General features: G+C 37.5%; 4 protein-coding genes and 1 pseudogene across 9 annotated transcripts; 2 read left to right on the forward strand and 3 right to left on the reverse strand.

Moving 5' to 3' along the window:
• Positions 1 to 54,755: 54,755 nt before the first annotated feature.
• On the reverse strand, positions 54,756 to 150,857 carry LRRIQ3 (leucine rich repeats and IQ motif containing 3). 3 transcript variants are annotated; one of them, XM_024565585.3, is made up of 8 exons: positions 150,723 to 150,857; positions 135,480 to 135,728; positions 133,038 to 133,361; positions 124,283 to 124,416; positions 104,779 to 104,935; positions 82,957 to 83,077; positions 63,425 to 64,151; positions 54,756 to 55,637 (listed from the first exon to the last, which is right to left on the reverse strand). In XM_024565585.3, exons 2-8 carry the CDS (start codon positions 135,726 to 135,728, stop codon positions 55,481 to 55,483), a joined length of 1,869 nt encoding a protein of 622 aa, XP_024421353.2. In that variant the 5' UTR covers positions 150,723 to 150,857; the 3' UTR covers positions 54,756 to 55,480. The 3 variants fall into 3 exon arrangements, with proteins under 3 accessions (XP_024421353.2, XP_045055569.2, XP_071077042.1); XM_045199634.2 differs by having other exon boundaries at positions 150,521 to 150,848; XM_071220941.1 differs by lacking the exons at positions 104,779 to 104,935; positions 124,283 to 124,416.
• A 118-nt stretch (positions 150,858 to 150,975) lies between these two features.
• Positions 150,976 to 158,885, forward strand: FPGT (fucose-1-phosphate guanylyltransferase). 3 transcript variants are annotated; one of them, XM_024565475.3, is made up of 4 exons: positions 150,976 to 151,121; positions 152,768 to 152,935; positions 154,075 to 154,167; positions 155,937 to 158,885. In XM_024565475.3, the coding sequence occupies exons 1-4, from the start codon at positions 151,040 to 151,042 to the stop codon at positions 157,391 to 157,393; spliced, it is 1,800 nt and encodes a 599-aa protein (XP_024421243.2). In that variant the 5' UTR covers positions 150,976 to 151,039; the 3' UTR covers positions 157,394 to 158,885. The 3 variants fall into 3 exon arrangements, with proteins under 3 accessions (XP_024421243.2, XP_045055406.2, XP_053776385.1); XM_045199471.3 differs by having other exon boundaries at positions 156,754 to 157,052; XM_053920410.1 differs by lacking the exons at positions 150,976 to 151,121; positions 152,768 to 152,935 and adding an exon at positions 152,942 to 153,289.
• A 19,113-nt stretch (positions 158,886 to 177,998) lies between these two features.
• TNNI3K (TNNI3 interacting kinase) lies at positions 177,999 to 444,117 on the forward strand. Of its 2 annotated transcripts, XM_024565474.4 has the most exons (25): positions 178,000 to 178,123; positions 178,712 to 178,820; positions 189,728 to 189,813; positions 191,067 to 191,164; positions 200,123 to 200,233; positions 247,321 to 247,419; positions 251,088 to 251,226; positions 256,961 to 257,105; positions 257,187 to 257,291; positions 264,936 to 265,030; positions 265,644 to 265,793; positions 280,156 to 280,242; positions 280,821 to 280,877; positions 281,624 to 281,716; positions 281,798 to 281,855; positions 281,983 to 282,177; positions 282,920 to 283,024; positions 349,681 to 349,733; positions 350,057 to 350,109; positions 354,052 to 354,184; positions 369,087 to 369,196; positions 393,928 to 393,987; positions 397,190 to 397,359; positions 440,353 to 440,432; positions 443,595 to 444,117. In XM_024565474.4, the coding sequence occupies exons 1-25, from the start codon at positions 178,084 to 178,086 to the stop codon at positions 443,669 to 443,671; spliced, it is 2,508 nt and encodes an 835-aa protein (XP_024421242.1). In that variant the 5' UTR covers positions 178,000 to 178,083; the 3' UTR covers positions 443,672 to 444,117. The 2 variants fall into 2 exon arrangements, with proteins under 2 accessions (XP_045055404.1, XP_024421242.1); XM_045199469.2 differs by lacking the exon at positions 257,187 to 257,291 and having other exon boundaries at positions 177,999 to 178,123; positions 443,595 to 444,077.
• On the reverse strand, positions 271,213 to 273,725 carry LOC112309067 (large ribosomal subunit protein eL8-like; annotated as a pseudogene).
• On the reverse strand, positions 373,657 to 388,132 carry LRRC53 (leucine rich repeat containing 53). The gene is made up of 4 exons (XM_045199468.3): positions 388,032 to 388,132; positions 384,863 to 385,678; positions 379,381 to 379,896; positions 373,657 to 376,748 (listed from the first exon to the last, which is right to left on the reverse strand). The coding sequence occupies exons 1-4, from the start codon at positions 388,081 to 388,083 to the stop codon at positions 374,563 to 374,565; spliced, it is 3,570 nt and encodes a 1,189-aa protein (XP_045055403.3). The 5' UTR covers positions 388,084 to 388,132; the 3' UTR covers positions 373,657 to 374,562.
• Positions 444,118 to 460,060: the final 15,943 nt, after the last annotated feature.

Raw genomic sequence — 460,060 nt, forward strand, 5'->3', positions numbered from 1 at the left:
ACAAATGGAGTATCAAACAGCAAAACAGCGATGGAGTCAAATAGAGTCTCTAGTTTATTTTGTGGACTCCGAGGTGTGATGGAAATGTTTTATATCTTTAGGGGTGTGGTAGTTTTACAAGTGTGTAGATCTGTCAAAACTCATCAAATTGATCACTCTATATAGATGCCCTCTACTGAACATAAATTATATTATAATAAATTTTATTTTCAAACACAGATCCATGTTTTTTTAACCTTAGTCTGAAGCTGTTTGTATTAAAAATCTATTCCATTTGGGGTTTTACCAAAAATTAAACAAACACTTTCAAAGCTATGTATTTTCTACAGCATTAAATTTGAACTTAAATGTTTCTTACATCCAGTTCCATATTAATTTTTCAGTCTAACTTTCCAACCATCTCTGCTCCTTATTTCTACTCTCATTACTCTCTTACACAAAGTTTCTCCTATAGCCAACTATTCCATTAGTTGTTCTCTGAATTAGTAGGAGGTCCCTGTGCATTGGTGAAATGGCTGAGTCTGCTTGGAGGAACCACCTTCCCTCCTCTTCATATACACTCAGATTGTTTATGTGCTGCTTTCTCATTCCTCTAGTTCAAGATTTTTCTGCTAGTCTTGCCTTAGTGATTATTCTTAGTGGTTATCATATTCATCGCCTTTTGTTAATTGGGACTTAGCTCTTTCATTCAGTCGCACATTCACTGAGTGTCTCCTGTGTGTCAAGGGTATTGTAAACATATGCCTGTGCTCCTCTTTCTCCCAGCAACCTAATTAAATTACAAATTACTTTATATTACAAAATTATATACACAATGATTTTTCTTGGGGTCCCCAGTACACATGAAATAATGGATGTACACGTAAGGGAGTATAATATGGTGCAAAAAGCCTTGGACAGGAAACCGTAAAACCTATATTCTGGGCTCAGATTCACTAGACATATGAATTATTAGTCAACTTTAAAAACTTGAATTTCCACACTTGTAAATGGGAAAACTATATTAATTATGCTATTCAGTTCCAAGAATCTAATGAAGCAAGGTATGTCTAAAGGCATTATAAATCACTGTGGACTTTACAAATTAATGATATTTTCAAACAATTCTTGGACATACTGTTGATGCTTTCTTTTTAGATAGTGAATAGTTTATTCCCCATCTGGCTGTGTGTTCATTTCTGCAGTTCATGGTGCAATCTTGTGTCAACACTTTCCTGAACTTTTACTGCTTCTTTAGATGTTTGACAGATTAATCATATGTTGAAGAGTATCCACACATAAATGCACTGATTCATACATAATTTACCCCACACCAAAACTGATATCCTCTCATGCACAATAAAATAATTTATACAATAAATAGATTACTCTCCTTATCCCACACAATCACACAGACTAATTGGTAGGAATGACCTGCCTAAAAAATATTCCAAAGGCTAGAACAAAATTCAAATAATTGAGCACTTCTGTTTTACAGCAGCAAAACTGAAATGTTCACTAAAGAAATTAGAAGTTATCCTGGACTAGCTAGTGCTGATTAAGATTCAGCAATACCATTATAAATATGTAATTAATGAAAATACTGACAGAGTGAATGGAATCCTCTTATGGGTCTTTCTAATTTGTATTTGTTTAAAGTATATAACTGTTCAGTTAGCTATGCAGTTTCTTCACCAAATTATTCATTCATTTGGGCCAGTTGACTCAGTCAAACAACTTAACTTTTATGAAAAGTTTCAAGTGACTGAGATAAAATGAAGTTAATTTCACTCTGAGATATTGGTCAAGTTTAACCATTTACCTGGTATCCCTGTACATTGGCATACAAAACCAAGTAATACGCCCATACTTTTTAAAAGAAATATGCTCCCCAAGCAGAAGAAGTCAGAAGAACTTCCCTCTGAAGCCATTGATCAGAAATAAGACAATTCACTGTGCACAGTAAATCTAAGTGGGCCAGAGCAGCCCTTCCTAGACTGGGAATGTGCTGGAGCTGCAAGGAATTCTGGTAGAGGAGCGAATGTGCTAAAGAAAAGAGTAAAATGACAGTGCCCCACCAGTCACATCTGGACCAGAATTTGAGTCCTGATGTGGCTGTTGACCAGTGTGAGAACATGAACAAGCCATTTTTCCTCAGTTTTCTCATCATCTCATACCTAAGAGTAAAAATACTTGCTCTTCTCATTTCCAGAATGTCTCTGAGCCTCAGAAGCAATTATATACATGACAGCAGGTTGAAAAGTGTGAAAGACTATATAGATATAAAAACATTATTTCCTGTTTCTATCCCCTCCATGAACTAGTGAATAACATTGCAAACAGAAAATGTGCAAGAATAGCTAGGTATTTTGTTCTTTAGATAAAAGATTTTATGACCTGGTTGGTGTGGCTCAGTTGGTTGGGTGTCATCCCACAAACTGAAAAGTCACCAGTTCGATTCCCGGTTTGGTCAACATTTCCCTCTCTCATTGATGTTCCCCTCCCTCTCTTTCTTCCTCTCTTCTCCTTTCTGTAAAAACAAATACAATATTTTTAAAAGGTTTTTTGAAGAGATTTAAAATTTTAATGACTATTTAAATGCAATAAACATTTATTGAGCATCTATATCTATATATAGAATACTTTGATGGCTCTTATAAGCAACAGAGAATACAAAGGTGATTAGATGACACTCCTATGTTCAAGGAAGCTTAAAAACTAAATGAAAGAAACATCGTGGAACTGGAAAGTTGCAAGTAAATTCTCTGAGACATTAGCACAAGCATGGAGGAGGAAAAATTTTTAACAGAATTTGAAGGATGAATAAAGTTTGATAAATGGAGAAAGATCAGAGGAAATAATTATATTGGGTATAATAGCAGCATAAGCACAAGGAAAGAAATGTGAGTTATAATGTACTGGAAAAATGAACAGAAGAAACTCTGAGACCCTGGATGCAGTGGGGGGAATGCAGTGAAAAATTCAGTACACCAGAGTGACATTAGAGGCTCCCAAGTACTTTGTTGTGTGCACTTGCTACCTGCCCACCAAAATACCAGTATTTTGGTCCAGGTAGTCAAATTCTAAGGTCCTGTCTTTCCACATTACATCCTGTTGATCCAACTTTACAGCTGAGCACTGTTGGAAATGCCTGGCCCCTATCTAGTTCCTAGAAAGTGTTCAGAGACAGTGCATCCAAATTAGATACTGCTTTGAACAAATTGCCATTGATAACATGTCATTTACCATATGAACTAATATTTACAATTTTGGGACATGTTCTTAAGTGTAGTCATTTGTGTACAAGAATTATATTTATTAAAACTACCTAGAAAGAAAATGATACTTCTGAATAAAATCCTTTGAAATGTCTTCAAAGCTTCAAAGCCAGTAATCTAGCCACTATTAATCTCCGTTCTAGGTGGCAGAATCATTGTCCACATGATAAGTCTCCAAATGCCAGGATTTCTAAAAATGCTAAGTATATAATCTACAACTTGAATTTGCTTCATACACTTGGACAATTAAGATATTTAGTATAGGTTAAAATATTACCAGACCAAAAGGAGCATAGTTATAGAATAGAAAGGAATAGAAGAACAATGGTAAAAACAGAATTTTCATAGTGGCAAGCTGAGTTGGGGTCAACTAGGGTATGCTTGATAAGTCATAAAAGGTAAATTTAATCTTAAAATAAATTCCTGGCTGGACTTCCCAAACCCTCAAAAATATATATATTTTTAAATTTATTAAGTGCCTTCTTTTGTATTAGACCTTCCAGATACTGAAAAACATCAGAGATGGCTACTGCTTCAAGAACTATATCCCCTGAAGTGGGATGACTAGCAGACATGGTAATAAACATGTCCAGAGATCATCAGAGGGGATGAAGTGGAAGAATGCCCCCAGCTTCAGGGGAGCAGAGTCAGAGTGGTCATGGGAAGGAAAACAAAGACACTCTTAAAAGATGAATAGGTGTTCATACTTTGAAAACTCTAGCGAAGATAGGATTAACTACTATTCTTCTTGGTATAAAAGTTAATTGTGTACATTTGGCTTGTATAATTAAAATAAAATTTAATAAATGTCTCTGTCCTTGGATATTTCACCATCCCACCTTTCAAGTTCATTTATTTTGGTGTGTTAAAAAATATACAGATAAATTTGAATATACTAATTTATCATTTAAATTGCCTTGAGTATATAAGAAGAAATCAAACTACAAATTATAATATTTAGTGACTGACCCTTCATTCATAACTGGAATATTCCTCTAGACCCTACCTGTGCAGAACCAGGATGAGTCCATTCATTGCACTGGCCAAGCAGACCAAAGGTGGAGTTTAGCTCCCAAATGTATTAGATCCTGAATGTAGTAATTGATCGTAAAAGAGATGGCCAAATGGGAGGAGTCATAGTAGGGAGTCTGAAATAAAGTGCACACAAAGCATGAAGGCCAAGCCATAAAACCAGGGTCAGTCAACAAACCCAAAGTACAGGCTCAGGTCAAAAACAATACTAAGACAAAAAGTTGCCAGTTTGAATGAAAAAGAGGAGAGGCTAGAAGGAAGATAGGGTTTATTCTTGACTATCTTGAGTGAAATTGAAGTATCATCAACATTATGCTTATTGTTAGCATGTATTAAATTGGTTTAGAGTTAAAAAATTTGATTGAACAACTTTCTGTAACAATTATTGAGCTAGTAAGAAGTCTTGTTTCAAGAAGAAACAATATCTCTGGTACACAAAGAAAACAAAGATAGAATTTATTAAAAGAATATTAAAGTAGTTAATATTAATAATATAATGTATTAGTATTATAATCAGAGAAATAGTTGAATAGCTAAGATTAAGTATAAAGAAGCAACAGCTTGGTCCAAACACCATAAAAGCAAGGATTCATGAACCCTTATTATGGAGTCCAGAGCACTACCATTACCTTGACAAAGCTCCACGGGTCAAGTGTCTTCTCCTGGGTCAATCAACTATGGCCAGTAGGTCAGAGTCATGTAATACAGAAGGAGAATCGGTGTGGGCTAAATCATCCCACAAGGCAACTCCTATATTTTTACATAGTCAGTGATTAAATACATATGTAAAAGTAATACTTTGTTGAAGAAAGAAGCCATATCCAAGTTCCAAACCAAGCAAACTGAGTAACTGTTATGTAGCACAAGACCTTTCAGATGACTGAAGCAAAACCAGTAGATTTCCCATATGCCTCTGCATTTTTAGGTCAGTGCTTGCTTTAAAAACTCTGTAAATAAAGCCAGTTTATGGTATAACTTTAAGCTATTTGTGCAGTAGCATTATGAAATCAGAAAATGGCATTGAGAGAAAATGGCTTTATGAGATTCCAAGTACCTACAACAGTGCCTACATATAGAGAGACACAATATTGGTTGGATAACTTTTTTAAAAATGAAGAAATGCTTTCTCTGGTAACTTAAAACTTTGATTTCTAGAATACAGCAGCCTTTTGACTGGACAATCTAGGCAGTGAATACAACTGTCTCAAGAAAACCTTACAAGGGCTTGTCCAAAATCAAATAAAGCTCACTATTATCTACAGGATCCTAAGTGCTCCTAGATGAGAAAGAATATCAACTTAGAGGAAGTCCAGGTATCTTCCTCGATCCAATGGAACCCCTGAGTCACAGGCTATGATATTGCTCTGTAGAGCAAGCAATCATAGTAAAATCAATTGTATGATGGTTTTATCCCTTATTATTACATTTCCCATTGCCTAGGGCTTTATTCTAGAAGCATTCTTTTGAAAATTTAATAAAATTATTAGTTCTATCCACTTCCTCTACATGGCTGCAGTACATATTTGACTTTGTTCCTACACTTTCTCTGCAGCTGGCCCTCAGGCACAAGACATTTCCTAGCATAACACAAGAAATAGTGACCAGACTAAGCCAGGACTTTTAGGGTACAACCAGTACAAACTTAATAAATTGAATTTTGCTTCTGGACAATCTTTTTCAATGCCACAGTTTAACTCTCAACATAGCATAAGAAAAGAACAATTCTCACTGTCTTCACAGTAAATTTATTAGAGATACAGAGAGGCTAAGAAATTAAACCTTTTCCCTACTATAAGAGAATCATAGCACCCAAATCAAGGGGGACCATTGTTAGAGCTCAAAGCTTGGGCAATTACAAACTGTCCATAAACCTTGTTTTCATTTTTCTTTCCATCTCTAGAAGCCCTTCTTGTTAAACAACTTTCAAAAATTGACTAAAGTAAAATAACGTACCTCTAGGGAGAGACTCTTTTATTTTAAACTCCTGGTACCTACCCACAGGGTAGATAGTAATCAATCGGCTAAGTTGCTTCTATTGTCCTCCCACTGCTCTTTCGAATGCCGTCAAAGTTAGCTCTCCCAGAAGGCATAGGTGATTCAATAATTGCAGAGCAGCAGGGTATAGAACCCTTTCCTCATGAGACATTTCATAAAGGGCCTTTACAGTCAACTTCCTTATAACCTGGCGGTTCTAAAAACTTAGAAATTAAATAAGTGCTTTAGCTATTAAAATTTTTGATAATTCATACACTAAAGCAATTCATTTAACCCAGAATTTTCCAAGGCATTGACCATGAAATTGTTTCTTTTGGAACACACCCAGAGGAGCATGTTACATGTTTGGGAAAATGCCATCAAGGAGGATTGCGATTGCCTAATGAAGAGCAGGCAGTTGGTGATCTCTCTGGAAGACACTGAGTGTCTGGTATCAGCGAGTTACCTTTTAGAGCTAATGTCTTGAATGTGACTCCCCCTGCCTCCACCTCACCAGGCCTGCTAGCCCATCATGACTCAGAGACCAGCAAAATCTCAGTTGACCAGGTGCGGTTATAAGTGAAGCTAAACAGTTTTACCAGCATGTCCCAGAACCTGTAGAATGTACATGGATTCCCGCTACCCCATTTGAGAACAGCAATGTATGATTTGTTCCTTGGGGAAGTAGAGGAGACCATCAAGATATGTGATCAATCTATGTATGTACCCCAGGAGCATATTGGAGGAGAGTATACTTTAGGAAGATAAGAAAGGAGGAGGGGGGGATAAGAAGGGGAATAAGGAGGAGATTAAAAAAAAAATGAGTTGAGAAGGAAAGAAAAAGACCATTCAAAAGAAGCCCACTGAGAAGCTTTTATCAACTTAACTTAGAAGGACAGATGTTTGGGCAGTTTGGATGTGTGTGGGGGGGGATTGCCCATAATTGAGAGAGTTCTGATCCTTTCATTCTGGGAGAACTGAATCCTGAATTTCATTAACCCTAATGAAGCTTTTGAAACACTATTGAGGCTGAAGAAAGCATTTCCTCTCTGTACTGATAATGTAGATAATAGAGTAAATCCACTGAGGAGGTTAATTTACAGGAGAAATAAGACCAATAACTATACCTTGAAGAAGGCTTTTAGTCAGAGTCACGCATTTCCGTACAAGCTCAATACAGAGTTTTGTGTTCCACTGTATGGAGTTACATGCCTCGTATACAACTAAGACCAAACATTATGTAACTATGCAAAATTGTTTAGCACAAATAGGATCCTGCCTATTCCCCTAGCTCATGTTTCCTGAAGTAATCAGAAAAAAATATTTTTGGAGCAAAAAACCAGAAAAATCACTTAAGTTGTGACTTGCATTGTGTTCCTCTCATTTAGGGCCCTGGACCTTCAGTTTCAGCACTTTGGGCTGATTCCAAGGGAGCTCCCCAGACACAGGGCCAGTAGGAGTTAGAGTCCTGAATTCTCACTCTGACAGCACCTACAAAAATGTCTTTTTTATAACCATGCCCTTTATTATACCCATAATTTCCCTCAATTTCTGACCCAATACATCAGCAATTTCTATTAGCTTTATCTTTAAACTATATTGTGCAGCCAACTGCCTCCTACCATCTCCATTGCTATAACTCTAGTCCAAGTCACTATCATCTGTCTTCTAGACATCTGCAATAACTTCCAATGATTTTTCTCATTCCCTGTTTTCTCACCACTCTTATCCCCACAGTACATTTGTTGGTTCACAAAGTGGCTCCCAGATACAGGATGTAAGAAGATAGTGATGAAAAAGGCAGATCACTCCAGATGGGTAGCTGGAAGGCTTAATAAACAAAGGAACTTATTTACAAAGCTTGTCCGGGGCAGCCAAAGACCAGTAAATCTCCACATCCACTCATCAAAACCTTTAAGGCTATGTAGAGGTTTTAACTGCGTTCAGTAACATATACCATCCAGATGGTCTCAACAAGTCGTTGTTCTCTCAAGGCTGCATCCTTGACCATGGCTCTGGCTGTGGAAGCAGTAGACAGAGTGTACATCCAAGGGCTGGGAAGTAGGTAAGGAGCCTCTGATTGCCTGGATCCTGCTCTCTGGTCAACTGGCAGTCACATTGTCTTGATAACCTCCTCTAACACTGCTCACCACAAAACAAAAATAGAGTTTTTATACCAAGTTTTATCTCTTCACTTTCTTTCAATGACTTTCAATTGCAATTAAACAAAACTCATTTTCATAGCCTATAATATCCTAGCTCCTGTATATTCCTTTGCATTATGCTCCTACACTGTCCCCTCTTTTACTATACTCTAATCACACTGGTCTTCACTTTGCTCCAGAGTGCACCATGTGACCAAGCTGATTCCCCTCCAAGGCATGAATTAGCCCTTGTTGATCTCTCCTCCTGGACAGCTTTGGTGTACCAGTCTCCTATCTGTCTTTTTCTCACCTTTCAGCTTCAAGTTCAAAACTCATTTCCTCAGACAGGCCTTCTCTGATCATCACCACACCTATCCTACCCATCACTCTTATTTATCTTATTTACATGTTTCTTGTCAGACTATTCATTGGAATGTAAGCTCTGTAAGTGCAGAAACCTTGTCAGCTTCTTCACTGATGTATTTTCAGTGTCTACAACAGTAACTGACACAAAATAGGTGCTTAAAATGTTTCCTATGGTGATGAATAAATTTTTAAAGTGTCACTCGGACTCAAACTCACCTTGGTCAAATATTACAACTACAGGAGTCCTAAACTAGCCATGACCTTTTAATAGAACTGTTGCTTTAGGCTTTCTCTTTATCCCCACCTTGAACATGACCGACAGAAGGCTCATTAATATTGAAGACTCCATGGAAGCTTGTATACCAAAAATGTGGTCTTGGGAATCAAGGTGATGAGGTTGTTTCTGGGAACAAAGGAGTTGCTCCTGAAGGCAGTCACAGAAGGGCTCCCAAGGATACTTTAAGTTATGTACAGACGTATAGTCTCTATCATACCTACTCTAGCGTGCTGGACTCAATCCCATCCTCTCCTCTGCAGGTAGCATAATTTATGACCAGCCCCCAACCAATCCTGTCTCCCTGTGTGTTTGCATGCATTGCACTACATCTATGGTTGTTATTTGTTGAGTAATATATTGTGTGCTGGCTTTTGTGCCAGGGGCATCATGTACAAGTTTTATTTAATACTCACAACCCCTTAAGACAAATACTATTGTTGTCCATATTTTACAGATGAGGAAACCGGAACTCTGAGACATAAGTAACCTGTCTGAAGCCATGTAATGTAGGACTCAAATCCAGGTCTTCTTGACTCTCAAATCTGAGCTCTTAATTGTTACACTCATGCCGCTTACAACAATAAATATAAGAACTTGATGCAACAAATAAAAAACAAGGTTTTATTTAGTTGAGTTCCTTCTTTATGTCCACCAGCGAACTACATGGCGGAGATAAAAAACTGAATTGTCATGGTTCTTGCCTCAAGTTACTCACGCTCTAAATAAAGAACCTGAGCCATACACGAACTCATTTTACAGTGAGGCTCATGTCATGGTGGTGCTGAGTTGTCTGCAACCTCAACTGCAGTAATCTCGATTTAAAAAATGTTTTTAGCATAAAGAATGCCTGTGCAAAGTTTTCAAAGTGAACCTATATTAAAGCTTGAACCAGTTTCATAGTGGTCAAGAACCAAGCCACAGCAAATAAGATCTCTGTTATTCCAAACGCAAGACATTTAACATCTAATGACAAATTTCTCAGACCCCCATAGCACATCTTGTGGAAGATCTCATGGTCTTCAAAATATTTTTTCAACTTCAGGGAACCTTACATGGTTAACTTTCAGCTTAGGATTCCTGCTGCCCTTAACTTTCTGTCTTCTTTCCTGAGTCTATTCCCTCATAGTAGCTCTGATCCCTGCCAAAACTCAGGGCTCTGCTGGTCCTCACCCTCCTGTTCCATCCAATAGTGCAAAGTTAACCACAGATATGGATCTGCAGAATGTTTGCTGAAATTTTGGGAATCATGGAAGACAGGTTATACCATCACATTAAGAGCAAACAAACTTTAATTATACACAATTGGTTCTCATTATTTGCAGTAGTTATTAAAAATTAAACACTGAACTACCAAGTATTAAATCATTGCTACTAGGAGAGAACAGGGTTAGGGTCCTGTGAGTCTGTGCTTACAAGATTTTTATCAGTCATTTAACACTAACCTTTGTTTTATGCGTATTTCTGTTTAAAGGTACTTTATTTAATATATATTAATTCATTAATATTGAATCCAATGGCAGCCAATGGCACTATCATTCCTGTGTAAATGAAGATTACCTAGCACAGCACATATTTTTCTCGGTGATGCATATCACAGCCTATTTGTACTTACAAACACAAGACAGCACTTAGCACTATGCATTGGGTCCATTTCAAACAGCAGCTATATTACCAACAAAAATGCAAAGAATGTGGCACTACATGTACTGTAAAAAAACCCCACACATTTGGTCACAGTATGAGAGCTGAAACAAAGTGGTATTGTTCATTACCTCAGCTGGGAAGAAGCTTGTCCAATGATTTTCTTTTTTTTTTTTGCTGTTCTGGCATGTCTGGGAATGACCACAAAATTGCTGGGAGTATGAATTTGGGGATTACAAGTACATTTTAGCAAGTAGGCAAACTCACAAATACAGAATCTACAGATAATAAATACCAATTGTATTAAACCCTCCCTTACTAAAAGCTCCATTAGCACTCTCTTGCTGGCTCTCTCCCCACCCCTTGTCTTTAACTGCCTCAGTCTCTTACTATGATCATCTTGCTTGTTTATTTCACTCCCTTAAATTTCCCATTTATTTTCTCATCCAATTCCCCAAGATTTCTACTCCTGATCTAAATTACTGTCATTCTGCTATGAGAAGTAGCATGTCCAAAGTCATCCTTCAAGATACACATCTAACAAATGATTACACAGAACCAGCAATGACTCTGAGATTATAGTCTTTCCTATAATATATTGTATTAGTTTCCTAGGGTTGCCGTAACAAAGTACCACATACGGGGTGGCTTAGAACAACATAAATTTATTGTCTGACAGGTCTGGATGCTAGAAATCCACAATCAAGGTGTTGGCAAGACTGAGTTCCCCCCAAACTTGTAGGGGACAGCCAACCATTCCTTGCATCTTTCTAGTTTCTGGTGGTTTGACAGCAATCCTTGTTCCTTCGTTTGCAGCTTTAGCATGTCAGTTTCCGTCTCCATCATCAAGTGGGCATTCTCCTGAATGTGTCTGTATCTCCGCACTCCTGATCACTTATCTACCGAGTAGTTTTCTCCTGAGTAAAGAGGGGCTGGTGAGACTGGTAGATTTCACCAGCTGGGGAATATTCTATCAACTTGCTGAGCTTCTTGTGTGCAGACAGCCAGGAGGCATTATACATTAACCATGCACAAGTATTATGCATTCAGGAATACTTTACAGTAACTACTAACTTCATGTTCCATTGTTCTACTTGAGAATTGTTTCCCTACTTGATGGTGCCCTCATCTAACGTTGGTAGGAGTGTGTTTCTTCAAGTGTCTCTTGAACACATGACCTCCCTCCTTCATTAAGAACTCTGCTTCTCTCCAAAGGGACAAGCCTCGACAGCCAAACCTGACATTCCCTGACCTTATGTGATTGGAGAAGTTGTGCACTAAGCTAAACAATTAACAACATCTCTCCTAGAAGTTTGTTTTCTTTATACGAGATAGATGCTAGTTATGCTGGTTAGTTGAATTACAAACAGCTAAATTTAGCAGCTGTAAGGAAATGACCTTCCAGTATATGCGCAGAGAAACAGAAAGAGAAAAAATCAAACAGAGCTGAAAAGAGAAGCCAAAATGAGAGACCAAGAATTCCAGAGAGAATGAGAGAGAGAGAGAGAGAGAGAGAGATCAGGGCATTGGCAGCCCCGGAGCCTGCTGATTCTCGTGTTCCATCCTGCTGAAGCCCCAAGTGCCCTTTCTGTAATTGCCTTCCACGGGGCAAGCCTGTGTCCAGACGGCATGCATTGAGTCCCTCTTTTTTACACTAATTTGATTTATTTCTGCTCTGGCAAATAAGTAGGCTTCATTAAAATGAAACCCAGACCTTTCCAGCATTTGTTAGTTTCCTGCACAAGCAAGTTGAGCTGCTAACATGAGTCTGGCAGGATTTCCTTTAACCTCTTATAAAAGTTATCTGACCAGTGATTATGACACATAAATGACTGAACGGCAATATCTTAATCATATAAAAAATGAGATATTTCTGACTGTGAATGATCAGACTAGTATAGGTACTCCATCTCCTATCCATTTTAATGAAATACACATTAATAAATTTGGGATAAACACTTCGTTTTAGTACATTGCCAGTAAAAGCGATTCCTATGTGCCTGCTGCTATGTTCTTTCCTATGGTCTGCCAAATTCTTTCTACCTCCTGCCAGAGGAGACAATACCTTAAAAATCTTAACGAAGAACTGGTTTGCATCCCAACTTCTGTCATTTCGCTCTGCAATTGAACTTACTGAGTTTCAGCTGTCATCATGTTGTTAAAAACAAACCTTATGTTCTAAGTATCATTGCTTTTTAATGACATTTTTAAGGTTTCCTAAAACTTTGTGTCATATATGACGTACTTGTCCTGCAGCATTTCTATCTGTACAGCTCTCAGGCTCCACAACAGAGAAACTCATTCATTCATTTATACTCCGATTGTTGTGGAATGTCCTCCAAAGGCAATGTCTTTGTGAGGCACCGGTGCTGCTTTCAAGAGTCTTACAACTTAGCAGGGAAGTTAAGTCATATACGTACATGAGCCTATTTAAGCTGGAAAACATAAGTAGTTTAAGAGAGAGTGTTCAGAGACCAAGTCAGTATTCCTCCTGGGTAAGCAGATTAGAACATATTGTGTAAAAGAATAAAATAGGAAATATGAGAAGTGTAAAAAGATAAAACTAGAAACAAGAAAAACAAAAACTGAATGATGGTATATAGAATATTTTCTTGCCATTTAAAAAGTGAAAATAAATATTTTCTTTTAAATCCAACTAAAATAGACATCTCTTTTGTTTTCACCGATTGATTCAGTGTTTAGTAACCGTATGTTTATCAGCAAATCCCGTGTTATTTTCCCCTTTGCTCAGAGCCTTTCCTAATGTAATCAAAAGTCTTCCCATAGCCATAAGGCCAGGAAGCCTCTTCAGAGTCAACATACACCTCGTCCCTTTACCGGGGTTTGCAGAACCTGTTGCTAAGCCTTCCAGTTCCTTGAAAATTTTGCAGAGCAAACCACTGCCTGGTAATGAACAAAACCCCAGCAAATATAACCCCATTGTGAATCAAAGTGTGTTCAACAAAAGAAGGACTTGAGGTAGAAAGGTATGAATTGCATTGAAGATATTTGTGTATACACAAAATACTGGGGGAAAAATCTTTTAAGTTCAACTAAGAATTCAGCTAACCTGTCATTGTCTATGTATGTTATTTCAAAGTGGTAAAAAAAATCCCACTTATTATTTTGTAAGTCTGAACTGAATATATCAACAGGAAACCCAAGAAAAAGGATGGCTGAATCCTCACCTTTAAGTTTTGTAAAAATAAAACATCCTTTGCCTCACAAAATTTGCAACATTTGAGGGGCAAAACAAGCAAAGTCTGCCTTGGTTTACAAGTAAACTCATGCAAAAGACAGTCTAGAGTTAAGCTATTCAATTCTATATCCAAATAAGATAAGTATGGGGAACTGATATTTAGTCCATATTTCCTTTTTCTTCTGTCATCCTTTTTGAAGGGGAAACATCATGCATTATGGATGTACTTTTTTGTTAGCTGAGAGTCTTCCCTTACCAACACTCAGTCCGCATCTTTTCTACCCCAGACAGAAATATAAAAGAACTTCCCTCACCAATGTGAACTTCCAGTGAGTACACTGGTAGAAACACAGAAACTAGCTGTGCAGATATGAAAAGGGAAGAATATATTTGATCCCCTAAAAGGAGCAAGGATTTCTCTTTCTGGAACTAGGAGAGGCCAGATCACCCTGACCTTGGCAGATCAGTTCACAAATCTTGAGAGGCCTTGAACACATGAACAACTTTATTTTAGCAAGACTGGGGTTGTGATCCAGAGCTACAATATAGGATTTTGCCATTGTTAACAACACAAAGGCATCTAGCTGAGAGGACAAGAAGGGACTGACATTCAGCCCAGAGGCCAGGTGCCATGACATATTGCTGGGATAAGGAGGATGTTTTTCTAATTCACACAAAAGCCATGTGCCTGAAGGACTTTGCTCTGATGGAGTGATTTTCCCAATTCCCACGGGGTCATGGTATAGGCTTGTATTGGCCTAGAACTGAATGCCAAAGAAAGCTATTTAATTTCTCCTATTAAGGAACAAATGATAATTAATATGAAAGGGAAATATAATAATATTTTAAACATTTACTATGCTGCTGGCACTCTGTTAGTTGTTTTCATGCAATCTAATTAAACTCCTTCCTAATCTTTATAAGGTAGATGCTATTGCAAAGAACCCTGTAAACATCTTTCACTTAAAGGGCTCCCTAAATCAATCAACATCCTCCTTTCTTTCGATAAAACATAGTAAGTCTCATCCTGCATTGGACACTTGTAGCCACTAGGCTACTCCATAATACTAAAGAGTACTGACATGTATTTATTTTTCCACACACCATTTGAGTTTTATGCTCCCAAGAATCAATTGATTTGGATCCTGAGCCTTTTGTCAGTTGTCATTGTTTTAAAATTACATTATTTAAATAACTTATAAGCCAAAAAGATAGAAGTTCCTAAAAATATAAAGTTGTTTTCTATAAACATTAAGTAGAACATTTTGGGAGCCAAATAAAGATGAGTCAATAAAAAGAATAGCTATTGGATTGCATGTTTGTGCAACCACTGTAAAGTGCTGGGAACAATAGAAATGGACAAAGATCGCACAGATTGCTTCCCACGTGTCTAGGTTCTCACTCATTTTAAAGAAACTAAGACTGAAAATCATAGAAAATATACAATGGGTGCAGTTAATACAGGAACGCGTGGAAGTACAATTGGTAGACCTATACTAAAAGAATTTGTTTTTTTACTTTTCTTCAATCTATTGGTAAGTGGGTATGTATTTGTTATAATCAAATGCTTAAGGTTGGATGCATCACTGTTTTTTTTGATTTACCACTAACTTTATTTTTAAGATTGTATTTATTTATTTTTAGAGAGAGGGGAAGGGAGTGAGAAAGAGAGGGAGAGAAACATCGACTCGAGAGGGAAACATCAATTGATTAGCTCTTGTACATGCCCCGCCCAGGAACTGCACCTGCAACCCAGGCTTGTGCCCTAACCAAGGTTCAAAACCAGTGACCTTTAGCTTTGTCAGATGACACTGAACTGAGCCACACCAATCAGGGCTATCACTACTTTTTAAGAAAGCTTCTACTTTCCCCAAAGGGTCATCAAGGAACATTTATAAAGGACCCATGGAGAAAGCCAAAGGTGGGTAGGATTGAGGGTGGGAGGTAAGGATGTGGGGAGGAAAAGGGAAGTGGAGACACCTGTGCCTAAACAACAATAAAAAATTAAAAAAGAAAGATTCTACTGTATTATTAACATTACAGAGATGATAAAATTGAGTCTGCTTGCTATGTAAGTTGCAAAAAAAAAAAATCACGGCAAGGAGACACAGAGCCAGGACTGGAATCTTCGTCCCCAATTTTACGCAGTCGACATACACCCCCAACATACACATTAAGGTCTTGATGATTTGACCTCTGCTCAGATCTGCAGACGCATCTATTGCCAGTGCCCCTCTCATATTCTGAACTGCAGCCCTGATTATATCTCTACGTTCTATCAATCTAACTTCTAAGCCTTTGAACTTGAACCTTCTGTCAAAAATATTATTTCCTTTTTATATTACCTCGCAAACATTTACTCAACATCCTGGAAGTCTCAAAACTGGTGTCACTTCTCCTGGGATGATGTCTCTAACTTCCTCCCTTTTTAGGATTAGAAACCCTTTTGATATAGCTCCTTTATTTAAGTCTTTTACACTTTTATCACACTAGTTATTTCCTGTTACTTATCCACCTGTCCTAATTAGAGCACATGCTGTTTTAGCTTAGGGATTCTGTACAGCTCATCAGTGAATATAGAGTACCAAACCTAGTGCCTCAACATAATTGGTGATGGATACATACTTGTGGAAGGAAATGACTCTGAGAGGATTTTAATAAATTCTTTTCAGAAGATCAGAAAATAATAGTGCCACCAATAGATTATAAGCTATAAGAGTGCAAAGCTGGTAGCAAAACAGTGCTACATATCCATGACCCCACCTTGAAGACTTGACGTCTTTCAAAAATCAGTTGATATGCACCTTGTACAAGTAATTTTTACTATTCCACGATTGACAAATTTAAAATTTTAAAAGAAACATGCTGAGAAAAGAGGTATGATACTCAGAAAACAGCTTTTATATACTAAGTACTTTTAAAATTTCCATATTGCTACGTGAATTGCATTATTTTCAGACTCTACTAATTAAAAATGTATAATTATTCAGTTATAGACTAGGGTGAAATTCAAGGATAAAAAATAAAATTTTTAAAGCCAAAGAAAAGTGAAAGAAATGAATTCAGGACAAATATTTATCTGATTTAAAAGAATTACTCAAGCTCATTAGAAGCCTTTATCTGCATAAAAGTAATCAATAGTATAATTGCAAATCATTGTCTTCAATTCTTTAAAGCAAGTTCCTTAGCAGGATTTCTATGCAGTCCTTTTGTTTTAACCTACATTAGGTTAACCAAAAATAATTAAGTTAATTTTAAAGAGTATGATTTTTATCTCTTGTAAATTGAAACTACCCTTCTATCTATTTCAAGCTACTTTCAACCTTTTTTTCTACAGTACACGTAAAGGAAAATCGCATATCTAGTCATTCACTTATTCATCCTTCCAAGTCATTTTATAAGCACTGACAACTAACAAAGGACAAACATATATGATCCGTCTTTTCATGGAGCTATATTCCTCTGGAAACACGGGATTTATACAGGGCAAGATGAAGAGTGGCAAGTGTTCTATGGTGAAAATAAAAGGGTGTACTCTGACATGGAGTTACTTCAAGTTGAATACTCAGAAAATATTTTTCTGAGCAGATATTTAAACCAAGGCTGAGCAGTAAGGAGGAGCCAGCCATTTAAAATTCTAGGAAAACCATTCCAAGATGAAATAAACAGCTAGACCAAGGTCCTGGTAGCATAGGAGGAAGGCACAGAATGAAATAAAATCAGTGAGATTAGCGAGGATTGGATCATGTAGAATTTTGTAATCTAATAATATGAATTTTATTTTAAGGGTAAATGTGTGTCATTAGAGATTTTTTTAGGATATGAGAGATAGCATATGATTCCAAGTTCCTAACATATCATATAGAGACTGGTTTAGTAGACACAATTGGGAGTAGGGGAACATAATGAAAATTAGTTACAAGCCACTTCAATTATCAACATTAGATTTACTGGTAGCTTTGGAGATAAAAAAGAGTGGGCAATTTTAGGATATTCTGAAGGAGGAATTTATAAAATGCAGAGATGTTCACCAGAGGTGAGAGAAAGAAAGGAATAAAAATTGAGTTCTATGTTTTGGGTTGAACCATTAAATGGTATTGACATTCACTCATATGGGAAAGACTGGGGAACTAATAATTGGGATTGAATCCTCTGTTCTGAACACTTAATAACTGAGATACTTATTGAGAATCCAAATGGAGAAGTCACAGAGAGTTAGCCCATGACACTGGGGTTCAGAGAAAAGAGATTGACGTGGAAACAATAGACTTAGGATTCACCAGCGAAGAGATTAAATCGAAAGTTGTAAAACTAGGTAAAATTACCTAACAAAAGAGTAGAGACTTAAAAAAAAGGAAAGAGAGAGAGAGGTTCCCAGAAATCAGGTGTATACAGCACACTGATTTTTTTAAAGGTCGGGCAAAGGTACTCAAAACTGCACAAGAGAAGCAGAAGTGATCCATTAGGAAAAAGTGAAAGCCAAGATATTCAGCACCATAGAAGCCAGAAAAAGAAAATGTTCCAAGAAGGAAGGAGTCATATACTCTGTCAAATATTGTTTAAATCTAGTGAAATGAAGACAGAAACATGGACTACTTTTGGCAAAATGTTGGTTATTAGAGACAATGCGATGAATAGTCTTAGCCAGGTGGTAGACATGGCAGTCTGATTTACATGAGTTTAGGGAAGAATGAAAGTAGAGAAATTTCACAGCAAATGAATGGTAACTTCAGAAACAACAATTTTGCTGTAAAAATGAACCACAAAAATGAAGATACAAATGAAGTGGGACATGACTTCCATGGAGGGTTGTTTAAGATTGATGATATTTAGGCATGTTTGAACTCCAATAGTAATGCTCCGGTTAAACACAGTGTGTTGACAAAGGAGAAAGGGATTAAAGACTGGAATTCTTGAAAAGGTGAGAGCCATATAGAGCACATGTGGAAGGGACAGCTGTGACTGTAACAGGGACATCTCATCCATTGTAACAGGAGGGAAGAAGAGTATGAAGCAGACAGATAAGTTGGTGAGATTGGTACTGAGAATAACAGTTACCTCCTGATTGCTTCTACCGTTTTATCATGACTGGGAGTGGAGGAAGAGTATGGGATATTTGAGGAAAGAGCTGAAAGGAGGAAAGAGGTGAAAATGGTCACCTGGATAGATGAAAAAGGAATGAATTGGGGTTGCCAAGCAATATTGGTAGCCTATTTGATTTTTGTAAATGTGAATTTAAAGTGAAATGCTTACAACCAATGCCACAGAAATTAGAAAAAAAAGATCATAAGGGATTACTATGAACAATTATATTCCAGCAAATCAGAAAACCTAGAAGAAATCAATAAATTCCTAGAAACTACGACCTACCAAGACTGTATCATGAACAAATGGAAAGCCTGAACAGACTAATATCAAGGAGTTGAGTAGGTAGTCATGCCTCCCCTCCCAAAAAAGCAGGATCACTTGACATCACAGGTGAATTCTACCAAACACTTATATTTTAAAAGATTTTATTAATGTATTTATGTATTTATATATGTGTATATTTATTTAGAGAAGGAGAGGGAAAGGAGAAGCGAGGAGGAGAAACATCAATATGTGAGAGAACGATCAGGCAGTTGCCTCTCACACACCCCCAACCACAGACCTGGCTTACAACCCAGACATGTGCAGTGACTGGGAATCAAACCAGTGACCTTTCTGTTGGCAGGCTGGTGCTTAATCCACCGAGCCACAACAGCCAGGATAATGACAAAACTCTACTAAACATTTAAAGAAGAGTTTCAATCCTTCTCAAACTTGTCAAGAAAATAGAAAAGGGAACACTTCCAAACTCAGTTTATAAGGCCAGAATTACTCTGATATGAAAGCTAAAGACACCACATAAAAAGAAAGCTACAGTCCAATAATCCTGATTAGCATAGATGCAAAAATTAACAAACACTAGCAAACCAACTTCAATAGCACATTAAAAGGATCACAAGTCATGACCAAACAGATTTATTGTGTGAGGCAAGGAAGGTTCAAGGTAACATAGATCAATCAATGTGCCCAACCATATGAACACAATGAAGGACAAAAATTACACCATGATTGCAATAGATGCAGAAGTAGCACTTGAAAGAATTAAATACTCTTTCATGATGAGCATTCTTAGCAAATTAGGTATAGAAAGTTCTTACTTCAATATAATATGGTCACATATGAAAAGCTAATGGCTAAGATTACACTCAGTGGTGAAAAACTAAAAGTATTTCCTTTAAGATCTGGAACCAGACAAAGATGCCCATTCTTCCCATTTATATTTAGCATAATACTTGAGGCCCTACTCAGAACAATTAGTCAAGAAAATAGAAGAAAACAAAACAAAATAAAACAAAAGCATTCAAGTTAAGAAAGAAGTTAAACTATCTCTGAAGATGATCATTTTAAGTTGAAAATCCTAGACTTCACCAAAACTGTTAGAACTAAAAAATTCAGCAAAATTACATTGATTTCTTTCATACAACACTAAAAGCACATGGAATAATGGCAAAAATAAACAACTGGGGTTATGTCAAACTAAAACATTCCAAAAGGTATAAGGAACACCTACAACATAATAGCAAAAAAGACCCAAATAACTCAATTAAAAAATGAGCAAAAGAACTGAATAGACAATTCTCCAAAGAAGAGATAGAAATAGTCAACAGATATATAAAAAGATGCTCAACCTCACTAATCATCAGCAAAATGCAAATCAAAACCACAATGACATATCACCTCACTCACGTCATGATTGCTTTTATCAAAAAAAAAGATAAATGTTGACAAGGATGTAGAGAAAGGTAACCCTTGAATGCTACCAGTGGGACAGTAAATTGGTAAAGCCATTATGGAAAATAGTATGTAGGTCCCTCAAAAAAATTAAAATAGACTTACTATATGATCCAGCAATGTCACATCTGGGTATATTCCCAAAGGAATTGAAATCAGTATCTCCAAGAGATACCATATTTTTCCGTGTATAATGTGCACCAGTGTTTTTGTGTGCATTATACATGGGACTATCATACCCATGGCATGTAATCATTATACCCATGTATAATGTGCACCCTTATTTTTCCTTCAAAAATTTGAGCAAAAAAGTGCACATTATACACAGCAAAACAGTATCTGCACAGCGATATCCCCTGCAACACTATTCACAATAGCCAAGTCATAAAAGCAAACTAAATGTCCATCTATAGATGAAGTAACAAAGAAAGTGTGATAAAATATAATTTCTAATATAATATATATAATTAATATAATATAATATTCAGCCATAGGTAAAAAGGAAATCCTGCCATTTATGCCATCGTGGTTGAACCTGGGGGCATTATGCTAAGTGAAATGAGCCAGAACAGCAGGGCAAATACTACATGGTACCACTTAGATGATTAATCTGGAAGAGCCACACTCACAGAAGCAGAGAATGGAGTGATGGCTGTATGGCAGCAGTGGGAAGGAGGGAACAGGAGGGTATTACTCAAGACGTGCAAAGTTTGAGCTATGCGAGGTAAGTCGTAGAGACCTCCTGCACAGCATAGTGCCTATAGTTAACAATGCAGTATTTCATACTTTAAAATATGCTAAGAGGGCATAACTAATGTCAAGTGTTCTTATCACAAAATCCTCACAATTATCATCAACATCATCATTATCATACTCATAAGCAAAAGGGTGACGGTAAATTTTTGGAGATGATGGATCGGTTTATGGCATAGATTGTAGTGATGGTTTTTACAGGTGTATACTTATCTCCAAACATTATGTACACATTACGTACAAATTTTTGTATCAAAAATTAATTTAAAAATGAAGAAAAAAATAATTAAAAAGATGAAGTGAAGTACTTGTCATTTTTTTTCCTAGCAAAGTTCAGTTCTTCTGGAGTAGGCACCAAGCAGACAGATGATTTTATCAGCACTGGATTTTAGCTGGCCAAGGAAGATCATTAAAGATGTGTGTGAGTGTCATTTTTGAAGGGTCAATAAAATATATAAAGAATTTCCAGTAACAAGGGAGGATATACAGTTTTAAATTCCAGGTATTTGGATTTTACAAACCACTTTTTAAAAAATGCCCTGGCTGGTGTAGCTCAGTGGATTGAGTGTTGGCCTGTGAACCATAGCATCACCAGTACCATTCCCAGTCAGGGTGCATACCTGGTTGTGGGCCAGGTCCCCAGCAGGGGGCACTCAAGAAGCAACCACATGCTGATGTTTCTCTCCCATTCCTTCTCCCTCCCTTCCCTTCTCTCTAAAAATAAATAAATAAATAAAATCTTTACAAAAAGTAATAGAGACTTAGGCAAGGGTCTGTCTTTACTCTTTCCAAGTAAGGACACTTAAACAAAAAGCTCTATTTATTATCATCATCATTTCATACTCCAAAATAAAGGTGAAAGTGTAGGAAAGATATAATTTTGAATAAAGGATAGCCTTACAAAATAAATTAAATTAAATTAGTTTTCTGGAAAACTCACAATATTGTTCTTATTTTCTTGTTTTATTATTGATACGTGAAAATTTATTCAGGGACCAGCACCGTGCAACTGGCCTGAATCTGGCACTCACCGGTGCAGAGCACGAGCGCAGAGTGAAAGACACCCAGTCCTGCGCGCCAGTCCTGATTAGGGCTCTCCATGTGATCTGGGTTCATAGTTTTTATGGAGATCTGCAAAATAAGAGATCTCATCTGTACACAGCAGTGATAGCTCTACCTCACAGAGTTTCTCTGAATATCAAATCGGATCACATGTGTGAAGTGCCCAGAATACCTGGGTTGTATTAAGCACTATTTTATGGTAAGTGTTATTAATATTTTCCTCTTTCCCTTCTGTGAAAATGCTATTAAAAATTATTTTCTTCCCAGTCTTACAAGGTAACAGGTTAAACATTCCATTAAGGGATTTGTCAATTTTCTGGTGAATCAGAGCAGTTTTCTTATTAATAAAATACTAAAGTAACAGAATGAGTCTATTTTATATTTGCGTCTAAAATGATAAGAACTCGATTTAATATTCAGAATTACTATATAATCCTAAATTTTGATTATATCTCTACCTCACCAGTATATTTTATTTTTAGAATTATTTTTAAAACAAAAGCATGCCCATTGTCTTTTATTCTGAGGTAATTATTATTTTTGTTCAGTTCTAAGAAATCCAAAGATGATAATTAGAGAATCGAAGAGCTGGTCTTTCATATATCAATCAGAATCTAGTTAGTCCTACAATGTCTTTTGTCATTTTCTTAAGTAAAAGTCTTTCTCAAAGTCCTCACAAAGTCTAATTCATCCAAATATATATTTACATAGTAATTTGTTCATTTCAGGATGGATATGCATATTGGGACTTTTTACTGTGAAAATGCAGCTAAAACCTCAAAACTCATTCAAAACTCAGCAGTAACATGTCCCAAGAATGCAATTGGAAGAGGGTGCCTTCACAGGCCACTGAGATGATGCTCTAGGAGAAGCCACTCACAGAACCTGAGGTTGTCTGCACATGTGCCTTTCCCAGCACCAAGCAGTTACCTGCTTCTCCAACACCAACCCTTCAGTTCAACCCTTGTTCGACCATTCAGTTCAGTTCTGACGCCGACTACCAAGTGTTAGCACAGACCTTACGGGTTAAGATCAGGTTATCTTATTAAATGAGTCCCTTTAACATTTTATGTAATAAATCTACTTCTGGCATGCCTCTGATTCGAATGTTGGTACGTTTGGAGATGTCCCAGAGGCTCTTTATACTATCTGTATTTTTTTAAATTCTTTTTTCTTCTTGCTATTCTGGTTGAATGCTTATTTCTTCCTTATGTTCCAAATTGTTGATTTGAATTTTGGCTTCCTCCTCTTCACTGTTGGTTCCTGGTACATTTTTCTTTGTTTCACTTAGTGTAACCTTCATTTCTTCCTTTATTTGCTGCCGTACGCAATGAGTTCTTTCAGCATCCTGATCACCAGTGTTGTGAACTCTGCATCTGATAGGTTGGCTGTCTCCATTTCATTTAGTTTTTTTCTGGGGTTTTGTTCTCTTCTTTCATTAGGGCCATATTTCTTTGTCTCCTCAATTTTGCAGACCCCCTGTTTTTGTTTCTGTGTATTACGTAGAGCTGCGTGGCCTATTGTAGAAAAGGCACCTGTAAGTTGTGTGGGGCAGAGCCTTAGCTAATCACCAGGGCAGGGCAACCCACTTCACAGCTTTGTGGCTCTGTGTTGGGGGAAGGTTCAGAAAGGGGACAATGCTGCTGCCTGGCTTCTGGAGTTTTGCCCAGCACTCGCCCTCTTTCTAGTCACTTCACTTACTCTGCATATGTGATTGGTGCCCTTCCAGCTTGTCCTGATGCATTCCAGAGAGGCTAGGTCTGAGTATGTTTTAAGTCCATGCAGGTTCTTTATGCAGAGTATCCTGAAAATTTGGCAGTTTCTTTCATCACCCTAACCCCCACTAGTTTTAGTCAGAAATTATAGGGATTTATCTTCCTGGCCCTGGAAGCCTGGGCTGTGCAGTCTGGCCTGGGGCTGAGATCACTTCCTCCCAAGGTATCCCTCCCAACTTTTATCCACCACACATGAATGTGGGACTCCCCCATTCCATCCCTGCTGCCTCTCCACACAACATTGCCTCTCCCCACCACACTGAGGCTGCATGCCTCTCTGCCCCTCCTATCCTTCTGGGTGAATGTGGCTTCTTTAATACCTTGGTTGTCAGAGTTCTATACAGCTCCATCTTCTGACAGTTCTGGGTATTATTTGTTTTGAGATCTAGTTGCAATTCTTTTGTGCGAGGAAGCGAAGAGTGTCTACCCATGCCTCTATCTTGACTGGAAGTCCCTCCTTGTGTCTTTACATCATCTTTCCTGTATGTGGCTCTGTTCCAGGTCCAAATTTTCCCTTTTTATAAGAACACAATCATATTGGATAGGGCCCACCTTAAGCCTCATATTAACTTTATCATCTGCAAAGACTGTATTTCTCAATGAGGTTCATATTCAACAACTTTTGGGGGCACACCATTCAACCCACAGCAGGGCTCCTCAGTGTTGTTAACACAGATAGATATGCCACCCCAACTCTAAGAAAAATATGGAAAGTGATTTTCTTAAAAATCTTTTCTAAGCTCTACTACCTTGTAACTAAGTCCCACGAGATTATTATTTTTTTTTGTTAAAAACAACAAAAACTTAAACTTTTGTAAGCCTGAGACTCCACAGTTCTTAAATGATGAGCTTGAAACAACCAAGGGCCATGTTTTGTAAACATATTTCTTACTCATCAAATGCTTGGTGATAAAAGTCAAACAAACAAACAAACTAAACTCCAAACCTCTCTACCAAGAAATTTGAAATTTTTAAAAAACCCTAATATTACTTTATTGAATTACTTGAAATTTAGTTAGCATTTCAGAGGGAAAGCAGACCTGAATGTTTATGAGTCCTTTCAGAGTTTAGTGAGTTTTATTTCTTAAGTAAACTTTTATTGGAGGAAATTAAGTTCTTACCAGAAAGAAAAACTAAATTGAAAGCTAGTGGTGTAGAAGGTTGTAACCTTAGACACAATTGCTTAATCTTTTTTTTGCCCTGTAATGGAAATCCATTACACTTTGTCTTGGAAGCTTTTGAGAGCAGACTCACCTGAGTCTGAAAATAAGCAATGGCTTGCATGCCTTGGAGTCAAATACTGATCTGGATCAGATCTAATGAGAAATGTACTACACTCCGCCACTCAGTTTAGTCTGTGTGTGCATGTGTGTGTCTTTCATAGTGACACACATAATAGTCTAGGCTTGAGGGAAAGAATGGAAACAAGAAAGAAGATCAATTGAAATTCTGTTTTTCCTCTTGGTAATTGGAATTCTACTCTTCCGTATGTATGCAAAACATTCTTGCTATTCCCTTCTATTTGTGGAAGAACAACTGGCTGAAAGCCTAAAACAGCTTCTCCTCTCCTGCTTCCCCCTCTGGCTTTGCCTCCCTCTTCCAGTGATGTATCTAGTGACGTGGCCACAGAAGCTAAATATCATCAGTGAAGGCTATGTTTATTGGAATCATCTCCATGTTTAAAATGTCAATCTGAATTCTACCTTCATCTTTGGAAATGGAGCACCCTTAAGTCCATAAAAATTATGCTAACACACTCAATTCAAGAAAGGTGTCCTATTGTTTTAATTATTAATGATTGATGTTAATGTTGTTATTTTATCTATTTTTTTTCCTTTTCACCTAGATTTGTAGAGCGTTGAAGCAAAGAGGGGAGGAGAATCAAGCTGGCTGGAGTAGGCAGGCTTCTTGATGTCAAACAAACAGAAGGTGAGAGGACTTTTCAGATAATCTATGCAGGATAATCTGCCTAGAAACATAGATCTCACTATATCCTTAGTGCAGCCATGTTGTAGCACAGCCAAGGAGCCATAGAGTCCTCTGGTTCGGTCCAACTTCCACAGATGAGTAATCTGAGGCCAGATTTTTGCAAGTAGTTGCTCTTGTAGAGTTCACTGATTACCCTCAACACACATTCCTCCTTCCTTATAGTAGTGAAGAATTTGGTTTCAAAACTAAAGACTATGTTTCACAACTCCCTGGATTATTTTTCCACTCCTGTCATAATGAATTATCAAAATTTTATCAGCTTAAAAGTAACACTCATTTATTATCTCACAGTTCCATAGACAAGAAACTCAGGTGGAAGCAGCTGAATTATGAACTGAGGGCACATGAAGCCCAAATGAAAATGGGGGCTGGGCTTGGTTTCTGCCTGGAGACTCTCCGGAAGAATCTGTTTCTAACCTCAGTTGCATTGTTGGCACAATTCAGTTCCTTGCCATTTTTAAAATTGAGGACTCTGTTTCTTTAATACATCACCCCTCTTCAAGTCAACAGTGGCATGTTGAATTTTTCTCCAGGCTTTGAACCTCTGACTTCACCACTGCAAAGAAAGATCTGTGTTTATAGGGCTCCTGGACTTATATGAGGCCCAAATAGATAATCTAGGATCATATACATATTTTAAAGTCAGATAATTAATAACCATAACTGCATCCCTTTGGGCATTTTATGAAACATTTTATTGAAATATTTTATTGAAATATTTTATTCATTGGAGTAACACTGAGGGCAAAGATCATAGATTCCAAATTCTACCTATTACATGCGTCTTGCAGTAGAAGCTGCCTGCCAGGGCTGCCACTTCCAGTAGGCATCACACACACCAAACACAATGCAAATGATGCCCCTTGGAGGTGTACAACATGGGAGACGTATACTATGTAACTAGTTTTTAGCCAATGAAACTTTTAAATTCAACAATGAAATTTTCAATCAATGAAAATTTTTAAATTCAACAATTAAAAACAAACAAATAAAATCAGGCACGTCCATTTTACATACAACATCAACATGAAGAGTAACTAATTTATTTTTTAAAAAAGTTCGTATCTAAAAGTATGCACTCATAAAATTAGAAGTTATCGACAATGCCTGATCTAAAAACAGCATTTGTCTATACCTGATGACTATATTTTTCTCCATATTATTCACTGAACAGCACTCAAAGTCTTTGTCGTGTTCCAGATTTAGCAAATTCATTAATCTGGCAGCAGCGTGGGTACCGTTCTGATGAGGCCCTCTCTGCAGAGAGAAGGCAGCCAATGTCTGTGATCTCTCAGCCCTTGGCATTCCAGCTGGGGACTTTTGTCTTGACTCCAATTGCTTTTACAGCTCTGAGCCTCCCTGAAATGTTACTCATGGTTTTTAGTCATTATTTATATAAAAATTAATCCTCAGAAAACATGTAAGTGCACGGGGTGCAATCTAAGGAAAATTGAAGCGTATAATGCCCTAAGTTAACAGGGAATGCAGATGATGGCTGGGAAACTGCCGTGTATAGTGCTGAACAGTTGCATATTAGGTTTCACCTTGACACTTGGAAGCACTTTTAAACCAATTAACAGTATGACTAACACTATAATCCTCACCGCACAAAAAATTTCTCTCAGGTATTACACTGTGTAACTATACAATTTATTTCTGTATTAGATGCTGCACTATAGCAGTAATGTAGATCTATGTGGCTGTGTCCTCATTTGTTTATATGTCCTTATTGACGGGCACTTAGGTATTTATTAGTTTTTACCCTTCCATATAGTGCTACAGTTGGCAATTGGAAACTCTTTGAGTACACATGCAAACATTTACCTATATAAATTAAAAGCCATCTTCAACTTCTTTTCTGAAAAACTCGTAACAAGATTTTATTGGAATTACATTGCATATGTTTATTATTTGGGAATAATTGAATCTTACTACCACTTATGAATATCTTTTATTTAGGTCTTCTTTTGTGTCCTTGTAGAGAGTTTAAAGATCTCTCCCAAACTGATTAGATTTCTTCTTAGGTTCTTTAGAATTGTGGTTGCCTATTTAAAATAGAATCTTACACTCCATTGGTTTTTCTAGTTGTTTCTAGCTCGATAGAGGAAAGTTTACTTCTATATGTTAATCTTATATCCATCATCTTGGAGGAATATTTTTTTAGTTCTAGTAGTTTGTTGAATTTTATGGCTTTCTATGCAAAGTATTATACTGTGTGAAAACACTGACTGACTAAGCTCTGCCTTCCGTAGCAGGCGCATATGGTACGTGCGCCCCCTTACTGCAAGTGACTCACAGGGGCCGTCTCCTTCAGAGGATGCCTCTGCAGTGCCAAGCTGCCTCACCAGGAGGTGCCTGGGAATTACAACCCTTCCCTCAAAGGGCAACACATACCCAAAGACTGATGATATGTGGTTCCCCCGCCTTAAATCAGAATGAACTTTGGTGCAATTTAAACTTCAAACCTCTTCCCAGGATCGGTTTAAAAGTAAACTTCATTAAAGGAGCTTGCCAGTCTTTCCCCATCCCCCGTTATTGGTCCCTAAAGAGACTGTATAGATAATTTTACTCCTAATCAACTCCCATGAAGTTTTGACACCACCGATAGGTCACCTCCCACCTATCTGTTTCTGGACGGGGGCCTTTGTACTATCTTTCGACTACTCCCCAACAGCCAGCTTTTACTCCCTTCAAGGTGATATTGTCCCACTGAAAATACAAAACGTAAACTATATTCTTGCTTAATTTATTTCCTTTCCCTATCTTTCATCCCTCCGGCTTGAACCTGGCAGGTTTCACCTGAGAGCGTTCCCCTCTATAAAGTACTTGTACATGAACACACATCCCGGGCTCTTCCTCCAGAGATCCCAGACTAAGACACCTTACATGTTTGTTCAGTTACACACAATTTACTCTTGGGATATAAGTTCCAGTTTTTCTTCTGTCTTGCTTATTTCTGAGCATTTGTTCTGAAAGAATTTTTAAATAATTTGTCAAGGTAAAAAATTTCTAATTAGAGGTTGATTTTTATTATATTAAACCTACAATACAACTTCAGACAAACTGATATTTTAATAACATTCAGACTTAGCATACAGAAATGTGGTATATTGCCTCATTTACTAAAGCATTTTTTCTCGCCTTTCAGTAAAAATATCACATGCATTTCTTTTTAAAGTTATTCCTACACGTTTTACATTGGCTCCTACTGCAAATGAAAGTGCATTATTATTTTTTTTATTTTTCTGACTGTCCATTGTTACTGAAGAGGTGACTGAGCATTTGTCTTTATGAATGACTTCAAGGATATGTTTAGGGATAATGCCACTGCGGTTTCAGTGGTGCTCAGCCTAGTAGATTGCTGAAATCTTAGGAACAGGTAAAGAATTCAAAGTTAACGCAAAGTAGATGGGAAAGAAAATCAGGATCATAAATGTGTGCACGTAATTATTTTTTTAAGGAAAGTATGAGGAGACAGCATGAGGTAAACAAAAGAAGACAAACGGACTGAGGTCACACTGGTTCATAAGTGGAGCAGAAATATAAAGGGTCTCGTGCTCTGTGAAACAAGCAACGGACAAGACGCTAGACTGTGTGTTAAAAAAGAAAAGGTCAAGCAAAGGCCTCAAATAATCATCTTTCTTTATTTAGCACGAACTGGGCCTTTGTTATCACACTGCATTTTTAGAAACCAACATTTCTACCAACAATATCTTCTTTCATAGCAGTTTCTTTTACTGAATGTGTTAGGATTATCAAATTATAAACCTTCGAGAAACTTGACAGTTTAAAGACTACCTGCTTATCTTCCTTATGAAAAATACAAATTTAAAAATGAGGAAGTTAAGCTCTGATTAGGTAAAATTTTATTTTCCCTCTGATTTCCCTTTTACAGTTAAAGGCTTCAGAGCTCATCCAAGCCAGAAGTCTGGGTAATCCGCACTTACCTCTCCTATAGCTCTTAACACATTTATATATTTATTTACATCTGTTTGTCCCATACAGCCTGTGAGCTTCTGTGAGGACAAGAACTATGTTTTAGTCATCTTTGTCTTCTAGTACTTAGTCACAGTAGGTGCTTAAAAAATGTTGAGTGAATAAGTGAAAAAAGAAATACATTCCCAAAGTTTTACAAATTAATGACAGAGTAGGTAGCAAAACTCAGACTTTCTGATTCCTAATCTAGTATTTTCCACAATCATTATTTAATTTAGTCTCCAAGTAACAGTTAATTTCCAAATCATAGGCCTGAAATCTAAAAGATTTAATGAATTTTTCGGGGTCACACTGGTAATATCGTAAGTGCCATTTTTTTAGTCATGACAGGCTGGTTTATCCTGCAGCAATGACCTCAAAAATTCCAAAGGCCTAAATCAACAAAGGCTTATTTGTTGCTCCTACTGTGGGTTCACCACAGGTGGGGAAGGAATTGACACCTCCATTCAAAGACAAAGGCTGACAGAACAGCCACAGTCTTAAATGTTGCTTATCTTGGTGCCAAAGGAAGAATGTTCTGGAACAATAATAGCTATGACCTAGAAGTAACTTTCCACTCACAACTGACTGAATAAAACTAGTCACATTGTCTCCACTCACCAATAAAGAGAACCAGAAGTGCAATCTCCCATGTTCCTCGCAGGGGGAGAAGTGGAGAGACTTGGGTAGCAATCATTTTCCATAAAAATGCAAGCTGGCTAGAATGATTATAGGGACTTACATGTAATAAGTATACTACAGATGTTTAAATTAAGTATGATTTTGATATCCAGCCTAATATTCTTTCTACCGAGCAGTACCGGGGTCTCCTCATCATAGAGAAGATATAATGGATGTGGGATATATTTTAAGATGATTCATTCAGATAAAATAAATGTGAAATTTTTCATGGAATTATACATCTTGGCTTAAAACCAAGATATCTGGATGAAAAATAGCTGTTTCCAACCACAGAGAAAGTAATTGATTATAGGAAAATCCAAACAACTTGTTCTCAGATTACTTATTATAAATAGGCTTAACGTCCATTTAAAATGTTTAGTTGGGTGATTTTCACAAGTGGTAAAAAAAGAAGTCATGATATTAAAAAAAAAAAAAAAAAAAAAAAGGACAGCCCTGGCTGGTGTGGCTCAGTGGATGGAATGCTGGCCTGTGAACCAAAGGGTCTCTGGTTCGATTCCCAGTCAGGGCACATGCCTGGGTTGTGGGCCAGGTCCCCAGTAGGTTGCATGGAAGGGGCAACCAAACAGTAATGTTTCTCTCCCTCTCTTAGTCCTTCTATTCCCCTCTGTCTAAAAATAAATAAACAAAAGATCTTAAAAAAAAAAAAAAAGGACATTATTGAGGTAGGAAAGCCCAAGATTCTAATTAGCTAATTGTTCCTGGGTCTTCTGTAGGCATATACCTTGCTATAAAAACTGAAAAATGAAAAAGATGTACAAAGTACCTGGCAATTTCAAGTTATTTGACCCATGTAAGTAAACTTGTCACAACTTGGGAGTAACTACTACAGTGATTAAGATAATAGTAACTGGTATAGCAACTACTCCCCAGAACTTCAATGACTTCAAATAAGATAAATTTATTTTTAGCTGCATACAAATATTCTAATCTAATAGGTATCTTTTTTCCACATTGTGACTGAGGGACCCAGGTTCCATCCATCTAATGAATGCATCATCCACTGGGGCCCCAAAGTTCTCGGCTACTAGTCAGAGAAAGCAGGACTGAGAGTAGAGAATGCACATCTGGAAGTGGTACCATCTCTTCTGCTCACCTGCTGGTGGGGAGAGTTCTCACTGGTGGGAACACACGGCTTATCTGGATGCCAGGGAGACTGGAGGATGCAGTCCCTAGCTGCACACTCCCCTCCCAGCACCAACTTCAGACCGTGGCAGCAGGGGTTTTCATTTTTAGAGAACATCAATCCATCTCTGCCACACGGTCTTTCTTGGCAGCCAGCTCCCTCCTTTGAAGAATTAATCACTCTTCTCTGTTGTTCCTCCTGTACACAGACAATGCTGTCCTGACCTTCATATCACATGGTTCCTTTAGGTGGTAAATAGGCAAGGGCAGGGGCCACATTTAGCCTTGTGCTTCCCAGTACATGGCCCTATTCCTGGAACAAAGCAATTATTCCACAAAAAATTTTGACTAAATAAATCTACTCCAAACCCTCTCTGCCTTCTTTGTGTTTCCACAGTTATGTGACCTTGAGCATCTTAAATCAGTAAGAATTTTATTATAAAATTACCAGAACTCAGTGATCCTGAAAAGTCATTGAGGGTATTGCATGGGAGAAAATATGCATTGCGTGTCTAGAGGTAAATGATGGTTCTCAGACCTGTCTCCCCTGGAAACCACTGCCCCTACAAAGTAGAGGGAAAGGAAGGTTCCTTTTATATTCCGATCTTAGGGTCAAGGCTTGAAATACTTCTCCATCCTTTCAGTTTATGTCCATAAACCCTGGGCTTTTAAGAGAAAAGAGTGTAAGTCATCACGGTTCCCCTAGGAAGAGAATAATTAGACTGTGCCCACTTACACCGTTTAGACTTTATAGTAAACACATGAGAATCATCCATAAGCAACAATGAAACATTTTGGGAAAATTCATTCTTAGGTAAAGTCTCACCTAGTCCAGACCAAACATGTAAAATGTGTAATGATATGTTTAATGCAGAATCCATGCCTTTATCCAACAAATGCTTATTAAGCACCTACTTTCACTTATTAGCCTAGATAATGTAAGAAAAAAATCAAACCATTTATTTTTCAAACTACATGGATAATTATAGAATGCCCAGCACTGGATATGCAGCAAGATCCTGGGGAGCATTTTTAATTATAACGTGTGGCTCTGTAAGTACAAAGCCCACGTTGTTTGAATTCCCAGTCAATACCTGTAGAATAAATTACTACCATAATAAACCCTCTTTTTGTTTTTCTTCGATCCCTCATCAGGAATTAATTTTTACTTATGGCCATGTTGCACTTGACCAGAATCCAGTGATTCTGGAAAACAGCATTGTTTAGAAATGAACACATCTTTTTGTGTTCCAGGCAGTGGCTTACTCCAAACAGTCTTCCCCCTGTGAGTGAAGTAAGGCTCCCCTTGTTTATCTATGGAAAGGCCAGGCAAAATCCCTCCAAATTCCCACTGTGTCTTATTAATGATTAGCTGAACTGCTTGTCCCCACTCATCAATTAGAACACACCGCTTACTAATCAAAGTTTAGGTAAGCCTCTCCCCTTCCACAGGCCCTTGAACTTTGACTCATCCTTACCCTGAGGCAGCATAAAACTCCTGCTTAACATTAGTCCTGCCTGAGAAAAGGCAGCCGCAAGTTAGCACTCATCTTCTCTCCAAGCCCACCTTTCAGCCACTTCCCCACTGTCTGTCCTTTTTAGCCTTGTTTACTTCTTCCTATAAATGGATACCCCTTTGTGTCTAACCTTTGAGTACTTTAGATCCCATGGTTCATTGCAATAGTTCCCCTCTTCTTCAATAATAAACCCCTTTCCCCCTTGCAATAATCCTTTACAAAAATGTCTCTTCCTACCAACTTCCAGATTTGTTTTTCATTTTATACCTACTTTAAAAAAGAAATACTCTCCCCCCTATACACCTAAATTAGTACACAAATGTGAACTAAATCTCTATTTACCAGACTCCTATCTTCACAGGGTGTGGTTTTCTGATTCCGACATGAAAATATTTACTATCATTCAAGTTGAATAAAAGCAAATATTTTGAACTAATATCAAATAAAGATAATTTTTCAAATAAGAGTTCTGGATTTTGTCCTGGGGTTTGGGGAGGACTTGTAGGAAGACGACCTGAATGTTACTGGCTACTCTGTTTTTGTAACAAACTCTTTCAATAAGATTGAATATGTACTGCCATCTACTGGTAAGTAGGGCAAAATCAAGTTAAAACAAACAGCACTGCTTTTCTCTACACAAATGCGTGAGCGTATTGGTGGAAAAGATAGACTTCCTAAATACGTAACACATGGAGGGTTATCAGCGGGGAGGTGGAGAGGGGAGGATGGTCCAGGGAAAAGGTACGGGGGGAGACGGTATAGGGAAAAAGAAGCACAAATGGTAGGTACGAAATAGAAATGGGGAGGTTAAGAATAGTATGGGAAATGGAGAAGCCAAGGAACTTATATGTACGACCCATGGACATTAACTGGGGGAGGGGAAGGGGTGGGAATGAGAGGGGGAGGGAGGTACAGGGCAGAGAGGAAAAATTGGACAACTGTAATACCATAATCAATAAAATATATTTAAAAACATAAAAAAGAAAAAATATGTTCTACATGCATTATTTATTGACCCACCATGTTTGAATCTTCTTTTGTCTAAAATTTTCTCAAAAATATTTTTTAGTTGCTAAAACATTTTTAAATATTCAGGGTTAAATAGGAACAAGTCTGATGGTTCACAAGTAGAAAAGGGTAGCACAGTTCGGTATAATACAGAGCTCTGATACAAAAGTGTGGTGTGGGCAGCAATAGTACCTGTACCATCTGGGAACCTGTTAGAAATGCAGAATCTGAGCATTCCCCCAGCCTTTTAAACAGAATCTGCATTTTAACAAAATCATTAGGTGGTATGCATGCACACTGAAGTTTGAGAAGCACCGGTACAAAGCATTGTATAGCACTGTGTGGGTTTAAAAAAAAAAACAAAACATTAGTCAGAAGGATTTTTTTTTTTTAAAGGGAGGCTCTCAAGATTTTAGTCATGGCCCCAGAATCATTTTTCATTTTTCAATCTTCAAATGGATTTCATCTTGCAATTAAACATTTTTGAATCACTGTAAGATCAATTGAAGCAGTCTTGAAACAAATTTTACCTCTGTTAAAGAAAGACAATTAAAGAACAATACCCTCGAGCTATATGTTAATATTATACATCTGAGCACATTGAGATTCATTATTCTGTTCAGCATCACTGAGGAGACTTTCCATAAGATTAATTACTGAGACAGTTACGCCAGCAGCCTCCCAAGAAGATCAAGGGACTGACAGTCAAGGGAGAGGCACAAACAAACGAAGGAGTTGAAGTGGAGAGAAAGGTCAATTCACATAGCAAATCACACGCACTTGCACACACACCCCCACTGACCACGGATCTCCAATGTCACGTTGACGGGCCATGGGAGTCACACTGTAATAGCTCCCTAGCTTTCCACAGATCCTGTAATTACATGTATTAAAAAGGGGTGTCGTTGCCTCAAGCATTTTCATTCAGTGTACCAGATGCCTCTTCCTTGAAAAATGAACACAGAAAAAAGTGAACATTCTACAGAATAAAAGGCACACATAGCCTCGGTTTTCCTTAAGTTAAGTAGAATACCAATTTCTTTGAAATTCATTGAGAATTTCTTCATAATTTAGCACATGGTCAAATTTTTAATGTTTCATGCATGCTTGAAAATGTGCATTTTCTAGTTATTTGGTGCTAAATAGATCAATCAAAATCATTAACTATGTTGTCCATATTTTCTATATCACTACTACCTTCTTCTTCTGCCTGACCCATCAATTAATATGAGTACATTAATATGTGCAACTATGACAATTAATTTAAAATTTATTTTGTTCTAGCAGTTTTTGCCTCTTATATTTTAAAGCTCTTTTACTAGACTATATTTTCTTCATAAATATGTTATTTAAAAGTAATATTGTGAACCACTACATTCTTAATAATGCTTTACATATTAAATTCTGTATGATTTAATACTACCCAAAGTAAGCCAAACTTCACAGGGTAAGGGTTGAGCCTTTCACAAAACTTCTCTTTAGCCCTGGCTGGTGAGTCTCAGTGATTGAGTGCCTGCCTGCGAACCAAAGGGTCACCAGTTCGATTCCCAGTCAAGGTACATGCCTGGGTTGTGGGCTGGGTCCCCAGTAGGGGGTGTACAAAAGTCAACCACACATTGATGTTTCTCTCCCTCTCTTTCTCCTTCCCTTCCCCTCTCTTAGAAAGAAAAAAAAAAAAAAACTTCACTTCAGACACCAGCCACAAATCCTGGGGTCCTGAGGGCCACCCTCACTTCTACCGGCTGGCTATGGAGAAGAGTTCTTGCATACCGCCCTCAGGTGGCATAATGTGATGGACTTGCTGGACACATTGCAAGTGCTGTACTTACAGTTGCAGCTTTATTATGGCAACAGGATGTAAAGTAGGGGAAATCCAGGAGGGTTCCAAACTCAGGCTTCTGTCACCCTCTCAGCATGAAAGTGTGGCGGTACTCAGAGTCCCGTCATTCGGGGAAGCTCACTGACCTTCAGTGTTCGGAATTTTTATCGGTGTTTAAACCTGTATGTAGGCAAGTCATTGCCCACATGACTCAACCTCCAGGCTCCTCTCCTTTCCTTCCTGACTGATATCTTGTAGTTCAAAGTCTCAATCTGTTAGTCATGTGATTGGCCTTCCCAGCTCATCAAAGACACTGCCATTACTTGGGAAATTCCAAGGGCTTTTGGAGCCAGGACAAAAGCCAGACTTCTCTTGGGTAATCAACTCCTCTTCAGTACACAAATAATAATATCGCTATCCTAACTTTCTTTAGGCTATAATTTGGCCACAGAACTCTCTTGCATTGCTGGTGGAGATATAAACTGGGTCAATTACTCTAGGAAAATGCCAGGCAATGTAAAAACATTTTGCTTCTGGGTGCATATTCAACGGAATTGTTTAACAAAAGACATGCACAAGAATGTTCACAGAAGCTTTCCTGGTGATAGCAAGAAAATGGAAATGACCCAGTGTCCATAGGGACAAAGTGGGTATTTCACAGCAATAAGAAAGAACAAGTTAATAATACAATGATAAAGTGGATAAATCGTATAAAATAATTTGGAAGGAATGAAGTCAGATGCAAAGGAGTAGGACTTGTATAATTCCGACTGACAGAATGTCCAGTTACCGGGAAATAGCTGCCCGTGGAAGACTGGCGCTGCCTCCTCTCCTGAACTGCTTCAACATCTACTGAATTCCCTTGTGTCTAGTCGGAGTCTTCCCTTTTTCTGGTTATATTAGTTGTGTATATACAGGATACTAAAACAAGGTATCATAAATAAGGTGACTTAAATTAAAAGAGTCTCACAATTATGGAGGCCAGAAATCCGAAATTAAGGTGTCACCAGGGCCGTGCTCCTTCTAAGGTTACTAGGGAATGAACTGCCCCAGGTCTTTCTCCTAGTTTCCGGTAGTTCCTTGTCCTGTGGCAGAATAACTTTGATATTCGCATGGTATTCCCTATCTGCATTGTCTCCTTTTCCCTTCTTACAAGACTACAGCTGTTAATGGAGAAATGGTACCAGATGTTAGACCTCGGTCCCTGAGTTCTGGCTAAAAAAGAATTCAGAGCCATGACTCAAATAAAGTAGAAGTTTATTTAAGTCACAGAGGTAGAAAGGAGCCTGCTGGGCTGCATGGAGTCGGGAAAGTTAGAGGCCAAAGAACGGGGCCTTGGAGCTTAGGAGAAAGAGAGGCAAAGAGAACACACCTGGGGGTGTGGTTGGGGGAAAGGTGTGGGCCATGCTCCAGAGACAGCCTGATGGGAAAAGTAGGGGTTGGAAAAGGTGCAGGTGTGCAAGTGAGCATTGGGTCCTTTATCTTTAGGGGTTTTATCTGTTTTCCAAAAGTGGGGACCCTAGGAGAGATCCCAGAATAGGATCTCAAGAGAATATTCATCAGCTTTCCAGGTGGGGCCTGTCAGTGTTGTGGTCTCTACTGAGCAGTGGACACTAAGACAAGGGGGTTCATTATCAGTGCTGCTGGTCCTGATGTCGGCCATGGCGCTGCTCTGTCTGATCTTGCTGCTTCGCTGGGCCGGGGGCTGAAACACAACTGGGGCCCAGGTGGTATCCCTAGTTTGACCTAAACTATCTCAGTGGTTAACAGTCATGAGGCCTTGTTCCTAAGATTATTTGATGTGGGTCGGAAACTCATTGTCTTGAGGGCCCAATGCTGTGTGGGAGTCGTATGAGGCTTCTTCCTGCCCCCCTTGCTCCTCCTCTAAGGGGGTCTACCTCATGACTAGTGACATGCCAGGGTAGGAAGGTCAGGGGAGGGTCTAAACTACATGACCAAAAATATGCTAGGGGAGGAACGAACACCCAGGGGGTGAGGTCCCAGCCAAGTGTTGTCCATTGCTAGGCACCTAGAGCTTTGTGCCCCAGTGACCTGTGTACCTGGCTTATCATTGCAGCTCTGCTCATGCCTGTCTGACCACCGACTGTATCACAGCCACAGCGGGTTAGGCCTTACCCCGAGGACGCCACCTTAACTTGATCATCTACTCTCATTCATTTGGACTGGAAGTTAGGACTCTGAAATCTTTCATTTTTTTTGGAGAGGCACAAAATTCAACCTATAACTTTAGCCTCCAATGTTCTTCGTGTTAATTCTAATACTACAATGTTCTTCAACTTTTATATTTTTATTGGGATGTAATTGACATACAACATTGTACTAGTTTTAGGCACAACATAAAGATTTGATATTTGTATATATTGAGAAATGATCATCACAATAAGTGCAGTTAACATCCACCACCACACAGCTATAATTTTCTTCTTGTAATGAGAACTTTTAAGACCTACTCTCTTATCAACTTTCAAATATGCAATATGGTATTATTAACTATAGTCACCATGCTGTACACTACATCCTCGTAACTTCTTTTTTCCTAGCTGGAAGTTTGTATCTTTTGCTACCCTTAGCAAACTTTGCCCCACCCCCTGCCTTCACCTCTGGCAACCACCGATCTGTTCTCTGTATCTATAAGCTCATTTATTTATTTATTTATTTTAGATTTTACATATAAGTGAGATCTTACAGTAATTTTCTTTCTTGTTCTGATTTATTTCACTTAGCATAATGCCCTTAAGATTCATCTGTGATGTCACAAGTGGCAATATTTCCTGCTGAAAAGTATTCCATTGTGTATGCATGTATGGTGTGTGCAATATACGTAATATATTATATGTATATATGTGTGGATACATAATATATGTGCTATATTATATGTCTGTATAACTTCTTTATATCATATCTTCTTTATCTATTCACCCATCAATGGCTACTTAAGTTGCTTTCATATCTTGGCTATTATAAACAGTGTTGCAATGAATATGAGGGTACAGTCATCTTTTCAAGTTAGTATTTTCATTTGATTTGGATAAATTCCCAGAAGTAAAATTGCTGGATCTTATGGTAGTTCTGCTTTTAATTTTTTGAAGAACCCCTATGCTGTTTTATTTTTATTATGCATTTATTTATTTTTATTTAGAGAGAGGGGAAGGGAGGGAGAAAGAAAGAGAGAGAAACATTGATGGATTGCCTTTGGTACTTGCCCTGATCAGGGACTGAACCAACAGCTCCGGCATCTGCCCTGACCAGGAATCAAACTGCAACCTTCTGGTTTGAGGGACAACGCCCGACCCAGGGCCCCTGTACTGCTTCAAATAATGGCTGCCCCAGTGTATATTCCTACCAGCAGTGCACAAGGGTTCCCTTTTCTCCACATGCCTCCCCACACTTGTTATTTTTGTCTTTTTGATGACAGCCATTCTACCAGGTGTCAGGTGATACCTCGATGTGTCTTTGATTTGCGTTTCTCTGATGATTATTGATGTTGAGCACCTTATCATGTACCTGTTGGCCGTCTAAGCCTCCTTTGGAGAAATGTCTGTTTGTATTCTCTGCCCTTTTTTAAAATCAGATTATTTGTTCTGTGTGCTATCGAGTTGTTTGATTTCTTTATATATTTTGGATATGAATTCATTATCAGATATATGATTTTCAAGTATTTTCTCCCATTTGGCAGGTTTTCTTTCATTTTGCTAATGATTCCCTTTGCTGTGCAGAAGCATTTTAGTTTGAGTTAGTCCCACTTGCTTATTTTTGCTTGTGTTACCTTTGTTTTGGTGTCAGTTGAACCTTTATGTTAACTGTTAAATACTGAGTCCTCCTGCCTAGGATTTCCTGTGTGGCTCCTTTCCTGGCAGGACTGAGATGACACCCTTCGTGTCCACACATAATCTCCAACCCATTCGCATTCAGTAGTTGTTCCAGCAATTCCTCACAAAGCATCACTTTCCAACACCAAGGATTCTAAAGCATCCAGAAGTCTAGAGATCCTGCCACAGTACAGATACAGGCAAAACCGCTAGTTAATCCCCAGTCCAAAGGAAGGTAGAGAGAGAGACATTGAAATGGTAATGTCTCCTCAACTATCCATTTCCTTCATCCCCATTCCATTACCTAAATTCAAGTCTCAAATTCTCCTGCCTGGATTTTTTTTTTTTAACAACCAGTTAATGGGTTTCCTGCCTCCAGCACTATTTCCATCAAACCCATTCTTCACCTAGGCTCAGAATGATCTTTCTAAATCACCCATTTAATCATGTCTTTCTCCTCAAAACCCTATGTTAGTTAACAGATGCTCTTAGTATAAGGCCCATTGTTGTAATAATACTTATCAGGCCCTTAACTGAATGAATTTCAGTTGTTTGAATTCACTCTGGTCCTTGTGTCCTGTAGGTCATTGCTTTTCCTTCTGTTTCTGCCTGGAATACACTTTTCACATCATCCCTTACATCTTGTGGCTAACTCAGCTGAGCCCTAAGTCCTTGCATCAGACTTTTCTGTATTTCCGAGGGCTAGACTAGGCAGTGCCCTCCACTGTCATCAAGTACTGCCATGGTATTACAGCAGGCATTTACTTAGTTATTAAATGTTATAGTAGGTAGTTACTCAGTTATTAAAGGGAGGGAGCAATGCTAATGGAATCAGACATTAAGCCTGATTAAGTTGGAAATGGCCGCTTTGGGGGTAGGTGGGGGTTCCTTTGCTGAGATACCCACAGCAGGAGCAGAACTGGCAACCATAAAGGGGACGTGGCAAAACTGGTAAAGGCTGGGGAAAAGATCAGATAGCGGCACGGAACCCCAGAAGATTGATGAAAGAGACTGGATAGTTTGAAAGAAAGCTTACCCCTTCCCAAACCCAAGGAAAGAGAGGGAAACCTCACAAAGACCCCAGTCCCGGCAGCAGCACAGTTGCGGGCGGAGTGGGAGCAGACACTGTGGTGGACAACCGGAGCCTTGGGTGCCTGGGTAATGGCACTGCAGCTCTGGGCCCTGGCCCTCCAGGTCCTGGTGGGCACTGGTGCAGGCCTGCAGCTCTGGCGGTCAAACTTCCTGCACAGTGAGACAAGGCTGGGCCACCTGGTTGTGGGTGAGGCACTCAACAGCCTCCTCAGAGGCCTCTGTGCTCTGCGCACCCTCCTTGGACCACCGCTTCCTTTTGGGGGGCCATTCTTTGCTTTCTTTTCTCCAAAGCTCTAAGGGTCCCCACAAGACTTTAAAGACTCTCCTTGGCCTCTGTAACTTTCCTTCCTGAGTCTAGGTAGCCAGTCTAGGCTTTCTCCCATCACTACGAATTGCCTCTTCTATGGGAAGACTATCCTTTGCTTCACTATACCTAGCTATAATACATATACTATAAATCTTGTCGCTTTTGCTTAAATTCCTCCTCTGCAACTGTCCCTGAAATTCCTTTCTTGCGACATGACAAGAACCTGTTTCCAGACCATGCCAGGGAAGACCCGCCTTGGTCCTAGTCTTTCTCTGGTGACAAAAGCCCTCGGTACTTAGCTCTTGTTAGGACAGCTATTATTCCACTATAATTACCTGTGAGCCCTTCTTTCCCAGCTACTCTCTGAATTCCTTCAGGGCCAGCATCGTATCTTGCATCGCTCACTTTTCTATTCAGCAATCGCCGCTTCACAAATTCACTCAAGTTTTTCTAAGTGGGTAAATGAGAAGAACAACCTAATTATTCAGAAAAAGATATTTGGTTGTTACTAATAGATTTCTGTGAATAGAACTTTCCCCCATACTCTTTTTTAGAGAATAAGTTCGCTCATCTTAATACACTGGAATATTGCTCTAAAGCTATCAGATACAAAGAAGTAATATTTTACATAAGATAAACTCGCACTGGACTTCATCCAGATAGAGTTAATTGCTGATGTCCCCAAAGCACTTCATTATAAGGTGACCAGACTTGAAAGGCTTGAAAGCCAAAAACGTCTACCTAAAACAGATGTCTCTCTCAGAGGGCAGGCCTTCCCAGCGTCAGAAATGCTTCTGCGCTTCGCTTCAGAGCGTGGAAGTGCTCGACACACAGGAAGCATGCGAAGGACAACAGGTATTTCTCAGATATTAAAAAAAAAGTATAGAAGTGAAGTTTTTGTCCATACTATAGAGCTCTGTTATTTTGCAAAACCAGTTTAATTCCCGTATACACAAATGGCCTCCAGGCACTGGAAAGAAAGTGTGAAAAAATTTTAAAGAGGAGAGAAAAATGTTGTACTCTTTCTCCCCTACCTTGCCAAACTGGAATCTGGAAACTGCTTAGCTCTCCAGAAGAGCTTATCACCTTGCAAGAGTGAAAACAAAACAAAAACCTAACATAATTTTGGTAAATAAAGAAGTATAAATATACTAATTTGGTGTATTATTGCAACTTAAGTATGCATTTTGAACGCTTCAAGAAATACAACATTGTTACAAGCTAAGAAGTTTTTCATTGTACCTACACATCAGGACACCCATCAAACACATGTCCAGTCAAGGAGTTGACATAATTTCAAAGCAAGGCCATTAATCTGGTGACAGTGCTCCATTAAACTAACTCAGATCATCATTTTTATAGAGGAGTGACATACTGGAGAACGAGTGGGAGCCCCGTTTACTGTCATCATTGACTAATTACAGCGTGATTGCTTAGCGATGGAGCCAATTTTTCGCATCATGTAGGAAGACAACAAAGATAAAGAAACTCCCACATGAGGTGACTCAGTGTTTAAGGGGATACAATTCTTCTTCTGACACTCCCCAGTAAATAGAGAGAAAGAGACTCTGTTCTAGTTTAGGTGAGATGGAAGGGAGCAGATTTCATTCAATGTTACATAATTATTATAACACATTTTATGCTATAAATAAACTATAAGAAAAATTCAATAGAATTCTGCGTAACTTATATCTCCACTTTATACACTAATAGCATTAAATATTTATCCCTCAAAAAATAAAATTTCTTAGTTTTGGTTTCCAGTTTAGAGAGGTGACAGTAACAGCCAGAAAATAGTGATGTATCTAAATGAATCCCATGTTTTTATGGTTTGTATTTACCAGCTTTTTAATTTAATCTGATCTTGTCATGAGGAAAACTCATGCGATGCATTTGGGATCATCCTCCCAGAGGTATACTCAATTTCTGATTATCTAGGATAGCAGACTAAAGGAAGTAGCAAAGATAACTAAATCTACGAATCACTCCCTTGCCTAAGCCTCTACTTCCAAATTTCACAAAGCAACTTCACTTCCAGCTGAAGTATTAATGATCAGGAAAATGACTACAAGGTGAACCGTGAATAAAAAGAAACACAAACAGAGACTCTGAAAAATATATTAACTGCATGATTAACTCTCAAAATACTCCCTTATGAGTCAGGCAGGGGGAGAAAAAAAAAGGCTTATTTCGTTGAAAAAAATGCAGGCCAAGTCATCTAGCATATAAACAGAGAATAGATGAATTGGATTTACGGGGTAGTGGAATAAAATGTCAGTTTCCGTAACCAGGAAAGGGGGCAGTAATTGGATAAGCATTTTTCACACAATTATAAAATATCCACTGAGGGCCTACAGGTGCTATGCTTGCTATGGGAACAGTGGTCAGCAAGGCGAACACGGTAACTGTCTTCATGAATCTGTTAGGACATCGGATGTTATAAAAGTGACTGCAATTAATTCATTAGTAAAAAGTTTACGAGGAGATAAAGGGTGTTAGGAAAATACAAAAGGAGGATCTGACTGAGTGTGAGAGGAAAGCATCTTCCGAAGAAGTAAAATGTAAGGGTCACGAAGGGGCAATGCAACTTAACGACCCTTTATGGAGCTGGGTGTAAGGTGCCACACTGTTCGTGCACTTCCGTGTGCGCGCAGTCCAACCCTCTGAGAATAAAATGTCATAAAATGAAGGAACGTCATGAGTCACAAATAACTACAATAGCAAATAGAATATATTTCCATCTAAAAGAGGTATTGATAAATTTTTAAAATATCAGAGAAATTGCTTTCTTTTCTTGATTAAAGAAAATTGAAGACATATTGCAATTAGATTACCTGAGTGATGTTCACCCTTTTTCATTTCATGGCATGCATATAATAATTACTAAAATTCTGTAGCACACCAAAAAAATATACTTTTTGCTGATCTGACAAAAAATAGGTATAATTTTGATTCGTTCACGCCGGATGCCTATTGTTGTATCAACTGTTGTCACTTTTTTTATTTGACAAGAGAAAAAAGGTCAGTGTCCCTTACTAAATAGTCGGGCATTGCACGCTTTAGAAATGCTTCCAGCACACTAGTGTGCCCACAGCTTGACAGTGGTTGGGTTATTTGAATAACAGTGATAAAAGACATACTTCTAAATGGCTTTGCAGCACCAGGAAAGGACAGCAGAGGCTGAATAAAGAGCTTGCCTGGAGAGAAGCCTCTCAACACTTCTTCCAAGAGCAGGCCTTATGACATGAAAACAATGGTCCCAAGGAGCCTCTAAAGCTGGGCTTCCTAGGGGAACAAAGGGCTGTAATTTGGGGACACGAAGCTCAAATTCTACTGGTTTCAAAAGCTTCCATTTTATGTCTTCTTATTCAATATCAATATTGAATCGATATTCAGCATCCGTATTCTAAGGATTGATATCACCCTTAGAATATGGGCTTATATTTAGGAAGAATGCTGGAAACCATTCAGGCTTTCTATTAGGCTGTATCAGTAGAAATCCTGAGCCCCACAAATCCAACGATGTTGCCTGTTTGGCTGGTACTTCAGCGCATGGGCCGGCTGGTGAGGAGTGGCTATGCAGAGCAGTGTCGGCAATCGGCAATGAACAGTACTGTTCGCTCCTTTCTTTGAGGAAGAAATCTCAGTGCCCGCCTAGGCAGATGATGGTGACCACCACCCCATCACAGCCACCCCTGTTTATTAAGTGCTTTCTATGTGGCAGATCCCGAATAAAGAATTCAACATGCACGGCCTCACTTCCATCTCCGGGAAAGAGTCTGCTGCTGCTCCTCACATCACAGCCCTTACAGCTGCAGAGGAGAGGGCTCCTGCCGCACTGGGCCTCTGCCACCTGCAGTGCGGAGAAGATCCCAGAAAAGCTATGCGCTGCTTTACTTTAATTTAAAAAGGACTTTTAAAGTGGTTAAGTACTAAAAGTCAGATCAAGAAGTTTATTTTCTATTCATCTGATTCAATGGTTATTTATTGCTATTCTCACGTTGTATCTCTTCTTTGCTGCTTTCCTAGAAAGTAGTTCTATTCCTTCTTTATTTTCTTGCCTCCAATATAAATGGTCCTATCATCACAATAGGTAAATTAAATCAGTAAGAGTTACTACTGTACGGATTCAATGATGACGTGCCAGGGTTAAAGCAAGCTGATTGCAACTCAAGCTACCAGAAATGAACAAAGCAGAATTGTTGCCATATGTCCATATTTACTCACTCAAGGAAGGAAAAGACATGTGGATGATGTGGTAGATTGTAGTGCTGACTTTTTCTGAGTTTTAGTTGCTCTCACATTGATAGCTCCAGAGTCCCATCTCTTCCTTTCTCTATTTTTGCACAATGTTCAAACAAATCAGTTCCTTATTCCTTTTTTTCCATTAAAATGAGAAAACATTTAAACCTATATATCACTGTGTTCTTGGTTTCCATTTTAAATACACCTACACATTTTCATTTGGAAATCTCATGGAATTCTGGGCTGAAGCCTCTGCGGATATTTGGCCAATTAAGCCAAAAGCTCAAGACAAATGAGTCCCCTCAGAAAGATCTAGTTTTGCACACAATGGAGAGAAAACAATTGATCAGAAAATAGATCATTATCCAAGTCTTGCAGATTTACTTTTAACAATAACATTGTTGATTTTTTTAACCGTATGAAAAATGTTCTACTATGACCTTCTGAAAATGAATATTTCTATATATACATGTATAATTTCAAGTAGGACAAGGTCATTGAAAAATGCTCTTGTGGTAATTTCTATCCTAGCCATTTAGCTAAGGTTAAAAGTAAACAATACAAGTAATTTTTATGTCTATTCAAGTGCTTGCTGCCTTTTTGCCATTAAATTTTATACAATCTACTTTATATTGTTTACCTGTTTTAGTTATTCAATTCATTTCAAATCCAGATATGCTTTCTCCCCACCCCTCCTTCTCTTTGCTCATTTCCAGTTTTGGGTAAACTCACAGGTATTTGGGGACAGAAATTGATACATTTGCTGCTGTTAACAACACGTGTCACTTTTCAACCGTGTGCAGTGTCAGGTTGCAGTAGGTTCTGTGGAAAGTTAAAAGGAGATGGATACTTTGCTTCTGTTCTCAGTGAAGTCGTAATTGAATGAAATTCATATAACATACTTTTGGAAACATAAGATACACTAGAAAATACATTACAAATATTTATTGTTCATTGGGATTTCATTGCTAGCAGTAGTAAGAACAATAGGTATCAAAAGGGCCAGCAAAGACCTAAGCATCTGTAATGACACGGTAATTACATTTTATAGAAGGCCAAGAAGTGACAAGCCCTGTAGCTTTACACACATTGTTTCATTTAATCCTCACAAGAACTCTGTTTACAGTGTTTATCTGCATTTTACACATGATATAACTGAGGCTTAGAGAAATTAAGTATTTAATCAAGACATATAGCTAATGATGGCAGAGCTGGGATTGAAAAAAAAAAAATTACTCTAACTTCAAAGCCCAAACTTTTCCCATTTCCCCACCCAGCTTCTCAAGCTTTTTCACCTAACCAATCTAATTTTCGGAACTACTTCTCCATGCTATATTGCCTATAGCTAGTCTCTGACCTCAGGTGGTTATGATCATCCCCCACCCCTTTCCTTTGCACCTTTCTCCCTGCACTGAACTGTGTGCTAGCAGCTAAAGGGACGCCACCACCACTGCCACCAGTCTCGGCTTCCTGAATTTCTGCACTGGCGCCAGCCTCGCAGCCTGTGCTTCTGGCGGCAGCAGTCAGCGAGAGCTGGCTGCCGGATGCTCCAGCTGTTCCTTGCACGCTTTCCCTTCTTCAACTCCTTACACATTCTTTAAACCCTAAACTCCCTTTACTCCCAAAATATATTTTGAATCTGAGACTGATATACTCCCTAATTTGTGAAGCTCCTATTTCTCATCTTCATTTACCTAATTGCAATCCATTTTTAAGAGACAATTCAAGGGAAAGGAAACTAGCATTAACTGAGCAGCTTGTGCACCTGACAATTTCTGCTGGGCCTTTTGCATCTTATCTGGTTTTACTGCCAGAGGTCTTTATACCTAAAGTAATTGCTCACTCTGCTGAGCATCTATGGTGTTTATGGACTGAATTTAACAAACCTTTACCAAGTGCTCATTATTTATCAGACATTGTCTGGGATACTGATAAGAAAATGATGAGAGGACAAGTCTCTAACCTCAAGAACTTAACAGCTAATGAGAAGAAAGTCAGTGTGCAAATATATCACTATGTGAAAAGAAAATAATGACAGCTAAGTAATGGGCCATATGCACACCCAGAAAGAATGCCATTCTCAGAATGGGAGTAGGAAGGGTGGAATGAGAAAGAAAATTTTCCTAGAAAGGTATATGTCTCCAATTATGAAAAGCCTCCAATTATGAATACGGGTAAGCCAAAACAAGTCGATGGCAGGGATGAACACGCCAGGCACAAGCGGCATCATCTTCAGAGTGGCTCTGTGTGTCCGGGACACAGTGTAGTAAAGGTCAGGTGGACACGAGGCTGGATGCAGGAGGAACTACATCTTAAAAGGCTTTCTGTGACTTACTAAATTGTCTAGATTTTAATCTGAATGCGATGGGAGGAATCCAGGGTTTATTTATTTATTTATTTTTATAAGAGGGTCTAGGTTTCTTTTTTTTAATTTTTAGAAAGATCATGTATCTGAGGTGTTCAGACAGGAAATCTAGGGGGTGGCGGGGGGATAGTTGAGCATTGCACTATATCCAGGTGAAAATGACCAGGCAATAAACTAGTGATGGCCAAAAGTACTTTGGTTTGAGAAATAAATTTTAAAGATTTTAAATGGAAAGGTCCTAGAGGGTTTTAGATGAAGGAAAGAGGGGAACAGTGAAACAGTGGTATCAGGTTGATGCTTTGGTGTCTGCCTTGGCCACGGGGACCCCCGGGGAAGAGCAGCGTTGGCGGGATGCAGGAGCAGATGAGGGTGCGTTTGATTTCATGCACCCGGACCTTTCAAATGGGTGTGCCCCGCTCAGATTTCTGCACGAACAGATTGGGACGTGTCCCTTGTTTTCCTTTATTGTCATTTCACCTCTTTGTGCGCATTCTTAATCTGACAAAGCATTTTTTTTAATTCTTTGAGCAAAGAAGGGGCATTGCCTTATAATTCTTTGCTTTCACCATGATCACAATGTATTACATACGGTAGGGGCCTGGTACAGATTTGTCTGATAAACAAATTGACTGATACATTGTTATGGGTTTATTGTAATACATACTGAGTAAAGTTTATTAAAGTTGCCTGCGAAGCCTTCATAAAGGTTGTAAGTATGAAGGTTAGAGGATAAGCATCATAGTATATTGATAAAAACCTTCTACCCTAAGTATTTTATGCACTTCCTAAGTACCCAGTACCCTAGAATATATATAATATACCTAGTATATAATATATATAACATACCTGGTGTATAATATACATAACAGAGTTATATATAAATATATTTGAGAACAATAGCCTTATTTGGTACTCATTTTATTCACAGCTAATTGCATGGCACATAACAGATATTAAACAAGCATTTTTAAAATAAATTTATGAACCACAATCACTAAGTCATAGTTTATGTACCAAGTTATGCTGCAACCACCAGGTCACAGTTTATATAAACAGTTATGTGTACCATTTATTTATATATCACCATTATGAAATGTGAAAGCCCAAATTTAATAACAGTTACATTAAATAATAGGAGGCGTTTATGTAACATTTTCTGTCCAGAAATCACATAGTATCTTTGGTTTCTATCTCTGTGATATATTTGTATTTGAAGTCTGTTCCTTTATATCTGAGCAATTCTGCCTCCATCTGCTAGTGTTGCCAGGTGGAGGAGAGGCAGGGAGACCAAGAGATTAATGAAGCAACTCATCAAGTTGTTCAAAAGGCAAAAATACATAAGAAAATAAAATCTGTTGAAATGCCCTTTCTGAAGAGTGATGATTGCAAATTGTATAAGTTTAAAGTTTCTGAGAGGAAAAACAAAAAAAAGAAAAAAAACTAAGGGAAAACTTTTGGAGATAAAACTGTTAGTGATTTGTAAATATGTCCATTTTGGAAAAACACATAGTAGTATCCCCTTCTCCCCAGTGTCTGTGTTCCACCCTAGTAGCAGAGGACATTAACTCTTTCCGACCACAAGGGTGAAATTAACTACACTGGGGAGAGCAGAGTCCATTAGTGGAAATGGTTCCCCTAGGCTCTTCATTGGTGATGGACTCAGACACCATGAAATAAGGGTTCAAGTTAGTCTTTTCAAAGAAAAGTCAGTACTTCAGACCAGGAATATTGCCAGTCATTAACAGGAGGAAGGGAAAGGCAAAATAAGGAGAACTCTGCTGGATCTTGCAATTCTTTAATAGGCAGTGGAAAACTGGAGGAGTAAAGGACTGTTCCACGCAAAATTGTAGGACAATTACCAGACCTTGGCCCAGTGGGAGGTAAAATAAAATGTCCTTCAAACAGTACTGTGATGCAATAAGCTATACTATACAACTCACCATATAAAATATATTCTGGTAGAAATAAATTAATTTTAAATGGTGGTAACATAAAATTGCATGACAAAAAATTGATACTGGTAATGTTACCAATGAAAAAAATATAGAATGAAAAAATATGTTTAAATAACAATCATAAGTACATAAATCTATACATCACCCAAAACAAATATCATTAATAAATTATGGAAACTTATTCATTAGAATTAGATAGATAATTCCCTCACTAAATAAAACTTCTATTTGCTCATCATTCCTTACCAGCTGCTTCTCAGGCAAGTGCCATGTCGATCTGTAGTTGGCAGTCAAATTCTCCCTGGGCATAACTTTACTTTCCTCTACATGTAACTTCTAAAGGTAAGCTTTTTGTGTGTTAAAGCATATCAATCCTAGTGAAAATTCTGTGTTCGGTTTGTTTGTTTTTTGCTAAGCTTGGCACACCTGACAAAAATAGAAGATTTTTGAAATGCAAATATTTTTACTAGTAAAAGTATCAATCAGGACAGATCTGATAGAAGATACAGAATTAAAACAACAGAGATAAGATATAGTATTAGGGATTTCTTGCAGGATAATGTAGCTTGCTGTTTTTTCCTTCTTACAGGAATTAGAGTCGATGTGAATCATTGATATTTGTCATTATTCCTTCATCCACTCGCTTATTCAACAAACATTTTTAAGGTCTCATTATACCAATCACTACACTAGCCTAATTATTAAACATACGTAGCATAGATCTTGAGTTTCCATTGTATGTATAAAGATTAGAAATGAAGTGTCCTTGTGACGACCGGTTCAAGAGAATGCTCAAATATTCTCCCTACGGTGAGTGAGTATGACTCTGTGTGTATGGAAAAAACATTTTATCTGTTCTTCTGCATTTCCTAAAGCCCTGTGTTAGGCAAGTCCACCTGAAATGTTCTGGACAAAAGGCTGTAAGCACATGTGATGTATATCATTTTAGAGAAAAGGCATTTAAGGTTCTGTTGGGACTACCTTCCTCCCGCCATGCTCTCTTACCTTGCCACAGCAGCCTTGGAGGTCATGTGTGACAGATGCTTATGCTTCGCGATGGTGGCACCTCTGTCAGTCCCATTGGATATGTACTTTCAGAAGAGATGAGCTAGTTAGGCTAAGCCACTGACATTTGAGAGTCTGTTACCTTAGCCTAATTATTTGGGGCTGCTAAGCATGAAGAGGTTTATTTTGAAATGATAAAGTGATGATATGAAATATAGGTGACTATAATATACCAATTCAAATATTTCTTAAATTCTAGAAATCACGCATATCAATTCAGAACAATTCTATGTCATATAAAAGTAACATTCAGTTCTTTCCTGGTTGTTGACCACCCCTCTATTCATAAAAGAAGTTTCTGCAGTCACATTTTCTCACGAGATTGCCAGGTTTTCCGGCTGTAGAGGAAGATTGACAATGAAAATAATGATGCTGAAGTTTCAGTTCCCCTTGTTTGATAGTCCCTCCCCAAAGTCTTCCGCCAAACTTCATATTTGTAATTTCATATATTTTTTTTCTAAAAGAGGACCCACCCAAGTTGAATAAGCTTCAGGTCTCACAAAAACCCTAGGCCCAGCCCTGCCTGGTCTTTTGTATTACTACCTATTATCTGCCACTCAGCGTTATCTTTCTGTTGTCTTTCTTTTTATTTATCTCACTCTCTAACAGTAAACTAGATAAAAAGATCTTCTCTCCTTCTGGTCTGGGAAATCATCCTGTATATTTCCCCACTTAGGCGATTAAACCCAAGAGATGCTTCCCTTGGCTGAATGTTTTGAGCCACTGCTTTCCCTAGCTTCACTGATTTTCAGTAGCTCTCATTTGCACATACGGATTGGCATCTGTGTATTCACATACACATGGAAACACATTCATAGCCCCACGACTTACGGACACACACAGTAAGTATATTTCATGATGTGTTGCTGTTTCGCCATGTATCAAGATGACTGTGTTTGACACCTTCGCCGCATGTCAAAATAAGTTGTGCAAGGTTGGTGTCTACAGATTCCTGAAACACAGAGCAGCTGCTTTTGACGAAGTCCAGCTCATCTCAAAGGCCAAGTGTTGCACTCTGAGGCAAATTAGCTGAACAATTAAAAACCCACACTGATGGTTATTTTGCAGTTAGCATTCCTTGACCTTTTATGTAGAAGAAAACCAAAGTCTGTAGGATAACCAGGTGGCTTTCCTCTTTTCCAAAGTACTTTACTTTGTGCATCATAAAGGTTGTGGCAGGCTGGTGGCTGGCCCTTTTATAGGGAGCCTGACACGATCTGTATTCTGGCAGCAGAATGGCCGCGGGAGGGGAGAGCGGATGCCAGGAACAGTGTAGTTGACAATTATGCACGCAGGTAGTGTTAGGAACTCTTTCCAAAGCTATGATAAAGTGCTTCGTTCTTTATTTAAATTCTCATAATCACTCTTGTTCTTTATCTGAAAAGCCACATTTTTAGAAGAAGCAAAATTCTAAAAAATGTCAGTGTTCAAGTTTGTTTTTTCTCCCTTTAAATGTGGGGAAGAAGGGAGAACAGGGGGGGTTTGAAATTACTATAAATGGGACTTTGAACCTAAAAGTTGGTTTCTAAGCAGAACAGTTGAGATAGTTAATTCAAACAGTAAGGCAGAAGAAAGGTTTCTTCTTGGTATTTCATTGCCAGGTGAGCCAACCGCACATATGTTAGGGATTTTGTGATGGCAGCCCCCTTAGTTGTGGTACAAAGTTTCCTATTGATTAAATCATGATTAGCTGCTGGCATAGGGTAATTAATGGGGCTACAAAGCCTTCACTATAATTGCATTTGCTTTTGGATTAAGTAAGAAACAAAAGAGATGTGCTTGATCACACTGCATTCAGTGGCTTAGGAGCGTATCTTTAACGTGTGGTTTTCAAGGTGGCCACAACACACGAAAGGTCATGGGGGTAGTTCATGGTACATACTGGAAGGCGTACCGATCTCTTGTACCCGGATTCCATGGGTCAGAATTCAGTTCTGGGACTCCATGAACTGTGCAAGGTGGGCTGGAAAATATAGACTGTGTCCTGGAGAAATAGAAAATAGGTCTGATGAAAGCCGGCCAGTCATGGGGACCTCGTGCAGGTAACATTGATAGGTCTTCATATTTGTAAGATGTGGTGAGATAAAAGAGGGAAGGACATCTTTTAAACTTTTAATATGGGAAACAATTTAGCTGGTTACAAATCTATGGGAGTTTGGGAATATTAGAGGAGAAGCAAGATTAGAGATTAGGGAATTATTTTTAAAATAATGATTTCCATAGTAACGTATGATTTTTTAAACATTTAAGGCCTTCAAACTAGAGATGTCGAGCATACATTTGGAAATGTAGGAAACTTATTAAAACTAAAGATGTAACCTAGAGATACAGACTTTTGATTCTTCAAAATATACACAGTAAGAGGCAGTAAAGGTCATGAGACTGACCTGTAACACCACAAAAATAGGGAAACAGAGCTATAAATGTAAAGGTACTAAGTGTAATATAATATCTGCCTCAGTACAAAGTAATAGAAACAGAGAGATGAGTAAAATGATCTTTGCCTTTAGGAAGCTCACAGTTGAGTGGAAATAATCAAGGAAATTATTGACAATCTGCTGTGCAAAAAGTTATAAAAGGCCCAAATGGAATGAGAGCATAGATTCAGGATGACAAACAAGCATTCGGTACAGGTACTGACTGAATGAATGAATTGCATGTTCAACTATATCACACACAGAATCCTGCTACTTCTTGATGGTTTCCCTGAAGTCTTACATGGAGAGCTGACGAACCCTCTGAGAGCTACTCAGAGAAAACACCCACCTCCACTGCTCACACTTCCCTCTGTTAAGTGCTTATTTTGTGGAAGGCACTGTGTCGCTTTATGTGTTTTTCTCATTTTAGTCTCATAACAATACTACATGACATGGATTATTATTTTCATTAAATTCCAAAAAATGTATGTATTCTTTCCAAATACAAAACAAAAAACTGGGGTAACAAAGATTATCTAGCTTGTTATGGGAACCTACACCTGTCACACTTTTTACCACCTCACCGTATCTCCCTTTGTTTTTTTTTTGAAGAATCATCAGAAATACTAAGATGACTAAATTATTAGCTATCTTCAGATTAACAGGAAAGTGGAAGCTGGCACCACGGACTTAAATAGATGGCTGTTGTTCTACAAAAAACTTAGAACATTGCTACCAGAATTTTTAGCGGTCAAGCATAAAACCACAACTGATTAACTGTTGTTACAAAACACTTTGTTTTGGGAAATTTACCATAGACTAATAAAATTAGAGAATTTAAAAAACTTCCTTTATAGTTGATGAGTATTAAAGAGAAATTTTGAATGGCATTAGATTTTATTAAGTGAGCAATGTCATAATAATAGTGACACATTTATTTACTAAATAAATGAAAACACTATTAAAAAGTGACTAAAAATTTACAAAATATTTTACATCTTTTTAATAATGTTCTTTATTTTTCCAATTTGATACCATGACAAAGTATTCGATAGACTTAAAATTAGTATGTGCCATTTCTGTATACTTCACGATCACAATTAGATAATTATATGTCTTCTCCCTCTTTTTGCTCCATATATGCAAAGGCAAACATATCAAAAATAAATATAGAAGGTCTTACAATAACTAAGAAAGTTAACCGGAATGTTTAACTTCTCTTTCATATTTTAAATTTTCTGAATGTAAGAGCATGAATGACTGCTGTAGATGTGAAAACTTTATTTTGAAAAACAATTCAGATATTGTTTTAACAAAATAAACAGAAAATATAATTAAATATATGCAAGCAGGTAATGAAACTAATGTACACAGTGTCTTAATAAAACTCAGCAGTTGGGACAGAAACAACTATGGTGACATTGCCAGGAAAACTGAAAACAGCTTACGAATTGCTCCACTCTGGATATGAAACAATGCAGGCAACGTGTTTTACAATAGTTCCTGCAATAAAGGAGATCAGTTTAATTGCTCCTCGGGCATGTGGATATACAAGGAACCTTTGGGGGGTGACAAGTCAACTTGATTCAACTTAAATTATGAACAGTAAGAGAAACATTTTCATTACTTTTTATATTTTAGAAATATTTATATACAAATCCATCTTGTGACACAGAGTATTTCTTCTTTCATCATATTATTTCAAAGTCTTTTAACCAAAAAATAATGGCCCTAATTCAAAATGACCCTGGGGTGTGAACTGGCATTGGTTCATTCTGTCATTCCACTGGGAACTTTTAGGAGTAAATTTGCTTTCACAACGGCTACTCTTGCTTTAGCATCTTGTAATCTTTCAGAAGCTTTTTGGAAGCCAAGCATATCTAAAACAAATTTTTCTTCACAGTGTCTTTTATATGCTTCTTGAGCCCTAAGAGGAAAAAGAAAGGTAATAGAATAAGACACTTTAAATTACTAAAACCACAACATTCAAATTGTTAATAATAATTCAATGTAGTCAAAATATACATATGCAAACAGGAAATAAGATAAAACTTCACTTATTTTTTTTAGTTTGCTGAAAGATTTAAAATAAATTTTTAAATATATAATATTTATTATATTTTTAGAACATTTATTACATACAATTTTGTTATAACATTCACTAATATCCGTGTTAGGTTAATATTTCTTTTTTTAACATTTTATTTATTTATTTTTAGACAGAGGGGAAGGGACAGAGAAAGAGAGGGAGAGAAATACCAATGTGTGGCTGCCTCTTGCACACCCCCTACTGGGGACCTGGCCTGCCACGCAGGCATGTGTCCTGACTGGGAATTGAACCAGTGACGCTTTGGTTTGCTGGCGGGTGCTCAATCCACTGAGCTACACCAGCCAGGGCATATTATTAAGTCAATATTTCTAAGATCTCTACTGGCTGTAATAGAATCTATACAAACTATGGCTTACATTCCCAAAAAGGCATCTAAACCAGACTATGCTGTGGTTTGCAGGACTTTTACTTAAGACTCACTAAATCCAAGCTTCTTCTAGGTCTCTGTTATTGACTGAACTGTGTTCCCTCCAAATTTACGTGTCAAAGTCCTAAATCCTAGTCCCTTAGAATGCGACTGTATTTGGAGAATAGGTCCTTTAAGAGGTAATTAAATTGAAATGGGAACATATGGGTGAGCCCTAGTCTAATATGAGAAGAGGAAGAGACACCAAGGATGTACACACGCAGGACAAAGGCCGTGTGAGGACACAGTAAAAAGCAGCCACACGCAGGCCCAAGAGAGAGGCCTGAGGAGCAACTGGACCTGTCAACATCGTTATCTTGGACTTCTAGCCTCTAAAACTGTGAGAAAATATTTTGCTGGACAATCCACCCAGTCTGTAGTATTTTGTTATGGCAGCCCTAGGAAACTAACACACACTCTAAGTTACAGAAAGATGAGCCAGGTCACACTGTCAAACCTGGAAATGTCAAGGGACTTAGAAGAATTTATTCATTCATTCTCATTCATTCAACAGCTGTGTATTATAATGTTTGGCATACTCCCTAGATGCTAGAAACATGAAGATTAAGTATATGACATGATACATGAAAAGCTTATAGAAAGAGAAGTGAAAGTATGTAAATACAAATAAAACGCTATAATACCATAACAAAAGCACTACCTAACAGGACAGAGTGAAACCTGAAGACATTAGAAAACATAGTCCGGAGGAGAGGCAAATGGAAGAGGAGGAGGCTCCAGGGTCCAATCAAAGCAGCGAGGGCATGCAGGGCGCCAGGCTCCCAGAAGTGCCAGCGCTCTACTGGCCTGGGCAATACAGTTCTGGTAAGAACAGTAGAGCAGATGAGCCCAGAAAAACAGAGTTTGACTAGATCACGGTGTTCTTTATCCATACTTAGGGGAACTCGGAATCTGGATTTGGGAAGTGAAAATGGGGCCGAAGTCTAGAAAGTTTAAAAATTATTCACTATGTGATTTTGGAGAAGTTATTTTCATTCTCTCTGCCCATTTTCTTCATCTTGGAAAGGGGGATAATCCCCCTCATAGGATTTAGTAAAGGACCAAATGAATTAACATATTTAAAATCCTTAGAGGAATGACTGACATTTTATAATTCCTTTTACTAGGCAAATAATAGTGGCATTCATCAGGACAGAAAACGTAGGAAGAACAACTAGATGGGGGAAGAGATGGGAGTTCTGTTTTTGTAAAGTGGAATGTTAGAAGCTCAGCTACCCCTGGGGTGACCCTAAGGGAGTAGAATATAGAGAAGCAAGGGCTTGTGTTGAAGAGAACAGGGAGTGAAGCCATTCTGCTTGGGTTTGAAACCCAGTTCTGCAATTTATTGATTCTGTGATTTTTGAAAAGTTATTTTAAGCTATGTCTGTATCATTTTCTTCATCTTTTAGATGGGAGAGTTCAATTCACAGGGTTTAGTAAGAAATAAATAACCTAGTACATTTAAAAACTTTAGAGAAATGCCTAGAATGTAACAATCACTCAATGAAAATTAGCTACAACTATTGGGTCTGGAGCTCTGGAAGATAATCTTGTCTGGACATGTAGCAAAGTAAGTCACCTCAAAAGGGACTTTACAAATGTAATTAAGGGTACTGATTAAGTCTAAAAAGGTATTGAAATAGCCCTCCCACAGATAACAATTATAAACTGTGGACAAAATGTAAAAAAAAAAACTATTTAAAAGAATTGAAGAGAAACAATAATTTATTGTAATTATATAGTGTATCAGGATCAAACAATTGGAAAATAAAATTATGAAATAAATTCCATTTATAATACCATCAAAAAATCCTATAAAATACTTTGACACAAGCTAAACAAAAATACACAAGGCCTATCTTTGAAGAATACATGTTGTAAAAGTAAAAGAAGAATTAAAAATGATAAAAGAATTTAGCCATAAGGAAGTATATAAGAGTTTCAAACTAAAGAGGTAAGGCAGTTCCAAGTGATGATGGTTGTTTTATATATTGATGGAAATTACTTTAAAGGTTGCTGGGATCCAAATGTGTTTAGGTTAGGCAATCGAGAGGGCTGTTCTCATGAATTTAGGAGTTAACCATGATTAAAGTAGAAGTTGGGGGAGAAAATCTTTATAAATCAAGATATAAAGACCACGGTGAATGAAGAAGGTAGTCTAGGAGGTCAACTGATGACCAAAATACAAACAAGCAGATGATGTAATTGGGTAACTGCCTCCTGTGCCGTTATCTTCACACTAACTGATGCTTGACTTCAAAACGGACAGCCTGTTGCTCTGCCCTGAACAGTACCATCCGTTTTTCAGAATATGGGAAACAATATTGTGGAAAACTTATGACCAGCTTAGCTGGTGCATAAGTTCTTTCAATTCAAAGTCTCATTTTAAGTCATCCTTAAATGCCCCTGTGGGTATTTTATCAATTTCCTAAACTAGAGATTTATAGTTCCCCTTTCTTCTTCCATTCCTGCTCACTCAATAGCAGCCACGGGGAGCCACTCTCTCAGTAGTGACTTTACTGGTTATTGACATTCATTAGAATGCTTTTAGGTAAAGTATTTGAACCAGAAAAAATTTTTTAAAAATCTAAAGTCTCTAGGCAGACTCTACTTTTTTTTATTGTTTGAGTCATAGCTCTTTTCTGTTTGCTGATATTCTAGCTTTATTTGAAAATATAATAAAACTTAATAATGCCTTTTAGGACAACACCATGTAACCTTATTCCTGTGTGCTTTCAAAGATAGTATCTTTGCAGCAGTTTACAAGGGAAGATAATTCAGTTAAGATACATTAGGAAGCTCACTTGACTCTGTATCTTCTGCAAATTAATGATGGCCAGACATTCAATTTGCTGTGATAAAACTAAGCTGATTAAATTTCCCTAACACTGACTTGTACTATATTTGTGTTTTAATATAAAAGTCTAGCTTTCATTCTCTTTTCCAAAATATTTTTATTAAGTTATAGGAAAATTATTTCCAAAAATCTTTCACACACAGAGTATACATTAATAAAAATTGTTTATAAAGTATGGCAGAGAAAAACATAAAACATTTTATGCTTAAAAAGGTATTATATAAAGTACCTTAGTAAATAGTTTAAAAATTGCTAGTTATAAACAGGAAAGGCAAATGTTTTCTTCTTGATGCCCCTTTCTAGTACAAACTATTTTTTTTGTAAATGATGGCATTTATAAATATAAATGAAATAGGCAGCTATAATGTTCTCAAGTATTTCTAGATAAGCTTGAAATATATGTACGTATTTACATAGTTTGACCACTTAAAATATAACCAGGATAAAACAGTTGGCTGTTGAGCTTAAATCTAATAGCAGGAAAACAATTGTGTGAGAAACTTTGAAAGAGTTAAAAAAAATACTGGGTGCACCGTCTAGTGTACCCTTCAGAGTTATCTGTGTATTTCAATCTCTTTGTGCTATTTTACAGCTCTGTAAATTGAGAAAAGCTACATGTAATGCAAATAATCCATGTCTATAGAAATGTAAAGGAGTTTTGTCCAGTTCAGTTACAATCAGTTATTGCCAGAGGATAATGACTAAGTTCATTTTTGATGTTTCTGACTGCCTGTTTATATGCCTGCTCTTAGAATTCTCACTTGAATTGGTTGTAATGTCTTACTAGTTTCTTCATTAATTAATGAGTTAAATAAAACTTTGCATGTTCATTTTATATTTATATGAGTCATGGTTTTATATTCTTAAAATATCCTTTGTAAAGAAAATGTGATGAGTTCATATGAATATCATCAGCCGTAAGAAAGAAGAAAACACTGCTATTTGCAATAACATGGTGGAAGTCGACAGCATTATGCTAAGTGAATCAAGTCAGACAGAGAAAGACAGATACCATCTGATGTCAGCTACATGCAGAATCTAAAACAAACAAACAAATAGATACAGAGAATAAATTGGTGGTTCCAGAGGTGGGAGGGTAAAATGGGTGAAGGGGGTTAAAAGATACAAACTTACGGTTATAAAATAAACAAGTCATGGGGATGTAATGTACAGCATGTGACTATAGTTAATAATACTGTATTGAATATTTGAAAGTTGCTGATAGAATAGCTCTGAAAAATTCTCATAAATAACACTCTATGGCATATTTAAAAGTGTTGAGAGAATAAATTTTAATAGTTCTCATCACAAGAAAAAATTTAATTATATATGGTTTCAGAAGTTTGCTAGACTTAATACGGTGATCATTATATAAAAATAACAAAGCAGTAAAGGACACATGGACAGAACCAAGGGGGAGGGTGGAAGCAGGGGAGGGAGGTGGGTTTGGCTGGGGTGGGGTACAGGGGTGGGGAGAAAATGCATACAACTGTAATTGAACAACAATAAAATAATTGAAAACTGAAAAAAAACAAAGCAGGATGCTATACATCTGAAACTAATATATTCTATGCCAACAACACCTCAGTAGAAATCTTTCACAACAAATAAAATTTAAAGTTACTACATGTAGGTTAAAGTATTTTGAATCAGTACAAAATTTTATAATCTCCTCATTTAGGTTTAGTCTAAAATTAAAAAATCTTCATAATGGAACAATTAAATATTTTTGCATTTGAGACATGTTTGTCCCAAGTGTGTTCTGAGGATTAGTGTTCTCAGATATTTCCTAAAAAGAAGGTTCTGTGGTAAAATGCATATTTAAAATGCAATGATTGTTTTTTCTGGTAGGGTTCTAATGGCCTTTACCATAAGACTGCCCAGTGGGATTTCGAGGTCCTAGACAATCCAATCTAATGTTTCTTAAGCACTCACACCTCAACTGCTCCACTCCATAAACCTTCTGCTGGGTAAATATAGGTAAAGCCATGTTTACTAGCTCATTCCTTTCCCTGTCACCTATTCTGAACTTTCCGATTTTGCTCATCCTCTCTGCAGATAAGGTTTTCCCCTCATATCTCTACTTTTCCAAATTCTAATCAACAATTGTAATTTTCCTTCTCTGCAATAATTCAAATGTATGCTTAAATTTGCCACTGGGCTGTGAGTTCTTAGAGGATCAAGAATATCTTCATAATTTTTGTATGGGGGGAGAGAACTAAAATGAATTGATAAGTTCATATTAAGCTTTCTCTTTGAAGGTTCCTTCCATTGCTCTCACCTATTTATTTAAATTTTAAATCTGTACCTTGATAGTTTTTATACTATTATGGCCTGTGTTATTATTTCACTCAGGAAGTCTTATTGCCTGGTGACCTAGATTTTCTGTTTCCTGTGGTCCAACGTTATGTCCCTACATCACCTGGCATGCTCAACAGCTGGGAGTGAATTACTATTTGAATGATTTGAAATGTAGGTAAGTAAGTACTCCTTTGTAGGAATGCCAGTGATTACAAAGGGTCAGAAAATGAAAGGCAGGACAAATTTACTGTAATAAAATTAAGTACTTGTTCTAAGATAGATACCTATTCTAATGACTAGTGAAGCTATTTATAGGTTGGTTAATTATATTTTAGTATATATTTAATAATTTTGATTATATATCTTCAGTTTACAAACATTTAGAAGAAATGCACACCATGGCTGGTGTGGCTCAGTGGACTGAGTGCCAGCCTGCGAACCAAAGGGGCACCAGTTTGATTCCCAGTCAGGGCACATGCCTGGGTTGTGTGGCCAGGTCCCCAGTAGGTGGCACTTGAGAGGCAAGTACACATGGATGTTTCTCTCCCCCTTTTTCTCCCTCCTTTCCCCTCTCTAAAAATAAATAAACAAAATTTTTAAAAAATGTATTGCTTCTCATTCCAATGGCTAAAGTATTGAGTGCAAAGATATAAAAAACATTTGTCCATACCAGAGGCTATTATATGGCCCAAATGGACTTATTGACACATACAACCATTAATTTAAAAACTGTGATTTTTATCTATTTTCTTCAATAAATAATTATTGAATAGACTTTTGGAAACTATTGTACCAAGCACTGAACTGGAACAATGGGCCAAATTATAAAGGTCTCCATAAGCTAACTTGATATAAGCCCTCGTACAACTACTTACAATTGAGATTTTTAAAAACTGCATGGGAGCAACACCAAATGCAAAGGGCTAACAGACTAGAAAAGCAGTTGGGGAGAGAGTGATAGTGAATGTACCATTTCAGCTGGTTAGATAATAAAAGGATAAATTTTGTCAGTGGTTGTCCAGCTCATGCCCTGCGTCACGGGGCAAAAAGGGGAACACAGTCACACTCAGCTGAGCATCAGCTACTACTGCTGTGCTTCCCCCTCACCTGTGGGCACTACCCCTTCACCAATCCCAACACTTCAAAATAACATTCGCTCAACAACACAGAGTCTCCGTTGCATAATATGTAGGCAACAGAGATATTATGGGCCTGTAGTGCTATTCAAGAGTAAATATTCTGAGGAAAAACGGGGATAGAATCAGTAAGACTTTCGGGAGAAGAAAGGACCGAGTTGAGTAGGGAGTGGTGAATGATGGGGTCTGTCTGCAGCAAAGAGTGAGGCTCGGGGAAGAGCAAGGAGGTCATAGCATACGATTTAGTGAGATGGGTCTCGGCAGACTGGAAGAGAGCACGGTGTCTGTCCTCTGAGTGGAAATGCCGCTCAGAGGAGATTAGATTTTGTGGACAATTGCAAGGTATCAACATATTTAAGAAGTAAATGACATGATAAGAACTTAATGTAAAAGATAGTTTAAGTTTGTAGGCTGGAGAACAGATATGGTTGAAGAACAGTTGGAGAATGGAGATAGGGGTCTCAACTGAAAGGATAATGTGAATTCTTAGAGGAACCATGAGAGCATGAATTAGTTTAAGAGAAGTGGGATTGAAAAAGAAGGATCCGCTTGATATTCCTTTTAGAAGTAAAATGAATAGGGAAACGTATTAGATGTTGGCAAAAAGGGAAACTGAGTTGCAAAAGACTGAGTTTCTGGCACTGGTCAGGAGGCTAGTGATCATGCTCTTTACAGTTAGAAGAAACGTTAATTAAGAAGATTTTGTTGGATAAGGGTGGGGATGGGGAAATATCATTGAGTTGTATCATCTTTGGCAATATATGAAGACATATTTGTCCATTTCTGTTTTCCAGAGTAAGGTATACCATGTTATAAAGTACAGTTTATTAGATCTCAACATTTAGTATGCAATATTCACATGAAATTGACTTAAACATTTCTATTATATCAAAATTGTACTTACCTAAATTCCTTCTTGTATTTAAGTAAATTCCTTTGATATTTTTCTGCTTCTACTTTTTTCTTAACAATCAGACGTTTCTCTTTTAAGAGAACTTCATTTTTCTTCAATCTGTCAATTTTAGTTATTCCTTTGGTCAAAACAGTGCGCTCATTATTTAATTGTAGAATTAGTAAACGTTCTTTAGCTTTTTGCTCTTTTTCTTCTAAAAACAAAGCTCTCCTTTCTCTAACTTTCTCAAGGTAGTTGACTCTGTCCTGCCAAAGTCGGTATAAACCAGCCTGAATTGCCCTCTCATCTTCTGCCCTTTGTTTCCTTGCAGCACACTTTTTCTTATACAAAGTCTCCTGAACGGTTAGGCTGGCTTTTTCTTCCGCAGCCTGAGCCTTCGTCACAGCTGTTACTTTTTCCTTATGGCTATCCTGCTTCTTTTGCTCTAAGTCGTATTTATCAATATCACAAAGTGTTTTGAGTTTTATGCTAGCTCTGTGTGCCGTAAGAAACTCTCTTCTTGCATTCTTCTCCAACGGCATGTGTGTTTTTTTAATTACTGGTTTTTGATCAGTGGTAGGAAATAGCTGGGCATATGTAGGAAAAGAATCTTGTTTTTTCTCTTTCAATACTGTAGCATATTTCAATGAACCTGAAGAGTGTATGGGTGGTTTCAACACTGATACCCTGAAACTGGCATGCAATCCTTCGTCCTCGGTTTCAGGTTCAGGCTCCTCACCTGCATCACGTAGCAGACAAATGCGGTACATTACACAAGGGTTAAGCACAGTTTAATTTCTGTCTCAACTGTTTTGAAAAATACATTAATAAAATCCACAAAAACATGCTATTTATTTGTATTAAATAAAGAAGCATTTATTTATATTAAAAAAGAAGCATTTTTCCCAACTGAAGTTCCTCTTCGATTTGTGATTTAATAGTGATTTTGGAAAGAAAAAATCCACTGAAACATTTTAACACAGAAATGCACTGATTCTTATGTTTCCTGCATTACCTTGTCTTTTTAAATTATTTAACTTGCACTGACTCAAAAGCAGTATCTTATACTTAAACATTCATATTATTTTTCCATATGGCTATTATCTCATAATTGCAGAGAACTCACAATCTGTTTTACCTTGTTTTTCTCAACTCTGGTGGAAACTAATAGCTGCCAACAACATTGTTTTTCCCTTCATTGGACACACAAAGGAACCAAATCTCTCAGCCTTCTTTGCTATCCTCGTGGCCACCAGACAAAGTCCTCTCCAACAGAACGTGGGCAGGAGAGGTATCTGTCATTTCCAGTCCATATCTATTAAGAAACAAATGTGCCTCCTCCTTCTTTCTTCTTTTGATGCACAGAGATAAGGATAGGGCCCTAGTAGATGGCAGATACACAAGTGGGGAGGATCTTGGTTCACTGAATCCCTGCTTGAAAAACTACTGACTGATAAGGATTACCTAACTTGGAGTCTAAGGAAGCCAGAAATAAAATCAAGAGAGAAGTGAAACTGTCCCTATTTGCAGAAGACATAATCTTATATCTAGAAAACTCTTAAGACAAAACGTACTTAGAACTAGTAAATTGAGTAAAGTTGCAGAATACAAAATCAACGTACAGAAATCGGTTCCATTTCTATACACTAACAAAAAACCATCTGAAAAAGATATCCCAGTATGATCGCATCAAAATAATGAAATTCTTACATATAAATATTACCAAGCAGGTGAGAGATCTTCACACTGAAAACATGAAGAGATTGATGAAAGAAAATGAAGAAGACATAAATAAATAGATATCTTGTGTTCATGGATTAAAAGAATCAATGTCGTTAAAAAGTCTACACGACCCAAAGCAATCTAAAAATTCAATGCAATCTCTATCAAAATTTCAGAGGCATTTTTTACAAAAATAGAAAAAAAAAACAATTCTATAATTCATATGAAACCACAAAAAACAACTAATAGATTAATCAGTCTTGAGAAAAAACTAAGAGCATAATACTCCTTGTTCTCAAAATATATTATGAAACTACAGTAATCAAAACACAGTAGTAAGGTATTGGCATGAAGACAGACATACAGGCTAATGGAAAGAATAGAGAACTCAGAAATGAATTCACACATAAGCAATAAACTGACGTCCGACAAGGGTACCAAGCATACACAATAGAGAAAGAATAGTCTCTTCAACAAATAGTGATGCGAAAAGTGGAATTCCACATGCACAAGAATGAAATTGGAAACTTATGCTGTACACAAAAAAATCACTCAAAATTGATTAAAGACTTAAATATAAGACCTGAAATTATAAAACTCCTAGAAAAAATATAGAGGGGGAGCACTATGACTTTAGTATTGACAATAATTTCATGACTGTGACACCAAAAACAGGCAATAAAAACAAAAATAGACAAGTGGGATTACATTATATTAAAAAGCTACTACATAGCACAGCAATCAACAGTGTGAAAAGGTAACTCACAAAATGGGAGAAAATGTTTTTAATATATATATTTATATTTTGTATATTATATATATTTTAAATATACATTTAACTGATTATATAAAAATATATATAATATATTACACATATATTTTTATATATTATGTGTATCATATATTTATATTATATTATATAAAATATATTTTTATATACAAATATATATATTTATATATATAAAATAAGGAGCTAATCTCCAACATATAAGGAACTCCTATAACTCAATGGTAAAAAAACTTAATATTCCATTTTTTAGTGGACTGAAGACTTGATTAAACATTTCTCCAAAGACACACAAATGACTATCAAATATGTGAAAAACAATGCTCATTGTCACTAATCATCAGGGAAGTAAAAGTCAAAACCACAATGAGGTATCCGCTCACACCTGTCACAATGGGTATTATTATAAAGACAGATACCACATGTGTTTCTGAGGATGTGGAAACACTGGAACCTTTGCACACTGTTGGTGGCAATGAAAAGTGATACAGCCGCTATGGAAAACGGTATGGAGGTTCCTCAAAAAATGAAAAATAGCACTACTATGTGATCCAGAAACCCCGCTTCTTAAATTTATAAAAAAAATTAAATCAGGATGTCAAAGAGATATTAACACTTTATGTTGACTGCAGCACTATTCACAATAGCCAAAGTGTGGAAACAACCTAAGTTTCCATTAACAGACGAATGACTAAAGAAAATATGGCATTAACATACTCCGGAATATGTCCAGTCTTTTAAAAGAAGGAAATTCTGCAATACATGACAAATTAAATGGGCTTTCAAGACACTATGCTAAGTGAAATAAGTCAGTCACAGAAGGACAAACGCAGCATGATTCCATTTATACGAGGTATCTAAAGTAGACATTTAGGGGTTTTAATTGCTATGTGTGGTCATATTAGAGTTTTCTATTTTTCTCTTTTCCTAAATTATTAATTTCTAATTTGTTTCAATTGTGATTCATCCTGATATGTTACTGATTCTTTTATTTTAATTTATTTTTGGATAACATATCTAGTATGTCTAAGACCCTGTGAACATTTATCCAATCTCAGATCTCAAGTTTCAATTTCAGTGTTTTACTAATGTAATAGAGACTGATTTCCCCTTATGGCAGATACTTAAAATTATATATGGTCTCAATGAAGAACTTTATAGCTCCCAGTTTCCTAGAGTTGTTTTGATTTATCCATCTATTAATTCATCTATCTCTCCATTTTTCCATATATGCATTTATATTTTAGTAGCTTGAAAATTCAATCAAAATTCAGTAATCACAACTATAAAATTTCTTTTTCAAACTCCCTCAATTTCTAATATTTTCCCTCTAAATTTTACTTTCCTTTTTAATTCTTCGAGAATTACTTGGTTTCTATCAATATTAACCATCTTTCTTTAATAGAAACATATTTCCTTTGCCAAACACAGGAGTCAGATAGCCAATATAATGCATGTGAAAATGTATACATATAACACTGAACGCTTGCTGTGTATAAGGTACATGTGTAAATGTGGGAGATGAGGCCCTATGACAGGCATGACCCCAGGTCTCAAAAGGATGACGATGCCATTTGTTGAGACAAGAAATACTGTGGAGAAATTAGATTTAGAGAACTAGGTTAAATAAATAGTCTACATATTACTATTTCTGAAGTTTACAGCTTTCATGTCCAAACAGAAGCTAACATTTTACTAATGTCATATTTAAATTCTTTAATAAAAAATTTACTTTTTAAATATAATGTCATTTTAAAATATGTAATTCTATAAATAAGAAAATCATTTTAAAGTAATACTATTTTCCATTTACAAGATTACCAATAATAATCAGGTAAAAGCTGAGAAAAAACACCTTTCTACAGTTTTTATTAATTATACCAGATGATTTTTGAGGTATAGCCATTATTTCCACAAACTGCATTCTTCAATACAGGGTATTTTTCAAATACAATTTACCTTATGAAAATAAATGTTTGCTGGAAAGTTATCCTTATATTTATACAACATATGAAGTTCTCTATTTAAGAGTGAAACAACTGGGCCACATTGTAATTAATTTATTCTCAACTGCCTGAACAGGTAATTTTAAAATAATTTTATTTATTTTTAGAGAGGGGGAAGGGAGAGAGGGAGAGAAACATCTATTGGTTGCTTCTCCTACAAGCCCCAACTGGGGACTGACTCCATAACCCAGGCATGTGCCCTCACTGGGAATCAAAATGGCAACCTTTCGCTTTGTGGGATGATGCCCAACCAACTGAGCCACACTGGCCAGGGTCAGCAGATAGTTTTAACTGTCACATAAAACTTTTAGAACTCACAGAAATACAGAAGCCAGTACCACTTGTGGTCAACAGAGCTTGTTTGGTTCTTGTCAATGTATCACAGATTTGTGAGCCATCTGTGAAGAAACAAATGGTCTAAGACTATTGAAAGTCAGTGCAAGCATGGTCTGAATGTGCACAATGGGTCTGAAGGAGTTGCTCTCTTGAGCAAAACTGCCTGACATCTTAACACAAGCAGATGGCCTTGTGTGGTAAGCTTTGGGGCAGTTTTGAGTTCAGGTGAAAAGAAGAATAGGAGGGAAAGGAAAAAAAGTAAATATAAACAAAAACAAGTTGAGTGACATCAACTTCTGTCATGCACTGAGTTTTCCTTGACTTGTTAAGAACCTAAATGTCATTGAAATTATGGTGACACAATGGCTATTTCCTCCATTTGAGATTTCCTTGCTAACGACACAGGAGCATCCGCGGTCCTGCCCCGCCCCAGCCATTACACATACGCACACGATGTGATATACATGGCCTAGGATATGATGCAAGGTCGTCACAAAACACAAATAAACTTCACGGGAAACTGGGGGCTGACTTACAGGATAGAAAGCTGCAGAGATATAAAGAAATTTTCTCCCCACGTAATACCATTAATGCAGTTCTGACAATTAGACGTATTGTGTGGAAATGCTAGCCAGGAGCCTATTTTTCTATGTTCTGCATGGGAAAAAGTGTAATGCAGGCCTTGCTAACCACAAAATCTTATAATTTCCAAAAATTGAAAAAAACACGGCAAACATGAAAGCAACAAAAATATTTATAAGTTTTGCACTAACATGTAAGATACTTAAAACATTGTTGCTTGAATATCAACTAAAGAAGTTTCTTCGAAATAACTGGGCGATTGCAATGACATGGTGGTGGTTGTGCCAGCAGCATCTCCGACAGCCATCCTCACCGTCAACAGCTAGCATGATGTAAAAAGGTCTATGTGTGATTTTTCTCAAGATCTTTATTGAGATATATTTAACTACTATAAAAATTCAACATTAAAGCATTAAACTGTACAACACAATGGTTCTAACACATTAAGTGCTGTGAAACTATCACCACCACATAACAGACATTTAAAACACATTCTCATGCCCAGAAGAAATGCAGTAACTGTTAGAGCCCCGCTCCACCCTCTTCCTGTCTACCACCACCCCTACCGAGGCAACTGCTAATCCGCCTCGCATCTCTCTAGATTCATGTATTCTGGACATGTAATACAAAATAAATAAATAATACAAGAGGTTTTAAAGATAGATATGTTCTTCTTGAGATTAGAATCGGGAATGATTCCAAATGGTTTCAATGATATATTTTAAAATAGAGTTACTCATCTCATGAGAATAAATTTGCTGTTTGCCCTGTAGAAATAGCTCCTATAAGAGAGATTTTAAAACATTAAAACTAAACATTTTAAAGAAATATTTATTTATTAATGCATAATACAATAAAGTCATTATGTTTTAAAATTAGTCATGGCATTATGACATATCGTGTACCTTAAGAAAAACTTCACTTTATATACATGAGAGAATGAGTGCATAAAGGATAAATGTCTTACTATTATGTTAAAAATAATTTGAACCGTGAAAACCTCCTGAAAGAACTGATGACCTATAGTGTCTAAATAACAGTGGCGACCTGAAGATAATGCATCTACAGTCAAGGAGTCGCAGACCATTACAAGATAGTCGGCACTACAGAGGACTTTCAGTACAACGCACCAATTAATTTTATTGTTTTTTTATATAATAATCTCAGTAAATGCTTCTGTTTGTATACAGTCGGTAAAAGATGTCACTAATTCTTGAAGTAGCTCATTTTAATTTTGAGTTTCTATAATTTTAAGAAAGTTTTTAGATTAAGAAATAGTCTCTCCTCCTTATTAATTACAACTCCCTATAATTATTCTTCCCTAAATGAGCTTCAGTTTGCTATGATGCTGTTAAAGAATAAATCATAATCTGAATACCAAGTACTAAGAGGCCTGCCATTAGAGTAAAATAAGAGGCTTTTATTTCATTCCAGATGCCATAATTCATAAGACCAAAGATACACCAGCTATTGAACAGTATGAAAATACACAGTTCATTCATAATAAGCTTCAGGTCAACAGAATGTCTAAGCTTATTTCACATGAATATTCTTTAAGTCATGTGTCCTTTAGTATTCCTTAAAATAGTTTTCTTTACATGACAGACTTATGCTTATTCTTATAAAATGTTATCTTTCTAGATTAAGCTTAGTCTCAATATTTATGATACTATTCTTCCATTGAATATGAGCTAACTCCCCAGCCTCATAAAATACATAATCATGCCTCCTGTACTTTATTCTAGGTCTCCTAAAAATATTGAAATAAAGAAGGTGATGCCAAGATGTTACATTAAAAACCTAATTCCAGGTTAACACTGATTCATTCATAATTGTTGTTGCATTAGAAAAAACTACCCATGTCTAAATATTTTCCATTTTATCCCAAAAGTTATTACTATCTCTTAAAGCTATTTTTGAAATCAAGATAGACTCTATAGACATTATCTAAATTACTGTTATTTTAACACTGCAACTGATAATAAAAATTAGACTTGTTTGATATAATCTGTATTTAGTAATCCACTATGGGATTCTATTGCTTACCACTTCTCTTTGAGAATTCTCAAAAACTATCATGCAATAGATAAATTTCTCAGTAAAACCACCAAGTAAATTTTTACAGACAAATGTCAAGCCTATGGGTACATGAAGTTTAAAAACAACAAAAACAGTAACAGCAGGTAGCATTTATGAACACTAGGTACTAGACATTTTACTATATGACTGAGTGTATGACATGTGCTAAGTCTTATGCTAAGTGTTACATAGGTATTGTCTCGTTTAATTTTTCCAGCACACTTGTAGGATACCTATTTAGTATACCCTTTTGACTAAAAAAAATGCAATCCTCAAGGTTAGTATAATTAGCACTATCTGTCACAACAGAAAAAAACTAAAAATCATAAGTTAACATAACAAAGGTTGATTTCTTGTTTATGTAAATCTAAGTATGTTGGGAACTGCCCTGCCTGGTTTCAGAGGCTGTAACCCCCCATGGTTAAGGCTGAGTCAGAGTTGGGACCATAAGCCACTAAGGAGACAAAGCTTATCTCCCTGGCAGGTGTACCACCTCTGCCCACTTCACACTTCTTGGCCCTGAGCTTGGCCAGTTAGCCAATGACGGGTAAGAATCATCAAGGGAGGATCAACCTAAAACAGGCTCTGGTCACCAGGGATAAGCTCACAGGGAAGGACTCGGGGGGCTGTGGCAAAAGGGGGTTATGGACCCTCGGCCCTCAGCTTTGAAATAGCCTGAGTCCTCATTCTGTCTGCAAAAAGTCTCCTAATCTCTTGGCTGCTTTACTTCCCTTGCCTGACTTAAGCCTGAAGCAATAACAGAGGGTGGTGCAGTCCTGTGCTGGGAGAGGCGGATTCCCTGGGGAATCAGGCCTAAGAAAAATATGTACATTCCTGTGAAACCTACTTAATCTGTACCCTCAGTTTAAAAGATAAGGGTCCAGACCTGAGAGGAGTCTGGCGCCTAAAGTTTTATGGCCCTCTAACTAATTGGCTGTAACTCAGAATAAGCCCTCAAGGTTCTCTGTAAATCCTGTATTGTTTAACCCTTACTGGCTGACAATGATTGATGAGCTTTATCTGCATTCCTATGCGAATGAACCTAATAAAAGCCCCTGGAGAGAAAGGCTCTGGGCCCTTCTCCTTTGAGAGATCAGCCACCTCTCTTCCCCAAGCAGATCATGTCTTGGTAGGTAGACTTATCCTTCATCTGTAGCGGACGGGGTGGGGGGGGGGTGCGCTGTGTTAAAGCACCCCCGACATAAGTACACAGAGCATGCCTCCTCCATAATGTAGCTAGAGCATCTGAAATGTGAGATCCCCAAGGACTCTGAAGCAAAACAGTGACAGAGTGGTGAGCTTAAGTGCCTCAGCCCAGAAGCGACACACTGACTTCAAGTCACAGTCCACAGACCAGAATTAAAGTGTGGGGTCCCGACCAGACTTCGAGGGAAGCTGGGAAATGTAGAGAAACAAGTGGAATATTTTGTAGGCACAAAAAAATCATTGCCACAAGTTACCAAATATCATTTGCTCCCTTTTTTCTAAACACAGAGCACACTCTTGAAGGGCGATAACTGAAGGTTCCATCAAGTCAAGAAGTTCAAGATGTGTGCAATACTCTCTTAATCAGGCTGGGTACGGTTTTCATCTAAAGACTAATGAACTTTAAAAAAAACAAGCCAACTGCATCCTGTGTCACCCTTCCATACACATATTGAATATACAAAGATTGAACAGGGAAAGACTAACTACAAATGGGAAGAACAAGAGGCACATATGAGTCACTGGTTTACCCTGTGACATTATCTTCAAGATATGGATGGATCCTGGATGAGTCCTTGATTTTGCTTTCTTTCTTTTTTTTGAGACATTCTTATGTTTTCTGGAGGTCCATCCTCTCTCATTATCCTCCTTGGCCATATCTCAGGCGGAGGAATTGCCTACCTTGGAGGCTACAAAAGCTTTCCCAGTGCACTTCCTGCTTGCTGAAGATTGCAGACCCAAATGTATCTTTAAGTCTTTAATAGCCAAAGGTATTTCAGACTATGATTCTTTAGTAATACCTTTCCATTAAAATTTCAGATGTTTATCTATTTTCTTCTGTCAGTTCAATGTGTCAGTAATTGCATTCAAAATTCTTTTGAAATTGAAGACAACTCAAGGAATTGGAAACATAGTCCATTCACATAGACTGGAAAAATGAACACTGTTATACTATCCATATAAACTAAAGACACAAATAGATTCAATGCAATCCCTATCAAAATCCCAGCAGTGTTTTTCACAGAAATAGAACAAGTAGTACTAAAGTTTGTATGTAACTGCAAAAGACCCTAAAAAGCCAAAGCAATTGTGAGAAAAATGAACAAAGCCAGAAGTATCTTATTCCCTGATTTCAAACTACGCAATAAAGCTATAGTAACGAAAACAGTAAGGTACAGGCAGGAAAACAGACATATGGATCAGAATTGAAAGCCTAGAAATAAAACCACACGTATACGTAAAGATACTTTACTACGAGGGAGCCAAGAACAAACAATGGAGAAAGGAAAATCCCTTCACGAAATGGTACTAGGAAAACTGAACAGACACATGCAAAAAAATAAAACTAGACCACTGTCTTACATCATACACAACATTAACTCCAAATGGATTAAAGACTTAAGTGTAAGATTTGAACGTATAAAACACATAGAAGAAAACATAGATGGTAAGCTCCTTGACATTGGTCTTAAAAATATATTGGTGGATCTAACTCCAATGGCAAGAAAAACAAAAGCAAATTAAACCAATGGGGCTACATCAAACTAAAAAGCTTGTGCACAGCAAAGGAAGCCATTAACAAATTGAAAAGGCAAACTACAGAATGGGAGAGGACATTTGCAAATCATACATCCGACAAGGGCTTAATATACAAAATATATAAAGAGCTCAGATACCTCAACAACCGAAAACCAAATAACCTGATTTTAAAAATGGGCAGAGGATCTGAATAGATAGCCCTCCGATTATGACATACAGGTGGCTGACATGGAACGATGTTCGGCATCACTCATTATTGGGGCAATGTAAATCAACACCACAATGAGACGTCACTCACATCTGTTGGAATGGCTATCGAAAGAAAGAAAGAAAAACAAGAAACAACAAGTGTTAGGAAGGATGCACAGAAAAGGGAACCCTCACATTGCTGGTGGGAATGTAAATTAGTACAGCCACTAAAAAAAAACAAAACAAAAACAGAAATCCCTCAAAAACTATGAATAGAATTACCACATAATCTAGCCATTCTACTTCTGAGTATCCAAAGAAAACAAAAAAAACACTAATTCAAAAATATATATGCACACCTATATTCATTTCAGCACTATTCACAACAGCCAAAATATGGAAACAACCTAAGCATCCACAGACAAGTGAATAGATAAAGAACGTGTGAAATACACACACTTACACACACAGAGGAAATCTATTCAGCCATAAAAAAGGTTAAATCTTGCCATTTGTGACAATTTGAAAGGATCTCAAAGGCATTGTGGTAGATGAAATAGTCATATGGAAAAAGACAAATACCATATGATCTCATTAACATGTGAAAAATAAAACAAGAACAAAATGAACAAAACCAAAACCAAATTCATGGAGGTAGACAACAGGTTGGTAGTTACCAGAAGGAAAGGGGAGTAGGGGGAGGACTAAATGAATAAAGGACTAGACGAATAATTGACCAATTATATGGTGACAGATGGAAACTAAACTTTTGGTGGTGAGCACAATGTGGTGTATACAGATATCAGATTATAATGTTGCACACCTGAAACATAAAAGGTTACAGACCAATCTTAATTCAATTATAAAATAAATTATTTTGAGTTATATGCAGTACCTAGGGCTGCTTTATTTTTTATTTTTTCTAATCTCTCTCACTCTAGAAATTTATGAAGTTACTATAAATCAACAGAAGAAAAAAGCAAACAAAATATAACCAGAGACATTGAAGTTAAGAACAATCTAACAATAGCCGGGGGGGGGGAATGGGGAGGGGACAGTGAGGAGAGGGGATTACAGGAACTACTATAAAGGACACATGGACAAAATCAAGGGGGAGGGTGGAGGTGGGGGAGGAAAGGGGGTTCAGCTGGGGTGAGGTAGAGGGATGGGGAGAAAAGGCATACAACTGTAATTTAATAACAATAAATTTTTTTTTAAAAAAAGCTATCTGGAACAATAGGTAGGAATCTCACATACATAATCCAATCTCTGCCCCAAGTTATCATTTTCTCTTTCTCATTTTTTATTTATTAATCATTAGATAGATATACAGAGAGAAATATCAATTTGTTGTTCCACTTATTTATGAATTCACTGGTTGATTCTTCTATGTGCCCTGACCACGGAACGAACCTGCCCCCTTGGTGTATCCGGATGATGCTCTAACCAACTGACCTACCTGGCCAGGATCTGAGTTATCACTTTCAACTAAGAGGTTTGGATCTTTGTCTCAACATGTTATTAAATTTGTATTATATTTATGACTATATTAAACATGATTTACTATTTGAAACTATAGAAGCAGACAACTTTCCACAGACGCAACACCACATATTTCTGAACTCTCCATTCTCTCTCATTTTGCCTTGAAAAGCAGCTGCTTTGCGGAACTCTTTTTTCTATTGGGTTACTTGACAAACACAGTCCTAGTACAATCAACACCCTCTTTTTCAACTGGCTACAACAAAACTTGGATGGCCATTGTTCCAGTCTCTGACATCACTTTTCTCACGTGATCACTAAGATGATACCATAGTTAAGGTTTTGGCTGTGGTAGCAATTTCTGTATCAGGAACACAATTAATTCTAATTTCTATCTCAAATAAATCCTTAAATTTCAGTAGCTTAGCACAATAAGGATTCACCTCTTTCTCATCTAAGAACCAGTGTGTGTCAGTGGGACCTCGCAGATATGCTAATGGATCACATGGCTTCCAAGATCCACATAGCAGGGACAGAAGGATGATCTTAATTGTTTCCACACAGAAGTGATATTTCACTTTTGCTCACAGTCAAGTGGACATAAATAATCACATAATTCCTACATAACTTCATGGGAAGCTGAGCAATACAATATATGACATTGTTGATTAGAATCCAAAAATAAATGCAAATGTATCTGACTCAGAAGTCTACTTTTTTCCATCATCTTATACTTACTTTATTGTCATATAATCTTCTGCCTCTTTTTATTCTTGGTAGTAAAAATATTAAAAAATATTTTAAACTAATTAGAGCAATTATATTGACATAAAAATATTTTTTGTTTGCTTTTAATTTTAAATCCAGCAACAACGATTTCTAGTTTTATATGCATGAATATGCTCTAATTGCTCATCTGAAGTAATTTAGTTTATATTATTTTATATTCGGGACTCAAATTCAGTCATTCTAGCAAACAGTTTAAGAGAAAAAAAAGCCACTGTTAAAATTGCCTAAAGCACAAGTGAAGTAAAAATCAGCAAGATATGATAAATTAGACGAATTTGAAAGAAAAATGTTGGAGGCAGAAAATATAATGTGTTTCAATGGAAACCATAAAATATCCTTTAGAGTCTTCATTTCAGACTCATGTGGCTTTAGAGCAAGACAAAGTATGTAATGAAAGCAAAATAGAAGATTGTATAAATCTGATCCTAGGCACTTTGATATAATGACCCTCAAATAACAAACCCTTTGACCTTACATTCTGAATAGGAAATGGCAGTTTTGTTCTCAGAAATGTGTTTTATGTAACAGTTGGCACTTTTTGTAAAGGATTTGTTTTTACTTCTTCATAACTATGTCTGAAATATAAATGTTGTTCTGCTATAGCTGCAGAGGATTGGCCCTTCTTTCACCTATACTTACTGTAAAGGGTTAAAAAACCTTAACATACATGCACTTTGAGGGTTATAACGTCTGCCTGGTATGATAATGTCATTTCAGTGTGAATCAAGGTAACTTATATGTTTAATATCTAACACTGAAAAAAAATCTCTTAAAGTATAAGATAAAATAGGCATTTGTGAAGCATCATGTATCTTTAAAACATCTCACCTGCAGTGACACATCATTTTCAGAAAGAAACAAATTAGAAGATTTGATTAGGCAATTTAAACTAAAAACTAGAAGGGGTAATAGCTCTAACTTAAGTTAAAGAAGGTAAGTGCATTTATTTGTTACAAGCTAATAATCAGTAAAACAGGTATTTTGGATAATATTTATAACAAAAGCAATCAACCGTACACAAAGTTAAAGAAGGTAAGTGCATTTATTTGTTACAAGCTAATAATCAGTAAAACAGGTATTTTGGATAATATTTATAACAAAAGCAATCAACTGTTAAGCTGTCAGGTATAATTTGATAACATAAATGAGACAATATAATACCTATCCTCATTCACAAGTTACAGGCAGGCTTTTTAACTTCATCTTACAGAAGTTCCACTGAAATATATCATATAATCGTACCACTCATATCCTCGCTCCACGAGGGAAGGGTTTTTATGTGCCTTATTTACTGTTAAACTTGAATGTCTAGAGCCGATAAAAATATATATGTAGTCATAACCTAAAATGTAGTAAAAAAAAAACAACTCAGTATACTAAAATTATCTCTAAATTTCAAAACCTCCTGGAGGGTTGGGAGGAAGGAGTTAAATTACCTGAACAATGATCCATTTCGTGCTGTTTATAAGGTGGATGCTCACGGGAAAAGGGACAAGGCAGGTACTCTAATCTAATCCCATGTCAACTGGAACTCCCAAAAGGTAGACAAATGATAGTTTCTAGGAGAAAGAGACCTTATCTTCTGAATGCCTTTAGCAGACTGGTGCGTGGCTAAAGGATTGTTTATATTAAATAAACACTCTGGAAAATATCCTATAAATTATATAACTCTCTAAAATATTAAACAGAAATGTTTCATAATGTAAATCTGTCTCTGTGTGAGGTAAACCCCTAAACCTCATTAGAGATTTCATTTATTTTGCTAGGCCGTAGACGCATGTTCTTCAAGGGAAGAAATAACCTGGAGAACCCATCTTAATGTCCTAGATCCCTCCCTATTTCATCTGAGCCTCTTTGATTATTTGTATCTTTTAAATTATTAGCACAGTTTGATACCAGGATAAGAGCTCAGATTTATGTAAATCTAGTTTGACAATCCATTCCTATTAAATTGGCTGACAGATGACAGAAATTAATGATGGTACATAATGTGTAATTATACATCATTCAAATTGGGACACATTCAAGACTGTTCAAGCTCTGTTTTTAATAATGACACCTGGACAACAGGCATTAATTGAGACTTTCCAGGGCAAAACTGAGGCATATAGTCATGGTAGAAATAGTGAAGGGTCCTTCATCCACTAGTGTATTTATTTATTTGATAAATATTTTTAAAGTTTTGCCAACTTGAATTGTCCTTGTGAGAAAGTGAATGGGGGAAATATGGCCGCATGTGGGGGTTGAAATATTCACCAACATACAAATTATAAATTATCTTGTCTGATACTGTAGTAGCAATATAAGAATCAGAAAAACATATCTGGCATAAGTAAATATTATTTCTAATTACACATTAGAAAATCACACATTACTGTTGTAGATAGTTTTCTTATTCACATTATATTTATCTGCATAAATATTAGTCTTTAAGACAGATCTTAAACTTGGAATTACGATAACAGATGATAACAATAGCACTTAGACTAATTTATGTTGTTTCAGAATCACTGAACACTTCATGGGCCTCAAGGGAATCTTATACAACTCCCAATGCTTAAGGGGTTGCTTAAAGTATGAAGATATAAAAACACACAAAATGAGTAACAGATGCTACCAGAACTATTACCTACTGGAGTAGACTTTTTCTGGAGATTTTAGAGCCAGCATAAAAACTACTAGTAAGCTAAATGATAAGATTCCTGTTTTTATCAACTAACTTAAGGAAGAAGAAAAGGGCTTCAAGTGGACCCATGAATCCCTTGAAATTATAAATAAAATGAATGTATATTCATATGTGCATCTTTGAGAACAAAGAGAAGTTAATTTTTTTATTATATGCTTAAATTTCATTATATTTGTACACTATTCTGGTTGTTTGCTTAGTTTGTTTGGGTTTTTTTTTTAAGTTCAGTTGTTGATAGTTGTGAGTTTGTCATTTTAATGTTCATAGTTTTATATCTTTTTCTTAAATAAGTCCCTTTAACTTTTCATGTAAAAATGGCTTGGTGATGGTGAACTCCTTTGGCTTTACCTTGTCTGGAAAGCACTTTATCTTCCCTCCAATTCTAAATGATAATTTTGCTGGATATTGTAACTTAGGTTGTAGGTCCTTGCTTTTCATCATTTTCAATACTTCTTGCCAGTCTCTTCTTACCTGAAAAGTTTCTGTTGAGAAATCAGCTGATAATCTTATGGGAATTCCTTTGTAGGTAGCAATGTTTTTCTCTTTCTGCTTTTAGGATTCTCTATCTTTAACCTCTGGCATTTTAATTATGATGTGTCTTGGTGTGGTCCTCTTTGGGTCCAACTTGTTTGGGACTCTCAGTGCTTCCTGGACTTGCATATCTATTTCATTCACCAAATTAGGGAAGTTCCTTTCATTATTTTTTTCAAAAAAGTTTTCAATTTATTATTCTCCCCCTCTCCTCCAGCATCCCTGTGATTCAGATTTGGCACTGTTGGAGATGTCCAAAACTCTGATACTTTCCTCATTTTTATGAATTCTTGTTTCTTCTTTTTGTTCTGGATAACTGTTTAGTCCTTCCTTCTGTTCCAAATGGTTGATTTGAATCCCAGCTTCCTTCCCTTCACATTTGGCTGCCCGTGAATTTTTCTTTATTTTACCTAGTATAACCTTCATGTCTTCCTTTATGTTGTTGCTGTACTCAAGGAGTTCTTTGAGCATCCTGATCACCAGTGTTCTTAACTCTGCATCTGACAGGTTGGTTATCTCCGTTTCATTTAGTTCTTTTTCTGGGGTTTTGTTCTGTCCTTTCATTTGGGCCATATTTCTTTGTCTCCTCAATTTGGTAGCCTCCCTGTGTTTGTTTCTGTGTATTAGGTAGAGCTGCTTTGCCTGTCTTAGAGCACCTGTTAAGTTGAATGGAGAGGAGCCTAAGGTACTAGCCAGGGTGGGGCAACCCACTTCACTGCTTTGTGGCTCTATGTGGGAGGAGTGCTCAGAGAGGGGAAAAAGATGCTGCCTGGCTTCCAGAGGCTTGTCTGGCACTTGCCCTGTTTCTAGACACTTCACCTCCTTCCCATGTGCCACTGGCACCCTTCTAGTTGTTGCCCTGGTGGTAACAACTAGAAGGGTGCCTGGGAACCTGGTGATTCCCCGAGTGGGTGGGTGTGTATTTTCTAAGTCCATGTGGGCCCTTTAAACTGACTCTCCTGAGGCACTGGCAGTTTCTTCTGCTGCCCCAACCCCAACTGATTTTTATAGTCAGAAGTTATGAGGCTTTATCTTCCTGGTGCTGGAACCTTGGGCTATGTAGTCTGACCTGGGACTGGGATCGCTCACTCCCACAGTATCCCTCCTGATTTTTATCCACCACATGTGAATGTGGGACTGCCCGATCTGCCACCACCTCTCCATATCACACTGTATCCTCAACTCCCCAATTCCATGACTCTGCCCCTCCTAACTGTCTGGATGAATATGGCTTCTTTAAATCGGTGGCTGTCGGACTTCCATACAGTTCAATTTCTGGCAGTTCTGGGTGTTTTTTTGTTTTGAGCTTAGCTGTAATTCTTGTGGTCGTGCAATGAGGTGAAGTGTGTCAACCTATGCCTGCATCTTGACTGGAGGACCCAAAGAGAAGCTTGAAAGCCATAAGAGAAAAGTGACTTATCATATACAAGTGATTTTCAAAATGACAATCAGGAGATATATTGGTAGAAACTTTGCAGGCTGAAAGGCAGTGGGATGATGGATTTATAGTGCTGCTATTTAAAAAAGAAACTGTCAACTGAGAATTATATATTGGGTAAAACTATGACAGTTAATTTTGTGTGGTACTTTGGTTAGGCCATGATACACTACTCTATAGATGTTTCTGTGAAGATATATTTTAAATGAGAATAACACTTAAACCAGTAAACCTTGAATAAGAAAGGCAAATAAGAACATTAAATGATATAATGGTCAATTCACCAAGAAAATATAATAATTATAAATACACATGCACCAAACCTCAAAGGTACAAAACATATGGTGTGAACCTTTACAGAATGAAGGCAGAAACAAAACATCTCTACAATAATAGTGGGAGATGTCAGTGCCTCACTTTTAATATAGGTTAAAACAACCAGAAAGAAGATCTGTAAATAAACATAGACTTGAACAGCACTATAGGGCAATTGGACCAAACAAGCATACATAAAACAGGAAGATGTTCATTTTTCTCGCATGCACATGCAACATTATCCAGGACATGCAGTATGTTATAAAACAAATCTGAATATATTTAAAAATACTGATATCATACCAAGTATATTTACCCATCACAAAGGAATGAATAAGGAAAACTGGAAAATTTACAAATATGTGGGTATTAAATGGCACATTCTTAAACAACCAATGAGTCAAATAAGAGGTCACAATGAAAATTATAAAATATCTGAGAAAAATAAAAATTAAAATACAATATCCTAATACTATGAGATATAGGAAAATCATGGCTATAAATGATTACATTATAAAAGAAATAAGATCTCTAACTACCTAACTTTATACCATATGGAACTAGAGGAAAATAAAACCCAACTCAAAGCTAGCAGAAGAAAGGAAAAATGATTATTAGAGGAGAGATCAACAAGATAGAGTTATAAAAACAACAAAGAAAACCAATGAAAACAAGATTTAGTTCTTCAAAAAAAAAAAATAAGATCAACACACTTACCTACAAAGACCCACCAGGAAAAAGAAAAGAGAGATGGTTATGCAACAATGTGAATGTACTTAACGTTAAAATGAAAAACTGTTAAAATGCTAAATTTTGTGTTATATAATATTTTACCTTAGAAATAATACAAGATAAATACCTAGAACCAAGGAATATTTTTAGATTGAATAGTCCCAATAAATTAGATGGAAAGAAAATTCACCTTAAGTAACACCCAGGCATCTATGAGACAAATCACCATGAATTTGCAGCACAGCTGTTATAAAGAGAAAATGCTAAAAGTTTCCAGGCAGAAGAGAAAAACTACAAACAGATGTTTACATACAACAAACTAAGAATTAAATAGCAATATACATCTCAGAGGTAACACTGGAAGCGAGGAGACAACAAAGCAATTAAAAATTTTTCTGAAAGAACTTCTACACAGTCAAATCATCAACCAAATATAAGTGTAGCATAAAGACCTGTTTAGGCTTTCAAGGTCTTAAAAAATTTACCTCCCATGTATAATCTCAATAAACTAATCAGCAAGACAATGCATTAAAATAATAAAATAAAACAAGAAAGAACAAGATACAGCATCCTGGAAACAAGGGTCCCCAACAAAGCATAGAGGCAAATTCCTGAGACCCCACTGAAGAAACAGTAGCTAGGTTTAGATAGTAAGCAGTCCTGAAGGAGTCAGCAAGACGAAAGTCTCAAGTAAAAGCAGCTTGAAAACAAAATATATATAATGCACTTGGGAGACTAGTGGTCGAACACTATGAGATTTTCATGCAAGTTTTTCAAAAAAAGTAGTATAAGGAAGCAAATATATTCTGTGGTGCAGGTATAAATAGTGTTTATATAGTCATAAATATTAAATCATTAAATATTAGTTAGTCCCCAAATAGTGATAATTCTATTGGGATAATAGAGGAGGAAGCATGTAAGCATGTGTATTAGGATGATTTATAACTTTCTGTATCTGTATATTTATAAAATGTTACATGAGGTATGGATATTTTATCTGGAGTGATCAACACATACTTCATGGAGTCTCATATTTATAGTTCAAAATTAACATGCTCAATTTCTAAAGAATTTAATCTTCATCAAATTCTGTTCAAATATAATTTAAAAATTCATATAACAAACCTTTTTGAATGAGATGCCTCAGTTTTTTGCCAATATCTTTTGGTTTTAATTCATATAAAGGAGAGGAAACCTGTTTTTTCCGTTTACTAGAATATTCTAAAGCAGCAGGGAAAGGTATATTCTGTGGAAACAAAAGCAATGACACCAATGATAATCCCATATATATAAAAATATATATATATTTCAGAGTTCTCAAAGGATTCTCACATGTATAATACATCACCACTGATTTTAATTTTAAAACAACCAAAACCTGTGAGACAGGCCACAGTTAGGAAAATAAAAAGAACTCCATTGTGTGTGATTTTGATAAATTGCTTTTCCTGTTGAGGAATATTTTCCTGAGTTGAGGATATACTTTGGATGATGCAAAAAGGGGGCCTTTCCGAAAGATGCCATGACTAAAGGAGTAAGTGGAGGAGAGGAACAAGGTATAAACAGAGAAGTCTTAATGTTTAGTGTTGCCCAGAAAGCCTAAAGGAAGATTCAGAGTAAGAAAGGAGAGGCAAAATTATGGCACAGAACACTAAAAGGTAGAAACATATGAAAAAAGAGAAATTGGACTAGAATAATCACAAGTGTTAAAAGTACAACTGGATTAGATATGTGTGCAAGGAATAACAAATGCGATATTGAAAGGAGCTTTGCAAAGAATGGGGCCACCGTCAGATGTAAACTGGACAATGTCTGTAATGTGGCTGGAAATGTTTTAATGATGCTGAGTTACCCTTTTTCTCTTCACAGTTCATCCAGGAGTGATTCAGAAGATCCACCAGGCCATCAGGACCCAGGTTCTTTCAAAATTTATCATCTCTATCTTACTGCGTCTACATGACTGCTGTACTTAATGTTGACTCTGAGTCAAGATAGCTGCTAGAGCTCCAAACACAATGTGAGCATATCAGTCAGCAATATGGGGGGAAGGGTAAATGATAAAAGGCAGGCCACGTGTTCTTAACAAACTTTCCCAGAGGTCCTTCCAAACAACTTTGGTTTATAGAAAGGAAAGGATAAGAAATATGACCTTTTTTCTAGGTACTTTGCTCTCTGGAGTAAAATTGGGGATCTCTTCCCCCAAAAGAAGAAAAAGACAAATATTGGTAGGCAAGCAAATACAGTCTGCCACAGAAAAAATATGGGAATCTTTTGTGAAGATATACATTTGTATTCTGAAAAACTTTCCCAAAACATCATGCTTTCCTTGACAGGAACCACTGGTCTTAATTCTGAAGACTCAAAATGTGTTGTCTTCAGATAGATCTCCTTTCTGAAATGTTTGTTTTTGTATATTTGTTTCCAGAAAACATGTAAAGTACTTATCATTTGCCATTGTGTTAAAGCTCTGTACAGACACTCCCTTATGTAATATCATAACAACCGTGAGCTATGTTCGTTCCCCTGGAAAATGTCACAGACATCGTATACTCAAGACAATTCCTTTCCTTCCAACCGATTACTACTTAGTGCTACTTTTTGTGACCAGCACACTTTCATCCATTGAGAGGAAGGGAAGTTCACCTCAACTCTTGAATATGTGATAGCTGATGGAATTTTGAAATAGGGAACTCATTGTCACATTTCCCCTACCTTGACCTGTCCTCTTACATGAACATCCTTTACTCTGTAATTTAGCAGAGACACTTGGATGTGTGTCTTGGCCCCTGTATTTAAAATCTTCTACCCAAATCCCTATACCATATAATAGATATATATTTAATTAAATATCCTTAGGTTTCATTTTATCTTTTAAATTTTATATGTAATGTCTCTAATTTATTTATTGAAAATGATTTGTCTCTACACAGAGTTTTTGAATGCTCATGACAGGTACTAACTAGTCTTGGAGTAAATGTCAGTTTTTGTTCTTCACTAAAAAATTCTTTACTGATCTTATACAACACAATTTCTTGGGATGATATTTTTTCAGTATTTACATGAAAAAAATATACATTTTTAAGAAAAACAAATAGGTATTTTTGAGCTCAGATATTCTTCTTAAAGTTAGAAATTTTTCTTATGGTTGCCAAGAATAATTTTAATATGAGACAGTATCAACACTATTCAAATATGACTAAACAATGTTACTTCTATTTTAATGTGGGTTTAATTCTTTAATAGAAATTAAACAAAATATGGTTAAAATGTAGACAATTGCTTTGCAACCAAATCTGTAACAATCAATTTCAAATGCTTTTTCAACCTCAAATTTGACCATCAACCCTCTCCAAATTATATCGCCTTAACTTTTTATGCCATTATCTTGTATCCTCTTACTTCTAGAATTTTTCTGTATTTTAGTAATCTTTTTGTCTCTCCCTCCGAACAATGTAATTTATCATATATTAAAAATCACCTCAAATTCTATTTCAACCATAGAAATGGTTCTTCTAGATCTCAGACTTATACCCGACCCATGAGGAAATAATAAAAGTGGAATATAAGGGTATGTTCAACAGTTCCATTTCTACTAGTACTTATTCCTTTACCTTCCCTTAATAGAATAAAAAAAAATTAAAAGTTAAAAGTATACATCTGTCTGTCAAATCTGAGTATCCACTCCCTATCATAAATATTGTTAGTTATTTACAGAATCCTAAGATTTAAAAGTCCCCTAGTTAAACAAATAATTACTCTCAGCAAAAGATTTTTTTTAGCTTCCCCACTTATCCTTCCTCATATATCCATATAGCATCCTTTGTCATCGCTTGAAGTCATTTTCCCTTCCTTGGCTTTATAAAATAAGAAATCATAACAAAGGTGAATGTGTGACAGCGAAACAAATTTAGAGGGAGAGTCTAAAGCCCTGGATGAACGCAGGCTTACACAGGTTGCCAAGGTAGAGAAAATGTGCTTTTCTTCCCTATGTACTGCAAGAGGAAGAAGGAAGGCCGTGCCCACTCACTGACTGAACTTTGAAGTGACAGAGAAAAAAAGTTACCAGAAGCCTTGGAATAATCAAATAAATATCTTGTTTTCAATAACAGAAAGTATATTCTATTCACTAAATTACCTTAAAACAAACACCAGTATTCAATGATTTAAGAAAATATTTTATGGATGTTTTGTAGCACTAAGAAAAGGGATAATTAGCAAGGACCAGTATAAATTGACGACAAATAAATGATTTCTATTTTAACAGAGTCAAAGTTAATTCTGGTACAAATCTCCTTGATGTGAGAAACCTGCATGCCAGCAGCATTTAATAAGTGGTTTCACTACTTATAAAAAGGCAGTCTGACCAGGTGGAGTTCAGAGATGAGGAGTTATCACATGGGAAAGAGTAAAGGTTCCTCAAATGATGCCAAACTGGGGGGAGGTCTCTGATGCCATGGTATCTATTCTTACCAATGTTTATGTGAATGATTTGAATAAAAATATAAAGGAAATGCTTATTAAATTTTTATATGAGGTAGTAAAAGAACAAAATCAGTTAACACACCACACAGAAATTTAAAGTATTATCAACAGACTGCAGCAATGGGTCAAATTCAACAGATGAACTTCCATAGGAATACATATTGCAGTTGAATGAAATTAATTTTATATCATTTAATTAAAAAACCTGAGTAATAAGAGATTGAAATATTTTAGTTAAGAGTAAGTTAATTAGCAGTTCATTGTGTGATGACCTTATACTATGTGCTGTACTAAGCATTTCATCTAGGATACGGGAAACTGTAGTCTTACCGTATTCAGAACTATAGCTGAAGCACTATGTCAAGGCAAGACACTTTCGGAAGATTATGGATAACCTGGAACATGAAAAGAAAGCAGACTACCTGCTGAATTATTTTTAACGTGAGCCCTATCTGATTAAATCCAGAATATAAAAGAGGTAGCAAAGAGAGATTCAGGCTCCTCACCTTCAACTTTCATCTTCCTCATCTTCTAAAAGGATACCACAACATTTATGCAATTTCATTTGTTTGCTTGTTTGTATTACAACTTGTTTTTTTTGTATTTTTTTATTATTGTTCTATTACAGTTGTTCCATTTGTCCCTTGTCCCCCCGCCCTGCTGCACCCGAACCCACTCCCACAGTCATGATTTTTATCATGGTGATTTTAAGACATAGTCCACAAGGGCAAGGACTTTGCTTGTCTTGATTATGCAATGCTAAGAATGACCCTTGGCACTGAGCAGTTACTCAACAATTACTGTTAAATGTTGGACGAATAGTACCAAACAGAAGTATTAGGAGGAATATGTGGAAGTTTAGGAACTTTGCTTCAATATAATATAAAGTGAAACTCCATTTTTTGGAGAAAGTCCAACAACCAGACAGAATTTTATCAGAAATTCCTAGCTTATAATTTTAGAAGACTATTCCTGGTCTTCTAAATGTTGAAGAGATGGTCTTCAACACCTCAACCTTCCCTTCTTTTATTTTGAAATGTTACATCCACTGGAGTTACTCCAAAGTTTTTCACTCAGCAGTTCTTTACAGCCCTCATCCCCTTCTTCTAAGCTCTTCATCATGTATGTCAATGTAGACCTCATATTTTTAGTCTCATCTACTTTACCGTTCCTCAACATCCCCACCCCTGCACAAAAAACATAAATATAACCATCCTGTAGCAATAACGTCTTTACTCATGCACATCCCTTTATCTACCTATTCTGTTGATATTATATTACAATAAGCCAGAAAATGAAAATGGTAAGAAAAGAGCTCTCCACTGATGGTATTGAGTGAAGAAGTTAAAATATAAAACTCATTTATAATAGGTATGGAAGTGAGGAGAGACATCTGTATATTAATAATCGCATCCAATAATAATAGGAAAATCTGGTGTGTGGAGGTCATGCCATTTTTGGTCAAAAATTGCTGAACACTCGGGAGAGTGTGGGCAGGTGTGCTCATAAATCACCCATTGTGAAATGGACAAATGCGTTGAGTCTTTAAAAAATATTCACTGAAGTTGAACAAAGCTTCTCACGACAACGCCAGCTGGCACACTGATACAGATGGGTTCCTAGAACACTCACCTAGTGGGGGAAGCCTGTACTATAAGGAGCCAGCCATCCAGAAGATAATTCCAATTTTGGGGGGCCCCTCATAATAGATGAATGATATAACATGTATACCTATATACATGTAGATACAGTACATATACACATACTCAGGTGATATATATTTACACAGGCCTAGGAAAGTGCGATCACTGACCCTGGTAGCCAGCCTACAAGTTCTTCAGCCTCAGGACCAATCTAATCTACGTGCCCTCACAGTGTATTCCTCACAGCTCCCTTAACAACCTCAGCCCTACTGCTCTTATTGGAAATATTTCATCCATGGTCCAAATGCTTGTTATTTACATGAAGTCCAATATTCGTGTAGTTGGACAAAATGACTCAAAATGGCAGTTACTAAGAGCTCCCAAGGTACAAACAGCCTTATGTTAGGCTCTTAAACTATTAAAGGAGGGATTGTCTGAATCCTTGTATTTTATTAAACAAAGATTTAAATATAAAGAAATGTCTGCAATCTATTATGAGTCTCTCTGGGCTTCCTAGGTGAACACTGTGAGCAAAAATCCATTCTTAGATGGAATATGTCTAAACTAACTTAAACAGAGACCAGCAGTATAATTTAATAGTTAATATTTTCCAGGATACGGTACCTAAATTTGTTTTGCGAAAATTCAGTCCTATCAATTTCTGGATGAGTCATAAAACACAAATCTTTGTCACTCAAGATTTAGACCAATATTGAAATACATTAAAATTTCCACTCTCTCTTACCTTGAACAAACAAAAAATTCATTCTAAGTGGTAAAGAATGGTCATTTTATTGATTGTGTTATCTTTCTTAGAAAAAGACAGATAGCTTAAAAGGTTTTGCATTAGCAGTGTTTGAAAAGCAAATTTTAGATGGTATGTTTCACTGGATGTAAAAATGATAGAATTAGCTTTCTTATATGAAGAAGTAAATAATTTCACTGAACATTTTTATACAAGTTTCAAATTGTTAAAATATTTGGCATGGATGCACTGCTAAGTGTATTTCTCTTTTCAACTTTACACTTATCTTGTGTGTGCAGCTGATATCCCTAGTGTCCAATCAGAGACAGGTTTCATCCTGTGGTCCAGGGAATGATGTGCACAATTCCTTTGACACTGGTGAGAGGTGAAAACACACATCCAGCCCACTTACTTCAGTGAAAATGGACCCATATTTTTTTTTTACCCTGAAGAAAAATACAGTAATAAAGTTTAAAGATGGAAAAAATACAGTTAAATTCTTGAGGTGTACCATTAGTTAATGATAGTCAGCAAACATCACATTTTGCCTTGAGGACACTGAGTTCCAGATTTTCATTTAGGTGCTCATGAATTCTAATAATCATGGCTCTCTACATGATAGCAAGAAATCTAAAAAATACGAATGATAGGTTTTTCACATTTCAGTGAACTCAAAAGTTAAAACTAAAAAGGAAAGGTATGCTTTTTATATATTTTCTTCTACCTCTATTTTTCACTAAGATCTTTCTTTTGAAATAAGTATATGGATTTCCTATAAATATTTAGAAATTGAGAATATACACTATTTCACGGTAAAGACTTTGCACCTATTTTAAAAAGTGTGGATCTTGTACAAAACTCTAATGCTGCCTCTGAAATAGTGTTTCCAAGATTACATTAGCATTTCTAAGACTTGGGGGGGATGACTTGGCATCGTGTATCAGTACAATTGCCCCCAAACAACTATCCTAACTCTCTAATGGTAGCAAAAATAAACATGAAATGAAAAGTTAAGGCTATCCAGCAAAACATTTTTTATTTTCTTAATAACCCAGTAAGTATCTATGACTCATTAATTGACCTATGCCACTTATTTATATATCATCAGACTATGGCATTTCTGGAGTAATGAATTTTATTATAAAAACCACAGTATGTAGTAACCCCTTTACCTCCTCTATTTTTTGTGTCCTAAGTTCTATTGTAACAGTTCTGGCAAGAAAATCATTATATTCCATAGTTCATAACTCTGTAAGATCCTTTTGCACTCTATATTTTATTTTTGATTTGTATCTTATTTTTAATCCGTGTTCTTTCTATGAATATCCTAGTTCCTCTCACCTCACATATGAAAATATCAACAATTAGCAGGATTCTGTTAGCTACTCTTTTCATAGTATTGCAGGTTAAGATTTTCAGAAAATAAATCCATGAGTTATAAATTATGATGCAAAACAATCTAAGTGGAATACTTATTTTATAATCAATAAATAATATTTTATGTCAATAAATATTTGTTGAGTGCCTTCTATGTGCATTTTCACTGTGCTAGGTAAAGGGTACCAGAACAAATAAAATGCAGCCTGCCAGAAAGTGGCCTGTATTCCTACAGTCAAAAACATTCACAGAGAACAGCCACCTTCAAAGGAAGCAGGGCATAAATAAATGGTAATAAAAACAGATACCACAAAACAGTTAGTAGTAATATTCCAATTAATTGGATAAATTACATCCCCTAATATTAAAAAAAGAACAATTGTCTGTTCTTAGTTTCATCATGGATTTTATGCTTTTATTTCATGCTGCAAATTGAAGCGAAGAGGCAAACAGATAATGAGGTATAATTCTGGAAATAATCTCATTCATAAACAAAAGAACACAAAAGATCAGATTCTAAAAAGGTGGTTTTGGCCTTGGCATCCAAAACTTAATTTGAGATGAATGAAAAAAGGCATTTCAGTGCCTAATATGAGATGGAGATTGTTTGATGTCATAATTGTAGGAAAAAAAGGCAACATGCTGGGATGGAGATAAATTGGAGGGAGGACACTTAGTAGTACCTTTGTACTATATTAGCCCTCTCTGTGGAAAGGTAGATATGATGCTCTCAAATAATAGGCCCACTGGTTCATAGCAGCCAAGATCAAATATAGTTATTTTTACTGGGCTTAATTCTTTTTTTTGATATATTTACTGATTCTGCTATTACAAAATTGAAAACTTATTTGAACAAATAATGAAGGAGAACTTCCCCAGTTTGGCAAAGGAAATAGACTTCCAGGAAGTCCAGGAAGCTCAGAGAGTCCCAAAGAAGCTGGACCCAAGGAGGAACACACCAAGGCACATCATAATTACATTACCCAAGATTAAACAGAAGGAGAGAATCTTAGAAGCAGCAAGAGAACAAGACACAGTTACCTACAAAGGGGTTCCCATAAGACTGTCAGCTGATTTCTCAAAAGAGACCTTACAGGCAAGAAGGGACTGGCAAGAAGTATTCCAAGTCATGAAAGGCAAGGGCCTACATCCAAGATTACTATATCCAGTAAAGCTATTATTTAGAACGAAAGGGCAGATAAACTGAGCTTAATTCTAATACTGGAATCTCTCACAACATGCAGCAATGTTTTTCATCTGCAGGAAAAGCTGTAAGATATAATGCTCTATTCCTGTAATCATCTTTTCCTTCCTCTGAAGCTACTAAATATCCAACATACAAACTTTATTCTCCTTCCCATTCTAGGACCTAAAGCAGGAGATAATAAGCCTCTCCAGATCAATACTTAGAATTCCCTATTAATTTACCTTTGCTCATAGCCTACCACATAATCTTGGTAATTAAGTTTTTATCTCATTCTTCACTCTCCATCATTCTGTTATGCTTTTGCAATGTTTCCAGTTCTAACTTAACATCTTCCTTGGGTTACTTCCCAAGCCTCCATCCTAGCAACCCAGCCTTTAGCATCAGTTTTGTTCTTAAAATAATCCTTCAGCATAGCTCCTAGGCTTTGGCACCTGATGGCAGACAACATTAACGCCAACTTTCTATCTCAGCCTGGCCCAGTTTCAATGATGATGAACTTTCCATACCCTCCACCCATGTGTACAAATGATCACACAAATTGTACACATGGTCAGTTAGTGCTGGGCACATGGACAGAGCTTATACTACTTCTTGAATATGAAGCCACGTACCAGACTGACCACCCTTTGCTAGTTCCTATAACTATAACCTTTTACCTCCTGTAATGCTCCAATCCAAATTATCTCTTACCCTAATACATCTTGCTTCAATTAATATACCATTGCCTATAAATTATAAGATTAAAATTATGTTAAATTTATGATATTTTAAAAACTATTAAGTGTTATCAGAAGGTTGAATGCAACTAGGAACATGAATTAGACAGATGTAAAAAGATATTACAAGGGGGGACCCAAAAAAAACCCCATAGCGCATGCCTCCCCTGCTAGGTGAGTGTTCTAGGAACCCATCTGTATCAGTGTACCCGCTGGTGGTGTTGTGAGAGGCTGTATTTGGCTTCAGTGAATTTTCTTCTTGAAGATTCTTTCAATGTGTTTGCCCATTTCATGATGGGTGATTTACGAGCACATCTGCCCACACTGCACTGAGTGTTCAGCAATTTTTGACCAAAAATAGCATGACCCCTATGCCCCACCCTCCCTATTCATTAGATCTTGCTCTAGCAACTCTTTTTTGTTTCCCTATGTGGAAGAGGTAAAACAAAAAAACGGCAGAGGCACTAAAAGGCATCAAAATCAATGGGTTCAAATACTGTTTTGAACAGTGGAAATAATGTCTTGATAGGTGTCTTGCATAAAATGGAGAATACTTTGAAGGTGACTGAAGTTTCACATGTAAGAATTAATATGTTTTTTTATAAATAAATTCTGTGTTTTGGGGATATGTCCCCTTGTACTTTATTTACATAAGGAAAACAAAAGGGAAGCAGGTAAGAATGAACAAGGAGATGAAAACAGTGAAGATGCTAAACTGGCTGAGGTGTACTCTTTATAATAGACCATGAGAAAAGACACTGAAAGGTGAACTGAAACAAAATTTGAAGAGGCCCATAAATTACTGAAATCTACAGCCTCTATTATGCTTTTTCATCCGGACTCTGGAAACCTTCTTACATCCTCTGGTTATTTGTCCATAATATTTCACTATCCAGAAAACTTCAGGCTACTGGCTCTAAGATTTCACTCTTTACTCTACTTTATATTATAAATAAAACAAATAATCAACATTTGGTTGTTCACTATTGTATATAAAAGTTTGAATAACAAGCATAACTTATTAATTCTAAGTAACTTGATATGCATAGTTGCACTTTATTAAAATGTATAGATGTTTTCTTACCAAATAATCATTTTAATCCCCCAAGTGAAAATTAATATGTCTATTAACAGCACTATCCAACTTCAGTTTCCACAGTTCCTCTAGCAAATATCTCGGTATAGTGAGGATAATTTGCTTTCCATTCACACGTGTGCCAAGCTAATTCTCACCTCCACAACATTGGTTGAGCAGTTTTTATAAATTCTACCCTTAATCTTTTCTTTTCTGACAGTCACTTTCTTGCATGTTACACCACATGCATATGCTTAATTATATAGGCATATTGGCCATTATTCTAATGCTGCATCTCAACAAGAAATTCCTACAGAACAAAAGATTTTCTCTTCTTGATTTTCCCATAGTATCCTGAAGTAAAATATTAAAAAGCACTGAAGTTAAGAGCATTGAACTTGCAATTTAAAACAAAGTTTCAACACTCATAAAAATATCTATACTGACACCTACTTATATGTATAAACATATGTGAGTATATATCTACTGCCTTAAAGTATACAGGTAAAGCTGATGTGGTGATAAAGGCCATGAAATTTTGCACTATAACATGTGGTCTATATCATTGTTTCATGGATAGAAAAATCAACAAGTGTCTCTAAGGGTTTGAAAATTCTCTCCATTTGTCAATGCTCAGAAACTTTCACTCTACACCAGAAATTTACTACCCTATCATCAACCTTAAAATTACAAAATTCAAAACCTGGAGATAAATAATATATTTTTGCACATGTGGGAGGAGTTTGCGCATTGATTTTTTAAATTTGAATATAATTACATAAAATACAAATACAGGATAATACATTTAAATCTTAAGCATAACACAATAATCAAGTTATACTATGAAGATTTAAGATACTGCATTTTTTTCTTCAGTGCTATGTTGTGTAACAGAAAATGTGCAATGCCAAAATGATTGTGAGGGTAGACATATAGAACAATGGAAAAGAATTTAGAACCCTTAATAAACTCTTAGAGGTGAGAAAGTGAATTCTGATAAAGGCACTAAGATAATTAAATGAAAGTTTGTTTTTTATAATGGTGCTGAGCAGCTGGTTACACAAATATAAAAGAATTATGTTTAACCCCTATCTCCAACTATATAAAAATTAGCTCCAAATAAATAATAGCCCTAATTTTAAGAGCTAAAATGATAAAACTCTTAGGAAAAAAACCTTTGAGACCTCGTCTTATACAATAATTACTTAGTTGTAACATGAAAAGTATGTGACAAAAAAAGATTAATTGGTTTTCATCAAAACTTTAAAATTTCATGCTTTGAGAATACCATTAAGAAAGGAACAAAAGTAAAATAAAATAAAAGAAATTAAAAGAACAATCTGCATAATGGGAAAATATATTGAAATTATAAATGTGATAAGAGTTTTGTATCAAAAATATATAAGGGATTCTTACAACTCATCAATAAGAAAGACAACCTATTATAAAATAATCAAAAGGATTTGAATAGACATTTCTCCAAAGAAGATATCCAAATGCCAATGAATACATGAAAAGATTCTCGGCACCATGAGTCACTATGGAAATGCAAATCAATACTACAATGAAGTACTACTTCAAATCCACTAGGATGGCTATAATTAAAAACAAGCAACAACAAGTGTTGGTGAGCATTTAAAGAAAGTGGAACTTTCATACATTGATGATACAAATGCAAAATGGTGCAACTTCTGTGGCAGTTTGGCAGTTCCTCAAAAACATAAACATAGAATTACTATGTCATCAAGTAATTCTATTAGTAGGTATACACCCTGTAAAAACTGAAAAAATATGTCCACACAAATATTTGTACATGAATGTTCATAGCTTAATTACTAATAGCCATAAATTGGAAGCAATTCAACTAATGAATGGATTTTAAAATGTGATATACATATATAATATACATAATAAAATGAAATGTTATTCAGCCATAGAAATTAAGTACTGATACATGTTACAGCATGGATGAATCTTGAAAACATTATGCTCCCCCTGGCTGGTGTGGCTCAGTGGATGGAGTGCTGGCCTGCAAACCAAAGGGTCACCGATTTTTTTCCCAGTCAGGGCCCATGCCTGGGTCGCAGGCCAGGTCCCCAGTAGGGGGCATGCAAGAGGGAACCACACATTGATGTTTCTCTCCCTCTCTCCCTCCCTTCCCCTCTGTCTAAAAATAAATAAATAAAATCTTAAAAAAAAAACATTATGTTAAGTGAAAGAAGCATACTCATCTTCATCACTCCCTTTTTCCAAATGGGAAGTTTTTATTATGCTTATTCTACTTCCATGACATGTTATATATGGTGTATGTAGAGAACATGTTTTATCTTTTAACTTACAGTTTGCTGGACCATTAATTATTACATCTTGTTCAAGTGACCGGATACACACTAGTATCCCAACTAGAATTAAATTTGGCTGAGTAGTGACATATTCAATTTCATTGATTTCTGATCTGATTTTTACTATTACTTTCCTTTTGCTTTGGATTTAGTTTGTCCTCTTCTAGTTTTCTAAAGTGGAGACTTAGATGATTACTTTTAGATCTTTATTCTTATCTAACATACGCATTCAGTGCTGTACAGGTCCCTCCAAGCACTGTTTTCACTGTGCCTCACAAACTTTGTTAAGTTGTATTTTCATTTTCAATTAGAGTGGACCCTTGAACTATACAAGGGTCAGGGATCCTACCATCTCTCCCAACCCCCCACCCCTGCACATTTGAAAACCCATGTATAACTACTCATGAGCCCCCTGCATACATGGATTCCCAATTACTGATCAAAAATATTCTGAAAAAAATGTTATGTTTTTGCTGATGTGTACTATGTAATTAGGCCTATAATGGTTAGGTCTATATTTAACACATACACAGTTTTTATTGTCATTATTACATAAACAAAGCAGTGTAACAACTATTAATATAGTATCCACATTGTATTAAGTATTATAAGTAATCTCGAGATGATTTAAAATATACAGGAGCATATATATATGTATATGTGTGTGTGTGTATATATATATGTATATATATATATATACATATATATATATAGGTTATATAACAATATGTAAGCCATTTTATAAAAGGCATTGCACGTTCTTGGATTTTGGTCTACTTGGAAGGCCTGAAAACCAATCTCCCATGGATACTGAGAATGACTCTGCTATGTTTTTTTCCTATACATGCATGTCTGTGATAAAGTTTAATTTATAAATTAGGCACAGGAAGAGGTTAACAATAACAAAAATAATAGAGAAGAATTATAACAACATACTATAGTAGAAGTTATGCGAACATGGTCTCTCTCTGACAGTGGACCTGATAACTGAGATGGCTCCTGAATGACTAATGGGTAGGTAGCTTATACAGTGTGGATATGCTGGATGAGTGAATGATTCACATCCATGTCTCAGTTTAACTTGCTTATTTTCCTTCATTCACCTCAATGACCAAAGTATTTGTTATTAATATAAACACTTTATAGTTCCTATCCCTTTACCTTTTCCAGATATTATGCTATTATTTAAATCCTCTGCTCAGTTTTCTCCTTTTCTGGTGATCTCTCAGTTGACCTTGGCAACCCCTACAGTTTTATATCTCAGACTATGTATTAAATTAGTATTCACCTGCTGCTTTTCAAAACTAATTCTGCAATTGCTTGGCTTCAGATCTGGCCTATTCACGTCTATGGACCTAAGCATAATAAATAGTGTCACGGGCTGGATTTTCCAGAACAGAAATACCAAGACAAAGGTAAGTGCACAAAAGGTTTATTGGGGGGTAACACCCATTAAAGGAAAATGAAAGAAGAAGAATAAGCAGGGAGAGCCAAAGTTTCTCACAACTAACCAGGAGCTCTGGAGCAAAGTCTATCTACCTGAAAATCCCACACTGAGCAGAAATGGCCAGGTCCTTGTAACACTGCCTTACTCAGTGTTTGCCTGGAGGGTGCCTAGAGAATAGTGTGACCTAAACTTGAAAGTAGAGGTAAACACGACTCCACTCCAGGAAGACAAACAACCCAATTACAAAATGGGCAAAAGACTTGAACAGACAATTTTCCAAGGAGGACATACAGAGGGCCCAGAGACATATGAAAAGATGCCCAGCATCACTAGCTATCAGAGAGATGCAAATTAAAACCACAATGAAATACCACTTCACACCAATGAGAATGGCCATCATAAACAAATCAACAAATAAGTGTTGGAGAGGATGCGGAGAAAAGGGAACCCTAGTGCACTGTTGGTGGAAATGCAGGCTCATGCAGTCACTATGGAAAACAGTATGGAACTTCCTCAGAAAACTAAAAATGGAACTGCCTTCTGACCCAGCAATTCTACTGCTGGGATTATATCCTAAGAATCCTGAAACACCAATCTAAAAGAACCTATGCACCCCAATGTTCATAGCAGCGCGATTTATAATAGTCAACTGGAAGCAACCTAAGTGCCCATCAGTAAATGAATGGATCAAAAAACTATGTTACATTAACAGAATGGAATACTATGCAGCAGAGAGAAAGAAGGAGCTCCTACCATTTGCAACAGCATGGATGGAACTGAAACTGTAGGGCCTTATGCTAAGTGAAATAAGCCAGGTGGTGAGGGACAAATACCATATGATCTTACCTTTAACAGGAAGCTAGTCAACAAAAGAAAAAAAGCAAGCAAAATATAACCAGAGACATTGAAATTAAGAAGAAACTGACAGTAACCAGAGGAGAGGTGGGAGGGAATAATGGAGGAAGGGGGGAAGGGTTTTCAGGAACATCTATAAAGGACACATGGACAAAACCAAGGGGTGGGGTGGAAGCAAGGGAGGGAGGTGGGGTGGGGGGTAGTGGTGGGGGGTTAATGCAGATAACTGTAATTGAACAACAATAAAATAATTTTAAAAAAAACGTAACAGTTGGAGGTGTTGGCTAACTATATTCCTTGAGTCTGAGCAGCTTCAAATGGTATCTAGTGTTATCCTTGTATGCATCTGTTCTGGGCTTATTCATCTACCTCCAAGTCTTCTCCATTTAGTCTCAGTAAAATCTTTGATTAAAGGGAACAGAATTTATTTTATTTTTACTGCCAGTGAGGAGCAGATGGCCTGAAACTTAGAAAGCACATAATAAATACTGGAAAAACTTTATTAAATGGTTAAGTTTAGCCCTTTATGTGTTGCTGAGGTCATTAAGCAACAGCTTCAGTTCTAAGCCACCGTTGTTGCTTCTTTGGACCCCCCAAAAGGCTGAATTAAACATAAATTAAATTATTCTTAGCCTTTGATAGCCCCAGTATCTGCTCTCAGAATTCTTCTGATAAATAACCCATCTGTCTGTCTACCTGACACTAAGTGCTACTAATTCCCACTGGTGTTAAAATTTAGAAAAACTCCAATTTCTTTCATCAGCCCCATTAGATGTAGAAAATTGACTAGTCAGAATTTAAGTTTGTATACTCTTCGGAATTCCACACTTTCTATAATCAGCCCCTACTCAGTGAGCTTTACCTACTTCTTTCCCTCCACCTACAAGTTTCAGAATAAAATCTGCTTGGTTTCCATTTTTAAGGCCTTAGAGTTGATTACAGTGCTAAAGACATTCTAAGAATTCAAAAAATACCCATTTGAAGTGAACTGTATTGTCGATGAGGACCCAAAATGACTGATAGACCACAAAGGGCAATTTTTAGAAAAGATATAAACATGTCATTACAAAGCTACTTTCATGGAATTATGTAACCTAAAACACGACCTCAGAAGCTCTTTGATAATAAAGGTCAGTTTCTATATAAGGAAGCACTCTCACCTCACAAAAAAATAAAATTAAAAACATTAAAATACCTATCCATAAGTTTCTTTTTAACACCTCACATATTAAATTGAGGTGACTCATTCCACATCTTAATCTCATATAAGATCAACCTTCTCAATATTTCCTTAATATCACTTACTGTTAAACTAGATATATAAGAAGGCAAAAGTAGATTCAATATTTTGTGGCTTGCAATACTATAAAGCTGATTATTCTTTCCCTCTCCTCCATATTTACCTGAATTTAAAGCAAGTGCAAAAACCCCCCCTCAAATATGATTAGTTACTCGGATTAGAAAATTAGGACAACCTCGCCTTGCCATGAAGGCTTTGCTCTGCACGACTCTGGGGAATGTCTCCCACATAGACGGTGACATAAAAGGACTCATGCACTGTGCGATGCTGTGGCCCCAATTAGGTGACTCTTTCTCTTTCCTCTCCTACTCACAAAGACCATGTAATAAATCATCTCGTTTTTCTAATCATAAAAAACTAAATCTCATCAAAGAAGATAAATGTGTGAAAAGATGTTCAACATCATATGTCATTAGAAAATTGCAAATTAAAACATTAATGACATCCTATTACACACATATTAGAATGGCCGAAATCCAGGGCACTGACAACACCACATGCCAGTGAGGATGTGGAGCAACAGGAACTGTCATTCACTGCTGGTAGGAATGCAAAATGGTGCAGCAAATTTAAAAGACAATCAGGCAATTTTTTTTTACAAAGCTACACATGCTCTTACCATATGATCCAGCATGCATGTTCCCTTATATTTAACCCCCTAAAATTAAAATCTATGTCTACACAAAAACTTTCACATGAATATGTATACCAACTTTGTTCATAATGGCCAAAACTTGGAAGTAACCAAGATGTCCTACAATAGATGGATGAATAAATAAACTGCAGTACATCCAGACAATGAAATATAGTTCAGTGCTAAGAAAATGAGCTATTGAGCCATAAAAGGGCAAGGAGGAAACTTAAACACATATTACTAAGTGAAAGAGGTCAATCTGACCAGGCTACATACTATACAAGTCCAACAGTATGACATTCTGAAAAAGAGAAAAATGTGGAGACAGTGAAAAGATTATCGGTAGCCAAGGGCTGGGGAGGAAGCGATGTATATGCAGAGCACAGAGGATTTTTAGGGCACTAAAAGTATTCTGTATGACACGCTCTAACGGTGGATGCACATCATTCTATATTTGTCAGAACCCACAGAATGTACAACACCAAGAGTAAACCCTAATTTAAACTATGGACTTTGGGGGACAATGATGTGTTGATTTAGGTTCATAAATTACCACAAATGTACCACTGCAGGACAGGTTGTACTTGTGTGGCAGCAGGGAGTGTATGGAAACTCTGTACTTTCCATTAATTTTGCTGTGAACTTGAAAGTGGTCTAAGAAAATAATGCTTATGAACTGTAAAAGAGAATTGATTTCGTGGAATATGACACAAAACAGAGGTTGCTGAAGGCACTCTTTCTATATTGATATTATAAATAATGGAGGTATAATCATTTTATCCACAATGAAGAATCTTTTTTGTTTTACCATGTAAATAAAACATGATTTCTGATTAGAAATAAAAAGTAGAAGAATAATTACTTAATATTCTGACACCCACATAGCCACTATTAATATCTGCTTTCATATATTTCCATGCATATGTAGTATAATTAAAAAGTTAGATTATATTTTTGAAACCTTATTAAAATTATAATATATTAAAAAATAACAGTTCATCAGGTTTAAAAAGTAAATCTATAAATCTTCAGGAAAATGTATTTAATAATAATTAATGGAAAGAGTTCACAGGAGGATTGTGAGACATTTTTGTTCTATTCTGTTTTACAAAAAATGCCATGTTTTTAGTAATGAGAAAAATGAATCTTTGGAAAGAAAAAATGAATAAAATGCTCTAGAATTTAACCAAATCAGCAGTTCTAAAGCAACTCTTACTTCAGTAGGGATGACTGCCATAGCAGGGCTACGTGGTGTTCCCAGGAACTGTGCAATGCCATAAAGGAGTACAGGATGTACATATTCACTGCGCTACAAGTGGCGCCAAGTAAGAGGCCCCTTCCACAGAAATGGATCGGATTGCTCTACTGACCCCTTTCCTCATTTTGCTGATAACGAGGACGAACGCTGGCACCCTCTCCAGAAATGTCCACACAAAGCATGTAATGGCTCCAGACCATCACTCTTTCTTACCTCTTTCTCTCCTTCCTAACAAAAGATGACTAAACCACCTTAAGAAAGCATCAGATATGAGTGTGTGGGGCAGGAGGAAAGGGAACAATTAAGCTGCCCCTGAGATAAATACATGGCAAATTGATTTCCCTCTCTGAATCTCTTTCCTTTGGGCTCCAATGGGTGTGACATTCTCTCATACTACATACCTACTAAAATTCATGTTTGCAATAGAACAAGTAAGTAAAAGAGATGACTGAAGCCAACAAACGTTAGATAACAAAGAATACATCATCATCTAGCCCAGATTACTAAAATTGTGCAATGGAAATTTAGGCCGAACTGCCAGTTAGTAACTTCTTTGTTATCACTCCTTGTACATATTTTCCTTGTTACCCTTTGAGGAAAAGGGTTGACTATGCCAAAGAATATTTTAAATATTATTGGGAGTTCCCACAAAATCAATAATAATAATAATATAGATTTAGTCTCTAGATTTCCCTAAAACTCATTATAATAATATATGTTTCCCTAAAACTTGACCTGGTTACCACCATAATTCTCTGTTTTTGTTGGCCTTCTCTGCACAAACAGGCGTTCTCTGACCAGTAACTATGAACCATGCATATGCAGTGTTCCAAGCAACTGTTTCAGACCCTTAATTTCTTCTATTCTGACTGAGTTTTTAACAGGTTCCTTCTTCTTGGCTCCTGACTTTTGGTTCTGTATCTCACTTAGAGCTTATTCTTGAACCATAAACTCTGGGCTTTCCAGCACATTTCCTGACTGAATGTAACTTGAACTCACTCCTCAGGATCCTTCCAGGAATATGGAAAGTTTTAAGCCCTTTGGACAAAATATATTTCATCCAAAACAGAAGCGGATTCAGCAATTGATTAATTTTACTAAATACTGAAATTTGAATTCCATTCTTGACTAACCCTTTTCATTACTTTGCTGGGGGAATCTTTAAAAAAAATAAACTCTAATATTAAATGCCACTATTTTCTCACTCCCTCCCTTTTACCTAACCCTTAACTCTTCCAATGTTTCTTGGATGCTAGGTTCTCTTAAGCACTCTAGGGCATCAATTGTCTCACTGTAGTTTTTAATAAATCAAACTCCAAGTAACAAAGACCAGATATATGAGTGGTAAACATAGTAAAAAAAATTAAATAGTAGTGAAAATAGTAAAAAAATCAATTAAGTGAGCTGAAGAGAAGAAGACAAATAAAGCCAACAGAAGACGGAGCAACAATTTCCATCAAAGTGAGTGTTCAGAGATGAAACTTCAAATTAAAATTCATTTCAATTACTTTAAGAAGTTGAGTTGAAGGTAATTTCTGTAAAATTCTATCAATCAGATTTATAAACAATGAAAAATTATAGGACAATTGTACATATTTACATAATATGTATAAACAGTTCTTGATAAAAATGACATGAATAATGCTGTACTTAGCAGAATTATCAATAACATCAAAGACCTTTAGAAAACTTGTAATGGATATATTTTACCAAAAGATTCATAATACCCAAAATATATCTAAACCCCAATATACAAGGTCTGTCCTTAAAAAGTCCAGCCGTCATTAATATAACAAGAATGGTTTGTGAGACATTGATGTAACCTGGCAGCCAAGGAGAGTGGACTGAAATGCACATGCATGAACAATGACGACTTCACTGTGCTAGTCAGTTGGGGTGGTAGACACTATTGAGTGAGCATGTGTACTGTGTGGCTGTTACACTCAAAATGACTGAACAGGTAAAGCAACGAATATGCATCCAATTTTGCATTAAGCTTGAACATTCCTCCATGGAAACTATTCGACAACTTAGATGATTCAGATGGCTGCAGCTATGGGCAACTGGTGATTGGCAGCTTCATCACAACAACACACCTGTTCATGCATCATGTCTTGTGCAGAGTTTTTTGGCGAAACAGGAAATCACCCAGATGGCTCAGCCCCGCTACAGCCCAGATTTGATGTCCTGTGATTTCTGGCTTTTCCGCAAACTAAAATCACCTTTGAAAGGGAAGATTTCAGACCATCAGTGAGATTCGGGAAAATATGACGAGGCAGCTGATGGTGATTGGGAGAACTGTGTGAGGTCCCAAGGTGCCTAGTTTGAAGAGGACTAAGACATCATTGTCCTATGTACAATGTTTCTTGTATCTTGTATCTTCTTCAGTAAATGTCTCTATTTTTCATAGTATATGGCTGAATTCTTTCTGGACAGACCTCATACAATGATATATTCTATGTAACTGCATAGATATCAAATGAAATAACCTTTGTAATATGAGCATTTTACTCCTATTGCTGCACATAATAGTCACTTGCCATAATATAACTTCTATCCACATATAGTGATATACGAATATACAGATATGTGCACATGTATATATACACACATATCTGCATGAGTATTTCTAAATGTATTTCTAAATTCTGCATGAGTATTAGAAATGAGTATCTAAATGTACATACACGCAGACACACACACACACATATCTCCAAATCAGTTACTAGCATATTCAAATTGGTTAACAGTAAACAACATTCAGTGAAAGTTTTCTCTGTATAAAGCACATAGAAACAAGTGACATATGTAAAATCAGTGAGTTTGTATTCTACATAGAGGGCCAAAAGCCACCTCACACGAACTTTTTCATTTAATAAAGCATACTGTCATCTGGTGCAAAATAATACAGTGGCACTGAGTGCTCACGTGGGAAAACTTCTGAGCAGGCTGCCTTTGCCTTTTAACCCTATGCTGTTACCCAGTGGATAATATGACACTTAAGGACTTGAGGACATTTCTGTGCCGTATTTAGAATACATGCCCTCAATTACATTGAAAGGGACTAGTGACTGTCTGCACCTTTTTGTAAACCCTTCTAATCATGTTAATATAACAGAAATATTTGTAGCTCAGGCTACTCAGGAAGAGTTCTGCATATGACAGAGTTTATTTATCACAAAGAGTGCTTTACAAAGTATAAAAAGTTCAGTCTTGTTAATTATAGTACTGCATGTCTTCTTTCTACCATTCCTTAATGTCCAAATCCAAACAAAAAGCACACTCGCTTGCGTCAGAAGACCTGAAGACAAGTCCCAGCAATGTTACTTAACTATGCGGCTTTGGTGAGATAACTAGCTCCTCTGAGCCTTAGTTTCCCTATTTATAAAAACACCTATCTTACAGTGTTGTGAAAAATAAGTTACCTATTACATTCAAAATACCTAGCTCAGTGCCTAGTACACAGTAGGCACTCAATAAATATGCTGCTTTACTTCCAGTGTGTCCCCAAAGCGGTACATAGTTTAGCATCAAACAATGAATGAATATCATACTATATGAAGAATCATCAGCCTTTAATAAACTAAATATTTCCTTGTTTTCAACTACCAAGAAGTAATTTTATATTGCTATTAATGTCTACTTCCAATAATTAATAAGAGAAATATATATATGAAGCATGAATTATAATATTTGTGATGAGAGTAATTAATCAACCACAAAAATTATATTTGTATATTATGTCTTTTCTCACATCAAGAAAATCACAAGCAGAATATTAACAATGAAAGATGTTTTTAAAAGATTGAAGAAATACCTAACAATGTTACATAAATTATAATTATAGTATCTTAAATTATACTTACATGTTCCCATCGTGCAAGCTTTCCTATTATATTTGTTCCAGGCTTAAATATGAGATCCTTAAAAACCTTATCTTCACATCTTCTGTGTGCGCAAATCAATTTTGTTTCATGTTTCCTAATAAATTTTCCTTGATGTTTTTTATACAGAAACAAGGAGCTGAATAAAGGGGGGAAGTAGCCATTTATTATTTTGACAAACAAAGGAGAAAGAAAACATGGTGATAAATTTAATGTAATATTTGTTGTCATATTAATGCTATACAAAATTATTTAGGCACGAAGATTTGTTCATCAACATTCATCAGAGATAAATGAGTGCTGAGAAATCTGTAGTGATATAAATCCAGAAACATTTCCATATTTATATCTGACTCTGCATTTTATAATATAATGTCAGAAAGAACGTGATTAAGTTATCTAGAAAACTATAAGGTGACGTATCTTTATTTTTCCCATCCAGTGAGGAAGTAATTTTTGTATTCATCCAGGAAAACTGCTGTAGAGCAGCAGTGTTCAACAGAATATAATGTAAACAACAAAATAATTTTAAACTTTCTATTAGCTCCACTAAATGAAAAGGTTAAAAGAAAGGAGACAAACTTTAAATTTGTTTATTTAACCTAATATAGCCAAAAATTATGCTAAATGGAATAAGCAAACTAATGTCATATTTAATAATGAACGTTATAAAACTTTTGGCCCTTCACAAAAGTTTTTTCTGACCCTGGAAGGGGTCTTCTTAGCTGCCTTTTTTCCTAGTTTTCTTTGTTAAAGTTCAAGATTTGAAGATGGTGCGGGGGTGACCAACCTATGGCCCATGGGCCGCATGCAGCCCAGGATGGCTACGAATGTGGTCCAACACAAAATTGTGAGTTTACTTTAAACATTATGAGTATTTTTGTGATTATGTGTCACAATATATTTAATGCGTGGCCCAAGACAAGTATTTCTCTTCCAGTGTGGCCCAGAGAAACCAAAGGTTGGACACCCCTGGTACAATTTTGCTCTCTGCTCTCACTGTGCTACCACCTTCTCTTAGTTATGCATCACTTGCTGAGGGCAGGGGTCATCGGGCTGCGACTGTGCGGCTGTGCTAGAGCTTCTGCCCCACAAGTGAGGGCTGAGAAGAGGAAGAGACCCTAAGACCTCTTATCTTCTCTACCTGGAATAGATTCTCTAAAATATTTTTAAATTTCTTTTTAAAATGGATAAGAGCATGGAAAAATTTATTTCTCAATACATTATTGAAAACAATAGAGTATTCAGCTGGCAGTTAGTGGAGGCTAATCCTAGTTGTGACATCAAAGGAGTTTAAACAGCTTACCAGAGAACTCAGGAATGTGAGACGAACAAAGAGAACCCTGCTACAATCACTGTCGTCCCAAAGGTGGCTGAACCTGGCCAACAGTGTGCTCTCAAAGGAGCAGTATCAGAGGCTTCCCAAAGCAGAAGAAAGATTTCCCTAAAACAGCCCCGCCTAGACATTAAATAAATTAACAAGCAAAAAACAAGTCCTGGGGAAGTAATCAGTATCCAGATTTATTACAATGCATTATTTAAAATGTCCAGTTTTCAACAACAACAACAAAAAAACCCTATGAGACAGGCAAAAAAAAAGACAAAAGTGTAACCTATAGAGATAAAAAGAGCTGGCCTTTGAAACTGCTTTTGAAAGGGCATAGGTGACAGACATAACAGATAAAGACTTGAAAGCAGCTATTGTAAATATGTTTAAAGGAAATAAAACTCAAATAAGTAAAGAGAGGTATAATGACAATGTCCTTTCAAATAGAGATTATCAATAAAGACACAGAAATTATAAAAATAAAAGAACTAAATGAAAATTCTGCAGTTAAAAGTATAATTGAAATTAAATTTTGCTATAATAGTTCAATAACAGATTTTAATTGGTAGAAAAAAAGAATTAGGAATCTTGAAAAGATTGACAAAGATTATGCTGACAGAGAAAAAAAATACTGAGGACAAGTGACTAGACCCACAAGGAAATGTGGCGTATTATTAAGTCTACCAACTTGTGAATACTGAGAGTAACTTGTGAATAAATGGAGATCACATGGATGGGTTATCAGTGGGGAGGTGGACAGTGGAGAATGGGGGAAAAGAAGTATAATTGGTAGGCACAAAATAGATGGGGAGGTTAAGAACAGGGTGGGAAATGGCAAAGTCAAAGAACTTATGTGTACAAACCATGAACACGAACTAAGAGGGATGGGAAACGCTGGTGGGAGGGGGCTGCAGGCTGGAGGGAGGAGAAGGGGAAAAATGGGACAACTATAATAGCATAATCAATAAAATATAATTTTCAAAAAAGATATGCAAAGGATCACAAGAGAGTACTATGAACAACTATATGCAAACAAAATGGACAAACAAAAAGAAATGGAAAAATTATTAAAAACTTAAAAACTACCAAGACTAAATTAAGAAATATAAAGTCTAAAACCATAAAATTCCTAGAAGTAAACATAGAATAGAACTCCTTGGCATGGTTTTTGTCAATGATCTTTTGGGTATGACACCTAAAGTACAAGAAATAAAATAAAAATCAACAAGTGGGATTATATCAAACTGAAAAGTTTCAGTACAACCAAAACAATGATCAACAAAATGTCAAGATAACCTACAGAATGGAAACAAGTATTTGCAAACCATATATATTACAAGGGATTAATATCCAATATATATATATAAAGAACTTATAAAACTCTAACAAAAATTAAATAAAAAGTGGACAAAAGACCTGATTAGGCATTTTTCCAAAAAGGATACATCAGTAGCCAAAAGTGACTCAAAAGATGTGCAACATCACTAGTCATTAGGAAGGGCAATCAAAACAATGGGATATCACCTCACCCCCGACAGGATGGCCATCACATACAGATACGAGACAAATGCTGGCTACGATGTACAGAGCATTCTTTTCACTGCTGGTGGGACTGTAAACTGATACAGCCACTATGGAAAGATGTATGTAGGATCCTCACAAAATTAAAAATAGAACTACCATAAGATCCATCAGTGTCACTCTGGGAATATATTCAATGGAAAAAAACACAAACTAGAAAAAATATCTCTACCCCATGCTCACAGCAGCATCATTTATAATGGGCGAAGCATGGAAATAACGTGTCCACTGATGCGTGAATGAGTAAGTAAGTTGTGGTATATATTCACAATTAAAAGCCATTAAAAACAAACAAGGAAATCTTGCCATGTGCAACAACACGGATGAACCTGAGGACATTACATTCAGTAAAATCAGTCAGACAGAGAAAGACGATACTGTATGATCTCCCTTATATGTGGGAAAAAACACCAAACTCATAGAAAATAAAGTCAGATGTGTGGTTACTAGAGGAAGGTGTGAGGGGAGGGAGAACTGAAGGAATGTGGTAAAAGATACAAACTTCTGCTCTAAGATAAATCGGCATTAGGGATATAATGTACAACATGATGACTTTAGTTAATTTAACAGTGCTGTATGATACATATGAAAGTCATTAGAACAAATCCTAAGAGTTCTCATCACAAGGAAAAAAGATTGTTTTTCTTTTTTTGTATCTATATGAGATGACAGATGCTAACTATACTTATTGTGGGAATCATTTCCCAATATATGTAAGTGAAACACTTATGCACCTTAAACTTATACAATGGTATATGTCAATTTTATCTCAACAAAACTGAAGGTGAAATTTAAAGATTCCCAAATAAAACTGAGATAATCCATTGCTACCATATATGCCTTATAAGAAATAAAAGGAAGTTCTTCATGTTGAAGGCAAGTGACCTCAAATTCTAATTCCATCCAAAGAAAAAACAAATTGTGCTAGGAAGGGAAATTATGTAATTATAAACAATGTAAATTTATATTTCTACTCCTTTGTGCTCTTTACTAATTGAGAAAGCAACTGTATAATGCAGTATATACAAAATCATATTGTTCGGTCTAAAACAGGTAGGAGCAATGGTGTTTTGGAGTAATGAAATGATACCATACGGTAACTGGAATCTATAAAAAAAATAAAGAAAACTAGCAATGTGATAAATTGGATTGTTATCATAATAAATTCAGTGAATATATACTTGCTCTTTTTCTCTTAGATCCTTTAAAGGATGTTACAGTTTATAAAGTGATAATTATAATAATGTATTGGTGGGGTATAAATATAGTTGTCATATGTATAACATTAACAGCATAAAAAGGAGAGAGAGGAAATAAACATATATAAATGTTACATTTTTATATCTCATTAGGTATAAGTTATAAATCTGAAATAACTAAAATATATATTCTAAGTCCTACAAAAAATACTGAAAATAATTAAAATGTACAATTAAAACATCATTAAAGGTATGTAAGTGGTATACTATAAAATATTCACGTAATGCAAAAATAGTTGTAAAGAAGAAAAAGATAAACAGAAAGATACGAGACATTATCTGTGAATAATGTTAACATTTAGGTTATTTTAAATCAGTATATGTTCTTAATATTTTAGATTATTAAATTTAAATGCTCCTATTTTAAATATAATTTTGATTTTTAGTAAGTTTTCTTATTAAAATAAATTATCTTACTTAATGATAATTTTATAATTGCTCATGACAGGTAAATCCATAGAGTGAGAGGAAGGTATAAATTATTTCTACAATCTATTGACATTAAAACTTAATTTCCTTCTCATAGGAGTTATTTATTTATTTATTTATTTATCTTTTATTGTTGTTCAATTACAGTTGTCTTCATTTTCTCCCCACCCCAGCCAAAGAGTTATTTATTCATTTATTCTTTCATTTATTGCTCAAGCATCCATTTAGTCAAAATGCATTGTCTTAGGTCCTGGGGCTATATTGTAAAAATCCAAAATTCATGACTTTACAGGCTGACGTTGGAGAAATTTCATGGTGGGAGATTCATTTTCTCTCATTAATATACATTTTAAGAAAAATACTCAGCCCTGGCTGGTGTGGCTCAGTGGATTGAGTGCTGGTCTATGAACCTAAGGGTCCCCGGTTTGATTCCCAGTCAGGGCACATGCCCAGGTTGCAGGCCAGGTCCCCAGTTGGGGGCATGCGAAAGGCAACCACACAATAATGTTTCTCTCTCTCTCTTTCTCTATCCCTTTCTCTAAAAATTAATAAATAAATTAAATATTCTTTAAAAAAGAATACTAAAAAATTATCACTTTTTAAAGATATCACTTATTTCACATCAAAAATATTTGCTTAATATTTCCTTCCCATCTCATTTTTACTTGAGGATTCCTAAGTAATATTTTTAATAGTAATTGACTTATCAAACTACTGGCCAGAGAACCTGAATTATCAGGTTCCATTAAAAATTAATATTCTCATTAGAAAATAGTAAATAACTCATGAGCTTAAAAAATGAGGTGATTATAAAAATTAGGTTTGCCTCTAACAAATGGATGTAGTAATCTGTTAAGATCCCTTTTTGGACAGTTAAAACAGTCTAATGTCTACAAGTCAAGGGAACTCACATGGTGGGGAGGGTTGAAATTTCCATAGAAGTATTTACATTGACCCTAATTTTCCAAGAATAAAGACTATAACATGGAAATAAAAAAGTCATGGCATACAGCAGCATTTAACTTAGGGGTCATGAACCCTGTGAATTATAAGTAAACTTTATTTGAATATGCATATATACATTACGCTAATTATAATGCCTATCAATTTCATCAGCTTCTCTAAAAAATCTGTGACCCTTCACAAACTAAACACTGGAACAGACATTAAAATAAACAAAAGTGTTCTAAAAGAGTAGTTATAACAAAATAAATAACAAGAAAAAATACAAGAAAATAGGCAACAGTCTTGAACATTTAAATTGCATAATGAATCAGCAAGATGGCAGAGGAAGCAATCCCCCTTCCCCCGGCACCCAAATACACCAATTCAGAAAAAAACTCACAAATTGCTACTGTGAGAAATCCACAAACTAATGGAAAGCATATTGCATCCTGGGTAAACATAAAACTAGACTCACCAAAGCTATTAGGAAGATCCAGAACATCCTCTCTCTAGAATCCCTACCCCTGACACAGCACAATGTGATCAGGAAGAGAACTCCTAGCTCCTAGATTCTCCCAAGGGAGGAAAAAAGCTGACTCATATGTCCAATGTCCCTAAGTATTCTGAGCAGACTCCTGAGAGGACAGGCTTCTGTCCTGCCAGTGCTGGAGCTCTGGTAGATCTGATACAACCAAGCTACCTGAAGAAGAATGCAGACAGCAGCTTGGGCTGATAGGTGCTGTAACTCCTTGCCCTGGCTCAGCCCAGAGTAAGCAGCCAGAGTTACCTGCACCACCACAACTTTTCTTGAGGCTTCCCAAAGTCCTGGCTTCTGACTTGCCCATGTCAGAGTGCTGACAAGACCTAGCATAACTTAGCTAACTTAAAATTAGTGAGAACAGAGACAAAAATTGGGGCTGGCAGTTCTAATCTTGGTTCAACACAAAGCAAGTAGGCAAAATCCCTAGCTCTTAGCTTCTCTCCAGAGAGGGAAAGAGTTGAACATCCAATGACCCAATTTTTTTTGGAGTCATTAAGGAACTGGATTCAGTTATACTTGTCCAGGTGCTAATGGAATCTGGCATACCCTAAACACCTGGGGGGAAACAAAGAATAGAGAAAAAGAACAGGTTGGGTTAACATGAAGTATTCAGGCCCCAAAAATTACTGCCAGGCTAATTGGTGGAGGTTTTCTTCTATATAAGTCCAGTCCATGAAGACAGGAAGACCTTGGCCACTTTGTCAAATGCGAAGACAGCAACACAGAGAGTCAGGGAAAATGAAGAATCAGGCAAAGATGTTTAAAACAAAGGAACAAAATAAATCCCCAGACACTGATTCTAATGAAGAGTTATGAGTTACCTGATAAAGAATTCAAAATAAATGTCATAAAGATAATCACTGAGGCCAAAAATAATGCATGAACAAAGTGAGAATTTAAACAAAAAAGCTAGAAAATCTTAAAAAGCACCAAATAAAAATCATGAAGCTAAAAAACAGAAACATTGAACTGAAAAAAAAAAAATTCACCAGTGTGGTTCAGTATCAGAAATGATCAAGCAGAAGAAAGTATCAGCAAGCACAAACACTAGTCATTGGAAATAAATCAGTAAGAAAAACAAAAAATTAAAGAATGAAAAGTAGCTCTAACTGGTGTGGCTCAGTTGGGTGGGCATTGTCCTGCAAAGCAAAAGGTCACCGGTTTGATTCCCGGTCAGGACTCAAGCTTCGGTTGCAGGTTTGGTCCCTGGCCAGGGAGCATTCAGAAGACAGCTAATCTATGTTTCTCTCTCACATCAATGTTCCTCTTCCTCTCTTTCTCCTTCCCCTTCCCTTCTCTAAAAATAAAAAAAGTAAAATAAAATCTTTAAAAAAAAGAATGAAAGGGTGTAAAGAAAGCTTAAGGGACTTAGAGGATCTAACAAATGGACCAACATATGCACTATATTCTTTTTTATTTTTATTTTTGAATCTCAAGAACTCTGTTGTTTTTAAAGATTTTATTTATTTATTTTTAGAGTGGGGGAAGGGAGGGAGAAAAAGAGGGAGAGAAACATCAATGTGTGGTGGCCACTCATGTGCCCCCTACACTGGCAACCCAGGCATGTTGCCTGACTGGAAATTGAATTGGTGACCTTTTGGTTCACATGCTGGCCCTCAGTCCACTGAACCACACCAGACAGGGCCACACTACATACTTTATATGCAATATAAAGGTACTGGAAAAAGGGGGAAAGACAAAGGACCGGAAAGCATATTTGAAGCTATAATGGTTGAAAGCTTTCTAAATCTGGGGAAGATAATGAGTATCCAGATCCAAAAAGCCTAATTGGTATGAAATAAGTAAAATTGTTCCTTTTTGCAGATGATGTCCCCTTATATATAAAAAATCCTAAAGACTCCATTAAAAAATTTGTTAGAACTAATAAACAAATTCAGTAAACTCACAGGGTAGAAAATCAACATACAAAAATCTATGGTGTTTCTATATACTAATGACAAAGTATCTAAAAATTAGGAATATAATCCCATTTCCAACAAGCCAAAAATTTTAAGAAATCATAGTAAATTTAACTAAGGAGCTAAAAGACTTGTATACTGAAAACTACAATTAAAATGTATTATACTAAGTCAAATAAGTCAGGCAGGGAAAGACAAACACTTACATGTAGAATCTAAAAATAAACAAATAAACAAACAAAACCAGACTCATAGAAACAGAGACAGAAAGGATGGTTACCAGAGGGAGAACATGGCAAGGATGGATAAAAAGAAGGAGAATATAGTCAGTGATATTGTGATAAGTTTACAACACTGTGACAGATGATTACTAGAGTTAGAGGAGTGATCGACTTTTAAAGTATGAAAATGTCACATCACTGTATTGTACCTGAAACTAATATAATCAATGTAAACCTGTGAACCAGCTTTAATTAAATTTAAAAACTTAAAAAAACCTGGTTAATGGAATTGAAGAATATACAAATACAAACGCATCTGTTTTATGGATCAGAAGAAATAACATTGTTAAGATGTGCAAAGTGATCTGCAGATTCATGACAATTCTTAGAAATGCCGACTGATTTAAAAAAATAGAAAAAATCTAATCACATGGAACCATAAAAGACCTTGAATAACCACATCAATCTTGAGAAAGAACAACAAAGTCAGAGGCATCACACTTCCTGATTTCAAAATATATTAAAAAGCTACAACAATCAAAGCAGTATGGTACTGGCATACAACAGATAAGACAAAGCAACAAAAACATAATGAAACAGAATAGAGAGCACACAGACTAGAAAGCCTAATGACATATACAGTCAATTGATCTTTGACAAAAATGTCAAGAATACACAATGAGGAAAAGACAGTCTCTTTTACAAACAGTGCTAGAAAAACTGTATATCCACATGTAAATGAAAAAAATTGGATTCTAATCTCACACTATACACAAACAATGAATTTAAAATGTTTTAAAGACTTCAATGTAAGACCTGATTCTGTAAAATTCTTAGAAGACAATATAGGAAAAAAAGTTATGACATTGGTCTTGGCAATGATTTTATGAATATGAGACCAATAGCAGTGGCTACAAAAGCAAAAACAGACAAGAGGGACTACAGTCACACTTTGTGTAACAGCAGGATTCATTCTGAGAAGTGCCACATTAGGCAAAATCATTACTATGAGAACGTCACAGCATGCACTTACCCAGTCTCACCAATAAAACCTACTATACACCAAGGCTATACAATATATAACGTAACTTATTTGTCCTAGACTGCAAACTTGTACAGCACATTACTGTACTAAATCCTGTGGGCAATTGTAACACAATGGTAAGTATTTGTGTATCTAAACACATCCAAACACATAAAAGGTACAATGAAAATATTGTACAAATGATAAATAGAGAAATACATGTATAGCATTGACCATGCACGGAGCTTGCAGGACCGGAAGTGGCACTGGTGAGGCAGTGGGTGAGTGGGGAGCGAGTGTGAAGGCCTAGGACATCACTGTGCCCTACTGCAGACTTTGCAAACACTGTCCCGCAAGTCCTCTCCCTGCTTCCTTCCAACAGGGTGAGAAATAGAACATCGAAGCTGTCGGCACCGCTCCATGAGAAGGGATGTTGGCTGATTGGTTGGAAATACAGAGGAAACACTAGATTCTGCTGTTCTTGCATGAAGTAGTCTAAACATGTCTATTACATACAGTTGACTGATGGTGTTGTTGAGTTTAATTATGTCCTTACCGATTTTCGGCCTGCTGCATCTGTCCATTTTCTGATTGACAGGTGTTGATGTCTCCAACTATAATACTGAGTTAATCTATTTCTCCTTGCAGGTTTATCAGTTTTCCATATGTATTATGATACTGTGTTGTTAGATGCACACATGTTAAAAATTGCTTTGTCTTCTTGGAGCATTGACTTTTTTATTGTTACATAATACCCCTCTTTAACCTTCATAACTTTATTTACTCTGAAGTTTTGTCAAAAATGAATATAGCTACTCCAGCTCTCTTTAGTGTGAGCCTGATATATTTTTCTCCATCCTTTTACTATTAATCTATATGTACCTTTATATTTGTAGTGGGTTTTTGTAGAAAACATATAGTTGGGTCCTGCTTATTGATCCAGTCTGAAAAAAGCCTGTCTTTGGTACAGTTAGTACATTTGGTACATTTGGTACAATTGGTACATTTAGACCACTGGCAATCAAAGTTACTAAAATTTGGATTACCATATTTATCATATTTCTTACTTTATTCTATTTGTTGCCCTTACTCTTATTCTAATTTTTCTCTTCCACACTTTTTCTTCCATCTTTGGTTCTAATTGAGCATTCATATGACCCCATTTCCTCTTCTTTCTTAGCAAGTTGGTATTTTTTTTATAAACTTTGATTTAGTAACTGCCCTAAAGTTTGCAATATACAGGGTCTGGCACAAGTAAGGCCTGCTTGACTGGTTGGTAGGGTAATAACATCGGTGTAATAATTTATAGTTTTAATTTGAACATTTCACCTAAAATGTCATATGGTGTGCTGGAGTATGATATTGTTATGTTACATAATTACATGTTTATGATTTTGTAATAAAAGATTTTGTCATAAAAAGGGCATTATTTGTACCAGACCCTGTATATTTATAATTAATCTAATTTCAAATAATGCTTTACAGGTAGTGTTAGTACCTTATAATAAAAAATGCAATGCTAATTCCTCCCTTCTGTACCTTGTGTTATTGCTGTCATTTATTTGACTTATACGTAAGTGTATGTGTATACATACACAGAATATATTGTTGATATTCTTCTTTTGAATAAACTATTATCTGTTAGATCAAAAATAAGAAAAGTAAGTATTTTACCTTTAATTATTTCTTCTCCGATGTTCTTCCTTTCTTTATTGTATATATGTTTCTGCTCTTTATCATTCTCCTTCTTGTTAAAAAATATTTTGAGACTAGTCTTGCAGGTCAGATCTACCCACAACAAATTCCCTCCGTTTCTATTTGTCTGAGAAAGTAGTTCCCTTCACTTTGTAAGGACAGTTTTGTAGTGTACAGATTTCTGAGTTGGTGGCTTTTTCTCTTTTGAATATTTCACTCCACTCTCTAATTGCTTGTACGTATTTTCAGGAAAAGTCAGATGTAATTCTTATCTTTGCTCCTCTACAGTAAGGTGTTTTCACCTCTGGCTTCTTTATGGATTTTTTTAAATTTTTCTGTACTTTGAATATGATAAGCCAATGTGTAAGTTTTCAGTATTTATCCTGCTTGGTTCTCTGATCTTCCAGGATCTGTGGTTCAGTGTCAGACATTAATTGGGGAAATTCTTCATTATTTTTGTTTTAAATACTTCTTTTGTCCCTTTCTTTCCCTCTTTTCCTTCTATGTGTTATATCCTCTGTAGTTCTCCCACAGATTTTGTACATTCTCTTGCAGTTTTTTTCAGTCTTATTTGCTTTTTATTTGAGAGGTTTCCATTGACATATCCATAAACTCAGAGATTCTTTCCTCAGCCATGTCTTGTCTCAAATAATACTAAGTTATATTTGGCAAAATGTTGGGTATATTTTCTTGCTTTCTGGAAAATGTGCCTCGTCTAATATTGTTTTTCACTATTGAAGATAAGCAGCATATAAATTGAATAGTAGCTTTATAATTTAATCCTGGAGACAGTGAACTGAGAATTATTACACTTTCCTCTAAAGAATTATCATTCTATTTTTATCATACTAAAAATACTGCTTCTCAAGTTCTTAGTTATCCTATTAAATGAGATAATCAGATCCAATTATTAACGCTTCAGTTCAGGCCTGATCTCCTCCTAAATGGATTCTCCTACTTTCACAAGCAAAGTTAATTATTGTACCTACTCTAAGAAAATGCTTCATTGTAATGAGACTATTTGACTTTGTTTAATAGACTGTCCTCTGAGTAAGTAATCAAAATCCATAGGTCACAGATACTCTAAAAGTTTGCTTTTAGAGTAGGTTAAATTTAAGCACCAAGTGAGCGTGCTATTTGTTATGAATTACATATTTTTAAAGGAGACTTGTTTCTGAAATGACAACAAATGCCCGAGTCAAAACTGTCTTCATCTGAATCCATAAGAACAGGCAGATAAAAGTGATCCTGCTACGATAGCTTGAAACATCAAGGTGTGGAAGCCAGGCAACGAAACTATTATTGTATCTCCTGAATTCTGCTGATGGTTGCGCTGTTCCCGTCCAAGTGCCAGAAGACCCACACAACGTTCGAAGGAGTCTAGTGAACTCTGTATTGAAGTCTGCTAAGGAGTCCAGTGAGGGGAAGAAGATGGTAACAAAGCTTGCTTGTTTGTCTATGCAGAAGCATATTTGTTTTGAAAGAAAGAAAACATAAAAAATATTCTATTTTTCACACCACTTGTAAAAAGGAAAACTAGTTTCTAAAAGCACTAATATATCTCTACTTTTTTTAATAGGAGTTTCAAAAATTCAAAACATTCTGTAAAGTCTTGGCAAAATTAAAATTATTCTGTGTAAACTTAAAAATAAATAAATCTGTCTAATTCTGACAACTTAATTAGAGGTATTATTAAACTCCTTCGGATGAATATAAGACCAGACACAGTTTATTTTATTTATTTTAAATTATTAAAATTGTTTATTCAATCATAAAATGTTTTCAATCTTTAGTAATATTTTAAAAAGATGATTTTTTGATTAGCAAATAATAGAAGAAAGCACATCTATGTTCTAAGATAGTATTAAACTAAGTAAATTTTAAAGCTACAAATTTCAGATAACATGGCTTGAATCTGTATGGTGTCTTTACAGATTATGACTAATAACCCAAACTATATGCAAAGATAAATTTTATTTTCAATCATTTATATCTGGCAAATTCACCTGACTAAAATTTTTTCATATGAGAGTTGACCTAAATTTATCTTTTAAGATAGGATTTACTTTGAAAACTACTATGCTACTTCTATCTTTAATATACTTAGTTTATAAGGTAAGAATTCACTTCATCTTCATTATCTATAAATAATGCAGTCATGTTTAACAAAATCAGCATTCAAAATTGAATAGTTCAGCATAACAAAATAACAAACTATTATATTTATATCGCATGATTCCGAAATGAGGAGTCCGAATGTATTCTGCAAGTAATATTCAATTACCACCCAAATAATAGACGTATTACCTAAAAGTTGCCTATAATGCTTTTATATAATGAAAGCATGCTAAGTATATTATACATTATATTTATTCATTTAAGCTTCATTTTATTGTATTTTCCCATTACCATTTAGTCCTCTTATTCCTTATATTTAAAATAAATTTGTTTATGATGGCCATTCTCACTGGTGTGAGGTGGTATCTCATTGTGGTTTTAATTTGCATCTCTCTGATGGTTAGCGATGATGAGCATCTTTTCCTATGTCTCTTGACCCTCTGTATGTCCTCCTTGGAGAAGTGTCTGTTCAAGTCCTTTGCCAACAAGTGTTGGAGAAGATGTGGAGAAAAGGGAACCCTAGTGCACTGTTGGGGGAATGCAGACTGGTAAGGCCACTGTGGAAAACAATATGGAATTTTCTCAGAAAACTAAAAATGGAACTGCCTTTGACCCAGCAATTTCAGTGTTAGGATTATATCATAAGAATCCTGAAACACCAATCCAAAAGAACCTATGCACCCCAATGTTCACAGCAGCACAATTTACGATAGCCAAGTACTGGAAGCAACCTAAGTGCCCATCAGTAAATGAGTGGATCAAAAAACTATGGTACATTTACACAATGGAATACTACTCAGCAGAAAGAAAGAAGGAGCTCCTACCCTTTGCAACAGCATGGATGGAACTGGAGAGCCTTATGCTAAGTGAAATAAGCCAGGTGGTGAGGGACAAATACCATATGATCTCACCTTTAACAGGAACCTAATCAACAAAAGAAACAAGCAAGCAAAATATAACTGGAGACATTGAAATTAAGAACAATCTGACAGTAACCAGAGGGGAAGTAGGAGGGGATAATGGGGGAATAGGGTGACAGGTTTTCAGAAGCAACTATAAAGGACACATGGACAAAACCAAGGCCAGATGGAATCAGGGCAGGGAGGTGGGGATGGCTGGGGTTGGGGAGAGGGGTGGGGGGAAAAGGCAGAAAACTGTACTTGAACAACAATACAACTTTAAAAAATGGAAAAAAATGAAATAATCTAAAGGCCAAAAAAATACAATAAAATAAATTTGTATATGAATAATTGGAAAAGAAGTTAATAATTTTCTGATTCATATACATCATTGTATTATAATGCTATGTTGAATATTATTTGATAATCCATACCTCTTTAAAAACTAGTGAAAGATTAGTATTGTATACAAAAAGGAATGCATTAACAGATGCTAATGTTCAAAGATTTTGGCTTAGAATCAACTATGACCTATTTATTCTTTACCTACCATGTTTGGGGGCCTTCAAGTTAGTAAATGTTGTTTGTTTTCTTTTCTCTGTAATAACGTGCTCTTAAGTTTGATGAACCAATTGGCCACTCAGTTGTAACCTACAGTCTAATCCCCTAGATTATAACCAGCATCTCTTTCTTTCACATGGAGCCTTATTTGCAAACATTTGGCATGATTCCAGGATACCCATATATCAAATAACTACCAAAAACGAACAGTATAGATGTCAAAGTTGGTTATCAGATCAGAATCTACCTATAACAAATTTCTTTAGTCTTGTGTAATATAAAGCAATCTTATACTTCATATACATTTTACAGCTCAGGAAAATTATATTGGCATTTTTCTACCAACCTAAAAATTGGGGAAAAATTTTTTTTTCACTTTCTTGAACACAGCTCCAAGCAAACGTTAAATTCAACTCAAAGACCAGTAACATACATAACAAAAAACAGCAACAAAATTATCTACACCATAAATTGAGTTAAAATAAAAATTTCCTCTGTGTCTTGAGCATAGCTTTCTATACCAGGGTTCAAAAAAACTTTATCCATAAAAAGCCCGAGAGTAAATATTTTAGGTTTTGCATACAAATTTGGTTGGTTGCATATTCTTTAATTTTTTTACAACTCTTTAAAAATTTAAAAACCATTCTTCTTGTGTAACAAGTCACATTGGATTGTGCCCACAAGCTGTATTTTGCCAAGCCCTGATCTATACCATATTCCAAAATGTGCATATACGTATATACACACGTGCAAACATTTTTCTCCCGTTCTGCCTTTCAGACATTTGGAGAATAGAGAAGTACATATCTACATACTTGTGTGTGCGTATGTATAAACTTAATTGTGAATTAAATCTAAAATAAGAAAAAGTTTAACATAAAAATATTCTAGAGATCCTAGAAAACATATCAGTCTTGTCTATTATGATAATATGACTATGTAAATAAAAATGAATTTAATGGACATTTAGTAAAGCTGCACAGCACCTGAAGACCCTCCATCCCGGCTGCCTCCAATGTGTGGATGCCTTAAGGGAACACACACTCCCTCTTTCATTCTCCTAAGAGCTAAGGCATTGTCACATAACTTAGCTTCAGCTAATTTAATACTTTCTCCCTGAATTTTTACGTTTTAAGGAATGATCCAAAAGCACAGGACAATGGAGAGTTGACGGCACCGCAGCAGAATGACGGGATGATGTGTAGCTAGTAATAACAGACAAATGGAGGCGCCCTGAGCAAACTGTTCCTCAGGTGGAGTCTTGGCTCTGCGCTGCCTCTCATTACTACTCATTTCTCCAGCCAGTTACTGCAGCTTCCTGATATTCTGTGAGCTTCACAGATAAACCTCCAACAAATTCTATCATCAACTAAGTCACTTACAGTTAGCTTCTGTTGTTTGCAGGTAACAACTCTACATGAAAAATAATCTATAATTTTCCAAATTTTATGCTTTAATTATTTTATGAAAGAAGTTATAATTAATGAGCTACTCATCAACACACAACTGGAAAACTACCACAAGTATATTATAATCCCCCTATCTGAGGCTGATGCTACCTATTAGGCCTACTATATAAATTTAAAGAGTTTTGAGAGATATTCTACTACTAAATTATGATGTATTACTTAGTTTTATTCTTATTATATTTGTATTAAACATCTAAATATAGTGCTCCCTCTTCTTTTTATCTACCTTTTCCTTGTACTAATCCTCAATTTGTCTCTATTACGGTATCTATGAAGTAATTATATTTACCTCTTATAACTGCTATGAGGATTAAATGACTATATTTAAAACAGATTTAAAACTTTAAATATGAAAAAAGCACATTTCAGTAAAAATAATGTAGTAACAATAAAGTCATTATGTTATTTTTATAGAGTAATAACTATATATAAATTTACTGTACTAGTATATACAAAAACACATTCTATTGAATACTATTGTATATGTGAAAATAAGAATTCCATTAGAATGTAATAAGGCAGTGACTTTGAATACTTTGGTCACTTTGTAGCTTCAGGATCTAGAGAGTACCTAATCCAGAGTAGGCACTCAATAATTTTTTATTATTTTATTCTACTTTACTAATTCATTTCATCTCATTTTGTTTTATTTTAGTTCATTTTTTAAAAATCCTCACCTGAGGATATGTTCATTGACTTGAGAGGAAGTAGAAGGGAGAGAAAGAGAAACACAGATGCGAGACTGAAACATCGACCAGTCGCCTCCCGTTATGTGCCTCCAATGGAGACGGAACCCATTACCTAGGCATGTGCCCTGACCAGGGATGGAACCCACAACCATCTGGGCAACCGGACAATGCTCCAACCAACTGAGCAGCCCAGCCAGAACTAATATTTTTTAAATGAACTACTTATAAAAACTAATACTTGTATATCCCACCTTATAACATGCATATGAGACAGGTAAGGTACATTTCTATAATTTTATAATTTGTACATGAAATTTTCTTAAAGGAATATTATTTCCCTTGGAGCATAGCAAATGTTAGCAGAACAATAAAAATATTTTATTTATCTCTGGCAGGTAAGATATAGACTTGAGTTCTGTATCTATAATTTAATATTGTTATAGCCCTAGGCAAGTTATTTATAGAATTGTTTACATGATTAGCAATCACATAAATGGGAGAAATTTGTCAGGGTTAGAAATAGACATGAGAGGACTAGTCACTTGGACCTTTAGGTTGTGGGAGTCCATAAGCACTCCTCAGCACAGCTTTGTATGTTTCTCAGTTCTTTCTGTTTGCTTTCCCATAGATGAATCCAGAAATACTTTGCTGATTCTAGCTTCTACAATCCCTCCATTTATTCATGTACTTATCTCTTAAGCAAATAGAGATACAGAGTGTGCAGTTCATCTGGAGATACAATTACACAGAAAACTCAACTGCAATGCAGTATAGTAAGTGCTTGTGACGGTAAAGTATGTGACGCATGTCAAAGGGCCGTATATCTGTCATTTGCCCTTAGCAAACTGGGAGCAATTGGGGGATTTTAAGTTGCTGACTACAATTAGATTTATATTTTGAAAGGATTACTCTGTGGGTACCATGGTAAATGTAATTGCAAGGGAGCAAGAAATCCAGGGAAAATGTTTCCCATGGAGTCGAATAATGCAGAAAGCACAAGACATAACAACCACCACCAAGGTGATACTAAAAAATAGCTCATAAGAACGGAGCATGCATATCTGCCAGGTGTTGTGCGCTCTATAGTCATGATCTCAGTCCCTGCACAGAAACAGTGAGGTGAGCACTGCTATTGCTCCTGCCCTCTACCATCTAACATGTAAAGAAACTCAGGCTCAGAGTAGTTAATGCCTAATGGAACAGCATTTTAGAGAGAAGTAATTCAAATGTGTCCGTCTGAACTTCTCTGATATATTTTTATTACTGACATCTCTGCCCACAAATCTCATTCGAATTCTGTTCATGCATGCTGAATTTTCAGATATCATTCCCATGCTCAAGGTTTTTACATCATGTCACATGCGTATCACAGAAAATCTTGACTCTAAGAGTGAAAAACTCAATCCTAGGAGCAGAAACTGAAGACAAGTCCCTTTAATTAGATGTTTATTTCATACAAAATTCACTCTGAATTCAAAAAACATAAGAGACAGAAATAATATTTTAAATAAATACACACCTATGAGCAACTGCCTGAACCTCTTCCACATCTTTTTTTTTTTTTTACGATTTTATTTATTTAGTTTTTAGAGAGGGGAAGGGAGGGAGAAAGAGAGGGAGAGAAACATTGCTGTGTGGTTGCCTCTCACACATCCCATACTGGGGGACCTGGCCCACAACCCAGGCATGTACCCTAGACTGGGAATCGAACCAGCAACCCTTTGGTTCACAGGCCAGCAGTCAATCCACTGAGCCACACCAGCCAGAGCCCACATATTTTATTCCTAATAATTTTGTCTGTCCCCACTTGTCAGCCCACTTTCTCTCACACTTCGACCTTGGTTTGAAAAGTATGTATGGAACCTCCTCTTCAGAAGTCGCAGGCACTGTATTATGGTCAGTCTGTCTCCTTGGCCCTCACACCCATTTCCCTTTATCAGGGCTACTGCCATCTGTGATTTAGCCACACAGGCTAATTCATGAGAACATCTTCTCTACCTCCCACGGAATGCTGAATATCATTTCGGTTAAACCTCCTAGTCTGCCTTTCTCGGAGAATGCCCATTGCCCGGCTCTAGATCTATTTTAATCCTAACTATATTTCAGGGCCAAATTTCATTTCTATTTTCTGAGCTCTATCATTTAGCATCTGAAAATAAGCTATATAAAAATGTTAATTTACTTTTTCACATATTTGATGTTTGGCATGACTAATATACGTAAATTGATGACAGAGTATCCTATCTTGTCTCACCAAGTTCAGTGTTCAGAGATTCTGCCAAGAAAAGTGATTCTCTATTTGCAAATATCAACTACTGGAAAGAAATGCAAGGAATGAAGAGAGAGAAAAAGACATTTAACCAAAAACTAATGTACATTGATATGGTAGTAGCTGTTTCACAAAAATTATCTTTATATCCAAACAAAATATGAAATCCTTATACTTCTTTCATGGCTTATATTTCTTTATCATCTCAGTACATGAAAGAAATTTGATATATGTTTCTGACTGGTGTTTATAAATTTAATAGAAAAACTATCATAATTACTCAAACGGTGATTAACAAAAACTTTATTAGTTACATATAATCAATTTAAAAGAAAAATAAAAGTGATAAGTTTTTATTACACCAACTATTATAAGATATTACTGCAGAGTCTGTGGTGTTTTCCTTAGAACTAGTTCAAGTCATCTATAATACAGATTTTGAAAGGGAATGCAAAAATGCATACTATTGGAAAAATGCTTATCACTCATTTTCCTATCACCTTATTTTAATATTCAAATAGTAAAGAAAATGAAACATACCTGAAATATTTTCTAACTAGGAAACCACGTATCCATCTTTGAATAATCAAAACTGGTGAATTATGAGCCATAATTTCATTAATTTTTGAAATGATATATTTGATATTATTAATTTCATCCTTATAGGTTGATCCCTGTATATAGAAAATGTGTGATATTTATATTTCATGAAAGTATTTCTAAATAAATTTTAAATTTGGAAGTCTAATGGTAAAACATTCACAGGTGCCATAAAGGCAGAGCAGTTAAATAATATACATTTTCATATATATTTGATTAGAACAGAAAATCAAGAATTAGCAGCACCAAATAATTTCAATTTTCTCATAAAATGCAAGATCCATGATGACAACTTCTTCCATTCCAGAGTCTTCCCCAAATTTGGTATGATAGACATAAATTTTAACCATGGTCATGATAATCTCTGAAAAGTAGTGACATGAATAGGTATCCAAAGAAACTAAAAGTACTCTGTAGATCCCCATCAAGGAAACTGTTATGTTGTATTCATAAAATAAAGTAGTTCAAAATTTTGTTGCATCTTAACTACAACGTTGGACACTTACTGGAACACAGCACATCCCCTGGGAAAAGATATTCTCTATTGCCTTTAAACAAATTATCTCTAAGATCTCTGTTCCTGAAAATGTTTAGATTTGGAAACATAGACTCCCTACATCCTACTGTTCATTTGACAGGACAGTAAAAAAGCCACTTTAGTTATGTTTTGAATGTAAGTAGTATACCTTAAAAACCTAAAATCTGCCTTGTTTAAAGCACAGATGGCAAACACAAGGCCCGGGACGAATCCCGCCGTCCACCTAGTTTTACCCAGCCGGCTATCTTGTTTCTACTTGGTGGCAGCACTGAGCTCCTTGTCCCTAGTTAAGGAGTAGTTACATTTATACAGCCCTAAAATTACATTCGGCCCTTTGAAGGCAACCAGGAGGCTGATGTGGTGAAAATGAGTTTGACACCCCTGGTAAAGGCATCTACCCTGAAAATTACCAAACCATCATGTTAAAAAACACTCCCCTTTTCTGCCCATACCTTCAATCAACTATGTACTGCTAGGAAAAAAAAAATCACAACATCTTGCAGATTAGTGCTACTTCATACCACCCCGAAACATAATTGTAGGAGTTCAAGAAATGCCACCCCAAAATATGCTGCTTTGGTATTTTAATTATTTTGAGTGGTAGACACTTGGAAAACAGGAAAGCAGGGATGGGATTTCTCTGAACTTCCCTTATCTGCCTCAAGACAGATCTTCCAAAAGGTATTCAAAATAAATGAAAACCAGGGAAGATGGTTCTTATTAAAGAAGAATAAATGAGAAGATTAGGAGAAGAGTTTAGCAGAGACCACCACACCCAGGTAAATTCTGTCACTAACTCCCGTCTCTTCTTCTAAGGGACAATAATTCATCTTTCCTAAAAATCATTTACTCTCCTAAGAAGCCTACATACCCCATTCCCTTTCTTTGAATTCAAAGCTACTTCAGGAGTTATTCATTTTTCCCTGGGTATCTCCTATGTACACATGAGGTAGAAATTGATACATTTGTTTTTCTCTTGTTCATGTCTTTTATCACGGGAATCTCAGTCAATAATTCAGAAGGGTTGAGAGAAAATTGTTTCTCCTCCCCTATAGCAGCTTGGAAGCAGGGAGCTGAGTGCACAGGGAGGAACACGGCAGGGAGCTTAGATGACTGGGCAGAAGGGCGCTGGTCAAGAGCTGCCGCTCTCACCGGCAGAGAACCGTACGTGCACACTGCAGTAAAGCACAGAGTCTGCTTCCCCCCGCAGCATGAGTCATTCCTTTTCTTTAAAAAGATAAACAAAATAATCACCTGTTGGCAGGGTTGGTGTCCCTGCCAGAGTACAAGTAACCTCTAGCTACACCCCAGCTTTCTGATGCCCTAACACAATTATTTTGTGAAATGCCAATAAAACTATTATGATAAATTTGAACAAATGCCATGATCTATTTGAAATTTGAAGACAAATAGAAATTTCCTCTTTCTAAAGGGCAAATAATGCATTTCCTTCACTAGAAAATGATGGCCTGGACTTAAATCCCAGTTCTACTACTTGCTAGCGATGTGATCTAGGGTAAGCAACCTATCTGTCCCCAGTTCTCCACCTGTAAAATAGAGATAACAATAGCATAGCTTCACTGGGTTGTTGTGAAAGAATATTAATAAAGAACTTGTTAAGTGGCTAAAACATTTCAAGCCTCCAAACAAAGTTATCCACAGTAGTTTCATAGTAACACTTAAAATAATATACAGTTTTAGAGTCTACAAAGAACCTGTATACCTTACCACATTTGATACTCAAAAAGTAATCTAGAGCAATTTACTAAATAATGTATCCAAACTTACATAATGTAAAATTATGAAATAACTATAACAGGCAATTAGTACTAATATTTTCAATCTAATACAAAGAATTAAACATTATTGTAAAATTCTGACAGGGAACAACATAAGCGTGGGCAAAAAAAACCTATCAACAATAAACAAAATAGATGGTAGAATAATAAAACATCTATAGCCTACCATTTGCTATTGTAATCCTGGAATGAAAATGGGGCTATTGCTAATCCTAGCATAAAACATGATGAAGCATTTCAAGAGAATATTAGAAACATTTGTAAATATGACTCATATGGAAGAAGCACTTTGGGGTCTAACAGGAAGAGTAGTTGAAAAACAAATTGCAAAACTATATTCTATTCATACTGTATATAATTATGCACATTTCCAATCAATTTGATATTTTAAATATATTTGCACTAATTTAATTTTTTCTTTCTTTCCTTCATCCATGCTTTAATTTCTTTTTTATGTATTTGATCCCTAAATTCTATCCTTTCGTATTCCATTTGTAAGTGGACATTATCTGCAAACCTGATGACTGGTTCTACAGAATCACTTTTCTACCTGAGCAAACGGTGCTCTCTGTGACTGGTTCCAGGGTGGGGGCAAAAAGGAAACCCTGAGGAGGTCCCATGAATTCAAGTAACACTGACAGCATATCTGGCTGCAGGGACAGCACTGGGACTTCACAGATTTGGAACCCCACTGCCCACCTTACTTCCCTTGGGCCCCTGGGACTGGGACGGCCAGATGACAGGGGAGGCACCCACCTACCAGGGAACACCACCTTGTGGAGAACTGAAAAGCCAGATAAAAGCGAGAGAGCTAAAAAAACCTTGTGATTTAGCACCACGTACTGGAAACTAATAAAACAGACATCTTTGTATTTATTTGCTAGAGAAGGGCCGCTCAGACACAGACACACAGACAGAGAAGAAATCCACCAAATACCATGAATAATCAAGGTAGCAAGGCAGCTCGGAAAAAAATTAAAGATTTCCATAAAATAAAGACATGGAAATATGTCATGTAAATGACAGAGAATTCAAGATTGAGTTCTCAAAAAGCTCTGCAAGAAAATACAGTCAGACAGTTTAGTGAACTTAAAAAACAAGTCAATGAACAAAACGAGTACTTTACCAACGAGACTGAAACTTCAAAAAAGAATCAAACAGAAATTCTGGAGATGAAGAACTCAGTAAAAGAGATTAAAAACAAACTAGCAAGCACAGAAGTATATTTATATTTATATATAATATATAAATAATATATATTAATTATTTATATATAAATTATATATAAAATATATATTTATATATTTATATTTGCTATAAACTAAATCTTTCAATTTTTAAAGGAAAACCTTATAAACAGAATATTGCTTATAAGCAGAAATAACAAATAGGGAGAGGTTAAGAATAGTATGGGAAATGGTGAAGCCAAAGAACTTATATGTACAACCCAGGGACATGAACTAAAGGGGGGAATGCGGGTGGGAGGGGGTGTGCAAGGCAGAGGGGAATAAAGGTGGGAAAATGAGACAATTGTAACAACATAATCAATAAAATATATTTTTTAAAAAAAGAAATGCAAAGGTAAAGTGAAAACCGTTATTCAAATATATTTACCTCTCCACAACTCAGGAAAACATTCTGCCAGAATTTGGCATACCTATATTGCTTTAAGATTTAGTCCATTTTTTTTACTTTCATTCATAATTTGCACACAATTTTTACTCAGTCATTGTCTTTATATTTGATCATCTTTTTTAAAATTGAAAGTTATATCCCTGTTTAAAAATATGTAGCAGTTATTACATCTCACATAAAAAGATCTATTAATCCAATTTCCTACAGCTGCCATTATCTTTTCTTTGTCCAAAATTCTCTCAGAAAAAGTTCTATACTTGACATTATAATTTCATATTTGTCCCTGCAAGTTACTGAAACTCCAAAGACTCAGTAACTTCAACACCATCAAAAAGGCTTTCAAACTAGTTTTGTATCACTGCTAATTTTCCTTGACCATTTAAAGCATTCTTCATTTTTAAATCAGTCTTTTCCCTTAACCTAAGTGACAATAAAGCATAAAGCATGCCTCTGATTTTTCTCCTACTTCCCGTGATCAGTACTCTCTTCTTCTCACCGTTTCCACTGCTTCCCACCCACAAAATGAGACTGTGACTGAAGGCTGTGTCCTTAGCCTTCAGCCTTTACTGTTCCTTACCTTTTCCTGTGACAGCTTAGTTTCCAGGATAACCACAAGCAAATACCCAATAGATTTACATCTTAGCCCCAGAACACTGTTTCTGAAATTAGTCCTTCATTTCCAAAGCCCGGTTGATAGCTCTACATCAATATGCTGCCTCAAATAAACCTGTCCAAACTTTCTACCAAAACTGTTCAAATGCCACCGTTTCTGTTAACTCGTTTATTTTTTGTCCCGGTTACTCAAGCTCAAAATACTAGAGGACTATTTCCTTAGTTATCCTCCCACTTTCAATCAGTTTTAAAAAATCATGTGAAATCTTTGCATTCTCTATCCCTTGTGATGTAACGGAGATCATAGCACTGTAAAACCAAGACAGACTTGAAATCCCAGCTTCATGACTGACTGGATCTGATATTGGATAGGTTTCTGAAACTCACTATACTTCATTTTCCTCTTGAAATAAGAGTAATACCTTCCCAAGTCAAAGAATATAATAATGAATAAATAAGGTACTTTTCAGAAAGTCCGCCTCATCCACCCTAGGTTCACCTTTATTCCTGTTATCGCTTTCTTTATTTTCTTTAGAAATTAATACCATCTGGCCTTCTATGGTTGATTTTGGGGGGAGGGGGAGGGAGGTGGCTTACACATTTATTTCCTGTGCCTTACCACTAAACTTAATGCAAGTAGGACCTTTGTCAGGATTATTTACTATTTAGTCCACAATAATCCCTCTCACCTATTGGGTGCTCAGTATATATTTGGTGAAGGAATGAGTAAATAAAATACATAAAGTGCTTACCACAATGGCATTTACTGCGTGTGTGTCCTCTACATTGTCTTCTTTCTTCTTTGCCACTGGCTGTCTACCTATATCAACCCTAATAACATCATTTCTGGCCTACGGTAATTGATCTCTCTGCCCTCATCTGCCCCTTGACCCCTATTAATCAGCTAGCATAATACTGGATTATCTTTCAAAAAAAAACTTTGTCAATACCATTTATTCATAGAGCACCAACTAGGACAGAATCAATCAAACCTCCCTGCTCAAATACCTTCAATAGATCTTCACTGCATTCATTAAGAAGTGTAAACTCCTTAGTATGTCATTCAAAGTTGATTTCACTACTGTCCACCTGAGTTCCCATTGATTCCTCAAATGAACTTCAGACATGATTGTCTTTAAAAGGGCTATGTATGTTCCTAAATTTGACTATACCATACCACACAACTAGAACACTTAAATTCTTCTTTTAGGCCCAGGTTAAATCACTCAGACATACATACTGTTTTATTTTTTATTTCCCTAATTTTTGAAACTGTTATTATAAAATAATTAACATACTTAAATATTTTAAATATCAAGAATCATGTGCAATTATAAAAGTCTTTCAACTTCCTAATCTCCATAACCAGTGTTCACTGTTTATTCACCCTTTTAGAAGTGATCACCACTTCTCAAATGATTTTCTATTTTTCATCAATTGTTAATGTATTTATTTGCAGATTTATATATACCTAGAAAATATTATAAACACTCTTCTGCAAAATACTTTACTTCCTACACTTTGTACCTGGTTTGTCTAACACTTGAAGATTTAACACTCTTTTGAACTATTACATAATGTATTTGTTCCAATATTATATGTCACGAAGCATTTTTTCTTATATTTTTATCTATCCATCTAAGGATTTTGTGACCTCTAATTAGATAAAGTTTCCCAATAATTTATTTCAACATTTGAAAAATCAATAGTGTGGTGACTGGGGGGGTTAGGGAGGGTGGAGGTGGAAGAGGGTATAGGGTGATGGAAAAAATTAAAATGAAATAAAGCTTTTGGGATGTGGGAAAAAATCAATATAAAATGTTATGAACATGTCTATGTCATCAAATTAATATTTTAAGAACCAAATATTTTTATACTCTTCATTAATAATCTAAATTGTCTTTTAAAGCACTGAAAAATAAACTATTTCCTAATGTATTCATTCAAATATGAAAACTTAAAAAAATCCACTTTCAATTAAAGACAAATATTTAGAATCAACAAAAAACTTCCAGAACTAATAAATGAGAATAGGAAGTTAGCAGGATATAAGATAAAATAAAAACATCAAGTGTAGTATATATATATATGTTTACTAGCAACAAAAATCCAAATATGAAATTAAGTAAATGATTCTATTTGTAGTATCAAATAAAATATCTAAAAAAATTAACAAAATAAATGCAAGACTTGTACAATGAAAACTACGAAGCATTTCTCAGAAAATTAAAGAACACCTAAATAAACTGAGGGACAATCCACATTTAAGAATGAGAATACTCATTATTGTAAAGATGGCGATTCTCCACAAATTGATCCATAAAATTCAATGGAATATTTATCACTATTGCAGCAGTAATCATTGTCAACATTGATAAGTTGATCCTAAAATTCATTTGTAAATGCCAGGGGCCCTGACTAGCTAGTGCAAGATTTGAAAAAAAGGGCAAAGTTGGAGGACTCAGACTCCCTATTTCAAAACTTAACTGTAAATCTACAGTAAGAAGATTGTAGTTGTGTGGTAATATCATAAGAATAGATATATACACCACTGGAAAAAATTGAGAGTCTAGAAATCAACCCTTATATTTGTGACCAATTTATTTTTGACAAATACCAAGACAATTCACTGGGGAAAAATATTCTTTCAACAAGTGGGGTTAGTGTAATTGAATATCAATAAGCAAAAATAAACTTAGACCCTTACTTCAGACTGTGCATAAAAATTCATTCAATGTAAAACACATAGATCTAAATTTCATAACTAAAATCATTAAATTTCTAGAAGAAAGATAGAAGAAAAATCTGTGACCTGGATTTAGGTAGAGTTCTTAAAATACACCACCAAAAGCATGATACATTAAAAAATTTATAAAATTGAAGCTCATAAAACTCCAAACTTTTCGGCTTCAGCAGAGACCAGTAAGAAAATGAAAAGCCAAGCTACAGAATGGGAGAAAATGTTCGTGATCCATATATCTGATAAAGGACTTACCCAGATGTTTACTCTTACAACTCAGTAAGACAAACAACCCACTTTAAATGGGCAGAAAAATCTCTATAGCACTTTACCCAAGAAGATAGATGACTAGTTCATAAACAGATGAAAAGATGCCTATCATTATTTATTAGGGAAATAAAAATTAAATCCACAAATAAAATACCACGTCACACCCACTAAAATGTCTATAGTGCAAAAGACAGAAAATACTAAGAGTTTCCAAAGACATAAAGAAACTAGAACTGGACTGGACCAGTGGTTTCCACTTTTTAGAAGGCAATTCAGTTTCTTAACAAGTTAAACATAAAATTATCATGCACCCCAGCAACTGCACTCTTGAGAATCTACCCAAGAAAAGCAAAAACATATGTCTGATACATGTTCGGAGGTGTTAATTCATAAGAGCAAAAATTGGAAACAATCCACTGTCCATCAATTGGTGAAAAGACAAAGAAAATATAGTATATTTGTATAATACAATGTTATTTAGCAATCAAAAGGAACAAACTACTAATTCGTGTTACAACAGGAATGAGCCTCAAACACATCACACAAACTGAAAGAAGGCAGATGCAAAAGACTACATGTTGTATGACTCCTTTATATTAAATGGTTAGAAAAGCAAATTTATGGAGACAGAAAACAGATCATTGTTACTTAGGATTGGGGGGGAGTGGGGATCAACTGCCAATGGGAATGAAGGAAACTGGGAGTGGTGACAATTTCTAACATTGGATTTTGGAGGTGGTTATATAGCACACTTAATTTATTAAAATAATTAAATCATATATGTAAAATGGGGGAATTTTATAATATATAAGCTACCTATCCTTACAACTATTAAAACATTTTATACACATACATATATATGTATGCATTTATTTCTCTATAATTTAGTACTTTTCTGCTCAATAATTATTTTATAGTAAATGTACAAACTTTTAAATAAATTTTAGATAGAACACATCATTAATATATTTACTAGTATAAAATATCTTATATAAGTGATGCAAATATTAGTTTTATATAATTTAGGTATGGATGGACCTTAGAAGCTAAAATTTCATTTCTGTAAATTTACTTAAAACAAACTCTAATAAAACCATTTACCTTTTTCAAAGCAGGGCAGAAATTAAAGAAAAGCCGGTGGCTATATGTTTTGAATCTTTCGGGAAGATGCCAGTTCTGAATGATTTCTTCATCAGAAATCACATGTTGATCCAATGCTTTGAGACTGCAGATACTGTTGACAAGAGTATGTCTATATCCTTTTTTAAGGCTTACTGGGCAATCGAACATAGTGAGGGCAACGAGGCTCGGACAGGCTGATAACACGCAGACATTCTTCAGCTTTGCAAACCCATTGTTATGGAGATAGAGAAGTTTTAGGTTCTTTAATCTACTCCAAAATTTGGTATCTGGTAGAGTCTGTACCTAAAATATTAATAATAGTATATTAAATATAAATATAAAATTTCTATCAATTGCATGGAAAATAAAATATATTAAACATCTTCTAAGATTTAGTATTTTCCCAAATGAAAATTTTCTCATTAGTAAAAACAAACATAATTTCTAGTTACCAAAATGATAACTAGTGTAAAAAACCTAATAATACCTGACATCTAAAATAAGCTACCATTATTAGAGTAATCAAATGAATAAGCACATATACTTCATTCAGTAAAAATTCCTTAGGAATAGGCTGACTCTTTAAACTTCTCTAAAATACTTTCTTTATATACATAATTAAAAGTCAAATCAAACAATGGGGTAACACCATACTGATTAAATAAAAGATAAAAATCATACAATCCTCTCAACAGAGGCAGAAAAAGCATGACAAATTCTATACCCAATTATGATAAAAACTAAAAAGTGGATATAGAAGAAAATACCTCAACATAATAAAGGCCAAATATGATATAAGGCCATAGTTAACATCATACTCAATGGTGAAAATTTGAAAATTTCCCTAAGATCAGGAGCAAGAGAGGAAGCCCACTCCAGCCTCTTTATTATTATTGGAATCAACATATTACTGGAAGTCCTAGCCAAGAAATTAAGGAAGAAAAAGAAATAAAAGGCATCCAAATTGGAAAGGAAGAAGTAAAGCTGTAACCATATACAGGTGACACCAAATATTATACAGAAGAAAAACAGAAAGTCTCCACCAAAATATTATTAAAACTAATAAATGAATTGAATAAAATTGCAGAATACAGAACCAGTATGTAAAAATTTGTTGTTTTCCATACACTGATAACAAACTATCATAATAAAAATTTTAAAAAATCCTATTTATGGATTTTTGCACCAAAAAAATGCCTAGGAATATTTTTAACCAAGAAAGTGAAGTATCTTTATAATGAAAACTATAAGACATTCTAAAAGAATTAAAGAAGATACAAATGAATGAAAATATATTCCATATCCAAGGACTGAGAGAATATTATTCAAAATATCCATACTAGACAAAGCATTCTGTAGAATCCATGCAATCCCTATCAAAAATTCCAATGGCATTTTCACAGAAATAAAACAATCCTAAAATTTGAAAGAAACCTAAATAGCCAAAGAAATTTAGAGAGAACAAAGCTTGAGGCAACATGTTCCCTCATTTCAAACTATATTTGAAAGCTATGGTAATCATTCAGTACGGTTTTGGCATTAAACCAGACACATAGTTCAATGGAACAGAATACAGAGCTCAGAAATAAGTGCACAAAAAAAAAAGAAAGAAATGCACATATATATGGTCATTTGATTTGCAACAAAGGAGCCAAGAATATACAACAGGGAAAGGACAGTCTCATCAATAAATGATATTGGGAAAACTGGAAAGACACATGCCAAAGAATAAAACTTGGAACAATATCATATATTACCTACAAAAATGGATTAAAGCCTTGAATGTAAGAACTGGAACCATAAAAATTCTAGCAGAAAAGATGGGCAGAGAGCTCCTTCAAATAGTTCTTAGTGATGTTAGCAATATATATTTTTAATACAAAACCAAGAAAAAAAGGCAACAGAAGCAAAAAATAAACAAGTGGAACTACATAAAAATTAAAAGCTCTGCATAGCAAAGGAAACCTTCACTGAAATGCAATGGCAACTGACCAAATGGAAGAAAATATTTGAAAATTGTATGTCTGCTGTGTAACAATGTGGTAATAAACGTGAAGTGGAACATTGTGGTGCACATTTCACAATATGGACAAATGTTGCATCACTGTGTTGTACACATGAAACTAAGATGATGTTATACATCAGTTATATGTTACCTAAAACAATAATTGAGAAGAAGTATTCTTAATCCAGACTATGGGTTTAAGAAATAAAACAAATCACAGAGTTTATTCATATGTGTTTCATTTAAAATGTTTGCTTATATTTGAACTTTGGTTTCTACATTTTGCATTTTATTTATTTAAAGTTTTTTGTTTATATTGTATATGAAAGCCTATCTGTGAGATATACTGTGAGTAGACAGTGCTTATTCAACATAATCTACTTTATATGAAAATATCTGGAATGGCTACTGCTTACCTGATTTCCATGGAGATCAAGTTTGACTAATTTTATACAACTCTGAAGCGCGCTGATATCTGTAATAAAGTTGTTTGAGAAGATGCATACTCTAAGAGAGACACAAGATTGTAAGTTTTCCATAGATTTTAAATGAAGACCATTGAACTTCACGAAAACAAAATCTTTCTGATCTTCTATTATGTTTTGATTATAGTGACTCCATTCTTCATGACTGATTAGCTCTTCTGTGATAGTTCCATGAAACATCTAGAAAAAATAATAAATTTCTTTCAAAAGGTTTTTCAACTTCCAAAAATAACTTTATATGAAAACAAGACATTTGCAAATAGATAGTGAGAGTAAAAATGGGTAGAAACTAAGTTAAAATTTTTTTTAAAATCTAATTCCCATAAAATCTATCTGAAGGCATCTTAAATGTCTAACATTTATGTAACAACTCAAAAATGTATTGTTGCCCTCCCCAATAAACTAACCAGTAAGAGGAAGAAATACTTCCTTTTTCCCAAAATACTTAGAGAAAATGGAATTCATTGAAATAGTTGATACAAAAACATCACATGTTAGCAAGACAACTAAAACCAACAAACAAGGAAAAGCATACATTAGCATATCTTGTATAATAATTTTTGTTAAAAGACATTTTAAATAAAGAAATGCTTTGAATTATTAATGCCTAAGTCAGGAAAGTGGTACTTTTTGCTGGAGGGGCTAAAAAAATGCAGCTAAATAAAATTAAGGTGCAATGCAGGGTTTCAACTGTAACAAATATTTATTTCCTCAAGAAATAATTAGCAATCTCATTATACATGGTAAGACAAAAGTAGGTTTACAGTTATTCATTTGGAAAATAATACAATAATAAATAAATAATGATAACAGAATAAGCTCTGTGTTTCACTTTCTCAAAACTATAAACCTACTTTGTCCCATGCTGTATTTGTTTGATTCTATTAAACAATTAAAACCTGGAATTCTAATAGTTTCAGATTTGACTAAGTTTATCTAAAACTTCTGGCTCAGTGCTTTTTGTTGTACTTTTATATATTATTTCTTATATATATGAAATTTCCCTTACTGTGGGTAATTTCAGCTTTCATAAAAGGCAGTCACCCAGTGATAGTTTGGAAGAGAATACATGGGCTCAAGTGACCAATCTGAGTGTTTGGTTAAGATTAACCACTTCCCCCCTGGAAAAATCTATTTCTACCATCTGGAGGTAAACTGGGTCAGCATAATCCAAATGAGAATATATGTGAAAATCCAGATAAAGCCTGGCACTCTATAAAAGGCTGGCTACTTTTCACATACTCGCCAAGGGCTAGAACTATAACTCTCAAACTCTAATCAATCACTTAAAAAATTAGTAGAAGCAGATTTCCTGGCTCTTAAATCACATCTACTTTATCAGAGTCTTTGGACTGTGGACCCAGGAATTTATACTCCCGCATACTCCACCCTCAACACACAATTTTCCTGTTAACACATTGCATTAGCGTGGTAGAAGTGTTACAAGACATCCAATCTTATAAAAAAAAAAGTAAATCATGGGAGGTAATGTACAGCTTGGTGCTGTAGTTAACAATACTGTACTGAATATTTGAATGTTTTTAACAGAGTAAATCTTAAAAATTCTCATGGCAACAAAAAATAATTTTGTAACTATATATGGTGACAGATGTGAACTAGGCTTTTTGTAGTGATACACAAATATTAATCATTTTGTTGTACACCTGAAATTAATAAAATGTTATGTCAATTATAATAAAATGTATAATAAATAACAATGGATATGAAAAAGATGACACTATGCAGGAATTCAATAAATATGGTATATAATAGCAAAAACATGATATGCCCTAAATGTCTTAAAAGGTGGTATTAACTAAATGAAATACTGTAATATAGTCAATGGGAGCATTTCACACTATGAAAGCATTAAACTGACCATGTAGAATACAGCAACATGAAGAGGTCTTGACAGACAACCAAGTTATTGTTTTTGTTTTAAAATATTTTTTCACTGAATTTACACTTTAAAAAGGTGACTTTTATGGTATGTGAAGTAAGCTTCAATTAAAATATTTATTCTTCAGTGGGACACATTTAAAAAAATAAGTAAACAAAAAAGTAAAGTGATGTAAAAAGACATACCGTGCCAGCACTAATCTAAAAAAAGCTGCTGAAGCTATAATGTTTCAAACAGAGCAGACTTCAGAGCAAGGAAAACCATCAGGGATGACGAGGGGCATTACAAAATGATAACAAGGGACAATTTTACAAGAGGCTTAACAATCCTCAATCTGCATGTGCCTGAACACAGCATCAAAGTACCTGACACAAAATAGAAAATTAGAAAGAACAAGATGAGTCCACTATTATAGTTGGAGACTTCCACATCCCGCTATCAGAAATAGATGGGTCCAGCAGGCAGGCAATCAGTACATAGTGGATGTCCACAGCACCGTTCACCACATGGATAACTGATATCTATCTATTACTCCATCCAACATCAGTAGGTTACACATTCTTCTCAAGCTCTCGTGGAATATTCACCAAGATAGACCACACTCAGGGCCATAAAATGTATCTTAAAAAATTTGTAAGAAGAGATACCATATAGTGTCTCTTTCATACCACAGTGGAATTAGAGTAGATAGGAATAATAGAAATGAAGCTGGAAAATCCTAAAATACAGTAAGATTAAAGCACACACTTCTAAATAACATGTGGGTCAAGGAAGAAATTACAAGAGAAATTTTAAAATATTTTGAACTAAATGAAAATTCACCTTTTCAAAATGTGTACCATGCAGTGAAAGTAGTACCTAAGGGGCAATTTATAGCATTGAATTCATATATTAGAAAAGATCTAAAGTCAGTAATCTAAGTTTGTGCCTTAGGAAACTGGACAAAGTGCAAATTAAATCCAAAGGAAGCAGAAGAAAAAATAAACGAACACATTTTCAATAAATATACTGGCAAAAATTATAACCCTGAATTATATTATCACATATTTGGGATGGGGACATATTTTGTCATTATTTCATTCCAGAAGTCTCTATAAATATCTGATTCTATGAAAATTAATATAACCAGATCATATGAAGGACATTTATGATAACAGCAACAAACTCTTCACTTGTCTTTCAGATCTTTAGTGAAGGGAAATGTGTCTCCAAACACTTTCTCTGGCTGCTTTTATCATACCGTAAGAAGCCTTACTCCAAAGTGTATCTCTTCCTTATCTGCAGGGTCATTCAGAGTGAATTTAATACTTAAACACTGAATCTCATCCCAGATTCCTGCAAATATATATATTTTTAGTTCCAATTAAATTATTTTTCATGTATTTTAACTTTTAAACCATTCTCAAATTTTTTAGTGTAATATGAACGCTAAAATATGCGCTCTTAAGATGAATCAATCTCTCATACTAGACTCATTCATATTATGTTCTCTATTGCATCAATATCCACTTCCACCAGCAGTATTTCTTTACCATTACATAACAATGGTAATAGTTTTAAAATTCCAGAATAGAACATTGTGATATGATATTGAGTTGTTGCTATCCAAAGGAAAGACAAACATATGATTAGTAAGTACACAAAAAACATAGTAGATCATTTCTCCACTTCTTTAAGAACTAGTATTCCACATTCACAATATAAAGTATGACTCAGTTATTCAGACTATTCAGTTAAATAGCCTGTCACATATCCCAACCATTTTGGATAAGTGGAAATGTTTCATATATTGTTTTATACTACCTCATGCAACATTAATTTTGTTTCTCATTTTTATTGCACATCAGAATAACTAGAATAACACAAATTCTCAGGCCCCATGGCATACCTACTGAATTTTATCTCCGCAACTATGGGGCCAAATAATTATACTGCCCACCAAGGGAAGCTAAAAACCATTGCATTTAGTATCTCCTCCTCTACCTATTTCAAGGCCTGCTTTCCAAGTGCTTCCAAATTTTATTTTTTTAAGATTTGATTTATTTATTTTTTAGAGAGCAGAAGAGAGGGAGAAAGAGAGGGAGAGAAACATCAATGTATGTTTGATTCTCACGCGCCCCCTACTGGGGATCTGACTCTCAACCAAGGTATGTGCCCTAGACTGGGACCAGGAGACTCTGGTTCGCAGGTCGGCACTCAAGCCATGGAGCCACATCAGCCAGGTCAATTGCTTCCAAATTTTAAACAATTGGCCATTAAAGGAAATCCAGTACTTCTGATTCTTTTAGATTTTGATAATTTTACAGTTATTTTGCGAAATGTTCATACAACTGTGTGCAACATAAAGTTTAAATATTAATGTAATATTCAAAAGGCAAACTTAGTTTAAGTACAGCAACACATTAGAGAAAGCATGAGGGTTCAATTACAGCTTCAAATAAGTTCTGTAGTTTAAAAAAATCAGTATCATTGTCAGTACATCTTTCATTAGTTTGTGTCAACTGAAGTACTCATTTAAATTTATCATACATTTTTAATCACACTGTGAAAACCAAGTTTTTCTAAAATACACTGTACATAATAACAAGTCTCACCTTTATTTCAAACGTATGCCATTTAAAAAATTTGTGGCAAATAGATAAAAGGGAACTATACAAGGTTATAATTAATGAAAAACTAAATTAAATATTGAAAAGAAAAACATATTTATTCTGTTTTTATTTTCATTATAAATTAATATACAATTAATATAAAAAGGAATTTTCAAACAAATATTTTGCTCACTATGTCAATGATCTCTATATGTCACGCTCATTCACTGAAATTTTAGATACTTAAGAGTAGCAATATCTTATTATATTAAGTTAAAAGTGTATTAAAATATAATGTTAGGTTTGATGGTCTATGTTGCAGTAACTCATTTTAAAAGCATTAGTTATGATATTATTAAATGGAATGGAATTCTGGGCCACGCACTCCAGAATTATCACAAGAGCCACTGAGATAGTGCATATAAAATAAAATCATGAAAAGGGAGTAAAAATAAAGTTTACTTTCAAAGATCTAACTTTAAGAATTATAAATAGTAATATTTCATATTTGTTTTAGTTTAGAATGTGCAATAAATTTAAGCCCATCATAAACATAGTAATTATATCTTACAAATACTTTTTATTTGGCCAACAGATTTGTTGAATCAATACCATTTGGATAAAAACTTGCCATGATTTTATATTACAGACATTTCTTTTAAAAACAAAGAAGAGGGATTCTTCTGGCAAGTGAAAACAAAATCTCATAGGTTTATAAGTTAAAATAAATGACCTTGATTTTTTGAAACATTAGACTTTCATGGTATATTCCACATGTTTTCAAATAACATGGAAAGTCTTTTGGAATAAGAAGTCAAGATTCACTTGTAATCAAGATATCTTATTTTTTTCCCTTTTAAATGTATTCACTTTCCAAAATTTAGAAGGCTACATACTTGTTTTACTAAAGCTTTTTTGAAAACACCAGTTTTCAAGTTTTATTTTTATTCCACATTTGTAGACTATAAAAACATAAGCCACACAAAAACTAAAAGGTGATGAGCCAGAAGATGGATATACAACAATGAAAAGTACTCAAAACATCCAGAAAAACATCTGCACAGAAATCACAAGCTCTTAATAAGAAAAATTTAGAACAGCAAGTATGTGTTTCTTCTAACCTAAACAACAATGGTTAACATTCCTAAATCGAATTTTAGACATTCTAAAGTTATATTGTTAATATACTTTTATTAAAAGTAATAAACTGTATTTACTTACTGGTTATCCTAATTTATATTCTTCACCAACTGCCTTCTGAAAATAAAGTCTCATGCTAATCTTGTGATGAGTATATTATATTTATTATTGTACAGTCCAATTCAAATACCCTGAAAAAATCTAAGGAAGCTACAGGAAATAAAAGATAAAACTACTTTGTGAAAAACAGCCAGAAGAAAGACCTTTTCTACAAAAAAACAAAGATAAGAATTAGAGCTGATTCTCCTAGGAAACCATGGAAGCGGGAAGACAGTGAGTGAAATAAAGTGTTGAGACAAAAAACAAAAACAAAAAACTAGAATTCTGTACCGTGCAAAATTATCCTTCATAGTGATGAAAAAATAAACACTCAGACAGACAAACACAGCACATTTGTTGTTGGTAGACCTGCCTTGCAAGAAATGTTAATAGAATTCTTTAGAGGAAATGAATAAAATACAGTTCAGAAACTCGGCTCTACATAAAGTGAAGAAGAGCAATCGTTAAAAAATAAGTGTAGGTAAAATAAAATTATTTTCTTTTTTTATTCCTAATTGATTTACCAGATAACAATTAGTCAAAATACTAATAGCAAACAACATATGTAATTACCTATGCTCATGTCTACATCACATATACATACATATGGATGCTTATATATGTGAAATTAAAGACAGCAATTATATACAAGATGTAAGAGAGAAAATAGATTTATTTTCTTATTACAATATACTTACACTACCTGGGAAGGGATATAGTGTTATTTACATAAATGAAACTAAATTAGTTGTGAATGTGTACTGCAAACTTTAAGACAGTTAAAAAAATCAAATAAGAACTATAACCAATATGCTAAGAAAGGATATATAAAATGGAATAATATCCAATGTTCAATTAAAACAGAAAAAGTAGAAAAATAGCAGAAGACAAAAATAATTACAAAAAACAATGGCAACAAATAGAAAACTATGGAAAACAGGACAAATAATATTCCAACTATATCAATAATTAGTATGAACATCAGTGGTCTAAATGCACCAGTTAAAAGAGATATACTCAGAGGATACAGAAAAAAAAAGATCCAATTATATGTTGTCCAAAAGAAATCCACTTTAAATATACAGGCATAGAAATAAAGTGATGCAGAAAGATATACTATACTAACACTAGTAAAAAGAAAGCAGGAGAAGTTGTACTAACTTCAGAAAGAACGTACTTCAAAGCAAGGAATGTAATCAAGGACAAAGGCATTGTGTAATGATAACAAGATCGTTTTTTCACGAAGACAAAACATTCAATAAAGTTTATGCACCTAACAACAAAGGTAAAAGTATATGAAGCAAAACTGATAGAACTGAAAAAGAAACAGATGAATCAACTATCATAACTGGAAACTTCAATACCCCTCTATCTAAAATGGACAAAACCAGTAGGCAGAAAATCAATAGGGACATAGTTGAACTCAACACCACCATGAATCAAATGGATATAATTGAAATATATAAATTACTTCATGCAATAACAACATACATATTCATAAAAAGCTCACATGAAACATTTGCCAAAATATACCAAGTTCTGGGCTATCTTAATGAACTCAAAAAAATAGAAATCCTACATTGTCTGCTCCAGATCATAATGGAATTAAACTGGATACCAATAACAGAAAGATAGCTGGAAAGTCCCAAAATATGTGGAAATAATACATTTCTGGATAATACACGTACCAAAGAGGGTCTCAATATAAATTTTAAAATACTGATATATAAATAAAAATAAAAGACTTGTGGGATGCAGCAAAAGCAGTGCTTAGAGGAAAATTTATATCATTAAAGGCCTATGTTACAAAATAAGAAAGATCTAAAAGCAATGATTTAAATTTTCCACCTTAAAAAACTAGAAAAGTAAGAGTAAATTAAATCCAAAGTAAGCAGAAGAAAATAAAGAGAATGAGAGCAAAAAATCAATGAAATGGAAAACAGGAAATGAATAGAAAAATCAGTAAACCCAAAGTTGGTTCTTTGAAAAGATAAATGAAATTGATAAACCTTCAGCCAGGCAAAGAAAGAAAAGAGAAAACACAAATTATTAATGTCAGAAATTAAAGAGGAAACAATGCTTCAGATCCCAAAACATTAGAAGGATAATAAAGAAGTACTACAAACAACTCCATGTATACAAATTTGATAACCTAGATTAAAATTACCCATTCCTTGAAAGCTAAAACTCATGCAAGAATAAACAGACAATCTTAACAGGTCTATACATATGAAAGGAATTGAATCAATAACTAAGACTTCCAAAACAGAAAGCACCAGGCCCAGAAGGGTTCAGTGGGGAATTCTACCAAAATGTGAGGAAGACATTTTACCAATTCTCTACAGTATCTTTCAAAGTATAAAAGAAAAGGAATAGTTTCTAACTTATTCCAGGAGGCCAGCATTATCCGAATACTCAGGCCTGACAAAGGCATTGTAAGAAAAGAGAACTACAAAGATGGAGAGCAGGATGATATCTGGGGAAGGGGATTGGAGTTTGGGGTGGGGGGGAATTAAGCAAAAAGGAAAACAGACTCATGGACATGGAGAACAGTGTGGTGATCACTGGGAGTAAATAAAGGGACTAAATGGTAATGGAAAAAATACAAGAAAGATTAAATTAAAAATAGAGAACTACAGACCAATATTTCTCATGAAAACAGATGCACAAGTCCTGAAAAAATTTTAGTAAATCAAATCCAACAGTGCAGAAAAACATAATCACACTCCTTCTACGAAGTGAAATTTAAAAGGCTTAAAAAGAAAAATCACACGGTCACATCAATGAATGCACAAAAAGCATTTCACAAAATCCAATACACATTCATGATAAAAACTCTCAGTAAAGTAGGAATAGAGGAGAATCTCTTCAACTTGATAAACAATATCTACCAAAAATCTACAGCTAACATCATACTTAATGGTGAGAAACTATAAGCTTTCCCACTAAGATGAAGTTCAAGGCAAGGCTATTATCATCTCACCATTTCTTTTCAACATCATATGGAAAATCCTAGCTAACACAATAAAACAAAAATAAAATAAAAGTGTATAGATTGGTAAGGAGAAAACAAAACTGTCTTTATTCACAGAGACAATTGTTTATGTAGAAAATCGAAAAAAAAAATCAACAAAAAAATCTCCTGAACTAATAAATGATTACAGAAGGTTGCAGATTCAAGATTAACACAAGTTAATCATTACCCTATATACTAGCAATGATCAAGTAGAATTTGAAATGAAAAACACAATACCATTTATACTAGCACCCCACAAAATAAAATATTTAGGCATAAATGTAACAAAATATGTACAAGATCCACAGGAGGAAAACAGAAAAATGCTAATGCGTAAATTAAAGAACTAAATAGATGGCAAGAGACTTCATGTTCAAGAACAGGAAGACTCAATATTGTCAAGATGTCATATCTTTCCTACTTGATCTATAGATTCAATGCAATCCCATTAATATTTTAGCAAATTATTTTATCAATATCAAAAAACTGATTCTAAAACTGATTCAAAAAATTGATTTTTGCAGAGCAAAACATCCACAATATCTAACATAATATTGAAGAAAAAAACAAAGTTGGAGGAATATAACACTATTGCCAAGACTTATAAAGTTATAATAGTCAAGGCAGTGTTGTATTTTAAAAAGATGGATCAATGGAACAAAATAGAGAGCTCAGAAATAGACAGACACAATATAGTTAACTTATCTTGGCCAAAGGGCCAAAGGCAATACAATGGAGCAAAGATAGTCTCTTCAGCAAACCATGCTAAAACAACTGGACAACCACACGCACAACAAAATAAATCTAGACACAGGCCTTACGCCCTTCACAAAAGTTAACTGAAAATAGATCATACACCTAACTACAAAATACAAAATTATAAAACCCCTAAAATATAACACAGCAGAAAACCTACACGACCTTGGGTGATGACATTTTTTGATACAACACAATGGACAAGACGCATTAAAGAAATGACTGATAGGATAGTCTTCATTAAAATTAAAACTTCTGGTCTGTGAAAGACAATAGAAAGAGAAATAGAAGATAACTGGGAGAAAACACTTGCAGAAGACACATCTGATAGAAGACCGTTATCCAAAATATACAAAAAACAACCAACCTCTCTAAAACTCAATGGTAAGGAAACAAATTACATTTTATGATAATATTTATTTAATAAGAATAGATAATATTATGTTCTGATACTTGACAAGGCAAGTGTTCCATCATTAATAGTTTTTGTTAAAAATTCTTTTTTCCACTGTTTCATATGTTATGTTTAAAATTTTTTAAATTTTGGTTTATATTCAATATTATTTGTATTATTTTCAGGTGTACAACATAGTACCTAGACAATCACATACTTTACAAAGTGATCCCCCTGATATTTCCAAATGCCTACCCAGCACCACACACAGTTATTAAAATATTATTGACTATATTCTCTATACTATACTTTACATTCCTGTGACTATTTGGTACCTACCAATTTCTAATTCTTAATCCCTTCATGTTTTTCACCCACTTCTCTAACCCCACACCCCTCTGGTAACCATCAGTCTGTTCTCTGTGGTTATGATCTTTCACAAAGGAGCAAAGGCAAAACAATGGAGAAAAGATAGTCTTTCAACATATGATGCTGAAACAATGAGACATGCAAAAAAAAAAAAAAAGAATGTAGACACAGACTTAACAACTCCAGAAAAACTAATTCAAAATGAATCTATGACCTAAGTATAAACCACAAAACTATATCACTCCTACAAGTCACAGGAAAAAACCTAAATGACCTTAGGTATTACAATGACTTTTTAGATTCAACATCAAAAGCATGACCAATGAAAGAAAGATTTTACAACCTGGACTTAATTCAAGAGTATGCTTTGAAAAAGATGATGTCAAATGAATGAAAAGAGAAGTCACAGACTAGAAGAAAATATTTTCAAAAGATAAATCTGATTAAAAAAAAAACTTTGATCCAAAATATGCAAAGAACTCTTAAAACTAAATAAGAAAATGAACAAGATTTAAAAATAGGCCAAATAACTTAACAGATAATTAACCAAAGAACATACCCAGATGGCAAATGAGCATATGAAAGTTACTACTCACCATTTATCATCTGAGAAATGCAAATTAAAGAAATAATGAGATATCATTGCACACATATTAGAATGGTCAAAATCCTGAACACCGACATGACCAAATGCTGAAAATAATGTGAAGTGAGAGGAGCCCTGGTCCATTGCTGGTAGGAATGTGAAATGGTACAGCACTTTGGAAGACAGTTTGGCTCTTTCTTATTAAATTAACATATTCTTATTTTAAGATCCAGTAATTGTACTTCTTAGTATTTACCCAAAGCAGTTGAATACTTATTTTCACACACAAAACACTGCACATAATATATATAAAAGTTTTATTCATAATCACCAAAACCTGGGAGCAACCAAGATGACCGTAAGCAGGTGAATGAATGCACAAACTGCTACATCCAGACAATGGAAGGGAGAGGAGGAGGAACAGTGTCGATGAGAGGGAGAGGAGGAGGAACAGTGGTTATACAGAGGTGAAGCACGAATAGTAAGGGTTGTCAGGAACATGTATAAAGGAAACGTGGACGAAACCAAATGGGGTCAGGATCAAGGGTCGGAAGTGGGGATGGCTGGAGTGAGGGGGAGTGGTGAGGGGAAAATGGAGACAACTGTACTTGAGCAACAATTTAAAAAATGTGAAAAAATAAAACAAAAAACAAAAAAATAAAAATAAAAATAAATTTAAAAAATATCAGTTCTATCATGAACCAACCAAGCTATATGCTCCATGTGCTCCATGGTCCATAATCCAGGACCCTTTTCATTTAGCTTCAGCTTATTCTAATAAAGAGGGACAGCCCTGGCTGGTGTGGCTCAGTGGATTGAGTGACAGCCTGTGAACCAAAAGGCCCCTGGTTCAATTCCCAGTCAGGGCACATACGGAGGTTGCAGGCCACACCCCCAGGGGGGAGCAGGAGAGGCAACCACACATTGATGTTTCTCTTCCTCTCTTTCTCCTTCCCTTACTCGCTCTCAAAAAACAAATAAATAAAATCTTTTAAAAAAAAGAGGGACAAATAACATTTTAAGCGGATAAATAGTGATGGATGCAGACTTGACTTGGGGTGGTGAACGCACAATGCAGAGTACAGATGATGTTGTAGAACTGTGCACCTGAAACCTGTATACTTTTGTTAACCAGGGTCGCCCCAATAAATTCAATAAAAACTAAAAAATAAATACCAAATATTTAAAAGTAAAGGAAAAAATTTTTAATGTGAAGAAAAAAATGTTATTGTGCTTCTCTACAATTTCCACAAAGCAGTCATCATTACTCCTAGAATAATAAAAAACAACCCGACTTCCATTAGCTGTAAATGGGCACAAACAACCTTACTGGGTGATGAAAATGTTCTTAACCTAGATTGTGGCGATTATGCACAACTCAATTAACTCACTAAAAATCATTGAGTAAGTTCACTTAAAATTGATGAAGTTAATGGTATACAGAATATATCTAAACAAGGTTTTAAAAATTATCTCATTCTTCTTCATGGCACTTCAGATACTCTCATCCTCCCATAGAAAAAAAGCCAAACTGTCTCTACAGAGTATCATTTTTCAACTTATCATAGTTCATTATTCCTGATGTCCCTTTAAAAATGTGGAATCTAAGATTAAACACATCATTTCCATTATGTTTTACTTGTACAGAATAATGGGTTTACTACTTAGCTATACTAGCTTATTTTATCTAGTTACTATGCCTTATAATTGTTCAAACAATTATATCACAGTTTGATGATATTAAATATACAAGAGGGACCAAAAAGAACCCCTGAATTTATTTATTAAAAATTGTGTATTTATTCTTACATTTTAAAACTTCAGTCACCTTCAAAGTACTCTCCATTTGATGCAATACACCTATCGAGAATGTTTCCCACTGCTCAAAACAGTTTTTGAACTCCTCGATTTTGATGCCTTTTAGTGCTTCTGCAGCTTTTTGTTTCATCTCTTCCACATCAGCAAAATGTTTCCCTTTGAGGACGTTTCTCATCCAGGGAAACAAAAAAAAGTCCCTCAGGTTGAGATCGGGTGAATAGGGAGGGTGGGGCATGGAGGTCATACCGATTTTGGTCAAGAACTGCTGAACACTCAGTGCTGTGCGGGCAGGAGTGCTCATAAATCAGCCATCATGAAAGGGGCAAATGCACTGAAAGTCTTCAAAAAAATTTCACTGAAGCCCCACATGGCCTCCCACAACACCACCAGCTGTTACTCTGATACAGATGGATTCCTAGCACACTCACCTGGCAGGGGAAGCCTGTATTACAAAGGGCCCACCTTCCAGAAGACAATTATGGGTTTTGGGGGGGTTGCCCCTCATTAACTGAAATGAAATACCTAGACTTTTCCAACCCCTACAATCAAGTGCTGAGGAAATTTACTCTCACTCATATAGTACACAATATTTTTTTCATTCTTTACTTAAAAATTAAAATGATAAAAAATTAGAGAAAAACAGAAAAGAGGAAAGCCAAATACCATACCTTTTAATATGGTATATTTACTTCCAGCATATTTTATGTGAGTAATGTATTTATACTAGGCAAAAATAAAATCCATTTTATGGCTATCCTTCCCACATCCGAGAAACGCAGTGTTTAATATCTACATGATAGCCTCTATTACATCACCCTTTCTAGTTCCCTCACAGTTCTTGTCACTGTCTGAAATTTTCTTGTTTGGTTAATTTTTTATTGTTTAATTTAGCTCTAGTATGTATAGTTCCTGAGCATATAGGCTCTATTGATCTCTCTTCCCTTGAGATCTCATCTAACTCCACAGTTTAAAATGAACTCCACCTGTATGTCAACAACTCCCACAATTATGTCTCTAGCCCAGACATCACTCATGAACTCCAGACTCATATGTATAATGCACACACACACAATTTCATTACACATTCACTGCATACAATTACATCTGTTTCTTCTCTATGCCCCAAATCTAAAATGGATGTTCCCTACCCCCCCACCAACATACCCTATACATCCGCATTCCCATTTCAATTGATGGCCATTCTGTCATTCAGGCATCCCTGACTCCTCTTGCTGTCACATTCCACAGCTATCCCATGAGCAAATTACATTGATGTGCCCTCAAAATATTTCCAAAATATACCTAACAAACTTCTCATCATCTTCACTGTTACCATCCTGGCCAAGACTTTACCAAGTCTCACCTATATTACTACAGTAGCCAACAAACAAAAAACCAAGCCCGCCTCCTTCTGTCCTTACCCCACCATCCGTTACAGTTTATTTTCACCTGACGGAGTGATCTCTTTAACATAAGGCAAGTCACATCAAAGCATTGTCATGCCTGTTTCACTCAATAAAAATCAAAATCTTTTCTTTGGGATTCTGTCACCTCTTTGACCTTCTCTTTCCCTGTTGCTCCCTCTCACCTCACTCAAGTCTTCTGTATTTTCTAAATGTTCTTAATAAGAATGTATTGTTTTTTATTAGCAATTTAAAAAAACCTTTTCAGTGACAAAACTATGAAAGAGTAATCTCCCTTTTACCCAAATGCTCTCTCTGTAAGTACAGAATTAAGTAACAGAGTCTTTAGAAGAAAAATATAAGTCCATGGCAAGAGCTTGTAGGGACTTGAACGCCTATGTTCTTGATAAAGACTTTAATGAAGACAGGCTTCTAAAATAAATAAAACTGCCCGGTGGGGTAGAATGATTTCTGTATTTGGGAATCAATACCTTCCTAAAATCTTTTTTCCACTACTTACTAACTGTGCACCTTGAGTAGAGATGAAGAAATTAATCTATAAAAGTCATTATAAACTTAGTGCTTTACCAGAGAAACACTTATAAACCTAAGCCACCCAAAACACATCTAATAATTAGGCTGACATTCCCAGGTAGGTTACTGAAAGTTTTTGATTACTCTGCAAATACAAACGGATGCCAGAGAATTAACCAACATAGCACAAATGCTAAGGTCCTGGTTGCAGAATCAATAATATACAACTTCCAAAAGCCTATCAGCTCAAAACGTAGAGGGGTGCAAAGACTCACTCTCCAGGAACTTGCAAAAGCAAGGAAGCCACAAATCTAAGTATCCTGAAGAAGAATACAGGTTTTAAATGTTCAGACTGTGCGTCCGGACCTGGGATTGGGGTAGAAGGCTTTAGATGACGACCAGAGGAAGAATTAACTGTCAAGAAGTTCTTGGGAACGTATCCTGGCTGAAACAAACACGAGTCAGAAAAGACAAATGGCCACAAAGCTGGAAGTTAGGTTGCAGTTTCGTCGTCTTCTCCTTAGCGATTCAGTTGTAGCAAATTTGTCGCCCAACCTGTCCCACTCACCAGGCTAACCGAACTGCAAGGCCTTGTTAGTTAGGAACAAGTGGCCAGACCCAGCACGATCTGACAAATCTCTAGGTAGCCACCAGCTCCGGAGACCGTTGCTAAGGAAACGGGGGTAAGGCTCCGGGATCAACCCATGATGGTTTCCCCAGGGCTGGCCAGCCCTTTGGGGGGCGTGGTTATGTGATAGACGTACGTAAGGGGCGGGACCTAGGCGAAACCGACCAAGGGACGAGCTACGTTCCAGGGCGCATGCGTGAAGTGCGGTGCGGCGGGATACCTGGAAGTGTAAAGCCGGCGGTGAAAAAGGTGGGCATATGGCATCTGTAAATGGCCCTCCGGACGTATCTCTGCGAGAAGCCACCCAGCGAAAGTTGCGGAGGTTTTCAGAGATGAGAGGTACTCCTGTTCTCCCAGGCATTAGAAAGGGGGGGGGGGGTCCTCTGCGTGCCGGGAAGTTTGCAGGACTATCACTTCTGGCTGGTTTTCTCTCACCTGTGGGCCAGGGCTCTGGCCCAGGCATAGCTCATGCACCTTGATTTTTTTTTTTCTGCCACTGTCCTTTCTTTACTCTGTGTTTGTTACTTTCTTTAACTTTATTCTTGGTAAAATGCAAACATATAAAATAAGGGAAGAGGGAGAAAAGAAAGTTGTTAACCTGATTGAAGCTATAAATAAATACGTTATGCATTTGGTTTAGCTCTTTAACAAAAGTTATTTTAAATAAACCTGAAAAACCTCTCGAAAGCATAGTGTTTTGACCCTTACAAATGTGGTTTCAGCTTTCTCCCACCCCTCTCCCACCTACTTTACGAATTTGTTCCATAATGCTTCCTGAGTTAAAAACAAAACATGAAAGAACTATGGATTAAAAACTAAAAGGGGGGTGTATCAAAGATTTGTTTTAAAAAGGTTATGCCATTTGTCATTCCTTGTACAACTGTGTAATAAAGCGGTTGTATTTTTCTATGAAGCTACAGCTCTAAGAATACAGTCAATAATACTAAGAAGACAGTTAACTGTCAGGACTATTACATTATGGGTGACAAGTCCTGTTAACTAATATAAACAATTTTCATCTTGTTTGTTAATTAAAAAGAGCTTCCACCTGTCGCCCAACGGTTCAGTCTATCTTTTAATGAGTTCATCTGAGAGTTTGGAACTTTTCTTTTATCCCAAATTTTGTGTCTCATTCTACTAGCCTTTGTAAAATTGCATGGCTAGTTTAAGGTAATAAAAAAATAAAGTACTCACATTTATAAACAGCAGCATTGTAGCAGTGGATCCTTGTGTTGAATCTTTCTTAGCCAAGGAACACTAAATAGTTTTAATATGTGAAAATTATTTTCAAAGCTGGAGATGCATTTATTACTTAAGAATTGAGATAATCTTTAGCAAATCAGAAGTACTTCACTTAATAGGGAAACACTAGAAGTTTCAGAATATTTAAATAAATGGGTCTGTAGATCATAAAAGAAGAAAGTAATCCAAAAGAGAACAAAACACAGAATTTGTGAACAGTCCTCATTAGAACTATTTTTTTAATTATTTTATTGTTGTTCAATTACACTTGTCTGCAATTTCTCCCCACCCCTCTACCCCACCCCTCTACCCCACCCCAGCCAAACCCACCTCCCTCCCCTGCTTCCACCCTCTCCCTTGGTTTTGTCCATGTGTCCTTTATAGTAGTTCCTGAAAACCTTTCTCCCCACTATCCCTTCCCCCCTCCCCTCTAGCTATTGTTAGATTGTTGTTAACTTCAATGTCTTTGGTTATATTTTGTTTGCTTTTTTCCTTCTGTTGATTTTGTTCTAGTTAAAGGTGAGATCATATTGTATTTGTCCCTCACCACCTGGCTTATCTCATTAGAACTATTTTGAGTCACACTAACTGGCACCTAATTTTCCCTAACTCTGAAAAGCAGAAGATGATAATATTCTTTTTTTCCCACCTCTTTCCAAATAAGCAAACCTGTAACAAAATTCTGGTAATATTTGTCATTTCCTTGTTTGTTTGTTTCTTTTTTTTTTTTCTTTTCCACATAGGCAAACCTGTGGCAACTGGAGAATTCTGGGACATTGTTGCAATAACAGCAGCTGATGAAAAACAGGAGTTTGCTTACAAGCAACAGCTGTCAGAGAAGCTGAAAAAAAAGGAGTTACCCCTTGGAGTTCAATATCATGTTTTTGTTGATCCTGCTGGAGCCAAAATTGGTACGCATTCATGGTTGGACGTGTATCACAGGTTCTGGGAAGAAGAATCATTGACCCAAAGTTGTCCTGCGGCATGCAGTTTATAAGCTGCCTATCTTTCCACCATAGTCTTTACAAACTAAAATTTTTTATAGGAATTCACTAGTTTTTTTAAAAATGATAAAAGGCATAGCAACTTACGTGTTGGGACTTACCATGAAAAACTTCCAGAATATTATGTTATTGAAAAGCGAATTGTATCAGTTTTAATAAATTTACTCAGATTTACTCAGATGGTGAATAATCCTTTGGACCTTAGCAGTCAGGCTCTTCATTTTCTTCAGGATGAGGAGATCACATCAAGAAAAAGTACTGGTATGTACTATTTGACTTGGGACCACAATGCAGAATGCAAAAAAGCATAGTCTCATGGCTTGAGTATCATATTGACTTTAAAAATCCAATTTAAGTAAAGTTTGCATTTTCACCTTCCATTGCAAAAAAATACGTGCTATTTTTGTAGGGGCCATTTTCCATGTACTGCTAAAGCTGAAGCCCCTTGACACCAGACATAGGGCATCTATATCTGACCTTGAAGTTGTTCTAATTAGCCACTGTTTCTCACTCCTCAGAGCTAGCATTCAACACTCTATGATTCCCGTTGTATAGGTTAGACTCTGAGGCACAGAAAAATAACTTGCCCAAGGTAACTAGTAAGTGATAGTTAAATTTAAGATATTTTTAGGATACCAGATTCTAAAAAGCTTTTTAAATAAAAAGTTTAGTTAACTTTCATACTTGACTGTCACGTGGGAGAATTATTTAAATAGGTTTTCCAATATGTAATTTCAAGTGAGTTATATACTTAAAGTTTTCTAGTGTTACGGATTGCCTACTTTATCATTGTTTCATTTTGTATTAATAACTTTGGGAGGAGATTAGCCCTGTTGACCAGGGTCGATACCGGGTTTTCATTACCAATTGTTTGTTTCTTTATTTAATTGCTATGAAATGTGTATTTAACTTGATTCTTTTGCCTTTATTTTTGCACTTTGCTGAGTTAATTATAGCCAACAAGCCAAATCCTCAAATTTATCATAATCACAAAATTTTAGTAGGTTTCTGTGAAATAATATGTGCATTTTAACTTTATTTTTAAGGAAATGGAGGATCAACATTTTGTGTCCTTCGATGTTTGGAAAAGCTATATGGAGATAAATGGAATTCTTTTACCATCCTGTTAATTCACTCTGGTAAAGTTATACTTTTACTGATTTGCAGTTTCTTTTAAGTATTTTACCTTTGATATCTTAGGAACTTTTTCTCTCTTGCAACGACTTTTTCTTACTTTTTTGTCTTTGAAGTTATTCTGCTTTGAAAACATATTTCATGTTTTTCTTGATATTTTTAGTTTGTAAGTAGTATAAGGCTTTTCACATTTTTCACGATGTTTGTTGTATGTAGATCAGATACAATAACTATTCATGCGTGTTGTTTTCAGCATACATATACACAATTACTTTGTAATGGCTGACCTTATCAAAATGTGAACATTTTTCAGTAGTTCTTTAGAAGGGATTCTTGCTGTAGGGCAGAGGCTGGTTTAGCACTGTGATCACTACACCGTTGCCAAACCCTATATCACGCATTTTCATTTGATGATTGCTGGACAAAGTCTACAATCCTTAAAGGAGTTAACAGGGGACGAAAAAGGTAGTGTGACAAAACATGGAGTTGACAAGAAAGTACATGAGGGGAAAATTACACATAGAAGAGACATTTTAAAGTAGGAAAGAAATAATTGCAGAACAAAGGGTAGTTTTCTTTTGATTGGGTAAATGGAGTTGTAAAACTTCTGAGTATGACCACCTCTGTTACTTTCCCTGTGAATCGGGGTGACGAGCACGGGGTCATGGACTGCCACCATGGTTTTCAGTGCGCTTTCCATTCCTTACGAGTTGTATACAGAACACGGAGGTTTTTGTAAAGATGGTATCAAGTAAAGCATCTGAGTTCTGGTTTTAAGGCTGACTAAGAAACTTAAAAAAAAAAAAGTCAAATTTATAGATTTATTGCAGAATAAGTAGTATTATTACCAATTTAGTAAAAGTTAAATTAGATACCAGAAAATATGTTGTTAATTCTTATAATGCTAAACTTTACTATTGGCTAGTGTTTGGAAGAGGACAAAGTGGAAGCATTAGCTCTCAGTTGTTGAACAAACTATGTGCCAAGTGCTGTACGTGTATAATTGATCTCATAAAACGTGACAAGGCGAGTGTTATTCTACGTTTGCTGATTTGGAGTGAATCCAAAGATAAACAACTAAAAAGTAGTGAACCTGAGTTTGAACCCAGTATTGCCTGACTCTACTATGTAAAACAGCCTCTCGCTATAATTACTTAACATAAAAATGATGTAACTTATTTAGTTTGCTTAAGAAAACACACTTTTCAAGTAATTAAAAAGTCATAAGGCTCATCTTAGAGGGAAAGCCTATTTAAATTAAAGACAAGTATAAATTTTAAAACACTTTTACATAAATGCACTTTTACTTTAAGTGTATATAATAGAGGAAAGACTTTGCGTTTGGATATTTTGTTTAATAGATAATGTTGGAAATGGTACCTGTTTTTACCCTGTGGAATGGATTCTTATTGCAGGAATTTAAATATGGTTGAAATTTATTGTTTAAAATGTAGATATGAGGTCATATTTTAGCCCATAATCCATTTTATTAGCTATCCAGTGGATTCTAAACAATTCACATGCTCTAAAGTATATGAGAATTCTTTTCTAATCTAGAATTTTTAAAACTATACTATGTTAAAGGGCTACAGGATCATTTCTCTTTGAATTTGTATTCCGGAATTTCTTATTCTTTCTTGAGTTATAGTAATGTGTTTTATATATTAAATATTTTTAGAGGCATTTTGAGTTGCTGCTAATGCTCCTGAGTTTTTAAAGTCTTGTAAACAGTCATATAAACATTTTTAAATAGTTATTTTGTTTAATTCTATAGGTGGCTACAGTCAACGCCTTCCAAATGCAAGTGCTCTGGGGAAAATTTTCACTGCTTTACCTTTTGGTAAACCTGTTTATCAGATGTTAGAATTAAAACTAGCCATGTATATTGATTTCCCCTCACATATGAATCCTGGGATTCTGGTTACCTGTGCAGATGATATTGAACTGTATAGTATTGGAGAATCTGAGTTTATCAGATTTGACAAGCCTGGCTTTACTGCTTTAGCTCATCCTTCTAGTTTGACTGTAGGTACCACGCATGGAGTATTTGTCTTAGAACCTTCTAGTTGTTTAGAATACAAAGACCTTGAATACAGGTGTTGCCATCGTTTCCTTCATAAGCCCAGCATAGAACAGATGCATCAGTTTGATGCTGTGTATAGAGCCGGAAGTTTTTTTCAGCGGGACTTTTCTGGAGGTGACACTCCCTCTCTTAAATTAGAATCTGAGTATGTATATACAGACAGCCTATTTTACATGGATCACAAATCAGCAAAAAAGTTACTTGCTTTTTATGAAAAAATAGGCACACTGAACTGTGAAATAGATGCCTATGGAGATTTTCTGCAGGCTTTGGGGTCTGGAGCAACTGCGGAGTACACTACAAACACATCAAACGTCACTAAAGAAGAATCAGAGTTGGTAGACATGAGGCAGAGAATATTTCATCTTCTTAAAGGGACATCACTAAATGTTGTCGTTCTTAATAACTCCAGATTTTATCACATCGGAACAACTGAAGAGTATTTGTTTCACTTTACCTCACATAGCAGTTTGAAGTCAGAGCTTGGTTTACAGTCCATAGCTTTTAGCATCTCTCCCGCAATACCAGAATGCTCTGGTAACACATCCTGTATCATTCAAAGTATATTGGATTCAAGGTGTTCCGTGTCACCTGGCTCAGTTGTGGAGTATTCCAGGTTGGGGCCTGATGTTTCCGTGGGGGAAAACTGCATTATCAGTGGTTCTTACATCATAACAACAGCTGTCCTGCCTGCATATTCCTTTGTGTGTTCCTTAAGTTTGAAGATGAATAGGCACTTAAAGTATTCAACTATGGCATTCGGAGTGCAAGACAACTTGAAAAAGAGTGTTAAAAAATTGTCAGATATAAAGTCACTTCAATTCTTTGGAGTCTGTTTCCTGTCATGCTTAGATATTTGGAATCTGAAAGTTACAGAGGAACTCTTCTCTGGGAACAAGACATGTCTGAGTTTGTGGAGTGCTCGTATCTTCCCGGTTTGCTCCTCTTTGAGTGACTCAGTTACAACAGCCTTAAAGATGTTAAATGCTGTACAAAACAAGTCAACGTTCAGCCTGAAAAACTATAAGCTGTTGTCCATTGAAGAAATGCTTATCTACAAAGATGTAGAAGACATGATAACCTATAGGGAGCAAATATTTCTAGAAATTGCTTTAAGCAGAAAACAGTCTGATTTAGAGACATCTTAAACATTGTACACTTTGCCTTTCTTGATGAAGCAAGATTGCAAATACAAGGGTTTTCTGTAGAGGTTTGTCTTTGTTCTATTGAAATATTTAATGAAAATTATATTAATGTAATTGCTGCAATATAATATTAATAACACAAAAATACAGGTAAACCATGTTTGAAGAAAGAATATTTCAAGGATCTAAGTTCAAGAAAGGGATTTGGGGATGTTGATCACTGTTTTAATTTTTCTTTGAATTAGGATGGATTTATGGAGCATTGTTTTGTTCACATAATACTATAATAAGTTTAAAGGTCCCTTTCTAAACATACCTTTAGAATTTTGTTTTTATCTTCTTTTGGGCTTCAGTTCCAAAAAAGTTCTAAATATTTGTCAGTTTTTTCCGCAAATGTAGTAATTCTATTCTGAACTAATAAAAATAGCATACTATAGAGTCCTCAACACTGGAGGAATAATATAGAAATACATTTTCAGGAACAGACTTATAGCTGACATTCAGATTAGATTAGTGATTAAAATATTGTAATTATCTTAATCGATCAGTAATAAACAGCTCTGAAATTGATGATAAAAATCTGTCTCATTTATTGGTCTTATCAAAGTGAAACAAAAAGGACATGTATTATTTTATCCTTATAAACTTGAACATGTTTTGCATATCTTAAAAGTTACTCCCTCAATTTCCATGCATAGGAAAGCACACACAAAACTCAATTATCTGTGTGGAAGAAATGGTAGGAATAACTGGGACTCACTGATGATAATACATTTATTTTAGACATTACTTTCATTCTCTAGTTAATCCCTTTAACAAGACTGTTAGATCACCAGATGGACTGATTTTACTTTCCACTTCTTATGTTCTGTACATGCACTGGTGAGATGTTGAGAGGCAATAAATGGCCAAAAGGTAGACAGCGGAAAGGAGCAAGAAAACTAGGAAGACAAAAAATACACAGATGACAGCTTCAAGAAAATAAAAATTGGCTGGCATCCCAAGTTCTGTGTTCCTATTTTGGTAAAAGCACGTATGCTAAATGTCTTCGTGTCAAAGTCTAGTATTAGAGAAAAGATTCGTGAGAGGTTTGTGTTTTAACATGAGTAAGTTGTAATAAGAACTGGTCTGTGCCACTTTTATTTATATATCAAATGTCAAAATGAAAATAATTGTTTGATAAACCAGAAGCGACTTGTCTGCAACCCTGTTATGGTATTTGCCTTTTTTTTTCCCTTCAAGGTTCTTTCCAAGGACAAAATTAATTTATATGGTAGCTCTTGTTGAGCATTTACTGATTGACTTGCACAGCTTGCAGAGGATATTATGTGTTTACCATGTATTAAATGTTCAGTACTGTATTTCACAGTATAATCTAAATCTATGTAATCTTTATATTTAACTGTACAACCTATAGTGTCATCAGTTATTAAGAATCACCATTTTATGTTCCACTAAAAAAGAGAAAGCACTACCAATAAAATATGACTCAATACTTTCTTTGTTAAGTGAAGTTTTTATATTTATTTGTTGGAGATCTTTTAAGTGCACTTACAGATTTTTATCATTTCACCTGCTTGCATATACATATAAAGGAACGAAATGCAATGTGGACTGTTCTGAGACTTTGATTCAGAGTCAGACTTTTCTGAAGACTTTTCAACTTGGAAGTTAATTGACATCCATGTGGTAATTGATAACCACCCAGTACTGTCCTCTGTGCTATCACACTTACTGGTAAAGCTGCGTTTCCTAAATGCCCCCACCACATTAGTGTGGATTTTCCTTCAAGCTGTGGACACCAGATACCTGTTCTGCAAGTTTTTAATGCTATTGGACAAAATTCAGTTTCATTTTTGCCTCAATGTAATCATTAATTAGAGGACTGTCTTTTAGTCAGTGGGAGGTTTCTGACAAATTGGTGGTCACCATTTTAAACATAATTCTGTACAATGTGTGATTATAGTTGCTTTGAAATGTTACCTTTTCCAAGAACATGTCAGTGCCCCTTGCCTTGAGATGCTTGGTGTGTAGTATCATCTATTAATCACCAACAATGTACCTAACTCAGTGAGGTGGTAATTCCAAGCACATATAAGTAAGAAATTGGACGTTTCCTTACATGTATTATTTTGTTTAATAAAATTACAGCCCTTAAGTCATATACTCAGGGTTTGTAAAGGACGGCTATTATGTGTAACTAAATGTATTACATAAGCTTACTGGTGATTTAATAATTAACAGTGACCAAAAGGAGAATGGGAAAAATCCATTATTTGGTATTAATCTTCTACCTTCAGCATACACTCACCAAACTAAGCAAATAACCCATAGATGCATCAGTGTGGTGATGACCAGAGGGAAGAGGGAGAAAGTAGGGGGGAGGGGAGAGGTAGGCAAAGGGGGGCAAACGGGAACATCTCCAATAGTGTAAATAAAAACGAATGTATGAATACATATACTAAATTGATATAAAACTTCAAAAATCCAAGTGATATGCTGAAAATCTCAAAATTTTAATAACATGAGTCCAGTGTTTCCAGACCCTGTGGTGATCTATTCATCTCCTGAGGCTAAGCAACACTTCCTATGTTACATAAAGATGACCGAATTCAGCATAGATAGAAGCAAAATCAAAACTTTCCCCGCTGCAAAAGGCATGTATCCAAGGCTATCACAGCTGCTAACTGGTGCACTGCACAATATCCAGGACACCACACACCATGAGGTCCTCTGGCCCTGAGCAACTTGGAGGCCCAGAATTTAGGCACCTTGGATACCTCGATGTATGTAGTCTAGCAGAATTAAAATGGAAAGAAAAAGCCAAAAAAAACCCTAATTTGCTCAAAATTATCTGAAAGATTTTTAGATGTTCTTTTTATTTTTGTTTAGCTAAATGAAACAGTCTTCATTATGCTAAGAACTAAATTATTAAAAGGAAGGACCTTTTTAAATTCTACATTTTAAAATTCAGTCTGTGCAAGAGAAATAATTGAAGCGACCATTGCTTGCTTAACTTAATATTTTGTACCTCTAAAATTTTGTTTCAACAAAACCAATTTCTCTAGAGGTTGAGAACAACTTTTCATTGTTTATACTTAGTAAAATGGCATTAATATTCCTTGTATTGATTTTTGTCAGAGGGTTTTGTACATTCTCCTTCCCTCTAGTATCAATGTGCTAAGTTCTATATAACATACTAGTGTTCATGTTTCTGTTCATTTATATTCACATAAATTTCTGATTAGTTTTTTAATATATCATGAAGAGCAAATTATACCAGTATCTGGTGGGAAAGGATCAGTTCCTGTCTTCGACAGAGCTAACTCCATGAGTCACAACAAATTTGCCACATCCTGCCAGTTTGTTTATAGTAGAACACAATTTGGAGTCAGGTTAAAAATTGGAATAAAGGAATGGGAAGCTGCTGGTTTTCTACTGCATTGGAATTTGCAAGAGGTGAAGGAGGAGGATGCCTGTGAATTAGTCACCATTATCATCCACCTATAAGGCAGTTTTTGATTATTGACATTCCTGTCTAAAGATACTCATCCCGAGGGTATTATTGCACGTGCACGTAAGTGATTGAAACTAACGGACTTAATGTTTCCTCTGGGCCGGTTGGACAAACAGTCTATCTTTTGCAGCCTCTGGCTGAAGGAATCTAGTAGCCTTCCAAAGCATAAAATTCAACCATTCAAACAGCAATTTATCTCCGATTGCTGCAGACTGGTGCAATCCATCTGCTGTCATTTCCCAACTCCCTGTGCCAGAATTATATTCCTTCAATTGTGCTTCAATGCATCACTGAAACAATCTAAACTCTAATGTCTATATTCTTTGGGTCCTGTTCTATAGTGTGTTACACAGATCATCTTGTTCAATCTCCAGTCCTTAAAGGCTCTTAAAATATGTGCTACAACCACATTGTGGCTAAGTAATATAAATGATTTTTTTAAAAATTTTGCCTTCACTAGTAACTATTCTTTTCTCCCTACAGAACATTCAGATGGTTCAAGTTAGTTTTCATTATATGAGAGTATCATATTGCGCAGAAAAGAATTAAAGCATTTACATCTTGAGGCATTTTTTTAAAAAACAAGTCGAAATCAAATAAGTTGATTTCCTTGAATTCCTTTCATTTGCAGGTTGTGAAATGTTGCACTACTAAATGAAGTTTTACATGATTGGTTTCTTTCCTATTACTTTTGGCCTTGGGGTTTGAGAATGTAAATTATATTCACCAACATGCCGTTCTTCCAAGAAGTTTTAAACATTTTTAATGAAATCTAGTTCTACAAAACCTTGACTACATGAAGAAATAATTATGATCATAACAAGTGGTCCAAGTACAGATCTTAAATATATAGGCACATTGACAAGGTCATAAATTAACTTCTAAAATTCACTACTTATATATCACTGGGATCAATTTTTAATGAAATTTAGTAAGAAAGATCATCACTCATAATTGCTTAAAGTTGATACTTTCTAATTAACCATTATCCAGTCAAATCAAAGGCTGTGGGTAGAAGCTAGCCTTTGAGAAGAGAGGTAGAAAGTATAACATCTTAAAGAAAGTCTTTTTTACTTGTTACAACTGCAGCTGTTTAAATGCAAAAGAAATATTTGCTGTAAGTTTTCTGGAGAAGGAGCAATTTACAAAATTATCCATGTTTCTAGTACCTGCAATCTATCTCCCTATCTCTAGACTTCAAACCTGCTGTTAATTTCCCAAAAGATAAAAAATACAAGACAAACACAACTTCTTTTAGCCAAATTATATCATCAGGATACAGTCTCTTTTAGGTTTCATTTGCAATGATTTTGAGGGGTTTTTTATCTATCATGTATTAGCCATCATAATACATTCAACACTGAATTCTAGCATTGTATGGATATACATATATACCTGACGGCTTCATACTTCTCCCTAACTGAAAAAAATTCAATAGGCATCTCTATTCAGACAGCTCTGATCTTCTCTTCATCAATCCTGGTTATCTTCTCATCTACATAAGTATCCAAGTCATCCACCAAATTGTTCAAGGCAAAAACCTAGAAGTCATTCATGAAGCTTCACATACTTTTCCATTATCTTTTTCATTCAGTTCTTCAAGTCAGTGCTGTCTGCACATTGAAACATAACCAAAATCCTCCCATTTCTCTCAACCCTATTCAATATACCATTTACTGTTATATAACACCCTTTTATGTGCAGTCATGGCAAATTATCATGCATACTATAAGTGCATGAAAGTGAATTTGCAGAGAGACTGCAAAGGAAATATATTTTCACAGATTGGCATTGAGTTGTACTGAACATTGAGGGAAAAAGGAATATGGCGGCCATCTCAACCGTGTTTCACTGATTCGGTCTCTAAATCTTGTGGTGCTCCCCTAAACACTGCCTTTGGGAATGATGATCCGTACTCCTCACATGCTACACTTCTTTTTCTGTGAACTTTTACTTGGTGATAGTCTGCAGTCCCTTCACCACACATGTTTTTTGTTTTTTGGGGTTTTTTAACCTTTTTGTATATTTATTGTATATAAGCAGATGTCAGCTGGAATGTTGTTTCCCTTTTAGATATAGAGAACATTAGCTCAACCTCTATTCTAAGCCCCATTCATGTTCAGAATGTCTTCCAGATATCTGTGAATTCCTGGACTATAATGCCTGCACTCCATGCCTTTCTCCAATGCCTTTTCTCACATCTACCCTATAACCTGGTTCAATCAGGCTTTTAGCTCCCAGCCCCACTCCACTGGACTTGTTCTGAGGATTCCCAGTGCTCTCCATTTTGACAAATCCAGCACTGTTTCTTGTTCTCAACTTTCAGCAGCATTTGTCTCAGTCGATCACTCCTTCTTGAAATACATTTTCTGTTTAGCCTCAGTAAAGCCCACACTACTGGCTCGTTTCCTAACTCATTTGTCAGTCTTTTCAAGTCTCCTTAATTTGTTCCTCATCGTCATTCTTCCTTCATATCGTTGGAAGGTCACAGGTCTTTGGGCTTAGCTTTCTCTATTCACATTCACTCCTTTGGGATGTCGTATGTTCTCATACATCAATGTGGTATCAACTCTCGAGTCTATATTTCTAATTATCAAAGTATTTTTCTCAAAAATATTAAATATATTTATCTGTCATAAATTGTGAGTATGCATCAAAGTGTCATTTAATTCATTAATGATTAAATCAATAGGATGATGAAGTCGGCTTTATCTGGTTCCAAATGTTACAAGGAAGAAAATGTGTATCAGTATTAGGAATAAGTTTGTCCAATAATAGAGTGGGTTGCCTTATGAGATAATACAGTTTCATGATACCAGAAGTGTTTGTGCGAAGTGACTGAAAGACACTGAAAGATTTACCAAGAGCTTTCTCAAGAATTTCTTGTTTTCAGTAAGAGGTAGGGTTAGATAATGACTACAGGTTAAATATCCTGGAAAGTAGAATCTGAGATGGAGTTTGAAGTGCATTGTATTTCTTAAGGAGTACCCTGGGGCTAATAATTGTGCAAGGAAGGGAACAAAAGCAGGATGGCGCAGGAGGGAGAAATCAAACTATGATGCAGGCCCAATGATAGTCTCCAGGAGGAGTTCTGATGCTAGAATGGCACTTCAGCACTGTCCTGAGTTCAACCTGAGAGCCCACAATTTATACCACACATTAATCGTCATTGATGTGGGCACCGTGGGCTGGAGTATCTTGGGTAAGACAGCAATCTGTGGCTGAGGCAATTCGGGAATGGGCGTGACAGCTGAAAGTGCTTTACTGACAGTACTCCTAGCAGATGAGGTAATAAGTCTTTCCTGAAGAAAGATCTGGGGGCCATGTCACGGTGTCCACTGCAAAAACCTATTAGTTCCAACCCAATGCCAAGATTTATTTTTATTGCAACTATTTTAATGAAACATTGCATGTTACAATTCAAGTTGAATTATGATGACTTCCAAACCAAGCAATATTGTACATGCCTTAAGTAGACTCAATTCCATGATGAAAGAAACTATGCTTTAATAGATGTGTCAATCATTGATTTATAGAAGCAAACTTTTTTATAAGTACTGTCACAAATCTACATGATAATCCCAAGTGCCAGATTTTACTTTTGACTTGCTGAGCAAACTAAAATATTCATATATTCACGTAGAGCCAGATGGCTTCCCACTGAATATGCATTTGAATGATTCCTGTACATTATTTATTCCAAGAGGTGCACAAAATGCACCATCATCATAGCAGGGACTCCTGATAAGTTTGTTTTAGAAAGGATTCAAGGAAATATGCACCCAGTGCTAACTATATTTTGGGTTGAGGGTTGGTTCCATGTGTATTTGAAAATTACTGAGCAAAATATGGTTAAATCTCAGTAGTCTCTAAAATAGCAGGATTGTACAATAAGGAGCTTTCAGCAATAATGGCTAGCATTTGGTAAAGAAAAGAGTTCAACTTTGCAAAGATGTTTTTAAAATAATTTGCCTATATCTCAAAAATTCTTATGTATAACACAATAAAAAAGTTATATTGACTTTAAAACTTTACTGTTTAAACCTATATTTTATGTTCTCTTTAAACACATATTTCTGGGAATTGTTTTTATTTAGACATGAATAGCTATAACCTTTTTCTTTGTAAGACTTTACCATCATCTGTGCTGAACTAAAAATTCAGTATACAGGTGGCTTTCTTATTGATATAAAAATGACATCAGACACAATACTATTATATCAATCTGATTTAAAGAGAAGAAAGAATGTATGTGCTTAGCTACACTGCATAAACCTTTTCTTTTAAGGCATTTAGTGGAGAAATAACATCAGTAACAACCAAAATTTTTACATAAATGCATATTTTATAGCCCATAGTCAGACATTAACTAAAGCAATGAAACAATCTTCAAAGTTTTCTAGCAAATAAAAACAGAATATAATTTTCTAGTTAAGCATAAAGCTCAACATAGAGCAAAGTATAAAAATCGAACAGCACTTTAGCTCAGTTTCAGGTTCACTATAAACTCACCGTGATCTGCACTAAAACCAAAAGTCAAGATATAGGTCCAGCAGGGGTGTAAACTCATTTTCACCGGGGGCCACATCAGCCTCGTGGTGGCCTTCAGAGGGCCGAATGTAGTTTTAGGACTGTATGAATGCAACTACTCCTTAACAGTTAAGCGAGAGCTCGGCCCTGCTGCTGCAGAGTAGTAAACAAGGTGCTGGGCTGGATAAAACAAGGGGGAGGGCGGGATTTGGCCTGCGGGCCTTGTGTTTGCCACCTGTGGCGTACGCCAAAGGCCACTGGGCAAATTGAGACTGGAATGGTTGATAAAACTTACCAGAAAGCCTTTTGACATTTGAAATTTTTTTAAAAAAAACTTGTTTTAAGTTGGTGAGAATGTGCTTCCCATTCAGTTATGATACTTAGGAAATTTTATTGGGATTATTAAAGGAGCATTTAGAGAATATATGCGATTACCCTCTTTACCCAGGATAAATGGGTAAAGATATTTCATAATCCATTTCTAGATTTCTAAGAAAAGTTTTCTTTCTCTCACCTTTCTTTCACTGTATTCATGAGGTAGCTGTCAAACGTTGAACACTACATTCCAAATGTAGCTTTGATAAACTAATAAGCAAAATTCCTACGATTCTATTTATGAAATAATACCTCTGTTTAAAACAGTAACTTTCCTCAGTGTGTTTTTTTCCTTAATGTACCGTGAAATCATATGTAATTTGCGTATTCCTCTCACTGATAGAACACTGGTTTTTGCTATGCCCCAGGTGTTTCTGACCTCCGATAAATAGGGATTTTTAGCTTTCCTAGGCTCTCTTGATTTGACTTTCCTTTTTGCCTGTGAAATGCTTACTATCTATCCTGTTCTTATTTCTCACCATTGCTGCCACTCTATGTAATTTTTCAGTCATTTAGTATTTATGACTTTGCCTAACTTAATCTAATCAATTGTTAATCTCAAGAAAAAAAAAAAAAACAAGATGAAGTTTAAATTACTTGGGGCCCATCGGTTTCATTGAATTTGTTTTACTGTGTAGAGCAATAATAGGGCTTTTAATGAACATCATCGTAATAATTTGTCTGAATCCTCTGAAGTAATATAATTATTTAAATTATGTCCAAGATCTCAATTTATCATATGCTTAAGATTAGATAGTTATTTCTGTTCTCTTTAAGATTTTAAAAACTTCACAAATAGCAAGACCTATTTCAAGTCCGGTATATTAAAAAATTTGTCTGTAGCCAGCCCAACATAACCTTTTCCTCGTCTTAACTTATATAGTACATGGTTTTTGCACCATTCTTTTCACTCATCAAAAGCTATTCTGTAGAGTAAATTGTGTTTTCCCATACCAAATTAAATTATAAATTTTTGCTGGCAAGGATCCTTCCTCACACTTATGGAAAAGCTATGTCCACATCACTTCTGGAGGTTTGTTTTGCTTTTTCCTAAGTCGAGGGCCTACCGCCAGCAGATTCTGATTTAGTTGATCATGAATAGTTCCTGGTAATTGTAGTTTTTAAAAGCTCCCCGAAAGTCTGATTTGTACATTATTGCTATAGTATCCTATACCGTGTATAAATGACTAATGCTAGTAATGCCAAATACTGCAAAAATTTCTTATGATATAGGTAAATTTTAAATGGAAAATTAGGAAAATAAAGAGATTAAAATTATTTGAATTATCCTTCCATAGAATTTTAAAATACTGCTGTCTTTTGTCTTCAGAATTGCCAATGGCTTCATCCATATTTACTTTACCTTTTTTCAAGAACTTAGCAATATTTCGCTTACTGAAGGGATCGATTATGCTCAATTCAATTGGTTCAGTTCAATTCAGTTTGGTTCAGTTTAATTCAACTCTATTCAATCCAAAACAATTAACTTTTTTTTTTAATATATGTATCAACCTGGTACTATGCTAGGCTTGGGAATGCAAAAATAAATAAGACAATCCCCACTTTTAAGTTGCTCACAGCCTAACAGGAGATATAAAGACATTAATTCCATCTTCCTTAATAGGTGCTTTTCTAGGAGTAGGAATTGCATTCATATAGACTTAACTTAGAGTAGGACTTGAGTGTTAGTTTATTTTCTTGATGCTCTTGATACTATACACACACAGGATCCAGCACAAATAATGCCTATTTTATTACAAAATCATAACCATTCTGTAACATAACAATATCACACTCAAGCACACCATATGACATTTTAGGTGAAATATTCAAATCAAAACTGTAAATTATTACACCAATGTTATTACCTTACCAACCACACCAAGGAGGCATTACTTCTGCCAGACCCTGTGTGTGTATATATGATAATTACATATATAATAGTTTTCATATGTTTGTATATATACAACGTATGTATATGTAGGTATATATAATGTCTATGCACATAGATTATAGTACATAATCATTAAATATAAATATGTTTGGTCATCAAAAAGGAGTAGGGATAACCACCCTTAATAACATTAAAGAATGCATCCCTGATATATCATTTCAAGATGATTTTGTGAAATAGTACATATCCAAACTCTCTAGAAGAAATGGTATAATGGAATAGTTCAAAGAGAGAAGATATCGTCTTTAGAAGGCACACAGAAAACCATCGTTTTTAGCTAGTAAATTAAGTATTATGTAGCTCAATGAGATGAATGCCTTTCATCATCAAGGGAAATAAAAGTTTCAGGAAGATGATGAGGGCATTAATTTGTTAAAACCCTAATATGATGACATGCATTCATCTCTCATTCTGATACACCTAAGACTCTCACAGATTCCAAATATCCGGTAGCCCTTCACCACAGGCTCCGTAAGTCTCCCCCTGGCTGCGTATATGAGTGAGAAAATATGGAGACAGTTTAGGTACCTATTTGTGTAATCAGACCTCCGCTTCAACTTAGGAAACTCTGGGCAGCTGTTAGGAAATGGCATCACATAGTGAGCCAACCTAGAGACTTAGACTCAAGACTTGATTACTAAATCCAGTAGATTCCATCCTGACTGAATAAACCGAGGCATCAGAGATACTGAATTAGAAGTGTTTTGACATCATTTGCTTTAGATCTCAGGGCGCTGTGATCTTAAATGATAAGATTAGGACTGTGGGAAAAGTGGGGATCCTTGGGCAGGACAGAAGAGCTTCTAATACCTTTGGTTGCAGTTTCTACCACTCTGTAATTCGGAGTAATCCTCTCCAGTAATGAGAGGGGTTTCTTTTAGGCTTTTAGAGTGAGCTAAATCTACCAATTCACATTTTTCCATATTAATATGAAGCTCAATGACCACGATTATGGGTTCAAGAAACAAAGCAGGTACAGATACAAAAAGAACAAGGGAAAAGTTGTCGAAATAGTTTATAAAGTTGCTAAAAACTGCTTGGAGGTCCTAAAGTAGGCATAAAACTCTACAACTTTTTGTGGGAGATATGGGCAATAATAGTAGTACTTTTTCCAGACTAGGAAAGTATGATATATACTTATTGCAAATGCAGTGGCAATTTTTAAAAATGCTTTACGTGTATGAAAACAAGTTGTCCTGAAATTCACAATAATTATAGTCTACTCTTGATAAGCCATATTAAAGAAGGGGAGTAAAATTGTACCAAAAACATACATATCTATTTCACAAATTTTAATTGAAAACATAAAAACATATATATATATGATTAATAAACTTGAATACTGGGTGAGGAGGGAATGTTATTTGTATGCCAATAAAGTAAAAATCTATTAGGGCATTTGTTGACTATATAAAATTGGAAGAGCTTAACTTGAGTTTATTATTGAAAGTCTTCCTGGCATTAAGGATGCTCTTAAACGTGACTTGCTATAGTAAATCCCCTCATAATTGGCTTCAGAGACAAAATCCCTGCAGCAGGACATCAAAAAGCTGTGTGGCCCTACAGACTGTGACTTTCTGTTGAGTCACAGAAATGTATTGAGCACAACAGGGCCATGGGTAAAAGTTGAGTTTTTTGTACATCTAACAGCTTTATACTAATTTAATCACAGTACTCCCTTTAATTTCTGTTCAGATTATTCAGGTTTTACATACTATGATATCTCAGCTGCAAAGAAAGCCAGGCTATTCCCAAAACTAAAGTATAAAATGGATAGAAAACTCTACAACTGAGTCAACATCAGTTCTAATTGGTGGGATGCTTAGCTGAACCATGTAAACAGAAGGGAGATCATAAACCTTTGAGCACCTGCCAAAGGCTGATGCCATCTCTAACACTGATATGATACAGGGGGATGACAGGAGGGGGGCATGCATAAAGGTGTGTGGCATTATAGACATTTTCATCATTCTCCCACTTTGATATAGGAGGATATGTAAAAAAAAATAATGATCCTATGTTTGGGCAGACTACTTAATGAGATTGTTTCTGCTTAAAGGGACTAAACAAAGAACTGGTCATGTAGAATCACTCCGCAGGCTCACAACAACCACATGTTGTGTAGGCCCACTTTGAACCTTTAAATAGTTTGTCCCACCTACAACAAATTAGTTTTACTTTCACTTCGAGGAGCAAGTATTAAGTGGATAATTGGTAAGTGAAAATAAGACTAATTCGATGTAAGTAGAAATAGCTATTTTTGCTTTTCTCCTACACCCTTTTCTTTTAATAAATAACAAATCTTAGGCATGGAAATGTTGTTTGCCCAAAGACAACAATTAGTTATTAATTGAACTAAATTATAACACATTGTTATTTCCTTAGCAGGCTGACTGACTCTTTTTTTTTTAATTTTTATGGTTATTCAATCACAGTTGTATGCCTTTTCTCCCCATCCCTCCACCCCACCCCAGCTGAACCCACCTCCCTCCCCCACCTCCACCCTCCCCCTTGGTTTTGTCCATGTGTCCTTTATAGTAGTTCCTGTAATCCCCTCTTCCCACTGCCCCCACCCCCCGGCTATTGTTAGATTGTTCTTAACTTCAATGTCTCTGGTTATATTTTGTTTGCTTTTTTCTTCTATTGATTATGTTCCAGTTAAAGGTGAGATCATATGGTATTTGTCCCTCACCGCCTGGCTTATTTCACTTAGCATAATGCTCTCCAGTTTCATCCATGCTGTTGCAAAGGATATAAGCTCCTTCTTTCTCTCTGCTGCGTAGAATTCCATTGTGTAAATATACCGTAGTTTTTGGATGTACTTGTTTGCTGATGGGCACTTAGGTTGCTTCCAGTACTTGGCTATTGTAAATTGTGCCGCTATGAACATTGGGGTGCACAGGTTCTCCTGTATTGGTGCTTCAGGGTTCCTAGGGTATAATCCCAGCAGCAGAATTGCTGGGTCAAAGGGCAGTTCCATTTTTAGTTTTCTGAGGAAATTCCATATTGTTTTCCACAGTGGCCTCACCAGTCTGCATTCCCACCAACAGTGCACTAGGGTTCCCTTTTCTCCGCATCCTCTCCAACATTTGTTTGTGGATTTGATGCAAGGATGGTACAATATTCGCAAATCAATAAACATAATACATCACATCAATAACTGCAAAGACAAAAATCACATGATCATATCAATAGATGCGGAAAAAGCATTTGATAAGACACAGCACCCATTTCTGATAAAAACACTCAGCAAAGTGGGAATAAAGGGAGCATTCACCAACATAATAAAGGCCATATATGAGAGACCTACAGCCAACATCACACTCAATGGACAAAAACTTAGAGCTTTCCCACTAAGATCAGGAACAAGACAAGGATGCCCTCTCTCACCACTCCTATTCAACATAGTATTGGAAGTCCTAGCCACAGCAATCAGACAAGAAAAAGCAATAAAAGGCATCCAAGTTGGAAAGGAGGAAATGAAACTGTCCCTGTTTGCAGACAACATGATAGTGTACATGGAAAATCCTATAGACTCCACCAAAAATCTACTCGACCTAATAAATGAATTTGGCAAAATAGCTGGATACAAAGTCAATACTCAGAAATCAAAGGCATTCCTGTACACCAACAACGAAACTGCAGAAACAGAAATCAGGAAAAAAATCCCATTTGTTATAGCAACAAGAAAGATCAAGTACCTAGGAATAAACCTAACCAAGGAGGTAAAAGACCTATACTCAGAAAACTACACAACACTGAAGAAAGAAATTAAGGAAGACACAAACAAATGGAAGCATGTACCATGCTCATGGATTGGAAGAATTAACATCATCAAAATGGCCATACTACCCAAAGCAATTTATAGATTCAATGCAATCCCTATTAGAGTACCCATGACATATTTCACAGATATAGAACAAACATTGCAGAAATTCATATGGAACCATAAACGACCCCGAATAGCTGCAGCAATTTGAGAAAGAAGAACAAAGCAGGAGGGATCACAATACCTGATATCAAACTGTATTACAAGGCCACGGTAATCAAAACAGCCTGGTACTGTCATAAAAACAGGCACATAGACCAATGGAACAGAACAGAGAGCCCAGAAATAAACCCAAGTCTCTATGGTCAATTAATATTTGACAAGGAGGCAGAAGCATAAAATGGAGCAAAAATAGCCTCTTCAACAAGTGGTGTTGGGAGATCTGGACAGCTACGTGCAAAAAAATGAAACTCGATCACCAACTTACTCCATACATGAAAATAAACTCAAGATGGATAAAAGACTTAAATATAAGTTGTAACACTATAAAAGTCCTTGAGGAAAACATTGGCAGGAAGATCTCAGACATTCCACGCAGCAACATCCTCACAGACACATCCCCTAAAGCAAGGGACATAAAGGAAAGAATAAACAAATGGGACCTCATCAAAATAAAAAGCTTCTGCATGGCTAAAGAAAACAGCACCAAATTACAAAGAGAACCAACAGTATGGGAAAACATATTTTCTAATGATACCTCAGACAAGGGCCTGATCTCCAAAATATATAAAGAATTCACACAACTCCACTCCAGGAAGACAAACAACCCAATTAAAAAAATGGGCAAAGGACTTGAACAGACACTTCTCCAAGGAAGACATACAGAGGGCCCAGAGACATATGAAAAGATGCTCAGCATCACTAGTCATCAGAGAGATGCAAATTAAAACCACAATGAGGTACCATCTCACACCAGTCAGAGTGGCTGACTGACTCTTAAGGGGGAGAAGGAAGGATGAAGTAGGATTGGAAGTGGCCAAAGTCATGAAGTTTGGATTATTTCAAAGGTTTTAAGGCTTCAAAGAAATTTTTTTCTCCTTGGAATGTAGGCTTTATTAAATGCCCCTTCTCATAACCAATCATGCATATTGGTATCATAGAACAAATGGTTTATTGCAATTGCCTGTTTACTTGTCTATTCCTGAACCCCATGAGATTTTTGTAGTGCTTCATATATACAGTACATACTTATTAATGAATCAATCAATCAATCAAATCAATGAAGAGCTGAGCTGACAATTGAAAGAAGTCCGATCAGTTGGAAAAAAAGAAAAGTCTCAGCCAATGACAGATATGACTCACCACTGTTTCATTTAAACTACTTAATAAACTTTATTTCATGTTCACCAAGAAGCATAGGAAAGCCCAGCAAACATAACAATCTTTGCATTTTTAGTTGCAGTGTAAATTAGAAATAAAAATAGCAAGAATGTTTTATTGTTAATTTAATATACTGTCACAGAGATACTGAGAACACCTGTTCTAAATTACTGTGATATTGATTTTTTCACATTTACTTTGATTATTATACCTATACTCTCAAGTCCTATTCATTTGTAAGATTAATATTAATATTACCTCAACAGTGTTCATATTCATAACGGTGATTTATAGTTTTATCCAGCATACTATAAATATAGATATTCCAGTAGAAAGAAAGGAAACTTGTTTGACAAATAAGAATCTTCCAAATTATTCTCCCTATAATGCATAAATATATTGTTTAAAAAGAAATCAAAGAAGTTTTAAAGTTGAATACTTGCAGACCTCTTAGACAATCCTCAGTTTTCTTTTTGTGAAACTTGGTTTTAATATAATTTAATGTTTATTAAAAAGAAGAGAAAATGTAAACATCTACCAATCAGTAATTATTCCTAAGTATGTTTAAAGCAATGATTATCTTAATTGTTTGTCAACCAGATGTAACACATCAAAAATCTAAACTTCCCTCAAACTTGGAAACATGTTAATAACAACCCATTTACAATGAAAGAGTGATCTAGGATTTAAATACAAATGAACTCACACTCCTAAATATGATAAGAATTGTTCCAAGTGCATCATTCAGATTTTATGGGATACATGTCTTTATAATTTCTCTGTTGGATTCATAAAAGTGAAGAAGTATCAAGGTCAATTTTTATCTTTTTCATCTTGGAAGAATCCCTTTAAATATTTATGAAGAGACTAGTATAAAATATATATAGCAGATGCACACGTGTAGATTGGGATAAATAAATCACATGAACCCCAAATAAAGGAATTCAGAAAGAATGTAAATAGGCTTATTGAAGGAGTATTAGAACATGTCTATGTATGTGCTCGAGTAGTCTGATAAATCAGTTGAAAAGATGGAGGCATTAATGTTAGATTTAGGCAATTCCATAGAACATGAAAGCTGATCAAAAATGAATAGTTGAAGAAATAAGGTATTTACTAAATCTACCCTGACATTTTGAATGGACAAAAAATACCAAGCAAGTGCAAAAGAACAAAAACGCTTACTAGTACTTAGCCTCTTTAGAGAAGACTTTTTTTAATGCTATAAATATTCCTTGAAAAAATTCAAATTTTCCTGTTGAGGAATACTATTTTTGGTCATACTTATTTATTATTTTATATTTTCCTTAGTTTTTAAAAAACTTAATACACTTTTTATTAAAACAGTTTTATATTTACAAAAAAAATTGAGCAGAAAGTACAGTTACCATATATACCCCTTCCTTTCCCCACCCCACACCCTCCAGAGTTTCTCTTATTATTAGCACTTATATTTGTTTGGTACTTGATGAAACAATATTGATACATTAGTATTAACTAAAGTCTGCATGTTCTACAGTTCTACGAGTTTTCCCAAATGCATAATGTCATGTATCTGCCATTACCGTATCTTGCAGAATAATATCAGTAGCCGAAAGATTGCCTATGTTCCAACTATTCATCCCTTCTCTTCTCTCCTCCTCCTGGAAACCACTGATCTTACTGCGTCTATAGTTTGGCCTTTTCCAAAATATCATATAGTTGGTATTAGGTAACATGTAGCCTTATCCGCCGGGCTTATCTCATTTGGCATTATTCATTTAAGATTCTTCCATAACTTTTCTTGGTTTGGTATTTCATTTTATTTACTGTTGAATAATATCCTACTGCATTGATTATGTACAATTTGTTTGCTTATCCATTCTCCTATGAAAGGGCATCTTGGTTGCTTCTTCTTGTGAATCACCTCTAAAATATGGGACTGTACCTGCGCAGACCCATCAACTATTGCCCCAATGTTACCACAGGATAGAACTCTTTAAAAACATGAACCAATCTTCCTTTTGTCCTTACTCCAAGACTTTCTTCTCTTACATGGGATTTGAATGCTCAAAAACCTTGAAGTAAGTAGGCATCTCACATTAAGCAACCTTAAAATAATGTCCCTCAAAGTATGCCCCAAGTAACGTCTACATTGGAATCGTTAGTGTCCGTTAAAATTCAGATTCCTGAGCCCTACTCCTGATCTCTTCAATCAGAATTTCTGAGGATGGAGCCAAGGTTTCTGTTTATTTACAAAGTGTGTTTAGGTAGCAGCAACTTTTTCTAAAGTTTGAGAAGATACCTTTGTAATTAGGTTGTGTTTTTGATAATACATGAATTAAAATGTCTTCCACACCTCTGGAAGTCTCAGAACTGGGATGACTAGAATTCAGTTTAGAGCATATGGCCAACCTAGGGAAGAGAGAAGTAATTTTTCCAGAAATATACAGAGTATTGGGGATAACATTTCCTGCTCTCATGTGGATTCTCTCCAGCATTTTTTAGAAAGAAAAGCAGGAGTGTTATCCTAGATCATTTACTTGCTTCAGTCTTTGTTTCAGCTCACTAAACAGGACGATTAATCCCCATTCTTAAAATGGGTTTATAGATTTTGTGCCTTTAAAACTAGGAAATTTTTATATAGTTCAATGATGTTTAATATTTTAGGTATCAATATTATCATTTCGTACATTTTTATGTTGCTATTCTCCCTTTTTTGAGGAAAATTTATTGCTTCAGGGTGTGGAAAAACTCAATTGAGATGCTGATTGGATTTTCAAAATCACAGCAGAAATAAGTAGCTTTGACAACTAAAGCTTTCATCTGTAAAAGCTAACCTTTGGGGAGAAACAAAAAGATTTTTGAAAATCAAAAGGAAAAAATCTTAAAAATTTGTGTATCAATGTTTATGTTATGTCCCAAACAGGAAATTGGAAGAGACTATGCAAAATGGTATGAGCTAGCTTTTCCTTCATTGATAGAGGTGATACACACACGCACACAATACACTGGTGGAAGATCTTAGATGGTGGAGAGAGAAATGAGAAAGGAAGACAGAGGAAAATACACACACTTAGAAGTTGTCTGTCCTGCCTCTCATCCCTGTCACTCTGAATTATTGATATGAAAACCATGGATTGTTTTTAAGGAAATCTGAGGGAAGACATAACTTGTGAATTACTTTCCAAGATACAGCCTTGGGAAATTGCAAGCCTTTAAAAGAAAACTATCTAGTATGATCTTCAGGACAGAAAAGCATTGAGAAGTCAGGTGCCTAATCCAATGGTCCTGAGGGCAAAAATCCTGGGGAAAACAAAGACTCTCTGACCTAAGGAGATGGGGTCACACAGTTCTGAAAGAAAGCTGGTACAACTGAAGATGTCTGGCCTTCAAGCAAAGAAAATAAAAGGCATGGACCAAGTAAACAGAGACCCCCAAAGTATAGAAGACATCAACATCCAGGGCAGCATGTACTGATGAGGAGAGATAAGGAGAGTTATACCTAGGGGAGGACAGAGATTTCCATGAAGTCAAGATACCTGTTTCTCCAACTATACAAGGGAGTGTTAGGTAGCTGCTAGGAATGAGCGGCCAGAGGGGGAATAAAGGCAGGGCCCTCACCATTACAATCTAACAAAGAACTTAACACAAGAGGCCAGAAGAAAAAGGAAAACGTGTCTCACCAATTAACTCGGCAGTGCTGAGCTCAGTGTGATAAGCCCAAGCAATGGAAGCAGATAGCACAGTGGGAAGGGAGAGTCCTTGAGACTGTGCTGAGAAAGGGGCCTCTGTAACAATCCCACTAAGATTGCTGGGTGTCCTGAACATCACAAGCAGGAGGAAGGGGGGTAGTCCTTGAGATTCGGTACTGGGAAAGGGGGCCTCTGTAACAATTTCACTAACTAAGACAAAGAAATTCTACTGAGAAAAAAAACCTTGTAGTTGTACATTATTTCCAAGATTTAGAAGGGAAGAAGGAGGGGTGTCTCTAGAAGCCAGCTGAGGTACATAATCCCCAAACCCCAATAGTTGGGGCATTCAGATTAGTCGAGTGCCCACTTGTAGCTTTTGCTCAAGTGTATAGATAAACTATCTCATTTCCACTATACATTTGTCTCTTGCTTGAATTCATCTCTTGTAGCGAGACAAGAACTGAGGCAGGGATCCTGGCTCAGGTCTCTCTCCTCAAGTTAATAGGGGGATCAAAAACCCTGGAATTTGTTTATTAAAAAGTGTATTTGTTCTTACGTATTTAAACTTCAGTCACCTTCAGAGTACTCTGCATTTGATGCAATACATCTATTGAGACGCTTTTTCCACTGCTCAGCACAGTTTTTGAACTTGTCAATTTTGTTGCCTTTTAGTGCTTCTGCCATTTTTTTTCACCTCTTCCACATCAGCAGATCGTTTCCCTTTGAGGACTTTTTTCATCTGGAGAAACAAAAAAAAAGTTGCTTGGGGTGAGGTAGAGTGAAGAATAGGGAGGGTAGGGCACAGTGTGGTGGTGGCCAAAGGAAAAGGGGGACCAAGCCTTGGTGGAGGTGGGCAAACGGTGGGGTATGGGGACATCTGTGATAGTGTCAACAATAAAAATAAAGCGTAAAAAATAAGAAGTATTAAAAATCAGATAACTTTTGCTTCTGGGTTTTTCATTCCGTTCGCATGGTATCCTGAGCTTATAGTCATTTCCATTAGTAACGTGCCATAGGGTACGGGTTTTCACTGTTTGCATGGGAGTAAAGAGAGAAATTCTGCAGTCACTCTTTTCCTACTGCCACGACTTTGGCTCAGGAGAAACTGATCCTGAAAGAAGATGTTAGGTAGTTTTAATAGCTCTTTGTAGACCTTATATGTACCTGAACCACTTTCTACCTATTAAATAAATGGCCCATAAAGGTATATATGGTTAGGTAATCAACAGGTGGAGGCAAATAATTTTATTGAAATATTTACTATTTATTTGTTATACAGCTCTTTTAAGCAGGCTGATTAGTTGCCTTTATGACTTTACCCTTGAAAGTACACACTATTTTGTTCTTTGTCATTGTTGCGTGACATTCCATTTGGCAGTCTGCTTATTTTTAGCCAGACTATCAAAGTATTTTCTACTGGCCTGACACTGCACTTGAACTTGGAATCTTGTAACGTGAGGAACTGCACTGGGGAAAAGAAGAATCGTCTAACAAATGGGAAATTATAAGTCTAGACCAACCCAAACTTGCACTGGTAATTATTTTATATCCTTAAATGTAACATGGTTCAGTAACAGTTGTAGATAATTAACATTTCCTTAGAATATTTCTTAATTTTTCCATGGATGATAAAACAGTGTATCATACAAAAGTGTTGTGAAAACTGACTGAATTTAAAATAACTTTTTGAAAAGTCTTTAAAGAAAACAAACTTCTTACAAAAATGTATTAATAGTTCCTATGTATAATGTTGTAGAAAAAATTGTAATATTGCTGAATATAAGGATTTTAGAGTTATATCTTAAGTATCTCATATTTAGAACCTAAAAGCTCTTTTCTAGAAACTGGAGATTGCTATAATTAAAATGCAATTAAATCAAATGAAATAAGTCAAATATATTCTTTTATGTAAATATATTATCTTATATCAAATGGGTTCTTAATTACTACAATTCCATATGATTGCATTTTAAATATAAACATCTGCATTTTAAACTCGCAGTAATTTAAATTAAGTATTGTAGAATTTACCATAAGAAACAGAGTTTTAATTACTTCTATGTTATGATCTGTGTCTACATTTTGCAAAACACAGCTATAAATCTATTTCATTTCCTTTTAGATGAATGGAAGAAGAAGGTCAGTGAATCTTATGTCATCATAATAGAAAGATTAGAAGATGACCTTCAGATCAAAGAAAAAGAACTTGCAGAATTAAGGCACATATTTGGGTAAAGATATTATTTATTTGCATGAGTATCTTCATTATTTATCTTATTTTAAAGATATATCTCTATGTATTTAAAAATACAACCTTATTCAGTCATGTTCTAAGTCTTAAAATATAAAGTTATCCACTCTTGACTATTCATACATCCCTGAAAATATAACTGGATTATATACTTAAAATGTAACTTTTATATTCCCATTACTATGATTTAAAAAAGAAAAAGAACCTCACCCCAGCTTTTGAAGGCTGTTCCTGAAGCAAATCACCTTCTCTGGAATTAGATCATTCTTGTCAACCTGCCAGCAACGAACTACAAGATGTCTCTTCCCAATGGCAGTAGAATATTGGCCACACTGTTTTCTCTGGACTACTAGGCTAAGTTCAATTTTAACAAACCCTCTGGACTCCTGACCTTGAAAGGCTGCCCTTTAATGGAACTGAGTATTATTCTGCCCCTGAAAAATCATATAACAATGAGTTATATTGGCTTCCGGTTTTCAGTGGGTTTTGTTCCATGATAACAAGAGAAAAATAATCTGCTGTAGTGCCACAACTTTGGAAGGCACAAAATGTTCAGAAAAGAGGGGCAGGACCCTGATATACACAAGCAACCTTTTGGAGAAATTGAATCTGGCATTGAGAAACTAGATGCATTTGGAGGTTTGGTTTAAGTTCACTGCCTGACTGGGGAGAAGTTGCATGTGGCCAATTAGACGTCTTCACTTGCAGCTATGTTATTCACGTAGCGCAATTGTGACCGAGAACTCCCTCTATTTTTCTTGGAGAACAACATAAAGCAATGACATTATATTTTTAAAAAGTTTCAGATATAGTAAACATATGAAACTGACATAACTGGCAAATAAAATTTTCCATGTATGATACGGTTTATAAGAAATTTGTCAGTGGGTTAATAAAACCTTCATAAGCATCCAATTTTATGGTTTGGGAAGTGGATGATCCTCCTGTTATTCGGCCCAAAATTATTAACTCAGCGTTGACACTCGTGCTGAGATACTCTGGGTTGGGTTGACTGCTGCAGTTAGTATCACATGCTCAGTTGTGGGGAAACATTTAAATTTCTTGTAACGATGTGACCGGCACTTTGGTATAATAGATTTACATACACATATTTATTTTGTTGGAAAAGGATATGAATATAGAACTGAATCATAAACCCTCTGGCTCTTACTAACTCAAATAAATCTGCTGAATAAAATGTGACCCCATTGAAGAGATTTTTCCCAAATTTGTAAAGTCAAAAATTTATTTATTTATTTTAATTAAGGAAACATTGTGCAAATATATCATCTAATTTAAAACAAAATACATTCTTTTAAGGATTAAGCAATGGGCTTGAGATGAAGGTGTTTTTCTTGCACCACATCTACAAGAATTTGTTTCTACAGCTCCTGCTAAAACTGACTTTTCCTACGTTTCCACTGCATGTGGTAGATGTGACCTCCTTTTTGTTGACTAGTATTAGGGGTGAGAGGCAAGAATCAGTGGCAGGCATATTATAGTTCAGCATTTATTGTACAAGCTGTATTTAAGGTGCTAATCCAGGTACATCAAATATAAGACATTATTTAATCCTCCCCATGACCATATGTGGGAGACAATATTTCTGGTGGATAATAAACTAAGGACTAGAGACATTGTGTTCCATTCAGATCATATGGTCAGTAAGTTCTGGAACAGTGATTTGTAGCAAGGTCTGCCTGACTCCATAGAACAGGGGTGTCAAACTCATTTTCACCGGGGGCCAAATCAGCCTCAGGGTTGCCTTCAAAGGGCCGAATGTAATTTAGGACTGTATAAATGTAACTACTCCTTCACTAGGGGCAGGGAACTCAGCACTGCTGCCGGGTAGAAATAAGGTGCCAGGCCGGAGTTGGCCCGTGGGCTCTGTGTTTGCCACCTGTGCCATAGAGAGAGAGTTTCTTACTCTAGCACCTGCTTCTTGCTCCAGGATTTCAAACTCTGGTTCAGGGGAAACATGTATATAGATAATTCCCAGAATTCAGTCTATGAAGAATGCCAAGTAGAAGGAAAAACAGTATGATTTTCATATATTGAAAAAGAAAAGATTTAGAGTCTCAATTTATTCACTGATTTTGAAAAGCATGCCAGATAAATAGCATACTTAAGTAAAGACAGATAAGCAAGAGTGGGTGCATAGCATGGAAAGTCCAGAAGAGGCAAGAAAAATGAATGCCTTGACCATTTTATGTAACTTGAGTAAGAATGCTGTGTCCGTCATTTTAAGGGTTTTTGCAGTCATGCAATCAGTTTTAAATCTAGTTTTTTCTATTCACAAACTTTGTATTCTTGGATATTTTACTGAATCTCCTGAACCTTATTTGCATTTGTAAAATGAGGTTAATAATCTCACAGGGTATCTATAAAATGATGTCAATTAAATGCTAAGTAATAATTGGAGGTTTCTATTACAATGATTGATTGGATAAATAGGGCAGTTTGAAAGACTGAAGACTTTATTATAGAGTGGCAGTAACAAATAATTAATTAAAAGTTAGGAGGAAAGAAAGTTAGGATAAAATATTTTTATACGGTGAGGGTGTTTTCAAAAGTAAAAAATGTAAAATGTTAGAACACTTCAAGATGATCCAAAAATCTGAAATACAAATTTTAAATATTGTGATCAGGAGGGATTTAATACTAGGGATTTCTAGTCTGAAATGCTAATATTTCAGACTAGAGCATTGGAAGTCTCATCCAAATGCATGTCAAATTTTCTGAGAGTAATGGTAGGGCGTGTTGTGGAGAGGAAGACTGTAGCCCAGTGCTAAAGCCGTTGAGGAAGCTACAGAAATGTTCAGTTAGCCAGAAGTGATCATATGAAGCTAAGCAAATTACCAGAGCCTAGAAACATTGTTTCTCCAGGCTCAGCACCTCCTACAGTAGAGTAGCGGCCAGTGTTTGCTAAAATTTTAGATTCCGTGACTTCGCCCCAATCAAACGAATCAGAATCTTTGGGGATGATTTCCAGAAACCTGAATTTTTAACAAGCTCCCCAGGTAATACTTTTGTATGCTAAAAATGTACTTTGGCTCAAGTTTGAAAACTGTGCTTTAGAAAGATATCTGAGTTACACTGAAAACTCTGCCCGAGGTGATATCAGTGAAGGAATGAAGAACACGAGAACAGAAAGCTGGCAACTGGTGTGATCTTCAGAGAGTTAATGGAGCTAACAAACAAACAAACAAGAACTCAGAGAACTGTGTGTTGTCTGATCTCATCAAGGCAGATAGCATCATCTGGGAAAGAAAGTCAGTCATGCCCAGGGCAAATTCGACAGAATTTTCTTTTCTCTAGAATAAAATGATGGATGACAAGGAAAGAAAAGAAAGGAGTACTGAGAATATAAATTGTCTCACTCACTGGCTCACACATAATCATTTTAAGAGTAGTTGGGAAAATAAAATATAATATTGTATGAAATCACATTTAAATGAGTATCTAGGATATTTTAGGTGTCAAATATGTGTTAGGATCTTTTTCTTTCTCATCTTTATCCATGTCTTACATAATGGAAGGAGTACTTTTGAGAGGAACAATTGTGTTATGCTGCCTGACATCAGGTTTTCTCTAAACACATAGATTTCATAAAAACTGTATAAGGTCCCCCAAAAGAAGTTTTTAATAGTAAAGTAACAGGTGGAGCATCACTGATGTAAACAGAGGTTTGTCTGGGGAGGGGGGAGGGGGGAGCTTTTGTTTTGCTTTGTTTTCATTTGCTGACAAGTTTCTTTATTACATTTATGGTAGATATTCATTCCATTCATTAGAAGAGAATTTTCATACCATACTGCACCAAGGCTTCTTTCTGTCAGCTCAAACACGCACTCTCGGTATGGCTTTCACTCACAACACAGTACAGAGCAATATAGCACTAAACGTTAGAAAGACAAAAAGAACTGAACCATTATCTTGTTTATGCACCTTTGGAATGAGAGCTTGATATGAGAAAGAAAAGGAATGGGAATGCAGTGTTCCCCATCTTCCACAATAACATCGCTGTCCCTCATGACTTTGAACATCTGTTGAGCTAAGGGACAGGTGACAGGAAGAGAGGAAGAAGAAGAGAGGCAGAAGGGAAGGCAGAAGCGGACATCGGCGGGCCATCATCTGGTTATTTCTTCCTCTGTGCTCTCTCAGGTCTGTCAGTGCAACCCCTATAACGGCACGTAACTCACGGTGCTGTTGTTATCCCTTTGCAGGTCTAAACATTAGTATATGCGTGCACTACAGGTTGCCTCTTTACCTTGTTTAACTTATTTCTACTTTTGTTTATTTGTGATACCTATTTGAAAGGAAAACAAACTAACAACTTACTGCCTACCATATGCTAGGCATGCTACAAGGTTTTTTAATATGTGTTAACTCACACAATTCTAAATGTATACAGGGATGGGTGAAAGTAGGTTAACAGCAATGTAAATAATACAATAATTAATAAGTAAATAACAATACAAGGATAAACCGTTTGGGGTACTCACAACTGTAAACCTACTTGTATCCACCCCTGCACACATTAGGTGCTTTAGCTTTAGTAACTTATGTGACTGGATCATGGTAACTACTCAGAAATGTTCACTAAAAGCTCATCATTATTGTTTACATGAACAGCCCTGTGAGGCCAGTTAAATGAAAATGAGAAAATGAGGCCAGTTAAATGAAACCGACTTAAGCAGCTTATACAGCTGGTACGGCTGTGCTGGGATTGCACCCAGCTACTGGACCTAATCCATGAGGTTTGATCTCCAGGACCCTGGTTCTCAACCTGAGAATGATAAAGAGAAAGGGGTCGGAATTATCTTTGAAAATTTTTCATTTTCCCCGAGCTACTCCACAGTTTTCCTACGTCCTGCGCATTATCACTGTCCCTGGGGGGAGGAGAAGAATGTATTTCTGCCCCCACGTCCCCACTCACTGGCAGCCGGCGTGCCTCCTGGTGACACAGGCACCCTTCCAGGGCCTTCGGGACACTCTGCAGGAGTGGCTTTCCCCATGCAACTTTTCAAAGGTTCCCAATTAAGTTATTTTGTTTCAATATGCTTTTAGTCATTAGAAGTTTTACAACTATGTTTTGCCAATTTCATTGTCAAGCCTACTTTTTATCTGTTTGATCTGTAATATGAAATTTGAACCTTTATGATGATATTCCAAAGAAGTTATAATTTTCCAAGATCATGGCTTGTCAACATAATAAAAAAAAACCTATTTTTTCTCATTTTAATCACCTTGGCCAATAATGATATCTTACTTTGAAATTGATTAGGTTTAATAAATGAACAAAAATAGAAAATGCTCTCTTTCATGGAAGAGCAACTGCGATATTTAGGGGGGGAATTTAAAAAGAGAAAAAAATGGAGGTGTACCTACTTCTGAGATGTAACGTTTTTCTTCTTTTCTCCCTGAAAAATTCTTTCAGGGCGAAAGAATTTCTCCCTGAAATTCTTTCAGGGCCTAGCTACAATCCATGATACTGACCCTCCAAATGAAATATGTTCCTAAAATCTACTTTTTCAGAAATATAACTAATTATGAAATTTAGCTATTATAAAATGAATAGCTCTGGAAATATGGCAGGCTGACCTTATCTAAAATGAGTGAAATCCCCTATCAAGGTGCTAAATAGAATATGGAGGGGGAAATTTCACCTTTATAAATAAAATAGAGTAAAAGTATTATTTGGCATGTTTGCTTATTGCATTGTGCTAATTTGCACCTAAACAAAAAACAAACAACAAAAAGAACTCAAACCAAAAGCAATTAATTCACTTTGCCCCAAGACTGCCTACCTTTCAAATTCTTTGTCTAAGTAAAATTATTTATAAATGAAGTTTTACAGCAATATCTTGTAAAAACCTTATGAGGCAGCTTGATTTCAACCTCTCTCTCTCTCTCTCTCTCTCTCTCTCTCTCTCTCTCTCTCTCTCTTTCTGGCTTGCTACCTCACTCTAACTCTCCTGTACTGATGGTCTTTCTGTTTCTATTGTTTTGGGGGGAAGTCAGCAGGAACCACAAAGAACTAGACGAAAACTTAAAACCAGGCATTTAAAACATAAATTATCGATTTGGGAACTGGATGATCTATAACAAATTTTTACCTTCTTTTTATCTTCTTAGCCTTTCCTTAAGTTTCAGCCAATGAATTGATTTTTAAAATGTGCCCACCTATCTGAATATTTTGGACAGTAATGTATTATTTTTGGCCAACTTTCAAATGTTACATTTTACTATGTTTCCACTTGTGGTCATGTCAGACAGTGTGTTGAAAGGATGAGGGCATGAGAAAGAAGTTTAATTGGATCACAAAACTGCATCCTTTTCTGGATAAAGAGTAAAGGCTAAGAAAAGAGTTCATTATGATACAAAAAAGAAAGTAACCTTTGGGTAGAGAGCTACCGTTTTTAATGATTAAAGACAGAATTAGAAATGTATTCATAATAGTAGTTTCATTTTAATTAGGAACTTCATTTCTGCCCCAGCAAGCACTATGAACTCATTAGGATTTGTTAAGTTACACTATGGCATGGAAGGAGAGGAAAAAATATAAGGGGAAATGAAAAAATAAATTGAGTGTAAGGTATTAGAGTACATAAGTGATGCTCAACTTGGAGGTGAGTTGGCATACACAGTTGCTTTAGAAGAGACAAAAGAAAAGAAAGTGAAATATCTCTCCTAGGAATGATTGCTTTAAAATATGAATATTTTCATTGCATGCATCAAAACAGAAACATTTGACTAGAAGTTAATGGGAAGTGAGAATTAGGATTCAAGTCAAGCTCCAAAGTAAATTTCTTTTTAAAAATTACATTCCAGTTATTAAAGTTAGGATAAAAATTGTACTATAAAAATTGCATTTGACTGCCAGATATTGTGGGAGTTTATTCTCTGTTGGCTCATTTTGTTGGCATTAATAGAAGTTGCACGAGTTCAAGGAACACAGAACTCAAGAGGAGAACAAAAGCAATAGGCAACAGCTCAGTTTTGAGCAAGGAGCTCTTTAGGGCTGTATTATACTGAGTCACTTAAGAATGGTCAAGTCTAGTTTAAGATTCAATGAGCTAAAGAACAATTATTGAATAAAAACTCATGAATATAATTCATGCTTTCAATTTTTTAATGTAAACAACAGATATTCACTTAGGGTTATCCTTTTTTAAAAAAAATAAAATAAAGCCATGGACGTTAGCATCTTATACTTTCTGTTTATTTAGTGTTTACCTTTACTGCAAAGCTGATCAGGGCAACAGAGGATCAGGACTAATGCTAAGGTCAGTTGCAGGGTTTGAGCAGTATATATATTTAAACACCAATGCACTAAAAAGATGCATGAATTAGTGAGTAGTTTACATCAAGTAGAATATCAAGCAGACTGTTTTCAACAGTCTGCAGGGAGTGTTAAGAACCTAAGTGAAGCACACAGTTGGTTTTCAGTAGGTATTGACCAGACCGACAGAATGCACCAGCAAAGTTGGATAATGGGTTGAGTCTGCCTTGTCAATAAAGTGATTTTCAACACAACCTTTTTTCCCATTTACATTTATTGTTCTTTGAATATCTCCAGGGTTGCAAATGGTTTCCCTGTTGCATGATATTGCTCAACTTGAACTAAAAAACTGTGATTCTAGTAGTTGCTCTGATCACTGATAAGTGCTAGGTGTCACAACAGTGAACTTGGCCATTTTTATTTCTTTTATTTTTTATTTTTGTCATATAAAGCAAGTCAATTACTTTATGATAGTTAGGTGTTTTCTTATAATAAATGTCATAGAATATCAAACAGTGAGGAATGAAGCACACCGTGAAGGCACAAAACAGGGTTCAGGGGACGTCTGGCACTCAGCACCTCAGGCCGCAGCAGCCCCCTTCTGGCACAGGGCAGAGCTGCTGGCTGACACCAGACATACGCAACTGTGACCCGCCCTCCCCTCAGAGCCAGAGGACGGCGGAGGACCTATGCCCCTTATAGGGTTCATAACATCTTTCTCCCACCCCCTCTCTACCTAAAACTATGAGAAAGTTACACTAATCTGATGTCCTCTCCACTAACCTTGGGTTTTGTTCTGCAGTGAGAGATAGATTCAAGTAACAGTCCCAAGAAAATACGTGCAAAGCTAACATGAGTGACTCCATAATCTTCCAGCAGTCAGAGAGGTCGGTTGTCACTCAGGTGCCGGGGCAGGGCCATGCGGGCACCCAGGGAACATCTGCTCTGGAGAAACATGAGACCGTGAGGTGAATGGCCATTTGTAAAATGTGAAGACAAGGTCAGACATTTTCCAGACGTCTGACTGAGAGTTACTGCGAGCATAAAATACTTATGTCTACAGAATCGGTTGTGAAAATACAGAAATGTTAGAGGTCATCAAATGTGAAAGGTCGATGAAGGTAAAACTTGGTTTGAAAATTGTGCTAAAATTTTGGATCACAGTGAACTTGATAATAATAGTAATAATCACAAAGTAACTAGTTATGACAACAATCACTTGCCAGCTTCCGCAGCAAGTACGCAACCTCATTTATTCTTCACAACAACACAATGACATGTGTATTATTTTAATAATTTTATAACTAAAGAAATCAAGGCTTGAAGGGTTAAATAAGTTGCTCGATTTCAAGAAAGAAAAAAAAATTACTTAAAAGGCAAAACAGGATAAGATTTTAGTTCTGGTGTGAATATAAGGACCAAGCTTTTAAGAATTCTCTGCACTGCCGAAATGATTTTTTCTACTTCTAGAACATTAACACATGGCAGATATTTCTGTATAATAGTAGAGGCACACATCAAAACCTGGATTTTCTCAAGGGTCCACTGCTACAGAGGAGCTCCTGAGCTTTTTCTCCTTTCAGTATTAAGTTCAGTATAGTTAGTTAAAGGAAGTGTGTCCTTCCCTGTTTTTCTCTTAGGCTGAAGTTTATGTAGTTCTTTATTTAACAGAAAACATCCCTGTCTTTCCCCACCCTGATGCTTGTTTTCTGTCTTGTGATCTTACTGTGTGTTTCATTTGCTGGATAATGGAAAGGCCAAAGAAGAAAAAGCCAAAGCAGGATAGAGCTTCTGAATCATTGCCAATCAACACCATCAGTGGCTAGTCACAGGTTTTTGTTGTTGTTGTTGTTGTTATTTTACTTTTTTATTTAAGGACACTGATGTCTTAGACACTTTAAGAGAAAAATTCAATGTGCCCAGCTTTAAAAACAGGGTTCAGCTTTTCAGAAAACCTGTGCTTTTTGAAATCATAACCATTTAGAAGACCTTTGTGAATGCATTTCCAAGTGTGGGCCACTGGGTGCTCTTTGTTTAGTACTACCTATTTTGAGTAATTTCTCTAAGACATCTATAATAGGATTGACTTTGAGAGGTTAAAGGTCAGGCTCAGAAAAGGCCACACATTTGCAAAAATCATATTATTTTGTAAAGTTACTGCACACATACAATTTATTTATAAGTAGCCTCATTTTAGGTAGACATTTAAAATAGTGGTATCTTCATCAGGAGTAATTTTTTCTTGCATTATTCATTGAGCTGAGGGAAAAGTATAGACAGAAATGAGTTCAATTGTTAACTTTTTTCCATGGAATTCTGGGCTCCTTGCTATTACATTACATTTGTAAAAATGACTCATTGGAGTTAATTTTACTTCCACAAATGGCATTCTAAAACAAGTTGAGGTGTTAGTCCATATGAGGTAGATTTGTCAAAAGTATGTCTGTGGATTGCTGCTGGGAAGTTGAACATGGAAAGCAAAAAAGTTAGGAGGGTGGGGAAGTTCTGGAATATTCCCAAATTTATGAAAACAACCACTGGCCTTGCCATTGCTAATTAAAGCATTTCACTGAGACCCTTCAATGTCCCTAGATTTAGAGACCCACTCTTTTTAGTAATGCCCTGGAGAATAACACCCTTTGTTTTTCTATTTCAAAATTACAATAGCTTTTGAATTTCTTAACTGGATGCATTGATGACAATATTCTGAATTTACAGTACTTTTTAAGTTTAAGTATTTTACAAATGATATGGAAGTCTCTCTTACCAAAGACTATGCCATCTCACTAAAGCTTCTAGAGATTTAAATAGGCAGGAGGCAGCTTGAAATTGACCTGGGAGGCCAAGGATGTGATCTCATTTCTACTGAAAAATTTCCTGGGAGTACCAATGACCTCAAGAGGTCAATAATTTTAGCTTTACATTCTGTTTCAAAGGCTGCCCATGGCTCTCCAGGGCCCTTCCACAGCAGTGGTCTTTGTTCAAACGAAGTCAAGGATTCCATTAATTAAACCACTACCACTACTCTCCTTACCCGAGACTCCACTGCACTGTGCTATCAGAGCTTAGGCCTTCTTTATCTGTGAGACCTGACCCAGTCAGTGTGTAAGGTACCTTTGCTTCAGGCAGAATTTGTAATACATCGGGATTGTGTTTCTTTGGCAAATCTCTGCTGCCTTTTTCCTTTTCTTTTTTCTTTCTTTTTTTTTTTTTTTGGAGTGAATTTCTTGAATTTTCCATAACTGTGATGTGAAATTTTGAGTGTGAAAGAAATACATTTACTTTCAAATTATCTATGCTTTCTGTATACACAAACATTTTAATTCATCAAGATGCCCTGATCCATTCAAATTTTATATAGAACAGAGAACTGTGCATGAGAGTGTTTAATTTAAATGTGGTCTCTTAAACTTTCAGGGATTGTTTTCTCTTGATTTTACTTATTCTTCATGTGGAAATATATTCAATATGCATTTTCTAGGTATACAACATAGTAAACATACACTTCTGAATTTATAATAACATGATTCCCTTTCATAAGTTTTCAAGTGAAAAACAATAAACTAAAAGATGAAATTTGTTATCATCTATACTTTTTTTTTCAGCTCTGATGATGCCTTCAGTAAAGTCAATTTAAATTACCGCACAGAAAATGGGCTGTCTCTGCTTCATTTATGTTGCATTTGTGGAGGTGAGTGCTTGAAACTCAGTATGTTATAAACTAGTTTTATATGTATATATATGTGTGTACATACAAACACACGTATGTGTGCACATACACATGAGCACATGTGTGCACACATGTAAACACATGATCGTGTGTGTAAATACACAGATATATACATGCACATATATAGTATTGGTGATTTGAGCTGCTTAACAGTCTATAAAAGAATTCTATTAATAGTCAATTTTCTCTTTTGTTTTGCCCCTACAGCTCTGATAACCTTTAGATGAAGCAGTAACTACCAGGCAGCTATTTCCATTGACTTCACTCTGAGTTTAAGTTCCATTGTGCTTCTACCCTGAACCAAGCCACTTGGCTGGCTGGGAAATCCAGAAAGTATTTTGCAGAATTGGGCACACTAGTGAGGGATTCTGTTCAACATAGAAGTACTTAAAGCATTCCCCAAAATATCATCAAGCAATTGCTTCACAAACTGCAGGGAGCTATGAGGAAGGTCGTGTTGTACAAACCAAGGATACAATCTCAAAGAGAAGATTGATCAAAGGGAAGATAAAGAGTTTAATTTGGCTTATGTTTTTTTTCTGTTTTATTCACTAATGTATCCCAAACGCATAGGATGGTGCCAGGCATATAGTTAGGTACTCAATAAATGTGTTTAATTAATGAGTTAATAGTTAATATTTATTTTTGTTAATTCAAGCTGGTATTCATTGAACTCAGCTTTTTAACTTTAGAGCACTAATGTATAAGTATTGACTGTCATTGGATCTCTTAACCATTCCTGTCAAACAAATTAATCAGGCTGTACTTAAAAGATCTTCCTCCCAAGTTTAAACTCCCTTCCCAACGTTGGTCATTTTCTCCAGATTGCTCTGGTCTAAATAAGCTCTACTGCTAATGATGTTCCGAGGAATCCTGTACAACTAGAATTTTATCTAAGCCTTTTCCCTCGTTGTCTATTTAGAAGAATTTTTCATGTTTTTTGTTTTAGAACCATCTGACGATGAGAACACTAAATAAAAAAATGTAACACAAATTCATTAAAATGCACAGCATTGATACAAAGTTTTATAAGTGCAATAGAAATGTTCACTACTAATAAGGCTGTCAATTTATAGAAAACTTTAAAAATGGAGGGCACAACAGCAATCTGGGATTTTATACATCACTGTGACATTGATCATTATGTCAGAAAGATTTTAAAGTCACTTAGTCTACCCCCTCAACAATTTAGCCTATTTTTTTTTATTTTTAAGGCAACAAGTCTCATATTAGAACCCTTATGTTAAAAGGACTCCGCCCATCTCGGCTGACAAGAAATGGATTTACAGCCTTGCACTTGGCAGTTTACAAGGTACATTTATGTTCCAATAAATATTATATTAGAACCAAGGATGTGTGTATCTTTAGGCTAGTTGGGTTGTTTTTTGTTTTTGTGGGGGGTTTTTTTTGGCAAATTACTCATGGAAAACATTCTATTGACCAGAATACTACAATACTCACAGGCTTCCTTCTCTTTATTGAGCAAACACATACTCTTCTTAATGCTTTCTATATTTAATTCATTTAATTCTCACAAGAACCCTGTGAGTGAACACTATTACCGTTAAGGCCGCATGGCTGGGCCGTGGTTAGCCAGGAGTTATGATGACCTGGCAGTCTGGTTCCCTCACCAGAGCTTCTTACCAGGAAACCAAGCTGTCTCTGTGCAGAAGAGGATGAGGCTGCATGTGAGGAATTCATGAAAGAAGCACATTGAAGCTGCACTCTTTTCCTGCATGTTTTCCTTAATCAGAATTTTCTCGAGAGTTCCCTTTACTTTCCTTCTTTTATTTCTCTTCTTTTGCTTCAGTTGTTTATTTCCTTACATCAGTCCCAGGCTTCAACCTAATCTCAGTATCCGATCAGAAAACAAATAGAAAAGTGGGTTAGAAAAACTGAGGTACTCTGAGTTGAGATAGATCTTCCAGATTGTCATAAATATAAGCTTATATAATATATAAATTAAATATATGTAACTTGTTCATTATCTAATTATAAGGTTCTACTTGTTTGTGTTTATTATGAGCTAAATATCACACTAGGTTTTATATTCATTATTTCTTTAACTGGTAAATAAACTAGTGAGTTGCATATTAGGTTTTATTTTAAACAAAAAAACTAAAATTAGATATCTGTTATAATAATGATTAAAATCAAGTACAGTTGGCTCATACTCCCTGACTCTCCTTGTTGTATTCCCCATTTCATGTGAATCTGTGGTACAATATTATTTCAGTTTTGTATGTGTGGGCATGGGGGGGAAGCTATTTGCTCATGTCAAGATCACTTTGCACTGTATCCCTTTCCCAGCCTTTAGAGACTTCATCACTCTGGGGGAAGAGAGCAATACTTTCCCATGATTCGGACTCACATATCCTGAGTCAGAGCTCAAATGCTCCAATGCTCATCCTTTTTTTACACCCTGTCAATGCCTAGTTGATTTTTCTGATTCCTTCTGACAGAAAGCATCAGTTCAGTGCTAAACAGTCTTTAATACCTCCTAATCGTTCTGCAAAATGGGAATAGAGCCGGAGGTCAGGGTGTAGGAAGGAGTGTCTGATGCTGGTTTTTCTGCTGAATGGATGGACAGGATGTGAAAAGAGAAGAGCTCTGATGAATAGGAAGCTGGCGATGGATAGTCAAGGCAGAATGTGAACCCATGAATTCTGAATCTGACTGTCTGGGATATTTTTTCCATATTAGTTCATTTTCCTAAGATTTACCATGGCACAACCACACAAATGGGTTCTGAATGAGTTAGGGCTACAGTCTTTATGAGAATACATATATTTCTCCCACCTCTGTTTATCAGCTCTAAATTTCAGTTTTTAGAGTTCTCTTTCCTCTGTTTCTTCTGTTTCCTTATATTTTACAGAAAGCTATATGAACTAAAAGTTTTCTTTAGCAAGTTTAAACAAATTTAGAATCGTAAGACATAAGGTCGTCAAGAATTCCTAAAAGGCCATGACAGGACGCATGCCCTACTTATTCCTTAACAAAGGTAAAAACGAATTTAATTTGCCCCCCCCCACTTTACATGCAGAAACAATATAAAATAGCCATTCCCACCATTATTGTACTAAATAGTTCTAATGATCCCTTCCCGGAGGTACTGCAACAGGTATATAATTCATTGAGGGTTCCATTTAATGTTATTTTAAAACTTGCTGGAATAGTATAAGAAACTCCTATACACACTTTATTCAGGTTGTCTCATCTCCATCATTATACTATTTTTTCCTGAACCCTTTGAAATTAAATGATATGCGACATTGCTTCATTGTTAATAAAAACTTCAATCTTTATTTCCTGAGAAAAAGGAAATTTACCAACATAATCACAATACACTGATCAAAATCAGAAAATTCAACGCTGATAAAATACTATTATCTAATCTAGAGTTCAAATCCGGATTTGGCCAGTTGTCTCAATAGTGTCATGTATAGCTTTTTACTGTTTTCTAGTTTAGGATCAATCCAGCATCATCTATTTTTTACTTTTCTTGTCTCTGTAATCTCTTTTAATCTAAAGGAATTGATAACAACTTTTAAATACGTTTTAATACTTAATCCTCACTTCAAGGAACTAGAGAACATTTATACTCCCAAGTTAGAATAATCATTAAGATGGATTTTTATGCTCACATTTATTTTTAGTAACCAAGTATTTCATAATCTTTCTAATTAACATGTTTTCAATAAACTCTTAATAGGATGCTAACTGATGTTAACTTATCCTTCAATTCTTATAGTAGACAGCACTAATTTCCTGGAGAACCTTCCCTGACCCAAGTCTGGATTGGGTGGTCCTCCACTGTATTCTCCTAAAACCTGTACTTACCTTATAATACTGTGAATGAATCTAGATTTTATTACCTGGTTACTTCTCTATATCTCTCTCCAGATTAGGGAGTCAGTCTTACATGCCTTCAGGAATGAGGCAGGTAACATAAATGAATGAATGTATTAGATTATATGGTGAAGTTAAATGGGAACTAACACTTAGACTCAATGTGTTTGAGATGCAGGAAGAGGTGGAGACTATGGCAAGTTAGAGAGTGCATGCCCCGATGTAAAGGGGGCAGTCAGTAATCAAGGTGAGGTAGTTATTGACATGTAGGAATGGCAGCCCAGTATTGCCCAAAATTTCAGAGAATCAGAAATCATACAAAGTTTCCTAATATTTAAATATTGGCTATTAATTCAAATTTTTAGTTAAAAATACTATTCGGGGCAGACCATATACATCTGTTCCCATTTATAGTCTCTGATAGAAATTATGAATACCACCAAGGCAGGGACTGAATCTAAACTGCTTATCATCTTGTTCTGAGCACTTAAAACAATTCCTCGTACATGTTCATCAATAAATCTGTGTTGCAGAAGTAAATGAATAAAATTATAAATCTTTGTTGACTAAGAAAAAGAAAAGTCCCTGAAAGGAAGAAGAATCATACTGATGTTGGGCAAAATATCATTTTATATTGGCCATTAGATTTGAAAATTGCCAGATATCTCTGAAAGGGATACTTTAGTAAATTTGGGGGAATAGAAAGTATAAAAATGGATTAAAAATAAATAGAGTTAGGAAATTGGAGGCTATGAATATTGATTGCTCTTCCAAAAGGCAAAACATTGGTCATTATTTTGAGGAGTGGCAGGATCACAGAAAAATTTTTACAACAGTGTTTTTCAATCTTTTTATTCTTGTCCCTTTGTATAAATATAAAAATTTAGCCTGTTTAATTATTTTATTCTAAAATAAATAAACTATAAGGGAAAACAAATTAAACTATAATATTCAATTTGCTTTTCAAATGGCATGTGTTTTCATTCTCCAAAATTTCCAGAAATTCTGATTAGCCCCTCCCTGTTAAATCATCACTATATTATTGAACAAGAGGAAAAGTATATTCCAAGGTCACTTGGAAGCAGCCCACAGGAAGAAAGTGGTTATGGGAAGCTAGAAAGTAGAATAGGAGGGGTCAGCAGTGGCAATGAGAAAAAAATACGTCAAAGGAACTCATGGACATGGACAACAAAGTGGTGATTGTGGGGGGCAGAGGAGTGTAGGTGGAATAAATGGTAATGAAAATATACGATTAAAAATACAGCATTTCAGAATAAAAAAATAAAGCAAATTTAGATGCTTTACCCTGGAAAGAGTACAAGCACTCAATCTAAGAATGTGTTCTTTTTTCTCCTAAATTCTAGCAAAGCCAAGTATTTACATCACACTAAAATCCTTAGTAATTGATATTTTTGTGAAGATACATTCAGAATTATTTCAACAAGAGGCATATGTAGGTGTGAACCTTCATGAGCAGTTATTTTTACACTGATTAATGGATCCTTTCATTGGAGATGTCTATGATGCACAAGGCAGCTCTAGTCCATTAAATTTTAATGCCTGGAACTGAGCACATTTCGTACTGAAGCTCTGCATCCTGCCTTGTCCTAGAATAAACCTGAATATTCTCTTGACTACAGAACTGCTTTTATTACTTTTTCCCTGACAGACACAAACAGGCTGTGACAATTACTGTTCTGGGTAAATTGGGTCAATGCAGAAAACCGCTTAGATAAATACATTATTAAAATATTTCTTTATATATCTCTATTTTCATATGCAGAAACTCAGTCTGCTTTCCAAACCAACTTCAGCTCTGCCTTGGAGCTTGATGGAACGCTTCAGGGAACATCAAAATATTAGAGGTAGTCAAGATATTACAGAAAACAATTTAGCCCAACCCTGAGATCATATAGGTGAAGAAATTGAGTTATTTCATGATTAAACATCTTTAGGGACAGAACAGACTGAGACACACGGTGAATATTTCAATATAGTTAGGTCTGTCTTGGGGGTGATAGGTTTAATATAAATATATAAACTTATATTCATAAGGATCTTGAGTTTACAAATATTTGCACATAAACAATGCAATTTTTATCCTTATTACAGCCTTATATAGCAGATATTAGATCCCTTTTTTTATGGGTGGAAAGCAAAGAGTTAGGACTTGCACATGAAAGGCAAATTATTGGGAGTAGAAGGGTCATTGGAGGTTGGGGGCAACATGTACTGAGAATAGCATAGGATTCAAAGTAAGAAGATTTAAGTTCAAATCCCAGTTAAGTTTCAATTTAAATGTACATGATATAGTATGCCAGCTGATTTCTTGAAAAGCAGACTCTTGAAGGGATTTAGGAGTGTATGAGATTTATGTGGAAAGATCAGCTAAACTCTATGGGAAGTCAAAAATGAAAAAAGGTCTTCGGAGTCAAGCAAACCTGACTTGGTACCTAGCTCCAGCTCTTACAAAATATGTAGGGTTCTACAACTAATTTAAATTCTTTGATTCTGACTTTCATCAGCTATAAAATAGACTTAATACAATTAACCCCTGAATAACATAAGGGGCACCTTAGCAGTGGAAAATTCATGTATGACTTTTGAGTCCTCAAAAACTTAACTAAAGTAGACCCTTCACATTCACAGATTCAAGCAACTATGGATTGAAAACAGCATTTTTTTTGGTTGGGAATCCATGTTGTGAAACCACAGTTACAAATGCAAAAATAGTGTTTTCTTCCACCATCGGCTGAAACTGAGGATGCGAGACTCTGTGGAACTGAAGGGCTGACTGTGTTTAATGAGAAAAAGTCACATTAAGTGGACTTGTGCAGTTCAAGCCCTGTTGTTCAGGGGTCAGCTATCCTATTCACCGTACAGTTAACTGTGAAGCTTGAAAGATATGATGTAGATAAAATATTTTACATGGTAGCTAAAAGCAATTAATAAGTAGCAATGATCATTTTGTTACATTCTTTTTAGCATAGCTTGGTAAGATCAAAGTTCTATTTTTATAGTATTTACTAAAATAGTATTTAGATCAGTCAGAGGTCAACTTGAGAAATCCAACCAAGATATTACAGGGTAATTTAGTACTTTTAACTTTTGACCTCACCATTTGCCTATTCTAAAGGAATCATAACATAAACGCATTCTTTTAAATCCCACAAGTTTTGGCTAAATAAGGAGAAAATACAAAGCAGGAAAGGATGAATGTGTGTTTACTATCATCTGCCCAATAGATAAATATGTTTTGCTCCATGATTCACATATCATTTATTTTAATTTAGTTTAGTACAGTGCTTGCCATAAGGTAGACATTCATTAATAAATATTTGTTGAATTAAAGAGCATCCATCTTTCTTCTGATTTGTAAGAGTTCTTCATATATTAAATATACCAACCATTTGTCTGTTTTATATGTTGTATTTCTCCAATTTGTTATTTATCTTATATTGTTTTCAGTACTTTAATTTGCTCAGACTTATCATATTTCTGCTCTATTTTAAAAAATGCTTCTATGCTTAAAAAGACCTTCTCTGCTTCCCTGCATTTAAATGCCTGCCCATCTGCAGGGGAAAATATTTTAAGATAATGTATTTCCCATTTATCTCAGAGAACACTCCCGTCTTTAGCCCTCATCATTCAAAATTGGAGGTTACTGTGAGGTTAGAGTTAACTCCTGTGATTTTTTTGCTGGAGAAGGGAAAACTAGTAGACAATTTCTAACTTCTAGTACCAGTTCAAAGTGTTCCTATGTCTCATACCTTCAGTTATTTCAGTGCATAACTAGTGAGGTAGAGGAAGTGAAGTTATGGGGAAGAGATAAAAAAAAAAGGAGAAAGAGGAACTGAGATGGTGAAGTCAAATCACTGTCTGTTTTGGAAATTCCCACTGAGTGCTATATTGAGTCCCAGACTTCTCTGTCCAATAGTGATGAGTTTCACTGAGCATTGTTTGGCAGATATCTTTAAAGTGTTTTATATGTATTATCACATCAGTTGTAGGTACACAGTTTATGTGTATTAGATCAGGTGGATATAGTTATTCTCTCCCTTTTATAACCGAGGAAATTAGTGTGAAAGGGTTATGTAACTTACTCCCAGTTCACATAGTCATTCGTTGAGTTGGAATTCTAACCAGGGAGGCTATTTTAGCATGCATAGTCTTAACTGTGCATTTTAAGTATCTCAAACTTGTGAAAAACAAGTCACTTATTTCTACCTCAAAAACTATTTTTGAGTCTTCTCTAACTCATATAATGCTATTCCCCTGCTATTCCACTGGGAGAAAATTCAAACACCAAATACCATGCCCTGTGAGACCCCACAAGATCAGATGTCTTTGAACTCATCTTGAACATTACTTCCCTCCCCCTTTTTAATGTTAATCAGTGTTTCTTTTATAATTTTTATTCACTGAATAAAACTGTAGACATTTTGGGTGACTTATAATGAATATTGCACTTTATAGAAAGACTTGAGAACATTTAATATATTTTGAAAAAAACATAAGTCCTTGATCTTTTCTCTTTCCTAGGGCTACTTTCCCCTTTTTTAAAACCTTCTTTCTACTCAACACTGGCCTTCAACCACACTAAGTTTATTTCCATCTTAGGACTTTTTACACTAACTACTCCCTAACCTCGAATGTCCATCCCTGAAAATGTGGCTTGGATTTTTTCTTTTTGGCATTTACTATATATTTATCTCAAAGATTTCTCAAAGTGAAGCTTTCCTTGACTTCACAAATTAAAGTAGCCTGCTTTGTCATTTGCCTGTTTTATCTCAAAGGTATTGGTAGTTTATATTTTATATAACATTTTCTTATTTGTTTATCTTCTCTCTCTCTCCTTACATACACAGGAAAAATATAAACGCCATGAAAGCAGAGATTTAACTGTTGTACTCCCTGCAGTGTTTCCATGGCTCCAAACAATGTTTCACAAAGCGCACAGTCTCCATAAATATTTGTTGTGTGTACAAAAAGTTTATTGAAAGAGGGACTGATATAATCAAAACTGTGTGTATGAAACCTTATCTGGTAGCAATGTGGAGGCTGGACTACAATGAGAAAAGGGTTAGTCAAGGAGGCTATGTAAAATGGAAGAGGATGATAGAAATAAAAAGAAAAAATGTGAGAAGTATTCTCGAGTTAAAACCAGCAATAACTAAAGCTGATTGAGTTGAAGGAATTCAAGATAATTTAGTATAAGAAATTTACTTTATTAAAGTGCCATTAATATAAATAGGGATGCTAGGAGATGACATCACCCTGGGAAAATTATGAATGGTATTTTCAAAAGCAACTTTGAATTTCTAATTGGAGATGCCCTTGGTAGGCACAGCAGATGAGATCTGGGCTTGGCAGAGAAGTCAGCACTAAAGACGAAGTTACCAGATTGCGTAAGAATTACCAAAGGTGGCATTTAGAATGAGAAACAGCAAAACTCCTAAATCACTAACTTTTTGAAGACAGAGGCAAAGAAGAGGTAAAGAGAAGGAAATCAGGAATATATGGTTTTATGAAACCAAAATAAAGAGGGACTTCAAAAAGATCATCTGACTACAGAGATGAGGGGGATGATTATATCTGATTTGGTAACGAGGAAGTTACCTCTAGAAACTGAAGAGGAGAATTCAGGGCCATGGTGAGGTCTTAATGTCCCAACTGGAAGAAATATGATTGGTGCTTTCTCTCTTTTTTTAACTCCTCGGTGAGGAGATTTAAAAAATATTATTATTGATTTTAGCAAGAGAGGCAGGTGGCGGTGGGCTGGGCTTGGGGGGGAAAGAGAAAGAGAGAAACATGGATGTGAGAGAGAAACATCAATAGGCTGCCTCCCGTCCCCTGACGGGACAAACCGGCAACCTAGGTTTGTGCTCTGACTGGGAATGGAGCCTGCAATCTTTAGGCGTATAGGATGATGCTCCAACCAACTAAGCCCCTAGTCAGGGCAGCGATTTCTCTTGATAATACAAGGCAAGAGAAGGGATAGTATGAGAAAAAGCATATGTGTATGCGTTAGAGAAGAAGCAATTACTGAACTACCATGAAACAGTCCATTGCAGCCAGTTCAACACTGCAGTTCCTGGAACAAGACGTTTATTGGAGTGACCTACTTGTACGATTGAGTTCAATTTGCAAGAGCCTCACTATAGGCAAATGTCCCTTCTGTCTTTCATGGTCAAGTGGTGAAGGACTGATTGAGCCTGAATGGCTTTCTCATGTGGTCCTATGTTTCTACCATCTGAGAGCTGCTCTATGCAATCGCATGTGCCCTCATGCCGGAGACCACACGTAAGTTTTCTTTGGGCACCTATGCTGGCTGACAGTCAGAAAATCAATAGATCCTGTTGCACAGCATTCAAGCCTGCTATTAGTAGGAGAGCAACACTAAGGGTGTGTTTCCCTGCAGGATAGTGCAGAACTGATCACCTCCCTGCTTCACAGTGGAGCTGATATACAGCAGGTCGGGTATGGCGGTCTCACTGCCCTGCATATAGCTACCATGGCTGGCCACCTGGAGGTAAGTCACACCTTAGTCATCTGTAAAAGTCAACCTGCCTCTGTGTATTCTTGTTCATATCTGTTTTCAAATGCTGGCTTTCTGGAAGTTGGTTTATTTTTTACTATTGAACCCACTCATGTATTTTGGGGATCAACTTAAACTATAAATATTCCTTTGATAGTCAATTGAGTCTATTTTACAAAAGTGTAATCAAGTATTAATTAATATAAAAATGGCTGGATATGCAGAGGCTTCATAGCAATAACTAAGAGATTAGGTTTTGGAGTCAGTTCAGTTTCCATCACTTACTATGTTTACCTCAAGCAAGTTACTGTGCCACATGACACCTCTGTTTTCTTCACTTATAAAATAAAAATAGAAATGACCTATTGTAATGATTGAATTAGATAATCCATATAAAGTACTTTGCCAATTGCTTCGTAATGAATAATAAAGACTCAATGAAAGATTATTCATTCATTCATTCATTCATTCATTTATGCATTATTTGTTTTATTAATCATCTATTGTACACCAGATACTGTTCTCGTTGTTGAAGTGACATCACAAGAAAAACAGGTAAATCTTCATTATTTTAGAGTTTAGTTGTTGAGAATGAGACAGAAAATAAAGTAAAAGGTTTACAATGTTAGCAGTGAGTGCTAGAAAAATAATAAAATGATGAAAATTGAAAACATAATGGTGATGAAGTAGGCACCATTTGGAAAGTTATATAGTGAAGCTAGCTATATGTTACATATATAATAGCACATACGAAGACCCTGAGGTGGAAGGAGCTAGCTGTGTCTGAGGGACATGAGTGAGCCAAAGTTAGTGCAGTGTGAGCTGGAAGTAGAGGCATGGAGATGCGGTCAGGTGGGTGCTTACAGTCCAGATCACTGGGTGTTTTAATGGCCATGGGAAGGACTCTGGATCTGGTCTTAAACTTCATTGTTGAAATACTAATTTTATATACACAAAGCACTTTTATTTGCATCATTTATTTCATTTACTTCACAAATCCCCATGAAGTGGTTTTTATTGTTATTTCCATTTGATAGCTATCATACCACGGCTCTTGTACAGTGATTATCTTCACGAATGACAAAGCTATTGAGAGCCATGTCTGGAAGCCTGGTCGGTTTACCCAAAACTTTATTACCCTTTATTCTCACACTGCATCAGTTGTGGTAGCCACATGTTTGGTCGACAATGTGACAAGTGAGAATTCTTAGGTCTTCATTACTAAATAGTTATCTATTTTTCCCTTTTGGTCATGTTGCAAGTTAAATTGTACTTTCTTCATACACACACATACACAAACACACCAACTGCAACTGAGTGGACCTGCATATAAAATTATACATAAAACCTGTAAAATAGGTGTAATTCACATATGTTAAATGTAACTGTGAAGGGCTCTTGCATTCAATAAGTATAGCATATCTTATTAACAGCAAAATAATTTCCTTTATGTTGACATTTTCATTCTTTTCTATTTCATCTTATTTCTCACAAAATAAATCTTTTTTAGTGAGATTCATTGTAAATATAAGTGAATTTATGTTACTTAGGAGATGGGAAATCCAATTAGAATCACATAAATATAAATGTTTTATTAAAAAAACAAATGAAGATGAAAGATAAAAATTAAGGAGACTGAGTGGAAGAATTTGTGATGTAGACCTTAAGTTCCAGTGAGACATTCAAACACTGAATGCCAGGAAAATGACAGAATGTGTTTTGCCAAACAAAATTCTTTTTGTCTTGTGATAAGTTGATTACATATAAGAGTGATAAAACTCAAACAGGATCGAAAGCAAGGTGGTTAAGAATTTGGTCTCTTCATTTCCTATTCAAATAACTGTGTTCTTGTTTTGTAAAGTCATACTTTGGAAGGAACTATCATATTGATTCTACCAGCCTTTGGAAAAACTCTGCTAATATAGTTCCAAATAGGTCTCTCTCTTGTTTTACAATTCTCCATGGATTCACCAACTTCCTTCATTAGCTGTTGTAACACTTAATGATTTATAGAGTCAATCATTTATGGTGCATAAAACAAGTATAAGTACATTAGCCTTATTCCTTCTTGACTTATCTAATGGACTAAGTAAGTTACAAATCAGATTTTAAAGGAAAATGGTGTCCCAAAAACCTAAAAATGTAATATTCAAAAATGCAAGTTTTTTCTTTGAATTATTTATTTTGAAACTATTAATTGCAAGAAGTACCACTTTCAGTGTATTTCCTTTGTCCCCATAGTCATTCATCCATTTAACAAATATTTTTGAGCCTCTACTTTTTCACAGCATAGTCCTAGAATATGGAAATAATACAATAAAATATGAAATAGTATTTTCCCCTAAACACTTTATAGTGTAGCTAGACACACAAAATGAATATACAGGGAAAATTATATAAACAATTTAAAAGTAAAATAACAATATAGCCATAATTAAGGAAGAGGAAAGAGTAAAAAGTCAGAGTCAATTTAATAAATGGGAATAATTTGAAATATGATAATTACATAGCAAAGAATGTCAAAGAACACAAAATTACAAGTATCAGTTCACTAGGAATAGAGATCAATGTAAACTACAAGATTTAGGGAAAGATTTAAGAAAAGGGTTTGAAATTGGGCTGAACTTGGAAGAGTGGGAAGAACTGAACATGGTAAAGAAGAAAAAATCATGTCCAAAAATGGGAAGGAAGAATGAGATGAGCATGTTTAGGTGAAAGTGGATAGAATGACCACATGAGACATATCATGACGGGTCCCTGTAGGTAAATGTGATTGTTAGACATGGACCAGACTAAGAACTGAGAATAGAACTTCAAGGAGTTTAATTCAATTCAATAAGAAATTATTGTAGTTTAAAGTGTACAATTCACAACACTGGATGGTGTGGTAGATTAACAGAACACAGAAGCTCCCACTTTTTAAAGACACTTATATCCAACAGAATTTTTTCCAATAGGAAATGGGGAACCATAGAGATATTTTGAGCAAGACAATGACTGAAGACTTAATAAATAATGTGTTCAAGAGGATTTCTTGGACTACACTATTTTGTATGGAATCCAGAGTGATGATATGATGATTAAACAGAGAAAAAGGATTGGGTGAAGGATTCAATTTGGAGGAGTAATACCTTCGCTCCAGACATGTAAATTTGCTGTTGATATCCATATTTTCAGGTGGAAATGTTCTTTAATCATTTAGAAATATAAAACCGACATTCAGTGAAGAAGTTGGAACTTAATTTAACCTTTTGGAAATTATGTGTGCAGAGGTTATATTTGCAACCATAACAATAGCTGAAATGTATGAATTGGCTCTAATAAATAGCCAATGACTGAGCCTAAGGATTTACTGAATAGACATTGAGGAGATAAAGAAGGATTGGTCAGAGTGGTATGATGAAAATAAGGATACTATAGCATCACAATTATTTGGGGTATAGAGAGTTTCAACATATGAAGGATCCTGGATATTAAATGGTACAGAAAGCTTGAGTACAATGGGATTTCATATGTATATATAGCATTTATTCACTGTGCCAAAAATTTAGATGCTTATTCCACTGTTATTTTTTACTCTAAGTTAGGAGGGGTGGTGACAGTGGATCAGTGGGAGTTCTCGTTCACTGGGAGTCACTTTCTTTGATTGCCTACCTTCCTTTGTGAAACAATAATTGATGCTAAGTCTGACAGGTCTCTTTGTCTATACATATTGAATTCATTCCCTCCATTAATGTCTCATGTGTGTTTGTCCTCCCATAATTGTGAATTCTATTAAACAATTTTACACCAAAGTTTGCATTTACTCAGCAGCTGTCTCCTTCAATAATAGGAGAGACGTGCTGCAGGTTCTTAGGTATGCTGACTGCAGTCTGAGACTCAAATTTAGATTCACTATGCTTTGAAAAGCAAGCAAATACTGCTTGTCCTGGATCTCAATATTGGTCCCTGACTGATTTATCCATCTATCAATATATATGCATATGCTGCTTTATGCAAGGCCAGAGACCCTGTCAGCAACCCATAAACATGCGTTAAACCTTCTTCTCCACTTTGAGTCCAGGAGCACATGAGCCATGCGTTCTTTCTCACATAAAGATTAAAAATATTAGCTAACATGTGGCACTGCTTTATTATTCACATATATTTGTCATTTGGTTCTCCTGTGGGATTGCTACCGTGAGACTCAGTTTCTCAGTGAGGAAATGGAGGATTAGCGAAGTTAAGTGACTTCCACAGGGCCATTTAGACAAAAATAAGTCGGGTGGACAGGACTCAGACCTGATTATCTCGCTGAAATGTGTAGTCTTGTACATAAAAGAACAATTACTCCCTTATGACTCTTCTATGTTTTGCTAAAACAGAGCTTACACCTAAGGACACAAAAAAGGTATTCAGAAAACAAAATATAAACTGGATATATTACTATCTAAAGTCCATACATTGCTACACACATAGTAACAGCAACATTAGTTTTCAGGAATAACTTTATATGGCACTTAGTATATGGGCACCAAAACCCATGTAGTTATAAGGCACATATGTGAGCACAGAACACACATGGATGCATCCACCTTAAGTGTAAAACACTTTATACACAGGCAAATCACTATTTTAAAAGTTGCTATACTTTAGTATTTCATGCAGCAGTTTTCACAGTTATCAGAAGACAAATCAATTAGCTTTAGACAACTGTCAGAACAGCAACTAGAAAAAGCATGTTCGAAATGATGCGATATATAATGTGTAGTGGCCGTGGAGTATTTTATTTTTCACAGAAAAGCATAGTTTTATATATACTCTGTGCAGGTGAGAATATTATTTCATTGTTGAATTTATTCTATCCTATCTTATCCCACTTTCAGATCGTAAACATTTACCCAAGCACTTTTTTAGAAATGCTTCCCAGCTATTTTAGAATTGATTTCTGATTTTAAGGAAATGCAATTGATATTGTTCCAGTTCATTCTTAACTAAATCATATAAATGTTTCAAGAGAGAATTTTGATTACCAAAAAGTTTCTGGCTCTTTCTAAGTTATTTTTCATAAAGGTTTTAGTTTTCTCCCCAAAGGCAAAAACAATCAAATGCTTAGAATTATACAATGTGGTCTCTCTCTCTCTTTTACAGAGATAAGGTACTCATGAGTTTTGTAACTTCAACATATCAGTTCTGTCACCAATCATATGAATAAGCGCTAGCCCCTTATGAACTTTATTTGGGATGAGAACAAATAGGTTTTTTTTTAAGTTATATTTAATAGCTTTAAGAAGTTGTTGTACATCACTTTCTTTAAGCTTTGCCATTTTAATTGTGATGTATATTGGTGTGGGCATCTTTGCGCCCTCTTGTTTGGGACTCTGTGCTTCCTGGGCTTATATGTCCCTTTCTTTCACCAGGTTAGGGAAGTTTTTAGTTATTATTTCTTCAAATAGGTTCTTCATGCTTTGCTCTGTTTCTTCTCCTTCTGGTATCCCTATGATGAGGATGTTGTTATGCTTCATGTTGTCCCAAAGGTCCCTTAAAGTACTCTCACTTTTTAAAATTCTTTTTTCTTTTTGCTGCTCCGATTAGGTTTTTTCTACCTTGTCTCCCAAATTGCTGATTTGATCCTAACCTACTGTTTGCTTCACCTAACCTACTATTTATTTCTTCCAATGTATTATTTATTTCAGATATTGCATTCTTTATTTCAAACTGATTTTTTTATGGTTTCTATGTCTTTTTTCATGCTATTGAGCATCTTTTTAATCATTACTTTGAATTCTATATCTGATAAATTGCTTGCCTCCATTTCGTTTAGCTCTTCTTCTGGAGAATTCTCTTGTTCTTTCATTCGGGGCCTGTTTCTTTGTCTTCCCAGTTTGGATGACTTTTTGGATGACTATTTGTCTTTGTTTATGTATTCAGTAGATCTGCAAAGACTCTGGTTCAGTCCTATGCCAGACACCGTGACTGGCCCTGGGCAATCTGTTTGGAGCTATCAGGGACAGATCCATAGACTGTGGCTCCCTCTGCTGGGACTGGGTGTGTGCTGAAAGAACCAAGCTGCACACTAAGGCTGGCTTTTGTTTTGTTTTGTTTAGATTTTATTTATTTATTTCTATAGAGAGGGGGAGGGAGGGAGAAATAGAGGGAGAGAAACATCAATGTGTGCTTGCTTCTCATGCAACCCCAGCTGGAGACCTGGCCCACAACCTAGGTATGTGCCCTGACTTGGAATCAAGCCAATGACCCTTTGGTTCACAAGCTGGTGCTCAATACACTGAGCCACACCAGCCAGGGCCCAACGCTGGCTTTACCAGCACCAGGTACAAGGGAGGGTCAGCTAAAGTCTCTGAGCTCTTGGAGATCCACTTGCACCAGCAGGCTGCCTGTTAGGCTTAGTCACTAAAATTGCCTCAGGCTGTACTCCTCAGCAGGACTTAAACTACCCAGGGTGGGGCTAGAGGGATTCCAGTGGTGGAGCTATTGCTCCCATCCCCAGGCTGATGCCACATGATGGGGAGTGCTCTGCCCAAGAAAGATGGCTTCTGCAATATGGGGAATGACTGAGCAAATGGATCCTGGTGGATGACTCTTCAGCTCTCTCTCCAAAGCCACCAACCCCAGACAGATACATGCAAAAAAATTAAACTAGACCACCTTCTTACACCACACACAAGAATAAATTCAAAATGGATGAAAGACTTGAGTATTAGACTTGAAACCATAAAAATCCTAGAAGAAAACATAGGCAGTAAAATCTTAGACACTGCTTGTAGCAATATTTTTTTTTCTGACATATCTCCTCAGGCAAGGGAAACAAAATTTTTAAAAAATGGGATTATATCAAACTACATAATTTTTTGCACAGCAAAGGAAACCATCAACAAAATGAAAAGACAACCCACTGAATGGGAGAACATAGCCACTGATACATCTGATAAGGGGTTAAAATCCAAAATTTATAAAGAACTTACAAAACTGAAAACCAAAAAAACAAACAATCCAATTAAAAAATGGGCAAAGGACCTGAATAGACACTTGTCCAAAGAGGACATATTGATGGCCAATAGACATATAAAAAAATGCCTAACATCACTAATCATCAGAGAAATGCAAATTAAAACTATAATGAGATATTACCTCACACCTGACAGAATGGCTGCCATCAATAAATTAACAAACAACAAGTGCTGGCAAAGATGTGGAGAAGGGAAATCCTTTTGCACTCTTGGTGGAAATGCAGGCTGGTATAGCCACTGTGGAAAGAAGTATAGAGTTACATCAAAAAATTAAAAATGGATCTGCCTTATGACCCAGTGATTCCACTTCTGGGAATATATCCAAAGAATCCCAAAACACTAATTCAAAAAAATATGTGCACTCCTATGTTCATTGCAGCATTATTTACAATAGCCAAGATTTGGAATCAGCCCAAGCATCCATCAGTAGATGAGTGGGTAAAACACTATGGTACATTCATACCCTCTGCAACAGCATGGATGGACCTGGAGAACATTATGCTGAGTAAAATAAGCCAGTGAGAGAATGACAAGTACCAGATGACTGCACTCATATATGGAATCTAATGAACAAACTCAAGTAACAAACAAAATACAAACAAACTCATAGATAGAGAACAGTCTGACAGCTCTCAGGGGGAAGCTTAGGGGGATGAGGTGATCGAGCAAAAAAAAGGAACTCATGGACATGGACAACAGTGTGTTGATTGCAGTGGGTGGAGGTGGAAGAGGGTATGGGGCATAAATAGTAATGGGAAAAATACAATAAAAGTGACAAGTTATATTTTGAAATGATAATGGTGTACCAAACATATCAATTGTTTCCATCCTTATTTGGAATTTTATTTTCAAATTGCAAATGAGAAAACTGTGGCACAGAGAAGTAACTTGTGCAAGGTGACAGCTAATAATTGGGAAAGCAGGTGTTCACTTGCTATCTAGTGTCAGAACCAGGTCTCACTCACAATGCTATGCTGCCCTTCTAATGCAAACAACAACCTCTCAACCCAACTTACCAGACTTAGGTTGGAAAATAGTGGATAGGAGCTTAGAATGTAAATATCAGAGAAATGTGCTCTTTACTCAGATCTGAATTATCTCAAAGACCAAACACATCAAAATATTCTGGTGACTGTTTAGATGGACCCCATCCTATGTTTCTGCATTACGTTTTTAAACAGCTCTGTTGATATGAAATCTATATACCACATAATTCACCCATTTAAAACATACAATTCAATGGTTTTAGCTTATTCACAGAGTTGCATAATCACCCCTACTGTCTAATCATAGAACACTTTGTCATCCCTAAAGATAACTCAATGTCCAGGAGTCATCATTCCCATATACTCCTCTCTACCCAGATCTAGACAACTACTAGTCTAGTCTTCTTCTCTATAGATTTGGTGATTGACTTTCTTTACTTAGTGTAATGTTTTCAAGGTTCATTCATTTCAACAAGGTTGTTTTTACCAGAATCATGTTGTAGTTAAATATGACTTTAGTTAGAAAAACTTATAGAGTTTAAACACTAATGTAACTGCAGCTCTTTTAACTATTCCTCTATTTTCATTATAAATTGATACTGGAAGAAAAAATCTTCAACTAAAGCTTCAGGTCCTCAAACTTTATCATGTAGTCACAAGCATGTGCTCAAGTTTTCAGGCTAGGAGAATCTCCAATAAAGAAAGTTGTCAAGTAGGGCCTGTTACTGAATAGGCACCTCTTATGCAGGCTCTAGACAAGGCCCTTACCTGCTCAACATGGTCAATCCCCCTGCTGACCTTAGGCTCACTCTTGAGACTCTGAAGTCCTTATAAATTTTAAGACAACTCTATAAACATGCAAAATTTCTTAATGCTTGATGTTAACTTCTGTAGTTAAAATATTACAGTAATAACCAGCTCATACCCTAAAACCTTGCGATTTGAAATATGACCCATTGATCAGCAATGCAGGGTTTACAGGCAGCTAGTTAGAAAATAGAATCTCAGGTTCTAATGCAGACCTACCTAAAACCAGCATTTTAACAAGAGTCTCGGGTGATTTATGTACATTCCAAATTTAAGAAGCAGTGCCTTAAAGAGTATTAAGAGAAATTAGATTCCAAAGAGATATCTGAGGATCCTGGTCAAGATGGAGGCACAGGTAGGCATGCTTTGCCTCATCATGAAACCACAAGAAGAATTACAACTACACTTAAAAACATTAACACCCAGAACTGTCATAATATCGAACTGTTTGGAAGTCTGACAACCAAGCATTTAGATAAACCACATTCATCCTATGGAGGGTTAGAGACCCAGAGTTGGGGCGGAGAGGCCTGGAGATGTGGTGCGGCACAGTGAGGCAGCGGCAGTAGTGGATCAGGTGGTCCCACATTCATCTACAGTTGATAAAAGACAGGAGGGATACCTTGGGAGCGAATGATTCCAGCCCCAGTCCAGACAGCACAGTCCAGGGATCCAGTGCCAGGAAAATGAAGCCCTAGAACTTCTGGCTATAAAAACCAGGAGGGGCTGGGGCAGCAGAAGAAACTGTCGATTTTTCAGGTGGTTCCTTTTAAAGGGCCCCCACGGACTAGAACGTGCACAAACCCACCCATGCTGGAATTCAGCACCAGGGCAACAGCTGGAAGGGTGCCAGTCACATAAGGGAAGTGGGTGAAGTGAATGGAAACAGGGTGAGTAGCAAACCTCCATAAGCCAGGCAGCAGCATTGTCCCCTCTCCAAGCCCTCCTCCTACACTGACCCTCAAAGCTGTGAAGCAGGTTGACCCGCCCAGGCAATTACATAAGGCTCTGCCTCCTATAACTTAACAGGTGTGCTAAGACAGGGACTCAAAGCAGCTTGACATAATACACAGAAACAAAAACAGGGAGTCTGCCAAATTGAGGAGACAAAGAAATATGGTCCAAATGAAAGAACAGAATAAAACCCCAGAAAAAGAATGAAGTGAAATGGAAATAGCCAACCTATCAGATGAAGAGTTCAAAACACTCTGAGATCAGGATGCACAAAGAGCATGAGTACAGCAACAACATAAGGGAAGAAATGAAGGTTACACTAAGTGAAATAAAGAAAAATCCACAGGGAACTAACATTGAAGGGAAGGAAGCCAAGATTCAAATTAATGATTGGGAACATAAGAAATAAACAGTCAATCAGTACAGAATGAAGAAATGAGAATTCAAAGAGAGAGAGAGAATAATATGACTCTTGGACATCTCCAGAAGGGCCAACATCTGAATCATAGACATGCCACAAGGAGATGAAGAGCAAGAAATTAAAAACTTATTTCAAAAAATAATGAAAGGAAACTTCCCTAATTTGGATTTCCCTAATTTTCTTCCCTAAAGAAAATAGACATACAAGTCCAGGAAGCACAAAGAATCCCAAACAAGTTGGACCCAAAGAGGACCACATCAAGACACATCACAATTAAAATTCAAAAGGTTAAAGATAAAGAGAATCTTAAAATGCAGCAAGAGAAAAACAGAGTTACCTACGAAGGAGTTCCCACAGGACTATCAGCTGATTTATCAAAAGAAACTTTGCAGGCAAGAAAGGACTGGCAAGAAGTATTCAAATTGATGAAAAGCAAGAACCTATAACCTAAATTACTCACTCTATCCAGCAAAGCTATTATTTAGAAAGGAAGGCAGATAAAGTACTTTGCAGATATGACAAAACTAAAGGAGTTCATCATCACCAAGTCATTATTACAAGAAATGTTAAAGGGATTTATTTAAGAAAAAGAAGATCAAATCTATGAATGTTAAAACGGTGACAAATTCACAACTACCAATAACTGAATGTAAACAGACAACCAGAACAGGAACAAAATTATAACAATGGAGATCATATGGAGGGTTATCTGCTGGGAGGGGAAGAAGGAGAATGGGGGAAAAGGTACAGAGAATAAGAAGAATAAATGATAGGTACAAAATAGACAGGGGGATGTTAAGAATAGTACAGGAAATGGAGAAACCAAAGAACTTATATGTATGACCCATGAACATGAACTAAGTGGGTGGCATCACTGGAGGGAAGGGGGGGTACTGGGCAGAGGGGGGCAAAGAAGGAAAAATTGGGACAACTGTAATAGCATAATCAGTAAATTATACTCAAAAAATAAAAAATAATAAAAGATATCTGAAAGAATGATAGCTTGAAACAATAAATGATTAAAAAATGTTCCACTGCATTTGCTTTTTAATTTTGCTTTTGGCTAACCCTGATTCAAATATTTTAGTAAATCTTAAAGCAATATTCAGGGCATATTCTAGAGCCCAGGCTCACTGCTACTCACTATGCCTAGTACTATGACACATAATAGTCACTTCATGCATATCACCTCTCTTCTCATCTCGAACATATAACACTTTATAGGAGTAGAATTAGTATATTGAAATAAGAAGAAAAAATTAAATGTAATAGAGATACAACACAATAATTACAATATAAGTAACCAAATGTAAAAATGGAATAAGTATTTTAATTCACATTTTTCTAAAGAGGATGTAAGCACAAGAAAGATGTTTATCCTTAGTCATTCTGGAAAAGAAAATCAAAACTACAGTGAGATACAAGTTCATATCAAATCACATGTATATAGTAAAGACAATAACAAGCATTAGTGAGGATTTAAAGACATCAGAACCCTCATACATTGCTGGCGGGACTATAAAGTGGTACAACTGCTTTGGAAAAGAGCTTGACAGTTTCTCAAGTAGTGAAATACAGTGTTATTATAAGACCCAATAATTCCACTCCTAAGTATACACACAAGACACAAAAAAAACTTGTACATGAATTTTTATAGATTATTTATAATAACCAAAAGTGGAAGAAATGTCTATCAACTGAAATTTGGTATGTCTATACTACGGAATATTATTTGGAAATAAGAAGGAATGAAGTACTGATGCATGCTACAACATAGATGAACCCTGAAAACGTCATTGGCCTGTGAGTGCTTCTGAAGGAGGAGGGATGCAATAAAAGGATCTGTCTTTGAGCATCCATGATTATTCATGCTTATGTGTGTAGCTGGACAAAAGAGCATGTGAAATTTACACTTTGGTAATTGCTGTCAAAATCCTTCCAAAAAATGGATTTATTTACTTTTTTACAGTGTGAATACCTGCCTCATTTTGTATAAAATATTAATCTCTATTATTGTTGCCAATTTTAAAAAATAAAATCTTGTTAAAAATAAAGGAAATTGAGTACTTTAAAATATGATATAGTATTGCTCTTTTATATTTCTTTTCCTACAGACTTTCTTCTTGCCATTTTTTTGTTTTAATTTTTATTTCTTACTGACATTTAAGAGATCTTTGAATAATTAGGCTTTGCCACATCTATTGCAGCTTATTATATTAGTTTCTTCTTTTTTTTAGTATTTTTTGTAAGTGTTCTAATTTACGTGGCCAGATTTGGCAGGTTTTTCTGCTCTGTGGACTTTACTTAGAAAGGTTTAGTTTGCCTCAAGATTGTATAAAAATAAATAATAAATAATTTCAAGTACTTTAAATTTTGTTTTCCCCCTGTTTAGAGATTATATCTGGAATGCATTTCAGTACAAGGTATAAAGCAGGAGTCCAGTTTTATTTATGATTTATTGAACACTCCATATTTTCCCCTCTGTCTTCTGTTTATGTCTATCTGTGTATTCCTATGCTAATGCCAAACACAACTCCTTTATTTAGTGTGGACTTTGATTATATCATAATACCTAAAAGTGCGAGTACTCTCTCGCCTGGCACTTCTTTTTTCCAGAACTTTCCTGACTGTTCTTCCATTGCTGTTTTTCTATATGAACTTCAGTACATGGAGGTGCACTAGATTACAACAATAGAAAACGTGAACTCTAAAGCCAGACTTTCTACATTTAAACCCCAGAAAACTCCTATCACTTACTAACTGTATGCCACTGGGAAGTCACGTACTCTCTCTGGGTCTCAGTTTTCTAATTTTAGAAAATGGATTATATTCTTACCTTATTAGTCGTGTGTGTGTGTATTACATGACTTAACATACATTAAACCTTGGACACTCACTACCCAGAACACAAGCACAAAATAGCTATCATTTTTTTGTTCTATAATGTTTCTGATTTTATTGTTATATATTTTTTCTCAGAAAAAAATGTAGTGGCATCCTGACTAGGATAAATACTTATTTATAAATTCATTTCAAAAATATTAATGTCCTCATCATATTGGGACTTCCTATTTTAAAATAAAACATTTCCTCCTGCTTATTTAAATTTCATAGTAGGTCTTTCTGCAAAACAGTCTCCTCCTGGGTTTATTTCAAGGTATTTAATCTTTTTATTGCTAATGTAAGTGACATTGTACCTTCTAATTTTATATAGTTTGTATATAGAAAATGTATTAATTATTGATTTTTAATTTTATAATCATTGAACTTACTAATTTATTGTTTCTTAGGTGAGTCTTTTGGATATTTCTGGTTTACAATTAAGTATCCCAGATACAGTAATAATTCTTATTTCTTTTCCAATTGTTAAACATGCTGTTTTTCTCTTTTCTGATTGCACGGGCTGACACTTCCAGAGCAACTGCCATTCTTCAGTCGAACCATCTTGTACTCCCACAATGACACAGTTGGTGATGTCACCAACTGGTGATTATTCTTAGCTTGCTCTTGAACTTGCCTTGCTAATATTCACAAGTGAATTTGGTCTGTATTTGTTGTACTGTAATATAAGTTTTCTAGGGCTTCCATAACAAAACGCCACAGACTGGATAGCTTGAGCAACAGAATTTTCTGACAGTTTGAAAACCAAAAGTCTGAGATCAAGGTGTAGGCAGGTTTGATTTCTTCTGAAGCATCTTTTCTTGGCTTGCAGATGACTGTCTTCTTGCTGTGTGTTCACAGGGTTATAATTCTGTGGGAGCACTTGCTATGTGTTCACATGCTTATAATTCTGTGGGGATACTTCTGTGTCCTAATCTGTGCTTCTCATAAGGACATCAATCAGATTTTATTACCAACCATCCTAACTTAATCACTTCTTAAAATGTCCTATCACCAAATACAGTCACACTTTGAGGTACTGGAGTTTAGGGCTTTAATATATGAATTTTGCATGGGGCGGGGGTGGGGCGCACAACTCAGCCCATACCAATTTGTCAGCTTTCGGAGTAAGTGCTGTGCTGGATGTGTAAAAAAAATAGTTAGAAATCTCTCTCTGTCTCCCTGTCACTCTCTCTCTCTCCCTCCCTCCCTCTGTCCCTCCTTCCCTTCCTCTCTCTCAGATTCGGGAGTATAAGCCTGCCATTTCAGAGTATGAAGCACTGTTATCTTATCTCTGATAAGGCTCCCCAAATTTTGCACACAGTGAAACAAATCTAATGTGAGCATTGGTGGGCTACCACAATTCAGGTACAAAACACATAGCAAGGGCAAAATACACCAGCCAATGGACATCATCAGCAATTCTTGTTAAATATCCCTTTGGTGAATGCCATTAATGATTCATAGGTATTCTAAACCCTGTTCATTGGCACTAATTTAAAACTTGTCCTAAATAGTCATTTGCAGTTCCACAATGTCAAACTTTTATATACCTTCATGTCAAGTGGTTAAGTCTGAAACTAAAATTGTACACATAGTCTTAAGTAATTGAGAACTGATTTAATAATGTTACATCTTCTGCGGCATTTGAAAGTGATTTTCTGAGAAGCTGAAACCAGAGACTCCACACCCTGATTACTGAATGTATCCTGCGTTACAGAACACTGTTAATTAAGGCAAGGAGGCAGACTCCTACTGTCTAGGCTTTTGGTCTGGAGATTGAGACAAGATCATAGATCAGGCATCGTAATCAGTAATTTTCTGGTCTCAGAAGCAATGCTTTAAGCATGTATAAATTGTAAGAGTGATGTAAGAGTACACCAGCTTGAGTGTTGCTTTTTTTGGCACTTGAGTCTTTGCTAGAGATTCTATTAGCTATTATTGAACATTAAGTATTGCTTTCAGGGTGAGGTAAAAGAACAGAAAGCAGGAAAAGCTTTATAGGCTAATAAAAATGTAAATGAGATATTCATCAGCTTGTTACCCTGGAAAATGATGAAAGAAACATTACTGAGAAATTAGAATCGAAGATTATTGCTAATCAAATCAACTTGAATGAGAAATTCCTTTGTAACCATTCAATGTTCTGTGTGAAATTTCATCTCTATGCCAAACCTTGTATGCACTGAATTTGATTCCAACATCCTAGGCCCTCCATACATTAAAAAGAGAGATAGATATATAGAGGATAGACGATAGATAGATATTGTGATTTATATGTCATATATTATTTATATATTAATCATGTTATGCAATTTATCAGCTAGGCAGGAATAATTCCTGTGTTGAATATTTGTGACAATAAGAAACAGCTATATATTTTGATGCATCTGCACTTAACCTTTTTTCCCACGCCATTCTCCTTGCCAGGAGATTGAAGGCTGAGCTATGAATCAGGGTTTCTATTGCTTGCTCCAGTCACATCCCTAGAGTTTTAGAGCCTCCAAGCTCCTTATGTCTCAGGTGGGCAGGAAATTATTACTTTTTCTCCTTAATTAGGAATACATCAAAAGATCAATATTTTATACCTGCCCTTTGAATATAGTGGTAAAGTACACAGTGAGTGCTACTCACTTTTTCTCAGGGATGATTCACTCTGGGATGGTATTTAGGGAGTAGAGCCTTTTAAGTATTTTATCTTCTCCTCTGAACATCCTGTGAGTTATTCTCCTTGATGGCTCCCTTTGGTGGCTCTCCAAAGAACCTTTAGAAACTTGCTGAGGTTAAGGTAGTGGGAGTGAGAGGCGAGAGCCCCTATGACTGGCTCTCAGCAGCTGCCCTCTCTCACAGCATCTCTCTTATGAGGTGTCCTTCAAAGGCACTTAACACCTCTGCCTCTTATCGTTTATTCTTGCACAACTGCATATCAGATCAATTTAGCAATTATAAAGCATGGAACTAGTAAGGAAGGCACACAAAGCCTACCGGAGTTACTCTCAGAAGCATTTCAAGTGTAACCCCTTGAAGGATCTTTAACCTTGCTGTCCTTCCACTTTGTTCTGTGCCCTGGAGCAGGCTACCAACCAACTCCCGTAGCTCTGGGCCAATCCGTCTCATAATTACTGCAGATCTCCACACCTGGGCAGGTCCTGCCTGGGGTTGTGGAATCCTTCTCATAATTTCCTCCTGAAACGATATACATTGAGCTAGCCAAAAGACTTGGGGAAAATTCCAAATTAAATAAGACAAAGGACAAGGGCTGCCAATCTTTTGTCTAGGCCCTAGACAACATTTTTGGCACCAGAGACTGGCTTCATGGAAGACAATTTTTCCATGGATGGGGCAGGGGGCAGGGATGGTTTCGGGATGATTCAAGCTCATTGCATTCAAGCTCCCCTTTGCTGTGTGGTCTGTTCCTAGTAGGCCCAGACCAGTACCAGTCCAAGGCCTGGAGGTTGAGGACCCCTGGTCTAGGGTATTCCTAGTGTTTGCCAATACGTTGCTTGAGTTTTCTCTACATTCATACTGTCAGTATCCTCCTGGTCTTCATGCAGTAGTAGCATTCTGACTCGTGAGACCCGTTTTCCCATCTTTCACAGTCCACTTCAACCTACACAATCCTAAACACTCACCAGCTTCTCTGAAGCATGGTAAAGTCACTTCTGTGACCCAAAACCTTGCCGACTCTGCAATACACCCAGCAAGCGATTCACCTGTAACAATGTACCTGTCTTTTCAACCACAGGTGCCTGTGCTCTCCATCTTGCAACCAACGCTCTAGAGTAAATGAACTATTCCCCATGTGTATGTCCCTTTCTATATGTGTTCTTATCACACTATATTTTCTTCATAGTTTTCCTCTCCTCCACATTCTCAAACGTCAGCTGAAATCCCACCTTCGTGAACCTGCTGGGTCCCAAGTGTCTCCATGCTGTCACCAACCACAGCCCTTTATCCTGTTTTATAAACATGCTTTTATATGACCACTTTGTGACTTTTTTTAAATGTCACCGCATGTTAAACTGCATGTCAAAAATCTTTGTAGCCCTCACAGTTTCCGTTTTATGCTCTTGCATACAGTAGGTTTTTAATAAACATTTGCTGAGTGACTAAATCATTATTCAAGTCTTGTTTTTGAAATTATACATAATGAGGAAAGTTATTTCTCCCCCCCATAAAAGTAGGTGAGTTTATAATAATACCATTTATTAGGAAAGTTGCTTACAAAATCACAGGTAGTTTTATGAATAGCTTCATACAAATTATTCTTATAAAATCTATCAAATGAAGTAAGTGTACAACAAATAATGATCAAGTTTGTCGTGAAAACTTTTTCTCTGCCCATTCAAGATGGTTTGACCTACATAAAATATAAAGGAGGAATTAGGACATAATCTAATGATGAAGTTTAACCCTTAACAAAAGAGAGTACAGGGTTTAAATGTGTTCCACTCCACAAAAAAAGAGGTCCAACATACACAAAAGGGAACATTATTAGTCTCTTCATCTGACTCTCTGCCTCCCTCTGACTCGACTGCACTTTCCTAATCTCCATTGTAATCTTGTAATCGGTAATGTTGTCTTCAGTCCAACATGAGAATTTGCTCCATGGCATAGAATCAGTTACTGACTCACAGTCTTGTGCTATCACATGGTCTCAACATTGATAGCTTGTGATCCATTTGTGAACTGTTAAGATCAATAAGAATCTTCAGATTATTTATACCTGCTTTTTTCCTCCTCCCACTAACCTCACACTTAGGGAAATACTCTATGTCTAGTCACTCTCCAACTTGATTTTATGTCTTCTGGCCAAATATGTTGCCAAACTGAATACACAAATGATTATGCTTAGAGGGGTTGAAAATATGTTCTTTCAATAAGAAACAGTCACTTGGTTTAGATGCTGGCAATCTCATGGGCAGATGTGATAATGTAAAGCCTCGAAGATCCAGTGAAAAAGCTCTGAAATTATATTTTATAGTCAAAGCCTCTGGACTTTTTAGCTTGATGTCTTATTGTTTCTATTAGACAGTTGCTTCTAACTGTTCTGGTATCCCCAGGAAAGTAGAAATCTCCTGTGAATCGGGCAACCTCAGCAAATAACAGGTGAGCAAGCACACCTTTGAGCACCTCCCCCATGTGAGGTAATACACCAGGCACAGGGTTGCAGGGATGCCTTCTTAAGCTATTTTGCCATTCAACATTTCTTTTCTTTTTGCAAGAGACCAAGTCTGAGACCTCACTGGAACTTCTGGAATTGTTGAGATTGTGTCTAATTTAGGTAACCAAGACTTTTAAATCTCTCTGAGCTTATATAACATTTATAATGGAACAAAACCCAGAACCAATATGTGAATAATAAATTTACATTTGAAATCTCTCAAAATTATCATGAAAACTTTCTGCATTTTAAGCCTTAAAATTTTGCATATGTTATGATCCTGCAAATCCATTTCTAGAAATTTATTTTTGAAAATAATAAGATATTAAATTGCAGAGACGCTCATACAAAATAAATGAAAAAAAAATCTAAATGTCCAGTCATAAATATCAAATCAAGATTGTACATGGGTACAAGTGGGATACTATTCAGTCATTAAACCTGACATTTTAGCCCTGGCTGGTGTGGTTCAGTGGATTGAGTGCTGCACTGTGAACTGAGTGGTCACCAGTTCGATTCCCTGTCAGGGCACATGCCTGGGTTGCAGGCTGGGCCCCCAGTAGGGGGTGCACAAGAGGCATCCACACATTGATGTTTCTCTCCATCTCTTTCTCCCTCCCTTCTCCTCTGTCTAGAAATGGATAAATAAAATCTTTTTAAAAAATTATCAAAAAACCCCATGACATTTTACAGTATTATACATTGATATGGGAAGAGGCTCAAAGGACTTTGTGAAACGCATTACATATGTATTTCACAAAGCTGTACTGCTATATATTATGTACATTTCATATATAATGTGTTTCATAAGCTTTATTACTACATTTAAGTTTTTCTTACTTTATCTTATTATTAGAGTGGATACATTTAAAATAAAAGTTTGAGTTTACACAAATGGCTACACAGTTAATGGCTACACGCCTCTCCCACTCACTGCTACGCAAAGGTGACTGCTGCTGACATTCTGATGGATATTTTCTTTCACATTTTTTTTAAATGGGATCACAATGCTTCTATAACATCTTTAAAAAAAAACTTAACAGCTTTCTAAATGCGATACACTTTTAAAAACTGTTTTTATTGAGAAAATATCATACATACAGAAGGATAAATATGTAAGAGCTTCCTCATAAGAGCTTCAGGTGCTGTTCTGGTTTCATACCCATCCCCTTCCCCTGGTGTAATCACTCTCCCCTGCTGTGGGGGAGACAAGCCATCTGCCTTCCCCACACCCAGCACATAGTGGTGAAATAGCCAAAATCACCATAGGCATACCAGCTGAAAAAGTAGAAAAATGGAGGCACACAACAGACGACCTTGGTACTGGTGTCACAAAGACTCCAACACTGCAGTGTAGGCAGATAGTGAAAACGGTAGTGAATGGCTGTAGTGAGCTGTGAAGGGTTTTGGTCATTTATACAATTTGAAGGTAAGCATTTAATGTAAGAAGTTGCTGTATGTGTATGTTGTATTTAAATATGAATGTATACAAATTTATTGTTATAGTTTTTATAATGCTATATATTATGCTAATTTTTCTGATCATGCAACTTTGCAAGTTCAATCATCTCAAAGTGTAGAAGGATCATGAATCTGGACTAGATCAGGTCCTTGGTATTTAGTTAAATAGCCTTCTTCTGTAGCTTTCTCTCCTTTTTAATCTTCAAATCAAGTCATAATTTTATACTTACCAAGTTTGGGCCATAACAACTGAGGCTCTTCTCCCATATCCAGGGGTTAGAAAAAGTAGGCTTGTAGTTGAGTACAGAAAACACAGATTTTATTCTTGTATTATTATTTATTAATGACTATTATTTTCCATATGAACACCTATAAATCTACTTTTGCCAACCCCAGACTATATAGAACGTGCTTCACTTTATCTTATGTGGGAAACACATGAGGGAATAATACCTAAAATCACCTAAATAGTGCACAATTCAAGCTAATAAAATTTCATAACATATTTTAATTGTTTTAATTTTAATCCTGAAGGAATAAGGAAGTGTCCATTTTGGCTGTTGAAAGAACATCAGTATTTCCTCTAACAGTGCTATAAATAAGACATAAATTGACAGATTTATTGTTGATCTGTGTTTAATAAAACTTGTTTTTAGAATATAGGAAAAGTGGTGAAAGGAATCTTGGCAGCTCTGTGGAGATATATGGTCTGAGACTCCGTAGTATATCACTCATTTTAAATTAAGACTTGCTATTATTCTTTCTGAGTTATGCCAGGGGTGGAAAGAGACAGAGTGAGGTCCTGTTCTTCAGAGAAAGAAGATACAGAAATAAAGAACCTCTTGAATCATCAATTTTGTGAAACATGTTAAACTATTTGTCACCGTAAATGTACCCACCTCTATAACCTGCGGTCTCCTAACTGGGGGCAACCTCAGGGGCTTGAGTCCCCATGGTGACTAGGTTTGGCACATTTCTGACAGGACATCAAAGTTTATTTTTTATTTAGATAATTTTTAATGTAGATGTGTATGATCTGTTTATCTTGCCATTGTATCATGTTGCTAGTGGGAGCCCAGCATTTTGCGTTGTTATATATCAAATTAGTACAGTTTAACAATCTTGAAAGACTTTTTTTGATGCTTTAAATGTCCATAGTAGCAGTATGTAATTGGCTCAACTATCAAGAAGTAAAATATCACATAGACAAAGCCACTTATCTACGAAAGCAAGTTTTAACCAGCATGTTTTCAATATGCTGGTTATTTTCTAAACTCTTTACACTGATTTCCTCTTTATATTCTTGTAATAACTCCACAAGATAAGTTATATTATTATCCTCATTTTATAAATGAACATATTGAATGTGAGACCATTCAAAGTTGAGGAAACATTATAAAAAATCATAGAGTGTGCAGGAATAAAGCAGCTCTATGTATTGGGACTTTGAGGTTTAAGCTTAGGGGATTTGGGAAGATGATGTTGGTGAGGCAGGAAGTGGCTCTTTGATGTTGTGGCTTATATGTCATCTTACAAAGTGAGAAGCAAATATTTAGTATATTGTATTAAATTTAACTTTACTGATATTTTGAATATAAACAAATATATTGAGCTTAATAAGTATCAAATGGTACATAAAGTAAAATTTCATTATTTTTTTCACATTCAATTTTTTCCCCAAACTTTATAGCTAATTTTATTACTTAGAGTTCTATGTATTGGCTTCCACTTTGAATTCACTCTTTTGACTACAGAACTATCTTCTTTGTCCTATCCATTTGTGAGCAGGATTGAATGGAATCTCATAGTTTTCAGAAAGCAGAAACATGTGCAACCTATTGGACATCTAGGGACATGGTTAGAAAGAGAAACATTTCTGAAAAGACTTACTTGGCCAGAGACACATAAAATCCAGATTGTGAACCACAAAACTTGTTTTTTTGTGTGTGTTTGATAAATTAAATCTTACCTTTTTTGACAGCAGGGATGGGCCCGGAGATTATTATGCTAAGTGAAATAAGCCAGTCAGAGAAAGACAAATACCATATGATCTCACTTATATGTGGAATCTAATGAACAAAATACACTGATGAACAACATAGACACAGAGGCGTGGACACATGAAGCAGACTGACAGCTGTCACTGGGGAGGAGGTTTGGGGGCTGGATGAAAGAAGGTGAAGGGGACAAGAAAAGACATTTACATATGCACACATACACATATACACATGTGCATACACACATGTGTGTGTATAAACACACTGTTGTCTGTGTTTATATGTTGTCTGTGTCTGTGTGTCTTTCTCTCTGGCTATCACCAACACAGAAAGGGGATGAGGGTAGGTGGAGTTGGGCAAAGAGGGGACAAATGGGATGAAAAGAGACTTTGCTTTGGGTGACAGATGCACAGTACAGTGTGCAGATGTTTTGTCCAGTTGTACACTTGGAACCTCTATGGTTTTATAAAACAATGTCACCCCAATAAATTCATTAAAAGTCAAAATAAAGTAAAATACAATAGAATAGAATAAAATAATAATAAAAATTAAAAGACCCAGCCCAGCCCTGGCTGAGTGGCCGAGTGGGAGCACCATACCATACACCAAAAGGCTGTGGGTTCAATTCTCAGTCAGGGCACAAACCCAGGTTGCAGGTTCCATCACCAGTTAGGGCACGTACGGGAGGCAGCCAATGGATGTTTCTCTTTCACATCAATGTCTCTCTCTCTCTCTGTCTTCCCCCTGCCCTGTTCTTCTCTCTCTAAAAGCAATAAAGGTATCCTTGGGTGTGGATTAAAAAAATAAATAAAAGACCTAGCACATTCATTTCACAGTATATTTAAATAGCTGTATCAGAATGTTAGCTGTCTAAGGATTTCCTTTAGGCACAACTCAAACCTGACCTCCTGCCAATGTTAGTTTCTGTTCCTGATAGAAACTACTTGAGTGGAATTACATAATTATCATGTAGGTAGTTAAAGCTGAAGATTGAAGCACACAAATGATTTGCTAGAAGGCACAGTGAAAGGAAAATGCTTGGAGAGGAACATAGAGCTTAAAAATCTGAACCCTACTGCTTTGGTGCTCTAGGTTTAGTAAAGAGCATTCCTCCATCCAGATACTGGAGTAGAATTGAACATACTTATTCATAATTCCTATATCAGTTTTTAATAGATACCAGTCATGAGGCAGTATATCTATTGATTAAAGGATAGGTATGTTCTGGAAGCACGTTTTTATTTAAATTTGTTTTGCTATTCACTACCTGGTTGGCCTTAAGAGGCAATTGCTTTATCTCTAACCTTAACTTATTTTCCCTCTAACATAAAGTTAATAACAGGGTTTACTTTTTATGTTTTGTGAGGAATAAATGTGACTAAAGAGCCTTCTACCACGACTGCTATTGATATATGAGCATTCTGTTTCCTTCGTTCAGCATAAATTTGCGGATAGTGATGGTGAGTTCCTGTGGAGATGTGTACAGGCGCATTGTGAAAAATGTCAATGTCCACAAAGTACATTCACATTCCCTTTGTGACGTTTTGTTTACATTAAGAACACGTAACATGAGACCTACCCTCATAATAAAGGTCGAAGCGCGCAATCCCATATTGTCATCTACAGGCACTACGGTGAGCAGCAGATTTATTTCCAGGACTGATCTGGCATAACTGAAACTGTAACTGAAGCCCTTAAACACCAGCTCCCTATTTCTCCCACCCAGTGGCCCTTGGCAACCACTATTGTATTCTCTGTTTGTAAACGTTTGGATGTTTTTAGTTCTTTTTCCTGCCTAATTGCTCTTGGTAAGGCTTCCAGTATTACAGTAAATGAAAGTGGCCAGAGTGGTCATCTATGTCTTGTTCCTAAGCTTAGAGGAAGACTTCTCAGCCTCTCACCACTGAGTGCAATTTAAGCTGGGGGCTTATCGTACATGTCCTTTATTATGTTGAGGTACATTTCCTCTCTCCCTAATTAATAAGAGATTTTATCATGAAAAGATGTTGAATGTCCTCAAATGATTTTTCTACATCTACTAAGATGATTATATGATCATTACCGTTCCTTTTGTTAATGTGGTTTATCACACTCATTGATTTGCGTGTGGTATGTTTGACCATCCTTGCGTCCCAGGGATAAATCTAGCTTGATCTGTGGGAGCAGGGGCTGGGGAAGAGGAGAGCAACAAGGGAGAATTGGGACAACTGTAATAGAACAACAGTTTAAAAAGTTAAATAAAAGTTTATACATATAGCTATTATCATATATATGAATGTGACATAATAATATACAATAATATTTTTATATAAACATCTAAAACTGCTGTCGAATTCAACTTGCTAGTATTTTGTTGAAGACTGCATCTATGGTAATCAGGGATATTGGAATATAATATTTTTTGTAGTGACCATGTTTGGCTTTGCTATCGGTAATTCTTGTCTCATAAAGTGAGTTTGGATGTGTTTCTTCCACTTCAATTTTTTGGAAAAGTTTGAGAAAGACTGGTATTTGTTCTTTTTAAAGTATTTGGTAGAATTCCCCAGTGATGCCATCTGGTTCCTCACTTTTGTTTGCTTACTGATTTTTGATTACCGATTCAATCTCTTTACTCGTTATTGGATTGTCCTGACTTTTATTTCTTTATAATTCAGTCATGGTAGGATTTATAGCTCTACTAATTTATCCATGTCTTCCAGGTTGTCAATTCTTTGCATATAATTGTTCATGGTAGTATCTTAATGATTCTACATATTTCTGTGATATCAGCTGTAATGTTCCTTCTCTCATTTCTGATTTTATTTGAAACTTCAAGTTTTTCCTAATTAGTATAACTAAAGATTTGCCAACCTTTTATCTTTTCAGTAAACCAATTATTACTGCTCTTATTGTCTTTATGCTAACTTTGAGTTTAGTCTTCTTTTTCTAGTTCCTTGAGAAATAAAGTTAGGTTTTTAACTTGATATTTTTCTTTTTTCTTAATGTAGGCATTTATTGTTATAAAAATTCCTCTTCAAACTGTTTTTGCTGCATGTCATAATATTTGGTATGGCATGTTTCCATTTTCATTGATTTCAAGGCATTGTAAATATCAAGGAGTATAATTGCTGGATGGCACTGTAACACTATGTTTATTTTTGTAAGAAACTGCAAAATTGTCTTTCAAAGTGTCTATAACATGTTTTAGCATAAAATGTTATCAATGTATGAGAGTTCCTATAGCTCCGTATCCTCACCAGCATTTTTTGGCAGATTTTGGCCATTCTCAGGGATGTGTAGTGGTATCTCATTGTTGTTTGATTTGAACTTCTCTGATGCCATATGATGTAGTGCATCTTTTCATGTCTGTTGTGTACATCTGTATAACTTCTGTGGTTCTCTTGAGGTCTTTGGCCCATTTTCTCATTGGTGTTTATTTTCTTATTGTTGCATTTTAAGAGTTCTTTTTATACTTTATTAAAAAGTCCTTTATTAGATTTATTATTTGCCAATACTTTCTTCCAGTTTGTAAATTGTCTTCTAATTCTCTAAGTACTGCCTTTGCAGAACAGGAGGGGTTTTTTTTATTTTAATGAAGTCTAGCTTATCAATAATGTTTTTCATGGATTATGTCTTTGGCATTTTATCTAAAAGGAATCACAATATCCAGGGTCAAATAGATTTGTTTCTATGCTATCTTCTTGGAGGTTCATAGTTTTTTGTTTTACATTTAAGTCATAGATCCACTTTGGGGTTATTTTTTGTAAAGGGTATAAGGTCTATATCTAGATTAATTTATTTTGCATGTGAATATCCAGATAGTTCAGCAGAATTTGTTCAAAAGACTATTTTTTCTCTATTGTATTGCCTTTGCTCCTTTGTCAAAGATCAGGAGACAATATTTATGTCTGTTTATTTCAGGGTTCTCTGTTCTCTTCCACTGACTGACTTACTTGCTTACTCTTTAATCAATACTATACTCTCTTTGTTACTGTGCCTTTATCCTAAGTCTTGAAGTCAGGTAGCACCAGTCCTCTAACTTTTTTTTTTCCAGTATTTTTTTGGCTATTTTGAGTCTTTGGCCTCTCCATATAAACTCTATAGTAATTCTCTTATTATCCATAAGATAATTTCCTAGGATTTTGATTGGTATTGCACTGAATCTATAGATCGAGGTAAGAAGACCTAACATCTTGACTTCCTGCACATGAACATGCAATATCTTTACATTTATTTAGTCTTTTTTAATGTATTTTTATATTTAAATTACAGTTGATATACAATATTATATTAGTTCCAGGTACACAACACTGAGATTAGCCATTAGTATTACTCACAAAGTGATCAGCCCAATAAATCTAGAACCCATCTGACACCATATATGGTTATTACAATATTATTGATTATATTCCCTACCCTGTACTTTACATATTTATTCTTCATTATTTTGTTCATCAGAGTTTTGTAGTTTTCAATCTATATATCTTATATATGTTTAGTTATACTTATACCTAAGTATTTTATTTTTTGGATTCTAATATAAATGGTATTATGTTTTTCATTTCATATTCTCCTTGTTCATTATTAGTATGTAGGAAAACAGTTGATTTTTGTATATGAACCTCTTATTCTTCAACCTCGCTATAACTGCTTAACGGTTCCAGGGGATTTTTGATTCCTTCATATTTTCTACATAGATGGTGAGTCATCTGTGAACAAAAACAGTTTGATATCTTACTTCCTGGTTATTTCTTCTTATTATTCTTTTTTGTATTAGTAAGGACTCCCAGTACAATGACAAAAAGAGTGGTGGGTGGGGACCTTGCCTCGTGCTTGCTTTATAACTGTTCTTAGTGGAAAAGCTTCTAGTTTCTCACCATTAAGTGTGATGTTAGCTATAGGTTTTTGGTGGACAGTATTTATTGAGTTCAGAAGTGCCCCTCTCTACCTAGTATTCTCATAATTTGTGTCTTGAGTGGGTGTTGGATTTAGATACACAGCTATTGATATGATCAAGTGTTTATTTTTTTCTTTGTTGATGTAATGGATTACATTAATTTATATTTTAATGTTGAACCAGTCTTGCATATTTGGGATAAACTGTAGTTGATTTGGTGTGTAATTCTTTTTTGCTTTTGGGGGATTTGATTTGACAATATTTTGTTGATGATTTTTAAATTTATTTTCATGAGAAATATTGGTAGGTATTTTTTCTTTATAATATCTTTAGTTTTATAGTAAGGCAATTAATACTGGCCTCATATTATTAGCTAGGAAGTATTTCCTCTGCTTCTATCCCCTGAAAGAGAATAGAGAGAATTGGTATATATACTTTTTCCTTTAATTTTGGTAGAATTCACCTGTGAACTCATCTGGGTCTGGTGATTTCTGTTTTGAAAGGTTATTAATTATTGATACCATTTATTTGGTAGGTAAAGGCCTATTCAGATCATCTATTTCTTCTTGTATGAGTTTGGCAGATGTGTCTTTCAAGAGATGGGTCTATTTTATCCAGATTATCAAATTTATGGGCTTAGAGTGGTTCATAGTATTCCCTTATTACCTTTTTAATGTACATGGGATGTGTAGTGATGGTGTCTCTTTCATTTCTCATACTAGTAATTGTGTCCCTTTTTTTTCATGGTTGGCCTGCCTAAAGGTTGATTAATATTGTTGATATTTTTGAAGCACCAGCTTTTGGGTTCACTGATTTTCTCTATTAATTTCGTGTCTTCAATTGTATTGATATCTGTTATAAGTTGTATTCAATTTTTTCTACTAGTACTTTGGATTTACTTTGTTTTACTTTTTATGTTTTCTAAGATGGAGTCTTTTTTTAAAAATACATTCAACCAATCTATAGATTCAGTTGGAGAATTTAATACATTTATATTTAAAGTAATTATTGATAGGTGAGGACTTACTATTGCCATTTTGCTCATTTTTTTCTGGCTGTTTTATAGTTCTGTTGTGTGCTGGTCTCAGACTATTGATAATGATGCTATAGGACTAGAAATGCCTGGGGGCATCTACCTGGGCCATGATGAGCTTCTAGCAACGTTTCTTCTTTGGAAGCCAATGCTGTAGGGTGACTGGCTTTTGCAGTTTTTAACATGATTGAAAGAGGCTCCTCAGCAACAACCATTGGGGAACTTTGGGAAAAACAAGGTTTATTACTTACGAGGCCTGTAGTGTACACAGAATGCCTATGGCCACTCAATGAGGTTGTTGGGAGGGAGAGAAGGAAGAGAGAAAGAAGTAGAAAGGGAGAAGAGGGAAAGAAGGAGAGAGAGGGGGAAGTGGGAGAGAGGGAGATGAAGAGAGAGAGAGAAAGAAAGAGAATGGACCAGGGTTCTGTTTTTATTGGGGTCAAGGGTAGGGTACCTAGGGTTTTGTGAGTTCACTCTTTACTGGTGAGTTTAATTAAAACATGGGAAAGGAATAACAAGCAGTCAAATGCTCACTTATCCAAGTCCACCAGAGATCTCTGAAACAAAGGAAACTTTAGGGGTAGAACAACCTGGTTCTGTATCTTCTAATGCAGCTGGCAATTGATAGCTGTTTTTTAAGTGTATGCCTCAGCAATCAAAAGCTTAATGCCAGGCATTTGCATTACAATAAAAAAGCCCAACTGTCAGATGCTTACATTGCATGATTTCTCTTTTCTTCATACCTTGCTGTCTTCCTGTGTGAATTGATTTTTTTTGTATTGTTACACTTTGAATCTTCTCTTTCTCTTTTGTGTATCCACTCTAGGTTTTGGCCTTTTGGTCATCATCACCCCGATAGGAGGCTTAGGACAAGAAGAGACCCTGACATCCGGCCTTTTCACTGTCACTGATTAAAGCTTCCATATAGGCCAAGGAGGAATCTTAATGCAACTGAGAGTCAGAGAGTACTTGTGTGTTTTCTATCTCCCTGCTATTGTCTCCTTTATTACTGTCCCTATTTCCCTTACCCCAGTTTCTTTAGCCTATGCCTTCCTAGTAGTTCATCTGATCCAGCCCACTGAGCTCTTCTGAGAGGACTCAGTGTGTGTGTGTGTGTGTGTGTGTTTAGGACCAATCCAAACCTAAGAAAACAGATTCAAACAGCCTTAGCCACATTTTACCTGGTCCCCTCCTATGAAATTGAGAATGGTTCACTGTCCTGGACCCTAGAGCCTGGGATTAGTCTTTATATATTTGAAACTTCTTTTACATTTCCTTTGGACAGCTCCAGTGCAGCCTTCCAAGCAAAATTTAACCCAGGCATTTCTCTTTGGGGAAGTTGCTCCCCTCCATTGGGCATCAGCCTGTGAACTGAAAGGTTGCTGGTTCGATTCCCAGTCAGGACACATGCCCGGGTTGTGAGCCAGGTCCCCAGTTGGGAGCATTCGAGAGGCAACTGATCAATGTGTCTCTCTCACATTGATGTTTCTCTCCCTCTCTCTCTCTCTCCCCCCATTCCCATCTCTCTAAAAGTAAATAAATAAAATCTTAAAATATACATACTTGCTATAAAGGAAGTGTCATTACTTTTTCATTTGTCTCCATCTTACTTGTTGCTATTTCATTTTTTCAGCTCTGGTCTTTGGACCATATTATAGTTCTATCTATTGCTTTTTTCTTTGTTCAGGTCTTTTATATTATTGGTCTATTTTTAAAGAATGAACTAGTCAATTTAGTTTGTATCTGAACTGGCTACATAATTTGCAGCTCTCAATGAAACTAAATGGAGCCCCTTGCTTAGAAAAATTAAGGATAATTTCAAGACATTAACAGTAGAGCATTAAAACAAGCATGGAGCTATTCTAAATATGGAATACATTGTGAATATATAAGTTGCACAGTGTGATGTTGACTCTATTTCTCATACGAATTCTTAAATATTGTTGGAAATATTCTTTTGATTAAAATCAAAATTAAGTGAAAGACTGAGAGTGGAAAATTATATATATAATTTTCTCTGTGGGAGGGGGAGAAAGGGGGAAATGTACAGGGAATAAGAAGTATAAATGGTAGGTAGAAAATAGACAGGGGGAGGTTAAGATAGTACAGGAAATGTAGAAGCCCAAGAACTTACACATATGATCCATGGACATGAACTAAGGGGGGAGAATTTAGGTGGGAGGGGGTGTGCAGGCCAGAGGGGAATAAAGGAAGGAAATGGGACAACTGTAATAGCATAATCAATAAAATATGTTAAAAATAAATAAAGAAAAATAAAAAAAGAAAAATAATTTTTCTCTGTTCTCTTTAATTTGATTAGAACTGGGGGAAGAATATTTTTAGTTAAATAATAATAATAATACTTCACAGACCATTAAGCTGTATGTTATATTTAGCTAGATCTTAGAAAAATTATTTGGGTCATTCATAGCTTATAATTGAGAAATAGGTCAAAGGAAAGGAAATCAATTTGAAATTGTGTTTTAGGTCTCTGCCTCATTACTTGTTCAATCATGAAAGAGTCAGAAGATGCTGTTTCCTAAACCTCTACTAATTTGTCCAAAACACAAAAATATTAAAAGAGACTTCTGGACAGGTAGCACAATTCATTGAAACCTCTCTGCAATATTAATGCTGCATATGCTCCATACAAATGATTTGCATACAAATTGTGCATGGAAATAAATTAGGTTTTGTTTTGATTTCGTAATGGGAATGTGTTGAAAGAGGGCTCATACCAGCAATTTTACAAATAAAGATGTGTTTAGGGAAGAAAAAGTAACCAGAGACATTGAACACTCCATTACTGGTATAGTTTAATTAAATATTGTCCTAAATCTAGTGTTTAAAAACATATATTTTTATTTTTTTAACATTTTAAAAATATTTTAATATAATATAAGTAAATGTTTATTGTATATTATTGCTGCCTATTTAAGTCAACCAATTAATGCCTTCATTTCTATATCACGATGTTAGTAAACTGGACTGAGACTTGGTTTGGCAGATACTGTAACTGTGGTGCTCTGTGTATTTTTGACAAATATGATTCAGTTTTAGTTTTGTTTTTTTTTTAAATTAGATCCAAAAGAAAATAAGATTGCTCGCCCCATTACTGCTTTCCTAGAGGCAATTTTACAGCTATGATTATAAATAAGCTTCTATTATCCAGTCTTATTTCCCAGAAGATAAGGAAAAACCATCTCCCTTGTGTGTTCCATAGTTTCTGGCAACATGTAAACCTTAAGAGGTCACGTTCCCTTTTAAAGCTTATCTTGACTTTCTAGTGGTTTTCTTTTGTTTTAACACATATTTTTCATCAGGGAAATTTAGAGTGTAGAAGGTGTAAACAGTGACCAGGGAAAAGCAAATTGTTAGTAAATATTTGTTGAGCATATATACAAAAGAACATAGGCTAGCAGTGGTAGAACTTAAAGGAAATATAGAGCTTCAAATCTCATTTGGAGATTGCAATCTGTTATCAAAAATAGAAATATAACAATATACGTTATTTTCTTCATCCAATATTCTACAAATGAGGAACTAATGGGTTCCAACGTCTATGTTTGACATTGTTAGTTTAATGGTGAGTAATACTGCATACAGTTCCTAGCCTCATGAAACTTACCATCTGGTGGAAAAGATAAGCAATCAAATAATCACACAAACAAACCTAGAATTGCTGCCATGATAAGAGCCATGCAGATCAACATCATGCTGTGTCTAAAAGAGGGTAATTCGGTCTCCCTTCTTCTGCCCTTTCCCCCAAGGCAACCTGGGTGAGCCTTTTAAAATGTGTATCAGATCATGTCCTGTCTCTGCTCCAAAGGCTTCCCTTATCATTCAGAGGGAAACAGTACTCATTTCCTCTCTAACTGTAATTCTCACTGTTTTCTTATTCACTCCTTAACTGTAAGTTCCCCAAATATACCAGGCACCCTCCTGCCTCAGGGCCTTTGTACTGTTCTTCTATATAAACTCTTCTTTCTTAGTAACTGAATTTTTAGTTCCTTACTTCTTAAGGTCTTGATTCAAAGGTAATTTTCTCAATAAGGTCTTTCCTGATCATCTTACTTAAATTAAAACATCAAATCTCTGGAACTCTCTAATCTCTTCCTCCCTTTATATTTTTCTAGTACTGATCACTATATAACAGTCTATCACTTATTTACTTTGCTTTACTGTCTACCTCCTGTGCTAAATTATAAGCTCAATAAAGACATAGACTTTGTTGTTGCTGTTTTCTCTCTTATCCTTGCTTCCTAGCACAGAGCCTGCCGGCATGCAGTAGACACTCTATTAATATTTATTGAATAAGTACATCTGTCCATATTCATGAATGTTGGGAGAGAATCTCTGAGAAAGTGATGATTTGACTTACAATTCAAGGACCTAAGTAGATATTTAATCAGCTAAGGAGAAGAAGAAATAATGATAGTAGCAATGGTATTAGTAAGAATTACATTTAGTGTTATATACTGTCTTTTACATATATTAACTCGTAATCCTTAAAACAACCCTGCAAAGTAGGTAAAATTATTATCTCCACTAAAGAGAAGAGAAGTTGAGACACAGAGAGAGCTTTCCAGGAAGAGGAAATAATACATGTAAAAGCCGTCTGAATGTAGGAAATATGGTGAGAAGACTAAAAGAGAGTCACGGCTGGAGCAGAGAGAGCCAGGGGATGTGGTAGGAGAGGAGCCTGGAGAAGACAGTTTAAAAGCAGGTGATCAATGGACTTATTTGTAGGATGACATCATAGTCCCGATTCCTCAAGGAAGTTTTGATTTATGCTTGCTGGCCTTTTGGTCTCCAAATTTCCCTAGATTGGATTAAAAACTGAGTGAAGGAATTCTCTCTCTCTAATAAGAGCAATGAGAAGCCACTAAAAAGTGGTAATGTGATCAGATTTCCACTCTGAAAAAGCAACTCTGGCTGCAAAAATAAACTGAATTAGAAGAGTTTATGTAGGGATGTGTATTAGGAGACAATAATCTGTAATGCTCGCCTGGGTGTGAGTAGTATTAGTAAACATGGAGAGATAAGACCAGACCTGAAAGATATTTAGAGGGTAAAATCAAACTAATTTGGTGATTAATTACCTATAAGGGTGACATAGAAGAAGATGATGTCAACAAAAACCACAGTTTTTCTGGTGTCAGCAACTAGATAAAGGGTTTCCAGTTCATTGTGATAGGGAGCAATGGAAGAAAACCATATGTGTATGTAGGTATAGAATGGGAGGTATTGGGTTTGCATATCAATAAATGTGAAAATTTAAAATGTTAGTTCCATGATAAGTTATCAAATAAGATGTCTAATCAGTGAATAGTATTCCATTATTAAAATGTTCTACAGTGTTTATCCACCTGTTGGACTTTTGAGTTGTTTCCAGTTTTCAGTGATTGCATATTTCCTCAAACACACAAAATATAGGCTCACCTTTAGGTGTCCAACCTTTTGGTGTCTCAGCCACAGTAGAAGAAGAGTTGCCTTGGGCCACACATTAAATACATTGTGACATGTAATCACAAAATAATCTGAAAGCGTTTTAAGTAAATTTACAATTTTGTGTTGCGCTGCAGACCGCAGGATGGACACCCCTGCAAGTCTAGGGCAGCCCTCTGCAGATCTTTGTGGTTCTCTCTTTGCTTAGCTCTCTTGTCTCTGGTACTCTGTCTTACCCATTCTAGCCACCTTCGTTTCTCCAGATTTATCCCTGTTACTCCATATTGGGTCTTAGAGGAAGCCTCTAAGGAGCTTTTTTAATATATATATTTGTAGTATCTAGTGATTTGATTCAGTAATTCTAGGGAGGGTATCTGTAGGAAATTCTTTTATTTTTTTAGATTTTATTTATTTATTTTTAGAGAGAAAGGAAAGGAGGGAGAAAGAAAGGGAGAGAAAGGTCAACGTATGAGAGATACATCCATTGGCTGCCTCTCGCACACCCCCTACTGGGGACCTGGCCCGACACCCAGGCATTTGCCTTGACTGGGAATTCAGCTGGCGACCTTTTAGTTTGCAGACAGGCACTCAATCCACTGAGCCACACCATCCAGAGCAAACAATTCTTTTTGCAAGTGTCATTGTGACTCTAAAGTTATCAGGATATTGAATCACTTATCTTGATAATTAGTTCAATGATCCTAGAGGTTTAAAAAGATTTCATGAGGCAAGTAAACTTTGAACCAGCTTTTAAAAAGTGGTAGAATTTGGTAAGCATGTGTTCTGTGCTAGGTATTATGCAAGAATGGTCAAATATGTTTGAGGGATGAGAGAAATGATTGATCTTTCCTTTCTGCCTACTTCAGATCCCAGGCTCATTCCCCTCTGTAGTTTTCTGTATCTTCCTCAAACAGAATGTATAACTCATACCTCCTATATTCTGTTGGCTTATACATTATCTCCATTAAATCCATATTTTCCCTATATCTCAGTTATTTTGTTTTGTTTCTTCCATTTATTTGTTCATTGCTTTTGAGCAATTAATGCTTTTAACACCTAGACCTAACACGGTGCTTAGAATACCTAGAATATTTGTTGATGTGCTCTTGTGTTAATATTCACAAGTGGGAAGTGGTTAACTCTTTTAATGTAGAAGTCAGTTCTCACGTGGATGTTTTTACTAATGAATTAAGAGGTACAATAGTGTATTAGCTAACTATTGCTGCATAAAGTATTACCCCAAAACCCTGTGGCTTAAAACAACAAACACTTATGTTCTTATAGTATCTGTAAGTCAGAAATCTCAGGTATCCTTTGCGGGATACCCTGGCATCTCTTGCAAGATGTGGAGTGGGGTTGCAGTCATCTGAAGGAGCAAAAGGGGAAGAACCCACCGAGTGCATTCAAACAGAGTTGGAATAAAACCTACATGAAATGTTTGAAAAACTGGAATCTTAAAGAAATGGTTTGGGGCTATAATAGTCTAGTAGAGCATAGTGATTAGACATGGAGGATCTGGAATCTGCCTGCCAGGTTTTTTTGTATCCAGATTATGCCATTTGCTAGTCCTGTGATTGGATTTTGAAGTCTGGGCTTGAGTCCCATGCACAGTGGTTTCTTGGCTCTTTACTTTTTCTGAGGCCAAAATTACTTGGGCAGAATAGATGCTATGCTTCTTGTAATTTTATTGCAGGCCTCTGTGTTTAGCCACTCTGTGTGTATCTGTGTTTAACAGGACTAGTGGGCCACCATTATGCCTACTGTTTTCTGTCCTGATAATAGATTGCTGACTAGATGACTGTGTTCTTTATTTTAATAAACTCCTTCTCTAGAAAGAAAGGTATCTGTGATTGATTTCTGTGCCTGCCAGTGAGTAGTTTCCTAATCGGTTAACACATTTTCATAACTGTGGATTTACCAATGTCATTGTGTCACTTATTCTAAGTTCTGGCAGACCAATGTTTTCAATTATATTGTTAAATAAAGAGCCTAGAGGATACAATTGATTACCCATATCTGCTGTTTGAATATAAATTAAGATAGTATTTTGCAGTTCATCAAACATTGAGGTGAGTTAATTGGCTTAATTAATGAGGAAGCTCAAAAAAGGGATCCTTATATATTGCACACATGCTCTTGGAACAGGACTAACCCTTGAGCCTGAGGCTTATCTGTTGATGTCTCTTTTGTTTTTAAATAGCAGCTACTAGAAATTCATTGATCATTGACATAATTTTTAGGAGGATTCTTATTACTTAGCCTTGTCTAAGAGACACAATCTGTATGAGCTTCTCCTTACATTCTGTAAGTTGACTCTGACTCACCTTCAAGGTATAATTTAGCAGTTGATTTTTCAAGTGGAAGCAAAGCACTAATTTTCAAAATACTTGAAAACAAGTACTTCTTTTGAGACAATGGAAGTAGTTAAGAGGTAACTGGAGTTGGAGAACAAAGGTCATGAGAAAGCTGGTTGCCGGATAGTATCTGTTCTGTTCCTTGATTATGATATCCAGGGAGCATGCAGTATGGGGAGGAACATCAGTGAGAGGAAGTCTAATTTGTACCCTAATTTTCAAATCTCTACAGTTACAATATAGTGAAAAAATGTTGGGTCTTTGGCAAACTGAATAAATAAATCTCACAAGGAAAAAAATGTGGCTTTTGAAATACCTAGAACATGATGTTTTCGTAACATGGGGAACATTGAAAGCCTGTTTTCTCAGCCAGGGATTAAAAAATAAGACCCTCACATATAAGGAAATGCTATAAACAATTATATATATATATATACATGAAAAGAGCACAGCAAGGTGATGATTAGCTGGAAGGCTCAGAAAATTTTACATCTCTTCTCTTAAAAATACGTCTTCTGTGGGCTTCCTTAACAAACATTTCTTGTTCTTACTTTTCTTCTTAGATGACTCTTCTCTTTCCTTTGCTGGCTCCTTTACTTCCCACTTTTTAGCCAAAAATATCCCACAAATATCTCCTCTTACAGTATGGCAGTTGTTCTATCTCCTGTCTTCAATTATTACTTCCATAGAATGACGCCACATGTATCTCCAGCCCTGACCTCACTGCTTCTCATCACTGTTCTTCATCCATTGATTTCCACTTATGTTCTCATCATTTCCTGAGAAGTGATAAATTTATTGAATTGATGAAATTCTTGTATTATATGTGTATAAGTTAATATATGTTTAAGTTTTATTTTTACAACTGTAGAATATGGAGCTTCCCTTTAATTTATTTGATAATATCTTGTGGAATCATTTTCTGAGTAATTTTCAAACCAAATTTAATTTTAACCTGAGATAATAAGATAGAGATCACATAAGAGAACCTCATTTCTGTGACAGCCTGAAGAAACTATTTTCCAATAGGTTTTTGTACTCAAATATTTAATTAGAGCAATGTCAGGTTTTTTAAAAAGTCATTACAAAAATATTCAGCCAATATTGTAAGTGAAAAACTCTGTAACTACATGACAGACAGTTCTCACCTAACATTTGTAATGGGTATCGATAAGTGAGTATATGTATTTTAAAATAGAAAATTCTACAGAAAACAGAGCACAAAGTCAAGAGAAGTACTTATTAAATCTAAAAAGTACTACCATCTGAAATGCTTTCTAAGTAATATAAGCCTTCAATACAAATGGATAAGCAATTATTGGTATCTTTAATTGGCACAGGTTTTGATAGTTGTTTGAAAAATTGAGAAGAATTTTCACATCTTGATTGAGGGATTGGTCCCAATCAAAACAGCTTATGGTGTCAGATAAGAACACATTGAATGGCCAATGGGAATTGAAAATCCTTGAAAAGTAATATCAACCAAGAGCTATATCCTCTACAGGACTGTCTGAGATGATAAGACAAGGAATTGCTAGTTGGCTTCAAGTAACAACACAAGAAGAAAAATAGTATGGAATAGTATGGTTCTTTGGACTTCCATAGACCTGAGAATAAACTTCAGCATTTTTCCTTACAAGCTGAATAATTTGGAACTTTATTGTTCATATTTTCAAAATGGGGCTATCAATAACAATTCCAAAAGATGGTTGTGAGCATTAAATGAAATTGTTGTACTATTTTAGTTCATATAGATATTCTCATAGCACACATTCAATAAATATTTGTTCCTTTTACCTTCTAATATCTTGTTCACATTTATAAGAATCAAAGGGCAAGTAATAAAGAGGAAATCAATTCTGGGAACTGTATCAACCTAGGGTAGGAGTGGTTGGGAAATGGAATGGAAATACATGAGAGGACTATCAGTTGCCAAAGAAGATAGGCCCTGTGTTGGAGAAAATCAGGGAAAAACTGGAGAGGCATATGTGTGTATGCATACTATAGAAAAGCAGTAGTAGTAATAGTTATAGTTGGACTTAACCAAAGAATATATAGAACAAGAAATCTTAGAGTTACCACTTTTTGAATGCTTACTATTATGTACCAAGCCCTGTGCTAAATGCTTTTCATGCAGTAACTTAAATAGGAGTGAATTAAAACAGACAAAAGAGATCAAAAGGAAACACAGTTGTAAGTATGGAAAAAGCAACACTTAAACACTTAAGAGATGAACTTAGAAAGCAGCACCCCTATAGAGAGTAATAATAAGTTGATGGAGAGGTAGGAAGCAAACTCAAATAACATGATGTCAATCAATCTAAGAAAAAACAGTATATTAGGGAGCAAACAAATAGTAACAGATGCTAGAGAAATATTTTATTGTTCTTCCCCAAGGACATTTTTTTCATTGATAGTGGAAGAGAGAGAGAAAGAAACAGAGAAACACTGGTTGGCTGACTTCTCAGATGTGCCCCCAACTTGGGATGGAATCTACAACCTGGGTGTGTGCCCTGAATGGAAATCAAACCCAAGACCTTTCAGTTTATAGAATGATGCTCTAACCAACTGAGTCACACTGGCCAGGGAAAGAAACATTTAAGTAAGGAAAAGACTAAAAATGTCATTAGTATGGGCAGTTAGGAAGCTTTTGATGTCATTTTTCAGAGATATTTCCTTGAAGTGGTGAAGTCAGAAGCCAGATCATGGTGAGCTAAGAGTGAATAGATAATGAGGAAAAGGGACAGAAAGTGTAGACTACTGTTAAAAGAAAATAGTGTTCTGGCTGGGTGGCTCAGCTGATTGGAACATCATCCATTATGCAAAAATGTTGCAGGTTCATTTCCCAGTCAGGGTACATGCCTAAGTTGTTCATTCAATCCCTGGTCAGGGTGTGTTTAGGAAGCGACTAGTTGATGTTTCTTTCTCACATCAATGTTTCTGTCTCTCTCTCTTTTTCTCTCTCCCTTTCTCTCTCTTGAAAAGCAATAAACATATCCTCAAGTGAGGATTAAAAAATGGTAAAGTTCAGGAGAGACAGCAATTTTAACTAAGATTGATTGCAATTTTATTCCTTTGAGAATTTATTCTACTTTTTCTTCCATGGGACATTTAGTTTCTCTTGATATGGTCACTTTTTTCTTCTTCATCACTTACAGTGACTTTCATAAGATGAAGTGTAGAGTGGCAGATAAATGGGACCAAGCCTAACAAGCTAAAGTCAAACTGCAGTGGGGGAAATCAGCAAAAAAGAACGATGATGATCGTTGCTGTTACAGGCATTAATTTTAGACTCCCTAAAATTTTCAATGATAACTTCTGACTATTTCACTTACAAAGTTTAAATTCCAGTGCCTCACATTAAAAATCTTTTACCTGGAGTCAAATCTTCTTATTTTTCATTGAAACAACTGTAGAACAGGAAAAATATAGTTTAGAGGAGAGACCTCCAGTCAAGATGGTGGCGTAGGTAAACACAGCTCACCTCCACATCAACCACATCAAAATTACAACTAAACTATAGAACAACCATCAGTCAGAACTGTCAGAAATTGAGCTGAATGGAAGTCCTACAACTACAGAATTATAGAAGAATCCACAATGAGACTGGTAGGAGGGGCAGAGATACAGAACGTGTGGCAGATAAAAATCAGGAGTGAGGGGTCCCAGGCCCACATCAGGTCCCCCAGCCTAAGGTTCCAGTACCCAGAAGAGAAGACGTCATAAATTCTGGCTATATAAACCAGTGGAGATTGAGGCTGTGGAAGACAGAAACTGTTTGAATCCCAGGCAGTTCCTCTTAAAGGACCCATGCACAGACTTATCTGCACTCGCTCCATCTGAACTCGGGTGCAAGGGCAGCCAACTGAAAGGCATCAGAGTCATATGGGGAGAAACTGAATTGTCTGGCATGAGGGTGAGAGCTGGAGGGGGCAGCTTTCTTCCATACAGAAGTGCTGGCAGAGGTCATCGTTCCTTTTCTGAGATCTCCCTCAACAGAGCCTCAGAACTGGCATGCATATGCCATATCTGATACTTCATCAACCTATCACTGTTTGCCCCACCCTCGTGATTTCCTGGCCCTACCCAACTTTAAGGCCCACCCAAGCTGTTTCTAGTAGCTTTTCCTTACAAATGCCATGTCTTAGCCCATGGTTCAGATTTTCCTAAATTCTGTCAAATAAGCAGCTTCCAGTTTCAGCAAGCTCTATCCCTCTTGCTAAATTGCCCTAGGCCTGGCAGTAGCAGCAGCTGGCCTTGTTTCACAGCTTGGCCTCACCTGGGCACCTCCCATAACAGAAAAAGAAGTATTCGTGTGCAGATCACTTTGTAGCTTATGCTATGTGACCATGGAGAACACAGAGGGTGGCTGACCTTGGACCTGCAATCAAGGCTGAACTACAACAGAAGTGTGTAAACAGCCCACATGTTGGGCACACATTGAGTACCCAGATTGGGTAATAGGGGAGACTGTGCCACTAGAATCTATAGGACACCTGCTACATTAGGCCACTCTACCAAACCTGGGAGACATAACAGCTCTACCTGATACATAGAGACAAACACATGGAGACTGACAAAATGAGGAGATAAAGAAACATAGCCCAAATAAAAGAACAGAAAAGAACTAACAAAATGGAAACAAGCAATCTACTAGATGAAGAGTTTAAAACACTGGTTATAAGCATGCTCAATGAACTTAATGAGGACCTCAACAACATAAAAAAAGATCCAGTCAAAAACAAGGATATACTAATTGAAATAACGAACAATTTACAGGGAATCAACAGGAGAGTGGATGAAGCCAAGAACCAAATCAGTGATTTGGAATATAAAGAAGAAAAACACAAGTCAGAACAGCAAGAAGAACAAAAAAATGAGGGTAGTGTAAGGAGCCTCTGGGACAACTTCAAGTACGCCAACATTCGCCTAATGGGGGAACCAGATGGAGAAGAAAAAGAACAAGAAATTGATAACCTATTTGAAAAAATAATGACAGAAAACTTCCCTAACTTAGTGAAGGAAATACACATACAAGTCCAGGAAGCACAGAGAGTCCCAAACAAGATTAACACTAAGAGACCCATACCAAGACCCATCATCATTAAAATGTTCAAGGTTGAACACAAAGAATTATAAAAGCAGAAATAGAAAAGGAATCTGTTACCTACAAGGGAGTTCCTATAATACTCTCAGCTGATTTCTTAAAAGAAGCTTTGTAGACTAGAAGGAACGACAAGAAATATTCAATGTGATGAAAAGCAAGGACCTACAACCAATGAATTTACCCAGCAAAGCTACCATTTACAATTGAAGAACAAAGAGCTTCCCAGACAAGAAAAAGCTAAAAGAGTTCATCACCACCAAACCAGTATTATATGAAATGTTACAGTCTTCTTTAAGAAGAAGAGGAAGATCAAAAATATGAACAATAAAATGGCAATAAACACATATCTATCAACAATTAAATCTAAAAACAAAATAAATGAACAAGCAGAATAGAAACAGAATCATAGATACAAAGAACATTTTGATGGTTGCCAAATGGGCAGGGGTCAGGGAATGGGTGGAAAAGGTGAAGGGATTAAGAAGTACAAATTGGTAGTTACAGAATAGCCATGGCAATGTAAAGTACCGCATAGGGAATAGAGTAGTCAAAGAACAAATATACATGATGGATGGACAACAGTGTGGGGAATGCCTGAGGGAGTGGCAGGGGAGCTGGGTGGAGGGGTCAAAGGGGAAAAAATTTGGATAACTGTGATAGCATAAACGATAAAATTAATTTAAAGAAAGAAATACAAGAAAAAAAGAAAAAACATAATTTTAAATTTTATATAGTAGTGATTTACCCACAGTAATAATTAATGGAAAGATTAACTTGTAAGGATAAGTAGTATAAGCATTCAGAGAACAAAATTATCAATAGGGTAAAGTATTTGCAGAAGGTTCTCATGGAGAACACTGAACTCAGCTTGGCCTTGAGACTGGTTATGTGGCAGGCAGAGAAAGACAGAGGTTTTTTTTAGGAAGAAAGAGCAAAATGTCAGTAAGTGTTTAAATTGCAACCTGGAAATTGAAGGGACTTCCCTTGGATGTTTTGTTGAGTCAACTAGTAAATAAAAACATCTGTCAAGGGTAATTTATATAGTAATTGCCATACTATCAGAATAAAGACCTCTAATCCATTGTCTGTGCTCTTAAAACAACCACTTAATGGGAAGAACTTTATGGTGCTTATCTTTCCAACAGTAAATGGTACCAATTTTACTAACCTATATTGGAACTGTGGTTCTTACTGTGTTAATAATAATACTGCTATATATAAATCTAACTATTATACAATTCATTTCCTTACAGAGTTTAAGTATTATTAAGATAGCCTTTCTGTGATAAGAATTGTTTCTAGTTTACAACTTTGGTAGTAATTTTCTTGTTGTTTTGAGGAACAAAAATCAAAACTATGTATTTTCTTAAATATTTTTAAGGCAACAGAAATTTTATGTCCTACAAAATCTTATTGAGAAAATTTTGTAAAATTCCAATCACAGTTCCTGACACTTGGTGTTTGCCAAAGGTTAATTTGAAAATAATGATCAATAAATGTTTATTGAATTGTGTTATTTAAAATTTCTACTATATAATTAGTTCCTAACTGATAATAATTAAATTCCTCATGACTAATAGTAGATATACATTTCACTATTTTTTACTAGACATACTGCCTAGTTTAATTATTATTTGGGTGCCTACCATACACTTAGCATAATGGTGAATAAAATAGATTCAGTCTATGACTTCATGGGGCTTCCAACAGTAGCAAGACTGTGGGGTTTACTTACCAGTCTTTTCAGGTTCTAGAGTAGGAAAAGCGTGAGTGAAATTATTTGACATATAAACTTTCTGACCTAAATGTTAATACGTATACATTTGTCTTAGCTGTATGACTGGCATGTTTGTACACCACAATATATCAATCATATTCCCATAAGATCATTGGGAGATGCTCTCTCCATAATGACTCCAAAAGCCATAAAAATCAATAAATGCATTCTATTCTTATAAATAACATGTGAAATTATTCACATAATTCTAAAGTGATTCGCTAAATAAATATTCCCTTGAATTTTAAAACAAACTAAATAAAGCCCACAGTTCAATAATGACTGTATGATTTCATTAAAGCTTACATTTTGACAGTTACTCAGAAAGCCAATACTTCACCATTAATGAACATTCAGCCAAAAATTGAACTTCTGAATGACTGGATAAGTGCAAACTTAGGAGGAAAAAAATTGCTCTGGACTATTTATTGACGCCTAAGGGCTGTTATCTCTTAGAATGAAAGTTCTGGAACCATTCCTAAGAAATTGGCTCTGTATGTTAACATTTGACAATCCCTTTTACAATAAAAATTCATGCCGTCTATTTTATGCTATATTTAAAATAAGAGAAATTGTAAAAAGCTTCATTTACCTTGATCGTTAGTGACCTTTTTTTAAAGGTTTCTAAGATTGAACTCCCAGACATGTGAAGTCTAAGATACAAGCGCTTGAAATAAATGGCTCTGGCATTCATTTTCAAGTTGAATCTATGGCGCTTCTAACTGATAGAAAGCTTCCTCTTAGCTGAGATTGAGTCAATTAGTTCATCTGCTTAAAGGTTAGTGTTAATGAGATCAAGGTCACAAGAGGGACTTGATGAAAAGAAACTTTGAAGTCACACAGACCTAGATTTGAATTACAGTTCCGGCCCTTACTGGCTATCTGACCTCGTAAGTTACCTAACCCTCACAAGACTCAGTTTCTTCATCTTTAAAATGAGACAGCAGCACCTGTCTCGCTGTGTTTGGGGGTAGAACAGTTAGAGGACACTCCAGTTACTAATTATGCACTTAGTTCCGGACCTGATACATAATAAGCCCTCAGTAAATGTTAATTGTGGTCTTAATTTTTTTATTATTGGGTTGGCCAAAAAGTCTGTATGGTGTTTTCCATAAAACAAAAGACACATTTTCCATTTTCACCAATAACCTTACTGATTTGGATATTTTGAGTATGTCAGCTATCTCCCACGTGGTATAATGTTGATTGTTCTCAGTCAATGTCTCAATTTGATCCCTATCAACTTCAGCTGGTCTACCCAACTGTGGGGCATCATCCAGCAAGAAATCTCCAGCACAAAACTTTGCAAACCACTTTTTTTTTTTTAAATATATTTATTGATTATGCTATTACAGTTGTCCCATTTCCCCCCCCCACTCCACTCCATCCTGCCCACCCCCCTCCCTCCCACATTCCCCCCCCATAGTTCATGTCCATGGGTCATACTTATAAGTTCTTTGGCTTCTACATTTCCTACACTATTTTTACCCTCCCCCTGTCTATTTTCCACCTATCATCTATGCTACTTATTCTCTGTACCTTTACCCCCCTCTCCCCCTCCCACTCCCTTATTGACAACCCTCATGTTCTAGTTGTTTGCCTAGTTTGCTCTCGTTTTTGTTTTATGTGTGGTCGTTAATAACTGTGAGTTTGCTGTCATTTTTACTGTTCCTATTTTTGATCTTTTTCTTAGGTAACTCCCTTTAACATTTCATATAATAAGGGCTTGGTGATGATGAGCCTCTTCAACTTGACCTTATCTGAGAAGCACTTTATCCTCCCTTCCATTCTAAATGATAGCTTTGCTGGATACAGTAATCTTGGACGTAGGTCCTTGCGTTTAATCTTGGGTAATGTAATTATGATGTGTCTTGTTGTGTTCCTCCTTGGGTCCAGCTTCTTTGGGACTCTCTGAGCTTCCTGGACTTCCCGGAAGTCTATTTCCTTTGCCAGATCGGGGAAGTTCTCCATTATTTGTTCAAATAAGTTTTCAATTTTTTGTTCTTCCTCTTCTCCTTCTGGCACCCCTATAATTCGGATGTTGGAACGTTTCAAGGTGTCCTGGAGGTTCCTAAGCCTCTCCTCATTTTTCCAAGTTCTTGTTTCTTCATTCTTTTCTGGTTGAATGTTTGTTTCTTCCTTCTGGTCCATACCATTGATTTGAGTCCCAGTTTCCTTCTCATCACTATTGGTTCCCTGAACATTTTCCTTTGTTTCTCTTAGCATAGGCTTCATTTTTTCATCTGTTTTTCGAATAGATTCAACCAAGTCTGTGAGCATATTGATAACCAGTGCTTTGAACTGTGCATCCGATAGGTTGGCTATCTCTTCGTCGCTTAGTTGTATTTTTTCTGGAGCTTTGAAGTGTTCTGTCATTTGGGCCATTTTTTTTGTTTATCTTGGCGCGTCTGTTACTTTAAGGGGAGGAGCCTTAGGTGTTCACCGGGGCTGGGTAATGCTGGTCGCTGCGCAGTGATGCTGTACGTGGGGGCGGGGCCGAGAGGGAGCAATGGCGCCCGCTTCACTCTCCTCTGGATTTCAGTCTTTCACTCCGCTACCCACAATCAAACTGGGCCCCTCTGGTGCTGGTTCCCGAGTAAGTGGGCCTGTGCACACTCTAGGCCCCTGTGGGTCTCTCCAACAACCTCTCCTGTGAGGCTGGGAGTCTCTCCTGCCACCCCAACCCCCAGGGGCGCTTTCAATCAGAGGTTTGAGGCTTTATTTCCCCGAGCTGGAGCCCTGGGTTGCGCAGCGGTCTGCTTCGCTCCCCGCGGTTCTCCGGTTTATCTGTGGGCGAATGTGGTGCCGCAATGTGCTATCCGCCACTCTGCCTGCCCCACTCTCCGCCACTCTGAGTCCGGCCCTCTGGGTTTATCTGTGCAAATGTGGGACCGCAGGGTCTGCTAGTGCTCGGACTGCCTGCGCCATTTGTCCCACACTCCGCCAGTCTCAGTCCCGCCACAGCCACGCGAGTCCTCTCCACCCCAGTGTCGTCTCCGCCCCTCCTACCAGTCTGGATGAATGATTATTTTCTGTTTCCTTGGTGTTGGTCCCCCTTGCTGTTTGATTCTCTGTCGGTTCTGGTTGTGCGAGGAGGCGCAGTGTGTCTACCTACGCCGCCATCTTGGTTCTCCCTGCAAACCACTTTTGACACATTCAGTCAGTCCCAGAACCTTCTCCATACAGTGCACAAATCTTTTTTTTGCATTTCAGTTGCATTTTTACCTTTCATAAAATGATAAATCATAATATGCCAAAAATGTTGCCTATTTTCATCCATCTTCAATATTAAAATGGCTATGAAAATTCACCAATTTTGGTGTTTTTATTTTATTATTGTATTTTATTTTTTAAGTTTTATTTTCATGACACTGAAAATAATTTTAGATATTCCAACAAGTATTCTTTTGGACAATTATAATCAGTTCTAATACCATCCCAGGGATTGAATAATCTATGAAGATAATCATGTAATATAACAGTTTTAGCTAATATACGCTCAATAAATAGTATTTAATGCACGAATAAATGCATGATTGATGAATGAGCTCCTTACAACTATGGAACACCCAGAAACAAAGCTTTAGTCGCTTGAAGATTTTAGTCACTTCTTCAAGGGACTGAAGATTCACTTCCTTCTTGATAGTGACTTGCTGCATGACTTTGAGAAATTTTCTACTAATTCCTCTTATTCTTAATTTCTTCCTCTTACAAACATAGGGGTTTGATAGGCGATGTCCATGGTCCCTTTCTGGTTCTGAGGGGCTGTGATTCAAACAGTCGTGGAAATGACATAGGAGGCAATTTATTCGTAGGAACAGAAGAGGTGCTAGAGCACAAGTCATTTAAGCTCTTACACCCCATCTTCCTGATTTGTCTCCTCAGTCTAATAGACTTTTGAAAATTTTTCAGATATATATTATTTGACCAACTAAAAGATAAACAATGCATAAGGAAAATACACAATGAAAATGAACATATCTTAAGAAAAGTATTCTAATCACTTTTCCATAGAAGAGAGATTTAGAGATGGATCTTTGGGAATAGGAGAAACCTGAAGCATCAGCAGGTTTATTGGTAATCTATGGCTTTCTAAGAAGACAGGTGACCAGTAGCTCCTGGTAGTGTTTTTCCTTCCTTCCTTCCTTCCTTCCTTCCTTCCTTTCTTTCTTCCTTCCTTCCTTCCTTCCACAAATGCTTATTGAATGATTAATATTTGCATGGCTACATGCTAGGGTAGGATTATGAAGATGAATTTGATATACACTTTATCCTCAGAGCACTTTCCCTTTACTAGGAGTGATAAGGCATGTGTATAAACTCTTTAAATTTTCTAAATGGCATGAAAGAAAGTTATGTGAGAATTGCGAGGAAGGAAGACAAGTTAATTCACATTGAAGGAGGGGAAATCAAAGACGTTTTAGAGGAGATGGCATTTAGATTGAGTTTAAATGTCTAAACACCTGTATATTGGACAAAAGAGAATTCCTGGCTGAGGATGTAATGTGAACAGAGACTCACAGGAGCAGGAAATGAAATGCAGTTTGGCCATTCAATTGGATTTATGAAAGTGAGTAATGGGAGATAACATTTAAAAGGATACCATCACATCGAGAGGACCAGGAATACGGGGTTTGGTCTTTATTTTATAGGCAAAAACAAGCCATTGGAGGGCTTGGAGAAGGGAGGTAGAAAACAAATATGTTTCAAGATGATGATTCCTGGAGAAGAATTATGTGTGGTTATTTAAAATGAACATTCATAGGACGATTGCTCAAATAAAGCTCCTGAGCTCTCTTTCTTTCCCAGGCTGCTGACGTGCTGCTGCAGCATGGAGCCAATGTCAATGTTCAAGATGCAGTTTTTTTCACCCCATTGCACATTGCAGCGTACTATGGGCATGAACAGGTAAGTCTGACAGTAGTATTTCCAAAGGCTAGGGGACCACCTAGGTGCCTCAGGCTTTGGTTGAACTGTCCTAGCTTCAAAGAAAAGATATTTAAGATATCCTTTGCATTATTTTTGCCATATTTTTATCAGCTCCACCCTCGAGGAGTTTGGAGATCCATAGAAACATTGCAATTGTGGAGTTATTCATTTTTACTGATAATTTGAGTAAACAAGGGCGGCAGTGAGCACACTGGTAGATGTGTGTCCACAGAAATAAGTCATCCTGAGTTTGAAAAATTTATGGCCATGTGCTCTTCATCTATAGAATGAGAAAAATATTAACAGAACCTAACCTCAAAGAGTTGCTCTTATGACAACCTAGTAGTGTTTGGTAAAAGCTTAATAAATGTCACTGTGTTGATCTAATGACAGTAACAGTAAAACAAATCACAAAGTCCTTTCCAACAGTTCTCTGAAAAAAGGTATTATTTAGAAACTGGGTTTCCTTTTCTCCATTGTCATGGGATGTGTTACGCTCAAAACTGTCTCCCAAAAAATGTTCCAATTTCCAGGACCCATGAATGTACCTGAAAATGGACTTTGCAGATGTAATCAAGATAAAGGCCTTGAGACGGGGTCTCAAGTTATCCTGGATTAACTGTATGGTCCGGATGTAATCATAAGGGTCCTTATAATAGGAAGCAGGAAATCAGACTAGTAGGAGAGCTGGCAATGGAAGCAAGAGGTTGAAGTAATGCAAGAAGGGGCCACAAGCTGAGGAATCCAGGAAGCCTTACAAGCTGAAGATGCAAGGAAATGAAAGCCTGCTAATCCCTTGATTTTAGACTCCTGACCTCTAGAGCTATAAGAGAATAAATCTGTGTTGTTTTAATCCAATAAGCATGTGGTCGTTTGCTACCACGGTGATGGGAAACAGATATGTGCAATGACCTAAAGCAACTACAGAACGATCACTAAATGTGCTTTAAATATGTAATTTGCTTTAATATATGATTATACAACAGGCACATATTTATAAAAGTTGATATTATGTCATAAAGTAATATATATAGAATGCTTTAAAGTTTAGAATGTACCTTCATTTAATAAATAATTTCATTTGGCCTTCCCAACAACGTTATGAACTTCAGATGTGAGTTAGCTCAATTATAGGACATTCACTGAGTTAAGACCTTTATGTGAATTTTTAAAAATTTTGCCACAACCCCAAAATTAGCTGTCATTTGCCCCTTCTTATTAATGCTATACAGGGAGCTCACTCAGGTCAGGTAACATGCCAGAGTCATGCAGCTAATAATAGAAAGTCTGGAATATGTATTCAAGCTTCTCTGATCCCAAAGCCTATGCCACTCTTGTACTAAAAAGCCTCTTATCCCTATTATATTAGTGAACCAAATCATGAAGTACAGGCAGTTTGCCAAGTGGTCGAGCTAGAATTTAAGGACAAGTGCTCTAACTCCAAAGTTCATTGATCTTCATAATGAGAGACAAAATTTTTACACACTGCTTTCAAACACTGCCCTTTAGCTATCCACAAGGAACTAAATAGAATCAAATGAAATAGAAATACAAACGTAATTGGAAAATCAAACCCTAAGCATTCCATTGACATCCTATGTTCCCTCTTCCTTATTGTATATCTGTAGATCACTGGTCTTACTCCATTCTGGAATAGGATGATACCTTTGTACCATTGTACTGCCTGAGGATCCCAAGTTGAAAACCAAACTTACTTATGTGTCCGTGCTGTTCTAGTCATGCCGCCTTTGTTTCTTTTCTTAGCCGGCATAGGCTTGGACACTGTCAGACCTGTGAAGTGTGACCGATTGCTAGGGGAGATTGCTCATTTCATTGATGTGCCGCTCAGAGTGCCCGCAGTGCACTGCAGGGCTGGCCACTAAAAACGCTGTCTCAGGTACAGGGGCCCAAAGCCCAGGTGATGAAAAATTCCTTGCTTTTCTGACTTCACACACAGACAGGATATACACCATGCATATTATCTGTAGAGTCATTCTCCTTGGATGTTAACCTCATCACCCAGCAGAAACATAAAGAGCTTCTATGCATGTTTGGTGGAGAGCTAAATTTGTTTACTTCCCCTGAATATACAGTCACAGTCTTATAAAATTATGCTAAAATGAGGATGGCCCTTTTACGATAAGGGGCTCGCTTTTTGTATGCAAAGGCAGCACATAAGTAATTTATGGATGCTATTGTCATTTGCTAAAAAATGCTGACGGGAGAATGGTACATTCAATATATAAATGTGCCTGATGTGCCATGTTCCTTGCCATTTGTTTATTTACTTATTTTTAAGTAGAAGAGTAGATGTTTTGCACCAAGAGCAATATTTCCTAGGCATATAATAATACTGCTTAATAGACAATCGATTTTGAAGATAGTTTAAATCTGTCCATTATAAAGTCACATAATCAGAATATATGGAGTCTGTTTAAGTGGAAATATGTGCTTAGGAGTGCAAGGTTCTTGAGACTAAACTTCTACTGCTCTTATTACTCCTGAATTAAATATTGGTCTACCACTAGCCAACAAAGGGATAAAATACACATTTCATACTGGTGCTATCACTTCTGCCAACATTTATTAATAGGCACTTTTCTACGTGCTTTAGATGTAATAACTCCTTTAATCCTCACAACTCTATGATGTTGAACTATTATTGTTCCTATCTTAGCAATGAAGAAACTGAAGTTTCAAAAGATCAAGTAATTTATTTAAGATGGCATAGCTAATAAACGCAAGTCTGATTTTAGAACCTTGTTGCTTACCCACTACACTCAATAGAAAGTTTCCCCACATCGCACCCAGCTAAATGTCTTGCCTAGAATTTCTATGAAATATGTACCATGTTCCTGAGAAGTTTCTACCCAACACATATTTATTTCATGCCCCATAGGATATCAAAATAGTTTTAGAGCTTGAATTCACTTCTATGCTTACACCTCAGTCGTCAGGACCAGTGAGGGGTTCTCCCATACATGTTATTTAAGTGACACAGATGCGCCCTAACTTACCTCTTGGGAGCACCGCAATGACTTCTGAAATTCTCAGGGGAGGCAATTTCAGGTTTAGAGAGATTATTTGGAAGGTTTTTAAGTGAACATATAAATGATTTGAAGGAATCCCTATTATCTGAAACGACCCCTGACCGACTCTTAAGTTGTTTACTCCTTTATCTCCCTCTGTCCCTTGGGATATGATCTCAGCTCACTGGGGAAGATGCTGAGTGCTAATGCAGCTGTCTCCCCTTTCCAAAAAAAATCCAGAAAATGACCCAGAAGGTCATTAGCAAGATGACCATGAATGGCATGAATGGTAGTGCTTTGAAAATCAAGAATCAAGTAAACACTGTTGGCTCTAGACAGGGGACATTGGAAAAGATTTTCAGTAAGTAATGGGTGATGTTAGAGAGGATTATTTATGTAAATGAAGACCCAACCTTGAAATTGCTATGGTTTTAAACTTCTTAGGTGATATAATAATAAATTCTTTATTTTTAGGCCAGCTGAATTAGGACTTTCAGTTATTTTCAGGCAAAAATAACTTAAGAGAAAGCCTTAACAATATGTCTTCTTCCCTATTGCTCAAAATGTTGCATTACGTTTTGACTTTTGATACTAATTTCAAATTAATGGATCCTCCAGGTAACTCGCCTCCTTTTGAAATTTGGCGCTGATGTAAATGTAAGTGGTGAAGTTGGAGATAGGCCCCTGCACCTAGCATCTGCAAAAGGGTTCTTTAACATTGCAAAACTCCTGATGGAAGAAGGCGGCAAAGCAGATGGTAAGATTCTGTATTTAGAAGACCTTTACTATCCTTTCTTATTTACAAGAAAATACTCTTGAAGATGATTAATTCTGTACTTATGTACTAATTTGATCTGCAAGCTGTGATTTATAATTTTTAATATATTAATTAAACCCATGTGTTAATTCTTCTTTACACATTTTCTTTCAATTCCTAACATATTAGGTATGGCAGTAAAAAGTAAGGGGTTATCTTAGATAAATTATTCCTATTTGTAGTTATTCACTATTTTTTTAATTGACATGAAATTTACATACAGAAAAATTCTCAAATCTCAAGTAAATATTAAGTGAATAGTTACTTATGCGTATGCCCATGTAAAAACCACCCAGGTCAAGTTGTAGAATATTTTTATCTGGGAGATTGAAGATATTTCAACTGGAAAGTTGTACCCTGGAAATATCCCTTGTGCCTCCTTCTCAGTAAATAGCTTTCCCCACCAAGCATAATTAATATTCTGGATTCCATTGCCGTAAGTTAGTTACTTTTCTGTTCCGGCAGTTAGCATGATTTTGTGACTGCCTTCTTTTGATCAACACGATGATCTTGACTTTTATCCATGTTGTTGCATGAATCATAGTTTGCAATTTTAAATATTTTCTTATTTTTCATTTACAGTTGCCATACATTCTATTAGTTTCAAGTGTATAATTGATTAGACATTTATATAAGTAGTTTGCTATTTTTTTATTACTGAAGATTGTATGAACATTCCAAAATTTGTTTTTGATTCTCCTCATAATGGACAGTTGAATGTTCTCAGTGTTTGGCTTTTATGAATACAGCAGCCAGAAATAGTCATACTTAATTCTTTTTGTGTACATATATATTTATCTCTCTTGGTGGGGGGCATAATTCATACACACACATGAGTAGAATTGCTGAATGAGAGGGCATGCACATGTTCAATATTTGAGGAAATTTCAAACAGTTTTCCAAAGTGTCTGTATACTTTTTCCCTCCCACAACAACATGAGAGTTCCCCATATGCCCCTCAGTACTTTATATTACTATAATTTTTAATAGACATGGAGTTAGAGTGTGATAAGCCTGGGAAAAGAAGCCCTAGAATACCCTTAAAATTTTAAGATACAGTTAGAAGAGAATTTCCTGCAACTTCATATTTTTTTAATTATAAAATGAATTTTGAAAAATCAATTAAAATTTGAGTAATGAAAAAAGTTTTTTTCTTTCTCTTTCTTTTTCTCTTCCTCACAAACTTTATTTTGACACAGATTCACTCAGAGTTACATCTTGTCATTAAATTCTCTCAGGTATATCCAACATTCTTTCATTGACCCCCAAGAGACCTAATTAAAAGCTCAGCTGTAAGAGCTGCTGGCCTTTGCAGCAGAAATGATGCACATTTCCAAAAGGACAAGGTTGTCAAAGCTCTAGAACTTGCAGTTCCTTGGTTCAAAATTGAGGCCGATATTCAGTTAATAAACCTAATCAATGTTTTCATTTACTCATGAGGAAACACAAAGGCCCCCAGAGACAACTGTGAGGAGAGGCTAAGGCAGTTTCCAGTTTTCACATTGAAAGCAGGGCCATTTTATTTTGTAAATTTTGGGAAACGGAGTTTGGGTCATTTTCTATGAGCCAGTGTGCAATAACATAGACATCTCTACAGCATTATAATAAACAAGCTGTGTTGTCAGGACGCAAGGAGCACTGTTCCTTGGACCTTGTTTAAGTAGTCTCTTTGATTCTTTTAGTTTAGAATAGGCAGAGGTACACCTCTGTGAACCACTGAACACATAATTGTGATTTTGAAACCTCCTCTCTCTTCCAAGGGGTCAAGAACTGCGCACTTTTTTCCTTTTATAATCGATGTCATCCTCAGCTTTTTATTTATCTCCGTAACTCCGATGCTCACTGGTGTCGAATGAGTGTCATTTACGATCAGCACGTCTCCAGGATCAAAGGACTCTTGTACCAGAAGTGTTGGAATGTGTACTGCACCTGTATTCCCCTACATACCAGCCTCATGTGATATAATTATAAGTATTTTCTTTCTGCCTGACAAAAGCTCTACATGTCTCCTACTCAACCATTTACAAAATCGAGAGGCAGAGCATGACTCAGATTTTGAAGTATCTTTTAAATTTTCTTCTAATACACACTTGATATTTAAGTCCTGTTTGCACTTCAACCAATTACAAAGAATAAACCAGACAATCTGCCCTGCTGATGGATATGACAAAGGATTTACTGTTAGCTACTTCACTTATTCCAAAATGTAGCTAAGTCTCCAGATAATGTATTTTTACCACGGGCCCTTGTCTATGGTAAATAGACATAAGAGGAAGAATGAATGACCCCAAAAGGAGCTCAGTTTAAAATCTGGTAGTTAGTGTTTCCATGGTAACAAAATGTCACAAATGAAAATAAATTCAGGCTTCAAAATTAGCCAAAATGTAATTCTGAAAGCAACCTCTTCAGTTTAACATATTTGGGAGACTGACCTACTCAGTCATATATATTTTAAGTCTCCAGTCTTCCTTCTTGTACCTCTTAGGACAATGAAGAAAGAGAAATGTAATGTTCATTGGATGAGATTGAAAAAGTCAAAGTATTGTTGGGCTCCATAAGAAGAAAAAGGTGATACAATCCTTACAATATTTAAAATTCAGAATTTTTAAATTTGTTGTGATACAAGTATTAAATGTTACATATCTTTTAACATGAAATAATATTACAAAAAGTCACAAAAATGTCCAGAATATGGTCAGTAAAAACAAGTATTTTCTTTTTTAAAATATATCTTATCAGAATTATCACACAGAATTATTATTGAAAATTTATTTAAGACATCATTGGGAGTTGCTTTAGAGAGCTAATGGTATGTGCTGACATTTCTGAGTTAATATGAATTTTTTGTTTTATCTTTTAGATCTATAAACAGATATAAGCAAGCAGTAACATCTGTTCACCCATCCATTTATCCAATATTTCTTTCAAATGACATTAATGAACATGAACTCTCTTCAAAGCAGAGGCACAGGCACTAAATATTTTCCTTAGAATGATTCACATGTGTTCCTTTGTTTGAAATTTTACTTTATTTAAATATCTCAATAACATGTTAAGTTAGAACAACTAGAACACCATTCATACATCTAATTTTTCTCATATAAGATATAATAGTATATACTTTTTTGTTTTTGCAAATTGGTCCAAGACAAAATTAAATAAATCACAAGGGCTGGAAAATAAATGTAGGTATATACACATAAACTCTGTGTCTGATCTAGATTTCTCCTGACATTTCAGTTTGATTGGCATTTATATCTTCTTTGATGGGAAGAATATCTAGGCCACTTCAGGTAATTCACCAAATAAATAACTTACTTTGAAGTTAATCAGTTCAATTATAGAAGAACAATGTTGGGTGGGGCCAGGATGGCCAAAGGAAAATTATGAATTAATGAAAGATTGTGTTGCATTCTGCTTTACAATGTCCCCCTCTGGACCTCAAGAAATCTTAAGTGACCTCCAGATGCTCTGGACTCCCTACTGTTCTCAGCTTCGACTCACAATGTTGACTTCCCTGGCTTCCAACAGAATGGGAACAAAGGAAGAGTATCATAAAAAGGAAGATAATCAAAACAACCAGGAACATTCTTCTGAAGAAAGGGTGTTCTTCTGAGTCACTAATTAATAAAAAAAATTCAAAGATTTATTTTTCAGTAACAGCCAGGGGAGGAGGAATTCAGCGGCTTTGTTGAAGATTTCCCTGTGGCTTAAAATCTTCCAGGAAAATAAAATGAGAATCGTTATCTAAAAATACAGCCAGCTACAAGGCCTAAATTGGTGTTCATTAAAAGCGAGATGATTATAATAACCATAGGAATAAACTACTTGCATATTTTTTAAATTAATAATTTTTCTTTCTTTCTTTCTTATTTAATATCATTCAAAAATCCCATATACATGTACTTGTTAAGGGCTATTATATTCTATCTTGAATAAAGTACCCTATACAGATGGACAAATAATAAAACAATAAAACATTGTTTCATTGGCTATAGATCAGTTGATTCAGTTACTTTAGTTTTAAAAATTATGCTAAAGCAGATCCAGAATGTAGCAGCTTGGTGTTCAGTTATTCTTACTTTAGCCCTGTAATTCTTGACTATCCAACTAGCTTGTAAGTTATATGAGAGTATAGACTCTGTGCATTTATAGCTTATTGGTCTTAGCACCTAGCAAATTTCTAGGAGGGAAATTAGTAAAAGGGAGAGTGGACATTTTTATTAAGTGTGTAGTATGTTATAGGCATCATGCTAGAAGCTGTCCAATTATGCTCCCCCTTAATCCTTTCAGCATCCTTGCAAGGGTGTTATTACATCTATTGTTACTGATAAGAAATCAATACCTCCAACACCTAGCACAGTACTGGTGCATAGCGATTATTTAATACTTGTTGAGGAATGAGTATGTATCAGCCGGGTGTTCTCATTTGCAAACACTGGAAACTAACTCTTGCTAATTTATAAAAGGAGTATATTAAAGCATATCAAGCAAAATACAGACTCTTCCCCAAGACAGGGTTGGAAAGCTAGGTTTAGAATCCTCACGGTGAAGAATAATATTCAAAATCACACTTGAAAACTAGTCCTGTGAAGACATACTGCCACCCCGGCTAGGCACACACAGCAACCCTTGCATTCTGGCACCAGCAATGCAGGGCACTGGGTCTGCAGCTGGATTTCTACTGCTAGAAATTGCTTGGAGCTATCCCACCACTGCTACATTGCCCAGGAAAATTGGGCTCTGCTTTTTGTATCATCAACTCCAAAGTCAGAGTCTGATATAATGTGTTGGTAGCAGGACCCTATAGATATGTCCAAACCAGGGCATTATAGAGAGTGAAAGGGTTGCTATTAAACATTACACTAGGCCAACAGGCCTAAACCAGGACATAAGGTCACTCTCTGCCAGTCTCGTCCCTTAGCTGCAAAGGGAACTTGGAAATATTTCCAGGTTCTATGACAGAATATGGGTTTTGGCTTCTAATCGGTGCTTTTAGTATAGGAAATTCCCAGATGTCAGAATAGGTTATAAGGTTGGGTGGGTCAAAAAGGACAAAAGCCCATTATGGAGTGAACAATCGAACATTAAATAACTGTCTGCAGTAACAGGATTAATGAGGTCTGCCTCAATCTAAAGCTCATTGTGTTTGCATTATACCTCGCTCTGTGTACCATGGCATGACAATTCTCAGGTAAACGGGCAGCAGAACCTTCCCGACAGTGTTGTAAACATGCAGAGAACTAGCGCCCCCCTCCTAATTTGTTCAACCCAAATCTGTAGGCAATGGTGCTCTGGCCAAGATCTGTAACTTTTAACATTCTCCAGAGGGAGAAAAAATCAATTTGAAAGGAGATACTTGTAGAATTAAGGCCATGAGTACCTCTTAGGTGCGTATTAGTTTCCTGATCTATTCCATTCTGCAAGGTAGATTTGATTAGATGAGTTCCATAGAATTTATGGGAACTAGAAGAAAGCCTGTTTAACATGATAATGGGCAATAGAATATTATTATAACTTTTTAAATTTGTTGCACTTAATTTCCTTTATTGTCATTAACTGGTGACTGCTAGGAGTCTCTCAAGCACTTAGAAAAATCCTGGCACTGCCCATGAGAAGGCTAAGAATCAGAGGGCTCCAGATAACTTAGCTTCTTCTTTCTTGTCGACGACAGTGAATGCTCAGGACAACGAAGACCACGTCCCGCTCCATTTCTGTTCCCGCTTTGGACACCACGATATAGTGAAGCTCCTGCTCCAGAGTGATTCAGAAGTTCAGCCGCATGTCGTTAATATCTATGGAGACACCCCTTTGCACCTGTGAGTATTACGTGTAGTCCTATAGGCCCTCCAGGTATTTGTATGTTTTTACTATTATCAAAACATGTTCTTTAACTCTAGGGCATGCTACAATGGCAAATTTGAAGTCGCCAAGGAAATCATCCAAATATCAGGAATAGAAAGTCTGACTAAGGAAAACATCTTCAGTGAAACGGCTTTTCACAGGTGAATGAATATTTAAATGCAATAGTCAGAGGCAGACAAGTAACATATGATTTTCCTTGTATGTGGACTCTAATGAACAAAATAAACTAACACAGTGGAGACAGATTCCTGGATACAGAGAACAGACTGACAGCTGTTGGGAGAGGGGATGTTAGGGACTGGGTTAGAAGTGAAGGGATTAAGCAAAGAAAAAAAAAGGACTCATGGACACAGACAATAGTATAGTGATTGACAGAGGGAAGGAGGAGAGGTAGAAGAGGGTGAAGAGGGGATAAATGGTGATGGAAGGAGACTTGACGGGGTGGTGCACACACAATACAATATACAGATGATCAATTTTAGAATTATATACCTGAAACCTATATGCCTTTACTAACCAATATCACCCCAATAAATTCAATAAAAAATAAAAACAAAATAAGTGCAATAACCACTAATTTAGCTGATACCCTATGGCACCTGCAGTTGTGTACATAAAGCAAAAACAAACAGTGGCAGATGTTGCAATCAGAGAGCAGGAGCAGAAGGTGGGCAGAAGACGAGGAGCCTAAACTACATGCACAGAAGAAAAGGTAGAGGCAGATGCTGCAGTTAGTACAACAGATGGGGCCTGTGCCAGATGCTGCATTCCTGGCAGCAGCCACAAAGACAGGGACTGATGTTGCCAAGGCAACAGGCATATCAACATCTGTAAGCATATTGTTTCTATTCCATTTCACTCCACAGAAAGCTGCCAAAAGGGGCAGTGCCCATAGTCCTCCTCCTCCAAGAATCTCATTACCAGAATTCATCAGCATCAAATGTGACACTTTTTTCCTTAGTGCTTAAACCTTATGTGCAAATGTATCTACCTATCTAAGACATCCGTCTGTCAGCCTGTAAAAGCTTAGTTAGGGTGGCCACTGAGATACCTAAGAAGGCATTAGCTCCTTTCTAGGCATCTGTGAGAGTCCTTTACAGTATGTTTTTTGCTCTAGAAAAAAACACACTGAAAGGGCAGGTAGGTTTGGAAAGTTGCAACAAAAAAGGGAGGGAGGGAGCAATGGAGAGAGGGACAGAGAAGGTAGCTAAAACCTCAGAGCTACAACTCCCTAAAATGTCCAAAAAGAAGGCAAATTTTTATTGAATATAGAATTTAACACCCTCATTTTTAACAAGATACTATTTTGTTGTAAAAATAAAAACATAGTAATTTGAATTTAGTAAAAACTTGAATATAAGTTAATTTATTTACATGTTACAGATTTCTTGGCTAGTTTGCAACCTCAAAAAATAAACAAAATAAATGTGGCACTATACATTTATGTTGTTTACATAGTGTATCTATGGCACTGGTAAATAATAAAAATGAGGAGGCTCTTTTTCAAACTGCACTAAAGTTAAGCTTGTGCTTCTGCCTTAGGCATCAACCTGTCAAATTTCATTTAGATTTCCAGATTTTTCTTGTCAACCAAAAGGTCAGGAAAAAGGGAGGCAAAGAAAACTACCATATATGGACTGATGATATATACCAGATTATTTGCATCTAATCTCTTAACTTAATGTTCATAACCATTTTTATAAAGTTATATTTATTATCCCTCTTTTACAGATGAGAAAATCAACACTTAGGGAAGCTAAGTAACTTGCCAGGGATTCCTACAGCTAGAAAATCACGTAGCAAATGCCTGCCTAATTCCAAATCCCGTGTTTTCCTATATCTTCATGTTCTGCTACCCAAATATTTAGGCTGCTTTCTACACCCTGTGTAACAGAGCAGGCGCCAGAGCTCTCCTGACCGAAGCTTCAGTCAGAATGGGTAAGTGGGGCTTGTCACTGAGGAGGACGATTGGCAGAACCGATGTTACGGCTGCTGATGTTCTCTTTCCCCACAGGTCCTGCTTAAGGCACACACCGCAGGCTAGTTTTTAAATTATTCTGTTATTCTGTGCACATACATTAGAATCAACTCAAATCAGAAGGTGATTGTCCCTTCCAGAAGATTGTTTGTATGACAAGATTCATGAGGTTGAGTTAAAAGCATGTTCAATTGTTTTATTTTGTGCAAACCTGTGGCTGCTGGAAATAGCATAATGTGTTTATTCTATTCATTTTAAGCACAGATTTATAAACAAAATTTTTCTTTTACATGAAGAATTTACTCTGATTATGAATTTTCTATGTACCAATCACAGTGCTTTGCATGTAGTAAGCACTCAGTACTTTTATTTGTTACTGTTTTTATATGCATAAACACACCCATAAATACACATATGTATATACATGCATGTGTATATTCAGAACTTATTTCCTATAAATAGTTGCTTTGAAAAGAAATAATGAGGCAACTCAGACAGTGGAACATTAAAAATACAGTACTGTGAGTACTATTTATAATGCAGGAAATCAGTGCCGATAACCTCTATTGCAGTAAGATGGTAGCTTTTTACTCACTCAATTACTTATTCAAAAAAGGTTTATTGACTTCCAGTTAAGAGGCAGTGTAGACAGACACGGCTCGCCTCTTTGCACAACTACATCAAAATTACAACTAAAATATAGAACAACCATCACTCAGGACCATCTGAAATAGACTTGAAGGGAAGTCTGACAACTACGGAATTAAAGAAACTACATCCATCCAGACTGGTTGGAGGGATGCAGGTGCAGATCAAACTGGTTCCTCACCCACATGTGGTGGATGAAAATGCAGGAGGGATATCTCAGGAGTGAGGAGTCCCAGCCCCATACTAAGCCCGCCAGTCCAAGGTTCCAGTGTCAGGAAGATAAGTCCCCAAAACTTCTAGTTGCAAAACCAGCAGAGATTGATTCAGTAGAAGAAATTTCTGGAGCCCCAAGCAGTTTGTCTTAAAGAACCCACACTTGGACTCACCTACTCAGACTCACTCCCTCTGAGCTCTAGCATCAGGGTACCAGCTTAAAAGGCACCATTGGCATAAATGGAGGAACTGAAGTGTCTGGCATCAAGAAAGCAGAGGCCATTGCCCCTTTTTTAAGCCCGCCCGCCACAGAGCTGGCAAGCTGGTGCTATATCTGAGACTCTATCAAATGGGTTAGCACTGTTTGACACCTGCGTTGCAGATCCCTAGAGACTGCCCACCCAACTTTTAGCCCCACCCCAGCTGCTTTTCCACATGAATGGCTGGTCTTGGCTCATGCTGCACAACTTCCTAAATTCTATCAAACAAGCAACAGCTGGCCTCAGTGAGCCCTAGACTCAGCACTAGCAGCAGTCAGCCTAGATTCACAGCTTGGCTTTGCTTAGTGATCTGCAAGCCCAGCACAAGTAGCAGCTATCTCAGATAACTTTATAACTCAGGCAATGTGACCCTGGGCACAACACAGAAGGGGGGCAGGTATGACCTTGGCTTGTACCACCCAGGAAACTCCAGGGTTTGCGAACCCAGTGGACAGCTACAAACCACATTAGAGCACCACCACTCTGCCACTGCACAGCTGATCCTCCTTGGAGGACTGAGTTAGAAGGTAAGTGGTCATAGCCAGTCCTTGCAGCTGACTGGCCTAGGTAAATCTCCCATTGATCTGTCAACAGCAACCAAAGCTCAACTACAGTGGAGGGTTTCCTCAGCCCACACAAAGGGTGCACCTCAACTACCCAGCTTGGGTGATAGGGAAGGATGTGCCACTGAACTCTACAGGACCCCCACTACATTAGGTCACACTACCAAGACACAGAGTCAAAGCAGCTTTATTTAATACATAGAAACAAACACAGGGAGGATGCCAAAATGAGGAAACAAAGAAATACAGCACAAATGAACAAACATATCAGAATTCCAGAAAAAGAGCTAAATGAAATGGAGATAAGCAATCTATCAGATGCAGAGTTCTAAACACTGGTTATAAGGATGCTCAAGGAACTTAGTGAAGATCTCAACAGCATAAAAAAGATCTGGTCAGAAACAAAGAATACACCAATTGAAATAAAGAACAATTTACAGGAAAAAGCAGTAGAGCCAAGAATCAAATTAATGATTTGAAACATAAGAAGCAAAAAACAATGAGGACAACAAGCAGAAAAAGGAATCCAAAAAAATGAAGATAGTATAAGCAGCCTCTGGGACAACTTCAAGATATTCAACACTCACTTCATAGGGGTGCCAGAAGGAGAAGAGAAAGAGCAAGAAATTGGAAATCTATTTGAAAAAATAATTAGAGAAAGCTTCCCTAATTTGGTGAAGAAAATAGATAGGCAAGTCCAGGAAGCACAGAGAGTCCCAAACAAGATGGATGCAAAGAGGCCCACTCCAAGACACATCATCATTAAAATTCCAAAGTTTAAAGATAAAGAGAGAATCTTAAAAGCAGCACTAGAAAAGAAGTCAGTTACTTACAGGGGAGTTCCCATAAGACTGTCAGCTCATTTTTCAAAAGAAACTTTGCAGGCTAAAAGGGATTGGCAAGAAATATTCAAAGTCATGAAAAGCAGGGACCTACAGCCAAGACTGCTCTACCCAGCAGATATCATTTATAATTGAAGAGCAGATATAGAGCTTCTCAGACAAGAAAAAAACTAAAGGAGTCCATCAGCACCAAACCATTATTATATGAAATGTTAAAGGGACTTATCTAAGAAGGAGAAGATCAAAACTATGAACAATAAAAGAGCAACAAATACATATCTATCAACAATTGAATCAAAAAAACAAACTAAGCAAAGAAAAAGAACAGAGACAGAATCATGGACACAAAGAGCATTTTGATGGTTGCCAGATGGGAGGGGAGTATGCAGGAATGGGTGAAGAGGTGAGTGGATTAAGAAGTAGTGATAGTTACAGAATAGCCATGGGGATATAAAGTACAGTATAGGATATGGAGTAGCCAAAGATCTTATACGTGTGACCCATGGACATGAACAGTGGTGGTTGGACTGCCTGAGGGAGTGGAGAGTGCTGGGTGGAGGGGGGCAAAGGGGAAAAAATCAGGACAACTGTAATAGCATAATCAATAAAATATAATTTTTAAAAAGATAGATTTATTAAGTATTGCCCTTAAGCAGGGGTGTATCCATTACAATAACAATGTGGTAAGTGCCAAAGACCTAAATGGCAAGAAGGCAGAGGAGATAGCAATAAACTCAGACCTTAGTTCATGATCACCCTTTATAGAGGAAACAACAGTTCAGCTAGATGAATACTTGTGTTTCTTTAAAGAAAATAATATTTTATTAAAGAAAAAGAATTTGCGCATGACCATCCAAGGAAGAGGTGAGAGTGAGACCCAGAGTATTCCCTCTTCTAGAACCAGGTCTGGAATGGAACAACAGTTATTCTTTACTCTCCTACAATACTACTTTACTTCTGGAATACACCTGTGCAGTCTTCTGATTCTGTGTAGACATCAAGTGGGTATCCTACCATTCAATTCAGTCAGGTTCCACAGATTAAGGGCTCAGTCTCATAAGACTGCTCCCTACTTCAGAGGCCAATCACAAGTCCTGGTTATTGCCTTGCTATTGACCTATCAGCTCTAAATCAGAGGTTCTACCACCCCTTACTTGGACTTGATAATTTGCTGTAGCATCTCACAGAACTCAGGAAAATAGTTCACTTACTAAATCACCAGTTTACTACAAAAGGATATAACTCATGAACAGCCAATGGAAGAGAGATGCATAGAGCAAAGTATGCAGGAAGGGAGGTGGGGCCTTCCAGCACACCTGTGTGTTTACCAATCTGGAAAATCCTCAAAACCTGTGCTTCAGGGACCTTCTTGGAGGCTTTATAACATAGGCATGGCAATTAAATCATTGACCACTGGTGACTAATTCAACCCCCTTCCCCTTTCTCCTTCCCTGAGGTCCGATGGTAGTGCTGACAACCCTCTAATTCACAAGGTTGGTCCCCCTGGCAACCATCCAAGCATCTGGTAGTTATCTGGGGGCTTTCCAAAAATCACCTTATTAACATAAACACAGGTGTTGTTGAAAAGGGCCTATTATAAATAACATAAGATTCTCCTTTCACTTTTTTTGCTATTTGAGGAATCAAAGACAAAAGAACAAATATTGTAACAAAAGTTCTTCCAATTGCTTAAGAAATTACAACAGTCTTAGGAGCTCAGTGCCAGGCATGAAGTTGAAAATGAAATATTATACTTATTAGTATATGTCCCAATATTACAGAGTTTATATATCCTTCCTGTAGCCATTATTTAGATGGGCTCTGCCCAACATTTGCTCCTTCCAGCCACCTGTGACATACCATACAGATCCCTGGAGACTAGAAGTAGAGTGTTCCGAACGGATGCTAGCAAAAGAAGAGGTGTCAGGGGAACAATAGAAGAAACTTTGTGAGAATTACTATTCAAAAAATAAAATCTACTTGTTATTACTATGCCTGATGTACCTCACATGTTTTTTTTTCTATTCATCTTAGCTTGCAAGGTAAATAGTAGAAATCAGAATTTCAATTAACTACTTCAACAAATCTAATTATAAAGTATATCTATAAGAATTTTATTGGCGGGGGTCCTGAAACATGCTAATTTTTCCCACAAAAATATACTCCCATTAGGAAAGAACTGACAATGAACAGTCCTCCGGAGCTTATAATGTACTTCCGTAAGCATCAATGCACTTGAAATTTCAGCAGAATGTGGTAGGTAGAAAATTATTATAATTATTTTATAGGAGATAAAACTAAAACTCAAAAAGATCAAAGAATTGGCCTGAGGTCATCTGGCTAGTACCATGAGCCCGAGCTCTGGATTTTTCACTCCATTACCAATGCTCCGTCAGCAAAATGAAAGCTGAGATCATGCCCTCTGATTTAGAGAGCCTCTGAAGAGATAGTGCGTGTTTTTCCTACACAGCCAGGGAAAACATTCAGACTGTGACCTGAATATGACTGAATCTCTCGGGGCCCTCCTGGGTTCCCTCATTCAATTGTCCTGCAAAATGCTTAGGTCCTATAGCTAAAAAGGCATGGAACTCTTGCCATATTTTTCTTCCTTTTATGGAAAAGGATTAATAAAATAGGAAATATTTGTTAGGAAAATGTTAGAAAGTTTATACTTCTTTCTCGAAGGTCCAGATGTGAGAATCATCAGGATTTTATTCTATGTCTGCCTATTTTCCATCACCTCCTCTTCTTTCCTTCCCTGCTTCTGCCTTCTCTGTTTCTCTGATACTCCTACATAGAATGAGCATCTAGAATAGCCCGAGTCAGTCAGGGCCATATTCATTCTCTGTGGCTGTCATTATAAAATACCACACAGTGTGCTGCTTGATAATCAGATACTTATTTTCTCACAGTTCTGGAGGCTGGAAGTCCAAGATCAAGGTGTCAGCGGGTTTGGTGTCCTCTGAAGCCTCTCCCCTTGGCTTATAGATGGCCAACTTTTCCCCGGATCTTCACATGGATGTCTTCTGTTTCTGTTATCTGTGTACTATTCTTCCCTTCTTAGAAGGAATCCAGTCATATTGGATTAGGGACCACTCTAACGATTCAATTTTAACTTGTATTCCTTTAAATATAGTCACATTTTGAGGTTATGGAAGTCAGGGCTTCACCATATTAATTTGTCATGGGGTGGGGAAGGGGAAGGGGTGGCAGGCATATGATTCAATACAATTCAGCCCATAACAAGAGCCTTCTATTTTCTTATGGTGTAATTTTGCAGTGCTTGCACCTATGGCAAGAACATTGACCTGGTTAAATTTCTACTTGATCAAAATGTTGTAAGCATCAACCATCAAGGAAGAGATGGGCACACAGGTAAGACTGTGACAAGATCATCACTAGTTTCTGATGCATGTCAGAAATTGTCAAGGACAGTGGCAGTGGCATGCTCAAGAGGGAAGAGGGCAGCAGGAGTTGTCCACCCCAATGAGGAGAGATATTTTATCAGTTACATCATTTAGAATTGATGGTGCATGGTTACAATAAAAAGCTACTGACCTTGGGTCAGCACCAGTCTTGTGATAAATCATCAGCAGTTGATTATCCCTTACGGCTTGCACCAAGAACAGACTGGCCACACTGTCCTCCCCTTGGTTTGCTGCTGAAGAAAAATACTCGATTTGGGTCTTTGTTCTTTGATGTCTACAAAGATGTTAACCTTTGTTCTTGGCAATTACAGTGGATATAGGAATACTAGAAATTGTGCTAAAATAAAGGCAGTCTACAGAGATCAACTAGAACAGGATACTTCTTTTGCTTGAAGTACATCTTGTTTGTGCAATAATAGAATTAATTGTTTAGCAAAAAAAAAAGTTCTTCCTTGATACTTCTGGTAACAAGGTTATTATGTGGCAATGACTGATTGTCTTTTGAAAATTAGGGTGGTTTTCCTCTTTTTCTTTTGTACTCTCATTCTATTCCATTATAGGATTGCACTCCGCTTGCTACCACGGTCACATTCGCCTGGTTCAGTTTCTGCTGGATAATGGAGCTGATATGAATCTGGTAGCCTGTGATCCCAGCAGGTCAAGTGGTGAAAAAGATGAGCAGACATGTTTGATGTGGGCTTATGAAAAAGGTATATTTTTCATCATTGCACCTCTGTAGTAATACATGGAACGGTGAGCATAGATTATGGCATCAATAATTTCTTTGCTTGCATGATTTGTACACTTCCATTTCTCTGTAGATTATATTTGAGTCATTGGGGACTTGGATCAAAGCGTCCAATAGATCATCGCTAGGGAAGGAAACTCCTGAGCTGCAGATAAACTGAAGGCAATCTTTGTGTTGACACTTTGAAAAGAGAATGAACTATCACACTCCTAGGTACTAGAGAAACAAAACTCTGATAGGTAGTAATGGATACTTTCTTAGCATAGACATAGAGCAAGTCTTTATCTCTTATATGGGGGGAATTTTTTAAGATAGATTCAAAATTTTAAAAAAGAAAATAACACAAAAAAGAGAAGGAATGTTTTGTCAGATCTGCTGACAGTTCCTCCGCTAGAAAAAGTAAGGGAGCCAATGAATTATTAGAGCTCAAAGTGGGGAAAGCTTGGGCTTTGATATGAGAACACTTGGGTTTAAATCAAGTCAAGTGCTTTGATTGTGAGCAAGTTGTTAACTATTGCTGAGCTTCAGTTTCTTCATCTGGAAAATGAGCATAATGACAACTCCTGTTTTACAAGATTGTAAAGAGTAAATGAGGTAGTATGTGCAAATTGCTTACAACAGTATCTGGCACAATATAAGTGCCTAATAATTGGTATTTCAGTAATGATAACATTGATAATGGTAGCAATATAGAAATAAAGATGATTGATAACAATTTTTTAAGGGAGAGGAATCTTCAGACATTTAGAAGGTGAAATGGCATCTTTGCCATTGTTATTAAGATATATTGTACCTTAGAAGGGAGCTGTACATAAGTGATCTCTATACGCATGAGCTCCTGTGGAGTTTAAATTTCCAGATGACATGGAGCAATATGCATGTCATTGAAAACAGAGTTACAACCGAATATGGTAAAATATGTCAGACTTGGATGCCTGCATTGCCTTTTTCGGATGTTTAAAGTATGTAAAGAAGTGTTCTTATCTTTTTAAGTGCTAGAATCTTCGAAGTCCATATTAAAGAACGATTACTAAACTGGAAGATTTTTCAGAGTACCACGTTGATCTAAAAGGTTTTCTGCCTAAAGTAAGACAGAAGTTCATTAATGAAAGGAGAGGTGGAATTCGATGGGTAGAAATGGGGAGCTGTAAGAAGATATATGAGGAAAAGAAAACATAGAATTCTGAAGATTTCTAGTGAAAAAAAAGGTATAGGAGTTACTTTAATAGATAAAAGTGAACAAATGTGGAATAGTAGGGAATGAGTGAGATATAAGCGTGTTTTTTAAATTTTTTATTTAAGTATTGTATAAATACACACTCACATTTGCACATTGCAGTTCAATGAATTCTCACAAGCTAAACTCACTCTAGCATCCACATGAAGAAATGAATCCTGACCAGCATCCAAAATCCCTACTTACATTTTCTTCCGGTCACTCTCCAAAAAGGGTACTGCTCTCTTCTTGAGACCTATATTAGCTTGCCTCTTTCAGTATTTTATGTGAATGGAATTTTATGCTATATATGTCTTTGCATCTGGTCTCTTTTGACCAAGAATTTGTAAGATTCATTTATGTTGTTGCAGATAGTTGTAAATCATTCATTCTTATATAGTATAATGTTTTGCAACTATATCACAATGTATTTATTCATTCTACCGTTTAGGGGCATTTGAATAGTTTTCAACTAGGGATTATTAAAAACACTGCTGCTGTGAACATTCACACACATGTCTTTTGATAAGTATCTGTATTCATTTCTGTTAGGTATAATGACTCTGCTTTGTGTAGAAGAAATTTCGAGTATTTCTATATTTGAGTATCCATTGGAAAATCTTACATATTCTGAAGCTTCAGGAGGCCTCACTAAGTTCTAGTTACTCAACACGTTGCATTTATTCAAGTGGTTCTCAGTGTCTCTTAAGAAATTTGAGTTTCGGAGAAAGACTGTTTACAAAGTATTAGTCTTCCGGAAGACAGCTCAGAAATAGCTGCGCAGCTAGCTCTTCACAGGGGTTGGCTTTGTTTGTGTTTAGTTGATTGAGAGTGATAGTTGAAAACTGGTTTTACTTCATTTTTTCTTTGTGGATTCCCATACTTTATGAAACAATAAATCATTGTGTAGTCTCCTAAGAGTTTCTACCAAATGACAACAAAATCCTGTAGCTTAGAGGACTTAGCCACTGGTCTCTGCAATATATGCCATGCTTGTCACCCTTAAGTGTTCAACTAATGTGCCAAGCATCAGTGTTGCATTTCATTATTACTATGAATTTTAACAAATTGAATGTTAGTACTCAGGAGACAGATGGATATTTTGCATATGTTCTAGGGCAGAGCAAATCAAACTAACAAAATGAAATTGCTGTTATTTTTCTCTTGCCAGAGAAATGTTGCATCATTTTCATGTGTTCAAGGAGGATTGAGATGACCTTTTAAAAAACATTGTCAACAGTACGCTGTCCCTGTTTTATTTGGATAAGGAAATGCTTTCCTTTCTTGTTCCGAGAGGGATTCACCAAATTAGTGGACGTGCATACCAAGGGTTTTCCTGGGCGACTTGGAGATGGAGTTGAAGAAGTACTAAAACTTCACTTGGAGTTTCTTCCTTACAGATTAGAGATTACGTAGAAATGGCCCCATCATGACTCCCTGTCCTAGGAAAGAGACAAACCAGAAGGCAGCTCCATAACCAGCTTCTGCCTGTTTCTAAAGGAGTACTTTCGGATGTGCCCAATTTGAACAGCGTGTCCTAGTCTACCCTCTCAAGAGAAAATTGAGAGTCTTCTTCAACAACATTCATCTCTGAATGATTCTAAGACAAGTTTTCCCCCTGACCCAAACAAAATTTTTAACTGACTTTCTCTCTGCTGTTCTGATAAAGCAGAGTTCAGGGGCGCTTTGCAGTGCTGGAAGAGTTATCTTTTTTTAAAACACTTTCAGGAGAGAAGAGCTGACTTACCATGGCTCCCTGTGGGATGAGATATGAGAAATACTTTCGTTTACATAGCCCTTTTTATTTTTTTATTTAAGAATAGTTGATATACAATATTGCATGTAATACTGGTTTTGGGTGTACAACATAGTGATTCAACATTTTTATACCTTACAATGTGGCAATGTGATCACCCCACTAATTCTAATAATCATCTTGTCACCATGTAACATCATCAAAAGACTGTTGACTATATTCCCCTTCACCTTTTTCACCCATTCCTTCATCCCCCCCCTTCTGGTAACCACCCATTTGGCCTCTGTTTCTGTGAGACTGATTTTCTTTTGTTTTGTTTCTTTGTTTGCATAGCCTTTTTAACCTAACGGTATCAAAATCAATCTTAGAAATAATTTTCCTGGTGACCTTGGTTTTACACAGAAGCCTATTGTTTAAATATCAGTATTTCTCTGCCAGTCTGCTCAGAGCTCCAATTTTACAATATTTAGAGGGTTTCCCATCCCTAAGTCTGCCTTCTCCCCACCCCCTGCTTTTTTCCTACTATTCCATCTGAAAGTAGCGATAGCTGTCTCACTCACTTGGATTTGTTCTGCCCTTTCCCTGGGGTACAAAGGACTTGTATGAATCAATTTAAATTGGCCAGAAGAAATAGCCAGCAGCCTGCTTATGTTCAAATCCTCTGCCCTAATCACCAGTATGGAAAAACCATTGAAAAGACCTACACATAATCTTACATCCATTGCATTAAAGATGAATCTGCCAAATTGAAAAGATCTCCGCCAATTAGAATTGAACACATAGCTCAATAGTGTGTCTGGCAGTTAGATTTGAAAAGGCTGCCTTTGACAAAGAAAAGCTCTCCATTATGTCAGGCTGTTTAGGGTCAGAAAAATAACCCAAACTAGAAACAGAACTGAAACTTCTCTTTAGCTAAAACTTCTTATTTGCTTCAGCACTGACACCAGTTAAAGTAATTTACAGAGGGTCCTATTCCAATATCTAATTATCCTGAATACAATATTTGTATACAGCAGAGCCATTCTAATTCACAGTGACAGGGAGATGCAGTTGGAGAATTAGTGAGTAAGTGAGCAAAAACAATAAAAATCACAGCTCCTGTATCATGATATATACTTTGTTCATTTCTTTTGACAAGTGTGTTATATGGTGAGAATTATTTATAGTACACATACTATAGTGTGTTCTCAACAAGTAATGAAGTCTTACAGTGGTGAGTTCCTGCAGTTTTCAGCCAGTTAAAAATAACTAAGAGATAAGGGTGGAGGAGAAGTAGAAGGCAGAAGAAGTGGATTTGTTAAATATTTTCATAAATTTTTATCAATGGATTGTAAATGTTAAAGTTTCTTCTATACTGAACTCTTACCTATGGGGAATTAAGTGACCCTAGTTTACTGAGTGAATCGAATTTAGGGTGCTGGTGTGGATTAAGGGTGGGGTAGAGGAAGGAATATACAAAGGAGTTAAATGGTGGCTTTAAATTTGTATGTGATTTTGTGTATGCTGGTTATATTTCTACATGTTCAGTTACTCTATTCTTTAAAAATAAATAAAACAATACCAATTCTCATAAGAATAGGAAGAACATCCATTCTTTTAGGGAGATAACAGAAAAATACTTTTGAAACATAACTATGTAAGAAACCACATATATTAAAATGGATAGTGGAAGAGAACGTAGTCGTTAAGCACTTAATTACATATGCTTGTATAACTGAATTGTCAAAATAACTCTTTAAATTTGTATTATCGTTCTATTACAGATAGTTGGAGACTTAGAGCTGTAAGTCCTCCTTGCCCCAGCCCCGCCGCTCTGAAGGGCAGAGCTGCTGCAGCGGAGCTCTGGCTCAGGGCAGAGGGCAAGCCTCTCCATGCCACGCTAGACTCAGACAGATCTACGCCCACATTTTATCCTCATGAATTAATGATCTTGGATGAGTTATTTAACCTCTCTAAGTCTTAATCTTTAAACTTAAAATGAGTAAATTAATAACCACTTTACAGAATTCTGCAGGGGGCTAGGAATAAGGTGTAAATCTCTGGAACATAGCAAATTCTCAATAAAAATGGTGGTATCTGTTATTAAGTACATAGCAGAGGTTTAATCAATATCCACTTGACTCCCAAATCTTGTGGTCTTTCCTACTTCACAACATGCTTTAGTGTCTGGTAAGAGATATGACACATTCAGATAGTATTAGGATGATGGGTATCTTCTACAAGCCCACTAACGAAGGGTGTGTGTTCCTGCCAACACCACTGGGCCAACTTGGAATACATAAAAATGTGTCGTTTTGTTGTATTGATATCTCTTATTTATGACTCCAGGAATACCATTCACTTTATGTTTTTATTTTTTGAGGGAGAATTTTTATTACTTTTATGGACAGAAAACTCAACAGCGTACACTTAGTCCAGCTTTGTGGCCAGTTCTTCAGCCTTGGCCTCTTCCAGCTTGGCAATGTGAGCCACTGACTTTGCCTTCACAGTGGCAGTGGGTGTCATCATATCTGTCATTGTGATTGGTCCAGATAGCTTCCACCAGCATAGCCAGAGCTCCTTTGTCTTCCCAGGTAACCTGTGTGAAGGCAACAGTCATCAGATCTTCCTGCAGACTGGACGCCCCGGCCTGGCCTCCCCCTTGATGATGCAGTAGGGACCCCCATCCTCTGGCACAGGGCAGGCAGGAAGATGACCAGCTGGGTGGGATCCACATTGTATGTGGTCACTCCCAGCTCCTCTCGTATTCTACCAGGTGGTGACATTGTTGACTCCTACGTAAAGGACAGGTGGCCTCTTGTGGGGCCACCCCCTTTGCCAGCAGCTTTTTTTCTCATCCTGGGCCAACAACCTCTGCTTCTTCTCTTGCTCTGTCTCTGGTGTGTACTTGTGGGCCAACTTAAGCAACTGAGTAAAACCTCAGGACTGAAGTGAAATCATGAAGATTTTGAAAATCACTAATCTAAATATTATGAAAATAATCTAAAACAATTATTCTAACATTATATAACAATTATATATCTGCAAGCAAATATATAAAACAGTATTTAAAAACTTTAACACATATTTTCAAGTCTCTTTACTGCAGCATATTTTTCTCCCACAGTCACGTAGAAGCGTCAGAAAATTTGCAGCCATGTTTTTCAACAACCACACCAACTGACATGCTGGGTTCCTTTCTTTGGGGTTCTGAGGAGCAGGTAAAACTCAACAAGTCCACAGTAGAACTTAACACCTTTTGTGTCTCCATCAGCCATTTTCTCCTACTGTCTCCCTATTCGCTCTGTCATTTAACAACTTCACTGTCCAAAGTCACCATAGTTAGAAATCTGGATTGATGCTTGACTACTTTTTCTCTTCCAGCATCCTCCCCCTCCCATCCCATATTCATTCAGTGAAAATATACTGTTTATTTCACCTCACAGATGTAACAGAAACCCTCTGTGAGTCTATTGCTCTGTGTTCTTTTTGCTCCTTGCCAATAAGAATTGTGGTTCTCAGTGCCAGAGTTTGGTAGAAAGGAAAGGAACTATTTATTCAAAAGTTATACAGGTTTAGAATAATGGCAGAACCCTGCCATTAAATCTCACTCCCTTTAGAAACAAACACCCACAAACACACAGTCCTGCCTCCCCTTGCCAAAGCAGACCAGTCAGTGGAAAGAGATAGAAGTATGTAGGGTAGCTGCGCCGATTCCAATCAGTATTCTGACTCCTTCCAGTGGTCCGAGCTCCGCTAGCTAGGCTCCTGCTCTTAATCCAAAACCGCACCCTCTTGGGTGGGCCATGGAATCCTTCTGCATTCTTTCAAACCATGTGGCCAAGACCCCCTCACTGCTGCTACATGGTCAAGAGGCTTCTCCTTCCCCACCTGCATGGTCAAGATCCAGTGACAGAGAGAGCCTGTCACGGTCCTCTTACTCTCCTTCCCCAATGGTCCAGAGCTTAAGCCTGGCTGAGAGAGGGAGCATGTGTGTGGCAGAGAGAGAGAGAGAGAGAGAGAGAGAGAGAGCGAGTGAGCACTCTCTACTCCTACACCTCATAGGTAAGCCCCAGTATGGCTGCTACACCTTGGTTTAAATTCCGGTGCAGATCTTATCCTATTTCTGACTCCTCCTGTAATCCTATTTCTGACTCCTCCCACACTGGGTTACACCTGCCGGTAGTCTAGTTTATCCTGCCTTTCTTGGCCACCATTTTTAGTCCTGGCAAGCAGGGCCCCAGGAGGTAGGAGACACCCTCCAAGTCCCTCAGTCTACATCACATCTCTGGTTAGAGTCACGCCCATCCCTCTGGCTCTGAACCCAGGTACAACTTTTAACATTACTAAAACACTGGCCAAGTTTTTTAGACATGCAAAGTAACTCTCAATGACCCTGGTCTGCTTTCCCCATTCCCCAAGTGATAGCTGTGGGGTTTTTTTTCCATTTTGGTTTTGGTTTTCAGCACCCTATTACACAAATACATTTTGAACTCCTTCTCTCTTTATTTTTGCTATCACTGTTTTAATCCATACCCTGATCCATTTAGTAACTTCATAACTAATCTTTCTAAAACATCCTTTGAATCCATTTTCCAACTATAGTCTGAGCAATATATTCAAGGTACAGGTAGGACCATATCATTCCCCAGCTTAAAATTCTTCACCAAGCCACTGTCACTGAGACAGAGAGATCTGATCCAGATAACTCAGATCACTGGAGGGAAGGCCAAAGGAAGAGTTTGCCAAGCAATTGTGGGCAGTCTAGGACGGGATTGGCTGAGAAGCTCAATGCCTCCGGAGCAATGGAAGTAAAAATAGAGAGCTCTCTGGCCAAGGGCAAGCTCTCTGGCTCCTGAGCTGGTTTTCTCTCAGGCTCTGACTCCGGCTCTCAGGCTTGCTCTCCGGTGCTGCAGCTGCCTGCCTTTCCCAACTGACGGCATTGTGCTGTGAAGGAACTCCGGGCCCTGCCCAGGATACAGCTGACCTGGCAGAGGGTGGTAGGGTTATTCTTGGGGTGTCCCAGAGGGAACAGGCTCTGAGGCAGAAGCCTGCTATTCTTCCAAAATTGGGTGGTTTTTGTATATTATATTGTTTTTAGTTTGTAAACTAAACCCATAGAAACAAGATAACTAAAAAAACAGAAAAGATAGAGGTCAGAGTTTAGCCTTAATGGATAGGCTTAAGTGATTGAAGCTGTGACTTGATAGCCTTAAGTAACTGCTCTTGAATAAAGACTTCTTTGCTTTATCACCAAACCTTTGCCTCTGGTACTTTTGCCTTGAGGGCAGCAGTAGGCCGCAGAGCCCCAAGTGCTCTTCAGTAATACCACTTTTAGGAAAAAGTCCCAGTTTGTTATAATGGCATGCCCCATGCCCATGCTCTGTGCCGTTCCTACCTCTCAAACCTCGTATCAGTTACTCCCGTCACCGGGGGCGACCTCACATGCCACAGTCACAATCACATTCACTAGATCACCAACATTCCCTGGGCGTTCACTCTGTGCCAGGCATGTTGTAAACACTCCATACGCATTAACTCATCAAATCTGCACAATAACCCCATGAGCATCCAATGTTCCTAAGATGAAATGGTGGGGAAGAAAAACAACGTTATAGGGAAATAATGAAATCGGTACTTTTTCTTTCAGAATAATTATGAATTAAATCCTCTGTTGCATAAGTGACCATGACAGAAACACTAAACTGTCTTTGTAATAGCCCTTTGAATGGACAGATAGCCTTAAAAAAACAACCTAGCCTTAGAAAATAACCTAGGTTTTAAATAAAGAGCTATTCAGAAAGTCGAAAGCAAAAAGCCTGAGGGTTGGGGCAAGGGGGCAGGCTATGGAATCCCTCCAAGTGTAAGGAGTAAAGGAATATGAGAAGACAAAGGGAAAGCATGGAATTTGGGGGATACAGACAGGACTGAAAGAGTGGGGAGCAAGAAATGAAAGAGTATCCATTCGCAGGATAGCAGTGCAAAAGTATTTGTTGTTCCTACATATATCACATTATTCCATGTTTCCAAGCCTTTTCTCGTGCAGTTTTCTCTGCTTCTACAACCTTCCATTCTCTCCACCCCACTTCACTATTCACTTTTCTGATGTCTACTAAGCTTTCGAGACTCCATTTATGGACCCCCTCTTCCAGAAAGTCTTCCCTGACAGTCCAGCCAGTGCGCATGTCCTTTCTCTATGTTTTATTGTACCATGTGCCCGTCTCTTTCTCTGTATTTATCACTTCAGAGTGAAACAGTCTCTCTCCTACTAAACTGTAAACTTCTTGAGAGCAAGCATTTGAGCTAGTTTTTTGTCTTCCAGAAACGTAATGCAATGGCTGATTCCTAATAGCTGCTCAGAACATGTTTGTTGGAGTCAAACTGAGTATGAGCAGGTGTTTCAATCACAAAATTCCATCTCATTTCTTACTAAATGGCATCTGATCAGTCATAATATAGTTGATGTTCTCAACACTAATTACCACTATTCTGTTGTCTGCATTGATATTTCTTTAAATATAATAGGTTTATAATTAATTGCACAATCCTAATACTCAAATTAATAGGCAGAAAATTTTAAAGAATATTCCAAATAAAGCTCCTCTTTTTCTGCATTGGAACTGTGAAAATTTTCCCTCTGGCTGGAATGCTTTTCTTCTCCCTATTTGCTTAATAAACTCACACTGATCTTCCAAGTCTAGCTTAAAAACGATTCCCCAAGGAACTCTTTCCTGATTTCTCCACCCTGTTGTAAAATTGCAGTAACATGCACATTCACAGCATCCTCTACCTTTCCTTCCCAGAGCTTGGCTAAATAAAATTTGAGTGAACATTTACATAATTATTTATTCTTTTCTATTAGACGGAATTCTTTACAAGAGTAAATATTTCAACATTATCTTGTACCATTCATTCAAATGAAAATTTATTAGAAACCTAATATACAATAGACACTGTGCTAGGAACTGATGTAATGCAGTGAGCTAGACAGACAGTACCTCCCTGCTGTTAAGCCTACGTTTCTAGCAGGAAGACATAGGCTGCAAGCAAGAAAACAAATAGAAGCTACCAGATAATGACAAGTGCTATGAGTAAAATAGGAAATTCAATGGTGGGTAAAAAGTTCAAGGACACAATTTAAAATTGAGAAGTCACAGCGGATTTCCCTGGAAAGATGTCATTTGAGCTGGTTCCTAATGGGTGCTCAAAACTATTTGTAGAAGGAAGAGGAAGGGAAAAGAAGACCATGGGAAGGAGAGGGGGAAAAAGGGAAAGAGGAAAGCTAAGCAACTTGGTTTGTATATAATGTTCTTTTGCAAAAGCATTTATGCCTGTATATGCTTATCTCAAGGTCAAGGGCTAGTGGTATTCCTCTTTGGGCCTGGTGATTAAGGGGCAAAGATAATGGAGGGGAAAGGATGTGTGCTCCCTCTCTGGGATATATAACTAAATCACCTTTCAGATTTATGAGAATATGTAGCAGGTTTGGAATTTTTGTCACCTCTGATCAAACTGACAGTGTGTGGGACCAGGACGGATGGGAGGAGGGTGAGTCATAGAGGGGCTGACATCAGGAGCCACCCTCTGGTCCCATTTTTCAGTGCTTCTGGAAAGTTAGTTTTTCAAATGATGAGAAGAGAAGAAAGTAAAATGTTGAGCAAAATCTTATCTATATCATTGCTGTGAAAGTTTTATTCTTTAAGGCAGGTGTACAGAAAGACCCAGACTCCCCTTTGAGGACCTGGACTGTGGGATCTAGGAGGTCAATAAAAATTCCTTGGCTTCTATAATCAAGACCAAACTTCCATGTACTCTATTGAACCTTGGACACAAAGGGCCACAGAGTTGCCAAGTCAGGGAGAAGATTTTTGTAGTGGTATCATTTACCATTAATATTCAAACTTAGTTCTTAAAATGATCTTCATAACAAGTTTCTTCTATGTTCTTAAAATAAATTCTCTTGTCAATAAATAGCATCCAATGTTCCTTAGATGAAATGGTGGGGCAGAAAAACAACATTATAGAGAAATAATGAAATCGGTACTTTTTCTTTTAGAATAATTATGAATCAAATCCTCTGTTGTGTAAGTGACCATGACAGAGACACTAAACTGTCTTTGTAATAGCCCTTTGGATGGACATATAGCCTTAAAAAAAAACAACCTAACCTTAGAAAATAACCTAAGTTTTAAATAAAGAGCTATTCAGAAAGTTGAAAGCAAAAAGCCTGGGGGTTGGGGAGGGGTTGGCGGGCCAAGGAATCCCTCCAAGTGTAAGGAGTATAGGAATATGAGAAGACAAAAGGAAAGCATGGAATCTGGGGAATACAGACAGGACTGAAAGAGTGGGGAGCAAAAAATGAAAGAGACTTCAAGCCATCAGTAGCATCTCATTTGCCAAAACCTCAGGGGCTCCAATGAATAATACTCTGAAAGTGCAAAACATTATTATAACTGCATTAGGCTAATAACAGAGCAACCTCCTATTTGGGTAAAATACTTGGATGTAGATAGTAAGTTCTGAGATAGAGGAAAACATTTTATTTAATTAGTGGAAGTTTGATTATCTCCGGATGTGTTCCATTAGTGTGCCTTGGTTATCAGGGTGTATCCATTATCAAGAGCTTGGCTCAACAAGTCTATTTAGTGAGTTCCATGAGAGCATATTTCTGCTTAACTGCTTGTGGCCAAGTTTCAGGGATCTAGGCCCTCGCAGTTTTCAGGTCGCTTCACATACACTTCGGTAGTTCATGAGAGCAGTGCTAGCAGGGGAGAACTTCCCATACATGTGCGCCTTAGCCCACAGTTAGCAGGAGGTGAGAAATCAGGCAGAGATGCCTTCCAGAACTGAGAGGGCCTCTTGGCATTTCTCTGGCAGCCTCATGCTTATCATCAGCCAGAACCCAGGCACTCATTAGGCTCTTGATGAAAAGCATCCCAAAGAAAATGCCAGCAAATTGTGCCACTGTACTGGCAGGAAATTAAAACTGCTCAGAGCAAGTGGAGCCAAGAGAGCTGTTGAAATAAAAGGTAACATCCAGGGTGTGATCACTGACTTACACAGGCATTCAGGATTCAGGATGCAGCATTCTGCTTCGCTGGGGAAAGCAGGAGTTCTCTCTTGGCTTGTCAGCTGCAGTTAGTCCGGCAGAGGAGCTGAGACGGGCCAGGCGAGGAGGTGGGCCCAGTGAATTAAGCTCTGTTGTGCTTGAGTAAACGCTTGGGGTTTGGGTTGTTTTCTTTCCCCAAAGATGACTCTCCTAGGAAAAACAAAAATAAGAAAAAAAATTTTTTTGGTTCTGTTCCTATTCCTGCTCCCAAGCATTTAAAGACCAAATTAAGTGAAAGAACAACTCCAAAAGCACGACAGGTCCAGTAAAGGGCAGGGGGAGGCGGGGAGAGCAACAGTGTGGAGAGGAGCAGACAAAACTTCAGAACCTATGAATCCAGCAATGGGACAGATGAAGGGTTTTTTTAATACCAGATAAATTTTTTGTTGGTGATGTTACTTTCCTCCTGAGGCGAAAATGGCCTTCAGAGATGGGAAGAAAGGTAGGTGTTCCACACATAGACGAAGCACACTCAAATTGTCATCACTCTGGGTGCGGCAGGCAGAGTAGTGAAGCACTGTGTGTGCGTACCTGCTTCTCCAACCAACTCTGACAGCACTCTCATCCTCGCCTGCAATGTTCCGGCCACACTGGCTTTCTTCCATTTTCTGAATATGACCCGTTTGCTCCCATCTTGGGACCTTCACATTATCTGTTCCTTCTGCCTGTTAGGCTTTTTCTGTACAGATTTGCCTCTCGGAAACGGCATTTGGGTCTTGAGGTTTCCCTGGATGTGAGCACAGGAGAGTCCAGAGAAAGAGTGCTAATATTTTAATTTTATTATTTTATTTTAACTTTTATTTTATTATAACCTTTTTCTAACCCATTATTTTGTTATAACCTATGTTCATGATTGGAGAAAATCACAGATCCGCCTGTCCCATATAGGAAGCTAGAAAGCTGTGGGTGGTAAGAAAATGTCCAGTGTTGTTACCTCTGTAGATTTAATTTTCACTGCAAGTTGAAGCAATTGTAATCACAGTGTTCTGTTTTGTTTTTCTTGAAGAAATTGGTCCTGGGATGTTGTATTCGGAAACGCTTTTAGTGTTAGTAAATATCTTCCCTCTCAGGAACTCGCATGCTCTGTTAATTGTAATTCCTTTTGAAGGGAGGATTTGATAATCGTGCACACCTCTCAGCATATACTCCATATATACATTAGCTAGGTGTATTCTGAACCAGCACTAACTATGAACCCTGTGTTTGGATAAACAAGCTTTTTCAGTTCCTAAAGTTTGCCATTTTTACAATGAGTTCTTTTGCATTTCACAAGTCTCTTTGCAGGGTCTTTAAGGTTGCCTTTGTTTTCCCCTTGTATAAAATAGTTTCTGTAGATTATTTTTATAGTGAGAGCATAAAATATTGTTGAAGTTTAGTTCTATTTAAAATCATTGGTCTATTCTGAGGAGCACTTAGCATTTTTAATCATTCACAATAACCTCACGATTTGGGTGGTTATATGCAATAAAAATTTATATCTCAGTTGTGTAACAGTCCAGGGTGGGCATTTCTGGTCAGTGGATGGATTTTCCCTGTCCCCTAAAGCCTCAGAACCATTTGCACACAGCCAGCCAACTGGGAGTGTAGAGAAAACACACCAGTTTCTTAAAGCCCAAGCCTGGAATTCACATCAGTTTTGCTCAAGTTCCCTTAGTGAAAATTTGTCCCAAGACCATAATTAGATGCAAAGGGGATGAAGAACTGTTTTTCCTGGGTAGGCAGCCATGCCCAGTGACAAAATCCCTATGTGAATAGGGAGTACAAATATTGTTGAGTAGCCAGCTGTCTCCTGCCATAAAGAGTTATGTAAATTATCTCAGTGCCATGTGATGCTTCAGTTGTCAATCAAATGTGATGCTCAGTCATAGCAAATACATATCTCCTTCCTGGTTACCATGTGTGCTTTTCACTCTTACAATGGTCCCTTTATTATATACTCCCATAGCATGGGATATTTCCTTGTTTCCATGTTCTCATCACTTTTATTTGTTCAACTACAGTAGGCTTCATAAAGGTAGGACCATCGTCACCTTGCTCATTGTATTCCCCAGTACCCAACATAGTGCTTACCATAGTGCCTCATTTAGAAGAAACTTCATGAGTTATTTTGAATGAATGAGTGTACTAAATTTCCACTGCAATATATTATCTCTTAAAATATATCCTATGTTTCAAGCTCCCTCTGGTCATTTTTAGATTGGTTGGTAAGTTGAATAAATCAAGCAAAAATTAAAACCCTCTGTCCTTTTTCTCCCTTCAAAAAGGACACGATGCAATTGTCACACTCCTGAAGCATTATAAGAGACCACAGGATGAATTGCCCTGTAATGAATATTCGCAGCCTGGAGGAGGTACCGCCTTCCTTATTGTTTTTGTTGTTAGAACAATATTGTGCCTGAAGGTAAACCTGTATTTTTATTACTGTCATTCAGGGATGAGAAAGGAGAGCATGTCAGATTAGCTTTATTTGAAGAAAATTTATGGCTGGGTGAGGCTGCATATATACATACAGCCTCCACTAAGGCTGTTTTCTAACCCATCAAACTAAAGCTCCTTCAAGTTCAGCGTTCCCTGGACTGGGTGTTTGTGAGGTTTGTCCGTGACCGCGAAGGCCTGGGTAAGCTGAGAGCAGTCGTTTCCCATTTCAGTAACCTATTAAGGCAGGACAGAGGATATTCATATCCAGACACAAATTAAATCTGCTGCAGTCTGCTAGACCTTGGATTTTTAGTCTTTTTTATGTCGTTTCTAAATAAATACTTGCTGTACAGTTTTAGTATCCAGAGAAAGGCCTGGTTTTAAGCTGTAGTCTCACTTGGTTTTCTTAGCAAATTTGTCACCTGCCTTTTTCTCTATAATGTTTAGCTTTTATGTAGAAAAAAAAAAACTGATTGCTACTTTTAACGCTATAAAATAATTTGATTTCTAGATGGCTCCTATGTGTCTGTTCCATCTCCCTTGGGGAAAATTAAAAGCATGACAAAAGGTATTTTAATATGGTACAATTGTTATATTTTATTACCAAGGATAACTATTGCCTCAACTACGATAACTTTCTATTTCGTTTTACATATTACAAATGATGACTGTTTTGTACACATAAACAATGTTATCAACACACCACTCTTTCTGTAATTAACCTCATTTGCTGTTCTGTTTTGTATACTTTTCTCAGTTCATGACAGTATAACAGTGAAGATTGTAATTCAAGTAAAAAAATACAATTCTAGTTAGTTAAACTTACATTTGACTATGTAATTTGAAGTCTTGTAAAATTATTTTTTGTTTTTGGGTGTTTCCTCTGAATGATTTGTGTGCTTATTTCCTGACATCTAATTGGCATCCCTTTGTGGTCAAGTTTATGGATCTTTGGCTAAACTCGTTGTGATAGGTTACAGGGACTGACCAGATAAGACTCTTTATCATGATGGGATGTGAACTGTACTCTGGGATTTGCCAGGTCCTGCAGACAAGCAGGTTGTTGATCAGATCAGGAACAAACTCTTAGCCCTGATAACAAAGGTCCGTAACAGAGGGAGAACTAACACGCTTTTGATGCAGGGATCATTTGTAGCAAGGTTTTAGCATCACCTAGTAGTCACTTACAGCTAAAAAAAATAAGTGTTACTAGGGACTGACATTCTTGGTTAAACAAATTATATTTTTGCATGCATGTGTGCACATCTGGTGTGTGCTTTTCATTTTAAAAAATAAAATAATTCCTCTTTGCAGAGAAAGCAGATGTTCTGCTCCTGAGGGTTGGATTACCTTCACATTTCCATCTTCAACTCTCAGAAATTGAGTTCCATGAGATTATTGGCTCAGGTAACCTCAGAAAATACTAGTCTGCTTTAGTTTAATGAGCTCGAGATGATGTGTTTATTTATTTCTTTTAAACAATTTTAGGTTCTTTTGGAAAAGTATATAAAGGACGATGCAGAAATAAAATAGTGGCTATAAAACGGTAAGCAAGCAAATGAGAAAACTAAACATCCAGGTGGAACGGTGAACTTTGAGAAGGGTAGGGATGGTGAGCCCCTGGCTTTCGATTCATCCGCTTCCTGAGGATTTCCTGTTGCTACCATTTCCAGCTACCGAGCCAACACCTACTGCTCCAAGTCAGATGTGGATATGTTCTGCCGAGAAGTGTCCATTCTCTGCCGGCTCAATCACCCCTGTGTGATCCAGCTTGTGGGTGCCTGTTTGAATGACCCCAGCCAGTTCGCTATCGTCACCCAGTACATATCAGGGGGCTCTCTATTCTCCGTCCTTCATGAACAGAAGAGGTATGGGCCTCTTGTTCTCAGTTATTATTTTACGTGTCAGTGGGACTCCCCTTGCAACAAATGTCTCAGAGGCTTTCAGCTGGGGGTAAGACTTTGCCTTCTGAAATCTCTGACTACTGGGAAATATGGCATTTTAAAGATGGCTAATAATTTATGCCCAATAATTAGTGAATAGAAATACTTCAGTGCTTTCTTAAGTGAAATTCACTTGAAGATAACCAATTCAAGGAATTTAAGCTAGTTAACTGAAACTTACCGTCTTTAGGCTAAATTTGACTTATCAATAAAGCAGATATATGTAAAGTCAGATAAAATAATTGCAAGGGTGCCAGTGTTTATTTTAAATAGTTTTTAAAAAGAATGGTCTTATACAAGTCTAATTTGAATTCATTTTCTAGATCTATAGATACAATAATTAGATGTGATTTCACTCAGTGAGTATAGATTTCATTTTTATGATAGTACAAAGAAATTTACCATAGTATTACAAATATTATAAAATCAAGCAGAATATTTTAAGTAAAAGAGTTTATTATCTGAATTAATCTATAATTAAACACAATCTGGTGTACAAAAGCTATTTTTCAAGATTTGTGGAATTTTCAGCTTATTCTTTGATAAAGCCAAAATAGGCTGAAACTATACAGAAAAACAAATCACACACATCATTGATTTCTTTTAGAAATACATGGTGTTGGCTTTGACCATTTCGCCCTCTTTAAATGTTTTTCTTTACTTCCAGGATTCTCGATTTGCACTCTAAACTGGTTATCGCGGTCGATGTTGCCCAAGGCATGGAGTACCTGCACAACCTGACCCAGCCAATCATACATCGTGACTTGAACAGGTATTTTTTCCCCTTGAGTACTGAACTTAGAATTGCGTAACTGACTAGCAGTCTAAGACACATTTCAGGGAAGATACATTATAGATTTATTACAGATCAGGGTTTTCTGCTCTGTGGGTAAGGCAACAGGCTACCAGAAGCTTGGGTAATATAAAGTTTTGTCATTGTGTTTTACAGAAATACAAAGCTATGTAACAACCTCTCAGGGATCTTTTAAATCTATTAAAAATTTCCACAAAGGTAGTGATATCTGTAAGATTCACCAGCGGACTGGTTCTTAGGTCAGTAAATTCAGATCAAGGGTCAAAATCAATCACTATTATAGAATGTCGTGTCTTCAACAAAGTCAGGTGCTATAGAGGGATCTGATACGAAATTTCCTGAAACAACGCGTTTGTGCTACCACTTCAGTAGTTTTGTAATTGTAATTCAGCTAAAACACAGCGGGTCATTTACCGAGTTTTTAATGTGAAAATGTTTTCGTGTGGAATACAGGCTAGAAACAAATACAGAATCAGAGGGTTCCAGATACAGAATCACAAAGGATTTCAAAAATACTTTTTTTTACACAGTGAAAAGCGTTCTCTAAACAAAGTCCTAGAGGATGGCTGATAACGAAACGAAGCAGTTTTAGGTGAAGGCAGAGCGTAGGCTACGTCATTCTGTTTACTTACCGCTCCCCACTCCCAAGGGGAGATTCAAGAGCCATCACTGTGGAATCCCAAGGTGCTATGGGGAATAGCTGGATAACCACTGATCTAGTTTACGAAACAAATCAGAATATTGAAACCAATAACTTCGATTTCATGATTAGCAATCAGGTTCATATAGAACCCACATAAGTCTTTTGTACAAAGTCCACAGATCTAAAACAACTACATATTAATTACTTAAACAAATTACTCCACTAAGTCATTCCTTCAGTGAGAATTTAGGTAACTACTATGTTTAGAGTCTTTATACTTGGCGCCCTGGAGCTTGCAAAGTGAAACTGCCGCAGACTCTGTTCCCAAGGAGCTCCTGTGCTGCGGTAGAGGGAAAATCCTTACCTAAATACATTTTAGTTATAAAATAACAAGTTCTATAAAAGGGATAGTGAAACTTTTCAGAAAGGAGAATAATAAGTACTCTTGAGGACTTGAGAAGCAAGGTCATGGAAGAGGTGACATCCCTGAAGGAAGGACAGAATTTGGAGCCATAATCTAGGCTTAGGAAAGACAAAGAAAATAGAAGTTAGAAAGTTAAAGGCATATGGAGCAACGATGTATAGTTTCATTGAAATGTATAAATATGTACACATAGCATATGTAATGTATGAAGCAGACTATTGGGGAAAAAATCAGAAAAATAAATCAGAACAAGAGCACAGAAATCAGAAATGGCTCACCTGTGGTAAATTAGACTCTTCTGGAAGTGACAATGGGAACATTTGAAGTAGAAATCACAAATTTGGAACTGTACTATGGAAAGATTAACCCAGCATCTTTGTAAAAGGTCAACTTGAAGGGGAAGTTGAGAAACTAGTGAAGCAGAAGTTGCCGTGATCTAGATGAGAAGCAATGAAAAGCACACTTTCACCAGTGGCCGTGAAAATGAAAGGAAGAGATTGACAGGAAAGATGGAGAAAACAAAAGAAATCAGACATGAGAGTGGTTGAACCATAGTTATTGGAAGTAAACATATGAGAGACTCTATATATATTTACTAGATTTCAATTGAAAGTAATTTCTTCATTATTAGTCATTAGTTCTTTACCTCTCTTTTAAAAACATTTATGTTAATGAACATGTTGCATGTCAGTAACATTATTTTAGAAACCGGTTTAGATAATAAAGTAGCATAATGTGAACGAGTGATTTGTGGGTGTAGGAATGTAATCTTCTTATCACCCGAACCATTTTTGCATGTGGTATTAAAATAAATGAGTGATCAGTGAAAGTTTTTTTCTCTCTGTAAACCTTCATTTGCGGGGCAATGGAATATGCCCTGTTAGTAAGTGCGAGTTGTTACCAACAGGTTATAAAGCAGGACCAAAAATGATGTTGATTAAAAGTGAAAATAAAGCATTTACTATATAAGAGAGATAAGTTTATGTTTGCTGTTTTTCAATCTCTAACTTAAAGGATTAAATTATACCAAAAAGTCTTCAAAGTTTATGAAACATGACTTCATAAGTATCTTCAACCTCAAAATGTCCTAAACTATTTCATTTACTATTTGTGGACTGTTTTTGATTAATCTTTAATCTGGCAACACTAAAACTGTCTTTCAGATTAATGCAGATATAGCATTGCATATTGCCCAGGAGAGTGAGTGTAAGTCCTTCCCCTCAGAGCGCTTCCCACAGTCTCACTGGGTACATAGAACACATGCCCAGGAAGCAATTTAACTGCTACTGAAGGTAGAAAATGATAAAGGGCCAAAATGATTAAGCAGCAGTTTTCAAAGGATTTCAAGTAAGTCAAAGATCAAAGCAGAATGAAAAGCTTCTTGGAGGGTGGAGAGCTAAAACTAGGCTTTGGAGAACAGGGATGAATCTGTCCTCAGTCTCTGTACAACAGACTCAGCCTTGCATCCCTGCAATACTCACACAGCCCCACTGAGAGCGGTAGAGGGAAGGTGCACATCACAATGGGAGGAACTCGGACATATGTTTGTATTTGTATTGAAATGACCTTTTACATCCTTCTCTCCCTCACCACGCTGAGCATGTCAGGATTTCAAGGGGAGCTATCCTCTTCTCTGCCTCTCAGAGGAGATGTTCAATCAATGCATTTTTAAGTGAATCAAATTCTTGGAGTGTTTCTATGAATGTCATTTTAGGGAGCAATGGCCTTATTGGTACTAGACAGAGTCTAACTAACTTTCCCCATACCTTTTATAGTTCTAAAGGAAAGGGGCTATTCAAGTCTATTGATCAGTCCAGAGAGAGGAAATACTTTTATCTTTGGTTTCGTGGTTGGTGGTTTGTTTGATGGAAGGAAAAAACTCTGCCTTTCCCCTGGCAAGCATCTTATGAAACAAGACTGAAAGTTAATTTTCATCTTTAGTGTATAGGAAGGAGAAGTTCAAGGAATGAGTAAGGAAGTGGTTTTTCTACCATTTATTTAGCACTCAAATTGTGAAAGGACCCCTTCTCATGCATGTTATTTAATCTTACAACAATTCTATAATGTAGTTATTATCTCCATTTTACCAGTAAGGAAACATTAAAATGTTCAAGGTCGCATCGTTGTAGTTTTCTTAACGCTGTTTTATGCTGTCCCAACAACAACAACAAAACCCAGTCAGAACGGGAAGACAGAAGGATGTCGGTGATATGGATGAGCATCACCCTGCTCTTTGTACCTCAGTCCTTACCAAGCTTAATTCCTGCAACCGAAATCATTTTCTATATCATCTCCTTATGCTTCCGTGGTCCTGCTTTATTTCTTTTTCTAAACACCATGCTCCGTTACTGTGGAGCAGAGGTTGCATATGAGGCAAACAGATAAGTTTTCTTTGGCACATAATGTTTAAATACTTTTAAATGTATATAGCTAGAGGCAGGGATGTGTGTCCCATTTTGTTGTAGACCCCACCACCTGCCAACTTACTTACACCTGGCCCAATTTATACATTTATTCTGTGCCATTGGAGCTTGCAAAGCATGGTTTACAGCTAAAGGCTTTAACGATTTTTGCTTAATACCAGTAACTGTCTGTGTTTTCTTGGAAAAGTACATTTTCCAAATTGTTTGATCTTAAACCAAAACATCATTGCAAACATTTTTGGATCAAATGAATGGTCTTTTTTCCTGTGTAAGTATATAGTACAGCAACACTGTGAACAATGAAACAGAGATACTTCCATCCCAGGGTAAGCATGGCACTCCCTGAGAAATGTATATGAAAGCTTCTCAGAAGCTGTAAAGCACTATAAAAATGCCATTTGTTATTGCTATTAATGCCTCACTCGCTCTGATAAGTTGAGAATGGGAAAACATTCCACAATATTCTCGTACATACAGATATTTCTTTTTATATAACACAACTAATTAATCGGGGGTCTAGGGAGGTCTAGGTCTGAGGAAGACTCACTGTTGGTTTTGAGTATCAGCTCATTCGGGTGACTATAAAGGAAAATAATTAATGATAGTCTAAAAATAGCCAACTTACTGATGACAAATGACAGCTAATTTAAAACGACAAAGCTGGTAAGGGCTAAAAGAATTTTAATTTTGAAGATGACATTTAACTAAATTAGTGAAGATTGCAGAAAATAGCAAAGAAAAGTTATTGGTAAAAATTTTAATAACTGTTTTTAAGTTGAAGTGTGGATTTGCATTCCAACTGAATACAAAATATAAAAGCCCTGCATTTTAGAAAAAACAATCAAGTACAAATAAACAAATTATTAATTGTTTTTCTAATTACCTAACTCTTAAGTACAATTGTATTCCTTGGTTTGCAGAAAATCCACTCTCAGCTATGCCTTTCACTTGTGACTTTTCTACTAAGCAGTTATACAGAAAGCCTTTAACATTCACTGGCAAATACCATCTTACAGAAAATTCTGAATAGCAGACACAGACAAATTAATTGATTACATTACAATACTTATAGTAAGTCTAGAAAGAATACTCATCAAAACTTGTGAAACACTTCACAATTCTACTTTTGTAATTCTCTAGTTTAAAACCAATCACAGTGGCATTTTAAATTTTGTCAATTTTTAAAATTTATTTCCAGGTTAAAGATGTTAATTAATGAATGAACATATTTGAATGCTTGATATGAGCCAGAGTCTGTGCTGTGGCTGGGGAAACGGCTGAGCAGGACAGACCATGGCCCTCTTTCTAGCAGAGCTTAGAGCCCAGTGAAGTATTTCTCAAAATTTTCCAGTTACCAGAATCATCTGGAGGCCCTCATTAAAAAACAAAATTCAAAGACTCTTCACTTGAAAGTACAGCTTGAGAATGTCCTAAACTGGGCCTGAGAATCCATACTTTTAAGTAAGATTGCCAGCTAATTCTTATGATCAAGCAAGGAGAGGAAACATTTTTCCAGAATAGTGGTTCTCAACAACTCTGCTGCAGAGTAGAATCTGTGGGAGAACTTTAAGAAAACTCTGATGCTACTTAAATTAGAATCTCCAGGGGTGGGGACCAGGTATCGTGTCTTTAGAGAGCACTCCGAGTGATTCCAATGTGCAGGCAGCACTGAGAACAGTCTTCTAGTCTGAGGTAAATTACATCTCTTAACCATCTGCCATATAATATCATTGTTCTATGCTGCCAGAACAGAACAAGAATAGTGGGGAATCAAGTCACAATGTAATTCCAAATGCTTTGAGAACCATCTCTCTAAATACAGTACAACCATGCATTCTTTCACTCATTCATCCAATAACGAATGTAAAAGAGATCCACAGACCCATGGACTTATGGTGCAGAGTAGGACTCAAGACCCAGGCGCTTACGTGGGAGTTGTGCTCTACATAATGAGGCGTTTTGGATCTAATTTATACTTCATGGTTGGCACTAGAAAGGTTCCAGGAGTGTAGAATCTTCATAGGCAGCCAAGACAGCAATAAAAGTTTCAATATTGGACAATTGCAGTACACACAGTTCATATGGGTATTCAAGGATATAAAATTCTGGGAAATTGCAGAACTATATATAATAATAATAATAAATCAACTCCTATGTATAAAGGCTTACATGAATGTATTTATGTTTATTATGTACCAATGCACTATAAGTAATCCATGTTTTTGTGATGTTACTAACCTTTCTGAACTGGAGTTCTGAGGGAAATAAGCCCCATGAAAAATGATTTGAAGGACAATTTTCTCAGTTCTCCCAGGGATGAGACATAGCTTTTTACCATTTGTCATGCATAGAAGTTAAAGTGTTACATAACGCAGCTGCCTTAGTGTTTAGGGTCTAGGGACTTAAGGGCGGCTGTAGTTCTGAAATGTTTTATGTCCAAAATTGTGAATGTGACCTTCTACTTCCAAATAAAAAAAAAAAAGAAATTGGAAAAGCAATTAATTGCCGCCTGTGTCAACTTCATTACTGCTTTGAATAATGATAAGAAAAACTAAGCTATACAAATTTTTAAGACAACATTTGGATTTGTTAGGGTAGGTTATCTGCTGTAATAATGGGCCCCAAAATATATAATGGTTCCAAAACAATAGAAGTTTGTGTCTTGAGTGCATGAATACACAGGTGTTGGGATGGTCCCCATCCATGAAGTCACTCAGGATCCATTTTCAGTGTGTGGCTTCCAGGGTCTCCTTGGGGACCATCCTCATCAAAGTGAGCACAAATGGGGCAAGAGAATGGGAGGTGTGCATGGCACGGTTTAGGGGCCAAACCTTAGAGTAGTGTGCCTCACTTTCAGCCACAGCTCATCGGGAGGTACCGGGAAATAAGGTCGGTCCTTGTTCTCGGTGGAAGAGGAAATGAGTTTAGGTGGGCAGTCAGAGACCATGTTAAATGTACCCCGTTTACACCAGTGACGACAGGTCCTAGGGTCTGGGACAAGACAATAGTGAAAAGGCTGGTCTAGACGGTCATGAATCGATCGCACAAGTATAAATACTCATTGCAAACTAAACATATTTCATTTTTAAGCACAGTGCCACAGTTTATAAACTAATTGGGAAATGCAGAGAAAGTTACTTAATAAAGTGTATTATACATGGATTAATTTTGAAATAATTCTAATTCACTTTTGTTAGCTTTGTTAAAGACATGAGACTAGCTCTGGGAGTGTGGGGACATGTGTGCCTGAATGAAACAGAGTTCAAGAGTAAAAACATTGCTGTAATGAGATATAATGGTATGAAGCATGCTATATAAACATAAATTTGAAAACATAAGTCACAGTTTCATGCGTTCTGTGTCAGTGAAAACATACACATACACACATTTTTCTTTGAGTGAAAAATAAAACACAGGAAGACTATTATTATTCTACTCAAGTACCTTGCTGCCCCTTGTCCAGTAGACAGAGTTTCTCAGCCATTGAATTCAACAAATTACTCTAATCCTATTTATGAGCTTAGCTCAGGTGTTGATGTGGAGTCGTAACTTCCATGCCTATTTCTGACACTCCTAGTCTCCATGTAAAGTCAATCTTCTGGCCTCAGCTTTGTTGAGGAGGGGGAAATTCTTTAGTCCTCTTAATTTTTTTATGGCTGACCTAACAATGAAATTGACATAAGACCAGATGAATAAGAGAAGAGCCAATTTAATACATATACACAGGAGATTATAAATCATGCTCAGAAATTATTAAAGCAGGCAACTTTTTACACAAAGAAAACAATAAATTTGTGAGGATTTTAAGCAGGCAGCTTTTTAAACACTTTTTATACAAGAAAACAATAAATTTGTAAGGGTTTGACAAGACAAAGAAAGTTAGGTTTTGGTGCTCATTAGTAAAAAATCTAAAGAGAAAGAAGGCTTAGCTAGTAAATTAGTGAAGCAGGAACAAAGCTTGTTTTTACAGGCTTGTCGGCCCTGAATCCTTCAATTCTGGTGACAAGGGGTCTCACATAGCCCTCCTGCCTGCTGGAGCAAGAAGGGCACTTTTGCAGGGGAGATTTCTGTCCTACAACATTTCAAGGAGGAATGGAGGGTCAACAAGCCCTTCTTGCAGGGGTTACTTTTCAAGTAACTTTAATTCAAAATAATTAATGTGCCATTGTGGGATTTGGGGGGTCTATTTGCTTTGGCCCCTGAGAGTTCCCTCCTCTGAACCCTCCCTGGAAGTTTCACACATTAAAAGTTGAGCTCGTAGATTATGTCATCTCATTGAACCAATCTCTTAGTCCTGATGATATGTCAATTCAGTTAAACTCATTTTAGGAGATGGTGATCCACATGGGTCCCCAAAGTTAGGCCTCTAAGGTCCAAGAATCACATGTTTAATAAGTGGCATTTCTATGAAAGTCAAAGGAAAACAGTAGTTATTTCTCAGATTAGACTATAAATCTAGTCTGAGACTGGAGGGCAACCAGTGGAGAGCAGAGATTTCTGGATGTGGGAGTCGATGTATTTCTCACGGTTTGAATGCCTCTGATGGAGTCATTGGGGGGTCAGGTAGACTGTCTGAGGCACGTGCACATAGCAGGCGTGGAAGATGTCTGAGCATGAGTCCGGCAGCAATTTCCCTGACGGTTACATCGAGTCATTCAACTAGTTTGCGTGGCTTCCAAAGAGGGAGCAGTTTTAGTTGTTAGTGACTTCAAGCTAGAACATGGGAGAAAAATTGGAAATATTAGCTTTGAGAGTTATAGCCAAATATGAGCAAAATAGAAGAATTCAACATCTAGTCCAGCTCATAGGTAAAGAGCAAAGTCTCAAAGATAATTAATAGAATGAGAATATGATCTCCACAAATAAGTATTAGAGTTTCTAGTCACTAAAACATAATTTTCCTGTCTAAAATTCATCCAGTTTTTTCAACCAGAGCCAAATTTAGCCTAATTTGTTTGAAAAATAATCTAGTTTCAATAAACTTGGTCTGAGTATTCATACAAGTGCAATAAGAATAGCAATTGATCATATAACCTCTTTTAAATCTGCTTTGCTATTTAAAAGGGATTTTCAGATTGAATTTTAATAGTCTCCCAAGGCTCAGAAGCCAAGCAAAATATTTGTCATCAGACTTTTCCTGTCAACACCTTTAGATTCAGGTTCATGTCTCTCTTCTTAAGGTTTTCAAATCCTGAAGTTCTTTGTATCTGCCAGGAAGTGACCATCTTTACTCCGTAGTAAGGTTGCTAGGTAAGCTACAAGCAAAGCACCAGGCCAGTATTTCCAAGGGGCTTTATTTGATTCCACAAAGTCAACCTTAGATCCTTAGAGCTGTCTGGGTATATCTAAACTGATGTAGGTTTCTCTTGAACATGACATTTTGGTAAAAGCCTTGGTAAAATAACCCTTTTCTAATTGTATCCTATTAGCAGAATAGATTCTTAGTGAACTTACATGAATGACTATATTGCTGTGAAAATCAGAATGCCAGTAAGAGTTTTTGAATTTTGGAGGTGTCAGGTAGGGAGAGAAAGGTTTCAGTTCTGTTCACAAAGATATAATTTAACAAATTTCTTTAAGTCATAGATAGTTTAAGAGAAAAAAATTTAATAATTGGAAAACAAAGTTTAAAGAACCAGTAATATTCAAATAAAAATTTATAAACATTGAAATTGTACTCATTAGTTAACGCATTCCCATGTACTAATTCTCATTGCTCTCGATCTTTTGTTCACAGTTTTATGAATTCAGGTTTTCCTTAGTATTCTATAAGTGCTTATCTAGTTCAATGGTATGATCTGAAGGTTATTAGAAGCCTATATTCTAGTATACTTTGAATGTCTTTGAAAGTGAAGCACATTTGTAAAAGCATCAGAATAAAACAATTAACTGCCTGTACATGACAAAATACTTAAAATGGCATAGTTAAATATCTGGTTATAATGCAATTGACAAGGAAATTTGGTTATTTCTGTAACACACATTTTAAGATCGTGACTAGAATTATGACTGATAACATTATATAAGGACTTTTCAGGTTTTTAAGAATCTCATATAGTCTTTAGAACACTCATATTAATAACATTCACCCATGCAATGTAACTTAAGAAGATTTTTACCACTTATTCAACTATCCTTCCCATGTAATTTAACATACTAAATGACTATAATTAGTTTAATATCTTCCTTTTTATAAAAAGAGAGAACAAATCCTTTGAAATGTTCCAGGGATCCTGCAAAAAGAAATTCAGTTAGATGAGGTCAAAACGACTTCATTTAGAATTTGATTATAAGAAGTTTTTTTGAAAGTATATATATATCAAAAGGTTTTAAAACACTTAGTCAAACAGGACCATAGTTCACTGTGAAGCAATACTTAGTTATCCATTTAATCATGGTGGCAATTAAAGACTTCTCAGGCAAATACAGAAAGTTAAGTAGTTGTAAGCAAAAGTTCTTTTGACATGAAGACCTAAATGAAGACAGCATGAAACACGGTTGCTAAGAAAAAAATCTGTGCTTTCTAGGAAGATTACTTTAAAAGGTAAAGAAAAACCTTTTACAATCCTTTATCAAAAGTCGAGCAAAGTCCAAGGAAACTATGACCTTTTGGGAGATAAAATAAAATTAAGTTTTAGTTTTACATAAGTACACCATTGGCATTAAAGCTTACTTTTAATACCCTTATAATAAATTCATTTATTCTTATCTAGCTTGATCACATAAAGAAATTCCTGTCTCAAGATTCTTTTTTCACAAACCTTCTGCAGATTTTTCTATGTCCATTTTAGCTTGTCCCTCCTTCTCTTACGCATTAAGAAATGCTGCGGTGATTGCCGGTGGGGGTGGGGTAGACGAGGGGCGGGTGGTGATGGGCACACCGGACGGGGCCCAGACGACGTGCTGCGGACGTGTGCACCTGACACCTGGATAAGGTCATTAACCAGTGTCCCAATACATTCACTAAAAAAGTAAGAAAACACCACCTTTATTTTAGGACAAAATTACTTTTTATATTTTCCTCAAAAATGCATCCCTATAGTTCATACCTTCTTTTATCAACATATATTATTTTCTTTCATGTAGAGTTGTTTCCTTATTATTTCTAGTAGTCTCGTATTAATTATAATATTCTCACTTTATTTTTATTGTTTACACTATTACAGATGTCCCCATTTTTCCCCCCTAGCCCATCTCCACCCAGCCCTGGCCCTCCTTCCCTCAGGCCACCACCACACTGTTGTCTGTGCCTGCGGGTTATGTGTGTGTAACTTCTCTGACTAATCCCTTCACCTTCTTTCCTCCAATCCCCCCGCACCCCTCCCAGTGAACACTAATGATAAAGCCATTGTGAACTGTCCTTTTTGTTAGCATTCTGTGGATTGACACACTTGATACTTTTTATAATTTCCAGAAATAAGTGCGTTTTCATGGAAAATTTCTCAGTATGGCAAACAACAAGTTTACTAATAGACCCAAATTTGTCTTCTTGTTTCTCTATAATTAGATGCCAAAAGTAGACAAAACTTTGTTTAGTTATTAATGTTCAATATTTTACCTTATCTGGAAATGATCTATATATTTAATGAATTTTCATCATTTAATTAACAATAAAACTAAAGTTTCAATTTACCAAAAACATTCTAGAAGCTACTTTTATTTAAAAAGATTTTATCTCTTTATTTTTAGAGAGAGGGGAAGGGAGGGAGAAAGAGCAGGAGAAAAACTGCAATGTGAGGTTGCCTCTCACATGCCCCCTACTGGAGACCTGGCCCACAATCCAGGCATGTGCCCTGACTGGGAATCGAACCTGCAACCCTTTGGTTCACAGTCCAGCACTCAATCCGCTGAGCCACACCAGCCAGGGCTGGAAGCTACTTTTAAGTACATCTATTATAAGGCATAATTATTATAACTAAAATCTCTTATCTCATTTAAATTTATTTAATTTATTTGTTTTCAATAATTACGTTTTAGTTACTTATGAAAATTTTATTATACCAAGTTTGTTTGTGTGTGTGTGTGTGTGTATGTGTGTTTCCTAACAAACTTTGTAATGGACACTGCATAAACTGATCTATGGTCTGGCCATTGATGAGTAGGACCTATCAATCTTAACAGCAACTCAAACCAATAAGCCCATTTGTGGCTGAACCAGGGAGGCAAGAGGCATTCCCTAAGACAGGGGAGGCGGTGGGTGTGGGGGAGGCATCCACACACAAAAAGCAGCAGCCCTCACAAGATCCAAATAGTTTATTCCTAGAGTTAGCCTAAGAAAGAACTACGAGAAACCCTGTCATCAAACAGCCATTCTAAAACAGGGTGTTTCCTCCCATTGAACAGAGGAGAGTGTTTGATTCCCTAAGCTTGGACCCTCAGCCCATTCAACTGCCAATCAGAGGTATGTATATCCTCTGGCTGGTGGAGACCAGAGACAATAGTTTCACTGATCATAAAGAAAAAGATGAAAGAAAACAATGATCATTTGGGGGAGGAATGGAATCAATGGAAAACAAGAGTACTCATCCCAAGTTTTTACCAAAGTCACTTATACCCAAGGAACTAGCTGCACAAATACTTTCTGTTGCTAATCTACATTTATAGAGAGCCAAAGGGCTCTCACCACTGCTCATTTCCACTGGGTTCTGCAGACAGAGATTCCGGGGGCTGACATGGTAGGAAATCTTTCATCGTGCTGACACTTGTCAGATGTCCCTGGATCTCTTCATCTGCAGGATTTCCTGGGACAAAGCAGTTTTCCAGCCAGTGAAATCTCCTGCCTGGTTCACCAAAACTGTTATGGAGGCAAAAATGATCCCCTCTACGTAGTTCTTCTGACTGGACTAGTAATAAGATTAACACATGACCAGATTAACAGGAGAAGAACGAATTTAATGCATGTACGTGGGAGATGATAAGTGATACTCAGAGAGATGACTGAAGCAGGCAGCTTTTTATGCTCTTTAGACAAACGACAATGAATTTGTGAGGATTTGACAGTACAAAGAAACGTAGGTTTGGATTCTCACTTAGTAAGGAATCTAAACAGAAAGAGGGCTTAGGGTAGTAAACTAGTGAAGAAGTAAAAAACACATTGTTTATATACACTTTTGGGCTCTGAATTGGGCTTTGGCGTTAAGGGTGGCTCAGCCCACACCCCCAAACCCCCACCCTGCCCAAAGACGGCACTTTTCACAGAGGAGAATAATGTCCTGCATTTCAAGGAGACAAAGGAGGGTCAAGTGCTTTTTCTGTACTGGCTGCTTTTCAAGTAACTTTAATTCAAAATAATCAATATGCCATGTTAAGATATTTGGGGACTGCTTGCCCTGGGCCCCAACAGCTTCTCGAACCTCCAGATAAACAGAGAGTCCCCACTAACTCTCAAGTTCCTACACATTGTTTAAATAGACCCTTTACCATCTACCTCATCATCATCTTCTCTCAAATGGCAATTTGTCCCTGCCTCCTCACCTGATTCTCATAGTTCCCAGAGGTAATTTTCAAATGCTCTCAACACAGTTCATTTTGGTTCAGGTTCCTCAAAAATAGCAGGTCCCTTCCCCCCTGCTCCTCCACTACTAGAACGTCCTGTAGTCCCGAGTCTTCCTCTCTCTGTACTCTAATCGAAACAGCTAGTTTCCTTCCAGGCCCAGTTAAAATGTTCTTCCTCTTTCCGCTACCTTCATTAAAATGTCTCATTTAATTTTGGCTCCATCCACTAATTCTAAATATAGTCCTCTTACTTAACACCTCATTAAATAAATTCCCTTAGACACATACTCCCTTTAAATTAAAACAGGTATATTTAAATCAGAGGAAAACTCATTAATTCTACCCACACTAGCATATTGCTCACAGGAACCTGAGCAAACCTGCCACCTCTCCCTGTAACTTCCACTACAGTCTTTGCATCATCCCTGTCAGAAATCCCTGAATCTCATACTTCGGGGGCGGGTTCTAAGCCATTGTATGCCATTAGGGATGCTACCCAGGTTTGTGTGTGTGTGCAAAACATATGTACCTGTGAGTATAGTGGAGCATAGGAAGTCAGGGTCTGGCCAAAAACAGGAATTCTGGAATATCCAAATTCACTCTTGATTTGACAAAAATACTACGACTCCACACTGAAACCTGGACTCAGGATTTCTTATTCCAGTGCTTTTTGTAGTGAAGTGGTTCGCTCTGCTTCCTCTTTCCTTAGCATAGCACAGTCGTTCCCTGAGAAGTCCCAAACCCAGGGGACAGGGGTGTGTTCCTGGAACAGGCTTACCTTCTCTCACCCAAGGACCAACAGCTGAGCCCGGAGTGGTAGAAGTGATTCCCTTCTTGATCCTCTGAAACCTTTGACATGCTTTCCTGTGACAGATGGTGAACTTCCTGGCCTGCAATTTTCTAGTGTTACTGGTTCCTTACATTGCCATTTTTCCATTCTTTGGGGATATGGCCTGTATAAAGCTAGCTTTTGAAAATGTCAACAAAGGCTTTTCTCTTTTGGGTCTAATTTCTTCTCTGCTCTCATTTCTTGAGAGGCACCAGGAGTGCCCCTCTTGGCACCTTGCCAATTTCCTGAGCAGCTAACCTTTCAATAATATTAATGCTGCATTGTGGTTATCTGTGAATTTCTCAGTTCATCATTTTCAGACCTTGCTCGCTGAGATTCATTTACATTGTTGTGTTCTTAAGGTCCTGGAGTTTAATTGACTGCAACCTGACTAGGGCCTCAGGGCCAGAATTTCTAGCTAATAAATGAGGAACAATCTTCATGTAGATTTTTTCCCCTATTGATTGAATTTCCAATAGCTACACCCTGCATTTGGCCTAGAAAAAGAAATAGAGATAATTATAATCTTTCTGGCCTTGTTTAATATTTTCTACTTCAAAATTCTTCCTATCAGCCCTGGGAAGAAGCAGCTTTTCAAATACTCTTAGTCTTCTCTTCAGACTGCAGACAGCTCTGGAAAGTTGCGTGGTGTGGGCTCCCGCCCTACTGGACGGCCATAGGATGAACCAGTAAAGAGCACAGCCCATTGGGCCAGACCTCGGAGGTTCAAGTAGCAGCTCCTGTGTCCTTGGACGGTTTATTTAAGAACAAGTTTTTTTAATTTGTAAGATGTCAGTAATACTATCTACCTTACTGGGTGTAACTCAGAAAACACATGATCTACTATTGTCATTATTTTTCTTCTTTTTTTCTTCTGAAATAGTATTTTCACTATATTGTTGGATGACCAAGTTTCTTTATCAAATTAAGCATTTCTAGGGTCCTGTCTCTCCTTTAGACCGTATTACCACAAACTTTGCTTATAATATATCAGACAGCTAATTTCTTTCTGTCATAAATAACTAGGAGATAATGTGATTGTTTGACTAGATCTTTATAAAGAGGGGCCAGGGAATTCTAATCCTATATTTCAGCCTTCCTGGAGACCTCTCTACTCCTTTGTGATTCAGACTTGCATCAGGGATTCAGTCGGAGACCCCCGTTAGGTAGATGACGATCTGGAGCAGAATTTGGATTAAAAACACATCTGAGGGTTCACAGGGTAATCTGATCATTCATGATTCTTTTCTGTGATTCTTCTTCCTAGGGCTCATTCACAAAAGTTAAATGTACAACTTAAACATAAGCCATTCAATTATTCAACAATCCCTTGTTGGTGAAGATAATGGTACAGAAGGGAAGTCTCATCAGAGGTGCATCCCAAAGGTCATGTCAGGCAAAAAACCCTGAAGCAGCAGAAGCCCCAGTTTTGCAGAGGATGTATGGAGCACCGAGGCAGGCAGGCAGCTTTCCCTCCCTCGGCCCAAGTATCTCACCCAGCTCAGCAATTGTCTTTCCCACTAGAGAGAGCAGGGGGTGGTGATTTCAAAGTTAGCATTGAGATGGTTGTCCGCTGCCCTTCCTTCTTCAGTAGTCAGACAAAAGGAAGAATCATCCCATCACAACTTCTCAGTTCCTAAGAGACGATCATTTTTCTCACTACTCGTCCTGTATTTACTGTGTCACTCTTACTATGTCACGTGGCTTCTTCCTGCCTCGGGTTCCTCAATAGCAAATGAGATGATGTCTTCATCTACGAGTTTGCAGACATCCTTGTAGTTAGTGGGGGTGTCAGGACCATACATGGAACACTTTACAGAAAGATTTTACAAGAGAAATCCATATATCATTTCTATTAGTTGCATGAAAATGATTTGCCAAAAACATCTCAAAACAAGATTCATTTTGTATCCAGCTGCCGGATCTGTACCATTTGTTGAGTAGTCTGGATTATTTTCCTCCCACCGAACGTGAAAGGCATTGTGGTCACTAAATGGTGTGGGGAACAACATGCTCCTTTTCTGAAAGGCTTAATGTTACCTTGACCAGCATGGAGGAAAGATCGAGCAAGCCTCAGGAAATGATTGGAAGTCTTTAATCCCAGAGGGATGGTCTTTGTATCAATTACATTTTAAGCCTTGTGTATGAAGAACTGTATTCTCAGTCACTAAGCCCTCATTTAACGGCTTTAAAACCTACTGCACGCTAGTGAAAAGCACGCCTGTCGCCCTGGATGAAACAGCATTGAGCATTGATGATGTCTGGCTTCTTTTCTTCGGGGAGGGAAATCCCCTTCTAAATTCTTAAAATAGCAGTTGGTTTTCATTAAATCTCTTCAGAGTTAAGGGTCCAGGGATCTTGAGTGACCCCTTTTCTTGGGAATGGAGCCCATTTTAATAGGCTTTTTCCTGTCTGTGGTCCCTGAATGGTTTAGCTGCTGGCAGGCCTCCTGAGTTGCTGGGATTTGTCAAGGAAAGAATTGATGACATGCTTCTTCTAATTCTTTCTCTTTCTTTGATTTCTTTTTCCTATTTCATACAAAGAATGAGAAAGATATTCTAAGTTTCCTTCTGTTGAGATATGGTTGGCCTTAAGGGCAGACATTTTAGCATTGAACTTTTATTAACCTCTTCTGGGTTTGACGAAGTTCCTTCATTTTTCCTTCTTATATATGAGGCTAAAGAGCTGCTATTTGCCAAGCTGGTGCCTCAGCATTGTAAGCAGTAAAGAGAGAAAAAAAAAAGAGAGAGATTTGTTTTGTTTTCTTGGGCTTTTTCAGTTGCATTGCATTTACAGTCTCTATCTGAAAGGGTGAATTTATTATAGGTCTTAACACATGCTCTTCACTTGGATGGAAATATCCACCCCTGCGCTGCCTGCCTGCCGCCTTCCCCTCAGGACCCCTCTGGATCTCTTTTCTCCTGGCTAATTCCTATGTCTTCCTCCAGGAAGCCCACCTGTGTGTCCCCACAGTATACCCCGCTCTTGCTTATCTCAGGATTAGCATTCTATTAACATTATTCACGTATCTGAATATATTTCCTAAGACACACTAAGCTTAATTTTGTACCATTTTTATTCCTAAATGCTTAACACAGTCACTGGGTCCTAGTAAGATTTCAATTAATATTTGTCCAATGCATGCATGAATGAGTAATGTTTCAAGGAATATAAGAGTATTATATATCAATGTTTCTTTGTGCCAGGTAAGGCCCTCGCTGACTAAATACTCATAACTGCATCTGATGGCTTTTTTAAACAGGTGAGGATAGAAAGGCTTAAAGAAATTAAACAAATTATGAGGTGAAACAGCTGGTTAGGTAACGACAGACTAAGGTTATTACCCACGAGTACAGTCATACAGTCTGTAGTCATTTAAGTCATTTTGTCCCATGAACCAGGAGCAGCTCTGACTGAACAGCAACGTAGTGTTTGTCAGATGTCTTCACAATGGGGGCATAGTGTATAGAATTCATAGCAGAACCAAGAAGGTAGTTTTTACTTAATATTGAACAATTCAGTGCAATTTAATAATATGAAAGTCATTCTTTTGCTCAATCATTTTGCCATTCCATAAATCCCTTACATAGCTGTTCTGTGCTCTAGATAATTATTCGCATGCTGGTCGCTAAAGCCCGCCCATAAAAACAGTGAAGACAGTAAGACAAGAAGATATAATCAGTTGTTTGACTGCTCATTTACTCAGGTGAAAAGTTTGCCAAATAAGCTGCTTTTGCAATAACAGACATAGCCCAGGACTGTCTAATGATTTTCACGGAAACTACAACCCCCTGAAATGCTAGTGATTTCTAGACACTACTGACCATGTAGGTTTGAACCAATGCCTGCTTTTTCTGAATTCATTGATTTTCTTTCTCACAGGCAACATTTTTATTTTCTAACCTGCAGCCTTTCTGTGCTCGACTGGAATATTTTTGCATTTGATTAATGTTTTCATTTGACTTTCAATGAGGTCTCAAAACAGTTTGGCCTGTCACAGTCAAATTATTTAAATATCCTCTGAAAAGAGTATGTGGGAACTAAAATCAGATTCATGTGAACCTGAAAAACCAGTGGCGACATTTCATGAACTTGTTATATTTTTATGTCTGAATTAATCATTTCACAATTTTGTTTTATGATAATGCTCAGCTTCTTAAATACAGTGATTATTTGATGTCTTAATGGAAAAGTTTTAATTTTGAGCTGACCTAGAAGTTATTCTCTGGCAAGAATTTGTGTTCCTTTTTATTTTTGTTGAATATTACTTGTGGTTTTAACAGCAAATATATTATGCCTGCTACTTAATTAAAAATATTTTTGCTTTGGTTTCTTAAACACAAATACCTAAGTCATCCTTTTCACTTATCAGTTATTCTTCACTCCTAATGGATCAAATATGGATTTAAGTACGGTGAGCTTTCTGTCTACATCCAACTTATGTAAGGAAAATACACAAAACAGTACATACCATAAGATTTCATTTATATATGATTTTAGAAAATGCAAACTCATCACTACTGTCAAAAAGCAGTCAGCAGTTTCTCAGGGCTGCACTAGGAGAGGGGTGAATTGCAGGCGGAGCGAGGAACTCGGTTGGGGTAACAGAAACATTTGGTATCTTGATCGAGGCAGTGGTTTCACATAGGTCTGTTCAAACTCATCGGGTTGTATGCCGTCTTTAAATTGATGGATCCTTCCTTCTAATGGGTAACAAGTAAATTAATATAAATAGTAGATATAAAAAGTGAAATCCTTTTAAAGAGATACGCAAAGTAATACAAATTTGTACCTTTCAAATCATGAACAAAAGATATTTTGTCCTTTTAAAAACTTAAAAGGGAGAAATATTCATATGCCAAATAATCTCACTGAGGATTTCAAAACAAATTCTAGCTAAAGGGGAAGAATCGATGTAACTGAATTGGAAGAAAAAAAGGCTTACTCAGATGCCATCACTGAGTACAAATCCGTACCACGCTAAGGTTGAGTTAGCTGTCTGCAAATGTTAGCATTCAGTCAAAGGACCGCAGACATTGACAGGAAGGGAGATGAGACAGTGTTGGGAAATATGCCCTTACCCTTTATTCACTGTTGCCGGTTCTGGTCTGATGCAAAAGATATTCAGCACCAGAATTTAATCCTCAGCCAAATGTGAAAATGCATACACTGAATGGCAAAGAAAAGGCCCAGAGTGTTTATATATCCTAAGAAAACTGGTGGGCTGGAGAGCTCAAAATTTGCAAAGTGGCCAATACAGCCTCTGAAAAAGACAAGAAAAAAAAACTGCCCTAATGCCCTAAGTTAATTAAATGCAATGTGCTCCTAGCTATGCAGCGTACATGGTGGATCGTGGGGATGCAGCCAGAATAGCTTTTTCCATCTTCCATAAGTCACTTATGAGAGAAGACATCTCTGGGATCTAATGAAAATTGATGCCATGACTCATAAAATAATATATATCATAAGTTAATTTACTATCAAGACCATGGAACTGAGATTATATACAATAATACTCACATACAAGAAATATAAAATCAGACTTCCTCTCACCAAATGAAAAAGTATATGTCACATAACAGGTCTGTGAAAATGTTCTCATTTGCACTCTAATCTAAGGTAAATTTAGCCCAAACTCAGCAAATTAGATTGGATGATTGAAAATTAGTTGGGAAAAGGAAATGAGCAATGTGAATGTTCCAGCGTCAACAATAAACACAATGAAGGTATTTGTAATAAACTGTATCTTGATGAGTATAAATGACTCGAAAAGGTACAGCTCAGATGGTCTCATTTGAGCAGTGGTTTATTTATTTTGCTAAACTTAGCTGGCTACTCAACGTCACACATTCAGGGCAAGGCAGGTTTAGACATTTCAGAGAGTCATTTTACTTGTAAATGTTAAAATTTCTACAGATAAGCTACACAGTAGGTATCATCTATATTTATTCTTCCAATTATGCAAATACATTTAACAGTGTTTGCAACAAAAACAAACCATAAGAGAAGCTCGAATTGCCTAGCTTCAAAATCTTACCTTCTTTGTTCAAATGTCTCAATAAGAGACTACAAATACCTTATTTTAAGTATTTTTTCTACTTTATATTTATTTCTATTTTTATATTTACTTTATATTTTTAGACTGTTTTAAGGAAAATTATGATGAAAAATAAGGAGAATAAAGTCTAGGTGAAAGAAACAAAAAATAAGTAAATTAAGTAAATTAAACATTTTTTATTTTGAGCATTTAATCAATAAAATGCTGTCAAAATCGTAGATGGGTCAAATGCTTGTATAGCCTGCACATTTACACAACTTCATACTCAGGAAGTTTCTGCTCTGGAGGCCAAGGCCCATTTGTTACAAAGAGAGATTTGTTACAAAATGAGTAACTTTGAGACCTCTCCCATTGAAGCTCTTCTCCCAAAGGTTGGGCGTGGCTTGCCCTCAGGAGCATTCAGTATCATTCCTCACAAAAGAAGTTAGTATAGGTTTCGGCCAACAATGCAGGGATGGCAGTTTAGGAACAGTGGTGGGTGGTATGGAAGAGAACCTGTGTCCCAGGTATGGCGGAAGGACTGGGTGCTTTCAAGTCAGAGATATCCAGGCTTAGTCCAAGCTCTGCCACTTCCTAATGCGGTAATGGTTGACAAGTTATCTCTAAACATCAGTTTCTTCCTTTATAAAATAAGGAAGGCATCTACCTCATAGAGGGCTGCACACTGTGGACATTCAGTAAGTGTTACTATTTAGTACCTTCATCTGAAATGGTTGCAGAGGTAACTTACTTGCATTATGTTTATCAAAGTTCCAACTCTCATGTCTCCGCTGCAAATAAGAGTCACAAAGAATATCTCTAAAGACAAATACTTAATAATTATTTCTCTGTCTTCCCTTTCTGTCACTTAACAAAAGAAACAGAAAAGAAAAGAAGGAAGAGGAGGAGGGGGCAGGACAGGGAGGAAGAGGAGGAAGAGAAAACATGCTGAGGCAGTGTCAGGGCAAAGAAAGTAACAGCTCAAAGGTCGTTGTTCAAAACATGCCTTCTAACAGCCAAACCATAAATAGTCTCCATCTCTCCTCCTCTTCCATGTCGGACCTAACCTTAGCTCAGCCATCTGAGCTCTCGTTTGGTAAAAAGAAAATATTGGCTCACCATAAGAAATTCATAGATGGATAATTGAGAATTGACTCTACCCTGTTTTGTTAATAATAGTTTTATAAATCATAGCTTAGCTATTCCTACTTACCTAGAAAAAAAGAACAAGGAAAATGGTGCTAATATTTGGACATTTTCAGGGTATTTTATTAATTTGCTTTGACTCTTGGAGAATCTGCCTGCAAATCATAAAGACAGAATCCTATTCTGAACTTCCACACTGCCTGGAGTAGCATCTCGGGGACGTCTCACCACCCCCAGCCCTGCCAGTGGGACAACAGCCGCAAAGGCCAGGACATTGCAGGAGCTACCATTCTCGGTGGTAATTCTTGTTCCCTGTCTACGACACTCGCACGCTGCCTGCAGTAGGCAGCTAGTGCATAACTTTGATCATCCTCAAAGCGCTCCTGCCACTGTGAACACACTGTGGGAAGCATACACTACCTCATTGTTAGCTAACAGGCAAAGGGACGGGCCATGCATTCAGGACATCATGAGACACATTTTAAAAAAGCTCTGGAAATGTTAATAAAGAGTGGCTTAGTACAGGAGCAGTTGACATAGGGTAGGAGAAAGTTTAATTAGTCCAGAAGACATAAGGATCTGAACGAAGACAGTAGCAGTGGGAAAGCAAACACATGTCAGGATTATAGATCTATGGTTGAGGGGAAATTGAATGGATATGGTAATTAATTTGAAGTGAGGGTGATGAGGAAAAAGGATTGAAAGATAAAATTTCTGCTGGGTAGATGCTGATCACAAATCAATTTGCAAGGGTATTGAATCTGATTTCAACCATGTAATTTTGAAATACCATTAAAATAATCATCTCTACTGTGTAGCAAATTGTGGGGAATATAGTAAAAGGCATTTGGAAGTTGCCTGCATTTTACTTTCCTTTTGACAGCTATTCTGATTCACCTGTCCTCACAGATCAGGTTGGGTTTTTCCATTCTGTGCTGCAAGGAAACTGACTTCTTTCTTATCTTGGGCCTTAGTCCCCTTTACTGGAATTGCCTTTTTCATCCTGTCACGGCAGTTAGACTGTAGGCTTGGGGCGGGCAGGGACCGTCACCACTTGTCTCATCTTGAGTGTTAGTAGTGCCTTGGAATCTTTGAAAGTTGGAAAGAGCTAATGGTACATTTCAAAAGGGTTGTATCTATGGCTATGGGTTTAATTTAATTTATTTTATGGGATCCAACTATAAGTAGCAGTGGAAGCAAGAGCTGACCCAGGATGAGAGGCTATTGGAGAAGGGAGGAAGGAAAAGGCACAGGGATGAGGGAAAGGGGAGGAATTTTAGAAAGATGTCAGAAGTGCCAGGTACCTCCAAAAATCCAGGTTGTCTAGGGAGAGAACAATGATCCCAAGACCTTTGGCAGGCGGTGGACAGAGGAGAGCATTGGCAGAGCAAAAATAAAGGATGCCCATTATCATTTCCAAACACAGTTTAAGAAGAACACATTTAAAGAGAACATAGAAGTCCCTGTAATGATCTCTACAGTCACTGGATTCTCCAATTCAGTGTTTTCCTAAAAGAATTCTAGTCAAGTATGATATACCATGGTGGGGGTGGGGGTACCTCTTTGATAAAAGAAGTTTGGGTAAAGTTGAGAATTAACTCTCACTTTTAGTGATGCTAGTAATACATTAGAAGTTCTGTAGTAATTGTTCAGTTTCAACAAAGCATTTCATCAACTTCCCTGACAATTTACAACTCCTTATTAACATTACAAAGAAAACAATATTTCTTGGAATGTATTTTGAGATATGCTGCTTTGATTGTGTGACTGCCAACAGGTTTACATTCTCTAATTTCAAAGATGTCTTAGTGGGTAGTGTTAGTGTTTCAGTCAGAAGTCTACCTGGCTCAGATGACTGTGAATGTGATATACTCTTTGAGTGCATCGTGTAGTAGTGATAACATTGTTCCTTGACATTCTTCTATTCAACCAACCTTTACTGTACGTCTGCTCTATACAAGGCACTGCACTCAGTGCTGAAGACCCAGCATTAGACAAGTGTGAAGCATACAGACCAGAGACGGGTAGGGGGTGGGTGGCTGTGAGGAGAAACACTAAAAAATAAATAAGCAAGATCATTTCAGATAATGGTAAGTGCCATGAAATGCGTAGATGTGGTAGACGGTTTTGGGGGGTGGAGGCACTGGTTTTAATTGTCGCTCATGGAAGACCTCTGTGAGAAGAGCTGAGATCTGAGCGATGACACGAAGGAGCCAGTGTGGGGAAGGTATGAGTGGGGTACGATTCCAGAGACGCAGCAGGTGTGCGGTGTAGGAAGCAGTGCTATCAAAGGAGACTGAAAGGCCTGCCAGAGAGAAGAAGGAAAGGTGGGAGAATCCTCATATAGTGTCAGGGAGCCAAGAAAAGGGTGCATTTTGATTAGTGAGGAGTTATTAGCTGTGTTAAGTGCACCAGAGAATTTAGGTAAGATGAGGACAAAACAGTGGCCACTGGGTTTGGCAGGATGGAGTCACTAGACACCATGGCTAGAAGTTATTTTTTTAAGTATACTTTATTATGCTATTACAGTTGCCCCAATTTCTTTCTCCCCTTTATCCCCCCAACACCAAGCACCTCCCACCCACCAGTATCCCTCCGCCTTAGTTCATGTCCATGGGTCATACATACAAGTTTTTTGGCTTCTCTATTTCTTATACTATTCTTAACTCCCCTGCCCCCTGTCAATTTGTACCTACCATTTATGCTTCTTATTCCCTCTACCTTTTCCACCCCCCTATTCTTCCCCTCCCCTCCCCCACTGATAACCCTCCATATGTGATCTTCTTTTCTGTGATTCTGTTCCTGTTCTAGCTGTTTGCTTAGTTTTTTGTTTTGTTTTGTTTTTTAGGTTCAGTTGTTGATAGTTGTAAGTTTGTTGTTATATTACTGTTCACAGTTTTTGATCTTCTTCTATTTCTTAGATAAGTCACTTTAACATTTCATATAACATTACCAAGCCCTTCATATGATAAGGGCTTGGTCATGATGGACTTATCTGGGAAGCATTTTATCTGCCCTTCCATTCTGTTTTAACTGAGTAGTGGGGACCTATAATGATAAATGTTTCCACTTATTTTACACTTAGTAATAACCATTATGAATTCTACGCAATTTTTATTTCATTTCACTTGTAAGCCATCTGCTGCAGAGAGACATCAAATGACCTGTCTCATAGTTACTAAGTGGCAGTGCTGGGATTCGAACCTAGGGAGGCTGACTTCCGCATCTGAGTCTTGACTGCTTCACTGTACTACTTCTCTAAAACCTGATTGAAGTGGCTTGTGGCTGATAATGGAAGGGAGGACTATGGAGATAACGAACACATTTTGCAATAAGTTTAGAAGTGGGAAACTGAGAAATCGGTTTGTAAATGGAGGGGGGTGTGTGCCACGGAGGATTTTCAAAGACGGGAGCTACTAGAGCATGTGTGTATGCTGATGGGATAATGGTAAGAGGAAATTTGATGTTGCAGGAGAGAAGCACTTAAGTGTGTAAACCAAGTCCTGAACTAACCAGGGAGCCTGAGAGAAGTAGGAACTCAATATGAGTCTGCTGAATTACAATAAATTCCTTCACCCTGGCAAATAAATGAACTGGGATTTAACCCCAATCTTGAGTCCTGGTCCAGTTCTCAGACCACTAGACCGTGCTGTCTCATAGCCCTTAGTCTAGTCCACTTTTCATCTAAAAGTCGTTTTCTTCTGGTTCTGTCAGAAACCCCCCTGTTTTAGATGCAGAAGCCCTGATTCAATTTCTTGCTGGAATGGATTCTCTACAAATAGGGATAATCCTCCATTTCATGTTTACTCACTCGGTTGACTTCCTGTACTCCACACTTTTCCCACCACAGGCTCTGCAGTTTTTATTTTTTGAAACATTTAAGTAAATGTGAGTTGGCATTGTGACCAAGTACCTCCTGAAATGAAGAATTTCCCTCCTTTATCATTCTTGAAACAACTGGATGAATTTGCAAAGGAGCTACATTAATGAGATGTTTAACTTAAGGTTTTAATTTTGCAAATGTTGGGAAGCATAATTAATGTTCAGGCAGTCTGTTGAGTGTCTCCAGGATACCAAATAAACTATATTTTGCATCTAGATTTTAGGAACCTGTTCTGCTTAAACATAAACCTCTTATACCTGTTTTCCTCTGTTTCACAAGCACTCTGGGCAATGGGAGGAGCCAGAACATGCAGTCCTCACAGATTTGGCCAGTCCTTGATCAGCAAGGCTGTTACTGTGACGATCAGCCAAAACGGTGTGCTGGCAGGGGTGGGCCAGAGCAGAAAGGGAGGGGGCACCACTGGTTTTATGTTTCCTTTATTCTCAGAATGGTAGGGCAATTTTCTTCAATTATATTCTAGAATCTAAACTTTTGACATCTCTGCACCACACTGGAAGAAGAAGAGTTAGTCTTGGGCCACACAGTAAATTGCCACACATAATCACAAAAAAAAATCTCAGTGTTTTAAGTAAATTTATGATTTTGTCTTGGGTCACATTGATAGCCATCCTGGGCCGCACGGCTGCAGGTTGGACATCCCTCTATCTAGATAGTTCAGATAATTAAAATAGTGAAGAGATAAAGGAACGACTAAGTAGAAGGGGGTGCAGATAGGATGATGAAGGCTTCTGGGGGAAAAGGTGAGCACCAAACAACTTGGAAGCTTAAGGGGAAAAAACATGTATGCATGTATGTGCATTTCTCTGGATCAGCATACCACGTATTTATTTTTAAAGTTCTTACAAAAATGTGGTGCATCCGTCAAGATGGAAGAGGAAAAATAACTGAGCTTACTTGAGATGGTGAAGAAAGGGCCACTGGTGTTCAAGCATCTGAAGTGGCTGTTTCGGATGCAATGAAATTTTTTTGAAGACACCCATTTCGTAGTGGGTGATTTACCAGCACACCTGCTCACACCACACTGAGTGTTCAGCAGTTTTTGGCCAAAAATGGCCTGACCCCCTGCCCCACCCTCTCTATTCTTCACCTGATCTTGCCCCGAGCAACTTTATTGTTTGTTTCCCCAGATGAAATAAGTCCTCAAAGGAAAATATTTTGCCTGTGTGGAAGAGGTAAAACAAAAAATGGCAGAAGCGCTAAAAGGCATCAAAATTGATCAGTTTAGAAAACTGTTTTGAGCAGTGGAACAAAGTCTCCATAGGTGAATTACATCAAATGGGGAGTACTTTGAAGGTGACTGAAGTTTAAACATGTAAGAATAAATACACAATGTATCTACTGTACATGGATTATAGATTCAGGGTGCACAGATGTCCCAAATCAGTGGTAACAAAGCTTCTGAGGATGACCATTTCTTTTAGTACTGAAAGTTAAGCAGCCCCCAAGGGAGGCCATCGCACCTATAGAGTCCATCAGAGGAGAGGGCGCATAACCAGGTGGCATAGAGTCAGTAACATTTATAAACAATTCTCTGTATTTTATTTATTACAATCGTGTTCTATATATTTTAAAAATAATAGCATATACCCACACATGTTTGGTACATTTGTATTTGACCTAACAAGCTTAGTGCAAATTTGGGTTGATAGATGGTATTAGACAGGCCTTTTAACTTGCAATCTGGTTTAAGCAAAACAAAAATAATTTTTACTTGCATAACATGGTTAGACCTAGGATTTCAAATGATATTATCAAAACTTGTTCTGTCTTCCTACATAGGCTTTTGTTCTTATGGTTTTATTATTGTTGGCTTTATTCTTAACCTCCCCTGGTGTCTATTGTTGCAATGTAAACGGGTCTTCTAGATCCACCTTACCAACATATGTCCTAAAACTGTATATCATTGGCTCTGATGGCCTCATTGTGGCCTCAGTTTGGCCTCATACTTATTCCTGAACCAATCATTGTAGACAGAAAAATGTAATGTTCTGATTGGCCAGATCATTCACAAACTGCTCCTAGAATCCTAGATCAACATAATGTCATGACCTAAAAGTGAGGAGACTCCCTAAGGAAAATTAAGAAATGTAAGTGTACACTGAATAAGCAAAAGTAACAATTTGCCAACTGTGTAGTCTCCATGAAATAATTCCATTGCCACCCAAGGGGCCAGGGCACGTGAGGTAGGCATCACTGTACAATGAAAGATCTGTATCCTTGCTGTTACTGTACACAATTGGCTTGTGCATTTATTCAGCAAGAGTTTAGAGTCTTCTGTGTATTATGTTTTGTACTAGGGGATTCAGATGTGGCTCTAAACCTAGTGGAAAGACAAAATTCTTGAGTGATAAAACAAATCTTATGAAAGTACAGAAGAAAATGTTACCAACTCTGTACAAAGAACCTGAATGGGCTCACAGGCCCAGTGATACTTGAGCTGGGACATGAAGGAATAGGAATTTTCAATCAGAACAAAAGTAATAAAATGAAACATCAGTTACTAAAATAAGCCAGGGTAATTTGATGTTTCATTGGTATACCTAAGCCATCACTGCTATATGAGTTGAGAGAGTCAGGTACATGAGGTCAGGTGGGAGAACTTTGCATGTTCAAACATACCTCAGACACAGAGGCCAACAGGGTGAGGAGGGTTGGGAGCAGTTTAAATCATTATGGGGATTTAGAAAAAAGTCCTATACATCTCAGACAACTGCTTATAGTGCAACTTTTCTCAAGATCTATTTAGCGAGAGAAGCCAGCGAAAAAATTTTATGGGGATGGGGAAAGGTCTACCGAAGGCTTTTGGTGAGAGAGAGGAATTGAAAGAAATTCATATTATTGCAATGATGTCTTTGGGAGCAGAGAACCGAGCCATTTCAATCTTTTGGCTTATAACAAAAGGAGAAAACATCAGAAAAGTTTTGTGTGATTTTGCAATCTAAAAGAGAGCTGACCTTGGTAGCACTTAGAAACAGAATGTCAAGAATATCAAAAAATGTTAAAGTCTTAAATTCAAGAATCACTTTCTTTTCAAAGTTGACGATGAGCCTCACACTAAAAGAAATTTTTAAAGTAGCTATTCTGTACTGGCAAAGGGACTGAGTGAGCATAACCTCTGTGGGGTTTTTTTTTTTTCCTGTATAGATATAGCTTTGATTGAGACATAGAGATATTTCTATAACTCATTCAAATCCATATGTGTACATACATATGACACATTCAAGGCCATACTTAGCTGATTTTCCAGGTCATAGCAATTCTGGTACTTTGTACATTTCTTTGTGATGAGCTAAAGAAAAGATTTTTAATGCATTCGCAGCAGGAAGAAAGATTTTAAAATTTTTCTTCATTTATCAGTTTTTGTACTTAACTATATAATTCAGCCCTTTGTTATTCACAAGTGGTATTGAATTTTTAATAACACTATCATTGAAAAGGCATGTACCTGTCTGCATTTGGTAACAAAAAGGAAAATATATAAATAGGTTGTCATTGTTTGGTAAATTCTACTCTTCAATTATGGGGAAGCTAAATAATCTATACTCCATGTGAACAAGTTAGAAAAGAGCATTTAATGAGCTATAGAGGGAAGTATTTTCAAAGTACTGAACTTATTTTCATAAATGTTGCTGCAGAGGCAATTGCTGAAATACAATTCTCCCATTAGGAGGTTAAGAGAGATAATAAGAGCTTAACACAGACGGAAATAACAAAAGAAATAAGATATCAAATATGATCAGATCTGTCTTTGCCATATAAATTCAAACAATAAAATTGCTATGTAATTATTGCAAAACTCTGCTTATTTTATTTTTCAATATTGAATTTTTCAAACAAGGTTCTGCTGGTACATCTGGGCTTTGGATCACCCCTGGTATTTGCATCTGGAGTGGAATTTGTTACTTTCACATTAAAGAATGCAATTTCCGATCTATGCTTTTTACTGCCATCCTAAATGATACTCATAGAAATGATACAATGTTTAGATTGGTATATATTGAACATTGAATGATAAACTCAAGGTGGAATAGCCTATTTTCATCCTTTATATTTTTAATTTCTTTATTTTTTAATAGATAACTTTTGTTTCATCATAAAGAGTTATTCAAGTATAAATAAATGAAAATAGCACTGGGTCAAAAGACCTGACTTTTAAATTAACGCTGGAGAGTAATTATGGGATTCTTAGAAGTGAAAGAATGGGGCAGCATTAAGATGACATTTCAGTCATCAATCCTAAAGCCTGTTTTAATGGTGATTGGTGATTATTCTGCTCTTCCTTTGGAAGTCTCTAAGGAAAATTATGTGCAGAGATCAATGCAAAGCAAGGAATAGAAAGGAATTATTAGCTCAGAATTTGACCCTCAGTTCTACAGAGAAACTCGCTTCTGGTCTGGACCATATGGAAAACTCATTTTTCCCCGGCTCTGGAGATACAATGGAGTGTTGAACCATGGCAGGTCAGATCCAAACTGCAATCTCTAATCAATACCCCTCCCTTCTCCTGACATGGAGTAGTTTTACCTGTTTTTTAGCTTTTTGTATGTAAATTCATAGACAGTTTTTATATCTGGCTTCTTTTGGTCAATATTCTTTTTGTGAATTCACCCATTTCAAATACTCTATAGTATTACATTTCACAAATATATTTTTCTGTTCAAGTGTTGATGGATATTTGGGCTATTTCCAGAGTAAGAATAGGTTGTTCTCAACATTCTTTACCTGTCTTTTGATGGACATATACATACACTTCTATTGGCTATTTATTTAGGAATGGAACAGGAAGATTCCCAAAGGGAGAAATTGACTCCCCAGTTTTGGGTTTACATCTCTGAGTTTCCTTTTCCTGATTTTAGCTCCTTAATTCTGCATTTCTGAGCTGTGTTGTGCCTCTAAATTTTTTGAAACTATTTTGTATAGCCCCTCTCAGAATAGTATTTGATCTGCTATTACCCAAAGTGGAACTCTCAAGGCACAACCTCTTTTAACTGATTTTAACTTGTCAACATTAAGTTTCGGGTTCAATTCCATATAGCAAATAGGATTATGTTTTGTTCTGAATTTTCTTGGTTCTGAAGTAACATTGGTTTCTTTCATCTTCTATATCCCTGCCAAACTTTGGATATTTCATTGCTAATGTAACTGGACATTGCTGAACATATAGTAGGATTAAATAGACATTTGATCAATAGATTCAAAACAATGGCAAGTTACCAGAGAGGAAAAAGAACATTTTACTGGCTGTAACTAGCAAAGCATCTACATGAAAAGTAAAAATAAATCAGTGGCATTGTTTATACAATGCCAAATAGTTAGATTGGGGAAAATTCCTAAATAATCTACTGGATTTTTATTCTTACGTGAATCTTTGGCATCATGTATACAGCCATATGAAAATACGCGGCTTGTTAAGAATTCTTGTACACAGGTAATGAGGAACACAGCTGAAAGATTTGGCTGAAGTTCATGCTAATCACATGATCATGGCAAATGAAGCATAAACTGAGTGTTTGTTTTTAAAGTGCTATTTCTTGGTTGTCATTTTGCCTATATTTTTGTTCTCATTATCATCATAGGAATGAGGAACTAAAACTTCTTTAGTCTTATTGATGTGTTCTCTACTTAAAAACAGGTATTAGGTAAGACCCTGATCACTACCCCAATAACCTGCTATTTCTGTTAGATTGGCCACATCCTACCTATGCTTAATTCTCAGTTCTGGCTCTAAGTCAGGATATTTGGATAAGGATTCTATTAAGATAAACATCTCACCTAGGAACAAAAGATAATACAAATCTGAATCACTTGAAAAGACTTTATTAAATATGAATTCTTACCCCTACTTCTCTTATCATCCCCAAGAATGTATCAAAATGCACACTTTTCATTACCTTTTAGCCTATTGAGACCTACCACGTTAGAAAATATTGGCTCAATATTGCAGTCTTATTTGCTTTTGTTTTTCTATAACTAGTGCTCTATCTCTCTATGCCTGTTCAATTCCACCAGGATTGATAGCTTAACTTTTCATATCCACTGTCTATTAACTTTGCTCCCTCTTCCTTGTGACTCAGTCCCTTAGATATTTGACACAGCTTGCTGAACTTCAAGTTCCATCTAATTCTCTTGGCTATGCCAGTAATTCTCAGGCTACCATCTGGAGGGCATATTAAAGCACTTATTTCTGGACTTCATTCCCAGAGTTTACAGTAGTTTGGGGGTAAAGCTAAAATTTTGCATCTCTAACAAGTTCCCAGGTGAGACCAATCCTGCTGGTCTGGGAACTACAGTTTGAGAACCACTAGCCTATGCTGATTCCCCCCACAGTTTGGACTCATTTTTCCTAAGGTTGGCTCCCTGTGGTTCATCCCTCATGAATCTTCCATATGTTTGGTTCTAATTCTTATCTGTATTTATAGCATGTTAATTCCCTGCTAACTAACATCCTGGTCTGACTCTGGTTTTCCAAGACCTTGAACACCAGAGCTATGATAACTGATTTGCTTTATTAATTAAATGATAGATTGGTTCATTTATTAATTTTATCATTCTTCACACATTATTTAAAGCCCATTGACTAACTTCTGGTCAACATGGAGGTGTAAGTAGATACATTGTGATTCCTTGCACAACCAAAGAAGGACCACAACAAATTTAAAAACAAAAAACAACCAGAACTGCCAGTAAATCAAACTGGAGATCCAGCAACCAATGAGTTAAAAAAGAAACATTCATCCAGACTGGTAGGAGGGGCGGAGATGGGCAGCCAGGGAGGAGAAGATGCACAGCAAGGCAATGGACCAGGCAGTCCCACATTCACATGTGGATAAATCAGGAAGGACAAATGGGGAGTGGGACATACCACACAACCCAGTGTGGGTTCCAGTGTGGGAAAGTAATGCCTCAAAACCTCTGGCTGTGAAAACCTGTGGGGGGTGTGGTGGTGGGAGAAACTCCCAGCCTCACAGGAGAGTTTGTTGGAGAGACCCACGGGATCTGAGAATGCACACAAGGAATCAGCACCAGAAGGCCCCAGTTTGCTTGTGGGTAGAGGGGAAGTGACTGAAAGTGGGGCGAGAGCTGAGCAAACAGTATCGTTCCTTCTCTGACCCCTTTCCCACATACAGTGGCCAAAACTCAGTGAAGTAGGTTGCCCTGCCCTGGCGAACACCTAAGGCTCTGCTCCTTACAACTTAACAGGTGTGCTGAGACAAAGAAATATGGCCCAAATGAAAGAACAGATCAAAACTCCAGAAGAAAGAACTAAGTGACAAGGAGATAGACAACCTATCAGCTTCAGAGTTCAAAACACTGCACTTAGGATGCTCACAGAAATGATTTAGTATGGATGCAAAATAGAGGAAGAAGTGAATGCTATGCAAAGTGAGATTAGGAAAAATGTACAGGGAACCAACAGTGAAGGGAAACAAACTGGTACTCAAATCAATGATTTGGAACAGAATGAAGAAATAAGAGTTCAAAAAAAAAAAAAAAGGAGAGGCTTAGGAACCCCTGGGACAACTTTAAACATTCCAACATCAGAATCATAGGGGTGCCAGAAGGAGAAGAACAAGACCAAGAAGTTGAAAACTTATCTGAACAAATAGTGAAGGAAAACTTTTCTAATCTGGTGAAGGAAATAGACTTCCAAGAAGTCCAGGAAGCTCAGAGAATCCCAAAGAAATTGGACCCAAGGAGGAACACACCAAGACAAATCATAATTACATTACCCAAGATTAGAGATAAGGAGAGAATCTCAAAAGCAGCAAGAAAAAAGGAGACAGTTACCTACAGTCTCAGAGTTCCCATAAGACTGTCAGCTGATTTCTCAAAACAAACCTCACAGGCAAGAAGGGTCTGGAAAGAAGTATCCAAAGTCATGAAAAGCAAGAACCTACATCCAAAATTACTCTATCCAGCAAAGCTATCATTTAGAATGGAAAGGCAGATAAAGTGTTTCCCAGACAAGGTCAAGTTAAAGGAGTTCACCATCACCAAGCCCTTGTTATATGAAATGTTAAAGGGACTTATTGAAGAAAAAGAAGAAGATCAAAACTATGAACATTAAAATGACAACAAACTCACTGCCATCAACAACTGAACCTAAAAACACAAAAACAAAAACAAACTAAGCAAACAACTAGAACAGGAACAGAATCACAGAAATGGCGAGCATATGGAGGGTTATCTGTGGGAAGGGGGAGGTGTGACAATGGGGGAAAAGGTGCAGTGATTAAGAAGCATAATTGGTAGGTACAAAATAGAAAGAAGGAGGTTAAGGATAGCATAGGAAATGGAGAAGCCAAAAAACATATATGTACAACCATGGACATGAACTAAGTGGGGGAGAATGCTGGTGGGAGGTGGGTGTAAAGGGGAGGGAAAAAAATTGGACAACTGTAATAGCATAATCAATAAAATATACTTTGAAAAAGCCCATTGACTACAAAATGAGAAAAATACATTCTTTATTATTAAGTTTATACTTTAAGAAGGAGACATTATTGAGCCAGCTGATATTGTCAATATGATACAATGTTTTATAATATTGGCAAGCATTGGGTTCTACAAAAAGACAGAGATGAAAGATCTAACCCTGACTATATGGGAGCAGAGAAGGATTTTAGGAAGAGGGGTGTACCATTTGGAATTATCCCACTGATGAATAAAACAAGGCATCCAGAGAGTGCAGAGCATATATAAACAGCTGTGAAGAACTTAATCTCAGTGTAGTTGATCAAAGGATCATAGATATGAGTCTAAAAAGAACATAAGGCTGAAGAATTAAGCAAGGGAAAAAGTATACTGGGTTGTTTGGGCCTAGCAAATGAGTATGGGGCTATGGAATCATTCACGGAGGTTAAGCAGGCAAATGGGCTGATTCTCTTTGCATTTCTAGAATTAGAAAATGGTGATAACACTACTCGAAGGGAAATACGCAATGATCTAAGTGAATGATAATGAGAAAATAGGTTAAAGTAGTGAAAACTGATTTGCAGAGAACTAAAGAGATTGTTAAAACCTATTTATGAAATAACACTTATACAACTTTATGATACAGGAAAGTGTCAAGGAATATTTCACTACCTTATGGCAGGACCAATTGGCACACCAGAATGCAAAACTGTAGAAGCTAGTTAGACAAAAGAATGAGGGTTAAATAAGAAATTTTCTAGGGATAGAAAGAAATATTTCTTAGGAACTACTGGCTTCCCTATAAACATCTTTGAGTAACATTAGAATGAGCCAACTGAAGTAGTAGTATTTCCTCATGATTTTCAAAAAGTCAGCTGAGTGCTAATCTGACATTTTTACATCTGAACATTGACCTTTCGGTTTTATGGGCATCTTCACATTTAGCTTTATCTGTGTATTAGTTTCTGCTAATTAGTTACTGCTGTAACAAATTACCATAAATTTAGCCACTAAAAACAATATAAACTTATTATCTCACAGTTCTATAGGTAAAATTCCTAGTTGGCCTGGCTATTTGTTTGTTTGTCTGCAAAGAAACCAAAAAATCAAGATGTCCATCAACGAGGCCTTATTGGGAGGCTCTGGGAAAAACCCACTTCCAAGGTCATTCAAGTTTTAGGCAGATTCAGTTACTTGTGGTTGTAGGACTGAAGTTCATGTTTACTTGTAGGCTATTAGTTGGAAGCTTCCCTTAGTCTCTAGAGACCTCTCTCTGGTCTTTACCGGTTGGTCACTACATCTCAGAGACAGAAAGGCATGTTGAATCCCTATTATGCTTGGGGTCTCTGTCTGACTTCTGCCACATCTCTTGTGCCCCAAGGCTGAGAAAGTTCTGTGCTTTTAAGGGTTCAGGGGATTCTATTGAGCCCTCCCAGATAGTCCAGGATAATCTCCCTATTTTAAAGTCTGAAGTCTTAATTATAACAGCAACATTCTTTTTGTCACATATGGGAACATATTCACAGTTTGGGAATTAGAGTGTGGACTCCTTGGGTGGCCATTCTACCTACCACAATTCATATCAAGGTCTTCCTTTTACTAAGATTAACAGAAATCATAGCCCAGAGTGAAAGGCCTATGTCATTTACCATTGTCATTGAAGCATTTTTCTGCTTTTCCCCTACTTAACACAAAGAACCTCCCTAAATAGCCGACATCAGACTAAATCCTTAAAGATCTGTTCTTTCTTTCTCCTTTTTCATCACTCTATTGGTCAAAGTTAGGGTCTTTTGTACCAGTGAAAATGCATTTGTGTCAAAGCTGTCCACCATAAATCAGTTGTTGATTTGAGCTCTTTTGAAGCCAGTGAACACACAGGATTCACATGCATATTTAAAGGCATGGTGTCCAATGAAAGGAGAAGTTAATGGAAAAATCAGTGAAGATTATTTTTCTCACATTATTACCATCCCCTCCCCACTTAAAGTCAATACAGCATGAAAAACAATTCAGCTATTGATGATGTGGTTAATATACACAAGAAAGTCTACCTGGGGCTTCTAAATATGCTATTAACTCAGAACTCCTTGGAAGATGTAACTGCCTAATACTCTCCTAATACTGCAGTTATTAGGCTGCTTTGCCTTCTAGCAGAGATTTCTGCCGTGTCAGATATGTGGAAACGTGATTCTGACACCTAATGTGAAAAGGAAATGTGATGGCAGGTGTCAACAAAAAACTAAATTCGTATTAAGTTTTACTAAAATGTTGTTCAGAGAACCATTTTTAGGTCTTATGATTAAAGATTCACATTTTTTAATTTGGCACAATCACGAGTTTTATTTTCTTTATCTAAAAATACATACTGGAGTAGAGCTTAGGCTTGGATCCTTATGTCTTCTTCTCCCGACTTACACGCATTCTTCATTTTGGAATACTTGGAGTGTCATGTGTTACTTTATTTTAGTATTACTGAAAAAAGTGGAAGCACAAGCCACAATTCTTGGTGGATTCGAAGAATTTTAGCAAAATGGTTTTTAGAATACTTCTCCTACTTTGTTGGCTTTTCTCTAGTTCCTTTCATTTTAGTTTCTAGAAAAGAAGAAATTTATTCTCTGTAAATGTAAACTCTGTGGTGTCCAAGACTCAGAAAAATATTTGAGATGCCAGGGAGCTCAAAGGTGCTATGCCCCAAATCAAAGAGAACAATGCTACAGCCCGAGTACAGAAGGTGCCTTCTGATACCTGACAGCAATCTGGTCTCTAGCCTCCGTCCCCTTCCTGTTTTATGAGTCGTACAGGATGGTCCCAGCCAGAGAGGTGCTTGGGGCTTTTTGCTTCTCTAGATTTGCTATAAGCTAATGAAAGAAGATGCCACTTATGATGCCTAAATAAGAATAAAGGTAGAATTTTAGCATTATAACAGCCGCTATGTTTTTTTTTTTTTTTTGCAAGCCCTGCGTGTATGTGCCCAGGATTATCACCACGTTTTTCTCAGTTCCATAGTGTCCCTAATTCTCCTAGATCTCACTCATGGACGTGAATTACTTTACACTCTGCTTCAGTCACTGCTTGTAGCAATGGTACCAATCCCATGGCCAACAATAGCCATCCTTCTCCAGGAAATCCCCAGTTTTAGAAAACCCTCCTCCACCACTTGAAGAACAAGATGTTTTCTCTCAACCTCACCACATATAAAATTGCTAGATGCCCTGGCTGGTGTGGCTCAGTAGATTGAGCACCGGCCTGTGAACTGGAAGGCCACAGGTTTGATTCCTGATCAAGGCACATGTCTGCATTGCGAGCCAATTCCCTTGTTGGGGGGGTGTGAGAGGCAACCAATCAATCTTTCACTCCCTCTCTTTCTCCTTCCTATCCCCTCTCTCTAAAAATAAGTAAATTGTTTTTGTAATGTATTTTTAATTGTTGTTCAGTTATAGTTGTCCAGCCTTTCTCCCTATCACTCACCCCTACCCTGTCCCCCCTACTCCCACAGTCAATTCCCACACCCCATTGTCTATGCCCACGAGATCCCTATTCTTGTTCCTTGACTTAACCCCTTCCCTATTTTCTCCTGTTATCCCCCTCTCCCCTCCCCTCTGGTTCTTTACTTCCATGTCTCTGGTTCTATTTTGCTCATTTGATTGTTTTATTGATTAGGTTCCACTTACAGGCCAGATCATATGGTATCTGTCTTTCACTGCCTGGCTTATTTCACTTAGCATAATGCTCTCTAGTTCCATCCATGCTCTCATGAAAGGTAGGAGCCCCTTCTTTCTGCTGCATAGTATTACGTTGTGTAAATGTACCATAGTTTTTTGATCCACTCAAAAAACTGATGGGCACTTAGGTTGTTTCCAGCCTTGGCTATTGTAAATAACATTGCCATACAAATAAATAAAATCTTCAAAAAAAAAATAAATTTGCTAGATATGAGAGATTTATATGTCAAAACAACCAGTCAACCATTTTTCTTACCACAAAATTCTATAGGTATGTCAGGGGCGCTTCAAATGCTAAGCTGATGAAAACTTTCAAGTACGAGGGGGGACCCTAAAAAAACAGAATTTATTTATAAAAAATTGTGTATTTATTTTTACATGTTTAAACTTCAATGACCTTCAAAGTACTCTCCATTTCTTATCGAGACTTTTTTCCACTGCTCAAAACAGTTTTTGAACTCATCGATTTCGATACTTTTTAGTGCTTCAGCTGTTTTCTTTTTTTTTTTGTTTCATCTCTTCCACAATGACAAAATGTTTCCCTTTGAGAACTTTTTTTCATCTGGGAAAACAAACAAACACAAAAAGTGACTCCGGGTGAGATGGGGTGAACAGGAAGGGTGGGGCATGGGAGTCACACCATTTTTGGTCAAAAACTAATAACACTGCATAGTGTAGGCAGGTGTGCTCATAAATCACCCATCATGAAATGGGCAACTGTGTTGAGTTTTCAAAAAAAAATTTACTGCCAATTCTAACACCACCAGCGGGCGCCCTGATACAGATGCATTCCTAGAGCACTCACCTAGCAGGGGAAGTCTGTACTACAGGGGGCTTGTTCTCCAAAAGAAAATTCCACATTTTGTGCCCCCCCATATAGCTAGCTCTTTTTGTGAACTATTGGCTTTCGAAAGGGGGTTATGATCACGGAAACTCATTTGCCTCTGCTAAGTAGCTTATGGACTAGATCGAGTAGTCCATTTTATTCATTCTCACTTTCTTCTCTAAAATTTGAAAGTAGTATCGCCATCTGCACAGTGTCCCTATGAAGAATAAATGAGGGTACGTTGGTAAATACATACCTTCCAGGTGTGTAGCAGACATGTAACAAATATTGGGTTCCTTTCCCCGGTTCTCTCTTCCTTGCTTTGGTGAGGTTTGCATTCCTATTTTCTGAGTCCTGCATTCTCTCTAGGCAATGTGCATGTATGTGACACGTTTTATCCACCCACAAAATCAAGTTCAGAAAAGATAGACACCCTAATTTTGTGTTCCCCATTAATCAAGTTAACTCAAGTTCGTCACAAGTCATGGGCCAAGAATGTTAAATCCTTCTTTATTTAGTGTGCCTTGATAGAAGTCCCAGCTTCAAATCCAAATGCAACATGGTGTTATATTTTTGAAGTTCTTCAGGATAAGGTTACATTTTGACATTCAGCTTGACAGTTTCATAACCCAGGCCTGTATAATACATTTTGTGATATGGTACGTTTTGTAAAAAACCTACTTGAACTCATTATACATATCCCTTAATTAGGAAAATCTCTTTATTATGTATGAATATAGAAGACTTCAAGAAAGATGACACTCATATAATGCCTCCATGTAGCCAGAAGAACAAAGGGTCCTCTTAGTACCAGAATTAGCTACTATTCCATCAAATAAAATTATACTTGCATAGTACTTTGCAATTTATAAATACTTTTCCATCTCACTCCTGTGATCTTCTCAACAGTCTGTAAGATAGTCAGGAAAGACACATTTATCACAAATCTGTATAAAAAAATTGGGGCTAAGAGACTTTTGTTGCTTGCCCAAGGTCATGTAACTAGGACGTCCAGGAGCCGGTGTTCAAACCCAAGTCTGACTAAGGACAGAGCCCAAGCTCCTAACCATTGTGACGGGGAGCCGTCCAAAATCTCCTTACTCAAAGTGCAGTGTTCTTTGCTTTAGTCCATGTTGCCACTTTTTAATCATTATTTTTAAATGTGAGGAAGAGTTCTTTAGTGCCATGGTTTTGCTTGAGGTCCCTTGCATGCACTTTGACCTATGTATTCTGCAACTACTTTATTTCACATTTCAGATTGCATTGGTGTATGTCTCCAGTTTTAATGAAAAATTTTATGCAGAGATTTTCCAAATAACTTTTTCTATTAATCTTTTGTTATTGGTGCTTAGCTAGCCTAGTGATTTTACCGTGAAAGTCAGTGAGTGAAGTTTTACCAACATTCTTTTTGTTGTTACTGTTATTTTTTTTTAATTGCTGACACTGTTACAGATGTCCCCTGTTTTTACTCACTTTGGCCCCCTCCACCCAGCCTCTGCCTCCCCTCTGGCCTTCACCACCTTGTTGTCTGTGTCCATGGGCTATGCCTATATGTTCTTTAGCTAATCTTTTCCAGTCCCCCTCTACCCCTCCCCACTCTGAGACCTGTCAGTCTGTTCCATGTATCCATGCCTCTTATTTTCCATTGTCAGTTTATTTTGTTCATTAGACTCCACATGTGGGTGAGATTATATGGTATTTTTCTTTCTCTGACTAGATTATTTTGCTTAGCATAATAATCTCCACATCCATCCATGCTGTCCAAAGGGTAAGAATTTCTTCTTTTTTATAGCTGCATAGTATTCCATTGTGTAAATGTACCACAGCTGTTTTACCACTCATCTACTGATGGGCACTTGGGCTGTTTTCAGATCTTGGCTATTATAAATAATGCTGCTATGAACATTAAGGTACACATATTCATTCTCATTGGTGTTTAGAGATTCTTAGGATATATTCCCAGAAATGAGATCACTCAGTTAAATGGCGGTTTCATTTTTAGTTTTTTGAGGAAACTCCATACTGTTTTCTATAGTGACTATACCAGTCTTCATTTCTACCAACAGTGCAGTAGGGTCCCCTTTTCTCTGCATCCTCGCCAGCACTTCCTGTTTGTGATTTATGGATGGTAGCCCTTCTGGCAGGTATGAAGTGATACCAGCATTCTGACTGATTTACTGATTACTTCTAGATACTCTAAGAAACAAGTCCTACGCAAATACTTCAACCCCTGACTTCTGCTAAAGATGCCTAAGCAAAAATAGTTGAGTAGGAGTGAAATGAAAGAGCAATTTTGTTTTAAAATAATCCCTGAGTGCTGAATACAGTAATTAGATTCTACATGATGAATTAGTTCTCATGAAATACATTAGAGGACCTAGGTTCCTAATCACATCCATAAAGGCAATTTCTACTTTTTTAATTGTATACTTCCCCTTACAGAATTTTACCTCAACATATAAAATTAAGGTAACTATTAACTCCCAATTTCTTATTTTAAAAATATGACACATAAGGCTTTCCAGAGGGGTTGCATTAATTTCCCCAAATCGTACATCCAATTAATGGTGAGTACAAGTCCGAACTCACGCCGCCTGACTCTGCCTCAGTCTAGTGTCTTCCCCCTTTCCTAGTCTCCCCCAGTACTCCCGTCTCCAAAACTTCATGTGAAAATAAATGTTGTGTCTCTTGAGAAATAGAAAAGTATATTTGATTTCCTAAAAAATAAGAAATTTGTATTCTTATCTGCATTTCACCGTGTACTTCAAGTTATACTATAGTTTCTTCACCAACCTGGTTTCAGACCTCACCCTGTAGTTTTTTAAGAGCTACAGATGAAGCCATGAAAGACCAGAAATAAACTTGACACATAAGATGAAAATGGAAAATAAAAACGAGCATTCCTTCTAAGATACAGTAGCGTAATAGCCAAGATGATGAGATAACTGTCAGAAGCCAATAGGGGCCTTGAATTGAGATTTATTCTTTGAAGGCCTGACTATGCTCTTATGGTGCTTTCAAAATCAGTAGTGTCTTCGGAGTGATCACAAACTGAGACTGGCTTTGAATGATCTCACCAAGAGTTTCAAACACACTGATTTCTTTCAGTGCTCACTCGTGTCCTGTGGGGATTAAGAGATTGTTGAAAAGAAAGGGTTTCTCCGCTTGACAAATGGTGGGTTATTGTAGAAGGAATTTTTTTTTTTTTTGCCTTTATGTAGTTGTACCTTAGAGCATGCATTGCATGCTAAGTTTCAGGGCTAGAAAGTACTAATGGTCTTCCACATTTCAATTTTATATCATAAACTTGAAGTCGCTGGTAAAATGCATAGCATCACTAACCCTATCAGCTCCTAGGATTTTATGATATCTATATACCATAGGTTTTTATATTTGACGGTTTCTCCATAAAGGATAATAGTGTGACTATTCCATTAAATAATAAGCATGGCTGTAAGGCCCCTGAACAGGTAAAGTTCTATTTAAATGCTAATTATCACCATTATAAAGCATTTGGGATGCAACTAAGTGTGGCTACCCTGAGATAAAACCCTTTTACTTGAAAGAGAGGATAATAACCATGGGTAACACTTGTTGGCTCTTGTACGTATCAACCCAAGACAACCCTCAATTATAATTTCTCTTAGTACAAAAGCAGCAAAAATGGTTCTAATGAGTATGTCAGATAAGTAACAAACTAAATGGTGTGCCTTAAAGGAGGACCTCCCCTCACCACACACACACACACACACACACACACACACACACACCCTCGCTCTGGTCCACAGTTAAAGAACTGTGACTACTGCCTGAACTCACTAAACCTTTCTTGATTGCCTGTTATGTATCCTGCTTGGGGGGGATAGAAGAATGAATACAAAACAATCAGTGTTCTCAGGAAGGTAGTAGAGTAAGTAAGGAAAGGACATTCAAAAGAAAAGAAGAACATAAGGGATACAGATATTAACTGGAGATATTAACATCTAATCCTAAGGAAGAGTGGGCATGAGGCAAGCAGAAATGGAGAAGGTGTATTTGAATCTGTCCTTGAACAACAGAAAGGATTTAGATGTGTAAAAGCATGAGAACGGCCACTCCAGGCTGAGGGTGTTAGGTAAATTAGAGAGTTATTCCCTTTTAATGTTCAAATACCTTTCGAACCTACTCCATCAATTGATGGCAGGTGACTAAAATTAATTGACTAGATTCAGCAATAAGACAGATAAGTGAGTCAAGGAGGGCTTGTGCCTCCAACATCTTTCTCGCTTCCAGTTTCTGCCTATGGGAAGTTTTTAAATGTTCAATTATTTCTTGTTCTTAGAAAATTAAAAAACAAAAGAAAAATAAGTTCACTGGTTCCACTTTTCCTTACAGGTATGGCAGTAGGTCTATCCCCACCATCAGCAAACTTCTGGCAAAAATTGGAGACACTGAGATATCTGTAATTCTTCCTCCATTCCCAATCCCATACTTACTGATCGGAATTTCGACCTTGATGACCCCATTGCAATGGTTTTTCCTCCAGGGGACTTCATGGCTTTAATGATGATCTTTAATTTTTGTCTTTGTCGCAGACCTCCCCTCTCTGCTCTAGATCTACTATAAATATCCAACCGCCTAGTTACTTTCTCCCCTGGGTAACTAAAAGGAATCTCGACTCAGAATACAAAGCACCAAACTTGCGATCATAGCATTGTTCTTGTCCAATGTTTCCTATCTCAGAAATGGTACCACCATTTACATAGGTGCACAAACCACAATTTTCATCATTTTGCATAATTCCTTCTCTCTCACACCCATATCCAGTCACACCAAGGCCTTTTATTTTAACTCATAAATAGCTTTTAAATTCACCCACTACCCCAGGAGTGTCAAACTCATTTTCAGTGAGGGCCACATCAGCCTCAGGGTTGCCTTCAAAGGGCCGAATGTAATTTAGGACTGTATAAATGTAACTACTCCTTCACTAGGGGCAAGGAGCTCGACACTGCCTCCAGGTAGAAACAAGGTGCCGGCCTGGATAAAAAAAGATGGAGGGCTGGATACGACCCCCAGGCCTTGTGTTTGCCACCTGTGCACTACCCTTTATCCTATTGCTACCCTCTTAGTTCAAGCTACTAACATTTCTCCCTTGGCGGCTGAAATAGGCTCTGAATGGGCCTTTTCAGATTTTGTCTTCCTAATATCTGATTAGTTTTCTACTTTGCATCTGGGGTGACAGTTCCAGCATATATAATCTATTATATTACTCTTTGGTGTATTGTTACATTAAACTCCTCCATCCCAATGAATCATGCCTCTTAGGAATCCATATCCCTATGTAGATTGCTCTTACCCCAACTGGACGCTTAGAAAAGTGACTAAATTTGGTCAAAAGGAAATCAACAAACATGACACAAGCAGAGGTTTAATAAGTACTTGTTCATTGAGACTTGCCGTCTGGAGCACTTACCATGTGAAGAAGAAGCACAAGCTAAGAGGTAGGGACAAAGTTGTAGATGTCTCCAGTGTCTGTGGTTCCTGAATATATTGGATATTCAGGGTCCCTACTAAATACGATCTCCTCTTGACTCAACAGCAGCAGACCACATAATTTTGTACTGTTCCTTGGTCGCACTCAAACTCAATTCCCTGTTTCTTAAATATAGGTCATGAGTTCTGACCTATATTTGGTCAGAGTTCTGAGTTAGCCACATAAAGAAATATAGACAATTCAGAAAATAAAACAGTTATTATGGCCAGAAAAAAAATTCAATACAAGTATTCTAACTATGATGTCAGATTGATGATGCCAGCTTGATTAATTAATTGGTTAGTTAATTCATTCATCCATTCATCTGTTAATTTTTCATTCATATAGTAACCATTTATTTAAACATTTATTAAATGTTCACCATGTGTTAGGCTTCCTAGGAGCAGAAAAAGGAATAAGACAGACTCCTCTAAAAAGCGTATAAATAACAAGTGGATAGGTATATGGATTACATTCACAATTGTGTTGGACACAGAGGAAAGTCCTAGCTGGAACTTAGTATACAACAATCAGTAGAAGATGATATTTATTTAACTTCTCTAGCCTGTTCTCAATGTAGTCACACAATACATTTCACTATATAAAATATATATCATACCTCATCCTAAACAATTTTGAGCTATATTAAGGAATCCATATCTAAAATAATGGTAATCAATTATAAAAGAGTGGTCTCAGGAAAGACACATATACTTGAACTTCAAGAGTATTGTCAAGTTCAGTTTGTTAATGTTCAAGAAATTAACTGATGTCCTCTGGTGAAATGTTTTTAATGCAAACCATGCATGTTATTATATTTAATGTAACTAAAAAAAAGTCAACTTTCATGGAAGTTAATTGGAGGCTCTTGGAGTTCTGTGTGAAGAATGTTAAGAGTTCTGTCTAATTTGAATGCAAGAAAATGCCAAAAAAGTTATGTTTATAGCAGGATACTACATCACACTTGGTGTTTTAGTGCACATCCAAATGATCTTACTTTTTAGTGTTATTACTAAAAATGCTCAAGATGCCTTTCAAAGAGAATTAAAAAGAATGTGTAAAATTGGAACAAAATATAGATTTGGGTAAAATCAGTTATAATCAGTTCTTTCAGCTACCCGATGGCAGAACACTTAAGATTAATAGATTTTGATTTTCATTTAAAATGCTTTAAAACATGCAGATGTAACAAGGAGCACATAGTTTTCAATGGCTATTTGCTATCTGGTAGGAGAATAGGAGCATTCTACAAGTTTTAGTCTCATCAAAAATTACTGTAAAATTTTTGCATTAATAATCACTGAGTGCATGAAGAGTAACAATTTTATAATTGAGCTGTGTGCTTACTATTATTGTGGTGATAGCATCTGAATTCACTATATTTAAAAATCCTTTGAAGGTTTTACTTGAAATGTTCTAACCACACGTAATAATCTATCCTGGTTATTTTACAACAACTTTGATTATATAGTACCAAATGTATTGTACCTTTTCTCTAATATTTATATTTTGACATTATGATGTAAGAGTCTAATAGCATTTTATTTTAAAGAGTAAAACATATGCATGAAGTTTTACATGAAAAAATTATGGTGATGAAAGAAATATATGCCAATTTGGTCCAGCACACTAATCTTAGCCTTTTTTCCACTTCCACTTTAGATTGTTATTCTGCTCATGAACATAATGTCAAGTAATGGACTGATAATTTTTGAACAATGTTGAGTGCATTTTACATTGTTCTGCTCCTATTGCCATTCCACAATGCCCATTTTTAAAGATCTGTATATAGAAATTAAACTTAATTTAAGAATACTGATTGTTTGTTATAGGGCAAATGTTAAGTTAGAGGAAAAAATCTAATAAGATCAATAATATACTTTGTCCTGTCATCATGGAACATAGAGTCTTATAAAGAAAACAAGCAAGCAGCTTAGCAGTTACAAAAGGAAAGTCTATCAACTCTCTTTTGAATATAGGTCCCAAATTAGACCATTTCTCACTCTATACACCACTACCATTCTGATGCAAACCTTTGTGTCTCTCGCCCAGACTATCCCAGTAAATCTCTATTTCTCTTTCCCTTCCATTCTGCTCCCTTCAACTCTTCATTCTATTTTCAAAAAGCAGCAAATGTCATTTTATAAAAGCCAGCTCATGTCAGTCCTATGCTCAAAATGTTCCAGTGGTTCCCCAGATCGCTTGCAGTAAAAGTTGAAATACAGTCACCTAAAAGGTCCTACATCATCTGGTCCCTGCTAATGATCTGACATGAACTCCTACTCTCTTCCTGGCTTACTGGGTTCCAATCACAAGGTCCTCCTTGCTGTTCTCTGACACTCCAAGCTTGTTCAACTGCAGACTCATGCGCGCTGCTCCATCTGCGGTACCATTCTTCCCCACCTTTCTACATGGCTAGCTCCCTGACTTCCTTCCTCACTCAAATACCCCTCATCAGTGAGGCCTTCCCTGACCATCCTAGGTAGGAACTGACCATCCAGACAGCAACTCCCACCCTGTAGCTTTTCCTGCTTTCTTTACTGTCCATTTTTCTGCACATCCCTCCTCAGTCTCTGCCAAGCCACTCGTTCATTTGTTAGATGTAAATTGTCTTGGCCCACTTCACCGAAACTCCTGAGTGCAGGTACTTGCTTGTTTTGTTCATTGTCAGTTACTGCCTGAAGCAGTGTCTACTTTTTTTTTAAACTTTTACCATTCCTTCTTTCATTGTTTTGCTTGTTATGTTTAACTGTTAAATCTTTCCTTACTTCAAAAAATCTTTCTGTAAAAAGCCTTGTTTCATAATACTGGTCTTAAACACAATTTCATGTGTTATCATAATGATTATTAGGCTTTACTACTTTCCAGGGTCTACACCTTTCCTACTTTACTGAATTTTTTATACTTTCTTGTTGTTTCCTTATGTCTTTTGCATTTGGAGTAAGCTTTTTAAATTTTCCTTTTCCACAGAGATTTGAATAATATACACCCTGTTCTTGTTCTGTGGTCATCTTACATTCTTATAAACCATTATTAAACTTTTGATCTCTGCTTATTATGAAGGAGGAGTCTTAGCTTTTGGCCAAGCTGTGACTACTGCTGATATGCAGCCCTTTCTGATGTTCCTTTCAGGGGAGACTGTGCTTTAGATGGTTGGCATGAGGAGTTCTGTGGACAGAAGGAGCCCCGAGGATCAATGGTATGGACTGGGGACACATCTACCGTAGCTGAGACTCAGTCTCATCACAGATTCTTTCTCAAAGACTCGGTCTTGAAATTTTTGGTGGAGAATCACAGTTACTCTTTTCACAGCAGCCTGCCTGTTTTCAAGTGTCCAAATGTAGTACATAATTGATCAGAGAGACATTTTCCTGCTTTGACATGAAGCATAGCCCAGAATTGGAATTCAAAGACCAGAGGAATTCAAAGAGCTGAGTCAAATTCTGAATTCACGACGTACAGCATGGCTCTTTGTTGGTAGTCACCTTGGATGACACTGTGGGTACGACCAAAGAGACAGTGGTGTGGTGCCTTTGAAGGACCGTGCTAATGATAGAGTGTAATGAATTAGGAACTTTTAAACTGGCATAGAGCAACTGAAAGGAAGTATTTGCTATCATATGTGACGTAGTTCTGAGCATCCTAGAAATTATTTGAGTATAATTTCCCAGGATTTAGAGGCCTTAAATTAGTAGGCGCAGTTATGGGAAGATACTTATAGTTCTAAGAACCACATTATAGCTTTGGAGTCCCCTGATTGAAAGCAAAGACCTTAATATACTTTTATTTTCTACTCCTTATTATTTTCTTCTCTCTGTCCTATTCCTTAATATTTTCTAATATGATATGAAATTAGATACATGGATTTATAGTAATACATTAGTTATTCTTATTGAATATCTTTCAAGAATAATCTTTACCTGTGTAATTAGATTTAGTTATATTCATCACTCTAATTTGAAAAAACCTATCTACTTTGCTGGCAGTAATGTTCTCTGGAGTTCTGTCTTACTACAATTTCTCCATTTCTGTCTTTTTTTATTTTTTATTTATTTCTTCTAGAGTATGTCTTTTTGTAAGATCCCATAATATGTGTATAATTTGAGCCTTTGAATATATCGTAATTTCCTACTATTTTTACTTTTAGATATTAATAAAAATTTGGCTAGGTTATCTCTATTTTTTTACTCTGCACAGAACTCCAGAAGCTTTTAGAAAACTGCCTTCTGATTATCTCCTCTTGAATGTTTAAAATATATCTGAGAATATATCAGGTAACACAGTGGTGTCAGCATGAAATTGCAGGACATAATGGCATTGTAGTTATGTAGAAGAATATTCCTGTTCTTAGGCGATATGTAATGAAGTATTAGATGTGGCAGCTGGAACATGATTGCTCCAGTAGCTGCTCTTCTTGATTCTCCCCTAAGTTCAAGCCAAGAAAACACATAATGTAAGCGTCTCCCAGCCAGTGACTGTGCACAGTCAGGGTAGTAATGGAAGCCCGTTCATGCAAGGGTTGGACTTCTTTAACAGGCAACTTTGCCTCAAGGACTTCCCATAGGCCTGGCTAAAACTTTCATTGAACTGTGCTGGTTTTTTAGACTCTTCCTCCCCAATCCTCCTTCCTTCTTCTTCACAGGAGTCTAAAGTCTCACACTGCCCTTTCTTGAAGAGGGTAAGAAACGGTGGGGGAGAAAAGGGGAAACAAATCTCTCAACATATTAAAAAGGGGAAAATCTAGGAGAATGTTATGTGGCTGTTTGTTGTACTTTCTTTTGAAGATATGATATTTCCTTTATGTAAACAGTAGGTAAAAGAGTAAAATAAAAATTACCAAGAAAAGGGTACCTGAAATTCAGCATGTCTATAGAAGAGGCAACTCTTTGCCTATTTTAATATTACCTCTCTCCAATTCTCCTCAGTAACATATCCTTAATTTTATTTGGGGTGCAATACATTGAGCTCAAAATTTCATTTCAATGAAAGCATCATCTAACCTCTAAGTTTCAACAATTGAAATGCAGGCAGGTGTGTTATGGGGGACTTTGGGGGCATGTTTCTAGAAGGGACAAGGTATGCCCCCTTTCTCTGTCTCCTTGGGGTTTCCTGACCTGTGGAAATGATGACTGGAGCTCAGGGTGTCTTAGATCATGAGACAACACAGCGGAGCGAGCAAAGCAGAAAGAAAGAAGGACTCTGCGGTCCTGACGTGTAGAGCTCGCACCAGAGCCCTAGACTTTCTGTCTCCAGGTTTCTCTACCATGAGAGGAACACAAACTCCTATCTGGTTAAAGACATTGTTATTTTTGTTGAATTCATTTAATTTAATTTAACCTTAAAGTAATGTAACACCTGAAGCCAAAGACTCAGTTTTCATTTTTACTCCCAAAACAACATTTTCCCCAATTCATTATGCTAGATGCTTAGAAGAAAAACCTAACAAAAATCAGTTTTCATTTTTTATCATTGCCACAATGAATTATCACAAACTTAGCATCTTAAAATAGCACCATTGATTATGTCCACAATTCTCTGGGTAGTCTAGGCATGATTTAACTGGTTCCTCTGCTGAGATTCTAACAGCTAAGGCTCTCAAGGCTGAAATCAAGGTCAGCTGGACAATGTTCCTTACTGGAGACTCACAGGGGTGTCCAACCTGCGGGCTGCATGGGCCCAGAATGGCTATGAATGTGGCCCAACACAAAATTGTAAATTTACTTAAAACTTATTTTTTGCTCATCAGTTTTCATTAGTGTTTGTGTATTTAATGTGGGGCCCAAGACAAGTCTTCTTCTTCCAATGTGGCCCAGAGAGGCCGAAGGGTTGGACACCCCTGCCTATAGTAACTCTGCCTGGCTTCTTTTACCTCTGATATTCCTGGTCACACCCTCCCAATCTCAGCCTCGGTCAAGGATGCCATCTTGTCCTCTCTGTGTCTGTTTCTCTGCCTCTTTGTCTCTTACAAAGGCACTGGTATTGGCTTCAGGGCCATCCAGATTATCCTGGATGACCTCATCTTAAGATTTTTAACTTAATTACATCTACAAACACATTTTTTTCCATAATGGAATACATTATTTATATTAGTATTTATATACATATAAAGTCTGAAAATAAAGTATCCATACTTTATTTCTTCCTTGTGGACTTGAAGTATAATGATGAGGCAGCAGAAACTCGGCCCTCTAGGGGACAACAATTGCTCTCTGTCCTTCTGCGTCTGGTCTCACAGATGTCGGTAAAGACTTGAGAGAGCTGCCTGTGGGTTTCCCTTCCGCTCCCGTCTTCTCCACCTGCATAACTTCCTTCTTTTTTATTGTATTTTTTCCATTACCATATACCCCCTACACCTCCCTCCCCACCACAATCGGCATCCGAAGACTAGAAGATAGACCTATCCATTTAACCCACTCCACTATCCATGCTGAAATTAGAGGTGTTCCCTTAAAACGATCAGCAAACCACTGGATCGTACTATGGTTTATTGTGTGTATGCCACAATGCTATTATGGAATTGTATACATATGTATTTGTGATGTGTGTGCACAGAGGTATGTGTATTTGGGAGGGGGGTGATACTTCAAAAGGAAGCTCAGGGATACTCAACAACCTGTGTCTGAAACTTAGATATTCAGGATATACATTAAATGATACAATCAATTGTTTTCCAAGGTTTCACCCCTGTTTTCTGCTATCAACTAGAGAATTTTAATAACCTGCATAGCATGTTATAAAGTAGCATAACAGATGGAAATGAATGGCAAAACTGAGTATTAATTCATTTATTCATTAAGCATACATTTCTTGAATGACTGATATATGTCAGGCACCATGCTAAGTACAGAGATAACTGAAACACATATATTGTACTAAAAGATTTTACAATGTCTTAGCAAGATGTGATATACTGTAAATGACTATACATCAAACCAGAAAATTATACGTATCCAAGACAAGAATAAAATTAAGTGGCATGGGATCAGAAAGAGACAAAAGACAAACATTTTAGAACAGAAAAAGTTAATAGACTACTTTTTAACGTAATTTTAGGTTCACAGAAAAATTGAGGGAAAGAAACATGCATAGCCTCCAGCATTGTCAACATTCCTGATCAATGTGGTATCACACATGTGTTAAAGTTGATGAATCTATATTACACATTATTATCACCCAGAGTCCACAGTTTATATTAGTCCACTCTTGTGTTGTACATTTTAAGGGTTTGAGCAAATTTCTAGTGGCATGTATCTACCTTCTTAGTGTCACAAAGAGTACTTCCAATGCCACCCCAAATCCGCAGTGCTCTGCCTACTCATCCGCTCTACCCTTACCCTGGCAACCACTGATCTTTTTACTGTCTCCATAGTTCTTCCTTTTCCAGAATGCCATATAGTTAGAATGATATGGTGTGTACTATTTTTAATTGTATTTTTTTCACTTAGTAATATGCACTAAAGTTTCCGCCATGCCTTTTTATGAATTGATAACTCACATTCTTTAGCACTGAAATCATTCCATTGTCTGGGTGCATCACAGTTTATATACTCATGCATCCACTGAAGGGCATCTTTGTTGCTTCCAAAATTGGAAATCATGAATAAATTTTTAAAAAATCTCCATGTGCAGGTTTTTGTGTGGACATAAGTTTTCAAGTCCTTTGGGTAAATACTAAGGAGCGTGATTGCTGGGTCTTTAGGGAAGATTTATATTTTGTTTTGTAAGAAACTGCCAAACTGTTTTCCAAAGTGGCTGTACCATCCCACATTCCCAACACTGGTGAATAAGAGTTCCTGCTGCTCTACATTCTCGCCAGTATTTGGTGTTCAGATCTGTATTTCGATCCTTTACCACATGTGTATGCAGTGATTGAATAAATATATTTGCATGCATTTTTATGCATGTGTAAGTACCAGAGAGGATGAAGTCTGTGTAAGTACAAGCCAGAAATTATGTGGAAGAAATCCTAACATATTTGGAAGAGTGAAACTGCAAATAAACATTTGTTAGACATTTTTTATGTTTAAATGTACACATTTAAAAATGGCCATTTGAAAAAGAAACACTTCGGATTTCCCCATGATCCATCTCTATGCATCTAATTGTTCAAACAAAAGAAGGGAAAGAACAATAAAGGATTCTAGCAAGCCCACGAGAGGCAGTTGCTGAGATCTGCTTCCATGAAATGTCTTTCTTGACTTTTATTTTGCCTTTGAGGATAGGCACAGGGCTTGAGAAATACTTCAAAGAGCTTTTCTGGTCAGCTACATTTTGCCAAACTGTTGTAGCTTTCTCAAAGTTTTCAAAATTATCAAATAGCAGCATACATCTCCAACTATTACTTTATTAGGAAAAAAGACTGCAACCAGCATCACAGCTCTCAGAATTCTTTATCATGTCACCACGCATCTGCAGTCAAAGCGCCGTGCACTCAAGCTATCACGAGGCAACGGCGGCACGAAGATGTAACGTTCCGCGGATGCCAGCTTCAGCAAGAGCTGTAGTCAGTGTCAAAGGAGATATTATCACGTGGTAGCTCTTTCAAGTTGAATATGACTTCTATCAATCTTTAAAACTAATTGTTTGACTTCAAATGTACATGCCACCTTAAAAAGATGAGAGGAAACGGTGGGTTCTTCCTCATACTGTCCAGAGTTTTAATTATTCTCTTTTTCTTATCTTGAACATATTTTATCTCCATCCATAAGCATCATCAGTTATCCATTACCTTTTACATAGGAGCGAAGTTTTGGGGATTTTCTTGAGTTCCTATGAAGTTTAAAGACTCTTCCTGATATATGACAGTACCCTCAGCACTGCCAGCAGGATTAATGTCTAATGTCCAGTGTCTGAGAAAACAAAAAGTTGACCAACTTCTAATTCCTCAGGATTCAAAAGCCCATAAAGGATGGTTCTTGCTTTGAAGGTGCTTACAGCTGAGTGGGGGAGGCAGAAATATGCATAAAGGATGAATGGTTACATTTGTATAGTGTTTTGCAAATTACTAAAGTCATACAGATTTATTGTTTAATCCTTAGGATAACCTGACAAGATAGTTCTTAAAGATAAGAGAATTTCAGGCAACAAATAATGTGAGTGATTTTCCTAATCTAGTTCAGCAGAGCTGAACTAGTCTTGTTTTCCTGAATCCACTGTTCTTTCTACTACACTATAGCCATACAGCCATAAGAGTTTAAATTAGAAAAAAAAAGTGATTGTAAAGTGAGGAAATTGGTAGAAATGTCATAAGCAGTGACTGATTGCTAAGGATAAGAGGACTTACATCACCCAAAGAGCTGGCAGGAGCAAGGACATGAGTCATTTCATGGAGGTGGGCTTCCTCTGGAAGCTTCCTCCATAAGCACATGTGTGGGGGATGTCCTCCTCATCACCACTCTCATTCAGCAGCCTGAGAAAGCTTCTCTCCCACTGCTACAAAATCTGAAAGACCAAGAGGAACAGTCAGGAAAGAGACAAGAGCTCTGGATTTCTTTGCTTTTGATTTATTTAGTTCAATAGCTTCTTAGGAACTGACTCCTCCTAAGAAAGGGCTTTTTTTTTTTTTTTTTTTTTAATTTGGAGCCTAAATTAACCCTTTTGAGATGTTATCACTCATAGTCTTTGGAACCATAAAATGTTAGCAAATCTTCTGGAAGACCTCATAATGCCTTCGGGTGATTTCTACCTATTTATTTGTTCTTTTTCTTTATTTAAGATTGTCAACACATCCTTATTTACATGTCATAAAGTAAATATATATATATGTATTTTGTATTATTTAGTGAGGAATGTATCATTTATTCATTTGAATCCTCATCCTTATTCTGTGTTATGAGAAACCAGCTAATTAATTCTCTGATGCTGGCATTTTATTTTCTTTATTTCTTTATCGAGGAAACCCTATTTGGCAGGTTTATAATTGTAAATTTTTTTCACATGTATTATTTTATGTACTCTTTATTTTTTTAAAAGTCACAGTGCTAAAAAGAAATCTGAAGCTCAGTAAATTAATTTCTCCGCACCACGAAGTCATTAAGTTGGTTAAATGGCAGAGCTGTTATTCGAACACAAACGCTTCAGTTTCCCATCCCTCACTTGTCCCACCTTTTACAATGCTCTCCAACCCACCTTCAAGGGCCTGAGTGTGGGGCCGCTCCAAGTCATCATCTCTGGAGACCAGACACTCAAACTAATGTCTGCATTTGTTTCCTTGCTATGTAGGGTGTGTGGGTGACCTGTATAAGACTCTTGTTAACTTTATCATCATAAAGTTAAATAAAAGACCTTTACACAAATCAAAACCAAAACAAAAAAAACAACACTAAAATTTTTAGGATCAAAATGTTCTGTAATGCCGGGTAGGTGCAGAATACAAAGTGTCTACAACATGCAGGATAGTTTGCATGTGTCTTTGGAATACTAATAATTTGTCATTTCCGTGCCACATGCAAAGTCTGGGTAGTTGTTAGTAAACTTGATAAAATCACTGGGTGTATTTTGGCTTTGTTTCAGCTGGTAGATTCTTGGATTACTCAGTCACATAAAACCAACATCATGAAATATGCATGTTGTTGAACTATTGAGTCACATACCACATTTCCCATTAACACATTCTCATTAGATTTTCTAAATGCTATCAAAGCCATTCATCCTTCCATGCTTCAGCTTAGCTCCTCCTTCAGATCCCAGGTCCCCTCCACCAGCTCCACGCTTGCTGCTACGCCCCTCTTCACCTCTCCCACACCTCCCCTCTCTCCTTCCCTTGGTCTCTTTTTCTTCCCTCTCTGTTTCCAGTCTTTTCTCCTTGGTCATTATTGTTGTCCTGTATGGAACTCACTTTTTTTAACTTACAGATTTCACTATTTTAACAATTATCCTCTTTGCTTCCATTAAAAACAATATTCAAAATAAATGTTTCTAAATTATTGTGGCAGATTATAAATTTAGGCCCAACTTTTCTATTTAATTTTTCTTAAACCATTCTGTGTGACCCGGTCAAAGCATGTGTGGAGAAAATTAAATGAAATTTGAAACCAATTAGATGTGGATTCTAATCATAATTCTGACACTTTTAACAAATGTCTTAAGAAAAACATTTTAAGCTTCTCAGCCTCAATTTCTCAGCTGTAAGATGAACTATTAATACCACCATGTAAGGCTACTATGGAGACTAAGTGAGAGGAGGATTTCCAAGTATGGAGCTGTGTTACCGTGGGAAGTTGCTTACCCTTTCTGTGAGTCCATTTCTTCATGTTTCAGATAGTATCATAATTGCTACATCTAGCTCATTGGGCTGTGTGACTATTGAAGTGGTTAACATATGTGGCTTGGAACTATGCCTAACACATTGTGATGTACGTGTTGCTTACTATTATCACTTAATACCTAACACCAGGCCCAACGTTGAAAGGAGATGTCCCATAGGTAGTTGTTATCAACAAATGGGGTACCAAAAATATATCCTTAGAATATTGACTTGTCCAAAAGAGGTAAGTGCTGGATTTGTAGAAAGCATTACCAGACAAAGGGAGAACATATTAGAAAAGTTGACCAATAGGACATGGTGACCGATTTTATTAGGGAGTTGAAGAAGAAGAAAGAATCAAGGATGGCTCCCTGGTTTATTTGGGGGTAACTCAATTCATGGTGATATCTCAAACGAAGAGAAGAGAAGCAAGCTTTGGGTGGTAGGCGGGGAAGGAGATCACAGAATATTACGTGTATGGTACAAGGGCTACAGAGTCCGCTGCATTTAACAGCACAGAAAGTCACATTGGACAGAAGGTTTATTGAAGTGGTAGGGAAAGTGAAACTAGTGGATTGAAGAGGTATGGTCAATAAAGAAGTAGAAGCAGTAAGTGTAAGAAAGCCCTTCAAGAATATTGACTATAAAGAGGAAGAGAGAAATGGAATGCCGTCCAGAGAGTTACTTTGAAAAATGCAGGATGTTGTATCAGTTGCTATATCGATTATTCGCAACTGTAATGTTTACTTGAGCTGCCATAATTTGCCAAGTCCTAGGTGGCAAAGGATAAAAAGTGGCTTAAAATGGTTTTAATATCTGAGGAAATAGATATATAGAAAAAAAACAAGAAAAAAAGAGCATATACATGGAACTGAAAATAGTATTATGAGCACTCAGTCTCAGAGTCATCGGTGTGGGCTAGAATGTTTGGGTAAGATTTCAGAAAGGCAGTAGGAATTAAGCTTGTTTTTGAAGCAGGGCTGGGACTTCTTTGGGGGTGGGTGTAAACAGGTTGAGCAGAGCTTTAGGCAGAAGCTCGTGCATGCCAGTCAGTGATTAGAGGGGCAGAGCGAGCAATGTTTATGCAGCTCCTTTCCTTATCTGTACTGGAAAGGTGGTTTTGTTCTAAAGTGTTTTCTGTGTCCTGCACCATAGCCAGCAGCACATAGCTGCCAAATAAATATTAACCAAGTATTTGCTGGGTAAATGCTGGTTATATAGGAGGCTGATACATAAGAATTTGCCTGGAGAAAGACTTAAAAGGAAAACTAAGGTCCTAAGTCTCAAAGATATTATTTTGAGCTGCAAATTTGGATCTTTACAGAGAACATGAAACAACAGTTTGTTCTGAGTAACTACAGACTTCATTCTACGGAATTTAGGGAAAGTTACTGCTGGTTGTAACCATCCTAGAAAATCCCCTCATCATCCCCAACCCCCTTTTTTTGCCCTTTGCTTCTCTAATATCAAGAAGAAATTTTATTTCAATAAAAGTTTCAGTAATTTCCCTAGCTCATGAGTCTTGCTCCTAATCTTATAATCTTATTGAATACAAGCACTGTGAAAAGCAGGATAAGAAGAAATCAGTGGACAGAGTGATGAAAAATGGGGCTATTTATTTAGAGGAAATGTTGGAAGTGAATTTGAACTTGGATAAGACAACATGAACAAGGGGAAGGAGAGAGGGAAGAAGAAGCCAGGACGTACTGTGGGGATAGTCACACAGCATCGACAAAGGGTTAGAACTAAAATAGCCCTAAGCCGTCATGGTTAGTACCTTACATTTCTGTGACTAGCAGTTCTAGGCCACAGGGATTAGAGTGTCTAGTGTCTTGAAAAAAACCAACAGCTCCCCTTCTCAGCTGCTGAAGAGATACTGAATGTTTCAGTGAGTTTTTTAAAAAAAGACTCATTTGTTTCTTTGAATTTTCTAAGTGTCCTCGATGAAAAGCGTGTGGGGCTAAGTACATTTTTAACCTGCCCTTTTGCAGAGAAATGTGGGTCAGTCCCTCTGTGCTCACTGAGGGGGACAGAGACATCACAGTGAAAGCTGTAGCTTCAGAGTTGTCCAGTGGGTAAGCAATCTCCTTCCCTGGGTTACCTACAAACCCCTGCTTCCCAAAGGGCTGCAAACAAATTCCCCTGATGCCATACATTTTGAAACACTCACTTGTGACTCATCTGAGAGGTTAGAAGGGGAAACTCCGTAGAGGTTGAGCTCAGCAAGAGCACAGTCTCTGCTTGTCAGAGATAGAGCCGCCTCGCCGGCTCTCCCGGTGTCGCCCACATCCAAGGCTGCCCTGCTTAATGCGGAAAACCTTATTTGTTGATAAAGCTCTCCTCTCAGCTGTTATTTTTTAAGCCCAGCTCTCCTCTGCTTGACACATGTACACCTACTTCTGGGTCTTTTAACAGGAAAGTTGCTACATGAAATATCAATGGTGTCCACCATGCTGAACTCACAAGATTTCTCTTAACTTGTTTTTCATATATTTGCTCTCCTTCTCTCCTCTCTCTCTCCTGGTTTCTTTAGTCCTGATTAGTGTCTAGCATTTAATTTGATTATGCAGAGAGAGAAGGTTATCGCAGACCTTTTATGTCTGAGTGTCAAATAAATGCTCAGAAGGCCCGTAGCACGGTGGCAAAGAGTGAGTATTGGATTCAGTTTCTTCCGCGTGAATGAGAAGAGCCCTATGACACTTTTTGTTACAAATAGCTGGACTCTTTAGCATCTATATCTCCACACTTAACAGGGACTGGTGACATGTTTGAAGCCTTAGAAATCAGAGAAAGGAAGTATGTGATGCAGGAAAAACAGGCATTATTTGTCAGGAGATCCATTAGGTGACTTTGGCATAAAACAAAGCTCTTAAAATTATTACTTTATAAACAGATCATTTAAGGATTTCTAATATCCTTTTGAACTCTAAAATTTTACTTGCTACATCTCCTGTTGGTCTTAGTCTCCCAAGTTGCGGCTTCACAGACATTCATATTATTTTCCTGTTGGTGTTTCTTTTGGAAGATTTTCATTCTCTCATGAAATGTATTGAGTTGGCCAAAAAGTCGAATTTGAACCTCAGAGCTTTATTATTTTTAAAAATCAGTGTGATTTTTGAACAGTAAATGTTGGAAATGTCTTTGATGCTTTTAGTTTTATGACTTTATTTAGTAATAAGACTAGTTAATTATTACTTTTCACATTTGGGTGGCACATATTTTTGTCATTTTCTTCATTCTTCACACTTTGACTATGTGCTTTGTGGGAGAAAATTTCTCTGAGAAGTTTTCACTGTCAGCCTGAGATCCCCCCAAATATAGGTTTTACAGCCAGTGGTCTGAAGTGAAACCCTGTACTCACCCATGGTCCCAATGCATTAGGGAATGTCAGCTAGGCCTTGTGAAGCAAATACAGTCATTACAATGTTTCCCAATATCTTTCCTCTGCTTCTCAATTTTAAATGAATATAAAACAAGTGATGTACAATGACTACATAGCCGTCACGCCTGTGATATTCTCGATTGTCGCTTCAGCATTCAGAAGTGTTCCATTCTGCAGTTTGCATGCCTAAGAAAGATCAGCAATAACTGTAGCCACACATAGAAATTACGATTACACTTGCTTGTTGACTCTAGGGCATTAACTACTAGAATCCTCATAATCAATAATGTGTGTGAGTGTGAGTGTGTGATTGAGTCGGTCATTACCACTCTTCCGCTTGAATTTCATGGTGCTGAGCAAATAGGAAGTGAAAAGTGAGGAAGTTTTGTTCACATTACCCTCCATAAATGAGCTTAACCACAATACAAATCTCATAATCCACCTCTTCAATCGCACTGCAGTGGGACAAATCCAGTAGCTTTAGAGGTAAGCCTTCATATATGCTTCTCCTGACGGACTGAAATTTGTTTTAGGAAAAGTCAAGGATCTACAATCCTTTGCATTTATTGAAGTTTTCAGTTACCCTGGTTTCCAAGAGTTCGCTGGAATTAGGTTTTCAGTGTTTAGAAGTTCATGATGAGGGGCTTTGCTAAATTCCTTCTCTCTCACCTAGATTATGTTCCAAACCTGTATGTTGCTGTTCTAGACTAAGGGTGAGGACTAGTGCACTGTCGCTGTGGCCGTGCCCTTGCACCCCTTGTCTAAAGCGCCGAGGTAGGTGTCTCACGCCAGTCTGTGTAAAGCCAAACTAAGATTGCTTTCCGGAAGCATGCAAAATTAAAATTACAGATCTTTTGTGTGTGTGAACAACTACTTTCAAAGAGATTAATAGGGAAACTTAGGCTTGTGTTTCAGCAGCTTTTGGCAAAGAGGGGTGCCCTGAGGGAATAATATTAAAAACAACAGAGGTTCACAGGTTTTGCTTTTCTTACAAAAGAATAAAAACAAAAAAGATCCTCTGGTTGTGCTACTAGCCCTGGGATAGCTGGTGTCGAGCCCCAAAACCCAAAGGAAGGGTCAGGTAATAAGCACTGAAGCTTTATTTGGCTCTGAAGCAGAATATGTGGCTTGTGGTGTTACTATGCAGTTGTCACCAGGTTTCTGTGTGCGGTCCAAATTGTGAGGGACCCTCAAGCGGTTGCTGAGGGCCTAATCCCTATATAACATACGTAAAACAGAGATATCAATAAGGTCTATAAACCCAAATGTGCCATCCCCAATGGCTGGGGCTCAAACCCAGCACTCACTCCAGCAGTTACTCCTTATGAAGATAATGAGTTTTTAATCATTTTTTGTTACTATAGTGATGTAAGAAACAGAGATAGAAAGATACAAAGAGAGAGAGAGAGAGACTATGACAATATATCTCTGTATACAAGGAGCTCATCTAGATGACTTAAAACTATTTTTCGGGGAAAGGGTACAAATCTCCAAAGCAAGTAGCTGTGAATTCCTCTGCATTGCAGGGGTCCAGTTATCACCTTACATTTTACCTGAAACAAGCTGGAAGCAGTGCCGAGTATGGGGGTCACATACACAGAGGTAAAGAGGCCACAAGGAGCTTGGCAGGGCAAGTGCTCAGAGGGGTTTCCAAGGGTGGCTCAGGAGGAGAGAACATTGTGGTTACCTGCACTGAAGGTCAAGAAGGTGGAACTCCCAAGAGAGGACCACAGCGGGAGGAGAGTCCCGGGCCACCTCATGGCAATGGGGACAAAAATGTGGCAGCAGGCAGATCCAGGACTCCTCAGCGTTAGGTCTAAATGATTGCTTGCCAGGCAGATGTGTTTGTAAACTAATGACTTTCACAGTGTGATGAGATTGAAAATGAGGCCTAATTGCTTCCACCGATTTAACCCTTGGAATGCTTCCAGGCATGCCCATAGCCACGTGTCTTTAAGCATGTAAGTTAATCACCTTCGGGCGTGTATCAGAAAACAGGGGCTTATAGGAAGTCCGGGAGGCCCTACTGTTGTGTTATTTGGTTCCACTTCTAGGGCTGTCATCTGTTCAAATGAGGAGACTGAGAAGTTGTCCAGCGTGCCCTTAAAGTGGTGCTTGTTAGTAGCAAGGGGCACAGACAACTACATGGCTCTATTAATTCATGACAAATAAATCAATATTTATGCCATTTTTCTTAAGTGACCTAAAAAAACCCTCTTATGGTAGCAGAGTCAGAGGAGCAAGTCACCTTGATCCTGCTAAGGCCACCGTGAACTGTAGTCCAGCTCTGGAAGAAAGTCAGAATTGGAAAATGGTCTAATGATCGGGCCAGTCTGATTAATAGTGACAATTAGTAGTGGACGATAGTGCATAACCAACTGATTATGAATCATTTGAGCACTTTAGGTAAATTTTCAATACAGGCAATTAAAACGAAAGGACTCATGATGCTTACATAATGACTTCATTAAATTAATTCAGTTCTGATGTTAGAGAAAATGTTCTTTTGTTGCAAGGAACCAGCAGACTTTAACTTCCATTCCCCTTTGTTTCAAAGAGAACTGGAGAAAACACTTTAGAGATATGAACACACACACATGCGCTCACACGGCACGTTGAAAATGGCCTGTTTTTTTCTGAAAGCGAACTGTGCTGCTGTGGAAGAGAGAACTGAAGGTTAGAGCGTGGGCTGTATCCGCATCCTTATCTGAAATAAATGTTGCCCTCAGTTGTGTTTCGTATTCTGCTAAGTGCGTGCATTGTTAAGGTTAAGAGAACTTTACTGTGGAGTGATCTGAAAGGGACAGACACTCCAAAGAGATAAATACTCAATTCTGCTATATAAAGAATTGACTTGAATCATTTGCTTCATGATAAAAAACAAAGCTGGAGCCAATTCCAAATACAGCAGTATCAATGCGGTCAGCGGAACAAAGATTCCTTCAGGTGAAATGCAGTCATTCAGTCAAAGCAGTAATAGTTCTGGAGAATGAGGCAAAGGGAATGGAGGAGACTCTCTAGGTCTAAGAATGAGCTTTATACTTTACAAAGCGCATTTGCCTTTAAGTCATACAAACACTCTGTAACATAGGTCCATGTGTTTTAGTGATAACCAATACCTGTTTAGCAGTTTACCACTTACAAAATGTCACGCATTGTCTTCCAATTTCCTTCATTCCTCTCATAATTTTTATTTATTTTTTAGGATTTTATTTATTTATTTTTAGAGAGAGGGAGAGAAACATCAATGTGTGGTTGCCTCTCACATACCCCATACTGGCCACCTGGCCTGCAACCCAGGCCTGTGTCCTGACTAGGAATCGAACCAGCAACCCTTTGGTTCACAGGCTCTCACTGAATCCACTGACCTACACCAGCCAGGGTCCTCTCATAATTTTTAAAGATGAAAAAGGAAGACTGAAAAAGTTAAAGTATTAATAATGTGTCCAAAATCACAGGACTAGTAACAGCAAAGAACGGGTATTCTAACTCTAGCCCGACACACTACCTCCTGTCCCTCCATCTCTTAAGTCCCTTTCTTCTACTTCATTAACGACTTTTTTTCAGAATTCACTCTTACATTCATTGTACTCTTTTCTAGGTCTCTTGCAGCGAAAACCAGTTTAAATTCCAGCTTCTGTATGAAAATGTTCCTTCCTTTTAGTTTGTCCGTCATTCCCTGTCAGACCGTGGCCTCTGGGAAGGCACACATCGTAGTTCCAGCACAGAGCTGGGCCTTCACAGCAGGAAGAATAAACGTGTGCAAATCCCACGCTGGTCAGCTCTGCTCTAGTGGCCCTTTCCCCGATGTGGCAGGGTGACCGAAGGCAGCAGTCACTGCAAGGTTGACTTGGCATGTTCAGCTAAGTGGCGTGCTTCTGGGCTCAGGCCTCCCTTGACACAACCAAATTACAAATTAGCAAATAGCACGGACTTTCAAAATCCCATGCCCTTACATTAAATCAAAATCTTAAATTCAGAAACGCTAAAAATTACTGTAAGAATTAAGGGCTTGTCGACCTTTATCTTCTTCACTTCCTGTAACGGTTTTCGCCATTTCTCACAGCTATTAGGAGAGCATTCGTCAGGGGCATTCACTCTTAACAATGTTTCCAGAGCATTCAGAAGGCAGGTGTGTGTGTGTGTGTGTGTGTGTGCACAGCTTTTGTCTACATATTTGTATATTATAGTATCTGCTCACGGGTTTTCTTCTTTCTTGGATATAACCTACCTCTTCTCATCTCCTGCCCCTTACTTCTGGATTCTTTGCCCCCCAATGGTAGGACCTGGGCTGAGGAGCTAGCTCAACCAATTACTGACAAATTGAAAGAAAAAGGTCTGACTCACAGGGCTATTTCTACCAAATGTTACATGCGTGGAGATGCTCTGTAAACTGTCACATACAGGGTCCAGCAGAAGTCACACCTGCTTGAGTGTGGTAGGTGGGGTCATAATATATATGTAATAATTTACAGTTTCAATTTGAACCTTTCACCTAAAATGCCATGTGGGTGCTTGAGTGCGGTATTGTTGTGTTACAGAATTGCATGCACATGACTTTGTGGTAAAATATTTTGTAATAAAAAGGGGGCATTATTTGTGCCAGACCCTGTAAGACAAATGACTGCCTCTCCCCAGAATTTTATATAAAAGCAAACAGATAAAAATGAACATCCCATGTGGTCTTCTGGGCGAGAAAAAGTCTTGGAATGCCCATCACCTTTCTTTTCTTCCTCCCTTCTGATATTGATGACCGTCTTCTTGGCACTGACACTCTTCCTGTGCCTGGCTCCTTCCCAGGTCAGTTTGCCAGTTCTCTATTCATACTGACTGTGCTTCATTCACCCACCAATGGCATTATCAACCGCGCTCCGGAAGGGTGGAAGCTGAGTCTTCACTTGCTGTGTCTTGGTGGTACAGAGGTACAGTAGATTGATTTCCATGTAATTTATTGACTTCATCCTCATTATCTTAGAGTCATACTTTGAACACAGGCATTTTGGGCACTAGTTAGCAGGCCTCTCTTCACACAAGCCAAATTTCTAGAACTGCTGTCTCAATATCTACTTGTAGCAGTCCTGGTTCCTCAGGGGCTGCCTGGATGATGTGGGAGTCAGCTTCTCCTAAAAAGGGTAGACTATGGAGAATGAAAATTGAATGCTGCCTTCACCTCTCACCAGCTGTGATACTGGCCATCGATGTAACTGCCCTGAGCCTCAAATGTCTGCCCATAGACGAGATATGCTAACGCCAACCACATCGTGAGTTCATGAGGAGTGGAAAAGTACTGGGCGTGCCAGGGCCTGCCCGTAGGCGGCTGTTATGCAATGTCTTCTCCCTTATGTCTTCATGGCCACCCCCTCTCTGTTACTGCCCCACCGCTCCCACAATTTTCATTATCCTCACTCTTCTCAAAACTTGAAGATTATGACATAGCTCAGTAATACACTCTTGAACTCATCATTGATAGTAATTGTACCACTCCTATTGTCGTAGCTGGTTTCAGTGCCAAGCTTTTCCCTTTCCTAAGTGCTTGCAACCCCAATGCTGATAACCCAATGCTGTCACTTCACCCCTACCTGACCTCCTCCATTTATCTTACTCCAGATAGCGAGTATGGCTTAGCACTTAAACAACAAAAAAAGAGAGATGAATCTTAGAGGTAGTTCTAAAAATTCATTTTCTTTGTTTCCCAGTGGTCAGAAAAGGAGTAGACAAGTCCACAGGACTACCTCGAAGTGACAGAAAATTGCACTTTGTCCCAGCACTTCCCCAAGTGCTCTCCCTCTGCAGGGCCATTCCCTTCCCTCATTCGGCCCCATGTGCTCGTACAAGCTCACACTGTCCTGTGCTCCTAAATGGTCACTGCACTCTTTGTTTCACTTCACCAGCTATTGCTGGTTAAGGAATTAAGAGTTCACTTTGAATGTTACTTCAGTTTGATAAAATTAGTAGTTGTTTATCTGGTGAGTCCACTCTTGCCAAGCACATCATTGACTTGATTCAAATTGCTCAGCCTCCCAAGTCAGCCGCTGTCCTTTTCATAAAACCCCGCAGGGTTTGGGGCAAGACAGCCCTTTATCATTGGCTGTGTTATTGCTTCGGCCTTAGAACTCTAAACTAGAGACCTGGGAGGCCGCCCTTGCTTTTTGTTCCTTTTTTTATTCTCTAAAGCTAAGCTGCCCCAAGATTTAGATGTTTCTTTCAGATGTTTTGATAGATTCGCCCTATTATTTGTTTGTTTTTCATTCTGCCTTCTTACTTTAGTGCTTTGGTACGTGAAGCCTAAAATCGTTACACTCGTCCCTCTACTTTCAGAACATTGCACCTTGTACGTAAAAACCTGCCAACTCCTTTCTCCCGGCTTTCAAACTCCCTTGTAATCCAACACCCCCTCCACCCAATTTCCCCCCATTATTCTCCAGCGTGTCCTCTTTAATTTAGTAAGTTCATTGTTCTTATAATTCCTACTACAGACACTCCTATCTCTTGGCCTTTACCAAGATCCCCCAACCTGTTCTTCTTTCCTTCTTTGTCTCGGCCTCCTTCCCTCCTCAATACAAAGTATGCTCACAAGCTCTCTGCCTGCCTCATTCACCACTGCATCTCAGGGCATAGAAAATTTCCTAGCACGTGATCAGCTCCCAGCTGTATTTGTACACTTACTGACCATCCTTCAAGGCCTGCTCCCAAGCTAATTCTTTTTAAAATCTACACTGCTTTTTTTTTTTTTTTAATGCTTGCATTACCCACGTTCATCTTCATTTTCATGAGTGGATAAGTTCCTAGAAAATGGAGTCCATGACTTGCATCATTTGCATCTCTCAGAATGTCCTGATAATGTGAGAAAGTAAATGGGTTTTAGGGAAAGGTCTATAATTCTATAATGACACGAGGATAATTCATAAAATCAATTGATCTAGTTAATCATTTACTATTTGTCAGACATTGTTCTAAGATCTGAGATGGTGGCCTAGATGAACTGGGTTCTCTGTCTTCACTGCTACTTGTTGCTTATCTAACCTCTGTTGATGCACTTAAGTTCTCTGAGCTTTGGATAGTCGTCCAAACTGAGAGGGTTTAACTAAGTTAGTTTTAACGTCTCTTTCAACTGCAGTGTTATCTGAATTTTAAATATTTATTTATAGATTGAGAATGAATACGTAATACTGATTAACTAATACTATAACTTTTACCCTTTCTAATTTGTAATTGTGTATGTTCAGTTGTATTTAATTAATTTATTTGTTCAACAATGTGTATAGGCTACTCTTATATAATAAGCAGCATGCTAAAAATGCTAGAGGCACGGCAATGAACGTAATTCCTGCATCCTGAGACACACGGCCTCTCACACCATAATGCACTGGGCGGCCCAGTGACAAATGCACTTAAGTTTCTCTCACGGAAGAGTGAAATATTGCTAAGCACTCCACCCACCTTCAGCAAGCTGATAATCATTCTTAATAATGTAACATACCTACTTCGGAAAAATTTAAACAAACAAATCAGTAAACAAAATATTCCCTACAAGTGTACCTTATTCGGGGCTTCTCTAGAGCCACGGTTTTAAGCTATTGCCTCAATGACTGCTATTTTGGAAAAGATGAAGGTTAAGTAGGTGTTCTGTGAGCTTTCTGTATGTTTAATTAGAGCAGTTCCATCTGCAAATCTGTTTTATAGAAGGAGATTGTGCTACTAATTTTTTTATTGTTCAATTACAGCTGACATTTACTATTATATTAATTTCAGCTATACAGCATAGTGGTCAGATATTACATAACTTACCAAGTGACCCCCCTAATAAGCCTAGTACCCACCTGACACCACCCAGTTACTGCAATGTTGTTGACTATCTTCCCTGTGCATTCAGCAGGAGCGGTCAAAGGCAATCTCATCTCACAATACGCTTGTGCAATATCCCACAACTCGGTTCACTAGTATGTGGGACAAGTGACCTCTCTTTGGGTTGTCCAGCCTGGACTTACTTCTCCAAAGGGTTACTCTTAATTTAGCTTGAATTCTTGAAAGGAGATGCTAACGACCTTTAAACACTTTCCTTCCCCCAAACCTTCAAAAGTAATTTGTCTAGTCTCATCTCACAGGCCCTGAAAACACTCCTTTGTCCTGAGATTGTAGCAAGAACATATCGGCCGAGACATTTTTCATAGAGTCCTATTCACATCAGGCATTACCTTGAACTGTCCTTGTGCTTAGGGTTCCCGCAAGCTGGTTCCCCTGCCCCAGCTCTCATATGTTCACAAAAGCCTTTACTCGTTGCCTGTAACCACAACTGTGTTAACAAATGAGCTCCAAGGAGCTAAAAATCTGATCTTCAGCTGATGAGTCTTTGGACAACTTTAGAGAATTTATCTACAATAAGATATTTTGTATACTTTCAAAGTCAAGCATAAGATGATCACAGTTTTTAAATACTCCTTTTGAATTAGGGAGTCTAAGAAAGTCAGCGTCACTAGGCTGAGATTTCTGTTAGCCTTTGGGGCTAGTTTAGATCACAGTGTAAACAAATGACAACTGTTGTCCTCTTCCATGAGGGGCCAGTGGGATCAGGAAGTAAAGTTTACTCAAAGTCTGCTTTTTTTTTTTACAGTCACAATATTCTTCTCTATGAAGATGGGCATGCTGTCGTGGCAGATTTTGGAGGTGAGAGTTCCAGGAATAATACCCCTAAATAATATCAGTTTCTTTCTTCCTTCCTAGCTCATGCCTAGGATTGTATGACAGGTATTAAAACAGGTTTCACCCTGATAGATGTACTTCTCTGAGTCATTAAAATCTTACTGGACCTGATTTTTTTAAGTGTATCATTTATTTTTAGTTTTCCCCCTTTTATATCCTCAGCTAAAGGGAAGGAACTGAGAATTTAAAGAAGATAAAGTTTTCTTCAGGTTTCAGAATGTTAGCTATAATCTTTGACCTTGGTGTAAGATATTTCCTTTGACATGGGCTTGTTTCGTTTCCTCCAGAATCAAGGTTTCTGCAGTCTCTGGATGAAGACAACATGACCAAGCAACCCGGGGTCCGCGCTGCTTGCCCTCCCTATAATTATGGAACAATTAAAATGTGTAAACTCAGCCTGAGAGGAAGAGAGATGAGAGCAGCTTCCAGTGGAAGAAATGTCATTGTCCCAGGGGCAGGATACTATGTTTTATGCTTTTATTTTCAAAAAGCCCTCAAAAGAACTATTTCAAGTCTCTCCCCGAGAAATAGATTAGATATATACTTGGAAAATGTTATGGATAAAATAATGCAGAATTTGTTTCAAATGCAGCTGCAAAGTACATGGCAGGCATGGATCCTTACATCCTATAGTTAACAGTTAATAGATAACTCACTATAAAATGTGGAGTTCACCAGAATCTATTAACAACTCATTTTCCACTTTGTTTAAGTAAAATAGTAAAAGTGATAACATCTGAAGCAGGTATGATTGTACGCAAAATGTCTGCAATCAAATTCATCACCTGCCCTCTCCTTCATTCCCCCTTCCCCCTGCCAAAAAAAAAAAAAAAAAAAAGTACACTTCTTTTTCTGGACTACCTGTGTTATTAAATTACCCAAGTTTGGGGTAATTTTTCATCCCTTCCTTTTCCTGCTTCCACTGACACTTTACTCAATCATTTTTTCTGATTGTTTCTTTTTTTTTAAGTTCATCTCTACTTCTCTTTTTCCACGGACTCAGTTCAAGTCCTCATCATCTCTTTCCCAGATTATTGCAACAGGCTTCTAACTCCAGTCCTCTCTTCCAGTGCATTCTTTGCAAAGTCAGCCACATGTGCTTCCATAATTGACCTCCTCCTGTAGACCATCAACAATGCCCACTGCCCACAGGCAAAAAGCCAAATCCGGCTGCCTGGCAGCCTCCTGCCCTCCCCAATTTGGCCCCAGGCACCTCTGTGACCTGTCCTGACAAGGACTCTCAACTTCCCAGTGCCCCAGCACACAAGCCGTCCCCCAATCATGCCATTCACTTTCACGTCCCCGTGACTCTGCCCGTGTGGTGTGCACTGCACCCCACCTGGAGGAAGTCTGTATTTCTTACAAGGCCCAGGAAATTGTAACTGTTTTAATAACCTGCCCGCCCTTCTGCCTTCTCCCCATATGCTTTTCTCTCTGTTCTTTTGTAGCACTTCGCACTACTGGCTTGTAATTTTATTCACTCAACAAACATTTATTGAGGGCCTACCACATGTCAGGCATTGTGCAAAGGTCCAGCAATGCAAACTGTGAATAAAAGCTTAGTCTTTGATATGAAGGAGCCCATTTTCTAGTGAGGAAAACAGTAGTATGGATTTAAAGCAGTGTGAAGTTTCAGTGCTAAGGTGTGACGAAGAGTCACGGGAGCTCAGGTGGCGTGAATAGGTAGATGTACATCAGATGTGGGAAAAGCAGAAGGGGGTGCCAGGCAGAGTGAGCAACAGTGTGAGCAAAGACATAGGGGAGGAAGAGAAACACCAAACTTCCCGGCAGAAAATCATATTGTTTGGCATTGTTGGCATGTACCATGTGAGAAAGAAAAAGGGAAAGATGAGCGAGAGAGGAAGGCACGAAAAACCATGGACCAGGTGGTATCCAAGTAGGGTTATTAGATTTCACTCATTTGTTCAATACATATTTATGGAACACCTTCTAGAGGCCAGACGTTTATTTGAAACAGGGGATATTATACTATAGAGAACAAAATAAAGTTCTTGTTTTTATAGAGCTAATATTCTACAAGAAGGTAGACCCTGAAACAAGTTAACAAAATAAGTGGTGATACATGTTATGAAGAAAAAACAAAGCAGAGTGTATGAGTAGAGAGTGGTGGGCATGCAATTTAAATAGGGTGAGAGAGAAAGACCACATTCCACAAGAGATCTGACATGGGAGTAATCCGCGTGGGGAAAGAGCGGTGTACACAGGGAGACAGTAAGGGCGAAGGCCCTGAGGCAGGAGAGCTCTTTGTGTGTTCAAGGCCAGAGTGACTGGAGTGAAGTAAGCAAGGAGAAGAATGGTGGGGTGTGAGCTCAGGGTGGTGTGAGGACGGTGTCCTCTTTGACAAGACACAGAGACTTCATCTAGTACCTGGGACATAGAGGTGGCTAGATCAGTGGTTCTCACCCCTGGTTGTGCAGTTAAATCACTTGGGAAACTTTTCAAAGCATACTACCTAAATCCAATTCCCAGAAATTCTGATGTATCTGCTTAGGGTGGATTTTGGGTACCTGGATCTTTTCAAGGTTCCCCAGGTGATTCTAAAATGCAGCCAGTTGAGACTGTCTAAACAAACTTTCATTGAATGGAATTGAACTGCATTTCACCAACCATGAGTTATATCCTTTTATTGTGCCGCCTCGTCTTCAAGCACAGCACTACTCTAAATTTATTTTGAAGGCTATTTTGTTTCTTACCAGTTATATGGCCTTATACAAGTTAGCTAATTACTCTATTACCCTCCTGTGAGAAATTGGGCATACTGTAGGCCTACTCCCACTTAGGCAATATTGTGACACATAGTCTGCTACGTAAACGGAGGCTATTTGGAATGTGAAAGCTCATGTGGAAGAATTGCATGTGAGCACCATAGTCGGAATGAAGATATTCCTAGAAAGCTATAATTATGCATGATTTCAAAATAAGGTAGACACTTCAAAAGAATTACAAGCAGCCAGCACTACACACAGAATTTCAGTAAGAATATGCACTGGTTTCCTTCGGTGGAAATACAGTGAAGGCAGGCGTTTAGCAAAGGTCATCAATGTGATTATGGAGCCGTGAGGTTTTAGAGCTGGAAGGCTTTCCTCCTGTTTTGCCCTTGAGGAATCTAAACTCCAGAAAACATACAGCCTTGCCCAGAGAGGCCCCGATAGTGGTAGAGCCAAATGTCTTATAAAATGTTCAACTTCCAACTCCAAATCTAGTGAAGCATCCTAAACCACAAATAAACCATAGTTATGCACTTGCATTTCAGAATGGAAGCATACTTAAAACTGAAAAATATGTAATTGCAAGAAAAGAGAATGTAAATAAGGCCATCTAAACATGAGGATAGAACTTTGCACAGAAAAATGCAATTGTAACAGTTCGAGGGCGTCTTTCCTGGGATATTGCACAAGCAGCACTCAGAAGTAACATGTCTGGGCAAACAAAGGATATCCAAGGGACCTGATCCTGCCAGTGAGGAATCAGCTGGCAGGTATGTTCTGGGCACTCCCCGAAGGCCCTTTGTCTTCTCCATCACGAGGGCACTATTGAGGGGCCTGATCTGGTGATTTCCTAAATTACAACCTAAAGATCTAAAGCACAGGTGGCAAACACAAGGCCCGAGGGCCGAATCGCCCCTCCACGTTGTTTCTACCCGGAGGCAGCAACAAGCTCGAGCTCTTGCTTAACTGTTGAGGAGTAGTTACATTTATACGTCCTAAAACTACATTTCGCCCTTTGAAGGCAACCGTGAGGCTGACATGGCCCCCCGTGAAAATGAGTTTGACACCCCTGATAAAGGAGGGAAGATACCTCCCACAGTGTATAGATTCACTCCCAGGGAAACATAGATTTCCTGGATGAACCCATACCTGGCTATTCAGAAACTTGTAAGGCTTCTAGGGGAAAGATGCTCAGAGATAAACAGACAAACAAAAAATAAACACCGCTGCTGTGATTATCATTTCATAAATGACAGGGAAACGTGATGACTACTATTATTGCAATATTTTGGGAAAAATTATGGATTTCATGATCTTCCAATGACTAAAAATAATGCCCTTTGAAAAACTGAACAACAGTAAGCACATCATTCATGTGTAAACACACCAATTTTTGCACAAATTGAGGGTAGTATTGATGTTACTTTACATTTATGTTTTTTGAGAATATTGAAAGAACACTTAACTGATCCTCACTACAAAGCACACCGTTCTACAGCGGAAGAATGAAACACACGGTAAATCAATGACTTTCGGATTTTCTCGGCACACAGAACCTCCGCTGGATGGCTCCCGAGGTGTTCACGCAGTGCACGCGCTACACCATCAAAGCTGACGTCTTCAGCTACGCGCTCTGTCTGTGGGAACTGCTCACCGGCGAAATTCCGTTTGCTCACCTCAAGCCAGGTAAGCCATAGTGTAATTAAAGTTCCCTGTTTCCCTTAGTTCTGTGCACTTTTGCAACTTCAGGAAACTTTTTTTTTTAACTCAAAGTGATGATCCTTGGTGGGATGGCAGAGTGAGAGGTAAGTAAACAATCTCATATTGTTTTACGGTATGCACGCAACCCAGAAAACTTAATGACCTAATTCTGTGATTTTAGACATTGACACACAAAAGTGTAGGTATATTTTATTGAAGTTTAGGGCTTTGCTTTATCTGTTGTTAATAAAACAAGCAAATGGCTGTGGCCATGTGACATGTAGGCGCAAGGAATGTGGACAGTGCAATACTTATCTTTTGATACTAGATTATAGAAGTGTTTTTTTTAGTGTGTAGAGAGGGGTGAGCTCAAAGTAGCAACACATAAAAATAACCTGTCACGACTGCTTTCTGCTTGTTTCACATTATACAAGAGAGAATTGTTTTTCCTAAGAATTTTATGTACGTGTGTGGCTACAGTTCAAAAATGGAGCTTTCTGAGTGAGCCTCCTGTCGTTCATAACAGGCAATGTACTCTATGCCAAGGTAGATGGGGAAGGCAGGGAATTTAATCTCAGGACTTGCGGTTTAAAGTAAATTTGATTTGCATCTGTCTCTTCATTTTAGTTGCGTTTCTTTCATGTTTTGTCACATTGTTTACTTACTTGTGTCCACCATCAGGCTGGAAAGTTCTTAAGGACTAGGCATTCCCAAAACCAAGTATGCATGAAAAGTTGTTTTCCAGTTAAATCATAAATAAACTTTAAACAAATTATACTGTAAGCTCCTAGTGGCCACTCTGTCATGATCTATTAGAAGAATAAAGTCAAAAGTGATCTTAGGGAAAAACAAATCTTATAAATGTGCATACTCCTAAGTCAAAAGTCCTATCCGGGATCACAGTAACAATTAGTATTCGTGTGCAGAGCAAAAGCCACCTTTCATACCCTCTTTTCCCCTAAAACAGGACGGTCTTTAATTACATTCTGCACAGTGTCTAACAGGGAGCTTTTCACAAATTATATGGTCTTTACATACTCATTGAGTACAGTGATTATTTAATTGCCTTAATCTCTCTCTCTATGCTTTTCGTGTTTTAAATTTAAGTGATGAGATTCAGCCATTCCTATAGTGTGGACACAAGAGCTCCTTTTTGAACTGGACCGACATTGCTACTTGAAATGTCTAGCTCTCACACGCTGCTCTTTATCCCTTAGAACTTTCATTCTGATTAAGACCAAGGACTATATTAAAAAAACTATAATTCTAAAAAATCCAATAATTCTAGACATATTGTGGTATTTTTCATAAGAAAGAGATAAACCTTCTTATCTCTCATCTTTTTTGTCAATCCATTCACCTATTCTGTTGATTTTAAGTCCTAATACATCTTGGATTTATTCACTACCTACCCCCATCCACCACCATCCTAGCTTAAGCCATCATCTTTATCATTTATACTGCACAAATTTTATATAAATAAAATTTATTAAAGTAGAAATTATTACAGTAAAAGTTATCATTTTAGGTTAACAGATCAATGTTTTAATAAATATATACAGTTGTATATCCATAAATACAATCACAATATAGTGCTTTTCTATCACTGCAGAAAGTTCCCTGCTGCCTTTTTGGAGTTAATCCACTTTTCTCACACCCAGCCCCTGGCAACCACCAAACTCATTCCTATGCCTATAGGTTTGCCTTTTCTGGAATGTCATATAAATGGAATTATGTGTTGCATTCATCAGTAATTCTTTTTCATTCCTGTGTGATATTCCATTGTGTTAATGTATCTCAATTTATTTTTGCATTGACAAGTTGATGATCATTTGAGTTATTCTCATTTGGGGGCTATTCTGACTATGATTGCTAAAAATCACTCAAGCCTTTGAATGAATGTTTTCACTACTCGTAGATAAATACCTAAGAGATCTTATGGTAAGAGTTTTTCCAAGGCATTTGTACCTTGATGGGTTCCCACCAGCAGCATATGAGAATTTCACCTGCTCCATATTCTTGCCAGTACCATTTTATTATCTACTTTAAATAAAATATTAGTCACTAGAGTATGTAATGCTATATCATTGTAGTATTATTTTATATTTCTCTAATAACTCTTGATGTTGATAATCTTTTCATGTGTTTATTTGCTGTTCATATATCTTTCTTTGGTACAGTGTTTGTTCAAATTGTCTTTATTATTTAGTTGTAAGGATTCTTAGGTTCCAGGAAGAAGTCTTCCATCTGTTATGTGTTTGCAAGTATTTTTCTCTAGTCTGTGACTTGCCTGTCCATTTTCTTAAAGATGTATTTCACACAGAAGTTTTTAATTTCAATAAAGTCTACCTAATCAAACTTTTAAATCATTTTTTGTGTATCCTAACTAAAATATTCTTGCTTCACCCAAGGCAACAAAGATTTCCTCCCATGTTTTCTTACAGGAGACTTATAGGTTTAAGTTTTACATTTGTGAGATTGAGTTGAGGTTTTTAAAAATTATACAAGGTATGGATTGAGTTTAGAGTTCTTTTGTTAATTTATTGAGTTTTTTTATAGATTTCCAATTTTTCAGCATGACTAGTTGAAAAGACTGTCTCCATTAAATTATTTGTGTACATTTGTTAAAAATCAATTGACCAGATCTCTGTGCATCTTTTTCTGGACTCTATTCTGTTCCACTGATATGTCTACCCTTATTCCACTATCGGATTATGGATAAATTATAGCAAGTCTTGAAATGCAACATGAATCCTCCAACTTTGCTCTTCTTTGTTAAAATTGCTTTGGCTATGTCTAAAGTTTTTGCTTTTTCATATAAATTTTAGAATCAGCTTTCAATGTCTACCAAAAGAGAGAGAGAGAGAGAGAATATGCTGGAATTTTGATTGGGTTGCATTGAATCTGTAGATCAATTTGAGAAAAATTCACAACTTAAACATATTGAATCTTCTCGTCAATAAACACAATGATCTCTCTATTTATTTAGGTCTTCTTTAAATTTCTGTCATCGGTGTGTTTTAGTTTATATCATACAAATCTTACACATATTTTTTAGACTTATTTCTATGTATTTTTGTGTTTCTTTATGCTATTATGAATGTTATTTTTAAATGTTAATTTCCAATGGTTCTTTCCTAATATAGAGATATAATTAATTTTTAAATAACAATGTAGTACCCTATGAATTTGCTAAATTAACTTACCAGTTCAAGTAACATTTTTGTACATCTTTAGGATTTTCCACATAGTTGATTAGGTCACCCTGGAATAAAGAAAATTTTATTTTATTTCTTTCCAATCTACATGTCTTTTATATCTTTTTCTTGCCTGTTACACAGGCAAGGACCTCCAGTACAATACTTGTAGAGCAGTGAGATATTTTACTCAAATCTATCTACTTCTTGAAGTTTTATCCACTGCCACCCTAGTTTAAATTGCCACCTTTATCAAATTGCTGCAATAGCCATTTGACTGTTTTCCTTTTATTCCTGTTTCCCCTTCCTCTTCAGTCTCTACATATCCGCTGAAATGATATTTAAAAACATAAACTTGTGTCACCATTGTTTCAATTATCCTATGACTAACCATGTTCTTAGGATTAAATCTCAAAATCTGTAGCGTGCCCTACAAGACTCTCCATGGTTCTACATCTCTAACCTTGCTCGTATAACTTAACTTTTCGTGCTCCCGTCACTTGGCCTTCTTTGGCTTCTTTTAATATGTTGCCCTTTTGCTGGCCATTTCATCAGTAAATGCAGTTAATGATGACTCCACAAAAAAAGTGCTATGAGGATTAAATGAGATCACGTCTGTAACTGAACTTTGTGAATTGAAAACTCTGCAACTCTAAGATGAAAGATGAGGGCAAAGTGTCATACAGGGTCGAGGCTTCCTGTGACTCTGTACTTGAGTGGACCTCTCATTTTCAGGAAGCCCATAGAAACACTTCAAGTCATCTTGACTCCCCTTTTTCCTTCTTTTCCTTCTTTTGTCCTCCCTCACTTTCTTCTTTCCTTTGTTTTTTTTTCCCTTTTCTTATTTTCAGCCTCACTTTCTAAATATCTTAAATCTCTACACTTATCACCCTCGTCACTGCTACTTCCTCATTTCCCATGCAGACTACAGCACAGTACCATAAACGGCATCCTTGTCTCCAGCTTTGCTCACCCTCTTTTTTCCACCAATTACCATTCTGTAGCTTTCTAAAAAATCAAATTTCATTATCTGGCTTTCCTTACTTAAAATTGCTAATGTTTTTTTTCTTTTCTTTAAAGATAAAATCAAAATTTCTCAGAACAGTCTACACAGGCCCCCACAATGACGGTCTTGCTTTCCTCCCCAGATCTACCTTTTGCCACCTGCAGCCTCTCCCCTATGTTCCAGCCACAGGAAACTACTTCATTTCCTCAGCTTGCTGCATTTCCTCTCACTTCCATGTCTTTACAAATGGTAGTCATTTGTCAGAGACACTCTTCCCCACTTTTTATCATATTAACTGCAATTTACTTTTAGGTCTTAAATATTACTTCTTCCAAAAACATCTTCCCTAATTTTCCACTATCGAGTTAAGCTCAGTCTCCTCCATGCCCTAAGTCAACACTTATCATAATATTTATATTTCACTCACATAGTTTTGCTGTTTACTCTGTTATACTTTGCAAATTTTAAAATGAATATTTCAAAGAGATGAAGATCCCCTCTCTCATGTACCCACAGAAATATTTACTATTTTGGGAGAGAGAATATTATATAATAGAACAGTTAAAAATCTTGCCTAAAAATAACTTGATTCCAATATCCCAGATATTGGAATTTATACTGCTTTAGTGGAGAGTTTGTTTGTGATAGATGCTGATTTTTTTAAAGTTGGACGGTGACCATGCATCAAGTAATGAGACTGTTAATACCATTGCAGTGGTTAGGCAATCTAGCGTATGTTTAGCAATAAATCGTGTGAAGCATCAGATTCAACATAGACTACATATTAGCCATTTACAGTAAGTAACAAATCCATGACTACAATGTGGAGCAGCATTATCAATTATAGGAACTGCCACATTACACATGGCTCAGCTCCTGGGTTTAGCAGAATCCTGGCTCCTGGGAGAAATGTAAAAGTAGAACACAAATCTTAGCATGGACTCTTATGCAAATAATGGGTATGCATTCAGAAGAACCGGAAGTCAGGGTCTCCTTTACATAGTAGATCTTCAAATTAACCCTATAATTTCAGGGTTAGACAGAACTATGCCCACAGGGCCAGCAGAAGCAGACGAATGTTCAACACGGCACAACATGACGAGCAGGAAACCCTTTGCTCTGACTCAGTAGAACCGGGGCCACACAGCCCTGGCGAAACAGTGCCGTGAAGGAACATAGGGATGCCTGCTCACTGTTACCGTGTCAACTAATTTCTCTATGTTTTTTTTAAGTCTAAATTTTTTTAAATGTTGGTAATTCACTGTTAAGGAAACATTTTTTCAAGCTAACTGTGTATGGGCTAAAGAAAATTTGCATAATGTGTAAGGGCATGAGTCTTGGGACCTTATGCAAGCTACTCACCCAACCTATATTTCAGTACTTCAGTTTCTTTCTTTTTAAAGTAGGGATAATAATATGACCTATCTCAAAGGGTTGAAATGGTGGTTGTCGTTAGTAAGCACTCAGTAAATAAACATTAACAATTACTATTATTAATATTTTTAGGCTATTATTAAGTGCTCCTACAGTCAGGAATGGTGCTAGAACAAGAGGAAAACAAAAAGCAATAAGGTGTTGCCCAGGCCCTCATAGTAAAGAGAGAGAGTGAGAAAGGTGCAGTCAGCAGGGTGAGTACCAACTAGATTGAAGCACAGTGCTTAGGATTCTCCCTGGAGGGGTCTCCTGCTGAGACAAGTGCTGGGCAGAGGATATCAGGGGTGGACTCTTAGAGCAAATTATGCCTGAACTACATCTGTAAAAGATGAGTACTGATTAAATAGGTAAATACTGGGGAGACAGAGACGGCATCCCAGCAGAAAACGGTATGGGCAAGGTACAGGTGTAGGAAAGATACACAAATAATTCAGTAGGGATACATCAGAAAATACAAGAGACCCAGTAGCAAGACACATGCTGTAAATGTAAAACCAGAGCCAGATGGTGAAGGGCCTTGTGCCAACAATGCAAGTCACTGTAAGGTTTCAAGTGGGGCAACAGTGCAACTCTACTATTATTTTAAAAGTGTTTCCTCTTGCTACAAAGCAAAAGCTGGATTGGAGAGATTCAAAGCAGAGGCAAGAAAACTAGGTAATCAAGAAAAGAATGTATAAAATGTTAACTAGGGAAGTAGATTTAGAAGAGAAAGCAGAGGTTGGCTTTAGGAGATTTTAACAGGACTTGCTAATGGATTGAGGTGGGAGCACAAGGGAGAAGAAGAAGTTGAGGATGACTTTTAGGCTCCTGGTTTAGCCAGCAGGAGGATGATGGATATAGGAAGAGAACAGATTTGTGAGATAAATGATTAGATTAGAAGGAGAAGGAGCCAAGGTGTGAAGCCAAGCAGAGAGAGAAGAACCAGGAAAGATGAAAAAGGAGCTGGTGTGTATGACCTGGCAAAGAAGAGCTGTCCTGGATACATGTCAGAGAAAGAAACCAACACCTGCTTCTGCAATTTGATTTCTCTCCTGGGGCTGTCACATCTGATGTATCATGAAAAACTAATGGAGAAATCTGGGATGAATTAATCCATCAATATATATTTTATCCAATCCTTTTTCTTATAAGCAGGTACCAATTCTGTGGATCATTTTCAGATTATAGTTTGGGGCCAAAGAAGAAAGCCTCTGGTCTTCCTGTGCGAAGCCAGCTGGTTTCACAAGGAGACTCAACTCTGTGCCCTGGGATTCCTTAATGCCAGGCTCTGAGTCTGAGATGTGACAGCAAATTAAGAACATCTGCCAATTTATTCTAGCCAGATTTGGGTGAGACTTCATATTGAGACTCATAACTCAGAGCTGCAAACTGCAGTCCAGGAACCAAATATGGCTTGCAGACATTTTGATGTCTCACATATGGCTTTTAAAAATAAGATTTGAAATACATATAGAGAACACAGTTAAGTCATAGGTCTCATATTTGCAGTCATTTGCTACCCCTGCTTAAGTATTAGATGATTATGCTCTTCTGCACATATGATTCAGTTCATAACACATCTGCATATAATAACCTCAAAGGCCATAAGCACACTGATGATGTAGACTGTGCTTTGACAAGTGATAGGAAAATAGGAGTGAGCTGAAGTTCTGAAATCTTGTTTGCTGTGCTAACCCTTATCGGTTTTTTTACTGAAAAGAGTGGAGCCAGCCAATAACTACACAGATCACTGAAGAGATCAAATCGGTCCAATGGATGGTGATATTTCTATGAATATAGCTGATATTAACATTCCGATACTTCATTACACTGACAAAGATTGCAATGAGAACAGACAATGGTGCAAATTAATCTATTCTTCTGACAGTCTGTAATGAGAATGGGATGTGGTTTAAAAAATTAAGCCATTCTTAGTACAATCTCAAGATTGCAATCTCATGGTCTCTCTCAGATGCTATATGCTCTGGTGATACATTACTGAAAAGTGTCAGTTTAACAAAGAAAGTCTTCGCTCTTGCTGAGATGGTAGAATGAATTTGCTTTGTTTCACCACAGCCCTGCCTATTAAAAACAATGAAGTAGAATCAATTGTGTTTTTTTAGAACATGCATACACACAATCAAAATTGGAAAAAAAACATTCTGGCAATTTTATCTTAGTCAAAACTTACAAACAAAAAATGGTAATTTATTGTTCCTTTTTTATACGAATGCCTAGATCTACTTCTATAAAACATAAGAGAATAAGTGATAGATTACTTTAGGAATTCAGAATCTAGTAAGAATTTATCCATAAGCAATGTATAGCTAATTAAGTTCATCCTGGAGAACTATGTAGTCATCCTCTTCACAATAGGCGTATTGCATTATGAGGGGGAGGATGACAGATGAGGTGGTTTGTAGCCTTGGAATTCACGGTAACGCAATGCAGTGTTTTACTTGGTGTTCATACCCAAAGAAAACCTCAAAAGGAGCTGAGATTACTGGTCTAAACAGAACAGATAATATACAACAGTGTTTTTGATTTCTAGTTCTCTAGGTTCAGACTAAAAGACATTAGAAAAACCCTTGATATGTCGATAATAATCATAGCAACAACAACAGCTAACATTTATTTGGAATCTACGATGGACCAGATGCTCTAAGTACTCTGTCTCCTTCAATTCTAACAACAGCCTGTGGTTTGGGTCCTATCAGGGTAAAATATATATGCTCAATGTCACATGCTAGTGGAGGTATAGCCCAGAGTTAAATGCATGGCTCTCTGTCCCCAAAGCCCATGCATGTCCCTCTTACACTGTGTCCTCATTGCTTCATTTTAAATTTAGAGAAATTAATACTCACAGAGGCAAATTAGTTTAATTAGGATCTCCCAGAGAGTTAAAAGGAAAGCCAGACTGGAAATCAGGCCTCCACACTTCCTTGTAAAGGGCAGTTCTTAATAGTCATACTGTTTCAGTTTATTGAAGCCCCCTCCCCAAAGACTTTGGACAAAAGATAGTATTATGTACTAAATATGCCACCAGATCTCAATAATTGACTTAATTATATTTTCAGTTAATATTAAACTAAACATTATATTCATCCTGTAATGTTGCTTGATGAATAGGAATTATTCTCTGTCCTGAAAACATAATAATAAACAAGATATTAATGGACATTAATCCATCATCTTCGCTTGTTTGTACAAACACTATTTACTGAGTCCTGTATAGCACAATCTATATTATTTCCAGTGAAATGTTATTGTAAACTATCTCATTTATTGATTCATTCAGTGCATATCTATTAAGTGCTTAATTGCTTGTCACTGTGCTCTGCACAGGAGATACAGTGGTGAAAAGCCACAGTCACTTAACTCAAGGAACTTGTGATTCATTTTCAGAGGCAAGCCCTTAAATAGGTAATTAAGTGTAAAACATTGTATGCTATTATAGCACAGGGTGCTGGGTCAGGACATAGGAAGCACACCCAGAAAGAGTTCATTCAAACTATGACCTAAGTGACAGTAGGTGTAATGCTGAAAAAGAAGGTAAGGAAGAGGATACCAGAAAACAAGTCACATTTCAATATTGAACCATAAAAGACAACGAAAAACCCAGTGATTCATTTATTTATTAATTATGCATTTATTTACCATATTTTATTGAAAAGCATAACACATTTTTTTCTTAACTTATTATCATTCACATAGAACGTTAATACATCCTGTCACATGAATACATGAAGTTTATCACATGGTATTTTGAATGCCTAGTCTGTTGTTCACTGGCCTCTTTTGAGAGACAACGCTGACAATCTGTATTCATAGCTTTTCTTTTCTTGATAAAGTTTTAATAAACAATGAAGAACTTGAAACCACAAATGGACACCAGGGTTATGGAGACCCTTGAGGCTTACTCACACAGTTGTGTTTAATTCGACTCTCTTTGAGGACAGGGGGAGAGGGAGACGAGGCTGCTCTGGAACTGTGCTCTCTAAGACGGCAGCCACTAGCCACACACGGCTGTTTAAACGGAAGTTTATGTTAATCGAAACGACATAAAATTAAAATTTCAGCTTCTCATTTACACCAGCCATATTTTAAAAGCACCTAATAGCCATATCTTACCATATTGAACAGCACAGAATAATATTTTCATCACTGCAAAAAGTTCTGTGGAGACTATGGAATCAAGATGGAAGTACAGGTAGATGCACCTCACCTCCTTACTGGATTTTTCTCTGCCTTTTATGGTTCAATATTGAAATGTGACTTTTTTTTATCTGGCATCCTCTTCATGGAGAGAATTACAACTAAATCTCAAAAACAAATAACATCCTGAACCATCGGAAAATCAAACTGTATAGAAGTCTGACAACCAAGGATTTAAAGAAGCCACAGTCATCCAAACTGGTAGGAGGGGTGGAGACATGGAGACTCAGTATGGCACAGAGAGGTGGCAGTGGTGGCAGCATGGGCACTCCCATGTTCCCGTGTGGTGGATAAAAATTGGGAGGGATACCTTGAGAGCAAGTAATCCCAGCCCCAGGCCAGATGGCACAGACTAGGGTTCCAGCTCCAAGAAGATAAATCTCCATAACTTCTGGCTATAAAAACCAGTGGGGGTTGGGGCAGAGGAAGAAACTGCTGGATTTTCAGGATACTCCAGATAAAGAGTCCACACACTCTTAGAATGTATGCAAACCCACCCACTCTGGGACTCAGCACCAGAGCAACAGCTGGAAGGGCACCACTTACACACGGGGAATGGGTAAAGTGACTGGAAACAGGGCAAATGCCGGGCAAATCCCCAGAAGCCAGTCAACAGGATTGTTCTCTCCCTGAGCCCTACCCCACACAGAACCACAAAGTGGAGAAGCAGATTGCCCGCCCTGACAATTACCTAGGGCTCTGCTCCATACAATTTACAGGCGACTTTTCTACCCTAGGCCATACTACTAAGACAGTGAGTCAAAGAAGCTCTACCTAATACACAGAAATAAAAACAGGGAGGCTGCCAAAGTGAGGAGACAAAGAAGTATGGCCCAAATGATAGAACAGAACAAAACCCCAGAAAAAGAACTAAACAAAAGAGAGATAGCCAATCTATCAGATACAGAGTTTAAAACACTGGTCAGGATGCTCAAAGAACTGATTTAGTATGGTAACAACATAAAAGAAGAAATGAAGGTTACACTAAGTGAAATAAGGGAAAATCTACAGGGAACTAATAGTGAAGGGGAGGAAGTCAGGATTCAAATTAACGATTTGGAACATAAGGAAGAAATTAGCATTCAACCAGAACAGCAAGAAGAAATAAGAATTCAAAAAAACAAGGATGGCATAAGAAGCTTCTGAGACATCTTCAAATGCACCAACATCCAAATTGTAGGGATGCCTGAAGGAAAAGTGGAAGAACAAGAAATTGAAAACTTACTTGAAAAAATAGTGAAAGAAAACTTCCCTACCTCGGTAGGGAATGAAATAGACATGCAAGTCCAGGAAGCATAGAGATTCCCAAACAAGTTGGACCCAAAGAGGACCACACCAAGACACATAATTAAAATGCCAAAGGTTAATGATAAAGAGAAAATCTTAAAAGCAGCAAGAGAAAAGCAGAGAGTTCCAATAAGATAATCAGCTGATTTCTCAAAAGAAACTTTGTAGGCAAGTAGGGGCTGGAAAGAAGTATTTAAGTCATGAAAGGCAAAGACCTACAACCTAGACTACTCTATCCAGCCAAGCTATCATTTAGAATGGAAGGGCAGATAAAGTGCTTCCCAGATGATGTAAAGTTAAAGGAGTTCATCATTACAAAGCCATTATTACATGAAATGTTAAAGGAACTTATTTAAGAAAAAGAAGAAAACCAAAACTATGAACATTAAAATGGCAACAAATTCACAACTATCAACAACTTAATCTAAAATAAAAAATAAAAAACCTAGGCAAACAACCAGAACAGGAACAGAATCATAGATACGGAGATCATTTGGAGGGTTATCAGCTGGGAGGGCAGAGGGGGAAAATGGATGAGGTGCAGGGATTAAGAAGCATAATTGGTAGGTATGAAATAGACAGGAGGATGTTAAAAATAGTATAGGAAATGGAGAGGCTAAAGAACTTATATGCATGACCCATGGATATGAACTAAGAGGGGAGGGTGCTGGAAGGAAGGAAGGGTACAAGATGGAGGGGTACAAAGGGGGGAAAATTGGGACAATAGTAATAGTATAAGCAATTTAAAAATTATATATATATATATATATATTTAAAGTTCTATTAAACATCCCTAGCCTAGAAGCTAGATTGTAAGCTTTACTAAACTATTGATAAGTATTTCAGATAGTGCTGATGAAAGAATAGGTGCTGAATAAATAGTTTTCTGTTATTTTTAATTTAGCCTTATTCTCTTTTAATAGCAGTTTTCTCTGTAAAAATATAAATCAATATTTACATAAATCGTTTAATATATTTCATGTAGCAATCAAGGTAAAATGTGATTAATGGATTGACAGTGACATTTGAATCCGGAGTATCAGAAAGTTTCCCAGCTGCTAGTGTGGCATGGCCACTGAGGCAAGACGGACACGGCGATCTCAAAGGTGACAAATTTCAGTTCCATGACTCCTCGTGTTGCATTGCCCACTTGTCAGAGTTGCTCGTGAGTCGTGTCTCTGCCAAGAGTGCGCAAAGCAAAAGGGAGAAGTTGCCAAGGCTTTGCAGAATCTGCTTTGAATAATGAAGAATTGAATATCATTCATCTTAAACTGACTTTCCAGAAACAGTGCCAAGAAGTGAGCAAGTAACTTTATATACTTGATATCAGAGTCCAAGAGAGTTTCAGAGGAGATGTTGGGCACCTGCATTACTTAACTCGCTTTATGAATAGTCTTTCCCCACCCATTAAGAAATGTATAGTTAGCTTCAATGTGTTCACTACACTGGTTTATGTGATTATAGTTGTTCCAGCTAAACAATATCCAAATATTGTTGGTCGTAAGGTGAAAAAGTAGAGTTAGATCAGTGATCATTAAACATCAGTTTATTTGCTTATTTATTCACTGCATTCCAAAAAGAATTCAAAATAGTCAAGAGTAGCCAATGGAAGGAGACTTACACGCTTAGTTTTTTGTAACACAAAAGATACAATTTTATGAGTCATGTTAAGTTTGCAAAGTATGATTTGATCAGTCTTTTGTTTCTTTGTTTTCTCAGTGTTAGCAACCAATGAGGGCCAGTGGTGGCCACGTTTTGCCTTAGCCCTTCTTCAGGCCCCTGGGGGCAGAGTCTCCAGGCACGCATGCAAAGCTCATTTCCCCCATTTCCGGGGGGATGTGTCCCCCATACAGGGGGGCAAAGGGCATGAAGTAAGATTTTAAAGACAAATAATAGATGTTTGAGAAAACATTAAGCCTCACTACTCATTAAAGAACAAATTTTAAACAACAATGAGTAAGCTGATATATTCATCTCTCATATTAGCAAAATCTTTTATAAAGTGAGAAATTCTAATTCTGGTGCAGGTGTAATTAAAAACCTGCTTACACACTTGCCATTAAAAGTATAAATTACTACAATTATTCAGAAAAACAATTTATCAGTATGTAGAAAAAGTCTTTAGTTATCCCCTTTGATATATTAATTTTACCTCTCAAAATAACATAGGTAGTTTGTGAAATCAAGAAAGTCATTGAAAAAGACATTCTTTGAAGTGTTTACACCCAAATTTGAACGTAAAATTGAGGAATGATTAAGTAAATCATACTAAATGAAGAGTCATTAAAAATATATTAACATGGAGATTTAACATTGGAAATGCTTATATTTAATTTAAGGAAAGAAGTATTACATAATTGTATACTAGAAATAAACTCAATGATATAAACATAAGAAACACTTAAAATAGGTTTACATTTGTTTCCTCTGAATAAAATTTTATTCTTTCCAATGCTATTATTTTCTAAAAGTTTACAAAGAATACGTATAAATTTTACATTTGGCAAAATTAGATACGAATTCTGACCGACCCATGAAGCAGTCTGTTAAGTTACACTGCATATGATTTCCCTGCACCAGATCTATAAACAGAACGTAAATGGAGCAAACTTAGATAGAGAGGTAGTGGCTGAGGGTTTAAGCTTTTAAGATATAGACAGATGCTTATGACATCACAATCTAGAAAACAGGAAGGAGCAATGCCCTGGAACTTGAGCCTCCCACTGGTGCAGAGTAATTTTTTTTTGAAGAATGAAGAGCTTCATGTGTCGTTCACAAAGTATTTTCAAGGTGAAGTGGCTGAAGAGAGCATGGAATCTGGAACAAGAGGCTACAGCAACCACTAGTTAGATTTAATTCTTTTGATAAATTAAAAACTCATTACACGCACACAAAACATAACGGTAGCACTCATACATACTTTTCATGGTTGTTAGGGGGATCGAAAAATTTTGTGTCTGTACAAACCATGATGCCTGATACAAAATGTACTTAATAAAAGTAGTAATAGGCTTGGTTTCCAAGGGAGTACAGAAATCACTGGTTGCAGAACAGAAAAATAATCAGCAATCAGATATCTGCAATGAAGTCCCAAGAATCATAATGCAGTAACGGGGAGTTGGAGATGAGCAATATTTAGAAATGCAAATAGGCAGGCAGCACTAGGGAGTTCAATCAATGAGTGGTATTAGATAAAAAGATGGATGTGAAGTCTCTGACAGAGTTTAGCAAATAATAACTACTTTATAAACATTAAAAATTAAAATCCTAACATTCTTGTAATAGTCATGGAATTTAAGCTTAAAAATAATATTCATTGCCCAGTTATTCAAAGTGAGAAGTTCGTGGCACACCGTGTCTTGCTATGCATAGTGTAAGCTCGTTAGCCTGAGAGTTACGGCATTGTATAGGCTGGTCCAATCTGTCTTCCTGTCTTTACTTTCTATAACATCATGTACCTACCCTATGCTTCAGCCACACACCCTAAATAACTTGCTATTTTCATGCTCCTTTGTATGTGCCTTTGTTCCTGTGCATAGTCCTTGTGCTCACTATTTGTTGAATGAACAACCAAATGAATGAATTTATAAAGATAAACTTAGAGTATCAAATTATGCAATGTTTGGTTTAAGTTTTTTAAAAAAGCACAGAGTTCTTTTTGAATCTCTCCTGACGATGCACAGATTGATTCTTGATGATCGTGGCCTGTTCATGTGTTTCTTAAAATGAATATGTGATTTTCAAAATGACATGACCATTTGGTTTGCAGCGGCTGCCGCAGCTGACATGGCTTACCATCACATCAGACCTCCCATTGGCTATTCTATTCCGAAGCCCATATCATCTCTGCTGATGCGAGGGTGGAATGCGTGTCCTGAAGTGAGTCATTTTTATCTCCTCTTAGATAATGTGTTATGGTCAAAATCTGTCACAAATAGTGTCACACCAAAGTCTTCTTTTAGTATGTATATTACGACTGTCAAGGCGGAAAGACTGATTTGCCTTCTGCTCTTCCATCTCTAATTGCCTCAAGAAGTCTGAGTATCTCATATTTCTTTGCTGCTGTTCTCTGATTTTGAAATGTTTCTCACAACTGATTAGTAAAAGAAAAACCAGGGTATGACAGATGACTCACACTCTCATCTCAGCTGCAATTTTATTAACTATACTTCAGCCATATTTAGCCATTTTCTAAAGAAAGAAATTTGGCCCAAGATGGGTTTGTGTGGGCTTTTTGCCATGAGGCAGGCCTGCAGGCAAAAGCCCCGTGACAGGTAGTCTCTGGCAGCACTGACTCCAGCAGGAGGCAGGAGACCTGGTCGTGGTCCTTCTCTAACTCTGAGTGGCTGTGATAAAGTGGTGAAGAACATAGGTTTAGAGCCCAAATGAAGGGATTGATATTATGGAAGGAATAAGCAAAGTATGGTATGTAAAGAGTGGGAAAGAACATTTTAAAATATGACCCTAAGTCTAAGAGAATAAAAGGAAATAGTCACATAATCCCCGGATGAAATCCCCAGATTGTCTGTGTACAGAAAAGGATTCTTCTTATTTGTACCAGATTGATGTCTACTTTGTCTTCAAAGACTGACAAAGGAGGAGATTCCACAACTGCTTTCCTAAGAGTACGGTTTAGCCCAGTGTCTAAGAGTCCCCCTGCCACTATGTTTTGCTGTCTATTGAAATCCTTGTGTCTTGACGTCAGTCCATATCGATTCTTTTGCTCTGAGCAGAAGGACTTAGTTCACATTCTTCACACTGGAGATCCTTATACAAAAAGGCCTAATAGCCCTTATTCACCCACCTCTAACCATCTTGGTTATTGCTGTTCTCTTTTTATAGGTCCTTGTTTCTGATCCTTCCCAGGCACTTTATCTCCCTTTGACAAAGAAAGGAGCAGATAAAGGGAGGCTATTGTTATCTCAGAAAGCATCTCACCACAGGAGAAATAGAATAAGCCATAGTCCAGACGTTTGGAAGGAGAAAGCTACTTACCTATTTTGGAAAGGCAAAACCCAGACGAAGTCAATACCCAATCCCACAAGAGTACAGGAAACTCTTATGAAGAAAAGGGAATATTATGATGGGACATGGATCGAATATCTCAAAAGAACCTCTACTCTTGACCACTTAATCTGAGAGATTACATATTTATGCGTAAAATCTTCTCTCACTACCAGAATGTTAGCTGCATAAAAACTGGGACTTTTTGTTTGTTCATTTCATTTTGTACTTAGTAAGTGCTCCAAAATATTTATTGAGTAAAGGAATGAATATCATTACTGCTTATCAGTGCCTCCAATCATCCTATCTGAATTTTGATGTGCAGAAAAACTTGTCTTAAAAATTACATGATTAAAATAGTTCAAGATAAGCTTTCCTTGTCTTTCCAATGAATCTCAGACATGTTTTCCAGGAATAAGAGTACCAAATACCTAATCCAGAATTTCCTTCTCTCTGTGGGATATAAAATGTTCCAAGGCATAGCATAAAGTGGCAATCCAGGGAACCCCTTTTGCTTTTGTGAACTGACTTTTCATGATTACAGATAAGGGATATAAGGAAGTTTTAATTTTGTAATAAAAAGCAAGTCATTGGAAGCTTCTAAAAGTATTTTGGGGGGTAGAGTGGATGCCATAAGTAACAGATAGGGAAATGATAAAGAAAACCAGAATAGGGCCAAAAAAGGGTACATTAAGATTTAGATATATAAATATAAACATATACACACACACACATACTAACAGGCCAAAATCAAGTACTTAGTGGAAAGGTTTTTATTGCTCAGCAGTGAAGACTCTCAGTGCAGGTCTGGCTGTGGGGATGAGGTTCAGGAAGAGAATGGGGAGAAAGCGGGGTGGGAAAGCAAAGTCTCTGATTGGCAACATCTGGGCTTGTCAGTTAGGTGGACCCTGGCTTGGTTGTGGTATCCATCTCAGCGTTATGAAAATGAGCTGCTTCTTTATGTAACACGTCTCGGTCATCACTACATGACCCAGTGAGGTCTTTACCATATCAGTAGGCTGAGTGGTGAGGAAAAAGGGAACAATGGGCTGGTTTTCATTATTTCCTTCAACAATTATTCTTTGAGTCTCTACTACCTACAGCCCCAGGAATAGGTGCTGGAATTCCTTGGACATATTCTCTCAGTGGAATTTAAGTCCTAGTGGTAAAAGGGAGATTAACTGGATAAATATATTTACGGTTTTATAATTACCAGCTAAATTGAAGAAAAACTGAATTAGATGAGAATGCATACTAAAGAATACTAGCAAGTGGGGGACACAGAGCTCATGTGGGTCAGGTAAGGCTTCCTGGACGAGTTGACACCTGAGCTAAGATCGTGAGCATAAACGGTAGTTTGCTGAATGAAGGTGGCTGGTGAAAGAAAAAAATCTGCAAAAAGAGAACATATGCAAATTTGCTGTAAGAATATACAAGGGAAAGACTTAGTTATTGAAACACTGTAGCCGCTGAGGGATTAAAGCTGTATACCAGGCATCATTTGAATCATTTAGATCTAAGACGCTACCATCATGTCACCCTGGTCACTATTTTCCAGATTATTGATTTCACTAATCACTTTTTCTTTTATGTCTGTTTATGCCTCACTTTTTGATTTTGAAACACATTACTGTTTCCTGTGTGTGTCATCTTAGTCAAGACCCATAAAGATAAAACTTAATCAAAACCTATAAAGGTAAAAGAAGACAATGAGAATACCAGCCTATCGGGGATGGAAAATGCATATTGAAAAACAGGGAGAGGTGGGTGGAAGTCCTCATGGTTAAATGGGATCAGATTTTGGAAAGCCTTGGAGACCGGAATAGGAAATTTGGACATGAAATTATGGGCAATTCTTTTTTTGTCTCTAAACCAGTGAAGAAATATGATAAAAGTAATTTTTGGAGAAAATTCATCTGAGTTTGGTGCGAAGGATTTATTCAGTTGAAGAAGAAGTGTATGTAGTTCCGCAGGGAGGCAGACCCTGAATTCTCTCCTAGAGTGCATTGGAATAGTTAAGCATTGTTTCTTAATGTGTGGGCTGCATATACATGCTCCAGACGACCCTGGAATGTTTGTTAAAACCAAGATTCGAGGGGCTGTGTTCTCAATCTACTACATCAAAATCTCTGGGATGGAGCAGGAACTTTTCATCTGAACAAGCACCCCAGGAAATCTGTGCCAGATACACACAGAGAACTAGTGGTCTGAATGGAAGCAAAAGGCACTGAAGACAGAGCATCCAGCTGGGCTGTTAGTAATCCAGTTGATTACAACACAAAGACTACAATGGTTACCATGGGGATTCAGAACCAGGGGTAAACCTGGGAACCACTTCAAAGGAAACAGAACATCATAAGGCGGTGAAAGACTGGATTTAGGGAATGGGAGAGAGAAAAGGGTCCTGGAGCACTGTCGCCCCTGACTCTTGAGAGGTCGCCAGTGACAGGAGCACTCATTAGGCCCGCAGATATCGGGGATGTTGTTGGCAGTGAGAGGAGAACAAAACAAAGGGCTCTGCAGTGAGGTGAAGGTGCTTAAAAGACAAGAAAAAGAAAGAAAAAGAGAGCTAACAAGAAAAAAGTAACCTGGTCTACAGAACTGAGGGAGCTGTCAGTTAGAATCAAGTTATTGTGCGGGTCATTATACAGGCTCTTCTCACCTTAAAGGTGTTTAACAAAGGAAGTGGGAACGGGGAGGCAGGCAGATGGCATGGGATTTAAGCTCAAGCAGAGAGTCTGCACAAAAATAAGAGGGGAGAGGAGTTGAAATTATAACTAAGACAATTGAATCCAGGGAGAAAAGAGAAAGAAGAGAGGTAATAAGGTTAGAGACTTTCAAATAAGAAAATTGTCAGTTGCTGGCCATTTTGAATGAGAAGGAAAACAGAAGACATGTGGGGCATGTAAGCATTATTTATTGTTCTAATAGTCTTCTAAGCTTTCTAATATTGCCAAATGTAGATATATAGATACAGATACCTAGACAGATAGAGAGAGAGGTGAGAGGAAGTTAGTTGTCTTTGCAACCTTTTTCTCCCCCCACTAGAAAATGTGAAATATTTTAAACCTTGACGGTATGCTTTCAACAGTGCGCTGGCATATTAACAAAATTGTTTGAGTATGCTATCTGTCAAATAAGTATGGCATTGAATGAACGACGTTTATTCTACTATTACTTGTAAATCTGATGTTTATAAGCACATTTAATTTCTGTGCACAGGAAGGAATGCTAACACCAAACAATAGTGGCATGCTCAACTCAAGAGATCAAACCTTGAAATCTTACATATTAATGTGTTATTTAGTTTTCAGCATCTGAAGTTAATAAAAATTGGCAATAAAGCAATAAAGCTCCTTCAAATTCCTTTTGTTCAGGATCCATTGTGTTGATCTTGAAGATTCATTTGTTCTCCTAAAATGATTGAAGCTGAGATCTCCACCTAGTGGATTTATAGGATTTTACAGATTTTACAGAAATCCTCGATTTTCTTCTTAGAAAATTAACAGGTTTGAAAGACTTCTACGTAAGACCAAGCATAATTGTCAACCAAACATTCTCAAATGGTTGAAATATACCAATATGCATATCAGCTAGACTACAGTTAACAAGCAAAGCTCAATTTTTATTTACATACCATGATTAGGAAAGCAGATCAGGCACAAATATGAATATATAATCATCTGTGTGGAAAGCAATATTGTAATACCACTAATTGAGATGCATATAGTAATTTCCATAAAATAAACATCAAGTGTAAATCTGCCCAAGTACTTTTTTCTTCTTCAATCTTTCATTTACTTAAAGCTTTTTTTTAAATTGACTTTCTTTTCCAGGACTAGGCAAAATTTTTCTTTCCCATTTCCCCATTCCTTAGAGAAGAAAACTCATTTGTGTCAAATATGTCTTGTGGCTCCATCTTTGATTTTTGCTTTATACTCAAACATGTACTTTTATTTCACTGATAACGAAGAGTTGCAAAGGACTTTTTTCTCCCAAATAGTGCATTTGAAATGCATGCAAAAGCTGAGGGGGTTCGTGTGTCCTTTTGAAGAAAGCTAAAGTAGAAAATGATTATTATTTGAGTTATTTGGTTCACTTTGTTCTGCCTCCAAAGGTGATATATTAGCATCTTCAGCCGATGGGGGTTGCAGTGTATGTTTTAGAGCAGAGTTTTCAGCTTCATTTATTCTTCTAGGAATTAGAGGCACCTTGTTTTCTGCCTCAAAACCAAATGTCTTTTACCTCTGGTAAGGGGGAAGTCCTTCAAGTGTCTCTGCTGCCACTGTGCCATCTCTCTGCGCCCTGTTGTCTTGATCTGGTTGAACATTTGGAGCCTCTCTCAAATCATGCATGTTACTATTTATTTGAAGATCTATTTCACTTGGAGGTAGTCTATTTTCAGTTTCATGAGAATTCATAACACTCAAACTCTCAGCTGTAATTGTAGCCTCAACAGTACTTGAACCACGTAATGTAAGATTTTTACATTTTCCATTTTGCCAAGTTTGCTGCTTTTCTTTTGTCGTGCCTTTTAAGGTCATCTGTCCAGTCTGCATTAACATACTAGCATTTGCCTTGCTTTTATTGGGCATTTTTTCCTCCTCTTTTCCTGCTATTTTTATCTCTAGTGCTTGGGTGCCTTCCTCTCTGGGCAATGCATTTGCACCGTCGGTTTCTTTTTCACTACTATTGGTTAGATGTGAGACGGCTTCAGTACTAAGAGAAGTACTGCTATCCTTGGGAAGTTCCATCCTATTTGGGGATGCAATAGAATTCATCTTCGTGAATGTTAGGTTGTCCTTGGATTGTGTTTGGGGAATGAGAGGGGAATCACATGTTTCTGTCTTAAGAAGTTTTTTTCCTACATCTGCTCCCTCCGCCATAATACGATTTTCCATAATCTGATGTGATATTTTGGGTTCTGTCACTAATGTTTTTTCTTCATTTCCAAGTCCTTCATGACTTGAGAGTCGCCCTGCATGTTGCAACATTTGAGTTTGATCTACAGTCTGTTCCTTGTAGGTGTCAGTCTCCGGGACACTGACAGGTTGGGTTGGATTTTCCAAGGACAAAGGAAACTGGGTGGGCAGGCTGGTCTCAGGTGTGTCCTGCTTGGTGTGCTCAGTAGGCTGTGTTGCCTCTTGGTCAGCAGCCCTCCTCGAATGGCAGGATGCTAAAACACCACTGACTGTATTTCCCCAAGAACTTGGTAAAGAACTAGAACCCACCAATGCCAGGTGAGTTGCACCTTCCTTTGGCTCAGTGGAGAATTGAGCGTGTGAGTGCCTGTGTTCGGCTGCAGGGGCTGTGAGTCCAGGCAATATTGCTGGGCTTCCATCAGAAATGAGGCCAGGAGGGAGACAGTTGCCTTCCAGGGAGCTCTGGTTCACTACAGATAAGTTGTTAGCGGTGGACAGAGGAGCCTTTTTCGTGTGTTTTTTGTAATATGGGGTCTGATTTGGCGCATGTTTGAGAGGCAGTCTCTCTGAAGTGAGTGCAGTATAGTTGTTACTCTCTGGCTGTTGGGGAAAAACTGCAGATGACAGAAGGTTTATTTTGGCTTCTTTCTTAGAAGCTTTGGATAATTTATTAGGATGTAACAATACTTGCTCGCATTTTGGAGGGAGTTCCGGCAAGGATTTTTCTGGGTGGACTCTGGCTTTTCTAAAAGGGTGTAAATTTAATTTTATCCTTAAATTTTGCTTTCTAATTTTCCCTTTGAGATCAGGTTGATCGATCCCCTTTTCTTTCAGAATCTGTGTATCAGTAAGCCATTCTCCTCCTTTGCTTCTCTCTCGCACACTGCTACCTTTTCTGAGATTCAAGGTGGTCAGGTGCTCGCTTTGATTTTTTTGATGTTTTGAACGGGTTGATGTTTTGGGTGACATCTCCAGCCTATTTTTTTCAACTAAACCAGGATCATGGAAGCTAACACTCCTAGGGGAATATGTTTTCTTGATATTTGTTGATAACCCCGATAACTCCATGTTGTCCTCACCCATAAGAAATTTTTCTATTGCGCTATAAATTTGGATTTGCTCGTTCTTGGACTTTGAATGTGCTCGACTATGTGGCTTCTTTTCTTTCACATAATCTTTAAATTGGTCATAGGGCACATACTTACAGATAAGAGAATTCTTTGGCTGAAAACACCGAGGCCTGCTCCGTTTGAACAGCTCACAAGGATCATCGTATTTTGATTCATGTTTTTGTAAGGTCTTTTGTACATAGTGTTCCTCAGGCTCATAAGGCTTGGATGATGAGCTGGTAATAAAATGTCGCTGCCTGTGAGGTTGTAAGCCATTGTCTTCTTTTTCTATTGGAAGCTGCCATGATTCATTTGTTAAATGCTTTTCAAGACTTTCTCTTGCCAAAGCTGAAGCTCCTGTTGCATATCTTCTACTAAATGTGTCACTGCTGATATCTGTGGAACAATAAATGCAGGAATTTAACACCGAGCAGAGTTTTATTACCCCAACCGAACAGATGCTGAGAAACCTTATCAAAGGGGTAAAGATGATTCTTCCAATTATAGCAATTCTTGAATATTTTCTAATTTTTTCGTCAAACCCACAAAGGACATTTGGCAATTTGCTGTATTTGCAATGACACTCCCTGTGGCTGCATTTTAATCAGTTGGGATGCTAACTTAAAGTTGTGGAATTGGAAATAAAAATGTTCAGAGTTGGACGTCTTTTGATTAGTTGTTTGTTGGTTAAGTAGCTTTAAATATGAATAATACTTAAATCTTTTTCAAATAACCATAGTAATTTTTTTTCTGCATTAATTTCTCACTTGGAGCTGAATATTAGAAAGCACATGATAAAATATCGAATAGTGTTCAATTTTCAACAACAAAAGAAAAATGAACATAATAATCTTGGATCCATAAAAGCAGAGATCATACCTGTTTTATGTCCCAACACTGATCATAGCATTCATTCAACATTTGCTAAATGAATAAGCACTTTAGTATATGGCCTGTTCTGAGTTCCAGAATGCTCTGTCTGGAATTTTTATGTGATGCAGGTTAATGGTACATGTTAAATAATATTAATGACAAAAACATAAACTAAGAGCCAGGCATTATGCTAAATATTATAGATTCATCATCTCACTTAATAACCACAAGAATCCTGATCTATTGGACAAGTCCTATTATTCTATCACTTTTACAAATTAAAAATTAAAAAAAGCTTAGGGAGGTGGAATGTTCCCCCCAGTCATGCCTGCTAAATGACATGGGCAAAAGTTGGCCCCGGTCTTTCTGACACTGAATCCTATCTGCTTAACCACAGTGCGTATTACATTTAAAATTGCATCTTATTAGTGAGCTTTCTCAATATTGTGGATTTGTTTGGCTTATCCAGACAAAGAAAGAATTATTTCTGCTCAACAATAGAAAGGAAGAGGTGAACTAAGCCTCAGAATAGCATCTAATATTATCTAAGACCTGCCTTTGACTTTCTGGGTGACCTTGGAGAAGCCACTTACTCTCTGGATATCAGAAGATTAGACTAGATGGAAACTTTATGTGGATATAACTTTATGTGGGTATAAAATTTATGTGGGTATAAAATTATTCTGGGGGAAAGAATATGTAGCCTTTATCAGATTCTAACAGAGTTCTGTGACTCAGAGATAAATATGAAGAACTATATGACAAGATTGTGGCTAAAGTCTCCTCTACCCCTGAAACACCAGCTCTGTGCTTCCAGTTGGAAGGTACCGGACAGTGCCTTTGGACAGTATCACAGTCATAGTGCCCCGTACTGACGGGGTTTCGGGAGCAGACGTGGCCTTGGTTGGTTTCTCCTCAAACACCTGTCCTCTCCAGCTGTAGTACAATGCCTGGCCTGTAGCAGGATTCCAAATGTTTCTTAAAAGTCTATCAGTTTGACCAACCAGTGTGCTCTGTATGAGAAAATGGACTGGGTTTTAAATGGTTAAGAAGCCATATTCCCTTCAGCGTAGGATTTTCCCACAGAGAAGTTAAGGCATTGGGCAAAGCTAAAATGAAGCATGTGCCTAAAGTATGTTCTATTGAAAGATTAAGAACTTGTTTTTTTCTTGGTAAACTAAACTAATCTGATCTGGTTTTTATGGCCAATGGTTATTTCCTTGGCCATTCCTTTTGAGTCAAATCAGCAGTCCCCAGAAACGGGTAAAAACTAGAGTCTGAGAAGGCAATGGTATAAATTCACATCCTGCTTATGCTACATGTGAAATAACATACAGTTTTATTCTTTTCCTATGGTCCCCAAGTCCGTCCTTAAGGCTGGATCCCCAAGGTAAGCATGCCTTGGTGCAGTACCTCTGTCACTCACATTCTGAAAGAAAGCTCTGCTTGTTGTAATCCAGTTCAAATAAATGACAGGAACCTCTTTACAGAGCAGCTGTCAAAGTTTTCACTGCTGAGCCTGAAAGCATAGCCTTACTATTCAGGAAGAAAAAGGAAGACATTTAATTCATTGCCTCCACCTAAATATTGACATCGCCCATGTACAGTGGGTAGATGTCACGGCCAGATTCGCTTGGCTCCCGACATGGGACAATGAATTAAGTCCTGACTTTCTCTGGACTGGGAAGTTATCATCCCTGACAGCTCAGCAAGCAAAGTATGTGTCTTGACATCATTCCTGAAATGAATCACTAGCATTAGAAGGCCCATTCTTCTAACATGTCATGCTCTGGGAAGGTTGCTTACTGCAGAATTGGCATTAGAGCTCGAAGGATGTTAGAATGGAAGCCGATACTCAGGCTCCCATAAATCTTAACAGCACTATTGCTATTTAAAAGGGTTCTTCTATTTTTTTAACATTGTTAGGTGTTGGATCACAAAGTTCACTTTACAACAGGATGCACTCTCAGCTCCTGAAGGTGGGGAATCTCCATCTATACCTTGCCCCAAAACACATGCACGCGCACTCACAATGTTTTTAGAAAAGGAATGGACTGGTGCTACAGTGATTTTTATTCTCCTGTTGAAGAAATTAAAAGAGGCTACCTCCTTCAGAGGGATTTAGAATGGGATTTTCTAAAACAAGACCACTCACCTATTGTTCTTGTTACATGCTGTGGCAGAGTTTGAGGTTGGACTTCCCCAAGCTCAAGCTTCCTCAGATTTTCAGCTGTCTTTGGACAGTATCTTGTGAGTAAGCCTGCTTCATTAAAAGCTGCCATCGTCCCAGGAGGGGCTGAACATCCCGACGGTAGCAATCTGCCACCAAGGCAGACACAAGTGCTGTCTGCCTCATGGTCCTTCCCTTTCAGGTTTCTAAGTGACATTTCAAGGGCTGTGGACTCAGAGGTCAGTGCTGCTTGATGGCTGCTTTCCTGTAAAAGTGCCATTTCCTTTCTGGACCCCACAATGGACTGGACCTTTATCTCGTTTTCCTGGGTTAAGCGGCAGTTACAGTATCCCTTAGCGTGGTGATTTCTTGCCTCGTGAGCACACAGGGTCTCACCACAGGTTCTGCAACAAAGGTTTCCTGATGTGTGTTCATTTGCTTTGCCTCGTTGGAGTTTCCAGTTAAATACAACTAAACCTAGGCAAGTGAGACCAACAGCTCCTGCGACAAACAGAGAGACCATTAAAAGATAACATCATAGGAAGAAACATATAAGCCACCAAACGTGAAATCCACAAATATCAAGGTTAATGGCTTAAAGGGCATCGGAATTGGTGGGAGGTCTATCACCATGCAGAAAAATAGCAATTCAGACAGAGGCTATATTATCAACACATTCTGTTTTCTAATTTGAACGTTTTTTGTGTGTTTATTAAAAACAATAAGAAACAATACTATCTGGAATGTCTTTAGTGGGAAAAAAGGGTTTTTTTTCATGGACTGAAATTCACTCACGATAAAATAATTCACGCATTAGAATTTTCTTTCTGCTTATGGGAAACCAGCTTAATTCCAAATTTCCTATTTCTTAATCCCATAGTCAATCCCCAAAATAGTCCACAGTTAGTATATATCTGAACTTATTGTATACCACACCTCCTCCTCAAAAAGAAAAATCGATTCTACATAGTACTGTTCTATTTTGAGCACCCCTAAAGATTCACCCCCCAGCTCAGTATACCTCCTTGGCTTCCCATTATAAAGGCCAAACTCCTCAATATCCAAGACTTGGTGCGATCTGGCTATGATCTCCCTTTTAGCCTTGTGTTTATTATTTTTTAGATTCAAACACTATGCTTCAAACTCTTCAATTTATTAGTCTAAAAAGGTACTTCTAAGTCTTTGTGCATGCTCTTAGTGATGCTTGTAATGCCTTCTCCTATCTCTGCTAATTTGAATTTTATTTACCCTCTAAAATCTAAATCATTACCTCCAAATTTATTGATAACTCTGCTGGGTTTTTTTCCTCAATCTTGCAAAGATCATCCCTTCTATGAACTTCCTCAACAATATGATTAGCATCTAAGTTTGGAATGCCTGGTATTGTCATTTCCTGTTCTATGAAGGTAGAGCTTATCCATTGAGTGAAATTGCAAAGGCAGTGTTTCTCAAACTCAAGTGCAGAGTCTAACCCATTTCTCCCTTGTTGTTTCCCATCTCAATAAATGACATCATCAACCACCTACATGTTTAAACCAGCCCCTGAGTTACACCTCAGCTCCCTCTATGTCACAGTGCTTTCCCTTTTTAACCTTAGCATCTAAAACAGTATAAAATTATTCTGTTTACTTATTAATTTTCTTGTTCACTGTCTGTCCTTCCCTGCTAGAATTAGGCACTGTGAGAAAATGGCCATCTTCAGTTTTGTTCAAAAATGTATCTCCCGTGCTCATAACTCAGGCACAGAGGAGGCACTCCAGAAATGTTTATTGAGTATTAAATAAACATAAGGAATCCTGTTTATGAATTCTAATCATGCAAAGTGCCGAGTGGCCTAATTTTACAAATCCCTAAAATGGTGACCGGGAAGACGTGGTGTCGGTATTGGTGGATGTAGGAACAATGTGTTCCAAGCCCAGCTCTGCCCGCAAGCTTCGTAGAAGCCTGGACAGGACAGTTCCCCCAGAGAATGCAGAGTGAGTGATGTAAGATGTGAATGAGGTGATGGCAGCACTCTAGGCTCATTGGTTGACTGCATCATGCCTGGTTCTCTCCACTGCAGACAACTTTAATGAAAACATGATGATATATTTTGAACTTGAAAGAAAAATGAAGGTTTCAGACATGGTTGTTTCATTTTTTCTGTTAAAAGTAAAGATTAAACAAAAATAATGACAGTTTCTGGTAAAATCCTCCAAACTTTGTATAGTTTACTAAATCTTGAGGTCTTATAAGTTCCCTTTAATTTATTTGACAACAATACATCTTGGAGAGTGGAGTAACATATTGAAATAATTTAATTTCTATTAAAGACACAACATTTTTTAAAAGTCGTACCAAAAGTTAGATCAGAATATTTTTATTGCCAGGTCCTAGAGTTTGATTTATTTCAAATGAGGGCTTTGGATTTTAAGTGTTTAAAATGTATGAAAATAATAAATTTTTGGAAACACGATCTCCCTTATATGGCATAAGAAAACTCAGGATTCAAAGCTTTATTCTGACAATTTTGTTGGGCAAATTTTCTAACCGCTCTGAGCCTTATTGTCCTCCTCTGACACATGGTGATAATTAATACCACCCAGAGATTAGATGACATAATATATGTGACATGGTTAACATAGCGTCTTGGTATAGTAAGCCTCAACGAATGGCCATGGGGGTGTATGCTGGTGACGCAGCTGCTGCTGTCTGGGTTTTGTATCGCCCTACTAGTACCTACAACACTCAGCTGCTAGGTAAAAAAGAAATTCTCAAAAGCAAATCAGAAAGAAAATTCTTTGTATGGTCGATGCAGGTACTAAACTAAACAACAAAAGAAAGAAATGCCTAAATTTTCTTAAATGCATGCATCGGCCATTGAAATGGGAGTAGGCATAATACGATTGTAAGGTAAAGTTTCCCCTCTTCGTGTGTCTGATTGGCAAGGGGAGCACTGTGGACATTAGAGCTATGCCCGTACCACATTATCAGTCAGGTGTGGTCGTTTTTCGTCTGTGCAGAGACCAAAGCTGCAAATGAAGCTTGTAGGCAGATTGAATGAGCTATTAAGAAGATGGTTGAATGTTCATTGCCATGGGCATTGTTGCTATTTTTAAAAACTGTTCTGACAATCATTCTGTTGGAAAACAGTTGGAAAAACAAAACAAAATAAAAAGCAAAATTAATGATAAATTCTCACTGAAGTATTGGAAATGTGTTCCAGCTTCCTGAAAGCTTTCTACTTTTATCCATCGGGTCACTCACAGAATAAGCAGTGTGGAGATGTCAGTGTGTGGTGCCAAATAAGTACTTATCAGTTTTAAATTCACTGAATATGATTATATTACGTTGAATTGTGATGTTTATCTATAGCTGAGGAAGAAAATGAAGTCAGAGGCCAAATTAGAGTTCCAGGCCTTTTTGCCCCTGCCTAGAGGTAGAGGTAAGTGACTTTCACTTCAGAAGGGGCAGAGTCTTAATGGAATGGATGGGATGAGCTGATGTCGTAAGCCAAGGTTTTTTAGAAGAGGAATCTCTTTTAAAACCTGTATTTTTAACAATTACTCAATGAAAGATACATGATGATGGTAAATGTGTGCACTATAACCCAACATGTATATAATTTTATTTATAAATTATTAGAACTTATCCATGCATATTAAGCATCCTATCATTTTGACAAATCTTTGGAGTCTTTTGAATTTCTATCTTTCTCTACACTAACATGGAGTTGTTAACTTAGCAAAATCTTTTCTGAAAAACATATAAAAGACACCTAGAAGATACTGAAAATTACCCTATTATAATATTTCCAAAACAATGTCCTACAAAACATAATTCAGTGAAATCCTCTGTGACAAAGAGGGTTTATGGTCAATAAGTTTGAGAAATGCTTTACATTATTTCTCCCTCCTGGACTCATAATGCTCATTAGCAAAGGAAAGGCAATGAGAAATTCTCCAGTGAAGAAGCCCGTTTCCCTTTGTCTAATCCAACATAGCCCACATCTGTGTGGACCCCACAACATACTGCTTATATGTGAATCTGTGTTTGTTTTATGCAATATCTATTAATTATCCCCCAGAACTAGTATTCAAAGAAGCACATTTAAAAGAAAAACACTATCTCTGCCCTATTGTTTCATCTTTTACAGTAAATTATTTCTTGGCATATATAATTACTGACATGGCTGCACAGTGTTTGAAACAATTCATCTTTCTGAGATGATTTGAATTGACTTTCAAATGAGTTTGAAAAACTAGTGGTAGTTCCTTTGCCTAGACCTGATGCTGGTCTCCATCTCTCCTGATTACATGTATAACTTAGAAGTTAGACATCTGATGTTCAATTAATTTGCTGGAAATCTGCTATGGAATGATTATTTGTAGTACATATTCAAAACGCATAATTTCATTTCTGGATGTGAGCCTCTGGCCTTCCAGCTTTGCAGAACCCATCTCCCAACACACATGCACGCATGTGTGCACACACATGCACTTCTCATCGCCATGGTTACCACAGGTGCAGAGAATTTTACCATGCACTGCAAGCATAGGGCGAAGCACACACTGAGGTAAATAACACAAGAAACCTCATGCAGATTTGGTCTTCCGCTAATGACACCAAGCATCGCTTGTACCATTCATTCAGTTAGGTGCAATGGCAGCTGATGCATAATTTCAATTTTTTTGAACTATCAAAGAAAATTTAAAGAGTTGAATATTATAACCTCCTTAGTCTGTGAAGGAATGGGCTAAGTTTTTGAAAGAGACAAACAGAAATGTTAGAATTCGAATCCCCAAACAAGAGGAAACCAAGGTGCAGAGAGGTCAAAGGACTTGCCCAAAGTCACACAGCAAGTAAGAGCAGAGCCAGGATCCAAACCTGGGCAATTCAAATGCAGAGCTCATGTGCTTCATCACTATGCTGTACAACCACCATAGAGTGGGATGCACATGATCGTCGTAACAGCACCTCCTCGTGCACTCGGTGCTGTTATGACAATCACTGATCCTTACTACAACACAGAGAGGCACCCATATGTGGGTGCTTTGAAGAAAGAGACAATCCATGTCTCATAACTTTTTTAATCCCTAACTCCCAGCATCTTAATACATGCATCAGTGCTCTTCAGCACATGGACGATTGATAAACTGTAGACACTATTCCTTCATTACAAACAAGAATGCTGAAGTCTACATAGCAATTTAACTTACTCAGAATCACAGTGATAGTTATACCAGGGATAGAGCTCTTGAATTCTGGTGCAAGGTCGTTTTCTTTATGTTATACAGCTTTTCTGCAACAGGATATTCTTGCAACCTGTACCAAATCAGCTAACATCCTCCTACATCTGCTTATACATTCCCCGTTCCACAAGCCTTGGCACATTTTCCCAGTTGCCAAGGAAAAGCATCATGTAGTGTGTGTCAGGGACATGGACAAGAGGAGGGAGAAGAGTAGAGTACGCTTCTTCCTGGCGTACCTGCAAAGCCCAGGACAGTCAGCAGGGCCGCATCCTGCCCTGGGAGGAGGGGACTTCTGTCCTTTAGAATCAGAGTGAGGTTGGAAGCCTTAGGGTCACAGTTGGTGTCAGACAGCCGTAGCACGCTCTTTGCAGCAGCCACAGCAGCGGTGGGTGGCTGACAATGTAGGGCTTTGGCATTTCTGAGCTTGTGAGCAGAGGACTTAATGTAGTTTCTTAAAAACCGGGCAAGGGGGTAGAGATCACAAGTACAGCTCCACTGGTTCTTATCTAAGCTCAGAAGGATTAAGTGCTTCAGTGGAGTAAAAACATCGGGCATTTGGGCCAGCCGATTTCGGGAAAGGTCCACTTCCTCTAGCTGAGGCAGGGGCCGAAAGGTGTCCTTCCCAATGTAGGAAATAAAATTGTTAGATAAATCCAGATGCCTGAGACTGTGGAGATTTGTGCCTCCGAAAGAACTGTCTGTCAGATTAGTGATCTGATTCCCATCCAGCTGGAGCCGGGTCAGGCCCCTGTTGCTCCTGAACCAGGACCCTCGCAGGGTCTGGAGGGCGTTATTGCTAAGCACCAGCACCTGCAGGCTGCGAAGCTTGCTGAAGGTGTGATCCGTGAGCGTGGAGCTGGATATCCGGTTGTGCTCCAGCAACAGCGTCCGCAGCTTTGAAAAGCCATGGAGGGCATCTTCCTGCACATCCTCAATGCCATTTCTGCTCAAGGAGAGCAGGGCAAGATTAAACAGGAGAGATAGATTTGTGCTCTCTACAGAGGAGAGGGATCCATCAGTGATGATCAGAACTCTTGTGGTCACAGGGGCTGCTGTGGGGAAGAAAAGCACAGACTAGAAGCAAGATACACACGAGTGGGCAGGGAGTGTGGTGCAGAGCAGAGATAATCAATACCCTCTGGAAAAATCTGATCACCTGGGTAAGAACAATAAACAAAATGAAACAAGTCTCCAATTTCTCGGTTTAAGAGGGAGTCAGGCTCTTTATCAGAATGATGGATTTTTATATTCTTTGTTACCATGACATGTTTATTTGAGAACAGAAACCCATCTGTTCCTTTACATGTCAAAGTTAATTCAGTGTTTGGGATTATTATCACTGATGTATTTTTTGAAGGTGGATTTTCAGGCTGCTTCTCTGTGAGCACTGACCTGAGCCAGCCCTGCTGGCCCAGTACAGATTCACCCAAAAGCCCAGCCTGCGTCTGAGCTTGCTAACCAGCTTCCCACTAGCAATGCCTATTTATGCTGTGAAGTCAATCATTTTTTCTCTCAAACATAAAGGTATGGGTTGGGGCTGGGAAGCGGGACCACGGGGTGGGGAGTGAGAAGGAGTGCTGGCTTCCGCTTTTTGGCTCCGGGCTAAAAGTTGGTAACTCGGCGAGGATCTATATTCTCGGCAGACAACCTGAGGATCTGTCAGTGGGGTTCTCGTTATAGTCTGGGCCATCTTGGCCTCCTGTCTGATATCTGCTCCCTCCGATGAAGTCCATCATATGATGACAGGTGGCACGCAGGGCTTCCAACTGTTAAATCCCTTCGCCATAATCACCTCAGAGCTATCACTGTTCTGTCATTAGAAATCAAAGCGTTTTAACTCAATAAAGATATATTATAATCAGGAGTTATTGTAACACATCTTTATCATGCTAAAATTGTTTTGACTGCAAATGACAGTGTCATAAGGGTAGGAGGGTCCATTGTCCCTGGGAGGTCTACAGGTGATATTAGCACAATCATCCATGAGGGAAGCAAGTCACGATTCCCTTATGAAATACAGACTGCATCACTGAAACAAAGAGATTTTAAAAATGTACAAGATAAAGGATTTTCACACTACCTTCTTTTTAAGACTTGTTCCCATCTCTGGAGCACAAGTAAGCTTAAGTCACAGTATTTTTAAAAAATACTTATTACTGATTATTTGAATTCTATTAATTCTGGCCAGTTCAGCACTTTATTTCATCATTGTTTTAATGAGTTGAGGGAGTTTTGTTTTTATGGATCCCTAGTCCTCTAGGGATTTGTCAACTTTGAGGGAACATACTATTGTTTCTGTCACTTACTTCCTGTTTAGGACTAGACAAACACTCCACTCACAAGTCATCCATTTCCTTCTTTGTGTTTATGAGATTTAACTTCACAGTTTTGGCACGCTGTAAATAAGAAGGAAGCTACAGAGGTATAGCAATGTAAATGAGCAATATTTGTTTCTTATAGATATCCGCTATCTCCAGGTAAAAAAATAATATGTATATATATATATAGACACATGCACACACACATATAGTGAAGTTAGGAATCCAACTGAGAGGGTGGCAGCATAGCATTTAAATGCTTTCAGTACTGATTGGGAGCAGTGTACAACTGACTTGAAGCTGTCTCTCTCCTGTCAGGGATGACAATAACAGCTACCTCTTAATTCCCGTAAAGTCATAGGATTTTAGAAATGAAAGAAATCATCTTCTTGCTCTTCATCTCAACTCAGACTTATTTCTGAAAAATTTTCATTCCTAGATTTTATAGCTTGTTTATCTCTTCTTAGATATCAGGATGTAAATCACATTCTCTTCAAATTTGTTAATAAGGTGTCTTATTAAATTGTTGACTTAAGCAAGCAATATGTAATGAATACAGGCAGCGTATCTTGTTAGCATTTCTCCAGCTCATTTACCATCAATAAAAAAGACTAGACTTTCAAAATTAGGTGCACTTTGATAATCATCTATTTTTCTGGTACATGACTTAATCTTACTAACGCTGAACAATTGCAGTGCAGGTTTCTGATTCATTGATATTTTTTCCAGCCAGTGGTAGAGTTCAAATCTGTACAAAATGTAGACAAAAATATAATTTAAGTAATCTATTTCTTTCTTTTATATAAAAAAATGTAGCTGCATAAAATGGTAGTATTGTCCTGTAATAGCAAAATGTCTCAATTACCTCTGAAAGTCTTTAGTTTTGGCTGAGACCACCAGGAACAGGAAAAGAACATAATGTTATCGGTCTTTAGTCACTGGGAATGTGACTAAAAACAGCTTGCTCTTTAAAGGTTTACTTCTTTAGGCTGAGCCCAGACAGCAGTCAGTGCAATGGAAGGCGTGACGGTGAATTTTGCAGACACGCTAAACTCGGCTTTGTAGGGTTATTGGCGGTATTACCTACTATATAGGTTAAGTGGTGACAGAGGGTTACATCTTCGGTGCACACGGAACATGACGCAGGGCAAGCGGCCACCAAACGCAGCGTGATGGCAGAGAGTATGAGCCATCCACCTGAAGGGGAAGGAAAGAATAATGCGCATCACGGTGTTGACACTTACTATCCATCTTTTCAGTACATTTAGTTCATGAGGCATTTCGGTGACTTTTGCCTTTTAATGAGCACCTTGGGTTCTCACAAGATGCCGGATAAATGGCTAAAATCCTTAATTTGTATAGAAATTTAAACCAAACTGTTAAAGCGTTTGACTCTAAATTCAGAGAGCTCACCTCCAGGACAAACTGGTTAGTATAGATTATTAAAAGATTAAGTTACTTTGTAAAAGACTTCACAGTTTTGTGAGCTTCAAACATACTTTCTACAATTCTTCAATGCTGCAACTCAGTTTGAGGTTGAGAAAACTGAAGCTCAGAATGGTTAATAAACTATCCAAAGTCACATAGTATTAGATACTTAACCTCAAGTCTTTTAACTCTCAATCCAGTGTTCTTTCCAATGTGCAGAAGCTACAATCTCAGGCACTGAATCTCACATAATTGCAACTGAACTATTCCTTATGGAACTGGGTGCCACACTTAGAAGGTGAGTATGCAGGAGCGTTGTGGGTGTTTTACAAGCGGGCCTGTCCACATCACGCTGAGTGTTCAGCAGTTTTTGTGAAAATAATGGCATCACCCCGTGCCCCACCCTCCCTATTTACCTGATTTCACCCCAAGTGACATTTTTTTTGTTTCCCTGGATGAAAAAGTCCTCAAAGGGTAATGTTTTGCTAATGTGGAAAAGGTGAAACAAAAATGGCAGAAGCACTAAAAGGCATCAATCAATGAGTTTAAAAACTGTTCTGAGCAGCAAAAAAACCATCTCAATAGGCTGTATTGCATCAAATGGAGAGTACTTTGAGTGTGCCTGAAGTTTAAGCATGTACAAATAAATACACAATTTTTATAAATAAATACCATTTGGGGGGCTTCCCCCTCTCGTATATGTGTTTTAGGATTATTTGTTCTATTTCTATGAAAATGCCATTGTAATTTTGATAGAGAATGCATTGAACCTACAGATTGCTTTGGGTAGTATGGACATTTTTAAACTATTAATTCTTCAAATCCATGAACATGGAATATCTTTTCATTCATTTTTGTTTTCTTCAATTACTTTTATCAATGTTTTGTATAAACATCATGTCATCCATGAATAGTGATAGTCTTACTTCTTCCTTTCCAATTTGGATGCATTTTATTTGGTTTTTTTCTTGTCTAATTGCTCTTTCTAGGACTTCCAATACTATGTTGAATAAAAGTGTCAAGAATGGGCATCCCTGTCTTTTTCTGATCTTAGAGGAAAAGCTTTCTGCTTTTCACCATTGAGTGTGATGTTAGTGGTGGGTTGGGAACACACTCTTAGTAGGCAACAAACAGAAGCAGCAAGGTAGTCAATTATAATAACACAAGTAAGAGATGTCAGTGGTTTAGACAACGGGCAGTCAGGTCCTGAATAATTTTTTAGTATCACGATGCAATTTAATATAGCAAATTTGGACTCAACTAAGCTATCTTGTACAATGGAACCTGCTAGGCATGCAGGAGTAACTAAACCATGCCTTACCCTCAAAGCACTTTCTACTTAGTGATATAGACATGTAAATACTTAGCTACAACATAAGGAAGAGTAAAGTAAATCTGTGTAAAGGTGAAAATTATTTTGTGGAATTACTTGGACATTTGAAGAAGGACATTTCTTATGAATTGGGCCTGGAGAGGGCAGAAGATTTCCACAGGCAAAGAATAAAAGTAAGATAATTTCAGTCTAAGAAAATAGTAAGAAAAAATACCTTGCATTGGATAAAATATCTAATCTCAGTTACTTCTTTTACTTTTTTAATAACTTCATTTAATCTTTTTTAACCTCTCTGGGCTGCTTAGCATCTGCACCATGTAGTTCAGAGGGCAGCCAGAGATTTAGGCAGAGTTTATAAGCAGATACTGGAACTCCCTCTTTCAGATGCTCTTCTTCCAGGACCTCCCCTCAGTTTTGGATGAACCCAAGATTCCTCTCCTCTGGTGTACTTGCCAACAATAACCCCCCCTTGAATTTGGGCAGAACCTGTGAATATGATGGTGAGGTGTTACTCCCATAATCATGCTTCCTCATATGGGCAAAAGGAGGATTATCCTGGTTAGATCTGACCTACCAGATTAGCCCTATAAAAGCAGAAAATTTTTCTCCAGTTTAGTCACAGAGGAAAAAGTTAGAAAAACATTCCCTTTATGGTCAAAAAGAAGCTAATGACCTTGTTAATAAAAGGCTTATAGGGCCCATGTGGCAAGGCACAGTGGGTATCCCTAGAAACTTTAGAGTCACCCCTGAACAATAGTTAGTAAGAGAACAGGGACCTGAGTCATAAAACCACAAAGGAATACATTCTAATAACCAACATGCTTGAAAAAGGTCCCTGAGCCTCAGAGGAGAACCACAAGGTTAGATGACACCTTAATTTTAGTCTGATGAGACCCTGAGCAAAGGGCTCAGTCACTCTGTACTGTGACATAATAAGTGGGTGTTGTTTTAAACCATTGCAGTTTTGATAATTTGTTATAAAACCATAGCTAGTACACTCTGGTTTCCATGAATTCTGTCCTCTGGTTCTTCAAGAAAGCAAACCTGTAGGTATATCATAACAATTTTAACTTCTCACTAAGATGCAGATGGGGTTTGCCTTCAGGAAAAATGTTGTTGTAATAATAATAATAACAACAATAACAATAATAATAATAATAAAATAGATGAGAAACTTATCCCATGCCCTTCCTTTCTTCCAACTGACTTTCCTCTAGAATCTGCCTGTGTTTGTTCACTCTACTGTCTTCTGGTAGCTATCTTTTATATTTTGTCCAGATTTTACATTTCTTAGGGGGGAAGGTTGGGTCAGTACATATACTCTTTTGTCCATTCAGATTCTGTCTACATTTGGACGGCAGAGTGACTATGATTTGCTGGTGGATTAAAAGCGAGAGTGTATTAGGGGGGTCTGGAGATTGCACCATGGTCCTGGGCCCTGCAAGTGAAAGGCTGGGGTTGCCAGTTGCAGAAGTGGGGAGACCGTAAGTACAAGAAATTGTATATGTGAGTTTAGATTTCAAGGGTGAATACTGGGCAAGATATAAACATTTAGGATTTGATTTTTTAAGGCCATGGGACTGAATTAAATCCTCAACAACTTCATTTTGAAAAGAGAAAAAAAGACCCCCAAAATGAGTCTTGGTAAATCCAAAATTTAATAATAAAGAGAAGTGAAACCAAAAGGGGAGACTGAGAAATAGCAAATGAGAGAGGAGAAGCATAATGAGAAACCAATGATCTCAAACCCAACTGAAGATGTTTCAGAGTAACTAAAGAATGATTATTTGTTTTTAACACTGTGCTGAGTGAAACGAGCATTGAGAATTAACCACTGGATTTAGCAGTGAGGAGGGAGGTCTGTGTGTCTTTAACAAGAGCAATTTCAGCAGAGCTACAGAAGAAGGCCTGATTGGGGTAGAGGACAAATAGGAGGAAGTGAATAAGAAACTGCAAATTTAATCAAGACTTTAGAGCAATTTTGGTGAACAGAAAAATAGAGTAATAGTTTAAGGAAGAAGTGGAGTCAGAGTTTTATTTTATTGGTGTTTATTTGTTTTTAACATGGGAAAATTTGTGGTATGTCTGTACATTGATGGGACTAAACAATAGAAAGGGAACATCAATGATGCAAGAAATAGAAGGGAGAATTATTGTTAGAGCAATGTCCTTTCATAGATTAGCAGGTACAAGGACTAGTACACAGTGAAGGAATTGGATAGAATCGGACGAAGTTCATCTGTAGAAAAGGAATGAAGTCAGATGATGTGGGTTTAGACATAGGTGGGTGGGTGATGTAGTAGTGGGACCTAGAGGTTTGGGAAAGAGGTGAAGGTACAATATCATCATCTGAAGTGTGAGAGATTGAGTGAGCCAGAAATATGGAATAGGCTCTCTAGGCAGTGCTGGGGGTCCATGCAGTGTTAGAGGGTCACGATTTCAGAGTAAGAACAGTCAGGATGTATTTAATCAACATTGGGATTTTTCAATAGTGTACAAAATTCATGATAGGGCAAAAGAGTTGAGGCTGTGTGGAAGAGACTGGTTGTCATTGTCAGTGACATCAAAGGTAAGGGATGAAGAAAAGGAGGTGAGTGAATGACAGTGAAAAGAAAGCAGGATGGACAAATCAACAAGGAACATTCATTAGAAAATAGATAACTATAGGATAGATAGATGATAGATAGATAGATAGATAGATAGATGATAGATAATAGATGGAACAACATTAGCAGAAATGTGGTTTTGAGCATTGAGTAATAGATACATGGGGAGTTATTGTACTATTCCTTTCAACTTCAGGGTGTATTTGAAACTGCTCATAATAAAAACTGTTCCCTATCTGTTGTTGTTGTTGTTTCTAACTGATAATGGTTTGTGTGGTTAAAGATTGTTGGCATCAGGGGTCCAGAAGAAGTCAGTTAGAAAGAAAGGATATAGAGTCCCTGCACATGATCTGGGGGAGATTGAAGGACAGAGCGCAAGGAAGGGCTGTGAGCATTATTAGCAGCAGGGTCCAGGGAGTGGCTAGGGGCTAAGTGAGTAGGGGAGGCAGAGGATCAGATAGTTTGCCTAAGAAGAGACAGAGGAATCCAGAGGTCAGGCCATTGTCCTGACTGTAGATAAAAGCACCAGTGGTAATGACAGAGAGCATGGCAGTGAGCACTGGTACCAAAACTTCAAAGAATGAGGAAGAGTGAATCATCAGAAAAGCTCGAAAAGCTGGTGGTTTTTAGAGGTGAAATCATGTGCAAGGAAGGAAGACATAGACTCCCATTTGCCCTGTTGTGTTCCCACCCAACCTAGAGGTGTAAGGAATATGCCACAGAAAACAGCTTCCACTTGGGAGGACTGTGGGAGGAGCAGTGTCCTCAGGGGAGGGTTAGATATTAAGGGAGAAATTGTTCTACTAAAAATCTCAATTAGTTGGTTACTGCACCAGAATGTTAAATTGGGTTATCTACCTCCTGGCAGTGAAAGTTTCATAAAAGGAGAATAGATAGCTTATGTCGTCCTTAGGATCTGACAAAGGAGGTATAGAATTTCTTCAAAAGAGACCCACATTTTCCAAAATTCCAAGAATTTTTCACAGATCCATTATTATTTTTATATTCCTAGCAACTAGAACAAAGTGTGAAATATAATCAGATTATAAATGTTTGTTTAACCAAACTCATCAGACACGGGAGCTTATAATAAACAAGGTCTTTACCGGCACATTTTGAAGATAAAATGCTTATCTTAAACCCATAAAATAGGGCATGGTCATGAGGTCTATCGATTCTAGTTTTGCATCTGAGATAGCATTTTCAAAAGTGAAGCTAATTACAAAATTAGCTTTGGCAGTTCTTTTCCTATTGATACATTGTACAATATAAGGCATGGAGATAGTTAATAGTTTTTAGTATTTACTTTATTCTTCCATTTTGAAGTGGAAAACTTGCCATTTGAAAACACACAAAACTAATTAAAGATTTTTCACTATTTTATTATCTGAATGTAGTTGCAAATTCTGACTTAAAACTCTTATCAGAGGGAGACAACATCCCTCCTTGAACAGCAAATGAGCATTCAATTAACACTTCAATGCAAGTGTATTTTAAATAAAAATATACATATTGTTAATCTCTTTCTTTACAAATGCAAATACCCAATTTTAAAATCCTAGGAGAATTGCCTCTCTTATATTCTTTTGGGAAACAAGTCCTTTCTTTCTTTACAGGGAAGACCCGAATTTTCTGAAGTTGTTACCAAGTTAGAAGAGTGTCTCTGCAACATTGAGGTAAGAAATTTTGCTTCTGAAATGTGTTCACTGAAAAAGCCTAGACCGCCATCCAAGGACACTGAGGAATATAGGTTAGATGGTGCTTATGGAAAGAATGTGAGCGTGGTCCAGAATCCCGTTCATATGTTACCCTGTTGACTAAGATCCTAGCGTGGAGCAAAATTGACTGCATCGATGGGGATGAAGGCAAATCAAGAGTGAACAAGCGGCCCTTTCAAAAATAATCAGGCAGGCAAATGGACACAAGCACACCCCAAAAAATGACCTGTATAAATGTGTAAATATAACAAATATGTAACAAGGTAATTATTTAAATCAATTTTTATATACACGTCCCTATGTACAGTGAAACATAAACTAAAATATTAAGCCATTGTTCATTTATGCTCAATGAGAAAAGGAAAAATTATTACTATAATTTGTGCATAAATTAATTGAGAGGATTGCTTTTATACCACACATATGTTACATAAAGTGATATATGTTGGTAATCAGGTTAATGGAATTTTCTTCCCTTAATATCAAGGAGCTGTTTGCTTTAATTTTCTCTATAATTGCCTCAATTTTCTATACACCTGGTAAGGAGATAGCACTTTAAAATGGGTAAGGAAGCCTAAACATGAGCAATAATTCAAAACCAGTAATATATTCCCCAATGCAAATGAGTGCTGTAAGAGAGGGGAATGGACACCACACATATAGGCCGACATATGCGTGTGCATTGAAGAGAAGGGGCATGAAATGGGGGGAAACAGCATCGACCCGAGACTATAACTAAATCTTAAAGTGGAACTAGTCAAATAAGGTTCTCTTAAAAAAAAAAAAAAAAAACTCAGGCAGTTTTCCAGTGACTCCAACTAAGTCACTGGAACCCAGTCTATTGGAAAAGCCTACAGTGATCTGCAGTGATGACTGTGTCTCATTAATATCTACTTCTTCTAAAAAAGAAGCCTCTTATGAGAAGGAAACTTCAGTCTGCAGACAGAAAACTTCCTTTCCCTTCTCTTCAGTTCTGAGACATACACCATGGGAAGAAGTAGTATGTTTGGTGGGGCTTCAGGTATCCCACAAACAAGACCATCTGCCGGAGGCCTTGGATGTTGAGAGATGCATTTAAGACTTGAGTTCCAAGTACTCTCTCACTTTGAAACTTTATGTTTGACAGCATAAGGCTGCTCCAAGCCTGGGGATGTATGCAGCCATATCATAGAGAAGCTTTCAGAAACAAGGACAGTGGTAAGATCTGCTAAACTAGCTTTTCTCGTTATATTGCCCAAGCCTCTTAGCACAGTCTCCTCTAATGGAAAAGATGAATAACTGTGGACATTATGCAAAGAGAATTTGCTGGACTGGGTTGCACTAATTAATGGACCAGGATCAGCTTTAAGGAGCTTGACGGGTGGAATTCCATAAGGCTCCATCCTCTCTACTCTTAAACTTTTTAGTCAGTGGTTTAGACCAAGGTCAAGAAGGCACAGCTTATCACATCTACAGATATAAGGAAGTTGAAAGAGACAGTAAACAGTTGGAAGCAAGAGTCTACAATATCTTGGGAGACAGAGCAATCGAACAGATCTAATGAGAATAAATATAACATCATCACACACAAAGAAACAATAGTAAAAATATCACATGGTGAATATATTGTTTAAGAGCATAATGAATGTAACTGGAGAAGTTCTTTGTGAGTCAGGCTATGAAGTAGCTGCCTTGCTACAGAATAAAGGGTGTGATAATCTCTTGCTGTTCTGAGATAACCAAACAAAATAGTACCCAGTTTTTCCTTTTATGTGTTTTAAAGATTTTATTTATTTTTAGAGAGAGGGGAAGGAAGGGAGAAAGAGAGGAAGAGAAACATCAATGTGTGGTTGCCTCTTGTGTGCCCCCTACTAGGGACCTGGCCTGTAACCCAGGAATGTGCCCTGACTGGGAATCGAACCAGTAACCCTTTGCTTTGCAGTCCAGCACTCAATCCACTGAGCCATGCCAGCCAGGACCAGTTATATCCTTTTAAAGGGATAATTAAAACTAAGACACAAAATTTACAATAGAGAGACGAAAATGGTGACTGGATTGGAAATCACATATTTGAGAACCAATTGAAGAAAGCAGGGATGCTGGTCCCAGAGAAAAGAAAATTAGGATGAGTCCAACAGCTGTGTTTAAATATCTGAAGAACTATCATATGGCAAAGGGATTGGCCATGCTTTTGATGGGCCAACAGATGGAAATCAAGTGCTATAATAGATCCGGTTTATTTTGAGAAGGAGGTTTATAATGGTTAGAGCTGTCCTAAGATAAATAAATGAATCTGGAGGCAGTGAGTTCCCCATCACTGCCCTAGCTGACTTAAACATTATGCACCGAAGACATTCAATCACAGAAGAGTCTAAAGGTTCATTTCAACCCTGACATCACATAATTCTCAGCGCTTTACTTAGAAATGTCTTGGCTACTATGGAGAGAGCCTAGAATTTACATATATTACTCTTTGAAAACCAAAGCCTTCTGTCTACATGTCTTATGAGATCATAATGTCAAAAGCACTAATGTTCTCCGTCAGGTTAGGTAGAATGTATAAACAGCAAGGTTGTCAAAAACTCAAGAAAACTACTCTTCTATTTTTTATTCTCATCTTTCTCATTTTTCCCCTCATACTTTTCTATTTTCTAGTCAAAGTTAACTATTTGTAACTATTTTTTAAAAGTCTTTCAGAACTCTATTAGTCCTCATGCTTGCCAGACATTAAAGTATCCTTCATTTTATACAATGAATGTATTCTTGGAAAAGTGTGTAAATCCATTGTATGTAAAGGGAGTAATTTCATATAAAGGGAATAATGTTAAGCTATAAGTTAAAGGAACTCTGCCATGAATCAGCATCATAGTGAAAAATTTAGAAAATCTTTTAACCATTAAATAAAAACCTTCTAAATATTTATTTCATGAATTCGATTTCTGAAAAATGAGCATAAATTTAATGGACCAGCTCTCAACATAGAACTAGATCAAAAAAGTAAATTAAGCAGCCAGATGTTGCCATCAGAGACCAAAAGAAAAGGCAGCAGCAAGCTGAGAGGAATAGAAATTAAAATATGAGAAATCCTAGAATAGAAAGTTAAAATAAAGCCATATCTTATTCTAGGACATTAAGCCTGTTGGATTTATTAAATAATTTAGACTGCCCCTCTTTTCCTTAGCTGATGTCTCCTGCATCGAGTAACAGCAGCGGTTCCCTCTCACCTTCTTCTTCTTCCGATTGCCTGGTGAGCAGAGGAGGACCTGGCCGGAGCCATGTGGCAGCTTTACGGAGTCGTTTTGAATTGGAATATGCTCTAAATGCAAGGTCTTATGCTGCCTGGTCCCAAAGGTAAGGGCAATAACCTAAGCAACAGTCTCACAGGCAAGGCAGATTCCAGAGTCTCGTCAAGACAGTCACCCAATTTGATTAGTATCAATGGGCCATTTACAGCCTTGTGACAAGCTTTGAAAGAGGAGTGTTTGAGCCCATTTTTAAAATAATATTATGACTAAAATTCGAAATTTTATTATCTATTCATTTAGGTTCTCTAAGTTTCAAGTAACAGAAAATGAAGCTAGCTTGAGCAAGAATTGTCTAGCTCTAGCCACAAAGGAAAACCATTGAAAGTATTCGGGGGTTATCTTATGTAATCCAAGGAAGAATTCCTTGTATGCAGGAACTAAGAAACAGTTTTGCACCAAAAGTTCAGCATTCTAGAATTACTATATGACCCAGCAATTCTACTGCTAGGTATATACCCCAAAGAATTGAAAACAGGTACTCGAACAATACTTGTATTAAAAATGTATAGCAGCACTAGTCACAATAGACAAAATAATGGAAGCAACACAAATATCCATCACCAGATAAATACATAAGCAAACGGGGTATCCATACAATAGAATATATTCATCTATATAATGGAATGATGTGCTGATACATGCTCCAACATGGGTGAACCCTAATAACATGCCAAATAAAAGAAGGTGTCACATATTGTGTGACCATATTTACATGAATATCCAGAATAGGGGTTTTAGTCAGTTTGGGCTGATATAACAAAATACAGGATGCTGGATGATTTAAACGATAGAAACACATCTTCTCACTGTGGTGTTGGGCACCGTCCTGGTGATAGCATGGCCGAGCTCTGGTGGGACTTACAGGTGGCCCCCTGCTCACCGTGCCATCACATGGCAGAAAAAGCACTGGCCTCTTTTCATCTTTTATAAAGTCACCAGTTCTATCAGATCAGGACTTTACTTTTCTGGTTTCATTTAACCTTAATCACTTCCTTAAAGGTACTATGTCCAATGGAGTCACATAAGGGGTTGAGATTCAGCATATGAATTTCATGGGAGAGGGACACAGCTCAGTCCATAGCAGTAGGCAAATCCATGAAAACAAATTAGATTGGTGGTTGCCAGGGGCTAAGGGGACAGGAGATATTAGGAGTAACTGCTTAGTAAGCACGGGCTTTTATTTTGGGGTGATGGCAATATTTTGAAATTAGATAGAGGTGGTGTTTGCAAAACATTGTGAACGTACTAAATGCCACTGAGTTGTTCATTTAAAGTGATGAATTTTGTTATGTGCACTTCCCTTAAATTTTAAAAAGCTAAAGATTTTTGAACAAATGGGCAAGTCAGAAAAAGAGAAAATATAGTTCAGCATTCTCTTGCACTGAGCCCTGCCGTTTACATGCTGTTCACCACAGACAGCCCTTTGCCTCTCCATTTAATTGCATACTTTCAAGAAGAGCTATATCCGTCATCTATTGCCATAATGCCTGTATGTAAAATCCATGCCAAAACTCAAGGATATATGAGCATAATGACTTATTTCTTCCTCATGTGCCTGTGGGTGGTTTTAGGTGGGCTTGCCTGTGAGCTCAAGGTTGTATCCAGGTCTGCCCCATGTGCCTCTCCTCCTCTTTTGACTAAAACACATACCTGAGGCATGTTCTTCTCATGGGCAAACATGAGAAACTCAAGAGGACAAGCCCAACTTCACACGCACATTTAAAGCCTTTGTTCAGTTTGCCTCCTATGACATTCCATTGGCAAGTCATATAGTTGAGTCCATCAACAGAGAGAGAAGATTCCTTCTACTCACCCTCTAGTGGGAAGAACTACAAAATCACATGACAAAGGGCATAGATACAAAAAGCATAAATTAGGAATAAATGCTGTCTGCTGCAAGAGAAAATGTGATTGGCTTTTCTTTTTGGATCAAGCAGCCACCTCCAGTCTAAGCAAATGTGGTTGGTGTGGAGGTAGGGTCATATTTTGTGAATATAAACTTGGCAGCCAGGGACTCCTGTTCTGGATGGTGGGCAAAAAAGGCAATCACTGTGAGACCAGTGGATACCCTGGAGAGCATGCACTACAGCCCATGAAAAATCAGAAAAGACTGGCTTAAAAATCTCTGTCCTTCCACATGAGTATTTATAAATGCAGAGTATTTATACATGAGTTGTTACCCATGTATGCACACTCACATACACCATCGTCAGAGTAAAGCCATTTATCTTTAATGTGGAGAAAGATTATCTGGAGTTAGCAAGGATCTGACACCATCTACAAACTGCTAATGTTGCCTTCTTAGCCATAGTTGTTATATTCCTGGTCTAACAGAAGATTTGTAGCTACAGCTTTGAAGAGAAAAGAATCTGAATCATGAAGCCTTTACTAAGAAAGTCATAAAATTAAGTATCAGCAAATTTGATTGATAGCCAGGCAAACTGGACACAATCCTTTATTAGATTCCTGTCTCTCACATAATTTCATAAGGGGCTCACAGACCGAGATTAGATTAGCTTTGGTCACAATATCATCTTCTAGTTCCATCTGATCTTCTTACTCTTTGCTTGTGGCTTTAAAATTAATTCTGGGAACAGTCAGGTTTTGATATTTTCAAAGCACAGCCACCTGTCTGCTTGAGGCAGAGGTTAAGAGGATGAGCTGTGGAGTCAGACAGATCAGAGGTTCAGTCTTTGCCTTACCATACACCAGCTCATTGGCCTTCGGCAAGTTACCTGTCAGCTCTTAGGGATGTTATTGGGAGATACAGTATTGTCACAGGAGTCAGTGATTGATTGAAAGATGCCAGCAGACCAAAGCAAAAGATACAAGTGTCTGTAATGTAGGTAAATCACACAGCTTACAGTACACAGACAGCAATACAGCATGGGAGGCCCAGTGGCTCTCCCAGTTAGGTGAGTTGGGGTGGAGGCAACACAGCTTCTTTGGCCTTTAGGAACCCAGAGAGGTATACTACTCCTCATAAAGCTGCTTGAAAGGGTGAGAAAAACCCATTAGGTTTTTTTGAGATGCAGCATTTGTTAGCCTCATAAGGTATTTTATGTCCTTCTGTCTCTTCACGACTGTCACGAAACTCTAATATCAAAGTGTTTATGTACTTGATTTGAATTTCTCTTAACTACCTCGTATACCCTGAGTATTTGCTATGAGAGTACATTGAAGGTCAGTTCACTAGTTGTGCCATCCTTCCAGCAAGCTCAGCAGTCTTTAGACTCTTGAAATTAATTCCAGAATAGGTAAAGCATTTAGCTAAAGTGTAAGATTCACCAAGATAAGAATATCTATTTAATCCATAACTGTATCCCTAGTATCTAGCCATGTAATTGGCATAAAGGCAATATGTAATAAATGTAAGTTTCATAAAGAATTGGATAAAATGACTTCATACATTATAATTATCATTAACTTGTACCATGATCAGTGAACAAGCTTTAATTATTTTCTCTATTTGTTCCATTTAAGTAGCTATCACTACTGAGTATCTACTGCATTCTGGGTATTATTTTAAACACTTTGAATTGTCAACTAAGCAATCCTTAGGGAATAAGTATTCCAATTTTTTTTAGTTTTATTTATTTATTTTTAGAGAGGAAGGGAGGGAGAAAGAAGGAGAGAGAAACATCAATGTGTGGTTGCCTCTCATGAGCCCCCTGCTGGGGACCTGGCCTGCAACCCAGGCATGTGCCCTGACTGAGAATCCAACCAGTGACCCTTTGGTTAGCAGGCCAGCACTCAATCCACTAAGCCACACCAGCCAGGGCTAAGCATGCCTAGAGGTGAGGATACTGAGACTCAGGAAGGGTGAGCAACTTTCCTAAGTTTGTGGAGGCAGAGTGAGAATTCTCACTCAAGACTCTCCTATGCTTTCAGAATTTCTCTGGCACAGGAGGTGGCACTTTTCAGAAGCTTGATCTATCTCACCAGTATTTATACATGTGTCTGCTACACTTCTTCCAGTTTCTTCTGGAAGTGGGTCAGAGAAAGAATGCAGCTACTCCTCCCAAGCTTTCTTTTTGAGCTTGTGTATATATGAAAGATAGAGCAACTGAGACCAGAGATCAATAGGTTCTTAAAGTCAAAGAGCCCGAGGATGCAGGAACTGATGAACTAACTCCAACAAGGCCATAAGTTTAACAACCTGGAAGACAGTGGCTCTCAGCTTTGGCTGAACATTAGAATCCTCTGGGGAGCTTTTACAAGCACCAATGGCCAAGGCCAATTAAACCAGAATCCATGGGGCTGACACCCAGACACCAGAATCTTTTAAACTTCCCAAATGATTCCAATATTCACCCAAGTATGAGATGCGTGCTAGAAAGGATGCTACACTGCAAACCTGCCAGTCACTCTGTGGGAAGGGGATGCAAGTGGTAGAGTAAATAGAAGAGGGAAATGAGAGCATTGGTGAGAAGGCAGCTGTGACCAAAGGAGAATATTGTGAAGGCCGATTCCTGTGTGGTCCCTCCCCAAAGCCCTTGCAATGTACTAGTAACCTCTGAGCTGAGAAGCATCCACACTATTTATTAAAATCACACAAGGTATAATTTTTAGCCTGGCATCATGCTTTTAAAAAATGAGTGCACGATTTGGCCTGGAGTTCCCAATTCTGAGCCTCAGAGCCCTCAACAAATGTCTTTAAAATAGTACATTTGTATTTTCCACTTTGTGAAGTTTATAGCTTATCATTTTGGAATGCTTGAGGTGAAGGGATTTGGGGGGTTTTGGTTATTGTTTGTTTGTATATTTGTTTTTAATAATTATTTTCTTTCATAAAATAAATGTCAAAGTGGGACATTGTGTCAGATATTTTTTCCACAGGTCATAGGCATTCACTAATTCCTACTGAAACCACAGAGGAAATCTGAGATTGAGGAAGGCATGTTTTAATTTCTGCCTCTTTTAAAATATTTTGTGTCTCTAGATATATTTGGAAAACTAAGCATGTGGCACTTGCTCCTCCCACAAGGTCTGAAATCTCCCATCTTATACATGGATTACATCATGTAAATTTAGAAATGACAAAGTAATACACAACCTTTCAGATGTGAAAACCAATTAGTGTTTGTGTGGAGCTGGACTCTAAGAATAGATTGCTATGACCTAGTTAGCTGTCCAGGAGAAGAAAAGCAGAGATGCAGAGACTGGAATTAATTTTTCACATTACAACAGGGCCCATCAAAGGGTTCCTTTAAATAGAAACTTTGCCCAGTGCACTTAAAATGCAATTCAACTTACAAAAGTTGAATATGTTATAAAATTTTAATTTTCATGTAGTTTTTCTGGAATGCAGCAAATGTGTAAGATAATAGCACCATGAAACTGATGTTCCTAGAAGGAATTAAAAAAAAAAAAAAAGACAGTCACTAGAGGATCCGGTCCATTTGCTGTTGTGGAGCAGGACGTTTATCAAGTAAAACCAGTCTTGCTGCCTCCTTATCATTAAAGGTCAGACACTCCCCTTTTACATACCACCTCCCCTGTGTGCTTTCTTGTACTGAAACTTCCCTTGTGCTCCTTAAATGTTTTCTTTTCTTTCAAATCCTCCTTCATGTCAAATTTATTACATTATGAGCTCACCACAATCAACAGTTCCAGCACTGTGCTCATGGTCCCTTTAAACTCCTCCCGCCTTGCTTCTCTTTTCTTCATTAGTTTTTTGTGGTTGTTGTTGTTTTCTTTTGTTTTTTTTAACAAAACAAAGTATATGTTTTCTTCCATTGATGAGGAGGGGAGAGAGAGAGAGGGAGAGGGAGAGGTGAGAGGAACATCAATTGATTGACTCCCATATGCACCTCTAATGGGGTTCAAACCCACAACCTAAGTATGTTCCCTGACTAGGAATCAAACCCACAACCTTCTGGTGTATGGGACAACACCCCAACCAACTGAGCCACCTGGCCAGGGCTTCATGAGTTTTCTTGTGACTTCATACAATCCATGACTTCAACATCTCTCTCTCTATATATATATATATCCCCCTCCCTCTCTCCCTCTTCCCCCCAACACACATACATACACTCATGCACACACCTTTATCCACCAGACATGTCCAACCTTGACTGATCTGCTTCCTTTGTAAAGTCTCTAACTTCTCTCGCCATCCAGCTCCCCCATGCCCTAATCCACTTACCCCTCTACTGCCAGCATGTTTTATTTCTATAGAACTAAAGTATGTCATTACCCTAGTTTAAAATAGCCAATCATTGTCCTTGCCTGGAACCCAAAATGGTCAATGATACATGTTTTGAGTTTTAACTCTCACTGAACACCTTATGTTCCATTGGTGCTAGACAGAGAATAATACCGACACTTCTGAAAAGCATTCCAAGATTTGGGGAACTATGCGAGGCATTTTTTGGTAAACCTAATGACAATGGAGGTGCTAGTGATGTTTAATGACCCCGAGGACAGAGTATTAAACTTCTACAATGTTTTGGACAACCCTACGAAATAAAGAATGATCCTGCGCAAAGCAGTAATAGAATCCTCAGCAATGTATTGTGTATTATAGACACTGTAGTTCTGCTATTTCCAGTACACACCCTATGCTTGACCAACTGTCCACCTATTCCTGTACTCTAACTTTTAACTTTATCCCCACTCAATCTTGTCAAAGTATTTATTAATCCGCCTTCAGTAATATCTCAATTAGCTTAAGCACTATGTCATGAGGGAGCTACCCCACCCCCACCCAGGCCTTACCAAGGGCCACAACTCTTTGTGCCACTTTGTGCACTTACATTGCTTTCTCTTATAATTATTTATTTTTATTTTCTCATTAGCTCACAAATAATTTCAGGATAGAAATGTTCTCCTTTTTATTTTTATTCAAATGCTGACAATATCTCATTTATAATTTAACTGTATGTGATATTAAAAATGGGTATTTATACTAAATTAAGGGAATCATTAGTAGGCCTATGAACGTTTTTGACCCTTACATTTCTGTCAGTTTCAAATCTCTTTTTTTCCAAAAACAATGAACCACCAGCTAATTCAAGCTTCTTTCTACCTCACTTCCTCACCAATAGAGCATTAAATGTTCTCCTGTTCCTTTTTAATAAAGAAAAGCATAGAATGTGGGTATCTGAAATGTATGAGAACAGAAATGGCTAACACATTCATTCCCTGTGTGTTTATAGGAGATAGTGCTCTGATCTGAGAAAAGTTTCATTGAAGAGGCAGATGATGGAGATGTCGTTCACATATAGAGAACGAGATGAACAAACATGAAATAATGATCATGAACACTTTTTCCTTCCTTCTCAAAAATAATTGGCGTGCTTTTTCCAGCTGATCTATAATAGTAATTTTACATATATCAAGTATCCACATTTAGATAGTTCTGTTTTCAGTTTTTCTATTCTGCTGCATTGGGACATTTGTTTATCCCTGTGTCTTTCATTTGATCTGTTCTTTCATTGGGACCATGTTTCTTTGTGTATTTGGGCAACATCCCTGTGTTTGTTTCTGTGTACTGGGTAGAGCTTCTTTGACTCCGTGTCTTGGTAGTGTGGCTTAATGTGTTAGGTGTCCTGTAGGGTCCAGTGGCACAGCCTTCCCTATTACCCAAGCCGGGTACTGAAGGTGTGCCCTTCATGTGAGCTGAGTACACACTCCTATTCTAGTTGAACCTTGGTTGCTGTTGGCAGAATAATGGGAAAGATTTACCCAGACCAGTCAGCTGCAAGGACTGGCCATCCACTGATCACCAACCTCCACCCTCTATGGAGGATCGGCTGTGCAAGGGCAGGGTAGTGGTGCACTGACATAGTCTGTAGCTGTCCACTGGGTTTTTAGGCTCTGGGGTTACCTAGATGGTGCAGGCTAAGGTCAGCCCCAACCTGTATTTTGACTGGGACCACCCTGCCTGAGCTATAAAACAATCTACAGATGGCTGTTACTTGTACTGGGCTTGGAGTTTCCCAGGCAAAGCCGAGCTGTGACCCTAGGATGGCTGCTGCTAGTGCTGGACCTTGGGCCACTTAATAAGAGGTATGGGGGCTAAGGGTCACTGAGGCCAGCTGTTGCTTGTTTGATAGGATTTGGGAATTTGTGAAGCATGAGCCAAGACAAAGCCACTGTTAACAGCTTGGGTGGGCCCATAAAGTGGGTGGGATGGAGCCTAGGGGATCTCAAGGATGGAGCAAAGCATGTTAGCCCCATTGACAGAGACTCAGATATGGCATCCGCCTGCCAACTCTGTGGCTATGTTGGGGGAGGGCTTAGAAAAGCAACAGTGGCCTCTGGCTCCCTGTGTACCACTGGTACCTTTCAATCTGCTACCCCAGTGGTGCTGGAGCTCAGAGTGAGAGAGTCTGAGTAGGTGATTACATGTGTGGGTTCTTTAAGGGGAACTACTTGGGATTCCAGAAGTTTCTTCTACTGACTCAATCCCTGCCATTTTTTGCAGCCAGAAGGTATGGGGACTTATCTTCCTGGCACTGGAACTCTGGGATGGGGGGTCCTGATGTGGGGCTGGGACTCCTTGCTCTTGAGATATGCCTCCCAAATTTTTATCTACCATATATGGACGTGGGACCAGCCCATTCCATGTCTCCATGTCTCCCACCCAACTAGATTGAAGTGGTTTCTTTAATTCTGTAGTTGTTGGACTTCCATTCAACTTGGTTTCTGATGGTTCTGAGTCATGGTTGTTCTATAGTTAATTGCAATTTTGATGTGATTGTGCAAGAAGGCAAACTGTGTTTACCTATACCTCCATCTGGACCAGAAGTCTCTTTCCTCCTTTATTGAAATATATTTTAGTGATATGGAATTTGAGGGGTTTAATTAATTCTTTCCTGAATGTTCAAAGTGTATTCCACATGTTTTTGACTTGCTGTTAAAACTTCATCTGTAAATCTAATTGTAATTTCTTTTATTTTCAATCTGCCCTTTCTAGCTGCTGTTAGAACTTACTGTTTTTGATATACTGTAATTTAACTATGTTGTACATAATTATAGATTTGCCTTTCTTGCTTTGAATTTGTTGGGTGTATAGAATCTGAGACTTGGCATCTTTCATAAATTCTGGATAATATTCAGCCACCACCTTTTCTAATATGTCTTTACCCTATGTTCTTTATTATCTATTTCTGGAACTCTAGAAGTATTTTATATTTTTTTCACTCTATTTTTCAAATTTCTCAATATCTTCTTTTCTTTTTTATTTATTTCCCACCTATACTTTTTCTATGCTGTTTTCTATTTCTTCAAATCTATCTTCCAGTTCATATATATTCTCAGTAGCTGGATCAAATATGTTGTTCTGCTCATTGAATTTCTATTTCAATTCATTTCTTATTTTTATGTCATTTGTAGAAGTTTAACTTTTTTCAACTTGACTGGACAGATTTGAAAATCTCTTTTTCCTTCCACGTGCTCTTAAATGCTTATTTTTATTCAAATATATTTATTTTATATTCTATATTTGAGTAGCTGATATTTCTAATATCTGCAGTTTTTATAAATCTAATTATATAATTTGTTGCTTCTGATAATTCTTGTTCCTTGTTTCTTTATGTATTTAGATATTTTTGTTTGTACTTTGAGCTTATATTCTTTAGAATTATATTTCTGGCATTGTTTTTCCTTATTTGGTGAAGGTGACTTCATAAACTTGTTTTTTCTTTTGTTGATTATCTAGAGAAGCTAACTTCTGAAGATCATTTTAAAACTCAACTTAGAGTTCTTTATAAAACGCATGTAATAATATTTTTCTTCTAAAACTTATATATGTGTGGTCTTATGGCTGAGACTTCTCAGGGTAAATATTTTATTTCTTTTTTGTCTCACCTTATCTGGAGCCAGGCATGAAATAGGGCACTTATCCTCTGCATCTCCATGTTCAGAGTGGATTTATTCTTTCCTAGTTCACCCTGGGGTTGTGCTTTGAGGATTTTAGCTTCATATCAGAGTTTCTTATCTGGCCTGCCACTTTACTTGGGTCCATGTTGTGCTTCCCCACTGTGGTCCAACAAAATCCAAGCTTTAGACCAACAAGAATCAGTATGAGAGCATCTTCATAGCATTCACATCCATCTGGAATTACAGTAGTTTTGGCCAATCATTTCATTGGTATCTACACTAACTTGTTAACAATGTAAGGGTATGAACTTCTCTCCTTTTTGATGTTGTATCTCCAGTACTTAGAACTGTGTTTGGCACATGGTAGGTGTTCAATACCTATACGAAAAAAATGAATGATCATGATAGCTCCTCACAACCATCGTGCCATTTAATTTTCACAACACTCTTTTTAAGTAGTACTGCTGTGTCCCATTTTTCAGGTTAAAAAAATGAAACTCAAATAATTTAAGTAATTTATATGAAACCATAGAGTGGAAAGTGGTAGTTAATTGTTGTTTCTGGTCCTGTCTGGTACTATTTTCACTATGCCATGCTATCTCTAGAGACTAAACTTGCCCAACATGTTCGAATAATCTTTAAGAGGCAGGAACTTCTAGGCTCTGGTTTTGCTTGGTGGATAATCAGCTCAGAGCTATCCAAAGTGCTGAACTACCTCACTCTAGCTGCACCAGATCCAACGGATCATAGTGCACTCTCATTCTACACAGTCAGTGTTTCCCTTCCCACTCTGACTACCTCTGATACTAGCCTCTTTCCTCAGCATATGCCTGCTCATAATAGGTCTTTATCATCAGCTGTCTGCAATGATATAAACCTGACCTGAACAAAACTCCACATGCGCTGCCTCATTCACCAGCATGCCATGGCCTAACCTGCCCTCTCTATCTCCTTGAATCATGTCTCTGGAAACCAGCCTCCCTGGCCATATCTCTAAAATGGCAAAAAAAAACAATTATAATATATTTAAAAACAAATTATTGGGAACCAGTTTTAAGGCTAACTAACTCTACTTTAGCATCATTTCTTAATGAAATACATTGCAAAACTGCATTTTTTATTTCCTCATAAATATATTTTCTACTACAGAAGTAAACTACATTTACTATATTTTTAAAAGAACATTTTTGCTGGTGTCCTGAGGCAACAAATAGGTTATCTAGTGATGGAGGATTTCATGAGTTTTTAAATCCTGGAAATAAAGAAAAATATTTCACATTCTAACTCATAAACATAATGAAAGCCCAGACTCTTTTAGCTGATTCTACACAGGAATGATGTTAAGATTTACAAATGTAAGGGGATAATAAAAATATAGCACCTTTGGCTTTCTAAATTGTTTCTTTACTTATTAAATATTGATTTTAAATATGACACTTACAGAATTTATGAAAGAGCTCAGTGGGCATCAAAGTATCTCATTAGCATTTAACTCTTACTTCAACAATGTCTTCTGAGCCTGTAGAATGAGTTTCCTTACTAACTCACTTGACTTAAGTCCTATCGGCCTTCCTCACAGTGTTTATGTAATGAGGAGAGCAAGACTTTGCTTGTCTAATCTAGGGACAAGACAGCTCTTTTTCTGGGGTAGTTATCACCTGAGGGATGCATACTTCTGTGTCACTCACTTGCTGAGGGTCAGATATCAAGCTCATTAAGGGTCTGCACTGAAAAAATATAAAAGCCAAAGGAGAGCAGCTGGAATCCAAGCAAGTGCCATGATGCCTGTCAGCTGCCTTTTATCTCATTCTTTTTAAGCTCAAATCTTCTGGAGGTTCCTATAATTTCTCTAATGAACAAAAGTAGAAAAATCCTTAATGTCGTGGGATACGAGTTTGAGAGGGGAAATAGCTATTCACATTGATGTGAGGATGTGGAAGTACTTGCTTGGTACACCTCCTCCTTATGTCCCCGAATGTGACCTAATAAGGAGGGGAAATTAAGGGAAGTGGAGATGGGTCTTGCAGGAAGTTAAAACTATTTCTCTGGAGGTCCAAAAAATAAGCATAGCCATCTCTTTATAGTTATAAAAATCTCCTCCTAATAGGTCCAGGTGCACTACAGTGAAATAAGCAAACAATTCCCATATGCTCATATACACACAAAAAAACAAAAAGACTAAATTGATTGCTAGTGCCCTCTGCTTTTCATGCTGCTGATATCCTAAAAATCATCAGAATTGGAAATAATCTATGCTGAATAGCTATGGGGCTCTATGTAAGAGCTCCTTTACAGCTGCTGTGGACCTAAGGCAACATTGCGGTTCTTTTCTAGTTGCTTTGCTCTCTAGCGCCACCTAGCAATCAGTTGACAAACCTCTCGTGGGGCCTACAGCCTCTTCTGACTGCTAATATTTAGAAAAGGAGAAAGGCTTGGAGATTTATTTCACACGGAACAAAAGGCGTTCAGCCTTAAAGTTAGGAGCATGTGAAAAAAATCTGTCTTTCCTTTCAGTTCCTTGACTTTTAAAACTACCCTTAGTTTGAAACAGGCTTTCTCCATGAAAAAAATAAAAGGAGAACATCAAACAAAACATTCTGTTCAGAAGAGGAAGTGATGAAAAAATGGGAAATTAATGGAAGTGAAGACATGAGAAGCGCTCTACGTGTGTAAAAGTGGCACCTCTTTTATAAGCTGCAAGGCACAAAGCTTTGCATGAAAAGAGTGAGTGACTGACACATTTAGGTTACAACATATGCACTTGAGAGAGAGAATGAGATGCAACTCTTGCCACGGCTATTCTGAGGCTATAATTTCATGCTCTTTTCTATCCTTAGTAGTGCTTGTGAGCGACCTAAAATGGGCTCCCTCATCACCCAAAGGGCCAGCCACAGTATGCTTTCCTCTTCAAGCATTTTGTAATACTAATTAACTAATTCCCAGCCACTTGCATGGAACCTGCAAAGTTTGCCAGAGGCAAACGGCTAAATAAAAGGTGACAGATTTCTCAGTTTCCAATTAGATGAAATGACATATTGGGACAACGAATAGCCTGACTTTCTAATAATGAGAGTTTTATGAGTTTTCCATTCCTGGAAAAGAAGAGCAGCTCTGGCCCTGTCTCTATGCACAACCAAAACAAAAGCCTAGACCCACTCTGTACATCAAAGCACACAGATCCTGCCTTTGGCAGTGACGGTTGCTGTGTGGACTGAAAGTAAGACTTGGTCCAAAAATGCTGCTTCTGAGACTGCTTCTCCTCGACTGAAATGTCTGACAAGACACAGCACAAGGACCAAAGAGAACAACCGGCCTAATTAAATCTGTACAGGCAGCACCGTGCGCTGTTCAACAGCCTGACTATAGCTCTGGCCCCGCCCAGCTCCCTCCTGACTTCAGTGTTTGCGCTGTGAATCTCTTGCTAGCATGGCAACTGTTGCTATGTTTGCAGTAATAAGAAGTGGGCTATGCTGGTGTCTCTGTAATGATTCAGATACAAGAGCAATGATTTCCAAATAGATTTCTGAAGCAGCTCTTACAATGGCGCTGCACAGTTTAACAGGTTTAATTCCTCATATATTCTTTTCTTCCTTTCTCGTTTAACATCTCCCATATGGACTAAATCTAATCCTCATATAATGCAAAAATGGCAACGTCCTTCTTTTTGCTTGCTAGTATTTGAAAGTGGAAATTTCCTATTAAAGAAGACATTCTACAAGTCATCATTTCTTATTATTTCCTGGAAACAATGAGATTGAGGAGATATATATATGTGTGTGTATATATGTATGTATATATGTGTGTAAAAAATACACACATATGTATAAAATACAGCCTGAAAAAATTTGAACCCAGCAAAAAATTAATTCTCGTATTAATCAAAGTGGAATGAAAACCATCTACCATTAATATTCATGATACTAGCTGAGCATTTTCTATTAATGAGCAGATGTTTTAAAGGCCTCGATTGCAAAGAAGTACAAATTCACTAGTGGATATATGTTGACCTTTCTGCATCCTCTTCCAAAAAGATAGTGAAAAATAATGAAATCTTTCTCTCTTTTTTTTTTTTTGGCCTTAATTAGGCACCTATTTGCCAGCCAGTGGGAACTGCCCCCCTACATGTCACGGAATGCTAACACAGCCTAGACTCCTGAAGGGATGTGATTAAGACCACATGCACTGAGGGCAATATTAACCTGGTCAAAAAGAAAGAAAAAGAAGACACATACATGTTTTTATCACTTACTATATTCCAGACACTATTGTGCATTTCTTGTATGCCACTCACCTTATTGACTTATCATAACTCTTTTACAAGGTAAGATTTGTTTGTCCATATTCTACAAATAAGAAAACTGGAGCACAGAAAGGATAACTGACCTGCCCCAGGCTTTTTAACTAGTGAATAGCCTAGAGCAGCCTGACTCCAAAGCCCACGTTCTTTGCACCCCTTGCTGAGCTGCTGTAGCGTGAGAGAGCTGCCCCTGTGCTAATCAGCCATGTGGCATGGTCAAGCCCCTGCCCGCCTTGGGTTTCAGGAGTCTCATCCACACCGAAGCATGCGAACTTGATCCTTGCTATTCAAGGTACAGCCCACAAACCAGCAGCTTCAGCTTCACCTGAGATCTTGTTAGAAACTCAGACTCCCAAGCTCCACATGGACTTTCTGAGTCGCAAGCTACACTTTAACAAGATTTTAACTGGCATGGATATACACTAAAATTTAAGAAGCACAGGACTTGCCAGTCTCTGTGGGCCTACCCCTTCCTGCTCAAGTATATGTAGAATGTTCTCCCTGTTATCTCTGTATTTCTAGATCCTACCTTCCCTCCAATGTTGAATCACTGCTCTCTATAAGCATTCCTAATCTCCTCCTGTACCTGATAAAATATGTTTCTCTCTTCTAAGAGGAGTCTTATTTATTTCAGTTCACTCCCCACTTTTTACTTAGTAGTATGTCTCTGTTGTATGTGTTCCTTGAGGGGGAGACCCATCCATGTAAAACAATTTTTTACCTTTATATCTGGTGGCATAGTGTATTATACTAAAGAAAGCCTATTGAAAGAAAAGTTGAATAAAACATTATCTTAATTTAGTTACAGATGTTATATAAGGCTCCAATTGTAAGATCCCCATATTCCACAAGCACTTTCCAAGAACTCTTTAAATATGGGAGGAAGAGGCTTGCAAGCAGTACACATGCCAAGAGTGGCTTTTAGATTTTTCACTGCGCCCCCATCTTTTTAGCACACAATTGCATGAAAGGTTCAGTAAAGACCAAACTCAGCTTCAAAATCTCCTCCTCTAGGAAGTCTTCCTAGATACCCTCAACTGGTTATATATCCGTCATGTTTTTTGCTGTGCATATTCCATAAAGGCATAGAAACTATGTCCTAATCATTATAATTATGTTAACTCCCCCCTTACACACACACACACACACACACACAGTATGTTCTTTGAGGTCTCCTGTCCTTCTTCGAATTCTTAATATTTACCACAGCGCTTGGCTTAGCATATAGTAAGTAAGTGGTAGATATATGCTTATGGAGTAAATGAATGGCTTATTCAAATGCAAACCTTTAGACTCCAAAGTCTCTTTTGTTGCTCCACATTAGGGTTCATTGACACCTAGGACATGGAGAAATACAGTTCTGTGGTGAGATTTAAGAAACGCTTGTTTCGGCCATGTTGGCATTCACTACCAACATGGACTTTAATTTACTGTCACATGAGCTAGTCATCTATAGGCACAGGAGCTCTGAGACTTAGGAACTCAAGTGCCTTTGGGATACCTAAGGTTGAAACTTGAAGCAGTGTTTTTTTTTTTTTTTTCTCTCTCTTAGTAAGTCAGACAACCATTTACTCAACAAACATTTACAGAGTGCCTACATCGTGCTAGGAGTTTGCTAGAGACTGGAGGTGTCAGAAAGAATACAGAGTATCATCTTTCCTACCTTTGAGTAGTCTACAATTAACAGTAGACCCCAAATGTGTTACAGGTTATGTTGAGAAAGTATTCAGCCATATGATATGCGAAACAGAGACATTTATTGAAGAAGATAGAAGATACAGAAAACATTGTACACAGGACAATGATGCCTCAATAGGTACCTTGAGACCTCACACAGTTCTCCCAATCGCCATCAGCTGCCCCATCATGTTTTCCTGAATCTCATTGATAGTCTGAAATCTCTTCCCTTTCAAAGGTGATTTTAGTTTTGGGAAAAGCCAGAAGTCACAGGGTGCCAAATCTGGGCTGTAGGGGGGGCTGAGTCACCTGGGTGATTTGATGTTTCGCCAAAACCTGCACGTGGTGCGTGAGCGAGCACATTGTTTTGATGAAGCTGCCAATCACCAGTTGCCCACAGCTACAGCCTTCTGAATCATCCAAATGGTTAATGCAGAGGAATGTTCAAGCTTAATGCAACACTGCATGAAGATTCATTGCCCTACTTTCTCAATCATTTAGAATGTGACGGCCACACAGTACACGTGCTCACTCAGCAGCATCTACCAGCCCCACTGGCTAGTACAGTGAAGTCGTCATTTATATGACAACTCGTGCGCATTCCAGTCCACTCTCCTTGGCTGCCAGGTTATATCGATATTATGCAAACCATTCTCATTATATTAACAGTGGTTGGACCTTTTCCAGAGAGACCTCATATATTACAATTTGATGCATGTGGTAATGGGCGCGTGACTCTCAGGTCAGTAAACACAGAGGAGGCACTATTGATTGTGGGCAGAGATAGTCCATTGGCCTACTGCCTGGGAGGTAGGTCCTGCAAGTCACCCATCTGTCCTTGTCTGGAAAGGACAGTGAATTCGTGGAGAAGGAACACTGGCTATGGATTGCCTGGTAGTGAATCTGTACACAAGAGAAAAGACAATAAAATCATAGAGTGAAAGATAAGGAAAGCTTGTTGGACAAAGCTTGTTAGCGGCACATGGTGTAAATTTAAACATAGTTTGTGGGAGAAAGTTGTAAACAGAGAATTATCCAACTGCATGCAATTCCTGAGTTCATGTTATATCTCAGAGTGGTTACTCTATAGGAGGATCCTATGCTTTTACTCTATATATTTAAAAAGAAAATGGAACAGGGAACATGTAGGTGACTGTCTCATGATAAAACTACCCCTCTGGGCTGAGAAATGGCTTTGCTAAGAAGGGGAAATCTCTGGACCTAGAGAGCCAGCCCTTTCCTGTCCTTCTGAAAGGGGAAGAGAAAAGGTTTGTCTCTCCCCACCATGGTGTCAGGGTAAGGAACGGTAAGTGGGAAAGGGGAAAGATCACGTCTTCCTTGCCCACTCGATACATTATTAGTTACCTAATACCTCGTTACTGAGCTTTCAGTGAACACTAATGTCTCCTTAGAAAAGTTTTCAGCTGAAAGTAATAGAAAACTCAATGAGTAATTGTTTCATAAATCAGTGGTGTGTTTCTCACACATAACAAGAAGTTTGTAAGGAGATAGTCATGGCAGTGGTTCTACTGCTTGTCAGGCCACAGGCTCATTTTCTTTCCTTCTCCACCTTCAGCACATTGGTCTGTGTTTATCACGTTAGCGGCTACATGGAAACAAAATGAAAGCTACAGCTCCATCCATGTTGTCTCCATTTAAGGCAGGAAAGGGGCTAGTGTGTACTGGCACGGCTTTCTGTGCTGTATCCTTTCACCAGGAAATCAAAGGTCTTCTGACAATGACTTCATTATCAGAACCTGGTCCAGGGAGAGTGCCCTTCAGAAGAGAGGCTGGGAAGGCAGAGGATGATCTGACGGCAGAAGTGGGAACTGGTGTGCTAACTGGAAAAGAGTATGCGCATCTTGAAGCCAGAGATGTTTGTGTTCCCAGAGTAAAATCCCAGTTCTCCCTCCTAAGAGCAAGCAGTATAAACTTCGGCCTGCCTGGGCTTGCTATAAAGTAGGTATCATGATATCACCTTGTCTGGTTTTTGCAAGGATTGGAGAAAATACATATAAAACCCTTAATACCATCCTTTGAAAGTTTGTGTTGTTTTGTTTCAAAATAAAGATAATTGTCCACTATTTCATAGTTCTACCCAGAGATGGATGAACACCTTTCTGAGGCTCAGATGAAAAAGCTTATGCCTACCTGGATTTCAGAACCCTAATTCAGGCACTCTCTCCTTTTTATCACTTACTCTCTTTGAGATAGTAGGACACTCCTTTTTCTCTTACACAGATGCTTTACCCATGGGTTTCTCATAGCTTTTCCTTACCTACAGACACTGCTCATTTGTCAAATTCAACAATGTTGACCATTCCAAAAAAACTGCCTTTTGGATTAAAGTCAAGATTTCTGTGTGTTTTCTACCAAGAAGCTATTTGCATGAAAATGACAGAAATTGAGGGAAATGACTTTTGAGGATTCAATTTTTCTTTCTTTGTAATCCTTGAAAAGAAAACTGTAGCTAATTGTGAATGTGCCTGCTAAGTGCTAGCGTACTACATGAAAATGGAGAGGATTGAAAGAACCGAGAAACAAAAAATCTAAGTGCATTGGCTTTACGCAAATGAACATTTTTCATTTTTCATTGAATATATTAAAAAAACAGGGGTTAATATTGTTCAGGGCAAGATGATTCTTACACTTTGTTCTTCAATACTATCTTATCAGATACATAGAGTAAAATTGTAGAATCATAAAAGAAGTAAAATAAACACTGATAAAAAATCATGTTAAGATGTTGGTTGTTGCTTTTAACATGACATATGAAGAAGAATATGGCATTTGACTAGGAAAGTACCTATGAACTACTTTTGGGTATTGAGTAATCTGAATTTCACTTTTTAGACAAGTTTTTTGCTGCTTGTATATTTTTTGACTCTTTCCTTGTGAAAGTGCAGACAGTTCTGAGTTTAAACACGACCTAGAGAAGTTGACTACATTATTCACCTCTCATATTTACTTACAGAGAGATCTTTAGACAAAGGGTAATAACTTCCCACCCTTTTTCTTATATGTTGACAAAAGTAGAAAAAAGAGATAATAAAAATATTATCGAGTTTCTTGTTTTGTTTTTTTTTCAACTACTGTTTATTGAATTAGGCCAGCACCTTATTCTATAATTTGTTCTAAAGTAGAAAGATCAGTGTGTTATATTTGTTTACATAAACTTTTTATCTTAGGCAAAGAAATATAGAAATGTGAGCAGTATACAAGGTTGCTTTGATACAGCTAGAATTGGAAAGCTCATAAAATTAATCAATTAACTCACAAATATGTGCTGAGCTCCTACTAACATATGTGGAACTATGTCTGGCCTTACCCAGAGAGGAGATATGTGTGTGTATGTATATATATATGTGTATATGTATATATGTGTGTATATATATATTTCTGATGGCTAATCTTCTATAAACACTCCTGGCAAACTGAAGACATTATCTTTTGTTCTTTCTTCCCTCTTTGTGTTTCCCTTATTTTCTCTACTTAAAGGGTAACAATATTTTACTAATAGATGAGAAAAACTCAATTTGTGGTCATGCTCTCTTAATACTGTAATCCCTTCGTTTTCTTGATTCTATTAAATCTTTCTTTAAGTTGTTCCACTGAAGATGCATTCATTTCACACTTATTAAGCATCTACTATGTGCCGAATCCTAGAGTGGACATTGGGAATACAAAGATGGGTAGCATACCTCCGTAGCCCTGAGAGAAGTCAGTGTAGTGAAGAGGTCAGAGAAGACAACATGAAGTACTAAACCAGGTGTAGGGTGTCCTAGGAGCCTCGGGAGAGTCAAAGGAGGCATCCTGAAGCCACTGCTGTTTCAGTGAAATATGGGAGAACTAGCCAACTAGAGAGAAAAGGAAAGGTACACCAGGGAAAGGAGCAGCAGGGGCAAAGGCAGAGAGATGGAAACCTATGTGGCACATCTGGAGAAATAGCAGAGTTTGGTGTAATGAGAGCAGAAGAGATGCATGGAAATTTAAAGTGGGCAGAAGTAGACATAAGAGAAAAACATGGAGACCAGTGAGCTTAGTGTCCAAGGGAAATTAGAAGAGAACGGCTTTCATTTATACAGCTTCCTTTCTGGTCACTAAGACCTCAGACTCCTCATCCAGGCAGTAAGCATGTGAGGCTCTCCGTGGGACTGGATATAGAAGCCAGTTATCTGTGCTGAAGTTGCACAGGGGCATGACTCTAAACTCTGACTGACAACAAATGAGCATGCTTTCTGCAGCTGTGCTTAGAATGGGTCATTGGAAAGATGCAGGTGGCTAGACAAAATATGGTGATAATGGTGAGACCCGAGTGACACGGGCACAGTAAAGTTCCACCTGGAACCCAAGATTGGCCCCTGAAACCGCAGACCTGGCTCTCGGCACTCAGCTAATACTGTATTGATGGCACCATTCACATGGTCATCTGTGTATGAGGCTATCTCTTTAAATGATGAGGAAAAGGAAATCAAGATAGAAAGATACAGACCTCATGATTTTTTTAAAAATGGAATTAACTTACCAAAAGGTTTCACAGCTTCTAGTTTGTTAGTCTCTACATTGAAAGGTGGATGATGAAACTGAGACCTATTGAGTTAACTGCCCAGCATTCAGCCATATGCCCTCTTTCTCTTTACATGCATCTCTCCTCCCGCATCACTCCCATCTGCCTTCTTTTTTAGTGCTTGGAATAGCACTTGGCACGTGGTAGTTCCTCATCAAAAGTTCATTGAGTGAAAGAACCACTGACAGAGTGCTACTTATACTGATCTGGCTTCCCTGTTGGGAGCTTCATACCATGTTCTTCAAAATGGGCATTTCACTGCAGCATGCCTCTCCCTCCATATGGAAAACTCCTCCCTTAACAAGCCTTACGACTGAGCAGAACGTGCGAGCACCCAGACTGGGCCCTTTCTGCATCTCGCCAGGTGAACGGTTCACCATGGAAAACCATAGATGTCTCTAGCCATCTCAAGAGCCTAATGACAAGACAGTTGAAGAAAAATCCACTCTTGGTTCCTTAATGTTGATTCCAGTTTTGGATTATTAACAAAGGCTTTGTCAAAAGATTTGGTTGTTAGATCAGCCGAGTACACAGGTTTCTCCGTCAGTGCTGCTTGACTGGCCTCAGCCGAAGTACCCAAGACGAGGGGCTGGTTGTGGAGAAAGTTGGCATGACCTGGCAGGACACATGTGCTTTTCTAGTGTGTTCACTGGGCTAACATTTTTGGAACACTTATAGAGAGATTTGGGCATGTACTTGACTGAAGCCCCATCCCTTCCCTCAATGAAAAAATAATTTTAATCCAATGCCCTAATGCTCTTACCAAAGTGAGTCCATGAGAAGGTGGAGGAACCAGGGCACTGCTAGGATTTGAGAGCCTGATGCCAACTCTCTTGTATTATAATACTCTCTCAGGAGAAAATGTTTGTTCAGCAAGCATATCTGCAATGTGTAGTTTCTTTTCCTTCCTTCTTTCTTCTTCTCTTCCTCCTCCCTTTTACTCTAAACCAAACCTAAGCAAGTCTGCTATCCAGAGGCAGCTGCTGCTGCAACGTGGGAGTGTTAAATGTTTAACATCTTGTCACTTGCAAAACTGATGGAGTCATCCTTTTTGTTTCAGAGTTTCGTGTTTAGGGGCTGAAAAGCTAGATTGATGAGCATTACCAGAGAGAAATATTTTTTGAGGAGTAAGTGAAGCTGATGACACTGTACTTTACAGTTTAGTGAAATTCAGCAAATCTAATTCTATTATGCTGTCAAAGTTTCACGAAAGGAAGACCTGAAAGCATATTTAAGAGGAATCTTTAAAGATTTTAGAAGCCACACCACATCTGCAAAAATCCGATGCATCTGGCCCTGACAGACCTTTGCTTTTTTATACAAGGGGAGTAAATAATCTTCCGAGAACTAATTAAACTTAAATAAAGTTATCTTGGTGATGCAGTGCCTGCCTCTTCTCCCTTGAAAAGGTTGGCATGCAGTAAACCATACCATGTTTTTTAATTCAAAGGCTTCTCAAAGTTTACATGGCTAGATTTATCTAGGCACACCAAAATAGAAGCTTCCTTTATGAATCATAGAACAGAGTACAGAGTACAGAAATGCAGATTTTATAGAGCTTTTAAAGCCAGATCATTTAAGCCCTTGTTTATCTTCATGATCACATAGGAGATATGGCCTAATAAATGCATTCTTACCAAAATGTCAGGAGCAATTGTTTTAAAGCATTTATCCACAACTCTGTGTTTTCATTTGAGGTTCACAGGCTGACAAACTGAAAGGGCTTTAGGATGCCATTGGCAGTCGGTGGGACTGAAATGTCTGTTATTAACTCCAAGAGAAACATTGATGTGAAGGTTCAATTCAATAGAAATTTTTCTCCGCTATTTAATAATCATTCATTGAAGAAAGAAATTCTCACTAGAATTTGTTGAGAACTTACAGTGTACTGTACATTAATTTGATATTCCTGGGTCGTAGGAATTTAATATTCCTGCAGGGTAGATATTCTCTCTATTTTGAAGGTGGCAAAACTGGTCAAAATATTTAGAAAATGTGCCCTGAGATAGCAAGTAGGGAAGCGGGGGTTGACCCCAGCGGGGTCGACTAACCCAAAAACCCACGTGTGCTCTGTCCAAGACAGCATAAGAAATTCTGTTTGGAGTTCATGTTGAAAACAAAGACAAGGGTATGGTAGAAATAGGAGGGGACTTTCTGGGTTGAATTGTGTCCCTCAAAAAGACATGTTGAATTCCCCTACTACCTCAAAGTGTGATCTTACTTGGAAATAGGGTTGTTGCAGACGTAATAAGTTAAGCTGTGGTCATACCGGAGAAGCATGGCCCTTAATCCAATATGACCTATGTTCTAATCAGAAGAAGAGAGAGGCAGCCAGGAGAATGCCATGTGAGGACAATGGAGGCAGAGGGGATGCATCTACCAGCCAGGCACATCAAGAAGCTGGAGATAGGCACAGAACAGATTCCACCTCAGAGCCCTAGAAGGAACTAACCCGACCAAAACCTTGACTTTGGATTTTTAGCCTCCAGAGCTATGAGAAAATAAATGTCTGTTGTTTTAAGCCGCTTGCTTTGTGGAACTCTGTTACAAAAGCCCTAGAAAGAAAACTAAGCCAAGGAATACTAGGGCTTTATAGAGCCCAGGAAGAAATCAAGCCCAAGACTTGATCTTTGGCCAGTGCCTTGCATGAGGAGCAACAGTCACTTGTTATTTTTCCTCCATCACTTGTGGTCCTGCGGAAAACCCACACTTAAACCAATAAGAGATGTGAAAGCCACATTATTGGTTCTTTCTACGAGAAAAACTATATATGCCTAACCAAAGTTACAGTTAAATTTTAACATTTTGTAATGCCCATGGATGTCACAACGACACTGGGAGAGGCCGTTTTAACTGAGGTTGCACCCGTGTCTCTCTGATGGTTGCTGTTGGCAACCAGTCCTGTAACGAGCACAGTGAGGACCTAATGAGGGCAGGAGTCAGGACGAGATTGCAGGTGATGGAGGTCAAACACAACTGAGGTCAGGCAGGTGACTGACCTCCGATGTAGTCAAACTAAGATCAAGTTCTGAGGCGGGCAGAGACAACAGGTGAAGGCTGGAGACAGAACCCTGATGGAAATAATTAAAAGCTGGATCTGACAAGGACGTTTGAGCAAGGTCAAACAATAAGTATGATAAAATCTAAGGTAAGTTGGAGGTTTTCAACTTCAGAAACTTAGTTTTCCTCAGTTGTCTCTTTCTTTAGAGTGATCTTCAGTTGTTAAAAGCACTAGAACTTACCCACGGTGTATTACCCAGCCTCATACACCATGGAGCCAGTTTACCTCCCTTATCCCCTCAGGATGCTCAGATCTGACTCGGTGGAGAAGGAGGAGTGTGCCTTTCACAGAGGACGTGAATGGGGAGCTGCACTGAGGTTTCTAGGAGCCTCAGCAGGAGGGGCAGGTGAGATCATCCACTTACCCACTGAGGAGGTCATCCTCTGGGGACCTTCGAGCTGGACCAGGACTGAGGACATGACCCTGAAGTTCGGATCATCCATATCGATAATTTTTACTGATGATAACCATGGTAATTCTTTGCTGTGGCATAGAGAGGGACAGGGGCTGCCTGCCTAGTGGCAGGAGAAATCAGTTTAATATTGTCAGAATCAGACTTGAGCTCATCTTGCTAGGTTTAAAGGAGGAATGACGAGTCAGGGGGAGCATTACAGGTGACGAGTGATAACGTGGCATCTACTCCAATATGAAGATGGCATTACATATTCCCCATCACTAATTCACCATTGATCCCTCCGGCTATTTTGATAATATTTATATTTACTACTATAAATATGAAATATTTAACTGAATATAATATATAAATATGATATAGTAATAATATTTATATTGCCATATGAATGTGCCCTCATACATCCACACTCTTTCCCCAGCTCTTATTATGACAGGGCAAAGCAGCGTACTTATGGGGTTTTCCCGTGTTAAAATATTCTGCATAGGTGGCATGCGCTTACTGACAGTCCTCACAAGTGATCTCAGTAATTGTTAACCACACGACAGACAGCATTCTCTCTAGCAACCTCTCTCCAAATGTGACAGAAGTCTAAAGGAAATATTTACGGTGTATGTTCCCATGAGCAGAGTTACAAGGAAACACTGACACTAATTCAGAACAAAACAAACATCATCGTCCCACCTTGGTTAATAGAGATTATTCATAGCTGGTCCCCATTTCTGCAGATGTGCCTCATTATTATGTATCACAGGAATCTCAACACCTGTGGCACTTTCTATGTGCAGTGACTCTGTAGGGGTAATTCTTTTGAAGGAGGTTAATAACATTAATCCCATTTCACAGATGGGAATACAAGCAACTGGTTTATCATATTTTCTCAGGTCATATAGTAAATCAATGCCTCATTAACATTCATTAAAATTTTCACTCCATTCAATTTCAAACTAAGCTCCTTCCCTAAGGCACTTAATTAGCATCAGGAATTTTCTGGCATTTGCTCCTCACTGATTCATATGCCAAACAGTGGAGCCCATACATGAGCAAGGCACAGTGTTAGTGGTACCAGGCCTGCCAGGAATGGTGAGTGGGTCAACTGAGCCAGCCTGTGGAAAGTAGTTTAGGATCAGAGTAGGGGTAGCCTTTAATAGTAATAGTTTCTAGTAATAGTGATGTTTATGGAGGGCTCTGTATGGGTAAGCCCCTGTGTGGAGCATTTGATTTGCTGTTTATGTCTCCAAGTGGCAACCTTAACTAGACCCCGTTTTTAAAATGAGGAAACTGCGGCCTAGAGAGTGACTTGTGTAAGAAATGCAGCCAGTAACCAGAACGGATTTGGGACGAGACCACCTGAGGCCAAGAGTTCATGGTCTCAATCACTAAGTTAGTGCTTCTCAAATTTCAGTGTGCATCAGAATTACCTGGAAGACTTCTTAACGCACAAATTGTCCACTCTCAGAGTTTCTGTGGGTAGGTGTGATGCAGAGTCAAAAATCTGTATTTTTTAACCGATTCCCAGGGGATGCTGAGGCTGATGGTCCAGATACCACATATTGAGAACCACTGCTCTAAGTGATATTGTTACTTAAAGTAATCATCTTTGACTGTGTCCAGCACACAGTAGGAAGCCATTCAGAGTTTTTGAGCAAGCAGTGACCTGGCCAGAGTTCTGCTTTTAAAAGATTAATCTGGCAGCTTTGTTGAGGGTACCAGAGGACAGACGGCAGAGCAGGAGGTTCTCAGCTCAGGCAAGTAGAAACAGAGAGAAGATAATAGATGTTGAGAAATATTGGCCCAGTGGAGTGGAGTGAGAGGATTTGCTGATTGATTGAGCAGAAAGGGGTCATCGGAGGTGACTCTGTACTTTTCGGTCGAGGTGCCTACAAGAATTGTTGAGCCATTAACAGCAATTTAGAGGACAGGAGGGAGATCCACCTTCTTGTGTATTTCATCTCCTGTTTCCACATAACTTCCTACAATTTGCTCCCTTTATTTATTGTTTTTTATTTATGAGAGTTCCACAGCATTTTCCCTCTTCTTCTTTACCTACGGGACCAATGTATCCAACGGGCAACAGACTTTCTCTCTGCTGAGATGCTGTTCTTATTTCTAGAAGTTGTCTGACTTTCCCCATCAGCTCCTGCTTCTCAGCACGGCAGTGTAGTTCACACTTTCTCCAAGGCTCCTAGTGGAGTTTACTAATTGTGACTAAGTTTATGGGTTCTGGGATGTACCTGGAGCCTATCTGGAGAACATACTGTCCATGATGGAAGCTTCATGTTCCAACATAAACAATGTTCAAAAATGTCTGTTTTTTTAAGTTCAAAATTATTACATTGTTTCTTGGTCTCACATTTAGCTTTTATGCAATTTCTTTTTCATAAGTATAAGATGGACTTTTAAAACACTGTTTACAAATATGCATCCTTAAGAGAGTATTTAGTCTTCAATTTAAAACAAATTACCTTACCTTAAAAGTGCAATATTTAGAAGTCCTTAAATTGATCTTTCTAAACTAAAATAATAGGAAAGCAAGAATAACAGGAAACTTCTGAGAATCTCTTCATAAAATAAAATGGTTTTACCAAACAATCCTGCAGAATGTACCTTCAAAAGAAAATTCAATGTTATATATGGAATTTTCCTAAATTGAGGGCAGAGATCAGGAATGAGGATATATTGTGGCTGACATATACCAAAGGTTAACATTTATAATGTTCACCATTCTACTGTGAAATGTTTGTTATCTATACCTGGATTTTGATTGACAATTTATTTTTTCCAAAAATTGACGGAACTAGGGTGTGAAAGTGTGACTGCATGACATTTAAATGCACTTACAGAATTCACTTGACCTTGCTTCAGACTCTTCGGAAAAACTCGAGTCCACCATTCTTCTTGGTCCCTCCAAAGCTCCCTGAAACGCCATGAATCTGCTTCTGTTCAGCTTCAAGCAGAGACTTCGTGCCGCTCCTGTCTGAGGCAGCAGCCCCCTTTCTCCCAGGCCTGGCCCCAGCCATCCAGGTCCCTCTCCCTTTTTCTTCTTCCGACCCTGCTTGTCTCCTTCGGGCTTCTCCTTCCCTCTTGTCCTCTGACACAAATTTTGTCTCACGACTTTAAAACAACAACAAGCTTATTATTCTGCTTCCATTTTTAATATACTGATAGCAAAAGAGAGTGAAGAAGAAAGGGAGGCTTGGAACATAAGAAGTGTACAGATCGTGGCCCCCTGGGTAGTGAAGAAGTGCTATAAAGGCCTCTTTCCTAGAGACCGCATCCAAGACACCTCAGGGACCTGCATTCTGCATCAGGACGCCACACTTCTGACCACCCACAGCCTTGGCCTCAGCACACTGCCCACTTTTGTCTTTTCAGTAAACATGTACAATTTCTGAAGAGCTCAAATTAGTCACCAACTTCAAGACTCAAGGTTCCCAAATTGCATCTATTTGTTATTCTTTCTTAAAATACAAAAGAAACCTCTTTTCTGGGTCTGGTGCCTTTGAGATCTGCAGCCAGCACTTGGGCTATGGATGCAGGGTGTGCCGGGTCACAGTCCCCTGCACAGGGTAACATGTCTAAGCAGCTGGGAGTGGGGGACTTGCAGGCAGGCTAACAAAAGACAGGGAAGCCCCTCACTGAACATAGATCTGGAAGGTCCGTGGGGGGCGGATTCTTCCCAGGGTGTTTGTTTGAGGTTTTAATTAGCTCAGTTGTGAAGGGTACTGACATGGGAGCGGAGATAAAGAGACTCAGGAGTAGGCGCCCGTGGTCCTGACGGCCGTGTCGGGGTCCTACCCCTCAGAGCACAGGTCTGGCTCCTCTGGTTTCTGGGTGCCCTGACTGGACAGTGTGCCTGCAGTGTTCTTCCTCTGGGCAGCAGCACTACCCCAGCTTCGCCTTAGAGCATTCTTAGAAAAACTTCCCTTTTCCATCACCACAGGACTTTGCAGAGGTAAAATTACACTCTGTGTGGAGGCTGAGCATAGCCGTGGTGAGGAGCACACGCTCCCAGGTGGATTGGCTGGGTTCATATTCTGGCCATGCCATTTCCTATGGGTGATGTTAGCCAAGCTAATTAGCCTCTTTATATTTGCTTCCTCGTCTACAAAATGAGGAAATAACAGTGCTTTATGATTATCGTGATGATTTAATAAAACAAACTATGTAAGTCACTTAACATAAAATCTGACCCATAGTCACTGCTCAATAAATGTTAGCTGCTATGTGAAATATACATTCTACTATAATAAATTCCTACCTTATCACATAAACAGCACTTATATTGTATTATGTTATATTATACTATATTATATTATACTATACTATACTATATGCTGTTCTCATAAAGCCTTTTTCATTTCTTTTCTTTTTTCCTTCCTAATTAATGAGGACTCCCTATATTTCAAGTAAGGGGGATATACTGTTCAGCCAGATGGACTCACAGAGTTGGGGAAGAGTCCTTTTCAGCAAGACATGGTATATTTTATGACATGAGGGGCACAGGACCAACTAGTAAATGCATGAATGCATAAACGAGTGAGTAAATGTTTCTAGCTATTCCTACTGAAATATTAAGTGTTTGGATCCTTGAGAATAAGCGAAATTTCTTTAAAATCTGTGCTAGTCTATTCACAATGTCATTTCTGCTATGAATCATAACTACTCCAAAGCCCAGAGTGATAGTGGGTATGCATCCAACTGTTGTTAATCTTCCGAGCAGGGAGCTGGGTTCTAGATAGAGCAAAACATCCAGGTGAGGAAGGCAGATCAATATCCTTCCAAACATAGATGGCAGGAAGTAATTACTATCTGCCTTAGCTCCTACCCTTGTCACTTTTCCAACTCTCCTCCTGAGATTCACTGGCCAGGGATTGTTCTAAAAATAAAAAAAATCTGGTTTAGCTCTATTGGAAACTTACAGCAGGTGAAGCATTCAGGCCCATGATGAATAGGGGCCAGACACAAATAGAAGGCTGTAGACTCAAGGGCTTCAAAGAGAGACATTTAGGGCAGTTCTGCGCTTGGAGCTGCTGCTTGCACTTGCTGAGAGCCAGACTCCAAAAGACACAGCTGCTGCAAGGGCGCATAAATAGGAGAAGCGTTGTTCCCAGCGTTCCTATGGGAACTCACGGCAGCTCGGATTACCCGTTCCCCAGACACGGTTTTCTTTCAGCTTGCTGTCTTATATTAAAAGGCAGACGAAGAGGTACACTTCCAGAGTGGTGCTTGGGGGATATTTGTAGTGGGAGTTGCATGACTAATGCTCCCGACCCAGTACAGAAGGCTTACTCCTGAGGATAGTGTACATTTCAAACGTAGCGTTAGAAAGAGGGAAAATCTGTCTTTTTTCCTCATATTCCAAAAATGCAAGTGGTTTATGTTTTAGTGTCTAAAATATGAAAGTGTGTGTGTGTCTGTCTACCAGAGAGAGAAGCAGAGACAGAGACAGACAGAGAAAAATAGTTCAGGAGGCAATCCCAGAATAACATATTCACTTTCTGATGGGAATATTGATGGTGTGATTCAAATCTGGATTAAAATTGGTGATTTTATAGGTTCAGAATGTGTTGTCTTTTTACCTTAGCTCCTGACTTTGGTGGAAACTTTGCCTATAAAGGGAATTCAAGATTAGACTGAGAACAGATAACACCCAGCACGGCATGATCCAAAGCTTCAGTGGGTTCATCGGCAGGAGCACGAATTCCTAACATCAAGTCCAGTTGTTCACTGGAAATTGAAAAATCCTAATTATTAATGAGAGGGAAGAACCCCAAGCGTTCTCTTCACTCTGGGAGATCACAAGGCTTGCTGTAACGCAGCAGCATGGTGGAGCAGGAACACAGTGAGCCCAGCATGGGTCTTCCCCCTCCTCCTCCCTACTCCTGGCCAGGTCATCTCAGACAGATCACCTGACCCTTTTGCCCTTCTGTTTCTTCACAATAATAACAACAATCCATAATAATCATAATACCTGCCCCACATGGTTGCTGTGCAGATTGAGTGAGAAATTAAATATATGTGAAAAAGATGTTCTAACACCTGCAATTTTAGAAAGTGCTTTTGTAGACATTATCCTAACTGACACTTCCGTGAAACTCATGGCTTTGTAAAACATGTATTACAAACTGTGATTGTCATATCTGAGTCTCGCTATATTCCCTAGGTTCCGTATCCAAGAGAACAAAGCGATTCTCCCAGGCCACAATTCCAAAGGCATGGTCAATTTGCCGCTCTTGCTTTCACTAGAGAATTGTTTTTGCAAAACTGGGCATTTGGCAAGAGCCCTACTATGGCCAGACACAGACACAGTTCAGTAATTTTTGCTGCAGTGTCCTCAAAGGCTCCAGTGAATTCTTCTGTGTGAGAAGTCTTTAAAACATACAGTAACTGTGAAGTAACTGGCCCCAGATAGTAAGTGGAAGCACTCAGAAGAGCCTGTTGGGTGTTCAGCAGCCTGGTCTCTGCCTCATTCACCTGGTTAGGGACACCTGCATAGGGGCTGCTTCTGTGGACCTGCCTCAAGGAGAGGGGCGTTGGCTCTTCCAGCAGGGCGGTGCCAATGCTCTACACCTGGCACTGCGCAGACTCCGGGGCTGCTGCCTAGTCCTAGTGGTTGCAGCCAGACCTGTGGTAGGGCCGACTGGTAACTCACTGAGGGGCCTCCACACAGCCGTTCTTATTCAAAAACTGCACAAGAAAATGCAGTAGCAAAAAGTCACACAACCTCGCTAGAAAGAGTCTCAAAAAAGATTTTGCTTTTTTTTTCTCAGACTGGGGGCTATGAGCATTCTTAAATTTAATGAATTTATTTATTTAGCAAATACTTTTCCAGGGCTTACACTCTAGGCTCTGCCATACAGCAACATAATCTCTTCCCTCTCAGAGCTTTTGTTCTAGCCAGGGAGAAGAGTGATAGACTTTTCCTTTTGAGCAAATCATGTAGTATTTTAGGGCAGGGATGGGAGATAAAGGAATGCAGAAAGAGATGTGGTCTGCCATTTTAAACAGAGTGGTAAGAGAAAACCTCACCCAGAAGTAATATTTCAGCAGAGATGTAAACACAGTGAAGGAGAAAACCACACGCCCCTGGGGAAGAACATTCCAGATTGTGGGAACAGTAAGCACAAATTCCCCGAGTGAGATGATGTCTGTGAACTCAGGGAACGGCCAGGACAGAGTGGCCACAAGGAAGAGTAATAGGAGACACAGCAGGGAATTGACGGGGTGGTGGACAGATTATGAAGGAGGTGCAGGCCGTGGGGAGAACCGCAGCATTTACTGAGGCTGGGGTGCAGGGCACTGCAGGGATCCGAGCAGAGAAGTGACGTGATCGGGCTGTTGGGTATGTGCGTGTGTGTGTTTTTTCATCACCATTTGTCCCCTTTAGCCCCTCTTCTACCTCCAGAAGCCCCTCCCCACCACAGTTGCCACACTGTCGTCCGTGTTCGTGAGTCCCTTTTCTTTGTCGCTTGAGGATCACTCCACTTGTTGTACTTCATGGCACTGAGAGGAATGGCGGGCGATTAGTTTGCCCTTTAAACCTACTTGCCTCTCATTGAATTATTTAATATTTTATTTAACATGGGATGTGGGCTGAGCCCTGGGGGAGACAGCAAGCGAAAAAAGCAGCGGTCCACACTGATAAAGAATGTACTGAAGAGGGCTGTGAGCCAAGTTGGGGAGAAGGAAGCCGAGGCCTGAAGATGAGCACACTTGCCAATGGAGGAAGAGAAGAGAAGAATGGGATAAGCAGAAATGGTCATAAGAAGGAGAATAATGTGCGCTAGGGATTCTTCTACATGCTTTACACGTGTATCAGTACACAATCCACACAGAAATCCTGCATACGTGATGGGTACTATTATTATCTTCCACTGTACAGAAAGCAAAACTGACACACAGGGAAGTAACTTGGTCAAAAGCTACAACTCTGCAGTGCAGGTGCCTGTACCGAACACCTGCCTCTGTCTGACTCAGGCCTTGTGCTCCGAACCGTTCGGCCAGCCTGCACAGAGGACTGGGGCTGGGCCATGAGGCTGGAGAAATGACCAGGAGTTCAAGTCTACCAAATGCATTATTTACATATATTTTCAGAGCGTACTCTGTGCCAGGCCCCAAACGCCAGGACTAAGAGATAAATAAGAAAGTGCAGCTGCCATTCTGAAGGCATGTTCACGGCATGCCACGATCAAGGCTTAATAAATACCACTACGAAAGTGACCGTGGAGGCCCCGCAGTGCAGAGTCTCAGAGCACTTCTTACAGAATCTCCAGTCACGTTCCCGCCGACACCGAAGGCAGGAACACCGGCCTGCTCAGCCGGGAACACCAACCCCTGGCTTGCCCCAGGGTTCAGAGAAGCACACAGCACATGACACCAAAGTGGGGTAAGACAGCCCCCACATTATTGGCAGGAGAAGAGTTTTTCCATGAGAACAAGGCTCTCTAGCAACATAATACCATTTTGTTATTCAGGGTCTGACAGCAAAGAATACACAGAGGGGGAGAGAAAAGCTTTTGTTGTGTGATGAGGCAAAAGGTCCCAGAGGTTTGGCATACATGCACTTAAAACAAACGTTGCTTGTAATTTGTAACCTCCTTAGGGTGTTTCAAATGGTTTGTGAAGATCAATGTTCTGCATGTTCAAAGAGTTTAGGGAGTTTTAAACCTTCCCATCCAAACTGGCCTGTCACAAAGAACAAAAGAATATGGAATTTCCTGCAGACATCTGAATTCACACAATGGAGCCTAGAGATATAATATCATCAAAGATGGACTTTGAACTTCCATCAAACCAAAAGGGGAAATGAATATGTACCGCTCTATAGGTGCCTATCTAGTTGTTGCTTTCATCTTTCATCAATAAAATTGGTTTTGTGATTTTTATTTATGTACCCACCCAGTGGCCATTATTATAAAGTAGAAGTTAAAAGCTCAGATTCAGGTGATTCTGAGTTCAAATTGGAGTTCAACCATGTGTAAGCCATGTGACCTTGGGCAAGTTACTTGGGCTCTCCAAGCCTCAAATGCCTTATCCATAGGATGAAAATAAGAATATCACCATCTATATAGTGTTGAAATGAGGGTTACATGAGAATACAATTTGTACATGTCTGATATATAGCAAACCCTGAATGAATGTAAACTATGTATAGTTTTCTCTTTTGCCATTAGCACATTTTAGTCTTCATTATTCACCCTGTAGATAAACAAAATGAAAGATGAGTGGAGATCGTATTTCCATTAAGATAGAATCGCTTGGCTGAGAGGTGGAAGGCAGATTAGGGAAGAAAGACTCATTGGGTTCACCCATTGCTCTGAAGGAGTGGTTGATAAACTATGGCCCACAGTCCAAATCCAATTCCCTGCCTGTGTTTGTTTTGGGGGGCGGTTTTCTATTATTATTTTAGTGGGACACAGTCTTGCTCATTTGTTTACATGTTGCCTATGTCTGCTTTTAGCTACAACAGCAGAGTTGGATAGTTACAACAGAGACCATATAATCTGCAAAGCCTAAAATATTTACTATCTGGCCCTTTACTGGAAAATTTTTCTGACCTCTGCTCTAGACACATACAAAAATCTACTAATTCCAAGTCACATAGCTCTGAAACTGCAAACATTGGAAACTCATCTCCCCATGGAAAAATATAAAGGCTACCTTCCAGAAGTCAACACATTTATGCTGACTAGTCAATGCCAGGGGCTGTGTAAGGCCCCAGAGGATACAAGAACCTGTAAGGGGCCCTCCCCGTGAACATTCCAGAGCCCAGTTGTGGATCAGATGAATAGGTAATATGAAACAAGCGCTGTGCCAATGATGAGAGCCAATGCTTGGGGCACCACTGAGGCCACTGAGGTCCCTTCTCCTTTTCCACACAGCCATCACTTCTGTCACAGAAGAGGGGAAGGTTTAAACCGAGACTCACTTTCATATCTGTAAGACTGCACGGAGAACCACTGAATGGGTGCTGATTGCTCTAACAGAGAATCCTTCTCAGATTTCTCTGGCAGTGATGTGGAGGGTGAAATGGGCTGGACAGGGAACGGGAACTGGGAGACTTTTGCAGAGCTCACTGCTCTAGTAGAGAACAATAGAAATGATCCCTGAAAGTATAGTCTTGAGAGCTCAGTGTTCTAATGCATGCACCAGCTGGTAGTACTGCCTGTCCTTGAGGATGGCTAAAGAAATGGAAGGAGGTCAACCAATGAATTAGAGGTAAACAGACAGATAAACACAAATAAAGTTTCAAGGGAGGAATCATCGTTCATTTATTCAATCATTTATTTCATACATATTTATTGTATTAAATACAATAGTATAAACTAGTACAACTAGTATTGTATTAAATACAGTACTAGTACAGGACAATTAGTTTAAGGCACTGGGGATCAAGACCCAGTAGTAAGCAAAACAGACAAGTTCCTACTGTTATGCAGCTTACATTCTAGTCAGGAGAGGCAGGCCATCTTAATTTACATTCCTCTAAAAACAGGCCATGACACAAAGATTTGAGTGTAAATTGCTTTTCTGGGACATGATCTCAAGAAGCACAGTGAAAGAAAGAGAAGAAAGGAAAGTAAATAAGGGTTATGTTAATGAAAAAGTCACTGCTGTGGGCAACCCAGGCTTAATTTCATTTTGTAACCTCTAGGGGTATAGAACATGCCTTAGAATTGTCAAAGGAACATTAACTCTCCCACCCCTCCTCCAAGGATGGAGACATGGGAAACTATGAGCGTGTATAGAAACTTCTGAAGGTGACTTCCCAAGTAGGTCAGGCCTGTAAACAGAACACTATATCCACCTATACAGGTGACAAGTGATGAATAAACACACAAGAAAACTGAGATGGTGATAAGGGCTGTGCAGAGAATTCAAACAGACTGATGGGATAAAGGAGTGACTGGAAGGCTAGTTTAGATGGTGTGATGAGAATGGTAAAAACAAGGAAACAGCATTTAGGAGAACTAAGAAGCCAAGAAGGGGTGGTGGTGTTAGGTTACTGGTGAGCATATTAATGATTTATGAGCCATCAAAGAATTAATACACATTTTCAGTTCTCACTGCATTTTTCCTTATTCATAATTCTTTGCCTAATTGCTTTTTCCTATGAAAATGGGGTTGCCGAGACCTTGGATGTCTGCCTAATGGCTCAAATAGTGCCGTGACCCATTGCCAAGTCTTTCAGTCCTTTTACAGCTTGGGGGCATTTGCCACTGAAAGAAAGCTGATGGCTTTGATTTTCCTGAAAGAGATATTTTGTACTGACCTCTGACCTCATTAAATACTTTGGCCATTGCCCATTTGCTGTAATGGGAGCAATAAATTTGCTTTAATTTAGGACATTATCAAGTAGGGGATATTGACGAAGACAAAATAATGTTTTGAAAATAGCTAGAATGAAATCATGAATAAATAAATATGCTGAACTTAGCTGATAAATTAACAAATGCTTATTCATAAGAGTCTGACTGGGCTATTTCAAACTTAGGCCAAAGGTGATCCCGTTTCTGATAGCGTTTTTCCCCCGTCAGGGCCAGAGGAAAGGTGTGCATCACAGAAGACATTGCACAGAAGGGTGTGTATCCCTCTGACAGATCTGTTTTCAATAGACCTATTTGTTTTCAGCTGAACGCCAAAAGGAACAGCCAGATGACTCTGGTAGCCTTCTCTATGACAAAGCATTAATTTTCCTTGTGTAAATACCTATATTAGGGATCTCAGAGGGCTGTTTCTCCACCTTTTTGTATTAGTCCTATAGATTAGTGTCAAAGAACTGAAATTCTGGTTAGATGTTATTTGTATATGTTTGCTTTTCAGTGAAAGAAGTGACTCCTAACTTGATATATTCCTCCTGAGGAAGGGGGTAAGGGTGTATGTGGTACTGATCCTCGTGCTAATATTCTTATGTAGGAAACATCCTTATGACAGATGGCCAGGAGAACCAACAAACCACGAAGCACATTTGCAAAGCTGTGAGGCCTTGGATGATGTTGCTTTATGCAAAGTCCAAATGGCTAAATCACCCAGGGTACTGGTAGCCCGAGGGCATTTTCAGTTGCATCAAAACTAATTGGACCAACTTGAAAGGAAGAAAAATTTGCCTGTAGTCTTTAATCACACTAGTAACGGCATGGTTTTCTGTTCTGTATAGCCAGGACAGTGACTGGGGAGAGGCATCCATGCAAGATCAGCTTAGAAAAGCTCATACAAGATCGGAGACACACACACTAAACTTTCTAAATGAAATTGTTGGACAGGGGAAAGTATAATTTTTATAAGATCTAACAAAGCAAAACCCAAAGAAAGCTGATCTGCTCTCTCTGTGACAGACAATGAGGGATATTTCTCTAGAAGGAGTTTATAGGCAAAGGGTCTAAAACTCTGTACCCACCACCATTTCAGTGAGCTTCCCATATGGCAGCAGACCAACCGTTTGACATGAGCTGTGATTACATGTAGCATATTTTAGAAGAAAGAACGTGGAGCCAGAAGTTTGAAGATCTCTTCTTCAAGTTCTGGTTCTGCCTCTTACTAATTCTGTCGCGCACATTGTTCATACTTTCTGAGCCTAACTTCCACCTGCATAGAATGGAGGTAAGATTAATGCCTTCCCAGACACCTCACTTTTACCCCATAAAGTAAAAATGCTTTAAGCCAATCAATAGAAAAGTATGTGCAAGCTATAAAGCCCTTTGCAAATCTAAGAAATTATTATTATTACATCATTATGGTAGAATTTAATGTTCTAGGTCTTTATTTTTATGTGATGGTTTTAATTTCACTCTTGCTTTCAAGCCATGTGAACTATATGTATTTTTAATTCACCACATCAAAGTTCCCAGCTCTGCAAAAACCACACTTGGACAAATGTGATAAAATTGGTTCCTTTTGGACTATATGTCCATCTGAAGTCTTCTTAGGAATACAATTGAGTCAGAGGCAATTACAGCACTGACAAATATTCTGAGAATTCGTGAAATCCCACAGCCAAAACCATGATTGGTTACTCTAATACTGGAAGCGTTTGGCAGGCTGTATTTGGGGGCCACAATACCGGTCGCTTTGGAGGCTCTAAATGGGTCCCTGAGGACTCGGCGTGGTACTGCCTGCTCCCACCCACGGGAGAGATGGTGCCACAGTTCCCTGAAGGAGTGTCTTCTGACAGAATTTTCCTTGTATCCTCCCACACCTTGGTTAAAAACATACCTTTCTGGATTCATAGATAGCGTAGCGTTTTAGGATTTTCTCCACCCCTCAGGTATTGCAATGTGAATATTCCACATTAATCTTATATAAAACTTTGGAGGAAGTCTGGATATTTCAGAACCAACCATACACAATCTAACCTGTCATTCAAATCCCTAATAATGTATTTATGGGAAAATGATTTCTCCACACTTTCTCTTTGCTTCATCTTAGATGGCAATGTGGTTCTCCCTTTGAAACAGAGCACTGAAGTAGATGGTTCCTTCAGGCAAATGGCACAATTCAGCTCCTATATCAAATGAAATGTGAATACACAAAAAGCTACAAACACCACCTTGAGCTGTAGCCAGGTATGCTGCAGCATGAGTGTGGATATCTGGCATTCAGCCCTGTCCAGATGTCAGACACTTCAAATAAAGAAGATAAAAATCTTGCACATAAGTGCGACTGTGAAATCTTGCCCTGCCTTTCCAGAACATCAAAGCTGAGTACTTTCTACAGAACCAGAGACTGTAAGAAATAGAGGGATCTGGGACATCATGTCATGAGACCTCCAAGTGGACACTCATGTCCCTCTTGCAGCACCCCAGGCCATCTGATGCTCCAGCCACAGCTTGAACCGTTCCAGGGATTGGACAACTCAGTCTATTCCTGGACAATTCTAACTTTAGGATATAGGCTATTTTATTTGAACTACTCCTGACGTTTAAGGCTCAACTTAATCTTGTGGGTAATTTCACCTACCTGAAGTTTGCATGGGTTCTGGATATCAACCAGTGACAACCCAATCTAACCATTTGTCATCTGGCACAGCTCTCCCCTGCTTAGTTACAGAGCAATCAGGAGGAATTCTGTCCAGGATCTGCAAAAACCCAGATGTGTCTTCTAGTCTATGCTCCCCCTTTAAATGCATCCCCGCCCAGAGCAGCAACGCAAATGTAGCATGGCTTTTTTTTCCTCCTGAACCCATGATAGCTCCTAGTAATCAGTACTTTTTTTAAGTGTACAGAAAAACTCTATTTTAATATCGTTTTTCTTGAGTTTTTTCTAGAATGTACATTAACCCATTTGTCTGGTTTTCAGATTCTGCCTTACTCTTACTTTGCAAAATTGAAGTTAGCATTTTTCCTGTTCTTCATAGCTCTTCTGTAATCTTACATACACATGGATTCACTCCTCACTGGATATTTTTTGCTAAATGTTCCCATCATAAGCATCATTATCTCTGCATTCATTTCAGCCAAAGGAGCCTCATAGTTTAGCTTTGAATGCCCCTGCTGTCTTTGGTTAGGCTGCATGAGTTCATTTACAGACCAGGTGACTATGTGCAAACGTGCTGGTTTGTACAGGCCGAAGTAGCATGCACACACCAAAGTACAAATCACACACGTGGATTTAGTTGGGTGTGAGCTGTCCTAATTAGCAGACAATCTTCTAGGTAGTCCATACTAATAAAACATGGATTGAGAAGCAAGCAATATTTTTTTTTCTGCTTTAGTTCTGCTCTGCATTCTGGATAAACTATTCGTTCCCTAGTGCAACTTTGTAAGAGACAATGGCTGATGATTATGTTAATCTTAAGCTTATACGAACCATCGCAAAGCTTATACGAACCATTTATCCTAAAGCTTCTTTAACCCTAAAATAAGATGCATCACTGTGTGATAGTATTCAAAAACTAACCTAAAGACTATCTTATTCTTTTCAAGAGAGAAAATTTTATTCCATCCTCATAAAAGTATCCATAAAATTGCTCATATATTATTATATATTATTCACATATATGCTTCTGTATGACATATATTACCGTTTTAGCATAAAGAAGGCTGGCTACCCAGTTGAATAGTCATATAGAAATGCTGCACAATTGAGTGCCCTTCTTACCTGCCATTAGTTCACATTTACTTTCATTGAATTCATGGTGCGGCTGCATCATGGAAATGCCTGTTTCCACTGACCACAACTTCAGCAGACACAGGTCCTGGTGTTTCTGTTTAAACTCTGGGCTTCTGTGAAACTTCTGCGGAAGTTCGGATGCACATGGGTTGAGAACAACAGGTTCCATTGATTAGGGTCTGGTTTCTTCTACTTTGTTAGACATGGACGTGCTCAGCTTCCATCTGTCTGTCATCCTGTTCAGAGGGTCTGGAGCCAGACTACGTGCTATCTCTTGGGCAGGAAGGTTAAGTCCCCTGGCACAAATCGCATTCAGCAACTGAATGAATACGACAGCTTGGAGATGGGCTTTTATTCATAGGAAACCAGATAGCCTTTTTGATGATAAAATATTTATTCTCTATTATCTTGTTGTTGCCAAGACTACTGTGTGCAGCACATTTCTTAAAAGGAGCTAGGGTGCTTAAGAGGTTACAGGTATTAGTAGGGTATATTTTATTTTGAAAAATATCTTGAATGACATTCTATTGCCCAGAACTGAGTGTGGTTTGCCATTTAATTTTGACTGACATCACAGCATGTCCCACTTTCAATCAATACTTTTTTCTTCTTCTTTTTAATCATTACTTTCCTCTAAGAAAAAAAAAATCTTTCCTTTATAGCGTAAGAAAGTGAAGCCAAACACGCAGTCATTTTTAAGGCAGCTCAGTGAATTAATTGTGGAAGTTTAGAGAAATCTAACTTCACAAGTGAACATTTGGCAATAACGTTATTTAACACACTTGCATTATTTTAACTATTTACAAAGTACCAGCTAAGCCCTGTGGGAGATCCAAAGATCTTAGATAGGATCTCTGCCCCTCAGGCGTGTTCTGTTTAGGGGGTTCACCAGCACACGTATGCAGATCATTCTACACCAAAGCAGGCTCTGATAAGCCCTGTGAAAAGAACACAAAGTTCTAGAGCACATGGAATTCTGACTGGGGGTTTCCAGGAGGACTTCAAATAAATGCTGTTTTTGAGTTGGGCCTTGAGGAAAAATCAAAATACATAACATTTATTGAGTACTTACTAAATGCTAGTACTCTTCAAAGGACTTTAAACTTATTAATTCATTTAATTCTTTTGGGGGACCCTTCCTTTTTTTCTAAAGATTTTATTGATTTATTTTAGACAGGGGAAAAGGAAGGAGAAGGAGAGGGAAAGAAACATCAATGTGTGGTTGCCTATTGCACACCCCCTCCTGGGGACCTGGCCTGCAACCCAGGCATGCTCCCTGACTGGGAATCGAACCAGCAACCCTTGGTTTGCAGGCCAGCACTTAATCCACTAAGCCACACCAGCCAGGTCTTAATTCTTTTAATTTTTATGATTAATCTTATAAGTCTTGTTGTATTCCCATTTTTATAGTTGTATCCACTGAGGCACAGAGCAGTTAAATAAACTTGTCAGAGGTTATAAAGCTAGTAAATGATGGAGTCCGGATTTAAATTTAAGGGGTGTGGCACCAGAATGCTCTTTCTTATCCAGAACAGCATGCCGCTCCCTGTAAGAAATAAAAATGATATCACCAGGCAGATTCGAGTAGTGGGAGCAGCTCAGCTACCACCATGGAGGAGGGAAAATTCAGGTATGTTTGGAAAGTTCAAACCTATTACTGTGGCTTAAACTGGTTAAGAGGGGTCGTGTAATAGAAGATACACAGGAAATGCAAGCAGGGTTGGATTGCAGAGGAACTGGAATATCAGCCTGAGGAGCAGCTGTGGGGAGCAGCGCAGTGCCATGGGAAGATTTTTGTCCCGGGGAGACCTTGCGGAGGGGAGGACTGAGTGACTGAAGAGAAGGACATCATTTAGGGGTCTATTCCTTGATTAAATCATTTTCTAAAAACACTATCTTTTTAGCCTTTCCTATGTGCCAGGCACTGTTCTGAATGTTGAGTATATAACAGGAAACCAGGGAGGCTCCCAACCTCATCGAGCGAAAGGGTATGGACAGTATATAAGTAAATGGGTGTACCAGCAAGCTAATTTTATATAGTTCTGAAAGAAAAAAGTACGTTGATAGATGTGATAGAGAGTGACCCTAGGCAGGGGAATGGCCACTTTGGAATGCTGGCCCGGGAAGGCCTCTCTGAGATTGTGGCATGCCACCCAAGGCCTGCCTGGCTTAGCAAAAGCCAGGGAGTGGAGTACCTGTTGAGGCCCCATAGGTGAGGGTAAAGCTTTTGTGTTTTATTCTAAATGAACTGGGAGGCCAGTAGAAGGTTTCCAGTAAGTGAAAGGCTTAACCTATTTTATAGTTAGAAAAGATCACTCTGGATAATACACAGAGAATGGATTATAAGGAGACAGGAGTAAAAGTAGGAAGATCAGTTAGGAGCCATATTGCAGAGGTCCAGACAAGAAAGAGATAATATGGCCTAGACCTTGAAGGAAGAGAAAGATGGGTGGATTAAGGTTACATTTTTGGAGGCAGAGCAGGAAAGATTTGAATTAGGTGAGAGATGTGAGAAAAAGAAAGGCACCAAGTGTGGTTCCAAGAATGTCAGCTTAAGTATGAATGTGGTGCCAGTAATTGAGATGGAAAGAACTTTCCTGGGGATAGGCGTTTGGGTTCTGCCGTGGACACAGTGAAGACATTCTTAGGGGTAACTGGGGCAGCCTCCCTGAGGATGTTCAAGCGTAGGTGAGACAGATGAGTACAGGACAGACTACAGATATCGAAGTAACTCACTGATGTGATCAAATACCAGAGTGTGGACTTGGATACTTTAGGTGTTGAGTCTGAAGAAAGAGAAAGGTAGCAACACCATTAACCAAAATAATAAAAGAGTAGGAGGAGTTGGGGAGAAAGAAGGATTCATGAAGGCCAGGAACCTGGAATAAGTGGATAAGCACACCTGCTTTGGAATCTGAAAAACTTGGGTTTGAATCCCTGATGAGCCCTTTACCAAAACTATGTAACAAGTTACTCAGTTGCTCCATCTTCAGTTTTCTAATCTATAAGACAAGATAAATGATTTGGCAATGATAAGATAGTGATAAAGATTAAATGAGATGACATAGGTAAATGATTAATACATAGGAATCATGCCATGTATATTATTATCACTATCTCTTATAACTGCTATCATAATAATAATATAATAATCATATCTTTTGGGATGTATTTTTTAATCAATTATTACTAAGATAATAATGTTGTGGTTATTAGTTCCTTTTACTAAGGCTTGCAAGCATATTAACCCAGATTTTAGATTCAATACTCCTTACTGTTATATTTAACCACTAAAACAAACTCAAAAGTCATTTAGGTATTTGTCCAATTGAAATAAACTGCGGCTCAGAAAGGGTAACATGTCCCAGGTTACAGAGCTAGGAACTGTAGCCTACCTGGAAGAGCCAGGACTCACGCCTAGATCTGACTTACTCCAAATAAAGGAGCCCTCCCACCCTACCCCATCCTTATCCACAGGGGATTCATTCCAAGATCTTCAATGGCTTCCTGGAATTGCAGATAGTAGCAGCCCCTATCTATACTGTGTTTTTCCTATAGGTACATACTTATGATAATGTTTAAACCACTCTTGCACTTTGGGGCTATTATGAAGTAAAACAAGGTGACTTATAACAAGCTCTGTGATAAAAAAAAAATGTAAATCTAATAACCAAGACAGCTACTAACTGGCGAAGGAGTGGGTAACATAGTTTGCAGATGTGCTAGACAAGTGGATGACTCATGTTTGAGCAGCACAAAGTGTGATAGTGATAAGTGTTATCACACTACTCAGAGCGACACACAATTATAAATTCATGAGTTGTTTATTTCTGAAATCCTCCACCTAATATTTTCATACCGTGTTTGACTGCGGGGAACTGAAACCATGCACAGCAGAATCGTGGGCATGGGGGCTGCTCTTACTCTGAGCTTCCCCAACTCGTCACCTGTAAGACAGAAACACCTTTGCCAGTTCTCTGGGATCTATGCTGAGTGCATAAACCTGTTTTATGACAGTGTTATTAGCAAACCACCACCGTGGTTTTCACAGTGAGAAACCACGTGTGCCCTTGAATTTTCCAGTGCTGGACCATGCTCCCCTCAAGGCCTGTCTTTGGAGGAGATGAAGAGAAGACTTCAGTTCTCATCCATTGACAAATACAGTAAGTATGCACCTTCTTCAGGCTCATTAAGGAAACTGCTCAGGTAGGTGGTACTCTATTTGATTACGAGGAGGAAAAAATTCCATTTTGTAATAACTAGAAATGGATGCTTTTAAAACATTATAAAAGTTCAAACTTTGATCTTGAAGTTGTCTAATTCTACATTTATGTTTGAGTTTAATAATGTGTGATAGTACGTGTGTATAAGTGTGTAAGTGTATGTACAAGTATATTTTAGAATGTGTGCACATGGGAAAATGTACAGCTCCTATGAGAATAACCTCCTGCATCTCCTGACATTTCAAACACCTCGTTGCTGCCTTACTGAGTTCACTGCCTCTAAGCCCCACATCACAGGTATGCACAGAGGGAGGAGAAAGACAAGAAATGAGTTTCCACAGTTACATAATGTGCTGGGGAAATGCTCCTCTTTAGCAAGTACCCAAGGGTAAAAGGTAAACCTGGCCATTTCCTCAAAAAGCTGGAGAGCAAGTGAGGGTATCACTGATGGGATCCATCTTGCACAGGACTACTTTAAAAAGAAGTAATATTCACAAAGTTCTTTGAAATAGTTAACGCAGTTTTATGCAGGCCCCTCCAGCCAGAGGATGGACAATTGCCCGTGTCATCAGCTGCCATATTAATGTGCTAGGCCAATGATGTCCTCAGCCTGAGAGGCTCTCTATTTAATTGGAACTTTAGCACAATGGGCTCATTTATCCATGAGAACTTCCTCTGACAGTATGGATAACTGAAAACAGTGTATGTCATAAAGAGATCAGCTTTATCATAAGAACTGGGTTTGGGGGAAGAATAAATTGGAGGCTGTGTCCCGGGTGCTCTGAGTTAGGTGGCGATAGAGCCTGGAGACCCTCAGCTTTGGGATCCTCACGATTGCACCTCATCTGCAGAGTATCATCACCTAAGGCATTAGGGAGCTTTTAAGAAACAAAGGGAAAAAAATCATTCTGGACAGATGCAAACTACTCAAGAACGTATTAAAGAAAGGAAACTTCGGCTTCTGACTCCCAACACGTGTCTAGTCTATAAAGCAGCCCAATGCTTTATATCACCGGCATTAATACACAGTCAGCCAGTCCAGCCGCAGGGGGAAATGTGCTCGAAGTGTCCCATCATCACACTTGTCATAGATATCATTTTCTCACACCTCTACAGCTGTGACTGCGCAACCACGAACTGTAGGGCAGCCCTTGCAATGTGTGCGCTCATCAGCAGCCTCTCCTTTCACGGTGGAGTTTCAAGATGAAGCTTTTCTTTAGCTTAATCTGTTTCATAAAGGAATAAGACTTTGAGTAGAATTCCCTAAGAAGGAGAAACAAGACAAACTGATGCAAAAATATAAAAGTTGGGTTTTTCTATGCATATCTGTACGAAGGGTAAAAGAAAGCATGAGGTTGTTGGGACGGAGTGAGAGCCCCAATAGACAAAGAAGACAGATCTAATATCTTGTACTAGGAACATCACGTTGTACAGAAAGAACCCTTTAACAGTCCTCCATTTTCATTTCATAAACCAACTGTGGTATAACGGCAACTTTATGAACTGTTTCTTCTCCCCAGCCCTCTGCCCCAAAGAGCCCTGCTAGAGAATGGAGATAAAATCAAGTGCGTAGCTATTTTCTCTGTACTTGAAACTTTTCACCCTAAAGTAACAAAATGTGCAGATATGGTTCAGTCTTTTTCTTAAAGCCTGAGGTCACATTTCACTCGAGTGCCTCTCAAGCTGAGTGGCTACCCAAGTGCAACACGTCTGCCCTTCAACTCTGGCAACGATGGCATCAATAATAAATGCCGGCATCCATGCCCTGCTGATTTTGCTACACCTCCCTGAAGGAAAGCCTGCCCACGCTGGAGGGCCGGGCACTCACAATCAGATTTCCACTGGAGTGCTGTGGGGAGAGAGGCATGGAGTGTCGTAAGCCAATAAATCGCATGCAGTACATCAGAAGGTGGATTATAATAATAGAAGGATTCCAACTTTTTAAAGCATCTATCTATGCCTGAATGAAGTCACAGTTTCAAGATGGATAAAAGGAAATATTTTTGCTCCAGGGTATAGATTTTATTTGAGCCCACCCAGAATTAGGATTGGGGAATGTGTATCCCACTTCCCCTCATCTCAGCCTCCCCCTTCCTTAGATCTGACCAGGGCCAGGCCCACTGTAGGAGGGTGCTCAGCAGCATCAGCAGCATCAGCAGCTGTGGCATCTCCCAGCAAGAGAGTTTATGTGCTGCCTAAGAGATTCCAACAGAGAGCTTTCTTATGAAAATGAATACACCCATCCAGCTGCATATTGCTAGATGTCTTGATGAAAATGTAGAAGGCTGAGTTGCTGAAAACTCAGTATCAAAGAGGGAGCAAAAGCTATTGACAAATGTGCCCATCTTCCCAGAAGCAGTGAATAGCTTCCTTACTCGGAGTGCAAAGGTAACTGCTTCCCTGCACATGTCGTGAGAGTTTTCTAGCACAGTGGCTTCATCCTGAGCCACTAGCTCCATTTTCTGGACACGCTCAAGGCTATTGCTTCAATGAGCATCAAATATCACCGATTGATAGACCTAAGCATTCATGTGCACTTAAAAATTGGGCTCTTAGGTAGAACAAAAAACCAACTAGAGCCAACCTGCTCCAGAAAATGGCTCTTCCTTTTTTCTCTACTGCTATCTACACCTTCCTTTCTTTAGCCATCATTTTTTTAGCATTCACTATGTGTCAGACTCTGTACTAATTGACTTCTATGCCTTACCAACCTTGTGAGCAAGTACCATGATGTCTCCCATTTACTGGAAGGCGCAAGGCTTAGAAAGGTTAAGTTGACAAAAGTCCCAGAACCAGTAAACAGAGAAGTCAGGGTTTAAACCCAGGTTTGCCTGACACGGAAGCCCACGTAGTTAGCCATCGTGATATGACATCTTTCTAAACTGCACCCTTCTTCACTCCAAATCCAGCACGCCACCTGGCCCGCTTGGGTCCAAAACAGACATCCGTGTTTGTTGTGCTGGCAACTCTTGTCCTGACTCCGTTTACATGAGCCAGGAGAAGCTGCCTGGGAGCTGTACATTGCACCGGGTGAGGCTGGTGGAAAAGGGGAGATGGACAGGAAGGCCAGTAAGTAACACCTGAACTTCCTTTCTCACGCAGGCTACGTGTCTGATCCCATGAGCCCGATGCATCTTTATTCTGGCCGGAATAGTGGCGGCTCTGAGGACAGCAGCTGACAACGTTCTGCATAAACCTGAGGAGACTTTCCCCTAAACAGACACAACAATTCCAACCATGGCAGACTTGCTTCAAATACAATATTTTACCCTATAAATTCTCCTCAAATTTGCTAGTTTGTACTGGTTCTATTTAATTCCCTACAAGTCGAGCTTTGGGTTCATAGCTAAGGAAAGAAATAGAAAAAAAAAAAGACAGACTGTATTTGAAGAATTGGTTTTAATTTTGTGAATGAAAAAAATAAATTTGTTGTGTTCCTAGGAGAGGGAGGCCTAAGTCTATGGCGGGCACTTAATCATTACTATGTTTTCTTAGACTGAATGATGTGGACTGGTGTTTGAGAGCCATGAGTTTGCCTTCCTACAATATTATTTATTTTCTTATCTCATTATGTTCCTCCTCGTATCCAGCTTTGTCATTCAAGATTCTTTGGTGGCATACAAAATTGATTCAAAAGTGTGTTTCATTTCAACAGGACTTCTACTGAGCACGCCTTTTAAAGACATACCGGTAGGAAGAAAAAGCCATGACCCTCAGAGCAGGAAGCTCACATAAACACAGCACTTACTTGTTTGCCTCCTTTCTGCATCTTCCCAAATACTCCGAGCTCTGCTTGGTCACCTGCTGCTGTCAGCTCCAAGTGTCATAAATGCTATTGGTACAGTTGGGAAACTGGCCCACAAACACAAACCTGCCACTCGTACCCAGGTCCGATGCACTGCACTGGGAGGGTATCTGAGGTGGGACCTCTGTCCTCTATGCTCATTCAACCAGGAACACAGGACCGCTTCCACCGAGCAAAAGAGCTTTGCCATTGAAATACAGACTTGGAAAAAAACAGGCAGGAAACCTTAAGAATTCATTGTTTTCATTACTACTTTTAATCTCGGTAAGAGAAATGAAATTAGTAAAGGAAGATTGGGTACCCTCTAAACCAACGTTTCTAGATCTCAGCACTACTGACACTTTGGAGGGTTACTCCTTGTGGGGGCTCTTTGTGCACCGCGGGATGTTACACAGCTTTATGGCCTCTCCACTACCCACATGCCAGCAGCAGCTCCTCTAAGCTGCAGCCATCGAAAACGTCTCCAGATGTTTCTAAATGTGCCCTGGGGGACAAAATCGCCCCAGGTTGAGAAGCACTGCTCTATATCCTGAGAGGACAACTAGGGGCCTGAAAAGCAGCGGAAAGAACAGAGCCTGACTCTGGCAGGCTGTGGATAGGCCAATCTGCTTTTCCCTCCTGAGTAATGTGGACTCAACTGCAGATAGAACTGAATAGAAGTGCTAATTTCTCCTTGATTTCTCCTTGCCTTTGGCAAGCTCCTCCATCCTCACCTCCCCTAGACCCCATTAGAAAATATGGGATGGGACAAAAGTAGGTTTACAGTTGTTTGTGAGGAAAATAATACAATAATTAATAAATACTGATACAAGAATAAATTCTGTGTTTCACATGCTCACAACTGTAAACCTACTTTTCCCACACCCTCTATATTTCTTGATGGCAATTTCTGTCATAACAGCAACCCTCCTCTAAAATCCCTCTGAGCCTTTCCTTACGACCTGTAGTTGCAAAGTAGGAAGTCCCCGCCTGCATGCTCAGTAGCTCCGGGATAGCCCAATGTGACCCAGAGGTAGAAGTTAAAGCCAAGGTACTTCAGTTAGATTTATCCTTTTTTAGCCCCCAGCCTTTTCATTGCCCCACCCAATTATTCTGGAGTCACGGGTACTTGATCCCCCCAAGCAAGTTGCCAAGGGGCTTTATCATAAGCAGGAAGAAGAACCTGAGGTGGCCATACAGGCATAAAGCCTCTGGCAAAGAGGGAATGAGGAGCTGGGTTAAAGAGCACCCATGTCCACAGCTCTCCCTCTATTCCTCTTAAGGAATGAGCCTGCACCGAGCCTGGGACACTTTGGGGATGACACATCTGATGAGTTGAATTGAAAGGAATATCCTAAAAAGTTTTAAAAAGTAAGAATACATGCATACATTAATACTAGTTTTAACCAAAAGATTCACAGCAGATGGAACGCCAAAGTGTGTATAACCAGGACTGTGCTGAGATAAACCAGGCATCTTCCCAGGTCCCCACTGAAGACGGTCGTGTCCAGAGGAAGAACTGTTGGCTTCTGAAATACCCCTCTTTCAGAGGGGAATTTTGTAGAGAAAATTTGTCAGGCTCTTCTTTGTTTTCTTTAATTAGCCTTCTCCTCTCTCCACACTGTACTTTCTTATGTTGCCGCTTCCCTCTGGCTCTTGTCTTGCCAGGTATCTGTGAATCCTTAGACTAATGTGTATTGATTACTAAAAAAGGAAACTTTTTCACAGATGCCAACCTGTAGCTCATAAACCCTTTTTATTACTGCGCCTTTAATGGGGCCCCAGGATCATCTTAGAGCTTGTCTCGAGACCATAGGGGTTTTGTGTGTGTGTGCTTTACTTTTCCTCCTTGCTGAAGAGTGTTTCACTAATTGCTTTCTTTTTCTGCTGGCAAAATGAACTTCTATGATCATGTGTTTTGCATGCTTAGCACATTAAATTTTTTCCTATGTGCGTGCAGCACTGAGCTTACTTAGATGTTCAATTAGCTATAATTGTAAACCAAATTACAGCAGCACCAGGAGAGAGTTATTCCAATAGAGTGATTATTTGGGTTAAATCATTTCCAAAGCTGACATTTCCCTAAGAAAGAGAAAAAAATGAATGCTAGTGATAGAAAAAAAGGCTGGTGTTAGTCCATCTGAAATGAAGCACCTGATTTATTTCTGTCTCTTGCTGTCTTTGTTTCCTTAATTTCTTAACTCCTTCCCTTCTCCTCCTTCTGTCCCTCCTTTCCTTCCTTCCTTCCTTCCTTCCTTCCTTCCTTCCTTCCTTCCTTCCTTCCTTCCTTCCTTCTTTCTCTCTCTTGAACAATAATTATTGGCTTTGGAGTTACCCAGAACCTTCTACAAAAGTTGCGTGACCTTGGGCAAATCACTTACCCTATCTGAGCTCCAGTTTATCTGTTAGATGGTGATAATGAAATTTACTTTACAGAGTTGCTGTAAGGACTGTAAATGATATAAAGTGCTTTCTATAATTTCTGGAACACACAGATATTGTAAATATCTGTGATATTGTAGCAGATATTGTAAATGGTGTTATTGTTCATTGTTACTATTACATCACCATGCAGTCAAAGAGCTGGACATTTTTTTTTTCTTTTGGGGGAAATAACCACTGATATGTTTAAAAATTCCACCTTTGTAAATAACAAGCTACCGAGTTTATACTTCTGAGGCAGCTTGAACCAAGATCCAGAAGCCTCAGGTACCAATGTCTTATTTACATCTTATATAAAATCAGAAATCAAAGCCTTTAAATCAAACACAAGAACCAGAAATAATGCCCCAAACAACAGGGATGCAAAGTAAAAATAGAAAGAAACCACATTTATTGTGTATCTACTATGTGTAAAGAACTGTTTTAGTTGATTTTAAGTGAATTACTTCACTTAATTATCTGAAAATCTCTGGAAACAGAATTTTATTTTATTTTATTTTATTATTTTTCAAGTGAATAATGAATTCAAGCTAGTGTAGTATCGATGGTTTGTTCACTACATAGTACTGCTTTCATTGTAATGGAGAAAACAATAAAAATAGCCAATGTTCACAATCCAGAATTGTGGTAAAAGCAAACAAATCTGCAATCCTGCAGTCCTGAAGAAAATCTGGGAGTGACCCCAGAAGTTTCAGGGACCAGAAAAACAAACCTTTCTTGATTGTGATGTCTCCTTATTGCCAAGTAAAACCAAGAAAGTAATCATCATCACTTTCTCTGTTTTAATTATGGAAAAGAAGGGGCTGGAATGATCTCAAGGCTTAAAAAAAAACAAACATACATTGTTATTTTCCAGGCAGAAAGAACCAGAAATGATTGACAGATGCAAAACTCTCACCATGATAAGCAGAGACAAAATAAGTTATGAAGGCAAAGCACAGCAATTAGGGAAGCCAGAGAGTTCCACATTTTCTCTCGTCATTAGCATGCTGGGTGGGGAAAACAGGAGAGAGCTGGTAGCCATTGCCACTAGGATTTGAATACTTGATTCCTGCCTAGTTTTGTGTTGCTTGTAGTTCTACTCAAGCGTAGAGACTGGAAAGCTCCCCCTGATCAATCTGCTTCCATATTTCAAGAGTCACAAGGGCAAAGATGAGCCATTTGCCGTTTGCAATTTCTTCACCAGGTATCAGCTGAAGGCTCAGCTGCTGCGAGAATAGACTGTGGCGCAGGACTGCCAGCTCCATTAGAACTGTATGCAACAGATGATGGAGAAGCCAAGTTCCTCTCCCTCCTTGGATATCCTACCTTTTATGAGGCTAACTAGAAATAAAAAGCACAGGGGTTGCACATTTCTCCTCAGGCTAGAGATCAAAGGAAGCACAGCAGCCCACCCAGTGCAGGGTGCTAATTAAATTAGGCTCCTTGAATTAAAACGGGTGCGAGGCCCTGCTGATGAGGACGTATCTCCAAAGCATTCTCAGTTTAGCTGTATGTTTAATTAGTGAAATAAAAAGAATATCATCTCAAATATCTGTCTTTTTAAGCAATAAACTCATATGTAGAAAAAAGGTATCTTCAACCATCTTTAAAGAAGTTTTTAACACTCACTAATTTTACTACACTCCATGTCTTCTTTTATGTCAACTAATCAGAAAAGGGTAAGATTTCAGCAAGACCATAAAATGCAATAAAAATAATTTGAATGCTCATTTGCCCTTTAGTTTTTTACTCATAATAATTTATGGTCTGTTTGACATCACTTCAAAAATTAATCCATAGTGAAGAATATCAAGTTCTTCTTTTCAGGGTATCCCCCCACCCCCTACCAAACTCAAATTAGTCTAAGGAAAAAGAATCAATGTGAAGATTGCGGATAATTTGAGGTGAGCAGAATAAAACTGAGTGGGACACTAGATGATGTATGTTTAATCTGTTCCAACTATGAGACTGCAAGGGGCGGAATAGCAGAGACCAGTTCTTAAACACTTCTTAAACCCTAGTGTGTGTCAGAATCATTGAAGAGTTTACTGAAATGCAGATTGTTGGGCCCCAACCTCAGGGTTTTAGAATCAAAAGCTTTCAAGTGGGGCCCAAGAATTTGCATTTCCAACCCGTTCCCAGGGGATGCTGTGTTGCTGGTTCTTGGACCACACTTTGAGCACTGAGACAGCGGTTAAGAGTGTGAGCTTCAGAGTCAAGTTTCGGGAAGGTCTGGTTCCCCCCCTAATTGAGTGACCTTCCATCAGCATGTTACTTAGTCTCTCTGATCCTCAGCTGCCCCATCTGGAAAGTGGAAATAATGATTCTTACCTCATGGAGAGGATTAAGTAAAATAATGCATGTAAATCTCATATCACAGTGACAGGCACATGATAAATATTCCATCACATTTGGCCATGCTTGATGTAACATGTCTGAGAGAGGAATCATCCAAGAATCAAGGGCTAATCCTTTATTTCCTAGATTGTGGCTTGAGAAAATTTAAGTGTTTATAAGACAAATAAGCCTTAAATGAAAATCCTGCATTTGAGGCTACATAACAAATATATGTGTATTTGAGAATAACACTACAATTACAACATGGATAAAATTATGAGATTTGCAATGCAGTAAAATTAAACAGTTAATTACTTAGCAGCTCCAAGAAACATGCATGACATATTTCATAGTTGTCACCTCAGAGCTTCTTGGCCTCACCTAAGTCACTGGCCATTGAGTCACCCACCATCACCATACCCAACTTCCTGTGGCCACAACCTGACTGTGACAGTGGGGAATTACAACCCACCCCACCATTCTTTTGGCATTGTTTCTGCAAAAGCCCACTGTGACTAACATGTAGCTTGAAGACAAGCAACATGTTTGTATAAGGATCCTAGGGACTAACTTTGAAAGATATAGACTCTGATCTTCAGCCATCCCCCCCCTGAGAGATTTGCTGACCTTCGAATGAAAACCAGGATGACTAAACCAGGATGATGCACACTGGACCATCACCTGCCTTATTAGAATGGATTGTGCTAGTCTGCATGCAGAGAACTTTTCAACTCCCTCCCTTGATGTCCTTGTTCTGTTTCCCCTCTCCCTCCTTATAAAAGCCTCTGCCTGTACTGAAATGTGGAGATGGCCTTTGAGACAAGAGTCCCCCATCTTCTCCCATGACTGGTCTTCTCCCATGAATAAATCTCCTCCCTTTACACCAGCACCTGTCTCTTGAGTATTGGTTTTCAAAGCAGCAGGCAGGAGACCTATGTTTGGTTACAGGACCACAATTTGCCTCTTGTCAGGCAAGATGCCTATTGCCCTGAACCTCCCAGGTCACTGCCATAGAGCTTCTCTGTGGGTTTAGGAAAAAGATACCCTCAGTTCTCTAGGTCTTTGCAACTCAATCTGGCAGTTTACACTTGTAGACCTATGCAGTAACCCTTTGACCAACGGGAGACCAGAGCCAGGGAAAAAATTCTCTTCCTTCTCCACAACAATCTCAATTGTCTTAAGGCATAGTCATTCTCAGATCTTGAGAAGACAATTGATTGATGAGACTGACAATCTGGTACCAAACAGCATCCAGCTCATACTGCCCTCTATTAGAGGAACAGCAGGAGTGGCTTTCCCTCTCTTCCTTCCTTTTTCCCACTTTCCTCATTCCTGCCTCTGGGGGCTTGTCCTCACCAAAAAAGTAGTAGCATATGAGCTGTTGCTCTGGCTCTGTTTTCTGTGAGACCAAACTAAAATGGACAGCGTGTAAATGAATTAAATTTTAACCACTAGTCTCTCCTCAGTAAGGATTGTTTTGGGGAATGATGAAATAAGTGATTGCATACTTAAATGAGAGTAAGCATGATTTAATAAATGAAAGAAAGGGTACTGTAGGCAGCTAGGCAGACCTTGGTTTCTCTTAGCTCTCGTTTAGCCTTGTTTCTTTCAGCTCCTTTTAAGTTTCCTGTTGTCTTTGCTGTTAAAAGATAAACTGAGGTATATTAAAATTTTGAGTTTATTTGAGCACAAATATGTTCAAGTCAGACAGCACCAAAATAAAAGTGCTTAGGAGCACTCTCCTGCCAGGAACTAGGGTTTTTTGTTTTTGTTTTTTTTTTATGAGAAGACACAGAAGGAAAACAAACAAATCATTTGATTGGCTATAGCTTAAGGGGTTACCTTGTTTGGGAAAGACTAGTTGGCTGTTTGCCATTGGTTGGACTCAGGTTTTGATTTCTTACCTTTGATGCACTGACAGGCTTAGGTTTGATTTGTTTATCTAAGCTGCTGAGGTACTAGAACCCTCTCAGTCTAATGGCCTCTTTGTTTAACTAATTAAACACTGTTTTCACTCTGTTTCACAGTCTGTTGTTATACGTGGGATGTAGTACTCAGTACTACTATTCTTGATCATGTTCCTTGTAAGTCCCCCATTCAAATAAAAATTAATACTAGTACTAGGGCTTTGCTACCTTTGCTCTAAATTTCCATAAACTGATCTTTTTCTCCCGCTTTTTGATGCTTGCCATTTCTTTTGTCCTACTAATCTGCTTACTCATTTTCCTACTTTAACAGTATATTTGTATTTAGACTCATCATTACTGGTATTCCTTTTCCTTCCTAGTCACAGGTTCATTGTCTCTCTGTAAATTGGAAATGACTTTTTACCTGCCCTTCATGAAGTTCTGTCATTTGCATGAAAATGACTGGCTTCCTGGCAGAGCCAGGAAGGTACTAATCCCCAGTGTAAATTTTGTCTCTATGGTATTTCTTGTGCTTTCAGTTTAAGCATTCCTCACACCCCTGGAGGTCTAATGAACAAAATGCTCTTTGATTGCTTTTGCTTTTAGCTCCTCAATGCTCATTAAATATGGGCTTCACAAAGTTTTTAGTACCGGTCCCAAAAGAATAAGGAAGCAATTGCTCAAGTTTTGTTAGAGCAGAGCCCCACCAACCACATTACAGCCCCTCCTTAGTTACAGTTTAATTGCCTACCCATTCTTATGCAATAGTTGTTCACAAAGAGAACAGGGAAACTAAATGAAAAAAAAAAAAATCAACAAGGGACTGCTGGCTTAGAAAAGCACCAAGCAAGGTAAAGAAAGATGAGAATGAAAATCAATCGCGTAATAGCACAGACTGGGATTGTTAGTCCACTGCTCTGGCCCCAAATGTCTGAAAGTTATTTGGGCATCCACATGCTCACCAAAAACATTCCATCTCCCGGAATAGTCAATGTGTTTTGGGGGGCAAGTTCAACTGTTCAAATCTGTGCAAAACAAGCACATTTTTAAAAAATCTAGTAATTAAAATCATTGGCTAGCTAAGAAAAGACCGTCCTGGTTAATTGGTCTCCACTAAAGAAACATTACACTTTAGGGAGGATGCATGCTTAATAGAAGTAATAAGTTATTAATACAAATGGAAATTCTGCAAAATGTAAAATAGTTAGTGGAAACTGTTCAAGTTGCTTTCTGAAGCTTGATTAATTTGTTCCTTTCCCCCACCCTATCAATTAAACTATTAATTAATTTAAAATATTAGTGCAGCTCAAGAATCACAGAGAGACACCTCCTTATTTGCTTTTTTCCATCAAATGTCTTAACTATTGTTTCAAAAATGATTATTCATAATATAAGTATATATTGCAATTAATGAGAGCCATATTCTGACAAGAGTATTTTACACATGTTTATAAATATTCTTAGCTTTCTTAACTTGGTTAAAAAAAAAGATCTACCTTTATCCCCTTATATTTTTAAGTGATCCTCCTTAAAAGTCATGTTTTCTCTTATTTTTATAGACTCCATAAAGTTCATTTTTCCTGTGGTGTTAATTTAGGGTGTTGATTTGTAAACGCAGCAGTAATAACTAACAACTTAACACCGTGCATTTAAAGGGAACTATTCATTTTGTCTCCTCTGCATCTTCAGACAAGCTGCCTGTCACTCTGCTGAGCTCCTCAGGGATCTCTGATAACAGAGTACACAAGAGGCAAATGAATATTTGTTATCACCAGTTAGGGTGTTGCCCCGCAACCCTTTGGAGAACTAGGATAAACCAGTCATGGTCTATCCCACTCTCTTAGAGTCCTACTCAGAGGCAGCTACAGTATCTTCCTCACAGCCCTTGTCTTTTTATACCTTACTCTAGTTTCCACTGTGCTGTGCTTTTTAAATTTTTTATTTTAGATAATGATCAATTCATAGGAATTTGCAAGATGATTTCTAGAGAGGTCCTATATATTCTTCATTCAGTTTTTCTTCATAGGAACATCTTGCATAACTAACTATAGAGAAATATCAAAACCCAGAAGTTGACACTTGTCTACTCCCCTTTTTAATGGGGTCTGTTACTCACCTCAATGTGAAAAGAGGCCCTGAGCCCACCTTATTTTACCAGTTCAAGTGGAGAAGTTACAAGACAGTGAAAGATTTGAAAATCGGGTACTCAGAAAACAGCATGCTTGAATTCTTTGTTCCTCTACTCTAAAGCTTCATACAACCTAGCAGTTTCCTTGACCCACATGTGAACTCTTCCTTGAAGATGAAATAAGGGAAGAAATACCACTCACAAGAGCATTACAATTTTAAATGCCACTAAAAAGAGCATTACAATGTTAAGTGCCAATAACAAGTGCATTGTGATTTTAAAATCTCTTCACAACCATTTTAAGACAACTGTGTTAAATACCGTCATTTAAGAAACTTTAGTTGGGGAAAAATTTAGTTTCAGTGCTAGTATCTTCATAGTCGACGCAGACCTTATTCTGGGAACTTGAACTTATGAATATTTGACAAAATATATTGTCTTACTTTACTATCAAATGATGTGATTATTTTGAAGATTATGTTAAAAATCTGTCTTTTATAATATAGGAACTTGATACTTTGAACTGTTTTCCCACTACAAGTACCGGTAAGGCCTGCATAAAACTTAAATTTTTATTTTATTGCTGAACTTTCAGGGTATAAAGAAAGTTTTGTTTATTTAAAGTGAGCTAAAAGTCCATCCATGATCTGGGTAGGCACTAAGGAAAAGCGAGGTTGCTCTGAGGGCAATGGGATATTAGGACTGAAATCGGAGATTAAGCCTTGAGCCAATAATGCAGGAAAGATTTACTGAAGATTGGTACTTTAAACTGACTCTGAATGGATTATTCAGAAATTAAGATTAACACAATACTCACAAACAAATTAGAAACAAACTGAGACAAGCCAGTAAGCCAGGACAAGTGGAACAGGGAAACTGAGACAGATGGCTGAGCAAGATGGCCAAGCAATTTACAGCCAGATACAGAAGGTCAGTTCTCTGGAGATAACGCCTCGGCCTCAGCTGTATCTCAGCTCTAAGCCCAGAAAAGCAGCAAACCCAGGTGCAGGGAGCCAGGACTAGCTGCAGTGACTAAGGACCTCCTGCCCTGGCACTGAGCAGTCAGTAAAGACCACAGCCCGGAAGGGGCACACTTAGAAAACTGATAAATAAGTCTCCTGAAAGCCACCCCTGAAACCTTCTCTAAAATTCCTGCCTGCAAGAGAAAGATAAAAGCCTCAAGACGAAGGATCCAGCTTCAGTACTCTGTCTTTGGGGAGCAGCCCATGCCCTTCCTTTTCCCCTCTTCCATCACCTCTTCCCCCACGGGTATGTGTCTCTTAAACTCTAAGGCACCCTGAGACTTGCAACCAGAGAAGCAATGGGCAGTGGCAGTTCATCCCTGGCTAATCCTCTGAACCTGTCTCCAAGGCCCCCTTTTCTCTGTCTTCCCAGTGAGCTAAATGCAGCCCAGCCTAGGTCTCTCCTGTTGCTTCTTCTGTGATGAGCCCTTCCTTGTGTCAGTGTCCCCAACTTTAATAAACATACCCTCATAGTCACCTGGACTCGTGTTGTGAAATCTTTCCCATACGAAGTCAAGAACCCACACACTACCAGCTGACCCTAGGCCAACCCACTCAGGACCAGGTCCCCTGTTTCGTAACAAAATCACCATGAAAGAAAGTCCCCAGAACTGACAAACTACACATTCAGACCACCACGGATACCAGATATGAGAAGAATCAGTTTGGGAACAGAAAATAACTGCATACAATATACTTAAACTTTAAAATGAAATGACAAAAAGTAGGAAATAATTAGCAAGCAGCTTGGGGCCATCAAAAGTGAATATGTAGATTTGGATCAAAGACTACATACAACTTTAAGAAATGAAAAATAAAATGGTAAACTCAAGCTTAGTGGATGTATTAAACAGAAGATTAGACAAACAGTAAATTTTTGAAGAGATTTGGCAGATGGCACTGAGAAATTACACAGAATGCCACATTTAGGAACAAAAAAGTAGGGAAAAATCTCTCAGCTTTATTATTCTTCTGTAGCATAGGAATTAAAATGCTTGCCCTATCTTCTTCTGTTTGCTACTAGATTCTCCTTCATACAGGTTATATATGATAACCCATACCAATCAGGTGTAATTGAAACTACCTCTGTCCCTTTCCATCCCTTTTTCCCAGGCTACCCTTATCTAATTTGTATTTCTCTCCATTGGTTTTCTTCAAACCATGCCTGTTTATTATACCCAGGTTTACGTTGGACATAACTGTTGGGAGTCAAGGTGAATATACACTGATTTGTCCCTTCCCCCACCCCTGAGAATCAGCGGAGGCACTTGTTTCTCAGGTGTGAACCGGACGAGTGTGGAGCTATTACCACACTCACTAGAGGTGCTTGGTTTAGAGGAGACCCCTTGACTCCATGACTCAGGGAGTACAACCATTTTACACCAAGCCTTTGGAGACACACGGGTAGGAAATTGCCACTGAGAAGCAGCACTTAACACATAATGGCCGTCCAGAGGCTGCATCAACCACAAGTCTCCCTGGACTCCCAAGTCTTACAGTTTGCAAAGGGAGATTAAGATATGTAAACAAGAGAAACTATTGAGTGAAAAGCACTCCCCTCCAGAAGAGGCCTCAATGGCAAAGGGAAGGACATTTGTAGGCACCTTGTGGACTAGCAGGGTGGGTCTCTAAAACTGCTTCTCCGGTGACAACAATGAGCCCCGGGATTGTGTCTGCAATTGTAGGAGCAGAGTGCATGGACCCCTCCCCTCCATGTGAAGAGAGGGGTGTCACGTTTCAGCTACGAAAGTAGACTAAAACAGTGGTTCTCTGCCTGAGCTGTGCCAAGAGCTTTAAAAAGGACTGGGACCAGCTCCCTGGAGATCCTAAATGGTCTGGGATGCAGTGCAGCCCTGGCTGAGAACCTTCAAGAACAGAGGTTCCCACACCTTAGCAGACATCAGTATCACCTGGTGGGCTTTTTAAAACACAATTTGAACTCAAAGTTCTCCAAGTCAAGTCCTGAAACATGTGGGGGCTTATTAGAAATGCAAATTCTCCAGCCCCCCGTGGCCCTGATAGATGGGAAATTCTAGGAGTGGGGCTCAGCAAATTCTATCTAATAGGCCCACCAAGTGATTCTTGCTGAACTTTGAGAACTCCTGCTCTGGAGGGAGCCATTTTTTCTGGGTTAAATCCCAGCTGTGATACTTGCTAACTCTGTGACGAACATGTTACTTCATCTTTTTGTGTCTCAGTTTCACCATGTATAAAGCGGGGCTCACGGTGCCTTCCACACAGCATCGTGAGGCTTAGTGAGTAAGGAAGTGACAGAGTAAAAGAATCAGTAAAATAGTAAAAGCGTAGTGTCTTAAGATGTGTTATAAATTTAAGTTAGATTCTGAAATCATGTTTGTAGTTCACCTTTTACAATCAGTAGTTATTCAGACTGTGGTACAAAACCTTGGCTACATGTATTAATTGCCTGGGGAATTGTTGCTGTTTTTTTTTCCTTCAAGTTTTGACGCCCAACTCTCACCCTCAGAGATTTAAAAATTTTCCTCTGGAGAATTCTACTGCGCAGCCAAAGCTGAGAACCAGTGATTTAGATTTGACTTGTTAAGCCAATTTGCATATACTCAGATAGGTTTGTAATTTGTTGAATTCAAACGGAGAGGTCTGTACTAAGCAGGAAGCCACTAGCATTATGATTAGTTCAGTGGGGGGAGTTTCATTCATTCTCAAAGATTCTTTTCTTTAAATGACAGGTGTGTGTGTGTGTGTGTGTGTGTGCTCACGCATGAATAAAATAACTAGAATGTGGGATTTCTGCTGTCTCTAACTGTAAGCCTTTGCAGTCTCAGTGGGGATTGCAAACAGGCAATGGCAAACCTTGGGACATCTATAATCCAGAGAGCCAAAATGTTTCACTTACACTGCATTTGATATCTTGTATTTCAGTTGTTGTAAAGCAAGAACTGAATTAGCTATTCTTTTTTAAAAATCAAGCTTTAGAGAATGAATTTGATTAGAAATTAAGATTCTGTGTCTCTCGTGTGGGGCACCACTGTGAAGTAAAGTAAGCTCTAAAGAATCCTAATTTTGTTTTGTCCATAAGCAATGTGTAACCTATTGCTCAGGCCTGCTGGGCCTCTGCTTTTCCAATATGATATCCAAAAAGGCACTGTAGAATCTTTGATCTCTAATGTCCCTATCACGTCTAATATTTTATAAAAACATTTTCTCTTCAGTCAACAAATTCATATACTCCCTGAATCCTATCAACATCAATCATAATCAGGCTTAAAATTTTTTCAGGCCCTGACCAGTGTGGCTTAGTTGGTTGGGCATGATACTACAAACCAATAGATCGCTGGTTCAGTTCCCAGTCAGGACACATGCCTGGGATGTGGCTTGGTCCCTGGCTGGGGTTGTGTGAGAGGCAACCAGGCAGCGATCTCTGTTTCTCTCTCACATCGATGTTTCCATCCCTCTCTTCCTCCCTCCCTTCTCCTCCCTCCTAGTAAATAATCTTAAAAAAATAATTTCGGAACACATTACTTCAATCTTCATTGTAGCTCATTTAGTCATTCATTTACCAGACACTGACCGTGGGTCAGATACTGTTCTTGGCACAGGGAATTGAACGTGGGCCAGAATAGACCAAGTCTCTTCCTCATGGAGCTGACATTCTACAGTAGAGAGTCAGCCTGTGATACATGAAATGTAATTGTCAGAACTTGACGGTTCCTTCGCCTTATTCACAACATCCCACGCTTGCATTTTTAACAGATGTGTCAGAGAAGATGGTGGAGGGATTATAAACCTAGCTAGAATTTAATAGCAGTTTTAAAGAAAGAGAGATATTTTAATAAATTACCCACTCCCTCAAGGGGTTAACAAACGATTAAGTCCCTTGTACTAGTTGTTTCCAAATTTTCTGATTAAAGCATATTTTTGAAAACTAAAATTTTTGTGACATATTGTGGGGCAGGGCGTGAGAATTAGGCTACATAGTTACAGAAATCTTTGCTTGATTGCTTGTTAACACAGGTTGGCAAACTACATTCCTTCAACTAAATCAGGCACGTCTCCTTTTCTTGTTAATAAAGTTTTATTGGAACACAATCACACTCATTTGTTCAAGTATTGTCTACGGCTGTGCTTTCACTCTAAAATGGCCAGAGTGAGTAGTTACAACTCTATGTCCCACGAAAGCTAAACTATATAACGTTTGGTTCTTTACAGAAGGACTTTGCTGGCCCCTGCTCCTTAGCACTGAGCTTCTGTTTGAGTACACTGGTGGACTGCCCTGCCTGTGCCCTCACACCCACTCAGGGAGAATGCTTCCCCCCTGAAAAGCAGCCAGACATTGCACTCACCTCTGACTTCTCCCTTGTAGCAACGCCAAGCTGCATGACCCACTTATTTACTCTTCTGACAGGTATCCCTTTAATACTCTGTCGCCAAAACAAACTTTACCCATTAATCAAAATTTCAGTGACTCACTTGTGGCTGTCATGCCTTGTAGCTTGAGAAAGGCAGCCCTGTGCTATTCACCGTGTCCGTTTCAACAGGGCTCTTCACATCGTTTTGCTCACACACCACTGAGAGCTTTGAAGAACCGTCAGTATCCCCTCACCCATCTTTTACTGGCATCTACAAATTGTCCAATAAGTTTAAAATAGTAGTTACAGATACAATTTCTAGCATGTCATAAAATGGGATGTGTTAAGATAAAATGGTTACATCTCTTTCCTCAATGTATCCAAAGAAATCAAAACGCCATCATAATTTGGTATCACCTTTATCCACGTGTTGGATGTGGAGCGGTGGATCGGCACACCTCCTTCGCAGTCTGTGCCAGGGCTGTTGCTGCCTCACATCGGCGTCTTTCCACAGAAAGTGCTTTTGACTGAACAGAGCTACCTAGTTAAAGCTTATGATCCCTTCTGGGGAGGCAGCCAGCGGCAGCCGCTGGTCTGTGGAAGGGACACAGGGACCTTGCCCCTTACCTCATCTGTCATCCGAGCTCTGGAGCTCCCACAGGATGTGCTGCAGCTCTGGGGCAAATACATCAGAGCCCACCTTTCCCCAACCCATTTCCAATTCTCTCACTCTCCCACAGTAGAATGACCGAGAGAATGACCCGATAACCCTTCTGCATACAAACCTCTCTTCTAGAGTGTCTTCCAGGCCCTTGACTTACAATATTCATTTTCAAAGGTACATGACTACGCTCTTCTTTCACATGAGGAAATCTCACGTTATTTTGTCTTAACAAAAGTTTACCTTTTCATTCCACTTTGCCCACAGATTTTTATCCTATTGTAATATACTTTAATGCTTGAAAGTCTTTCCTTGATCACCCTTTGCCATATTTTTCTGTAACTATATTATATAAATTAAAATTTAAAATTTTCTCACGAACATAGGGTTCTGTGTGTTAAGTTCTTCTGGGCTGAGCAATCATTGCACTAATTAGGAATATACATTTGATCAAAGCAACATATTCATGCGTCATAAATTTTGATAAACATTACACAGAAAAATAAAAATAGGCATTTCTTAAGGTAGTAATTTCTATTTTTAATTAGTTTTTGTCATCTGTCAACAAATATCAGGTATTGCTAAGTGAGAGCGTTCTATGCCACCTTCTGTCTCATTGGTATCGAAGTGCGGAAAGCGTACCTGTGATGGCACCTCCGGGAGTGGGTGGGAACGGCAGTGGTTCACCGTGGGGCGCCGCGGTGCGCTTTGACCTCCTCTTGAGGGATTTACCAAAAATCACAGACTGATGAAATGCCAAAAATGATTTTAATGCCTTATCAGCTGACAATTTAATTAGGTCCTCATTTAGTTTTCTTGAAAACAAAGAATTGAAAACCATTTGACTTGCCAACCACTTACGAAGTTAGTTCCTTTTCTCAATAGGTACACCCTACTCCAAATTGTCCCTTTGTCATTTGTGACATCCCAGAGACGACACAGTAACATGAATAAATGAATGAAGAGTTGACATCTAT

The sequence above is a fragment of the Desmodus rotundus genome, chromosome 3 (assembly GCF_022682495.2).
Source record: "Desmodus rotundus isolate HL8 chromosome 3, HLdesRot8A.1, whole genome shotgun sequence".
Lineage (NCBI taxonomy): Eukaryota > Metazoa > Chordata > Mammalia > Chiroptera > Phyllostomidae > Desmodus > Desmodus rotundus.

Coding starts and splice junctions, on each gene's coding strand:
- TNNI3K (XM_024565474.4), top strand. CDS start 178,084: ATGGGAAATTATAAGTCTAGACCAACCCAAACTTGCACTG. Junction 282,178..282,919: donor GTCCTTCATGAACAGAAGAG/GTATGGGCCTCT, acceptor CTTTACTTCCAG/GATTCTCGATTTGCACTCTA. Junction 354,185..369,086: donor GTTTGCTCACCTCAAGCCAG/GTAAGCCATAGT, acceptor TTTGGTTTGCAG/CGGCTGCCGCAGCTGACATG.
- LRRIQ3 (XM_024565585.3), bottom strand. CDS start 135,728: ATGTTTCATGGAACTATCACAGAAGAGCTAATCAGTCATGAAGAATGG. Junction 124,417..133,037: donor TCTGCCCTGCTTTGAAAAAG/GTAAATGGTTTT, acceptor TTCTATATACAG/GGATCAACCTATAAGGATGA. Junction 55,638..63,424: donor AAATACAAGAAGGAATTTAG/GTAAGTACAATT, acceptor TTTTCCTCTTAG/GGCTCAAGAAGCATATAAAA.
- LRRC53 (XM_045199468.3), bottom strand. CDS start 388,083: ATGTTCCGTGTGCACCGAAGATGTAACCCTCTGTCACCACTTAACCTA. Junction 379,897..384,862: donor GACTGTCCTGGGCTTTGCAG/GTACGCCAGGAA, acceptor TGTTTGTCGCAG/GAGCTGTTGGTCTCACTTGC. Junction 376,749..379,380: donor GCATGTAACAAGAACAATAG/GTGAGTGGTCTT, acceptor ATTGTTCCACAG/ATATCAGCAGTGACACATTT.
- FPGT (XM_024565475.3), top strand. CDS start 151,040: ATGGCATCTGTAAATGGCCCTCCGGACGTATCTCTGCGAGAAGCCACC. Junction 151,122..152,767: donor GAGGTTTTCAGAGATGAGAG/GTACTCCTGTTC, acceptor TTTTCCACATAG/GCAAACCTGTGGCAACTGGA. Junction 152,936..154,074: donor TCCTGCTGGAGCCAAAATTG/GTACGCATTCAT, acceptor TTTATTTTTAAG/GAAATGGAGGATCAACATTT.